Source organism: Oncorhynchus mykiss, chromosome 13 (assembly GCF_057628025.1).
Source record: "Oncorhynchus mykiss isolate SJ-2025 chromosome 13, ASM5762802v1, whole genome shotgun sequence".
Lineage (NCBI taxonomy): Eukaryota > Metazoa > Chordata > Actinopteri > Salmoniformes > Salmonidae > Oncorhynchus > Oncorhynchus mykiss.
Window position 1 is genome coordinate 33632613 of NC_143034.1, and position 576716 is coordinate 34209328.

At 41.4% G+C, this 576716-nt stretch overlaps 11 protein-coding genes, 2 long non-coding RNA genes and 1 pseudogene across 25 annotated transcripts; 7 read left to right on the plus strand and 7 right to left on the minus strand.

Moving 5' to 3' along the window:
* Positions 1-18664: 18664 nt before the first annotated feature.
* On the plus strand, positions 18665-115211 carry LOC110486047 (mechanosensitive cation channel TMEM63B). Of its 2 annotated transcripts, XM_021557362.3 has the most exons (24): positions 18668-19011; positions 30229-30472; positions 33284-33363; positions 38557-38595; positions 41411-41501; positions 42645-42682; positions 51792-51934; positions 54196-54247; positions 54466-54574; positions 54770-54840; positions 59693-59773; positions 63064-63187; positions 63292-63425; positions 63581-63718; positions 71567-71720; positions 80921-81027; positions 85882-85968; positions 93633-93698; positions 93993-94155; positions 94240-94345; positions 107938-108105; positions 108260-108375; positions 108537-108623; positions 111197-115211. In XM_021557362.3, the coding sequence occupies exons 2-24, from the start codon at positions 30299-30301 to the stop codon at positions 111377-111379; spliced, it is 2511 nt and encodes an 836-aa protein (XP_021413037.3). In that variant the 5' UTR covers positions 18668-19011; positions 30229-30298; the 3' UTR covers positions 111380-115211. The 2 variants fall into 2 exon arrangements, with proteins under 2 accessions (XP_090052184.1, XP_021413037.3); XM_090196058.1 differs by lacking the exon at positions 38557-38595 and having other exon boundaries at positions 18665-19011.
* A 21504-nt stretch (positions 115212-136715) lies between these two features.
* On the minus strand, positions 136716-148574 carry vipb (vasoactive intestinal peptide b). The gene is made up of 8 exons (XM_021557364.3): positions 148485-148574; positions 140808-140853; positions 140519-140628; positions 139989-140087; positions 139419-139523; positions 137944-138075; positions 137684-137789; positions 136716-137364 (listed from the first exon to the last, which is right to left on the minus strand). The coding sequence occupies exons 2-8, from the start codon at positions 140811-140813 to the stop codon at positions 137356-137358; spliced, it is 567 nt and encodes a 188-aa protein (XP_021413039.1). The 5' UTR covers positions 140814-140853; positions 148485-148574; the 3' UTR covers positions 136716-137355.
* Positions 148575-150752: 2178 nt separating this feature from the next.
* On the minus strand, positions 150753-151043 carry LOC110486050 (uncharacterized). Its single transcript, XM_021557365.3, has one exon. It carries the CDS (start codon positions 151041-151043, stop codon positions 150753-150755), a length of 291 nt encoding a protein of 96 aa, XP_021413040.3.
* A 9343-nt stretch (positions 151044-160386) lies between these two features.
* Positions 160387-175573, plus strand: LOC110486051 (uncharacterized). The gene is made up of 2 exons (XM_021557366.3): positions 160387-160712; positions 171516-175573. The coding sequence occupies exons 1-2, from the start codon at positions 160547-160549 to the stop codon at positions 172841-172843; spliced, it is 1494 nt and encodes a 497-aa protein (XP_021413041.3). The 5' UTR covers positions 160387-160546; the 3' UTR covers positions 172844-175573.
* A 14922-nt stretch (positions 175574-190495) lies between these two features.
* Positions 190496-199217, plus strand: LOC110486052 (cysteine-rich protein 2-binding protein). Of its 2 annotated transcripts, none has more exons than XM_090196063.1 (11): positions 190496-190622; positions 192014-192299; positions 192658-192779; positions 193074-193195; positions 193440-193621; positions 194009-194434; positions 194709-195316; positions 195568-195701; positions 196191-196366; positions 197261-197451; positions 198340-199217. In XM_090196063.1, exons 2-11 carry the CDS (start codon positions 192041-192043, stop codon positions 198511-198513), a joined length of 2394 nt encoding a protein of 797 aa, XP_090052189.1. In that variant the 5' UTR covers positions 190496-190622; positions 192014-192040; the 3' UTR covers positions 198514-199217. The 2 variants fall into 2 exon arrangements, with proteins under 2 accessions (XP_090052189.1, XP_021413042.3); XM_021557367.3 differs by lacking the exon at positions 190496-190622 and adding an exon at positions 190665-191255.
* A 5998-nt stretch (positions 199218-205215) lies between these two features.
* Positions 205216-213727, plus strand: LOC110486053 (DNA-directed RNA polymerase III subunit RPC6). 2 transcript variants are annotated; one of them, XM_090196081.1, is made up of 8 exons: positions 205216-205376; positions 207430-207547; positions 208634-208701; positions 208820-208887; positions 209265-209377; positions 209548-209691; positions 210062-210169; positions 212280-212728. In XM_090196081.1, exons 3-8 carry the CDS (start codon positions 208679-208681, stop codon positions 212613-212615), a joined length of 792 nt encoding a protein of 263 aa, XP_090052207.1. In that variant the 5' UTR covers positions 205216-205376; positions 207430-207547; positions 208634-208678; the 3' UTR covers positions 212616-212728. The 2 variants fall into 2 exon arrangements, with proteins under 2 accessions (XP_090052207.1, XP_036798305.2); XM_036942410.2 differs by lacking the exons at positions 205216-205376; positions 207430-207547 and adding an exon at positions 213511-213727 and having other exon boundaries at positions 208491-208701; positions 212280-212471.
* Positions 213728-214751: 1024 nt separating this feature from the next.
* LOC149978834 (serine hydrolase RBBP9-like) lies at positions 214752-216206 on the minus strand. Its single transcript, XM_090194336.1, has 4 exons — positions 216074-216206; positions 215893-215976; positions 215431-215435; positions 214752-214909 (listed from the first exon to the last, which is right to left on the minus strand). The coding sequence occupies exons 1-4, from the start codon at positions 216145-216147 to the stop codon at positions 214752-214754; spliced, it is 321 nt and encodes a 106-aa protein (XP_090050462.1). The 5' UTR covers positions 216148-216206.
* A 2124-nt stretch (positions 216207-218330) lies between these two features.
* Positions 218331-227575, plus strand: LOC149978835 (uncharacterized). The gene is made up of 2 exons (XR_016485848.1): positions 218331-218844; positions 225699-227575. It is a non-coding gene; the product is annotated as an uncharacterized LOC149978835 (long non-coding RNA).
* A 7043-nt stretch (positions 227576-234618) lies between these two features.
* LOC110486054 (GTP-binding protein 2) lies at positions 234619-249911 on the plus strand. Of its 2 annotated transcripts, XM_021557370.3 has the most exons (12): positions 234619-236268; positions 236729-236755; positions 236927-237111; positions 237295-237406; positions 237708-237905; positions 239819-239993; positions 240388-240607; positions 241595-241730; positions 242101-242159; positions 244239-244410; positions 246502-246666; positions 247725-249911. In XM_021557370.3, exons 1-12 carry the CDS (start codon positions 236053-236055, stop codon positions 247917-247919), a joined length of 1860 nt encoding a protein of 619 aa, XP_021413045.3. In that variant the 5' UTR covers positions 234619-236052; the 3' UTR covers positions 247920-249911. The 2 variants fall into 2 exon arrangements, 1 of the variants encoding a protein (XP_021413045.3); XR_016485843.1 differs by lacking the exon at positions 242101-242159.
* Positions 249912-252231: 2320 nt separating this feature from the next.
* LOC110485116 (apoptosis-stimulating of p53 protein 2-like) lies at positions 252232-262047 on the minus strand (annotated as a pseudogene). The gene is made up of 11 exons (XR_016485463.1): positions 261940-262047; positions 259673-259837; positions 258836-259076; positions 258680-258688; positions 258246-258355; positions 257406-257822; positions 256480-257257; positions 255861-255921; positions 254266-254432; positions 253838-254037; positions 252232-252730 (listed from the first exon to the last, which is right to left on the minus strand). The product of XR_016485463.1 is annotated as an apoptosis-stimulating of p53 protein 2-like (transcript).
* Positions 262048-264546: 2499 nt separating this feature from the next.
* Positions 264547-272281, minus strand: LOC110486055 (uncharacterized). The gene is made up of 8 exons (XM_021557371.3): positions 272113-272281; positions 271103-271311; positions 270830-270995; positions 268535-269398; positions 268329-268394; positions 267117-267209; positions 265551-266446; positions 264547-265431 (listed from the first exon to the last, which is right to left on the minus strand). Exons 2-8 carry the CDS (start codon positions 271292-271294, stop codon positions 265345-265347), a joined length of 2364 nt encoding a protein of 787 aa, XP_021413046.3. The 5' UTR covers positions 271295-271311; positions 272113-272281; the 3' UTR covers positions 264547-265344.
* Positions 272282-295247: 22966 nt separating this feature from the next.
* On the plus strand, positions 295248-403152 carry LOC110486056 (spectrin beta chain, non-erythrocytic 1). Of its 3 annotated transcripts, none has more exons than XM_036942361.2 (36): positions 295248-295393; positions 317746-317961; positions 338923-339074; positions 344733-344906; positions 346186-346280; positions 346574-346654; positions 347118-347233; positions 349282-349394; positions 349660-349847; positions 350445-350562; positions 351124-351282; positions 354285-354587; positions 356381-356534; positions 356799-357669; positions 363496-363633; positions 366786-367542; positions 368061-368263; positions 372475-372565; positions 372912-373058; positions 374845-375108; positions 375391-375615; positions 376103-376192; positions 377910-378188; positions 378369-378499; positions 378867-379071; positions 379432-379806; positions 383234-383478; positions 383814-383952; positions 384998-385082; positions 387467-387663; positions 388185-388282; positions 395006-395060; positions 397209-397423; positions 397602-397775; positions 399623-399665; positions 400079-403152. In XM_036942361.2, the coding sequence occupies exons 2-36, from the start codon at positions 317811-317813 to the stop codon at positions 400295-400297; spliced, it is 7050 nt and encodes a 2349-aa protein (XP_036798256.2). In that variant the 5' UTR covers positions 295248-295393; positions 317746-317810; the 3' UTR covers positions 400298-403152. The 3 variants fall into 3 exon arrangements, with proteins under 3 accessions (XP_036798256.2, XP_090052185.1, XP_036798257.2); XM_090196059.1 differs by lacking the exon at positions 295248-295393 and adding an exon at positions 295875-296021; XM_036942362.2 differs by lacking the exons at positions 295248-295393; positions 317746-317961 and adding an exon at positions 326543-327286.
* Positions 396702-400183, minus strand: LOC149978836 (uncharacterized). The gene is made up of 2 exons (XR_016485846.1): positions 400059-400183; positions 396702-397433 (listed from the first exon to the last, which is right to left on the minus strand). It is a non-coding gene; the product is annotated as an uncharacterized LOC149978836 (long non-coding RNA).
* A 16132-nt stretch (positions 403153-419284) lies between the features above and the next one.
* Positions 419285-463332, minus strand: LOC110486059 (protein jagged-1b). 6 transcript variants are annotated; one of them, XM_090196062.1, is made up of 26 exons: positions 463082-463332; positions 451761-452063; positions 446029-446086; positions 443584-443841; positions 442592-442652; positions 441328-441458; positions 440901-441020; positions 438863-438976; positions 436589-436702; positions 435157-435270; positions 434356-434402; positions 433610-433783; positions 432752-432902; positions 431780-431944; positions 430647-430760; positions 429416-429529; positions 429085-429198; positions 428869-428985; positions 425254-425281; positions 424792-424877; positions 424120-424233; positions 423623-423732; positions 423246-423479; positions 422894-423025; positions 422508-422658; positions 419285-422279 (listed from the first exon to the last, which is right to left on the minus strand). In XM_090196062.1, the coding sequence occupies exons 1-26, from the start codon at positions 463163-463165 to the stop codon at positions 421735-421737; spliced, it is 3753 nt and encodes a 1250-aa protein (XP_090052188.1). In that variant the 5' UTR covers positions 463166-463332; the 3' UTR covers positions 419285-421734. The 6 variants fall into 6 exon arrangements, with proteins under 6 accessions (XP_090052188.1, XP_090052186.1, XP_090052187.1 ...); XM_090196060.1 differs by having other exon boundaries at positions 419285-422282; XM_090196061.1 differs by having other exon boundaries at positions 419285-422282; positions 438863-438973; positions 463082-463297.
* Positions 463333-576716: the final 113384 nt, after the last annotated feature.

A 576716-nucleotide genomic window follows, 5' to 3' on the forward strand; every position in this document is an offset into this window, starting at 1 on the left:
AGAGACAGAGGAAACAGGAGGGATAGCAGACATTAAACATTTCACATGACAAGAGACGTTCCAGGAGAGGATAGAATTACTAGACCAATTAATGGAAGGATTATGACAAACTAGCCAGGGATGGCCCAAAACAACAGGTGTAAAAGGTGAACGAAAAATTAAAAAAGAAATGGTTTCACTATGATTACCAGAAACAGTGAGGGTTAAAGGTAGCGTCTCACGCTGAATCCTGGGGAGAGGACTACCATCCAGGGCGAACAAGGCCGTGGGCTCCTTTAACTGTCTGAGAGGAATGTCATGTTCCCGAGCCCAGGTCTCGTCCATAAAACAGCCCTCCGCCCCAGAGTCTATTAAGGCACTGCAGGAAGCTGACGAACCGGTCCAGCGTAGATGGACCGACAAGGTAGTGCAGGATCTTGAAGGAGAGACAGGAGTAGTAGCGCTCACCAGTAGCCCTCCGCTTACTGACGAGCTCTGGCCTTTTACTGGACATGAAGTGACAAAATGACCAGCGGAACCGCAATAGAGACAGAGGCGGTTGGTGATTCTCCGTTCCCTCTCCTTAGTCGAGATGCGGATACCTCCCAGCTGCATGGGCTCAGCACCCGAGCCGGCAGAGGAAGATGGTAGTGATGCGGAGAGGGGGGCGACGGAGAGCGCGAGCTCCTTTCCACGAGCTCGGTGACGAAGATCAACCCGTCGCTCAATGCGAATAGCGAGTTCAATCAAGGAATCCACGCTGGAAGGAACCTCCCGGGAGAGAATCTCATCCTTTACCTCTGCGCGGAGACCCTCCAGAAGACGAGCGAGCAAGGCCGGCTCGTTCCAGCCACTGGAGACAGCAAGAGTGCGAAACTCAATAGAGTAGTCTGTTATGGATCGATTGCCTTGACATAGGGAAGACAGGGCCCTGGAAGCCTCCTCCCCAAAAACAGATCGATCAAAAACCCGTATCATCTCCTCCTTAAAGTCCTGATACTGGTTAGTACACTCAGCCCTTGCCTCCCAGATTGCCGTGCCCCACTCACGAGCCCGTCCAATAAGGAGAGATATGACGTAGGCGACACGAGCAGTGCTCCTGGAGTAAGTGTTGGGCTGGAGAGAAAACACAATATCACACTGGGTGAGGAACGAGCGGCATTCAGTGGGCTCCCCAGAGTAACACGGCGGGTTATTGATTCTGGGCTCCGGAGATTCGAAAGCCCTGGAAGTGGCCGGTGGATCGAGGCGGAGATGGTGAACCTGTTCTGTGAGGTTGGAGACTTGGGTGGCTAGGGTCTCAACGGCATGTCGAGCAGCAGACACTTCCTGCTCGTGTCTGCCTAGCATCGCTCCCTGGATCCCGACGGCTGAGTGGAGAGGATCCGAAGTCGCTGGGTCCATTCTTGGTCGGATTCTTCTGTTACGGTGAGTGAATGAGGACCCAAAAGCGAACTAACTTAAACAGAGCTTCTTTAATAACCAAACATAGGTAGGCTCAGATAGACCGGCAGATTCCGACAGGACAGGACAAGGTTACAGCAAACATGACGATAGTCTGGCTCAGGCATGAAACACAACAAACAAGAATCCGACAAGGACAGGAACAAAAACAGAGAGAGATATAGGGGACTAATCAGAGGGAAAAAGGGAACAGGTGGGAAAAGGGGTGACGAGGTGGTTAGGAGGAGACAAGGCACAGCTGGGGGAAAGAGAGGGAGAAAAGGTAACCTAACAACGACCAGCAGAGGGAGACAGGGTGAAGGGAAAGGACAGAGACAAGACACAACATGACAGTACATGACACATACTTTAGCTACATGGAATGACTGAGTATTTTACTGACTGGGAAAGGAGAGGGACATAGAGAAAGTGTAACTATGGAAGATGGATGGACAGGTTGTGAGATAAATATTATGAAAGATTGAGCGAGATGGGGGGGGGGGAAGGCAACAGAGAGATTCAAAGAGCAAAACAGAGAGAAAGAGGGACAGAGAGAGAGGATAAAAGTGAAATGAATAGAGGAGAGAATAGAGACAGAGTGCGTAAACTATATACAACGTGGTAATTGAAGAGTATCACAGCCATGCCTGCTTAGTGGTAGGAAATAATCTTGCTCCTATCATTTACTTCTCGCTCTCCTATCCTTGCCACTTATCTCTGTGTGGTGTGTCTTTGTTGTCTGCGGGGGTCGTGAGCGTTGCTAACCCGTGGCAGGTCACCCCTCATTGTCTGACAGTGTGGGAACCCTGTAAGCTGGTGCTTCTTCAGGTTCCACCCCCAGGGGAATAGGCTAAAGACACCAGCTGGTTATCTGAATGGCGTTAGGTAGGAAGATACCATCGCCGGGATGGGGGGAGGAGAGTTACTAACTGCTTGAAAGTTTTCTATTTTCTCCAAGGTGAGAATCTATGAAGGTGATAGACTTTGAGGTTGAGTTTCATATGTGTGTTCATTCCATTGCCTTTATCATTATGTAGCAAATACATTGTATTGATTGGCTATTGTTTGAATCAGGGTCTGGGTCAATTCCATCTCAACTCTAGTTATATAGTGCGTCGTACGTCGTATTCTTATGAAGAAATTCCATGTCAAAATCCAGACAGGAATTGAACTGGAATTAACTCTGGAAGGAATCTAAACTTGGGTGTCCTAACTATCAGGATTTGACAGACAGCTTCGAGAGAGGGGTAATGTCTGTGCAGGTATCCACATGGTGACAAGATCATTTTTTGTTCCAGCCCAGCACTAACACACCTCATTTAGCCAAGGGATGGATGATCACCTAGTTGAATCATCTAGTTGTATTAGTGCTGGGCTGGGGGAAAAAAAGTGTGGTCCTGGCTGTACACCCCCAGGACTGTCTGGAGTTGAGAAACACTGTCTGGCACCGACCCATTCAAAGAAAGATAACGGGAGACCAGACAGAAAAATTGGCTGGAGTCTCATTAGTAAGTCTAGGTCATCGTTTAACACGACCCCCGTTGTGATAAGTACTCATGAGTAGAGAGAGGAACAGGAAGCGAGGTTCCATTGTCATTAGCATCATTTTGTTTTTGGATTACAGGACACAAGACCTAATTCCCGTCCAATCAAAAAGCCACTTTGTTGCAGTCTCGCAGTAGAGACACATGACAGTTTCACTTAGCAGCCTTGAGGCTGTAATGTGTGTGTGTGTGTGTGCCTTTTCAGAGATTGTAATTTAAGCCCTATTTCCTGTTATCAGTGATGAAATCAACAAGGGGCAGATCTGAGGTTGAAGAAACTTTACACTGTGTGTGTGTGGCTTTTCCTTCAGAGCAGCCCCTGTATTCAGCACAGCGCGGTGCGGCACTGCCGACTCCCGGCTTGGCAGTCTTGTGAAGGATTTAAGCCATTCCCTTGACTGCAACCCCTGGTGGAAAAAAGCAAGCGTTCCTCTATAGAGAGAGAGGTTTGCAGAGTTGAATTTAAGGGTTAAAGAAATTAAAGTGAGAAAGTGTTTATAGTATTAAAGTGAAATAGGTGATAAAATAACTTAAGAGGTACATAAGTACCAGGAATTTCAATGCCCTCTTACATACGCACTTTCTTTTTTTTTATTTAAAAAAATATATATCTAAGCCTCATATCGAAAGCCCTGCATGTCAATTGCAAACACAGCTCTTGAGCCCCAGTACAACAACAACATGAGCAAGCTCATTTTCTTTGGTCGAAACGAAAGCAAAACACACAAAACGAGCTAATGACATTCAAGTATGCACCCCCAACCCCCCAAATAAATTCTTCAAATCAGAAGAAGATACTGGTCTCACGTAGTTGGAACACTAACATTCCGTAAAAACCTGAGCACATTTTCCAATTTGGATATTTTGATATCGACAGGCTCCTAAGTCCAGTTAGGTGTCGCTAGAGGTCTAGATTTCAAAATGGGTGGAGGGAGAGAGCGGAGCGTGGAAATCAAGGAAAGAGTAACTCTACCGTGACAATACTTGTTCTGCTGCTAATGGTAAAAAATATTGGCTTTGAATCACTTTACCCTCCTCCTCCTCTACTGTGGTTCCCCAAGGTCCAAGGTGTGTGTGTGTGTGTTAATGTTACTCTCATTTAACTAATTTCCACAACGCCCAGCACTGGGGCTCGCCCCAGCATCACGACCCGGTGCTGTTTGGATAGAGTCGTGTTTACAAAATGCCACGAGACACACACACACACACACACACTCAGACACACACCCCCACTTCCAGAAATAATCATTCCCTGTAGCAGGGGGATCTACAGTAGCATAACTGTTGGGGTGGTCAGAGAAGGGAAATGGATACCTCCCATTCAAGTTCTTTTCACATCATGTTCAGAGACAGCAAATCTGTACCATACTTTACCACACAATACCTCAGACCATGTCATGTAATGCCATATATTATACAAGTTTACCATGTTGATTTGTAGAATGAGTAGTCCTGTGCGGCTCAGTTGGTAGAGCATGGCACTTGCAGCGCCAAGGATTGTGGGTCTGATTCTCACTGGGGCCACCATACGAACATTTATGCACACATGACTGTATGTCACTTTGGATAAAAGAGTCTGCTAAATAGCATTACATGTCTTGAATAGGCTGTTTTGCAAAAGAAAACGAAAAGCATTACAACTCCTAGTCTTCATTAAAGTAGCTTAACTTACCATATCCCTCCCACGGCTAAACTCAGTACCTCAAATCAAATCAAAGTTTATTTGTCACGTGAGACTTAGCTCCAAGTTTAGTGGTCCCGAGGCCCTGGGCAAACGACCACGGAAGTGACCGCTGGTGTCACACCATACTGTTTACATACAACCAGACACTACCAGAGCAGAGAAAGTGCAGTAGTTTTGAGTCGTTTTCACTCAGCAGCAGCACCTAGTCAGGCAGGCTGGCAAGCAGACGCAGACACACACACACACACACACACACACACACACACACACACACACACACACACACACACACACACACACACACACACACACACACACACACACACACACACACACACACACACACACACACACACACACACACACACACACACACACACACACACACACACACACACACACACACACACACACACACACACACACACACACACACACACTGACACACTGACACACTGACACACTGACACACTGACACACTGACACACTGACACACATGCATAACAGTCAGGCTGTTACGGTGCGTGAATGAGGACCCAAAAGCGAATCAACTTAAACAGAGCTTCTTTAATTACCAAACATAGGTAGGCTCAGATGGACCGGCAGATTCCGACAGGACAAGGTTACAGCAAACATGACGACAGTCTGGTTCAGGCATGAATGACACAAACAAACAAGAATCCGACAAGGACAGGAGCAGAAACAGAGAGAGATATTGGGACCTAATCAGAGGGAAAAAAGGGAACAGGTGGGGAACGGGGTGAATGGGTAGTTAGAGGAGACAAGGGACAGCTGGGGGAAAGCGGGGGAGAAAAGGTAACCTAACACGACCAGCAGAGGGAGACAGGGTGAAGGGAAAGGACAGAGACAAGACAACATGACAGTACATGACACAGGCAGGCACACACAGAAACACATACACACATGAACTTGTATGAACCTGGTTTTGGTGACTCAGCTGGCGCAAGGTTGGTGCCTTTAATTTTAGAGTGACGGACCACACACCTGGACAGGTCCAAAGTACAGCGAGAGACATATGGTAGTTGTTCGGAGTGGAATCTTGACTTGGGAAGTTGGGATAAAGACAAGGACTGTTACTTGAATTTATGTGAAAATCTCCTGCTGGCATCAATGCATGAATCCAGCTAGTGTTGGGACATTGCATTTGTAATTCAAGTTCTTTCACTGGAGATTACCCATTGAGCACCCTTTTTAGTCTAGGACTAAATCAAATCAAATCAAGCTTTGTTTATACAGCACATTTCAGACATGGAGTGCAAAATAATGTGCTTCAGATGGGGAAAAAACTAATAAAAACAATGAAAATAAAAACAGAAATATTTACTACACAACAAACGAGGATAAAAAAAAACTAAAGGATAACAATAAAAACTGAATGACTAAAAAGCACACGAAGAAAAGCAAAGTCAAAAAGGTGTGATTTTAAGATCTCTTTTAAAATGTCCACAGTTTCAGCCCCCCTCAGGTTCTCAGGCAGGCTTAATCTGTGTCTGGGAAACCAGCCCCTAGTGTTATACACTACCCTATCTGCTACAGTTTATAGACACTGTACATTTGTTCGTACATGCGTATGACAAGTGTTATGATGCATTATGATTGTATAATTGTGAATTATACCTGTTGGGGTTAGATACAATAAATTAATCTTAAATTATTCTGTGCATTTTATATTTCTAGGTTCCCAGTTTGTCTGCTCACACAGGTTACACCCATAGACTTGTACTGGCAGGTAAAGCTTTATACTAACAGCTGTGCCATGACAGATACATGGGAAATGGTGTGTGTGTGTGTGTGTGTGTGTGCGTGTGCCTGTGCGTGTGTGTGTGTGTGTCCGTGCACTTGCATGTTTGTCCAGTTGTGTGTGTCTGTGTGTATGTGTCCTACCAAGTGATTTTCTAGGTGTGTGTAGGTGGGTGTCTGAGAATTCAGACATGGTTGGGTGTGTCAGTGTGTGTGTGTCTTCTTCCAGTGAAGCCCCAGTAGCTCCTTCAATGGAAACAATAGATGCAGATGATGACATCCCGAATCCTGCCACACCTGACGGGCGGTGTTCCCAGAAGAAAATGACTCTGAATGACTTGGGAATGATTCCACCAAAGTCATTATTTAGGATGCTCAGAGTCTTTTGATTGGATTTATTTCACAATTAAAAATACAGACTCGGTGGCCAGTTTATTATGTACACCACCCCGTTCACAAATGGTTAACTCTTACAGACTGTGAGTCACGTGGCCGTGGCTTGCTACGTACTGTAAAACAGGCGTCGGGGCATTTGGTTACTGTTCGTTTGAACGTCAGAATGGGCAAAACGAGTGACCTTTAGCGACTTTGAGTGCGGTATGACCGTCAGTGCCAGGTGCCGGTTCCAGTCTCTCAGAAACAGCCGGCCTCCTGTGTTTTCCACGCAAGACAGTGTCTAGGGTTTACCGAGAATGGTGAGACCAACAAACAACAAAAATCCAGTCAGCGGCAGTCCTGTGGGGGAAAACAGAGCTTTGATGAGAGAGGTCGAAGGAGAATGGCAAGAATTGTGCAAGCTGACAGGCAAATAATAACGCCGTGCAACACTGGTGTGCAGAACGCCATCTTGGAACACACAGCTCAACGGTCCTTGTCTCTGATGGGCTATTGCAGCAGACGAACACCGGGTTCCACTCCTATCAGCCAAAAACAAGAAGAAGCGTCTCCATTGGGCATGCGATCACCAACACTGGACAATTGAGCAGTGGAAAAACAGTGCCTGGTCCGAATCCCGGTTCCTATTGCGTATGTGCTGATGGCAGAGTCAGGACTTGGGCCCATCCTGCCTGGCGTCAACGGTGCAGGCTGGTGGCAGTTGTGTAATGGTGTGGGGAATGTTTTCCTGGCACATGTTAGGTCCCTTGATACCAATTGAGCAACATTTAAATGCCAAACCTTGTAGAATCCATGCCCAGAATAATTCCTGCTGTTCTGGAGGCAAAGGGGGTCCGAACCGGTGCTAGATGAGTGTACCTAATAAACTGGCCAGAGTGTATATAAAATAATACATAAGTTATTGAGGATAAAACACAATAAAGCACAAAGACTTATTTTCGTTGTGGTCTTCTTACTCCTAGATTAATTTGAAATACCTCCACCCATTCCGAGGTTACGTTCATTCAACGCATTGCTAACGTTGCTAATACACTCCTCTAACGTTCCGTAGAGTCTTCCTCCTGCATGACCCTGCATGCACGCACAGTCAATGTAGCGCACGGTACATTTTCACCTTGAATAGGGTGCGGTCTCAAAATCTGTGTACCAGGATTTCCTGTGAGTTAGCAACCTGTGTGGTAAGCCTTCATTAGATAGAAGTTATGAGAAAAAGTGTTCCATCACCAAGATCCGTGTCAGGATGTTTACATAATACATTTAATTATGAGATGGTTATCAGACCTTATAAGGGGGTCATACATCTTCATGGCAATTATAACTATACATTATAACGCAGCATAATACATTTTACCTACAGGCTTTAAAAGGATTGTTTTCTCAAACTATGTTTTTGTATTTTGTTCATTAATCCACTGTTAATACAATCCCCAAAAGGTCTACATGTCATCAGTCAAAAACTGTGATGATGCCTTTTACTTAAATGATCCTTTTAAGTGTTACAGGAACATTAACAGGTTAATAAACTCTGTTATAAGACGTTACAAATACTCATAGTTTTCACAAGTTATGAAGCATTATGCCTGCAGGCTTTAAGTAAAGTGTTACTGAAAGGTTGATGACTTAATGGATTTAGATAGCCTAGAAAGACTGCGGTGGTGCCCAGGCTGAGGGTTCGCATGCTGCCAGAGCAAGATTTAACCAAAAGACACGTAACAGTACGAGCATAGCAATATGCCTTGGTGCCACAACTGCAAACTGTGCAGCATTTTTCTAGGTATAAACAGCAGTGGATGCGCTCGACTTGCACTGCTGTTGATCGTTTGCTTTCTGCTTGAGTCCTCTCTTTCTTCCCTGTTCTCTCCTTCTTTTCCCGAATTCTGTGTCTTCCATTGCTGTAGGAAACATTCTAATGAAACTAACAGGAGTTATAGGATTAGTTTTAGTAAGAACTCCTAAGTACTTACTAGAACAGTTTTGGATCTCCACTTTGGGATTGACCCAGGGAGGAAAAATTGACAATATTACTCAGCTAATTAGTAATAAAACAATGAATTGCTAACGTACAAAATCTCAAAGAGCTATGCAACTCCATTATATCAAGCACATCGCACAAATGGACCTGTCTGAAAGCTGCAACTTGATATTAGTCTGTCTATAGTGACATCATACACGTCAATAGATGGGGTAAAAAGATTAATGGAAAGCAGACTGTGGGAGATAGAAAAGGGTAATTGGCGGCCATTTAAAAAAGCATACTATATATCAATCAATCAAATTTATTTTATATAGCCCTTCGTACATCAGCTGATATCTCAAAGTGCTGTACAGAAACCCAGCCTAAAACCCCAAACAGCAAGCAATGCAGGTGAAGAAGCACGGTGGCTAGGAAAAACTCCCTAGAAAGGCCAAAACCTAGGAAGAAACCTAGAGAGGAACCAGGCTATGTGGGGTGGCCAGTCCTCTTCTGGCTGTGCCGGGTGGAGATTATAACAAAACATGGTCAAGATGTTCAAATGTTCATAAATGACCAGCATGGTCGAATAATAATAAGGCAGAATAGTTGAAACTGGAGCAGCAGCACAGTCAGGTGGACTGGGGACAGCAAGGAGTCATCATGTCAGGTATTCCTGGGGCATGGTCCTAGGGCTCAGGTCCTCCGAGAGAGAGAAAGAAAGAGAGAATTAGAGAGAGCATATGTGGGATGGCCAGTCCTCTTCTGGCTGTGCCGGGTGGAGATTATAACAGAACATGGCCAAGATGTTCAAATGTTCATAAATGATCAGCATGGTCGAATAATAATAAGGCAGAACAGATAGAGGGTCATTTAGAGGGTCATTTTAGAGGGTCATATAGAGGGTCATTTCCAGTACCATATTATAATGTGCAGGGATATTGGGTCTATAGAGTTATATATGTATAGGGGTAAGCATACTATATACAGTGGAGCAAAAAAGTATTTAGTCAGCCACCAATTGTGCAAGTTCTCCCACTTAAAAAGATGAGAGAGGCCTGTAATTTTCATCATAGGTACACTTTAACTATGACAGACAAAATTAGAAATAAATTCCAGAAAATCACATTGTAGGATTTTTTATGAATTTATTTGCAAAAATTACAGAATTGTCTAGAATGTCATTGTATGTCATTAAGATTTCCCTTCACTGGAACTAAGGGGCCTAGTCCAAACCATCAAGAACAGACCCAGACCATTTTCCTCCTCCACCAAACTTTACAGTTGGCACTATACATTCGGGCAGGTAGCATTCTCATGGCATCTGCCTAACCCAGATTCAGATTACCAGATGGTGAAGCGTGATTCGTCACTCCAGAGAAACCGTTTCCACTGCTCCAGAGTCCAATGGCGGCGAGCTTTACACCACTCCAGCCGACGCTTGGCTTTGCTTATGGGGATCTTTGGCTTGTGTGCGTGCGGCTGCTCAACCATGGAAACCAATTTCATGAACCTCCCGACGAACAGTTCTTGTTTGTGCTGACGTTGCTTCCAGAAGCAGGTTAGAACTCTGTAGTGAGTGTTGCAACCAAGCACAAACAATTTTTACACAACACAAACATTATGTGAGCTTGTGTGGCCTACCGCTTGTTGCTCCTAGATGTTTCCACTTCACAACACCAGTACTTGGCTAAGATGGCACCGGAGAAGAAGGCAGACGTTTTATGTGCCCAAAACCCCTTGTGTTTTTTTGTTTGTTTATTTGTGTTGTTTGTAACTCATTTTTGTACTTATTTTGTACATAATGTTGCCGCTACCGTCCCTTATGAAAGAAAATAACTTCTGGACATCAGGACTGCGATTACTCACTACGGACTGGCAGAATCCTTTTTTTCCCTTTAACGAGTCTGACAAGGCCGACGCTAATTATATACTGCTTTCTCGGGAACAGGCCCAGATACCCATGATTTGCGTAAAAAGAGGCGATCGAATAAACCCCCACTTCCTTCCTTTCTGCTAGCAAACGTGCAATCTTTGGACAATAAAATAGATGACCTATGCGTAAGATGAAACGACCAACGAGACATTCAAAACTGTAACATCTTATGCTTCACGGAGACGTGGCTGAACGACGACACTATCAACATACAGCTGGCTGGTTATACGCTGCACCGGCAGGATAGAAAAGCGGCGTCAGGTAACACAAGGGGCAGCGGGCTATCTATTTTTGTAAATAACAGCTGGTGCACGATATCTAAGGAAGTCTCAAGCTATTGCTCGCCTCAGGTAAAGTGTCTCATGATAAACTGTAGACCACACTACCTACCTAGATGTATTCTTTTGTAGCTGTTTTACATACTACCACAGTCAGAGGCTGGCACTAAGACAACATTGAATGAGCTGTATTCCCATATAAGCAAACAAGAAAATGCTCACCCAGAGGCGACGCTCCTAGACTTTAATAGGCACAACAAAGCCTATTCCCCCTCAGTAGACTGAAAAGATTTGTCATGGGTCCTCAGATCCTCAAAAGGTTTTACAGCTGCAACATCGAGAGCATCCTCACTGGTTGCGTCACTGTCTGGTACAGCAATTGCTCGGCCTCCGACCGCAAGGCACTACATAGGGTAGTGCGTACGGCCCAGTACATCACTCGGCTAAGCTGCCTGCTATCCAGGACCTCTATACCAGGCGGTGTCAGAGGAAGGCCCTAAAAATTGTCAAAGACCCCAGCCATAGACTGTTCTCTCTACTACCGCATGACAAGCGGTACGGGAGTGCCACGTCTAGGACAAAAAGGCTTCTCAACAGTTTTTACCCCCAAGCCATAAGACTCCTGAACAGGTAATCAAATGGCTACCCAGACTATTTGCATTGTGTGCCTCCCCCAACCCCTCTTTTACGCTGCTGCTACTCTCTGTTTATCATATATGCATAGTCATTTTGACGACACATTCACTACCTTAATTGGCCCAACCAACCAGTGCTCCCGCACATTGGCTAACCGGGAGCACTGTATTGTGTCCCACCACCCACCACCCACCAACCCCTCTTTTACGCTGCTGCTACTCTCTGTCCATCATACAGTATATGCATAGTCACTTTAACTATATCTACATGTACATACTACCTCAAATCAGCCTGACTAACCGGTGTCTGTATATAGTCTCGCTACTGTATATAGCCTCGCTACTGTATATAGCCTCGCTACTGTTGTTTTTCACTGTCTTTTTACTGTTGTTTTTATGTCTTTACTTACATATTGTTCACCTAATACCTTTTTTTGCATTATTGGTTAGACCCTGTAAGTAAGCATTTCACTGTAAGGTCTACTACACCTGTTGTATTCGGCACACATGACAAATAAACTTTTCTTTGGTGAGCTGAAATTCAAGGTCACAAAAACATTCCACATCTTCAAAAAGCTTATTTCTATCAAATGTTCTGCACAAATGAATTTTCCAGAGCTAGGACAAAGAGTAAGGGCCAGCTGATTTAGGGACATTTGAGAAGACATATTGTTTGGCCGAAGTGAAGTATTATCTCTCTGTCTTTTTGGCTTCGGGCGCATGAGTAGACATGGCGAGTATTTATTTATGTTACTGTGTGTTCCAGTAACATTGCTCGCAAGAAATTCAGATCGGGTTGAACATGAGACGTCGTTAGTAAACCCCCATTCTCCAATTGAAGAGGACCTTTTTTAATGCTTGAAGTGAACATTCTTGTACAAGAACGGCTAGCTTTGCATTAGAAGCTAAGCTAACAAACAGAGAGAAGCCATTTTTCTTTAATTACAGCTGAAATCTGGCGCTTTGGAAGAGCCTTTGCTGGAATCCCGTGTAGTTTCAGTTTTCTGAAGTGCACGTGTAACTACATACATCTCTTATTGACGTGCAAAGACAAAGTATACAATTATTAATCTGTTTGGATCTGTCCTACATGTTTATTTATTTATTTATTTCACCTTTATTTAACCAGGTAGGCAAGTTGAGAACAAGTTCTCATTTACAATTCATTTACATTAATTTACATTTACATTAATAAATGACTGTGTGCAGTAGAGGTAAAAACTTTTGATATGTCGTGTTCTCGGGTTCTGTAGATAACAAATGCGTTACGAGACAGAGGCAGTTACTCGTCAGAAGCTGGTGAATGGGCATGCATACGCTGCAGCAGAAGAAGTAAGAATAAACCTTTTCTCCATGCATAAAACTACCACGGAGAAGTAAATAAGTTCATATCATGTGTTCACCCTTTAAAAGCAGTTAAATTAGTTCCATGTTGAGCTTCCGGATGACTGTTTTGGTAACAGTAAACTTAAAGTTGTCTCTGTAACAATGTCATAAAAAAAAGACTATGATACTATTAGTAGTATTCTAAGTGACATATTATTAGTACTATGTCATATTATGACACATGACACAGATCATTTAAAAAAATAAGTATTTTAGACAACAGATCATGATGCATGAAGTTAATTGATGTGTGTTTTGCAACAACCTGCAGCTGCAACAACGATCGCTGCAGCTGTACATAGTCCATCTGTAAAAAAAATAATAATAATAAAAAATTAAATAATAATATATATATTTCTCCTTTATTTAACCAGGATCTTGGGAGCATTATATTTCTTGGTTCTTGTAATGTACAACTGGAACATTATGTATTTACAGATGACTCATCAAAAAACACCCTTACATCATTGGAGCAGCCCAAAAGAGAACCCATGATCTTTAGAGACAATGACCAAGAATGTATATATATATGTTTTTTTACAACCCCACAGCCAGCATTAGCATCTCTGTTAGTGAAAACACTGGGAGTGGTAGGGCCTATGGCAGGATGCTTCCAAAAAGCAGGACGAAATCCTCAAAGTTCAACCAAGTATTCATACCACTGATAGACATACAGTTGAAGTCGGAAGTTTACATACACCTTAGCCAAATACATTTAAACTCAGTTTTTTCACAATTCCTGTTATTAAATAGTAGACATTCCCTGTCTTAGGTCAGTTAGGATCACCACTTTATTTTAAGAATGTGAAATGTTAGATAAATAGTAGAGAGAATTATTTATTTCAGCTTTTATTTCTTTCATCACATTCCCAGTGGGTCAGAAGTTTACATACACTCAATTAGTATTTGGTAGCATTGCCTTTAAATTGTTTAACTTTTACTAGGATCAGGAATTGGGAAAAACTGAGTTTAAATGTATTTGGCTAAGATGTATATAAACTTCCAACTTCAACTGTAGATCCTGGAGACTGAGACAGGTCAAAACTAGACAGGAAGATCAAGTCAGTAACTCAACCCACTCAAATTGAGCATAGCGGATAGAAGCCTGGCACGATGTGATGCACCCCTCCTAGGGACGGCATAGGAGAGCACTACCAAGCCCGTGACACAGCCCCCGTAATAGGGTCAGAGTGGAGAGAGGGGAGCCTGCCAGGCAGAGACAGCAATGGTGGTTTGTTACTCCAGTGCCTTGCCATTCCCCCTCACACCCCTGGTCAAGACTAAACTCAATCGTAAGACCTACTGAAGCGATGAGTCTTCAGTAAAGACTTAAAGGTCAAGACATGGCCATTCCATAAAAATTGGGGAAAGCCCTGCCACCAGATGTTCGCTTAGAAATTCTAGGAACAATAAGGAGGCATGAGTCTTGTGACCATAGGTATGTACTGTATGGCAGCACCAAATTAGAGAGATAGGTAGGAGCAAGTCCATGTAAGGCTTTGTAAGTTAGCAGAAAAACCTTGAAATCAGCCTTAGCCCTAACAGGTAGCCAGTGTAGAGTAATATGATAAAATGTTGGGCTCCAGTCAAAATTTTATCAACCGTATTTATCACTAACTAAAGTTTATTTTGTGCTTTATCTGGGTAACCAGAGAGTAGAACATTGCAGTATTCTAATCTTGAAGTGACAAAAGCATGGATTTGTTTTTCTGCATAATTTTTTGGACAAAAAGTTTGGATAAAAAAAATGACAAAGTTGGAAAAATGCTGTTCATAAAACATTTTGTATATGTCCGTCAAAAAAGAGAAAGGGGTCCAGAGTAACGACGAGGTCCTTCACAGCAGTGGAGGCTGCTGAGGGGAGGACGACTCATAATAATGTCTGGAACAGAGCAAATTGAATGCCATCAAACACATGTAAACCATGTGTTTGATATATTTGATAACATTCCACCCATTCTGCTCCAATCATTACCATTGCCTGTCATCCTCAATTAAGGTACCACCAACCTCTTGTTCACAGTTTTATTTGAGAGGACTGTACAACCATTGAGATGAATTATCAGATCAAACAGCAGATCTCTTTGTTTCTTGGGGCCTAGAACTAGCGTCTCTGTTTTGTTCGAGTTTAAAAGTAAAACATTGCCGCAATCCACTTCCTTATGTCTGAAACACAGGCTTCCAGGGTAGGCTGAAGACTTCAATGTCGATTTTCTCAGTGCAATTTTCTACATCAATGTAAAATAAATAAAACACAACAATAATAAGTAGAGTACATGGGCCATCAAACTACTGTTTTGATCAGGTGACTTTCTAAAGAAAATGTTAAAACATGTATTTTACAAAGTGTTCTAAAGATTGAAAGACAGGCAAAATCTGACATATCATGTACAGTAGTTACACCAAATTGGGAAAAAAAAAATGTTTACAATTTTATATTTATAATTGCTCTTCACAGATTGTAGAATTCTTGGCAGTGAGTGGTTTATCACTTATCAGTGTAATAATAAAGTCTTATTTCAGGGTGAATAAAATCATGAACAATTGAGCTTACTTCCTTTGTTACTAAAGCTGCCTTACACAGCCCAATTCTGATATTTTGCCAATTACAGTGCATTCGGAAAGTAGTCAGACCCCTTGACCTTTTCCACATTTTGTTACGTTACAGCCTTATTATAAAATTGATTAAATCGTTTTTTTCCTTCATCAATCTACACACAATACCCCATAACGACAAACCAATAACAGTGTTTTTTTTTATGTGTGCAAATGTATTAAAAATACAAATGGAAATATTACATATATATTCAGACCCTTTGTCAGCGATTACAGCCTTGAGTCTTCTTGGGTATGACACTACAAGGTTGTCACAACTGTATTTGGGTTCAATTCCAAGCTCTGGCTGGGCCACTCAAGGACATTCAGAGACTTGTCCCGAAGCCACTCCTGTGTTGTCTTGGCTGTGTGCTTAGGATCGTTGTTCTGTTGGAAGGTGAAACTTCACCCCAGTCTGAGGTCCTGAGAACTCTGGAACAGGTTTTCATCAAGGATCTCTCTGTACTTTGCTCCATTCATCTTTCCCTCGCTCCTGACTAGTCTCCCAGTCCCTGCCGCTGAAAAACATCACCACAGCCTGATGCTGCCACCACCATGCTTCACCGTAGGGATGGGGCCAGGTTTCCTCCAGACGTGACGCAAGAGTTCAATCTTGGTTTCATCAGACCAGAGAATCTTGTTTCTCATGGTCTGAGAATCCTTTAGGTGTATTTTGGCAAACTCCAAGCGGCTGTCATGTGCCTTTTACTGAGGACTGATTTGCGTCTGGCCACTTTATCATAAAAGTCTGATTGGTGGAGTGCTGCAAAGATGGTTGTCCTTCTGGAAGGTTCTCCCATCTCCACAGAGGAACTCTGGAGCTCTTTCAGAGTGACCATCGGGTTCTTGGTCACCTCACTGACCAAGGCCCTTCTCCCCCGATTGCTCAGTTTGGCCAGGCGTACAGCTCTAGGAAGAGTCTTGGTGGTTCCAAACTTCTTCCTTTTAAGAATGATGGAGGCCACTGTGCTCTTGGGGACTTTCAGTGCTGCAGGAATGTTTAGGTACCCTTCCCTTCCCCGGATCTACAGACAATTCCTTCGACCTCATGGCTTGGTTTTTGCTCTGACATGCACTGTCAACTGTGGGACCTTACATAGACAGGTGTGTGCCTTTCCCAATTATGTCCAATCAATCGAATTTACCACAGATGGACTCCTATCAAGTTGGTGTAACTCGGGCAGTTGTTGTTGCCATCCTGTACGTGTCCCGCAGGTGTGATGTTCGGATGTGCAGGTGTTGTTGCACGTGGTCTGCCACTGCGAGGATGATCAGCTGTCCGTCCTGTCTCCCTGTAGCGCTGTCTTCGGCGTTTCAGGCATTGCAATTTATTGCCCTGGCCACATCGGCAGTTCTCATGCCTCCTTGCAGCATGCCTTAAGGCACGTTCACGGAGATGAGCAGGGACCCTGGGCATCTTTCTTTTGGTGTTTTTCAGAGTCAGTAGAAAGGCCTCTTTAGTGTCCTAAGTTTTCATAACTGTGTCCTTAACTGCCTATCTTCTGTAAGCTGTTAGTGTCTTAACGACCGTTCCACAGGTGCATGTTCATTAATTGTTTATGGTTCATTGAACAAGCATGGGAAACAGTGTTTAAGGGTTGCTGAGTTTACAATTGACTCAAAACTTTCCTGGACTGCAAACACAGAACAGATGTACAAAAAGGGACAACAACGACTGTATTTCATGAGGAGATTAATTAAATATCAGGTCAATAAAAGAATAACAACCATATTCTACACATCCTTTGCTTAGTGTTGCCACTTTCTGTTTCCAAGCTTGGCACAATCAGCTATCCATTAAAAAATATATATATTTATACACAAAATAGTAAATCTGTTAATATCAAGAACATGGAAACGCTGTTCTTGGAGAGAGTACTAAGGGCAGGAGCGAGAATTGCCACCGACCAGACACACCCACTCAACCAGGAGTACCAGCTCATACCATCATGCCGCCGATGCAGAGTCGATCTTTACAAAACCACCAGAGCCCAGAAATCATTCATTCCCACCAGTAAAAATCAATTGAATAAATAACTGCTCCCCCCCCCCCACCAGAACTGACGAACTGAATTCCGAACTGTGTCCACATGTCTGCTGAAGTTGGTTGTGATTTATGTATGTATTTATGTATTTATTGCACTTATTGGTGATGCTGTGCTGTTGTTTGTTGAGATGCAAGACAAATTTCCCGAAAGGGACACACCATAAAAAATGATTAAATATCTCATCAGAAAGTTCGGACCTCTTGGTGTAACAATTAAAGTTTTGGACTACTACAGTAGCAGTAACCTGGGTTTGTGTCCTGGTCGGGCTACTCCCCATATTCGCTACAATGGTGTTAGAACTGGAAGTGGGATGGTGAGGCCATCGAAACATAGGGATGGCAGTAGCATTCAGTAAGCATGTAGAGATCTTTGTACAACAACTAGTGACCTCATCGAGAGGTGTAATAGTCAAAGTCCCGAATTGGGCTTACCCTTGAATTTGCTACATTAATGATCAAAAACAGCAGTCTTCTGGTAGCCTAATATGGATGAGTGTAAAAATGATCATAGTGGTTAAATTACATTATCATTAGTCTTAATTTTATTTTTTGGTTATGGTTACTGATATACTGATCTATCTGTGCATACGTAGCAGATGGGGATCTGTGAAACTCACTTCTCAGCCTGAACGCTCTAGGAGGGCGGTCATGTGTGCTTGCGAGGCAGAGGTCTTGAGTTTGAACTGGGTAGAAGCCAAAGCGGGTGGAAGTGGCACTCCCTAAGTAAGCAGTATGATCTGCAGTTGCCACTTTGTAATTTGCAACTTCCATACAAATAACATTTGTTTGTGGTGAGCTTACTGGACTCGTTTTTAGTTGAGATAATATATATTTTTGTCCTTAAGATTTCAAATTACTAAAACAGATGTGTTCCAATGATTCCAATGAGGTGTAACTAATAGGAAATAAATAAAATAACACTTTACAAAATGCCTGTGGACACTGAAAGTCACAGTTTGCAAAATGACTTTGCATGTGTTGTTGGATAAGGGGACTTTTATTCTGAAAACCAAACGGAAGTGTTAATTTGTCGCCACCTCGTGTTTGTTTTTGGAAGAGAGGCTCATAATGGAATATGTCGGGCTTCCAATTGCCTGTAATTATTCCCGGAGCGTCCGCATCCATTTTCGGTGTCGTTCAATGGGACTGTGAAGCAATTCGCCGCTTTTTAAACTTTTGCAACAAAAAGCCCATAATGGATTTCAAATATGTTTCTGACGCTTCTCAATAGCTTACTCTCGTGAGGCTGATTGCTTGGTTTCTAGACCTCGTCACCTTGGTGGTGGAGTTGTAACGATATATTTAGCCTATCGCGTTTGGGGTATTGCCATTGGAGAAAGAGAAGACTCAAACGGAACATCAAATTGGATTGCCAGGTAAAAGACGCTGCGGCTTCATTTAATTTGTTTTGTCAAATGGCCTGCAGTTAAAGACCTACATACAATATAGACTATTGTGAGTGTTCACGTGTTTTAAAATGTTGACGCAGCAATCATGCAGAATGGCATTCGCACTAATTTGATCTGGGCCTGTCACGCCCATAGGCTAGTTGAGTTTTTTTAAATTATTTTTTTATTTAACTAGGCAAGTCAGTTAAGAACAAATTCGTATTTATAATGGCGGCCTACCAAAACGCCTCCTAAAACGCCTCCTGCGGGAACGGGGCTGGGATTAAAAATAAATAAAATAAAATATATAGGACAAGAGAGACAACACTACATAGAGACAACACTACATGAAGAGATACCTAAGACAACAAAAGCATGGCAGCAACACATGACAACACAGCATGGTAACAACGTGGCAGCAGCACCTGTCAGTAAGAGTGTCCACGATTGAGTCTTTGAATGAAGAAATTGAGATAAAACTGTCCAGTTTGAGTGTTTGCAGCTCATTTAAGTTGCTAGCTGCAGTGAACTGAAAAGACAAGCGACCCAGGGATGTGTGACTGGCAGAACGGGTGTTGTATGTGGACGATGAGGGCTGCAGTAGATATCTCAGATAGGGGGGAGTGAGGCCTTAGAGGGTTTTATAAATAAGCATCAACCAGTGGGTCTTGCAATGGGTATACAGAGATGACCAGGTTACACAAGTATAGAGTGCAGTGATGTGCCCTATAAGGAGCAATGGTGGCAAATCTGATGGCCGAATGGTAAAGAACATCTAGCCGCTCGAGAGCACTCTTACCTGCCGATCTATAAATTACGTCGCCGTAATCTAACATGGTTAGGATGGTCATTTGAATCAGGGTTAGTTCTTACCAAACCACATGACCTTTGTTTTGGAGGTGTTCAGAACCGGGTTAAGGGCAGACACAGCTTGTTGGACACTAAGAGTGCTTTGTTGTAGAGCGTTTAACACAAAATCCTGGGAGAGGCCAGCTGAGTAGAAGACAGTATCATCTGCATATAAATGGATGAGAGCGCATCCTACAGCTGCAACATCGAGAGCATCCTGACCGGTTGCATCACTGCCTGGTACGGCAATTGCTCGGCCTCCGACCGCAAGGCACTACATAGGGTAGTGCGTAGGGCCCAGTACATCACTGGGGCAAAGCTGCCTGCCATCCAGGACCTCTACACCAGGTGGTGTCAGAGGAAGGCCCTGAAAATTGTCAAAGATCCCAGTCATAGACTGTTCTGCATGGCAAGCGGTACCGGAGTGCCAAGTCTAGGACAAAAAGGCTTCTCAACAGTTTTTACCCCCAAGCCATAAGACTCCTGAACAGGTAACCAAATGGTTACCCGGACTATTTGCATTGTGTACCTCCCCCAACCCCTCTTTTACGCTGCTGCATCTCTGTTTATCTTATATGCATAGTCACTTTAACCATACCCACATGTACATACTACCTCAATAAGCCTGACTAACCGGTGTCTGGATATAGCCTTGCTACTCTTTTTACTGTTTTATTTATTTCTTTACTTACCTACACACACACTTTTTTGTCTCCACACTATTGGTTAGAGCCTGTAAGTAAGCATTTCACTGTACAGGTATTCACGTGCGCCGAATACCTGTTGTATTCGGCGCACGTGACAAATAAACTTTAAATTGAGAGGTAGTTAGCAAACCAGGCCAAAGACCCCTCAGAGAAACCAATACTCCTTAGCTGGCCAACGAGAATGAAATGGTCTACCGTATCAAAAGCTTTGGCCAAGTCAATAAAAAGAGCAGCACCACATTGCTTAGAATCAAGGGCAAAGGGGACGTTGTTGAGGTCCTTTTTTAAGGTTGCAGTGACACATCCATAACCTGAGCGGAAAACCAAATTGCATACCAGAGAGAATACTATAGACATCAAGAAAGCCAGTCAGTTGATTATTGACATGTATTTTTCCCAACAGTTTTGATAAACAGGGCCTAGATGTTTTTGGGGGGTCTAGTTTTAAGGAGCTCCTTCAGCAGCTTGGACTCAGTGACCCCTGCAGGGAGAAACTTTGTAGCGGGGCAGGGAAAAAAGAGGGAGGAGCATCGGGGCTAGTCGATTTGGAAGGGGTGGGAGATGAGGAAATGTTGGACAGGAAAGGAGGCATGGCTGAGTGAAATAGGAATCCTGACTTAATGAAGTGGTGATTAAAGAGCTCAGCCATGTGCTTCTTGTCAGTAACAACCACATCATCCACATTAAGGGACATGGGCAGCTCTGAGGAGGAGGTTTTATTCTCCAGGTCTTGAGATCCTGTTTTCAATCAGGATCTCAGCGATCACTGCCTCATTTTCTGCATCCGCTATGGGTCCGCGGTCAAACGACCACCCCTCATCACTGTCAAACGCTCCCTAAAACACTTATGCGAGCAGGCCTTTCTAATCGACCTGGCCCAGGTATCCTGGAAGGATAATGACCTCATCCCGTCAGTCAAGGATGCCTAGTCGTTCTTTAAAAGTAATTTCCTCACCATCTTAAATAAGCATGCCCCTTTCAAAAATGTAGAACTAAGAACAGATCTAGGCCATGGTTCACTCCAGACCTGACTGCCCTTGACCAGCACAAAAACATCCTGTGGCGGACTGCAATAGCATCGAATAGTCCCAGCGATATGCAACTGTTCAGGGAAGTCAGGAACCTATATACACAGTCAGTCAGGAAATCAAAGGCTAGCTTTTTCAAACAGAAATTTGCATCCTGTAGCTCCAACTCCAAAAAGTTTTGGGACACTAAAGTCCATGGAGAATAAGAGAACCTCCTCCCAGCTGCCCACTGCACTGAGGCTAGGTAACACGGTCACCACTGATAAATCAGTCCCTGCTGCTGAAAAACATATGCACAGCATGATGCTGCCACCACCATGCTTCACCGTAGTGATGATGCCAGGAGTCTTCCAGATGTGACGCTTGGAATTCAGGCCAAAGAGTTCAATCTTGGTTTCATCTGACCAGAGAATCTTGTTTCTCATGGTCTGGGATTATTTAAGTGCCTTTTTGGCAAACTCCAAGCGGGCTGTCATGTGCCTTTTACTGAGGAGTGGCTTCCATCTGGTGGAGTGCTGCAGAGATAGTTGTCCTTCTGGAAGGTTTTCCCATCTCCACAGAAGAACTCTAGAGCTCACATTTTAGAATACGGCTGAAGAAGTCAAGAGGTCTGAATACTTTCCTATTGCATGACCTTGGTAGCAATTGAAAGGACACTGGAGATTATGGGGAAATTATCAGACCAAAGGTGAGGGCACAACCGTTCACCTGACACAGGAATCCAAACATTACACTGTTGATTTTATGTGCATTTTTTGTTTACTGTACTTTTCAATAACTAAATCTGAAAATACATTCAGTAACATAAGAACATTTAATATACATTTTTGGAGTAGTTGCAAGATAAGAAAAAATGATTACAAGGGTTTGAGTGAGAGGTCTAACTGGTGTCTCCAGGTCATTCCGAAGTCATCTCAATGCACTTTTATGGAAAGAGTAAAGGAAGGAGCCTTCAACTGTAAGGTGCTTTTTTTAAAACATTTGTTTTTAGCTCTCCTAGCTTTGCCATTGAGGAACTGAAGCAAACACGCTTTTTGTTTGAAACAAAATGACTGTTTATGCAATCCAAAAACTTTCCATTATGAATCACAATCTGAGTCAGGTGGGCTTCACGAAAGCTTATTTTATTGCCAGCACAGCTAGCTGAATTATTAAATACTATCTTAGTGTTAGGCTTTCAAAGACACGTCAGACAAACGGATTGTAATTTTACATTTTCAAATATGGAAATGGTGAAGTGCACATTTGGACTCATGGGTGTGTGGTTTGCTTGTATATGACATCAAAGCGGACTTTGAGGATTATAACAATGTCTCATCTTTCAGAACACTGACTCCTTTTGAGTATATTGGATGACAGCCTGTGAGTCGAAAGGGCTACATGGAAGCAAACTGAATGAAACTGCGAGGGACCTACCTGCATTTGTCTAATAAAACTTGTTTTAGTTACAGAACTTCTGTTTTTAGAACTCACGTCATCAGGGGAAAGTGTGGAGGGAGGGGCGCAAATTGAACAGTAATCTGCTCGTCCATGTTGTCAAAGATGCAGCATGGTACATCGTCCAGAAACACACATTGTTTTTCCATCAAATTAATGTTAAATTTTTATCGATACAATTCACTTTTGCATGGGAAAACACACATCCCTAGTAATTGCTACAGGTGCTTAATTATGTCACTTTTGTCTTGAGCGGACATCGCCATCGGACAGAGCGGGGCACCTGGCTCATGCCCGGGAGGCAGCCCGTTTCCAAATTGAATGCAATCAACTTTTAGCCGATGCAAAACACGCCTGCCCGGGCGAGATTAATCAAACCTCAGTCGTGAGTGAACAGGGAGTACAGGAGGGGATTAAGCACACACAGGTTGTTGTTGCCTACATTCACCACCTGGGTCTGTCCCGTCAGGAAGTCCAGGATCTCGTTACGGAGGGAGGTGTTCAGTCCCAAGGTCCCCAGCTTGGTGATGAGCTTGGAGGGGACTATGGTGTTGAACGCTGAGCTGTAGTCTATGAACAGCATTCTCACAAATATTTCCCCTCTTGTCCAGGTGGAAGAGGGCATTGTGAAGTGCAGTTGAGATTGAGTCATCTGTGGATCTTTTTGGACGGTATGTGAATTGAAATGAGTCCAGTGTGTCTGTGATGTTGATGTGTGTCATGACCAGTCTTTCAAAACACTTCATAATTACAGCTGTGAGGTTACCTTGGAGTTCTTGGAAACCGGGACAATGGTTAGAGTATCAAATCAAATCAAATTTATTTATATAGCCCTTCGTACATCAGCTGATATCTCAAAGTGCTGTACAGAAACCCAGCCTAAAACCCCAAACAGCAAGCAATGCAGGTGTAGAAGCACGGTGGCTAGGAAAAACTCCCTAGAAAGGCCAAAACCTAGGAAGAAACCTAGAGAGGAACCAGGCTATGTGGGGTGGCCAGTCCTCTTCTGGCTGTGCCGGCTGGAGATTATAACAGAACATGGCCAAGATGTTCAAATGTTCCTAAATGACCAGCATGGTCCAATAATAATAATAAGGCAGAACAGTTGAAACTGGAGCAGCAGCACGGCCAGGTGGACTGGGGACAGCAAGGAGTCATCATGTCAGGTAGTCCTGAGGCATGGTCCTAGGGCTCAGGTCCTCTGAGAGAATTAGAGAGAGCATACTTAAATTCACACAGGACACTGAATAGGACAGGAGAAGCACTCCAGATATAACAAACATACCCTAGCCCCCCGACACATAAACTACTGCAGCATAAATACTGGAGGCTGAGACAGGAGGGGTCAGGAGACACTGTGGCCCCATCCGAGGACACCCCCGGACAGGGCCAAACAGGGCCAACCCCACCCACTTTGCCAAAGCACAGCCCCCACACCACTAGAGGGATATTTTCAACCACCAACTTACCATCCTGAGACAAGGCTGAGTATAGCCCACAAAGATCTCCGCCACGGCACAACCCAAAGGGGGGGCGCCAGGCAGGATGATCACATCAGTGACTCAACCACTCAGGTGACGCACCCCTCCCAGGGACAGTATGGGAGAGCCCCAGTAAGCCAGTGACTCAGCCCCTGTAATAGGGTTAGAGGCAGAGAATCCCAGTGGAAAGAGGGGAACCGGCCAGGCAAAGACAGCAAGGGCCGTTCGTCACACTCCTGGGCCAGACTACACTCAACCATATGACCCACTGAAGAGATGAGTCTTCAGTAAAGACTTAAAGGTTGAGACCGAGTTTACGTCTCTCACATGGGTAGGCAGACTGTTCCATAAAAATGGAGCTCTATAGGAGAAAGCTCTGCCTCCAGCTGTTTGCTTAGAAATTCTAGGGACAATTAGGAGGCCTGCGTCTTGTGACCGTAGCGTACGTGTAGGTATGTACGGCAGGACCAAATCGGAGAGCTAGGTGGGAGCATGCCCATGTAATGCTTTGTAGGTAAGCAGTAAAACCTTGAAATCAGCCCTTGCTTTGACAGGAAGCCAGTGTAGGGAGGCTAGCACTGGAGTAATATGATCAATTTTTTTGGTTCTAGTCAGGATTCTAGCAGCCTTATTTAGCACTAACTGAAGTTTATTTAGTGCTTTATCCTTGTAGCCGGAAAGTAGAGTATTGCAGTAGTCTAACCTAGAAGTGACAAAAGCATGGATTAATTTTTCTGCATCATTGTTGGACAGAAAGTTTCTGATTTTTGCAATGTTACGTAGATGGAAAAAGCTGTCCTTGAAATGGTCTTGATATGTTCTTCAAAAGAGAGATCAGGATCCAGAGTAACGCCGAGGTCCTTCAGTTTTATTTGAGACGACTGTACAACCATTAAGATTCATTCTCAGATTCAACAGAAGATCTCTTTGTTTCTTGGGACCTAGAACAAGCATCTCTGTTTTGTCCGAGTTTAAAAGTAGAAAGTTTACAGCCATCCACTTCCTTATGTCTGAAACACATGCTTCTAGCGAGGGCAATTTTGGGGCTTCACCATGTTTCATTGAAATGTACAGCTGTGTGTCATCCGCATAGCAGTGAAAGTTAACATGATGTTTTCGAATGACATCCCCAAGAGGTCAAATATATAGTGAAAACAATAGTGGTCCTAAAACGGAACCTTGAGGAACACCGAAATTTACAGTTGATTTGTCAGAGGACAAACCATTCACAGAGACAAACTGATATCTTTCCGACAGATAAGATCTAAACCAGGCCAGAACTTGTCCGTGTAGACCAATTTGGGTTTCCAATCTCTCCAAAAGAATTTGGTGATCGATGGTATCAAAAGCAGCACTAAGGTCTAGGAGCACGAGGACAGATGCAGAGCCTCGGTCTGATGCCATTAAAGGGTAATTTACCACCTTCACAAGTGCAGTCTCAGTGCTATGATGGGGTCTAAAACCAGACTGAATCATTTCGTATACATTGTTTGTCTTCAGGAAGGCAGTGAGTTGCTGCGCAACAGCCTTTTCTAAGATTTTTGAGAGGAATGGAAGATTCGATATAGGCCGATTCGTTTTTTTATATTTTCTGGGTCAAGGTTTGGCTTTTTCAAGGGAGGCTTTATTACTGCCACTTTTAGTGAGTTTGGTACACATCCGGTGGATAGAGAGACGTTTATTATGTTCAACATAGGAGGGCCAAGCACAGGAAGCAGCTCTTTCAGTAGTTTAGTTGGAATATGGTCCAGTATGCAGCTTGAAGGTTTAGAGGCCATGATTATTTTCATCATTATGTCAAGAGATATAGTACTAAAACACTTGAGCGTCTCTCTTGATCCTAGGTCCTGGTAGAGTTGTGCAGACTCAGGACAACTGAGCTTTGAAGGAATACGCAGATTTAAAGAGGAGTCCGTAATTTGTTTTCTAATAATCATGATCTTTTCCTCAAAGAAGTTCATGAATTTATCACTGCTAAAATGAAATCCATCCTATATTGGGGAATGCTGCTTTTTAGTTAGCTTTGCGACAGTATCAAAAAGGAATTTTGGATTGTTCTTATTTTCCTCAATTAAGTTAGAAAAATAGGATGATCAAGCAGCAGTAAGGGCTCTTCGGTACTGCACGGTACTGTCTTTCCAAGCTAGTCGGAAGACTTCCGTACGTGTCAAACTCATTCCATGGAGGGTGGGCCAAGTGTCTGCAGGTTTTTGCTCCTCCCTTGTACTTGATTGGTCACTGATTGGTTCGGAATTCCCCTCACCTGGGTGTCTAGGTCTTAACTTTTTCACATGTGAGTTTCAAATATCTCTAATGGTCGCCACAGCTTAAGTTTTATACACGTGATGTCAGAATGCACTCACTGTTCCAAAATGTGATTGTTACACAATAGGACAGTTCACACATGCTGTCTGCTAATTATGTGTAGGCTATGTTTCAACCTGTCCATTTCAAATTATTTTCTAACGGTTTGAATTGAGGTGTGTTCTGCCGCCTCATTAATTCACGTAGAAGTAGCCCATTTCAGTGTTGCAGACAATTTATGTTTGTCCAACTCAGTAAAGCCTCAAACTTCCCTCTTCGAGGAGAGCTCTTCCCCATTTTTTCCGCACATGAAGTATGCAGACATTTGCGCAGTCTTACACGAACTGGCACTTTTTGGGGGCTGGCGTTCGCATTGTTTTTTTCCTTACAAAATAATTATGGACATGTGCGTTCCTATCAAAGTAAGTGCCTTATTTTCTGTATATCGTGTTGTTTCTACTGTAGCATACAGTATGTAAACTCAGCAAAAAAATAAACATCCCTTTTTCAGGACCCTGTCCTTCAAAGATTATTCGTAAAAATCCAAATGAACTTCACAGATCTTCATTATAAAGGGTTTAAACACGGTTTTCCATGCTTGTTCAATGAACCATAAACAATTCATGAACATGCACATGTGGAACTGTCGTTAAGACAGTTATGAAAATTTAGGACACTAAAGAGGCCTTTCTACTGACTCTGAAAAACACCAAAAGAAAGATGCCCAGGGTCCCTGCTCATCTGTGTGAACGTGCCTTAGGCATGCTGCAAGGAGGCATGAGGATTGCAGATGTGGCCAGGGCAATAAATTGCAATGTCTGTACTGTAAGACGCCTAAGACGGCGCTACAGGGAGACAGGACGGGCAGCTGATCGTCCTTGCGGTGGCAGACCACGTGTAACAACACCTGCACAGGATCGGTACATTCGAACATCACACCTGCGGGACAGGTACAGGATGGCAACAACAACTGCCCAAGTTACACCAGGAACGTACAGTCCCTCCATCAGTGCTCACTGTCCGTTGGCCTGTTGTCTGGTGAGGACTTGCCTTACATCACTGGCAACAACGTCACCTATGGACACAAACCCACCGTCTAAAGACCAGACAAGTGCTCATCACTGATGAGTCATGGTTTTGTCTCACCAGGGGTGATGGTCTGATTCTTGTTTATCGTCAAAGGAATGAGCGTTTCACAGAGGCCTGTACTCTGGAGAGGGATTGATTTGGAGGTGGAGGGTCCATCAGGTTCTGGGGCTGTGTGTCAGCATCATCGGACTGAGCTTGTTGTCATTGCAGGCAATCTCAACGCTGTGCGTTACAGGGAAGACATCCTCCTCCCTCATGTGGTACCCTTCCTGCAGGCTCATCCTGACATGACCCTCCAGGATGACAATGCCACCAGCCATACTGTTCATTCTGTGCGTGATTTCCTGCAAGACAGGTGTCAGTGTTCTGCCATGTCCAGGGACGAGCCCGGATCTCAATCCCATTGAGCACGTCTGGGACCTGTTGGATTAGAGGGTGAGGGCTAGGGACATTTCACCCCCCCCAGAAATGTCTGGGAACTTGCCTTGGTGAGGTAACATCTCACAGCAAGAATTGGCAAATCTGGTGCAGTCCAAGAGCAGGAGATTCACTGCAGTACTTAATGCATCTGGTAGCCACACCAGATACTGACTGTGTCCCTTTGTTCAGGGACACACACCATTTCGGTTAGTCACATGTCTGTGGAACTTGTACAGTTTCTGTTGTTGAATCTTATGTTCATACAAATATTTACACGTTAAGTTTGCTGAAAATAAACGCAGTTGACAGTGAGGCCGTTTCTTTTTTTGCAGAGTTTATTTATTTATTTTACCTTTTATTTAACTAGGCAAGTCAGTTAAGAACAAATTCTTATTTTCAATGACGGTTTAGGAACAGTGGGTTAACTGCCTGTTCAGGGGCAGAACGACAGATTTGTACCTTGTCAGCTCGGGGATTTGAACTTGCAACCTTTCGGTTACTAGTCCAACGCTCTAACCACTAGGCTACCCTGCCGCCCCATGTATGTACACTACCATTCAAAAGTTTGGGGTCACTTAGAAATGCCCTTGTTTTTGAAAAAAAAAAATTGGGACCATTTTAAAATAACATCAAATTGATCAGAAATACAGTGTAGACATTGTTAATGTTGTAAATGACTATTGCATCTGGAATATCTACATGGGTGTAAAGAAGCCCATTATCAACAACCCCCATTGTGTTCCAATGGCATGTTGTGTTAGCTAATCCAAGTTTAGCATTTTAAACCCTGTTGCAATTGTTAGCACAGCTGAAAATTGTTGTTCTAAGGAAGCAATAAAACTGGCCTTCTTTAGACTAGTTTGTGGCTACGTGCCAAGGCAAAATCATTGCCGCAACGTCGGAAAAATATCTGCGGTGTGTTTTTGAAGATGGTCAAACAGTCCACATTTTAATTTTGCTCTGCAAACAAAACAAGTAATTAATAGAAAAGCCAGACTACCCCATAGTAGAATAGTTTATCCATTTACCTAGTCGGCTTGTTGTTTTGTGTTCAATGCAAGGGAAATATTCCTCTCGAGGCGCATTCAATTATGAGCGCAATAGTGGGGAAAACAGCAGTTTTATGTATATCTCAACTCCTGAATATGCGCAAACTCCACCTTTTTTTTTAAACTTTGAGTTTTTAGTAGTGGTATGGTTAAGCATTTTACCGCTCCGAAATTCGCCATGAGTGCACAGGGGTGAGTGGAGCTAAATAAAACACGGGTCAATTGCAGAGAAATTTGATGTAAAACACCACCCTACCTCATAACTTTTTTTTTAGAGTGACTTCAATTGTGATGAGACGGGTTACATTTTCAGTTGAGCAAGAGTAGTGGCAATTCTCCCTAGGCTTTGCCACCACATGTTATTGGGCAAAAAGGGGGCATGTATGTTGATGTAATTGTAATCCAAACCAACCCTCATGTAAGTTGTGATGAACTCTCAAAACCTTTTGGACAAGACTTACTTTAAGACCAAAATTATCCTATTTACACTTTGTAGTACATTTTGGCACTAGAATATAGTATATCATATCAATACCATAATGGCCACATAGAGTTGTATGGTTTAACTTTGCAATCAATGGTTTTTGTTTGGCATACTTGTAAAGTGACAATTCTGTTACTGTGAAGTGCCCTTAACAAGCTTATTCTGCTTTGTGAAATGGTCCTTAGCGGCACGGCACTTGCTCTATTTATGGAATTGTGTTCACAACATGTTCTAGTTTTAGAAACAGTAATTTACAAAGATCTGAGGTTTCAGATATTTTCAGATTTCTGTGTGGTTTATCTAGATATCTGAAATAGGTGGTTTCACCCTCCTTTTCCCTCCTTCCTTCCACGATAGGTTCCCAGGAAGATGCGGCTGTGAGCTTGCTCAGAGTGCTGATCCTGTGGGTCTTCACCTGATCGTGACCATGGGGATATGGCCGGGGGGTGTCCGGGCCTGCATTGCAGGCCAGGAGAACTGCTCTGCCAACAATGAATCCAAGGACTACTGTTACTCAGCCCGAATCCGCAGCACCGTGCTTCAGGGCCTACCCTTTGGAGGCGTCCCCACAGTCCTTGCGCTGGACTTTATGTGCTTCCTGGTGAGTCTGCCTAGAGATCAGTCTTGCCTGAATTTCAAATAGATTCCTAGCCCCATTCCAGTGCTGCAGGATCTTTTAGCTCTCCCCCGTAGTTAATTTATTGACTTATGTCACTGATTCATTGGCCAGAGATTCTACTTACCTGGGATCCCAGGTCTGTGTACAGCAATACTTCTAACCTGAAGGTCCATATTTGAGAAAAGGTGTCTTAGTGACTTTATGCTAACCTACAACAATCACATAGGTATACAGTATATGTATGTGTACATATCTGTGTGTGTGTGTTTACAGTGCCTTCTGAAAGTATTCAGACCCCTTGACTTTTCCACATTTTGTTACATTACGGCCTTACTCTAAAATTGATTTTTTTTAATTATTCAGCAATCTACACACAATACCCCATAATGACAAAGCGAAAACAGGTTTTTAGAATTCTTTGGAAATGAATATATATCTAAAATATATATATTATTTACAGAAGTATTCAGACCCTTTGCTATGAGACTCAAATTGACAAATTGAGCTCCGGTGCATCCTGTTTCCATTGATCATCCTTGAGATGTTTCTACAACTTGGAGTCCATCTATGGTAAATAAAATTGATTGGGCATGATTTGGAAAGGCACACACCTGTGTATATATAAGATCCCCACAGTTGACAGTGCATGTCAGAGAAAAAACCAAGCCATGAGGTCGAAAGAATTGTCCATAAAGCTCTGAGACAGGATTGTGTTGAGGCACAGATCTGGGGAACGGTACCAAAAAGAGTCTGCAATATTGAAGGTTCCCAAGAACACAGTGGCCTCCATCATTCTTAAATGGAAGAAGTTTTGAACCACCAAGACTCTTCCTAGAGCTGGCCACCCTGTCAAACTGAGCATTCGTAGGAGAAGAGCAAAAAGCAAATATAACTTTAACTTAAAAAATATAACATACATTTTATTTTACATTCCAATTCAATCATTTTATAAGTATCTCATGCCACTGACTGAATCGAATTGAATGGAATGACCCCAACCCTGATTAGTGTACTATGTACTTTATGTAGCCAGGCAACAAGGGTACGGTCATATTTGTTGCGATTGTCTTTCAACATCCTGCGCATTAAAACACAGGGAGATTTTGTTAAATATTCTATATATTTGTCGAAACAACTTAGTAACGTGCACAGAATTTGAAAGATATGGTTATCTGCTGAGGAAAACACTGGACAGAGGAAGATTGGGGGGAAAAAGTGTTGTGGACAGACTAATTTAAGTCAATAACTGTACATCTATGAAATAGATGTGTCCAGAATGCGTTTTCATTCAAAATGACAGGGTCACAAATTTCATAATGTGTGCCTGTGCCCTCAAAGATCCCTGTCTCGCACGGATTTTGTTTCTCAGGACAATGTCACGTTGATGATCATAAAGTAGCATATAGCAGGTCCCCTTCCCAAAACAGGTTTCTGACCTCAAGAGTCTGTCTATTCCTGGTTAAATAAAATATACTAACATGGACATGACATCATAACATGATGAACAGATGAAAAGGCTAGATAGTTTAGTCAATTTATTTCATGTCATTACTCAGTATTTGTCAGCGTAAGGAAAGTGTGAAATAAATATGCAAAACTTAATCATTTTTGGAATCTGAAAACTGAGTAATGTGAGTGCTGGCCTTTTTTATACTTGTACTTTTTTTTATCCTTTAGAATTAAGCACCAATGTTGCTTATTTTTATTGTCATCCTCTAATCATACTACATTTACCTCATAATATGAAGTGGGGTCTGAAATGATTGACACCCTTGAGAAAGATGAGCAATAATGACTGTATAAAACTACTATCATTCAAATACTGAGCTATGTTGTATGCAAAAAAATGTTAAATTATATTTTATAGAATTACTCCGAGAAAGATTTTGTTTAACATTTAATATTTTTTTTTTCCTCAAGAAGGTAGGATTGACACTCCTAAATATTCTTAAATCTCGGACCAAAAGGCTCCTTAACAGCTTCTACCCCCCAAGCCAGAAGAAAGCGGAACAATTAATCAAATGGCCACCCGGACTATTTACATTGACACCCCCTCTCCCTTTGTTTTTACACTGCAGCTACTCCCTATTTATTATCTATGCATAGTCACTTCACCCCTACTTACATGTTCAAAATACCTCGACTAACCTGTACCCCCGCACATTGACTCAGTATATAGCCTCTTTATTTTTGTGCTACTTTTTTATTTTTATTTTCTTAACCAGCAATGCAGTTCAAGAAAGAGTTAAGGGCTTGTAAGTAAGCATTTCACGGTAACCTGTGTGTATTCAGATTGGAGCATGTGACAAATAAGATTTTGATTTTAAATAAAGTAATTACGTTTTTTTTTGTTTTGGTTGTGTTTCAGATTATTTAGTGCTCAGTAGAAATAAAAGGTAAATCATTTCATTTTGGAGTCACTTTTATTGTAAGTAAGAATAGAAAATGTTTCTGAACACTTCTACATGAATGTGAGTAAGAAAGTTTTGAGGGTCAAAGATCGTAACCCCAAGACGTTTTGAAATCTTTCCAATTTTTGGAGCGTACAATATTGCTTGGAATTTGTACATGTTTTCCCGTCATTATTGTTAATCTTTATCAAGGGTGTCCATCGTTTTGGAGCCCGGTAAGTGCTTACTTACTGGTCTTAGAACATGGTTTTAGAACAGCAGTGACATTGCTATAAAATCAATTTCAACATTTGAGTGATACACCATATGTTCTTGCGGCTTCACCTGAAAAACACCAATGAAGATGTAAATCATATAGCATTACTTTCCTCTGTGCTTTCAGGTGCTTCTATTTGTCTTCTCAATATTGCGGAAAGTGGCCTGGGATTATGGACGCTTGGCATTGGTGACAGACGCTGACAGGTAGGCCTAACAAATGACTCTGAGGTGTTACATCACACTCGCATGAGTACACACGCACTGCCCTGGTGTAGTCCTACTGATCATTGGCTCTTGTCTGTTGAATTGTGAGAATTACTTGCCTATTATGACCGTGTGCCTTTAGTAACCCCATCACCATTCCTTCCTACCTCTTCCTTCAGGATTATTGGTTTGCAAGTCATTCAGGGAGACTTGTTTCACTGTCACTTACAGTGGGGCAAAAAAGTATTTAGTCAGCCACCAATTGTGCAAGTTCTCCCACCTAAAAAGTTGAGAGGCCTGTAATTTTCATCATAGGTACACTTCAACTATGACAGACCAAATGAGAAAAAAAATCCAGAAAATCACATTGTAGGATTTTTTTTTTCTTCTATTTTTGTTTCATCAGACCAGAAGATATTTGTCCCCATGTGCAGTTGCAAACGGTAGTTTGGCTTTTTTATGGCGGCTTTGGAGCAGTGGCTTCTTCCTTGCTGAGCGGCCTTTCAGGTTATGTTGATATAGGACTCGTTTTACTGTGGATATAGATACTTGTTGTTCTGGGATTGATTTGCACTTTTCGCACCAATGTACGTTCCTCTCTAGGAGACAGAATGCGTCTCCTTCCTGTGTGGTATGACGGCTCTGTGGTCCCATGGTGTTTATACTTGCGTACTATTGTTTGTTCAGATGAATGTGGTACCTTCAGGCATTTGGAAATTGCTCCCAAGGATGAACCAGACCTGTGGAGGTCTACAATTTTTTTTTATGAGGTCTTGGCTGAATTCTTTTGATTTTACCATGATGTCAAGCAAAGAGGCAAATTCAAACACACTCTTTGCGGAGTAAATAAAAAAACAAAAAAATGTGTCATGCTAACATAAGCATTTCTTGGCAGTGACTTTTCTATGAAAACCAAATTGTGGTTTGGGGTCACTCCTTAGATCAGTCTAATCTCGTGTAATTTGATCAACTACACTGCTCAAAAAAATAAAGGGAACACATAAACAACCACAATGTAACTCCAAGTCAATCACACTTCTGTGAAATCAAACTGTCCACTTAGGAAGCAACACTGATTAACAATACATTTTACATGCTGTTGTGCAAATGGAATAGACAACAGGTGGAAATTATAGGCAATTAGCAAGACACCCCCAATAAGGAGTGGTTCTGTAACCACAGACCACTTCTCAGTTCCTATGCTTCCTGGCTGATGTTTTGGTCACTTTTGAATGCTGGCGGTGCTTTCACTCTAGTGGTAGCATGAGACGGAGTCTACAACCCACACAAGTGGCTCAGGTAGTGCAGCTCATCCAGGATGGCACATCAATGCGAGCTGTGGCAAGAAGGTTTGCTGTGTCTGTCAGCGTAGTGTCCAGAGCATGGAGGCGCTACCAGGAGACAGGCCAGTACATCAGGAGATGTGGAGGAGGCCGTAGGTAATGAGGGCCCGACGTCCACAGGTGGGGGTTGTGCTTACAGCCCAACACCGTGCAGGACGTTTGGCATTTGCCAGAGAACACCAAGATTGGCAAATTCGCCACTGGCACCCTGTGCTCTTCACAGATGAAAGCAGGTTCACACTGAGCACGTGACAGACGTCACAGAGTCTGGAGAAGCCGTGGAGAACGTTCTGCTGCCTCCAACATCCTCCAGCATGACCGGTTTGGCGGTGGGTCAGTCATGGTGTGGGGTGGCATTTCTTTGGGGGGCCGCACTGCCCTCCATGTGCTCGCCAGAGGTAGCCTGACTGCCATTAGGTACCGAGATGAGATCCTCAGACCCCTTGTGAGACTATATGCTGGTGCGGTTGGTCCTGGGTTCCTCCTAATGCAAGACAATGCTAGACCTCATGTGGCTGGAGTGTGTCAGCAGTTCCTGCAAGTGGAAGGCATTGATGCTATGGACTGGCCCGCCCGTTCCCCAGACCTGAATCCAATTGAACACATCTGGGACATCATGTCTCGCTCAATCCACCAACGCCACGTTGCACCACAGACTGTCCAGGAGTTGGCAAATGCTTTAGTCCAGGTCTGGGAGGAGATCCCTCAGGAGACCATCCGCCACCTCATCAGGAGCATGCCCAGGCGTTGTAGGGTGGTCATACAGGCACGTGGAGGCCACACACACTACTGAACCTCATTTTGACTTGTTTTAAGGACATTACATCAAAGTTGGGTCAGCCTGTAGTGTGGTTTTCCACTTTAATTTTGAGTGTCACTCCAAATCCAGATCTCCATGGGTTGATAAATTTGATTTCCATTGATAATTTTTGTGTGATTTTGTTGTCAGCACATTCAACTATGTAAAGAAAAAAGTATTTAATAAGAATATTTCATTAATTCAGATCTAGGATGTGTTATTTTAGTGTTCCCTTTATTTTTTTGAGCAGTGTACTTTGCAACTCTCTGCAGTTGCAAAGTAGCTAAAAAGTAGTAATTAGTTGCAAAGTTGCTAATTAGCTAAAGTTGTCTGTGATGTGATTCAAACATGCAACCTTTGGGGTAGCTTGACTTTTGCGATATACGCCCACCCATCCTCTCCGACCAACCTTTCATATTTGGCTTAAAGGTAGACTCTGAAATGACATTGCCAAGAGCAGATCCGCAGATGTTGCGGTAAGTGAGATGCAAGACTTTGCTCCCACACAGTAGCTGCGCATGTATGGGACCAAAACAGTGAGGGAGTTTAGCCTTGCGCTTCAATGCTCTTAGGTTGTTGCGGAAATTGACCCACTATGCTGTTGACTTTGTGCACCTAGGTCATATCACTGTGTCTACCTGTAGCCCTTTACACTCGCACTTGTATAGGTTGAACATAGCCGATTTTGGCACTGATAAGCGCCTAAACTGGAATACAGTGACTGTACAGTAACCATCACAACAGTAATTGTGATGGAGGATGCAGGGTTGTGTGCCAAACCAAGCAACTACAAGTGTCCTTTCTCTAGTTCCTCACTGGCACAGCTAGGAGAACCCCCCCCCCCCCCCCCCCCCCCCCCCCTCCAAAAAAAACCCATTATAGTCGAAGACTCTTCTTTGAGTCATAAAACTGCATCGAAATGACTAAGGAACTGTGCACATTTTGGAGAGGTTTGTGGCCACAGTTAGTCCTCTCACTCAAACCCTTGTCATTGTTTTGTAATGTGTTGCACCTACCCCACATTTTCCACAAATAATATGTTGTTACTGAATGTATCTGGAGTATTTTCAGATTTAATTTCAACAAATACAGTGAAAAGTACAGTGAATGTAAAATGGACTTACAATTAACACTGCAACAACAGGTGAACTGCTGTGTCCTCAATTTTGACCTAATCATTTCCCCATAATATCCAAACTGTTCCATTTCAATTGCTTATATATATATTCTTTTCATATTTCTTCAGCAAGAAACATTTTATTTACACCCTATCCAAATAGGCCAATTCTCACGTGTGTAAAGGGTTTTAAGTAACCATCTGTCTTTTTGTAATCGTACCAAATGTAACGTATACTAATGAGTGTCTCCGCTTTACATTTACTATGTTACGTCTAGTCTTTGATGCCAGGCTGTTTTTCATTATAATGTATTAAACTAATAGAGTAAAAATCCAACTCAGAGTTGATTACTCTTTTTTTAGTGTGATTTTAGTCAACTCTTGCAGTTTTACACTTGACTGTTAATTCAAAACACAGAACTCCACCAGTGTACATTTCTCTATCAGTTTACTACTACTACTGAAGTGTAAGGGTGATGCCTTATTTGCAACATCTTAATGTGTCACATTATGGTAACTAGCAAAGTGATATCCAATCCCTGTTGTAATCCAACTCAAGGGAAGATATCCAGCAATTTCACTCAGGACTTGCATTCAGAAAGCCTGTCCGAGCAGAAAGTTAGAAGAACATGATCGTAAACAATCAATGTACATGCAAAATGACAGATATTAAAATAAACAATTAAAAAAAAAAAAAAATCTTCCCGCAACAGAGCATGCTGGGAAATATGACAGAGGCCTCTCCCACATTTGTGGATATTCCATAGATTTAACTCCCTCTCTCTGGTTACTCTTAATTGATTTAAAAGTACTCTGTCCCAACTAACTCCAGAGAGCGTATCACTCTGCCAGTTAAGGTAACTCAAGTAGAGTTAATTTAACCCAAATTATTTTATCACTGTGATTTCAAGTCTCCTTGATTTACTGTGTACCAATCCTGGATGGCCCCTTTTAGGTACAATAATAGTTGAAGACTTATTTGGTTATTTTAAAGTGACCTGGGTCTACTTATGGATATGATTCTAAGTGCTATGTGTCTTTTGCCTTTCTGAAATAGTTCTGTCCTCCCATTCATTTAAAAGGACAGAGAGATATGGGCAAACCGTTTCCTGCTGTAGTCCCACAACTGACTAGACAATCTCTTTTGCGCCACATACTTCCTGTTTTCTTGTCTGTCCCGCTTGCTCTCCTTCTCCCTTGTCACTCCCTACACACACACACACACACACACACACACACACACACACACACACACACTAGTGCTGAGTCATTCATGCTTTTTGAAGTTGGTTTCTGTTCGGTTTTCGAAAAATTGGTTAGATTTTTTTTTAAATGTAACTACCCATAATAAAACAATTAGCTAATAAAAGCCCCATGATGGCAGTGACTGCCCATTTTACTGCCTATCAATTAATTCATTCACAACTTTACTTCCTCTCATGTGGTCTGTGTGTGGTCTTGTTCCCCTGGTCAGTCGATGAATTGCATCAACCTATGGGCGAATTTCTGCCAGATCATAGCCAAAATAAGTTTCCCAGCTTTCCAAAAAATGTACGCTGCCGACAGAAGTGGAGTCGACGCCTGTGCATCGGCCGTATGGTTGCATACTGCTCAGCGCTGTAGTAACTTTCCACACATTTGTTAATCGCTCAACACACACAGCTGTTTTCTTGCTTTCATGGGCTCTCTTTCAGAGCTGCGACGAGGCAGGTGTCACCAGTGGTTGTATGTCCTTGTGCGGTGAGGGGATGGGGGGGGGGGACGACGACACATCTTCCCATGGCTCTAATAAACCTCTCCTGCCTCGATATATTGTAACATCCAATTTGTTGATACTTCAGTATTTCTATCCAGGACTAACCTTAATGAAGTAAATGTGTACTCCAATTCATGACAATTATGCTAATTTCTTCTCTTTTTGTTTCACTGTGAAGATCGAAGAAGTGTTTCAGCGGATTGGAGGAGCGGGAATAGTATGTTGTTTTTTTAACGTTTTTGTTTATGTCCTGGTTTTCCAATGTTGTCTTCTCTTTTCCCTGGTTGCTTTTACAGCCCTAACTGTACTTGTTGTCCTGCTAACTGGTGCACTAACACTTTCTCTCTTTTTCCATTTCGGATAGGTGCGCGTGTGTGCGCATGCTTGCAATCCAATTCCAGAATGGACTGGAATCCACCCCAATTGGGGTGTGCTGTGGGTTGGTGTGTGTGTGTGTGTGTGAGAAAGGTGTATGTGTGTCTAATTAACAAGCAAGATGGTTTGGTGTGAGGTCTCCGTCACTGCTTTTTGCTGTGGATTTTATTGGGTGTCGACTCTGACTTTGGTTAACCCACCATAAGTGCCTTGTGTGTCATTAACCATACTGTTTACTTCCACCAGTGTATCTGCCATGGCTTCTGATGCTTTGACTGTCACCTAACATATGAATCTTTTGACATGCATGCTTCCTTTTTACACGTTTTGAATATAACATAGTCGGAGAAGAGAAAAGGGTAACTATGATACACTGAGAGCAAATAATACAAGGTAAACGGTGAATCAGGGTGGATGTTAACTAGGCCCTCTTGCTGTGGCGTCTTTGTGAATCCTTGTGACATTAGCTGTGATGATAGCGCCTCCAGGGTGAACCCTTTTTATTAGACCACAAGAAGCAAAGTTCTCAACGGGCTGGGTTCTCAGTCCAAAAAAATCATCCCTTCCCCCTCAATAAAGGCAGAGGACAGGAGTGTTTTCAGATTGGAATCCAGCTAGAAAGTGGAATGTGGTCTTCTGCCCTGACAGAGAAATGTATACTGCCCCCATATCTGTACATGTTGTCATTGGACTAAGTGTACTGTTGGACTGTGGTAGATCTTCTGTTGTAGGATATAAGGGTGGGAGATTACAATATACACTCGGTGATGCAGCTAAAACACAATCTATTTGTGGACTTTGGGCCCAATTCAATATCGCTAACTGGCTTTCCGGAATATGTCAAAACAAATCCTACCCTTCAAGAAATGATGGAGTAAAACTGTTGTTGTTGAGGCCAGGCACCACACTAATAGTGTATTTTTCCCCCCTTAATCACAATCACCTAGGCTGTAGAACCCCACAGTGGAGGTGTCATAATACCCATAAAACCTAGCAGTCAGACAGGGAAATGGTTCCAATCATATTTTTCACCATTCATTTTTTTCCATAGGGGATTTTTAGAAACACTTAAAATAAGGCATGTGTTTCGTATAGGCTTACCCTGGTGTGACGTTTTGAGAGCCATGCAAATCTCTCTCAGACAAGGTGACTTATCAATATATTCGGCTTTATTTACTCTGATTTGAAAATGCTACTTAACATCAGTAGACGTCATGCAAAACTACAAATCCCTGCAAGCTCCTGCACGTCATCTCTAGTTGACACCTTTGCTAAAAGGAAATTGTGTCAATTTAAAACTTGCACAAGACTGTTCACAGACCCAATTTGTTTATTACCATATTTAGCTAACATTAGATGGTTCATCCAGAGATGACCTTTGCCTGGATTCGGCGGTCTTGTCCAAATCATCATGGAATTTGTAGTTCTTTATGATAGCCACATTAGCAGCCAATTAGCATTTCATTTTGTGGGGGGGGGGGGGGGGGGGGGGTTAAATACAAACAGATATATTGACCAGTCACCTTGTCCTAGAAAGAGTTACATGGTTATCAAAACGTCACGCCATGGTAAGCCTACACGAAACACAGCTCTTATCTTAAGTGTCATATCCCCTATGAGAAATCTATGATGGACAAATGATTGGAACCATTTCCCTGTTTGACCTCTTCTCTCTCTCTCTCTATGTCTGTCTCTCTGTCTGTCTCTCTCTTTTTCTGGAAACTGTTAGTCATTAGCCTGTAGTGCCTGGCATTAAAAAAATTAGATAATTGAATAGGGCCCTTGGTGTTTAACCATTATTTGGCTCGAGGGTATCCTCAATGATGCCTACCTTATTTTTGAGATGTTTGGCATACTTGGGGCAACCTCAGCCAGAGTTGTGTTGGTCCGAGTTACACACTGTGTTTGTCCCTTGTCCTATAGAGTGAGGGGTAACCCTTTACTTGATACCTCCCTGACAAGGCAGATGTCTTTACAGTCATGGCACAAACCATTATCTAGACATCTATCCAGCCCCACGAGTTTGACGTTTGTGTAGCTATGTTGAACTCGTGGAGCTGGGCATCTATTATGTCATTCACGTAGAAGCCTTCTTGATGTTTGCCTTGGAGTGGGGAGTTCAAGTGAAATGTTCTGTGATTTTGTTAGTGCATAGTATCTACAGTAAAAAAATATAGGATTACATGCGTGCCAACTCCGCGATGCTTGATTGGCCAGTAATTCCGCCTAGGATGATGGGATCTTGAATGTATCATGTTAGACCCTCAGAGAGATGGAGTTTATCAAACTGACTATAAAATAAACACAGAATGGCATGGTTCTATGGACATTGTTGAGGAACTATTATGGGTTAATTTAATAAAAGGGCATTTTTATGATAAATGTGCAGTAGTGAAAGATGTGGGTTGGGGTCAATTCCATTTAAATGTTGTAAACTGACATTCCAATTTTCTGTTTACTTTCTGAATTGATGGAATTTAAATGGAATCGACCCCATTAGCTGTGACTACTGTTCATTTTAATTGTGAGGAAATCCGTCTAGTCTCATTTCCATTCTGTTTCAAACCATAAATTAACAAACGTAACAGTTGCAGAACCCGGTCCTGCCGTGTTCTTTGTGCCTCCGTCAAAGCCTGACACTTGTCCTCTGTTTCCAGTGATGCCTCAGCTCTGCATTCTGAAGCGCCAGACCGCTATGAACGTCTCACTTCAGTCTCCAGCTCTGTCGACTTCGATCAACGGGATAAAGTGAGAAATCCCTCCCTCCGAATGTCTCCCCACCTCTGAATGTCTCCCCACCACTGAGGTTGTCTCCTACTAGTCACACGTGCAGCTCTTTAAACAACTCCATTGGCTTTGCCTCCCATCCCTGTTAAATAATGCAGGACAAGCAAAGGACTGTAAAGCCGTTGGCTGCCAGCCTTGGATGTGGGTGGAGTCAGGTGGGGGAGGGTATAGTGTGGGTCCTGTCCACCAGACAGATTTCCACTTAGTGACTCCTGATGAAGACTACCCACCCCTTATAGATACAGTACATAGATGTTTTATAATAAGGGAGACTTATCTCCATCACTCTTGACTTCCAACTAATACCACACAATATTAGATATGGTGATAGTTTGAATTAATATACTTCAGGCAAAATGCCCCAGTGTGTGGAACAGACATTTTCCTTTAGTCCAAACAACTTGTGACTACTACAGAAATATAAGCTAGACCGGTCAGTTATCCACACGCCAATGTCCCCCAAGAACATTCTATGCAACTCCATACCATATCCCCGAGTCATACGTTGCACTGTAATCACCCTAGTAGGTCAATTCAGGTCCATGTTATCTTTCTATCTCCTAACCTTTTAATCCCAGCTGGCAGGCTAAGGCTCTTCCTCCTCTCTCCCTGTCTGTTCACTAAAACTCACATCACGATTGGGCTACCGCTATAGCCGTCCAGATCAGGTTGGCTTTACCCCAGACAGTCCCCTCTTTATTGCCCTCTCGGGTCATACAGTACTTGGGCCCCAATGAAATAAATTGCAGATAATGTAACACCATAGTTTAATTCAGAATGTTTACACTGTGTTTTGAATTTAGGTTTCACACTAACGTTCAATGTCAATGACCATGAGAATAGCATGTTGCTCTGTTGGATTTAAACACCTCTGATACAGCATAAACCAGCATTGTGTTTTTTATTTATCTGCAATTGATTGAATTGGGGCCTAAAAACTAAAACATTTTTATAACGCATCACACTGTCAAGTTATTTGATTGTGTGGAATTTCATTATTTTTTTTATTTTTAAATCTTCATGTGTTGAAAATGTGACTGGTGACTGTTTTCAACTGCATATTTTTCAAATGTCTGATTTTCATTGTGCATGTCTACACTGCAGGGCTTCTGTTCCTGGTTAACTGCCATCTTCAGAATAAAGTAAGTGGGTCTGTTATCAACATTCTATGTAAATACTTGATTGGGAGAAAGCCAGAGATGATGCACGTCAATGTTGCCACAAAATGTGCAACCAAATTAATAGTTCTGCTACTGTGCTAAAGGCCACCTCTGATAGGGCGATTAGTTATTTATCACTGTTTGTTCCTATTTCAAAACATTATTGCCTAGCAAAAGTATTGGATCCTCGATTAATTCTCAGCTACACTCTTTCTTATCTATGAAATGTATCCAGATTGTTCATCAGTCTGGTTTTAGACCAGGACATGGCACCATCTCTGCTGCATCTCATGTAGTAAATTGTATGGACGAGACATTGTGCAGCCGCCTTTCTAGACCTTTCCAAAGCATGTTACACTGTTGATCATTCCCTGCTGATTCAGAGGCTAACTTCAATTGGCTTTAGGTCATGCCACTTGCAATTGGTTTAAATAACAAATCCAGCCAAAACCACTAATTCCTTTAATTTACAGTATTAAATAACACTATGTTAGAACAAAATATTTTTGTGAACAAATGTTTCATTTTGGCGTTATCTGTAAGGTTGGTAGCAACATGTAACGTTGTTGTGGAAATCTATTGCAGCTCAAGTCGACTCTATGGTTGGCTGGCGGGCTAGGTAGCTAGCTAGCAAACATAGCTACACACAATGAAACCAAAGACGATATCAGCATGTAAAGTAGCTAGTTCACTGTAAAATCGCCTAAACAAATTGCACTATCAATTTAGGAGTCTACGATCTCACCATGTTCAACCTGCAGATCAATGTAGATCAGAGTGGGGGTTGACATTCGCAACGGCTGATATACACTGCTCCAAAAAATAAAGTGAACACTAAAATAACACATCCTAGATCTGAATGAATGAAATATTCTTATTAAATACTTTTTTTTACATAGTTGAATGTGCTGACAACAAAATCACCCAAAAATGATCAATGGAAATCAAATGTATCAACCCATGGAGGTCTGGATTTGGAGTCACACTCAAAATTAAAGTGGAAAACCACACTACAGGCTGATACAACTTTGATGTAATGTCCTTAAAACAAGTCAAAATGAGGCTCAGTAGTGTGTGTGTGGCCTCCACGTGCCTGTATGACCTCCCTACAATGCCTGGGCACTCTCCTGTTGAGGTGGTGGATGGTCTCCTGAGGGATCTCCTCCCAGACCTGGACTAAAGCATCCGCCAACTCCTGGACAGTCTGTGGTGCAACGTGGCGTTGGTGGATGGAGCGAAACATGATGTCCCAGATGTGCTCAATTGGATTCAGGTCTGGGGAACGGGCGGGCCAGTCCATAGCATCAATGCCTTCCTCTTGCAGGAACTGCTGACACACTCCAGCCACATGAGGTCTAGCATTGTCTTGCATTAGGAGGAACCCAGGGCCAACCGCACCAGCATGTGGTCTCACAAGGGGTCTGAGGATCTCATCTCGGTACCTAATGGCAGTCAGGCTACCTCTGGCGAATACATGGAGGGCTGTGCGGCCCCCCAAAGAAATGCCACCCCACACCATGACTGACCCACCGCCAAACCGGTCATGCTGGAGGATGTTGCAGGCAGCTGAACGTTCTCCACGGCGTCTCCAGACTCCGTCACGTCTGTCACATGTGCTCAGTGTGAACCTGCTTTCATCTGTGAAGAGCATAGGGCGCCAGTGGCGAATTTGCCAGTCTTGGTGTTCTCTGGCAAAAGCCAAACATCCTGCACGGTGTTGGGCTGTAAGCACAACCCCCACCTGTGGATGTCGGGCCCTCATACCACCCTCATGGAGTCTGTTTCTGACCGTTTGAGCAGACACATGCACATTTGTGGACCTGCTGGAGGTAATTTTGCAGGGCTCTGGCAGTGCTCCTCCTGCTCCTCCTTGCACAAAGGCGGAAGTAGCGGTCCTGCTGCTGGGTTGTTGCCCTCCTACGGCCTCCTCCACGTCTCTTGATGTACGGGCCTGTCTCCTGGTAGCGCCTCCATGCTCTGGACACTACGCTGACAGACACAGCAACCCTTCTTGCCACAGCTCGCATTGATGTGCCATCCTGGATGAGCTGCACTACCTGAGCCACTTGTGTGGGTTGTAGACTCCGTCTCATGCTACCACTAGAGTGAAAGCACCGGCAGCATTCAAAAGTGACCAAAACATCAGCCAGGAAGCATAGGAACTGAGAAGTGGTCTGTGGTTACCACCTTCAGAACCACTCCTTTATTGGTGGTGTCTTGCTAATTGCCTATAATTTCCACCTGTTGTCTATTCCATTTGCACAACAGCATGTGAAATGTATTGTCAATCAGTGTTGCTTCCTAAGTGGACAGTTTGATTTCACAGAAGTGTGATTGACTTGGAGTTACATTGTGTTTAAGTGTTCCCTTTATTTTTTTTAGCAGTGTACTTTTGAGGAGATGGGAACATGCTACGTCAATGGGCAGTGCGGTGCATTCTTTGCGATTCTGGGAGAAGGAGCGCTCTCCTGTAAAGGAGTGAATGTGAGTCTGTTGAGCGCTAGCTCAAATCCAACATTAGCACCAATTTCCTCAAAGATAAGTACAATATTTCCCAAAAAAATCTGAGATATGCGATAATTAATTTGCTATCTGTAACATCGTATACATTTTGGAATCGTGACGTTGCGTGCTTTCGTTGAAAATAGATATATACACTGACTTTGAAGGGATTGCGTGATGATTAGTTTAGCAACCGCGTGACGCAGCATGATAACGTGAATGCGATTTGTGGACAGTCTGCTAGGTGGGGTTTTATACGTTCTTCATTCATTGGATTCCTATCTCCTTTCTGTAAATATCTTTATCTATGGAACCATGCAATGCCCCCTGGACTTAAGAGGAAGACAAACAGGAAAAATGTCCTAGACCCACTGTTAAATTACACATTTCTCGAGGTAGGAATATCACAAAAATATAATCAATGGCTCATTCGAGAGGAAACATCCTCCCGAGTTATGACATCGGCCATTATTGAAATCTGACATGTACGATAGACATTTTTGCAATCTAAATATCATATCCCTATTAACTTCCAGTGTAGTGAGAGCGACTTAATCACAGTGCTACGTCGGATCGATTTCTGTCTGCTTGAACGCCAATAACTCAGATACAGTTGAAGTCGGAAGTTTACATACATCTTAGCCATGTACATTTAAACTGTTTTTAACAATTCCTGACATTTAATCCTCATAAAATGTCCCTGTTTTACGTCAGTTAGGATCATCACACACTTTTAGAATGTGAAATGTCAGAATAATAGTAGAGTGATTTATTTCAGCTTTTATTTCTTTCATCACATTCCCAGTGGGTCAGAAGTTTACATACACTCAATTAGTATTTGGTTGCATTGCCTTTAAATTGTTTAACTTGGGTCAAATGTTTTGTGGAGCCTTCCACAAGCTTCCCACAATAGATTTGTTAGTTGCGTCAATCGAATCTGGCATCAGGATAGAAGGTGACACGGAGTCACTGAGAATCTTCTATGTTTTTTTATTATTAGTCAAGCAATAAATGGTAAATGCAATTTTCGTATATATGGGTTCACTGTAACACCACGCAGGGCAGAACAGAGAACTGACTAGTTCCTGACAAAGTTCTTCTAATATACTCTGACAGAAGTAGTTCCTGCTTCTGAGCTGGCCTGTCAGAGTAGAGGCTGAGCGTGGTTTAGACTCACTCAGCCTATCGTTGGCGCACGGGTCGGTCCCAGCCCCCAGGCACTCCCGTTGGCAGGTGTAGTTGTTGCTGGGCAGAATATCTTATGAACCCACACCTCTTTCCCATTATTGCCAAGTTTGAGTTCTAACAAAAGACAGTCTGTTGTTTGCTACATTACGTTCTGTATGTGTCCACAACAACTCGTGATAACTGCCCACACCCAAGGTTAGCCACAGCCTTCAGCTAGTCACACAATATGTTGCACACTTTTATTATAGCTTCAGCTTAAACAAAATCTGAATAGCAACCTAAACATATTATCAACCCTCACAATACGTTGGGTGAACTTTGTCCCAATCCTCCTGACAGAGCTTGTGTAACTGAGTCACGTTTGTAGGCCTCCCTGCTCGCACACGCTTTTTCACTTCTGCCCACAAATTTCCTATGGGATTGAGGTCAGGGCTTTGTGATGGCCACTCCAATACCTTGACTTTGTTGTCCTTAAGCCATTTTGCCACAACTTTGGAAGTATGCTTGGGGTCATTGTTCATTTGGAAGACCCATTTACGACCAAGCTTTAACTTCCTGACTGATGTCTTGAGATGTTGCTTCAATATATTCACATAATTTTCTTTCCTCATGATGCAATCTTTTTTGTGAAGTGCACCACTCCCTCCTGCAGCAAAGCACCCCCACAACATGATGCTGCCACCCCCGTGCTTCACGGTTGGGATGGTGTTCTTTGGCTTGCAAGCCCCCCCCCCCCCCCCTTTTTTTCCTCCAAACATAACGATGGACATTATGGCCAAACAGTTCTATTTTTGTTTCATCAGACCAGAGGGCATTTCTCCAAAAAGTACAATCTTTGTCCCCATGTGCAGTTGAAAACCATAGTCGGGCTATTTTATGGCGGTTTTGGAGCAGTGGCTTCTTCCTTGCTGAGCAGCCTTTCAGGTTATGTCGATATTGGACTCGTTTTATTGTGGATATAGATATTTTGTACCGGTTTCTTCCAGCGTCTTCACAAGGTCCTTCGCTGTTGTTCTGGGATTGATTTGCACTTTTCGCACCAAAGTACGTTCCTCTCTAGGAAACAGAACGCGTTTCCTTCCTGAGCGGTATGACGGCTGCGTGTTCCCATGGTGTTTATACTTGCGTACTATTGTTTGTACAGATGAACGTGGGACCTTCATGCATTTGGAAATTGCTCTACAATTATTATTATTTTTTTTTGTTCTTGGCTAATTTCTTTTGATTTTTGTCAAGCAAAGAGGCAGTGAGTTTGAAGGTAGACCTTGTAATACATCCACAGGTACACCTCCAATTGACTCAAATGATGTCAATTAGCCTATCAGATTCTTCTAAAGCCATGACATCATTTTCTGGAATTTTCCAAGCTGTTGAAAGGCACAGTCAACTTAGTGTATGTGAACTTCTGACCCACTGGAATTGTGAGACAGTGAATTATAAGTGATATAATCTGTCTGTAAAAATTTTTGGACAAATTACTTGTCATGCAGAAAGTAGATGTCCTAACCGACCTGCCAAAACTAGTTTGTTAACAAGAAATTTGTGGAGTGGTTGAAAAATGGGTTTTAATGACTCCAACCTATGTGTATGTAAACTTCTGACTTCAACTGTACACATGAAACTCAGGAAATCGATAGAACAGAAATGCACAGAAACCATATAACATTCAAAATATATGAACCTTTCCTTTAAAAACTACTTGACAGATCTAACACAATGTGTATCTATTGATGGGCCTATTATTGGTGCAGTACTTATTACTATCTACATGAACAATATTGGTTTGTCTGTGAATAACTGTAAACTGCACCTGTATGGGGATAATACTGGTGTCTATTTTATTCCCCTCCACCATGGACCAGGCTCTATCTGACCTACAGACTGCTTTCATTGTCTTACAAAAAACACAAATTCACCCGACATTTGTATTAAATAGGGGAAAAACAAAGTATATGTTGTTTTCTAGAGCGCTCAACAATGACTCCTTGGATGGTGCCCAAATTGATTGCGTCCCTGTTTACAAATATCTGGGCATTTGGATAACTAAGAAGTTGAGAATAAAACTATGCATTATATAAATAGGTCATGCCTCTTGCTTAATTGTAGAAAGCAGATCTTTCCATTAACGTTCCTACCAGTCCTAGACTATGGCGACATCTTCTACATTGTTCCAGCTGCCACTTCATTAATTATAGCCATTACATGCAGTACACTTTGTTTTATCACAGGCAAAAGGTTTTGCACTCATCACTGCATTCCCTATCAGAAAATAGGCTGTCCCTCTTTGTCGTTGCGTAGGTCAAAACATTGCATTCTGTTTGTTTATAAAGGCCTTTTGCTAAAACACCCAAATTACCTAACATTGTAACTAACCTATTGAAGTATGAGAGAGCCATCCCTGCGACAGGATATGGTAACTCTTGAAAATTCTTCTGCCACTACAGATTTAGGTGAAACTGCTTTTAGTGTGTTCTTAGTGATGTGCGAAGAATTTTCAGAAAGCCCTACAGTTGTACGCGTTGGTCCCATTCAGACAATTCAGATTGTTGGTCGACCTCTTCACTGGGGAATGTGTTTTTTTATTTTTTATGATCGTTTTTTTTGTATTTTTCTTTGTTTCCTCTGGTCCGTCCTTGATTGTGTAACTACTTGGTCTTGTCATGTAGTGCTCCCTTGAAAAATATGCCTTTGTTATCAATGGGACTCCCCTGCCTAAATAAAGGTTAAATAAAATTAAAATCGAATACTGTAATCTAACAGTTTTATACATTCCCCATACACAAATTTAAGAGTGTGAATGGCCTTTGTTTAAACAGCCTCTTGGGAAAAAAAAAACGTTTTAGGTGTGTCCCCTTTTGTAAGTATCAATGTGCAACCGGCAATTTGGAAGGGCTGGGTTGTTAAACCACGAGGGCTGTTTGAATTTCAAATTATAATGGTCTTTAACAATGCAAGTGTTAATGAATTTACCTGGTCACAGACCTGGGCAGAAATAGTTGTATTTTGTTTATTTTAAATACCAACTTTTCAAAGACTCTAGGTAGTTGAATATAGAGTTTTTTAAAAATTGAGTTTTCAAAGGCAATTATTTCCTTTGTTATTCATATACGGGTCACAAAAAAAGCAAATTAGGTTTCAAAGTATTTTGCATATCTTTCAGAAAATCAAATAATATTGGAAGTACCTTCAGAAAGTATTCACATCCCTTTTTCCAGATGTTATATTACAAAGTGGGATTAAGATGGATTTAATTGTCATTTTTTTTGGTCAACGATCTACACAAAATATTCAAGTCAAATTGGAAGAAATTCTAATATTTGTCAAATAAAAAATAAAAATAACACTAATGTATCTTGATTAGATAGGTTTTCAAACCCCCTGAGTCGATACATGTTAGAATCACTTGAGAGTTGTGGGCTGTGAGTATTTCTGGGTACGTCTCAGAGCTTTCCACACCTGAATTGTGCAACATTTAACCATTATTCTTTTCAAAATTCGTCAAGCTCTGTTAAACTGGTTGTTGATCATTGCTAGACAACCATTTTTTTTGGTCTTGCCGTAGATTGTCAAGCAAGAGTCAACTGTAACATTCACAGTCGTCTTGGTAAGCAATTCCAGTGTAGTTTTTGGCAGTGTCTGTTGGAAAGCAGACTGAACCAGGTTTTCCTCTAGAATTTTGTCTGTGCTTAGCTCCATTCAGTAAAAAAAAAAAACATGTATCCTGAAAAACTCCCCAGTCCATCACGATTACAAGCAAACCCATAACATGATGCAGTCATCACTATCCTTGTAAATATAGACCGTGGTACTCAGTAATGTTGTATTGAATTTACCCAAAACATAACATATTCAGGACAAAGAGTTAATTGCGTTGCCTATTTCTTTTGCAGTATTACTTTAGTGGCGTGTTGCAAACAGGATGCATGTTTTGCAATATTTGTATTCTGTACAGCCTTTTCACTCAGTCAATTAGGTTAGTATTGTGGAGTAACTGCAATCACAGCCATTCAATTTAATCCATTTTAAATTTAGTCTGTAACAAAAAAAAGTGGTAAAAATCGAGGGAGCTGAATACTTTCTGAAGGCACTGAATGCAAGTCATTTGAAAACACCAACGTGTTTATTTGATGGCTGCCAAATATTTGAAGAACCAAAAACTACAACAGCTAGTTGAATTAGTATACTAAATATATACTGAACAAAAATATAAACAACATGTAACGTATTGGTTTCATGAGCTGAATTAAAACACCCATGAAATGTTCCATAAGCACAAAATACTTATTTCTTACATTTTGTGAGTTTATTTCAATTGACGGATTTCCTTATGAACTGCAACTCTGTAAAATCTTTGAAGTTGTTGCATGTTGTTTTTATTTTTGTTCAGTGTATGATCATTAGCACATGGTTTGGAGGGCTCTTATACATGAATTTTAATATATATCCTAGAAATAAATACGCGGGGGACAGAGAATCATCTCAATATTAGAGTAGACCACTTTTGCCATTTCTAAATGTCTAACACATGTATTTTCATAATGAGTGAGACACAAGGTAATATAATAACACTTGACATCAAGTTCGTATACATGTGTAGTTACTGATTATTACTATAGCAACATTGGTGTTACATAGGACTTTTTTTTCCAAATAATTAGCATAATAGTAATCGTTATAAATACTCAACTCATTGCTATGAAATTATCAAAACGTTTAACAACATGCTAATAAAATGTTGCGCCAAAAGTAATTTGTTTTATTACACAGGCATAAGAACAGTTCAATGTTGACTAAATATGACTATTAAATGTCAAAAGGGAAAAAACGGAATTAACTACAGCCAAGGTAGGTTGAAAATCATTTTTAGTTTGTATTCTGTGTAAACTGTCCCTTTAAAGATGGTATAGTGTGTGTTTGAAACGAGCACTTGCCCTCCAGATGAAAAAATATGTTAAATTGTTTTTTCTAAGCATCCAACTTGATGTTTGCAAATGGCTTTGAACGTCTCTGCAGTATTTTCAGCTATCATAAAATCAATTGCAGCTTTCAGTTGATCTGCTGTCGGATAGATTGGAATAGTATAGGAAATTGTTTGTGCTCTATTAATTATATTTCTATCTGCAACATGCAGTTCCAGATACAGCCATGCCATTTATTGTAGTCATCTCCAAGCAAACCATTTGTTCCTCCTAAAAAATTGTTACTTTGCACAAAGCATAGTTAAACTAGTTATCCCAGGTCTGCACATGACTAGGTCTCATGCTGGGTTTATTGTGGTTAGAATGTAAAAAATGTTACCCCCTACCCCTTTCACCAAAAGTAACTTTCTTGTCTCTGTGAAAATGGGGCTCAGCTTATACTCCAAAAGTGAACCCACTTCTCCTGCCCTCACCCCACCTAGGGACGAGGAGATCCGGGAGAAGTGTGGTGAGGATGCTGTGCACTACCTTTCCTTCCAGCGCCACATCATCGGCCAGCTTGTGGTTGTTGGGGTTCTGTCTGTGGGCATCGTCCTGCCGGTCAACTTTTCTGGAGACCTTTTGGGTGAGTGTGCTAGATTTCGATTAATGATATGTACCTCTTGTTTACCTTATAAATCCCTTATTAATGAGATCACCTTAAGCTAAAGACGCACTACATTGTTTTTGTCATATGAGACTGTACATAAATAATGTGACTTCAACAAAGAAATAAACAATGGAACAAGATGAAGGAAGGCGTATTCCATCAGATAGGCACATAAGTAGCATATCTGCTCTCCATTGTACAGTTAAAAGTTTACAAAATCTCCTATGACAACAAAAACACAAATGGTCCAATGGGTCCTTGTTTGGGTTTATGATATGGCAAAACAGCCCATTAAGGCATTTGCAGTGCCTTCAAAAATTATTCAAACCCCTTGACTTATTTCACATTTTGTTGTTACAGCCTGAATTCCAAATGGAATCCCATCTACACACAATACACCATAATGAAAAAGTGAAAACATACTTGTAGATTTTTTTGCAAATATATTGAACACAACCCTCAGTCAATACATGTTAGAATCACGTTGGCATCCATTAAAGCTGTGAGTCTTTCTGAGTATGTCTCTAAGAAATTTGCACACTTGGATTGTACAATATTTGCATATTATTCTTTTCTAAAGTTCTTCAAGCACTGACATAGATTTTTAAGCCAATTTAAGTCAAAACTGTAACTACGCCACCCAGGAACATTCAACATCATGTTGGTAAGCAATTCCATCATGTATTTGGCCTTGTGTTTTAGGATATTGGTCTACTGTACTGTGAATTTGTCTCCAAGTGTCTGTTGGATAGCACTGAACTAGGTTTTCCTTTAGGATTTTATCGGTGCTTAGCTCTATTACATTTATTTTTTTCCTAAACACTCCCTACTCCAATTTTTTACTTTTACCCCTTTTTATTCCGAATTCTGTGATATCCAATTGGTAGTTAGTCTTGTCTCATCGCTGCAACTCACCTATGGACTCAGGAGAGGCAAAGGTCGAGAAGCATGCATCCTCCGAAACAAGACCCTACAAAGCCGCCCTGCTTCTTGACACACTGCTCGCTTAACATGAAAGCCAGCTGTACCAATGTGTCGTTGGAAACACTGTCTAACTGATAACTGAAGTCAGCTTGCAGGCGCCCGGCCGGCCACAAGGTGTCGCTAGAGACAAGATGAGACGAGGAATTCCTGGCTGGCAAAACCAGGATGACGCTGGACCATTTGTGCGCCGCCTCATGGGTCTCCCGGTCACGGGATCGAACCCGAGGCTGTAGTGACACCTCGGCACTGAGAAAGTTAATTTCTTTGCCACATTTTTTGCTGTTTTACTTTAGTGCCTTATTGCAAACAAGATGCATATTTTGGAATATTTTTATTCTGTACAGGCTTCCTTGTCATCACTACCGACTTCCAAACTGCCTCTGGAAGCAACGTCAGTACAATAACTGTTTGTTGGGAGTTTCATGAAATGGGTTTCAATCGCCGAGCAGCCGCACACAAGCCTAAGATCACCATGCGCAATGCCAAGCGTCGGCTGGAGTGGCGTAAAGCTCGCCGCCACTGGACTCTGGAGCTGTGGAAATGCTTTCTCTGGAGTGATGAATCACGCTTCACCTTCTGGCAGTTCGATGGACTAATCTGGGTTTGGCGGATGCCAGGAGAATGCTACCTGTCCCAATTCCTAGTGGCAACTGTCAAGTTTGGTGAAGGAGGAATAATGGTCTGGGGCAGTTTTTCATTGTTCAGTTTGGGGAAGGCCCTGTCCTGTTCCAGCATGACAATGCCCCTGTGCACAAAGCAAGGCCTATACAGAAATGTTGTCAAAATCAGTGTGGAAGAACTTGACAGGTCTGCATAGAACCCTGACCTCAATCCCATCAAATACCTTTGGGATGAATTGGAATGCGGGCTGCGAGCCAGGCGTAATCGTTCAACATTAGTGGCTGAATGGAAGCAAGTACACGTAGCAGTGTTCCAACATCTAGCGGAAAGCCTTCCCAGAAGAGTGTAGGCTGTTATCGCAGCAAAGAAGGGACCAACCTCCTGTAATGCCCTTGATTTTGGAATGAGATATTCAACGAGCAGGTGTCTGCATATTTTTGGTCACGTAGTGTATCTCGGCTCTTAGGTTGTATTCTTTGGCAGACTACTTTGTTTAGGTTGACTATCATAACTAAACTACAAGAAAGTCTTATTTAAATTGACAAACAGATAACTAACTACAGACAATATAAATAGTTAAAGGTAATTTCACAAGGAAACGTCTATATACATTGTTCTCTTTTTGTCAGCAGAAAATAATGCATACAGCTTTGGGCGGACCACTATAGCAAACCTGAAGTCTGGGTTGGTACATATTTTATAACATGCTTTTATATAGTTGGTTATTAAACCAATGGCATTATTTGAAAATAAAGAATGATTGGTAGTTACGGACAATCCCAGCAGGCAAAACTGGTTGCAATGTTTTGTGACATCATGATCAGATGATTATATGCTGATTGTAATGTTTCTAGACATATTTTAACCAACACATTTTTGAAACCTCTTCTGCATTTTCTCAGGACTAACCTCTTGTGGCTCCACACTTCGTTTGCATTCATATACCTGCTTCTGACTGTGTACAGCATGAGACGACACACTTCCAAGATGCATTACAAGGAGGACGACCTGGTAAAGTTTATTTTATTTTATTTGTTTATCCAGCTTAGTCAAAATCAGATGAATGCAAAGTCCACTTAATCAGTGGGGCCACTATAGGAACATTTGGAATGTAATTGTTCTGATGTACAGTAAATGTCAACATCTGATTAACAGATGTGTTATTTTCAGCAGTCATAAATCAAGGCATATGCTCTTTTTTTCCAGGTGAAACGCACTTTATTTATCAATGGGATCTCCAAATATGCCGAAGAGGTCCACATAAAACAACACTTTGAGTAAGCGTTTCTCTGGTTTCATTTCCTGTCAGGCATCAGCAAGGCATTGGCTTGCACCTGCATGTGTGGTAAATTCTACAGTATGGTCAGAATTTATTGACGTCATTGATAAAGATGATCAATAATGACTGTGTAAAGTAAATAATCCAAATACTGAGCTATATTGTATGCAAAAAAAAAAGGGAAATTATATTTCATACTAATACAATTGTTCCGAGAAAGAGATTTTGTTTTACCAGCAATATTTATTTTCTCAAAAGGGAAAGGTGTCAAAATTATTCACACCCCCAAAGACTTATAAATAAGGTAGTCCTTGGTCCTATATTCCTAGCATGCAGTGACTACATCAAGCTTGTGACCCTACAAATGCATTTGCAGTTCCTTTTGGTTGTGTTTCCGATTATGTTGTGCCCAATATAAATTAATGGTAAGTAATGTATTGTCATTTTGTAGTCAATTCTATTGTAAATAAGAACAGAATGTTTCTAAACACATTCAAAACATATGTTTCTTAACATTACCAGTGACAGGGGAGGTTAGCATGTCTTGGGGGTATGATCTCACTCATTATTCACGATTAATTCAGGATTATCTGTAACATGGTAGCTTAAGTGTTTAGAAAAATGGTATATTCTGATTTACAGTAAAAGTGACTCAAATGACACAGTACATTATTTTCCATTTCATTTATATTGGGCATAAAATAATCTTAAACACAAAAAAATAACTAAATGCGTCCAACAAGTTTGTAGAGTCACATGCTTGATGTAGTCATTTCATGCTTGGAATAAGGGACCAAATACTACATATTTTACTACTTTATTAAAAAGAATATGTATGGGTGTAAATCATTTTGACCCTTTTTTAGAGAAAAAAAATATTACTTGTAAATGTATTTCTCTGAAGAATTGTATTGTTAGACAATATTTTTTTGTTTTATATCAACAATGACAAGCCACGGGGGTCTCACAACTTGGATGGAAAATTACTGAGGATAATAGTGGATGATATTGACACTCCTATTTGCCATATCTTCAGTCTAAGCCTACTAGAAAGTGTGCCTCCAGGCCTGGAGGGAAGCAAAAGTAATTCCGCTGCCCAGGAATAGTAAAGCCCCCTTTACTGGCTCAAATAGCTGACCAATCAGCCTATTACCAACTCTTGATAAACATTTGGAAAAAATTGTTTAAGAACAGTGCTATTTTACTGTAAACAAATTAACAAGAATCTCCGCATGCTTATAGAGAAGGACATTCAACATGCACTGCACTTACACAAATGACTGATGATTGGTTGAGAGAAATTATGTTAGAGATTGTGGGAGCTGTTTTGTTAGACTTTAGTACGGCTTTTGACATTATTGATCATAGTCTGCTGATGGAAAAACATATGAGTTATGGCTTTACACCCCCTGCTATATTTTGGATAAGGAGTTAACTGTCTAACAGAACAGTGTGTTAACTTAATGGAAGCCTCTCCAACACAATCCAGGTAGAATCAGGAATTTCCGAGGTTGGCTGTCCTAGACCCCTTACTTTTCTCAATCTTTACTAACGAAATGCCACTGGCTTTGAGTAAAGCCTTTTTAACAACACTATCAACAAGGCAGGTCCTACAGGCTCTACTTTTTTTGCACCGGGACCACTGTTCAGTTGTGTGGTCAGGTGAAACACAGAGACTTCAGCAAATTACAATTGACTCAGAACAAGGCAGCACGGCTAGCCCTTAAATGTGCACGGAGAGCTAACATTAATGATATACATGTACATCTCTCATGGCTCAAAGTGGAAGAGAGATTGACTTCATCACCACTTATTTTTGTAAGAAGTGTTGACCAGCTGAATGCACTGAGGTGCATGTTTTTAAACTACTAGCACACAGCTCAGACACCCATGCATTCCCCGCAAGACATGCCACCAAAGGTCTCTTCACAATCCCCAAGTCAAGAACAGACTATGGGAGGCGCACAGTACTACATAGAGCCATTGCTACATGGAACTCTATTCCACATCAGGTAACTGATGCAAGCAGTAGAATCAGATTTAAAATACATTTAAGATAAAAACACCTTATGGAACAGCGGGGACTGTGAAGACGCGCTCACACAGGCACATAAGACACACACTCTACACTCGTACACATGGATGTTGTTTTGTAAATATGTGATAGTGGCCTGAGGGAACACACTTAATGTATTGGGTAAAGTGTTACGAAATGTAATGTCATGTAATATTTGAAATGGTATAAAACGGCATTAATGTTGCTGGACCCCAGGAAGAGTAGCTGGCGCCTTGGCAGCAGGTAATGGGGATCCTTAATAAATACCAGTCCCAATTTTTTTTGAGCATAATATAAAGCTCAGTCTTTGAATTTTATACAGTCATTATTGCTCATCTTAATCAAGGGTGTCAATAATTTCCGACCCCACTGTATGTGCCAAAAAAAGTATTCATACCCCTTGACTTATTCCATATTTCTTTGTTACAGTATGAACTCAAAATGGATTCAAATATAACATCTCACCCAACCACACACAATACCCCATAATGACAAAGTGAGAACATGTTTTTAGAAAGATTTACAAATGTATTGAAAATGAAATACAGAAATATCTCATTAACGTAAGTATTCACACCCCTTTGCTATGACACTCCAATTTCCTTTGGTCATCCTTGAGCTGTTACTACAACCTGATTTAAGTATTCAATTGTTTGGACATCATTTAGAAAGAAACACAATTGACAATTCTTGTCAGAGTATAAATCATAACATGAAGTCCAAGAAACTGTCTGTAGATATCTGAAATTGAACTGTGATGAGGCGTACAGTATATGAAATCCAATTCTATTTGTCACATGCACCGAATACAACAGGTGTAGTAGACCTTACAGTGAAATGTTTACTTACAAGCCGGTAAAAGTAACAAATAATTAAACAGCAGCAGTAAAATAACAAGGGAGGCTATAATATTGGGGATACTGGTACAGAGTCAATGTGAGGGGGCACTGGTTAGTCGAGGTAATTGAGTTAATAATGTACATATAGGTAGAGTTAAAGTGACTATGCATAGATTATAAACAGAGTAGCAGCAGCGTAAAAGAGCGGTCTGGGTTGCCCTTTGATTAGCTGTTCAGGCTAGCCCTTTGATTAGCTGTTCAGGCTAGCCCTTTGATTAGCTGTTCAGGCTAGCCCTTTGATTAGCTGTTCAGGCTAGCCCTTTGATTAGCTGTTCAGGCTAGCCCTTTGATTAGCTGTTCAGGCTAGCCCTTTGATTAGCTCTTCAGGCTAGCCCTTTGATTAGCTCTTCAGGCTAGCCCTTTGATTAGCTGTTCAGGCTAGCCCTTTAATTAGCTGTTCAGTCTAGCCCTTTGATTAGCTTTTCAGGCTAGCCCTTTGATTAGCTGTTCAGGCTAGCCCTTTGATTAGCTTTTCAGGCTAGCCCTTTGATTAGCTGTTCAGGTGTATTATGGCTAGTTGGTAGAAGCTGTTAAGAAGCCTTTTGGATCTCGACTTGGCACTCCGGTACCGCTGGGGACGGTGTCGTGGAAATTCAACATTAAGGACTCAGTCAAAGTTAATGAACAGATGTATTATCATGGTCGGAGAGGTTACAACAAACTTAATACTCAAAGTACAAGTCTGTCAGAAGCTGTGAAGGGATGCTCTTCCTTCAGCACTCTTTATGCTCATGCACAAACTAGGCGTCTCTGCTCTCGGGGTGCAATAGGCTGACCATGACCTTTCACACGCAGTTTCTAGGCGTTGGGCCAAAGTAACAATGTGTTCCCATCCTAACACAATAACAAGAAACAATATGCTACATGTAGTCACGCATTTGCAGACACACAGAGGACACTAAACATTTCCACTACAAAGGATATAAAACAATTTCTAGAGGTATTGAAAGTTTCCAAGAGTACGGTGGTCTCCATCATTGGGAAATTGAAAACAACTACCCAGCTGGCTGTCCATACGCATAAGGCAAAAGATTATGTGGTCTGATGAGACCAAAATTGAACTCTTTGGCCTGAATGCAAAGCACTATATCTGGAGAAAATCAGGCACAGCTCATCACCTGTCTAACACCACCCTACTGTGACGCATGGTGGTGGCAGCATGCTTTGGGGATGCTTTTCAGTGGCAGGTACTGTGAGCCTGGTAAGGATAGAGGGGAACAATGAATGTATCCAAATGCAGGCAAATCCTTGATGAGAACCTGCTTCACAGTGCAAAAGACCTTAAACCAGTGTAAAGATTTACTTTCCAACTGGACAATGACCCCAAGCATACAGCCAAAGCAATGTTGGAATAGCTTTCGATGAAAAATGTGAACGTCCTTGAGTGGCCCAGGCAAAGCCCAGACTTGAATACTATTGAAAATCTGTGGAAATACTTTAAGATTACTGTTCAATGCTGCTCCCCATATAATTTAACAGCGCTTGAGAGAATCTGCAAGGAAGAATTGGAGGAAATCCCCAAATCCAGATATGCAAAGCTGATACAAGAATAAACTTGGTTTGAGATTTTCCTAGTTGTCTGTCAGGTTGTACCCTGTTATTTAGAACGTAACACAGGAAAGTTGTATAATTCACACACTTAACAAGTGAACATCCCTGGTCATCGCCATGCCTTTGATCTGGCAGATTCACTAAACACACATGCTTCATTTGTAAATGATGTCTTGAGTGTTGGAGTGTTCCCCTGGCTATCTGTAAATTTAAAAAACAAAGTTGTGCCATCTGGTTTGCTTAATATAAAAAAAATGTCACTACATTTTAAGATCACTGACTTTATCAACTCGTTATAGTATGGTAATTGTTCTGTTTTGTTTTCTCTCGCCATTGTCCCACAGACAAGCCTATGAGGACTGCACTGTTCTGGATGCTCGAATCTGCTACAACGTAGCCAAACTCATGTCCCTGAATGCTGAGAGGTGAGACCTTTACCTGCTGTTGTGTTCATTCTCACTGCTTAGTCACAATTTCAGCCCCGAACATATCCAACCCTCACTACATAAAATGGCTTTGCTTGACAAAATTGTACAGATGAAGGATTATACGGCGGCCCAGCCCCTGAAGTGAATCTACACTGTATGCAAAGATTTTATTTTGTCTTAAGAATTTAGCCTTCTCTGTGTTGCTCTCCACATACCCCATTCTGTCACACCTCTGTAAAGCAGAGGTTCTGTTGTCTTTATATCCTGCGGGTCTGATATGATTGGAAGTTAACTCAACAGTAATGCCATTGGTCAACAAGTCAGATTCTTATAAAAAAAGCTCCTAGATTCATTGTCTCTTTCTCTTTGTTCTTGACCTGCGTTGGTGAAATATACAGTCTTTCTACCTCTCTCTCCCCCAAGAGCTATGGCACAAGCCATGACTTCTCTCTTGTTCCCGGCCTGATCATACCTACAATAAGGCTTTGTAACTTAAGCTTGTGCCTTGTACAAGTTTTTCATTTATTTGACAATAATATTACAGTTTTTTGCCTTTTGAAAGACAACTTTCTTGATAGCCTATTACTGTAAGTCAACTACAGTTTCTTGCATTTTGCTAAATAATCTTTATGGAGTCAAACATTTTTAATAGGATAATTACATAGTCTTGTCACGTGAGGTATATTCTATAGCCTATATTATAAATATGACTTCCCATTTAATTTGATCACTCTTTTGTTGCTTTGATTTTCCTGCGCTGCAATGCAGATGAGTGATTGAACATATTTTCACTGAAACCCGCGCTAACACACATTATCAGTATTCCACTTCATGTAGCCTCGTTTTGATCCAGCTACATGATGGACTAAACGTACAAATCCGGTTTATTCAGGATTATTATTTTCCTCCGACAATACCGGTCTAATTAAGATCCTACATCTGTAGTTACTGTAGAAGAACTCCAGGTGGAATTTATTCCTGTCTTTTTGAAGGGGAAAAAAAGGGCTCAAAAGCAAAAACATTGTTGGAGATATACATTTAATTCATTACCTCCTCACTCTCAACAAATGGGCCAAGGCAAGTGTAATGTTCATAAAATAGTGTTTGAATTGTATATGGAGACACAGGGTTGAGGAGTAACTACACGGGGAGTAACTAATCCTTAACTCTAACTTTAACCATTCAGAGTTGATGCCTGTGGTGTAAAAATACTTTAAAGTACTACTTAAGTAGTTTTTTTGGTATCTGTATTTTACTTTATTATTTATATTTTTGACAGCGTTTACTTCACTCCATTCCTAAAGAAAATAATGTACTTTTTACACCATACATTTTCCTTGACACCCAAGAGTACCCCGCTACATTTTGAATGCTTAACAGGACAGGAAAATAGTCCAATTTACACACTTATCAAGAGAACATCCCTGCTCATCCCTATTGCCTCTGATCTGGCAGACTCACTAAATACAAATGCTTTACTTGTAAATTAAGTCTGAAGCTGTGCCCTGGCCTATCCGTAAATAACGAAGACAATCACGCCTTCAGGTTTGCCTAATATAAGGATTTTGAAATGATTTATACTTTTACTTGTGATACTTAAGTATATTTAAAATCAAATACTTTTTCACTTTTACTCAAGTAGCATTTTACTGTGTGACTTTTACTTGAGTAAAAGTAAAGATACCTTAACAGAAAATGACTCAAGTATGACAATTGGGTACTTTTTCCATCACTGGTTAATGCCTAACCTTAAGAATGTGGATTTAATGCCTACACTTAGATTACTTTACTGAGTTTGGGTAATCCATAAATACCGTTTACTGATTAGAATTTTGGATAGGTAACTAACAGATTACATTTAGAAAGTAACTGTTACATGTTTACTTCTTGGATTACATTTAAATGCAGAAACGATGATTGAGAAAAAATACATTAACTCCTTTGTTTTCTCAATGACATGTCAATTCAGCATTGGAAAAAGTTTGTTCCAGGTGAGCGAGTCTGACCACAAATCCGAGACCACTATGATGACACACCAAATGTGTTTGATGGTTTATTTTTGTCTTCTAATGCCTCTTCAAGGAATAATCCACGCAAACTATATTTGGGTATTTTTTTAATTTAGTTTAGTTAATACAGTGATGTGGCAAGTTACACTTTGCTTCTTGAAAATCCTATATCTTGAACAGGTAGTTCACCCGTGATACAAGTCAGGATTCAACATTCATCCATCCATGTCTGAGGATGTCGGAACCAGCCACTAGGGGCAACAGTGAGCTCTGTTACCATCAAGTAGGCTTTGGTTTTGCTAGGGTGTTGTGAACGGAGATGGTGGATGGGTGTCTGCCTCTGGTTCCAAAGGTTGCATGTTTGAATCCACCGATAGAAAGTTGTTTTTTAAATTTTTGTTCTAAGCCTATTACAAACCTTAACCATTCGGAGTTGATGCCTAAACTTAGATTACTTAATGGAGTTTGGGTAATCCAAAAGTTACTTTACTGATTATAATGTTGGATAGGTAACTGTAATTCATTACACTTAGAAAATAACCTGTAGACAAACCCCTTTAAACAAAGTTAGTCAACGTTATGGACACTGTTGCAAAGACATGTTATCTGTGTGACCTAAAAGATATCGGAGGAGAGAGGCCTTATTTTTTTAGGTCAGTGAGTTCTGATGACTGAAGTAGCCCTTGATGACTCAGCAGTGGCCATCTTGATCTCCTCCTACTCTCCCACTGATGCTAAACACTATTGATCTCCAGTGGCTGGGGAAATCCTCCATGCTACTGGAATTGATTGCCAAAGTTAGGTGTCGGAATGCACCCACCCGAAGTCTTGAGCTTTACTTTGTCTGTTGTACCAGTCAAAAGTTTGGTTACCACATGATTCCATATGTGTTGTTTAATAGTTTTGATGTCTTCACTATTATTGTACAATGTAGCAAATAGTCCAAATTAACAAAATCCCTGGAATGAGTAGGTCTGTCCTAACTTCTGAACTTCTGACTGGTGCTATATGTGTGAGCGTGTATATGCATGTTCGCGAGTGTATATACGGATCAAATCAAATGTATTTATATAGCCCTTCGTACATCAGCTGATATCTCAAAGTGCTGTACAGAAACCCAGCCTAAAACCCCAAACAGCTAGCAATGCAGGTGTAGAAGCTCTGATTAGATTGTGTGGTCGTAATGGATGTCACCATGCATGTGTGCAGAATTGTGTGTTGTGTGCACCATGTGTAGAGCTTATAATATGATTTTTGTGTGCGTGTGTTGCCTCACAGGAAGAAGACAGAGCGCAGTTTAAAGTTCTTCACTGATCTCATGGCCAAAGAGCACATGCCCACCATGGTCAACCCCAAACCCTGTGGGCACCTCTGCTGCTGTGTCATCAAAGGCTGTGAGCAGGTTCGACACCCAGAAAACCACCAAATGTTTTAGGCTGTACCTTTAGGCAATGAAAATTGGACTACTGTGCAATGTTATGTAAATTATAATCTGTCATATTTCAGGAAGAGGCGGTGAGCTTCTATACTAAGCGGGAGGCCAAACTGAAGGAGGACTACAGAAAGGAGAAAGAGAAGGTCAACACCAAACCCCTTGGCATGGCGTTCGTCACTTTCCAGAATGAGGCCATGACCGCAATGTGAGTCGATCTTAACATAATTTGATGTTTGTGCTATATCTGACCAGGATGGTCTTTCAAACCGCCTCAGTAGATCAGTGCCGTCACCAAATGCCATATGTAATAAAAGCTTGTGTAGCCTACTCAATTTCCCTGCCATTTACCGCTTATCACAGAATCCTAAAGGACTTCAATGCCTGCCAATGCCATGGCTGCACTTGTCGCCAAGAGCCCAAGTCATCCCAGTTCAGTGAAAGTCTCCACGTCTACAACTGGAGTGTGAGCTATGCTCCTGACCCTCAGAACGTGCGCTGGTAAGAGACAGTGTCCTGCACAGGGTGGGCCAGCCATAGAATTTAGAATATAATACTCATTCTATTTCTATGGGGCTAGCACAAACTATGATGTTGAGGTAGAACAAAGGAGGGCATCAGAAAGGCTAAAAAGGGACTCTTCTCATCAAATCCATTTTTATTGGACACATACACATGGTTAGCAGATGTTATATCGAGTGTAGCGAACTGCTTGTGCTTCTAGTTCCGACAGTGCAGCAATGTCTAACATGTAATCTAACAATTCCACAACAACTACCTAATACACACAAATCTAAGTAAAGGAATGGAATAAGAATATATACATATAAATATATGGATGAGCAATGACAGAGCGGCATAGGCAAGGCACAATAGAGGGTATAAAATACAGTATATACATAAGAGATGAGTAATGCAAGATATGTGAACATTAAAGTGGCATTACTAAATTGACTAGTGATCCATTTATTAAAGTGGCCAATGATTTCAAGTCTGTATGTAGGCAGCAACCTCTCTGTGTTAGTGATGGCTGTTTAACAGTCTGATGGCCTTGAGCTAGAAGCTGTTTTTCATTCTCTCGGTACCAGCTTTGATGCACCTATTCTGACCTGACTGCCTGGATGGTAGCGGGGTGAACAGGCAGTGGCTCGGGTGGTTGTTGTCCTTGATGATCATTTTGGTCTTCCTGTGACATCGGGTGGTGTAGGTGTCCTGGAGGGCAGGTAGTTTGTCCCCGGTGATACGTTGTGCAAACTGCACCACCCTCTGGAGAGCATTGCGGTTGTGGGCGGTGCAGTTGCCATACCAGGAGGTCATACAGGATGCTCTCAATTATGCATCTGTAAAAGTTTGTGATGGTTTTAGGTGACAAGCTAAATTTCTTCAGCCCCCTGACTCCTTCTTCACCACACTCTCTGAAGGTGGACCATTTCAGTTTATCTGTGATGTGCCATTTCAGTTTGTCCGTGATGTGAAGTGCTGAGTAATCCTTTCTGTAGAACGACTACACTCCACACCTTTGCACTCAAGGACAAAATGTGGCTATGGAAAGGAGGGGATGGTGTGATGATAGGTATTTGTCCAAAACTCATTAGTGATCCTCAGCCCCCCTTGACCTCCAGTCAGCTCTTTTCCTGAAACCGTGACTTTGGAGCTTTGCGGTTTACTGAATGCTTGCCAATAACTTAATAACCCACTCAGTCTCCGCCCATGCTTAGCTGGCTCCACATCGAATAAAACGTTTTGTCACATGCGCCGAATACAACAGGTGTAGACTTTACCGCTACATGCTTACTTACGAGCTCTTTTCCAACACTGCAGAGTTAAAAAGTAAGACAAATTTGCGAAAAAAAAAGAAGGAAATAGTAACACAATAAAATAACAAGAACAATGTTATATAAAAGAAGTACTGTTACCAAGTCAATGTTTTAGGGGCTACGAGGTAGTTGAGGTAATATGTACAGTCGTGGCCAAAAGTTGAGAGAATGACACAAATATTAATTTTCACAGTCTGTTGCCTCAGTTTGTATGATGACAATTTGCACATACTCCAGAATGTTATAAAGAGTGATCAGATTAATTGCAATTAATTGCAAAGTCCCTCTTTGCGATGCAAATGAACTGAATCCCCAAAAAACATTTCCACTGCATTTCAGCCCTGCCACAAATTGTCAATAAAAGCCTTTGACACTTATGAAATGCTTGTAATTATACTTAAGTATTCCAAAGAAACATCTGACATAAATATCTAAAGAAACTGAAGCAGCAAACTTTGTGGAAATTAATATTTGTGTCATTCTCAACTTTTGGCCACGACTGTACATATAGGTAGGGTTAAAAGTTACTTGGCAATCAAGATAGATAATAAACAGTGTAACAGCAGCGTATGTGAAGAGTGTGTGTGTGTGTGTGTGGCATCAATATGCATGCGTGTGTTGGAATTTTAGTGTAGTACAGTGCCTTGCGAAAGTATTCGGCCCCCTTGAATTTTGCGACCTTTTGCCACATTTCAGGCTTCAAACATAAAGATATAAAACTGTATTTTTTTGTGAAGAATCAACAACAAGTGGGACACAATCATGAAGTGGAACAACATTTATTGGATATTTCAAACTTTTTTAACAAATCAAAAACTGAAAAATTGGGCGTGCAAAATTATTCAGCTCCCTTAAGTTAATACTTTGTAGCGCCACCTTTTGCTGCGATTACAGCTGTAAGTCGCTTGGGGTATGTCTCTATCAGTTTTGCACATCGAGAGACTGACATTTTTTCCCATTCCTCCTTGCAAAACAGCTCGAGCTCAGTGAGGTTGGATGGAGAGCATTTGTGAACAGCAGTTTTCAGTTCTTTCCACAGATTCTCGATTGGATTCAGGTCTGGACTTTGACTTGGCCATTCTAACACCTGGATATGTTTATTTTTGAACCATTCCATTGTAGATTTTGCTTTATGTTTTGGATCATTGTCTTGTTGGAAGACAAATCTCCGTCCCAGTCTCGGGTCTTTTGCAGACTCCATCAGGTTTTCTTCCAGAATGGTCCTGTATTTGGCTCCATCCATCTTCCCATCAATTTTAACCATCTTCCCTGTCCCTGCTGAAGAAAAGCAGGCCCAAACCATGATGCTGCCACCACCATGTTTGACAGTGGGGATGGTGTGTTCAGCTGTGTTGCTTTTACGCCAAACATAACGTTTTGCATTGTTGCCAAAAAGTTCAATTTTGGTTTCATCTGACCAGAGCACCTTCTTCCACATGTTTGGTGTGTCTCTCAGGTGGCTTGTGGCAAACTTTAAACAACACTTTTTATGGATATCTTTAAGAAATTGCTTTCTTCTTGCCACTCTTCCATAAAGGCCAGATTTGTGCAATATACGACTGATTGTTGTCCTATGGACAGAGTCTCCCACCTCAGCTGTAGATCTCTGCAGTTCATCCAGAGTGATCATGGGCCTCTTGGCTGCATCTCTGATCAGTCTTCTCCTTGTATGAGCTGAAAGTTTAGAGGGACGGCCAGGTCTTGGTAGATTTGCAGTGGCCTGATACTCCTTCCATTTCAATATTATTGCTTGCACAGTGCTCCTTGGGATGTTTAAAGCTTGGGAAATCTTTTTGTATCCAAATCCGGCTTTAAACTTCTTCACAACAGTATCTCGGACCTGCCTGGTGTGTTCCTTGTTCTTCATGATGCTCTCTGCACTTTTAACGGACCTCTGAGACTATCACAGTGCAGGTGCATTTATACGGTGACTTGATAACACACAGGTGGATTGTATTTATCATCATTAGTCATTTAGGTCAACATTGGATCATTCAGAGATCCTCACTGAACTTCTGGAGAGAGTTTGCTGCACTGAAAGTAAAGGGGCTGAATAATTTTGCACGCCCAATTTTTCAGTTTTTGATTTGTTAAAAAAGTTTGAAATATCCAATAAATGTCGTTCCACTTCATGATTGTGTCCCACTTGTTGTTGATTCTTCACAAAAAAAATACAGTTTTATATCTTTATGTTTGAAGCCTGAAATGTGGCAAAAGGTCGCAAAGTTCAAGGGGGCCGAATACTTTCGCAAGGCACTGTATGTGTCGATGAGTCCAGTAAGTGTGCATAGACGGTACTGTTCCTGGGGTCCACAGCCAGTGTAAGAGAGTGCAAAGAAAAAAAGAGGGTCAATGAAAATACTCAGAGTAGCCATTTGATTAACTCTTAAGCAGTCTCATGGCTTGGGGGTAGAATCTGTTCATGAGCCTTTTGGTCCCAGACTTGGCGCTCTGGTTCAACTTGCCATGCGGTAGCAGAGAGAACAGTCTATGACTAAGGTGGCTGGAGTCTGTGACACTTTTTAGGGTGTTCCTCTGACACCGCCAGGTATAGGAGTCCTAGATGACAGAGAACCAGTCAAGATGCTCTCAATGGTGCGGCTGTATAACTTTTTGAGGATCCGAGGGCCCATGACAAATCTTTTCAGCCTCCTGAGATGGAAGAGGCATTGTCGTGCCCTCTTCACGACTGTGTTGTTGTGTTTGGACCATGATAGGTCCTTAGTGATGTGGACACCGACTCAATACAGAAGTGGTCGGATGAAGCGGATGCTAAGCTACAGGACTGTTTCACTAACACACACACTGGAATAAGTGCCGGGATTCATCCGATGGCATTCAAGAATTTATCCCAGTCATCGGCTTCATGAATACGTTTATTTACCATGACATGCTCACCAGTGGAGGCTGGTGGAAGGAGCAATCGGAGGGAAGGCTCATTCTAATGGCTGGAATTAATGAATTGGAACGGAGTCAAACACGTGCTTTACATAGGTTTGATACCGTTCCATTTATTCCATGCCTGCCATTACAAGGAGCCTGTCCTCCTTTAGCTCCTTCCACCAGCCTCCTCTGGTTCTCAGAGTGATCATATGTACATATCCCAATCAGAAGCCATGGTTTACAGCCAACATCCACACTGAGCTGAAGGCTAGAGCTGCCGCTTTCAAGGAGCGGAACACTAATCCGGACTTTTGTAAGATATCTTGCTACCCCCTCCGAAGAACAATCAAACTCTGTCAATACAGGAATAAGATTGAATCCTACAACAACCGCTCCCATGCTGATCAGATGTGGTTGGTCTTGCATACTATCAAGGATTACAAAGGGAAACCAAGCCACGAGCTGCCCATTGACGCAAGCCTACCAGGCTAGGGAAATGCCTTCTATGCTCCCTTCGAGTCATGCAACACTGAACGATGCATGGGAGAACCAGCTGTTCTGGATGACTGTGTGATCACGCTCTTCCATAGCCAATGCACTGGGCGTAAACTGTCCATATCAGGGGATCTCTTTACGTGACACTTTCTAATATTCTAGAGAATAAAGACAATTTCCAATGCATGTTTCTAGTTTTGTGGATATGCACTATATCCTGAAAAAGTCTGAATCCAGATGTGGCTTTTAGACATATGATTTTGTGACTACACCGCGAATCACACATGGACATTTCCTATGGCTGGATATGGACTCATTCAATATTCTGAGATTGGTGACATCCTATTTTCTGTCTTTGTGTTGACAAATACTGACTGCATACATTGCATATCTGTTTTCTCAGCACATTCAAGATATGAAGATATATTGATTACACATATGCTTCTGTTGGCGGAGGTCCATATCCAATGCTAAAGCACGATTTCTGATGCATTTTTTGAGTTTTATAGCACCTGCTCAATCATTTGACAAATATGAAATGCATATTTCTTTCATGCACAAATAATTTTTTGATTCTTTCCAGAATTATTTATGATAATAAATGGTATGGCAGGATATTGACTCAATAGATATCCTGAGATAGGCATGTGGATATCTTATTTTCTCTATATTATGACAAATATTGACAGTAGCGCTACAAAGTATGTTTTCTCAGTACATACACTAGGCTATGTTGGCGGCAGGTAGCTTAGTAGTTAGAGCGTTGGACTAGTAACTGGAAGGTTGCAAGATCGAATCCCCGAGCTGACAAGGTAAAAAATATGTAATTCTGCCCATGAACAAGGCAGTTCACCCACTGTTCCTGTTCACCCACGACTGCATGGCCAGGCACGACTCCAACATCAGACGACACAACAGTGGTACCAGCCTCATCACCACAACAGCCTCATCGCCGACAACGACCAGACACCCTATAGGGAGGAGGTCAGAGACCTGGCCGGGTGGTGCCAGAATAACAACCTTATCCCTCAACGTAATCAAGACAAAGGAGATGATTGTGGACTACAGGAAAAGGAGGACCGTGTACGCCCCCATTCTCATTGACTGGGCTGTAGAGGAGCTTGTTGAGAGCTTGTGTCCACATCACCAACTAACTAGAATGGTCCAAGCACACCAAGACAGTCGTGAAGAGGGTACGACAAAACCTATTGCCCCTCAGGAGACTGAAAAGATTTGGCATTGGTCCTCAGATCCTCAAAAGGTTCTACAGCTGAAACATCGAGAGCATTCTGACTGGTTGTATCTCTGCCTGGTACTGCAACTGCTCGGCCTACGGCAGCAAGACACTACAGAGGGTTGTGCGTATGGCCCAGTACGTCACTGGGACAAAGCTGCCTGCCATCCAGGACCTCTACACCAGGCGGTGTCAAGAGGAAGACCTTAAAAATACTCCAGCCACCCTAGACTGTTCTCTCTGCAACCTCATGGCAAGCGGTACCAGAGTGCCAAGTCAAGGACCAAAAGGCTTCTCAACAGCTTTTACCTCTAAGCCATAAGCCTCCTGAACAGATAATCAAATGGCTACCCGTACTATTTGCATTGTGTCCCGCCACCCCCAACCCGCCAACCCCCTATTACGCTGCTGCTACTCTCTGTTTATCATCTATGCATAGTCACTTTAACTATGCCCACATGTGCATATTACCTCAATTAGCCCGACTAACCGGTGCCCCCACACATTGACTCTGTACTGGTACCACCTGTATTTAGCCTCCCTGCTGTTATTTTCATTGTCATTTTATTGAAATTAAGACATTTCTTTACCTATCTATTGTTTACCTAATACCTCTTTTTTTTACTTACAAGCCCTAACCAACAGTGCAATTTTTAAGTAGGCAATTTCACTGTAAGGTGAAACACCTGTTTTACACCTGTTGTATTTGGCTCACGTGACACTTTGATTTGATTTAAGTTTTTGATTGTAAGCAGGAATCAGGAGGATAGTTATGGTCAGATTTTCCAAATGGAGGGTGAGGGAGAGCTTTGTTATGCATCTTTGTGTGTGGAGTAAAGATGCTCTACAGTTTTCTTTCGCCTCTAGTTGCACTGGTGAAATGCTGGTAGAAATTATGTAAGACTGATTTCAGTTTTCCTGCATTAATATCACCGGGCACTAGAAGCGCCGCCTCTGGATGAGTATTTTCTTGTTTGCTAATGTCCCCATACAGCTTGTTGAGTGTGGTTTTAGTTCCAGCCAGTATCTGTTTGTGGTAGTAAATGGACAGCTACGAAAAATATAGATGACAGAAATGTTATGGTGGTACAGCTTATCATTAGGTATTCTCACTCAGGCGAGCAGAACCTCAACTTACTTAATATTATAGATTGCGCATCAGCTGTTAACAAAGAGACGCACCCCCCCCCCCCCCCTTGAGTTTACCCAACCCTGCTGTTATGTCCTACCGATGTATAGATAAACCAGCTAGATTTATAGTTTCCATGTCCTTGTTCAGCCATGACTCTGAGAAACACAGGATATTCGATTTCTTCCGATCATGTTGATAGTCTCGAGCAGAACTCGTCCAGTTTATTCTCCAGTGATTGCACATGCGCCAATAGAACAGAGGGTAGAGGTGGTTTATCCACTCGCCGACATAGTCTCGTCAGGTATCCCACATGCCAGCCTCTATAACGCCGCCTCTTCCTTTTTTCGAATGGCTGGGATTTGGGCCTGTCCTTCGCCACCGACTCATTGAAGTAGAACTCCTCCTCCTCCATATCGAAGATCGTTGTTCTGATATCCAGAAGCTCTTTTAGTCATAGGAACTATGGTGGTAACATTATGTACAAGAGTTAAGATCAGGAAAAAAATGAAAATATAATAGCACAATTGGTCAGGGCCCGTAAAACAGAATAGTAGTATGTGCGTGTGCACACAGGTGTGAATTCTGCTCGATAGATTTGATATCAACACATCTTTGGATTGTATTATCTTTTAAAACTAGTGTTCTATTTTTCTTATGTATGTTACATTACCAGAAGGTATTGTATTAAGTCTGATATGAAGGTAGCACTTTAATGTGCATGTGGGATGACCTGTTTAAATGCTGGGTGGTTTACAAATGATCTCTGTGTATGTCAACTTCTCTGACAGGGAGCACTTATCATTGGGAGGGATTTCCTGGTGGATTCGCTGCTTCATCATCAACTGCATCCTTTTCCTCCTGCTCTTCTTTCTCACCACGCCCGCCATCATTATCTCCACGATGGACAAGTTTAACGTCACCAAGCCTGTGGAGTATCTCAATGTAAGAAATCTTCAATATCCCTCAATGTATTTCACTCCATATCAAAGGTTTTGTCGTGGCCTAGATGTTCTACAGTGGTTCCTCCTTTTAAAAGATGCTATACTGCATGCAGCACACCTTGTGGGCTGCTGCAGAATTCTATGGCACGTTATTTGTCAGCCATTATTACCATTAATGCAAGTTAGTGCTAGTTTGGTCACCAGAGGGCATCTTTGAGAAGTATTTGATAGTCTTCAGTATTGGCATTACTAGAGAATTTAAAACATTTTTTGTAAGAACGGGGCGGCAGGGTAGCCTAGTGCGTTGGACTAGTAACCGGAAGGTTGCGAGTTCAAACCCCCGAGCTGACAAGGTACAAATCTGTCGTTCTGCCCCTGAACAGGCAGTTAACCCACTGTTCCCAGGCCGTCATTGAAAATAAGAATTTGTTCTTAACTGACTTGCCTGGTTAAATAAAGGTAAAATAAATAAAAAAAGAACATAGTATATGGAATTGATTTTAAGAAATGTAGCTTATTAACTAATTTATTAATATTATGGTGTTTCTACTGCAAGAAAATCAAAAAATGAAACCCTCAGGGTTTCCGTTAGGATGGTACGAAAACTATGGCGCTGTACAACATGACGGTCGGGAGTAGGCTACACTACTTAAGAGCATAAAAGTATTGGAATAGTCTAAATTAATATCTATGGGGCATAACATTTCCACACCCTAATTGTAGTGTAACCAATACCCAAACGGATATTCAGTGAAAATAAAAAATCTCATTGATTTATCAAGACCAGTCCCCATATTTGTCTCAGAGCAGCATAAAACAATGCTTCAAATCCTATTGCTTCAAATCCTATTGCTTCTAACTTCAATATGCTTTTAAAATAAATAAAACCTACACCACTTTTAAATGGAGCAATGGCAGGCAATGGAACAGAGAGCTTTCAGGAAAAACAGTACTTCCAGGTTGGATTTTCCTCAGGTTTTCACCTGCAATATCAGTTCTGTCATACTCAGACAATATTTTGACAGTTTTGGAAACTTTAGAGTTTTTTTCTATCCTAATCTGACAATTATATGCATTTTCTAGATTCTGGGCCTGAGAAATAGGCAGTTTAATTTGGTTACGTTTTTCATCCAAACATCAAAATACTGCCCCCCTACCCTCAACAGGTTAACAGCACATTACTCGACACTAGTGAGACTAATTTCGCATACTGTAGGTCTACTGTAGATCTAAAAAAAAAAATAAAAAAAAAAAAAAAAAACATTTACGTGACTCTCCGCCAATAATTACATTTGAGGATTCTGAATGATTATCTAAGGGGCATTTTTCTTTACGGCAAATCGGATCTGTGATAATATCTAAGAGGCTTTTATATAATTATGAATGAATTAATAATAATAATAGCTTTGTTTAAAAATTAACAAGATTTTGGAGATTTAGTTTTCATTGAGTGAGCATTTGAATGCCATTCCTGAACATGGGGTGAGACATTCTCACTAATTTGTAAATAAAGCCAGTTAAGACTGCTGCACCACTCGGGAGTCCCCATACACAAAGTTTTTAATGCTGATTAATTGCCTTGCACAAAGTATCAAAATACATAGAGGTGTTAGTAAAGGTATATTGTCCTGCTAATAGCCCATAATGGGCTATTATAATACTGTACAGGTAAGGATAATCAAAACATTTATTTTATTAAGACTATCATAAATAATGTTGGTGCTTTTTTATTTTGATCCAAAGCCATGAATGAGTGAGTCACTCAAGCTTATGTAGGTGACCGGGGCAATATGACTGTGCCATCAACTTGATTGTATATAACGATATTTTGGAGATTTCATTTTCAAAAAACGAAAGTGAGCGATTGTAATCTGAATAAAGGCCAAAACAATTAATTATGTTTTTAGAGGGAGAGAAACGCTGGGCTAATTGTGCGCCGCCCAATGTACTCCCAACCATGGTCGAATGTGATACATAATACTAATAATAATAATAATACCTTTCCCTCCGTCCACATGTTAAAGGTTCAAATTGATAAATGTTTTTTTTATCAATTAGGATATTTCTGTTTAATCACAATATTTGTTATATTATTTGTTCTGTATTTTCTGGTGGATTAAACTGAAATTGCAATACTGCCAACCAAGCTGAGAAATACATTTGACGATAGAATTCTCCCCCTACCCTCCTCCTAGGCAATTCTATTGTCCTGCTAATAGCTCTGCTAATAACCATAATGGCGCTGTACAACATGACCGTATGTGTTTGAAAGAGTATTTTCCAGTAAGCAACAATTTGTTTGCCTTCATTAGCCTACTTTTTTCCAATATTTCTGTCATTCAGTGATATTTATTCCCATAGTAATTCCTTATGGATCCATAAGGAAATTAACATCTGCATTTTGAGAGTATTTTTATCATTATTTTATTAACGAAAGCATACCAAGTACAACCCCAAATCTGTAAACATGGGCACCCTCATAGATATCATCCTAACCAACCTGCCCTCCAAATACTACACCTCTACTGTCTTCAACCAGGATCTCAACGATCACTGCCTCATTGCCTGCATCCGTAATGGTTCTGCGACCACCCCTCATCACTGTCAAACGCTCCCTAAAACATTTCAGAGAGCAGACCTTTCTACTCGACCTGGCCCGGGTATCCTGGAAGGATATTGTCCTCATTCCGTCATTAGAGGATACGTGGTTATTCTTTAAAAGTGCTTTCCTCACCATCTTAAATAAGCATGCCCCATTCAAAAAACATATAACCAGGAACAGATATAGCCCTTGGTTCACTCCAGACCTGACTGCCCTTGACCAGCACAAAAACATCCTGTGGTGTGCCGCATTAGCATCGAATAGCCCCCGCGATATGCAACTTTTCAGGGGAGTTAGGAACCTATAAAAACAGGCAGTTAGGAAAACAAAGGCTAGCTTTTTCAAGCAGAAATTTGCATCCTGTAGCACAAACTCCCAAAAGTTCTGGGACACTAAAGTCCATGGAGAATAAGAGAACCTCCTCCCAGCTGCCCACTGCACTGAGGCTAGGAAACACTGTCACCACCGATAAATCCACGATAATTGAGAATTTCAATAAGCATTTTTCTATGGCTGGCCATGCTTTCCACCTGGTTACCCCTACCCCGGTCAACAGCCCTGCACCCCCCACAGCAACTTCCCAAGCCTCCCCCATTTCTACTTCAGCCAAATCCTGCTGATGCTCTGAAAGAGCTACAAATTCTGGACCCCTACAAATCAGCAGGCCTAGACAATCTGTAAACTCTCTTTCTAAAATTATCCGCCGCAATTGTTTGGTACCCCTATTACTAGCCTGTTCAACCTCTTTCATATCGTCTGAGATCCCCAAAGATTAGAAAGCTGCCACGGTCATCCCCCTCTTCAAAGGGGGATACACTCTAGACCCAAACTGCTGCATACCTATATCTTTCCTACCCTGCCTTTCTAATGTCTTCGAAAGCCAAGTTAACAAACAGATCACCAACCATTTCGAATCCCACCGTACCTTCTCCGCTATGCAATCTGGTTTCCAAGCTGGTAATGTGTGCACCTCAGCCACCTCAAGGTCCTAAACAATATCATAACTGCCATCGATAAGAGACAATACTGTGCAGCTGTATTCATCGACCTGGCCAAGGCTTATCGGCAGACTCAACAGCCTTGGTTTGTCAAATGACTGCCTCACCTGGTTCACCAACTACTTCTCAGATAGAGTTCAGTGTGTAGAATTGGAAGGCCTGTTGTCCGGACCTCTGGCAGTCTGTATGGGGGTGCCACAGGGTTCAATTCTCGGGCCGACTCTTTTCTCTGTATACATCAATGATGTCGCTCTTGCTGCTGGGGATTCTCTGACCCACCTCTGCGCAGACAACACCATTCTGTATACTTCTGGCCCTTCGTTGGACACTGTTTTAACTCACCTCCAGACGAGCTTCAACACCATACAACTCTCCTTCCGTGGCCTCCAACTGCTCTTAAATGCAAGTAAAACTAAATGCAAGTTCTTCAACCGATCACTGCCGACACCCACCCGCCCGTGTTGCATCATTACTCTGGACAATTCTGACTTGGTATTTGTAGATGTCCACATATTCTAAGGTGTGTGGTTATACTGTAAACTCTCCTTCCAGCCTCGCATTAAGCATTTCCAATCCAAAATTAAATCTAGAGTCAGCTTCCTATTTCACAACAAAGCATCCTTCACTTATGCTGCCAAACATACCCTTGTAAAACTGACTATCCTACCGATTCTTGACTTCGGCGACGTCATTTACAAAATAGCCTCCAACACTGAGCAAACTGGATGCAGTCTATCACAGTGCCATCCGTTTTGTCACCAAAGCCCCATATACTACCCACCACTGCGTCCTGAATGCTCTCGTTGGCTGGCCCTAGCTTCATATTCGTAGCCAAACCCACTGGCTCCAGGTCATCTGTAAGTCTTTGCTAGGTAAAGCCCTTGTCTTATCTCAGCTCACTGGTCACCATAGCAGCACCCACCCATAGCACGCGCTTCAGCAGGTATATTTCACTGGTCACCCCCAAAGCCAATTCCTCCTTTGGCTGCCTTTCCTTCCAGTTCTCTGCTGCCAATGACTGGAATGAACTGCAAAAATATCTGAAGCTGGAGACTCAAATCTCACTCACTAACTTTAAGCACCAGCTGTCAGAGCTGGTCTATCACTCCAGTGTTTAATTGCTATATTGTAATTATTTCACCACTATGGTCTTTTTATTGCCTTATTTCCCTTATCCTACCTCTTTTGCACACTGTATATAGACTTTTTTTCTATTGTATAATTGACTGTATGTTTGTTTATTTTGTAACACTGTGTTTGTTTTTCCCACTACTTTGCTTTATCTTGGCCAGGTCGCAGTTGTAAATGAGAAATGTTCTCAACTAGCCTACCTGGTTAAATAAAGGTGAAAAAAATAAACTGATGAAGAAATACAGTACTGTATGCTTTTCCGACATTTTGCAGTTGCATGAGGTCGCCCACGCACTTTAAACATTTGGATAATAAAGCATTTAAAGCTTTTTGAAGATAGAAGCCACCTACATTTGTTTATTAGGCTACTGTGCAGTCTGACAAGTAATCATTAACTGTCAGTCATGGACAGAAACTTCTAAGACACAGTATTAATGATGAACACCCGGAGGTTCACTGGTAAGCCACATTTGCCTCGGATCCATCCCTGTTGGTAATCTGTCTCTCTTCAGTTACACATTCTTGGAATAGCATAATGGTCCGGACAGCCCTTGCTGTGCCTGGTGAGCAGTTGGTCAAGTTCTGTTGTCAGAAGAGGAATGAACATGTCAGGGTGAACCGACGACCTGATGAACCCACCAGGTATGTTGACTCTGCCTGTCGGAGGTGATGTTCCAGAGCTCACAGGTGTGCCTGGCATGGATTGTGACTCCCATCTTGTTCCTCACCCTCATCAATGTGCCATTCTCCGCCTGACTCTCCGCCTGTTGCCGCCTGACTCTCCACCTGTTGCCGCCTGACTATCCGCCTGATGCCGCCATGTGCACCTTCATCAGATGAGCAGAATAATACTGCCCTGAGCCCCCATCGATTACAGTGGCCTATGTTAGAAACTGTAGATCCATTAACTTCTTACGGCTGAAATCCCGTTAACAGGATCGATTTGACAGCAGCCAGTGAAAGTGCAGGGCGCCAAATTCAAACAGAAATCCCATAATTAAAATTCCTCAAACATACAAGTATTATACACCATTTTAAAGATGAACTTGTTAATCCCACCACAGTGTCCGATTTCAAAAAGACTTTAAAACGAAAGCATACCATGTGATTTATGTTAGATCAGTGCCTAGTCACAAAAACAACACAGCCAATTTTCCAGCTAAAGAGAGGAGTCACAAAAAGCGGAAATAGAGATAAAATTTATCACTAACCTTTGATGATCTTCATCAGATGGCACTCCTAGGACTTCATGTTACACAATACATGTATGTTTTGTTTGATAAAGTTCCTATTTATATCCAAAAATCTCCGTTTACATTGGTGCGTTATATTCAGTAATGTTTTGCTTCCAAAACATCCGGCGATTTTGCAGAGAGCCACATAAATTTACAGAAATACTCATCACAAATGTTGATGAAAATACAAGTGCAATGCATGGAATCAAAGATATACTTCTCCTTAATGCAACCGCTGTGTCTGATTTCAAAAAAGCTTTACAGCGAAAGCACACCATGGAATAATCTGAGTACAGCGCTCAGCCACCAAAACAAGCCATACAGTTGGCTTGCATGACTTGGCTCATTGCATTTTGCCAGACCCCTTAGTCAAACAGCACTTATTCGCTCCCCCTTCACATTAGAAGCCTGAAACAAGGTTCTAAAGACTGTTGACATCTAGTGGAAGCGTTCGTGTACATTTGGTCCGATTGCACTTCCTATCTTGGATAGCCATATACTTGAAAATCTACAAACCTCAGATTTCCCACTTACTGGTTGAATTTGTTTTTCAGGTTTTTGAGTTCTGTTATACTCAGACATCATTCAAACAGTTTTAGAAACTTCAGTGTTTTCTATCCATCTACTAATCATATGCATATCTTAGCTTCTGGGCCTGAGTAGCAGGCAGTTTACTCTGGGCACTCTTTTCATCCGAACGTGAAAATAGCGCCCCCAACCATAAGAAGTTAAGAATTAAAAGTGACTCCAACGCACATGCTGCCTACACATTTTAAGAATCTAGCAAAACTGACTTTTCTTGGCAAAAATGTGTTTTTTTTTAGATGTGGCCTGTTGTCAGCATGGTTGTCATTTTAACATTTTTTTTTATTTCACCTTTTTATAGATTTTATTACACATTATGCCTACACATTGATAGGCTATATTCATGTTTTTTTAAAGAAAATGCACTGAAACCAAAATACCTTTTTTTAGTTTTTTTGATCCTCTCAGATCTGGCTCATTTTCAAGCCCTCTTGAAAATCCTAACCCTGGAACGGGTAGCACCAAAAAAAGAAACTGGCTTGATGAAAATGATGTCCATTTCGTCCCGGGGATGTTCACACCTACAGTAGCCGGGCTATAAAGTGTATATTGTCCTGATGATAGGGCTACACCTGCCACAGTCCTACAGTACACTTGTGAAAAACAAGTGTTTGAAAACCTTTTTCAAAATGCCTCCAGCTGTCTATCACTACTGTAAATAAAAACACAGCATTTTGTTTACATCCTCTTTACATTCTTTCTTGTAACCGTAATATCACAAATCATTTATCTACCTTTCCAATTACTTTTAGATTTAGGGATTTATAGATGTATTCTTTTCATGTCATTTTTTGTTAAATCCAGCTCGGATTTCAGTATAACTTTTGACTGACGCCTTTTGTGAAAGGTCTAATACTCTATTTAATCATTTCAGCCCTCCGAATTCATATCTAAAGGGCATTTTTCACGCTTTTATTAGTTACATTGTTTTAGTTTGAACGTGCAGACAGGCCCTAAGAACAGCAGGAATGTTTCTCTAGTCAGCGCCTTTATTTATGCAACGCCCCTTAGTGTTGCTCTGTTCTACCCAGTGGGCGGGGTGGGGGTTATGCTTGTGAAAAACAGTGTTGATAATATATCTGTGTTATATTAAAGCCCATGTATCTAAGGGGCTTTAATATAATTATCATTTAATTCATAATAACAATAATAAAAATAGCTTTGTTGTAAAAATAATATTTTGTAGATTTCCTTTTCAAAAATGTAAAGTGAGCAAGGAAAAATGCCATTCTTGAAAATTTGTAAAAAAGCCAGTTTGTTATTTAGAATTATTTATTTAAAAAAATTAGAGGGAGAGAAATCAAAAGCCTACAATCACCTCATGGGTCTCCCGGTTGCGGCCAGCAAGGGTATTGAACCAGCATCTGTAGCAATGCAGTTTGCACTGCAATGCAGTGTCTTAGAACGCTGCGCCACTCGGGCGCTGTACAGCGTGACCAGTCGGGAGTAGGCTACAGTACTACAGTGAGAGCAAAATAATCCTAACATTTCCACACCCTAATTATAGTCTAAGTTTCTCTTAGAATAAAAACCTTAGTGTAACAACAGTTTTAGTAAGTAATACTGACGAGTAGTAACAAAAAATATATATTTTTAGAGACAGCCTCGGGACCCAAAAGCATAATCAGTGCTCTAACTCCCCCTTGCGCTGGTCTGGAGCAATGAAGTAGTGACCCAGGGTGCTGTACTAAACCACAAATTACCTCTAAGTCCCACAGCATAATCGCAAAACTTTGAGTGGAGCAACCACTGTAGCAGCCTCTGCCAGCCTCCGTATCGGCATGGGTTCGAATCTGGCCTACTGCCCTTTAATACAACCTATCTTTTGCCACTGTCATTCTCTCCCACTATCTGTTCAATAAAATCTGAAATACCTAAAATATGTATTTAAAAAAAGGCTTTGTCAACAAACATCTCATATTGATTCTACATTGACATAATGAAAGAAAATGATGCACTGTGAAATTGCTAGTACACCCTTATACAGAGCTATTTATTCCAGCCCTAAACCGTATCACTGCTGGTGTTATTTTCCACCTGTTTGTTAATTGAATGGCGTTGATTGAGTTCATCTGGGTTGTGTTTATTAGGGCAGTGGTTGTTAAACCCCTAGCAATTCCGTGTATTTGATATATTCCAGCGCTAGTAAACCAGATTCAACCTGTCAACAATCAATTTAGGTGAGAGCTAGTTCAGGGCTATAAGATTTTGAAATGTCTGGGTGTCCCCGAGGAGAGGTTTGAAAAAACACTGTATTAGGCTAGACCACAAAATAACGTTTTAAAGGTTTTGCAATGGAAAATGGACAATTATCATTGTCATTGGTGTATTCCAGGTAGTCCCTTTCCATTTAATTTCCTTTAATGAACACAACCCTGCTTTCCCATGTCTAATTCAGTCCTTGATTAGAGGGTAAGAATCAAAACCAGCAATGCTTCTGATGTAATTTAGTAGTCATACCCTGCCCTGCCTTAGTAGTTTGCTCAGTGAGAATTCAGCCATTGTTCTTAGCATGGTGTTATAGATTACAGTTGGACAGAATCTAAAGCTATTTGGTACAGAGCTTAATATGCGGGCCTTTGAGGAGCAAGGCTTCGTTGACTATTGAGGAAATGTATGTCTTCTGTTCTCTCCTGTCATTTTTCTCCAGAACCCCATCATCACCCAGTTTTTCCCCACTTTGCTGCTGTGGGCTTTCTCTGCCCTGCTGCCGACCATCGTCTACTACTCTGCTTTCTTCGAGAAACACTGGACGAGGTACTGTTAACTTTCCTATCCTTAGCAATACGGTTTGCAAGTTGCACTGAGGGTTAGGCTATAGTGGTCCTAGGGATTTTCCAAGTCCAAATGAGTTGCTGATTTGGTGTAAAGAACAGAAATCGTCACACACAGAAGGCGACTGGAGTTGCTCTTCACTGAGTTAAGCGTTATCAATCAATCAGATGTATTTTATAAAGCCCTTTTACATCAGCAAAGTGCTTTATAGATACTCAGCTTAAACCCCCGAAGAGCAAGCAATGCAGAGGCAGAAGCACAGAGACTAGGAAAAACTCCCTAGACGGCAGGATTTTGATGGACAAAATCAACATGCGTGCGAACCCGGGATGCTGGTCTTCTAGGCGGAGTTTCTTTGTCCAGTGTCATTTTGCCCATCTTAATTATTTTATTTTTATTGGGCAGTCTGAGATATGGCTTTTTCTTTAACTCTGCCTAGATGGCCAGCTTCCCGGAGTCGCATTTTCATTGTTGACGTTGAGATTGGTGTTTTGTGGGTACTATTTAATGAAGCTGCCAGTTGAGGACTTGTGAGGCATCTGTTTTTCAAAATAGACACTAATGTACTTGTCCTCTTGCTCAGCTGTGCACCGGAGCCTCCCACTCCTCTTTCTATTCTGGTTTGAGCCAGTTTCCGCTGTTCTGTGAAGGGAGTAGTACACAGCGTTGTACGAGATCTTCAGTTTCTTGGCAATTTCTCACATGGAATAGCTTTCATTTCTCAGAACAAGAATAGACTGACGAGTTTCAGAAGAAAGTGCTTTGTTTCTGGCAATTTTGAGCCTGTAATCGAACCCACAAATGCTGATGCTCCAGATACTCAACTAGTCTAAAGAAAGCCAGTTTTATTGCTTCTTTAATCAGGACAACAGTTTTCAGCTGTGCTAACATAATTGCAAAAGAGTTTTCTAATGATCAACTAACACAACATGCCATTGGAACACATGGTTGCAGATAATGGGCGGGCCTCTATGCCGTGACGTTGTATTAGTTCATGTGACGACTGTTCATAGAATGATTAAAGGTTTCTAACGGCGTGATTAAATTAATCAAGCAATTATTAACTCATTAATCTTGGGCACCATGGGAAAATTAGTTTTATTGAGTTTCTATTTTCCAAATTAACTCAAAGATTATCAGAATATCGATTTTACAACAGTCGCTAAATAATCAATTTCCTCTACAGTCTCATTCTGAACGTCGCATAATCCGGGAATCTGCACAAACCCGTGTCCCACCAATGAGTTCGTACCACACCAATATTAGTTGATTATTTATTTACTAGAAATCTAAAATGATGATAAAAGATACACAACACAGTCTAGGCTATTGATTAGAACTTAGTATAATGGGCCAACACACTATGGCGCGTGACCCAAAATGAGGATTTAAAAGACAGAGAAAAATAGAGAAAAAAAGAAAGTACATCAGAGAAATATTCATTTGGGTGCATTTGTCAGCTATGCATATTTTAACCCTTGCCCCGAACTGCCGCTCTTATGGGTCAGAATATAATGATTTAATTACGTGTTGGAGGTCTCGGATGGGAAGATCCGCGTGGGTTGTTTAGGCTTCTCAATGACACACTTCTCCGGCGCAACTCTCTGGTTGTCCTCACGATGTCAGTGTCCTTTTGGCTTAGTGGTCTAATTCCTCGCCCTTGCTCTGAAAGGGGCCTTCTGAGGACAGACAGCTCTGTATCTCAGAGCTCACAGCGTAGGAATGAAACAGCGTAGATACCACGATTCGATGGGGAATGTAGACCAGGTGTTCCGGCTTGAATTCACCCGCTCAGACACAGCTACTCATCCGTAGCATGTGTAGAAAAAATATTTATTTGTCTTCAACCCTGTTTTGGGTTTGTTGACATTTTAGACCTTGGCTGCACTTAGTCTGATATGTTAATTCTTAAATGTCTTATACCCTCGGGTCAGAAGTGGGCGTAACCGCCTTTAGGGCAATTCTCTGGGCGTACCAAGTTAAGAGGTAAGGTCTAGATTTGACTCAAATCCAATTTTAGACAACTAACTTCACATTTCATCTTTATCAAAACATTCTCTTTGGACATTTTCCACACAACGTACAATGTATAAATATCAAGCATATACTAGGAAAACTCTTAACGTTACAATGTTTTCGTAATAACATTGTCCTTTAACCTTTAATAACAACACAAAAATGACATTAATTTTCATATTCCATCTGTCGTCATTACCACCATTGTGGCTGACGGAAACCATTGCTCCAAAGTCCATTTATTGCATGTTTAATGTTCTGAGGCTGGTTCTCCATAGTGAGAGGACATAGGAATTTTTGTCTGTTGCCTAAGATTTACCATGGGCGTGAGGGGTCATAAAACCCCCACATCTTCATATCCTAGATCTCTCCTCCTCCCCTGTTGGGGGTGAGAGATAATCTGTAGGGTTGTGGTCTCCTGTAACCTGACCTGATCAGGACAGTCATGACACTATGTAGATATTCCATTATTCCAATAGTCATTTACAACATTAAGTGTCTACGCTGTATTTCAGATAAATTAGATGTTACTTTAATGGACAAAAAATGTGCTTTTCTTTTTTTTTAAAGGAAATTTCTAAGTGACCTCAAACTTTTGAACGGTAGTGTACATGTAGGTAGAGTTAAAGTAACTGCATAGATAATAAACCGAGAGTAGCAGCAGCGTAAAAGAGGGTTCTGGGTAGCCCTTTGATTAGCTGTTCAGGAGTCTTATGGCTTGGGGGGGTAGAAGCTGTTAAAAAGCCTTTTGGACCTAGACTTGGCGCTCCGGTACCGCTTGCCGTGCGGTAGCAGAGAGAACAGTCTATGACTAAGGGTGGCTGGAGTCTTTGACAATTTTTAGGGCCTTCCTCTGACACCGCCTGGTATAGAGGTCCTGGATGGCGGGAAGCTTGGCCCCAGTGATGTACTGGACCGTATGCACTACCCTCTGGAGTGCCTTGTGGTCGTAGGCTGAGCAGTTGCCATACCAGGAAGTGGTGCAACCAGTCAGGATTCTCTCGATGGTGCAGCTGTAGAACATTTTGAGGATCTGATGACCCATGCCAATGAACCATGTCTCCTGAGGGGGAATAGGCTTTGTCATGCCCTCTTCAGGACTGTCTTAGTGTGTTTGGACCATGATAGTTTGTTGGTGATGTGGACACCATGGAACTTATCTACCTGCTCCACTGCTGCCCCGTCGATGAGAATGGGGACGTGCTCTGTCCTTCTTTTCCTGTAGCCCACAATCATCTCTTTAGTCTTGATCACATTGAGGGAGAGGTTGTTGTCCTGGCACCACACGGCCAGGTCTTTGACCTCCTCCCTATAGGCTGTCTCATCATTGTTGACCAGGCCTACCACTGTTGTCGTCGGTAAACTTGAGGATGGTGTTTGAGTCGTACCTGGCCATGCAGTCATGAGTGAACAGGGAGTACAGGAGGGGACTGAGCACACACCCCTTAGGGGCCACCGTGTTGAGGATGTGTTGTTCCTTACCCTTGCTGTTGCTAGCTAATTTGTCCTGGGATATAAACATTGGCTTGTTATTTTACCTGAAATACACAAGTTCTTTTACTCCGACAATTAATCCACTGATAATAGGGTAAACCTAGTTAGTTTCTAGTCATCGCTCCTTCTTCAGTCTTTGGACTTTAAATGGCGGATGTCAACCAACTTTAAGGTGCATTACCACCACCGACTGGAATGTGGACCTCAGTTCAGCTTTCAATCACCCACGTGGTATATGCTCCTAAAACCAATGAGGAGATGGGAGAGGCTGCACTTGCAAGCTCGTAAATAACAGAACCAAATTCTATTTTGGAGCCTGGCTACTCAGATGCTTGTTGGTGCACGTGAGCAGTTTGATTTAAATGATTGAATAACATTCATGTGTATATTTATTTTGCAACGCTCGCACGAGCGGTGTGGTCAGCATGTAATCGGAGCGCACACGCCTCAGTGAGCATAGAAATAGACTACGTGGCCTGCTCTCCACTCTTTGGAGTCAGTAAGTTGAATAAGAGAAAATTGTTCCATGCAGGCACGTGGATGCTTTCCCCTCATCTATTAAATAATTGCTCAGAATATCTGTGACCGCGGATGAGCTATTTTTGTTTATTTTTTACCGTTTTAATTTAAAACAATCACAGTAAGTTACTTAATTGTTACCCAGAAATGATTTGATTCTGAGATTATTATTATTATTTTTTATCTGCATTGTGTCTAATTATGTTGTGAGATCTTTAATTCCAACAGCTCTTGGTGCAGATGTGATATTGACAATAGGGAAGAATCCAAATATATGGGAGGGGTTTCTTTCAGTTGGCCTATAATTTCCACAGTTTTTTTTCTTGATTTTGGGTTTTCTAAAGATCACACAGACTTAAATTAGTATAATTTTAGAGATGAGGACAACTACTCTGACGATTATCAATGGCTTTCTGGCGCCAGCGGCAGCCGGGGCATCATCCAAGTGGGTACTACAAATTAGTAGCGAAGAGGAGTAGCTACCTACAGAGTCCATAAGGAGAGGCTGAGGATGTCAGGGACAGCGAGGTGTGCTGATGGCTGCGGACCTGACTCTGATATGACCACCAACCTCCCTGACTGTGACCAAGATCCTCCCTCCACCGTTCAAACCATTCTACCTCCCTTCTTGCCTCAATTCCCAGACGTTTTAATTTTGTACAATTTGTTGTATCTCATCTTATTAATTAAAATGTGTTTTTTTTGTGTGTTACTGAAATTCAGCTTTTAAATAAACTAAATGAATTTATCATCATGTAAGCTCCTTCAGTGACATTGGCCTTTTTCTCTATTTTTTTTCATGGGCAGATCAGGGGAGAACCGGACCACCATGCACAAGTGCTACACCTTCCTCATCTTCATGGTCCTCTTGCTGCCTTCACTGGGTCTTAGCAGGTACCTGTTAAACTATCTGTTTTAAGGCGCAAAACATTTCATGCAGGTCATTGGTTATTTCAACTAAGGTAAAATACCCCTTTTTTAAGAATATCCCTTCAAGACATGCTCTGGAACTTTGACGTCTACTAAGTTTTTTTTGTTAAACCTAACGCTTTGGGCTGGATGTGTCAATGAGTCCTTCATGCATAATCTATGAGCAGAATTACTGTCTTCCCTTAATTAACCACGAAATCCCTAGTTTGAATGAGACTGTTTTTCAAGAAGCTGTGGTGTGCCATTTTCCATACATTTTCACCCATGTGGGCCAGCACCTTAGCAATTTGAGTTTTGCCAATGAGCTTCAGCCCTTAGCCATTTGAGAGACAGCTCGGAAGATGCACACACAGCAGAGCGAAAGAGAGCGCAATGACATGGTGCACATATCTGCACATGTGATGTAGAATACATAGAATACTTTGAAATATACCTGTACAGTGGTTCGTCCTTTAAAAGTTGCAGCGTTCTGCAGCACAGCATGCAAGGTGCCGCAGAATTCTGTGTCAACCACTGTTACCATTAATGTTAGTTAGTGCTAGTTTGACCACCAGAGGGCATATTTTAGAAGCATTTGATAGCCTTCAATAGTGGCTGTACTTGAGAATTTTAAACTTTTTTTTCTTTCTAAGAACTTAGTATATGGGACTCCTGACGGGGAGGGAGGAGTAGGCAGAGTAGGCTATCCTTTATCAATAAGAATTTGTTCTTAACTGACTTGACAAGTTATATGAAGGTTACACTAAAGGCATAACATTTCTAAACCTTCATTGTAGTCTAACCAATACCCAAACGGAGATTCAGTCACAAATAAAAACCTCATTGATTTATCAAGACCAGTCCCCATGCTTGTCTCAGAGCAGCGTGAAACGGTGCTAAAATACAGTCGTGGCAAAAAGTTTTGAGAATGACACGAATATTAATTTCCACAAAGTTTGCTGCTTCAGTGTCGTTAGATATTTATGTCAGCTGTTACTATGGAATACTGAAGTATAATTACAAGCATTTCATAAGTGTCAAAGGCTTTTATTGACAATTACATGAAGTTGATGCAAAGAGTCAATATTTATGGTGTTGACCCTTTTTCAAGACCTCTGCAATCCTCCCTGGCATGCTATCAAATAACTTCTGGGCCACATCTTGACTGATGCCAGCCCATTCTTGCATAATCAATGCTTGGAGTTTGTCAGAATTTGTGGGGTTTTGTTTGTCCACCTGCCTCTTGAGGATTGACCACAAGTTCTCAATGGGATTAAGGTCTGGGGAGTTTCCTGGCCATGGAACAAAATATTGATGTTTTTATGGCAAGGTGCTCCATCATGTTGGAAAAGGCATTGTTCGTCACCAAACTGTTCCTGGATGGTTGGGAGAAGTTGCTCTCGGAGGATGTGTTGGTACCATTTTTTATTCATGGCTGTGTTCTTCGGAAAATTGTGAGTGAGCCCACTCCCTTGGCTGAGAAGCAACCCCACACATGAATGGTCTCAGGATGCTTTTCTGTTGGCATGACACAGGACTGATGGTAGCGCTCACCTTGTCTTCTCCGTACAAGCTTTTTCCGGATGCCCCAAACAATCGGAAAGGGGAATCATCAGAGAAAATTACTTTACCCCAGTCCTCAGCAGTCCAATCCCTGTACCTTTTGTAGAATATCAGTCTGTCCCTGATGTTTTTCCTGGAGAGAAGTGGCTTCTTTGCTGCCCTTTTTGACACCAGGCCATCCTCCAAAAGTCTTCGCCTCACTGTGCGTGCAGATGCCTGCTGCCACTCCTGAGCAAGCTCTGTACTGGTAGTGCCCCGATCCCGCAGCTGAATCAACTTTAGGAGACGGTTCTGGCACTTGGACTTTCTTGGGCGCCCTGAAGCCTTCTTCACAACAATTGAACCGCTCTCCTTGAAGTTCTCGATTATTCGATAAATGGTTGATTTAGGTGCAATCTTACTGGCAGTAATATCCTTGCCTGTGAATCCCTTTTTGTGCAAAGCAATGATGACAGCACGTGTCTCCTTGCAGGTAACCATGGTTGACAGAGGAAGAACAATGATTCCAAGCACCACCCTCCTTTTGAAGCTTCCAGTCTGTTATTTGAACTCAATCAGCATGACGGAGTGATCTCCAGCCTTGTCAACACTCACACCTGTGTTAACGAGAGAATCACTGACATGATGTCAGCTGGTCCTTTTGTGGCAGAGCTGAAATGCAGTGGAAATGTTTTTGGGGGATTCAGTTCATTTGCATGGCAAAGAGGGACTTTGCAATTCATCTAATCACTCTTCATAACATTCTGGAGTATATGCAAATTGCCATCATACACACTGTGGCAGCAGACTTTGTGAAAATTAATATTTGTCATTCTCTCAACTTTTGGCCACGACTGTAGTTGTTGGCTCTTGCTTCAAATCCTAATCCTAATCCTATTGCTTCTAACTTCAATATGCTCTTTAAATAAATAAGACCTATACCACTTTTAACAGCACATTACTCAACACTAGTGAGACTTATATCAAAAAAATATTACATGACTGCCAATTGGAGGACTCTAAGAGGATTCTAAATTTAAACCAAAGGGCGCCTCATGGGTCTCCCGGGGTCGGTCAGCACGGGTATCAAACCTGCATCTGTAGCAACGCATTTTGCACTGCGATGCAGTGACTTAGACAGCTGCACCACTTGGGAGGCCCCATCCACAAAGTATCAAAATACAGAGAGGTGTTGGTAAAGGTATATTGTCCTGCTATTAGCCCATAATGGACTATTATAATACTGTACATGGTGTCCAGGTCAGGATAACCAAAACGTTTCTTTATTAAGACTATCAGAAAGAATTTTGGTACTTATTTATTTTGATCCAAAGCCTTGAATGAGTGAATCACTCAGCTTTATGTAGGTGCCGGTCTATATGACTGTGCCATCAACTTGATACTATATAATGATATTTTGGAGGGTATTTCGTGAAAACAAAACAAAAGTGAGCGATTTGTAATCTGAATAAAGCCAAAATGATATTTGTCAAGGCCATAACATTTATTTCTGTTTTTAGAGGGAGAGAAACGCTGGGCCAATTGTGCGCCGCCTTATGGTACTCCCAACCACGGTTGGATGTGATACAACAAAAAGTATTATTATTATTAGGTATTATTTGTTTTGTCTTTTCTGGTGGATTAAACTGAAATTGCAACCAATCATGGCCGGTTGTGATACTGCCAACCGAAGAAATAGATTTGACAATAGAATTCTCCCCCTACCCTCCTTCCAGGCAAGTCTATTGTCCAGCTACCTGCTAATAGCCATAATAGCACTGTACAATGTGACCGTTTGTGTTTGAAAGAGTATTTTCCAGTACCTTCATTAGACAGCTTTGTTCCAATATTTCTGTCATTCACTGATATTTATTCCCATAGTTATTCGTTATGGATCCATAACTAAATAAACATCTGCATTTTGAAAGAGTATTTTTTTTAATCATTATTTTATTAACGAAAGCATAAAGATGCTGATGAAGAAATACAGTACTGTACAGTATATGCTATTACATTTGGATAATTAAGCATTTAAAGCATTTTGAAGATGTAAGCCCCCTGCGTGTGTTTATTAGGCTATAGCAGAACAGCATAATGGTCCGGATTGGCACTTGCTGTGTCTGGTGAGCAGTTGGTCAAGGTCTGTTGTCAGAAGAGGAATGGAAATGTCAGGGTGAACCGACAACCTAATGAACCCGCCAGGTATTTTGACTCTGCCTGTCGGAGGTGGCGTTCCAGAGCTCACAGGTGTGCCTGGCATGGATTGTGACTCCCATCTCGTTCCTCGCCCTCTTCAACGCGTCATTCTCCGCCTGACTCCACCAATGCCGCCAGGCTCTGGACTAATGCATCAGACGTCGCCCGTATCTCTGCCCGCAGATCAAATCAAATCAAATGTATTTATATAGCCCTTCGTACATCAGCTGATATCTCAAAGTGCTGTACAGAAACCCAGCCTAAAACCCCAAACAGCAAGCAATGCAGGTGTAGAAGCACGGTAATGTAATGTTAATGTTTCTCTTTCTGCTGGTCTGCCTTCAATGACTCTGTCTTCAAAGTTTGAATCTGATCCATGTGCACCTTCATCAGATGAGCAGAATGGTACTGCCCTGAGCCTTCATCGATTACAGTGGCCTATGTTAGAAACGGTAGATCAATTAAGAATTAAAAGTGAAGCCAACACACACATGCTGCGTACACATTTTAAGAATCTAGCAAAACAAACCGCTTTCTTGGCAACCATGCGTTTATTTTTGGTGCGGCCCATTGTCCAGCCCTTTGTCTACTGATCTCCAAGGATGGTTGTCGGCATGGTTGTATGCTCTGCAAAAACACATTCACGTTTTTAGTACACAATCATTTAAAAAATATATATATATTATTTGACTTTATTTAATTATTGATTTTCTTACACAATATGCCTACACATTGATAGGTTTTTTTTTTTTTAAGAAAATGCACTGAAACAAAAAATACCTTTTTTTAATTTGGGCAATCCTCTCCGCTCTGGCTCATTTTCAAGTCCTCTCGTGGTTATGGTCCTAACCCTGGAATGGGTAGCGCCATAGAAAGAAGCTGGCTTGATGAAAACGATGTCCATTTTGTCTGTTCTCTTAGGTCGGAATGTCATATTTTTTTTTAAAATAACCAGCTCGTTTTTAATGGTAACTGTGTTAAGGGTGGAGTTTGGGTGGGGTGAGGAGTACTGGAAAGGTGTGACTTTCACACCTTCAGTAGCCGGCTATAAAGAGTAAATTGTCCTGCTAATCGGGCTACAAGTGTTTGAAATCCTGAAAATTCCACTAGCTGTCCATCACCACGGTAAATAAAAACACAGCATCTTGTTTACATTCTTTGTAAACACAGTGTCACAATGTTATTTGTATCTACCTTTCCAATTACTTTTAGAGTTTGGGATTTACAAATGTGTGCTTTTTATGTCATTTTTTGTTAAGTTCAGTTCGGATTTAAGTATAACTTTTGAGTGACACCTTTAGTGAGAGGTCTAATACTTTAATATTTAATAATATCTGCCCTCTGAATTCATATCTCATCAGATTTTTTTGCGCCATTATTTGTTACATTTTAGTTTGAACCTGAAGACTGGCACTAAGAACCATTATTAGTGCAATTCCCCTTAAAGTGTTGCTCTGTGCTACCCAGTGGGGCGGGATGGACCCCCCCCCCCCCCCCTCCTCCCTTCCCCATGGGCTAGGTCTGTCTTCTGTGTGCGGCTCTCCGGCCCATCCCGTGCCCCCTGCCCTCACGCCCACCGCTATTTCAGTGGATACAAATGGAGAACTGCGAGGCAATCCCATTGTGCGCCACTTGGAAGCCATGACCAACATATATTGCCCTGCTAATAACAGGGTTAATATATCTGAGAATATCCAAGGGGCTTTTATATAATTCTAAGAATAATAATAGTAAAAGTGATTGCTTTATTTAAAAAAAAATAAAACATGTTTTGGAGATTTCGTTTTAAAATAACGTAAAATGAGTGAGGAAAAGGGACATTCTTGAACAATGGGTGAGACATTGTTACTCATTTGTAAATATAGCCAGTTTATTTAGAATTATTTATTTCTGTTTTTAGAGGGAGAGACTGGATCTCCCAGTCGAGGCCGGCACCGGTAATGAACCAGCATCTGTAGCAACACCGCTTGCACTGCGATGCAGTGTCTTAGACTGATGCGCCACTAAGGTGCTGTACAATGGAACTGGTTCGGGAGTAGGTTGCAGTACTACAGAGACACAGGTGCACCTTGGGACCGAAAAGCATAATCAGTAGTCTAACTTCCCATTGTGCTGGTCTGGAGCAATGAAGTATTGACACAGGGTACCGTACTGAACCACAGATTACCTCTAAATCCTGCAGCATAATTGCAAAACTTTTAGAAATCTGCAGTTGAAATACAGTAGTTTTCCTAGGCCCTAGGTAGGAAGTTACAGTGCCTGGCTGTGCAAGTCCACCTTGGCCCAAGTGCCTTGTCGAGATCGGTCTTGCTCTGTTTTTGCCAAATTACTTTATCAAATACAGTGGGGAGAACAATTTTGCAGGTTTATCTACTTACAACGCATGTAGAGGTCTGTAATTTCTTTCACAGGTACACTTCAACCGTGAGAGACGGAATCAGAAAATCACATTTTATGATTTTTAAGTAATTAATTAGCATTTAATTGCATGACATAAGTATTTGATCACCTACCAACCAGTTACCTGTATTAACTGCACCTGTCCACACACTCAATCAAACAGACTCCAACCTCTCCACAATGGCCAAGACTAGAGAGCTGTGTAAGGACATCAGGGATAAAATTGTAGACCTGCACAAGGCTGGGGTGGGCTACAGGACAATAGGCAAGCAGCTTGGTGAGAAGGCAACAACGCAATTATTAGAAAATGGAAGAAGTTCAAGAGGATGGTCAATCACCCTCGGTCTGGGGCTCCATGCAAGATCTCACCTCGTGGGGCATCAATGAACATGAGGGAGGTGAGGGATCAGCCCAGAACTCTACACGGCAGGACCTGGTCAATGACCTGAAGAGAGCTGGGACCACAGTCTCAAAGAAAACCATTAGTAACACACTACGCCGTCATGGATTAAAATCCTGCAGTGCACGCAAGGTCCCCCTGCTCAAGCCAGCGTATGTCCAGGCCCGTCTGAAGTTTGCCAATGACCATCTGGATGATCCAGAGGAGGAATGGGAGAAGGTCATGTGGTCTGATGAGACAAAAATAGAGCTTTTTGGTCTAAACTCCACTCGCTGTGTTTGGAGGAAGAAGAAGGATGAGTACAACCCCAAGAACACCATCCCAACCGTGAAGCATGGAGGTGGAAACATCATTCTTTGGGGATGCTTTTCTGCAAAGGGGACAGGACGACTGCACCGTATTGAGGGGAGGATGGATGGGGCCATGTATCGCGAGATCTTGGCCAACAACCTCCTTCCCTCAGTAAGAGCATTGAAGATGGGTCGTGGCTGGGTCTTCCAGCATGACAACGACCTGAAACACACAGCCAGGGCAACTAAGGAGTGGCTCCGTAAGAAGCATCTCAAGGTACTGGAGTGGCCTAGCCAGTCTCCAGACCTGAACCCAATACAAAATCTTTGGAGGGAGCTGAAAGTCCTTATTGCCAAGCGACAGATCCTGAAGGATCTGGAGAAGGTCTGTATGGAGTAGTGGGCCAAAATCCCTGCTGCAGTGTGTGCAAACCTGGTCAAGAACTATAGGAAACGTATGATCTCTGTAATTGCAAACAGGTTTCTGTACCAAATATTAAGTTCTGCTTTTCTGATGTATCGAATACTTATGTCATGCAATAAAATGAAAATTAATTATTTAAAAATCATACAATGTGATTTTCTGAATTTTTGTTTTAGATTACGTCTCTCACAGTTGAAGTGTACCTATGATAAAAATTACAGACCTCTACATGCTTTGTAAGTGGGAAACACTGCCGATTTTGCAGGTTATCAAATACTTGTGCCATTTACAGTGGGGAGAACATGAATAATCAACCAATGTCTGCCTACAGATTTCGACCAAATTATGACCCATCTGAAAAGCTCATTTGATTTAATTTTTTTGTTGCTTTTAATAGTTTGGATGTCTTCTTCCGCTGGCTGTTCGATAAGAAATTCCTTGCTGACGCCACTGTCAGATTTGAGTAAGTATTTCTATTTTCATAAAAGAGGAATGTAATTAAGATCCGTTGCTGTTACAGCTTGTATTTTCCTGGTATTATGGGGGAAATAAATAGTACGTCCTGGTTCTGTACTTTAAACACAATTGTTAATTACCTGTTACATTTAATGTACATAACAGCGTTTCTCTCAATGAAACCAAAGCATAATTACTGTGTGATTTATCCAGCCGTTACCCGTAAATACCTGTGAAAAGTAATTACAGTACTATGGTAAATGCTATCTAATCACACTGGTGGTGCCTCCCCCTGTTTAAGGTGTGTCTTCCTCCCTGACAACGGAGCCTTCTTCGTCAACTATGTCATCGCCTCAGCATTTATTGGTAACGCCATGGACCTGCTGCGGATTCCAGGCCTGCTCATGTATATGATCCGACTGTCCCTGGCCCGTTCCTCTGCAGAGAGGCGCAACGTAAAGAGGGTAAGAGTCATTAAGGAAAATATTGCCGCTGCTGTGCTCAAAATTCAATTGACTTTTCAATGCGGAATGTTTTCGTGTCTTCAGCATCAAGCGTTTGAATTCCAGTTTGGAGCGGCCTACGCCTGGATGATGTCCGTCTTCACTGTAGTTATGACATACAGCATCACCTGTCCAATCATCGTCCCCTTTGGTGAGTCAGCCCACCTCTCCCCAGAGAGGAAAGGGGTAACAGGGTGAGAGATGGCGTATGGGAAGAGTGACTGGGGATAGAGAGGACTACTCTCCCCTCTCTAGGGTCACCTACTGGCAGTGCTTTGTATGAGTCAGAATGAATCACCAATGAAATTAGGGTAACTAAACACTGCATTGCGCCAAGAACAGGCTTACCCACACCTGGTGTGTACATATAGTATTTATGTCACTACTGTGCATCTCTATGTTAAAGCACTGTATAGATACATTGTATATTGTATCTTTACTAAGAGATAAAGTGCAGAAAGTATTCATACCCCTTGACTTATTCCACATTTTGTTGTTACAGACTGAATTCAAAATGGTTTAAATGTCTCACCCATCTACACATAATACACCATAATGACAAAGTGAAAACATGTTTTCAAAAATGTTAGCAAATGAATGGAAAATTAAATAGATGGTAAAATAAAGTATTCCCACCCGAGTCAATACTTTGTAGAAGCAACTATGCCAGCGATTACAACTGTCAGTCTTTCTGGGTGTCTCTAAGAGCTTTCAATACCTGGATTGTGCAACATTTGCCCATTTATTATATTCAAAATTCTTCAAGCTCTTTCAAATTGGTTGTTGATCATTGCTAGACAACCGTTTTCAGTTCTTGCCATAGATTTTCAAGCATTTTTAAGTCACTGTAACTCAGCCACTCAGGAACATTCAGTGTCTTTTTGGTAAACAACTCCAGTGTAGATTTGGCCTTGTGTGTTTTAGGTTATTGTCCTGCTAAAAGTTAATTAATCTGCTACTGTCTGGTGGAAAGCAGACTGAATCAGCTTTTCCTCTTGGATTTTGCCTGTGCTTAGCTCCATTCCATTTCTTGTTTATCCAGAAAAACTCCCCAGTCATTAATGATTACAAGCATACGCATAACATGATGCTGCCACCACTATGCTTGAAAATGTGGAGATTGGTACTCGGTAATGTGTTGTATTGGATTTGCCCCAAACATGGCACTTTGTATTCAGGACAAAAAGTGAATTGGTTTGCAACATTTTTTGCAGTATTACTTTAGTATCTTGTTTAAAACAGGATCCATGTTTTGGAATATTTGCATTGTGTACAGGCTTCCTTCTTTTCACTCTGTCAATTAGGTTAGTATTGTTGAGTAACTACACTGTTGATCCTTCCTCAGTTTTCTCCTATCACAGCCATTGAACTCAGTAACTGTGTGAAAGTCACCGTTTGCAAAATCTCTGAGCGGTTTCCTTCCTCGCCGGCAGTTGAGTTTGTAAGGATACACCATCCAAAGTGTAGTTAATTTTCAAAGGTATATTCAAAGTCTGCTTTTTTGGGGGGTTTACCCAGCTACCAATAGGTGCCCATCTTCTTTGTGAGGCATTGGAAAACCTTATGGGGTATTGTGTGTAGGCCAGTGACACAAAATCTAAGTATTATAAATGTTATATTCTGTCTGTAACACAAACTGATGTGATCCCACTGTGAAAAGGGGAGATTCTCACGACTCCCACAAGTAGCATGGGTCTGAAGGTAACCAGATTTTTGGTATGACCAGTGACACAAAAATCTCAATTTAATCAATTTTATGTTCAGGCTGTAACACAGCAAAATGTGGAAAAAGTCAAGGGGTGTGAATAGTTTCTGAAGGCACTGTACTTGGAAAGACAGGCCAACACCAGCGAAGGTGGGAGTGTCCATAGTGAAAATAATTGTATTTGTTAAATATAAGTTCATAGTGATACATAAGTAATATGTGTAGTAAAAATGCTTTTAAATGTAATTACATGGCATGAAATATGATGCATATTTCAAATACATTTTGACCCATTCCTATTTGTTTCATATATTCAAACATATAGTGTTTGACAATGTATTGTGTTGGTTTGGATGTGGAGGCTTTAAGTCTGCTTCTCCTCTGGTAAAATGCCTCCTCCTACTGTCTGCTTGGTAGTATTGAATAACTCCGTGTCAGGTCATGAGTTGCAGAGGAGCAACAGGAAGGGAGAGGTTGCTAGAATAGTGCCAGCAAGGCACCCATTCACATTTCCTGTTCAGAAGATAACCATCTCACAGTGTTGCCCTGCAAGGTCACTGCTACTTTATGAGAAATGTGGTGTTGTCTGATTTACTCCCAGAAGGTGACACAATACTACTGTTTCCACATATTGAATTTGGACCATGATTGTGCTGTATTACTCCTGCTTTGGCAGCATTTGATGTCCTCCAGGATGATCTTTTTTTTATATTGTATTTGACGCTCCCAGAATTTGACATCTTAATTTTGAAATCTGTTCACACAGTCGTCTATCTTGTATCAGTGATCCATACCGAAGCCTAATATATTGGCATGTACACTGCTCAAAAAAATAAAGGGAACACTTAAGCAACACAATGTAACTCCAAGTCAATCACACTTCTGTGAAATCAAACTGTCCACTTAGGAAGCAACACTGATTGACAATACATTTCACATGCTGTTGTGCAAATGGAATAGACAACAGGTGGAAATTATAGGCAATTAGCAAGACACCCAATAAAGGAATGGTTCTGCAGGTGATAACCACAGACCACTTCTCAGTTCCTATGCTTCCTGGCTGATGTTTTGGTCACTTTTGAATGCTGGCGGTGCTTTCACTCTAGTGGTAGCATGAGACGGAGTCTACAACCCACACAAGTGGCTCAGGTAGTGCAGCTCATCCAGGATGGGACATCAATGCGAGCTGTGGCAAGAAGGTTTGCTGTGTCTGTCAGCGTAGTGTCCAGAGCATGGATGCGCTATCAGGAGACAGGCCAGTACATTAGGAGACGTGGAGGAGGAAGTAGGAGGGCAACAACCCAGCAGCAGGACCGCTACCTCCACCTTTGTGCAAGGAGGAGCAGGAGGAGCACTGCCAGAGCCCTGCAAAATGACCTCCAGCAGGCCACAAATATGCATGTCTGCTCAAATGGTCAGAAACAGACTCCATGAGGGTGGTATGAGGGCCTGACTTCCACAGGTGGGGGTTGTGCTTACAGCCCAACACCGTGCAGGACGTTTGGCATTTGCCAGAGAACACCAAGATTGGCAAATTCGCCACTGGCGCCCTGTGCTCTTCACAGATGAAAGCATGATGAAAGCACTCATAAATATGTTTACATATTCTGGCTGTTTTTTGACATTTAAATAGTTTTTACATACAGTACCAGTCAAATGTTTGGACACCTATTCATTGAAGGTTTTTCTTTATTTGTACTCCATTCTAGAATAATAGTGAAGACAAACTATGAAATAACACATGAAATCAAGTAGGAACCCAAAAAGTGTTAAACAAATCTAAATAGATTGTGGTATACAGAAGATAGCCCTATTTGGTAAAAGGCCAAGTCCATATTATGGCCAGAACAGCTCAAATAAGCAAAGAGAAATGACAGTCCATCATTACTTTAAGACATGAAGGTCAGTTCATCTGGAAAATGTCAAGAACTTTGAAAGTTTCTTTAAGTGCAATTGCAAAACACATCAAGCGCTATGATGAAACTGGCTCGCTTGAGGACCAGGTGGCTGATGAGATATGTTGGAACAACTGCCATATTGTGTCTCTATCCCAAAGCCCTTACTTGGAAGTGTACTTCACCAGACTGCCAAGAACCTTGCCCTCATCCAGGCCAAAGTGGCGAGACATGGTAGTGATGACACCATAGGCCTTGTTGATCTCTGCACCAGACAGGATGCTCTTGCCAGCATACTTGGGGTCCAACATGTACGCTGCGGTGTGTATGGGATTCAGGCAGAAGTCTTCACACTTTTTGATGTATTTCAGAACTGCAGTTTCCTCTGCTTGGAGCAACAGAGAAGTGGGCAGGATGCAAGCAGTCTGAACATCAGACAGGATGGCATTGTCTCCCTCAATCCGTGCAATGCCTACTGCTATAGGTTTCAGGAGTTTCAGGCTGCTTACCACTCTCTCCCAAAATGCATCATCCAGGAGGATCCTCTTGGTGGGGCTGTCCATATCAGCAGACTGTGGCCATTTCTTGGAGAGACTTCTTCCCTTCCAGGAAACTGTCAAACATGATGACAACACCACCCCAACTGGTGGTGCTCTTATTCTTCTCACTTTACTTGGTGAGGTAGATGGCTGCTATAGCTTGATGACCCTTCACAAACCTAACCATTTACTTGGGTCTCTTGTAGAGTGTATCCATTGTTTTCAGTGCCATGATGTCCTTGAGGAGCAGATTCAATGTATGAGCAGCACAGCCAATAGGTGTGATGTGAGGGTCACCAGTAGCCTTCATGTTCTCAGCATTGTCTGTCACCAGTGCAAATACCTTCTGTGGTCCAAGGTCATTGACTGCCTTCAGCTCATCTTTAATGGTGAACCGGTGTGTCTATTGTCCCTTGTGTCTGTGCTCTTGTAGAATACTGGTTGAAGGTTGGAGATGATGTAGTTAATTATTCCTTGACCACAAACATTCGACCACCCATCAGAGATGATTGCAATGCAGTCTGCTTTCTCTATGATTTGCTTGACCTTCCCTTGAACTCTGCATCCAGCAAATTAATAGATAAAGCATATCTGGTTGGAGGGGTGTATGCTGGACGAAGAACATTCAGTTGCATACTCAGCCTGAGCAAGACATTCATTAGCCTTTCTCTGACTACGTTCCTCTATTCAGTCAAAAAAACTTCTGATTCCAGGAGGACAATGAGCTGTTGCTGTTGATAAGGTGTCTGCTTCATCATTTTCACCTCAAATAGAAGTAGAGGGATTTTTGTCAGAGGTTGCTTGTTTTGAGCACTGAGGGAACTTTATGCATTTGGCCAGATGATTTAGCATCTTTTTCTTTTCTTTTTTTCACCTTTATTTAACCAGGTAGGCTAGTTGAGAACAAGTTCTCATTTACAACTGCGACCTGGCCAAGATAAAGCATAGCAGTGTGAACCGATAACAACACAGAGTTACACATGGAGTAAACAATAAACAAGTCAATAACACAGTAGAAAAAAAAGAAAGATGGTCATGTGCAGGTAGAGATACTGGTGTGCAAAAGAGCAGAAAAGTAAATAAATAAACTATGTACAGCTGCAGCGATCGGTTAGCTGCTCAGATAGCAGATGTTTAAATTTGGTGAGGGAGATAAATCTCCAACTTCAGCGATTTTTGCAATTTGTTCCAGTCACAGGCAGCAAATAACTGGAAGGAAAGGCGGCCAAATTAGGTGTTGGCTTTAGGGATGATCAGTGAGATACACCTGCTGGAGCGCATGCTACGGGTGGGTGTTGCCATCGTCGCCAGTGAACTGAGATAAGGCAGAGCTTTACCTAGCATGGACTTGTAGATGACCTGGGTCTGGCGACGAATATGTAGCGAGGGCCAGCCGACTAGAGCATACAGGTCGCAGTGGTGGGGTGGTATAAGGTGCTTTAGTAACAAAACGGATGGCACTGTGATAAACTGCATCCAGTTTGCTGAGTAGAGTATTGGAAGCTATTTTGTAGATGACATCGCCGAAGTCGAGGATCGGTAGGATAGTCAGTTTTACTAGGATAAGTTTGGCGGCGTGAGTGAAGAAGGCTTTGTTGTGAAATAGAAAGCCGACTCTAGATTTGATTTTAGATTGTAGATGTTTGATATGAGTCTGGAAGGAGAGTTTACAGTCTAGCCAGACAACTATGTACTTATAGATGTCCACGTATTCTAGGTCAGAACCATCCAGGGTGGTGATGCTACTCGGGCGTGCGGGTGCAGGCGGGGAACGGTTGAAAAGCATGCATTTGGTTTTACTAGCGTTTAAGAGCAGTTGGAGGCCACGGAAGGAGTGATGTATGGCATTGAAGCTTGTTTGGAGGTTAGATAGCACAGTGTCCAAGGAAGGGCCAGAAGTATACATAATGGTGTCGTCTGCGTAGAGGTGGATCAGGGAATCGCCCACAGCAAGAGCAACATCATTGATATATACAGAGAAAAGAGTCGGCCCGAGAATTGAGCTGTTGGCCGAGGTTGGAGTAGCCAGGAGGAAGGCTTGGCCAGCCGTTGAGAAATGCTTGTTGAAGTTTTCGATTATCATGGATTTATCAATGGTGACTGTGTTGCCTCAGTGCAGTGGGCAGCTGGGAGGAGGTGCTCTTGTTCTCCATGGACTTTACAGTGTCCCAGAACCTTTTGGAGTTAGAGCTACAAGATGCAAATTTCTGCTCGAAAACCTGGCCTTTGCTTTCCTGACTGACTGCGTGTATTGGTTCCTGACTTCCCTGAACAGTTACATATCGCGGGGATTATTCGATGCTATTGCAGTCCGCCACAGGATGTTTTTGTGCTGGTCGAGGGCAGTCAGGTCTGGAGTGAACCAAGGGCTATATCTGTTCTTAGTTCTGCATTTTTTGAACGGAGCATGCTTATCTAAGATGGTCAATATCCTTGCAGGATACCCGGGCCAGGTCGATTAGAAAGGCCTGCTTGCAGAAGTGTTTTAGGGAGCGTGTGAAAGTGATGAGGGGTGGTCGTTTGACCGCGGACCTGCAAGACCTCCTCCCCCTTTGGCAGTTCTATCTTGATGGAAAATTTTAGAGTTTGGTATGGAAATCTCAGAATTTTTGGTGGCCTTCCTAAGCCAGGATTCAGACACAGCAAGGACATCAGGGTTGGCAGAGTGTGCTAAAGTAGTGAGTAAAACAAACTTAGGGAGGAGGCTTCTGATGTTGACATGCATGAAACCAAGGCTTTTTCGATCACAGAAGTCAACCAATGAGGGTGCCTGGGGACGTGCAGGGCCTGGGTTTACCTCCACATCACCCGCGGAACAGAGGAGGAGTAGGATGAGGGTGCGGCTAAAGGCTATCAAAACTGGTCGCCTAGAGCGTTGGAGACAAAGAATAAAATGAGCAGATTTCTGGGCAAGGTAGAATATATTCAGGGCATAATGCGCAGACAGGGCTATGGTGGGGTGCGGGTACAGCGGAGGTAAGCCAGGCACTGGGTGATGATAAGAGAGGTTGTATCTCTGGACATGCTGGTTGTAATGGGTGAGGTCACCGCATGTGTGGGAGGTGGGACAAAGGAGGTATCAGAGGTATGAAGAGTGGAACTAGGGGCTCCATTTGTAAACTAAAACAATGATAACTAACCTGAACAACAGTATCCAAGGCATATTGACATTTGAGAGAGACATACAGCGAGGCATAAAGTAATCGCAGGTGTTGATTGGGAGAGCTAGCTAAAACAACAGGTGAGACAACAACAGCTAATCAGCTAACACAACAACAGCAGGTAAAATGGCGATGGCTAGGCAGAGAGGGTCGGATTAACTACACACAGAGCCTGAGTTCGCGGCTGGGGCCGACAGATAAAATAAATAAGTACCGTGATTAATGGACAGTCCAGCAGGTATCATCTATGTAGCCAAGTGATCATAGTGTCCAGGGGGCAGCAGTAGATGGGAAGCCGCCACTACGCTAGCACGCGGGCGACACGGCATTTAAAGTTAGTAGCCCGGGGCCAGTAGGAGCGTCTGCTCCGACGGAGGCCGGTTGAAGACACAGAGGATGAAGTATTCGTCGGCAGGCCAGTTGTGGTGGTGCGGCGGGGCGCCGTTTCGACAGAGAATCCAAGCCAGATGGCGAAAGAGGTATTGTAGAATTTAGTTTGCTAGCCAGGAGATGCGCCTGGCTCACGGCTAACTGGTGCTAGCTTCGTGGCAGTGGTGTTAGCCACTATAGCCAATCGGTTCAGCGGTGATCCGGTGCCAAGGTCCAGAGTTTACAGCAAGGATCCAGTGGGGTTCGGGTGAACAGCTGAGTAGGCCGGGAGGTGGGCCTCAGGGATAGCTTCGGTACTGGGTGCCACGGTGAGTGCAAGCTGTGAGCTTGCAAGCTGTGAGCTAGCTCGCTGCAAGCTAGCTGTAATCTTTGTTTTTTTATTTTATTTTTTTATTTCACCTTTATTTAACCAGGTAGGCTAGTTGAGAACAAGTTCTCATTTGCAACTGCGACCTGGCCAAGATAAGGCATAGCAGTGTGAACAGACAACACAGAGTTACACATGGAGTAAACAATTAACAAGTCAATAACACAGTAGAAAAAAGGAAAGTCTATATATACATTGTGTGCAAAAGGCATGAGAAGGTAGGCAAATAATTACAATTATGCAGATTAACACTGGAGTGATAAATGATCAGAAGGTTATGTACAGGTAGAGATATTGGTGTGCAAAAGAGCAGAAAAATAAATAAATAAAAACAGTATGGGGATGAGGTAGGTGAAAATGGGTGGGCTATTTACCAATAGACTATGTACAGCTGCAGCGATCGGTTAGCTGCTCAGATAGCAGATGTTTGAAGTTGGTGAGGGAGATAAAAGTCTCCAACTTCAGCGATTTTTGCAATTCGTTCCAATCACAGGCAGCAGAGAACTGGAACGAAAGGCGGCCAAATGAGGTGTTGGCTTTAGGGATGATCAGTGAGATACACCTGCTGGAGCGCGTGCTACGGATGGGTGTTGCCATCGTAACCAGTGAACTGAGATAAGGCGGAGCTTTACCTAGCATGGACTTGTAGATGACCTGGAGCCAGTGGGTCTGGCGACGAATATGTAGCGAGGGCCAGCCGACTAGAGCATACAAGTCGCAGTGGTGGGTGGTATAAGGTGCTTTAGTGACAAAACGGATGGCACTGTGATAAACTGCATCCAGTTTGCTGAGTAGAGTGTTGGAAGCAATTTTGTAGATGACATCGCCGAAGTCGAGGATCGGTAGGATAGTCAGTTTTACTAGGGTAAGTTTGGCGGCGTGAGTGAAGGAGGCTTTGTTGCGGAATAGAAAGCCGACTCTTGATTTGATTTTCGATTGGAGATGTTTGATATGGGTCTGGAAGGAGAGTTTAGAGTCTAGCCAGACACCTAGGTACTTATAGATGTCCACATATTCAAGGTCGGAACCATCCAGGGTGGTGATGCTGGTCAGGCGTGCGGGTGCAGGCAGCGAACGGTTGAAAAGCATGCATTTGGTTTTACTAGCGTTTAAGAGCAGTTGGAGGCCACGGAAGGAGTGCTGTATGGCATTGAAGCTCGTTTGGAGGTTAGATAGCACAGTGTCCAAGGACGGGCCGGAAGTATATAGAATGGTGTCGTCTGCGTAGAGGTGGATCAGGGAACCGCCCGCAGCATGAGAAACATCATTGATATATACAGAGAAAAGAGTCGGCCCGAGAATTGAACCCTGTGGCACCCCCATAGAGACTGCCAGAGGACCGGACAGCATGCCCTCCGATTTGACACACTGAACTCTGTCTGCAAAGTAATTGGTGAACCAGGCAAGGCAGTCATCCGAAAAACCGAGGCTACTGAGTCTGCCGATAAGAATACGGTGATTGACAGAGTCGAAAGCCTTGGCAAGGTCTATGAAGACGGCTGCACAGTACTGTCTTTTATCGATGGCGGTTATGATATCGTTTAGTACCTTGAGCGTGGCTGAGGTACACCCGTGACCGGCTCGGAAACCAGATTGCACAGCGGAGAAGGTACGGTGGGATTCAAGATGGTCAGTGATCTGTTTGTTGACTTGGCTTTCGAAGACCTTAGATAGGCAGGGCAGGATGGATATTGGTCTGTAACAGTTTGGGTCCAGGGTGTCGCCCCCTTTGAAGAGGGGGATGACTGCGGCAGCTTTCCAATCCTTGGGGATCTCAGACGATATGAAAGAGAGGTTGAACAGGCTGGTAATAGGGGTTGCGACAATGGCGGCGGATAGTTTCAGGAATAGAGGGTCCAGATTGTCAAGCCCAGCTGATTTGTACGGGTCCAGGTTTTGCAGCTCTTTCAGAACATCTGCTATCTGGATTTGGGTAAAGGAGAACCTGGAGAGGCTTGGGCGAGTAGCTGCGGGGGGGGGGGGAGCTGTTGGACGAGGTTGGAGTAGCCAGGCGGAAGGCATGGCCAGCCGTTGAGAAATGCTTGTTGAAGTTTTCGATAATCATAGATTTATCGGTGGTGACCGTGTTACCTAGCCTCAGTGCAGTGGGCAGCTGGGAGGAGGTGCTCTTGTTCTCCATGGACTTCACAGTGTCCCAGAACTTTTTGGAGTTGGAGCTACAAGATGCAAACTTCTGCCTGAAGAAGTTGGCTTTAGCTTTCCTGACTGACTGTGTGTTTTGGTTCCTGACTTCCCTGAACAGTTGCATATCGCGGGGACTGTTCGATGTTAGTGCAGTCCGCCACAGGATGTTTTTGTGCTGGTCGAGGGCAGTCAGGTCTGGAGTGAACCAGGGGCTATATCTGTTCTTAGTTCTGCATTTTTTGAACGGAGCATGCTTATCTAAAATGGTGAGGAAGTTACTTTTAAAGAAAGACCAGGCATCCTCAACTGACGGGATGAGGTCAATGTCCTTCCAGGATACCCGGGCCAGGTCGATTAGAAAGGCCTGCTCACAGAAGTGTTTTAGGGAGCGTTTGACAGTGATGAGGGGTGGTCGTTTGACTGCGGCTCCATAGCGGATACAGGCAATGAGGCAGTGATCGCTGAGATCCTGGTTGAAGACAGCGGAGGTGTATTTGGAGGGCCAGTTGGTCAGGATGACGTCAATGAGGGTGCCCTTGTTTACAGAGTTAGGGTTGTACCTGGTGGGTTCCTTGATGATTTGAGTGAGATTGAGGGCATCTAGCTTAGATTGTAGGACTGCCGTGGTGTTAAGCATATCCCAGTTTAGGTCACCTAACAGAACAAACTCTGAAGCTAGATGGGGGGCGATCAATTCACAAATGGTGTCCAGGGCACAGCTGGGAGCTGAGGGGGGTCGGTAGCAGGCGGCAACAGTGAGAGACTTATTTCTGGAGAGAGTAATTTTCAAAATTAATAGTTCGAACTGTTTGGGTATGGACCTGGAAAGTATGACATTCTTCACATATGACTTGGCACAGTATATGCAAATGTAAACAGCTTTTCCTTCTACATTAGCTGCAGTGAAATGTCTCCACACATCAGATGTGGACACTGTGGCATTTTCCTGTAAAGATTAGAAAAAAAGAGTTTTGAAAAATCAACAAATACAATTCCATGTACAGATAAACAGTTAGATTAAACAACTCATTTGTAAGATACATGTTTTAAAATTAAACATGTATGGAAACAAGTGAATTAACACTCCTCATTTAACAAGCTCAAGCAAGCCAAAACCCACCTGGTAGCAAACACTAACTAGCAGAAATTGTTAACAATTTAGAAATGATTTAAACACACTGTGCTGTAGGCTACTATTTACTAGTTAACAAAAAAAATTATATATGTCGTAAAATATATTCCCCCCACCCAGTATTGTAATCAAAACGTACCAGAAAGCATGTGGTCCTTGGCTCAGACAGTGTAGTAGTGTGGGCTCAATAGCATCTCATTGGTGTGCAAGATCTTAAGAATCAGCTGTACATGTGATGGAAGATTGCACTGCACATGTGATGGAAGAATGCACTGTGCATGCAGAGGGTTGCAATTCCATTGAATTGGGGATAGTTTAACCAAAATATGCCACAAGTATGCCACCTAGAATTGCCTTAGGTGTATCCCATAAAATTCCGGTAAATTTCCCAGAAAGTTTCCGACCATTTGCAACCCTACATGTGGCACAAAAAGATATTTCATTGATATATAGTTTAAAATATATTTACAGACACTATATCTATTTAAGTATTTGGACACCACTTCAAATTAGTGGATTTGGCTATTTCAGCCACACCCGTTGCCGACAGGTGTATAAAATCGAGCCTACAGCCATGCAATCTCCATAGACAAACATTGGCAGTAGAATGGCCTTACTGAAGAGCTTGGTGACTTTCAATGTGGCACCGTCATGGGATGCCATCTTTCCAACAAGTCAGTTTGTCAAATTCCTGCCCTGCTAGAACTGCCCCGGTCAACTGTAAATGCTGTTATTGTGAAATGGAAACGTCTAGGAGCAAAATCGGCTCAGATGTGAAGTGGTAGGCCACACAAGCTCACAGAACGGGTCTGTTGAGTGCTGAAGAGTGTAGCGCGTAAAAATTGTTTGTCCTCGTTTGCAACACTTATTACCGAGTTCTAAACTCTCTCTGGAAGCAACGTCAGCACAAGAACTGTTTGTCGGAAGCTTCATGAAATGGGTTTCCATGGCCAAGCAGCCACACAAGATCACCATGCGTAATGCCAAGCGTCAGCAGGAGTGGTGTAAAGCTCGCCGCCATTGGACTCTGGGGCAGTGGAAACACTTTCTCTGGAGTGATGAATTACACTTCACCATATGGTAGTTCAACCGATGAATCTGGGTTAGGCAGATGCCAGGAGAACGCTACCTGCCCCAATGAATAGTGCCAACTGTAAAGTTTAGTGGAGGAGGAATAATGGTCCAGGGCTGTTTTTCATGGTTCAGGCTAGGCCCCTTAATGCCAGTGAAGGGAAATTTTAACACTACAGCCTACAATGACATTCTAGACGATTCTGTGCTTCCAACTTTGGCAACAGATTGGGGAAGGCCCTTTCCTGTTTCAGCATGACAATGCCCTGTGCACAAAGCGAGGTCCATACAAAAAGGGTTTGTCGAGATCGGTTTGGAAGAACTTGACTGGCCTGCACAGAACCCTGACCTCAACCCCATCGAACACCTTTGGGATGAATTGGAACGCTGACTGCGAGCCAGGTCTAATCGCCCAACATCAGTGCCCAACCTCACAAATGATCTTGTGGGTGAATGGAAGCAAGTCCCTACAGCAATGTTCCAACATCTAGTGGAAAGCCTTCCCAGAAGAGTGGAGGCAAAGAGCTTTGGTAGCAAAGCAGCCATATTAATGCCCGTGATTTCTGAATGAGATGTTCGACGAGCAGCTCTCCACATACTTTTGGTGGCACAAAGAAATGTTATAAAATATATTTACATACATATTCTATGATGTGTTATGTTTCAGAAATATTTTCTGGACATACAGTACAGAGTCAAAAGTTTGGGGACACCTACTCATTCAAGGGTTTTTCTTTATTTTTTATATTTTCTACATTGTAGAATAATAGTGGAGACTTCAAAAATATGAAATAGTACATATTTTATATTTGAAATTCTTTAAAGTAGCCACCCTTTGTCTTGAAGACACCTTTGCACACTCTTGGTATTCTCTCACCTGGAATGTTTTTCCAACAGTCTTGAAGGAGTTCCCACATATGCTGAGAACTTGTTGGCTGCTTTTCCTTCACTCTGTAACTTTTGCCTGGTACTGTATGTATATAAATATTAGATGAATTCCCCCACATATGTACGTACTGTATTTTATAATAAATGTGTTTTTGGTATGCGTAATTTACACTTGTCTACTTTAGTAAGGATGGGAACATTTATCTTTTGGGCAGAAGTGAGCACACATTTGTTAATTTAATAAATTCTTGTAACCCCCCAACTCAGGAATTTCAACTGTAGCAACCCAGGTGTAATCCCCCAAAGATTAAGCACAGACTATTATCAGAATGTCAGTTTTCTCCAGCAAAGATTTAAAACGGGTGGGAGCAGGTCATGGGAGGTGTATGTTCAGTAGTTAGATCGGTTAAACAACCGTTCTCAAACAAAACATGTTCTCCCTCTTTCCAGGTCTGATGTACATGCTGCTGAAGCACCTGGTGGATAGATACAACATGTATTACGCTTACCTTCCCTCGAAACTGGACAAGAAAATCCACTCCGGGGCTGTCAATCAGGTGGTAGCAGCTCCCATCCTCTGTCTCTTTTGGCTGCTATTCTTTTCCACCATGCGCACAGGTAAGGCACTGGGGGATCTTTTTCTTCCCAGAAACAAAGTGGTAAATTGGGTTGTTAAGATGTGTTGGTGCCTAACACTCACCACCTTATTCGGAGGGTGAGCCCTGAAGTCAAACATTGTAACTTACTGTCTCTTTGCACTGTTGTAAACCAGGCTTTGTGACCCCCACGTCCATGTTCACTTTGGTGGTCCTAATCATCACCATTGTGGTATGCCTATCGCACGTCTGCTTCGGCCACTTCAAGTACCTCAGCGCTCACAACTACAAGGTACGGGTCACTGTGCTCAAGGCACGGCTCACCAACACGCCAAGTGTCCAGTCCTTAAATTCAGCTAGCAGACTTAGGCCAAGTAGTCCCATAGAGGATAATCTCTGACAGCTCTTTTCCCCTTCTTTCCACCCTTTCTACCCCCCTCTGGTCTCAAACAGATTGACACCAAGGAAACAGATGTTGACGTGGTTGAAAATGGCCGCCCACCACTCCGCACCTTCTCCGCTCCTTCTACTAAGTCTCAGGTAAGCAGAGAAGCCAATTCCTTTTGGTTTTGGAGTATTCCAAGCTGTTGAATTGTGGGGGACTAGAATGGAACTGTCCAGATTAAACATATATCTATTTAACCTTTTATTTAACTAGGCAAGTCAGTTAAGAACTAGTTATTATTTACAAGTACGGCCTACCAGGGAATAGCAGAACGACAGATTTTTGCCTTGTCAGGTAGGGGATTAGATCCAGAAACCTTTCGGTTACTGGCCCAGTAACCTGCTGCCCCAGATAGCACACTGAGATTGGCCCAATGTTATCGCAATGCACAATATGCGTAAGTCCAGTGTTCCGACAATATGTGTTTGTTTGATCCCTTGACAAACAAACTGACTTTGGCCCAAATCTGTGATTCAAAAAAACAACAAAGCGGTCACCCCGCCATTTTGGAAAATGAAAAAAGATGAGGCTGGAGAAATGTAACCACTCTCAAATTCATAGACCGACCTATCGGTGCAAGGACTGTGAGATCAAAATGATAGCTTTAATATTTTTTTAAGCTATACAGTACTTCGACATTGCAGCCGACTTTGAAAGCAAGTCGAGAATGACTGATCTACAAATCACCTTGCGTCATAAATAACTACTCAATATTATTTGTAGATCAGTCACACAATGATTAATTACCCATGATGCATCATGGGTTTTGATGCTCCCGAACACTGCCAATGTCAAGTGTTTTCGGATCATGTCATCGGAAATACTTTTTCTTTTTGAGTACAAAACATAGAAGCGCACCATTTTCATGTGGTTCTCTGTGGCTCAGTTGGTAAAGCATGGTGTTTGCAACGCCAGGACAATGGGTTTGTTTCCCAAGAGCACCCATACGTAAAATGTATGCACAAATGACTAAGTCGCTTTGGATAATAGCGTCTGCTAAATGGAATATATTTATATATTATATACTGTGTGGATCGAGCCCTGAATGCTGATTGGCTGACCGCCGTGGTGTATTAGACGGTATACCACAAAACATGCATGACAAAACATTTATCTTTACTGCTCTAATTACGTTGGTAACCAGTTAATAATAGCAGTAAGGCACCTCGGGGGTTTGTGGTATATGGCCAATATACCACGGCTAAGGGCTGTGTCCAGGCACTCCGCGTTGTGTTGTACTTAAGAACAGCCCTTATTGCCCATATACCACTCCTTCTCAGGCCTTATTGCTTAATTATTATATATGCTGATGTTGGGGTGGTGCTCAAGATGGTGAATATGAAATGTTCATTTAATTTTAAATGATATAAAAATTGATGAATTTAGTTATATTTCCAGCTCTACCTCCAAGCGCTAAATTGCTAGTGTTATAGTGGAAATTCTGACGACCCGGGTTCTGATGCCCGACTTGGCTGTATATAAATGTTTGTCTCCCCGTCAATGCAACTATGTACCATCTCCCTGTCAACTTTTCACCAGCAGCATTCCACTGCCGTCTTGCTTCTGAAGCTAAGCAGGGTTGGCCCTGGTCAGTCCCTGGATGGGAGACCAGATGCTGCTGGAAGAGGTGTTGGAGGGCCAGTATGGGACACTCTTCACCTCTGGTCTTAAGATTGAATTTCAGTACCCCAGGGCAGTGAAGGGGACATTGCCCTTCTTAGGCTCACATATTCCAGATGTGACATTAAATGGGTGTCCTAAATCTGTGTTTAAAAATCCCATGGCACTTATCACAAGAGTAGGGGTGTCATGGCTAAATTCCCAACCTGGCCCTGTTTCCATCATGGCCACCTAATCATCCCCTAATTGGCATATATCATTCCTCACCTCTCCACCATGCTAGCTGATGTGTGGTGAGCGTTCTGGCACGAAATACATTACCCAGGCGAGTGCCACACATTGCTAGTGGATGAGGTGAGTTTCCCCCTTTATTATGTAAAGCGCTGTGAGTACCAAAGTTGTTTGAAAGGCGCTATACAAATCCAATCCATTATTATAAACTTTAGATAATTTGCTCCCTGGGTATTCCCTGTCCCAGTGGTTGTTTGGAGTCAGCAGCACTTTTAAATAGGGCTTAATGTCAATTATAATATCTGTTATAGTAAAGGAATTAAATTCCTTAAGAGAAAAATAAAACATAAGTTGCTTGTTCACTGGCAATTCTGATCATCTTCAATGTAAACAAACAGCAGTGTCTTGCTGACTTACTATTGGTTCACATTTTTGGCATTTGAACATGTGAAAAATATATTTCATTTTATCGCATAGAATGGGTGAGTTCCTGCCCGACTAAATGCCCAGGTGTTGTATTGCATCAATCAATGGTTGCGCCGACTGTGCAGTCAGGCATCATTTTGCTATATCATATGATGAGGTTAACTGATATATTTTAAATACCTATCCAGAGCTTTGTAAGCGCTGGCTTTGGTCTGCAATGTAGTCGGGCAGCAACTCAACCATTGTGTGTTTGGGTTATGATGAAGTATGACGCAATACAAAGCTAAGTAGCATGTCAAACACCTTTTAACTTCTCAAGATGCCATTTATAAGCATATGAATGGTGAGGTGCAGGATCCTGCATAACATTGAATGTTTGTTTTCTCCTTAGCAACCAACGTACATTGCCCAGGTCTTACGGGACCCAATCACGGAGGACGCTTGCACAGGTAGTGGGGAGGAAGATCGGGGGTCCTCACAGGATGAGGAGATGATCAACACTGGGAATAGTCTCAATGAAGCCGATTTCCAGTCTGGTGAAGACAGCCTCATAGCCAACGAGGTCCACCAGTAACACTACCAGCTGAGAAGGGAGAAAGAGAGAAAGATGGTGAGAGAGGGATTTTGGAGAGGATGAATGCCAGACACAAACAAACCACCAACTTCACTTTGTATTCTAAAACAATCTGCAGTCATTCCTCCCCCATGCTCACCCACTCTGTCACTTTTTTGGGGGTTGTGCCTCTGCACATTGGCATTACCAGAAAATGCCACATACACACACGGTGTAATTGTCTAATTTGGAGCTTGTCTGTATGGATTCTTCAAAGTCCCCTCTCAGTGTATTTTGAACACCTATCTGCGCGATATGAATCTGGGCGTTGACGCCCCTTGTTTTATTCATTTATCTACTGGAGTCCTACACTTTTATGGAGCTACTATGGAGCACAAGTCCAACACTGGTTTTCATCAAACCCAAAAAGATGTAGTCCCAGGAAGAAAAAAACATACAATAGCCTAGACTTTGTACATATCCCAAAATATACCAACCCATTTTTGTCTCTCTTATTGGGAAGAGGGGGGGTAAAAATTGTGCCTGGTTTGAGTTTCTTTTCATCCACGTTTCCTTACTTGTGTGTCTAACTACTAAATCCCCATCAGGGTGGCTCAGGACTGGTGGAGAGGTCAGGAAAGTTAGGCTACAAGGTCTCCAATGAAATCCTGCTCCAAGCACAGGGCCCATTTAACTTTTATGGGTCTACAGACTCACACCCAAACTAAACTTGGTTCATTCTTGTCAACGTGCAAAGCACCCTGCATTAGGTCTTCTTTCTCATTAGTTTATGAACAAAATGACTTGCTTGTCCCTTTTTTCATTGATGTCTTCTGTTTGTCATAAGATATTCACTCTGCCACTGAAAATCCTAGTCAGTGGTTGGAGACACCATCTTTAACATGACGTATAAAAAGATGATGCAGTCGCTCAAGTTTTTTTTTTTTTTTTTAAGTGTTTACTTCATGTGTCTCACGTCACTGAATGGGCAGTGTTGGAGGATATCAGGGCCATGACATCGGCCCTCTATCGTGTCATAAGACATTCCAAAGACGGCTTTGAGCATGGCATGCCAAACAGCCAACCTGCCAGTCTCCGCTCAGTTGGATTGTGGTATTTCTGGTGTGATTTGTTGTCATGACATTTGTCTACAGTGATGACTTGTCAGTCTCTCTGCTCCCCTCCATCCTGCCCTTCTCAGTTTCCAAAGGGTCAGTCATGGATAGCTTGGGGACTCTTGCAGCCACTGATATTGTACAGTTTTTTAAAATGTTTTCTTTTTGTTTTTTATTTTACCTCTACTACCTTAAACATATGGACATCTACACCTGAAATAGGAAGCAAATGTTCTTGTCAGCGCATAGTTCAGTTGTCAACTTCTACTGTGAGTTCTGTTCACCTTGATCTTGAACATTTGCACAATCTTTCAAAAGTTTAGCTTGAGTTGTAGATCCATGGAAAAGTAGTGCTTTTGCACTTGATGATCTACCTTTTAAGCCTGGAGTTTTCAGCAGGCCTGTGAGAAGGTATATGGGTCCTGTCTGTGTTTAAGTGTGCACTAACAGTAGATCAAAACATGAGAACGCCAAACAAAGTTGCTAAGGATTTAAACATTAACAGACCCCCCCCCATATTCTTTATTATTCCTGATTCTTGCAATGTTTATATTTACTTACAGTTGAAATTTGGAGAGGGGTCAACTACAGATTTTAATCTATAAGTAGGAAAACAATTGTTTTACAATGACTTTCATGCGCGTGAGCATTAAGGTGTTTGTTTATTTTTTGTAGTCAAGCCTTGTCTTTCGTCCCACAGGGAACAAAAAACAAGGTTTAAATTGTGAGTACCCACTTTGTGTTTGTTGACTATGGTCATCTACTGGTGCCTGTTCTTTTGAGTCAAGAAGTGTTCAAAGATAAACTAGATCTGGGGGGGGGGGGGGGCACTGGGAGACATGAAGAAACTGGTCTTGCCTCAAGTTGTACACTCTACCCTTAAAATCCTACAATCAGAAGTACGCTGAGGTGAGCTAATGCATCTCTGGAGGAGCCAAGTCCCAATGAATTAGCTGTTTTTCTATGCTTCCTCTCAGAGGCAATAGTAATGAAGTGTAGATGAACAAAATGTAGCCTTAGTAAAGTATTTTGCTCCTCAGGAGTCATACTTATGTAAGATCATTTTTCAGATATACAGCACCAATGAATAGCGATGCTTCCATTTATTTTTGTCACATCAGTTTGGGTGCAGTGTGTTTTCATGCACTTAGATGCAAAGTATCATGAAGTTGTCTCTGATTGAAGTGCAATCAGTCAGATGCCCGGTTGAGAACAACATGGCATCATGGGCTGGCCCTTTTGGCTTAGATGTCGGCCATCTTTGTTTTGCACTTTCTGGAACAGAACTGTGGTATTAAGGCCAGAGTCTATTTTGGCCCTCAGCCTCTTTTCTCAGCCTGCATAGCAACTACCCCATTTGGTGTTCAGTTATACTCTGGGAAATTGTGATGACATTTCAAAGCCAGTGTGCACTTTCTTTTCTAAATGAACATCAAGCGCAAAACACATGAAGATACAATCAAATACTTCCATAAAAGGCATTAGGTAGAAATAAATTAATGCACAACTATGTATATAATTTCATATGTCTTAAATTACCACAATTTCATGAATTTGATTTATATAATCCAAAACAGAAAAAAGTGTATAACAGAACAAAAGCGGAAATAAATGTCACTTTCCAAGAGTAATAAATCACTGGGTAAGTATAATCAATATACAGTAGTGATGGCTCATTCGCCCTAGTAGCTCCCTAATACTGTTAAGTGGAGCATTCAAAGTATTGCTTTATAAACCTAGCCAGTCCTTTCAGATATGCGAACACCATAGGGATAGGGCCAAATGGAAGAGACTACGGACCAAAAATTGACCAAGTGTGGCTGCACTGACTAGTCCAACCGATGAGGTGCAGTGATCGTGAAGGTCTGCTAGAGGTCACTGTATAGCTGTGTTTTTGTATTACTATAATTAGTCATTCGTTTTTGTATTTCATCTCTGTGCAAAATGATTTGTAACGAAAAAAAGGATGTTTTACCAATTTGCATCAGGAACATACAAGTGCGACAATCAGCAAAGAAATAGAACTAGAGCAGTCTCAGGTGTACTTGTTTTTTTTTATGTTTACATCTGTTTGTTTTTTTACATTGTATTAGTTGTTTTCAACTTTGAGCGTTTCGATCTGTTGACGAAGCTAATCTATGAAAGCTATGGCTATTGGTAACATTCCATCAGAGGAAAAATGAAAACATGTACCATGGTTGTCTTGTTATTAGCAGCACATGTTCCTCTGTAGACACACTGAAATGACCATTGTATGGTGGTTTGTCACCTGTTTGAAAACCATTGCTCCATGCTGGATATATTGTCGCTTTTCTGTGTCTACCCTGGTCTGTAACTTCTGTTTCCCTTTAAGTGAGTGTGCACTAACACTATCCAGTGAAAGTACATTTTCCTGACACAATAAGACATATTTTAAGAGACTTGCTTGCTAATAGACAGTCTATTTCTCAATGGAAATGAAGTTATTTTACAGCAACACTATTCTATGGTGACAAAAAAGGCTTTGGGATTCAGGTAAATCGCAAAAGGAACTGTGTTCAGTGACACAGCCTATTCCAGATGTGATACCGATGTATGTATTATATTGATAGCTGTGACAATGCAGTTACATTTATTGGTAATTTTTTTATTTATCATGATCTGAGTTTTTATTTAATTTTATATTTGTTGCTTAGGATTTAAGTTGTGAAAAGAAGAATGTGATCTACAAAATAAACATGTCAAATGCTCAGATAGAAGGATTGGGAATGGTTTGCTAAAAGTTTGTTTAGATTTCAATATATATATTTTTGTAAATAGCCATCAAAATTCACTATTAAGTTATGGTAGTGTTATAAAGTACATCTACAGTTTCTAATAAAGCATGAATGTGGGTAGGGCTACGTAAATACAGCGAATGGTCACACGTTTGTTTGTTTTTCAGTCTCTGCAAACATTCATGCTGGTTCCCTTCACTAAGACAACTCATTTCATTTGATGCGGTAGATTTGCCAGGTTGTGTGTGTACTATTTATTTAGACTTTTGTCCAAAGGTCTGTGTGGTGAGGCATTTGTCATTATTATCTGTTCCTCGAGCAATAACATCGTCATTCATCCCTCACGTTGAGGAGCGATCCCTGTGGTAAGCAGAGATTTCATCTCGTTTGACATAATGCTATTCCAGTTACAGTGGTTTTGTAGGAGATTTGGTTTTCCAAACCCCTTACATATGTTTTTGTTTTTTGTGATAGAACAGTAGGGGAGAGCGTGAGAGAGATGGAAGGGCACCTAAGGGAAAGTGGCCGAGACGTTTGTTTGGTCAGGAGCGGTACCGCTACACCAGACTCTGGCACTAATTTACAATCCGATCACACTTTGTAGACACCTTTAAAGGTCATTTTAAGGTCATGCCCTCAAGGGCATCCTGTTTCCATTTACCATCCTTGAGATGTTTCTACAACTTGAGTGGAGTCCACCTGTGGTAAATTCGATTGATTGGACATGATTTGGAACGGCACACACCTGACTATATAAGGTTCCAGTCTCATAGCAAAGGGTCTGAATACGTATGCCAATAAGGTATCTATTTAAAAAATATATACATTTGCAAAAACCTTGTTTTTGCTTTGTCTTTTTTATTGTGTGTAGATTGATTGAGGGAAAAACTTTATTTAATAGATTTGAGAAAAGGGATGTTAACGTAAGAAAATGTGGAAAACGTCAAGGGATCTGAATATTTTCAGAATGCACTGTACTTTAACCTGGACCTCTGTCTCAAAATGTGCATCTGCCAATTAAAATGTTTAAAGTAGTTGCACACGATCAAGCGCAATATGTTAGCTGTTCCCATCAGATAACTTGGCAGACAGTGGCGTGCATTCATGGATGCCAAGGGAAGCCAGGCTTCCCCCAAAAAATGTATCAGGAAAAATCCTTATAAAATAATGTCTCTTTCATATTGCTGGATGGCATTGGCGTTTCCCTACAATTAGGTGACTCAACATGTTTTTTTCTACATGCACACAGAAATCAGAACCAGGGACAGCAACGTTATGTTAATCTTATTTTGATTGGAATAAATCATTTTTGGAATCTTTTAGTTGTCACTGTATTTGACTAAGCGTAAGTGATTTGATGTTTAAATGGTGCTGGAATAGTGGAGGCAGCTCCTGTTTTCTATGGAATTGCGGTAACTACGTGGTTCTAAATCAATAGCTGTTTAGTGGTCTGAAAATGTTGGAAACATTAACTTGCTTGACCATGTAACTGTTTGTTACATGCAACATGCTTTGTGGACATCACTGGACAGAGGTTGCTCTCCGGTTTTGTGATGAAACAAAGGCGCGGTTGAATTTATTCGGCATTTAGGCCTACATATCACGGGTGCAAGTTATATGAACTAACAGGTTATAGAGAACCCAATTCTCACAACACACAGGTTGTAATATGGCTTTTTTTTATGGCTTCCCCTGTGATTTTACCCATCCACCACTACTGCAGACAGTCCTGAGCTAACCTACACACAGCTGGCCGTGATAATATCCGGTTCAAATTCCGTATCAGCAAATTAAAATCGTTGACTTAGTTGGACGTGATCCGACACTTGTTTATGAATGCCAACGGGAACGTTCTGATAACCAAAGCAACTACATTACATTTGTTGGTTATTTCTTAAACGTCTAAGCCATTTTATCACATATTTGATCAAATATTTAATTTGGCCTTTACTACTATAGCCTGTAGAAAAGCATTGAAAAACACATTTAAAAATACATCATAAGGAATAAAGTTTTAAGGTGTCCTATATCTAGGAGATACAAGAAAGCCCAGGAAATACATACAGTACCAGCCAAAAGTTTGGACACCTACTCATTCAAGGTTTTTTCTTTATTTTTACCATTTTCAGAATGTTCAGGTAGCCATGCTGGTTAAGTGTGCCTTGAATTCTAAATAAATCACTGACAGTGTCACCAGCAAAGCACCCCCACACCTTTTTTTATTTCACCTTTATTTAACCAGGTAGGCTAGTTGAGAACAAGTTCTCATTTGCAACTGCGACCTAGCCGAGATAAAGCATAGCAATTCGACACATACAACAACAGAGTTACATATGGAATAAACAAAACATAGTCAGTAATACAGTAGAACAAAAGAAAACAAAAAGTCTATATACAGTTAGTGCAAATTAGGTAAGCTAAGGGGAGGTAAGGCTAAAAATAGGCCATGGTGGCGAAGTAATTACAATATAGCAATTAAACACTGGAATGGTAGATGTGCAGAATATGAATGTGCAAGTAGAGATACTGGGGTGCAAAGGAGCAAGATAAATAAATAAATAAATACAGTATGGGGATGAGGTAGGTAGATAGATGGGCTATGTACAGGTGCAGTGATCTGTGAGCTGCTCTGACAGCTGGTGCTTAAAGCTAGTGAGGGAGATATGAGTCCAGATCTAGTGATTTTTGCAGTTCTTTCCAGTTATTGGCAGCAAAGAACTGGAAGGAAAGGCGACCAAAGGAGGAATTGGCTTTGGGGGATGACCAGTGAGATATACCTGCTGGAGCATGTGCTATGAGTGGGTGCTGCTATGGTGACCAGTGAGCTGCGATAAGGCGCGGCTTTACCTAGCAGAGAGTTGTAGATAACCTGTAGCCAGTGGGTTTGGCGACGAGTATGAAGCGAGGGCCAACTAACGAGAGCGTACAGGTCGCAGTGGTGGGTAGTGTATGGGGCTTTGGTGAGAGAATTGATGGCACTGTGATAGACTACATCCAATTTGTTGAGTAGAGTGTTAGAGGCTATTTTATAGACCTCCATAGTTCAGTGGGAACCACAAATGCGAAGATCATCCGTTCACCTACTCTGCATTTCACAAAGACACAGTGGTTGGAACAAAAAATCTCACATTTCCACCTGTCTATGTCCATTGCTTGTGTTTCTTGGCCCAAGCAAGTCTCTTCTTCTCATTGGTGTCCTTTAGTAGTGGTTTCTTTGCAGCAATTTGACCATGAAGGTCTGATTCACAAAGTCTCCTCTGAATAGTTGATGTGGAGATGTCTGTTTCTTGAACTCTTTGGCTGGTAACTCTAATGAACGTATCCTCTGCAGCAGAGGTAACTCTGGGTCTTCCTTTCCTGTGGGGATCCTCATGAGAGACAGTTTCATGATGGTTTTTGAGACTGCACTTGAAGATACTTTCAAAGTTCTTGACATTTTCCATATTGACTGACCTTCATGTCTTAAAGTAATGATGGACTGTCATTTCAATTTGCTTTTTTGAGCTGTTCTTGCCATAATATAATATAATATAATAATAATATCTGGTCTTTTACCAGATAGAGCTATCTTCTGTATACCACCCCTACCTTGTCACAACAACTGATTGGCTCAAACGCATTAATAAATAAATCAATTCCACAAATTAACTTTTAACAAGGCACACATGTTAATTGACATGCATTCTTGGTGACTTCCTCATGATGCTGGTTGAGAGAATGCCAAGAGTGTGCAAAGCTGTTGTCAAGGCAAAGGGTGGCTACTTTGAGGAATCTCAAATATGAAATATATTTTGATTTGTTTAACATTTTTTGGTTACTACATAATTCCATATGTGTTATTTCATAGTTTGATGTCTTCACTATTGTTCTACAATGTAGAAAATAGTAAAAAATAAAGAAAAACATGGAATGAGTAGGTGTGTCCAAACCTTTGACTTGTACTGTATATATATATTTTTACACATATATTTAATCTCTTATTTTTTGGGGCAAAAACTAACCCCATACTTCCATAAGTTTGTATGGGTTATGAGTCCTGTGACACTTGTGGGAGTCATAGAGCAAAACGGAGAACACCATCGTGAGTCTCATCTTTCCTTAGAGTGGAATGCTACAGACTTTTTTTTGTGAGAAGAGACATTTTCAGGATGTCTCCTGGTCTGATAAACAGCGCTGTTGCTCTGCAACTTTCCACCGCAGATGCAGAAGGGCGACATAGGCGGATGCTGTGTATTGAGACTCGGCCCACGCAACAACAAAAAAAAAACGGATATCTAAACTGACGGATTTTGATGGGTATTTTTTTCTTATGTTACTTAGATTGACACACTGGTGCGTCAATAGGATCTAAGGGGATTTATATTGCACAGTGTAGAGCGCCTACCTTGCATTTGTTGCAGATTGTGGCAAGTGTTCAAATCCCACCATTTTTTTCTTTGAAATGTAGAATTACATTTGTGTTTGTATGTTGAGAATTGAAGTGCCGCCAACAGCTTGAAAATGTAGATTAAGAATGAATTTAATAAATACCTACGTCTTCCTTCAGCCTTGCAGACAAACACACTGCTATTGCCTCATAGGCTGTTACGTGGGCATGTAGGCCTACAACGTTTTATCAGAATTTTTATATTCATCTACCTGGTCACATATGTGTTATTTGACCTTTGAACCTTGCCTCGACACGGGCTTCAAAATGACGCCCATTATATCTCCCATTTCTGGGTTTACCCCCTTAGTTGATCACACCACCAATTTACGGTTAACAGTAAGAGGTAAACTACAGCTATTTGACATGACCACGAGCATCTTCAACTTTTTTTTTACAATGTCCAAATAAACGTACATGTTGTATATTCCTCCTAGATCTTTATTGCAGTGTATGAAACAGGCAAAAACTTGGGATTTTGTCATATATGCGAAAACGTGCCTTTCTGAATTTTGTCTTAACGTTAGTAAGCTAGTAGCCTAGCCAAAGATGCATCATCCAGTATTGGGACCTAGTGGAACAAAAGTCAACCTTGAATTTGGAGATTTAAAATATCCCTCTGGAGGCCAAGTTGATCTATTTTAAGAAATATCATTGGTTGGTGGATATAAAGTCTATGATCTTTTAATAGGCTGATGTGAAATTTGTCAGCTGGTTAGGTTAGCATAGGGAAGATGAAATTCATGTCAGAGGCCCGGGCAAGAAGCTAGTGGATGGCGAGATGGAGAGGAAGAAAGAAGAGCACGAGGTTCAAACCCAAACCGTCATCTGCAAAATTTGAGTCAAATACAGGACAGATACTGTAATTACACTCCTGAAAACCCTGAGCAGTCGACAGATGGTAAACTCTCAGAAATTTAACCTGACAAGTGAAGAGGAAGAACCTGCTCAGGTGAGGTGAAGGCTTCCGAGCCTCACCCCAGTGATAAGGAAAATACCAGAGATGTCCTCTGGCCTAGGAGTATGATTCATGGAGATAGTGGATCCATGCCTTTTGGCAGATCCAGTTGTGGTTTCAGGCTGGGTGAAAAAGTCTTTGGCCTCTGTCAATTCGGTCCAAGTATCATCCAGAAGTGGACTTGCTGATTTTTTATTTTTTTTGGAGTGTCTGCTGCCCAAAGTGAGAGGACGCTACGTTTTCTTCTTGACAAAAAGCTGTGTCCTGCTTTGCTCTCCGGAGCAGAGTGCCGCTGAAAGGAGTGATAACTGGGGTGGTGTTGAGGTGGATCGACTGACATTGAGGATCAGCGCCTGTGATGCACGCAGAAAGTCTCACATGCTGAGGCAGTGAGGAAAGTAGAGGATGGAGGGCAAAGGGTGAAGGAGCCTGAGAAGATCCCTGTGAGTAATAGGCCAGTACAGAGTGACCTGAACAGTTTGGCGTTTATTGCTATGGTCATTAATTGTACCTCACGGATGGGGAAAAAATAAATCCCAGTAGATTGTATTAGCAGCAGCAGAGAGGTGTTTTAGTGCAGAAGAACTACAGGGGGTTTTGAGAGAAGGGATTCTAGGGTCTGTTAGGGCCAAAGTAGTGGGAAGGGATGGTGGTGTATTTACTGAAAGAAAATTGCACCACCATGTAACCCTATATACTCTACACAGTGTTTTTGTGAACACATGTGCAATACACTCTCTGAACTGTTGAAGGCAGCAATACGCAACAAAGTGTCTTGTCTGCCAGAAAACCACACAAAGAAGAGGAGGTTAGCATAGGGCTAATGATGGGGCCAGCTACAATGCAATGTTCTTATCACGTCAACGATAAACCACAGAGCAACCAATATAGATCCTCCATTCATAGTCTTGAATTCCTGGAAATCATTCTGAATCAGATTTTTTTTTTTTTTTACCAATATGTTGAATATCTAAATTATTTGAATAATTTAAAATTTGCAACAGATATGGTGCAGATCTAACAATGCCAGATCTTAATTTGATCACTATTTGGTCGTATAATTTTCCCCGTGCATCAGGAAATTCAAATCAGCCTTGTTATTTAGATACATTCTCTCCATGCGGGGCAGTCGAGTGATTTGGACCAGTGCCAGCTATCAAAATCATCCTCGCTCAAATGCTAACGCACCAGACAGAATATTAACAAATGTGCTACTGCAGGCCTATAGATCATATTTCTACAACATTCAAATGTACTAAAATATATCTGAAGTGCATCCATACACATCAACAAGTGTAGTTTTATATAGCTTTACACAGATATTGGTATCAACTACAACATACAAGTGTCAAGTGTTTCTGAAAAGCAGCTAAACAGTAGACTAGAACTAAAATATAGCCTACTGCCTATCAAAACGAATTGCACATATTGGCCTATAATATCTGATGTAAAGACATGATGAAATTGAGAATAGTGAGGTAATGGAGCACAATGGCTCAAAAAACGCAGCCCATGATTGTTTTGATCTATAGTTTATCGGAAAAGAGGTCATCTTAAGGTTTCTAGTGAACCTAAGGTTACTGAAAAAACTGTCAAAATTTAGTTAAATTGTGGCCTTGGGTGGTCCAGCAGTTAGGGCCGTTGCCTGCAGTGCTCACAGATTGGCCACTGTGTTGGTGTGTGTTCGATTCCGGCCCACCCCCCTCTGGCAAATAACTCCCCTGATTGACTTGATTTAGTTATGCATTTCAAATATGGACAGTCCAGGGATATTTTTCCCCCGATCTTGATGATAAATGCCTATACCAGACACTTATTTTAAAGACAGTTGTATTTAATCAATAACATAAATAGGAAACAAATAAAATAAGACTGCTACACCAATATTTGTTTCTATTCATACATAGTGTCTGGTAAATTGCCACAGTATATTTGCCATGGTAAACAAGGATCATTACACAGGTGCACATTGTGCTGGGGACAATAAAATGACACTAACATCTCAAATTTTGTCTCACAACACAATGCCAGATGTCTCAAGTTTTGAAGGAGCATACAATTGGCATACTGACTGCAGGAATGTCCAACAAAGCTGTTGCCAGAGAATTTAATGTTATTTTTTCTACCATAAGCCGCTTCCAACGTTGTTTAAGATAATTTGGCAGCACGTCCAATCGGCCTCACAACCGCTGACCACGTATAACCATGCCAGCCCAGGACCTCCACATCCGGCTTCTTCACCTGCGGGATTGTCTGAGGAGGGGGTGCTACTGAGGAGTATTTCTGTCTGTAATAAATCCCTTTTGTGGGGAAAAACTCATCCTGGTTGTCTGGGCCTGGCTCCCAAGTGGGTGGGCCTATGCCCTCCCAGGTCCACCCATGTCTGCGCCCCTGCCTATGCCCTCCCAGGACCACCCATGTTAAATCCATAGATTAGGGCCAAATGTATTTATTTCAAGTGACTGATTTCCTTTTATGAACTGTAACTTAGTAAAATATTTGAAAATGTTGCATGTTGCATTTTATTTTTGTTCAGTATAGTTATGGTCTGCTAAGCTGTTATGCACAGGCCTACTGTACCTTCAGTTTGATGCCGGCATTTGAAGACATCCTTGTTGTGGCTTGAAAGCCTGTATTGTGTGGCTTTAATATTTAATTTCTTAAAGCTGTCAAGATGTTTATGCATTTCAGCCTATCCAAAGATTATTTTATTTAGCTGAGACACTTTAACGTGTAAATGATCAGGCTACTTGTTTTACTTCTTGAGAACATTTAAATAAATGCAAATAACTTGTGGGGCTAATATAGGCTATCTAACTTTTTTTTAAAAACTAACACACCCATCCCAAGCATTCCCCTGGCGGCCCCACCCTACTATCCCCAACCTCAGACAACCCATAATATACCATTCAAATTAACACCACACTAGAATACAGATGATACACAGAAAAGTAATTTGCCAATACAACACCATCAAGAAAGCATTTATCACACACCCACATCATCTCCAGCAATTCAGAGATTTCTGAGGCAGCTACTTCCCACGTTTCCAAAGTGTTAAGTCTGGCTTCATTCATACGGGCAGTGAATAACTCCTACATAACTACACCCTGACAGTATGCCAGCCAATTCCTCATATGAAGATCATGTGGTGGCACCCAGCGAGGACAACATGTTTTGGGCAGCAGTCAACCCAACCAGCCAAACCTTTTGCTGTTTCCCATTCAGCTACATACCTGTATCATCGTTAAGCAAAAGCGGAATTGGTTCAAGGGGTACAGTTTTCTCCGGACAACCCCATATATGTTTGTATGTGTCAAGTGTATCGAGGTTACATCGGTCACAGTATGGGCTAGGAGCCTGTTTTGCATGAAACGGATGTCCAATTAGGATCTATTGACAAAGTTTTAAAATGAATAAACTGATGGTTTGGGTTATCTGATGAGTGAAATATATTCTCCCAGACATTCTCCCAATCAATAGCCTCATCATTGAGGTTTGGAATTAGGTTAGGTTTGAAATTATTACGCTTTAGTCAAACGTATCTGTTTGGGCTTCTTGCAGTCAATTTGCAGTCTACAAATGATTTATAAGTATGTTCCAACCCCTGACTATCTGCTCAAGAAAAAAAGCAATGTGTCGCAGCTGAATCTAGTTGATGATCCCTCCTGTAGAATATCAACAGTGTGACTGAAGGTGATCTTTGGTTTAAGGATCTACTATCGTAGTTTAAAAAAATAGTATTTAAAAAGTTTTTATTGCTACGGCATGTTAATCCATTTTAAGGACTTACATAAAGTGTCTTGGTTTTCATGATTTTCCAATTCATAAAGTGAATTGAAATCCATTAAAAAAATTCCAAAACTCATATGCTATGAAAGTGACTGGTCATTCGACATGCTAAAGACAGCTGAATAAACCGTAATTTTTTTAATAATTGGGCCGTTCCACAAAATGAGTCCCCTTTGATTTTGTAGTAGAAATTGTGCACCAATATTGAATTTTAAAACCTTGTTATATTCAATGAAGTTCCTTTTAATATATACAGTGCCTTCGGGTAAATATTCAGACGCCTGGAAATTTTCCACATTTTGTTACATTACAGCCTTATTCTGAAATGGATTAAAGAAAATAAAAAATATTCAGCAATGTACCGAAAATACTCCATAATGACAAAAAGAAAACAACAGGTTTTTAGAAATGTTTGCAAATGTATTACATATAAAAAAATACAGAAATAACTTATTTATCTAAGTATTCAGACCTTTTGCTATGGGACTTGAAATTGAGATCAGGTACATCTTGTTTCCATTGATCATCCTTGAGATGTTTGTACAACTTGATTTGAGTCCACCTGTGGTAAATTCGATTGATTAGACATGATTTGGAAAGGCACACGCCTGTCTATATAAGGTCCCACAGTTGACAGTGCATGCCAGAGCAAAAAACAAGCCATGAGGTTGAAGGAATTGTCCGTACAGCTCCAAGACAGGATTGTGTCGAGGCACAGATCTGGGAAAGAGTGCCAAAATAATTCTGCAGCATTGAAGGTCCCCAAGAAAACAGTAGCCTCCATCATTCTTAAACAGAAGACGTTTGGAACCACCAAGACTCTTCCTAGAGCTGGCTGCCTGGCCAAACTGAGCAATCGGGGGAGAAGGGCCTTGGTCAACAACAAAGAACCCGATGGTCACTCTGAAACACAGAGTTCCTCTGTGGAGATGGGAGAACATTCCAGAAGGAGAACCATTTCTGCAGCACTCCACCAATCGGGCCTTTATGGTAGAGTGGCCAGAGGAATCCAGTCCTCAGTAAAAGGCACATGACCTCCCACTTGGAGTTTGCAAAAAGGCTTGAACTCTTTGGCCTGAATGCCAAGTGTCACGTCTGGAGGAAACCTGGCACCATCCCTACGGTGAAGCATGGTTGTGACAGCATCATGCTGTGGGGATGTTTTCAGCGGCAGGGACTGGGAGACTTGTCAGGATCGAGGGAAAGATGAAGAGCGGAAAGTACAGAGAGATCCTTAATGAATCCCTGCTCCAGAGTAGTCAGGACCTCAGACTGGGGCAAAGGCTCACCTTCCAACAGGACATTGACCCTAAGCACACAGCCAAGACAATGCAGTAGTGGCTTCGGGACAAGTCTCTGAATGTCCTTGAGTGGACCTGCCAGAGTCCGGACTTGAACCCAAACGAACATCTCTGGAGAGACCTGAAAATAGCTGTACAGTGACATGCCCCATCCAACCTGACAGAGCTTGAGAGGATCTGTAGAGAAGAATGGGAGGAACTCTCCAAATACAGATGTGCCAAGCTTGTAGTGTCATACCCAAGAAGGCTCAAGGTTGTAATCGCTACCAAAGGTGCTTCAAAAAAGTACTGAGTAAAGGGTCTGAAAACTTATGTAAATGTGATAATTACATTTTTTTTATACATTTGCAAAATGTCTAAAAACCTGTTTTTGTTTTGTCATTATGGGGTATTGTGTGTAGATTGATGAGGGACAAAAAAATATTTAATCAGTTTTAGAATAAGGCTGTAACGTAACAAAATGTAGAAAAAAGTCCAGGGGTCTTAATACTTTCCGAATGCACTGTAGACCACATGGAGAAGTCAATAAATCAGATTCTTTATGTGAAGAGAGACTTGCTAAAGTGCCAAAATTCGGAGTTTTGAAATATTGCTCTGTGCTCCCTCTGTTACTTCGAGGAAAATTTGAACCTACTTAAACACCAAGATCTTTCCAAGTTTTCACCATGATTGTAAAGCCCTAGTTATTTTGTTGCTTCAACAAAGTCATTTCTGAAGATAATTATTTTCATGTGATTTCTTTTAAGGTTAAAAAAAAACAACCTCTCTCTCATTTTAAGGTCAACCCAGTTAAGTAAACTGAACTCTCGTTGTAATATTGTGAAACTTAAGCTTTTTTAATTTTTTTTTAATCAAAAGAAACATCGAACATATTATAGTGAACTCTCCTAAAATATTTATGAAATTGATTGTGAAACCCAGCAAAGTCACTTATAGATGATTTGAACATGCTGTGCAAAAAAATGCTAATATCGGTCCCATAAGTTGAATGGGATTTGTGCCACAACCACTAAAAGACTAGCATATGGAAATAGTGCCAGGTAAACTCAACCAAAGCATGGATTGCTGCCATACCCTGTCCATTGATGGCTTACAGGATAAGGAAACCAATGTAATTTGGAAATGTTGCATGGGAAAAATATTTGCATGGGAAAAATATTTCCTCTGTTTCCTCTATTGCGTTTTCTCCCCGTTCCCTAAACTTCCTTGCTCCGTGAGAGAAGCAGAAACGAAAGATAACTTTACCAATGTCAATTAGATCCTACTGATGCACATCATTTTGACATTATTTAGGTGAGAACCTTTATTTAGTCTTCTAGCTCAACAATGTATGACAGAAGAGATGCCGCATGTACAGTATTTTATTATTGACAAATTGACTAAGAAATAGTCTACCAAATTATAAGCAGAAAAAACATCTAAATTACCCCCTGTGAAAAAATTGGTACTGCACAAGTAGCAACTACTCTTCCTGGGGTACACCCCCCAAAAAATACAAATACATGATAAAGTCCAGAACAGTTATAGACAAGAACAACATAAGATATTACCTTAAATACAAAATTCATAAATAAAGAGTTAAATATTGGAAAGACAAAAATGCTACTTACACACTATTCATATTCTTATATACAATACAGTTAAATGAGATCTTTAGAAAGAGGAGAGGCGCTGTGATATAATGTATTTTTTTATCAGTTTTTGAAGCTAAACTTTATTTTTGCCTGAGCAACCTCTGGTGGCAGTTATAGTGCTCCTCCACCACAGATTGATTCCATTTATCCGGAGGCTGCATTCATTGTAGCTGGGGATTTTAGCTAATCTGAAAACAAGAATTCCCTAAATTTTATCAGCATATCGATTGCGCAACCAGGGGTGGAAAAACCTTGGATCATTGTTACTCTAACTTCCGCGACGCATATAAGGCCCTGCCCCGCCCTCCTTTCGGAAAAGCTGACCACGACTCCATTTTGTTGATCCCTGCCTACAGACAGAAACTAAAACAAGAGGCTCCCACGCTGAGGTCTGTCCAACGCTGGTCCGACCAAGCTGACTCCACACTCCAAGACTGCTTCCATCACGTGGACTGGGACATGTTTCGTATTGCGTCAGATAACAATATTGACGAATACGCTGATTCGGTGTGCGAGTTCATTAGAATGTGCGTTGAAGATGTCGTTCCCATAGCAACGATTAAAACATTCCCTAACCAGAAACCGTGGATTGATGGCAGCATTCGCGTGAAACTGAAAGCGCGAAACCACTGCTTTTAATCAGGGCAAGGTGACTGGTAACATGACCGAATACAAACAGTGCAGCTATTCCCTCCGCAAGGCTATCAAACAAGCTAAGCGTCAGTACAGAGACAAAGTAGAATCTCAATTCAACAGCTCAGACACAAGAGGCATGTGGCAGGGTCTACAGTCAATCACGGACTACAAGAAGAAATCCAGCCCAGTCACGGACCAGGATGTCCTGCTCCCAGGCAGACTAAATAACTTTTTTTGCCCGCTTTGAGGACAATACAGTGCCACTGACACGGCCTGCAACGAAAACATGCGCATGCGGACTCTCCTTCACTGCAGCCGAGGTGAGTAAGACATTTAAACGTGTTAACCCTCGCAAGGCTGCAGGCCCAGACGGCATCCCCAGCCGCGCCCTCAGAGCATGCGCAGACCAGCTGGCCGGTGTGTTTACGGACATATTCAATCAATCCCTATACCAGTCTGCTGTTCCCACATGCTTCAAGAGGGCCACCATTGTTCCTGTTCCCAAGAAAGCTAAGGTAACTGAGCTAAACGACTACCGCCCCGTAGCACTCACTTCCGTCATCATGAAGTGCTTTGAGAGACTAGGCAAGGACCATATCACCTCCACCCTACCCGACACCCTAGACCCACTCCAATTTGCTTACCGCCCAAATAGGTCAACAGACGATGCAATCTCAACCACACTGCACACTGCCCTAACCCATCTGGACAAGAGGAATACCTATGTGAGAATGCTGTTCATCGACTACAGCTCGGCATTCAACACCATAGTATCCTCCAAGCTCGTCATCAAGCATGAGACCCTGGGTCTCGACCCCGCCCTGTGAAACTGGGTACTGGACTTCCTGACGGGCCGCCCCCAGGTGGTGAGGGTAGGCAACAACATCTCCACCCCGCTGATCCTCAACACTGGGGCCCCACAAGGGTGCGTTCTGAGCCCTCACCTGTACTCCCTGTTCACCCACGACTGCGTGGCCACGCACGCCTCCAACTCAATCATCAAGTTTGCGGACGACACAACAGTGGTAGGCTTGATTACCAACAACGACGAGACGGCCTACAGGGAGGAGGTGAGGGCCCTCGGAGTGTGGTGTCAGGAAAATAACCTCACACTCAATGTCAACAAAACTAAGGAGATGATTGTGGACTTCAGGAAACAGCAGAGGGAACACCCCTCTATCCACATCGATGGAACAGTAGTGGAGAGGGTAGCAAGTTTTAAGTTCCTCGGCATACACATCACAGACAAACTGAATTGGTCCACTCACACAGACAGCATCGTGAAGAAGGCGCAGCAGCGCCTCTTCAACCTCAGGAGGCTGAAGAAATTCGGTTTGTCACCAAAAGCACTCACAAACTTCTACAGATGCACAATCGAGAGCATCCTGGCGGGTTGTATCACCTCCTGGTACGGCAACTGCTCCGCCCACAATCGTAAGGCTCTCCAGAGGGTAGTGAGGTCTGCACAACGCATCACCGGGGGCAGACTACCTGCCCTCCAGGACACCTACACCACCCGATGTTACAGGAAGGCCATAAAGATCATCAAGGACATCAACCACCCGAGCCACTGCCTGTTCACCCCGCTATCATCCAGAAGGCGAGGTCAGTACAGGTGCATCAAAGCTGGGACCGAGAGACTGAAAAACGGCTTCTATCTCAAGGCCATCAGACTGTTAAACAGCCACCACTAACATTGAGTGGCTGCTGCCAACACACTGACACTGACACTGACTCAACTCCAGCCACTTTAATAATGGGAATTGATGGGAAATGATGTAAATATATCACTAGCCACTTTAAACAATGCTACCTTATATAATGTTACTTACCCTACATTATTCATCTCATATGCATACGTATATACTGTACTCTCTATCATCGACTGCATCCTTATGTAATACATGTATCACTAGCCACTTTAACTATGCCACTTTGTTTACATACTCACCACATGTATATACTGTACTCGATACCATCTACTGTATCTTGCCTATGCTGCTCTGTACCATCACTCATTCATATATCCTTATGTACATATTCTTTATCCCCTTACACTGTGTATAAGACAGTAGTTTTGGAATTGTTAGTTAGATTACTTGTTGGTTATTACTGCATTGTCGGAACTAGAAGCGCAAGCATTTCGCTACACTCGCATTAACATCTGCTAACCATGTGTATGTGACAAATAAAATTTGATTTGATTTGATTTTGCCTCTAAACATTATTTAGCCCAACTCTGGCACCAACTCTGGCATTCCTCACTTGTTCTCTTTTACTATTTGAACTCTAATGGCTGTTTATACACTACTGTTCAAAAGTTTGGGGTTACTTAGAAATGTCCTTGTTTGGATGTTTTGATTATGAAAAACATTTGAAATGTTTCTACGAACATTACGGATACTATTTAGAATTTTCGTCTGCGATGTCGTGACCGCTCGAGCCTGTTGATTTCTGAACATAACGCGCCAACCAAATGGAGGTATTTTGGATATAAAAATAATCTTTATGGAACAAAAGGAACATTTATTGTGTAACCTTGGAGTCTCGTGAGTGCAAACATCCAAAGATCATCAAAGGTAAGCGATTTAATTTATTGCTTTTCTGACGTTCGTGACCAATCTACTAGGCTGTTTGCTGTTTGTAATATTTTGTCTGCTGAGAGAGATGTCCTTACATAAACACTTGGAATGCTTTCGCTGAAAAGCTTTATTGAAATCTGACACGCCAGGTGGATTAACAACAAGCCAAGCTGTGTTTTGCTATATTGCACTTGTGATTTCATGAAAATTAAATATTTTTAGTGATTTAAATTGAATTTGGCGCTCTGCAATTCAGCGGTGGTTGACAAAAATGATCCCGCTAACGGGATGGGTGCATCAAGAAGTTTTAAGTATTGTTGGCAAAAATGTAATTTATGGCGGAAGAAAAGCTTTATCTTGTTGTATACAACATGTTGCCATATTTTTGATTCGTCCTTTAGCTCTCTGTCAAAGTCTACTAATGTGCAATTATTAATTTTTTAAAATCCATATAGATATCAGCTGCAATTAAACAATATTCAACAATGTATGCTGTGTATATTTACTTCTGTCTACTATCAGTCACAATAACAGGTGACAATAATGACACATTTTGAGATCAGAGAGATGTTCCACCACATAAACAAACAATGGCAGTGAAGGAAAAGTTGCTGAAACATGCAGAATGGAGCTAATTGTCAATATTATTGATCATTGCTGGTATGACAAATGTGTTCACATGGTGTGAGAAAAGCTAAACGGTCTAGTTGTGCTTTACTTTGTTGTTTTTTTTCTAAGATGGGTGTTGGAGTGTGCGGTCTTTCTAAAAATGACAAACTGAGGAAAGATTATGACTCTAAGTGAGACAAATTATTTTCTTAAAAGTAAATAAACTTAAGGAAAAGAGTCAATACTTACTTGCAATTGTCTGTCAGAACTATGTTCTACGGCAAGCGATGTCTCAACCGCTGAAGTTCAAAGACCAATAGGGCCTTATCTGAAATGATCTGTGTTCAATGGGAGTGGTAAAAAAGACCGCAACCTGATGATGGAAATACTTTACAATACTTTATATTTAATCTACCTAGTATGGAATAAATAGAATAGCCCCAAAATTGCAAGCTTCAAGCTAAATCAAATCCACCTTATACACAAATATTGGAAGTTGTTTAAAATATTTAACCAGGTCGACTAGGGACTCTCACTTTCCTGCCTTTAATTTTTGTCCTAAAAGCGCAGGGGGCGTCAATGACAACGAGGCTAAGAAACCAAGAGTTAGCTCGTTGAATTAGTCGTAACAGGAAAAACTGTCGCATTGTTGTATAATAGGAGATCAGCTGGTGGGCCCATTGCCAAATGTGGAGATAGGGTTTGTTATTTTTTTGTCAACTTCTTAATGACAGGCATCTGTTTTACCCAAGAACTCGCAAGTTCATGGATCCCATCATTGTGAGGAAAATAATGTTACGCTAAGGTGGTTCTTCTTCGTCGGTGGCACTATCGTGCCGATTCATGGCAGTTCAAATGCTTTTGAATAGATGCTGGATGCTAAATAACCAGCCAACAAACTTACTATAACAAACTATTTGGATGGAACAGTCTGTGGACCCCATGCAGAGTAGCTGCTGCTTCAGTAACAGCTAATGGGGATCCTAATGAAATACTAAATACTAAACACCCTAGATAAGTCGAAAATATGCTAAAACCTAACCTACTTTAATCCTTGTTTACATTAAAATAGCAGACTATTAACTGATAACTAATAAGTTAATTATCAAAGTTCAGGAGACAATTTGTAAGATCTCCTGATAACCAGCTACTGAGAGTGATTAGCTGGAGGTTTCAGAAACAATGTTCATGTACCCACCCAGTTAGCCAAATTATGGACTATGAAATAACGTTTATTTTTAGTTCTTTGTAAAAATTGAAAATACTTATGAGGTCTCGGTACAGTACAGTCCTCGGTGTAACGCTTATTCCTTCAACAAAAAATGCAAATCCAACCATCACCCCTGTTGAGACAAAACCGCGACTCGTCGTCAGCACTTTTTGCCAGTCCTGTCTGGTCCAGCGACGGTGGCGTTGTGCCCATAGGCGACGTTGTTGCCGGTGATGTCTGGTGAGTACCTGCCTTACAACAGCCCTACAAGTACTCAGTCCAGCCTCTCTCAGCCTATTGCGGACAGTCTGAGCACTGATGGAGGATGTTTCGCATACGTTTGTGTCATGTGTCAGTGACCATCTCTCCCATCCATGCCCTATCCACCAACCTTGAGTAAGCACAACTGCACATGTCCATTGTGTGAAATGGATAACACATTTAAAATAAACAAATACTTACAATGTATTTACATATTTAAATACAAATGTGTGTTTAAGAGAGTGTGTGTATATTAATTTTTCTGTTAGCCATCCATCTGTGCTTTTCTTTTCTGCTCATAAAAAGTTGAGGTCTGGAAATTTTTGCAAATGTATTAAAAACAGAAGTACTTTATTTACATAAGTATTCAGCCCCTTTGCTATGAGACTCGAAATTGAGCTCAGGTGCATCCTCTTTCCATTGATCATCCTTGACATGTTTCTACAATTTGATTGAAGTCCATCTGTAGTAAATTCAATTGATTGGACACGATTTGGAAAGGCATACACCTGTTTCTAGGTTGACAGTGCATGTGTGACCGATGTGAAATGGCTAGCTAGTTAGCGGTGGTGCGCGCTAATAGCGTTTCGATCGGAGTCGTCACTCGCTCTGAGACCTTGAAGTAGTGGTTCCCCTTGCTCTGCAAGGGCCGCGGCTTTTGTGGAGTGATGGGTAACGATGCTTCGTGGGTGTCAGTTGTTGATGTGTGCAAAAGGGTCCCTGGTTCAAGCACAGGTTGGCGCGAGGAGAGGGACGGAAGCTATACTGTTACACATGTCAGAGCAAAAACCAAGCCATGAGGTCGAAGAAATTCCGTAGCATTGAAGGTCCCCAAGAACACAGTGGCCTCCATCATTCTTAAATGGAAGATGTTTGGAACCACCAAGTCAGGTAGGAGACCCCATAGAAAATCTTTGGAGGGAGTTGAAAGTCCGTGTTGCCCAGCAACAGCCCCAAAACATCACTGCTCTAGAGGAGATCTGCATGGAGGAATGGGCCAAAATACCAGCAACAGTGTGTGAAAACCTTGTGAAGACTTACAGAAAACGTTTGACCTCTGTCATTGCCAACAAAGGGTATATAACAAAGTATTGAGAAACTTTTGTTATTGACCAAATACTTATTTTCCACCATAATTTGCAAATAAATAAATAAAAAATCCTACAATGTGATTTTCTGGATTTGTTTTCTCATTTGTCTGTCGTGGTTGAAGTGTACCTATGATGAAAATTACAGGCCTCCTGTATAAAGCCTCGTTATTGTTCTTCTTATTGTGTTACTTTTTATTATAACTTTTTTATTTTAGTCTACTTGGTAAATATTTTCTTCTTCTTCAACTACACTGTTGGTTAAGGACTTGTAAAGTAAGAATTTCACGGTAAAGTCTACACTTGTTGTATTCGGCGCATGTGGCAAATAAGGTTTGATTTGATTTGAATTACATTGTAGGAAGCTACAATCTATCCACAATATTAAAGCTAATCTACACCCTTAAAACATATATACACAAATACACAAATACACAAATGCTAAATATACACTTACTGTACACTGTTTTAAAAGGCTTTCTCACAGTTACAGCCAATCGTATTTTCAGTGACAACACGTTTTTGGTGGCCTTCTTCCCTTACACACAGGTGTTCAGAGCACCCTAGATAGTTAATTAGCACAGGTGGCCCCTCCATCTTCTGTCTGTCTTCTGTAAACATGCACTTTAACACGGAGATATGGCCATGTGGGAACACTAACCCCTAACCCAATAAAAGGTGTGTATCAATTTAACCTTTTGTTTTTTGAAAATGATTTCTTGCTGATATGAAAGATAACGTCCTTATACTTTCAAAACGTACTACAAGCCATCCGTGTTCATGTTCAGGCCAAGCATAGGGCTCATAACAAAACTGCCCTGTACAGAAGATAGATACCTTTGTCCAATGACTCGTCTGTGTAATGGAATGGAACTAAGAGTCATGATCAAAGGCTACTACTAACGTTACTGATACTGATACCACTGCTACTAAGGAGTAATAATAATAACAATAGTAATCATTATCTTGTTTATGTAGCAGTTCAAAGTGCTTTACAAGCTAAAAAAGGAACTTGTAATAGATTTGAACCCAAATAATACATTACCCATAAAGGCGTGTTGCGGCGTGGCGGCAACTTTAAAACCAGACCAGTTTCAAAAAAAATAAAAAAAATAAAATGATAAGAGACACATTATAATGTTTTGGCATACGATACATCTTTAATATTAATAACTGTTGACATTACCTACAACGTGGCTTACCTCTTCTTTATTTTGTAAGTAAGAGGAAGTAGTAGTCGCTAGTGCACATTGTATTTTCAGTTGTCCTGCTTTTGTTCGTACTGCATTTGCTTGTTTAACATTAGTGAATGAATGCGGACCATTGAGTAGGCTTTTTTTTCCCAACAATCTGGGCAACCTGGGTTGTTGGTTTGTACAATCTGTATCATGTGAATGAATGCTTGTGCAACAATCTCTCACCATTGAACGGGTGATACAAGATAGAATTTATGGAAACTTCTGCCTTCTCTAAGGCTGACAGCGAGCCTTCAATAAAACCTGTGGGCCAATAGCGAGCAGTAGTTTTCCCAAGGTCTAGCTAGCTGTAGGCTAGTTTACAGCGGCTGCAGCAGGTTTTATTGAAGAGGATGTTGTCCCTCATTTGTTAGCTTTGCCCAATTCAAGATGAACTTTCAAATGATTATGCGTGTGAAACATTGTGGCATTTGAACTTTAGATCGCCGGTTACTTTATGTGATGAACGTGACAAATATGTTTGCAATGGGAAGTCATAATTGTACATGAATGTCCAAGAAGATGTCCAAGTATATGTTATACAAAAAAAGTGTGCTCTCCTACAGTATACCACATCGCATGGAGTGTGCTGAATATTAAGGTCGCCATCCTTTCAGCATCGTGAGCCTGTCACACACATCCTTTGATGGGTCACGGTTGTCGCTTTTGGTGATTGTGTGATAGTGATGGCATTAGGCATCCCGCCAGTTCAACGTCTAGTTTTGATTTATATTCGGTTGAGTTGTCAAAAAAATGTGAATTCAACATGAAATCCCCCCCCCAAAAAATCACGGCATTGGATTTAGGTTAAAAGTTGTGTAAAAAAATAAATAAAGGAAATGCCCTTATGTTGATGAATTTTGCAAATCCAATTAGTTATCCACGGTGATTCAACGCCATCCCATATATTTTTAAATGCTGTGTAAACAACGTTGATTCAACTAGTTTTTGCCCAATGGGGTGGCTCAGGCTTGTTTGATTCAGTTGGGTGCATTAAGTGATGCTAATTTTTTGTTATGTTTCTAGATTTTTTGTTTAGTACAATGTGTTGGAAGGTTATTTTCCCCACAGGTCCAATAGCCACGGTTTGCCACTGACCAATAGAGTGACAAGAGTTTGTAACCCTTTAATAACAAATCGAACACTTTCTGAGAGTGTAAACGGGAAACTTGTGTCAAACAGATCTTTAAATCTGGATGTCCCAAATAATCACTATCTATGCTTTTAAATTGATGCAGTGCGCCTCTCATATGGACTACCTATAGGCCAAGCCTGCTTGCTGTCAAACCCTGGGTCCTTTTACTCCTCCTCCATGTTGTGCCGACCACCACGTCCTGGGCACCACATCTCAGCCCACCATCACAAAATGTGAGTGTGCTGCTCAGTGATATATATGACCCTCTTCCAGGAATGTGAATCATTCAGTGGAATGCTGTGACAATACTAATGCCATTTTGGTGACTTATCCCGCCAGCCTTGCCCTGGACCAAATTCTGAATATAAATCATGTTGACACTTGTGTTCTGTTTGGTCGCCAGAATTCAAAATAAGAGCAAATGATAAAAACCAGGGCCCTAGGGGTGACCTGATGCTAGATCAACACCATTGGCCAACGGTGACAGAAATCCTCATGCAGGCCAGTCAAACAATTTCAATGCAGCCAGGGTATAATAACATTTAACATTGTTATTACCGGGGAAATCCCATGGGTTTGCAGTTTGGGGGAAAAATCCAAAGGAAGCAGAAAGGGGTGACATATTGACCGTATTTATTGACACTAAAAACAAACATCCATATTATTATTATTTTTCTTTCAATAACAACAGACTATTCTGATGTTGCCATGTAATAAATAAATCAGCAGTGCCACCTACTAAGAGTTTTAGTCTGTATCATCCTCACTAAAAACGTTTTCAAGCTCCTATCCTTTCTGTGCTCAAGTCTATTGGGTGCTGGGATGTCTTAACGCAACCATCTCCGTTATTATCTCAATGCATTAGGAATGTCTGTAGTTTCACACATTGCAACGCTGACAAGTAAATACACAATACTGGATACACGAATCAAATGTAATGCATGTAACACATTATTTGGCATATGTACTATATATTATAATACTGGTGAATGCATTTAAACAACATTGCAAATCTCCAGTGTGCTGGCCAAAGATAATGCTTTTACTGTTATGTCATTTAGGATGCGTTGAGTTTGCAGTACTCCCATGAAGATGTATACATGTTTTGTGACTATCACTCAGCTACACAGGTATTTCGTGAAATGTACCGCGAGGCAAAATAACGATTTAATTAAAACAAAAAAAATGACATGACATATAATAATGGTCAAATATAATTTTGTCTGGCTTTGCCGTTCGTTCACTTTAGAAGATATTCCTTAGAGGGTCTGAAAAAAAAAGGAACAGAAATGTTGCGTCATAATATAAAAACACAATAGCATGATGTGTGTGTATGATGTCAGCCTGTCTCCCTTGTGTCCAAAAAAAATCACAGAGAAATTGGGGACCATATCAAATGAGTATCATATTATTAATAATTCATGAATATTTAAAGTACATCAACTGAGGCTAATACAGTGTACAGTATCTTAAAATACCAATAACTCACAATTGTTTTGTTAGAAATTAGCATAAAAACGTTGTACTGTGCATCAGTTAAAAACGCACGAAACTAGCATGCTAATATCCAAGCAGGACCTACTGTACCAATGAAAGACTATTGAGGAGTTCATGAATTGAGATGTCATCATTGGTTTGCTGTGAGGAAGGCTCGCTCCTAATGGATAATTCTGGAATAGTAGGTTCCTCCAAGCTAGAATTCAAAAAGTAAACCATCAGTATTCAATTTGTTTTTGGAGAACAAATGAGTTTTAATAGACATTGGACATACATTCAGGCTTTATACACTATTAAATTATATTGTCCAGTCTTTTATGTTAAAAAACTAGGCCTGTCCTGGTTCCTACCTCCTCTTGTTTGACAGCGCTGATTTCAAGTATTTCTTGATGGCCATCTGTTTTCCGTAGTGGCTGTAGTTGTCTGAAAACACAGCGTCTGAGTGGTGTTTTACTGGAAACTGGTCCTCCATGAGGTCATTACTACAGATGAAAATATAATTAGAAAACAAACAATGATTATAATAAGATCTGCTCAAAGCAAGTTTTACTTGTTCACTGGTTTACATATTGTTGTACCAGGACATACAAGACCTTATGAATTGTTGAAACATTTATACCATGGCATTATTGAATACTAGTTTCTGATTGACTTGAAGAGCATTATAGAGTGTGCATTATTTCTCTGTAATGCATGACAATAACCAACGGCTATGAATTATTTCTTGGAGGGTGCACTAATAATTCAGATGGAACTGTTCACAGGCATTTGCTGCAGATTATGGTCTGGGCTGTAGCTGATAGAATGATGCCAAGTGGCGAAACCAACATTCTGACATGTTCCATCTTTCAGCTGATCTTTCAAGCCAAATTGAAAACACCACTGGCATTGTTGAATTACAATTGTATAAATAGTTAGCTAATGGTTTGGTGGTGGTTTGGTTCGTCACCAAGTCTATTTGTTCTGTTACTACACTTTACTGTAGCTGTAGTAGTAAACTTCCTAGCAACTTCAGTGAATGTTGGAACACATTTCTACCGGCAAATTTGCATGTGTGTGTGTGTTCAATTATAATCGCAGTATGGTCATGATAATCAACTCGGGGCTCTATGTGTTCTCTGAAAATATGCAACCGTGCGGAAGTTTGGTGCCACTTCTGACCGGGCAGTACGGACCTGCACAGGGGTCTCTGCCATATTCGTGGAGATTCCAATCCATAAGGACTCAAATTGTTCAGTTTAAGGGGAACTGCAACTTGGGCATGATCACAAGGACCAACTGATGGTCACTCCACAGGAATAATTTCCCCCCAAAGGCCCTTCTGCTTGACTACTGGGAGATTTGAGGCAGCACTAGATAATTTTTTGGAAAAACCATGGCATGGATGCTAAAATCACAAACAGGGAATCTTCAACATTAATATAACATTGAGTTACAACCCATTGTAAACGTTCTTTAACCCAAATCATGTTGCAGTAATAAGAGAAATGTGGCAATATAAGTGAGATCTAACTTCTGACGATGGCAGTCAAGCCAAACTGTAGTGGTGTTACATCGGTAGAGTGATTCAATCGCCAGGATGAACTGGCAGGATCGCAAATGCGACATTGTTGTGACAAACTTCTATGAACTTCTCAGCTGTAAAACTTCAATTCACACCATTGGTGTTTATTTCGGTCAACCTACCTTAGAGCCGCCCCGGCGTCCCTATTTGTACTTTAACGTACTGATTGACTACATAGTGAATGTTAGAACTAGAGGTATAGACCAAGATAGATTAGAGTCCCTCAGAGCACAATATATGGTTACCATATGAAAGTTGTACCTGACTCGCTTTGCAATCAAGGATTCAAGGTAGTCCTTGGCCGAAAGCTGACCTAAAAGTTTGCTGTAGCCACTTGTGAAGAGACCATCTGCATGTCTTGTTGGTCTAAAAAAAAAAAAAAAAAAAAAGATAAATAAAATGCTTTCAGATTCAGGACAAATTATGTTAAATAGTTACATCAATGAACTTTTGATTGATGCAGACAGGATGTCAAGAGCAGATTATTCAGCAAAATGTCACAGTCACAAAGTGTTAATTGCTGGTGACGGGCACTTCAGGACATTCGACATTTACTGCTAAGAACTTTAGCCTCAAATGTTGGTGGACCCTGACGTGAGGTCAATGTTGCCTTGTTATTATCATTGGCTAACAACACAACACATTAGATTTTTTTTATTGTAATACAGACTTGGCCCATCAGAAAACAGATGTCAACAGATACCTGTATGACAGAAGTGCATTAAAAATCCATAGGAGGAACCAATTGCATTCGATTCTGTGCTGAGAAACATAAGTGAGGGACTGATTTCATCACAAACCATTTTGTAACTAAGTGAATGTGACCATTACCTTGCAATTATATCATAGAGAAGTTTAAGGGTTTCCATGTCATTTGTTGACAGACTCTGCTCCCAGTCACCCTTCCCATCTGTCTCAACAGTCCCTGACCTATAGAACGGAAGCAATAAGTGAGTCCATCGTCATATCAAATTCAATATACATAATTGACCAATGACATTATTTAATTTCTCAATTGCTACATAGTCGGATTCACCAAATGTTTTATGTGAAAACGTTTTCTTTTGAGTTTCTTCTTCAAAGTTCCCTTCGGATGGCAGAGATGAATCTTAACATACAGTATATTTAATACGCACCAACAATTTCTAATCAGAATCATGTAGCAAGACCAGAATCATTTAAACATGGTTTTAGTACCGAGAGTCAGATAGCCTGTTTATGATAACCATGTAACCATATAGTAAATGTGTCTGTATCTATCAGCGATTGTAACAAGATGCTTTTCAAGTCAGCTTTTCTTTAAATTATCAGTAAGAGTATCTCAAAACAGAAGTCAGAACAAAATCATAAAATATCGTTACCTGACTGAGTATGCGGCGACAGCAGGTAGACTCATGGTTCTGGTACACAGCATACTGCATAGTGCCATCAAAAAAAGTCGATGAAAGCTGTTCGTCTGTGCCATAACGCTCTGCACATGCAGAGACAGAATAATAGTGTTGTATTTCTCTCCTTCTTGATCACCATTGGGACAATTACTTTATCATTACTGTTAAGATTAACATTTTAACTAAATGAAATCAAAATACGCCGTCTTGTATTTCCTTAAGTAAATCAGGTTGTATATGTTGCACAATGCAATAGACTCACATGCATCAACGATCACCGTGGGTCGGCTGGGCTGCTGTCCACGGTGCTGAAAGAAAAGTTTCTGTATTATTCAAGCCGCGGTTTGGATCTGGTCAAATGAACCACCACCTTTCACTGACTCTGTTATCTATTATTTCCTTGCTTTCTAAGTATGGAACGCAATCACAGTAGTGACGATACGTCATCGTAACAATTCCCAATGCGCTCGTCACAGGCTTATTAAGTTTCGGACAGTCCGGACTTCGTGGTTGGCCCTGACATCACCTGCCAAAAAGGTCAGATTATTACAGAAGGCAGGGCTAAATGTGATATGATGATGATGGCCCTTCTGATATTAGTATTGGAAAAATTAATTATGTTTAATTGTCTTCACAATTTTCCATAATGGAGCCCACTGGGCACACACTGATTGAATCAATGTTCTTTCCACGTAATTTCAATGAAGTGATGTTGAACCAACGTGGAATAGACATTGTCTGTGCCCAGTGGGAGGCTTATTGTTGCACTGAGTGTACAAAACATTAGGAACACCTTCTTACTATTGCGTCGGTGCATGGATTCTACAAGGTGTCGAAAGCATTCCACAGGGATGCTGGCCCATGTTGACTCCAATGCTTCCCACAGTTGTGTCAAGTTGGCTGAATGTCGTTTGGGTGGTGGACCATTCTTGATAAACACGGGAAACTCAGACAGAGAGGGATACAGTTCAATCATTGTCCAAAAATTGATGGATTGTGGTTAAAAAAGCAGATAAAGCTGGCAATACAGTAGTGTGAAGTAAAGACAAATACGTGACAGAAGCCTACCATCAATTAGACAATGATGAATTCTACCAATCTCTTACCTTCAACCCTACAGAGGACCTAAAAACTGCACTGAAAGGGATCCCCACAGAAGCTAAGAGAATGGCTACATTTCAGACAATGAGTTCAAATTAATTGTCAATGGCAGTCCGGCATATGGCTTCTCTTTATCTTCTTCCAAAAGTCCACAAGAATCATGAACCCCCTCCCCCCAGGCAGACCAGTCATTAGTGGTAATGAAAGTCTGACAGAACCCATCTCTAAGTACATTGATTACTTCATTAAGCCTTTTCTGACGTCACTCCCAGCCCATCTTCAAGATACCACAGACGTGTTGAACAAAATGAAGGAATTGAACAAAATAGTTACAGCTTCTTTTTTTAGTCACCATGGATGTGGAGTCTCTGTACACCACCATTGAACATGATCAAGGATTGGCAGGTATGCACCATTTCTTGACTACCCGGCCTGAGACTGAAATGCCTCCTACAGAATTCATTGTCTCACTGACTGAATGGACTCTTAATAATAACATCTTTGTCTTACAGGACCGTATTGTTAAACAAGTCAAAGGATGTGCCATGGGAGCATTCCTACAGCCCTTCCTACGCTGGTTTGTACTTGGGTAAATGGGTAAATGACTTCATTTTGGATCCTTCTAATAACCAGTTCTTTGACCGGATTATGTGGTGGGGACGCAATATATTGATGATGTTCGCCTGTTCTGGTCCGACTCAGAAGATGAACTTATTTCCTTCACCAATACCTTAACAGAATTAACCCTAACATCAAACTAACTATGGAGTACAGCAAGGATAACATTCATTTTTTGGACCTTGACATCAGTAAAGATGATAAAGGTTGTTTGCACACATCAATCTTTAGAAAACCTACAGATGAGAATACCATTCTGAGGGCAGACAGCTTTCACCCCAAAACATTCCATATGGCCAATTCCAAAGAGTCCGCAGAATTTGCAATCAGACTACAGTATCAAATCTGCTGAAGTAGAGAATCGCTTCTTGAATCGGGGGCTACAGTGCTGAGGTCCTGAAAGATGCAGGTATGAGGGTCGGACGACTTGACAGAGAACTTGTGATTAGGAGTGCCTCGTGATACATCCAAGAGAGTGTACTTTGTTACAAAATAGAGCACTGAAGCAGAGAACATTAAAATAATCCTTAAAAATAATTTGGGAATCATCGAAAGTGATACGCTACTACGCCAAGTCTTCCCAGAGCCACCAGTCACAAGCTTTAAGAGATGTCCTACCCTAAATGACTAATTAGTCCACAGCTATCTTCCTGCTGACTCTCAAAAAAAGAGGCTTGACCACAAACCAAAGGGCTCTTAAATGCAACCAGTGCAGAAATATTGCAAAGAAAAAGTGTTTTGTTTCTAAAAATTGAGTATCACGTCAAGCATTTCATTAACTGTAAAAACCACTCATGTCATCTACAGATTGGAATGTCCACAACGCAAGGTGTTCTACATTGGACGGACAAAGAGACGGCTTCAAGACCGCTTAGCGGAACACAAGTACGCCACGCGGGTAGGCCATGAAGACCACCCCATGGCAAGGCACTACAAGTCCTTACTCCATGGCCTCCCAACAAGCTATAGGTATTGATCGGGTTCCAGCCTCAATTAGAAATGGGGACCATCTTAAATAGCTAAACGAAAGGGAACGTTTTTGGATTTACAAACTACAGGCCACTAAGAACCCTGGTGTAAATGAAGATATGGATTTACAAACTACAGGCCACTAAGAACCCTGGTTTAAATGAAGATATGGATTTACAAACTACAGGCCACTAAGAACCCTGGTTTAAATGAAGGTATGGATTTACAAACTACAGGCCACTAAGTACCCTGGTTTAAATGAAGATATGGATTTACAAACTACAGGCCACTAAGAACCCTGGTTTAAATGAAGGTATGGATTTACAAACTACAGGCCACTAAGTACCCTGGTTTAAATGAAGATATGGATTTACAAACTACAGGCCACTAAGAACCCTGGTTTAAATGAAGATATGGATTTACAAACTACAGGCCACTAAGTACCCTGGTTTAAATGAAGATATGGATTTCTCAATTTTCCTGTAGGGTCGTGATAGGTCCATTTTCTGTCATCTAGTGGACATTTTGCTCTATTGCCCTCAGCTATGTTTAGACTGTTGTTGTCCATGTTTGTTGTGTTCTAGAGTACTATGGAATAGATTGCTTTCCTATTCCTGCCACTTTGCCCAGTCACATTTAAGGTTAGAACTAGCTTTCTAGGCGTTATGATGCTTCTAGCTTGGGGTTAAATTTTTTGATAACACATCTACAGTATTTCACTTTTTAACGTGTATAGCATTGCTTACTAGGGTGTTGTCCAATCAATGTTGTAACCACTCCCTCTTCAAATTAGGGATGATTGGATAAACCTGTTCAAAAGAGGACATTGTATTGTCATTTCTTTGTAATCCCTGACGAAGGTCATGCAGCCGAAACGAGTCGGATTTTTAAAATCCTTTCCATTGAACATGCCTTACAAATAAAGGCGTTTTAATTCATTATATGAAGAGTGCCTTCGTCCTCCTTTTTTTTTGATGACCAATTTACCCCTTTTACCAAAGAGCACCTTCTGTCTTCTGCTTCCCTTCCTCCTCTTTTTTTCTACAAACACGAGAAACTGTTGAGCAGGAAAAACCCAGCAGCGTTGCAGTTCTTGACACACTCAAACCGGTGCACCTGGCACCTACTACCATACCCTGTTCAAAGGCACTTAAATCTTTTGTCTTGCCCATTCATCCTCTGAATGGCACACATACATAATCCATGTCTCAGTTGTCTCAAGGCTTAAAAATCCTTCTTCAACCTGCCTCCTCCCCTTCATCTACACTGATTAAAGTGGATGTAACAAGTTACATCAATAAAAGATCATATCTTTCACCTGGATTCAACTGGTCAATCTGTCATGGAAAGCAGGTGTTCCTAATGGTTTGTACACTGTTCAAAAAGGCAAAACAGACTGTTTTTGGTCTTAGTCAGCACAGCTAATTAAATATGATTTATTTGCATTCCCAGCAATGCTTTAGTACCGCGATTTACATTTAAGTGGATCATAGCACAGTAATTATTTATCATACAGAAAGACAGAATCCCAGAGCATACAAGTCATCAGGTCCAATCACATTACAGGACTCAATGCAGCAAATCCAATTCTATTTCACATTTCCCTTTTGTGGACAGAGTTGCCAGATGTACAAATGACTGTTTGGGTGCACATCTCCAGTTGCTGTATCTCTGGTTTAGGTGAACAGTTGTTTAGATTAGACTGGTGGTCAGACTTTCTCACCTTTTAAACATTAGCAAATGATTGACAGCCAGGAGAGAAGTGACAGGATTTGGTTCACATGACAGTTTATCTCAGGTTCTTGCTGCCCAACTTTTCCAATGGGAATTATCAAAAAAGTAAACAACATTTAAAAAAAAATAATTTCCTTTACATAACAAATCACACAAAGTATGTGAGGCCTGGTTTCAAACACTATATAAGTTCAATCCTTTGAAATACTTGAGCTTTCCTAGTGCAGCATTGAATACCACGTCATACCTTGTCCATAGACCGCTTACAGGGTAAGCCATTTAATATTTCATTTTGTCATTTGGATTAATTATCACTTTAAATACATTTTTACTCATATGAGCACTTCAGGCCCTTGCCTATGAAAAGCCAAAAGGTTTGAAGATCACCCATCACATCCGATATACAGAATGTTTTGGATGGTAGGGCCAAGCTAAATTTGTCACAGTGTGATGGGAGAAGTTGATTCATAGTGACATCAGGAGTTGATTCATAGGGACATGGCAGTATAAGCAGAATCACCCTGCAAAATGCCAGTTATGCCTGTTATGTGCCCACCAGGAGATGGAGAAGGTTAAAAGCCACAGAATGCCACCCCTCACAACCTGCCAACACATTGATTTTCTGACAGAATGACTGTAATCCTGGGCAACCATACTGTCACAATGCATATGATGTATGCATTTGTAGACCAACTTAGGAAATGTAGAATGGTTACATTATCCATAATGCTCATTGACCAGACATTCCAAATGACCATGGCAATTATTCATCACAACAGTAAACCGTGGCAATTTTGCCTCACAATAGTAATTCTATTTATATTCTGTAAGGCAGACTAGTAAATTTTGCCATCATTTTTTAAGTTAAGCAATTCAAGACAGTTCAGGAGTCATAGGTGGGATCATGGGATCATTAATCCACTGTGATTTTACTGACCCGGTCGCAGAGACTTTTATGGTCACACAAAGTGCCACCTGTAAATTCAAAATGAGTAGCTTAATTCTTTTTTATTAAATTAAAGGGGAATTCCACTCTTCCATATTTTCAAGCATTTTTTTTAGACAGATTATACATTACAAGGGGCTACAGCGGTTAAAGAGGAGAGAAAGCTGGATTGAACCTCGCTCTATGGTGAGAAAGTTGGAAGTCGTATATTTGTTGAGTTACCACTCAGCCACAGCTCAGCACGGCCAATAAACATTTTCGGAACCAACTACTTTTTCAATATTGCACACACAGGGTGACATTTTGGTGCACAATTGGCAGCGGGCACCATAATCATAACATTTTAAATAAACAGGATGTTGCGAATAGCTTTTTAGCAGCATGAATTTGTGCTTTGTGATGGTGGCAGTCCACAAAGATGAAATTGCATTGAATCGAATCAATCAGGTCCATTGATTTAGTGCCCAGAGAGTGGGGTGAAGCTAGTGTATTTTAATGAATCATGAATGTAAACTCAACTGTAATTGAAGTACAGAAAACGTTTGATTTGTTCATCAAGCAGCTATTGGTGGATTCATGGCCATGGGGAGGTGGTTGTGGCATATTTTTATGTTGTGCCATCATGGCACACATTGCTTCTCTAAGCAAGCTCTGGCTCAGCCGTAATTATTCTCCTTAGACAAATCTCCACATTTCCTGGAACTGATGGTGAGGGTGCAACCAGGCTAGGGCAATGCAGAGAGGAGAGAAAACACAAAGGAAATTACAGTTAAATTACTCCCTTCTCTTTATGTCCCTGCTTCTGTCCTGTCTCTTCTTTGCACTGTTCTCACAGTCCATCATTGTCAACCACAGGGTTTCATAACCAGATCCAAACAGCAAATTTAACTCTCAGGATCGATTGTTTGATCATGTGCACCTACCTCCATTTTATTAGGCATTGATACTATCCCCCAAAACAACGTCTTTCTTGCGAGATATGATACATTCTGCATTCCAGAGTATTTTGAGCTTTATGTAGCCATCATTCTACCCTGTCTGGTAATTCCTTCTGAAGAGGTAATCTCACAACTCCAGTTTATTCACTAGGCACACCTTATGATGCTGCTCTAGGATTTGTAACCAACACTTACCCATCTCTGTACCTTATAGCAGTTGGCAGAATGCCATCCTTAAAGGAATTACAGCCTGAATAAAAAAAGGATTAAATGTACATTTTGTTTGTCACTGGCCTACACACGAATGGTTCAATTACATTTCCATAATGTCAAAGTGGAATTATATTTGTAGACATTTTTGCAAACTAATAAATAAAGAAAAGCTGAAGTGTCATGAGTCAACAAGTATTCAAGCCCTTTGTTATGGTAAGCCTAAATAAGTTCAGGATTCAAAATGTGCTTAACAAATCACATAATAAGTTGAAGTTCAAGACGTCACATAATATGTTGCATGGACTAACTGTGTGGAACAATAGTGTTTAACATAATTTTCGAAACGACTACCTCATCTCTGTATCCCACACAAACAATTGTCTGTAAGGTCCCTCAGTCGAACATTGAATTTCAAACACAGATTCAACCGAAGATCAGGGAGGTCTTCCAATGCCTCGCAAAGAACGGCAGATGGGTAACAAAAAAAAGCAGACATTGAATATCCCTTTGAGCATAGTGAAGTTATTCACTACACTTTGGATGGTGTATCAATAAACCCAGTCACTACAAAGATTCCTAACTCACTTGCCTGAGAGGAAGGAAACCGCTCAGGGATTTCACCATGAGACCAATAGTGACTTTCAAACAGTTACATAGTTTAATGGCTGTGAAGTTGTCTGTGGCGGTCACGGAGAGACTGATAAATATGTTTATATGTTTAGCGAATATCTTCTGTGTATAAAGTGATATGGTAGGGGAAAAACGCATCTAACCACGCGCCTAGCTGTTCTACGAGTAGTCTGAGGCAGTCGGTAAATAACAAGCTTTTAAGTGCAACTTTAGTAATGAAAGTTTTGGGACACAGCTTGGATATTTAACGATGCTTAACGTGCAATTAGTTCTGAGCCTTGACGGTGTGCGCATGATGGGTTCGATTAAGGATTTGCGTGCTTACTATGATCCACATAACGCTAGACTCATGCATTAGCTTTAACAGCCCTAAATTATTTTTATGATTTCATTAATTCATTTCAAGTGGTGGCTGCATGCATGCTATGCTGGGTCAGTTTGTAATTCAAGCCTATTTTGTAAAATTGCTACAGTATATTAATCCTAGTCCAAATCTCCCCATTTATTGATGAAATGTCTTCTTTCCTCCAACATAAATCGAATGTTCATTGATTAGATATTTATTTTAAGCAATTTGGCATCACAGCATATTTTAGTAATTTTAAGATTTGCATGATTATTTAAAAACATGTAGAAGAGTGAAATGGGCAAATAGTGGATGTCAACTGTGGTCTCTCACCTGAGAATCCTGTTTGAGAACCCATTGACTTCTCCAAAGTGTTAAGCATTGTTGTGAGATGCAATGTGTATGGATCATTCAGTGATTTAATTTCACATGACTTTTACTTACTCATCTCTTTGGATTTTCCATCTTCTGCACAGCGCAATAGAGGTGGCCACTTGGTTTACGATTTGCCGAATTGACACCTGTGGTTTTCCATGGTTCAATTAAGAATTCCTTCTCTGGTAAGGCACCGGCATAATGGTGAGCGACTCCCTGCTCTGCGTCTCATTAACCTCTCCATTCTTCCTGCCGTGTGCTCTTTAAAATTCCTCCCCGGAAAATTCTAAATCATTTGAATATGCTGCCACTAATCCTGTCTCTCACCCACTCATTTTCTATGCTTTAAATGCATGAATGACAAGGTCAATGTTGCCAAGTGATCAATTATGAACAGTGAAAACAACAATAAGAATAGTAGGTATAGGGCTAATATATATATATATAGGTTGGAGTCATTAAAACTAGTTTTTCAACCACTCCACAAATTTCTTGTTAACAAACTATCGTTTTGGCAATCTCCTTTGTGCATGACGCAAATTATTTTTCCAACAATTTTTTACAGAGAGATTATTTCACCTAAAATTCACTGTTTCACAATTTCCAGTGGGTCAGAAATTTACATACACCAAGTTGACTGTACCTTTAAACAGCTTGGAAAATTCCAGAAAATGATGTAATGACTTTAAAAGCTTCTGATAGGCTAATTGACATCATTTGAGTCAATTAGAGGTGTACCTGTGGATGCATTTCAGGCCTTCAAACTTAGTGCCTCTTGGCTTGACATCATGTGAAAATCAAAAGGATTCAGTAAAAAAAATTGTAGACCTCCACAAGTCTGGATCATCCTTGGGAGGAATTTCCAAATGCCTGAAGGTACCACGTTCATCTGTACAAACAATAGTACGCAAGTATAAACACCATGGGACCACACAGCCATCATACCGCTCAGGAAGGAGATGCGTTCTGTCTCCTAGAGATGAACGTACTTTGGTGCGAAAAGTGCAAATCAATCCCAGAACAACAGCAAAGGACCTTGTGAAGATGCTGGAGGAAACAGGTACAAAAGTATTTATATCCACAGTAAAACAAGTCCTATATAACTGCACATGTGGACAAAGATTGTAGTTTTTGGAGAAATGTCCTCTGGTCTGATGAAACAACAATAGAACTGTTTGGCCATAATGACCATTGTTATGTTAGGAGGAAAAAGGGGGAGGCTTGCAAGCCGAAGAACACCATCCCGACCGTGAAGCACAGGGGTGGCAGCTTCATGTTGTGGGGTGCTTTGCTGCAGGAGGGACTGGTGCACTTCACAAAATATATGGCATCATGAGGGAGGAAAATTATGTGGATATATTGAAGCAACATCTCAAGACCTCAATCAAAAAGTTAATGCTTGGTTGCAAATGGGTCTTCCAAATGGACAATGACCCCAAGCATGCTCCCAAAGTTGTGGAAAAATGGCTTAAGGACAACAAAGTCAAGGTATTGGAGTGGCCACCACTCTATCCGTCTCCTACTTATTCAGGAAGTCACCTCAAACAACGGCCATTTCGGCCCTGTCTTCACCCTTTGCCATTTCACATTCCACTCACTTATTCCACTATAGACGGCCTTCAACTGGAATGGAGGCCAACCCTGTTTGTCATGTCCTTCAGAGAAACGTCTGTTGCTATCTTACATTCGGCAGACAAAGACAGCACGCAAAACCCCTACACTTGAAATGGAAAAAGATACAAAGCAGCCACTCTCCAACTCGGCCCACAGCACCAGCCCACAATGGAACAGTCCTACAATGGACACAGCCTACCTACATACACATTCATACGGTCGCATTGAAATTGCTTTTTTACTGACAGGGTGGGTGGCTCTTAAAAGAGCCTTAGGGTTAGTATAGCAGTCCAAATGCGCTGCTTACTTGGAGCTGGTGTACTTGGTTATGGCCTTGCTGCCCTCAGACACTGCGTGCTTGGCCAGCTCACCAGGGAGCAGCAGGCGCACGGCGGTCTGGATCTCCCTGGAGGTGATGGTAGAACGCTTGTTGTAGTGGGCACACCGAGAGGACTCTCCAGCTATACGCTCAAAAATGTCGTTCACTAAGAGTTCATGATTCCCATGGCCTTGGAGGAGATGCCAGTGTCGGAGTGGACCTGCTTAATACTTCGTGTCCACTCGGAGTGGGTCATGCTTTCCTACCAAATAGCATACCTAAACAATATTCCAATAACATACCAACCACTATATGGAATTGGCCCTTTTGAAGAGGATGTGGGTGGCTCTTAAAAGAGGCCTTTGGGTTCAAGTCGGGATGTCGAAGTTCCGAAAGCAGTGCGTTTAACCTCTGAAACCGTACAGGGTGCGTCCCTGGGGTTTCAGAGCGTAGACCACATCCATGGCGGTAACGGTCTTCCTCTCGGTGTAGGTGATGGCATCATGGATCACTTTCTTCAGGAACACCTTCAGGACAAGGCGGGTCTCCTCATAGATCAGACCGGTGATACGCTTCACACCGATAGCGGGCTTGGTGATTCCATGGATCTTTTCACAGAGAACTTTGCGGTGACACTTGGCGCCTCCTTTTCCAAGTTCCTTGCCACCTTTTGCCTCTTTGACTCTTCCAGACATAGATTCGTTGCTCTATTTTCCTTTCCCGACATGAATTTACTGTACTTAAAACCAACTTTATTACAATTACAGCTCATAGCTGTATGGAGGGAAACGGAGGGGGGTGAATGAATGCATCCACATCTATACACACATTTTAATTTTTATTGTGTAAATGTATTTTGAATTTTTTTGTATTTTATTTTTGCTCTTTTTATGTTGGAAAATAAACTGTGTAATTAAAGTCAGTCTTGCATGATTATGTTTTAGATGGGGGATATTTTAGGTCAGTTTCAGCATTATGTACATGGGTGTGTCTGTGGCCCATTTGGCCTGTCCGACAGCTTCCTTCAATGATGGATTATGAGTGGCTCTGTTGATGAACTTCTGATGGGTATTGCTGTGGAGACCTTCACTTTAATTGTACGGTTGTGGGGTTGTGGGAGAAAGTGATCATGTTTCTGATGGAGAGTGGTAGTTTGAGATTGGCGTCTGCAAGCCGGTAGCACAACCCATTGTGCCACATCTTATCAAATGCTTTTTCTATATCAAAGAAAATCGCCAGGGTAGTTCACCGAAGGATGTATCAGACCGCCACAAAAACAACTCCCACCACATATCCTCAGTCTCATCAAGCAGAAGAGAAAGGTCCGGAGTGATTTTATAAGAACAAGAGCACCAAACTTGAAAACAGAAGTCAATTGGTTTCAGAATCATATCAGATATCAACTCACCCTCCACAAATAGAAACAGAGGACTGCCTTCTATCACCAGCTAGATACAGACACCAACCCCCGGACCTTCTGGCAAAAAAATCTAAGCAATTAAAGGAGACAACCAATAATATCATACCTGTGCTAAAGTCTCAAGACCAATTAATTGAAGACAACAAAACAAAAGCTATATTATTTAGAAACCACCTACAAAATGTTAATTCTCATCCCAATTAATCCCTCTATAACAAAGAATGGAAAAACATTGTCAACAGAGAAATATAGAAAACAGTATATACTTCAAATCTGACACCAGTAGACCATCCCCCCACCCTCTCTGTTACTATTGAAGAAATAAAGACTCATCTGAAAAAAAAAGAAAAACAAAGCATCTGGGGAAGACAACATTGACAGCACACACAAGCAAGCACCTGATGAATACCTGCAGCTCCTTTCTAACCTCTTCACCACATGTCTCATGGATGGCCATTTTCCCCTACCTTGGAAATCTGCAGTTGTCACAATGAGTCACAAACCTGGTAAAGACCCACACAACGTCACAAGTCACAGACCAATCAGCCTCCACAGTCATGTTGGGAAGATGTTTGAGGGAGTACTCACCCAAAGACTGAGGAGCCACACTGAGGAAATGGGTCTTTAACTTTAACTTCACAGGCCATGGAAGGCACACTAACTACATACTGAACTAGTATGATTCACCCCACGTTGAAACCCTCTAATAGAGATAGGCCTAAAGAACTCAAAGAGGTCCCAAGTAGAGAGGAGGTGACTCTCCCACACACAAAATAACAACAACTCACACACCAAACATCCATTGGAAAAAATGGCCACTTTTTCATAAATGGATTCTTCATCTTTCCATACACGGGACACCGTCAAATCCAAACACCGAAGATATAGGCTACAGGGAAACAAATACACATGGGATGCCCTAAAGGCAAAGGGGCCCCATCATGTCACCTTGTGGAAGGCCATGTCATCTTGCAGCGGTAGTATATTACCTGTCATTAATAACATCATTCTTCTTCTTTCTTCCCTAGACAGGATCCAGCCTGACAGTCAGGGGGCCAAGAGGACCTGAGGTGCCAATAGGAGGGGTGGTGATACCTCTGTAAGCTGAAACGCAGTAAAACATTCCTCAGACACCCACCCACCCACACAATGAACAGATGGTTTACCTATCCATACAGAGGTGATAGGGATGTGCAAAAATTGTATTGTACTTTTCTTTGCTAACCAATAACAAAGTGTCTTATTATTGGTATGATGTTGCTCATTTCTGGCCCAGGTGACACTATGCCCACAAGATTGCCTCAGATGTAGCATAAAACGACGGCCACAGAAGGAGGGCCCATCTCAACTGTTCATTTCAAAAGAGACAAATGGGGCGGACCCATTGATGCCATAAGGGTCCAAGAGCACATACTGGCACTTTATCATTCAGTGCAGTCTAACATCTCAGATGTGACTAGCTTTAATCTAGCAAATTATTGTTGCCATACTGGTCTCTTACCTGTACTTACTGGCTGCCAGCCCTTGGTTTAGTAATATATAAATAAATACAATATAAATAAATAAATAAATAGTACATAGTACATCTAGGAACAGAGTTAGCTTTTTAGGATAAGGGCTGACAAGGTTTTGACTAGGTGGGCTACAGCTAGTGTCATGAAGTGACTTTTCCCCAGCAGGTTAGGAGAATTATGTTAAGGTTATGAAAAGGGTTAGGGTTACCGACAATGTCACTTCTGGTCGTAGCTGTACTCCATCAAGTCACAATCAACTTACAAGACATCACACAGAGAGCAGACTTGAAGCACAACTGCACTGTCTGGAAGACTGCACCGGACTGAATTGGAATCCCTCCAACAGCACACTAGCTACATTCCACTTTATGGTGTCACAGTCAGCCCCTCGGAACACTGACCCCCAACATTCTCAAACACCTTGGATACCAAAGCCAAACATTCTCGGATCACTCACATGCCCAAATCAACTAGGGTGAATGAAGGCTGCCATGAATTGGATGCTGAAAAGCAAACCTCCTTCACAGAGCAAGATCATAGGACTGGGAGTGAATAATACTCTGTCTGCAGAGGTGTTTGGGGCCTTGTGTTGAACAGCAGGTGAGTCTTTCACTAGTTCCCCTCAACTGCTTGCCATCCCCTATTCTCAACAGCCTTGCTCTTCGCCAGGCTAGAGTGCAGATACTTCACATGTACAGTACAAAAACAAATGACAGCGGGCCTGTTACCACACCCTATAGCCTAGAAAATCTACTTTGACCACAGTGACATTGCTAGTAAGTAGCCTACAGTATAATGGATAGCTCCCCCAACTAGGACATGAAGTGGAAATGGAAGATGGACACACACTGAGGAAAACTCCTACCAACATCAAATCTAATCCAATCACCCATCAAATCAAATCCTATTTGCCACATACACGTGTTTAGCAGATGTTATTGCGGGGTGTGGAGAAATGCTTGTGTTTCTAGCTCCAACAGTGCAGTAATGTCTAACAAGTAATGTCTAACAATTTCACAACAACACACACAAGACGCATCAATCTAACCAAGGCAATGGAATTACAGTGTATACATGTATGGGCGAGCAACGTCAGAGCGGCATAGACTAAGATACAGTACAATAGAGTAGAATACAGTATATACATATGACATGAGTAATGCAAAATATGGAAACGTTATTCAAGTGACTGCTGTTCCATTATGAGTGGCTAGTGGTTGCCGAGAAGAAGAAAAAACACACCTTGGTGGAACCCACGTGGCAAGACAGGAAGGAAGACATGCAGAGGGACTAGTGAAGAGGACATGAAGAAGACAGGAATTATCTCGAATTAAATGAAGAAAGGGGCTCAGAACAGGGTTCAGCCGAGATGCACTGTTGACACCCTCTGCCTAATTTAGGAGCTCAAAGGAATAAGTAAACTCATGTAGGGAGAGATCTCACCGCCACCTACTGGACCAGAAGTCATGTGGCCAACACTCTGCTTAAAATCATTAGGAGCTATAAGGAGTCAGACAACTAACTGGTCAGTCAAGTCATGTAGGGAGGGATTTCATTGCCACCTGCTGGATCAGAAGTCATATTGCCAACACGGGCCTTAAATGCATTAGGAGCTATGAGGAATAAGTCTAATCATCATTCAAGCCACGGAGGGAGGCATTTGAGCACCACCTGCTGGATCTGAAGTACTATTCACAATGGCCACAGAGAGCCACCATTGCTCAACTGGTGCCATTTCCCCAAGTATGTGGTTAAAAAAAAAAAACGACAACAACAGATCATCAAATAGGCAGTGCTTTCAAAACTCTAAACACATTTTCAAGTAGAGTACACCAAATCATAGTTACTTTTTCACCCAACTTAATCAGTGTTTCATCTACAAATACATGCTGCACATTGCATTACATGTTTTTATAAAGTCATTGCTTTCCACAATGCAATGCTCACATTACTTTTGACATGATATTCTATTTCATTTGTTAAAATGTATTTCACTATTACTTAATCTGACAGCTCTGAAATCAGAATCACTTAACTGTTTGGTGTTGACCTGCACATTTTCAGCTGGTTTTTGTCTACTGCAGATTTGGAACACTACATCATGACAATGTATGTTTGTGAAGTATAAAATGAGGGTCACTTCAAATGGTACTACTTGATTAAAAATGGATTGCAACTGTTCTCTCTAACCTAGAGCATTATTTTTCTGTACGCTCTCCTACTGGTATATGGATTGTAAAAAAAAAAAAAACGTTTGAGATGCCATTACATTATATATCCTGTATAACTTCTTCTCGCGGACTATATATTACATCAATGCACCTCCACAATCGTTTTGTTGCAGTGACTTAAAAAGTGGAGATGCCACAGATGACCAGGGAAAGTGGAGGAAATAAAGTGGTTTCCGTGAGAATTACAAGACTGTTTTGGACATTGAGGATCTCTTGAACCACACGACGACTACTGATTCGGGCTGCCCATTTATCAATGGAAGTCATTTTGTAGATTTTCTGGTCTGCCAGAATCAATGTGTGCTCAAAGCATCCTATTTTTAGGATGTGTAGCCTCTTGATGGCAACATCCATATTGCCAGAATTATCGACAGTCACAGCTACAATCTTTGCTCAGTTCTATCTCAAACTCTTCCAGAATGTCTGAGATCTCCTGCCACTACTTCGCCAGTTTGCGATTTTTACACTGCCCTGGCTTGTGTATTGCACTGTAACAGTGAGATAGTGGTCTTGACTCAATAAATACTGACAGACTGTTGCCTAAAGCCCTTGGACTCCACTGTTGCAAAGGGGTGTAGGCCTTACACTATGAACTTGGTCACAGCTAGGTGGCACTCATTCACCCTCTCCTCAGTCATCCTCCCACTAGCTGCCAGCGTGAAGGGGCTTTGGGCTTGTCTGGCTTGGACCAGTGGTATTAGAGGGAGGCGTTGGTTGGTTAGAGGGAGGCGTGGGTTAGAGGGAGGCGTGGGTTGGTTCACACACACAACCCGTGTGTGTGTGTGTGTGTGTGTGTGTGCGCTGTAGCGTGTGTGCTGTAGTGTGTGAGAGACACAGGCTCCGTGTGAGAGACACAGGCTCCGTGCGAGAGATCTCTCTTCTGGATTGGGAATAGCTAAAATGCATCATAGACGAATGTCTTAATCTTATTGCAAATTAGAAACGATTGGTGAAATAAAATGTGCAAGATAACGTTTAGGTTAGCAATAATAAATAGGACATGTATTTTCTTAATTTCTCCAGTACTGAAAGCAGAACCGATAACGTTGGAGTTTATCGATACTACGGTCTTTCATAATTTAGCCCCGGGCCCGTTTAATACCGGGTTTCGGTACCCATCACTACTCCAATCTCGTACTTCCTGTTTACAAAGATGTGCAAAATACTGAGGTGGTCGGAGGAAGCAGACGCGATGCTACAAGACTGTTTTGCTAGTGCAGACTGGGACATGTTGCGGGATTCATCCGATTGCATTTAGGAGTTTACCACAACAGTCACGGTCTTCATCAATAAGTGCATAGATGATGTCATCCCAACAGTGACTATAAGAACGCATCCAAACCAAAAACCATGGTTTACAGGAAATATCCATCTAAAGGCTAGAGCAAGGGTGCCCAGACTTTAGTTAGATAGGAAGAGGGTGGAAAAAGTAGATCCTAATGCGGTCTACCCCCCGCCCCCTCCCCTAGCCAATATTAAATGACATTTCACCTTATTGATTGGATGATTTGCACTGCATGCTGTCAGCAAGCTTTGTATAGTCTGGGTTGTAGCTACTGATTGCTATCTTCAAGCAGGTGTCCAGGTGATCATCTGTTAGAGTGGACCGTTATTTTGACTTGATGATCTTCATGTCTGAAAATGTTGACTCGCAAAGGTAGGTAGATCCAAAAAAACGCTGTCAAGTACATGGCAACTTTTCTCATGTTTGGATATTTTTCCTCCATGATAAGGTTCCCGAAAGTGTTCCCCTGATGCCCTCAATTTGATTTGGAGGTCACTTTGCAGAGTCAAAATTTCACTCTCGATGGCTGATGCCTCCATGTGAAACAATTATGTAATTTATTTTGCAATTTCGTCAATATCAACTTCCACACCAAACATAAAGCACATAAATGTTGCCACAGGTTCCAAGATCATAAATTCTTGAAAGCGTCAGTCAAAGTCTGCGATAATGTTCAACGTATCGACCACAGTCACAAAGTGCTAGTGCCCCTGACTTTCAAGCTCTGACATATTTTTGAAATTCCTCAGTTCATGTTGCTGCGATTGTGAGGACAGCAATTTCAATTTTTGTTTAAATGCTGTCAGTAACAGAGCGAATCATTTAAAAAATATTTGTGTATTTTCCTTGCAGCTCAAAATTGAGCTCATTCAGCCGAACAGTTACGTTGGTCAAAAATGCTCAATTTAACAGCCACACTTTGTCTTGCAACTGCTCATATTCTGCATCTTTTGAAGCCAGAAACTCCTCGATTTCAAATAACAGATCCCTAAATCTCTGCAGGAATTTACCTCTACTAAGCCACCTTACATCTGTGTGTTGCGTGTCTGTCGACACCTCAAATTGAAGTGAAAAGAACACTTACGCATTTATGTACTTTAGGTGCTCTCTCAAATCCTCATCCATCATTTCTCAGTGCCACAGGTTCCAGGATCACCTGGACACCTTTCAATACGGGACAGGGACATGGATGCATACAAGAAAGCCTGCTACCACCTCCGACGAGACATCAAAAGGACAATACAGGAGGAAGGTGGAATCCTATTACACAGTGGAATACTATTACATAACACCATCATCCCAGACACTGTAGACCCACTCCAATTTGCATACCTCCCCAACAGACCCTCAGATGATGCAATCTAATATTATGGGCTATTGTGTGTAGGCCTGTGACACAAAATCGCAATTGAATCCATTTTAAATTCAGGCTTTAACACAACAAAATGCTTTTAAATAGACATTTTTTAACTGTGTCCAGCAAAACTCCACCAGTCAGGCCTTTATGTTAGAGTGCCTGGACGAAAGCCAATCTTCAGTAAAAGGCACATGACAGCCCGTTTGGAGTTTGCCAAAAGGCACCTAAAGAAACAAGATTCTCTGGTCTGATGAAATCAAGATTGAACTCTTTGGCCTGAATGCCAAGCATCACGTCTGGAGGAAATCTGGCACCATCGCTACGGTGAAGCATGGAGGTGGCAGCATCGTGCTGTGGGGGTGTTTTTCAGTTGCAGGGACTGGGAGACTAGTCAGGATCGATGGAAAGATGAACGGAGCAAAGTACAGAGAGATCCTTGATGAAAACTTGCTCAGGACCTGGAGTGAAGGTTGACCTTCCAACAGGACAACAACCCTAAGCACACAGCCAAGACAATGCAGGAATGGCTTTGGGACAAGTCTCTGAATGCCCGTGAGTAGCCCAGCCAGAGCCCGGACTTGAACCTGATTTAACATCTCTGGAGAGACCTGAAAATAGCTGTGCAGCAACGCTCCCCATCCAACCTGACAGAGCTTGAGAGGATCTGCAGAGAAGAATGGGAGAAACTCCTCAAATATAGGTGTGCCAACCTTGTAGCGTCATACCCAAGAAGACAACGCTGTAATCGGTGCCAAAGGTGCTTCAACAAAGTACTGAGTAAAGGGTCTGAATTCTTATATAAATGGGATATTTCAGGTTTTTATTTTTATAAATTAACGAACATTTATAAAAACCTGTTTCTGCTTTGTCATTATGAGGTATTGTGTGTAGATTGATGAGGGGGAAAAACAATTTAATACATTTTAGAATGAGGGTGTAATGTAACAAAATGTGGAAAAAGTCACGTGGTCTGAATACTATCCGAAAGCACTCTGTTAGGGGCCTCGCCTTCACCTACATAACTCAGCCGGGCCCGGTACTGGCCAAAATGGCCAGAAATGGGAGCCATGATGGTAAGGGTTGGCTAATCACTGTGGTAGATAAGGAAGGTGGACCACAGCTTACTGGCCTCGTCCTGGCATTGTGTGTTCACTAGTTGAGTTCAAGTGAATGAATTGCCATCCCCAGCCTCTTTGTAGGCTCTGTGGTAAGGTACTCCTCAAACATTGTGTAGCACCCACCTAGGTGATGCCAGATAGGGCGCCAAAGGGTCACTGCACCTCAGTTACAGTAAAAGTCCACCTTGGAGTAACCACTCAGGAGATCTGTGCCATTTCCAAACCAATTCTTCTGTTCTTTTAAAATAAAAAAAACAATAGCTAACTAGCTAGTTAACTAGCCTCTTAGTTGTCTTAGCAAACCAACTGACTAGCCAGTCTATGATGTTATGATAACCAGTGTTTGCCTGGATTTAATCAGTTATCGTTTTCCTTTACTACAGGTCTGGCTGCTTTGTACATTTCCAACTGGCGGCGCTGTTGCACATTTCCGGGTGCGCCAGCTGCTGTTAAACACAAAAGAAGAAGAAAACCACAAAACTAGATTTAGTTTAGAAGAAGAGAATGGCCAAGGAGCAAAATGTTTTAATTGCCCTTCCAAAAAAAGTCCTGCAGGAAAACAATCCTGCAGATAGTCGTCAAATAAATCTTGCAGGATTTTTTTCCTGAAGGACCACCTGCAGGAATCGGCCCCAAAATACAGTGGGATATCCTGTAGGTAATTCCACAAGATTTTCAGGGCCATTTTCCTCTGGACAACCTGCAGGATCCCTTCCTCATCCTTCAGTGAATATGAATATGACCATAATGAATATGGTAAATGCATATGTTGTAACAAGTGAGTAATGGTGACATCACATGAACAGCTTATGTGTATTTGTGTTAAGGGAAATGGATGTCTGCCATGGTAAATGTGTTAATAGTTGCATGGCTGGTACACCAACAATATCTGGGAGTATGCATGTGTGTTACTATCTTGTGCAGTCCCACCCACTCAGGCCCCAGAGACTGAGTTAGGTATTTGAGTTTGCTTATGACAGAAGGAATGGGAATGTATCTATTTTTTATTAATACTTTTTGGGGAGTTTGTGTGGATTCATCTTAATTTTCCCTTCCTCTATGGAAGGGAAAATTGTTTTGTAAATATTTCACCCCCGTCCATTTGGTGGCGACAATACGCCTTTTGCGTGTAGTTCACCATGAAACCCAAAGAAGAAGAAAAAGGAAGTAGGAAGATTTGGAGACTAGTTTGTTTTGGTTATGAACATTCCTTGCGGATTCAGGACTTACTGACTGGACGGAATAGGCCGACTACTACCTCACTCTGTCGAAAATGTCTAAACTACAGTCGTTTCGTGTGTTTTTAAATGAGCGTTTAACGGCAGCTGCCCTGGATATTTTCGCGGCAGTTGAGAAAACGGTGGCAGAGTACAAGGAGGAGAATGATCGGCTACGGAGACTGCTGCGGATCACACCGAAGATAAAACTAAGTAGAATTGGTTAGTATGTAGCTAGTAGATATCTACCAGGGGATCTAGGGTTATGTACTTATGTAAGGGATAAACGCCCGACAATTTTTCCCCAAGCTGGTAATGTACAGAACTCAGGCCTTTATCCCGCTTATATACCACCGTTGCCAAATAAAACAATACTAAAGTCCACTTACCGGAAAAATGTGTTTATTTAACATTATATATTAAAAAAAATTACAAGATATTGAATACTTTCTCATCTTTTGGTTGCTAGATGCGACCCAGTCTTTCGTTTAGTTCGATATTCATGGACGCTGCCCAGTTCGTTCTATAGCTATGTTCCATGGTCGCTGGCAACGCTCTTGCCCCTTGCTTCCTTGCTAGCCAACTAGGCTAGCTAATACAGTCACGACCTCTGCAGCCAAGCTACATTTGCGTGTGTTTAAGCTGCTTTCTATTGACATTAATTTGGATACATCCATACCAACGAGCGGATGTTGCCCGATGTTTCAATTTCATAGCCCCCTAGACGGGGGACTGGGGGATATTTAACTTTTTTAAAGCGAATTTCCTGCCATTCTACGTATTTTGACACAGGCCTAAACTATGACCAGGGTGGGAAATAAAAACCATAGGTCAGGTGTATTCAGGATGCTTTGAACATTTAAATGAACACTCAAACTTCGACGACTTTGTTACTTGTAGCTTTTTTGGGGGGGTGGGGGGGATTGACACGTATAGTTAGTTACAAATCAGGTCACCTTACAAAACGTCCCTGCTAAAACACACTGTAGATCTATCTGTCTGCTGCTTTTAAGTTGCCACAGCCTAAATGACAATCACCAAACGAGGGGACTAATGTGATTAAATTGACTTTTGTACATGCCGTCAAAAGGCTGCATTCTGCTATAAGGATGGGAGTACCAGCAACCTAATTTAGTTGACAACATCCTTTTAGTTAAATAAATTCAGTGGAGAACATTCTCTCTCCATTCAGCTCCACTCTAATCTTGAGGTGTGTTTCTTTAAAACATGCATCCAATCCTGTTACATAACTATAGAAAAAAGAATGTTAACCTTTGTTTAACTAGGCAAGTCTGACTTGCCTAGTTAAACAAAGGAACAACTTCTTATTTACAATGATGGTCTAGGAACAGTGGGTTAACTGCCTTGTTCAGGGATAGAACGACAGATTTACATCTTGTCAGCTCCGGAATTCGATCTAGCAACCTTTCGGTTACTAGTCCAACGCTCTAACCACTAGGCTACCTGCCGCCCCTAGACCAATGAAATGCTTCAATGTGCCACGGGTTCAAAGTGCCGTGGCAAGACAGGACAATTAGAGGTTTCACTCGTGATGTTAAGTTGCCGGCGCAGATGAGATCGCATGCTCCGATTTCAAAACTATTTGGAGCACAGTTGAAAAATGTACGTGCTCACTATACAGTGGACTAATTAGAAAAATAAAAGCAGTATTTTTAATGCGTGTGATACGAGGTGTGCTGTGAGAGCGTGCGAAGAGGGTCAAAGGAGTGTGTCTCACAGCCAATGCGTGAGACTTACGAGGAGATTGCATTGCATATCAAACACTAGGCTAGAAGCTAGCTAAATACACTACATATACAAAAGTATGTGGACACCACTTAAAATTTGTGGATTTGGCTATTTCAGCCACACCTGTTGCTGACAGGTGTATAAAATCAAGCACACAGCCATGCAATCTCCAAAGACAAACATTGGCAGTAGAATGGTGTCACTGAAGAGCTCAGTGACTTTTTCAACATGGCACTGTCATAGGATGCCACTGTTCCAACAAGTCAGTTTGTCAAATTGCTGCTCGGGAGAACTGTCTTTGGAAGCAACGTCAGCACAAGAACTGTTCGTTGGGAGCTTCGTGATATGGGTTTCCATGGCTGAGCAGCCGCACACAAGCCTAAGATCACCATGTGCAATGCCAAGCGTCAGCTGGAGTGGTGTAAAGATCGCCGCCATTGGACTCTGGAGCAGTGGAAACCCGTTCTCTGGAGTGATGAAGTACGCTTCAGCATCTGGAAGTCCAACGGACTAATCTGGTTTTGGCAGATGCCAGGAGAACGCTACCTGTCCCAATGCATAGTGCCAACTGTAAGGTTTGGTAGAGTAGGAATAATTATCTGGGTCTGTTTTTCATGTTTCAGGCTAGGTCCCTTTGTTCCAGTGAAGGGAAAGTGGAAAGCCTTCCCAGAAGAGTAGAGGCTCTTGTAGCAGCGAAGGGGGAACCAACTCCATATTAATGCCCGTGATTGTGGAATGAGTTGTTCGACGAGCAGGTGTCAGCTTAATCATGGCCGGGAAGACAGAAAATAAATAATTTGTACACTGCAAATTGACCAACTAAGCTCAAAAATAATTTACTTTTAACAATGCACACCTGTTAATTGAAATGCATTGCAGGTGACGACCTCATGAAGCTGGTTGAGAGAATGCCAAGAGTGTGCAAAGCTGTCAGGCAAAGGGTAGTTACTTTGAAGAATCTCATATTAAATATATTTTGATTTGTTTAACACTTCTTTCGGTTACTACAATGTAGAAAATAGTACAAATAAAGAAAAACCCTGGAATGAGTAGTTCAAATCAAATCAAATTTTATTTGTCACATACACATGGTTAGCAGATGTTAATGCGAGTGTAGCGAAATGCTTGCGCTTCTAGTTCCGACAATGCAGTAATAACCAACAAGTAATCTAACTAACAATACCAAAACTACTGTCTTATACACAGTGTAAGGGGATAAAGAATATGTACATAAGGATATATGAATGAGTGATGGTACAGAGCAGGATACAGTAGATGGTATCGGGTACAGTATATACATGAGGTGAGTATGTAAACAAAGTGGCATAGTTAAAGTGGCTAGTGATACATGTATTACATAAGGATGCAGTCGATGATATAGAGTACAGTATATACGTATGCATATGAGATGAATAATGTAGGGTAAGTAACATTATATAAGGTAGCATTGTTTAAAGTGGCTAGTGATATATTTACATCATTTCCCATCAATTCCCATTATTAAAGTGTCTGGAGTTGAGTCAGTGTCAGTGTGTTGGCAGCAGCTGTTTAACAGTCTGATGGCCTTGAGATAGAAGCTGTTTTTCAGTCTCTCGGTCCCAGCTTTGATGCACCTGTACTGACCTCGCCTTCTGGATGATAGCGGGGTGAACAGGCAGTGGCTCGGGTGGTTGATGTCCTTGATGATCTTTATGGCCTTCCTGTAACATCGGGTGGTGTAGGTGTCCTGGAGGGCAGGTAGTTTGCCCCCGGTGATGCGTTGTGCAGACCTCACTACCCTCTGGAGAGCCTTACGGTTGTGGGCGGAGCTGTTGCCGTACCAGGCTGCCAGGATGCTCTCGATTGTGCATCTGTAGAAGTTTGTGAGTGCTTTTGGTGACAAACCGAATTTCTTCAGCCTCCTGAGGTTGAAGAGGCGCTGCTGCGCCTTCTTCACGATGCTGTCTGTGAGTGGACCAATTCAGTTTGTCTGTGATGTGTATGCCGAGGAACTTAAAACTTGCTACCCTCTCCACTACTGTTCCATCGATGTGGATAGGGTTGTGTTCCCTCTACTGTTTCCTGAAGTCCACAATCATCTCCTTAGTTTTGTTGACGTTGAGTGTGAGGTTATTTTCCTGACACCACACTCCGAAGGCCCTCACCTCCTCCCTGTAGGCCGTCTCGTCGTTGTTGGTAATCAAGCCTACCACTGTTGTGTCGTCCGCAAACTTGATGAATGAGTTGGAGGCGTGCGTGGCCACGCAGTCGTGGGTGAACAGGGAGTACAGGAGAGGGCTCAGAACGCACCCTTGTGGGGCCCCAGTGTTGAGGATCAGCGGGGTGGACATGTTGTTGCCTACCCTCACCACCTGGGGGCGGCCCGTCAGGAAGTCCAGTACCCAGTTGCACAGGGCGGGGTCGAGACCCAGGGTCTCGAGCTTGATGACGAGCTTGGAGGGTACTATGGTGTTGAATGCCGAGCTGTAGTCGATGAACAGCATTCTCACATAGGTATTCCTCTTGTCCAGATGGGTTAGGGCAGTGTGCAGTGTGGTTGAGATTGCATCGTCTGTGGACGTATTTGGGCGGTAAGCAAATTGGAGTGGGTCTAGGGTGTCGGGTAGGGTGGAGGTGATATGGTCCTTGACTAGTCTCTCAAAGCACTTCATGATGACGGAAGTGAGTGCTACGGGGCGGTAGTCGTTTAGCTCAGTTTCCTTAGCTTTCTTGGGAACAGGAACAATAGTGGCCCTCTTGAAGCATGTGGGAACAGCAGACTGGTATAGGGATTGATTGAATATGTCCGTAAACACACCGGCCAGCTGGTCTGCGCATGCTCTGAGGGCGTGGCTGGGGATGCCGTCTGGGCCTGCAGCCTTGCGAGGGTTAACACGTTTAAATGTCTTACTCACCTCGGCTGCAGTGAAGGAGAGTCCGCATGTTTTCGTTGCAGGCCGTATTAGTGGCACTGTATTGTCCTCAAAGCGGGCAAAAAAGTTATTTAGTCTGCCTGGGAGCAGGACATCCTGGTCCGTGACTGGGGTGGATTTCTTCTTGTAGTCTGTGATTGACTGTAGACCCTGCCACATGCCTCTTGTGTCTGAGCCGTTGAATTGAGATTCTACTTTGTCTCTGTACTGACGCTTAGCTTGTTTGATAGCCTTGCGGAGGGAATAGCTGCACTGTTTGTATTCGGTCATGTTACCAGTCACCTTGCCCTGATTAAAAGCAGTGGTTCGCGCTTTCAGTTTCACGCGAATGCTGCCATCAATCCAAGGTTTCTGGTTAGGGAATGTTTTAATCGTTGCTATGGGAACGACATCTTCAACGCACGTTCTAATGAACTCGCACACCGAATCAGCGTATTGGTCAATATTGTTATCTGACGCAATACAAAACATGTCCCAGTCCACGTGATGGAAGCAGTCTTGGAGTGTGGAGTCAGCTTGGTCGGACCAGCGTTGGACAGACCTCAGCGTGGGAGCCTCTTGTTTTAGTTTCTGTCTGTAGGCAGGGATCAACAAAAGTCGAGTCGTGGTCAGCTTTTCCGAAAGGAGGGCGGGGCAGGGCCTTATATGCGTCGCGGAAGTTAGAGTAACAATGATCCAAGGTTTTTCCACCCCTGGTTGCGCAATCGATATGCTGATAAAATTTAGGGAGTCTTGTTTTCAGATTAGCTTTGTTAAAATCCCCAGCTACAATGAATGCAGCCTCCGGATAATGCAGCCTCCGCCAACCCAGACAGGAAGATCACCCCCCCCCCCCCCCCCCAGGGACGGTATGAAAGAGCCCCAGTAAGCCAGTGACTCAGCCCCTGTAATAGGGTTAGAGGCAGAGAATCCCAGTGGTAAGAGGGGAACCGGCCAGGCAGAGACAGCAAGGGCGGTTCGTTGCTCCAGAGCCTTTCCATTCATCTTCACACTCCTGGGCCAGACTACACTCAATCATATGACCCACTGAAGAGATGAGTCTTCAGTAAAGACTTAAAGGTTGAGACCGAGTTTGCGTCTCTTACATGGGTAGGCAGACCATTCCATAAAAATGGAGCTCTATAGGAGAAAGCCCTGCCTCCAGCTGTTTGCTTAGAAATTCTAGGGACAATTAGGAGGCCTGCATCATGTGACCGTAGCGTACGTGTAGGTATGTACGGCAGGACCAAATCAGAGAGATAGGTAGGAGCAAGCCCATGTAATGCTTTGTATGTTAGCAGTAAAACCTTGAAATCAGCCCTTGCCTTGACAGGAAGCCAGTGTAGGGAGACTAGCACTGGAGTAATATGATCACATTTTTTTGGTTCTAGTCAGGATTCTAGCAGCCGTATTTAGCACTAACTGAAGTTTATTTAGTGCTTTATCCGGGTAGCCGGAAAGTAGAGCATTGCAGTAGTCTAACCTAGAAGTGACAAAAGCATGGATTAATTTTTCTGCATCGTTTTTGGACAGAAAGTTTCTGATTTTTGCAATGGAAAAAAGCTGTCCTTGAAATGGTCTTGATATGTTCTTCAAAAGAGAGATTAGGGTCCAGAGTAACGCCGAGGTCCTTCACAGTTTTATTTGAGACGACTGTACAACCATTAAGATTAATTGTCAGATTTAACAGAAGATCTCTTTGTTTCTTGGGACCTAGAACAAGCATCTCTGTTTTGTCCGAGTTTAAAAGTAGAACGTTTGCAGCCATCCACTTCCTTATGTCTGAAACACATGCTTCTAGTGAGGGCAATTTTGGGGCTTCACCATGTTTCATTGAAATGTACAGCTGTGTGTCATCCGCATAGCAGTGAAAGTTAACATTATGTTTTCGAATGACATCCCCAAGAGGTAAAATATATAGTGAAAACAATAGTGGTCCTAAAACGGAACCTTGAGGAACACCGAAATTTATAGTTGATTTATCACAGGACAAACCATTCACAGAGACAAACTGATATTTTTCCGACATAAGATCTAAACCAGGCCAGAACTTGTCCGTGTAGACCAATTTGGGTTTCCAATCTCTCCAAAAGAATGGGGTGATCGATGGTATCAAAAGCAGCACTAAGGTCTAGGAGCACGAGGACAGATGCAGAGCCTCGGTCTGATGCCATTAAAAGGTAATTTACCACCTTCACAAGTGCAGTCTCCGTGCTATGATGGGGTCTAAAACCAGACTGAAGCATTTCGTATACATTGTTTGTCTTCAGGAAGGCAGTGAGTTGCTGCGCAACAGCCTTTTCTACAATTTTTGAGAGGAATGGAGATTCGATATAGGCCGATAGTTTTATATATTTTCTGGGTCAAGGTTTGGCTTTTTCAAGAGAGGCTTTATTACTGCCACTTTTAGTGAGTTTGGTACACATCCGGTGGATAGAGAGACGTTTATTATGTTCAACATAGGAGGGCCAAGCACAGGAAGCAGCTCTTTCAGTAGTTTAGTTGGAATAGGGTCCATTATGCAGCTTTAAGGTTTAGAGGCCATGATTATTTTCATCATTGTGTCAAGAGATATAGTACTAAAACACTTGAGCGTCTCTCTTGATCCTAGGTCCTGGCAGAGTTGTGCAGACTCAGGACAACTGAGCCTTGAAGGAATACGCAGATTTAAAGAGGAGTCTGTAATTTGCTTTCCTATAATCATGATATTTTCCTCAAAGACGTTCATGAATTTATCACTGCTGAAGTGAAAGCCGCCATCTCTTGGGGAATGCTGCTTTTTAGTTAGCTTTGCGACAGTATCAAAAAGGAATTTTGGATTGTTCTTATTTTCCTCAATTAAGTTAGAAAAATAGGATGATCGAGCAGCAGTAAGGGCTCTTCGGTACTGCACGGTACTGTCTTTCCAAGCTAGTCGGAAGACTTCCAGTTTGGTGTGGTGCCATTTCCGTTCAAATTTTCTGGAAGCTTGCTTCAGAGCTCAGGTATTTTCTGTGTACCAGGGAGCTAGTTTCTTATGAGAAATGTTTTTAGTTTTTAGGGGTGCAACTACATCTAGGGTATTGCGCAAGGTTAAATTGAGTTCCTCAGTTAGGTGGTTAACTGATTTTTGTCCTCTGGCGTCCTTGGGTAGACAGAGGGAATCTGGAAGGACATCAAGGAATCTTTGTGTTGTCTGTGAATTTATAGCACGACTTTTGATGTTCCTTGGTTGGGGTCTGAGCAGATTATTTGTTGCAATTGCAAACGTAATAAAATGGTGGTCCGATAGTCCAGGATTATGAGGAAAAACGTTAAGATCCACAACATTTATTCCATGGGACAAAACTAGGTCCAGAGTATGACTGTGACAGTGAGTGGGTCCAACAGACTGTTGGCATCTAGTGGAAGTCATAGGAATTGCAATCTGGAAGCTGGAATTACATAGAACCAATAGCTTTCCATTATTAGGGCCTGGGAGCTAAAAAAAAAAAAATCTGGTTGGTTCTGGTTTTCTTTGGAATTTCGCCTGCCATATCAATTGTGCTATAGTCTCAGACATTATAAAATAATTTCTAGAAACTTCAAAGTGTTTTCTATCCAATGCTACTAATTATATGCATATCCTGGCTTCTGGGCCTAAGTAACAGGCAGCTTACTTTGGGCACATCAGTCAAGTGGAAATTCAGGAAAATAGACTCTAGCTCTTTAATATACTTCAAAAAAGGCATTTGATAGATTGATCTTAAATGACCTCTGTGCATTTTCATGAATTTCGTTATCTTGAAGCCAATTCACAACAATATGGGAAAGGATATGGAAGTGAAGCAGAAGGGTCATCACTTTCACCGAAGATTTGTGATTCTATTGACAAGATGGTCGGCTAACCGCTCTAACAATGGAAATACATGTCCGCAAAAGGCAGGCGGCGAGATCAGGTGGGAACATTCTAGCCAATGAGAGGCCAGATATGCATGTGAACAACAGGCGCAACTCCGATATAAAATCTTTTTGCGCAAAATTGCTGGAATGTCACGCGCATTACACTTATATCAGTACATGCGTAACAACCCAAGCATTATGAAACTTATATTTGATCAAATAAGCCTTACCTATCAAAATAGCAATTCACTTTTATCTTGACCAAATTTGACACTCGTTACCCCCCTCCCATACAAAAACTCTTGGTCTGCTTAACGCTTGATTTCGCACAGACAGATTTTGGGCGGAGTCGACCCTCTCGCTTCGCCTCTACATCTCTGCTCGTATAGCTGTCGCAAAAATATTGGATACTGCTAGTGTTTCGCTGGTCAGACGTTGCTGATGTATGTCAAAAACCTGTATTTTACATATCAGCACTGGCAATCTACTCCAATATAAGAATACTGTGGTTTGAGAGTGCCAGAGCGCAGAATAATTGAGGAATATATGAACGACCAAGTACCCAGTTGTTATGACAGGTGTCAGTAAACATCAGCAAAAAAAAACGTAATTAAATTGTTGCCAGTGTAACGCAGTTAAGAATGTGCCGTAAGCTCACTCCACAGCCAGCTTGAAATGTCGTGGATGGAGCCATCCAATAAGATACCTTTTTGTGTGGCTCAACCTATTGCAACATTGTCAAGTTACCCACTAACCCTCTTGATAACATGAAAACACTCTAACCAGATCTGCTAGGACTAGTAAAATGGTCAGAGTGAGGTATTCTCTCATTTGTGCCTGGAAGTAGCTGTTAGCTTGGGTGTTTGACTGCCGTTTTGAGGTCAGAACGCTCGGATCAATACTACTCCTCAGCCAGAGGGTCCAGTGTGCACTCTGAGACCGAAACGCTCAGAATTTACGCACGGACAATCTGACCACGCTCTGAATTTACTGATGGCCCAGAACACACACTGACACTCGAGTGAATTTACGAATAGAGCAACCTATATGTTATAGCAATCTGCTGCCCTATGGCACAGTCAAAGCTGGTCAAGCAGCCATTGGTTGATGCATGCAATGTCTGAGCAAGGGAACACAACCGAAGATGTCTATACTGTCTTGCTGGTGGTGGCACAAAAGGGCTGGGTTTTGATGAATAAATAAATTGAGGGTGTGACGAGAGCTTGATCACTCACTGGTCAATCAAGGTTCTCATTGGCTTAGTACCGCATGCTGTTGTCTCAAGTTGTGTAGGTTTTTGATGGTCTTTGCGTTATCATCCCCTCCAATTCGGCTGGAGGGCAAGGAATATTCTCGTCCTAGTCCGGTGTGGGTTGTAGGTTATTGATGGTCTTTGCCTTATCAACTCCAATTCGGCTGGAGGGCACAGAATATTCTCTCCATAGCCCATTTGTAAATTGATAGCGTTTATTAAATAGCATGCAGTAACGAATAATAGCAACAGTTAAATTAATCCATTTTTGCATAATATGTTTGTCATGTTTGCAGTCTACAATGTTCTATTTGGCTTCAACATGTAGGCCTAAATGCCTTTGCGCATCACATTTGCACTCTAAAAATTTGACACTGTTGGGTTGTAAATTTGAAATACTTGCTACACCAGAAGTTAATGTTGGAATGTATATGTTGGGGTCAATTAAGGGTGGGTATGAGCCATGGGCTCAGAGAGTGCCTTTTCCCTTACTTAGTAAATCACATGGTTGTGGTCACTGATAAGGGTGGATAGCTGTGGATTAGTGAGGAATGGCAGCAGAGGTCAGGTCACATGAAGGGACAAGGAACAGTTTATTACCCACGTCCTGCCTAGCAACAAAGATGTCATGTTTAGAGAAAAGTTGACAGATAATTCCTTCGACCTCATGACTTGGTTTCTGCTCCGACGTGCACTGTCAACTGTGGGACCTTATATTGACAGGAGTGTGCCTTTCCAAATCATGTCCAATCAATTGCAATTACCACAGATGGACTCCAAGTTGTAGAAACATCTCAAGGATAATCCATAGAAACAAGATGCACCAGAGCTCAATTTCGAGTCTCATAGCCAAGGGTCTGAATACTTATGTAAATAAGGTGTGTTTTTAAAAATGTTGAATACATTTGCTAAAATTTCTAAAAACCTGTTTTCGCTTTGTCATTATGGGATATTGTGTATAGATTGAGGAAACATTCATTTGATACATTTTATAATTAGGCTGTAACGTAACAAAAATGTGGGAAAAATGAAGGGGTCTGAATACAAGTATCTTGTGATAGTGGACTTTTGAAGTTGCTTTGAGACATGATTTGGGGGTACGTGTAAGACTAAGAAGAGATGCAAAGAAGTAATTGAAAATGGATCCAAGTTTCTATTTTATAGAATTGGAATTTCTGTTTTTCTTTTCTGAATTTACTGACTTCAATTCAAATTGACCCTGATGTCTAAAGGCTGAATAGATAATATCTGCTCCTTTCTCCTTCCCTCCAGACTCCCTGCAGCTCTCTCTTGCTGTCTCTGAAGAGGTTCCCTTTGAGCAGCAGCACTGTGAGCAGGAGTGGAGCACGAGACTGGGGCATGAGGATCCAGAGCCCACACAGATTAAAGAGGAACAGGAGGAACTCTGTACCAGTCAGGAGAAAGAGAAGCTTCAAGGGATGGAGGCTGATATCATAGAGTTCAAATTCACTCCTTGTGTGAAAAGTGAATGTGATCAGGAGGACACACTTCAGTCCTTGACTCTTCCCCAAACCCAGACTGTGGAGAACAGAGATAGTGACTCTAAACTAGTGGATCTCAAACCTTTTGGCAATGTGACCCACCTAAATAATCAAAACAATGACTCCAGCCACACCACGTCTATAAAAAATCAACGCTGCCGTGACTGTGGTGAAACATTTGCTCTGAAAGCTGACCTGCAGAGGCATTTGACTCTCACTAAGATGAGACCCAGGGAATGCAGATTCTGCAAAAAACAGTACAACTCCACCTGTAAACTGAAGGCCCATGTTCGACTCTGTCACGTGGATAAACCCTGCTCAATTTGTGGCAAGACCTTCAAATACAAAGGGGTTCTGTCCAGGCACATGAGGACTCATACAGGAGAGACAGGAGAGAAACCATTTAGTTGTGGTGACTGCGGGAAAAGCTTCAAACGCAAGCAGCATCTAACCAACCATGTACGGACTCACACAGGGGAGAAACCATTCAGCTGTGGAGACTGTGGTAAAAGCTTCATTCAGAAGGGACATCTAACCGAACATATTCGAACCCATACAGGAGAGAAACCATTTAGCTGTGGTGACTGTGGGAAAAAAAGCTTTAATCAGAAGTGGCTCCTAACCGAACATATACGGACTCACACAGGGGAGAAACCATTTAACTGTAGTGACTGCGGGAAAAGCTTTAGTTACAAGGGAGACTTAAGGAGGCATATGCTGACTCACACAGGAGAGAAACCATTTAGCTGTGGTGACTGCGGAAGATGTTTCAATCATAAGGGGCACCTAAGGAAGCATATATTGACTCACACAGGAGTGAAACCATTTAGCTGTGGTGACTGTGGGAAAAGCTTCAATCAGAAGGCAGCCCTAAAGACACACATACTGACTCACACAGGAGTGAAACCATTTAGCTGTGGTGATTGCGGGAAAAGCTTCTATCAGAAGGGACACCTAAATGAACATATTCGGACTCACACAGGAGAGAAACAACATGTCTGCTCAGTATGTGGTAAAGGATTCACGCAGAAGGCTCACCTGGTGAGGCATGTAAACAACGTCCACAAAGAAAGAAAACAAGACGAAAACAGGAAATAAGAAAGAAATTAGGAGAAAGATCTGTCAGATGGTGGGAATAAAAAGGCAGGATGTGGACAGGACAACACTCCTAGGAAAACACAAAGAAAAGCAAAATAAGTGTGGGTCATTCATGCTGTAGGTTTCAGATAAATGGAGGAATGACATTCTGTGGGCCTACAATTGGGGTAAGTGTAGCGACCATAGTGCCACCACTACCAACCTTGTTATCCGAATGGTTTTGGACCTCTGGTAATATTTGAGGGGTTTGACTGATCGTCGCAGGAACTGGGGTTTGAGTCCTGGTATTTTTTTCATTCATTTTTTACCATGTCATTCTTAATCCAGCCCTGCCCTAGGTCTTTGGTGGCTCAGATTGCTCACCTTGCTAAAGATATTGTTCTAAACTGTTTGATTTGTCTTCCTAATCATGTTTCTTTAACTTTTAAATATATATTATTTATAACCACAGTAAGGAAAGGTGATAGATAGCCTATGGATATTTTTGCTCTGAACTTGCCACCCAAAGCAGTTTTAGTCAGGGGCCATATTTAAGTCCTGTTTTAGGCCTCTCAAATATGTACAAATACATCGTACAAGGGAGCATATGTATTCCATTCTCTGTATAGTGAACAGAAGATTGCTGTTCAAGGTCATGTATATTAAAATGTAGAGGAAAATAAAGTGCTTACTAAATGTTTATGGAGTGCTGAACTGCCGATTTAAAGATGCCCTGTTAATTCTATCCATCATTTTAGGGAGCCTAAATCATGATATACTCTCAAGCATTTGTCTAATTCAATTTGTGCAATCAAAACTGTTTTTACTATTATCCATGAGTGCTGTAGCTATGCAAAGGTATTCCTGTGATGAACATTACAGCAGCAATTTGATATAGACTTAATTGTATCTGATTTCAAGGGCAGAAGCAAACCAAAAAAAGCAAGGGTAAATGGGAATGTGTGAAAACAGGGTGAGAGTTGTGCTACTTTCAAAAACACAAATGCTGTTTATTACGTGCCACATCAGGCTTGTTGTTTGGGGGCTTACAGTAATTCTGTAAAATTACCTGTGAGACAATGTCTTTAAAAAAAAAAAATGCCTGCCATGTAGCCTGCCAGTAATTGCATTGAATCAAATTAATCAGATGCATGATTAGTCCAGGGTTCAAAATAGTTAAAAAATAATGACTCGATGTACCTAATGTTGAAGTCGGAAGTTTACATACTTAGGTTGGAGTCATTAAAACTCATTATTCAACCACTCCACAACCAAACTATATTTTTGGCAAGTCGGTTAGGACATCTACTTTTTCCAACAATTGTTTACAGACAGATTATTTCACTTATAATTCACTGTATCACAATTCCACTGGGTCAGAAGTTTACATGCACTAAGTTGACTACATTTAAACAGCTTGGAAAATTCCATAAAATGATGTCATGGCTTTAGAAGCTTCTGATAGGCTAATTGACATCATTTGAGTCAATTGGAGGTGTACCTGTGGAAGTATTTCAAGGCCTACCTTCAAACTCAGTGCTTCTTTGCTTGACATCATGGGAAAATCAAAAGAAATCAGCCAAGGCCTCAGAAAAAAATTGTAGTCTGGTTCATCCTTGGGAGCAATTTCCAAATGCTTGAAGGTACCACGTTCATCTGTACAAACAATAGTACGCAAGTATAAACACCATGGGACCACGCAGCCGTCATACCTCTCAGGAAGGAGACACGTTCTGTCTCCTAGAGATGAACGTACTTTGGTGCGAAAAGTGCAAATCAATCCCAGAACGACAGCAAAGGACCTTATGAAGATGCTGGAGGAAATAGGTACACAAGTATCTATATCCACAGTAAAACTAATCCTATATCGACATAACCTGAAAGGCCGCTCAGCAAGGAAGAAGCCACTGCTCCAAAACCGCCATAAAAAAGACTATGGTTTGCAACTGCACGGGGGGACAATCTTTACTTTTTGGAGAAATGTCCTCTGGTCTGATGAAACAAAAATACAACTGTTTGGCCATAATGATCATTGTTATGTTAGGAGGAAAAAGGGAGAGGCTTGCAAGCCGAAGAACGCCATCCCAACCGTGAAGCACCTGGGTAACAGCATCATGTTGTGGGGGTGCTTTGCTGCAGGAGGGACTGGTGCACTTCACAAAATACATGGCATCATGAGGAAAGAAAATTGTGGATATATTGAAGCAACATCTCAAGACATCAGTCAGAAAGTTAAAGCTTGGTCGCAAATGGGTCTTCCAAATGAACAATGACCCCAAGCATACTTCCAAAGTTGTGGCAAAATGGCTTAAGGACAACAAGTCAAGGTATTGGATTGGCCATCACAAAGCCCTGACCTCAATTCTATAGAAAATTTGTGGGCAGGACTGAAAAAGTGTGTGCGAGCAAGGAGGCCTACAAACCTGACTCAGTTACACCAGCTCTGTCAGGAGGAAAATTCACCCAACTTATTGTTGGAACCTTGTGGAACGTTTGACCCAATGTAAACTTCCGACTTCAACTGTATATATATATATGAATAGTGTCAATAGTAGTTTGTTTTCTCTTGGTGTCGTTCTTTAATACAACTCTTATTTTAGTTTTGTATTTTGAATTTAATGTAATATCTTATGTTATTGTCTTTCAAATAGATGACCAAGCACAGAACAGTATGTTTTATGTGGACCCCAGGAAGAGTGCTGCATGTACAGTAGTTAATGATAATCCTAATAAACTAAACCTCTGCTTGTGTGTGACTGTGCAGTAAAATGGTTTGTCCATTGTCATGACGATGGTACTATGACGCCTCCGAGTACTAAACGGCAAGGCATCATAATTCAGAAAATGTTGTTATCCTGTCAAGACATCAGACCAACTCTCATTGTTGCAGTTACGGAAATGAATTGTCTGTAAGGTGATCCTAACTGACCTAAGACAGGGCATTTTTACTAGGATTAAATGTCTTTAATTGTGAAAAACTGAGTTTAAATGTATTTGGCTAAGGTGTATGTAAACTTCCGACTTCAACTGTAACTGCAGAGATGGAGGACAAGCATGTGAAGACTCAAGAGAGCTGTGGCAAAGGGAATTGTGTATGTCAACGGAAAGAGAGGGGTTGTATTTTCTTTCTCTGTACTTTATTTTTCTACAGTAATTGTAATTATTTATCACATTTTCTGAGGGTGTTATGATTGGTCAGTTATTGACTAACTACGGGGTTCTCAAACCTATCGTCAGGGACCCCCGGCTGTTCCATGTATTTGATCTATTCTAGAGCTAGCACATCTGATACAACTTGTCAACTAATTATCAAGCCCTTGATTAGGTGAATCAGGTGAGCTAGTTCAGGGCTACAAAAAAATGGTAACGTCTGGGGGTACCCGAGGAGGGGTTTGAGAATCACTGATCTGGAGCAAACGCCTATCATCATTCCTGGTACTGGTATCTTGATATAGTATGGGACTTTTGAGCAAAGTGATAGCAAGTAAGAATGTGAACCTTCCAGTGGGCCTTTTCTGAAGAGAGAGAGAGAGAAAGAGGGTGTTTGTGTATGTGTGGCGTATGTGCATGTCCATTGTAACTCTGTGTCCACAGGATGATGTGATTAGTGGAGTCTAAGCTGAGCATGGAGGCAGCTGTTCCACACGCAGCTCACACCACCCAACAACCGAAGATGAGCTGAATGGCCAGGGTCATGGACAGAGTTCAATGAGACAGGAAGGCAGAAAGACAGGAGTGGAAATGAGAGATGGAGAGACAGACAGTCAAGGAAAGTGTAGGTGTATAAGTGAAGAATGAGATCTGTAAGACCTGCAAGAGAGAGAAAGATGAGTTTGACGATAAAGAATTTGTAAAAGAAAGAAAATAATTGAAGGGAAGAGAAATAGTAGATGAAGATGGCGAACAAGGAATTGGATAAGGAGGAGGTAGATAAGAAAGAAGGAGATGGTGAGGGAGAGAGAGAAGTTGTTGAACAAGAAGATAGACAGTGGAGAGAAAAAAACAACAGCCTTGAGAAGAGAATGAGATGCTGGAGAAGAAGAGGCCTAATTTGGACAAAGGAGAAAGAGTTGAAGGAGAGAAATGGTGGACAGAAAGGAGATGAAGACGGTGAATCAGGAATTAGATGAGAGAAAGGAGAAAATGGACAAAAAATAAAATGAGGTGAGAGAAAATGGAGAGACAAAAGTTTGGGGAAGAGGATAAAGAGTTGGAGAAGAAGATAGTCAGTGGAGAAGAATTACAACAGTCTTGAGAAAGAGATGCTGGAGAAGAGGGATAGTTTGGAAACAAGAGAGAAAGATGTGGAAAAGAAGGTGGAGAGGAAGAAGGATGTCTCGCTCCTTAAAATATTCCAACATCAGAACAACATCAGAACAGGGTGTACACCTATGTGTTTTCCTCTGCAATGCTTTTGTACATTTCTATGTAAAATGTGTATAGTCTTCTCATTCTATAGTTAAGGTTTTGTTGGGGGCTAAAATGTAGACTTTATTGCTGAATAAGTAAATAACAATAAGTATAATATTCTAGGGATTACCAAACGATGTCCCAAATCTCCACATAGAGGCATCACTAAAGCCAGCTGGAGGCCAAGGTTCTCTGATTATTATCATGACTAGGGTTGCAAAATTCTGGTAGTTTTCCCAAATTTTCCAAAAACCCTGGTTGGAGGATTTCCTGCTTATTCCCTCCTGATTCCTCTGGGAATCTTCCACATTTTGGGAAAGTCACTGTAATTTTACGACTCTAGTCATGAGAAATGACTCTGATGACAAAGTACTGGATGTAAGGCTAGAAGCACCATATTGTCACTTTCAATGTCACTTAGAGTAGATATTTGTGCTGACAATTTTGACTTATGGTAATTGCTTAATAATTTTTATTCTGAAAATATGCTTATGTACTGGTAGAAAAATGTATACACTCCAATCCAACTCATGAAATTATACTTTTCTGACATGTAGTAATAACATTTGTAAAAAGTTGTATTTTTTGTCTAAGTTATCTCAGATATTGTCAGCACAACTTAAAAAATACAAATTGCAGACACTTCCGCTTGGAACACAACCATTCGATACCATTAGATCGATACCAAAGATTATCTAAACTCAGCAAAAAAAGAAACATCCCTTTTTCAGGACCCTGTGTTTCAAAGATAATTCGTAAAAATCCAAATAACTTCACAGATCTTCATTGTAAAGTGTTTAAAAACTGTTTCCCATGATGAACCATAAACAATTAATGAACATGCACCTGTGGAATGGTCGTTAAGACAAACAGCTTAAAGAGGCCTTTGTACGAACTCTGAAAAAGACCAAAAGAAAGATGCCGAGGGTCCCCGCTCATCTGCGTGAAAATGCCTTAGACATGCTGCAAGGAGACATGAGGACTGTGCACGAGAGAAAAGCACACACTAATTACTTGTCAAAGGTCTCCGTTGGGGTATCTCTTCATGGACCGAGTTCCGCCTCCTCTGGCTGCACCTCTTTCGTCTCACCGGGTGTAAGTCTCTGATTTTTCCCACACAATGTCAGTCCTTTCTCTTAGTGGTCTGTTTCCTCACCCTCATTCTGTAAGAGGGGTCTTCTGAGGACGGCTAATCAGCCATGTAGATGTTCCAGCATGGGAATGAAAGCAGTGTTTTCACACGATTCCTTGGAGAAAATAACCAGGTGGTCCTGGTTGAATTCACCTTAGATACAGATACAGCTACTCAACCGTAGCATTGATTGTTAACCTCTCTTGGGTAGGGGGCAGTATTTTGACATCCGGATGAAAAGCGTGCCCAAAGTAAACTGCCTGTTACTCAGGCCCAGAAGCTAGGATTTTTTATTTATTTTTTTATTTCACCTTTATTTAACCAGGTAGGCAAGTTGAGAACAAGTTCTTATTTACAATTGCGACCTGGCCAAGATAAAGCAAAGCAGTTCGACACATACAACGACACAGAGTTACACATGGAGTAAAACAAACATACAGTCAATAATACAGTATAAACAAGTCTATATACGATGTGAGCAAATGAGGTGAGATAAGGGAGGTAAAGGCAAAAAAAAAAAAGGCCATGGTGGCAAAGTAAATACAATATAGCAAGTAAAACACTGGAATGGTAGATTTGCAGTGGAAGAATGTGCAAAGGAGCAAAATAAATAAATTAAATACAGTAAGGAAAAGGGTAGTTGTTTGGGCTAAATTATAGGTGGGCTATGTACAGGTGCATTAATCTGTGAGCTGCTCTGACAGTTGGTGCTTAAAGCTAGTGAGGGAGATAAGTGTTTCCAGTTTCAGAGATTTTTGTAGTTCGTTCCAGTCATTGGCAGCAGAGAACTGGAAGGAGAGGCGGCCAAAGAAAGAATTGGTTTTGGGGGTGGATATGCATATATTTGGATATGCATATAATTGGTAGATTTAGATAGAAAACACTCTAAAGTTTCTAAAACTGTTACAAATAATGTCCGTGAGTGTAACAGAACTGATTTGGCAGGCTAAACCCCGAGGACAATCCATCCAGGGGATAAAAAAAATCCAATGGTTTTCTATGGGATACCCTTATTATTAGGAACCTGGTTGCAGTTCCTATGGCTTCCACTGGATGTCAACAGTATTTAGAAATTGTTCTATGTTTTTCTTTTGAGAAATGAAGTAGTCCTATTCATTGTAAGTGTCACTCCAGGTGGACTCTACTGTTTTGGTGCGTGTGAACAGGAGCGCGCTCCACGTTGTTCTTATCCGGTATTAGAAACAGTTTATTCAGTCTTAAATTTTATCGATTATTTACGTTTTAGGGTACCTGAGGTTGGATTAGAAACGTTTGAAATGTTTGAACCAAGTTTACAGGTAACTTATTAGATACTTTGTAGGCATGTTGGGCGAGTTGAAACCGGTGTATTTCTGAATCAAACGCGCCAAATAAATTGACATTTTAGGGACATAAAGGACATTATTGAACAAAAGGACCATTTGTGATGTTTCTGGGACATTTTGGAGTACCAACAGAAGAAGATCTTCAAAGGTAAGGCATTAATTATATCGCTATTTCTGACTTTTGTGTCGCAAATGCCTGGTTGAAAAATTATTTTCATGTGTTTGTATGTGGGGCGCTGTCCTCAGATAATTGCATGGTGTGCTTTCGCCGTAAAGCCTTTTTGAAATCTGACACAGCGGCTGGATTAACAAGAAGTGAAGCTTTATTTTGATGTATAACACATTTTCAAGAACGTTACATTTTTGAATTTAGTATTTTTGAATTTCGCGCTCTGCAACTTCACCGGATGTTGGCCAGGTGGGATGCTTTCCACACAACGCCCAGTATGCAAACTTCAGGTACCTATTATGAAAACTCTTCGAGTTACAATGTTTTCGTTATAACATTGTCATTTAACTTTTAATAACAAAAACATTCATTTTCATATTCCATCTATCGTTGGCTGATTTTGTCTGATTACATATATTGTCCCAAAGTACATTTATTGCATGTTACCATCCTGAGGTAGGTTCTCCATAGTGAGAGGACAAAGTATTTGTCTGCTGCCTTAAGATTTTACAATGGGCGTGAGGTGTCATAAACCCCCCCCCCCCCCCCCCCCGGCAGTGAGAGATGTCTCTGTAGGACTGTGATCCACTATAACCTGACCCGAACAGGCCAGTCATAACAATGTACTCTACCTTGGCAAATAAAGGTGCAGTTCAGGTATGAATGTATTTGATGTTATTTTTTAGTCATATCCAATACCAGGTGTATCAAATTCCAGTTTTTGAATGATGCTGTGTCTGCATGTATGTGTTAGAATTATACACTTCAACAGTGTTAACCAATCTTGGTCCTGGGACATCAATGGTTACACATTGTAACTATGCAATAGATTAGAAACATGATTTAACTAGTTAAAGGCTGATTTGTAATTCATATATATACAGGAATATAATTTAAGACACAGTACACTACACTTCCTATCCATCATGTAAATACTCTAAAACCGGATTCATCTCAATATCTAATATTCCTTCATCTGCATTGATCTAATAAACACAGAATAGGTGAAGTATTGCATCAAATGAGAGACTTAAGTTCAACTAGTAGAGAATGTGAATGAAGTTGAAGTTCATTATCCAAGTGCTAAAAATACATAATACATGCATTATAAACATTATAACTGTAATATAAATACAAGTTCAATCTGTACTTCAATGCACATCTAGTGTGCATTATAAAAGAGGAAGAAAGAGGAGGTGGAGAGAGAGGTGTAAAAGACAAAGGGAAAGAGGTAAGAACAGAGGAGCAGGAAGACGGCATATGATTAATGAATCACAGTGCTACCCTAATATTCTCTCAGTTCATCACAATTATATGATAGTGTCTAGTGGTGTCTCAGTCGGAAAGGTTATCTTAAGAGCGGGTGAGGTGGCGATGATGGGACTGGGGGTTGGCATCCTCTCACATCAAAACATACCTGCAGACAAAAGACAGATGGAGAGAAAGAGAGAGAATTTTATTAAAAACACAAGGCTTAAACATACTAACACTGTCAGTCATCATAATCATCAGGAGGTGAAATGCAAGACTGACCTTGAATCATTAACGCTGGGACAACTACATATATCTGGATTTCAATGTAAAGCATATCTTGAATAATATTTCCTGTTGACCTGACCAAGTGACCTCTCACTTCTGATCATGCTGTGCTCTCTATGTATCCAGTTCAGATGCGGTAGGAGTTCACCAACATAACCTATAGGACAGGGAGAAGGGGAGAGAGGGATGAAGTGAAGGAGAGAGACTTATTGAGAAAATAAGGTAGTTAAAGAGACAGTGTTCAACAGGAATCTGTGTGTGTGGCCTCACCTAGTGTCCACACTAAGTGGGTGGAGAGTGCTTTATGCTGGTAAAACATGCACAGACACACAAGGACAAAAAAATATATAGCACAGTTATAGAAATAATTAAGTGTTTTACTATTGTCCATGGTTGGCCCTCTTGGCTATTCTTTGAAGGTGGAAGGAGCCGCAGTTACACACACAAGCTTGCTTACTACACAACACAATCCATCAATCAGATTGATACATGAGTGTGTATGTGTGGGTTATAGGGATTATTGATTTATTTTAATTTAACTAGGCAAGTCAGTTAAGAACAAATTCTTATTTACAATGACGGCCTACCAAAAGGCAAAGGCCTCCTGTGGGGACGGGGGCTGGGATTAAAAATAAAATATAAATATAGGACAAAACACACATCACGGCGAGACAACACAACACTACATAAAGATAATCCTAAAACAACAACATAGCAAGGCAGCAACACATGACAACATAGCATGGTAGCAACACAACATGACAACATGGTAATGATAGCAGCACAAAACATGGTACAAACATTATTGGGCACAGACAACAGCACAAAAGCAAGAAGGTAGAGACAACAATACATCACACAAAGCAGCCACAACTGTGAGTAAGAGTATCCTTGAGTCTTTGAATGAAGAAGTGGAGATAAAACTGTACAGTTTGAGTGTTTGCTGCAGCTCGTTCCAGTCACTAGCTGCAGCAAACTGAAAAGAGGAGTGTCCCAGGGATGTGTGTGCCTTGGGTACCTTTAATTAAAACTTCTTCGAGATAGTGGGCAGCATTTTCACTTTTGGATAAACAGCGTGCCCAAATTCAACTGCCTGCTACTCATCCCCAGAATATAAGATATGCATATTATTAGTAGATTTGGATAGAAAACGCTAACGTTTCTAAAACTGCTTGAATCATGCCAGAGGACAAACCATTCAGATCTTTTTTGTTTTTGGAGTTCAGTCTATTCAATGGGTTTTCAATGGGAAACAGTACCTTGCCTTTGCAGTACCTACTGCTTCCACTGGATGTCACCAGTCTTTAGAAATTGGTTGAGGTTATTCCTTTGTGTAATGGAGTACGGCCATCTTGAACAAGTGTCACATCATGTGTACTGTCTGATAGAGGCGCAAGACCAGAAAGCATGCTTGAGTTTGTTGTCTTCCTGTATTGAACACAGATCATCCCGTCTTCAATTTTATTGATTATTTACGTTTAAAAATACTGGCCCTGGGTCCTCTCCACTGTACATACAGCAACCATGTCGGCCACAGGGAAGGTGGACCACCTGATGGGAGAGAGAAAAATCAAACCAGTGTTTGACTATAACCCCAAAATGGGGGCAGTGGATAAGGCAGCATGATAAACAGCTTTGTGGAATGCACTCGGAAACGACCAAGTGGTATAAGATATTTTTCCATCTGATCGACACTGCTGCCCCTCAATGGCCACATAGTTCACCGCCAACTAACAGGTTAGATTATTACTGAACAAGGTATTTGTTGTAATTGAACATACAGTTCACATACAGAAACTATTATAACATAATAAGGCACTTACTTTGATAGAAACGCAGCTTAGATTTGAACCAGGGTTCTGTAGTGACTCCTATAGCACTGAGACGCTGTGCCTCAGACAGCTGCGCCACTTTGGAGTCATAAGGCCAGGGTAGCTTCAAAATACAACAAAAGCTAATACTTCTCTGACGCAATCAGCATCGTTTTACAGAGCTAATAGAAGAATGTAGCTAGCTACATAAGCACAATCGAATATAACCCCATAAAAGGTTATGAAATGAGTAACGGTACCTCGCATGTCCACGGTTATAAGGAATATACACAAATATATAATGCTCCATACATACAGTGAGCTACAGTAGAAATAACATAACACGACATGCAGAAACTATAATAACGTAATAAGGCACTTTGATAGAAACGCACACATTTCCAAAGTTATTATCGGTAATGAAAACAACAATGACTGCAACAGACAGAAAATGTGAACACGTGTGTGAAGGACCTGTTCTGACGGGAGATGCGCAAATGTCTGCAGACTTGAACTGCACAAACATTTGGGAAGTGCTTTGGGAATTTTGTCCGGGTTAGAAATGTAAAAAATATATATGTTGTCCGCAAAAAGTAAAAAGGACTACTTATATGTGAATGAATGAGGAGGAACACCTCAATTCAAACTGTTCTTAGAAAATAAAAACCGTTGAAATTGACAAGTTGAAAACAGCCTATAAATTAAAAAAGGCTGCTTGCCTTGGTTTGAGGGCAGCGCAGATTAAATATACTGTTGCATAACAATCACATTCTGGAATGAAAAGAACATTCTAACATCACATGCATAAAAAAAAAAAAAACTCACCCTGGTGCGACCATTAGAGATATTTGGAACTCACGTATGAAAAGGTTAAAGAAGAAAGGGTCTAAACCATCTGACCCAGATGTTTTTTTGGGGGTGAAGTTTCAAGAGCTCCTTTAGCACCTCGGACTCAGTGACTGCCTGCAAGGAGAAACTTTGTAGCGGGGCAGGGGAAAAAGAGGAAGATGCGTCGGGGATAGTCGCATTAGAAGAAGTGGGAGATGAGGAAATGTTGGACAGGCAAGGATGCATGGCTGAGGCAAATAGGAATCCTGACTTAATGACGTGGTGATTAAAGAGCTCAGCCATGTGCTTCTTGTCAGTAACAACCACATCATCAACATGAAGGGACATGGGCAGCTGTGAGGAAGAGGGTTTATTCTCCAGGCCTTTAACCGTTTTCCAGAACTTCTTGGGGTTAGACCCAGAGAGAGAGAACTGCTCCTTAAAGTAATTAACTTTGGCCTTCCGGATAGCCTGAGTGCACTTATTTCTCATTTGCCTGAACGAGAGCCAGTCAGCATGAGTATGATTGTGCCGAGCCTTTGGCCAAATGCAATTCGAGGTGGAGCAACTCTGCAAGATCACGGTTGAACCAGGGGCTGAACCTGTTTTAATTCTCATTTTCTTTATGGGGGCGTGTTTGTAACAATCCCACTGAAAATATAAAAAAAGAAGGTCCAAACGTCTTTGACAGAGGGGATCAAGCTGATTCTATACCATTTTACAGGGGCCAGTTCTGTAGTAAAGTTTTGTAGCAAGCATCTATGACAAATCAGGACAGGTTGTTTCACTGAGCAACCATTACGAACACAGGCTGTAAAACAGTGGCCACTAAGGTCCTTACAGAAAACACCAGACTGATACCTATCAGGATTATTTGTGAGGATAACATCGAGGAGAATAGCCTTTTCTGGGTGTTTGGAGTCATACCTTGTCATAATGGTCATACTTTGAGAAAGATTTAGGGTGTCCCATTGCTTTATGACTTGGTCAGATGGTTAAAACATGTCCCAGTTTAGGTCACCTGGCAGGACAAATTGAGACCAAGGGGCCAGGAGAGAGTTTAGGGCAGGTAAGGTACAGGCCGGTGCTGATGGAGAACGACAGCACCCAGCAAGTCAGCAAAGAGCTATTTGAAAGTTTAATACTTAATACTTATCTCTATGGTCAATACACTGTTGAAATGCTTGCTGGGATAAGAGATGACGCAACCCCAAAATTCTGCAAAGCCAGATCTGTTCCATACTCCCTGTGACCAAAGGTGGAAGCGGAAATCGATCGCTTGCAGGATACAGGGATCCTGACGAAAGTGGACAGTAGCGAATGGGCCACACCCATAGTTCCTATTGTGAAGAAAGACGGGTCTGTTAGAATGTGTGGGGACTTCAAGGTAACTGTGAATTCAATGTTGCATGTGGACCAATACCCCCTACCATGTCTGGATGACATCTTTGCTGCACTAGCTGGTGGGAAACACTTCAGTAAAATCAATCTGAAACAGGCTTACCTGCAGCTACCGGTTGAAGAAAGTTCCAAACAGTACCTGCCAATAAACACACACAAAGGTCTATACAGGTATAACCGCCTGGTTTTTGGCATTGCATCAGCCCCAGCCATTTGGCAACGAACTATTGACCAGATTTTGCAAGGAATCCCAGGAACCCAGTGTATCCTGGATGACATGATCATAACAGGACGCACCGACAAAGAGCACCTGGCTAACCTGGAAGAGGTCCTGAAAAGACTGAAAGAGTATTGTCTACAGGCAAACGGAAAGAAGTGTGAGTTCTTCAAAGACAAGATTGTCTTCTGTGGACATGAGATTGACTGCAATGGATTGCACAAAACACAGGACAAAATCAAGGCAGTGGTACAGGCACCACGACCACAAAATATCACAGAAGTGAGATCTTTCACGGGACTGATCAATTACTACAGAAGATTCCTCCCAAACCTTTCAGCAGTACTCCAGCCTCTAAATCAGCTCCTGGAAAAGAATAGGACATGGCGGTGGACAGAGCAGTGTGAAAATGCATTTCTGGAGGCAAAACGGCTCATAACATCTGAACAGGTCCTGATGCATTACGACCCTGAAATGCCAGTGAAGTTGGCTTGTGATGCGTCCCCTTATGGATTAGGGGCCGTCCTTTCACACACACTGAAAGATGGGTCAGAAAGGCCAGTTGCAGTCGCGTCACGAACATTGAATGATGCAGAGAAAAACTACTCACAAATCGACAAAGAAGCACTGGCACTAGTGTGGGGCGTCAAGAAATTCCACGCATACCTATATGGCAAGCGTTTCACACTGGTTACAGATCACCAGCCGTTGCTTTCCATTTTCAGTCCAATGAAAGGCATTCCGGCAATGACAGCAGCCAGGTTACAGCGATATGCCCTGTTCCTTGCCAGTCATATGTATGACATTGAGTTTAAGCCATCATCCCTCCATACAAATGCAGATGGATTATCCAGACTGCCGTGTACAAGAGAAAGACAAAGGAGGGTGGATGCAGTGGACATGTTCCATACCGCTCAGCTCGAGGCACTACCGGTCACAAGCACAGTTATCAAACAGGAGACAAGGAAAGATGTGACCTTGTCAAAAGTGTACACCTACACCATGTCAGGATGGCCAGCTACTGGCAGAAAGGAGCTGACTCTGTATTTCCAGCGGAGAAACTAAATTACAACGTACCAAGGATGTTTGATGTGGGGAATGAGAGTCATGATACCCCAGAAATGCCAACATCTAGTCTTGCAGCAACTACATGAAGGTCATGTTGGAATTGTCAAAATTAAGCTGCTCGCAAGGAGCCACTTCTAGTGGCCAGGTCTGGACCAACAGATAGAAAATATGGCAAAGAACTGTAGCGGATGTTTGGAAACCCTTCACATGCCTGCTCCTGTCCCAGTCCACCCATGGGAATGGCCCGCAAAGCCATGGCAGAGAATTCATGTGAACTACGCTGGTCCCTTTGAAAAGCACATGTTTCTGGTTATAGTTGATGCCCATTCCAAATGGCCAGAGGTGTTTTGCACTGACTCCACCTCAGCTCAGACGATAGTGTCTCAGAACAACGTTTGCACACTTCGGTTTGCCGCTGCAGCTGGTAAGTGACAATGCGCAAGCTTTTGTAAGTGACGAGATTACAAGATTCATGTCAGTAAATGGAATTAAACACTCAACCTCAGCTCCGTACCACCCTGCCACCAATGGGTTGGCAGAACGCTTTGTGCAAACCCTAAAGCAAGGACTCCGTGCAGCAAAACGAGACGAAGGGACTTTGCAAACAAAACTGGCCAAGTTCCTGGCCTCCTACCGAAACACCCCACATGCCACGACAAATGAAAGCCCAGCCGCACTGATGTTCGGGAGGCCTCTCCGCACACAGCTGGACATCATGAAGCCAAACAGGCGTAATGAAGTGCTGAACAAACAAGCTAAGATGCTCTCCGGTGGCCGAGAGCGCCATCTCCAAACAGGACAGGAAGTGATGGTGCGAGACTACAGAAGAGGAGTGTTCTCGGGGTGATGAGAGGTGTTGGATTTGTGCCAGACATAGCGTTTTCCGTGATGGCCAAAAAGCTCCATTTTTGTCTCATCTGACCAGAGTACCTTCTTCCATATGTTTGGGAGTCTCCCACATGCCTTTTGGCGAACACTGAACATGTTTTCTTCGTTTTTTCTTTAATCAATGGCTTTTTTTCTGGCCACTCTTCCGTAAAGCCCAGCTCTGTGGAGTGTACGGCTTAAAGTGGTCCAATGGACAGATACTCCAATCTCCGCTGTGGAACTTTGCAGCTCCTTCAGGGCTATCTTTGGTCTCTTTGTTGCCTCTCTGATTAATGCCCTCCTTGCCTGGTCCATGAGTTTTGGTGGGCAGCCCTCTCTTGGCAGGTTTGTTGCGGTGCTATATTCTTGACATTTTTTGCTCCGTCAGATTTTCAAAGTTTCTGATATTTTTTATAACCCAACCCTGATCTGTACTTCCCCACAACTTTGTCCCTGACCTGTTTGCTTGGTGGTGCCCCTTGCTTAGTGGTGTTGCAGACTCTGGGGCCTTTCAGAACAGGTGTATATATACTGAGAACATGTGACAGATCATGTGACACTTAGATTGCACACAGGTGGACTTTATTTAACAAATTATGTTACTTCTGAAGGTAATTAGTTGCCCCAGATCTTATTTAGGAGCTTCATAGCAAAGGGTGTGAATACATATGTACGCACCTCTTTTCCATTTTTTATTTTAACATTTATTTTTGAACTAAGTAATTTTTTAATTTCACTTCACCAATTAGGACTATTTTGTTTATGTCCATTACATGAAATCCAAATAAAAATCAATTTAAATTACAGGTTGTCATGCAACAAAATAAGAAAAGGAGATGAATACTTTTGCGTGCACTGTACATTTTCTATCAGCAAAGATACAAACGGAGCAGATTACCTTCCAGTGATTAAACCACTGCAATTTATACCTGATTGAATATTCATGGTAAAGAAGAAAAGGCAATGATTGACTTTGACCCTGACACCCCCATTGTCAAAACTCCCCAGTCATTGGGTGACCTCATTGATGGTGGCCTTTGTCAGGTGTGTTTTTGCACATGTCACAGTTTAAGATCAAATCAAATCAAATGTTTATTTGTCACATGCGCCGAATACAACAGGTGTAGACGTTACAGTGAAATGCTTACCTACGAGCCTCTAACCGACAGTGCAGTTTTAAAAAATACAGACATGTACATGTACATGTAGGTAGAGTTAATTAAAGTGACTATGTATAGATGATAACAGAGAGTGGCAGTGGTGTGGAGAGGGGAGGAGGTGGGGCAATGTGAACAGTCGGGTCTAGCCATTTGACTAGATGTTCAGGAGTCTTATGGCTTGGGGGTAGAAACTGTTTAGAAGCCTCTTGGACCTGGACTTGGCGCTCCAATACCGTTTGCCGTGTTCTATGACAAGGGTGGCTGGAGTCTTTGATAAATTTTTAGGGCCTTCCTCTGACACCGCCTGGTATAGAGGTCCTGGATGGTAGGAAGCTTGGCCCCAGTGATATACTGGGCCATTCGCACTACCCTCTGTAGTGCCTTGTGGTCGGAGGCTGAGCAGTTGCCATACCAGGCAGTGATGCAACCAGTCAGGATGCTCTTGATGGTGCAGCTGTAGAACCTTTTGAGGATCTGAGGACCCATGCCAAATCTTTTCAGTCTCCTGAGGGGAAATAGGGATTTGTCGTGCCCGCTTCATGACTGTCATGGTGTGCTTGGACCATGTTAGTTTGTTGGTGATGTGGACACCAAGGAACTTGAAGCTCTCAACCTGCCCCACTGCAGCCCCATCGATGAGAATGGGGGCGTGCTCGGTCCTCTTTTTCCTGTAGTCCACAATCATCTCATTTGTCCTGATCACGTTGAGGGAGAGGTTGTTATCCTGGCACCACATGGCCAGATCTCTGACCTCCTCCCGATAGGCTATCTCGTTGTTGTCGGTGATCAGACCTACCACTGTTGTGTCATCGGCAAATGTAATGATGGTGTTGGAGTCGTGCCTGGCCATGCAGTCATGGGTGAACAGCGAGTACAGGAGGGGACTGACCACGCACCCCTGGCGAGCTCCAGTGTTGAGGATCAGCGTGGCAGATGTGTTGCTACCTACGCTCACCACCTGGGGGCGGCCCGTCAGGAAGACCAGTTGCAGAGGGAGATGTTTAGTCCCAGGATCCTTAGCTTAGTGATGAGCTTTGAGGGCACTATGGTGTTGAACGCTGAGCTGTAGTCAATTAATAGCATTCTGACATAGGTGTTCCATTTGTCCAGGTGGGAAAGGGAAGTGGAGTGCAATAGAGACTGCATCATCTGTGGATCGGTTGGGGCGGTATGCAAATTGGAGTGGGTCTAGGGTTTCTGGGATGATGGTGTTGATGTGAGCCATGACCAGCCTTTCAAAGCACTTCATGGCTACAGACGTGAGTGCTACGGGTCGGTAGTCATTTAGGCAGGTTACCTTAGTGTTCTTGGGCACAGGCACTATGGTGGTCTGCTTAAAACATGTTAGTATTACAGACTCGGACAGGGAGAGGTTGAAAATGTCAGCGAAGACACTTGCTAGTTGGTCAGTGCATGCTCGCAGTACACGTCCTGGTAATCTAACTGGCCCTGCGGCCTTGTGAATGTTGACCTGTCTAAAGGTCTTACTCACATCGGCTGCGGAGAGCGTGATCACACAGCCTTCTGGTACAGCTGGTGCTCTCATGCATGTTTCAGCGTTATTTGCCTCGAAGTGAGCATAGAAGTAGTTTAGCTCGTCCGGTAGGCTCGTGTCACTGGGCAGCTCTCAGCTGTGCTTCCCTTTGTACTCTGTAATGGTTTGCAGGCCTTGCCACATTCGACGAGCGTCAGAGCCGGTGTAATACGACTCGATCTTAGTCTTGTAATGACGCTTTGCCTGTTTGATGGTTCATAGGAGCGCATAGTGGGATTTCTTATAAGCTTCCGGGTTAGAGTCCCGCTCTTTGAAAGCGGCAGCTCTAGTCTTTAGCTCAGTGCGGATGCTTCCTGTAATCCATGGCTTCGGTTTGGGGTATGTACGTACAGTCACTGAGGGGACGACGTCATCGATGATGTGCTTATTGATGAAGCCAATGACAGATGTGGTGTACTCAATGCCATTGCAAGAAACCCGGAACATATTAGAGTCTGTGCTAGCAAAACAGTCCTGTAGCTTAGCATCTGCTTCATCTGACCACTTTTTTATTGATCTAGTCACCGGTGCTTCCTGCTTTAGTTTTTGCTTGTAAGCAGGAATCAGGAGGATGGAATTATAGATTTGCCAAATGGAGGGCGAGGGAGAGCTTTGTTTGCATCTAATTTATTTAGTTTTACTTCGTGTTTTATGTCCAGAATATTTGCAAATTATTATTACTACTATGAATTGCATAATTGTTTACATCGATTAGTTCTACTGTCTCCAGAGTCGGTACCCTGCTCGGTACTCTACTCCACAGCCTAAACTAATCGACACATTTTTGAGATGTCCTGTGCTGTGCTAACGTTATCCAACTCCTAGTTTAGCAATTTTCTGTGTCTCCAAACTACATGCAATACCAGATAGCTAGCTATGTATACAACCACTAAAGTTGTACTAGGCGTTTCTGAGATACTTACGGTGAGCACCGTTGCAGGAGTGCATCTCAAGCAAAACTGGGACCAAGAGGTAAACAATTAGCTCACCTGCATGCTTCAATTCCCAGATAACGTTAGCTATCTAGCCATGTGTCTTAGTAGGGTACAGTGTTTCCCATGCAAAAGTCCGTTGCAACTTACATTGAGAAAGTTGTCGGAAGAAACATGACCTTTTGCTTAGCCTCTGCATGCTTTTCTGCTAGCAGACAGCTAACGGTAGCTAGCTAGCCACAGCACATCTAGCCATAATTTTAGACAGAGTAGAAAGAGAATCTTCGAGTGCTCGAGAAACGAATTCTGACCAAGGAGCTCAAGGCAGAGCACGACAGGAGAGAAGCAGGGCAGTAGGGCTCCGACCAACCACACGCATAACAACAACTACTTTGTGACAACAGCCTTCACAATTGTTATGTAGCGACATGTAGTGTAGCTATGGCTAATGTTCGTGCTAGAATATTGATAAAGCGATGTAGTACACCATAGTTTTCTTTCAAACTGGGCTGGGCTGTCTTTGTGCAAATGAGCACCCATGCCTTTTACAATAGACATATTTGTAGATTCTTTGGCCAATGATTTATCAATTACAGGTTTGGAGGAAAAGTAAACTAGCTGACACTGCAGAAGTCATTGCCATCCTTCTGGATAGCTATTGATTGTCACTGGTTTTGAAATACAGGTCAATGCGTAGCATGTAGTTAGTTCCCTAAAGGTAGGCTATACATAGTGTTTAGTTAGGTAGTAGGTAATGTTATGTCCTTGCACAATTATGACTCTTGACTCTCTGCACAGGATTAGAGTGTCTGACTCCACCTGGTGATGATGGAAAGTGGTGGTGAGCAGAGGGGCCAAGTGGAAGATGAGGCCATGTGCACCTCTGCCTCGGAGGGGTTGGAGGAGGGTGAGGTGGAGGGTGAGACGCTGCTCATCGTGGAGTCGGAAGACCAAGCCTCGGTGGATCTCTCGCACGACCAGAGCGGTGACTCGCTCAACAGCGATCTGGGGGAGGACGCCGAGGGTGGCTGGAACGAGGACATGGCTTTCTACTGCGACAAGTGCCACAAGTGGATCCCCATCGGTGAGAGGAAGGCCAGGCAGCCCCTGGGGGTGCACCGAAAGCAGGGAGGGAGAGCGACCTCTCCCTGTGACGGGGCGTTGTTCTTTCTCAATATCACATAACAATAGCAAATCACAACGATTTGGACAGAGTATATTTGCGCAGTTATTTCCTCAGTAATTTCAGTGGGGTTGGCCTTATCTGTCCATCCATAGATTTTAAAATGGGCTGCTGCTTTTTTCTATAAATTCGCACAAGTCAATATTTGGATGTCGTGTCCTGTTGCACCGTACATGCTTTTAAAATAAAGAATGAGAATTAAATGAACAGAAGGCCTTGTCTCTTAGCGGTCTTTTTTATTCTCATCCCCACCATTCAGCTCAGCTGCACGGAGAGCAACCCAGCTACCTGAAAGGAGACAACTTCTTTAAGTTCACCTGCTATGACTGTACAGAAGATGTCAAGGAGACCTTTGAGAGGATGAGACTCACCTGGCAACAGGTATATGTGCCACAATGTTTACAATAAAGAACTGATTTGTAGTGCAGCTTACATAAGATAATAAGAACATGAACAGGGTCAAAAGAGGAACGCCTTAATAAAAACATGGGGCAAGATCCTTATCTACAGTATGAACAAATATAAAATTGCAAAGTATGGTATATTGCTGTAGACTTTATTTCAGTGATTATATTTGTTCTGGGCAACAGCACTCTGAAATGAGTACTGAACGAATGTCATATTTAATTTTCCTGGTTTCATTGCAGTTCGGTGTGTTTTCTGTTTTTATTTCAGGTGGTTATGTTGGCCATGTACAACCTTTCTTTGGAGGGCACGGGGCGTCAAGGCTACTTTAGATGGAAAGAGGACATCTGTGCCTTTATTGGGAGACACTGGACCTTCCTACTGGGCACCAGGTTAGAAAGAGAACAACATTCATTTGGTTGTCAGTTGGTAAGGTTTTGATAAGTTTGCATACAACCCTAAAAATTTAAACAGAAAACCTGATTATCGTTCAGCCAATTATCAGAATATCAAGAGCGGACAGATTTGGAACTTGACCCAACCTTTGTGCAAAGAAGAGCTGTGTTTTCATTATTCTTTTTAAGTCTAGTATTTTGTAAACGGTTAGTGTTTTTGACTTCTCACCTTCACCTGCAGAAAGAAGACTTCCACATGGTGGAGCACGGTGGCGGGCTGTTTGTCGGTGGGGAGCCCCACGTTCTTCCGCTCAGGGGCCCAGGAGTTTGGCGAGCCGGGCTGGTGGAAGCTGGTGCAGAACCGTCCACCCACCCTGCGCCCAGATGGAGACAAGTCCTCGGTGGCCTCCCTAAAATCTAAAGGTGAACTGCAGAACACTCATAAATAACCTTAAGTTTTCACATTTTCAGACACAACCAAATTATTATTTTGTGATAAAGAAATTATAATAACGTCAGTGTGTTAAATAGACTTATTTAGGAAAAGTCAAGGGAGGATATGACTTTAAAAATGACAGGGATAAATTCACACTTCTATTGTTAGAGGTAGTTAACCCTAAACAGTTTGCAGAATTGTGCAAAGTCTGTTGTGTGAATCAATTATATGTTTTTGAGGGATAACCAGCTACTGTTGTATAAAATTAATTCACCCCTCCAGGCGACTGACTGTACATGCATGTGTTTTTGATTGAGCATTTAGAGCCCTTTTTGTTTAACAATTTGCTTAGCTGGCGTTTGTTACTTTCTCAGCTGCCTCCAAGCCAACCCTGGACCCCATCATCACGGTAGAAGGCTTACGGAAGCGCGTGGGCCGGAATCCGGTGGAAAGCGCCATGCAGCTGAAAGAAAAGCGCTCACGCACCCACGAGGCTAAGGACATCCGGCGGGCGCAGAAGGAGGCGGCGGGGTACATGGATCACAGCGCCTCCTCCACGGCTGTCAAGTTCAGCGGCCGTGGTGGCGGGCGGAGACCCGACTTGGTCCTGGAGAAAGGCGAGGTGGTGGACTTCTCCTCAATGAGCTCATCGGACCGAACACCACTCACCAGCCCCTCGCCGTCGCCCTCTCCGGACTTCTCTGCACCCGGCACCCCCGCCTCCCACTCAGCCACGCCCAGCCTGCTGTCGGAGGCTGACCTCATCCCTGACGTCATGCCACCGATGGCGCTCTTTCACGGTAAGAAGTCGGGGTCCCCTTGATCTTGGAGTTTTTAGTCTCGATAGAAAAGGCAAGATGAGAAATGGTGTCTGATAGCATTTAATGCCACAATGAACGTCAACAAAAACATCAACAATTAAGCAATATTCCAAGGTGCATTCCATGCCACTATCAATTGATTTCTATGATATACAGTATCTGTCTGTAGTGCTATAGGAATGAATGACTCAACAGTGGTATTTAATTAGTTGAAATGATCAGTGATCAGAATGTATCGTATTTGAAACTAAAGATGACGAGGAGCTGGACGGCGAAGGCGTCATCGATCCCGGCATCGAGTACATCCCCTCACCCAGTATGTCCCTGGGCACTGGCGCCCTTGTCGTTCGCAAAAAGCTGCGGCCTGGGGTGGCAGGGGCGCACATCAAGCAGGAAGCAGAGAGTGACGACGAGGAGGGCCGTGGCCGGGATGAAGAAGACGACGAGAGGCGGGGGCGCGGCGAAGGCCAATCCAATGTGGTCAGGGGGGCGCGGGGTGGTGCGGAAAGGAGGAGGGGGGGCTTAACAGAGAAGGGGAAGGGTTCCCCCCCTTCAGAGCCCCAGTTTGCCCCCCTCAGCCTGTATGAGGAGCGTGTGCTGCTGCGGCGCCTGGAGGCTTGTCCGCAAGCGCTGGCGGTGACTGCGCAGGCCAAGCGGCTGCACAGGAAGCTACTGGTGAGGAAGGCCAAGCGCCAGAGAGGGCTCCCCCTGCTGGACATCGACCAGGTGGTCAGCGCCACCCTCAGTCTGGTGGGAGGGTTGTACGGGTCCCAGGAGGGGGGACAGGGCCGCTACGAGGGCTCTGGCGCGGGGAAGTACCGCACCACCAGCCAGGACCTCCGAATCCTCGACCGCTTCCAGGTACACCTTCACTACCACAAGCACAGATGTCAAATTTGTGCACAGATCACACACACAAATGTATGCACTCTGTACTGTTGGTCGCTTTGGATAAAAACTCTGCTATGTGACATTTATGATTAAATTCCGATTTGTTATGAGTGGTCACGAACGGGAGGAATGGTTTGAATATTTCCAAACACATTACATTACATGCGTGATACGTCTTTTGCTTAAATCACATGTCTATGGAATGCATTTGATTCCTTTAGACAACGGTGTCCAGCAGAAGAGGGTACCACCAGCCCACAGTGTCCTTCTGGCACCGCCTCATGGGCTCCGACGCCAGCGTAGACCAAGGCATCAAGAGCCCGTACACCTCCCGCACCCTCAAACCCTTCATAAGGTATGCCACACGCCCTTACCTCCTTCATGAGGCACACCACATGCAGCCTTTATACCCCTAATATGGTAAGAGACATTTGTGACCAACTGACCTATGACATTAACCTGTAATTAAACTCTGATACTCAAGGTGAGGTATAACAATCACAGCATGGAAGGAATCAATATTATTGTGGCTCAATTCATGCCATTTTTATCTGTTACGTGCAGTATGTAGCCCTCCTGAACGTGGCCAATATCTTTGTTACATTCAGATTGAAATAAATTGTGAAGAATAGTCATTCCTCTCTGACACATAAATTAAGAAATCATGTTGGCTCTTTTCATGGCATTTATTTTCTCTCCCATCTCCTTGGTTATATTCACTAGACACCAAATCGAAAAAAATGGACTGAAACAGAGAGTGATTATTTGAACTTCTCCAATAAGAAACTCTCGTTTTGGTTGCAAAACATTTTGCTATGGTGTGCACTAATGAATCCATCACCAGGAGGGACTATGAGAACAAGCCTATGAAGCTGAAGCTGTTGGCGGAGATCCGTGCCTACCCCCACAGGAAGGACCCCTGCTGGGTCACCAAGCCAGAGGCCCCCATCGACTACTGTTACGTCAGGCCCAACCACATCCCCTCTGTTAACTCCATGTGCCACGACATCTTCTGGCCAGGTCAAATCAAATCAAATTTATTTGTCACATACACATGGTTAGCAGATGTTAATGCGAGTGTAGTGAAATGCTTGTGCTTCTAGTTCCGACAATGCAGTAATAACCAACGAGTAATCTAACCTAACAATTCCAAAACTACTACCTTAAACACAGGGATAAAGAATATGTACATAAAGATATATGAATGAGTGATGGTACAGAACAGCATAGGCAAGATGCAGTAGATGGTATCGAGTACAGTATATAGATATGAGATGAGTAATGTAGGGTATGTAAACAAAGTTGCATAGTTTAAAGTGGCTAGTGATACATTTATTACATAAAGATGCAGTAGATGATATAGAGTACAGTATATACATATACATATGAGATGAGTAATGTAGGGTATGTAAACATTATATTAAGTAGCATTGTTTAAAGTGGCTAGTGATATATTTTACATCAATTCCCATTATTAAAGTGGCTGGAGTTGAGTCAGTGTGTTGGCAGAAGCCACTCAATGTTAGTGGTGGCTGTTTAACAGTCTGATGGCCTGATGGTCCCTGCTTTGATGCACCTGTACTGACCTCGCCTTCTGGATGATAGGAGACTGAACAGGGCCATACTATCACATTTTAATTTTTCTTGATCATTTTTACATGTAAGACTGGGAATGTAAAAGGGACATTTTAAGATGTTCCAGACCTCAAAAGTATGCTAGTGTCGAGTTATATTCCAGGCCATCCGTTGCGTAGATCCAGCTATATGCCTCAATTCCAAATGAATGGAAAAGACGAGCACCATCTAATTTCCTGATTTTAGTCAGTGCTTATCTTTTCCATTCATTTGGGGTTGAGGCATATTTCCCTCAGTTTTAGATTGATGGCTGATTTTTCTCTCTGGCTCTCCTATCAGGTGTGGATCTCTCTGAGTGTCTCCAGTACCCAGACTTCAGCGTCGTGGTCCTTTATAAGAAGGTGGTGATCGGCTTTGGGTTCATGGTGCCGGATGTGAAGTACAACGAGGCCTACATCTCCTTCCTGCTGGTGCATCCCGAGTGGAGGAGGGCTGGGATCGCTACATTCATGATCTACCATCTCATTCAGGTATGGTAACAAAATCATAATAATGATTATAAAAACAACAATACTACAGTTTCAAGCAGCAATGAAAGGGGCACTATACTAGCGTCTGCATAAAGTGGTTAAGTGCAGCTTTAATAGTCTCTAAGCCACATTGTATAGAGCCATATTGCCATCATATACACGTCATTGTAAGACACTGAGTGTACAAAACATTAGGAACACCTGCACTTTCTATGACAGACTGACCAGTTGAAAGCTATGATCCCTTAAGGATGTCACCTGTTAAATCTACTTCAATCAGTGTAGATGAAGAGGAGGAGACAGGTTAAGGAAGAATTTGTAAGCCTTGAGACAATTACGACATTGATTGTGTATGTGTGCCATTCAGAGGGTGAATGGGCAAGACATAAAATGTAAGTGCTTTTGAACGGGGTATGGTAGTAGGTGCCAGGTGCACCGATTTGAGTCTGTCAAGAACTGCAATGCTGCTGGGTTTTTCACACTCAACAGTTTCCCATGTGTGTGTCAAGGATGGTCCACCACCCGAAGGACATACAGGCAACTTGACACAACATTGAACCATTGAAGTCGACATGGCCCAGCATCCCTGTGGAACACTTTCAACACCTCGGAAGAGTCCATGCCCTGACAAATTGAGGTTGTTCTGAGGGCAAAAGGGGGTGCAACTCAATATTAGGAAGGTGTTTTGTACACTGTGTAAAGTCACTGTACTGGTGGTTAGTGCTTTTTAGACCAGGGACTAACTTGACCCTACGGCTACATTAGAATTAGTCGAGTCAGCTAGAAATAACTATAAATAAATAACCATGAAAGTCACTTAAATTGTTTGGCTCGATCTACAACAGCACAGGTTAAGTGGTTGAAAGCAAGGTTCTCTTTCCCCCACAGACCTGCATGGGAAAAGACGTCACTCTACACGTCTCGGCCAGTAACCCCGCCATGCTCCTATACCAGAAGTTTGGCTTCAAGACTGAGGAGTACATATTGGACTTTTACGACAAATACTACCCGCTGGACAGCAAGGAGTGCCGACACGCCTTCTTCCTGCGGCTACGGCGGTGAGACAGGAAACGGGACAGGCCAGTATTCAGGCCATAGAAATATAATTACTAGAATGGACATGCCCATGTAAGTTAACGTTCCATTGGTGAACTGGTATCCATATTGAGTGTACTAGTCAAATAGTCGTTGTCTGTGGAGCTTTGTCTGTTGTAGTGTTTATATTTCTATACAGGCAACCAGTCAGAAGGAGGAAAAAATACATCTGGAAATGCCTGTGCTATTCAGTGTATCCATTTTATGTTACACCGTTTCTTTGTGGTCATTATATTTGTGAGAACCTATGGTGAGGTAGGTGTATTTTTTTTGATCCACAAAAGAGACTGAAGGACGGTATTTTGTAATTTTGTACACTTGCATTTCTGAATAATTCTGCAGTCCAAATGGCTATTATATAAAGAAAAAATCACTCACATTGCAAATTCTGTCTTCATTTGCTTGCTGGAATATAATGTACAGTGAGATCCAAAAGTATTTGGACAGTGACAAATTCTTTGTTGTTTTGGTTCTGTACTCCAGCACTTTGGATTTGAAATGATACAATGACTGAGGTTAAAGTGTAGACTGTCAGCTTTAATTTGAGGGTATTGTCATCCATATTGGGTGAACCGTGTAGAAATTACAGTACAAATTTGACTCCATAATACTAACGCAATTGACGGTGAAAAGGATGCCTGTACAGAATAAAAAAGTATACTGCAAAGCAATACATTCTTTTGTCCTGAATACAAAGTATTATGATTGGGGCAAATCCAATACAAAACATGACTGAGTAGCACTCTCCATATTTTTAAGCATAGTGGTGGCTGCATCATGTTATGGGTATGCTTGTTATCATTACAGACTAGGGAGTTTCAAGGAAGAAAAAAAAATGGACTGAAGCTAAAGGTAAAATCCTAGAGGAAAAACTTGGTTCAGTCTGCTTTACACCCGACACTGGGAGATGAATTTACCTTTCAGGACAATAAGCTAAAACACAAGACCAAATCTACACTGAAGTTGCTTACCAAGAAGAGAGTGACTGTTCCTGAATGACAAGAGTTACCGTTTTGACTTAGATATGCTTGAAAATCTATGGCAAGCCTTGAAAATGGTTGTCTTGCAATGACCAACAACCAATTTAACAGAGCTTGAAGACTTCTATAAAGAATAATGGGAAAATATTGTACAATGCAGGAGTGCAAAGTTCTTAGAGACTTACCCAAAAAGATTCCAAGCAGTAATTGCTGCCAAAGGTGATTCTAACATGTATTGACTCAGGGGTGTGAATACTTATGTAAATTTGATACTTCTGATTCTAAAAACATGTTTTCACTTTGTCATTGAGGTATTGTTTTTAGGTGGGTAAGAGAGAACAATTATGTAAATCCATTTTAAATTCAGGGTGTAAGACAACAAAATTTGGAATAAGTCAAGGGGTATGAATACTTTCTGATTATGTGAATTTGTCCAAATACTTTTGGTTCCCTAAACTGGGGGGGACTATGTACAAAAAGTGCTGTAATTTCTATGGATGAGAATACCCTAAAATTAAAGCTGACCATCTGTACTTTAACCTCAGTTATTGTTTAATTTCAAAGTTCTGGAGTACAGAGCCAAAACTATGGAGGTACATTTTTATTTTTGTCTAGAGCAAAACTTTTTTTAATTTTCAATCAAAAATAATTATTCTGAAAGCAAAAATGGATGATGGTTCTCCATTGGTCAGCCATTTTTTTGAGTGTCAGTTTGGCTACAACCAATACTGCACTTAGAACATCTTGCCTTCTCCAGATGGAATTGGCATGGCACTCTGACCACCCAAAACAGCCTAGAGAGAAAAAAACCCTATGGTAGCACCTTGACTTCTCAAAAAATGAAATCTTACACGGAATCCAAACCGGGTGCACCATCGTGCATACATTTTTTTTGTCCCCCGACACCAAACGCGATCACTACACACAGGTTAAAATATCAAAACAAACTCTGAACCAATTACATTAATTTGGGGACAGGTTGAAAAGCATTAAACCTTTATGGCAATTTAGCTAGCTAGCTAATTTGTCCTATTTAGCTAGCTTGCTGTTGTTAGCTAATTTGTCCTGGGATATAAATATTGAGTTGTTATTTTACCTGAAATGCACAAGGTTCTCTACTCTGACAATTAATCCACACATAAAACGGTCATCCGAATCATTTCTAGTAATCTCTTTTTCTAGGCTTTTTCTTCTCTTGACTTTATATTGCGATTGGCAACTTTCATAAATTAGGTGTATTAACCGCCACCGACCTTGTTTGTCTTTCAGTCACCCACGTGGGTATAACCAATGAGGAGATGGCACGTGTGTACCTGCTTCTATAAACCAATGAGGAGAAGGGAGAGGCAGGACTTGCAGCGCACTCTGCGTCAGAAATAGAACTGACTTCTATTTTAGCCCATGGCAAAGCAGACACTCGTTCGCGAGCAGTGTGGTTGCAATAATTGAATCATATAGATTTCTAAATTGATTTTGCAACGCGAGCTGTGTAGTCAGCCTGTAATGTGTACAATCACAACATGTAGGCCTACATCTGATCATGCACAAGACTCACTATGTCTATCACAGGGTGGGTGCTGGAGAGCTACTGGATGTGCAGGCTTTCGTTCTGAGCCCCTCACTAACACCACTGATTCAAGTAGACCAAACTGAAACCATGACTAGATAATTATTTGAAACAGGTGTGTTAGTGATGGGATGGAACAAAAGCCTGCAGACCCAGTGGCTATGTAGTAGTAATAGTAGGAGCGGAATGGTTGTATAAACTCCGCATGGTAGTTCACGCTCTATGCTGAGAGAGATATTTCTCAGAAGGTAAGTGTGATATTCAACTATAAAATATTTTGAGTGTAGTTACATTAAGCTGGCTGTCTGTATTATATTATACAATAACTAAAGTATACAGTATATATGTTTTATTGTTTCATAAACCGGGTAGGTGCAGTGAAATGTGTTGTTTTATAGGGTCAGCCGTAGTACTACGGCGCGCCTGGAGTAAAATTAGGATTAAGTACCTTGCTCAAGGGCACATCAGCAGATTTTTCATCTTGTCGGCTCGGATATTCAAACCAGGCAGCAACCTTTTGGTTACTGGCCCAATGCTCTAACCGCTAGGCTATCATAAAAGTCTTATCTCTCACAAACTAATGTGACCGAATTGAGAAGTGCGTTTACCCAATTGAACTTGGTTACATATAAACTCAGCAAAAAAATAAACGTCCTCTCACTGTCAACTGCGTTTATTTTCAGCAAACTTAGTGTAAATATTTGTATGAACATAAGATTCAACAACTGAGACATAAACTGAACAAGTTCCACAGACGTGACTAACAGAAATTGAATAATGTGTCCCTGAACAAAGGGGGGGGGGGGTCAAAATCAAAAGTAACAGTATCGGATGTGGCCACCAGCTGCATTAAGTACTGCAGTGCATTTCCTCCTCATGGACTACACCAGATTTGCCAGTTCTTGCTGTGAGATGTTACCCCACTCTTCCACCAAGGCACCTGCAAGTTCCCGGAATGGCCCTAGCCCTCACCCTCCGATCCAACAGGTCCCAGACGTGCTCAATGGGGTTGAGATCCGGGCTCTTCGCTGGCCATGGCAGAACACTGACATTCCTGTCTTGCAGGAAATCAGCAGGGGTCATGGAGGGTCATGTCAGGATGAGCCTGCAGGAAGGTACTACATGAGAGAGGAGGATGTCTTCCCTGTAACGCACAGCGTTGAGATTGCCTGCAATGACAACAAACTCAGTCCGATGATGCTGTGACACACCATCCCAGACCATGACGGACCCTCCACCTCCAAATCGATCCCGCTCCAGAGTACGGGCCTCGGTGTAACGCTCATTCCTTCGACGATAAACGCGAATCTGACCATCACCCGTGGTGAGACAAAACCGCAACTCGTCAGTGAAGAGCACTTTTTGCCAGTCCTGTCTGGTCCAGCGACAGTGAGCTTGTGCCCATAGGTGACGTTGTTGCCAGTGATGTCCGGTGAGGATCTGCCTTACAAGCCCTCAGTCCAGCCTCTCTCAGCCTATTGTGGACAGTCTGAGCACTGATGGAGGGATTGTGCGTTCCTGGTATAACTCAGGCAGTTGTTGTTGCCATCCTGTACCTGTCCCGCAGGTGTGATGTTTGGATGTACCAATTCTGTGCAGGTGTTGTTACACGTAGTCTGCCACTGCGAGGATGATCAGCTGTCCGTCCTGTCTTCCTGTAGAGCTTTCTTAGGCTATATACCACACCCCCTCGGGCCTTATTGCTTAAATAATATTCACAATATATTTTTTGTGAATGTACCAGTGTCTGAGAACGATGTGAAGACATGGGCTCCGGAGAAAGGGACACAAGCCCTAGACGGCTGCTGAGGAACCATGGACCTTAAGGGGGCCTGCAGGTCTTTGGGACTAAAGAAGACACACACAACGATTACCAGAACGTACACGCTGTTACACTGCATAACATTAATAAACGATCAATAATCCCCTTCATATTATAAAGGGTATTATTGATAGCTTATGAATGTTATAAAGTGTATAAGTATTATATGAATCTCCATATCTATATATATATATATATATATATATATATACATATATATATATAGTAAATGTCCGTTTGACAGTGTTTGCACCAGAGATCCTATTCTAATTCTTAATTCAATGGTATGCACTGACGCAGCAGCTTCCACTTATTGAGGCAAGCATTTATAAATGCTGATATTGAGTTTCTAACAGTGTTGTGCATTGCATATGAATAGGATTTGTAGTACTTACATTACAGCATGACTGCATTATGGTCAAGTATACACAAATATTTTTGTGACACATACCTTTATAGGGCATTGGGAAATAGCTCAATACTAATTTCCCTAAAGGGCTATCTTTGTCATGTTGTTTAGGCAGTGTAAATTGCTCATGAGTAAAAGTGATTAAATTAGACATAGCTTGAAGCTTCAGTGAGGCATCTCCAGAACCGTTGTCTGCCCCAATCTCCTGTGAGAAACAGAGCAATACAATAGATCCACAGTAACAGTATACTCAGCTTCACCTCAGCTTGTTCAGAACACATATTGATGCAGATGGTAGCACATTTGTTTGAATGCTCCATCATTGTAATGTATAGTTTTCATGAGAATGCCTGATGTAGCCTAACATGTAATGACTGTTGTGCCAGTTATGTCACGTCATTGCTAGGCTTCCCCAGAAAACCTGTGAAGAAGCATGACATTTTAGTAAAGTTCTTTAGCTTTGTAGCAACTGTAATGCAAACCGGCAATGTGACATATCTTATCATGAGTTGTCATTACATGTGAAATGAAGTGTTATTATGCAAATATGCCTGACTATACCTGCCTAGGGAGGTCTCGCTCATACTCCTTCAGAACGTTCTCTTCATTGTCCTCAATGGAAGGTGGCTCGTTTGAGGGCACATACTCCACCAGAAATAGCTTGTTGACAATGGCACTCTCTCGACCACCTTATAAGGTCAGTTTCAGTCATCAATATCCATAATAGCAATTATAATAATATAACAGCACCAGACATGGATCAATTAAGTCAAGTATTTAGGGTATCCCTGCTTGGACTATTATGTTAATTCCATGGTACAGGGAAAACAAAATCGTATTTAACCCAGGACTGAATGGCAATGAAACAATAAATGTTTTTGTGTGATATATTTTTGTAGAATCCTTTCACAATTCAACCTGGTAATAGCCAGAGCTTTGACTGACACGTTGTCCTCGGGTAAGCATATTGGTCCGCTATACTTCAAAGTGCTGTTCTCTCCAAACCCTGGTTTTTGTACCATCCAGAGTGTGGTAGCGAGTGACATATGAGATATCTAGGCAGCAATATATGTTGTTTGTCAAAAACCTTTGAATCTAGAGCAGATGTAATCAGTGCATTGTGGATATCATACAAAAAAAACGATGAAACAACGTTAAAACAATATTCAAACATAAATGCGGTACATACAATATATTAATGTATGCACTAGCATCCTCCACACATTATGGATACACGCATGATTTGATCTCAACGGGAGTTGTGGTGTCTATCTCATGCTTGGCTTTACCAGGAGGGGGATTCGAATCGGTATGAGAGGCACCACAATGCAACCGGCTGTCATGTTTTGTCCTATAATAAAAATGCATTCGGCTATAAAAACATTTTCATCAGACCATTGCAAAAAGTGACATGTGTTATTATAAAGTGTTTAAGACTGGTAAATTGTTGTTTTTTAAAAACCTGATATAGCTGCTTTGAACAGTTTCCGCTGATGTTACAAAACAGATGCGATGCAGCAATGGAGAAACATAACGTTACTCCTTAGCAACCCACCACAGCCAATGGCAGGATTCACGACGTTTTCATTGTTTATTCTCAACTTTTATTATATTAGCTATCATTTGGCTATTCCTGAAATACCTGGAAAACGTTGAATGCCCGCGCCATAGAAATGTAATCCACTGCGTCCTATGCATGTTTTTCCTTATAATAAACCATTATCAAAGAATATGTGTTATTGTTACAAAATGTACCAAATCCCTCACTAAATACTAAAATACTGATGACAATAAGCTTAGGAAAGAAATCAAATTATAAATGAATTGAACTACTACAGTGAAAGGTATTTTCTAAGTTTTTAAAAGGCAATTTCTGGGCTTCTATATAGCCACCCAAATGCGATTTGGACTCAAGAGTCACATGTTCAATTGTTGATGAATTGCATTGCTAGCTAGCTAACGTTACATATATAATATTGTACAACTCTCCACGATGGCGGATGTAAAGAAAGTAAAGAAAGAATCCACAGATCCCGTAGACATTGAAAACAGGTTTGTCGCTGTCAAGAAGTCCCTAGCATAGGCTAGCTCGCAGTCTAGTTAGGTAGCTAACTAGCTGTCTATTTTCACTTGCTCAAATGGGATACATCTGGCCAACTAACGCTAGCTAGCAAGACATAGACCAAGGGACTTAGATACTTTTAAATCTGCCTTATAAAACTAAACAAATCTGCTAAAGAAGGCGTTTCAATTCATTCAGCCAATGTTTTCAACCCTTGACTCATAGTCCCACAAGTTTGACAATGACAGTTTGATGCATGTAGCTATAGTGAGCTAACTAACGTTACTGTACAGTCGTGGCCAAAAGTTTTGAGAATGACACAAATATTAATTTTCACAAAGTCTGCTGCCTCAGTGTCTTTAGATATTTTTTGTCAGATGTTACTATGGAATACTGAAGTATAATTACAAGCATTTCATAAGTGTGAAAGGCTTTTATTGACAATTACATGAAGTTGATGCAAAGAGTCAATATTTGCAGTGTTGACCCTTCTTTTTCAAGACCTCTGCAATCCACCCTTGCATGCTGTCAATTAACTTCTGGGCCACTGATGGCAGCCCATTCTTGCATAATCAATGTTTGGAGTTTGTCAGAATTTGTGGGGTTTTGTTTGTCCACCCGCCTCTTGAGGATTGACCACAAGTTCTCAATGGGTCTGGGGAGTTTCCTGGCCATGGACTCAAAATATCGATGTTTTGTTCCCCGAGCCACTTAGTTATATGAAAGAAATACTTGTCTTACGGCAAGGTGCTCCATCATACTGGAGAAGGCATTGTTCGTCACCAAACTGTTCCTAGATGGTTGGGAGAAGTTACTCTTGGAGGCTGTGTTGGTGCCATTCTTTATTCATGGCTGTGTTCTTAGGCAAATTGTGAGTGAGCTCACTCCCTTGGCCGAGAAGCAACCCCACACATGAATGGTCTCAGGATGCTTTACTGTTGGTATGACACAGGACTGATGGTAGCGCTCAGCTTGTCTTCTCCGGACAAGCTTTTTTACGGATGCCCCAAACAATCGGAAAGGGCATCAGAGAAAATGACTTTACCCCAGTCCTCAGCAGTCCAATCCCTGTACCTTTTGCAGAATATCAGTTTGTCCCTGATGTTTTTCCTGGAGAGAAGTGGCTTCTTTGCTGCCCTTCTTGACACCAGGCCATCCTCCAAAAGTCTTCGCCTCACTGTGCGTGCAGATGCACTCACACCTTCTGGTTGCCATTCCTGAGCACGCTCTGTACTGGTGGTGCCCCGATCCCGCAGCTGAATCAACTTTAGGAGACGGTTCTGGCACTTGGACTTTCTTGGGCGCCCTGAAGCCTTCTTCACAACAATTGAACCGCTCTCCTTGAAGTTCTTGATGGTCCGATAAAGGGTTGATTTAGGTGCAATCTTACTGGCAGCAATATCCTTGCCTGTGAAGCCCTTTTTGTGCAAAGCAATGATGACGGCACGTGTTTCCTTGAAGGTAAACATGGTTGACAGAGGAAGAACAATGATTCCAAGCACCACCCTCCTTTTGAAGCTTCCAGTCTGTTATTCGAACTCAATCAGCATGACAGAGTGATCCCCAGCCTTGTCCTCGTCAACACTCACTGACATGATGTCAACACTCACTGACATGAATCACTGACATGATGTCAGCTGGTCCTTTTGTGGCAGGGCTGAAATGCAGTGGAAATGTTTTTTTTGGGATTCAGTTCATTTGCATGGCAAAGAGGGACTTTGCAATTAATTGCAATTCATCTGATCACTCTTCATAACATTCTGGAGTATATGCAAATTGCCATCATACAAACTGAGGCAGCAGACTTTGAAAATGTATATTTGTGTCATTCTCAAAACTTTTGGCCACGACTGTGTAATACATGAACTAGCTACTGTAATGAGCTTCATCTACTAGTTAGACAAGCTACCTAGCTACATCAATCATAATTTATGAGTAAGCAGTAAGACATTTATAGATTAATTTATTAAATCTGATGTCCTTACTAGCTAGGTTGCTAACTAACGTTAATGTAATGTTATATTATACTCTGATATTTTAAAGGATAAAGGCGCTCTGTCAACAGTTCCCTCATGGAATAACAGACCAGGTGATCCAGAATGACATGCCTAATTTGGAGGCTCAACAGAGAGCCATGGCCATCAACAGACTACTGTCATTGGTAAGTGGCACAGGTGTAGCCTGGGTGCCAGTCCGTTTCTGCTCTCTTAACGACTCCTTATGTAATTGTCATGCCAGACATGTTTGGCTAGACAATGAGAAAGGCGTTGACAAGGTCACAAACAGAGGAGTTTGTGACCTGGTACGTTGAGTAGATTTGTACATTTAGGGTTGGGCAATATCAGCCTTTGTTCCATCGTGATTATGTACTTAGAAAATGCCTACAACTTAAATTTGTGTATTTTTGAAAGTGGCAACTTTTGAGGAGAATTTCTTAGGCTATACACCGTTTAAAACTAACTGGTCTTAAAGCTTTTGCGATCGGCCTGGTAGGAGGATATACTGTTGGGCCAATTCGCATGGAGCGATTAAGCTGGCCTGGCATGGTTAACTTATTTCTTAGTAAGCGTTGCTCAACTGTAGGCACAAACAACAGTGGTCAATAGAAAAACTGTTTTTCTATAGACCACTGTTGTTTGTCTTTGAAATGATGAATCCCCTACATTTATGTTTTGAAGCAATTCAAACAACTTTCTGAAAGGGAACTCCGTTAGATTAATTCACTGTTCCATTGCATGAAAGCCAGAATGCATAAAACTGAAAGTGTATGTATGCCTATAGCCTAAAGTTGTATTCCTATTGATGGGAAAAATATATATTTTTAAATGGGTAGACACGGGTTCGTTAAGGAGTGTGCATTAGCAAATAGGAATATAGGCAGTTTACTCAGAATGTCCACCAATGCGCTTTCCTGCTGAAGGCTGCCTGACTGCACTTTACTGCCAGTCAAGTTGAAATAGATTAGGCTATCGTCTGTCACATCACAATGTTGTTACCAATGACGACAATAACTGTCAATTATCCTCAATAAATGATACTGTCATAATATGCATTGAATGATAATGTTGTCATGGCCTCATGTTCATGTTGGTCAGTAACAAAAACATAAGGGTAAAGAACATGATGCATGATAGATCCATGTGTTCATTAATGATCAAATTTTCCAAACATTGGCTCAATAGTTCTGGTTGACAGCGCAATGCTGAGGATGGGAATGTTGTAACCAAGTTGAATTTTGTGCACACAGGGTCAGTTGGACCTTCTATGAAACAGCTCAGGACTTCTATACCGCATGAAGGATGCTCAGACAGCAAGGTAAATGTCAGCATGGTCGTTAAACATTTAACAATGTTTTTTTTTTAAGGAAGCCTTTAGGAAGGACTTTTATTTCTGGATGATTGGGAACTTTAACTGTGTTTATTATGTCCCAAAGCAAAATGAAAGGCTCCGACAATCAAGAGAAGCTGGTCTATCAGGTCATTGAGGATGCAGGAAACAAAGGTAGGAATTTCAGAGGCGTCCTGTCCAGACAACCCCTAGCCCCTACACCCTTAGGTAGCCTACATGGGTAGAGCAGACGGAATTGGGTAGGTATAAGCAAATGCTTCACGTTTCCCTCTGATAGGCTAGGTGACATTTTCCGCATATTGTTTACATCTATCCAATCCTCTCAGATCTACTCAAGTGATAGGGGGTAAGAGATGGGTGTTGTCTTTGGATGGGGCCATCAAGTCCATTCAAACCTGGCCAGCTCACCCAGTTCACACTTGACACTTCACAGTACCCACCACCACAACATTATTTTCCGTTATTGTATTTCTTTGTGAAATGTTCTTTCCATTTGTATATTCATGAACTGTCCTCTTGCTTTCACACAGGGATCTGGAGTAGGGACATTAGATATAAGAGCAACCTTCCTCTGACAGAGATCAACAAGATCCTCAAGAACCTAGAGAGCAAGAAGCTGATCAAGGCTGTGAAATCAGTGGCTGTGAGTCAAGCTCCAAACACTAAAATATTCTAAAATACATGTTTTAAAAACCACAGATATGGTTGAATCAAGAAAAGTACCACTTAATAATATGAATGCATCAGCAGTCATGCTATACAAACTCTTAAGTGTTTAGTCTCACCTATAATGCGTTATTGTTGTTTGTCCAGGCGTCAAAGAAGAAGGTTTACATGCTATACAACCTGCAGCCAGACCGCTCGGTGACTGGGGGAGCCTGGTACAGTGACCAGGACTTTGAGTCTGAGTTTGTGGAGGTTCTCAATCAGCAGTGTTTCAAATTCCTTCAGAGTAAGGTGAAGGGTCCACTGAATGGGAGTGGGACAAATGTCTTACAATGGACAAGTCACAGAAATTAAAAGGGTGTGTTCTGTAGTGTAACTGTTTGGAAATAAGTTACTAATGAACTGATATGAGCACGTCAATGTTGGGAACAGTGTGAAGCGTGCTTCAATCTAATAGATTATGCCATAAAGAAAATCTATACGGCTTCTGGGGCACTAGCATTTGTTTTGGAATGCACCCTAAAATTCTTCCAATTCTAAATGCAGGGTTGGTTGACATAGCCAGAAACAACTCTGGCTCGTAGTTATAGGCTATCTGGTAACCAAGAGTTTATTAGGACATCATTTCTATGGTCATGTTGGTTTGTTTGTCACCCTCTAGGCCGAGGTGGCGAGGGACAGCAAGCAGAACCCCATGGTGCAAAGAAACAGCTCCTTCGCCACCTCTCACGAAGTGTGGAAGTGTATTTGTGAACTCGGCATCAGCAAGGTGAGATTCCTGCTGGCAACATTTTGTTCGGTTTTGACCGCAATTTTGTCACAAAACGATAACGGCCAAAGTTGTCAAGACCAGGGTGGAATCCTCCACTGGTTGGTGAGGACTGGGGCATAATTGTCCACATTACTATTTTCACACTATTGACCAAACATAGCTGTACTGTCTCCACTGGCCTGGTTATGAATCTGCCATAGTTGCAGGTAATGGGCTGGAAAGGTCCATGCGAAAATGAAAATATCAGAGCAAACAAAGTATTGTAACGACCCTGGGTTTATAAGCGTGGATATCGACTCTGCCGCTCGAGCATGCTTTTGCGGCACAGTCGATAGCGCGCTGGACTTTGGACTAGAAGGTTGAGGGTTCGAGACCTGCTCCCTGCTGTTTCATTACAGTATGGTTGGTACTCTGTACAAATAAGGTGAAACGGGTACAATGTGAGGGGTCAAATGTAACAACTGTCAGCATACAGTTGCTATGTACAGTTGAAGTCGGAGGTTTACATACACCTTAGCCAAATACATTTAAACTCAGTTTTTCACAATTCCTGACATTTAATTCTAGTAAAAATTCCTTGTCTTAGGTCAGTTAGGATCACCACTTAATTTTAAGATTGTGAAATGTCAGAATAATAGTAGAGTGATTTATTTCAGCTTTTATTTCTTTCATCACATTCCCAGTGGGTCAGAAGTTTACATACACTCAATTAGTATTTGGTAGCATTGCCTTTCAATTGTTTAACTTGGGTCAAACATTTTGGGTAGCCTTCCACAAGCTTCCCACAACAAGTTGGGTGAATTTTGGCCCATTCCTCCTGACAGAGCTGGTGTAACTGAGTCAGGTTTGTAGGCCTCATTGCTCGCACACGCTTTTTCAGTTCTGCCCACAACTTTTCTGTAGGATTGAGGTTAGGGCTTTGTGATGGTCACTCCAATACCTTGACCTTGTTGTCCTTAAGCCATTTTGCCACAACTTTGGATGTATGCTTGGGGTCATTGTCCATTTGGAAGAGCCATTTGCGACCACATAATTTTTCTGACTCATGGTGCCATCTATTTTGTGAAGTGCACCAGTCCCTCCTGCAGTAAAGCACCCCCACAACATGATGCTGCCACCCCCGTGCTTCACGGTTGGGTTGGTGTTCTCCGGCTTGCAAGCCTCCCCCTTTTTCCTCCAAACATAAGGGTGGTCATTATGGCCAAACAGTTCCATTTTTGTTTCATCAGACCAGAGGACATTTCTCCAAAAAGTACAATCTTTGTCCCAATGTGCAGTTGTAAACTGTAGTCTGGCTTTTTTATGGCGGTTTTGGAGCAGTGGCTTCTTTCTTGCTGAGAGGCCTTTCAGGTTATGCCGATATAGCTCTCGTTTTACTGTGGATATAGATACTTTGTACCTGTTTCCTCCAGCATCTTCACAAGGTCCTTTGCTGTTGTTCTGGGAATGATTTGCACGTTTCGCACCAAAGTACGTTAATCTCTAGGAGACAGAACGCGTCTCCTTCCTGTACGGTATGACGGCTGCGTGGTCCCATGGTGTTTATACTTGCGTACTATTGTTTGTACAGATGAACACGGTACCTTCAGGCGTTGGGAAATTGATCCCAAGGATGAACCAGACTTGTGGAGGTCTACAATTTTTTTTTCTAAGGTCTTGGCTGATTTTTTTTATTTTCCCATGATGTCGATCAAAGAGGCTCTGAGTTTGAAGGTAGGCCTTGAAATACATCCACAGGTACACCTCCAATTGACTCAAATTATGTCAATTAGCCTATCAGAAGCTTCTAAAGCCATGACATAATTTTCAGGAATTTTCCAAACTGTTTAAAGGCACAGTCAACTTAGTGTATGTAAACTTCTGACCCACTGGAATTGTGATACAGTGAATTAAGTGAAAAGATCTGTCTGTAAACAATTGTTGGAAAAATTACTTGTCATGCACAAAGTAGATGTTCTAACCGACTTGCCAAAACTATAGTTTGTTAACAAGAAATTTGTGGTGGTTGAAAAACGAGTTTATGACTCCAACCTAAGTGTATGTAAACTTCCAAGTTCAACTGTATTTCCTATGGAGGTTGTAAGTCTGAATATTGCACTTTGTGCAGGTGGACCTGTCTATGGAGGACATTGAGACTATTCTGAACACGCTCATCTACGACGGCAAGGTGGAGATGACCATCATCGCGGCCAAGGAGGGCACTGTGGGCAGTGTGGACGGCCAGATGAAGCTGTACAGAGGGGTCAACCCTATCATCCAGCCCACAGGCCTGGTCAAGACGCCCTGTGGCCTCTGTCCGGTGAGCCCCCCTTCACAGGCAATAGCAGCCAAGTGGCTCCGTTTCAATATCCATACCAGCGTATCACTTGGTATTAAACATTGCAATCGGGATATACACAGAGGGTACAAATCATTAGGAACACCGTTTTCCACGACCGACTGACCAGGTAAAAGCTATGATCCCTTATTGATGTGACTTGTTAAATTCACTTCAATCAGTGTCAATGAAAGGGAGGAGACAGGTAAAAGAAGGATTTCCAAGCCTTGAGACAATTGAGACATGGATTGTGTATGTGTGCCATTCAGAGGGTAAATGGGCAAGACAACATTTAAGAGCCTTTGAACGGGGTATGGTAGTAGGTGCCAGGCGCACTGGTTTGTGTCAAGAACTGCAACACTGCTAGGTTTTTCATGCTCAACAGTTTCCTGTGTGTATCAAGAATGGTCCACCACCCAAAGGACATCTTGACAACTGGGAAAGCATTGGAATCAACATGGCTCTCTGTGGAATGCTTTGACACCTTGTAGAGTCAATGACCAGATTAATTGAGGCTGTTCTGAGGGCAAAAGGGGGGTGCAACAATATTAGGAAGGTGTTCCTAATATTTTGTACACTGTGTATAACACCCAAACTACATCACTAGTGTTGCGGTTTCCTTCATTAGCGTTGTTTATAGTTTGCAGCAAACTGAGGCACGAATTAAAAGCACCAGCCACTTTATCAGTTGAGAAAGCTTCAGAGACACGTGTAGAAAACACATAAACACACATGCCCTGTATAGTTTGGCCGTAAGTGGTATGCTAGTGTGGACATTGGAGAACCCAGTCACTCATGAAATACTAGAAAGGCATGTTTTTGACCTAGGGCTGGGCAGAATGAATGAAAGGAGACCTGCAGATTTCTGATCCTAAGTGTTTTACCAATTCTATTCAAAGTACTTCACCTGTAGCCAGATAGCCAGCAGGAAGTGCTAGAAAAAGGGAAAGTAAGTATTATGTAGGTTTGATAGTGCAGGATTCCTCCAGGAGTGTACACTTATTTATGTCTCTTCTCTTAGGTGTTTGATGACTGTCACGAAGGAGGTGAGATATCCCCCTCTAACTGTGTGTATATGGCAGAGTGGCTGAACTTTTGACCAGTGACTTGGCTTGTAAAGTTTCTCTGTGGAGAAAATGTAATGTATAGTTTTTTCTCTAGCAACCTTTGATACATCTGAATATATTTTTTATTTATACAGGGCTTAATAAATATTTCAAGAGAATGTCTACTCTCAATTGTATCCTGCCGCTACATTTTCATCTAGCACATATGAAAGTGTTGAAGATGGACAGGTTTTGCAAAAGCATTCCTTTTGTGCTGGAAATAAACAGATTGTTTTACTTCTTCAGCACACATGATATGTCACAGCATTGCAATAGCCTAAATCGTTTTGTCAGACAGCGTTTCAAAATGAACCTTCTTAGCTTCAAAGGTCAAGTCAGTCATTTTAGTAGACACTGTTATCTATAGCAACTATAGGGCATTTAAGTAAAACTACAGGGATCTGGTTAGGCTGACTGTGGTATGTTCCTTCATGACTCTGAAGGCCTTATGTGGATCTCAATCTGATTTGAAGAAAAGGAGTGGTATGATGTAGATAATTTGGGTACACTAGATCACTGTAATCAGTTTTATTCCTGTTTTGCAGTGTTGGATTGAAGGGTCCCAATAGCATGTGTTTTTATACATGAGTTTGATGTTAGCATGTGCAAGTGATTACCCTAATGATTTGTCTGTATGTTCTGTTAGAGCGCAAGCGCCAAGGCCAAAGTGGGCACACATGCTGTTTGTCACAGACTTTTTGTGCTAAAACCATCAACATAGTTAAGGGATGGAAATACATAGAACTTCTGTTTTCATTAGTTATAAAAACATCATTATACAGCATTTTATTCGCAAGAAGCCAGTTTGATGGAAACTCACGGCTGTCCGTAAAATGTGCATATGGGTGAATCTTAAAATATTTGCTTAACTCTTTCAAACGGATGGAAACACAGGTGAATCAAAACTGGTGAGTCTTCCATAGAGCACTCAAAGTAATGGAGCAAAAGATAAGCACGTTGATGACATTGAACTACACTTGATAAATTGGAATATCCAAACCGTAATCATAAGGGTCCACGTGAGGATTCCCCAGAGGGACACAGAGTGAAGGGAGCAACTGAACAGAGAATTGTAATTGGGCTATTGTCCTCATTGTGTGTCATATTCCAATGGCGGACAACTCTGCTACTTTTTAAGCAGCTGCCCTCAGCTTTCTCACTGTGTCAATGAGCTCAGGGAATTGTGTTCTGGAAGTGTCCTTGTTCTATGTACAACTTTCTGCTCCTCCCAAGGCAGGAAGGGGTCATCCTTGGAGCCAAACTGAACAATGTGCCCAACGTTTCTTCTCATTTGCTCCCACTCCCAATGGCCGGCTAAAATATCCCGAGTGAAGAGATACACAGGGAGCCCTAACGGATGTGTTCCAACCTGCTTACATCGCAGATCACGAGATCATTCAATTCTACTTCCACATTTGCAGGGATCGGATACAGATCTGATTGGTCTCAGATCTCTACAAATGAGGAAATGGAGTTGTACATTAAAGCAATTACTTCAATATGATTTACGATATGATAATCTGCACAACCTGACTGCAATATAGGCAGCCTGGGATGCGTCCACCGTTTCAGTGACTCGGGGTGGGGGATGGATAAACAACCGGTGAGTGGTGAGTTACATTAAACTGGATTTAGGAACACTATTGACTGCAGCTTTTCTGTGGCGCTCTTGTATCCCAATTCAGAAAGGAACACTAGGCTAGTCTAAACACCTGGGTCCAGTTTTTCATAATGATCTGGATTCTGTAACCCCCTATTTTGAAATCCAGGATCAGATCAACCTGGGTGATTTTGAGCAAGAAAATGGTTGGATAAGGGTAAAATCTCAACATCACAAAATCTGTATTTTCAGTGCTTTGAAAAGGCCTACACCTTGCCATGTACTGGACGGGTAATGTTACTACAGATTACTAAACTAGATGTATAAAGATATTAATATAAATGGAGCTTGCTTCTCTTATCACTTGTAAGTACATGCTTTTATTTGACCCTTCTCAATACAACAACTGACCACATACCTGTACTGCAGTTAATTTAACATAATGGAAATATTTAACCCTAACCTTTTTTTAATTTCTCTGAAATGTCTCTATTATAAATACCTTTATAAATCCACCCTTCCAGTGGGATCAAGATTATCCAGATTTTCCATCACTACACACCAAATGATCAGAATCACATTTTTCAGTTTTGAAATACCCAATTCTAAGGTTTAATCCAATCTGAATGCCGGAATCCAATTAGAAAAGTGGCTGTTGCAGTTAATTGGAAGTGACACTGGTAAGAAATCTGTAAACTCACCACTCTCTCTCTCATCTCCTAGGTCGTAAGTATAGGCACCCACCAGAATGAGGCCAAACACTTTGTGCGTTTCTGCATACCTGCATGGTACCTCAAAGTTAGGTATAGTCACTTCAAACAAAAAGGAAGAGTATTTTGCATGAGCAATATACTCAGTCTTTGTGATCTCTATCCTACCTCATTGCTGCAACTGCCCCAGAGCTGTGGCCAATGATGACAGTCTCCTCGTCACATTCGAGCTCCTCCTGCATGAATGGCAGCCATATGCTCTCTCTGGCTGTCACTAGAAAAATTGAAAAACAGTACTAGTACCTGACAGTAATGAAATTGGAGGCCCAAAATGAATGGATTTAAATCCTGAACTTCATTCTACAAACCTGGGTCAGGCATGTTTCTCAACAGGCAGGTCATATACAGAATATACAGGACAGCAAGTGAACTATTAATACCTAATGAAGTATAAGTAAGTAAAGGTTGAAAATGGGTGATTCCACGCCAGGATAGCCCCACCAAAAATTGATATTTCAGATTATGGCAATTCTCACAATAGAAACTTATTTGGGAGGAGGGATGTTTGATAGGATTTTTACATTTGTATCACAAAACATTTCTGAGAAAAGCATGATGAAAGTGGCATTTTTAGGCCCTTTTTTTTAGACCTATACTTCTTGTAAGACCCTATGATCTGTGATCCGCACATGATACAGCCATTATACTCCTCAGTGTGCTCTAAAACATGGAGTATGTCCACATTTTGAAATGACATTTTTCACATACATTTATTCAACATTGAAAATATTAATATGAATATCTCAAAAGTAGCTTTTTTGATATAGCTTATTGTTAGACATTGTTTGGAACAATATATTCTTCAAACCAGTCACATTTGTCTTCTTCTTCAAATAGGGTGCTATGGTTTGTAAATGGATTTAAGCTATATCAACGCCATCTTGTGGCCACAATAAATGAATGCCACACGATATTTGGTTCAGGACTCCTGCACAGCAGGTGGCCTTAAACCAGATTTTTTTTCAAACACTAAAGAATAAGAAAATGTACTACTTTAAAAGGTGCAATGCAGCCGCTTTCATTTCAATATCCTCATTTCTAGGCAACAATTAAGTAACATACTGTGAGTGTTTTCAAATAAAATGGTCAAAAAAGAAACAAAAACAGCTTCTTAGCAAAGAGCAATGTCTCAAGCAAATATTTTGCTAGGACTGTCTGGGAGTGGTCTGAGGGGGGAGGGGAAAACTGAAAAACAGCTGTTATTGGCAGAGAGGTTTGGAACTCTCTCATTGGTCTATTAACTAATTTACCACCTGGTGACGGCACCACCACATCCCACCAAAACAGGCAGACATTTCAGGTTGTCTTTTTAAAACAGCTCTTACACTAAAAGGGCATCATCATACTTTTTACAATTTCACAGTATTATTCCAACCTCATATTGTGGAAATGTATACAAAACACAGAAGAATCACATTGTTGACTGCACTGGGCCTTTAAAATGGAGATAGACTCAATGGCGCTGCCCATGCTGTCACAGACGCCATAATGGCACAGATACAAAGATGAGACCTCTTTCCATCTCTATGAGATAGGCCTACACAAATGACAAAATAATGATATAATTCCATCACAAATGACAAAATATTTCAACTACACATAATGGTAGTCATACACTAGATCCAGAATAGATTGGTATAGGTTAAAATCAAAAACCAATTGCTGGAAGTAGGCTATTCATATTGAAGTTTAGTTGCTATTTGTTTCTGTCAAATTTGGACATGAATGTTGGGCTGTATAGCATTAGAGGTGTGCCCTTTCTATCCAGAGGTAATTTCTGGTCAATATTTGTACAAGTAAAAATATGGTCACATTTTGTATAGGGAACACATTTTAAGGTACTATGCATTTATTAATCCAACATTGAGACAACATACTAAGAATCTGTTTTTTGTGTAACTTGCCCTTTATGAACTATTATTAACTATACGCCTTTATTATGGCTATGAGTATATTACAGATTGACCAGTAAATGCATGACTTACAATGTTTGAATAACAAACACAATTTAGGTCTACTAATAATACATAATAAAAGCCTTATTAGCTATGTACACACTTGCAAATGAGAAAATAGAGGCTAATATGTGTACCTTTTTTTTTAAATCTTAATGTACCATCATCTTATTAATTTCATATGTTTTAACAATGTAATGTGTGTTTAAATGTTTCAATCGAATTTGCATTAATCAACACATGCATCTTTGCCTATATGTACGCAGTATGCTTCATAATGTCAAATGAATCTAAGTGTTTGAAAGCAATGCACTTTTCTGTCTGAAAATAAAGTCAAATATTTTCCTCAACTGCGTTATGCACTCAAGTCAACAGATGGCGATGTGTGTCTAGTAGTGGACGGCACCGTTATTTTGGCTGTTTCAAATACAACAGATCCCACCTCTTGTAGCTTGTTGTTATCCGGCATTTCCGGAACATTTAAGCTTTTTAGACCTTTTCGGTATACTAGTCACTGTGTTTTAAATACACTTTTGTCATATCTAGTAGTTACCTCGTGAATTTCATATTAAATCAGCAAGCTGGCTGACACCTATAGGTTATCTTCAACCTAGATTAGCACTAGCCTAGTCGCTAATGATAGCTATCTAACATCCCCGACCATGAGCTCACTGAGCTACTTCCCCCTTGCTAAAGAGAAGGACGTCTACTGGACAGAGACAGACGCTCTCGTGAAAAAGGAGGAGGAAGAGGAGGCTGTCCCAGTAAAAACATTTTTTGAGGAAGTAACAATGAAAGAAGAGGAAGCTACAGAGTGAAATAGGAGGAAGAGAATGAGGAGGATTGCAGTGGTTGGCGTGAAAGAGGAGGAGGGTGAGATGACTTTCTCATTGAAAGAAGAGCGGACTGGAGATCTTAAAACCAGTGAGTACAGTATTAAAACGGGCAGAGACTTAAACTGAGGTGTGATTTTAAAGTGGCATCCCACTGAAGTTCTACACTTGAATATGTTGTTCTGTACTGTAGGAATTGTTAAATCTACACTCTAAGATGTTTAGACTATACCATCAAAGAGGGCTACCAACAAAATATGAACAATGGATCAAATGCATCCTATGCCTTTGATGTAAATATTGTAGTTAGTGATGCAATATTGTATTTAGATATGACATTTTTGGACGATACCGATGTCCGATATTTTCTTTGCCAAAAAAACAACGATACCAGTAACCAATATTTACAATTTTAGCGGCCTTTTAAGCATTTTAGTACAGTTAAATAGTTAACACACACACATGGACGCAGCGGTCTAAGGCACTGCATCTGCATCTCAGTGCAGGGTCACTACAGTCCCTGGTTCGAATCCAGGCCTTATCACATCCGGCCGTGATTGGGAGTCCCATAGGGCGGCACACAATTTGCCCAGCTCCGTCCGGGTTTGGCCGGGGTAGGCAGTCATTATAAATAATAATTTGTTCTTAACTGACTTGCCTAGTTAAATAACGGTTACATACACACACCACATTGACCAAAAAGTTATTTTGTTGGCATTTACGTATGTCCCCATTACCAGTAAAACATAATCAAAACCTATTTCTTTCATTTACTTGCTGTGCTGTTTTGTTGTTCATTTGTTCAGTCGTTTCATTCTCAACCAGGATTTCATCATACATGTCAAGCAGTTAAGTTTCAGCTCTGTCTGTCCGTGGACTCTCTTCCTCGCTGTGCACTGTCACTGTGTACAGTGGGGCAATTGTGCAAGTTCTCCCACTTAAAAAGATGAGAGACCCCACGGGGTGAGATCTTGCGTGGAGCCCCAGATCGAGGGAGATTATCAGTGGTCTTGTATGTCTTCCATTTCCTAATAATTGCTCCCACACTTGATTTCTTCAAACCAAGCTTCTTACCTATTGCAGATTCAGTCTTCCCAGCCTGGTGCAGGTCTACAATTTTGTTTCTGGTGTCCTTTGACAGCTCTTTGGTCTTGGCCATAGTGGAGTTTGGAGTGTGACTGTTTGAGGTTGTGGACAGGTGTCTGTTACACTGATAACAAGTTCAAACAGGTGCCATTAATACAGGTAACGAGTGGAAGACAGAGGAGCCTCTTAACTAAGAAGTTACAGGTCTGTGAGAGCCAGAAATCTTGCTTGTTTGTAGGTGACCAAATACTTATTTTCCACCATAATTTGCAAATAAATTCATTAAAAATCCTACAATGTGATTTTCTGGATTTCTTTTTCTCATTTTGTCTGTCATAGTTGAAGTGTACCTATGATGAAAATTACAGGCCTCATCTTTTTAAGTGGGAGAACTTGCACAATTGGTGGCTGACTAAATACTTTTTTGCCCCACTGTACGTTTCCATCTTGTCCAGCTGTGTATGTAACATTTCACGTAAACCCTGTTTCTTGTCTGCATCGATGTAGCGGTGGTAGTACATAGCTTCGGGCATGGTGGCGACATAGTAAAGAGAGAATGCCACCAAATCACTTGTTCACAGCCTGTGTCTGCAGTTTTGTTGAGCAGGCGCTTCAATGCCATGACAGAGGGTATCACGCCTGCTGTAGGCGCAATTGAGCTTATTTCTCGAGTCAGTTGTTCGAATGGAGCTAGCTAGTGTGTTCATGTTTCCAAGTTTCAAACCTGTTCTCAAATGCCATTGAAATGGCAGCAGCGATATGACAACCAGCACATTCATGATCATGCAATACGACTTTCCTCAGTACGGAATCCTCGACGACCCACTGTGCTGTCAGACTCAGCATGCTCATGGGGCTGATATCGCTCTTCCAAATGTCAGCCGTGAAGCTAATAGCAGTGACGCGATGACTGTGTAACTCCGGAAGGGCAACATCTGAAAAATAGCGCACTTGGTAGTGTGCTCGACCAGTTGGCGAAAGCCAACAATTACCCACAACAGAGAACAGTTGATTGTCAAGGGCAATTAATTCAATTATGTTTCAATAACACGGTACCTCATTTTGTTTAACTGTTTGCCCCAGCCTCGAACTCAGGTCCTGTATGTATCTAACTGACCCGCTCTGCCCATTCATCGCATTTACCCATTGTTGTCTTAGCTCTCCTGATCAACACCTGTGATTGCTTTATGCCTCTCTCTAATGTCAATATGCTTTGTCTACTGCTGTCTTGGCTAGTCTTTACTGTTTTATTTCACTGTAGTCCCGCTCAAAATGCCTTAGATGGCTCTTTCGTCCCACCCCAAACACACGAGGAGACATCACCTTGCTTAACATGTCCCTCCAGAGACGAAACCTCTCATCATCTAGGTTCTCTCCACTGTACTCACATCCTACCATACCCTTGTCTGTACATTATGCCTAGAATCTATTCTACCACACCCAGAAATCTGCTCCTTTTATTCTCTGTCCCCAACGCACTAGACGGCCAGTTCTTATAGCTGTTAGCCATACCCTTATCCCACTCCTCCTCTGTTCCCCTGGTGATGTAGAGGCTAACCCAGGCCCTGTAGCCCCCAGTTCCACTACTATTCCCCAGGTGCTATCATTTGTTGACTTATGTAACCATAAAAGCCTTGGTTTCATGCATGTTAACATCAGAAGCCTCCTCCCTAAGTTTGCTTTATTCACTGCTTTAGCACACTCCCCCAACCCTGATGTTTGAGCCGTGTCTGAATCCTGGCTTAGGAAGGCCACAAAAAAAATCTGCAATTTCTCCTTCACCCAAATCCAGATAGCTTATGTTCTGAAAGAGCTGCAAAATCTGGACTCCTACAAATCAGCTGGGCTAGACAATCTCTTTCTAAAATTATCCGCCGCAATTGTTGCAACCCCTATTACTAGCATATTCAACCTCTCTTTCGTATCGTCTGAGATCCCTAAAGATTGGAAAGACGCGGTCATCGCCCTCTTCAATGGAGGTGACACTCTAGACCCAAACTCTTACAGACCTATATCTATCCTACCCTGCCTTTCTAAAGTCTTCGAAAGCCAAGTTAACAAACAGACCATTTCGAATCCCACCGTACCTTCTCCGCTATGCAATCTGGTTTCAGAGCTGGTCATGGGTGCACCTCAGCCACGCTCAAGGTCCTAAATGATATCATAACCGTCATCAATAAAATGCAATACTGTGCAGCCGTATTCATCGACCTGGCCAAGGCCTTCGACTCTGTCAATCATGGCATTCTTATCGGCACTCAAAAGCCTTGGTTTCACAAATGACTGCCTCACCTGGTTCACCAACTACTTCTCAAATGGAGTTCAGTGTGTCAAATCGGAGGGCCTGTTGTCTGGACCTCTGGCAGTCTCTATGGGGGTGCCACAGGGTTCAATTCTTGGGCCGACTCTCTTCTCTGTATACATCAATGATGTCGCTCTTGCGGATGATGATTCTTTGATCCACCTCTACGCAGAAGACACCATTCTGTATACTTCTGCCCCTTCTTTGGACACTGTGTTAAAACCTCCAGACGAGTTTCAACACCATACAACACTCCTTCCGTGGCCTCCAACTGCTCTTAAATGCAAGTAAAATTAAATGCATGCTCTTCAACTGATCGCTGCCCACACCCGCCCGCCCGTCTAGCATCACTACTCTGGACGGTTCTGACTTGTGAATATGAGAATATGTGAGAATATGTGAACTACAAATACCTAGGTGTCTGGTTAGACTGTAAACTCTCCTTCCAGACTCACATTAAGCATCTCCAATCCAAAATTAAATCTAGAATCGGCTTCCTATTTTGCAACAAAGCATCCTTCACTCATGCTGCCAAACCCTCGTAAAACGGACTATCCTACCGATCCTTGACTTCGGCGATGTCATTTACAAAATAGCCTCCAACACTCTACTCAACAAATTGGGTGCACTCTATCACAGTGCCATCCGTTTTGTCACCAAAGCCCCATATACTACCCACCACTGCGACCTGTACGCTCTCGTTGGCTGGCCCTCGCTTCATATTCGTCGCCGAACCCACTGGCTCCAGGTCATCTATAAGTCTTTGCTACGTAAAGCCCCACCTTATCTCAGCTCACTGGTCACCATAGCAGCATCCACCCGTAGCACGCGATCCAGAAGGTATCTTTCACTGGTCACCCCCAAAGCCAACTCCTCCTTTGGCCGCCTTTCTTTCTGCCAATGACTGGAACGAATTGCGAAAGTCACTGAAGCTGGAGGCTTATATCTTCCTCACTAACTTTAAGCATCAGCTGTCAGAGCAGCTTACCAATCATTGCACCTGTACATAGCCCATCTGTTAATAGCCCACCCACCTACCTCATCCCCAATTTATTTGATTTTTTTTCTCCTTTGCACCCCAGTATCTCTACTTGCACATTCATTTTCTGCACATCTATCACTCCAGTGTTTAATTGTTAAATTGTAATTATTTTGCCACTATGTCCTATTTATTGTCTTACTTCCCTAATCTTACTACATTTGCAGACACTGTATATAGTCTTTTCTATTGAGTTATTGACTGTACATTTGTTTATCCCATGTGTAACTCTGTGTTGTTTGTGTCGCACTGCTTTGCTCTATCTTGGCCAAGTCGCAGTTGTAAATGAGAACTTGTTCTCAACTGGCCTACCTGGTTAAATAAAGGTAAAATAAAAAATTGTCATTAATGGATTTCACCTTTGAGTTGTCTCGCGGAAATGTTCTTACTCTTTCAAGTGACTGCTCGACATGTTGACTGCTCGATCCACACAGCAGACATAGGGGGCTAGGTTAGCAATGCTGTGTTGCACATGTAGCGCACATTTTTATGTGGTGTCATGTACCTAGGTTATATACAGTGCCTTGCGAAAGTATTCGGCCCCCTTGAACTTTGCGACCTTTTGCCACATTTCAGGCTTCAAACATAAAGATATATATATTTTATATATATTTTTTTTTGTGAAGAATCAACAACAAGTGGGACACAATCATGAAGTGGAACGACATTTATTGGATATTTCAAACTTTTTTAACAAATCAAAAACTGAAAAATTGGGCGTGCAAAATTATTCAGCCCCTTTACTTTCAGTGCAGCAAACCCTCTCCAGAAGTTCAGTGAGGATCTCTGAATGATCCAATGTTGACCTAAATGACTAATGATGATAAATACAATCCACCTGTGTGTAATCAAGTCTCTGTATAAATGCACCTGCACTGTGATAGTCTCAGAGGTCCGTTAAAAGCGCAGAGAGCATCATGAAGAACAAGGAACACACCAGGCAGGTCCGAGATACTGTTGTGAAGAAGTTTAAAGCCGGATTTGGATACAAAAAGATTTCCCAAGCTTTAAACATCCCAAGGAGCGATAATATTGAAATGGAAGGAGTATCAGACCACTGCAAATCTACCAAGACCTGGCCGTCCCTCTAAACTTTCAGCTCATACAAGGAGAAGACTGATCAGAGATGCAGCCAAGAGGCCCATGATCACTATGGATGAACTGCAGAGATCTACAGCTGAGGTGGGAGACTCTGTCCATAGGACAACAATCAGTCGTATATTGCACAAATCTGGCCTTTATGGAAGAGTGGCAAGAAGAAAGCCATTTCTTAAAGATATCCATAAAAAGTGTAGTTTAAAGTTTGCCACAAGCCACCTGGGAGACACACCAAACATGTGGAAGAAGGTGCTCTGGTCAGATGAAACCAAATTTGGCAACAATGCAAGACGTTATGTTTGGCGTAAAAGCAACACAGCTGAACACACCATCCCCACTGTCAAACATGGTGGTGGCAGCATCATGGTTTGGGCCTGCTTTTCTTCAGCAGGGACAGGGAAGATGGTTACAATTGATGGGAAGATGGATGGAGCCAAATACAGGACCATTCTGGAAGAAAACCTGATGGAGTCTGCAAAAGACCTGAGACTGGGACGGAGATTTGTCTTCCAACAAGACAATGATCCAAAACATAAAGCAAAATCTACAATGGAATGGTTCAAAAATAAACATATCCAGGTGTTAGAATGGCCAAGTCAAAGTCCAGACCTGAATCCAATCGAGAATCTGTGGAAAAAAACTGAAAACTGCTGTTCACAAATGCTCTCCATCCAACCTCACTGAGCTCGAGCTGTTTTGCAAGGAGGAATGGGGAAAAAATTCAGTCTCTCGATGTGCAAAACTGATAGAGACATACCCCAAGCGACTTACAGCTGTAATCGCAGCAAAAGGTGGCGCTACAAAGTATTAACTTAAGGGGGCTGAATAATTTTGCACGCCCAATTTTTCTGTTTTTAATTTGTTAAAAAAGTTTGAAATATCCAATAAATGTCGTTCCACTTCATGATTGTGTCCCACTTGTTGTTGATTCTGCACAAAAAAATACAGTTTTATATCTTTATGTTTGAAGCCTGAAATGTGGCAAAAGGTCGCAAAGTTCAAGGGGGCCGAATACTTTCGCAAGGCACTGTAGGTATGCACATCAGCTTTGACATCGGTTTTAAACTAGACATCGGGCCGATGTTGGCATTTTTAGCTAATATCTTCCGATTCCGATATGTTCACCGATATATCGTGCATCCCTAATTGTAGTTCTCAATATCCATTTCTGCTCAGCCTAAATACGTGACATTTCATGAGAGAACAATTAGATTTGAAGCTCTACATCATTTGTTTTTTCATTCTCAATTGTGTTGATGGCCACCAAGAAAAAAAAAAAGAAAAAAGATGAGACTAAATGTTCTGAAAAGACAGGTTATTAAGGGATCTGATTTGGATTGAACCTAATATGATGTTGGATTTATCATGTGGAGGTTTCATTTAGGTCTCTCTGTTTAACTGAATACTCTGTTTTTGGCAGGAGAGCGACCAGACTCTCGCTCTGAGAGTGGGAAGAGTCCTTCAGAGGAACCAGACCTAGAGAAGCCCAAACCAGCCAGACCACATCAATGCTCCCACTGCGGAAATAGGTTTACTTGGTTAGTGGATCTGAAAAGGCATAAGCGTATACACACAGGAGAAAACCTTTACCACTGCTCTCAGTGTGAAAAGAGATTTTCAACATCAGTCATTACAATTGTACCAGAGAGTATACACAGGTGCAAAACCTTACCACTGCTCTGACTGTGGGATGAAGTTTGTGCTGCCAGGTCATTTGAAAAGACACCAATTGGCACACACGGGAAAGAAGTATTACAGCTGTGATCAATGTGGGAAGAGTTTTACTACCTTCAACTCCCTGATAAACCATCAGCAAATACACACTGGAGAGAAGCCTTACCACTGCTCTGTCTGTTGGAAGAGTTTTAATCAACAAAGCAACCTGAAATCACACCAGCGGAGAGACTCAGGACAGAAGCTTCATCACTGCTCAAATTGTGGAATGAGTTTTACTACTTCTAGGGAATAAAAACAATTCACCAGCGAACACACACACAGGAGAGAAACCTTACAGCTGCTCTGACTGGGAAGAGTTTTGCTAAATTAGATGGACTGATGGTACACCAGGGAATAACAGAGAAACCTTTTAGCTGTGATCAATGTGGGAAGACATTCACTCAGTCAGCACATCAGGCTCTACACAAGATAATACACACAGGGGAAAGCTTTATCACTGCTCAGACTGTGGGATGAGCTTTACTAACTCAAGCCACCTGGCAGCACATCAGAGAATACATACAGGAGAGAAGCCGTATGGCTGTGATGAATGTGGGAAGAGTTTTGTTTTGTTAATTCAGGATCTCTGATTAAACACAAGCAAACCCACACTGGAGCGAGGCCTTTCCATTGCTTTGAATGTGGGAATTGTTTCGTTAGGTTGAAACATTTAAAATTGCACCAATGAGTACACACAGGAGAGAAGCCATACTACTGCTCTGACTGTGGGATGAGTTTTACTCTGGAAAGCAACTTAAACAGCCACCAGTAAACACACGGGAGAAAAGCCGTACCCTGCTCTGACTGTGGGATGCGCTTTACTTTCTCAAAAACCCTGACCATACACCAGAGAACACACGCGGGAGAGAAGCCATATCACTGTTCTGACTGCGGGAAGCACTAGTATTGATTAGAGCCCTAATAAAACAAGGTTGATTGATCCTAATACTGCTCAAATGTCCCAAAAAAAATTCTGAAATGTGGCGGTACACAACATCTGTTGTTTTATATTTATTTAACCTTGATTTTTACAGGGAGTCAATGTCTATACTGAGGTCTCTTTTCCAGATGAGCCTTTTATAGCACAACAATACACATAGAAATACAAATAACTACACATTCATATACACAATAAAATACACGCCAAAACAAAATAAAAATAACAGACATTCTTCAGTAAAAAGTTCCCCTAACAACCACATTCCACACTAAAAGGTGCAAGGAAATTAAAAGCTGATTTACCTAACTCTGGACACTAAAGGAGTCTCCAGAGTTAACCAACCCTGTGAACGGGTTTGATAACTTGTAATTTTTATACTTAATCTTTGATGTTTTTTAGTAGGACCAAGCTACCCTGTTTGGGGCGGCAGGGTAGCCTAGTGGTTAGAGTGTTGACTAGTAACCGGAAGGTTGCGAGTTCAAATCCCCGAGCTGACAAGGTACAAATCTGTCGTTCTGCCCCTGAACAGGCAGTTAACCCACTGTTCCTAGGCCGTCATTGAAAATAAGAATTTGTTCTTAACTGACTTGCCTAGTTAAATAAAGGTAAAATAAAAAAGAGAACAGGGAGGAGGCTAAAAAGTTGTCTGTGTCGTTTTCATATCACTTTTACAGTAGCCTATCACACAATGTCTGTGTGGAATGCAAATGAATGGAATGGGAATGAATAGGAATGAATACCAATACACTTGGTATTGGTCCTACAACATACAACATGTAAACAAATGTAGGCCTATATGGTACACAATAACGTAACGTTATGACTATAACTACTGTTCCCTGAAGGAGGGAAACGAGGTACAACATACTATGGGGGAGTCACACTCTCGCAACCTCGGTTGAAAGATATACAATCATGCCTGACAAGGCCAATGAAATCCGCGCCTTGCTGGAAGTCCCACCTTCCACAGATAAGCGTGAGGCTCTGAATCATTAAAAATAGTCCCAGGGGAAAATGTTTTATCGTGGTTACGCTACCAACCAGTCACAGGTACTGGCGACAAAGCGCCTTGAATCCCAGGAATGAGCCATCTATGGGGAGGGGCGCCACCTCAAGGACAGACACCCAACTTATTACTCTCACCCTGGGGAGATTGATATAACGTTACACCTTAAACGGTGAATACTGTGGAACACTGGGTAACAGAGGGAGCAGCATAGCCTGTACGAAGCCCGGCCCCTTTACAGGCGGCAATTGCTGATGTAGTACCCATAACGCCGGGGGAAAGCTCGTAAGTTTCACTTACTGAAAGTTAAGCATGCTAGCCAGGATACTTTTTAGTCTACACTAGGTTAGCTAGCCTTTTTGACCACAGCACGGTCCGTTTAGAATATACAAGCGACTTAACGCTACGTATACTAAGCAAGAGAGCTACCCCAGCAACTACACTGTGGGGAGAAATAGCTAGTAATAGCTAACTCGCCTCGTTGAGTAGCCAACATGGCTAGCACTCTACACGGAGCTTGTTTAGCTAGTCCGGTTTCAAACGTACACATAGGACTTGATCACCGAGGTCGGATTCTTCATCGACAAGTCTGGGAAGAGAGTCAAGTTGTGCTTGACCGAGGCAGACACAGTTGGCGGGGGGTACCCACTGAACCTGGGCACCCTCACTCTTCCCTGTAGCCTACCATAATCGGTGACAGAGCTCATAAGATTTGGGTTGGGCGCAGGCAGCCACCGCATACCCCATGCCCAGGCAGACAAGACATTTGCTCCCACCACCATATCCATCTCGGCTTCCTGCTCCTCCGCCCAGCCGAGGTACCGGGATCCGGGAAAGGAAAGTCGCCATCAGTAATTCCAAGCTTCCTTAAGAATGCTTACACGTCTTTCCAGGGAGTTTGTACGCAGTACGTGGCAATGCACACACAGACTGGTTCGAGCCGCCTGAGCGTGCTCCATGCCGAGACAAACTACACATAGATAGTGAGTATCTTTCAGAGAAATGCTATAACCGCATGATCTCGCCCCCGAACTCGGGTTAGCCATCGTCGTCTTGTTCGTTTTCTTAGCCATCCTACTCATTGCACCAGGAAATTGAAGAATAACTAGTTGTTCATGATTAGAAGGATTGTGAGAAAAGTACAAACTTCAGCACACAACGTCCATTGGGTGAGCACACTCTACCACTACAGGACAGTTTAGGTTGGTGCAATGTAAAACAGTCTCGTTTTCGAATTATTTGTTTTAGTAGCGTGTATTGTTCCTTTTCACACCGAGGTGAATAGCGGAATGAATCCGAGCCTCACACATCATCTGTGGAAGACGGGACTGCCAGCATGATTGTATATCCTTCAACTGAAGTCGCGAGAGTGCAACTCCCCCATAGTACACTACATGACCAAAAGTATGTGGACACCTGCTCTTCGAACATCTCATTCCAAAATCATGGACATTGATTTGGAGTTGGTCCCCCATTTGCTGATATAGCCGCCTCCACTCTTCTGGGAAGGCTTTCCACTAAGTGTTGGAACATTGATGCGGGCACAAAGGTGTTTGATGGGGTTGAGGCCAGGGCTCTGTGCAGGCCAGTCAGGTTCTTCCACACAAATCTCAACAAACCATTTCTGTATGGACCTGGCTTTGTGCATGGGGGCATTGTCATGCTGAAACAGGAAATGGCCTTCCCCAAACTGTTGCCACAAAGTTGGAAGCACAGAATCGTCTAGAATGTCATTGTAGGCTGCATTGTTAAGAATAGTATATCTATCAACAGCAATTAGAGCTGTAAAACCAAGCAATGACATTAAGAATCAAATAAAGGACATACTGTATAATATGCCGGCTTGTTTGTAGAATGCCTAGGTCTGGTTTTGACTGGCCTTATACACAACAAACGTACCTCCTGCAATCATGTGTTGGGGCGGAAGGTAGCCTAGTGGTTAGAGCGTTGGACTAGTAACCGGAAGGTTGCAAGATTGAATCCCCGAGCTGACAAGGTAAAAATCTGTCATTCTGCCCCTAAACAAGGCAGTTAACCCACTGTTCCTAGGCCGTCATTGAAAATAAGAATTTGTTCTTAACTGACTTGCCTAGTAAAATAAATTAAAATCCGTCTCATAATTCAGGGATATCTGAGCTGGGTATTTTATGTGATTATAGTGCTCAATGTACTGCACACATTTTTACAATGTCGTTTTATCATAAAATATGCTGAACTCAGACGCTATTCATACACTGAAGATATCCCTGTTCTAAACCTGCTCTATTGTTTAATACGTGCTGTTTCAAAACCTGCAGGGTAGCTAGTCCTGACACCTCTAATGCGCTTAGTTGGCTTTTATGGTATCTTAAAAAATGCCAAATGGACCATCTCTAATGGTAAAATATGTATAAATATGCTCTCTGGCATTTTAGTTAAAGTAGTGCCATATTGTTTAAATTCATTTATAAAGTGAAAAAAAGTTAGGTTTTGAAGTAGACCATTTACATTTGTGAATATGAAATGTACCTATTATTAGCAGTTTAATTAAAAATACTACATCTTTATCAATGTCAGAATTTCTGAAATAAATCCTTATTTTAAAACCATTAAATAGTACAACCGGTCCTATTTATTTTGTAACAAAATTCTGTTTGTCAATCCCAAAAATGTCCTATAAATACAGGCAAAAAACAAATGCAAAATGGTCTCCATTCCAAAGAAATCCCATTTGTAGTCAATAAATTATATGTAACATTTTAAATTAAACTTCCTTTACCTTGTTACTGATACAATATTTGTTAGCAATTTTCTGTGCTATCCCCCATTGTATTTCACCATTGATATTTGACCAAAAGAATCTTGCTAGAGGGAATTGTAGTATCATAAACAATATTCTTAATCTATTTATGACTACATTTATCTTTGATGTTAATATTGCCAATTAATATATTTTCATGTAAATCTATGTTACTTACATCAACCACAGATGAATTTAAAAGAGATATAACCCCCCTTGGAATCGCATCAAAAACAATTGCATATTCGTTCGGGGTTATTGGAATTTTAAACTTATCCAGAAATTCCCCATATGAGAGTAGATATCCATCCTCATTCAGTAACTGACCCACCAAAATAATTTTATTCTCAAACCAGTTATGAAAAAAATAGACTTATTTTTAAAATCGTATATCTTTGTTATTGCATAGAAAGTATCTGTGAGGGGAAAAATTGTGTTTACAAGCTAACATCCAAGCTAAAATTGCCTGCTTATGGAATTTGGACAATTTTACTGGGATTTTATCAACATCAAAAGTACATCGAAGCAAAAAATTCTAAACCACCAACAGAGTCAAATAAATACTTAGGGAAGACATTCCAAATACTCTTCTGGTTCTACTTCAGAATCCAATGTATTTTACAATGATTATTTAGAGTATTGAAATCTAAAACCTCAATACCTCCTTGTTCCTGGGTATTAGTGAGAATATCTTTCCGTAGATAGTGAGGCTTGTTCCTCCAAATAAAATTATGAAGAACCTTATCTAAGTCCTTTACAATTTTAAGGGATAATTCAAGTAATAACGAGACATAAACCGATCTGGATAACCCTTCAGCTTTGGGACAATAACACCCGACCGTATAACAAAATATCTCTCAGCAACCAGAGGTTCAATTTCTTCTTTGCTTTCTCAATAATGGGGTTAAAGTTTAATTCACTCCTTTGTTTTTCATCCATGCATATAACAATTCCAAGATAAGTAATCTTATCTTTAATTGGGATACCCTAAACTTCCTGTAAAACACAATACTTGAGTGGAAATAAGACTGACTTATTGATATTAATTTTCAAACCCGAAACGAAGAAAAAGTCTTCAATACAGGAAACTGATTTAGAAAGCTCATTCCTGTCTCTCAAAAATATGGTGGTATCATCAGCCAGTTGACATAGTTTAAATTCATTGCCAAGTGCTGAAACACCTTGAAAATTCCCTTTCTTGATATAAAAAGCCATCATTTGAGTAACCAATAAAAATAAAAATGGACTAATTGGGCAGCCCTGCCTAATGCCACAGCCAATATCAAATCTTTGGGATGTCCCGTGAGCTAATTTTACAGCCACTATACAAAGTTCACCAAACCCCAAAAAACATATTGCTTTGAACATAAACTCATGTTCTACTGTGTCAAAAGCTTTATAAAAATCAACAAACATAAGAAAGCTATCATCAAGGATGAGGTCATTATAGTCAATCATATCTAAGATCAACCTGATGTTATTACTAATGTGTCGACCATGCATAAAACCAGATTGTTCTTCATCAATTATATGCTGCAAGCCTTGTTTCATTACAAGGGCAAATCATTTCACATCATTATTCAACAGGCTAATGGGTCTCCAGTTGTCTATATAAAGACTATCCTTATTAGGTTTGGGAATCAAAGTAATTGCACCTTGCTTTAAGGAATCTGGTAACTCCCCTTTTTCTATTGATTCTTGGAACATAGCAAGAATGAAAGGAATCAATTTATCATTGAATGCTTTATAAAACATGCCTATTAAACCATACTTTCCAGTGGACCTATTGTCCTTAAGGCTTTTAATACAGTTTTTTATCTCAATTTCAGATAACTCATCATCACAAAAATCCTTGAAATCATTATCTATCTTCTTAGCAATGTTACATTGTCTAAGAAAAGATCCATATTGGAAGTTGACTGGGCTGATGTATACAGATTCTGATGAAACTGGGCAACATGCTGAGATTTCTTTTGGATTTTCATTGGAAGTATTATTAATCATTCATTTACATATGGAAGTCTTTTCGTCTGCCCTTTTTTCTAAATTAAAAAAATATTTTGTATTTTTCTCTCCCTCTTCCATCCATTTTCATCTCGATCTTACAAACGCTCCCCGGGCCTTTTCCTCGTAGATCCAGTCTAACTGCATTTGCAATGATGATAGCTCCAGTAACTCCCGATTTGTTAGTTCAGTTTTTTTTTGTATAATCCATTATTCCCTTTATGATGTCATATTCTTTCTCTCTCTTGGCATTAGCAATTTCTTTCCCCATTGAAAAAAGCCATATCTTCAGATATCAGCCAGAAATCAATACGGGATTGTATAGATAAATCTTTAGTACTCCATGTAAACATAATCTTATCTGGGTTCTTATGTCTCCAAATATCTAGAACACCTAACCTTAGACATATATTCCTTATCTCACAAACATAATTTCTATCCTTAGGAGGCCATATATCTAGATTATCTTGTAATACTGTATTAAAATCTCCACCCCATATTACTTTGGCCAATGGAAATGTAGACATAATTTTACTTATTTTTCTCTCAATGTATCTAAATAAAATCAGTTACTTGACTTATTATTGGAAGCATACGTATTTACAACAATGAATTGAATGTGGTTGAATTCTACCAATAGTATAATCCATCTCCCTGTATTATCTGCTTCATGACTCAATATATGACCATTCATGTAGCCTTTTAAAATAGCGACACCTGCTGACCGATTAGTACCAAACGAAAACCAAATATCATTCCCCCAAAACGCAGTATCTGTGGAACAGGCATGAGTTTCTTGAATGAAATAAAAGTCGGCACTCTTACCCTTACAATACAAAAATAAATATTTCCTTTTCAAAATATTACGGATTCCCCTGGCATTAATAGAAAAAAACAGAAATTGACATTTACTATCACAGTGACTATATGAAGAGTATTAAACTTGTATACGTTCACATGAAGCGGGTTCTCACAAAAAGGAAAGTTCTTACTAGTTGCAAATAAAAACAGTCCTTTGCAAGTAGTTGACCTAAATTATATATATATATATTTACACAATTGCAAATAACATTGTGCCATAGATTGGTAAAAAGAATAGCCATCAATCTAACATTGAGTGTCAGTGGGAATTTCCCTGCCATAAAAAATATATATATAAAAAGCTTGGCTCACACAAACAATGTTCTTTCGTCAAGAAATATAAAGTTTTCTCAGATGCAAATATAACTCAGTCCTGCACAACTCACTTGATAAATCCAGCAGTCAACAAACTAGGCGTCAGCGTGAATTTCCCTTCCATTAACACAAGCCTTGGCTCCCGCAAAGTATGCACTTATCCCTTCCTTCCTTGCTCTCTCAATCATCGGCCACAGACGATTCCGAGCTTCTTTGTCAAATGCTGTCAGATCCTCCTTGAACCTCAGGTGGTTGTTTTTCTTTTAATAGTCATTTTTCTTTGCACTTTTCCATCATATCCCTCGCTGTCCTGGAGATGAATCTCATGATCACTGGTCGTGGTGTCTGGTTGTTTTCCCCATCTCTCAGCCTACCCTGTCGGTGCACTACATCCAGAGAACCTGCAACAACATTTCGCTCCTCCTCCGGGACTATTGCCCTGCAAATGTCCTTCACTCTTGCTTTGATGTTCTCGTCAGATTTGTCTGCTATTCCATAAATTCGAAGATTCCATCTCCGACCATACCGGTCATTCTCGTTTACTTTTGGCTCCATTTCAGTGAGTTTCTTCTCCTGCTTTGCAACCTGAATGTTCAATGTTGCGTTCTGCTGCTTCAGAGTTTTTACTTCCTAAGCATTGAAATCAATCGATTTCTTCAGGTTAACGATGCTGGTAGTGTTCTTTTACATCATGATGTCATCTGCGCTCCCTTTGATGTTAGCCGTGAGGATGCGGACGATGTTGTCCTGCAGCTGGCTCAGTGATGGTTCACTTCTCAGCTTCTTTGGAAGTTGCTCCTTGGTTGAGGTATTCGGGTATGAGTCACATTCACCCCCTTTTTTACAAGTTTCAACAACGCCTCTTTTCTCCTTGGAAGTTTCAACATCCATTATCTCAGCAACAGTTTGGTCATATCCTGATTACATGCTACTAGCCATGAAGACGTTAGCAGGCTAACTTAACTAAACACGCTGAAACTTTTCGATAGCTAGCTTGTTCGTTGGAAATCGTCAAACATATATATTCAATGGTATGATTAATTACAACATTATTCAAAATAGCTACATTGTATGGTTAGATATAAAATATATAAAAAAACGAATTGCACCTGCAGCCTAAAACTATAAACTGTGAGAAAACCCTAAAATTGTTCCTCCGCTAGAAATGTCACCCCTTCTCATGCCGCCATCCTGAGCCCTCCTCCACACGGATGCTGGTGGTGGAGGCTCGCTCCAGACAGGAGCGTCATCCTCTTTTTTTGGTCCGCAGGGATCATCAGCGAGACTCAGCCGCGGGACGTTTTTTTGTTGATGTTTGGTGGCCAAAACATAATTAAAAATAATTTGTAGACTGCAAATTGACCGCAAGAAGCCCCAGCATATATAATATTTGACAAAAAAATATAATCATTTCAAACCTTGCTTGTGATCAAGGCTCTCTATTATGTGTGGTAATTTGGGAACAGAATTCATTTTTATTTTTTTTTTACCAGGTAAATTGACTGAGAACACGTTCTCATTTACAACAACGACCTGGGGAATAGTTACAGGGGAGAGGAATGAGCCAATTGTAAATTGGGGATGATTAGGTGACCGTGATGGTATGAGGGACAGCTTGGGAATTTAGCCAGGAAACCGGGGTTAACACCCCTACTCTTACAATAAGTGCCAAGGCATCTTTAATGACCTGAGTCAGGACACCAGTTTAACATTCCGTCTGAAAGACGGCACCCTACACAGGGCAGTGTCCCCAATCACTGACCAGGACCAACCCTGCTTAGCTTCAGAAGCAAGCCAGCAGTGGGATGCAGGGTGGTATGCTGCTGGCAAATTAAATCAATTGGAGCTGATTTACTGGTGTTTTTAGTATTGTATGTCCAACAATGAAAAACATTTAAATTCGTTAATTAAATTTTTTAAAATATAAATAATATAATATAAGTCGGGACGCGGGCCGCCAGTTGGGGAGCCCTGAGTATGGGCTAGCTAGCAGAAGGCAAGTGATGGAGAGAAGGCCAGCCTCAGTTGGACCGATTGCGTTAGCTACCCATACTGAGCCCATACGTATGTGTATTTATTCATTTTCAGGCGTACAACTTTAAGTCCGTTATATTCTTACAGCGTGGGTTAGCGTTAGCTTGTTCATTCTCGTGATGGATGCGCAAATATCAGGCGGGACCGGTGTTGGTACAACCGCTAACGTTAGATCAAATTTGCCTAGCGTTAGATCCAATTTGCAAGGACCCAGTTCAGGTAACGGGAGAAGGATGACGTCCAAAAAAACGCGTTCAAAAAAGGGGAAAAGAAGAAAGAGACGGAGGAGTAAAAAGACGAAGACCAACAAAACACCACCATATTTACCACCGGAGGTAACTTGACTAACGTTAGCTACTGTAGCTAGCTGCAGCTTGCTATCAAGTTCATGTTAGTTGGCTAGCTAGCGATATTATCCAATGCTAGGCTAGCCAGAGCCTAGCTTTTTACAAATTCGGACATTATTTTAGCTAGCTTCTGGCAGATGCTGTCGTCTGAGCTTTTTCCATGGTAAGAAAACTTTTTGGCCATACATGACGTTGTTATAAGCAGGGAATGGGCATTTGTTTGTTTGTTGACAACAACAACAGCTGGCGTTGGCGTTGTCGACTACAACAGCTGGCGTTGGCGTTGCCAACAGCTGGCGTTGTCGACTATGTTGTGTCGTGATAGCTTGCTGTGGTGTGGGTAGTTTTTATTCAGAAGTACATTAGTCAACAGGGGTGTGTGCTTGTCTGTCAAAATACAGTATAGACACACCTTTTCAAAACATGTCCTTCCCTCTGTTTCTCTCAGGCTGAAGAAGGAAACATTGAATATAAGGTACTAGATACATTTCTTTATTTTTGCATGCCATCTTCCCTTTCACCTGTAGCTAGTAATCAAAAGTCAAAACACATCCATGTATATGCATGCACGCTCTCAAACACGTGGTTCACTTGTTGGACACTTCTTGGTGGTGAAGTGCTGTCCCGTGCTCTAACTTCACTGCAGCTGAAGTTGGTGAACCCCACACAATACCGATTTGAACACCTGGCCACCCAGCTAAAATGGCGTCTTCAAGAGGGACGGGGCGAGGCAGTGTATCAGATTGGGGTGGAAGACAATGGTCTGCTTGTCGGACTGTCAGAGGGAGACATGAGAGCCTCGCTGAAGACCCTACGGAGGATGGCAGAGAAGTATGTCACTACCTCATATGCAAATGTCACCAAAGACACAATCTGGGGTATTTTCTTCTGCTTAATGGTCATTTCAATTATTCATTGATTCTTGAAGAAACTCGTTTATAAATGTCTAATTTGACAGTTTGCCATTGTTACTGTATTTAACAGGTGATAAATGTGATATCTCTGCCTCATCAGGGTTGGTGCTGACATCACACTTCTACGGGAAAGAGAGGTGGATTACGACTCAGACAGAAACTGCCGGAAAATCTCAGAGGTTCTTGTCCGAAAAGTTCCAGACGACCAACAGGTGGGATAAACAGCACCTTGTCTTATTTAAGGGACAGTTCTAACTCTCCTGGCTCCTTGCACATATGCGACGCTCCCCGGAGTCTGTGGTTCAAATCACTTCTCACTGTCTCCTTCTCACCTATCTCCCATTCTTTATTTTCTGTCTATCAATTAAGCATTAAAATGCAAAAGAAGAGTGACTTGTTTTGCACTCAATTATATAAATGGTCAATGGTAAGCTGTACATACAATGAAGGATTTCTGCCGCGCCGATCTGCTGTAATTTCACTGCTGTGTTTCTTGTGTGTGTATGAGAGCAGTTCTTGGACCTGCGTGTGGCGGTACTGGGAAACGTGGACTCAGGGAAGTCCACGCTGTTGGGCGTGCTGACTCAAGGCGAGCTGGACAACGGGCGAGGCCGGGCACGCCTCAACCTCTTCAGACACCTTCATGAGATCCAAACGGGCAGGACATCAAGCATCAGCTTTGAGATTTTGGGCTTCAATAGCAAAGGGGAGGTGGGTAACTGCGTCTTATAGGTGACAAGATACAGAAGGAAGGATAAACATGCATGAGTTTCCCCTCCTTTGAGCAAGGACATAAAAAAAATGTATTCCTCAAAAACTACAAAATGTATTCCTCAAAAACACAGACAAAAAAGTAATAACACAATAACCTGTGTAACAGCACAAATCTTCCATTTGTTACTAAGGCCAGAAAAAATTGATTCACTGTTTAACGGATTTTCCCCCCAGAAAAGTGAGGTGAGCGAGATACATTTTTTTATTTAAAAAAAATCATTATCATTAGGTGGATAAGGAATAACAGTACTTTACCACATTGTCCTAGGCTATATGGACATGGACAATAGGCAAAATATTCAATTTCAGACTGATTGTCACGGCTGACTAGGTGTGTAGGTAGGAATCAGGTGCAGAGAGTTCCAGGGGAAAAATGCACTTTATTCCGGCACCGAAAATGGTAATGCCCAAAACACAGGGCGCAAACGCTGACCAACCCAAACACAGGGTAAACACGGTCCGGAGCACAACAACACTTATGACACAAACGTAAACACAAAAATAATCCCGCACAACAAAGGGTGGGTTCCACAATCTTAAATGGGGAAACAAATCAAGAAACACAAATCGGAAACAGGTGCAACTCATAAGACAAAACTAACAGAAAAGGGAAAAGGGATCGGTGGCGGCTAGTAGGCCGGTGACGACGACCGCCGAGCGCCGCCCGAACAGGCGGGGGAGTCAACTTCGGCGGGAGTCGTGACACTGATTTTCAGATTATTATTATTAATACACATATTAACATTAATGAACATTATTCACATAGGATGTATAATGGAATGCAATATTCTATCATATTAAAAAAATTATATTAAAAAAAATAAAATAATGTATGAATATTTATATCTACTTAATTGTATAGGCTAACAAATTCAAGAATGATTGACAATAAATCATTGTAATCAAATTAAAATGTTGATGCATAATAATGAGTTTATTACCTGAATGCATCTCTATAGCCTTGACATTAACAGAATATTCATACAAATATGATTAGGCCTCTCATAGAGGAGGCCTTGTAGAAAGAGGGTCAATCAAGTTAGGTCTGCCAAATTAATGTAGCATTGGGAAAAAAATACATAAATTCAGCCATCCAACTTTAATCATCAAAAAAGAAAAAATTGGTTTATAACATGCACAATTAGAAGCATCAATCTATATAGAGCAAGCGTGACTAAATTCGAGCCCAGTAACTTTGCTCACCGCATCCTCCTTCGATTGTCTCATCTGGCTGCCACAAAAAGCCCCCACCTGCTGATCTGCACGAAGTGTGTGCGTGCCACTGGCAATGTACTTTGCTGGACATGCTAGCTGTTCTCGGCGGCGTGTCATCACTTCAAACGCATTCCGTTGTGGTGTTATCGGTTGGCCTACTGCTACTGGTAATACCAGTAGTTATGAATTTCAAATCACCATACAGCTGACAAACTTTGATTTCATCAATCATTTTTTACTTAAATTTGGTTGTCCAAAATACTATTGGCTTGCACTGCGTCTTTGCTGATGAATGCCCTGATCTCTGGCCAGAAATGAAACATCTGCACGTCGCCTGCAGGTGCGAGCGTGTGTGTTTCACTGTCCAATCCGAGGCTCGAACATGACCCGAGTGCGTGATTTGAGGCTGTTTGGTCTGTTGGGCATCAATTTAGGAAAGCCTCGAGGGAGAGCGGACAGTGCATTATAAACAAATAGCCGCATATATTGGACAAAGAATAACACATCTGAATGTATTTATTTTTTTGGTGTGGAGAAAAGTGAGGCAGAGTAATTCAACTTTGCCTGGCCTAACCCATAAAAACAGTGTAACAACACACAAATTAATTGAACTTCCTCTCATGTGGCTTTTGAAGGTGGTGAACTACAGTGACTCCCGTACAGCCGAGGAGATTTGCGAGAGCTCTTCTAAGATGATCACCTTCATTGACCTGGCCGGCCACCACAAGTACCTGAAAACCACAATTTTTGGCCTCACCAGCTACTGCCCAGACTTCGCCATGCTGGTGGTCAGCGCCAACACAGGCATAGGTAAGCCCGATCATATAGCTATAATAGCTATAGTTTGTGCGGGCCTTGTTAGCTTCTACAAGATTTGTTTGGTCCAGCAAGCTATGAAAAGTGATGTGCGTTTAAAAAACTACTTATGTGACCACTGACTAGGGTTACAAAGTTGGCGTTAATTGCAAATGAGGTCATTGTTGATTAGATGTTTTTCCATTAATCTTCTCCTGAACCACATGGTCTATTTACAAGAAATTCATGGACACCATTTTTACTCAAGTATAAATTACCAAAGTTTCCTTAGATTTCCAAAATAATCAGTAAATTACCAACATTTCTGAAGTCTGGTTACTTTGGTAAATTACTGGGAGTTTTATGACCCTACCACTGACCCAACCAGATAATATTTTCTCCCTCTTAGCTGGCACCACCCGCGAGCACCTGGGCCTGGCCATGGCACTAAAGGTGCCCATCTTTATTGTGGTCAGCAAGGTGGACTTGTGTGCCAAAGGAACAGTGGAGCGCACAGTACGCCAGCTGGAGCATGTCCTCAAGCTGCCCGGCTGTAACAAAGTGCCGATGGTGGTGGCCAGCCCAGACGACGCTGTCACAGCCGCCCAGCAGTTCGCTCAGTCCTCCAGGTATCTGCTGAAAAGGAGAAAAGACCTAGAAGGAAACTGGAATTGAGATTCACAACCCAATATACACTACATAGGCCTTTAGTCCAGGGTGACTAGAAAGGAATTGACTTAGCAAGCGGCAACGTTGTTTGTATTGGTGGGGGGGAAAAAATCAATACAGTTACATATTTTTGACGATATATTGTATCGTTTTGACAATATCGCAATATTATTTTTGCGATGGCTGCACCAAAACTCCAGTATGTTTCCTTCATAGCTTGTTCTCCATCTTTTTAAATAGGGAGCCAATTTGTTTTCTACACTTTTATTTCCATGACTGATCAAAACGTGTTTTCTCATGGCTCTCGCTTGTCCCTCTGCAGCAGATATATGGTGAGCAATATGTTTGGAACATCGAGTCACAATAAAAATTGCTGTATCGAATCGCAATACATATAGAATTGCAAAACATATCGTATCAGCGCCAAAGTATCATGATAGTATTGTATCGTGAGGTCCCTGTCAATTCCCAGCCCTAGTTATTTGACCTAAGTCTCATTTAAATATCAAGGGACAAACTAAGTTAGTGGGCAGAATTTGGCATGGGACATCATAATAACGCAATTTCCCAGGTGTAACTAATTTTATGGAAGTCAGATAACCAGGTGAGAAGTTTTTTTAGACTTTTGAGCAACCATAAAAATAGGTCTATCTGGTTGTTATTTGGTTATCTGACCAGATAACATCCAAAATATGACATCTTTATTATTTGATGTATCGGATGTCTCCTCAACCAGAAAACCAGTTGACATCCAGAGAATGACGTTACGATCACCCAAGACAATTTCTTTACACAAAATTACACAATTCCGACAACTTTTTTTGACGTTATGCATAGGTTATATTCTGGTCGTAAAAGTCACCTCATGCCCACTTTCGCTACGTGTACAGTCTGTGCTTGAGTGTTCAACCCTGGTGTGTCCCTCACGTTGTCTCTTTGTGCCGTAGCATCACACCCATCTTCACCCTGTCCAGCGTGTCTGGAGAGAGTCTGGCCCTGCTTAAGGTCTTCTTCAACATCCTGCCTCCTCTCAGCAACAGCAAGGAGCAGGAGGAGCTCATGCAGCAACTCACTGAGTTCCAGGTACTACACCTGCTTATGCACACACACACACCCAGACACATTAACATATACAATTATTGTGTGAATTATGTGTGTGCATGGACACTGTGTGTGTCCATGCACACTCACAACTAGCACAATAATACACATACACACGCTTGTGCAGAAACAACGAATATATTACACACATACACACACTCTTTACAAACACACCACACCCATCCAAACGCATGCATGCATTCATGCACACGCATAACAAAACATACACCCACACATGCATTGCACACATACGAGATGTGAACATGCACTTTCACACATTCAGATTCACGCCCAATATTCTGTATCAATGCTAGCAAAATATACCTCCTCATTCCTCTGCTTGTGAATATAGGTAGATGAGATCTATACCGTGCCAGATGTGGGGACAGTGGTGGGAGGAACTCTCTACAGGTCGGTTGGCCATACAGTGCCTTGCGAAAGTATTCGGCCCCCTTGAACTTTGCAACCTTTTGCCACATTTCAGGCTTCAAACATAAAGATATAAAACTGTATTTTTTTGTGAAGAATCAACAACAAGTGGGACACAATCATGAAGTGGAACGACATTTATTGGATATTTCAAACTTTTTTAACAAATCAAAAACTGAAAGATTGGGCGTGCAAAATTATTCAGCCCCCTTAAGTTAATACTTTGTAGCGCCACCTTTTGCTGCTATTACAGCTGTAAGTCGCTTGGGGTATGTCTCTATCAGTTTTGCACATCGAGAGACTGAAATTTTTTCCCATTCCTCCTTGCAAAACAGCTCGAGCTCAGTGAGGTTGGATGGAGAGCATTTGTGAACAGCAGTTTTCAGTTCTTTCCACAGATTCTCGATTGGATTCAGGTCTGGACGTTGACTTGGCCATTCTAACACCTGGATATGTTTATTTTTGAACCATTCCATTGTAGATTTTGCTTTATGTTTTGGATCATTGTCTTGTTGGAAGACAAATCTCCGTCCCAGTCTCAGGTCTTTTGCAGACTCCATCAGGTTTTCTTCCAGAATGGTCCTGTATTTGGCTCCATCCATCTTCCCATCAATTTTAACCATCTTCCCTGTCCCTGCTGAAGAAAAGCAGGCCCAAACCATGATGCTGCCACCACCATGTTTGACAGTGGGGATGGTGTGTTCAGCTGTGTTGCTTTTACGCCAAACATAACGTTTTGCATTGTTGCCAAAAAGTTCAATTTTGGTTTCATCTGACCAGAGCACCTTCTTCCACGTTTGGTGTGTCTCCCAGGTATCTTGTGGCAAACTTTAAATGACATTTTTATGGATATCTTTAAGAAATGGCTTTCTTCTTGCCACTCTTCCATAAAGGCCAGATTTGTGCAATATACGACTGATTGTTGTCCTATGGACAGAGTCTCCCACCTCAGCTGTAGATCTCTGCAGTTCATCCAGAGTGATCATGGGCCTCTTGGCTGCATCTCTGATCAGTCTTCTCCTTGTATGAGCTGAAAGTTTAGAGGGACGGCCAGGTCTTGGTAGATTTGCAGTGGTCTGATACTCCTTCTATTTCAATATTATCGCTTGCACAGTGCTCCTTGGGATGTTTAAAGCTTGGGAAATCTTTTTGTATCCAAATCCGGCTTTAAACTTCTTCACAACAGTATCTCGGACCTGCCTGGTGTGTTCCTTGTTCTTCATGATGCTCTCTGCGCTTTTAACGGACCTCTGAGACTATCACAGTGCAGGTTCATTTATACGGAGACTTGATTACACACAGGTGGATTGTATTTATCATCATTAGTCATTTAGGTCAACATTGGATCATTCAGAGATCCTCACTGAACTTCTGGAGAGAGTTTGCTGCACTGAAAGTAAAGGGGCTGAATAATTTTGCATGCCCAATTTTTCAGTTTTTGATTTGTTAAAAAAGTTTGAAATATCCAATAAATGTCGTTCCACTTCATGATTGTGTCCCACTTGTTGTTGATTCTTCACAAAAAAATACAGTTTTATATCTTTGTTTGAAGCCTGAAATGTGGCAAAAGGTCGCAAAGTTCAAGGGGGCCGAATACTTTCGCAAGGCACTGTATGTCATGTTGATACTCATGAATGGAATGATAATGGATTTATTTAGCACTGATTGTTCACCCAAATTACAAAATGACATATTGGTCTCCTTACCCTGTAAGCTGTCTATGGACAAGGTCTGACAGCAATCCTGCTTTAGTTTAGTTTCCCTGGCACTGTTTTCAAGTGCTAATGTTTTAGCATTTGTGGCACAAATCCCATTTAAGTCATGTTACCGATATTATAATTTTTCGGGCATCATGTTCACATCTATAGGTGACTTTGTTGAGCTTTTTTTTAAGATCATATCAGAGGATTTGCTCAGTTAAGCTTTTAGCAAATCAAAAAACAATAGAAGTCAATGTACTGCAAACTGTGTAACCCTGAATTGCTGCTAAAAATGATTTGCCCTGGAGAGTTCCCACTTTGACATATCATAATGTTTTTCCTCCCGTTGACCCGCGGACAGTGGGGTGTGTCGCGAGGGGGAGAGGCTGGTGGTTGGTCCTACGGACGAGGGCCGTTTCCTGAGGCTGAAGGTGGGCAGCATCCATAGGAACCGCTCGGCATGCAGGGTGCTGAGAGCCGGCCAAGCCGCCACACTGGCCCTCGGCAACTTTGACCGCTCGCTGCTCCGCAAGGTCAGAGGGTTCAGCCACAACACAACTGCACTGCATGTGAATTTTCAGGATATTTATCTATAAGATACTGTTCTTTCCTCCCCATTTTCTATGTTCTGCCAATCACATCCCTTAATATGACTGAACATTGCAGGGTCACAATTGGAAACAGGATGACTGCACAAACTGCTCATGGTTATGATACTGTCATCTGTCCTATGTTTTGTGTGTTACATGTGAAACCTCAAGTATAGGTAGGAGGTCTGTGTAGCCAACTATGTTTTTGTTTGTTTCTTTTAGAAGCACTCCAGACAAGAAGTTCCCTCATGGGAAATATAAATCTCTTCTATAAATAAAGTAATTCTAAAATTGATAGCTATCAGTGATAAACCTATTTTTGTCCTTGAACACTCTGACACAATGTCCATGCACACTCATAACACAATATAATACATTTCAACTCAGTTTTTCACAATTTAATCCTAGTAAAAATTCCCTGTCTTAGGTCAGTTAGGATCACCACTTCATTTTAAGAATGTGAAATGTCAGAATTATAGTAGAGAGAATTATTTATTTCAGCTTTTGTTTCTTTCATCACATTCCCAGTGGGTCAGAAGTTTACATACACTCAATTAGTTTTTGGTAGCATTGCCTTTAAATGGTTTAACTTGGGTCAAACATTTCAGGTAGCCTTCCACAAGCTTCCCACAATAGGGTTGGGTGAATTTTGGCCCATTCCTCCTGACAGAGCTGGTGTAACTGATTCAAGTTTGTAGGCCTCTTTTGCTCGCACATGCTTTTTCAGTTCTGCCCACAAATTTTGTATGGGATTGAGGTCAGGGCTTTGTGATGGCCACTCTAATACCTTGATTTTGTTGTCCTTAAGCTATTTTGCCACAACTTTGGAAGTATGCTTGGGGTCCTTGTCCATTTGGAATAACCATTTGCGACCAAGCTTTAACTTCCTGACTGATGCCTTGAGATGTTGCTTCAATATATTCACATAATTGTCCTGACTCATGATGCAAGTGAACCAGTCCCTCCTGCAGCAAAGCACCCCCACAACATGATGCTGCCACCCCTGTGCTTCACTGTTGGGATGGTGTTCTCCGGCTTGCAAGCCACACCCATTTTCCTCCCAATATAACTATGGTCATTTTGGCCAAACAGTTCTATTTTTGTTTCATCAGACCAGACCGTAGTGTGGCTTTTTTATGACGGTTTTGGAGCAGTAACTTATTCCTTGCTGAGCAGCCTTTCCGGTTATGTCGATATAGGACTCGTTTTACTGTGGATATTGATACTTTTGTATCTGTTTCCTCCATTATCGTCACAAGCTCCTTTGCTGTTGTTCTGGGATTGATTTGCACTTTTCGCACCAAAGTACGTTCATCTCTGAGACAGAACGCATCTCCTTCCTGAGCGGTATGACAGCTGCGTGGTCCCATGGTGTTTATACTTGCATACTGTTGTTTGTACAGATGAACGTGGTACCTTCGGGCATTTGGAAATTGCTCCCAAGGATGAACTAGACTTGTGGAGGTCTCCAATTTGAGGTTTTGGATGATTTCTTTAGATTTTCCCATGATGTCAAGCAAAGAGGCACTGAGTTTGTAGGTAGGCCTTGAAATACATCCACAGGTACACCTCCAATTGACTCAAATGATGTCAATTAGCCTATCAGAAGCTTCTAAAGCCATGACATCATTTTCTGGAATTTTCCAAGCTGTTTTAAGGCACAGTCGATTTGTAAACTTGTATGTAAACTTCTGACCCACTGGAATTGTGATACAGTGAATTAGAAGTGAAATAATCTGTCTGTAAACAATTGTTGAAAAAATTACTTGTGTCATGCACAAAGTAGATGTCCTAACTGACTTGCCAAAACTATAGTTTGTAAACAAGAAATTTGTGGAGTGGTTGAAAAACAAGTTTTAATGACTCCAAACTAAGTGTATGTAAACTTCAGACTTCAACTGTACATGCACAAACAACTCACAAATCATATGCAGTCAAAATGTATTCTACTGTTGTTATAAAACCAGTCCCACAATGGTTGTTCCTTTCCCATCTCCCAAAGTACTTATTGGTGCGTGCGTGCGTGTTGAATAGGGTATGGTGATGGTCAGCCCAAAGATGAACCCCACCATCTGCTGGCAGTTTGTGGCGGCCATCGTCCTTCTCTTCCACGCCAAAACATTCCGTCGGGGCTTCCAAGTGACTGTGCACGTGGGGAACGTAAGACAGACGGCTACCGTGGAGTGCCTGCATGGAAAAGTTAGTAATAATAATTATAAACTGGGTAGTTAGAGTCCTGAATGCTGATTGACTGAAAGCCCTGGTATATCATACCAAACTACTTGTTTACTGTTCTAATTACCTCGGTAACCTATTTATAATAACAGTAAGGCACCTCAGGGGTTTGTGGTATATGGTCAATATACCAAAGCTAAGGGCTGTATCAAATCAAATCACATTTACTTATATAGCCCTTCATACATCAGCTGATACAGAAACCCAGCCTAAAACCCCAAACAGCAAGCAATGCAGGTGTAGAAGCACGGTGGCTAGGAAAAACTCCCTAGAAAGGCCAAAACCTAGGAAGAAACCTAGAGAGGAACCAGGCTATGTGGGATGGCCAGTCCTCTTCTGGCTGTGCCGGGTGGAGATTATAACAGAACATGGCCAAGATGTTCAAATGTTCATAAATGACCAGCATGGTCAAATAATAATAATCACAGGCAGAACAGTTGAAACTGGAGCAACAGCACGGCCAGGTGGACTGGGGACAGCAAGGAGTCATCATGCCAGGTAGTCCTGAGGCATGGTCCTAGGGCTCAGGTCCTCCGAGAGAGAGAAAGAAAGAGAGAATTAGAGAGAGCATACTTAAATTCACACAGGACACCGGATAGGACAGGAGAAGTACTCCAGATATAACAAACTGACCCTAGCCCCCCGACACATAAACTACTGCAGCATAAATGCTGAGACAGGAGGGGTCAGGAGATACTGTGTTGCGTCGTGCCCAAGAACAGCCCTTAGCCATGATTTACTGGCCATATACCACACCCCCAAGGGCCTTATTGCTTAAGTATACACTGCCTCAATATGGGCCGCGTTCAGTAGGACACAACTTTGTGCAATGTTCAGATAGAAATGTTATTATATAGAACAAACATGCCTCTCTGCCATGTAGAGAAAGAGGAATCAGGCCAGCTCTATCCATGGCATTGCTATCTGCAACGTTCCACAACTTCTGCCTACTGATTGTGGCCCTGCTGATTTATGCGTCAACACGAACCGTTTTGTGTCCGCTTCCCTGTTTTCACCACCAGGAGGAGCTGCGCACAGGAGAGAGGGCTGTGGTCTGCTTTCGCTTCATTAAACACCCTGAGTACCTCCGCATGGGCGCCAAGCTGCTCTTCAGGGAGGGCGTGACCAAGGGCATCGGCCACGTCACCAGCCTCCTGCCTGACTCACATGACCAGAACCAGATCCATGACCAGAACCAGAGGGAGATAGAGAAATAGAGAGGAGGAGAAAGGAGGGAAGGAGAGGAAATGATAAGCTCTCCTGAACATGTATCCCCCTCTCAGAGTAAGTTTGTGTGAACTGCCGGCGCCGGATGTCATCCCAGTAGATTGTTATTGAACCACACACTAGTATATTAATCCCCATTTGTGTGTATCTAAGTGTGTCTGTACTGTACTTTCCACATCTGCCCTTCGTGCCATGTAGAGATGTGAAGCCCTATTGAAACACTTGATATTTCTCAGTGGTGAATTCTGGAACGAATGCTTTGATGAGTGTGGGTAGAGGCAAAGGTCGGTGTCTTAAATCAAAGTCTGGTGACCTCGTCGAAGGCAGGCTAAGCTTTCATCTAATCTGCTGTGGATTGCTTGAAGGAACCATTCCCGTCCCTCTCTTGGTCATTTCATAACAGATACAATAGGTCAGATGCCTGCTCTCCCTGTTTTACTATACTGGACAATGTGGAACGTACTCAGCATACCCATCCGTTGGAGGTTTAAAGGGATAGTTGGCTTTTTAAAAGTATTAGGTCATTGTGGACTTACTTAGGCAGGATTTCCCAAACTCTGTCCTGGGCCCCACTCCCCTTGGTGCAAGTTTTGGTTTTTGCCCTAGCAATACAATTAACCAACTCACCTTCAAGCTTTGATCATTTCAATCAGCTGTGTAGTGTTAAGGCAAAAAAAACAAAGCGTGTACCCAGGGGCGGCCCCAGGACCGAGTTTGGGAAACCCTGACCTAAGGCGTTGTCGTTTTTAAGTTTGTTAGCTTGTTATTTACCAACATCCAGAATGGCTAGCATGTAGCAATGCTAGTGTAAACAGGTTGTATCAGTTAGCATTGCTTTCAAAAGCATGAGCAAAGCAGGGGAGTTGACCAGTGGTGGTCCTGTCTGCAAATGAAAGAGCTCTTTTACCATGCTTTTGAATGAAAGTTTCCTTATTATGTGGTTTACTCTGCACTTCATTCGTCTTGGTTAGTATTAATGAAAAGTAGACTACGTGCCGCCCATTTTGGTGGCGCAAGTGGCACTAGCACCAACCGTAAATGCTGCCATGCTAATTTTCCAAATGTCAAATTCAACTAAGTCTGTAGGGCAGCAGTAATGTGTGAGGGTTGACAATGAGCAGAGTCAAGACTCTTGGCGTAGTCAGGAGACTGTTGGATTGCAACAGTATTTTAAGTGATGTGATGTAGCGACACGGCTTTTTTTTCATGGTAGCGACACGGCTTTTGTAACCCTGTTATAATGTCAACCCATTGAACCCAATGCTACAGGTTAGCAATGGGTAACCTAAACAGGTTTAAACTATTTATACTGTGTCATAGCTTCAGGCTCATCTGTGTACAAGGGAGCTTTGTGCAGCCAGATACCCATGTGGAGTCTGCATGCTTAATAGGGACTTGTGAAAATCTTGTCAGACAAAATGGACTCCTAAATTACAAATATTTATGGAACTCTTGACTTTATCCCTTATCCTTCACGGGGTTGTGTGCAATTATAACTAAAGCATTGAATGTACTGTACCTGAACTTCTAAATACCATATTGAAGCACTAAAATTGTAGTGGGAGATGTCGATTTTGCACTTTGTATTTTTTTGAAATAGCTTCTGCATGTTTGTGTGCATGCCAGATGTTACCGAATCTAGTCCGGGAGAGCTTTAAGGTGTGCAGTAGTGAAACACGGGATTCAATTTATCATGGTGTTGATGCATATTGAGGTCTTGGTGACCACAGATGTATGCTGTTTATTCAAGTATCAGCTGATCTTTACAGTATCTTCAAATGTTTACTGTCATAGGAAATATACCAATTTAGTACAGAAAGCATGCAGAGCACTTTTCTTTTAGATGATATATTCAAATATTACAGGTATTATTAGCTTCTATTCGGTTGAGACAAGTGGCACGTTTGCAGTATGTGTATGTATTGCATCAAGGTTGTGTAAATATTAAACATGTTTTATCATGACGTCCATAGAAACATCAATAGAAATCTTTTTGCATATTTTTGACTTTTTAAAAGCTGAACTTATTTGGCTTGATGGTCAACACCGATTGTTCACAGAACACTTAATGTGAATTTTGCAGTTTAGCAAAGTTTTTGAAATGTCACTGGTTTAAATTACCCAATGCCATTAATAAAATGTGTTTACACTTTTATAATGGCTTTCATGAATAGGCTAAACATGTATAAATAGTTAAGGGTCTACATACTATTCATATGACTATTTCATCATTTACATTGAAATTAGGTATTTCAAATAATTTATAAAGGATTAAAACGCATTTATAATGGCTTAATCATGAAAGTTATGTATAACCAAAAAATGCTGGTCATATTCTGTCTGGTCCATGTGCAGGGCTGCCCAACCCTGTTCCTGGAGAGCTACCCTCTTGTAGGTTTTTCGCTCCAACCGCAGTTGTAAACTGACCCAATTCAGCTTATCAACCACCTAATTGTTATAAATAGGATGGGCTAGATTATGGTTGGCACAAAAACCTACAGGACGATACCTTTCCACGAACAACGTTGAGCATCTCTTTAAGATATGAAGGTTTGGAATGAGGAGGGGATGTTGAGCAATGCCGCTGAAGCTTGTGCATTCAACATTATTAGCACTTCATAGCACAGCATGCCAGGCTACATACAGTACTTAAACACACACACACACACAAAATGTTCTACAAAAACATTGGAAAATAAACATTGATAGGAAAACTGAAAGTAACACAACATTACAGAGCTTCAAATCTAGGTGGAACTACAGTGTCTTTAGAAAGTGTTCACACCCCTTTTCCCACATTGTTGTTGTGTTACAGCTTGAATTTAAAATGGATTAAAGCAGATTGTGTCACGGGTCTACACACAAATGAATTAAAATTAATGAATTAAAAATGAAAAGCTGAAATGTCTTGAGTCAGTAGGTATTCAACACCTTTTTTTTTGATTAACAAGTCACATTAGATGCATGGACTCACTATGTGCAATAGTGTTTAACATGATTTTTGAATGACTCATCTCTGTACCCCACAAATACAATAATCTGCAAGGTACCTCAGTCGAGCAGTGAATTTAAACACAGATTCAACCACAAAGACCAGGGAGGATTTCCAATGCCACAAAGAATGCCCATGATACTTGGTAAAACACTTAAAAACATACATTGAATGTCCCTTTGCTGGTTGCATGGTTAAGTTATTGCACTTTGGATGGTGTATCAATACACCCAGTCACTACAAAAGGTTCAGGCGTCCTTCCTAACTCAGTTGACGGAGAGAAAGGAAACTGCTCAGGGATTTCACCATGAGGTCAACAGTGACTTTAAAACAGTTACAGTTTAATGGCTGTGATAGGAGAAACTGAGGATGGTTCAACAACATTAGTTACTTCACAATACTAACCTAAATGACAGAGTGAAAAAAAGAAAGCCTGTACATAAATAAATATTCCAAAACATGCATCCTGTTTGCAATAAGGCACTAAACTAAAACTGCAAAAAATTGTGGCAAACAAATTAACTTTATGTCCTGAATATTGTTAGGTTTGAGGGAAATCCAACACAACATATCACTGATTACCACTCTTCATATTTTCAAGCATGGTGGTGGCTGCATCATGTTATGGGCATGCTTGTCACCGGCAAAGACTAGGGAGTTTTTTGGGGATAAAATAAAACAGAATAGAGCTAAGTACAGGTAAAATCCTAGAGGAAACCTTGGTTGAGTCTACTTTCCAACAGATGCTGGGAGACAAATTCACCTTTCAACATGACAATAACCTAAAATACAAGGCCAAATATACACTGGAGTTGCTTACCAAGATGATATTGAATGTCCCCGAGTGGCCTAGTAACAGTTTTGACTTAAATTGGATTCAAAATCTATGGCAAGAATTGATAATGGCTGTCTAACAATGATCAACCAACTTGAAAGCGCCTGAATATTTTTTTTAAATTATAATGTGCAAATATTGTACAACCCAGGTGTGTAAAGCTCTTAGAGAGAGATTAATCCAGAAAGACTCAGCTGTAATGTAACATGTAATGACTCAGGGGTGTGAATACTTGTTAATTAGATATTTCTGTATTTCATTTTCAATCCATTTGCAAACATTTCTAAACCATGTTTTCAGTTTGTCATTATGGTGTGTAGATTGGTGAGAAAATAAACTAATTTAATCAATTTTGAATTCAGGCTGTAACACAAAATGTGGAATAAGTCAAGTGGTATGAATACTTTCTGAAGGCACTGTATACCCACAGCAAGATTGTTTGTGATAACGGAAGATAAAGGAAAATAGTCAAATACACAACCAAAGTTTTTATATACTGTATCTTGTGTGGATATAAGCTTGCCATGACGTAGAAAAAGCTTTACATTTCCAACTGCCACAGTTACAAACCCTTACAAATGGATTCTGCTCAGAAAAATCACACGTCTACAAAAAAAAAAAAACACTGTTCAGAAGTCTCCATTACAAATGTTGCGCGGTGTATACATTCCTGCAGTGAAAAGGAAACAGCATGACCATGTGAATATTATCCATACATAGGTTGAAAACCCTTTAGCATGATATGGGTCTTTCACAGACAGGTCCAAAAGCTTGAAGTGGAATGCTTGACTTTGGCATCCAAAAGACCAGAAGTGTGAAATGTAAGCACTGGACTTTTAGGTTCTTCATTCGCCTTTCAAAAAGTCACTTCTTCGTGAACTTCGAGTCGGAGTAGTTTTCAGCGAGTAGAGTGGAACGTGAGCCGATATAATTTAAGCCAAGCTCCTCTGCCGTGGCTTGATCCTCAGATACAGCTAAAAAAAATAAGAAAATACCATTTTAAAGATCATATAACTATGGTAAGCAGGGGGCTGAGATTCTCATTTAGATGTCTCAATTTAGATTCAGCATTATTACATAACATTCTTAAGTGACAGGATTTCCCCCACTAGTTAAAGAAATCTATTAATCATTGCCAGATCTGGGATGATCTCCATATGTGAAATGGCAGAGTTTTTGTCAAGGAGGTTACGCATAGAGCTGGTAGGTCTTTACAAGGCATGCGTGACTAAGAAATATTAGCGTTGCATAGCACAATGTATTACTAATACAACTAATATAAGGACAGAACATTAGACAGGAGTAGAAACTAACGTGGGCATTGTTTAATGCGTTTCACAGGACAAAACATTCCCAGCATTCCAACGTAGGTAAGCAGGGGGGTGTTACAGGTGCCCTAAAGGGACAAAGGGACCTCTATGTAGGCCGTCATTGTAAATAAGAATTTGTTCTTAACTGACTTGCCTTAGGTTAAATAAATAAGAACACGGTTGTCAGGTTTTTTTTTGCTGGCTACACAGACAGAATTATTGCATTTTGGCAGATGGGGATCAATCATCCAGCGTGAGGTAGAGAGAGGATTGAAAACCAATTCTGAACTCTTTGGTAGAGATGCTGTGAAATCCCACTGGAGCAGTGTGAGAAAATGCGTGCATGCATAACCTACTGGTAATTACCCTGTTTCGACCCTACACTTAATACAGACTGCCATTTATTTTGTGATGCCCGGCCATTAGTGACCGGAGTTTGTTGGAGGCTTGCCTTTTAATGGAAATTTTACGGTATATGGAGAGATCCTAGATAAGCATTCCTCCTCTTAGACGCTTTGTGGAAATGGCCCTTGGTCAAAACCACTGGATATTCCTATACTAAACCACTGCTCTGAATACAATATGGAGCTGCAGCCCACAGACAATTTGCTGGATTCCAAATTGACTGCTCTTCACTCTGCCTATGATTTTTTGCCACATTTCTTACACCTATCCAATCATTTCAGGTCTACAGGAGTGCCTAGGACTTAGGAACTAGGGGTAGAGCATATGTGTGGCCAGGCTAGTGTCCCTACTCTCTCTCTTGCTCACCCCTAGCAGGTTTCTTGGAATGTAGCCCTCTCGGTCTCCGCAGTGTGCCCACCACCACTCTATCTCGTCCTTGTCCTCGCGCCGCAGCACCGTCATGCAGTTGCCTTCCTGGAAGGCCAACTCGTCATCGACCTCAGCCTCGTAGTCCCATAGGGCGTACACCACCCCACGGTTCATGATGCCCATCTTCTCCTGTACACCTGCATCAACACAAAGTCACACCCAACTCGTCAGGAACAAGACGTTAAGATTCAATTTCCGCTAAAACGTGTTATGGAGGGCAGAATGTTAGAGTAGATGAGGGTAGCTACATTTTGTAAACCAGCGGAGGGGTCGAGTGCAAAACGGAAAAAGAGTAGACACACGGATTGTTTTGAGCAAATCATGTTTGTGCTTTGTCTCCAGTCAGATTACACTAGCGGTCTCACCGTAGAGGAACTGGGAGCACTGTGCGTAGCCCTCCTCCATCTCCTCGCACTTGTCTGCCGCTGTCTGCATGTCACTGTAGGTGGTGGCGAACACAGCAGCCCCGGACTCCACCAGGAACTTACACACCTGCACATTGTTACAGGAGGCCGCACAGTGCAGTGGAGTCCTGGAAGAGAGAGACACGGAGAGGTAGAGTGAGGTAGGAATGGAAGAAAGAAAGGGAAGGAGGGCAGAGGGAGAAGGAGATAAGAGAGGGAACAAGGTGGGAGAGTTGGAGGAGATGAGAGCAAGAGGAGGGGTGAGGGAGAGAAGGAGGGGAGAGATAAAAAAAAACTAACTCTAATAATAGTGGGCGACTGACTGTATGTTACAGCCTTATTCTAAAATTGATTAAATATTATTTTTCCCCTCAGCAATCTACACGCAATAATGACAAAGCGAAAAGTGTTTTTAGAAATTGTTGCCAATTTATTTGAAAAAAAATGAAATAACACATTTACATAAGTATTCAGACCAGGGAATAGGAGACTAGCCAGGATCGAGGGAAAGATGAATGGAGCAAAATACAGAGAGATCCTTGTTGAAAACCTGCTCCAGTGCACTCAGGACCTCAGACCGGGGCGTAGGTTCACCTTTCAACAGGTCAACGACCCTAAGCACACAGCCAAGACAACACAGGAGTGGCTTTTGGACAAGTCTCTGAATGTCTTTGAGTGGCCCAGCCAGCCAGAGCCCGGACTTGAACCCAATCGAACATGTCTGGAGAGATCTGAAAAATAGCTGTGCAGCAACGCTCACCATCCAACCTAACAGAGCTTGAGAGGATCTGCAAAGATGAATAGGAGAAAATCCCCAAATACAGGTGTGCCATGCTTTTATACCCAAGAAGACTCGAGGCTGTAATCGCTGCCAAAGGTGCTTTAACAAAATAGAGTGTAAAGTGTCTGAATACTTATGTAAATATTTTTTCAATGTCATTATGGGTTATTGCATGTAGATTGATGAAAGGGAAACAAATGTAGTCCCTCAAAGGCTGTAAAGTAACAAAATGTGGAAAAATTTGAAAAAAAAAATGTTGAATAAAACAAAGGATATTTTTCCTATTCCGGAGCGAGTGTACATATGAAGTGGCTTTGTTGAGTGTAAAAGTGACAATTTGAAACAGGTCCTATACACTAGATTTAGAGCTATTTGATAACTTTAGTTGTGATGATGGGGTGCATGATGCGACTGTAGGCCATTGATGATTAAAGTCGCAAATGAAAGCTTGCGCTCTGTTCCTTGCCTCAGACTGCACATGCTGTCCTCTCATCAAGCGATCATATTTTCACCCATCAATTTAGTCTTGACTAATACAGTACCAGTCAAAAGGTTTGGACACACCTACTCATTCCAGGGTTTTTCTTTATTTGTACTATTTGCTACATTGTAGAATAATAGTGAAGTCATCAAAACTATCAAATAACACATATGGAATCATGTAGTAACCAAAAAAGTGTTAAACAAATCAAAATATATTTTACTTTATGTAAAATTAGTATCGATTTAGAATGAATTGCCCCTTATCAAATGGCCAGGAACAGGGGCAAAAAACATCTGCTCTCGAATAGTGAATGGAGGCCGCTTTCCTGCCATGGCGGACTGGTAGGTTACTCCTGATTTATAGTGGAGCATGTGCTTAATATGAGCAGCTGAAAATAAATATAGTAGCAGTATCCTCTTCAGTGGCAACCATCAAAACCCTGCTTTCACACTGGATTACATATAGAAAAGTCTGGGCTTATAAGAACACGCATTTCATATACAGGCCCACATAAGCTCTAATTTGCATATTGGGGTTTTGAAAAAATCATCACCTCAGAAAGCGCTGTCCATTGTGTTGCGTTAGGCTTTGAAACAACATCCACAATGACCATGTTTTCCAGTGAGTTTCAAGCTGTTGTTGAACTTCTTTCTTCAAATTGATCAATCACAGTGCGGTGAGTTTGAAAAACATGATACTGTTCTGATAAATGTTTGATGTGATTTTCAATTGCATTTATGTCCGAGTGGTTAGACTAGAGGGACAATAGAGCGCTGAGTACCAGGCGAGTTGGGTACACCAACGCATGTCCAGAGTGCATAAAAGGAGATTACCTTGACTCAACGGTTACATGGAATTTTACTGCATGTACCCCAATATCCATACCAGCACAACTTTTAGTATGTTTGGCTAAAACATGACCTCATACTATATAGTATGCTAGTATGGGGTATTTGGTGTGGCTTACATACCGGAGGCAGAGTCACCTGTCCCGTGACCTCCGGAGCCTTCATGTTGAGGGTGTCCTCCCCCAGGTCCTGCTCCCCTGCGCTGGGGTATGGAGGGGGGTGGGTACTCCTCCAAGTAGGTTTCTGGCTGATGGGGGGGGCGGGTGGCAGGGATCTGGCTCCTCTTCCTCCAGCAACGGGGGCATGGTGTGGCTGGAGGAGGAAGAGGGCTCTGGGATGGGCGAGCGGGGGGGCACCTGTGCATCTTCCTCGGTCTCAGCGAGGGACGCTGCAGCGGTGAAAACTTGGGACGTACCAGTGCAGTCTGGGGCTCCACCGGCACTGGCCCCCTCCTTCCATGTTCCTCCACCTTCACCCTCGTAGGGAGACGCCACACCAGTCTCCATGGCGGCCAGTGTGGTCTTCTGGTAGAGAAGCTTCTGGATGTTGGGCCCCGCGGGGCCCTCAGGCTCTGTGATGGAGCTGCGCTTCTTGAGGGGTCGCGGGGCATGGTGCAGCCGACGGCGCAGGGCTTCCAGGTCGGCGTCGCTGGGGTGCCGGTGAGGGTGCGAGATGAAGGGGAGGAGCTTGGTGGGGCTGAAGGGACGAGGGGCCCGCTCCGTCTCCTGGCCCCACTGGCTCTCAGGTGCCAGAGACGCCAGGCCGGGACCCCCCTGGTCCACCTCGAAATCGCCGGCCCCCAAATGGAGTCCTGGAGGAGCGACTGCTGCCCCCCACTGCCTGAGATGACTGATTTTCCATACATTATCAGAGAGAGAGTGAATGGTCAATCTAGCATGCTAACACAATAACATCTTTTAAAAGAGTATTTTCCAAAACAATAACAGAAAATGCAGAATGATTTGAACAAATTACTCAGTTTAGTAACATGGTAAAGATCCAGGAGTCACAGGAGTAGCCAAGACACGACAGTAGCCCATGGCTCCTTCTCTCACCTCTGGGCTGCGTGCGTGTCAGAGTGCCCCCGCCTGTCCTGGGCTGTTGGGTGTACATGGAGTAGATGGAGGAGGCAGCCACCGTCTGTAGCTTCTGGAGGACAGGCACTGCCGCTGTGGAACTCTGGAGGATCCGGGGTGAAGGGGCGCACCGTAGCCGCCGGAGGAGCCTCCTGCTTGGGTGGCAGAGGCAGGGTGTGGCTGTGGATGGGCGGAGGTGCACACAGATGGAGGGAGGCGTACGGTTTTGCCTTGCCCGGGAAGGTGCCCGTGCTGTAGGGCGGTTTGCCGAAAGTCGGGGGCTTGGTAGGGATAGGAGGTGGCACCTTGCCGAGAGCCTTACCACCCGCCTATCAAGTCAAGAAGACCGTAACATACATAGTATGATGAAAATTAAATGCATAATAATATAACTGCAACAATGTCAGTTAACAGATGGTTTTATCCAATGCAACTGTTCAAACACAAATCCAGTATGTGGGCCATGAGGGAATCAAACCTACAAATGGTGTTGCAAGTACAACGCTCCAACCAAAAAACAACCCTGTGTATCAAAAATACATTGAAGCTGCTTCATTGTCTAATCGGGCATTTATGGAAAAGCTAAAAATAAAAATGGAAAGCAGAATAATCTATATCTCTGACCACATTCTCTGTGGGTCTGTGATAATTTCTAGGAAGGATGGAAGTCGGGTAGGGAGGAACATAGCAAGGGAGCATCTTTTAAGTATACTGTATGAACGTTCAAAAAAATGCTTCTGAAAATCAGTGACCTCCCTCAAGAGGTCCTCGCTGCTCGGATTGTTCTGTGAGTGGACGGGAGCGGGGGCGGCAAACATAGAAATGTGACGCCCCTTTTGGTCCTTGAGGGTCTCGGCATCTCCTGCAACCACAGAGGAAATCACATCAGAACATTATCTGAACCATATGACATTTACATTATTAAAACCAAATGACATAACATTATCCAAACCATATGACGTCCACATAAGAACGTCCACCAAACATAATCAAGAGGGTCAGAACCATATACACGTCACAATCACTGTAACCTGGAGGCAGTCTTTATTTTGAATATATTCCCAGCATCAGTTTAATAAAACACTATACTACACCTGACATTAATTTCTAAATTAATGAAATATGGCTTTAGCAAGAATTCCCTTCATTAATTCAAAATTGCACAAATTCTTGGATGACTGAAAACCTGTCGGAGCTGGGAGAAGTGTTAACACATGGAAAGAGCACTTGAATTGCAAAGGCAGATATACACAATCTACTACTACTACTACACAGTTACACACATGCACACTAACACAGCCACAAGCGCACAATCACAATTGAACACACACAAAGTAAAATCATCCATAACGAAAAACAACATTCTTACCTGGGTAGGGTTTAAGCGGTCTAGGAGGGGCCTTCATGGAGGAGTCTGGCATGGGTAAGGTGATGGTGCCGTCGGGGTAGGCAGGCTTGATCAGCAGCTCCTGTCGGCTGGGCACCGGAGGCCCTGGGGCCGCAGTGGAGGACAGGATGTAAGGACCCACGGCCGCCACCCTGGAAGGACCACATGGCTGCAGGGCCTGGCTCTTTGTGGGGACCTGGAGAGAATGTTTGGGTAACACATTATCTAAAGTTAGCAGGTATGACACTTTATTAGTTGTTATTAGCATATATGAGCCTTTATAAAATCTTATTATGAGCCTTATATGTTATGTCACCCTATGTAGGCCAGGGATGGGCAACTGGCGGCCCGCGGATCACTTTCCATTAAAAAATAATAATAAATAGAATTATAAATGTTTTTAGGAACTCAATGGGGGTCTCAACTATCTGCTGTCAAGAGGGAGCTGCTAAAATGTTTTACTTGCAACAAAATGTCACTTTGTGACCCCCAAAGTATGGATGTGGGTATTCAGACCCTTGAGCCTCTGTGGACCCTCGTGATTAGTTCCGATTTTCTGTGGCCCCCACCCCCATCAAAGTTGCCCATCCCTGATGTAGGGATGCAGGAGTAAAATATTACTCCTGCACACATCACATTTATCTCATGGACAGTGAGGTCTTGCATCTATGAATTGGAGTGGTGATACATTTCCCTGGCCCCATTCCTAAGCTTCATTTAAAAAAATGTGGGGCTGATGTGGTCCACTGCCCTAAGGGAACAATAAAGCTTTTGAACATCGACTTGACTCACGGGCAAGTTCGCCTTCTGCTGTAGCGCTGCCTTCTTCTTCCACAGGCGTTCGCGGAGTTCGGCCACTCGCTTGTCCATGGTGGCCACCTCCAGGCTGCGCTTGCTCAGGCTCTCACGCTGCTATTGCAGCTTGGCACTCTGGTCCTGGTTCAGCTTATTCCTCAGCTTAAATCGGGGGGAGAAGGGAGAAAGAGCTAGAGTCAGCTTTATGTGTGTATAGCGATTTTCCTACTACTGAGCCCAACTAAGCCGAGCCAAACCAATCTCTACTAAGTTTGCCTGGTTACATATCCACCATAGTTGCTGGAACCGTGCTGAAAAGGACCGTGTAAAAAGAAAACTTCAGAGCCAGCAGTTTTGTTCGGGGGGTATACACTATATATACACACAAAAGTATGTGGACACCCCTTCAAATTAGTGGATTCGGCTATTTAGGCAACTGACAGGTGCATAAAATTGCTGACAGGTGCATAAAATTGAGCACACAGCCATATATAAAAATCGTCTGTCCTTGGTTGCAACACACTACCGAGTTACAAACTGCCTCTGGAAGCAACGTCAGCACAATAACTGTTCGTTGGAAGCTTCATGAAATTGGTTTCCATTGCCGAGCAGCTGCACACAAGCTTAAGATCACCATGCGCAATGCCAAGTGTCGGCTGGAGTGGTGTAAAGCTTGCCACCACTGGTATCTGGAGCAGTGGAAACACGTTCTCTGGAGTGATGAATCACGCTTCAACATCTGGCGGTCCAACCAATGAATCTGGATTTGGCAGATGCCAGGAGAACAATACCTGCCTGAATGCATAGTGCCAACTGTAAAGTCTGTTGGAGGAAGAATAATGGTCTGGGGCTCTTTTTCATGTTTCGGACTAGGCCCCTTAGTTCCAGTGAAGGGAAATCTTAATGCTACAGCATACAATGACAATCTAGACAATTCTGTGCTACCAACTTTGTAGCAACAGTTTGGGAAAGGCCATTTCCTGTTTCAGCATGACAATGCCCCCATGCTCAATGCGAGGACCATACAGAAATGGTTTGTCGAGATCGGTGTGGAAGAACTTGACTGGCCTGCCCAGAGCCATGACCTCAACCTCATCGAACACCTTTGGGAATTGGAATGCCGACTGTGAACCAGGCCTAATCACCCAACATCAGTGCTGTGGTTATGATGTTATTTTGCAGAGTCTACCTGTAAATGCCACAAAAATAAACTTCTGTGGATGCAGACAAATCTGATCACACACACACGCAACACACGCAAGCACAGAGAGACAGACATTTATTTATTTTTTAACCTTTATTTAACCAGGCAAGTCAGTTAAGAACAAATTCTTATTTTCAATGACGGCCTACCAGGGAACGGTGGGTTAACTGCCTGTTCAGGGGCAGAACAACATATTTTTTACCTTGTCAGCTCAGGGATTCAATCTTGCAACCTTACGGTTAATTGGTCCAACACTCTAACCACCTGCCTCACGAGGAGCCTGCCTGTTACGCGAATGCAGTAAGAAGCCAAGGTAAGTTGCTAGCTAGCATTCAACTTATCTTATAAAACACAATCAATCAATCATAATCACTAGTTATAACTACACATGGTTAAAGATGTTACTAGTTTATCTAGCGTGTCCTGCGTTGCATATAATCGATGCGGTACGTGTACCTAACCACAAACCTCAATGCCTTTCTTAAAATCAATACACAGAAGTATATATTTTTAAACCTGCATATTTAGCTAAAAGACAGGTTAGCAGGCAATATTAACCAGGTGAAATTGTGTCACTTCACTTGCGTTCATTGCACGCAGAGTCAGTGTATATGCAAGTTTGGGCCGCCTGGCTCGTTGCGAACTAATTTGGCAGAATTTTTACGTAATTATGACATAACATTGAAGGTTGTACAATGTAACAGCAATATTTAGACTTAGGGATGCCACCCATTAGATAAAATACGGAACGTTTCTGTATTTCACAGAAAGAATAAACGTTTTGTTTTCAAAATTATAGTTTCCGGATTCAACCATATTAATGACCTAAGGCTCGTATTTCTGTGTTATTATGTTATAACTAGGTCTATGATTTAAAAGAGCAGTCTGAGCGACGGTAGGCACCAGCAGGCTCGTAAGCATTCATTCAAACAGCACTTTCATGCGTTTTGCCAGCAGCTCTTTGCTGTGCTTAATGTATTGAGCTGTTTATGACTTCAAGCGTATCAACTCCCGAGATTAGGCTGGTGTAACCGATGTGAAGGGGCAGCTCTTGGGGAACTGTGGATATTGGAGGGCTGGTGGCCTGGCAGTTGGGAGCTTGGGGCGGTGGCTGATAGGTTGCTGGTTTGGGTCCCCGTTTTTGACCTTGTGGGAGAGCTGTCGACATGCTCTTGAGCAGGGTGTTGAAGCTGGTTGCTTCTGTGGGTCGCAATGGATGGGAGTCTGTTACATGACTGAAAGTAATGTAAATGTTGAGCTGTTTCTCTGCAAGTAGATACGTTTTAATATTCAAATGTTTATTTTTGTAAATTATATAATAATACAAAATAAAACAAAATATGTTGTCTAGTGTCAAACTTTCTCTTGCAGGAAGTGAACAGAGATATATCCTTTATGTAATTAATTAATGCTTATATCGATCTGATGACAGTCATAGTAACTCATCATCACATTCATTAACATTCTGCATGCAATGCATAGGCCTAGTGATTATAATATAGCTCATCGTAATATAACACAGTCGGTGTGTTACATGAATAAACATGCGTAGTCTCTTGATAAGCCTTGTATTCTTCAACACAACAATTATATTTCCATGTTGAGTGCAAAAGCTAAAAGCTAGTCAGATGGATAACTACAACACTTGAATTTGGAATTTCAGTTTCTACATTTCCTGACACTCCATTGCTGGCAACCACGGACCAGTATTGTATAGTTATCAGTAAAACAAGTATCCTAAAGTCTATAGACATAGCCATTCAGATTTTACATTATAATGTTGGCCTACACGCATAATCGTAGTCTACTTTGCAATATACTGCCATTTTATCAAATGATTCTTCAGTGATGAAAGTTTTCATCCATGCTTTATGGGCTCAGTATACCTATGACTGCCTAACTCATCACTAGGTATTTCATTCATTCTCATAAACAAAACGTTTTTCTACAAACAACTTTGACATGTTAGGTCAATCATTGCAGTCACAGTTCCATCTTGTATAATGGTTATATTCTCCTCCCAGTAGCAAGTGGCAGGGTGGTCATCGACTGCAATATATACATTCTGATTTGTGGTTTTCAAATTACGGTTGCCCGCAGCCCATGAATGACAATTTCAGTTTGTGTGGTCATTCCAATACGTTTGTAAATGGTTCCAGGTGGTTTCGAATGTCTAATTATTCATTTTGTTAGACAGTTTATTCTCGAGTCTGAGTTTTACTACAGATTCTTCTCACCAGTATACTTTTGGGCAAATATCAGGTTTAGTCATTTGCAGGCCTTTGCCCTTCCTTACTAATAAACGGTCAATCTGTAGTGGGGAAAGTTATTTCAATTTATGCTCCGATGTGCTTCGTAAGTAAAAGGCTACAACAGCGGTTACCAACAGGTCTATCGTGATCTCCAAGCATTTCCGTAAAAAACAATAAACCCAAAGACATGGTTTATAAACTAATAAAGCCTTGCTTTCCTATTTATTCTTATTTTTTTTTACATTTGTTTCGCACTGTTAAGCGTAGGTGCACTTGATTCAGCAGCCCTAGTGCCGGGAAGGAAAAGTAGGCTACAATTATGCATGTAGACCAAAATTATGTGTATGTAATCAAGTGCACTATGCCTACACACTTTAGAATACATGTACTTGTTGTTACTCATATTCTTCATCAAATGCCCTCAGACGAGGTTATTTCACTCCATATGTTCTCTCGATGCGTTGTTATTCCTGGTTCCCGATGGTTTACAACTTCTCTTGGGCCTTTTGTTCCTTCCCGCAACATATGTTTGGCTCATCTGGTTTTCCATGCTTCTTGTAACCACCTTAACTCTCAAGCACTGGTATAGCTTGCACAATTGTTTTGTTAGTTCTATTTCTTTCTGAGAAAGAGATATATAGTTCCAAATCTTGAATTTAAGGGGGTACAGGTAATTTTAGATAGTTGGTACATAACTTTTAAACAATAGATCTTGTAAATTAGGGAAATATCATTTCTATGTGAAGGGTACAATTAATTTGTTAAACAGCTGTAAGTATGACCATTTGCCACAAGAGATGGTATACAAAGTGGTGTAGACATGTTATTTTTACCAGTTTAAAAACAGATCTAGGAAGTTTAACCTCAAATTGCTTCCAGCAATTTCCATGAGAAATTCTCATACAAAAATGAATTCCCCCAATTATCCATCAGAAGCAACTATATCCTCTTATCCATCCATTCTTCGTAATGCTGAGATTTTTTCCCCTAAACTTTACATTTTCTAAATGGATGATTATGGTTAAACAGTTTCCAGTAGTGTACAACTTGTTGGTGAAAAGAAAGCTTAAAAGGCTTACAATTCTGAATAGTAAAGTCACAGCGCAAAGCAAAACCTAGACCTATTATATAACCTTAATTTAAAAGGTTGCATTCTGGACTGTCAACCTTAGCTTCAGTGTCCAAATACATATGGTGAGGACTGTATGCATCTTGTCAAGCTCTCTATTTGTGTATAAGACCGAGAGAATGTTGCTGGTAGGAAGTAAAACTGAAGCATGTCAGATTGTGCCTCACATTGTGCCTATTTGACATCTCTTTCTGTTGTCCATTGATGGTTTTCAATAACTCTTGTCGTGGTAATTTCCTGTATTACTAAGTGAAAGGAGAGTTTACAAACCACACACACAAGTCAGTTATACTTTAAACTTAATATTTTAATAATATGAGCTTCACCATAGCCCTGTGACTCTCAGATCAATTCAGTGTCTATAAATGAATTCTGAGTATCAACGTAATGGCAACAGATCTTTTATAGCAAAGATCCACCCCTCTCACTTACATGACGAACCACAGATAATAGGAAAACAGCACAAAGGCCTTTTACTTGAGAGAGAGGAGTATCCCATAGCCAGATAGCATTAGCTATAAATTATTGTTCAGTTTGCTCTCTAAGACGAGGTTCTAATCTCGTTCTTGGTACTTCATATTACCAAAACATTTCCTCATCCAATGGCATATATCAATTGTCAATTCTAGATACTCCCATCTCAAATACACCCCTCCTGGACAAACTCCCGGAGGGTAGTGAGCCTCTAGGTCATATACTAAATCAAGATAAGGGCAACATCAGAGGGGACATACAATGGTTCTAGACATTACCATACTCCTCCCCCAATGGAAAAAGGAGGGAGTGACTGGAGTACAGACATGGTGGGGCCCTTCACATGGTTTAACAGATATATTCATTATGAAGACAATGTTTAAACCTGACTTTACCCTTTCTGATATTCTGCCTATTTCCAAACATGTAAAAGACAAGCCTGACCTCTCACCTCTCTGGGCCTCAAGTGACTTTTCCCTAGAGAAGAGAGGAAAATGCAACTGCCAACAGTATAGTCCAAAAGAAGACATTCTAATGACAAGTATAAAATAATTAAAACATATTTTTTATCTATGTTACCTAACTAATTCTGATTCAGCTACGACACTCTTCAAGGAACTATCAGTCTGCTGACAGACATGACCTCGCGCAAAGTTCGGAAGCAATTGTTTGTGTACTTTTCCAATGTACCAGCCTCCTAGAGAGAGAAAAAGAGAGTGAGTGAGCCAAGAAGCAACAACAGGTTGAGTTATGAGTACAACTTAGCTATTTAGCGAATATTAAAATGTTACGAAATTTGCTTGAAAAAAAGCAAACCTGGCACAGTCGGGGCAGCATTGATGAAAGGTAGTTGAACCCCATTGGCTCCTGGCTATACCACATGCTGTCACTGGTGATGACCATCTTCTTAGGATGGAGATAGAGGGCGGTGGCATCTGGCGGGATCTTGCTCAGATACTTCTCCAAGGAGGCGACTGGACAGAGTGGACTATCAGGGTTCTGAAACATGATTCCACAGCGATTCTGCCAGTTCTGCTCTTCTGCATCTTTGTGGTTCGGTCTTTCTTCTTTGGAAGTCAGCATTGCATATTTTGCTCCGTTTTCATCGTACCTTATTACAAACGACTGTGGCGTTAGCCGTCTATTGCCCTCTTTTCCTCTGGGGCCAAAGTGTAACTGGATATCAAACCACACTTTGTTCACTAGTCCTCTGGGTGTGTAGGGGCTTAGCACAGTAGAGTTTTGAAGAATCTCAAGGTCTTGTGCTGTAATCACCTTAGGATGGGTAGTTTTGTCCCTGCCCTCTCGTCTGAGTTTCTTTAGTACCCCAAGAAATACATTATTAGAGGAGGTAAACTCACTGTCCTTCATCAAGCACCAGGATCTGCTAAGGGGAGGGAGGTTAATGAATCTGTTCACGCCAGCCCGGATTCCGATATAGCTTGGGATGCAATACTCCCCACCTTTACCCCTTCGAACAGAACAGTAAAAATCTCGCAAGAGGACATTCATTTCAGATTTCTCAATGGTTGAAAAATCCACTATCATCTGTTTCTCTGCCAGCCAGTCCTTAAAGCAGTTTATAGCCCACAAAGTTTGCTTGTTGGTTGCTTGTACAATGCTGCTCTTTTCTAATTGATCTAATACTTCAGTGTCTACCTCTGCATGTCTTGACACCATGGGCCTATCCGTATCCATGTTCAGCGACTCTTCTACAAACAGATCAAATGAATCAAATGTTATGTTTGCAAATTCATCCTTGGGATAACTGTGACAATGTTTTGTTAAGGCGTCAGCATGCTTCAGTTTGGCTGGCGGCTAGGTGAACCCGAACAAATGTGCTCGCCTACTCCCTTCAAATGAAAACGAGAACATGGCAATAGTACTGTTGGTCCATTTTGATACGCCGTAGCCAGTATACGCTTCCTCAAAACAGTCAGAATGGATCTAAATAACTCAAGAAATCTGTTATTAATTTAGACGTTTTTGCAGAAGAGATCTTAGTTAGATGTAAAATTGCGAGACTAAGATGTTTGGTGCAGTATTTAATGAAAAGATTTGCATCAAAATTAGTCATCTCTCGTTGAATGACAAAAAAATACTTTATTGAAGGATCCTAATCACCGAAGGGGCGTAGACTTTAGTTCTGAACTTCAGCTTGCCTTAAAAAAAAAATGGTGTACCCGAACAGCCGAAAAAACCCTCACCGAAGTCCAAAACGTCACTAAATGTTACCATGCACGAACTCTTCCGAACTGTTTTGGCTGGGAAGCATGCGGACGCCTTCACAAAGTTGCAGAATGTAAATAATTCACAATGATCACCTTTTAATAGTGAAAGTTATGAGGTAGCCATGAGGCAATTCCTTAATAAATCAATTACCTTTGTGTTTTTCTAGTTGATCTAATATTTCGGTGTCTACCTCTGCATGTCTTGACACCGTGGGCCTATCCGTATCCATGTTCAGCCACTCTTCTACGAACAGAGCAAATAGTCTGTGTGTGCAAGAACTCAATTCACCCTTGGACTCCTAAACAACACATTTTTTTTTTTAACTTTGGCAAAGCGTCAAGTCTACAACATTTGGTGGCGGGGAGAGTGGGGTAAGTTGAGCCAAATGGATTGTATGAGCCACCCTTGCTTCTAGGAAACCATACCAAAATGTTTTATATTTTACCAAATATTTAGGAAGAGGTCATAATTTCATGGAGTCTGTCATACAGCACCCCCTGAAAAATCGGAATAAAAAAAAATAAAAAAAGGTTAAAAAAATGTGTGCACTGGCCCTTTACTAGATGTATTAGCAGATCGATATAGCAGTCTGTAGTGTGAGCAAAAAATGGTCTGCGCTCAACATACTGCATATTCTTCTCACTATATTTGCTGGTGAGTGGAATTTCTAAACGGATGCTTCAGATTTATATCACCAATGATGTATCTGGTATATTTTGTCTGTGGTGATAGTTTTGAGAGTGAAAGTGATTAAGTAGCCGTGAGGTTATTGCATATTAAATGAGTCATCTTTTTTATTTAAATCAAACTTTCTATACATGCCGATGGTAGAAATGATGAGCATGTGAATCTTGGACCTGAATGACCAACCATTCAGGGGATAAGGGTGCTCAGCTGGCTCATTTTGGACCCCCCACTATAATGAAATACCCATAGCCCTGCAACTAATAAAGATAATAAGTTTGTCTTTAATATAATTTGAAAGCTTAAAAACACAGGATCGTAAAACGATTTAATATTTTTGTCTCAATGCTATATGATAGCAAATTATTGATACAATGCTTATTTCATGTTTTTCAGCTCCATTTATAGTATTAATGGAATAATCCACTCAAAAATGTTGTTGTTTTCTTCTTCATTAGTGCACTGTTGATCCAGTTCCAAATTGTTTTACATGTCAGCAATCAAGATTTCAAGATATAGCACTTCAAGATGCAAAGTGTATTGTGCCACATCCTCATGATGTGGTTTGCAACATATGATGCATTTTGCATTATCGTGACAATGTGGCACAATACAAAAATGTAGATTGATTGTACAGAACCTTAAGCCTAAATAAGTGAATTGAAATATCAGTTATACCTGTTGTTTTGATTTTCTTTTGTGCTTGAATGGTTGCACCGTCTTCAGCAACGATTAGATCTCCAGCTGTGTGATAAAATGGCAAACACGTGAGAACTGCAAATAAACTGCAAATATACAATACGTTGTGACACAGATTATTATTATTATTTTTTTTTAAAGGCCCGGACTACTCTGTGTCAGGCAAACCGGCTCCTAATGCTTACCTGTCCACATTTTTCTTTTTGGCCTTTGCATTTCTTGGTTCTGGTGCTCAGAAGAGTCAGATGTTTCATCAATTGGTATAGGGGTTCCCACTGGATTATTTTGTGTGGAGGGTTTGCCTGGCTGTATTGGTGTGGTGAATTTTGGCTGTATAGGTCTGGGGATTTTGGGTTGTATTGGTCTGGGGATTTTGGACAGTATTGAGGTGGGGGTTCCGTTCATGCAGATGGATGTGGGGATTCCATTCAGGCAGATGTATGTGGGGATTCCGTCTAGCTTGGTTGATGTGGAGGGTTTTCCTGGGTCTGTTGGTGTGGGGAGTCCGTCTAGCTCGGCTGGTGCAGGGGTCCCCACTGAATTCATTGGTGAAGGGGTTCCCACAGGATTAGTTGATGTGGAGTGTTTGCCTGGCTCTGTTAGTGTGGTGATTTTGTTCAGGCTGATGGATGTGGGGATTCTGTCTAGCATAGTTGGTGCAGGGGTTCCTGATGGATCAATTGCTGTAGGAGTTCCAACTAGATTGGTTGGTGTAGGGATTCCCACTGGATTGGTTGGTGTGGATGGTTTGCCTGGCTCTGTTGGTGTGGGGATTAGGTTCCGTCGTAAAGATATGGGGATTCCGTCTCGCTTGGTTGGTGCCGGGGTTCCCGCTGGATTGATTAGTGTGTTGTGTTTGCACGTCTCTGTTGGTGTGGGTATTATGTTCAGTCGGATGGATATGGGTATTCTGTGTAGCTCTGTTGGTGCAGGGGTTCCCACGGGATCGATTGTTGTAGGGGCTCCCTCTACCTCGGCTGGTGCAGGGGTCCCGTCTGGCTCTGAAGACACTGGGGAGCACTGGCATTGGGACTCGGTGCCGAGTGTGACTGCATTATAAAGAATGATAGTTATTCAAATATCTCTACAATGAGCATCAGAAGCTTTAATGTGGATGTCAAATAAAGAAACATGCGGTACACTACCTAGAAACCCAAAGCTCATCTTCAAGCTTAACTACAGTGAACTGGTTACAAATCTTAAAACAAAACAGAGAGCTGGAGAATAGTGACTATCCATGATGGGTGCATTAATGCCATAAAAATGGTTTCTCTTCCCAGGTTCCTTTGCATCATTCAACCAGTTAAAATAACACATTTGAACGCTCCGATTCCCATTTTTGTTATGCTATTTACATGTAAGACACTATGTCAAAGGGTAGATCCAAAATGTTGAAATCCTCCCAGTACAACATTTATTTTATTACCCGTTACAGTGCCCTCCCAACTCAACACACCTTGTCTCACAGTCTGTCTCCTTTTTCTCCAACTATACGGAGGCCTCTACTAGTCACCCCAAGGAGACCTAGGGTAGCTAAAGAGTTAAATATTTAGATCTCAGATGATATCTGGGGAGGAACCCTGTCTAGAATTCACTCATGTTCCACCAATGACAGATATCAATTGATACAAAGTAATGCATAGGCTTCATTAGTCCAAAACCAAACTACATAGAATTTACCCCCAGGTCTCCCCACGGTGTGACAGATATAAAGCCTTAGAGGTTTCATGACTTTTGTGTGAACATTTTTTTATGCTATTCAAAAAGGTATATGAGAGGGCCATTGAATCTGACCCAGAACTTGCTTTGCTCAGTGGCTCAGAGACTGTTTTAAAATCATCCTATGAGGAACAACAGGCTCTGATGTTTGGTATGGTGGCTGTCCCCCAAAAAGTATTAACAGAATGCAAGTCCCCCACCCGACCCCCTTACTTCCGCAGATAGATATAAAAAATGATTAACACCATAAACATGGAAAATATTAGTTTTTACAGGCTAATTCCTCCAACAGAATAAAAGTAAATAGTTAAGTCTTTTGTCTGTAATGTCTTTTTCGTTTTGTGTCGGCTCCCAGTAAGGATAGCTGTTGCCATTGGCATCGGCTAATGGAGGATCCTAATAAATCAAATTATGATTTAGGGCCCATTTCTGGATAGAGACTGATTGTGACCACCGAATGTTGTTGTAGCTGTAATATTGATGTCACTTAAAGGAAAGATTCACCGAACGTTATATCGTCACATTGCATCATATAATGCAAAATGTGTCATACTGGCTGTATGCTGGAATGGCGAATAGCTCAGATACACATGAAATGACACCGGGGATTGATAAAATATCGCTCAAAGATGGACAAATACAATATAACTTTCAAAATGAGTGAATCTTTCCTTGATGCAATATTCCACTTTATGTCTAGCAGCTGAGTTTGAGTACAACATTGTAAAAGAAAACCCTTCTAAAATAAAAAAAAAACGTACCATTCAGAAGACCTAAATAAATATTTCTCAGTGTTTCAATAGAGCCCGTTTCTTTTATGACTTGTGGGTGAGGGCAAAAGGAATCCATATCGATATGTTTTGTTCCATTTCTCCTTTTTCCAAGCAGGAGAAGGGGAACAAATCCCAGAGTATGTAATTTGTAGAGCTGAAATACAGAATCAGACATTCAGATTTAAAATAGTAGCTAGCCTATAATTTGAAAAATAGTATTGTTATGTTTAACATTGTTATATGAGGAGGGGGAACACTTACCAATACTTTAGTGGAAGTCAATATCTGAGAGCTATTATTATAATGGGTGCAATCATTGTGTTCCCATTCGTAATCATACTTCTTCAACGCTTGTAACATCTTCTCTTTTGGATGGTTAAAGAAACAACTGTTGCAGGTCTTACTAAACACAGTGGTTTGTGTCTGACACTGTATACACAGTGAGCCTGGCATTTTATCCCTTTTGAAATCTGATGAGAGAAATGACAAGCAGTTTAGTTATGCCAACTACCACAATTAGCTAGATGGCTAGCTATCTAGCTAACAAGACAGGTAAATACTGTAAAAGGCGACACATTTACTGGGCAGGGGGTTCTAACTTCAGTACAGGGAAACGTTAGCTAGCTAGCTAGCAAATAAAACTACAAACTAACTAGCGAATTTGCAAGCTATTTTGTAGCTGGGCAGAGCACTGACGTCCAACTGAACCAAGCGAAGTTACACATCACATAGGTCCTAGGATAGGATATGCTAATAAATGTCAATTGAAAAAGGTTCAAACAAACGAAAATTAAGCAAAGACTGCTAGCAGCCAGCAACATGGGGGTGTATTCAGCAGTCATAACTGAAGCAAAACAATTTGCAACGGGAAACGTTTTGCAACTAAACCTAGAGTTTCTATTGGACGAATTCAGGTAGGCCCCTCCCGTTTGGTTCCTAGTGAAAACACCCCATACTTCTGTAGCATAGCAACAACATCTTTTTTTAAACAGGTCTAGGTCTAACAAACGCGCTCTCCGGTGGGCAGATTAATAAAGATACAAAAAATAATATTCGTTAATTTCAATTGTAATTTTTAAGCTAGTTTGTAAACGTTACATAGTAGTACACATACGACCGTGTAATATGATGAATATAGTCACAGGTAAATGGATGCCCGACACCATTTTCCTGTGACTATATTCTTAATATAGCACGACCTGTCTTAACGTTACTGCTCTTCTAAAACTGTTAGAACATGTAGAAAACACAACATAATAAATATGTCTTACCGTCTCGATATGAACATAGAGCTAATTACTAGCTCAGCGATCAGCGAGTTGACTTTGCCCCTCTACTGTTCTTGATTAAATAATTATAATTTTTCTAAACGTTTACTTCCTTCTGCTGCTGCTGGTAGTAATAAAAAAAGAACTTCCGGTTTGTGCCTTCAAAATAAAAGCTCTTCTTTGAAACCAAGTTACAATTATATACTTTAAATAATGACCGCTGTCTGACATTTTTCAAATTCGTTTTTTTCATATTTTTTTTGGCCATATTAACAAGCTACTGCTACAGTGCTACACAATCATTATTATTATTTTTTTTCGTAGAATCCTTACCACTATTACACCTGGGTACTTATCGGCTCTTAACCAATCATGCTATTTCGTTAGTTTTTTTGCGTTGTTTTGTAACTTGTTTTGCACATAATGTTGCCGCTACCGTTTCTTATGACTGAAAAGAGAACTGAGATTACTCACCTCAGATGAGAGGAAAAGTTTTTCTTCAATGAGTCAGACGGGCGAGATACTACAGACACCTGACCAGGCCAGATCTCCTTCATTCGCTGGAGAAGGAAACAGAGATTTCGCTGAAAAAGATCAGGGTGCCTTGTGAGGATCAGGCGACGAGTGGCAAATCTGCCTTTGCCTTCAGTCCTGCTAGCTAGCGTTCAATCGCTGGAAAATAAATGGGACGAACTGTAAGCACGTACAGTTGAAGTCGGAAGTTTACATACACTTAGGTTGGTGTCATTAAAACTCGTTTTTCAACCACTCCACACATTTCTTGTTAACAAACTATAGTTTTGGCGAGTCATTTAGGACATCTACTTTGTGCATGACACAAGTAATTTTTCCAACAATTGTTTACAGACATATTTCACTTATAATTCACTGTATCACAATTCCAGGGTGTCAGACGTTTACATACACTCAGTTGACTGTGCCTTTAAACAGCTTGGACAATTCCAGAAAATGATGTAATGGCTTTAGAAGCTTCTGATAGGCTAATTGACATCATTTGAGGTGAACCTGTGAATTTATTTCAAGGCCTACCTTCAAACTCAGTGCGTCTTTGGAAACATCATGGGAAAATCAAAAGAAATCAGCCAAGACCTCAGAAAAAAACCTTGTAGACCTCCACAAGTCTGATTCATCCTTGGGAGAAATTTCCAAACACCTGAAGGTACCACGTTCATCTGTACAAACAACAGTATGCAAGTATAAACACCATGGGACTACACAGCAGTCATACGTCTCAGGAAGGATATGCACAAATCAATCCCAGAACAACAGCAAAGGACCTTGTGAAGATGCTGGAGGAAACAGGTACAAAATTATTTATATCCATAGTAAAAACAAGTCCTATATCGACATAACCTGAAAGGCCGCTCAATAAGGAAGAAGCCACTGCTCCAAAACCGCCATAAAAAAGCCAGACTACAGTTTGTAACTGCACATGGGGACAAAGATTGTACTTTTTAAATATGTTTTAAAAAATATATATTAAAATTTTACCCCTTTTTCTCCCCAATTTCATGGTATCCAATTGTTAGTAGCTACTATCTTGTCTCATCGCTACAACTCCTGTACGGGCTCAGGAGAGACGAAGGTTGAAAGTCATGCGTCCTCCGATACACAACCCAACCAAGCCGCACTGCTTCTTAACACAGCGCACATCCAACCCGGAAGCCAGCCGCACCAATGTGTCGGAGGAAACACCGTGCACCTGGCAACCTTGGTTAGCACGCACTGCGCCCGGCCCACCACAGGAGTCGCTGGTGCGCGATGAGACAAGGATTTCCCTACCGACCAAACCCTCCCTAACCCGGACAACGCTAGGCCAATTGTGCGTCGCCCCTCGGACCTCCCGGTATACACTAATTAGTATGTAAACTTCTGACCCACTGGGAATGTGATGAAATAAATAAAATATTAAATAAATCACTCTATTATTCTGACATTTCACATTCTTTAAATAGTGTTGATACATTTCAGGAATTGTGAAAAACTGAGTTTAAATGTATTTAGCTTAGGTGTATGTAAACTTCCGACTTCAACTGTATATCCAGCCTCTGGTAAGACATGGAGCGGGGGCCTATGCATATATGTAAACAACAGCTGGCGCACGATATCTAAGGAAGTCTCGCGGTTTTTGTTTGCCTGAGGTAGAGTATCTCATGACAAGCTGTAGACTACACGATCCACCTAGAGCGTTTCGCTCTGTATTTTTCGTAGCTGTCTCACATACCACCACAGACCGATGCTGGCACTAAAACCGCAATCAATGAGCTACATACCGCCATAAGCAAACAGGAAAATGCTCATCCAGAGGAGGCGCTCCTAGTGGCTGGGGACTTTAATGCAACAAAACTTAAATCAGTTTTACCTCATTTCTATCACCATGTTAAATGTGCAACCAGAGGGAAAAAAATTATAGACACCTTTACTTCACACGCAGAGATGCATACAATCGCTCCCTCGCCCACCATTTGGCAAATCTGACCATAATTCTATCCTCCTGATTCCTGCTTACAAGCAAAAATGAAAGCAGGAAGCACCAGTGACATGGTCTATATAAAAGTGGTCAGATCACGCAGATGCTAAACTATAGAACTGTTTCGCTAGCACAGACTGGAATATGTTCTGGGATTCTTCCGATGGCATTGAGTACATCACATTAGTCATTGGCTTTATCAATAAGTGCATCGAGGACATTGTCCACACAGTGACTGTACGTACATACCTCAACCAGAAGCCATGCATTACAGGCAACATTCGCACTGAGCTAAAGGGTAGAGCTGCCGCTTTCAAGGAGCGAGACTCTAACCTGGAAGCTTATAAGAAATCCTACTATGCCGTCCGATGAACCATCAAACAGGCAAAATGTCAATACAGGACTAATATTGAATCGTACTACACCGGCTCCAACACTCGTCGGGTATGGCAGGGCTTGCAAACTATTACAGACTACAAAGGGAAGCAAAGCCGAGAGCTGCCCAGTGACACAAGCCTACCAGACGAGCTAAATAACTTTTATGCTCGCTTCGAGGCAAGTAAAACTGAAACATGCCAGCTGTGTGATCACGCTCTCCGCAGCCGATGTGAGTAAGACCTTTAAACAGGTCAACATTCACAAGGCCGCAGTGCCAGACGGATTACCAAGACGTGTACTCCGAGTATGCGCTGACCAACTGGCAAGTGTCTTCACTGACATTTTCAACCTCTCACTGTCCGAGTTTGTAATACCAACATGTTTCAAGCAGACCACCATAGTCCCTGTGCACAAGAACACTAAGGTAACCTCCCTAAATGACTACTGACCCGTAGCACTCACATCTGTGTTCAAGAAATGCTTTGAAACGCCCGTGGCTCACATCAACACCATTATCCCAGAAATCCTAGACCCACTCCAATTTCCATACTGCCCCAACAGATCCACAGATGATGCAATCTCTATTGCACTCCACACTGCCCTTTCACACCTGGACAAAAGGAACACCTATGTGAGAATGCTATTAATTGACTACAGCTCAGCGTTCAACACCATAATGCCCTCAAAGCTGATCACTAAGCTTAGGACCCTGGGACTTAAACACCTCCCTCTGCAACTGGATCCTAGACTTCTTGACAGGCCGCCCCCAGGTTGTAAGGGTTGGTAACAAACCCATCCTCCACGCTGATCCTCAACACGGGGGCCCCTCAGGGGTGATTGCTCAGTCCCCTCCTGTACTCCCTGTTCACTCATGACTGCATGGCCAGGCACAACTCCAACACCATCATTAAGTTTGCTGACGACACAACAGTGGTAGGCCTGATCATCGACAATGATGAGACAGCCTATAAGGAGGAGGTCAGAGACCTGACTGTGTGGTGCAAGGACAACAACCTCCCTCAACATGATCAAGACAAATGAGATGATTGTGGACTACAGGAAAAGGAGAACTGAGCACGCCCCCATTCTCATCGATGGGGCTGTAGTGGAGCAGGTTGAGAGCTTCAAGTTCCATGGCGTCCACATCCCCAACAAACCAACATGGTCCAAGCACATCTAAACAGTCGTGATGAGGACACGACAAGACCTATTCCCCCTCAGGAGACTGAAAAGATTTGGCATGGGTCCTCACACCCTCAAAAGGTTTTACAGCTGTACCATCGAGAGCATCCTGACGGGTTGCATCACTGCCTGGTATGGCAACTGCTCGCCCTCCGACCGCAAGGCACTACAGACCTCTATACCAGGCGGTGTCAGAGGAAGGCCCTACAAAATTGTCAAAGACTCTAGCCACCCAATGTCGCAGACTGTTCTCTCTGCTACCGCACGGCAAGCGGTACCGGAGAGCCAAGTCTAGGTCCAAGAAGCTTCTTTACAGCTTCTACCCCCAAGCCATAAGACTCCTGAACATCTAATCAAATCGCGACACAGATGATTTGCATTGCCCCCCCCCCCCCGCGCGCGCTGCTGATACTGTTATTATCTATGCATAGTCACTTTTATAACTCTACCTACATGTACATAGTACCTCAATTACCATGACTCCAGGCCCCCGCACATTGACTCTGTACCGGTACATCCTGTATATAGCCCCGCTGTTGTTATTTACTGCTGCTCTTTAATTCTATATTATTCTTATCTCTCTTATTTTTAATGGCTTGTAAGTAAGCATTTCACTATAAGGCTGTATTCGGCGCATGTGACAAACAACATTTGATCAGCCAAGCCTTGTCTGGCAGTGAAACAGTTCATTCGGCCACATTTCCTTCCTTTTAAAAAACATTGCTGATATGGCTGACTTAGTTAAAATAATGTGTTTTCTACTGACAATTGATATGTGCAAACTATGGCATAAGGGGACAACGAGCGGATAAGAGGCAATCCGTAATTTCGATTAAGACATTAATGAGCGAGCTAGGACGGGCCTAGTAAATCAGTGGAGGAAGGGGAGGACCATCCTCAGTGAATTTCATAAAAAGATAAATGGTAAGACATTGAAAAGGTTATCCTTTTTGAGATAAAACATTTCTCTAAAACAGGTTATAGGCTACATGTGCACCACCAAGTCAGAACAGTAGGCGAAATTAAGAGGGGTAAATAAACCAACTGATTAGGGTGAGGCACATGGACTACTAACAGCTTACTACACAACATATACTTAGTATTACTTTCTTAGCTACAGTATACATATCTCCCTAGCATATTACATAATTTATGCAGCAGCATACAAGACATTTTTGGACTCACCTTGTTGTGCTGTGCTCAAACAGGAAGGTGGCACGGCAGTCCGTGTGCAAATTTTGTCATCAGTCTGGCATTCTCTGGATTTATGGTGCTTTCAAGACTACTGGGAACTCTGAAAAAAGCAAGGTCAAATCATGATGACGTCATTGGTCGTAGCTCTAGAAAGAGGCCCGAGTTCCCAGTTTACAATTACGAGTTGGATGACTGTTCAAAACGTATTTCCTAGTCGGAGCTAGTTTTTTTTCCCAGAATTCCCAGTTGTCTTGAACTCACTGAAATCAAGTTTTAACAGTTGTTTTGAGCGCGGCACAAATCATGCTTCATTGACAGCATGGCCAATGTTGAATGTTTTTAGAATTTTAAACTTGAAAAGAGACACTTAATCCCAGATTTGGGACCACACAGCCACTCCACTGAATATCAGGCTAGTGATTGTTTTGCAATGCTTGTAGTTAGCCACCGTCACTAATTCCTCCCAAACCACTTATTGTTGAATTTGTGGTTTCCAACTTGTTCTGAAATGTTTATGGCCGATGACCACCAATACGTTTTATCTATCATTTCTATCTATAATTTCATATGACAAGGATTAAAAATGATTTAGCAGTAGATTGTCGACTTGATTCATGATAATGACTGCTAGTCAAGATTTTGAAAGTATGACATTGACATGATCAGTGCCCTGAATGATGGGTCGCCACTGTGGCCAATATACCATGGCTAAGAGCTGTTCTTAGGACATAGCCCTTAGCTGTGGTATATTGGCCATATACCACAAACACCTGAGGTGCCTTATTGCTATTATAAACTGGTTACCAAAGTAATTAGAACAGTAAAAAGTATGTTTTTGTCACTCCCATGGTACAGGTCTGATATACCATTTGCTTTCAACCAATCAGCATTCAGGGCTCAACTCACCCAGTTTATAATTGTAAATCAATCCCGTTTGTGCATGTGCATAACTATAGATGCATCTGACAGGAGAGTTTGAGTGATGAAAGTTGGACAGAGGATCTCGAAATCTCTGTGCAAAAAAACACGGACGAACTTCAAAACATGAACGTTAAAGCTATTTTCTGGCAATGGTGCCATTACGTGCCAGATGTTAAGACTACAAACCATTATAAATGGCCTATTTTCGAGATTGACTTGTTATTTCAGTAGGCATAGGCTCCTTGACTAAAATCTGGGTTTAAATTGCAATTTCACTTTGCCATGGTTTGCTGAGCTAGATACAGGTAGCCCATAGACCCTGATAGGCCAACATGCCAACAACAAATTTCAGGGAAAAGTCCACAATGAAACTGACATTAAATGTGTAGAATTTGCGATAGAGCTGTGAACATATATATTAAAACATTTTTTAAAGAGAAATGTGACCAATACATTTTCAAACGCAACATCGTTTTCAAAGTAGCCCAATTTGGCGGAAAAACTACGAACATGGCAACACTGATTGACACTCATATTGCACACAATCCATAGTTAAGGCTGTATAGCAGAGGAGGCTGGTGGGTGGAGCTATAGAAGGACAGACTCATTGTAATGGCTGGAATGGAATTAATGGAACAGAGTCAAACAGGATTTCCATAGCTCTGCAACATTTTCTCTATGCCCCATGCCAAAATGTATAGAATTGCATGAAATGAACTCTAAAACGTCATTTTTTTTATTCTGAAAAAAGCCCTGAAACACGTAGGTCCCCCAAAAGCCTAGGGCAGGCTCTGACTGCATATGTGTGGTTATAGAGCTCGCCAGCTTGTAGTCCTAAAAACCGGACATGCGCTACCTCTGGTTCGTTCAGCTATTCCTATGGGGAAAATTAATGAGGAAAGAATAGGGTTTTGGGATAAACACCAAAAATAAGGTCTGAGGTTGACACAGGTTTAGGAGATCTGTGAGATGATATCAAGTCAGTTAACATCACCTTTATGAATTAAAATTATAGGTGCTTTTTTAAAATGACACAAATGCTTCAAAATTCACAAAGTGATGTTAGCTAATGAACATTATCTCATAAGACAAAACGTATAAGATCTCCTAAGCCTGTATTTACCACAGACCTTATTTTTGGCGTTTATCCAAAAACCCTACAACTCCATTAATTTCCCCATTGGCTTTGTAAAACTAACTATGGCGGAGTTAGGTGCCTACAAAAAAATACACTATTACTATTTCTCTCTATAGTTTTGGGCATGCAGACCTGCGAGACACTCATAAATTCAGATTTTTTTTGTGGCCCCCACCCCCATCAGTTGCTCATCCCTAAACTGTCCAGCAGAGGGCAGTGTCTTACTGCTTGCCTGGTTCACTGCCTTAGACACAGAAGGCCAGAGTCAAAAGTCACTAAAGTATTAGGCAGTTTTTTTTACCCAAATAATAACACTAATAATTTATTCAACTTCTATTGCATTTTCCATTACAAATATAATCTCAAAAGCACTTGAAAAAGCAAAGCAAACAAGAATCAAATAAAACTCCATGATAACAGTGACACAGACTCAGATTGTTCTCTAAATCAAATCAAATGTATTTATATAGCCCTTCGTACATCAGCTGATATCTCAAAGTGCTGTACAGAAACCCAGCCTAAAACCCCAAACGGCAAGCAATGCAGGTGTAGAAGCACGGTGGCTAGGAAAAACTCCCTAGAAAGGCCAAAACCTAGGAAGCCAGTGACTCAGCCCCTGTAATAGGGTTAGAGGCAGAGAATCCCAGTGGAAAGAGGGGAACCGGCCAGGCAGAGACAGCAAGGGCAGTTCGTTGCTCCAGAGCCTTTCCATTAATCTTCACACTCCTGGGCCAGACTACACTCAATCATATGACCCACTGAAGAGATGAGTCTTCAGTAAAGACTTAAAGGTTGAGACCCAGTTTGCGTCTCTCTCATGGGTAGGCAGACCATTCCATAAAAATGGAGCTCTATAGGAGAAAGCCCTGCCTCGAGCTGTTTGCTTAGAAATTCTAGGGACAATTAGGAGGCCTGCATCTTGTGACCGTAGCGTACGTGTAGGTATGTACGGCAGGACCAAATCAGAGAGATAGGTAGGAGCAAGCCCATGTAATGCTTTGTAGGTTAGCAGTAAAACCTTGAAATCAGCCCTTGCCTTGACAGGAAGCCAGTGTAGGGAGGCTAGCACTGGAGTAATATGATCAATTTTTGGGGTTCTAGTCAGGATTCTAGCAGATTTTAGCTCTAACTGAAGTTTATTTAGAGCTTTATCCGGGTAGCTGGAAAATAGAGCATTGCAGTAGTCTAACCTAGAAGTAACAAAAGCATGGATTAATTTTTCTGCATAATTTTGGGACAGAAAGTTTCTGATTTTTGCAATGTTACGTAGATGGAAAAAAGCTGTCCTTGAAACAGTCTTGATATGTTCGTCAAAAGAGAGATCAGGTCCAGAGTAATGCCGAGGTCCTTCACAGTTTTATTTGAGACGACTGTACAACCATTAAGATTAACTGTCAGATTCAACAGAAGATCTCTTTGTTTCTCGGGACCTAGAACAAGCATCTCTGTTTTGTCCAAGTTTAAAAGTATTACGTTTACAGCCATCCACTTCCTTATGTCTGAAACACAGGCTTCTACCGAGGGCAATTTTGAGGCTTCACCATGTTTCATTGAAATGTACAGCTGTGTGTCATCCGCATAGCAGTGAAAGTTAACATTATGTTTTCGAATGACATCCCCAAGAGGTAAAATATATAGTGACAACAATAGTGGTCCTAAAACGGAACCTTGAGGAACACTGAAATTTACAGTTGATTTGTCAGAGGACAAACCATTCACAGAGACATACTGATATCTTTCGGACAGATAAGATCTAAACCAGGCCAGAACTTGTCCGTGTAGACCAATTTGGGTTTCCAATCTCTCCAAAAGAATGTGGTGATCGATGGTATCAAAAGCAGCACTAAGGTCTAGGAGCACAAGGACAGATGCAAAGCCTCGGTCTGATGCCAGTCTCAGTGCTATGATGGGGTCTAAAACCAGACTGAAGCATTTCATATACATTGTTTGTCTTCAGGATGTATGGAAAAATGTATGTAAAAATAAAAAGAATGCAAAATTGAACAAACCATGCAACTCTACACACAAGGACTACTTTTAACAAATTTCCACTGAAAATATAAAATTTTACTTGAAGAACTGTGCAGATGCCAAGTTTGGAAACAGAAAAACGTCACAAACAGCAGAAACCATCATTCTGTTACCAATCTTTGCATCTGCACTGTTTTTCAAGTAAACATGTTTTGCAATATTTTCAGTGGAAATTGTGAAAAGTAGTCCTTGTGCATAGAGTTGTATGGATTGTTTAACTTGATAATCATTTGTTTTGTTTGAGATATATATATATATATATATATATATATATATATATATATATATTATAAGTGAAAAATCGGCGTCTCAGTGTCACTCTGTAACCATGGAAATGCCCATAAGAGTAGGTCTGGATTAAGTTGAAGGTTGAAGAGTTCAAGCCTTCAACAGATGGAGCGACAGTCAAGAAGGAACCACATAGCTTGACCAGAGGGAGGAAGTCAACTGTATCGAATGTAATTTTACAATGATAGGAAAATGTGCTTGAGCTACACTATATATACAAAAGTATGTGGACACACCTTCAAATGAGTGGATTTGGCTATTTCAAGCACACCCGTTGTTGCACGGCTCTGTGCTTTTCAATCTCCATAGACAAACATTGGCAGTAGAATGGCCTTACTGAAGAGCTCAGTGACTTTCAACATGGCACCATCATAGGATGCCACCTTTACAACAGGTTAGTTCGTAAAATGTCTATGCCCCGGTTAACTGTAAGTGCTGTTATTGTGAAGTGGAAACATCTAGGAGTAACAATTGCTGAGCCAAGTTCACAGAACGGGACCGCCGAGTGCTGAAGCGCATAGCGTGTAAAAATCATCTGTCCTCGGTTGCAACACTCACTACTGAGTTCCAAACTGCCTCTGGAAGCAACGTCAGCACAAGAACTGTTCGTCTGGAGCTTCATGAAATTGGTTTCCATGGCCGAGCAGCCGCACACAAGCCTAAGATCACCATGTGCAATGCCAAGTGGTGTAAAGCTCGCCGCCATTGGACTCTGGAGCAGTGGAAACGCGTTTTCTGGAGTGGTGAATCACACTTCACCATCTGGCAGTCCGACGGACAAATCTGAGAAAGCTACCTGCCTCAATGTACAGTATAGTGCCAACTGTATAGTTTGGTGGAGGAGGAATAATGGTCTGGGGCTGTTTTTCCTGGTTCGGGCTAGTTCCCTTAATTTCAGTGAAGGTAAATCTTAACGCTACAGCATGCAATGACATTCTAGATGATTCTCCAAACAGAAATCGTTTGTCGAGATCGGTGTGGAAGAACTTGACTGGCCTGCACAGAGCCCAGACCTGAACCCCATCAAACACCTTTAGGATGAATTGGAATGCCGACAGCGAGCCAGGCCTAATCGCCCAACATCAGTCCCCGCAGCAATGTTCCAACATCTAGTGGAAAGCCTTCCCAGAAGAGTGGAGGCTGTTATAGCAGCAAAACGGGGACCAACTCCATATTAATGCCCATGATTTGGAATGAGATGTTCGACGAGCAGGTGACCACATAATTTTGGTTGTGTAGTATATTTTCAAACACATTTTGATGTTGACATTTTTTTGCATTCTTAAATATTAGATGAATGTTTTTTTTTACATAATTTCATTTGAATTCTAAAAACATTTTTGTTTCTGTGGGGTGTATTGGAACAAATACCACAACTGTCTGGCACCAAGTCAGTGATGGTAAAAAGGTTGTTTGTTTTAGACTGTCTTGCCTCAATTGTTACTCCTAAATCAGAAGAGCAGAATCCCACCCTTGCGTGATGGGGCCGCTGGGGGCTCAAAAACATACACTCCCAAGAGACTACGGTCTTCCCCATGGCTGAGGTATCATGCTGTGACTCTCAGAGCCCCTGACCCTAAGTACATTTTGTGCGCTCGCGCGTGTGTGTGTGTTTAACAATAATAGTGAGGTCACCGCTGCTGTGGAGAGACTCTGCCCATTACAGTAGAGAACTTCATGGCCATGCGAGAAAGCCCACATACAAACTACTACAGTTTACTATAGAATTCTGTAGTGAACTGTAGAATACTTTAAAATCCTATACTCTACACTGTAGTATCCCTCAAATGTGTAGTACTTGCTTTATAATTTTACAGAATACTGTAGAATACTATACACTATAGTATCCCTCGATCATGTAGTGCTTACTTTAGAATTTTGTAATATTCTGGAGAATACTATACTACACACTGTAGTATCCCTTGATCACATAGTGCTTACTTTAGAAATTTTAGATAGATTTACTGCTAGCTTTGTCAGTGCTGTTTTGATTTTAATGTGCTGTCCTTGGAGAGCTCATGATGGGGATTTCCTCAGAGGTTCCCTCGCGATCGTGTAGTGCTTACTATAGAATTTTGTAGTATAATATACTTAACTTCACACTGTAGTATCCCTTGATTGATTTGATTTTATTTGACCATTTGAAAATAATACATCCACGTGGATAATGCATTTAGAATATTTGTTGAGAATAATTATTTATTTCCATTGTGGTCCTAGTTTAAACATGTTACTCATTTACAGCTAACCCACACAGGATAAAAATACTATAGTATACTATGGTTTAAATACTGTAGTATTGCTATATTTATATACTATAGTATTCAAAGTAGGATTCACTGTTTGATTCAAGTGTTCTTGCAGATTGTAGTATACTATACTATTTACTTGTGTTTTTGCAGACTTTACTGTAGTATTTACTGTAATGTTTTTACGGACATGACTAGTATACTGTAGTATTTACTGTAGTGTTTTTGAGGCCATGACTGTTTGTATATTTTACACCTGCAGACTAGGGTTAGCTAAAATGACACAACTACCCGACTATGCCAGTTACTGTTAGATGAGTGGGACCATCTCAACCAGAACAGGTTGTGCCATTGAATAATGTAGTATAATACAGTAAATACCGCAAAAAACCTACAGTGAATACTAAAGTATAATAGTCATGTCCGCAGAAACAAACACTATAGTATATTACAGTGAATACCTGCAGTAAAGTTTGCAAAAACACTACAGTAAATACTACAATATACTACCAAGGTTGTTACAGTTTTGTAATTTTATATTTGTTTTTATTTATTTTCGTTTTTAGATTTTTGTTTGAAATTCAGTTTAGTTTTAGTTCGTTTTCTGGTCTGCTCTGGGGCACCCCCTCCTCGGGCGGGGGCAATAAGCAAACCAGGGTGGGTGGGCCCACCCCGATCCAAAAAATGTTTGTGGCCATCTCGCTTTCTCTATCTCTGCCTCGGATTTCTTCCCTGTTGTTCGCTAGTGATAGCAAAGATGATCTACTATATTGACGCTCGAACAATGAAAATACTGTGCATGTCCTCAAGGCAGGCGGGAGGAGACACGATCAGGTGGGACCATTCTAGCCAATGAGAGGGCAGATATGTGTGTGAACAATAGGCACAATTTAAGTTGTTTTTCTCAAAGTTGCAGAATGCCAAGTGCGTCCACTTATTTACATTTTTGTCATTTAGCGACAGTTAATGCATTCATCTTAAGATAGCTGGGTGAAACAACCACATATCACAGTCATAGCTACTTTATTGAGGAAAAATGTACTTACTATCAGAAAAGTCTGAGCTAATAAGGCAGAAAAAAGTAAAGTGCGAGTGTTCGTTCATAAAATAATAAAATAAAAATTATTATATTTAATGTTTTATTAGGGCCAAGAGACCACAGGTGGCAGAACCGATTGCTCAGGTTGGGTTATAGCATTGCCTGAACGTAGGGAGGGGCAATTATTCTTGCTGATCGCTTATAGAGTCTCAAATCTGATCCAAAAGTCAAACAAGCTCTAGATGGCGCGCGGGAGCAAGATGAAACTTCATTGCGTGAGCAAACACTGAGTCGAAAGAGAGAGGAAGTTGTTCAGCGAGCAGAGGACCAGTCCCGCAATTGCACAGGTCGGTCAAGAGTGCAAATTAAATGTGTGACTTTGAGCAAGCAGAACATAATTGTCACAGATCAAACATGTCTTATATAGTACATATAGAACTGTAAGCAAAGAAATGTGATTCAAACGTGTAAAAACAACATTTTAACACATTCAATTGTCCACCAGCGATAGTCACTTGTCAAGTTTTCGATCTCAATTTCTTAAATTGCTCTCTCAAAGTCTTAGAACCTTTGGGTTTGGATTTCAGTCAGATAGCGGTTGCGTGTCTAGAAACCTAAGATTGGTCACTTTTATTGTAATGATGGACGAACTAACAAATTCCTACCATTGGCCTGTAAACAGTGTTGTGATTGGCTATTATGAGCTTTCTGTTTGCAATACACTGCGGAGTCGTTTGTTTAGTTAGCCAGCCGGGTTGAAGGGTAAGGGCCGAACGACTTAGGAAACCCAGCAGCTTAATATATACCTTGCGTTGAGTGGAATTTACTGGCTAAACTTTGCTAGCTTAATACTTGTTAGCCAGCATAATGAAAAGCAGACAGTCAGCTCTAGTATTTTTGAGTATGAAGAAAAAACAGAAGCTGCTGAGGTTTATGTGCTTTTTCCACAAAGTGGGTGTGTTTTTGACCAACTGGTAAAAAAGCTGGAGGAAACAACGCTCTGCATCACAGATGTTTACGAGGAAGTCCAAAAGTTCAACATTAAAGATGCTTCAGCTGAAACAGGACAGTTTTTTTTTTTCTGATACCAGACCCAGCAGCTGATGGGCAAACAATTGTCAGCACAAAGGTCCAACTAGCAACAGGACTTTGAAGTTCTATGACACTGTCATTACATACATTGACAAGTGGTTTGATTTCTCACCAGAAAATGTCAAGGTGAAACTGATCGGCCTCTATGAGGAGCTCTCCTTCACTGACCTGGAGCAGGTGCTGGTTGCCCTCAAAATGACAGAGACAGTCAGTATGGACCAACTCTATAAAGAGTGTTGTGCCAGGAGGAAATACAGAGAGCCAGGCAGGATACCACAAAATCCACCAGTGAGAAGTAGGTGGCAGTTTTCCAAAACCTAGGGAAAGCCAACTTGATCAACATGTTCAGGATTGTCTCATTTGTCCTCAGTGTGCCAGACTCAAATGCCTGATGACCAGTAAATGGTCAGACTCAAGAAACCGATGTAGCACAGAGCTGATCAAAAATGAACTTCAAATATCTGGGAACTGTGACTTGTCATGTAATGACTTCATTTATTGATCATTTATTTTGAGGTTTATTCACATACGTTTACATAACGATACAGTTTTAGTAAAGCTATAGGCTAAATGGAATATGCAAATGTTTTGCTTTTCCAATTGAATAAGAATATACACTGTATATTCTTTCACACAACACTGTGGCACCGTGCACTGTCCCTTATTTGGTAGTGAGAAAGTTGGCAACCCTACCAGTAACCGAGCCAAATGTGAAAAATCTGTTGAGCACTTGAGCAAGGCACTTTATCCTAATGGCTCCTATAAGTCGCTCTGGATAAGAGTGTCTGCTAAATGACAAATGTAAACAAATAAGCTAAATTATGGATATAAGAGATGTGCAAAGAGCAATGTGCAATTTTGGGATGATGGTGCATAGTCTTTAAATGAATAATGTAGAGTGCAAAGTCCATGGATAAGAGGACCAGGTGGACGGTTGGTGAGGGCCATGTCATGGGGGAAGAAAGTGTTCAGGAGGCGTGAGATTTTGGTTGTGATTAACCTGAACCGTTTGCTAGAGGGGAATCTTTGGAAGAGATTGTGGAAGGGGTCGTCGATGATCTTTCTTGCATGGTTCTTTGCCCTGTAGTCATACAGGACCTCGATGGAGGGCAGGTGGCAGCCAATGACCCTCTCAGCAGAATGGACAATCCGTTGCAGTGATGGAAGAGGTGAGGATGGACTCGATTATGGTCATTTAAAGCTGAAATAGTACACATAAGAGGACTGAGGACCAAAAACACCTTGCATTCACCAAACATTGCACTGAGGACATTTTTTTTTTTATAGTAATTGTCTGATTGGAAACTACCAACTATCAAGTATAGAATCCCAAATTATTTGTATTTGACATTGGACGTTGTGAGGTTCTGTGTTATGCACTATAGCCCGTTACCATATCATATGTGATTGAATATTATCTGCTGTTGGCTTGTGTGGGTGTATGTGTTGTGCAACATAACTGACTTGAGACATTGTGTAGCATAGTGTGAATTGCAGCTAATCTAGGGTGTCAACAGTTTCAGGGCCATGGGCCTTTCTCGTGGTGGAAAAATACAGAATAACATAAAAACAGGAACTGTGCAATGAGTTGCGGGGGACACATACAGAACGTAGTGTAGAAAACAAACAGTCTTTTGTTAGATAACAGGAGCCAGGTGTGTGATAACTGTATCGAGAGTATGAGCGCATAGATATTCTACACAGCAACAACGCCTGACCGCTGAAGCGCCTAGGGGCTGGGACCAGCTCGTGCGCCAACAATCAACGATAGGCTGAGTGAGTTTAAACCATGCCCAGTCTCCACTCTGACAGGCCAGCTCAGAAGCGGGAACTACTTCTGTCAGGGTATATTATAATAACTTTGTCAGGAACAAGTCAGTTCTCTGTTCTGCCCTGCGTGGTATTACAGCGAACACGTATATAAGAAAATTGCATTTACCACTTATTGCTTAGCTAATAAAAAGTACATAGTATACAATCGGTGACTCAGTGTCATACTTGTTCTGATACCAGATTTGAATTGACGCAACCCTAACAACGTTTTATTGAATACAATCAGTAATACAGGAGTCAAATTGCATATGGAGTCGCATCAGATCAGATGTTATCAGCAAAACAGAGCTATCTGTGGAAAGAGTACAAGTAGAACAACTATTTTATATTTATTTATTTAACCAGGTAGGCCAGTTAAGGACAAGTTCTCATTTACAACTGCGACCTGGCCTGTCACGGCTTCCACCGAAGTCGTTTACTCTCCTTGTTCGGGCGGTGTTCGGTGGTCGGCGTCACTGATTCTAGTCGATCCACTTTTCATTTTCGCCATGGACTTTCGGACCCTGGCCGCTTGAGATCGACCACTATCGCTGCAGTTTGCGCGAGGACGTCCGTCGGGAGTTGTCCTGCAGGGACACCACCCTCACCTTCGACCAGCTGGTGGACATGTCTATTCGGTTGGATAACCTGCTGGCTACCCGCGGACGTCCAGAGCGGGGTCTGTCGGTTCCATCCCCCAGCACCACCGCTCCGTTGCCCATGGAGCTGGGAGGTGCTGTGCGCAGGGAGACCGGAGGAGTTTCCGTCTCGTACACCATCTGTGGCCGCAGAGGTCACACTGCTGGTCGGTGCCGGGTTGGTTCCTCTGGGGATCGAGGCAGTAGGCAGGGCACTCTGGTGTCACCCCAGGTGAGCCGGCACCATTCTCACTCAGAGCCCTCTGTTCCACACATGTTTGTGTATGTCACTTTTCCTGAACTTTCCCCGCATTCCCAGCATAAGGCACTCGTCGAGTCAGGCGCAGTTGGGAATTTTATAGACAAATCGTTTGCCTATAGTTTAGAGATCCCGATTGTTCCCATGGCTGTGCCCTTCCCCGTTCACGCCTTAGACAGTCGACCATTAGGGTCCGGATTAGGGAGGCCACCGCTCCCCTGGGCATGGTGACGCAGGGGGATCACAAGGAGATAATCAGTCTCTTTATTGGACTCTCCTGCGTTTCCCGTGGTGCTAGGCCTACCCTGGTTAGCCTGTCATCACCCCACTGTCTCGTGGCAACAGAGGGCACTCACGGGGTAGTCGCGAGAGTGCTTGGGTAGATGTTTAGGGGTTTCCGTTGGTGCTACTACGGTGGAGAGTCCAGACCAGGTTTCCACCGTGCGCATCCCCCCTGAATATGCCGATTTGGCTCTTGCCTTCTCCAAAAAGAAGGCGACTCAATTATAATATAATCTAAGATGGCGTAGCAGTCGGACGTCTTGTCGTGTCGTGTCCCTTGTATATATCGTTTTTTACATATTTTTCTTCGCATATCTTTTAAAACATTTTGCTAAACCTGAACTTTGAAATACTTCGAAATACTCTCCTGCAACCCGCCTCACCCAATGTAGCGCGGATCTGCTTTTTTTTCTAAAGTACTTATATTTACTTCGGATCCGGAACCCCTCAACTGAAGCTAGCCAGCTAACTACCAGCAAACCATTGCTAGCGGTCATCAGCTAACTGGTCATCAGCTAACCTTTAGCTCGGAAAGCTCTCGCCAGTTCGAACAACGCGACTCTAACCAGAGCATAACGGACCTATTATTATTATTATTATTTATTTTTTATCCCCGGATTCCCACCGGATTCCCACCGCAAACGGAACATGGATCTTCACAACTAGCTAACTAGCTAACCGCAACCCCGGATGATTACTCCTGGCTAGCGTTTCCATCCACTTAGCTTGAAGCTAGCCCGGCCAGAGCTCCTGTGCTACCACCGAAGCATACTCCTGGGCTACAATATCCGGATCCACGACCGGTCTATCGATGTCACCGCATGAAGAGGCATAAACAGACTCACCTCATCGTGACGTCCCCCAAAGACTAACTTTCTAGCCCTTGCTATCTGCTTGCTTGCTAATTCGGCCTGCTAACTGCTAGCTTGTTTAGCCCCGGTCCGCTAACTGCTACCTTGCTCAGCCCCGGCCTACTAACTGTTAGCTTGTTAGCACAGGCCTGCTAACTGTCTGAATCGCCGCGTCCCAACCACTCACTGGACCCATATTTACTTTCAATCTCTTTTCAATTTTTAATTCGATTATACCTTCCGGTAACCTGCCTCACCCATGTGATACGGAATCGCTATTATTTTAATTTTTTAGAACACATTCAAGAACCTCCAGAAGCTAACCAGCTAACTAGCTACGAGCTATTTAGTCATTGTTAGCCACTGCTAGCGGCTTTACCTTCTGCACAGCCAGCCAGTTTTTTTTTTTACCTGGATAATACTCGCCAGTCTAGCTTCCCTGCCCCATCCACCGCTGCCCCCTGGACACTGATCACTTGGCTACATAGCTGATGCATGCTGGACTGTCCATTAATCACGGTACTCCATTCTGCTTGTTTATGTTTTATCTGTCGGCCCCAGCCGCACTCAGGCTCTGTGTGTAGTTAATCCGACCCTCCCTGCCTAGTCAACGGCATTTTACCTGCTGTTGTTGTGCTAGCTGATTAGCTGTTGTTGTCTCACCTACTGTTTAGCTCACTCTGCTAACCCTGATGTCCTTGCCGTGTCTGAATCCTGGCTCAGGAAGGCCACCAAAAATTCTGAGATTTCCATACCCAACTATAAAATTTTCCGTCAAGATAGAACCGCCAAAGGGGGAGGAGTTAGCCTGCAAAGTAATGTCATACTTTCCAGGTCCATACCCAAACAGTTCGAACTTCTAATTAAAAAAATTACTCTCTCCAGAAATAAGTCTCTCACTGTTGCCGCCTGCTACCGACCCCCCTCAGCTCCCAGCTGTGCCCTGGACACCATTTGTGAATTGATCGCCCCCCCATCTAGCTTCAGAGTTTGTTCTGTTAGGTGACCTAAACTGGGATATGCTTAACACCCCGGCAGTCCTACAATCTAAGCTAGATGCCCTCAATCTCACACAAATCATCAAGGAACCCACCAGGTACAACCCTAAATCTGTAAACAAGGGCACCCTCAGATGTCATCCTGACCAACTGGCCCTCCAAATACACCTCTGCTGTCTTCAACCAGGATCTCAGCGATCACTGCCTCATTGCCTGTATCCGCTACGGAGCCGCAGTCAAACGACCACCCCTCATCACTGTCAAACGCTCCCTAAAACACTTCTGTGAGCAGGCCTTTCTAATCGACCTGGCCCGGGTATCCTGGAAGGACATTGACCTCATCCTGTCATGTGTGTGAATTGTATTCATCCCCTCTACCACACGGAACCCCACTAATCCTACCGACGGAAACGCACGAGGTGGCTAATAACAGACCTCCATCCTATGCTAGCTTGCTACCGATGTTCCGTCTAGCTGTCTAAATCGCCGTGACCCCAATCAACCTCACTACTCACTGGACCCTTTTGATCACTTGACTAAGCATGCCTCTCCTTAATGTCAATATGCCTTGTCCATTGCTGTTCTGGTTAGTGTTTATTGGCTTATTTCACTGTAGAGCCTCTAGTCCTGCTCACTATACCTTATCCAACCTATTAGTTCCACCACCCACACATGCAATGACATCTCCTGGTTTCAATGATGTTTCTAGAGACAATATCTCTCTCATCATCACTCAATACCTAGGTTTACCTCCACTGCATTCACATCCTACCATACCTTTGTCTGTACATTATACCTTGAAGCTATTTTATCTCCCCCAGAAACCTCCTTTTACTCTGTTCTAGACGATCAATTCTTATTGCTTTTAGCCGTACCCTTATCCTACTCCTCCTCTGTTGCTCTGGCGATGTAGAGGTGAATCCAGGCCCTGCAGTGCCTAGCTCCACTCCTATTCCCCAGGCGCTCTCTTTTGATGACTTCTGTAACCGTAATAGCCTTGGTTTCATGCATGTTAACATTAGAAGCCTCCTCCCTAAGTTTGTTCTATTCACTGCTTTAGCACACTCTGCCAACCCGGATGTTCTAGCTGTGTGAATCCTGGCTTAGGAAGACCACCAAAAATTCTGACATTTTCATCCCAAACTACAACATTTTCAGACAAGATAGAACTGCCAAAGGGGGCGGTGTTGCAATCTACTGCAAAGATAGCCTGCAGAGTTCTGTCCTACTATCCAGGTCTGTACCCAAACAATTTGAACTTCTACTTTTAAAAATCCACCTCTCTAAAAACTAGTCTCTCACCGTTGCCGCCTGCTATAGACCACCCTCTGCCCCCAGCTGTACACCATATGTGAACTGATTGCCCCCCATCTATCTTCAGAGCTCGTGCTGCTAGGCGACCTAAACTGGAACATGCTTAACACCCCAGCCATCCTACAATCTAAGCTTGATGCCCTCAATCTCACACAAATTATCAATGAACCTACCAGGTACCTCCCCAAAGCCTTAAACACGGGCACCCTCATAGATATCATCCTAACCAACTTGCCCTCTAAATACACCTCTGCTGTCTTCAATCTCAGCGATCACTGCCTCATTGCCTGCATCCGTAATGGGTCCGCGGTCAAACGACCTCCACTCATCACTGTCAAACGCTCCCTGAAACACTTCAGCGAGCAGGCCTTTCTAATCAACCTGGCCAGGGTATCCTGGAAGGATATTGAACTCATCCCGTCAGTAGAGGATGCATGGTTATTTTTTTTTAAATGCCTTCCTAACCATCTTAAATAAGCATGCCCCATTCAATAAATGTAGAACCAGGAACAGATATAGCCCTTGGTTCTCCCCAGACCTGACTGCCCTTAACCAACACAAAAACATCCTATGGCGTTCTGCATCAGCATCGAACAGCCCCCGTGATATGCAGCTGTTCAGGGAAGATAGAAACCATTATACACAGGCAGTTAGAAAAGCCAAGGCTAGCTTTTTCAAGCAGAAATTTGCTTCCTGCAACACTAACTCAAAAAAGTTCTGGGACACTGTAAAGTCCATGGAAAATAAGAACACCTCCTCCCAGCTGCCCACTGCACTGAAGATAGGAAACACTGTCACCACTGATAAATCCACCATAATTGAGAATTTCAATAAGCATTTTTCTACGGCTGGCCATGCTTTCCACCTGGCTACTCCTACCCCGGTCAACAGCACTGCACCCCCCACAGCAACTCGCCCAAGCCTTCCACATTTCTCCTTCTCCCAAATCCAGTCAGCTGATGTTCTGAAAGAGCTGCAAAATCTGGACCCCTACAAATCAGCCGGGCTAGACAATCTGGACCCTTTCTTTCTAAAATTATCTGCCGAAATTGTTGCCACCCCTATTACTAGCCTGTTCAACCTCTCTTTCGCGTTGTCTGAGATTCCCAAAGATTGGAAAGCAGCTGCGGTCATCCCCCTCTTCAAAGGGGGGGGACACTCTTGACCCAAACTGCTACAGACCTATATATATCCTACCCTGCCTTTCTAAGGTCTTCGAAAGCCAAGTCAACAAACAGATTACCGACCATTTCGAATCTCACCATACCTTCTCTGCTATGCAATCTGGTTTCAGAGCTGGTCATGGGTGCACCTCAGCCACGCTCAAGGTCCTAAACGATATCTTAACCGCCATCGATAAGAAACATTACTGTGCAGCCGTATTCATTGATCTGGCCAAGGCTTTCGATTCTGTCAATCACCACATCGGCAGACTCAACAGCCTTGGTTTCTCAAATGATTGCCTCGCCTGGTTCACCAACTACTTCTCTGATAGAGTTCAGTGTGTCAAATCGGAGGGTCTGCTGTCCGGACCTCTGGCAGTCTATGGGGGTGCCACAGGGTTCAATTCTTGGACCGACTCTCTTCTCTGTATACATCAATGATGTCGCTCTTGCTGCTGGTGAGTCTCTGATCCACCTCTACGCAGACGACTCCATTCTGTATACTTCTGGCCCTTCTTTGGACACTGTGTTAATAACCCTCCAGGCAAGCTTCAATGCCATACAACTCTCCTTCCGTGGCCTCCAATTGCTCTTAAATACAAGTAAAACTAAATGCATGCTCTTCAACCAATCGCTGCCTGCACCTGCCCGCCTGTCCAACATCACTACTCTGGACGGCTCTGACTTAGAATACGTGGACAACTACAAATACCTAGGTGTCTGGTTAGACTGTAAACGCTCCTTCCAGACACACATCAAACATCTCCAATCCAAAGTTAAATCTAGAATTGGCTTCCTATTTCGCAACAAAACATCCTTCACTCATGCTGCCAAACATACCCTCGTAAAACTGACCATCCTACCAATGCTCGACTTTGGCGATGTCATTTACAAAATAGCCTCCAATACCCTACTCAACAAATTGGATGCAGTCTATCACAGTGCAATCCGTTTTGTCACCAAAGCCCCATATACTACCCACCATTGCGACCTGTACACTCTCGTTGGCTGGCCCTCGCTTCATACTCGTCGCCAAACCCACTGGCTCCATGTCATCTACAAGACCCTGCTAGGTAAAGTCCCCCTTATCTCAGCTCGCTGGTCACCATAGCATCACCCACCTGTAGCACGCGCTCCAGCAGGTATATCTCTCTGGTCACTCCCAAAACCAATTATTTCTTTGGCCGCCTCTCCTTCCAGTTCTCTGCTGCCAATGACTGGAACGAACTACAAAAATCCCTGAAACTGGAAACACTTATCTCCCTCACTAGCTTTAAGCACCAACTGTCAGAGCAGCTCACAGATTACTGCACCTGTACATAGCCCACCTATAATTTAACCAAACAACTACCTCTTTCCCTACTGTATTTATTTTATTTATTTATTTATTTTGCTCCTTTGCTCTATTGTATTTACTTTGCCACCATGGCCTTTTTTTTGCTTTACCTCCCTTATCTCACCTCATTTGCTCACATCGTATATAGACTTGTTTATACTGTATTATTGACTGTATGTTTGTTTTACTCTATGTGTAACTCTGTGTCGTTGTATGTGTCGAACTGCTTTGCTTTATCTTGGCCAGGTCGCAATTGTAAATGAGAACTTGTTCTCAATTTGCCTACCTGGTTAAATAAAGGTGAAATAAAAATAAATAAATAAAACTGTGTAAACTTCCTATTTAAACTGTATGTTGATGTAGGCTAGACTATGTAATATTTAATTTATGTTTTTAGTATAATCTATAACAAATATTCAAATTGTTTTATTTAGTGTAGCCTCTAATAGGTTTACTTCAGTCTCTATAATCCCCGCCCCTTCGAAATTCAGTGCAGCATTACAGTTTTTGGTGGACTGGAGGCGGCAGTGCGGATTCTCCCAGTCATTCCCAGCTCTTGTTGCCCAGCCTCTCGTTTGCCCGTTGCGGACTCTGAAGGCGGTGAAGTTCGTTCCTTATTATTTGATTGGTAAGTCAAAAAATGTGTTGTTTCAAACAGACGAGTTTATCTCATCACATTGCCAGTTATAATGTAATTAGGGCCGAGGTTAGACAATCTCCGTTCTACCGATTGGCTACAAAGCAAATAGGTTACCTAAATTTACTGTGAGGTGATGGAAAATTGTGAAATTAAGCAAATATGAAATCGTGAATCACGTATATAGACATACGATTGAAACTATGTTTTGTCGGTCTTTGTTTTTTTTATAGGCCTATGCTATTAAAATCATTAGACATGTTGATGTTGTAGGCCTACTGCTCATATCAGAAATGCCTTTTATTTAAAGGCCATATTATGCGCAATTTGGATAATATTTAATTTGTATATTGTCTGATATCAATTTGCATGGTGTTCTGTGACTTTAATTATGGGTGGAATAACGGTACAGTAGAATGGACAAAAACAGGCGTGGTCGTGCCGATCTGTGGCGCTGCGCGAAAGGTAGCCCATGGTGATGCTGCGAGGGCAAGGATTAGCTGGTTTGTTTATTCTGTACAGTTCAATAGACAGGCTAACTGTGGCATTAACAGGATGTGTGAGTTAGGTTGTGCACAACAACAAAAATTCCACTATTTTATGGTCCTTGTTTTACGTGGTAAGTAGTTGTTAACGATTGATGATGTTGGGTTATTGATATAGACAACATTACTCATTTTAGGTGAAGTGTATCGGTAGTTGAAATGGCCGCTGTTGGCTAATGTTACATTGGCAGCTAAAATATGTCATTGCTTGATGCGAGGATGATATAGTAACTAGCAATGCGCAAGTGTTCGGCTCCTCCTCAAAACATAACTTGGAGGACGTGAAGCATCACCTACATGGTTTTCTTTAGTATGTGCTAATTACCAAATACTTGACATGTATCTCATCAACATGTTGTTTGTGTCTCCAATATAGTTTTTATTTGGTGGACTAAATCTTTGCAGTTGATGCTACATGCCGCCTTCTTCAGCATAGAACCAGTCCAGCGTTGCAGCACTAATGCGACCTGGTCGAGTCGAGTCCTCAATGTCCAAGTCACAGAAGGACTCGAACAACATTTTAAAATGCGAGCAATGAGGGAGATGAGTCAGTTAAACAAAGTGATTCTGCTGAGCCAAATACTCGGTTGTATGGTAGTGAAGCTGTAGGCCGAAGTTACTGCAAGCATCTATTTTTCAAGCAACCAGTCCAATGAATGAAGTCAATAGCTTCCTCGTTCCAGTGGTGGCACGTTAGCTTACCTGGTAGGCCTATCTATCCTACCTACCAAAAGTTATGTCAGCCACAGTGGGAACTGAAGTTGTGAAATATCCATTGGGAAAAACAAAGGAACACATGCACGGTTAAAGGTGTTATAGGATTTTTAATAACTCTAAGACCTGCAATTTAGTTACACTGTGGGTATTCTATGGGACTTGATATTACTGAATCAATACTTTTTCTAAACCACAAGGCTTGAGTGACATGTTCGTTTCAAGTTATTTGGGGTTTTAATGGTTCTACGGAAGTGTTTTTGATCAGGCTTTCTATGGCATAGGGGCACTAAAGTTTGGCACTCTGGTGCATTTTGCTATTTAGGTTTTGCTTGATGGATCAGGCTCTTTTCTTAAGACCATTTGCAGTATGCAGACCTAGTGTCTGCCATCCCCTCTCAGCCTTGTCTGAAAGGGCGGGGTCCCTTTGCAATGGGGAAAAACTTCACCGTGTGTGAATGCAGAAAGACACAAGCACACACACACATACAACCTATCCATCTGTCTAATATCACACATATGCACAAATGCACAGACAAAATATTACATCATATTTGGTTTCCAAATTATGTGTTCAAGAACTGAAAGTTACAAAATGATGATATCCTGACATATCCACAACCGATATACATGTATTTTCCATTATCTTTAGGTTGTTGTTTTTGTCTTTGTTTTTCTCAATTTGAGTCTCTGTGCAGTTACACCATGTCACGCACGTCCTGACCTTAGTTCCTCTTTGTATGTCTCTATTTTAGGTTGGTCAGGGTGTGAGTTGGGGTGGGCATTCTATGTTTGTATTTCTAGGTGTTTGGCCTGGTATGGTTCCCAATCAGAGGCAGCTGTCAATCGTTGTCTCTGATTGAGAACCATACTTAGGCAGCCTGTTTTCGCCCTTGAGTTGTGGGTAGTTATTTTCTGTTTAGTGTGTTTTGCACCTGACGGAGCTGTTTCGGTTGTGCCTTTTTGTTACTTTGTATTTAGTGTTCAGTTAAATTTAATAATATGCCGAACACGTACCACGTCCTGGCTGGAAGGGATCGCCTCCCATGGGAACAGGTGGAGGCAGCCAGGAGAGCGGCGGCAGCAGGAGCGGTGAACCAGTGGTACGAAGGAACACCGCTAGCAAGGAAGCCCGAGAGGCAGCCCCAAAAATGTATTGGGGGGGGGGGGGGGGCACACGGGGAGATTGGCAAAGTCAGGTAGGAGACCTGAGCCAACTCCCCGTGCTTACCGTGGAGAGAGAGAGTGACCGGGCAGGCACCGTGTACATAGCCCGGTGCGCTACATCGCAGCTCCTGGTATTGGCCGGGCTAGAGTGGGCATCAAGCCAGGAGGGATGAAGCCGGCTCAGCGCATCTGGTCTCCAGTCCGTCTCCTCGGTCCGTGTTATATGGCACCAGCCCTACGCACTGTGTCTCCCGTGGGTCTGCACAGCCCAGTGCGTCCTGTGCCTGCGCCCCCGCAAGTGCCGGGCTAAAATCAAGGTAGCCCTTTCAATGAGTATCATCTGTTCAGGGAGCAGTGGAACAGTTATTTATATGTGGCCTGATGGTTTCACAATAAATAAATCAGTTGTGTTAAGGAGAGATTATTTTCAGAATTCTGTCTTGAATTGAATTTCTCTCACCTTCAGGCTCCATTTCCCCTAAACTCTTCTTACATTATCTGCTCATCCAGTGAAATGACTGATAAAACAGTCATGCTCAAACTGCACAGATACTGTATGCCCCTTCCACTGTAAACAACCAGCCATTTTATCCACGGGACTTTTTAACTCCAAACTGCTTTTAAAATCTTCTATTTGTTTGAGATAGATATCTCACATTTCATAAGTCTGGTCTGAGAGGCATCTTAAGAATAAATTATTAAAAAGACAATGAATGTCATCACATAAACTGATACCTGGTGTGTTTTGGGGATGTTATTTGAAATTGACACAACGGCATGTGTTACAGTGAAAAAGGTGGTGGAGAGGGTGGCATCCTGTTTTCTATCAGGGCAGGTGATGGTCAGTAAAAGAGGAGGGGAGTGGGAGGGTGGAAGGGTGGGGAACAGCTGCGACCACTGGGGTTACAGGTGAGGACCACACAGCCTCACTGTGTGTGTGTATGTGCATGTTATCATGCGTGTGTGCGCATGTGGCTGGTAGCCTAGCAGTTAAGAGCATTGGGCCAGTAACCGAAAGATCGCTGGTATGAATCTCTGTGCCGACTAGGTGAAAAATCGGCTGAAGTGCCCTTGAGCATAATTGCTCCTGTAAGTCGCTCTGGATATGAGTGTTGACTAAAATGTGAAACAAATGGTTTGGGTGATGGTATGTATATTGTTTTGGGAGAGGTCAGCCAAGTTGGACATGCTTGGGCCATCTCCCCTTCAGTAGGACCACCATTGCAAGCAAGTTTCCACAGCTGTGTCTTTTAGGCTAAAAGGAATTTACGCTCTTGTTATAGGGACCAAAGTCTGAGAATGCCTAGAGACTGAGCCATTAGTCTTGCAGCCTCCCCAGTGCCCTTTTTGTGTCTAAAATACTAGGCAATTTAAGCTGATGTAATTTATTTTTTATTTTATTTATTTTTATTTCACCTTAATTTAATCAGGTAAGATAGTTGAGAACAAGTTCTCATTTACAACTGTGACCTGGCCAAGATAAAACAAAGCAGTGTGACACAAACAACACAACACACATGGAATAAACAAGCGTACAGTCAATAACACAATAGAAAAAAAGAGTCTATATACAGTGTGTGCAAATGGCGTGAGGAGGTAAGGCAATAAATAGGCCATAGTAGCGAAGTAATTACAGTTTGGCAAATTAACACTGGAGTGATAGATGAACAGATGATGATGTGCAAGTAGAAATACTGGGGTGCAAAAGAGCAGAAAAGTAAATAAAAACAATATGGGGATGAGGTAGGTAGATTGGGTGGGCTATTTACAGATGTACAGCTGCAGTGATCGGTTAGCTGATGTTTAAAGTTAGTGAGGGAAATATTAGTCTCCAGCTTGAGCGATTTTTGCAATTAGTTCCAGTCATTTGCAGCAGAGAACTGGAAGGAAAGGCGGCCAAAGAGGTGTTGGCTATGGGGAAGACCAGTGAGATATACCTGCTGGAACCTGTGCTATGGGTGGGTGTTGTTATCATGACCAGTGAGCTGAGATAAGGTGGAGCTTTACCTAGCATAGACTTATAGATGACCTGGAGCCAGTGGGTCTGGCTACGAATATGTAGCGAGGGCCAGCCGACTACTGCATACAGGTCGCAGTGGTGGGTGGTATAAGGGGCTTTGATGACAAAACGGATGGCACTGTGATAGCCTGCATCCAATTTGTTGAGTAGAGTGTTGGAGGCTATTTTGTAAATGACATCGCCGAAGTTGAGGATCAGTAGGATGGTCAGTTTTACGAGGGTATGTTTAGCAACATGAGTGAAGGATGCTTTGTTGCGAAATAGGAAGCCGATTCTAGATTTACAAATTCTAAATGGGATTCTAAATGGTCAGTGATCTGTTTGTTAACTTGGCTTTCGAAGACTTTAGAAAGGCAGGGCAGGATGGATATAGGTCTGTAACAGTTTGGGTCTAGAGTGTCACCCCCTTTGAAATTGGTAGTAATAGTTTAGTCATTTTCATTGTGTTATTCAGTTCCATCTTTTCATCCATTTAGTGATACTATGAGTATTTAGGAAACAACAGTAGATCAAGGAAAATAGAACATTACATACGCCAAGGTTTGGACTGGGGTATGTTTGGCATAACTGAAGCAAAATAGCTGATAGCATACTGTACTCTCTGTTATCTAAGCCCAAACAGAACTAGCGGAAATGACAAAGACCCCTTGGGAGTGGGCGAGAACCATGCGCAGCAGCAGTAGCCTATAATAGTTTTACTCTTTCCCAATTCTCCTCCCCTGGATACTTGATACACATTTGTTTCCATGATTTCCCCCTAAGTGCCCTAATTCAATATCTGTCCTGTGAGGTAGAAGCACAGCAAAGACTGTGTTGGGTTGATGTTTTGTCCTTCCTAACCTCGGTTGGGGCCTATAGCACCTTAAAAGCATTAGTACTACGTATTGTTTTTGGTGATGAGTTACACAGCGTCAAGCTTTTCTTGCATTTCTGATACAGGCTCCCAGTTGTATTTTATTCAGATCACTTACTGTTTTGACACATTAGCCGTTTGCACAGCTGGCTTAGAACCAGTGTCCTGCCCAAGGGTGCACAGCTAGGCTGCACACCAAGATTTCACTGACTGACCCTGCAGTAAGAAGTTGTTTTAAATGTTGGCTGTATGATTTAATATACATAAGGTTATAATATAATCAATCAATGTCATTTGGTAGCAGTGCTCGTACAGAACCAATTAGTTAATGATGTGTCTAACTCTCGTTCAACTTTAGCTCATTTGCAATGGATTGTCATGCTATTCAAAATTGAGTTTTGTAGCTGGGCTAGTCTCTTGGAAATGGTGTCTTTTTGTGCTTTCATTTGTGCTTCAGATGTAATGACATTATGCCATCCTTTGTTTGTTGTCTGTGGTCTAGCTCTTGTCCAACGGTGTTAGTGCACATCCTCAAAGCACTAGTGCCCTGGACCAGAGCTACCCATGGTCGATCACTCTTGCCTGGAGGGGAACGTTGTTGAAGAGTCTCTGGAAAAGATGACCTAATTCTAAGAGGATGCATTTCCCATGTCATGAACCTCATATCATTTGTGTTCCCCCATTTTCCATGTCTCTTGGTCCACGAAAGCAGGAAATCGTGACCTGGAGTTCCACTGGTGCAGTTTCCATGTCATGTGGCTTGTAGCTGCTAACACAGCTGAAGGACAGCATACATCTTGGCTTCCTTTACTCTCTCAAACAATTTCAATACCAGCCACTGCAGATATTAATTTTATCTACTTGTTGAAATGGTGTGCCCCATTTAGCATATGATTAATGTGCTGAATAGATAATACCTGATTCCTTGAAGTGCCTCACACACACACACACACACAATTGTACTATGGCAAAAGAGGGACAGCAAGAGCAATGTGTAAGTAGTAGTCATAGGGGCTTTAAGTTGGCAGAAATGGGGTATGAGGCCTAGATTCATAAGTATCTGATAAGAGAGAGAGTATAATGACAACCAGACCTTCAGAGCAGTGTTTTTGAAAGTATGCTAGTGAAATTCAGAGGAGATGCAGTGCATTCGGAAAGTATTCAGACCACATTATTTTGTTATCAACACACAATAGCTCATAATGACAAAGCGAAAACCGGTTTTTAGAAAGTGAATTGATGTACACTACCGTTCAAAAGTTTGGGGTCACTTAGAAATGTCCTTGTTTTTGAAAGGAAAGCTATTATTTTGTCCATTAATGTCAACGGTGTGTGTAGGACAAGAACGCAATTGCGTCACAAAAACAAATGCCCAAAGAACAAGTGAGGCAGCACAAAGTACCACAACCACATACAACGTACTGGCTGCCACAAAGCACGGGCATAAAACAAAACCCGGCGCAAACCAGCCGGAAGCGTGCCAACCTGACAATAAACAGTTACACACACAGACATGGGGGGAACAGAGGGTTAAATACATGACAAGTAATGGGGGAAATGTAAACCAGGTGTGTGGGAAAACAAGACAAAACAAAATGAAAGGTGGATCGGCGATGGCTAGAAGACTGGTGACATCGAACGCCGCCCGAACAAGGAGAGGAACCGACTTCTGCCGGAAGTCGTGACAATCAAAATAACATCAAATTGATCAGAAATACATTGTAGACATTGTTAATGTTGTAAATTACTATTGTAGCTGGAAACAGTTGGTAGATTTTTTAATGGAATATCTACATAGGTATACAGAGGCCCATTATCAGCAACCATCACTCCTGTGCTCCAATGGCACATTGTGTTAGCTAATCCAATTTTATAATTTTAAAAGTTTTCTTGACCTTCTAGGCAGAGTTGCAAAGAAAAATGCATATCTCAGACTGGCCAATAAAAATAAAAGATTAAGATGGGCAAAAGAACACAGAAACTGGACAGAGGAGGACAGTTGAGGACTTAGTCCTCTTGCTCAGTTGTGCACCGGGGCCTCACTCTCCTCTTTCTATTCTGGTTAGAGCCAGTTCGCACTGTTCTGTGAAGGGAGTAGTACATAGCGTTGTATGAGATCTTCAGTTTCTTGGCAATTTCTCGCATGGAATAGCCTTCATTTCTCAGAACAAGAATAGACTGACGAGTTTCAGAAGAAAGGTCTTTTGTTTCTGGCCATTTTGAGCCTGTAATCGAATCCACAAATGCTGATGCTCCAGAAACTCAACTAGTCTAAAGAAGACCAGGTTTATTGCTTCTTGAAGCAGACAACAGTTTTCAGCTGTGCTAACATAATTGCAAAAGTTTTTTTTAATGATCAATTAGCCTTTTAAAATGATAAACGTGGATTAGCTAACACAATGTGCCATTGGAACACAGGAGTGATGGTTGCTGATAATGGGCCTCTGTACGCCTATGTAGATATTCCATAAAAAAATCAGCCGTTTCCAGCTAAAATAGTCATTTACAACATTAACAATGTTTACACTGTATTTCTGATCAATTTGGGGTTATTTTAATGGACAAAAAAAATTGCATTTCTTTCAAAAACAAGGACATTTCTAAGTGACCCCAAACTTTTGAACGGTAGTGTATGTATTTATGTCTACAGGAGAAACCAGTGGGATTGAGGATTGCCACTTTTTTTCAGGCTTGACTCAAGCGTGTCTTCTATCCCCGTAGTGAGGTATCTGCCCCAGGTCAAACCGCTTTTCAGTTGTTTAAAAACATGATGCATACACACAGCCTTGTTAGCGGGAATGTTTGGATCGCAAGTTATTAATCTGTTTTTCTTGGGAAGACGTCAGACAAACAGGCATGCTCGTGAAGATCTGGGGCTGGTTACATAAACATATATCGCCCTACAAACAGGTAGTCACTTATAGAACTTAGACGCTTAATTCCACCTGTTGCATAAAGTTGTCATTGGCCGCGTTCAGATTGAAATGGTCTACCCTCCAAATACATATTTACCATATTGTTTTTCTATGGGGGTTGACGGACAACGGAAACGACTGCCGGCTAGTTAGATTTTTTTTATGTAGGTCAGAACTTTAAATGAGGTTGTTCTAACGGATAGATAGATAGATACTTAACTCGTTTTTCATGTATTTGTTCAAGTCCCTTAGATATTCGTTGGAAGATTTTCATGAAGACATGCAAACAAGAATATTTGGAGGAAGACACACAAGTTTAATGAAATGCATGGTATCCTCACTTTCCAGCTCATTAAGTAAGTAAGCCTTGTCTGAGCCAGGACGGCCCATAGGGGCAGCAGCCTACCTCCTGTTTCTGCAGCATGAGGCAGCTTGATGTACAAGTACAAATGCTGGACAGGATGCTAGTCTGTCGCAGGGCCTTAGCCCCAATCCATCTCCTTAAAGGGATAGTTCACACACATAGAATCTTATCTTCTTCCCCATAGTCAGATGAACTTGTGGATACCGTTTTTATGTATCTGCGTCCAGTATGAAAGAAGTTAGAGATAGTTTGCTAGCTGTTCCTGTAGACTTTGAGTCATTGTACTAATGCTAGTTAGCAATTGAGCAAATGCTACTTAGCAACTTCCATCCAACTGCACGCAGATACATACACTTCATTGCCAAAATCACAAACTATCCCTCTAATGCTGAGTGCCAAGCAGAAAGGCATTAGGTCCCATGTTTAGTCTTTGGTATGACTCGACCAGGGATTGAACCCCCAAACAATGTTGATGCGGACCATCTAACCCAGGGTTTCCCAAATTCAGTCCTCAGGACCCCAAAAAAGGGTGCACTTTTTTTCCTTCCCCCCCTAGCACTACACAGTTGACTCAAATAATCAACTAATCATCAAGCTTTGATCATTTGTATCAGCTGTGTAGTGTTAGGGCAAAAAAACAAAACGTGCACCACTTTGGGTCACGAGGACCGAGTTTGGGAAACGCTGCTCTAACCACAAGGCCACAGAGTTGATCAAATCTACAGTCGTGGCCAAAAGTTTTGAGAATGACACAAATATTAATTTCCACAAAGTTAGCTACTTCAGTGTCTTTAGATATTTTTTGTCAGATGTTACTATGGAATACTGAAGTATAATTACAAGCATTTCATAAGTGTCAAAGGCTTTTATTGACAATTACATGAAGTTGATGCAAAGAGTCAATATTTGCAGTGTTGACCATTCTTTTTCAAGACCTCTGCAATTAACCTCTGTCAATTAACTTCTGGGCCACATCAGATGGAAGCCCATTCTTGCATAATCAATGCTTGGAGTTTGTCAGAATTTGTCGGTTTTTGTTTGTCCACCCGCCTCTTGAGGATTGACCACAAGTTCTCAATGGGATTAAGGTCTGGGGATTTTTCTGGCCATGGACCCAAAATATCGATGTTTTGTTCCCCGAGCCACTTACTTATCACTTTTGCCTTATGGCAAGGTGCTCTATCATGCTGGAAAAGGCATTGTTCTGGATGGTTGGGAGAAGTTGCTCTCAGAGGATGTGTTGGTACCATTCTTTATTCATGGCTGTGTTCTTAGGCAAAATTGTGAGTGAGCCCACTCCCTTGGCTGAGAAGCAAACCCACACATGAATGGTCTCAGGATGCTTTACTGTTGGCATGACACAGGACTGATGGTAGCGCTCACCTTGTCTTCTCCGGACAAGCTTTTTTCCGGATGCCCCAAACAATCGGAAAGAGGATTCATCAGAGAAAATGACTTTACCCCAGTCCTCAGCAGTCCAATCCCTGTACCTTTTACAGAATATCAGTCTGTTCTTGATATTTTTCCTGGAGAGAAATGGCTTCTTTGCTGCCCTTCTTGACGTCAGGCCATCCTCCAAAAGTCTTTGCCTCACTGTGCGTGCAGATGCACTCACACCTGCCTGCTGCCATTCCTGAGCAAGCTCTGTTCTGGTGGTGCCCCCCGATCCCGCAGCTGAATCAACTTTAGGAGACGGTCCTGGCACTTGCTGGACTTTTTTGGGTGCCCTGAAGCCGCCTTCACAACAATTGAACCGCTCTCCTTGAAGTTCTTGATGATCCGATAAATGGTTGATTTAGGTGCAATCTTACTGGCAGCAATATCCTTGCCTGTGCAGCCCTTTTTGTGCAAAGCAATGATGAAAGCACGTATTTCCTTGCAGGTAACCATGGTTGACAGAGGAAGAACAATGATTACTTTTGAAGCTTCCAGTCTGTTATTCGACCTCAATCAGCATGACAGAGTGATCTCCATCCTTGTCGTCGTCAACACTCACACCTGTGTTAACGAGAGAATCACTGACATGATGTCAGCTGGTCCTTTTGTGGCAGGGCTGAAATGCAGTGGAAATTTTTTTGGGGGGATTCAGTTAATTTGCATGGCAAAGACGGACTTTGCAATTAATTGCAATTCATCTGATCACTCTTCATAACATTCTGCAAATTGCCATCATACAAACTGAGGCAGCAGACTTTGTGAAAATGAATATTTGTCATTCTCAAAACTTTTGGCCACGACTGTAGTTTGGAGCAACAATCCAGTCTGGGACCAGATTTATATAATTTGTGTGTAATTTGTGACAATGTATTCTTATCACCTAATCAAAGTATTGATAACAAACCAACGTTATCAGCCATTTGTTTCTGGCCCCAGCCTTAGACCTCTCTCTGGAATGTGGCTATTACCTCCTCCGGCCCAATAATACAACCCAGAGGAAGGAGGTGATGATGCTCCCCCCTGGTCTCTTCCCACACCACTATCTGATCCCAGTGGTTCTCTACTCTTATAGGCATGGAAAATCTTGTTTCTTTCCAGTGGCTGATAAAGATATCATTGGTAACACCCAGGAGTGTTTTCTTTTTTAAGTAAATATTTGATCTTTGTTTTTCTTTTCATTTAATGGGAAATTTACTTTTGTGGCTAATACTTTATTTGGCAGTTGAATTTCAGCTAGTATTTACATCACATAAACTGAAAAGTAATAATTTGGCCATTATTAGATAATTACCATTTTAACAGTTCATTTGTATGTAAATATTAATAACAAGTCAACAATACAATAAAGCACAACCCATTAAATGTTTTCGTTAGTGAGATACAGTGCATTCAAAAATTATTCAGACACCTTCACTTTTTCCACATTTTGTTAAGTTATAGCCAAGAAGCACATTTGGCAGCGATTACAGCTTCAAGTCTTCTTGGGTATAAAGCTACACCTGTATTTGGGGAGTTTCTCACATTCTTCTCTGCAGATCCTCTCAAGCTCTGTAAGGTTGGACGTGGAGCATTACTGCACAGCTATTTTTCAGGTCTCTCCAGAGATGTTTGATCAAGTTCAAGTCTGGGCCCTGGCTGAGCCACTCAAGGACATTCAGAAACTTGTCCCAAAGCCACCCCTGCATTGTCTTGGCTTGTGTGCTTAGGGTCGTTGTCCTGTTGAAAGGTGAACCTTTGCCCCAGTCTGAGGTCCTGAGCACTCTGGAGCAGGTTTTCATCAAGGATATCTTTGTACTTTGCTCCGTTCATCTTTCCCCTGGATCCTGATTTGTCTCCCAGTCCCTGCCGCTAAAAAAACACCATGCTTCACCGTAGGGATGATATTGGCCAGGGGATGAGTGGTGCCTGGTTTCCTCCAGACGTGACGCTTGGCATTCAGGCCAAAGAGTTCAATCTTGGTTTCATCAGACCAGAGAATCTTGTTTCTCATGGTCTGCGAGTCCTTTAGGTGCCTTTTGACGAACTCCAAGCAGGTTATGTGCCTTTTACTGAGGAGTGGCTTCCGTCGGGCCACTCTACCATAATGGCCTGATTGGTGGCGTGCTGTAGAGATGTTTGTCCTTCTCAAAGGTTCTGCCATCTCCACAAAGGCACTCTGGAGCTCTGTCCGAGTGACCATCGGGTTCTTGGTAACCTCCCTGAGCAAGTCCCTTCTCCCCCGGTTGCTCTGTTTGGCCAGGTGGCCAGCTCTAGGAAGAGTCTTTGTGATTCCAAACTTTTTCCATTTAAGAATGATGGAGGCCACTGTGTTCTTGGGGTCCTTCAATGCTGCAGAAATGTTTTGGTACCCTTCCCCAGATCTGTGCCTCGACACAATCCTGTCTAGGAGCTTTACGGACAATTCCTTCGACCTCATGGCTTGATATTTGCTTGGACATGCACTGTCAACGGTGGGACCTTATATAGACAATTGTGTGTCTTTCTAAATCATGTCCAATCAATTGAATTTACCACAGGTGGACTCTAATCAAGTTGTAGCAAATATGGCCCACAGGCCCGCAAACCCATTCAGTCTGGCCCATGGGAGATTTGAGTGAGGTTTTTGGAGGTGGGGGAATTATTATTTTGGGACTCCAGGCCACACTTGAACTTCTAAAACTAGATAGAGAGTATGTAGAAATTAGAATGGACCTATATATTTTCAAATAACTGCCCTTTTTCTGTCCTGCAAATTGAATTTTTTACCCTTTACCAATGTGGCCCTCGAGCCAAAAAGTTTGTCCACCCCTGGTATAGACTGTGTCCTGATCCTTTCCTTGTATATATGGTGAAATTACTAGATATGATTTAATGTTGGTGTATTATTTAGTGGTGCATGTGCCAGTAGTAACTGTGCAGAAACTCTGCAGATGAGTTCCATTCATTTAAAAAAATAACCCTTTTAAGAATGGATCATACTTTAATAACATTCATGTAGCTCATATGAAAATTGAACGTTTCTGCAATTTGTACCATTTTTCAAATATGTGTTTTCTGGACATGGTATACGTCAACAAGCTAAATTGAGAAAGTGATTAGCATAGTATGCCATTGACTGTAAATATAATAATATTTGAAGAGATACGGTCAGCTAAGGGGGCTGAAGGAAGCAGTTGACAAAGATCTGATTGGAAGGCTTGGATCTCTTCCTTGATAATCCTAGCTTGTGGTGCACATGCTTTCATACATTAATGTCAATAGAAGATTTGCACTCAAAAACTTGAGTTACACAGGTGGATGTCAAAGTAAATTAGGATTCAGGGCTGACTGAGACATTGTATTATGGGGACTCCCAAAGCCTCCTGTAAAACCAAAGCCCAATATCATCATCTGGAATTCACAAAATAGCAGTGTTTGTGTACAAACCAGAAAGGTACCGAAAGAGCATCATGGGATGTCTGCTGCAGAGGTGTGGACTCGAGTCACATGACTTGGACTCGAGTCAGACTCGAGTCACAAATATGATGACTTGTAACTCGACTTTAACACCAATCACTTGTGACTTAACTTGGACTTGAGCCTTTTAACTCGAACTGACTTGATACCTTCCCCAAGCCCAAATATAAAAAAAATGATGCTATTAAAAAAAGTGTGCAGCGCATCAACTCTTCATTTAACTGATTACAGTTTGAATCAGACAGCAGCCAATCAAATTGTGCCAGCTGAGAGAAAGTTGCACGTGGCAGTGCAGAGGAACGTCGGCGGGTGAATTCAGACGGAGCCCTTGGAAAGATGATATCCAAAATTATTATTTTCGGATATAAAGACTACGCTGTATCAACAAAAAACGGATTGCAACTTGCAAAACATGCGGGAAGAAAATTACAGACGGAGGCTCAATAACTTCCATCTTTGTTCGACATTTGAAGCTGCACAAAGAACGGTAAGTCGTGGCTAATATAGCCGACAGCTATATAGTTTCTAACTTTGCTAGTGTAGCATGTAGGCTAACGTAACGTTAAATCAGTGAGCCTCCACACAGTGAGTCAGTGCGGGAACGTGACCATTGCACCCAAGATTGAGGTACAACTGGCTAGGCAATCGGTAGCCTAAATCCTGCCTGATGTTACTGCTGTTCCTAAAACCATTGACACACGTTAGCCTACTGTAACCACACGCAGAGAGGGTGTGTGTTAAGGTTGGGCGATTGTGTACAAGCCTACTTCGCCCGATTGCGCCCCATAGCGATCCTCGATAGTCGATTGCTATTGGGGGGGGGTCTTCCTCATGGCTACCCATGTATTTCCATGGAAATATAAAGTTGATTTGGAAAGTAATACATTTTTAAAAGCATTCATGATTTGCATAAATGTATAATACTAACTCTTACTCTTGTTAAAAAATATGAAATGGTTTTACATTTGGTGAAGAGAACATTTTGACTTGTTTAGGACTTGAGACTTGACTCGGACTTGCCTGTTTTGACCTGGAACTTGACTTGAGTGCTAAGACTTGAGACTTACTTGTGACTTGTAAAACATTGACTTGGTCCCACCCCTGGACTCTGCTGTGGCTCTTCCCTGACCCTGCGATTGAGAGGGCTTCCAAAAGTCCAGTGTCGGCCTTGATCTTTTAGAAGGCCACTTCAGCTACACCCTGGAAGGTCCATAAAGCCGTCCTCTAGCATCGCCCTCCAGTGGCAGAGAATACAGTACATGGAGGGCGATGCAGACATTGCTGTTACTGTATGTCATCATGATGATTCAGTCCCAGTTTTAATGTACATACTGTAGTCTCACATTGTCTTGGTGTAAGAGACTTAACAGTATACAGTATTTCCATTAGTTAAGTGTTGTTGCCTTTGATCTAGACCTACACTAGGATATATGGTTGTAATGATGGGCATATGATGCACAAAGAATGACAATAGTAACACTGTGACTACTAGTCTCACTCTGCACATGAATTGGTTTGTGTACTTAGACTTCAATCAATTTGATTGAAATTATTTTTTTTAATTGTGCCTTGTTTTGGCACATCTACACTATTTATAAACAATCTAGTTTCAAATCCTACTCTGAGTAATTTTATCTCTTGCAGCACATATGCAGTAGAATATAAATGAGTGCCTTCTGTAGGGCCTTGTTCTATGTGTGTCACGCTAAAAAGCTGTAGCACTGCTGAAGCAAGCACTTGCGCTAACACGCATTCCATGCATGTGTGTCCAGTTAGTAGGAGACCCTCCCAAAATATAATTGCCTGATATGCTAGTGATGCGTTACAAAAAGCAAGTCATACAGTAATATGGTCAGCTGCAAACTACATGCCATGGATAGCATACATGTTTGAATGCACAAAGACTTGAGTGGCATGATGTCTCTCCTGTCGCTTTAAACAGAGGTAGTGAAGGGGGGCTTAACAATAGATGCAATCTGTATCCATAGCACCAATATGCGATGCAAGGTGTAGAGCAGCGTCTGTGTGGGTGTGTGGAGACCCAAAATCAGATTTGTTGTGTGTGTGTTTGGGAAGGGGAGGTGTGATGTAACAAGGATTGTCTGGTAGCTTAATACATTGAAAAATGTGTACATATTGTATGCTCTAGTAGAATGTCCTGCTTGCAAAGTAAATCATCTGTTTTGTGATTGCCATGTGGATTTTAAACATGCTGTCACATCTGCTCCTGCTCCTCCCCTCCGGCATACGAGGTCGCCAGAGTACTAACCACCGGTCCTGGGATTCATCATTACGTGCACATGTGAATCATTGTCATCATTATGATCATTAGGATTCACACCTGGACTCCATCACTTCATCATTTCCTCCCCTTTATATGTCACTCTCCCATGTTCGCTCACCAGCTGGTATTGTTCTTGTGTATCGGCGTACTGCCTTATGTTAGTGTCGTTGTTTTATTAAAACGTTTCACCTGCTTCCGACCGCCCCATCATTACACATGCATACCCTCAGCTGAACACTAGTTTAGAAACACGCAGCACTGTCATGGTGAGTGATGCCAGATGGTTGCTATATCAGGAAAGTATGGCCTTCATTCCCCTCTTGTCCAGACAGCTTTACATGACGGACATTGTGAAGAGTAGATGGTAAACGATAGCTTCAGACTGAACCGGGGCCACACAACAGCAAACTGTTAGATGGCACAAAGGTTGCTGGGTGTATAGCATTCCATGGTGATTTGCCAAGCTAGTATCCAAGCTGTTGCAATTCTGCTATTGCTCAGAGTGAGGGGGTGGATGCAGTCTAGTTTCATAGACTAGACGTAACATAGTAAATGTAAATCCGGGACACTCAAATAGTTTGGAATGTTTACATAACACAGAAGGTTACTTAAGGCAAAACCAAAGGTAGGGTGGTTGGTCGAGATGGATGAGTAGGCGTATATAACGTGAACGTCTAGCAACCCAAAGGTTGCATGTTCAAATCTAATCAGGGACAACTTTAGCATGTTAGCTAATTAGCAACTTTTCAACTACTTTTTTTTTAGCTACTTTGCAACTACTTAGCATGTTAGCTTACCCTAACCTTAAAACCCTTTAATCCCCTACAGTCGATGTCCGTGCCCCTGCAGAAATCTAATTAGCATTTTTTTTTTTTAAATGCCACCAAAATCCTTCTGTTTAAGGTAGAGATCTGATTTTTTTGCATGAGCAAAAAAGGATAGGATTAACCCTAACCGTAACCCCTAACTCCTAGCCTAGCTAACTTTAGCCGCAACAAATTGGAATTCGTGAACCTATAACTTTAGCAAATTCGTAACATATTGTAAAAATTGCAATTAGTAACATATTGTACGAATTGCCATTCATAACATATCATATGGAATAGATGATGGACATCCACAAATTAATACATACCATACATACATATCATTGGAGTATTCCGGATTTTTATTTACTGGATTTACATACCATCTGAATAGTGTGTGAATATCATGATACCTTTTCTTAGGGAAGGAGGCAGGTGGGACATTCAGATTTTGAATATACCCCATATCCACAGTATTTGGAATGTATGTAAATAGGATGTATCCCATCAATGGAGGTGCCATGTAACTGGCATGTATCTTTTGTAGCTTGCTCCCATTCTGTGAAGTAAACATGATGAAAGTGAGGCTAAGGTTAATTCATTATCTGTAAAAATAAATCGAAAAAAACATTTTTGGGTTGATATTCTATGATTGCACCATCTCTGATCAATGTGGATCTCAGTTCCCTAGTTGGTGAAATTATGGCTGTGAGTGAAATATCCTTACATTTATAGTTTAGTCATTTAGCAGATGCTCTTATCCAGTGTGACCAACAGGAGCAATTATGTTTTAGTTCCTTACTAACCGTGGTAAAAAAATTAATCTTGAAAATGAATCTTTCACTCAGTTCTTCACGTGTGCACAGCCCACAGCCAGGCAGTGTTGCAGCGCGAGGTGGAATAGGCTATATGGGATTTGTAGTTCTTCGACTTTTTGCGATTAACAAAACGGCAGAAATACTTTGAATTACTTTCACTTAGTTGGCTTGGGGATCTTTTTGATTTACATTTGGTTGAGTTGTCAACTAATGTGAATTTAATGTGAAATCAACAAAACATGTCACCATGTCATTGGATTTAAAGTTGGGTGGGAAAAACCCCAAATCCAATCAGTTTTCCACGTTGATTCAACGGCATCACTTTGATCATTTTTTAAAACTATGTGGAAACAACGTTGGTTCAACCAGTTTTTGCAGAGTAGGTAGTTTCTGAAATTAGCAGATGGAAAGGTTTATAGCTAATTTTACACTATATTGAGGGCAAGGAGTACATGTTGACTTGCAGGAAACATCCGTACACACACCAAGGAATTTAAGAAACCCATTCAGTATTTGGCATAAGACCACACTACAAATAATACAATTTTAACCACATAATTTGAATTCTTAAGGGATTTCTTACAAGGAATTAACAGATTAATCTACTAGCTGAGCCCATACAGTCTGGCCTGACCTGACCTGAAGAATGACCTTTGACCTAAACTCACCCAGCAAAAAGTATACCTGTATCTTAAAATGAACAATGCATCAGTTCTGCATTTGATATTTGCCATACTTTAGGTTTGACGGAAGTCTGTTTTTATATCTTAATTTTTACACAGGTTTAGGGAGTGTTTGGAGGGCTCATGTTACAAGTTCCATTAGAGGACCCTTATTAGCTCTTCTTTCCTTTCAGGACAATAAACAAATGCCATTTGTAGTGCTCCATACCAACCCATATCTCCTCTATTTCCTTGAGGGCTGATATCTCCTCTTACATCCAGTAAATGTTAAGACCACTAATACGTAATTGCTAATGATCCTTTCGCTGAATCCTAGGACTTCTTATGATGAACAAAATGTATCTCCCCTTAAATCATTCCATTAAAACAGAACATTTATTTTGTATTAAGAATATGGATGGGGCCACCCGAGGGGCGCACTACAGACCCGGGTTAGATCCCAGGCTGTGTTACAGCCGGCCATGACTGGGAAACCCATGAGGCGGCACACAATTGTCACAGGATGTCATTGTCTCATCGCGCTCTAGTGACTCCTTGTGGCAGGCCAGGCGCCTGCAAGCTGACTTCAGTCGCCAGTTGCACGGTGTTTCCTCTGACACATTGGTGTGGCTGGCTACCGGGTTAAGCGAGCAATGTGTCAAGAAGCAGTGCGGCTTGGCAGGGTCATGTTTCAGAGGGCGAATGGCTCTTCTACAGTACCTCATATATGTTATGTCCTGCATTAAAAAAAAAATGTATATGTTGCGAATTCCAATTCGTACAATATGCTACGAATTTGTAAGTGCTTAAAAAATTATTCAAATAATTTAAAAGATGTAGTCCATCCCGGACTACATCTTTTAAATTATTTGAATAATTTTTTACAAAAAAAACTTGACTGAGAACTTGAATTGTAATGTTTAGATAACTGGTCAAATATAGACATGACCTGTGTTGTTATCCAGCTAATGAAATTGGCTGAGTTGAATAGTCTTTGGCAGTCCTAGGTGCAGGTTGTCATTTTTTGTTCTGGAGGCAGCTCTGCAGAGTCATCACTAGCTGATACATCCACAAAGTCATAAAATCTGATTTTAAACCTAACCGTAACAACACTGCTAATGCCTAACCTTAAATGAAGACCAAAAAGCTCATTTTAGTTTTCATGAATAGTTACAATATAGCCAATTTTGACTTTGCAGCTGGCCTATCTAGCGGAAATCACTCAGTTCTGCCTCCAGGACAAGACTCATGACAATAAACGCCAACCTGCGTCCTAGGTGCGTCACAAACAGCCCTCTATTCCCTTTATTGTGCATTACTTTTGATCAGGGCCCATAGGGCACTAAATATACAAAAGGGTGCTCATCCCTAGCCAGGGGAGGAATACAGGGGATACACAACGTATCAGACGAGGAGGAAACGGCTGAGGCAATCTATAGACAACTACTAATGTTTACAGGAAGAGGATTGCAGTTTCTGCTGAATGTAAGCACTTAGCCCTATCTGCTAAGTGGCGAAGTGGGTAAAAGGCAGCCGTAGTCACTGTGGAGGCCTCTGGTTAGGGAAACAAAGTACATACTGGTATGTACACTGCTGCTTCCATCAAATCAACTGTAGGAGCTGTGGTGATGGTGATGATAATAATGATGCCCTCCGTCTCTCTTTCTTTCTTTTATTCTTTATTCTAGAGTATGAGGCCTATTTTCAAAAGCTTCGGATGGGAGTATTATTAGTTTATTATATACACTAGCAGTCAAAAGTTTGGATACACCTACTCATTCGAGAGTTTCTTTATTTTTACTATTTTCTACATTGTAGAATAATAGTGAAGACATCACAAGCATGAAATAACACAAATGGAATCATGTAGTAACCAATAAAAGTGTTAAACAAATCAAAATATTTGTTATATTCTTCAAAGTAGCCACACTTGCCTTGATGACAGCTTTGCACGCTCTTGGCATTCTCTCAACCAGCTTCATGAGGTAGTCACCTGGAATGCATTTCAATTAACAGGTGTGCCTTGTTAAAAGTTAATTTGTGCAATTTCTTTCCTTAATGCGTTTGAGCCAATCAGTTGTGTTGTGACAAGGTAGGGGTGGTATTCAGAAGATAATATGGACTTGGTCTTTTACCAAATAGGACTAAGGCAAGAACAGCTCAAATAAGCAAAGAGAAACAACAGTCCATTATTACTTTAAAACATGAAGGTCAGTCAATCCGGAAAATGTCAAGAACTTTTAAAGTTTCTTCAAGTGCAGTCGCAAAAACCATCAAGCGCTATGATGAAACTGGTTCCCATGAGGACCGTCATAGGAAAGGAAGACCCAGAGTTAGCTTTGCTGCATAGGATAAGTTCATTTGAGTTAACTGCACCTCCGATTGTAGCCCAAATAAATGCTTCACAGAGGTCAAATAACAGACACATCTCAACATCAAGTGTTCAGAGGAGACTGCATGAATCAGGCCTTCATGGTCAAATTGCTGCAAATAAAGCCACTACCAAAGGACACCAATAAAAAGAAGAGTCTTGCTTGGGCCAAGAAACACGAGCAATGAACATTTGAATGGTGGAAATCTGTCCTTTGGTCTGAGTCTAAATGTGAGATTTTTGGTTCCAACCGCCGTGTCTTCGTGAGACGCAGATTAGGTAAACGGATGATCTCCACGTGTAGTTCCCACCGTGAAGCATGTTGGAGGAGGTATGATGGTGTAGGGGTGCTTTTCTGGTGACACTGTCAGTGATTTATTTAGAATTCAAGGCACACTTAACCAGCATGGCTACCACAGCATTCTGCAGTGATACTCCATCCCATCTGGTTTGCGCATAGTGGGACTATAATTTGTTTTTCAACAGGACAATGACCCAACACACATCCAGGCTGAGTAAGGGCTACTTGACCAAGAAGGAGAGTGATGGGGTGCTGCATCAGATGACCTGGCCTCCACAATCACCCGACCTCAACCCAATTGAAATGGTTTGGGATGAGTTAGACCGCTGAGTGAAGAAAAACCAACAAGTGCTCAGAATATGTGGGAACTCCTTCAAGACTGATGGAAAAGCGTTCCAGGTGAAGCTGGTTGAGAGAATTCCAAGGGAAGCACACTCTCAACAATAGAGGACTGCAAATCTAGGAGAGGGAAAATACCTGTGGAAGAGTAAAGTTTTTGGGGAGTTTGATATACCAATATCTCGCTTTGTCAAACAGCAGTTCCTCTCCTTGTCACTATTAATGATGACTAACATGATACCATCTGGTGTCAATACATTTATTTTAAATAAAGAGCTCAGGACTTTCAGGGTAGCTATATTTAAAAATGGAAATATAATATTTTGAATCTAATGCTGCCATCAACTTTATATATATCACAGAGACTGAAATATAACAAAACGGTTTGACATAGAAACACAGAATTTTCGTTGTTTAATTTGTATTATCTTTATTAATGATGAAAATGTGAAAAATATGAATAACTTTCCACCCATGATGCCAGAGGGTGCTTTTGGTCATTGACTGCAGGAAAGGGCTACCCTGATTGAATGTGGTATATTTGATAGAAAACATTCTGGTAGAAGTGAGTCTCGGGTTTTACCAGAAGATGGCACTGTGTGTCTTGATAGGTTTTGTCCTTAGGCATCAGCAACACATTGCTGGCTAATTCACTTTGAGTGGGGTAACACAACTTACATTTGTAACACTGTTGTCTCCATTTCACTATAATGTAATTTCTATTATGACAAAATGTGTCATTGTCATTCAATTTCTCACTTTTCACAATTTTTCTCACATCTGTAATTGTTTTTAAATCCTTGACATATTTGGAAAATGTGATTAAACCAAGAGATAGACATTGTGTCCTATTGCTCCATTTGTTTACCTATGAACCATGTTTAGGAAACTAACCGAGAGTATAGCGTGAAAAATCAGGCTGAAATCTTACTCAAAATATCCCCATAGTTCTGCCCTTATACAATGGTTGCGTTCCAGGTCATCTTTTCTGTAGTCGTGCTGCACAGATGATCAGATCTCACAACCACATTAATATGATACAGCAATATTTTGAGATGCACAGCATATAGATGACTTGGAACGCCATCTACAATATGCAATTCCACTGCTGGGAGAAGTTCACCCCAGGTACAGAACTAGAATCAGCTTCCCCTCCCACAACCCTAACCACAGACCATTAGAGGGGAATATGCTAAACTGACCGAAGATTAGCATCTCGGGGCAACTTCATCCTACACCTAATACAGCCCTGGTGTCCTAACTGAGTGTGGCGTGTATGTGAACATGTCTCTCTCTGTTTCTGTGATTGCAGGGCTTCATCAGAAGCCACTGATGAAGAAGTGTAATCTGTGAAAAGGTCAGAGGTGAAAGGTCAGGATGACGACAGTAGCCGCGGAATATGAACACATGGAGATCACACAGCAGTACAGTAGCAGCGACACGGTCAACAGCCGCTGGGATGACGAGTGGGATAATGAGAACAGCTCGGCTCGCCTGTTCGAGCGCTCGCGCATCAAGGCCCTGGCAGGTGAGTGAGGCGGAGAGGAGAGAGAGTGTCAGGATAACCCCTGTTGCTGGCATTGCATTTACTTAATCTCATAGAATAGCAATGGTTGTATGATGATGTACACCTGGACTTCGGTTCAAATACTATTCAAAATACTGTAGCTGTGCTTGCCTGATGCAATGAAACCAATAAATATTATCCCAAAAGTGCACTCCACCCACCTGGCACTCCAGGCAGGCAAAGCAAACGCTCAAAGTAGATGTTTGCAGACGGATACAGGAAGATATGGAAGAAACCTCTTTGAAACTGCTCGGCGACCCCATCATTAATTTGTATATAGCTCAATGTGTGTTGAGAAATTAAACTCAGAAAATAAGAAGTGATCATTTGGTGCACATTTGTAAGCAATTATTGTTGGCGGTAATAAAATAATAGTTGAGACTTTCTAACATTGAGCTGTTTTAAATGAGAGATTATGTACAAAATCCCCATGGCAAAGTCACCGATGCTTACTGGAACAGAGAGAGTTTCAATAGGTAAATGCCTGCACAGAACCAGAAGCCAACCCAGCAATTAAGCAAAGTGTTTTGACAAGAGAGAAGAAATGATAAAAAATAGAAATGAGAAAGTGTTCCTTGGTTTCTCTTCTTTCTGGCCGGAGACCACAAAGCCCTCTGCATTCCGATGAGCATCCTGCTTCTCACATGACTGTGTTTTCCTGCATTCCTGCCCTGCGGAGCATACGCCTCTCCCCCACCTCCACTTGCTGCAGTCAAGAGTGTCTTCAATGGCTACATGAACACCTACCTACTGGTAACCAGGCGCCTTGGGTTGAATCGAAAACGGATCATTCTGCTATTAAACTTTGTTCTGCTTTGTACAATGAAAATGAGAATGAAGTCAACGGAAAATGAATTCAAAACATTTGATTGAAGAGGGCCCGCTTGATGTTTACAGTAATGGTGTTACTATTGCATCTGAAAATCATCTCGCCCCATATGACTCAAACAGTAACATCATTACATTCCCAGTGTCTTGGTAACTCTGTAACCCCCCCCCCCCCCACACACACACACACACCCACACGAGCAGCCAACATACTCTGTAAAGTTGCAATATGCAGAATGCAGAAATCGCTGCAACGTTTCCTGGTTGCTAAAACTCTAATAGTTCACCTGATTTCAGTTTATATGACAAAATAAGCTAGTATAGTGTAGAGAGTCATTATGCCTTCTAAACCACTGTAAATGTATATTTTCCATAACCAAAAATATTGTTGTTTCAGCTGTTTGAAGCTGGTGTACAAAACCGAAAGTAACAGATGCAAAAACAAAACTTAAGAACAGAAAGCATAGAAATAGTGGACATAGAACAGATCTACCGCTTCTTATACTTGTTTTCAAGTAGAATGATCAATCTATAATTCACATTTCTATGTCAATTTGGTCAGGTCGCCCAAAACGTTACATATTGCCACTTTAATGTGTACCATCTGGTTCAGGATCAGGCCCCCTGACAATGAATGGCAGGTCATCTCATTCGTTTCAGGGTTGCCAGATTGAGTTGTATTATTTTAATTCCTTCAGGTGGATCACCAGATTAAAGAATGCTGGCTATGACCTCTCACAGGTGTAGCTGAATTGCAAAGACATCACCTTTTCCTTCATGTACTGACGTGGGGTGGCAGTTTTTTATTTCTTCACAACCCAGCCGCATGGCCATGAGAGAGAAATACAGTACAATGCCCATCTTACAAATATGTAGTAGTAAGTAAGGTTTCATATTTTCCAGAGATTCTACCAATTTTCTATCCCGAGAAATTTCTGTTCCAACCAGAAGTGCTTAAAAGCATAGGAATATCTGGCACTGTAAATGGAGAAATATACACATTCATCTAAAGTTTTGTTTTTGTATTTGTTGCAATTTAAACAATTTAAAATCCTGTCAGTCACAACACTGTTTTGTTGTATCTTAGTTTTAAGGTAGCCTATGTCTATGAAGCACTGGCCGACTGGTAACATATTATGTATGAGGTCTAGTGAAAATTACATTCGTTTTTAGCCTACCTTTTGACTGAAAGTTGTCAGACAGCTTGTTGACTCGTTTCTCTCCCCTTACACCTGCTATCGGGGGAATTTGGGAAGGCTGTGGCTGTTTATACTTCATGATAAGACCCTTATTGTGGTGACTGTCACAGGGACCATCAGATTCTCAGCTAAACAAACAGGCCTAGGCTAGTGGAGTTTCAGCACAATGAATAGCGCAGTGGGTAAATTGTCTGCGAATCTGACCAGTAGCCAACCGTGCGCCCGCTTTTATTAACGTAACATTGATTTTTTTTTTTTTGCAAATTTTTATTTCCTCAAGTGCTTTTGTGGTCATAGTGTATCAGCCGTTTTGTGATTAGGAACAGTTTATATTTGAGCCTCTGCCAGTGCCACATATTAGTGGAGATTTGAATGTGAGAGGGAGATTGAGATTGGACGTTGTCTATCGTAACTACGTCGAGAGGTCGCTTGTAGGCTGCGCATATACTGTAGTAGGTAATTCAATTTATAGAAGCCATGTAGTTTAAGATATGTTTTCTATTGGGGACTTGAGTAGGCCTAAATATGGTAGGGTGCTAGTGTTGTGATGACTGGTCTAATGTATGAATGGATCCCGAGAGTTGATATGTCGCACCTGCATATTTTGTATTTTTGCATTTTGGCTAATTTGCCATTCTTTCTCGGCATATCCTCTCTTCAGTTGTCATACGTTCTTGGGGAGGATAGACTATGGCCATCTTTTTTATTAACGCTGATCTGTATAGCATGTAGACCTACTTGCTGTTTGCAATGGAATGGTTGGAGAACGCGTCGCTCGCAGCAAATTTATGGCGACTTTGTGTAAGTAAATAGGCCTACGGTACGCTACAACAGCTCACACACAAACACACATATCCACACTCTGAACGTTGATGATTGATCATGCAGAGAAGTTCCATTTCACGTCATGCTGTTCATATACATAATTTATTGTAATTTAATAGCCGCACACATTGTTATGTTGCCACCACGTTGTCCCAAGACGTTGATGATGGCACGGTGTCTGATATTTCTGTCACGGCCCCTTGTTTTTGCAAGGCTGAAACCTGCTTCCTCCACATATATTAGCTCATGATGCACTGCATCTGCTTCTAGCTCCATGACTCTCTGAAAGAAGACAAAACAATGTAGCACAGTACGAAAAGGCAGGGATCAGTCAATATGATGTAGCACTATACACTTCCAGATCTAGTACCAATGGTGATAGATGGTGTAAAGAGACTCACGCTGACGTTTTGGAATATGGTGTTATCTGCCATTATGTGGCCCTGCAGTTCTCTGAGTCTGATGCAGTTATTTGAAATGACCATATTTACAATGTGGGGCTCCTGCTCTGGGGTGAATAGTCAACCTCTTCAACCAGATACTGGTTTTCTTGCAGTTCTGTAAAAACATTTGAATGGTTTTAGTGATAGATCCTTCTCATTATGAAAGTACAGTACATATTACTGTAGCAGTAAGACCACAGCACTTAGTTATTTACCGGTTCTCATTTTGAAATATCCAGATGATACCTGCAACAGTATAGTGGCTCAGATTTGGTTTAACCCATTGCCCAGCCTCCCTCATGCTCATCCCATGGCATCCCTCATGCTCATCCTATGGTTGACAACATGGTCAACAACAGTCGCTCTGATTTCATCAGTTATTATGTTCCTGACTCCTCTTCCTCTTCCCCGTCCTCTCCTTCTCCCCCATCCTACTTAAACTCTTCCTTCTCCTCTTACTTCTTCACCTCCTCGTCCTCCTCTAGTTCTCACCCCTCTTACTCTTTGTCCAATATTGGTCTCCATTGTTGTCCAAACCAAATGTTTACCTGTGGTCTATTTATAGTGCTCAAGCTCTGATTTGTAAGTGAACTAATTATCTGAAAGTGTTTGCACGTGTCAATGTAGAAAGGCAATTGGCAAAATAGTGTAGCAATGTAGAGACCAATGTTTACAGTTTTTCTAGAAGTGTGTTATTAAATTACAAACTGAGTGTAAAGCAGAGAACGTGCATTCAGTTTGGCACCCTTGGTAAATGCATTGGCTCCAAGTGTTAATGGTTTCAGAGATAGTACTTCAAGAACCACTGTTAGTGTTTAAGCATTCAGAAAAAATTGTAAGATCCCCATGAGCTGTTGCGAAAGCAACATCGACAGTCATGGCCAAAAGTTTTGAGAAAGACACAAATATTCATTTTCACAAAGTCTGCTGCCTCAGTTTGTATCATGGCAATTTGCATATACTCCAGAATGTTATGAGGAGTTATCAGATGAATTGCAATCAATTGCAAAGTCCCTCTTTGCCATGCAAATGAACTGAATCCCCCAAGAACATTTCCACTGCATTTCAGCCCTGCCACAAAAGGACTAGCTTACATCATGTCAGTGACTCTCTCCTTAACACAGGTGTGAGTGTTGACAAGGACAGGGCTGGAGATCACTCTGTCATGCTGATTGAGTTCGAATAACAGACTAGAAGCTTCAAAAGGAGGGTGGTGCTTGGAATCATTGTTCTTCCTCTGTCAATCATGGTTACCTGCAAGGAAACACGTGCCATAATCATTGCTTTGCACAAAAAGGGCTTCACAGGCAAGGATATTGCTGCCAGTAAGATTGCACCTAAATCAACCATCTATCGGATCATCAAAAACTTCAAGGAGAGTGGTTCAATTGTTGTGAAGAAGGCTTCCGGGAGCCCAAGAAAGTCCAGCAAGCGCCAGGACGTCTCCTAAAGTTAATTCAGCTGAGGGATCGGGGCACCACCAGTACAGAGCTTGCTCAGGTATGGCAGCAGGCAGGAGTGCATCTGCACGCACAGTGAGGCAAAGACTTTTGGAGGATGGCCTGGCGTCAAGAAGGGCAGCAAAGAAGCCATTTCTCTCCAGGAAAAACATCAGGGACAGGCTGATATTCTGCAAAAGGTACAGGGATTGGACTGCTGAGGACTGGGGTAAAGTCATTTTCTCTGATGAATCCCATTTCCGATTGTTTGGGGCATCCGTAAAAAAGCTTGTCCGGAGAAGACAAGCTGAGCGCTACCATCAGTCCTGTGTCATACCAACAGTAAAGCATCCTGAGACCATTCATGTGTGAGGTTGCTTCTCGGCCATGGGAGTGGGCTCACTCACAATTTTGCCTAAGAACACAGCCATGAATAAAGAATGGTACCAACACATCCTCCGAGAGCAACTTCTCCCAACCATCCAGAACAATGCCTTTTCCTGCATGATGGAGCACCTTGCCATAAGGCAAAAGTGATAGGTAAGTGGCTCGGGGAACAAAACATCGATATTTTGGGTCCATGGCCAGGAAACCCCCCAGGCTTTAATCCCATTGAATTTGTGGTCAATCCTCAAGAGGCGGGTGGACAAACAAAACCCCACAAATTCTGACAAGCTCCAAGTATTGATTATGCAAGAATGGACTGCCATCAGTCAGGATGTGGCCCAGAAGTTAATTGACAGCATGCCAGGGCGGATTGTCAACACTGCAAATATTGACTCTTTGCATCAACTTCATGTAATTGTCAATAAAAGCCTTTGACACTTATGAAATGCTTGTAATTATACTTCAGTATTCCATAGTAACATCTGACAAAAATATCTAAAGACACTGAAGCAGCAAACTTTGTGGAAATTAATATGTCATTGAAAACTTTTGGCCACTACTGAACTCTTCACACACAAACGCTATCTTAATTTGTCCCTGCTTCTCTGCGACCACAGAGTGATCAAATTAAGATTGGAGATCTGTATGCAGGTGTCCTATTTCAAGGTAAGTCAGAAAAGCAAGGTTTATTTTGGTGCATACGTTTTCAACTTACTGGAAATCTGTGGTGCTTGGACATTCTCCATGGATTGTTCTGACCTCATTCATTCTTTGTATTATCATGTGAAACGTTTGAGAAGAAGCTACTTCATAAGCTCAGCAAAGGCGATTTGTTTCACATCCAACTAAAATAAAAAAGTATATATACATTAACCTTGCCACAAGGAAATGGAATGGAAGACTGTTATGATTGTGATTGTTATGAACAACTCCATTTGACATTTTAAAGAGGTTTCACTCTCCAATATTTTGGTATTTTTCAATTTGTCTGATTTATCGTAGAGGTTGACCATCACAGAAACCCACCCAGAAACCCACACCTCTATGTCACCACCCTATTTCCTTTCTCTGTTTCATAGGAATTCCTATGAGGTGAGTCATGTGGAAGGATGTATGTATTTTTCTTGTCTAAGAATCTGACTTAAAACCGAGCATTTACAGGTCTAGATGAAGAGGCTTGTATAAAGAGGTTATGTAAAGTAGGGAGCAGAGGTGACTTGCATCTCGACTTTGACTTTAACACCAATGACTCGTGACTTATCTTGGACATGAGCCTTTTAACTCGAACTGACTTGGTACCCTCCCCAAGCCCAAACATAAAAAATGATGCTATTAAAAAAAGTGTGCAGCGCATCAACTCTTCATTTAACTGATTACAGTTTGAATCAGACAGCAGCCAATCAAATTGTACCAGACGAGAAAAAGTTGTGCATGGCAGCGCAGAGGAATGTCGGCGGGTGAATTCAGACGGAGCCCTTGGAAAGATACCCCAAATTATTATTTTCGGATATAAAGACTACGCTGTATATCAACAAAAAATGGATTGCAACTTGCAAAACATGCGGGAAGAAAATTACAGACGGAGGCTCAATAACTTCCATCTTTGTTCGACATTTGAAGTTGCACAAAGAACGGTAAGTCGTGGCTAATATAGCCGACAGCTATATAGTTTCTAACTTTGCTAGTGTAGCATGTAGGCTAACGTAACGTTAAATCAATGAGCCTCCATACAGTCAGTCAGTGCGGGAAAGTGATCATTGCACCGAAGATTGAGCTACAACTGGCTAGGCAGTTGGTTGTCTAAATCCTGCCTGATGTTACTACTATTCCTAAAACCATTGACATACGTTAGCCTACTGTAACCACACACAGAGAGGGTGTGTGTTAAGGTTAGGCGATTGTGTAAAAATATGAAATGGTATTACATTTGGTGAACATTTTGACTTGTTTAGGACTCGAAACTCAAAGTTTAGGACTTGAGACTTGACTTGAGACTTGTCGATCTTGACTTGAGACTTGACTCGGACTTACCTGTTTTGACTTGGGACTTGAGTGCTAAGACTTGAGATTTTGGAGCTCTGCAAGTTCACCGGATGTTGGCCAGGTGGGACGCTACCGTCCCACCTGCCCATAAGAAGTTTTAATGTGTCGTGTGTTTGTGCCATTTACAGTTCATAACTTTTTTTTGCTCTGTACAACTAGGAAAGTATATTCGTCATGTGCTTTTACCCAGTGTATATTTGTTCATATAATGTTTTACCCCTCCCTTATGCTTTATTGTGATACAACAAATGTAATATTATTTAACACATAATAATATAATTTATATTACGGGAATTCGAGTGTCATTCTAGTGTTCCTCAATCAAACAGCCCAAGCACATGAACTACTGTACATAGATGCAGATCCCTAGATGTAGATCCCTAAGGTTGGACAGACACAGTCAGAGAGGCAGACAGCAGAAAGACAGACAGACGGTGTCCCTTCTGGCCTTTTCTCATTCCCTGTGTCCATTGTCGTAATGATTTTTGATTTGTCTTTTCGCACAGTTGCTGGAAAACAAATGACTGCAAGACTTGTGGTATTGAGATGAGCATGAATTCATAACATCATGAGGAGTAGATATAAGGTAGCATATCTGTGGCCTCCTCCTTCGCCACAAGGCTTTCTCATGAACAGGGGGACAAATGGGATATTGTTGATGGTGTTGCTACTGTATGTAGCAAAAATACTCCTGAGACTGCCATGAATATAAGGCAACATGGTTGAGTCAGTGGCTAAATCCAAAGGGGAATCATTAAGGAAAACATTTTGTCAGAGTCTTGTATGGTATGGATTAAATTTGGTTGTATTTACTAGGATTATCTGGACTTTACAATTACTTTGTTTGTTTGTGTGACCATACTTTTTTAACGACTAGCTCAGAATATGAAATAATAACTGTTATAGGAAGTGTCTCTGCTTAGAGAGAAATCTATGTCTGTCCTTTCCCTGGCAGTGTTCGCTGAGGTACCTTGGCTATTTATGTTTGATTTGTAATCAGAATCCTTTTTTGCTTTGTGATGTTCTGCCTAGTGGAAACTGGTTGATTGTGCTCCTCCTTTGTTCGGGAAGCAACCATTCATGGGCCAATATGTGGACTATTCATCCATTAGGAAGAAAGAGGGGGAGGCTTTCAGTTCACCTCTGAAACAGGATGTTTGTATGGTCACTTTTTGACATTGGTCGCTCACATTATTTCAAACCAGCATTTATACATTTCTGGAATGGCCAGATTTTTCCTCTGTCACTGTCTGAACAACAATGCTGGTAATTGGCAGGCTTGTATCCTGGCTAGCTTCCCTCTAACCCCTCCTCTCTTCAGGCTTAGTACGGCCCAACGTCCTCCCTCTTTCTCCCCACTGCATGGACATGAGGCGGTGACATCATCACTGAGCTCCCAGGCCGTGGCTAGCCAGTGACGAAATTACAAACTCCTGTTCCTCTTCCCTCTCTAAACTTATCCCCTCCTCCACTTTTCCCTCCAGACTTATGAAAGGTGTGCTGTGTGGGAGGAAATCCCCTTCATTCTCTTTTTTTATTGGACACCTTTCTTAACTGTCTGCCAGTTGAGGATGAGGTACAGTGATTTTTTTGGGGGGGGCAATACCACTCAAAAGTGTGCACTCCTGAATGGGTGAGCAGCTTCACAACATAGAGGGGGTGGGGCGGAGGCTGCTTTTGAATGGGTTGAGAGGGAAGACGGAACTAATCAAGAGAGAAGAAGCATGTTGTGCCCCCTATCTGACACAGATCCAGCTTCTCCACTCCTGTTCCTTCAGTGGCTGCTCTGGGAAGAGTAGTGTCCTTGAGAATATTCCTTCATTTTGTTACTTTTACTGGATTCCTTTTTTGGGGCTTGTGGTGTAGCAAGGGTGGTGGTGGTAGGAGGCTAAAAGAGCCCACTGGATCCCTTCTTAACTTCCCTGCGTTTTTCACCTTGCTGTGCTTGTTTTTTCAGAGGGAAAATTTTATTTCAGCGGGTCCCAGTTTTAGTTTGGAACTATGGAAACGGACTGGGAGTTGGGTGGGAAAGATGTACAATTCACAGAGCCGGACTCTGGTTTCCCTGCTCAGGTGGCTTTCAACTACAACATGTTAGAAGGGCGCTTTAAACAGCTTCAAGGTAAGTGAATGCTGGAGGCTGCAGGCGCCTTTTTGTTTATAGGTGTTGCTATGCTATATTCTCTGTCAGCATATAGATGGTGGAGTCTAGAGAGAGAATTCTGGATCGTCTGTGTTGAATTTGGCAGTTCTTTATCAGGGTAATGTTATGTGGATGAAGAGCATTATATTTCATTGTTGTTCTTTTACTTCTTAGAAAATAAAACAAATTGAGTGTCTTAATCCTAAAGGAAACGGTAACTGTTAGTGGTGGATATGTCACGTTTAGTATGGCAGCACTGTGATCTGGCAAAAGAATGAATTTCAGACTGGATTATAAGGCTGTCTTTTTTGGGGGGATATTAATTTAGTGTTGACAATAAAATACTAAATAGCTGTTTTTTTCGAAAAAGGCCCTCTGTCTACAAACACACAATCCACAATGCTATCTAAACGGCATGCATGCTAGTTCCTAGCGGGTAGTCAGGACAACAATAGCATGAGAGGGGACAGGGAAGGTGGGAGTGGTTGTTTTTGTCCAGCCCTCCCATGAAAATACACTTTCAAGGAGCCAAATTCTAGGAAATGATAGCGCTTAACAATATGTTTTTACACAGTAGAAGTGTTTTTTTTTTTACAAAAATGGAATATTACTATTAGTTATACAGTGTCATTGTGTGATATTTTTTACTCTTGTTTAGTATATTTACTATAAAAATGACCTGTTTTCTAAATACATTTTTTTACATTCATTTTCATATTTTCATTACGATGAACCCCAGGTTAGACTGGCATGTTCATTTCTCTTTTTTTTCTATTGCAATGTAACCATTATCATACAAACTTTTTAAATAGTCCTGCTGTCTTTGTTGACATCTTTGTCGGGGTTTCTCTCATCCCAAAGAGAATGTGGTCTTTGCCACATGAAAATATCAGTCATTAACTCAGCCTCTCTATGAATAATTGTCTGAAAGCACTATTGTGTTGTTGAATGTCTCTCTTCTATACATTATATATATATATATATATATATGTCCCCTTTTCATTAATAGAACATCAAATCTACAGCAATGGTCAGAATTTGTCCAGTTTTGCTCCCTTGAATGGTATAAACTGGCCACAACAGCTACGTGGATACGACTGGATGAATGTGTGCCGTTTGTTAATATGTAGCTCTGTGTAGATTTTACTGACTGCTGAAACCTTGTTCAATGTTGTAAAGCAGCCAGAATGAAAAGGAAGACCGAGAGATAGACTTGAACTTTCATCCTCTGGTCTATTGGCTTTACTAAGTCATGGGATGACTGAATTGATAAAACATCAGAGTCAACGTTATTGATTGCTATTCTTGTGTCATGTACTGCTAGCTTGAAATTGTTATGTTTCATCATATTTTGAGTGAAGATATGGCAAAATGTATGGATTGACCTGGTGTGCTGATAATGGAAATTGTAGAACTGTAACAGAGTGGCGTAAGGCACTGCATCGCAGTGCTAGAGGCGTCACTACAGACCCTGGTTCAATCCTGGGCTGTATCACAACCGGCCGTGGTCGGGTGTCCCATAGGGCGGCACACAATTGGCACAGAGTTGACCGGGTTAGGGGAGAGTTTGACCGGGGTAGCTTGTCATTGTAAATAAGAATTTGTTCTTAACTGACTTGCCTAGTTAAATAAAGGTTCAATAAATAACAAATGTTGATAGGGTCTCCAAGGATCTAGGAACAGTAACGTACAACTGAAGATTTCAGACATACTGTAAGGGGGAGTAAGATTACCATTGGTTGAATCCCTGTGACCCTTGATTTTAGCCAAAGTAGTAGCCTTGTTCCACCCAGAATTGGTCATAGAACAGTTCTCCTGTTTCTGTAGCGTGAGACAGCTTGATGTACAAGTACGTCCCCAAGACAGGACTCTAGTCTATCGCATGACCTGATATTAGGCAGAGCTCTCTGGTTCATAGTTCATAAATGTGTTATATTTTCAGCATAGCTACGTGGTGTCATTGTGCCAGTGACCTTTTACAAACAGACATGAACTGTGAAAAACATTTAGCAAATCATTTTGTGTTCCCGTGGCTGTATCAAACGAAAGGAAATTGAAAGTGCATTGTCAGGTCTCATGAGTTCTTCTGTTTTATCTAATACATTTAAGGCTGGTTGTACTCCTGTACTTAAAAGTACTTTCAATGGAGATTTTCCATTGCTCCTTTTTGTCTAAGAGTAGGCTTAATCTGAGTCCTTGAAGTGGGCTTTTTAGGTCAATAATTTGCTTTGACAAGCTTGCGCTGGCTTGGTTACATATCCACCATAGTTGCTAAAGCCGTGCTGGAAAGGACCGTGTGAAAAGACAATATCCGATCTAACATATTGTTTGGGTCGTCACAATAGTGTAAAAAGAGTTATTAGATGCACTCCAGTCGCTTTTGTACCAGACTGTAGCTATTTCTCCACACCAATGACCTGGACTACCACCACACAGACTTGAGTGCTGAAGTAATACCTTTGTCGGCAAACAGGCCCCTGCCAACCCGGTTTCCACCACAGTCAGTCTCTAAATGAACGTCTGTTCTGCTGGCAAGAAAATATTTTATGGAGAGACAAAAAAAGAAGGCAACAGAAAGTTGTGGAACTGAAGAAGTCTTTGAATGGGTTGGTTGGGGAAGGAGGCAAACTTGAGAGAGCGTGTTGAAAAAGAGTGCAGTTATGGCCTTTAACAAGTTTGATTTACTCAATTTAGCTACACTGACCGACTATTTGACCTTGACTCCCCATTTGCAGGATACCCCCGAAATATAGCATTGAATGTCAACTTCTGTTATGCCCTCAGTTGTTGAATTCTGATAAGTAAGTACCAGAGAATAATATTTGCATAGGCTGGGATTAAATCTAATCGTGATTGGTCAATAATGCAGCTTTTAAAGGCAATGTTTCCTGCTTTTGCGACGCATTCACAGTAAACGCTGTATTTGTTGGCTAAATCGGAAATGACCTTTAAAGGTGCATTGTCGACAAAGCCTGATTGGATTGAATTCCGGCCATCGTCCTAGTTAATACCAGGTAAATACCAGTGGAAACTGTACTGTAAAATATAGTGCTATCATGACTTTTGAGAATAGTAAGAATGATCTTGAGGTTTTCAACCACATCTTTACTGTAAAGTAATGATAAAACATGTCAGATAATTCAAAGACGTAAATAAGAGTGAGTGATACCGAAATGTAGTGAATGTTTTAACTGTGTATAAATTGACACAAAGCCATGTTCTGTTTAGTGCTTTGTTTTCCCTTTTGCCAGGCATTGACTGCCGGGGAAATGTTGATGTTGAGTCATTGATTTGAAGTATATAGCTGTTGGTAGTTGCCTGTGTGATAATCTGAGGCCTTATTAAAGAACAAACAGTCCATCTGCCATAACACCATGACTTATCTGACCGATGATCTGTTTTACCCTTCTATCAATGGAGGGACTTTATCCACTTTATGACATGGAGACATCTTGTCAAGTACGGTACCTGGTATTTATGTTTCCATGTTTTACCATGTGTTTTGTCAGCATTATATTATTACATCAACATTGCTGGTGGGCAAAACCTCATTAACACACAGTTTTTGTATAATTTCGATCTAGTTTTCAAACAACAATAGCATTTCAGGTTTTACATGAAGTTGACTTCCTGTATGACAACTCAATCAAATATCAACCAAAGTTGGATGTGGATTTGACAACGCATTTGTCCTGTGGTTAGTCACCCCTAAACATGGCAGTGTGACCTCATCCATTAATCCAGCCCTTACACACAGGAAGAATTTCAATCTTCTGGCCCGCCACACACCACAGGATGTTGATTCAACAGTGAGGGATGAAGGAAGCAACCTTTGAACTGCTTCACTAAGATGTCCAGTCTTTCACCTTTGTTTTTCATCCTTGGATACTGATTTCTAGTCTGTTCATTTGTTAGTTTGCCAATGAATGCTATATCATATAATATGTATATCTAGGCCTAAACAAAATGGCTGTTGTTATTGTTGTCCCTCTGAATGATTGTTTTCAGTCTCTGCTAATCATTCGAATCTTTCACCACGTTCAGTATTTCCTTCCAGCTAAGGGTGGGGTAGTGATCCAAAGTGCCTTGAACTCTGCAATTCCTGAGTAGTGCCCTAATCAAGATCTCCTTTTCCTGCCGAAACCTGGAAAGAGGAAAAAATAGAGAGAAAATAAACCAAACTGGAATTTGAATGAATGTGCATCCCTGTTGAGATAAGATGAGAGATTAGCTTTTGGGAACCGGAGAGTTAGCCCCCAGGATAGAGATGCGTCAATAAATCAATAGTTTCTATTCTGTGTCAGTCATGATAACCAGACTGCTCATATCCCAGCTGGTTAGATTTGCTTCTTTGTTCCTGAACTCCAAAGACAATAGAGCTGTGGGTCAAGTCAAGGTCACAATTTGGGATGATTTTCTCTGGAAGAGAGTGATATCCAACACGATTAGGACTAAAGGACCCTATTAATCAGTGCAATAGTAAGAAATTCATGAATAGCCTCCGATAAATAAGTGGATATACTTGAATATAAGGGTTATTCCACAAATTAGGTTCCATTTGCATAGCCGCGGGAAGTAGGGGTGCTGAGGGTGCTGGCACCCCCTGATAAATCACAATAAAGAGATAATGAATATAAAAAATATATTTACAAAATTAAGTAAAATAAATTCCCACCAAATTAGTGCACTAGGCCTTTATTACTCCTGTATAAAATGATAAACATTTCCCTCAGTTGACCTTAAAAGAGGGACAGGTTTTTTTCCTGCATAAAATGAATCACTAATTGCAAGTCTTTATTCATATAAAATCAGATTTATGGAATTTTCCATGTGGTCCATATTAAAGGGCACTTCAATTAATATAACAGACTTTTACAATTCATTATTTGTGGACAATTTCTACTTAAGACGCAGAAACTGACACGGCACCGATGCAAAGTGAAACAAAGTGTATTCCATGCGCTCATATAGATTAAATTTGGATTAGAACAGGGTCAAATAGCATTAAGTACGATGTACAAAATATGTACCTTCCAATAAATGTACCTTCCAATGCAATTACCGTTTGCATGTTTTTTAGTGACACTAAAAAGTTTGCCATCCAACCTTGTTATGCTAGTAAAGTACATGTCACGACAGGCCTGTATCCAACCTTGTTATGCTAGTAAAGTACATGTAACGAGATGGCGGATGGAAGACAGGGTGGTGCGGCTTCTCATTCGAATGCTGTAATTGTATCTAAACCATCAGGTGTACGCCGACCCCAGCTAAGCAACTCGTGCAAAGAGTTAAAGCGCAATTGTGTGTTTTATCTCCAGTACTCTGCCATGATTGTCAGTTATGTAGCTGCTCTACTGATAATCTCAGTGCGTCTTTGCTGGGATGACACACGTCTACTGCCGGAGAATACCAACACCAAACACATTGGTTCACCGTTCCACTGGAGCGGACAGTACACAGCATATCATAATGTTCTGAATAATGGCCAAGTCTACCTCGCTCCTTATTCTACTGAACCGCTTACGCGTAACAAACACAAGTCCAACATTTATCGGAAACTGTTAAACTACCTGTTCACTACCCACCTGCTCTCCGGGGATGTGCAACTCAATCCTGGGCCCAACATCACCGAGCCAGCGATACTCACCGGAGTGGAAATCGGTGGATGGCCTCGTGAAAACATTGTAGCCAGGCACAATCAAAGCAGCATATGGAGAGTTTTTATGGAGCTGATCGTTGCCTCTGTGGAAGTGGGTGAGTGCTATGGTCCCATGGTTTCTCTCGGCTCACCCAGCTCCAGGATAGATTTTGACTCTTCAAACATACCCAAGTCGCAATATGCGATCCCTGACTCTGCTTCTGGTACGCACGCTGTTTTAATTAGTTCCCCGCATCCAGTGCAGGCGGGAGGGATTGTTAATTGCGCTACCGAACTGCCCATAATCAAAACAAAATGGCCTAAACCCACCCGTCAGAAAACACAGAAAATGTAACTTTTTTTCAATGTGTCATCTGGGAGTCATGAGTCATCTGGGACCCACGAGTTAAGCCCAAGGGACTACTAGGGGGGGCACTTGAACATTCGTAGTGCAATTCCAAAAAGTGATCAAATTCAACATCGACTCACAGACTCCAACCTTGACTTCCTCTGCCTCTCAGAGACATGGCTCCATAAAAACTCTCCATATGCTGCTTTGATTGTGATTGGCTACAATGTCTTCAGGAGACACAGGATTGAAGGAAGAGGAGGGTGTGTGATGATTTACATTAAAGAACACATCCGATGTAAACAAATTGAGTGGTCATGTGATAATGAACTAGAATGTATTGGCCTGTCACTGTCTCCCCAAATGTCTTTTACCCTTATTGGAATGCATAGGCCACCTTCCACCAAAAGTGTGTTTTTTGATCAGTTTAATAACATGCTTAGGGAATGTGACTTTGGGAAAGAGGTAATCTTAATGGGAGATTTTAACATTAATTATGAAGACAAGTTTTGTAGGAAAACCCTCATACAATCACTAATACCTTTGACCTTACACAGCTAGTTAAAGGGCCAATCAGGGTGACTTGTTGCTCTAAAACACAGATTGATTTGGTGTTCAGTAATAAACCAGAGAGTGACTAAATCATTCAATATGGTTACTGGGCTATCTGATCATAATCCGACACTTATAGCCAGAAAGCTGTCTAAGAGCAGGTTTAACCTCTCTACTGTTAGAAAGCCGGATCAACTAAGAATACCTAAAAGTGAATTAAGCTATTTTGAAAACGCAATTAAAGGAATTAACTGGAATGATCTCTTGTCCTATACAGATGTGGAAGCTGATAGTCAGGTTTTTCTATCCACAATCCAGACTACAATAAATGGTTTCCTAAAGAAAATCAAATCCAAACCTGGCAAAAAGAGCACTCTTCCTTGGCTAAATGGAGAAATCTGGAAATTGATGAAAGAACGAGATTATGCTCTAAAAAATAGCCCTAAGATCCAAATTAGAGCATGACAGACGTAGGTTTACCATGTTGAGAAATAAGGTGATGAAAGAAATCAGACAGGCCAAGGCAAACTTTTTTTATTAATATAATTGCTGAAGCAAAGGGAAATTCTAAACTGATCTGGGAGAATCTAAAAACGTTAACAGGGAAAGACCATAGTAACACTGCAAAAAGACTAGAAATCATTGTGAATAACAATCTAACACAGGAAGCAGTCGAAATAGCAATATCCTTCAATTCCTACTTTATTGACTCTGTCAGTGTACTGACACAGAACCCCTCCACTGGTTTCTTGGGCTCAGTGCTAGTAAATTATGCTCAACCTGTCTTCATCATAAGGGAGGTTTCTGAGTCTAAGGTGAACAAGGTGATTAGCTCACTAAAGAACTCTAAAGCCAAAGATGTGTTTGGGCTGGACTCTACCTTTCTTAAAAACTACAAAGAGTCACTCATTGGCCCCATTACTAAGGTCACCAACACATCTATTGGTCTCGGGGTGTTTCCAAGGGTATGGAAGTCGGCCATAATAACGGCCATCTTTAAATCAGGCGACCCTGCTGACGTGAGTAACTACAGGTCCATTAGTATACTACCTGTGGTGTCAAAGGTTATTGAAAAGTGTGTAGCAGAACAACTGATTGCCCACCTCAACATTCACATTACACTCCATGCAGTTTGGCTTCAGAGCGAAACACTCCACAAAAACGGCCAACTGCTTTCTTCTGGAAAATGTGAAGTCCAAGATGGACAAAGGGGGCGTTGTTGGGCCTGTGTTTCTGGACCTAAGGAAGGCTTTTTATACTGTTAACCATGAGATTCTCATCATAGAATTGTCCAAGTTCAACTTTTCCCCTGATGCCTTGAGATGGATGAAATCATACCTTGAAGGCAGAACTCAGTGCAATGAGCTGTCGCCCACTCTTAGCTATCATGTGGGCGTGCCCCAAGGGTCAATACTGGGGCCCCTCCTGTTCAGCCTGTACATTAATGATCTGCCTTCTGTCTGTACTGAGTCTGAAGTTCAAATGTATGCAGATTATACAGTGGGGCAAAAAAGTATTTAGTCAGCCACCAATTGTGCAAGTTCTCCCACTTAAGATGAGAGAGGCCTGTAATTTTCATCATAGATACACTTCAACTATGACAGACAAAATTAGAAAAAAAATACAGAAAATCACATTGTAGGATTTTTAATGAATTTATTTGCAAATTATGGTGGAAAATAAGTATTTGGTCACCTACAAACAAGCAAGATTTCTGGCTCTCACAGACCTGTAACTTCTTCTTTAAGAGGTGATAGGGATGACCAGGGATGTTCTCTTGATGCAGTAAGTGCCTGAATTTGACCATTTTCCTGTTCTGCTAGCCATTCTAAATGTAACGAGTACTTTTGGTTGTCAGGGGAAATGTATGTAAAAAAGTAAATAATAAAAAATACATAATTTTCTTTAGAAATGTAGTGAAGTAAAAGTTATCAAAAATATAGATAGTAAAATAAAGTAAAGATACCAAAAAACTACTTAAATAGTATTTTAAAGTATGTGTACTTAAGTACTTTACATCACTGCTATTTTGTGACAAAACTATTGGTAGAGTTGGAATCACATTGAACTTTAAATCATCACGGACTGATTTTTAACTGAAAAAAAGTATGTTTTCTGGACACACACACTGGTGAGAAAATGTACATAAAGAAAATCTGCAGATTCCAACTCTACCAACAGGTTTGTCACATTCAAGTCTGTCACCATTTGGATGGAAACCTAGCTACTTACTATAACGATTGATACTAAAACCTCTGTACCAACAGAGACATTTTGTAGCACAAACTAAGAATCTCAATTGGTGGCACTTAACCCCCCCCCCAAAAAAAATATTAGTAGTATTGATTGAATTGAACTTCCTCTATTGCATCAAGGTCCTAAAGAGATCATCTGCTAAAAATGGCATTGAGATGACATTGGAATCATTAAAAAAAAAACATGGTTGTCATTTCACATAATAAATGATGTATTTCTCTTAACCATATCCCTTCGAGATACTGCTATCATTTTCCCATCAGCCCAAGGTCTTTGAAAAATGACAAACGTCCTGACGTAGCCTTGTTTTAATGAACGACCTGAAATCGTCTTTACTGGCATCAGTTTTTTTGTTGTTAAACAGCTAAAACTTTACTCTTCAACCTGTGTTAATAGTACAGGGAGCTGTGTGTTTACCTAACGATAAGACCAGATGCTAGTGCAACATTCCTCTAGCTAGCCCTCCCCGGAGTTGAGCTAGGGCAGTGGTGGAGGAGAGGAACACTGTTGTTCCGTCCAGCTCTGTCTTGTCCTCCTGTCTCACAGAAGACTCCTTTTAAAAAATCCCCACTAGCATGTACCTCTATGTAACACTTGTGGTGATGTTACCATGCTGCACTAATGCCACAGAAATGGGTTTTGGATGCATAGGAGGTTGGTGGCACCTTAAATGGGGAGGATGGGCTTGTGGTAATGGCTGGAGCAGAATAAGTGGAATTTTATGAAATAGATCAAACACATGGTTTCCATGTGTTTATGCCATTCCATTCACTCCTTTCCAGCCGTTATTATGAGCTGTCCTCTCCTCAGCAGCGTCTGTGATGATAGCTGGTTGTACCCCCGAGGGGTAGGGCAGGAGGTTGGCTCTGAGTCTAAGTTAGTGAAGTCATACACAGTACAATTGTGGTCAGGGTTCAGTATTAACTGAGCAGTCGATTCCAAATCAATAGTGTTTATAGTGAAAGGATACCTTTTATTTCATATGTTGATATAATGTTTTGTTTTGCAGGAATGGGGGGGGTGTGAGGAATAGGTTTGACCTTCTACAATTGTTATTCTTTCGGCAAGATCGTCAAACGTGTCAAATAAATCACTCATAACAAAAAAGTCAAGAGGGCCTTGGAGTTCATTGCAAGGTGCAGCCAGCCCTGCATGCGGCAAGGTCATCGCTCTCATTCCGTCATGTGGCAAACAAACAATCAAATCGCATGCTTACGTCTTTGCAGGGATAAGGAATGCAATAACAGGAGAATTGGGGAGGATTATAAATAAACCGTCCTTGTGTTCATGGATATGAACTCTGAGCCAGAGGGTGGGGCATTGTCCCTGTCAAGGGCCCCGACCATAAACAGGATTCCCACTTTCACTTTAAAAAAAACAAAAACATTTTAATGCTATGGATATACCTCATTAGTCTGCAGTGGCTTTCTCCCCTTGTCTCCTCACTTTCATGCACACTGTCCTGAGAACCCAGAACAGATGGCAAACAATATGGTCGACCGCATATCAAGCGTTTGCGTTCACCTGTCCATTTCCTTCATCTCAGTGGAGATGGAGAGACCAGGAGAGGAAGCCGTAAGACATTCTGCAATAGGTCTGAAGAGGCAAGGCCACCAGTCCCAATCCAGTCTAGTTGTTTTAATATCCGGATCATGAATGGATGATGAGTTGCATGTGGCAAAGCGGGCCAATCACCCCACAATGACCAAAACCTCTCATATTATACAATGAGTATCATTACTGTTACTGTATATAACGACACATGGGTTCCATCATTAGCCACATTACTTAGCAACACAGTATTTATTTTGTTTACGTAAAAAGTGTTACATCTGAATGGCAGTCTTACAATCTTATTGACATTTTCAATCTAGCCTTGGGGACCCAGGGAGTAGACATTATAAATATGCTTTAGCCCAGCACTATAACACCTTATTCAGTTAATCAGGGGATGATTACAGTAGTTGATTAGTTAGATCACTACTCTATTATTACTTCAGACTTGAAGTATTTCAAGTTTTAGTATTTCAGACTTGAAATTAAAAGACCAGGCTGTATAGGGACAGTGTGAGCTGTTAACTATACTTCAATGTCTTGTTCCAGCATTATTATCTTCCATAGCCTTAACTAAAGCTACTTTGACAAAGTAGTTTACTACATCAAAGCTATATTGGGAAAATTATAATATCTATATCTTAAATGTCATAGATTGCAAAACAGATCAATCTTAAAGACCAACGATATTTAGAGTGAGATTTAGGAACGTCTGATGCCCCACAAATGATAAAATACTGTGTATTCCATCCATATTTTCTTCTCTTTTTGCCAAAAAGTAGTGTGTTGTTCCAGTAGTTAGCTACACGGCTACATGGTCAAAAAGCAATTAACTACATGACCAAGATTTTAATTTAATCTACCACCAAGCTACGGCAAAATGTAGTTTAATTACTAGTTGAACTACATGTAGTTCACTACTCCCCAACACGGCTAATTTGGCAAACATAGGGCAGCAGGTAGCCTAGCAGTTAAGAGTGTTGGGCCAGTAACCACAAGCTCACTGGTTCAAAACCCTGAGCCTACTATGTAAAAAATCTGCCGATGTGCCCTTGAGCAACGTACTTAACCCTAACTGCTCCTGTAAGTCTCTCTTGATAAGCATGTCTGCTAAAATGTTTATTTTTTTTTACCCCAACTCTGCTTATCCGTCATCAGGAATTCACTTGTTTCATATCCCAGTCAATTTAATGACATATCACTTTGACATAGCTTCTCTTTATTTCTTCCTTCTTAATTTTATTCCCTGTCTTCTTTTCTCTCCAGATGAGCGCGAAGCAGTGCAGAAGAAGACCTTCACCAAATGGGTGAACTCTCACCTCTCCCGGGTGTCCTGCCGCATCACGGACCTGTACAGGGACCTGAGTGATGGACGCATGCTCATCAAACTGCTGGAGGTGCTGTCTGGGGAGAGACTGGTGAGTACCGTGCTACCTGGGCTTATATGGATCAGTTTAGCCTTTTAGATCACAATGAATAAGATTACATGGGCAGGGAGGACCTGATCTGAGATCAGAACTTCTACTCTGAGATACTTGAGGGGCGTTCCATGAAAAGAGTACCTTTTGCATCCATTTGATATTTTAAGTAGCAGTTTTGCATCTATATTACATTTTTAAAAATGTGTTATATTAAATGAAGTGCCCTTTTAATATAGACCACACGGAGAACTGAGTACTTCAATTAATATGAATAAAGACATACTAAAGTGCCAAAATTCAGCATTTTGACATGTCCCTCTGTCAACCCTGTGTATTTCTAGGAAGATTTCTCCAAGTTTCACCATCATTGTAATGCCTAAGTTTGTCATTTCTGAAGATGATTTATTTCTTGTGATTACTGATTCATTTACATCTGTCCCTCGTTTTAAGGTCAGCCCTGCTACGTGAACTGAACACTCATTTTAATGAGGTGACACTTTTTTTTTTCTCTCCTAAAGAAACATTGAACATCTAATAGCCAAATCAGTGTAAAAGCTTGTCAGTTGGGTTCTACTCTTTTGCAATTTTCTGGTGTTTTGTGGTGGAAAACTGAGCGGGTTGACCCTAACACGTCAACCCTGTTTCCCATAGATAGACAGGCTGGAAAGGTTTTAACAATTCAATTTTTTTTGTGAAGTTTGCATTCAATTACCACTCCCTGTTGCACACCACAAGCTTCCATTCCCCCTGTCACAATGGGATTTCTGACTGATTTAAGATGAAATCGCCAACCCTGTTACATTTTTGGCACCTACTATAGTGATTTTTTTTCATTTAACCTCTTGACATGGGAAAACGTGTTTATGAAGTTGAACGTGCTCTTTATGATAGAATGTTAACATTTGGTGAAATCCAATGTTTTTTTGGAACTAAGTTACATTGGTGGAAAGACCCATGATGCATACAGTACTGTAGCGACCCGCAGTACCCAGTGTTCATGGGGTCCGACATGCCAGTCAACCCGCTATCTGCCGGAAATGCCTGTAATGTTCTGGTGCTGGGCATCCTGGTGGGGGGCTGGATGTCCCATGGGTAGTGGACCATTCTTGATACACACTAAACAGTTCATTGTGAAAAAAAACAAGCAGTGTTGCAGTTCTTATCACACTCAAACTGATGCACCTACTACCATAGACCGTTCAAAGGCACTTAAATATTTTGTCTTTCCCATTCAACGTCTGAATGGCTCACATACGCAATTCATGTCTCAGTACTTAAAAATCTTTCTTTTACCCGTCTCCTCCCCTTCACCTACACTGAATTAAGTTGGATTTAACAAGTGACATCAATAAGGGATCATAGCTTTCATCTGAATTCACCTGTTTTGTTTTGAAGATTCAGTGCATATTACTAAAGTGCAGATATTGAAGCAGGTGGGCTGTCTGGGATTGTTTGTTGTTGCTGATGTCGGGAAAAGATTTCCACACGGTCCGAGCCATATATCATTAAAGAGTCCGCTGTCCAGACTTGTTATCGTGTACAAGGCGCCCGATAAGATATCTCACTCTATTAGAAAATACCCAACAAGGCACAACCCATAATGTAATCTACCAAGGATACTCTATTGCAGGGGCACGCAACTCTTACCCTATGAGGTCCGGAGCCTGCTGGTTTTCTGTTCTACCTGAATTTATTGTACACACCTTGTGTCCCCTGGTCTAAATCAGTCCCTGGTCTAAATCAGTCCCAGGCCCTGAACAATGAAAAAAATGTAGTGGATATCATGACACGAGACTCAGATGCGGATGGTTGGAGTTTACGATGTTTAATAATCCAAAAAGGGAGTAGGCAAGAGAATGGTCGTGGACAGGCAAAAGGTCAAAACCAGAGTCCAGGAGGTACAGAGTGGCAGACAGGCTCAAGGTCAAGGCAGGCATAATGGTCAGGCAGGCGGGTACAGAGTCCAGAACAGGCAAGGGTCAAAACAGGGAGGACGAGAAAAAGGAGAATAGCAAAGGCAGGAGTACGGGAGAAAGGCTGGTTGACTTGGAACATACAAGACAAACTGGCACCGAGAGACAGGAAACACGGGGATAAATACACTGGGGATAACAAGCGACACCTGGAGGGGGTGGAGACGATAACAAGGACATGTAAAACAGATCAGGGTGTGACAGTGGAACTGGCTTTGAGGTCCAGAGTTGACTTTGTGGGCTTTATGCCATGTGGCTTTTGGGGTAATACATGTGTGCAATTACGAACAGCAATTGATGCTCAAAACTCAAAGGGCTTTCCCTTTTGTATTGTATTACGGTACTTGGCTATTGTAATCCCCAACTCCTATTTTTGCATTTCCTATTGTGATAAAGGACTACAAGACATGGATTACTTCCTCTGGGCATGCCTTGTGTCGGGTTTAATTTGTCACTTTCCTGGTCAATGTGTAACTCGATTTGAGTTTAGGCACAGCAGGTAACAGCTATTTGCCAGGTAGAGGCATGGGACCAAATAGTATTTGGAATTGTTCAAGTACTTAAGCTGCGCTTGACTGACCTTTCCTGGCGCAATGTTAACAATGGGATAGTCCCAAAACTGCAAACCCTGCCCATCTGGCACTACAGGCAGGCTCAAGTAAAAAAACTCCAGGTATTTGAAATATTGTAAATACTATTTGAACCCAGGTCTGGTACCAGATTAGGTTACCAGGATATTGTGCAACACATAGGAGGATGATTCGACTTGCATAGGCCCCATACCAGTGTTCTTCTGACCCTGTTATGTGTCTCTTCAGGTATCATGGAAACCAGTAAATAGATCGTACTCAAGTCATGTATTAATAAGCACTGAGAAGTAGTGGTGTAGTGGAGGATAAATACACCTAAATGTCATTTACAGACCTTTTTTTTATTTTGTGCGAGCATTTACCCACTTACTGCGGGAAAATGTATTGAAATTAAAGGGACTACTACTTTATTTACAGCTATCGGAGTTTACCCACCTATGTTTTTACCAGTACGTCACCTCTCATCAGCACTGAATATCTTTTTTGTCACTACCTAGCACTTTTTTATGACATAATTCAATAATCTATACATACAGAATGTGCTTACCAGCGGTTAAGAGCATTGGACCTGTAAATGAAAGGTCATTGGTTCGAATCCCTGAGCCAACTAGGTGAACAATCTGTTCATGTGCCCTTGAGCACGACACTTATCCCTAGTTGCTCTGGATAAGAACGTCTGCTTAAAATGTAGAATACCCGGCTGTGTGTGTACGTACATGCATTGCATATAAAAATGCAAGCCATGGTCTCCCCACATTTTGTACGTCACCTTTCAGCAATGATTAAGGAAAGTGAACCTGTAGAGACTGTAGGAATGAGGCTTCCTTCACATGATCTCATGGTCTGGTAGAAAAGTGCTTATGTCATTGTTACTCAGCTGGCGCTGCACTCCCGGCTCCTACAGAGTATACATCTGCATCTCAAAGACCTGCTCCACCACACAGCACACTCAGGCGAACATGTCACACACACAGAGACACACACACACACACACACACACACACACACACACACACACACACACACACACACGCCTTAGAGGTCAGCAGTGTATTTGTTCATTGTATTTTTATTCACTCTCACTTGGGTGTCAATCAAATGGTGTTAAGATACAGTAAGTTAAAAAAAATTCATTTTTCAATCCAAACCATCATCCGTTTTCGGGGATACATTTTCTTCTTTCAACACAGTGGAAAAACTAGGCATGTACAGTGCTGTATTTTAAATGAAGTAAGCGGTTATGTTTTTGTTTTACACTATTGAGTCCATTTTGCTGAGTACTTCAATCCAAACGTGCCTGCTTCCAATTTTTTAAATGTCATACCCAGATAGCGGTTTTGATTGAATAGGGTTGACTTCCCCCTGTCTGCACAAAGGCCTAGTCCCCCCCCTCTTCTGCTCCTCCAAAACCACACCTCAGAGTAAAGTCTCCACGCACATCAGAGGGCAGAGGGCTGCTTTATTGCCGGGTTACTCATTCACTTTCATCAGATTAAAATGGTCAGCTGCATCCTCTGCTTTTAGGAGGGTGAAGAAGTGGCATGTTGTGTATATAAAACCCATGTCATATACTTAAACTTGAATGTATTTGAGGTGAGCTTGAAATAGCTTTAAGTTTTCACTTTTAGGACTTTTTTTGGGGGTCAGGTTGAATTTGCAACCATGATTGCTCTTTTGATTTCATGTAGACTACCAGGCTATTGTAAAAGTGTGATACACTATAGAGTGTATCCAAAAGTATGTGGACACCCCTTCAAATGAGACGATTTGGCTATTTCAGCCACACCCGTTGCTAACACTAACTGTTTGTCGGAAGCTTATAGAAATGGGTTTCCATGGCCGAGCAGCCGCACACAAGCCTAAGATCACCATGCGCAATGCCAAGCATCGGTTGAAGTGGTGTAAAGCTCACCGACATTGGACTCTGGAGCAGTGGAAATGCGTTCTCTGGAGTGATGAATCACTCTTCACTAATCAGTCATCAGTGCCCTGACCTCACTAATACTCTTGTAGCTGAATGGAAGCAAGTCCCCGGAGCAATGTTCCAACATCTAGTGGAAAGCCTTCCCAAAAGAGTGGAGGCTGTTATAGCAGCAAAGTGGGGATCAACTCCATATTAATGCCAATGATTTTGGAATGAGATGTTCGACGAGCAGGTGTCCACATACGTTTGGTCATGTAATGTACAAACAAAAACAGAACTACATGTCAGTATGAACACACTTTCTAATGGCATGGCAATATCATTTCAAACTTAAAAGGATAGTTCACCCAAATTACTAAATTACATATTGGTTTCCTTACCCTGTAAGCAGTCTATGGAAAAGGTATGGACAAGTTCTGTGTAACTATGTTGGTAGAGCTGGTTGATAGAGCATGCTGCTTGCAGCGCCAGGGTGGTGGGTTAGATTCCTATGAGGGACCAGTATGAAAAAAAATATTTAAAAGTATGAAGTCGCTCTGGATAAGAGCGTCTGTAAAATGTAAAAAAGTGTATGACAGCAATCCATGCTTTGGTTTAGTTTCACTGGCACTGTTTCCACATGCTAACGTGTTAGAATTTGTGGCACAAATCCCATTCAAGTCATGGGACTGATATTATCCTCACAATCAATTTCAGATACTTTTGGATGATTTGGACTTGATGTGCGAAAAATGCTAATATCGGTACCATGACTTGTATGGGATTTATGCCACAAGTGCTAAAACGGTGACAGGAAAACTAAACCAAAGCATGGCTGGCTGTCATACCTTGTCCATAGACTGGAAAGCAATGTGTAATTTTCTGTAATATGGGTGAACTATCCCTTTAACTTTAGGCCAACAAGTATAATGCATTATGATGCCATGGGCATGTATAATCCTATAATTTTTTGGGGAAGCCTTATAGTTAGACAGTGTAAGGGCTCATACTGTACATGCTTATAATAAGAAATAAAGTGTCACCAACTTATTTTTTTAACCTACAGCCACTCTCAACTGATTGTAAGTTGCTCTGGATAAGAGTGTCTGATAAATGACTAAAAATGTAAATAAAAACGTGTAAATCTCTTGTAGCTGACGTGTTCAGGTGTCCTGTCCTGTCTCCCCAGCCCAAGCCCACCAGGGGACGGATGCGTATCCACTGCCTGGAGAATGTGGACAAGGCCCTGCAGTTCCTCAAGGAGCAGAGGGTCCACCTGGAAAACATGGGCTCGCATGACATCGTTGACGGCAACCACCGCCTCACCCTGGGCCTCATCTGGACCATCATTCTCAGGTTCCAGGTAAGAGAGTCTTCAATCCAAAACGCATGAAACGTATGTCTGGTGGGGAGAAATGATTTGCTAGAAATGCTGTTCTAGGTTTTCAATTGGGTGATGGATAAGTCTTTGCAACTAAACCCGAGGGCCTCCCCCAAAGCACTGCTCCTGTTGAAAACCATTGAATTGCTGTGTTTTTTATGCATCAATTTGTCTGGTTTGAACTCTCACTTAGCCAGTGTTCTATTATTATCCTGGAGACCCCCTGTGTACAGCAGGGTTTCGATTATCTGAATCAGGTATGTTATTATTGGTATGTGAGCAACAAACCCAGTTGCTCTCCATGAGGAGAGTTGGCCAGTATGCTGATTTCATTCCAACAGAGTGTTGAAAGCTTATTTACTGTAAGGCCTCATCCTTTATAACAGTGATCTAATACTAACTTGTCCTCAGCACGCATATTACACAGTCAATTATTTACATAAAGATTATGTTATGACATGAATAAGATATGTAGGCAATGTATGAGAGCACACCACTTGGCATGGCAACTGCTTGGCATCAGACTGCAAGGCGCTACAGCGGGTAGTGCGTAAAGCCCAGGACCACTATACCAGGCAGTGTCAGAGGAAGTCAAAGACTCCAGTCATCCAAGTCATAGACGGTTCTCTCCGGAAAGTGGTACAGGAGTGCCAAGTCTGGGACCAAAAAGGCTCCTGAACAGCTTCTATCCCCAAGCCATCAGACTGCTGATCAGTTAATCAAATGGCTACCCGGACTATTTGCATTGACTCCCTTTTTTGTTTGTTTGTTGCACTGACTCTCTTGCACTGGCTCTATGCACATTCACTGGACTCTACCCACACACACACACACTCACACATACTACACTGACACTCTCAACATACACATACACACACTACATACACGCACACACATTCACACTGTTTCCCACTCTTCCCACACGCTACCACTGCTCTGTTTATTATCTACCCTGATCGCCTCGTCACTTTTACCCCTACCCACATTTACACGTTAACTCAATCCCCTCAACTACCTTGTATCCCCAGCACATTGACTCGGTACCAGTACTCCTTGTATACAGCCGTGTAATTGTTATTTTCATGTATTACTATTTTTTTATCACATTTTCTTACCTTTTTAACTGCATTGTTGGAAAAGGGCTCGTAAATAGGCATTTTACAGTAAAGTCTACAACTCTTATAGTCAGCGCATGTGCCAAATAAATGTTTTTGATTTGAGACTGTTCACAGGTGCTGTTGTATCATTGTCTGTGTGACAGATCCAGGACATTAGCGTTGAGACTGATGGAGACAACAAGGAGAAGAGATCAGCCAAGGATGCCCTGCTCCTCTGGTGCCAGATGAAGACTGCTGGGTGAGTGATTGACTTGCTTTCAGACACGTTTCTTCGAGATTTGAAATACTTCGACTTGGGTCATCTACATTACCGCTCTCAGTTCCACCGCTTGACTTAAACAATCCTCCTTAAGATATACATTTATTTAGACAGCAACACCATTGTGACTTTTTAATTTACTTTCAGAACAAGTCAGTAAAGAAATTCCAGAAGAAGATCCACATCTTGAATTATATAGAAATTGCTTAGGGAATGAATTTGAACATTGAACACACAGTCATATCTGTTGTTCTCTGTTTTGTTCTTTATAGCTATCCAAACGTGAACATTCACAACTTCAGCACCAGTTGGCGAGACGGCATGGCATTCAATGCCCTCATCCATAAGCACAGGTAACAAGAGTCTGTTTGGATCAACTATCCTTCATGTCCTTGTGGGTCACATTTTACAACGCTACTAACATATTTCAGATAATTTTTCTCATGTAATTCAGACCAATTATCCTTTGTGATTTATGTCACAGTCTGTAATGACCATATATATATATATATATATATATATATATATATATATATATATATATATATATTTTATCCCACCTCCAGCCCCCCTCATTTCTGATGATTTATTTTCTTATTTACAAAAGAGTAATGTTCAAATAACTACTTTTTGGTGTCTTTGGGATTTATTGATGCATTACTGTACGTCAGTTGGTATAATTGTGTTGAATCTTTGAGATATTGGAACATAACTAACATTTCAACAGGTAAATTACATCTGGGTATTTACCTTGTGATTATTTGGTGGTATACTGTGCGACTGGTGCTGTTGAATGATGCTTTGTCTCGTGTAAAGGCCAGACCTGATTGACTTTGACAAGCTGAAAAAGTCTAATGCCCACCACAACCTGCAGAATGCCTTCAATTTGGCTGAGCAGCATCTGGGGCTTACCAAGCTCCTGGACCCAGAGGGTGAGTTCTGAACTATGCTCTTCTATGTAGTAGAGGAGTGCATATAGAAAATAGCTAAATCTGGTGCAACGCATAATTTCTCAGTGTACAGTCGTGGTCAAAAGTTTTGAGAATGACACAAATATTAATTTTCACAAAGTCTGCTGCCTCAGTTTGTATGATGGCAATTTGCATATACTCCAGAATGTTATGAAGAGTGATCAGATGAATTGCAAAGTCCCTCTTTGCCATGCAAATGAACTGAATCCCCCCAAAAACATTTCCACTGCATTTCAGCCATGCCACAAAAGGACCAGCTGACAACATGTCAGTGATTCTCTCGTTAACACAGGTGTGAGTGTTGACGAGGACAAGGCTGGAGATCACTCTGTCATGCTGATTGAGTTCGAATAACAGACTGGAAGCTTCAAAAGGAGGGTGGTGCTTGGAATCATTGTTCTTCCTCTGTCAACCATGGTTACCTTCAAGGAAACACGTGCCATCATCATTGCTTTGCACAAAAAGGGCTTCACAGGCAAGGATATTGCTGCCAGTAAGGTTGCACCTAAATCAACCACCTATCGGATCATCAAGAACTTCAAGGAGAGCGGTTCAATTGTTTTGAAAAAGGCTTCAGGGCGCCCAAGAAAGTCCAGCAAGCGCCAGGACGTCTCCTAAAGTTGATTCAGTTGAGGGGTCGGGGCACCACCAGTACAGAGCTTGCTCAGGTATGGCTGCAGGCAGGTGTGAGTGCATCTGCACACACAGTGAGGCGAATACTTTTGGAGGATGGCCTGGTGTCAAGAAGAGCAGCAAAGAAGCCACTTCTCTCCAGGAAAAACATAATGGACAGACTGATATTCTGCAAAAGGTACAGGGATTGGACTGCTGAGGACTGGGGTAAAGTCATTTTCTCTGATGAATCCCATTTTCGATTGTTTGGGGCATCCGGAAAAAAGCTTGTCCGGAGCGCTACCATCAGTCCTGTGTCATGCCAACAGTAAAGCATCTTGAGACCATTCATTTGTGGGGTTGCTTCTCAGCCAAGGGAGTGGGCTCATTCACAATTTTGCCTAAGAACACAGCCATGAAAAAATAATAGTACCAACACATCCTCTGAGAGCAACTTCTCCCAAACATCCAGGAACAGTTAGGTGATGAACAATGCCTTTTCCAGTATGATGGAGTACCTTGCCATAAGGCAAAATTGCTAAGTAGGTGGCTTGGGGAACAAAACATCAATGTTTTGAGTCGATGGCCAGAACTCCCCAAACCTTAATCCCATTGAGAACTTGTGGTCAATCCTCAAGAGGCGGGTGGACAAACAAAACCCCACAAATTCTGACAAACTCCAAGCATTGATTATGCAAGAATCTGCTGCCATCAGTCAGGATGTGGCCCAGAAGTTAATTGACAGCATGCCAGGGCGGATTGCAGAGGTCTTGAAAAAGACGAAATATTGACTCTTTGCATCAACTAAATGTAATTGTTAATCAAAGCCTTTAACACTTATGAAATGCTTGTAATTATACTTCAGTATTCCATAGTAACATCTGACAAAAATATCTAAAGACACTGAAGCAGCAAACTTTGTGGAAATTAATGTCATTCAAAACTTTTGGCCACTACTGAACTCTTCACACACAAACGCTATCTTAATTTGTCCCTGCTTCTCTGCGACCACAGAGTGATCAAATTAAGATTGGAGATCTGTATGCAGGTGTTCGCAAAACATTTGGCTACGACTGTACTGTTACTTATGTTTTTGTTATCCAAATAAACGTAATAAAATAGTAAAAAACTTAACTGGAATGTTTAAAATACTCTAGGGGCCAGATTCTGGTCCAGTGATAGTGCTGCATACTCCAGACTACATATACCCCCTGGCGATGGGGATTTGAGCCATGTCTGCCACTTTCCACCTGCTTTACCTTCCCACTGCCCTGTCATACAAAATAATGAAATACAAAAGGAGATCTTCTTTTAATATTTTTGTCATGTTCCAAATCATTGTCACTATAACCTACAAATTGTATTAACCAATCAGAAATGTCATTTTTGCTTCACAGATATCAGTGTGGACCACCCCGATGAGAAGTCTGTCATCACATACGTGGTGACATACTACCACTACTTCTCCAAAATGAAGGCCCTGAAAGTCGAGGGGAAACGTATTGGGAAGGTGACTCAGCGTTTATTCTCAATTTATTATCTCAAATTATCTCATGCTTGTTTGTTGGGTTGTTGTCAACAAGTTGCCTCAGTTGTTCGGGGCAGAGTAAGAGCTTTTCAGATTTGGATTCAAATAGTATAAAAAATGTCAAGCTGTACTTGATTGAGGTCATAATGAAACCAATTGAATAGTACCAAAAGTGCAAACTGTCAATCTGGCACTTCAGGAAGGCCAAACTAAAAGAAAGAAAACAAATACTCTTTGTTTCCGCTAGGTACTGGACAATGCCATTGAGACAGAGAAGATGATTGAGAAGTACGAGTCTCTGGCCTCAGACCTGCTGGAGTGGATCGAGCAGACCATCATCATCCTCAACAATCGCAAGTTTGCCAACTCTTTAAACGGGGTGCAGCAGCAGCTTCAAGCCTTCAACACATATCGCACGGTTGAGAAACCCCCTAAGTGAGTAACCCCCCGCCAGCACCCAATCCCAAATGATCCCCTATACCCCAATGCAACCCCTATGCACTTATGGAGATCCGACAAGATGGGCAATCTTCAGCTTTAAGACCATCTTAAGAATATTTGTAAATGTCTATAATATTTACTCAAGGTGTAACATTGTCCAGTTACCTTGCCATTCCTTGACCCCTTTTTTGGTTACTGTTCCTGTGACATTCCCAGAACATCACAAATTCTTTGTTCCAAACTTCTGAACCAATGTTTTTATGAAAAACTCATGTCACTACCTAAAGCAAAAAATGTCAAGTCCTAATGTTAATGAATGGCACAACATTCTGGGTGCACGCCTCTCTCCTGCTTGTAGTGGAATTTCCTTCAAAATTTTAGTTCTGCTATGTCCATGAATTGAAGCGATAAGGTATGCATGTTTAGTATGTAACGATGCAGAAATAAGACGTGACTGTTGCATTCCAAAAACGCTTTGAAATAAGTGCGACCCTGCAAACTTGGAAGTAATATGATGTGTTTAGACATTAGCCCTTTTATGCGCTGTCAAAATATCACTCCCCCAAAACCACTTACCTTTTTATCGATCAGGTTTACTGAGAAGGGCAACCTGGAGGTGCTTCTGTTTACCATCCAGAGCAAGATGAGGGCTAACAATCAGAAAGTCTACATGCCCAGGGAGGGCAAACTCATCTCTGACATTAACAAGGTGATGCCTGTAGTCTCTGACGAACGCTTTAGGGTGACGTTTCCCTAGGTACAGATTAAGGATCAGTTTCCCTTCCCCCAATCCTAACTTTTACCATTAGTGGAGAAAATGCTAAACTGACTCAAGATCAGGGTCTAGGGTCAAAGTTACCCTAAGCCTTGACCAATGTTTTGTCTTAGTGAAAAACTGGATGTTTCATTATCTCTCTCTCCTGTTTGTCTGTGTCAGGGTGTTTGGTAGTCTTTCTTTGGTGTGTGGTAGTATTATTATTAGTAAGTAGGCGTTTTACTATGGTATAATTATTACAATGGGAGTTATTCAGCCAACTCATACATTTTGCATCCGGACATAAAACTGTGAGATTATGAAAGAGTTTAATCCACCGTTGGCATAGTGTGTATGTGTAAGGTACAAGACAGACTGGTGGGAAATGGTGGCAATTCAACATGTGGAATAGTCTAGAAATGAACAGAAAAATAACGTCCGATGTTCATGTTGGTCTGTCTTGTCCATATGACATACCGGAGTTAATATTGCGTGTTTGACTTTTGTCTATGGTAGACCTGGGAGAGACTGGAGAAGGCGGAGCATGAGCGGGAGCTGTCTCTGAGGACAGAGCTGATTCGACAGGAGAAACTGGAGCAGCTGGCTCGCCGCTTTGACCGCAAGGCTGCCATGAGGGAGACCTGGCTGAGTGAGAACCAGCGCCTCGTCTCACAGGTAAAAACAAACGCGTGCGCACAAATAGAAGAACACGCATGCATATGTATGCACATACTCACACAAACACTCAAAGTAGCCATGAGGGACAACTGGCTAAGTGAAATCCAATGGCTTGTCGCACAGCCATAGACACACACACACTCGTATAAAGAATAATTATAAAAAGCAATTGTGACGCTTTACCTCCTATTTACACAAAACACAGTACTTTACCACATCATTGTCAATACAAATGTCTCAGCCATTGTTTTCTCACAGTTTTGGACCACTTGGTGGACACACAGATTCAGTGTAAAACACTGGTATGGCAGCATCTCTGTGCACATTAAGATTAAGTGCTGCAGATGTAAACGGTACATCTCATTTGCTTTCCTACTTTTGTCAAACTGAAATCAGGGCCAATCTGCAGTTGAAACAATAACAAATCGGACACCCCGCCTCTGTTTTGGCAATAACCTGAGGGATGGGCCGGGAAAATTTAACCACTCTCAAATTCATAGACAGAGCTATTGGATGTGAGGATTGACCATCCATGATATCACAAATTATCGTTAATAAATCTTCTTCGGGATTGGTGGTGTCCCTTCCACGGGATGCTTGAGCTAACATAGGCTAATGCGATTAGCATGAGGTTGTAATTAACAAGAACATTTCTCAGGACATAGACATATCTGATATTGGCAGAAAGCTTACATTCTTGTTAATCTAACTGCACTGTCCAATTTACAGTAGCTATTACAGTAAAATAATATCATGCTATTATTTGAGGAGAGTGCACAATTCTGAACATGAAACGTTATTAATAAATAAATTAGGCACATTTGGGCAGTCTTGATACAACATTTTCAACAGAAATGCAATGGTTCATTGGATCAGTCTAAAACTTTGCAAATACACTGCTGCCATCTACTGGCCAACATCTAAATTGCACCTGGGCTGGAATAATACATTATGGCCTTTCTCTTGCATTTCAAAGATGATGGTACAAAAAAAGAACAAAAGAACGGTTGGTTTTTATCTTTAACCAGATCTATTGTGTTAAATTCTCCTACATTCCTTTCACATTTCCACAAACTTGTGTGTTTCCTTTCAAATGGTACCAAGAATATGCATATCCTTGCTTTAGGGACTGAGCTACAGGCAGTTAGATTTGGGTATGTCATTTTAGGGGAAAAAAAAAAAAGGGGGTGGATCCTTAACTTGTTGTAACTCTCATCCCGTGAACGGGATCGTTGTCATCATCTGACAGTAATTAGCATAACGCAACGGACATAAATATTACTAGAAAATATTCCTATTCATGAAAATCACAAGTGAAATATATTGAAACACAGCTTAGCCTTTTGTTAATCACCCTGTCATCTCAGATTTTCGAAATATGCTTTACAGCCAAAGCAAGACAAGCATTTGTGTAAGTTTGTCGATAGCCTAGCATAGCATTATGTCCAGCTAGCAGCAGGTAAATTGGTCACGAAAATCAGAAAAGCAATCAAATTAAATAGTTTAGCTTTGATGAGCTTCGGATGTTTTCACTCACGAGACTCCCAGTTAGATAGCAAATGTTCCTTTTTTCAAAAAATATTATTTTTGTAGGCGAAATAGCTCCGTTTGTTTCTTCACATTTGGCTGAGAAATCGACCGGAAATTGCGGTCATGACAACGCCGAAAAATATTCCAAATTAGCTCCATAATATTGACAGAAACATCGCAAACGTTGTTTATAATCAATCCTCAAGGTGTTTTTCAAATATCTATTCGATAATATATCCACCGGGACAATTGGTTTTTCAATAGGGGCGAGAGAAAAAATGGCTACCTCCTATTTTACGCAAGAATCACTCTGAGAGCCATCAGGTGACCACTTGCGCTATGTAGCCGCTTACGCTTAATCTTCAACATAAAGGCATGAAACTACGTCACAATGCTGTAGACACCTTGGGGAATAGTAGAAAAAGTAATCTGGTTGATAGCCCATTCACTGCTCAATAGAGACGCATCGGAACGCAGAGCATTCAAAACATGAGTCACTTCCGGATTGGATTTTTCTCAGGCTTTCGCCTGCAATATCAGTTCTGTTATACTCACAGACAATATTTTTACAGTTTTGGAAACTTTAGAGTGTTTTCTATCCTAAGCTGTCAATTATATGCATATTCTAGCATCTTGTCCTGACAAAATATCCCATTTACTTTGGGAACGTTATTTTTCCCAAAATGAAAATACTGCCCCCTAGTGAGGCTATACAGTGTTTGTTTACATTTACAATGTTTACAAACATTGGAGCAAAACAAGCTTATATTTGGGGTTCAGATGGGGTGTGACAGTTGAAATAATGTCACGAGGCATAAAATTGTTTTGTTTATAGTTTTTTTCTCTCCCCCTTTTTGTGATATCCAATTGGTAGTTACACTCTTGTCCCATCGCTGCATCTCCCGTACGGACTCGGAAGAGGTGAAGGTTGAGAGCTGTGTGTCCTCCCCGAAACAAGACCCCGCCAAGCCGCACTGCTTCTTGACACAATGCTTGCTTAACCCGGAAGCCAGCTGCACCAATGTGTCGGAGGAAACATTGTGCATGCGCCTGGGCCGCCACAGGAGTGGGCCAATTGTGCGACACCTCATGAGTCTCCCAGTCGCGGCCGGCTGCGACACAGCCCGGTATCGAACCCAGATCTGTAGTGACGCAGACCACTGCACCACTCGAGAGGCCCCTCATGAGGCATTTCTAAGTTATATTCCTCAAGAATCAATGGATACATCAATGTATAAATCCAAAAATAGCAACTGCGGATTTCCCCTTTAAAGGAAGCATAGTATTTTATATGTCATTGTCAAATTGTAAAGACGATAACTTTACAGAAATAGAGAGTATTTCTTCCTTGTATGCCAGTATGTTGCCAACCATACAATATAATACTGTTAGGATATACTGTATTTTATTGTATTTTAATGTAATAATCTTTAATCTATCTATCCATTCCCATCACTTCTATCTCGCAGGACAACTTTGGCTTTGACCTTCCAGCGGTGGACGCGGCCACCAAGAAGCATGAGGCCATCGAGACTGATATTACAGCTTACGAGGAGCGTGTGCAGGCCGTGGTGTCCGTCGCTAAGGAGCTGGAGGCAGAGAAATACCACGACATCAAACGAATCGCAGCACGCAAGGACAATGTGATCCGGCTGTGGGAGTACCTGCTGGAGCTTCTGAAGTCGAGGCGCCAGCGCCTGGAGATGAACTTGGGTCTGCAGAGGGTCTTCCAGGAGATGCTTTACATCATGGACTGGATGGACGAGATGAAGGTAAGAGAGGGAGAGAGGACGCTTCTGAAAATGTATCTGTTAAAACTGTGTTGGAAAGACCAAATGTATAATTGCACATTTCATTTTTTATTGTAACACAAATTGAATTGTTCAAAATGCTTTCTACCTCATCTACCCTGCTTTCACTCTTACTCTTCAACCTCTTCATTCAAAGACTAAATCATGGACACTACTGATAGTTGTGGCTTGTTTGCGTGATGTATTGTTGTCTCTACCTTCTTGCCCTTTCTGCTATTGTCTGTGCCCAATAATGTTTGAAACTATGTTTTGTGCTGTACCATGTTGTTGTCATGGGCGGCAGGGTAGCCTAGTGGTTAGAGCGTTGGACTAGTCAACCGGAAGGTTGCAAGTTCAAACCCCCGAGCTGCCCCTGAACAGGCAGTTAACCCACTGTTCCTAGGCTGTCATTGAAAATAATAATTTGTTCTTAACTGACTTGCCTAGTTAAATAAAGGTATAAAATGTTGCTACCATGCTGTGTTTTAATGTGTTGCTGCCTTGCTATGTTGTTGTTCTTTATTTAATGTCATGTTGTCTCTTGTCGTGATGTGTGTTTTGTCCTATATTTGTAATTTTTGTATTTTTAATCCTAGACCCCGCCCCCGCAGGAGGTCTTTTGGTAGGCCGTCATTGTAAATAAGAATTTGTTCTTAACTGACTTGCCTAGTTAAATAAAGGTTAATTAAATAAAAATTCACTAACACGTGAACAATGTATTGGAAACAGGTCATTTCAAGTCAAACAATGTATTAATTTTGCGTGAAATTTCCGGTAGGGTAATATTATTTGACACCCCCTAATGTCCCATCCCTCTTCTAAATAATCATTTTAATCAGTATCAATGGTGAAACTAATTGGCGTATGTCAGTCCAATGCTGAATAATTCCAAATCTGCACACCTGAACCTCGTCCTAGGCACTCCTGTAGATACAAGAGGATTGGGTTGGCACTGTAAGCACTGCATCATCTTGCCTTTCTGATTGGCTGGGTGGAATTCTCGCATATCGCTTCCACCTATCGAATCCTCTTAGGTTTACAGGAGTCACAAGGGAGTTGATGGTAGTTGTAATGAATACTCAGGGAGAAAAAGGTGTATATTCACACGCAGAGCGCGGCAGGTGTTTATTTCACCTTCACAGAAAGCAGTAAACGTGGTCACAGGCAGGCAATGGTCATACACAGGCAGGCAATGGTCATACACAGGCAGGCAATGGTCATACACAGGCAGGCAATGGTCATACACAGGCAGGCAATGGTCATACACAGGCAGGCAATGGTCTTACACAGGTATGCAAACAGGCAGGTGAATCAAAACTAGGACTGAAGTCTATAACTGGTTCTCACAAACGAGCTAGGAAAAGGCTTAGTAGAGTCAAAACTAACAATACCCCACAAAGGCACAAACAGAATGAACTGATCTAAATAAGGAGCTGATGAGAACAGGTGAAATCAATTAACAAAAATGAAAGACAGGGCTACGTTCAAGAAAACAACGAAACAGAACACAAGGTTGACTAAGAAAAAAAAAATACAAAACCTTACAGTAGTGGTTGATTTGGATTGATTTTTACATTTCATCTAATTTATAAAAGTTTCAAAAAGTTTCCTCTCCTCACCTTGAAATAAATACTCCATATTGCGTTTCAAAGTGCACAAAAAGTAAACGATTCATATTGGCAACTGACGAACTAAGGCCAGTGTAATTGAAGGTGCCTGCCTGTATGTTGCTAACACACATGCCTGTATGTCATGCCTTTGTCTCTACCACACAGATGATGCTACTGTCCCAGGACTATGGGAAGCATCTGCTCGGAGTGGAGGATCTCTTGCAGAAACATGCCCTGGTGGAGGCTGACATCGGCATCCAGGCCGACCGAGTCAAAGCTGTCAACAACAATGCTCAGAAGTTTGCCATCGATGGCGATGGTGAAAATGACCTAAACATTCCAACTGCTATTATTCTAATTGTGAATCATATTGTTTGTATTATTAACTGATGATGATAATATATGTCAACACACAATTTTTCGGTTCAGTTGTATAGCATACATTTTGCAAGATCTATACAAGCAAATGGAAAAATAAACATTAAAGGAATAGGCAACGGAATGGTCATAACATATACAGTACAATGTAAATCTGTGGGTCCTGCAAGATGCTAACTAGGCCTCTGTTCTGTCTCCTCTACAGTTTACAAGCCCTGTGACCCTCAGGTGATACGCGACCGCGTGGCACACATGGAGTTCTGCTATCAGGAACTGACCCAGCTGGCTGCCGAGCGACGGGCCCGCCTGGAGGAGTCTCACCGCCTCTGGAAGTTCTTCTGGGAGATGGCCGAGGAGGAGGGCTGGATCCATGAGAAGGAGCAGATCCTGTCGTCGGACGAGAGCGGCAGGGACCTGACGGGCACTGTGCGCCTGCTAAGCCAGCACCGCACCCTGGAGGACGAGATGAGTGGCCGTGCAGGTCACCTGCAGCACACCATTACTGAGGGCCAGGCCATGGCCGACGGCGGCCACTTCGGCGCTGCCAAGATCCGTGAACGCATCACCAACCAGCGGGCGCAGTGGGCAGCGTTGGAGGAGCTGGCGGCCGTGAGGAAGGCCCATCTGGAGGAAGCGTATGCCCTGCACCAGTTCCAGGCGGATGCAGATGACGCCGACGCCTGGACCCTGGATGCCCTGCGCATCGTGTCCAGTGGCGAGGTGGGCCATGACGAGTTCTCCACACAGGCCCTGGTGCGCAAACACAAGGACGCCGCCGCCGAGGTGGCCAGCTATCGGCCGGTGATAGATGCGCTCCATGAGCAGGCGGGCGCCTTGCCTGAGGCGCAGGTCCAGTCGGAACAGGTCAAGGGCCGTTTGGCAGGCATAGAGGAGCGTTACAAGGAGGTGGCCGAGCTGACCCGGTTTAGAAAGCAGGCACTGCAGGACGCCCTGGCCCTCTACAAGATGTTCAGCGAGGCGGACGCCTGCGAGATGTGGATCAATGAGAAGGAGCAGTGGCTCAACAGTATGGAGATCCCAGAGAAGCTGGAAGACCTAGAGGTCATACAGCACAGGTGAGAGAATCCATACATATATAAATGCATGCTGAAGTCATAGTCGACCCCTAGCGCCTCCACCTTTTAGGCCTGATTTATCTTAGTGTGCCACTCAAATACTTGACATACAGTTCCAGTCAAATGTCATTTTTCTTTATTTTTACTATTTGAAGACGTGAAATAACACACATGCAAGCATTTTTTTGGGAACAATGTTGTCGATTTTCAAAACACTGTAACAGAAGAAACGTAACTCTGGCCATTTGCAAAACATTAAAGGCCCGATTCCCGACCCAAGTTAAGTGTGTGAACATGGAACGTAATTCCTTTTTTAATGCACTTTTCTCTAAATGTGTATTCTGACCTTGAACTTAAGAATGAGAATAGCGTGCTATTCATCTGCTATTTATTTTGGATAAGTTAGTGTGGCAGAGGTGAGTCTACACATGTGTCATATTCTGACCTTGACTTCATTTCCTAATAAGGTCTAGCGAACCTATTTGTTCCAAGTGGAAAAAGCATCTACTGAATTTTTTTCCTATAAAAATAACACCATTCTCCATGCAATGTAATTTACAACTTGATAAGAGCTATTGATAACAGCTAAGTAAATGAGTCATCCATTTGAAGAAGGTAATTGAAAATATAAATAACACTTCAACCTCTCTTTCGTATCGTCTGAGATTCCCAAAGATTGGAATGCTGGGGGAGACACTCTAGACCCAAACTGCTACAGACATATATCTATCCTACCCTGCCTTTCTAAGGTCTTCGAAAGCCAAGTTAACAAACAGATTACTGACCATTTCGAATCCCCACCGTACCTTCTCCGCTATGCAATCTGGTTTCAGAGCTGGTCATGGGTGCACCTCAGCCATGCTCAAGGTCCTAAAGGATATCATAACCACCATCGATAAGAGACATTACTGTGCAGCTGTATTCATCGACCTGCCCAAGGCTTTCCACTCTGTCAATCACCACATTCTTATCGGCAGACTCAACAGCCTCGGTTTCTCAAAAGATTGCATCGCCTGGTTCACCAACTACTTATCTGATAGAGTTCAGTGTGTCAAATCGGAGGGCCTGTTGTCCGGACCTCTGCCAGTCTCTATGGGGGTGCCACAGGGTTCAATTCTTGGGCCGACTCTCTTCTCTGTATACATCAATGATGTCGCCCTTGCTGCGGGTGATTCTCTGATCCACCTCTACTGAGATGACACCATTCTGTATACCTCTGGCCCTTCTTTGGACACTGTGTTAATTAACCTCCAGACGAGCTTCAATGCCATACAACTCTCCTTCCGTGGCCTCCAACTGCTCTTAAATGCTAGTAAAACTAAGTGCATGCTCTTCAATCGATTGCTAACCGCACCTTCCCCCCCGACTAGCATCACTACTCTGGACGGTTCTGACCTAGAATATGTGGACAACTACAAATACCTGGGTGTCTGGTTAGACTGTTAACTCTCCTTTCAGACCCACATTAAACATCTCCAATCCAAAATGAAATCTAGAATCGGCTTCCTATTTCGCAACAAAGCATCCTTCACTCATGCTGCCAAACATACCCTTGTAAAACTGACCTCAACTTCGATGTAATTTACAAAATAGCCTCCAACACTCTACTCAACAAATTGGATGCAGACTATCACAGTGCCATCCGTTTTGTCACCAAAGCCCCATATACTACCCACCACTGCGACCTGTACGCTCTCGTTAGCTGGTCCTCACTTCATACTCGTCGCCAAACCCATTTGGCTCCAGGTCATCTACAAGTCGTTGCTAGGTAAAGCCCTGCCTTATCTCTGCGCCCTGGTCGCCATAGCAGCACCCACCCGTAGCATCTCACTAGTCACCCCCAAAGCCAATTCTTCCTTTGGCCGCCTTTCCTTCCAGTTCTCTGCTGCCAATGTCTGGAACGAACTGCAAAAATCACTGAATCTGGAGACTCATATCTCCCTCACTAGCTTTAAGCACCAGCTGTCAGGGCAGCTCACAGATCACTGCACCTGTACATAGCACATCTGTAAATAGCCCATCCAACTACCTCATCCCCATACTGTCTTTATTTATTTATTTATTTATTTATTTTGCTCCTTTGCACCCCGGTATCTCTACTTGCTCATTCATCTTCTGCACATCTACCATTCCATGTTTAATTGCTATATTGTAATTACTTCGCCACCATGGCCTATTGTTTGCCTTACCTCCCTTATCCTACCTCATTTGCATACACTGTATATAGACTTTTTCTACTGTATTATTGATTGTATGTGTCGAACTGCTTTGCTTTATCTTGGCCAGGTCGCAGTTGTAAATGAGAACTTGTTCTCAACTAGCCTACCTGGTTAAATAAAGGTGAAATACAATAAATAAATATTTTACCTTATAATCGCTGGAGACAAATGTGAAACCAGTCATATGGATGCAAACTGATGTATATCAGCATATCAACTTTCCCACAGTAAAATTTATGAAATGCTGTGCCATTACACAGAATTTAAATTGTACAGCATTTTAACTTACAGTGATGGGCACTTTCGAATGTCTTAATTGTAGGCATACCCTGACTTTCTCTGTTTCATATTTCTATCATGTTAAATATTAGCCACTAACAGTATCAAATGTCAGTAGGCCTCATAACAACTGCCAATTTACTCTTAGTTTCCTTGAGCTTAGATTATCATTCCATTTAATGACATTGTTTCGTTTACATGAATTTGCTTTGCTTCCTCTGTAAATGCAGTCTCTGCCTTGTGGTTGTTGCTGAGGATCATTAGTAACAGTTGATCATATTAAAAAAGACAGGCTAATTAAATCATTATGGAGCAGAACACAGACCAAGCCGTAACAGTTTGAATTCGACACATGGCGCAATACTTGGCTGTATCATCACACAGTTCCACGGTTAGTGCAGGCAATAGACGAGGGAAGAGCCTATTATTGTACACTATTCTCCATATTACAATTCTATGTTCACTAATCTTCCAACATTACCATGGGTTAAATAACTGAATGTGGCAATTTTCAGAATGACTCAACACCGTTTTTTTAAATATTCTAACCCTAAACAATCTACAAAATCAGAGTAGTTTTTAATCTATCAATTGGTGCAGAAATGGAGATCCCTTCATTGATCCCTAATATTCTGAACCCCTTTTTGCGATTTCCAAAACTCTTTCCATGACATCGACTGACCAGGTGAATCCAGGTGAAGGCTTTGATCCCTTGTTGAATCCACTTCAGTCAATGTAGATGAAGGGAAGGAGACAGTTTTAAAGAAGGATTTTTAAGCCTTGAGACAATTGAGACATGGATTGTGTATGTGTGCCATTCAGAGGGTGAACGGGCAAGACAAAAGAGTGAAGTGCCTTTGAACGGGGTATGGTAGTAGGTGACGGGAGCACCGGTTTGAGTGTGTCATGAACTTCAACGCTGCTAGGTGTTTCACACTCAACAGTTTCCCAGGTGTATCAAGAATGGTCCACCACCCATAGGACATCCATCCAACTTGACACAACTCTAGGAAGCATTGGAGTCAACATGGAACGCTTTCAACACCTTGTAGATTCCATGCCCCGACGAATTGAGGCTGTTCTGAGGACAAAAGGGGTGCAACTCAATATTAGGAAGGCATTCCTAATGTTTTGTACATTCAATGTATTCTATTGAGTCTGTCAACCAAATTAAAAATCAAAGGTATGCCGTATTTAAAGGGATTGCTTAAGATAAATGTACTGAAAACCCTATTAAATGAAAATTCCACGAGAAAGTGGGAGGGTTTTCAGAGGTTGATTTCAATGTATTAAGTGCAAACAAGGGAACCGCACCTGCAAAGCCTGTTACACACCTTTACAAGGCAAGTCTGAATATCAACTACTGAGAAGTGCTTAGGAAAGATGTCATTTCCTATGTCGGAATCGTGCCCAAAATGCATTTAAACCTTTAAAATGTAGTTTACTTCTCATAAAATCATTTGGATTCATCAAAACTGCAAATACAGTGGTCGAAAGACTGCCTGAAAAAAGATTTTCACAACCATCGATGCCTCTTGAATCAAGCGGACACGAAAGAAAGTTAGTCTGTTTAAAAAAAAATGTGCAGTCACTAAATCATGACGATCAAAATTGGAGTACAAACTATCAAAAGGTGCAAAGTTATATGGAAAATTACTCTACTTTTATGTATATTTCACCAAAAAATATCACACTGTATGCAGGATTCATTCATCTGCATCATCATAGTCCAATTCCATGTATTCTATACATAGTCTGTTCTACTGATAGGTTTGTAGACTTTCCATCACCAAGCAGAAAAACAATCCCAAAGAGAGAAAAAGGACAGGGGAATACAGTGGAGGAACTGCTGATACGAATGGATAAGCTTCAATTTACACCAAAGGGTCACTCTGTAATGGAAGTATACAATCAGTGCTGGATTACCGAATGGGTATACAGGGGGCACGTGCCCTGGGTTCCCCAACCTCTGCTATATTTTACGTGAATTTACACTGATAGAGACATTTTACAATTTTGTGCACTAGTATTTACTGATTTCTGGAAACGATGGGCCGATTTGCAAAATTCTCTTATGTGAACAAAACACTTCACGGAATTTTGCGTTCATTGATGGCAGTTGTATTCCAGGTTTAGCAAAAGGGTGTCTTAAGAGATGCAAGATCCAAGTAGAAAGAAAAGAAAATGATCAGAAGATCTGTAACTGTATTTGAGCATTTGATCACTGATGTTCTGCTGTAGGTACGTTTGACCACAGTTCCAAAACACTGTTTTACGTGATTGAGGAAAAACTATAAATATACAAATGATAAATGAGTTATAATGCAACAGCTCCTCCTACTGGGCGTTAGGTGCCCTATTTCTTAGGTTCCTTTCTAGAAACTGAAGTTCACCTTTAAATAGAAATGTATGAAATAGATATTTGAAACAGACAGAAGAAGGCAGATAATACAAGGAGAAAATGAGATTAATCCCCAAACAGGGGAATACGTCTGAGGTGGATTCATCCGGGTAAAACGTTGTGGAACGTTCAGATAAAAATATGGTTATGTGGAACAAACATGCCTCTGATATGTATCTAATCAAATCCAATTTTATTGGTCACATACACGTGTTTAGCAGATGTTATTGCAGGTATAGCGAAATGCTTGTGCTTCTAGTTCCGACAGTGCAGCAATATCTAACAAATAATATCTAAAAATGTCACAACAAATACCTAATACACATAAATCTAAGTAAAGGAATGGAATTAAGAATATATAAATATATGGACGAGCGATGTCAGAGCGGCATAGACTAAGATACAGTAGATAGTATAGAATACAGTATATAGGTATGAGATGAGTAATGCAAGATATGTAAACATTATCAAAGTGACCTTATTAAAAGTGACTCGTGTTCCATTTATTAAAGTGGCCAATGATTTCAAGTCTGTGTATGTAGGCAGCAGCCTCTCTGTGCTAGTGATGGCTATTTAACAGTCTGATGGCCTTGAGAATAGAAGCTGTTTTTCAGTTTCTTTGTTCCAGTTTTGATGCAACTGTACTGACCTCGCCTTCTGGATGGTAGTGAGGTGAACAGGCAGTGGCTCGGGTGGTTGTTGTCCTTGATGATCTTTTTTGCCTTCCTGTGACATTGGGTGCTGTAGGTAGTATAAGGAATCATGTCAGCTCTATTCATGACAGTTCTATCTGCAGCTTTCCACAACATTTGCCTGAATGTGGCCCAGACATCAATGTCCGTATGCTATCTTAACATTAGTTTTGAAGAGAAAATGGTTTGTTTTGAAGTGGAACTGATTGGACATGGCATGCTCTCTCTTTCCCAGGTTCGAGAGCCTGGAGCCTGAGATGAACAACCAGGCATCACGCGTCGCTGTTGTGAACCAGATCGCCAGGCAGCTGATGCACAATGGACACCCCAGTGAGAAGAACATCAAAGCCCAGCAAGATAAGCTCAACAACAGGCAAGTTGAGCCATTCACAGACAGACAGAATCTCCTGTCATACAGATGACTTAGCTTAATTTGATCATCCTGTTGTTGCAGGAAATGCAAACTTGTAGTGTATTTGAGGTTTAACATAGCTTCAAGGGGGCCTCCCGAGTGGTGCAGCGGTCTAAGGCACTGCGCCACTACAGCCTCAGGTTCGATCCCAGGCTGTTTCACAGCCGGCCGTGAACGGGAGCCCAATGGGCTGGCACCAATTGGCTCAACGTCGTCCGGGTTAGGGGACTTTGCTGGTGGGAATTCCTTCGCTCATCGTGCCGTCCCATTGGGCTCATCAAAAATCAAGGCTTCTAAAGTTTAACTTCCACTTAAAATGTTCAGGCTTGATTTGCCCTAATTAAAAATGTATCAACCCCTACAAAAAATGTCCAGTAATTATAATCCACATTTCCTGTTGCTGTAGGAATTTTTTCTTGCTGTAGCAAACTGGCTCAAATTAAGATCCTACATCTGTAGCTGATATGTCCCTCAGTGGAACGCGGATCAGCTGTTTGTTCACCCTCACCCTGCCGCAATTGCTAATAACCCTTCCGCAGTTGCCCTTCCGCAGTATGTGATAAAGTGAAACTCTGAGTCCCACACCTGACCCTAACCCACTAATATAGAACATTTAGATATGTTTCTACTTATAATTTCAAACATTTTGGTAGGCTATTTGTTTGTCAACTTGTCTAGAATTAGATACATGCAGCTTCTCTTCTGACATATGTTGCCCTAGAAGACTAAATAAACCCTTGCTCACCAGAATGTCATAAATCAATGGAATGAATGCTTCAATGTAGTTGTGAAAACTTTACTGAGTGATCCCTGCTTCTATCACGGTGCAAAGACGTTTAGGGACCGGGGAGAAAATACAATAACTATAAAATAACGTAAAAGATTTTCTGTGCAAAATGTTCAAATGACGTCAGTTTGACCGGTTGTAAGGAAATATAAATCTATGAAAACAACCCAACATCTTTCTGATAACATTTCAATTTGGCTTGGGTGCATATTTGTGACTGAATGGCTCAAATCGGTCTTATGTAGCAAAACTTGAAATAGTTTTTTTTTATACATTGGATAAAAGTAGAGAATCAGTGCTAAAAAATGGAATATTATACACTGGGATTTTTGCCCATCCTTCAAAGAAAAACTGCCCCGGCACATTCAAATTGGATGGGTTCCGCTGATGTACAGCAATTTTAAGTCATACCACAGATTCTCAATTGGATTGAGGTCTGGGCTTTGACATTTCCATTTTTCCCCTTAAACCACTCGAGTGTTGCTTTAGCAGTATGCTTAGGGCCATTGTCCTGCTGGAAGGTGAACCTCCGTCCCAGTCTCAAATCTCTGGAAGACTGAAGCATGTTTCCCTCAAGAATTTCCCTGTATTTAGAGCCATCCATCATTCCTTCAATTCTGACCAGTTTCCCAGTCCCTGCTGATGAAAAACATCCCCACAGCATGATGCTGCCACCACCACGGGGATGGTGTTCTCGGGATGAGAGGTGTTGGGTTTTCCTTGATGGCCAAAAACCTACATTTTAGTTTCATCTGCCAGAGTTCCTTCTTCCATATATTTAGGGAGTCTCCCACATGCCTTATGGCGAACACCAAAAGGCATGTGTTTGCCTATTTTTTTTTTCTTTAAGCAATGACTTTTTTTCTGGCTACTCTTCCGTAAAGCCCAGCTCTGTGGAATGTACGGCTTAAAGTGGTCCTATGGACAGATACTCCAATCTCCGCTGTAGAGCTTTGCAGTTCTTTCTGGGTTATCTTTGGTCTCTGTTGCCTCTCTGATTAATGCCCTCCTTGCCTGGTCTGTGAGTTTTGGTGGGCGGCACGCTCTTGGCAGGTTTGTTGTGGTGCCATATTCTTTAAATGTTTTAATAATAGATTTAATGGTGCTCCATGGGATGTTCAAAGTTTCAGATATTTTTTTACAACCCAACCCTGATCTGTACTTACCCACAACTTAGTCCCTGTCACGCCCTGACCGAAGAGAGACCTTATTTTCTATGGTAGAGTAGGTCAGGGGGGTTAGTCTAGTTTATTATTTCTATGTGGGGTTCTAGTTTTGTTTTTCTATGTTGGTGATTTTGTATGATTCCCAAATAGAGGCAGCTGGTAATTGTTGTCTCTAATTGGGGATCATACTTAGGTAGCTTTTTTCCACCTGTATTTTGTGGGATATTGTTTGTGTAGTTGCATGTTAGCACTCCATTGTCGTTACGTTTCGTTTAGTCTTTATTGTTTTGTTGTGTGGTTCACTTATTTCTAATAAAAGATGTGGAACCCAGATCACGCTGCACGTTGGTCCGAGTGTGCTTCCAACGATCGGAGAGCTCCTTGGTCTTCATGGTGCCACTTGCTTGGTGGTGCCCCTTTCTTAGTGGTGTTGCAGACTCTGTGGCCTTTCAGAACAGGTGTGCATGTACATTGAGATCATGTGACAGATCATGTGACACTTAGATTGCACACAGGTGGACTTTATCTAATTATGTGACTTCTGAAGGTAATTGGTTGCTCCAGATCTTATTTAGGGGCTTCATAGCAAAGGGGGTGAATACATATGCACTCACCACTTTTTTTTCTTTTTTTTGTTTTTTTAATTTTTTGAAACAAGTGATTTTTTTCATTTCACTTCACCAATTTGGACTATTTTGTCCATTGCATTAAATCCAAATTGTATTTTTATACATTTCAATTACAGGTTGTAATGCTACAAAATAGGAAAAACACTTTTACAAGGCACTGTACCTGATGCCAAATGAAGAAACCAAAATATGATTAGGTTATTATAATGTAGTTAAGCAGTTATGTGATTTTTAACTATGCCTGAACTTTACTTTTCTCATGGTGAATTAATAATACCTATTGACTCAAAATGGTGTTATTGTGTATTGGATATGACTTTATCCTTTGAATTGAGCAGGACATTTATTATTGGTTATCATCAAATTAATTGGCCAGTTCAGTCAATTTGAGCCTTGGTCTGGCAACAACAGGGTTATGGTTGGTTTGATTCCTGTACAGGCCACAAATATTGAAATATGTGCCACTGTCCGTCAACTGGATCAAAGTGTCTGCTAAATTACCATATTTCTATTCATTAATTTGTTCCTCAGATGGAGCCAGTTCCGGGATCTGGCAGACCAGAAGAAGGAGTCTCTAATCTCGGCGCTGGGTGTGCAGAACTACCACCTGGACTGCAACGAAACTAAGTCATGGATCCGCGAGAAGACGAAGGTCATCGAGTCCACCCAGGAGCTGGGCAACGACCTGACGGGTGTCATGGCGCTGCAGCGTAAACTCACTGGCATGGAGCGTGACCTGGCTGCCATCGAGGACAAGCTGGGCGACCTGCGCGGCGAGGCGGAGCGGCTGCCCGGCGAGCACCCGAACCAGGCCAAGGCCATCAAGGGCCGCCTGGCTGAGATCACTGCCGTGTGGGAGGAGATGAAGGCCACACTGCGTAATCGCGAGGAGTCCCTTGGAGAGGCCAGCAAGCTGCAGCAGTTCCTGCGCGAGCTGGATGACTTCCAGTCGTGGCTGTCGCGCACACAGACAGCCGTCGCCTCGGAGGAGACGCCCAACACGCTGGCCGAGGCAGAGAAGCTGCTAGCGCAGCACGAGGGCATCAAGAACGAGATCCGCAACTACGAGGAGGACTACCAGAAGATGCGCGACATGGGTGAGATGGTGACCCAGGGCCAGACCGATGCCCAGTACATGTTCCTGAGGCAGCGGTTACAGGCCCTGGACACGGGCTGGAATGAGCTGCACAAGATGTGGGAAAACCGGCAGAACCTGCTATCCCAGTCCCACGCCTACCAACTGTTTCTCAGGGACACCACGCAGGCCGAGGCCTTCCTCAACAACCAGGTACGTTGATTGGTCAATACCCCTTAAACCAGGGTACTTGATTGTTCGATTCAATTGAGTTTCAATTCTATTCCAAGAGTGGAAAAATATTAGCCAAAGAATCCAAAGTGAATGGTTCCGTTTCACTATTATTTCACTGATTACACTCTTTCAAAATTAGATTTTTGGTAACAGTTTATTTTAAAGTCCTCTTTTAGCTGTTATTACCTCATTTTACTAGGCAGGGATGTGGTAACAATGTGTCATTTTTTGTGCCCAACTATAATCCACTCCCCCTACCTAGGACATGCTGCTTTGCAAATCAAAAAAGTACATTTCAGAAAGGGTCCAATGTACTTTAGATTGAATTCCAGCGGGGTTGGGTTTTATATTCTGTTTCAGTTCAGTCAATTCAAGAATTTCAGTGTACTCCCTAACTGATTTGAAATGGAATTGACCCCGACCTGGATATCCAGTCTCAGTGGGGATTGTTAGAAAACCCTGTGACTGACTCTCTCTTTTTATAACCCTAACCTTAGGAATACATGCTGGCCCATACAGAGATGGCCACTACGCTTGAGGGGGCCGAAGGAGCCATCAAGAAGCAGGAGGACTTCATGACCACAATGGACGCCAACGAAGAGAAGATCAACAGTGTGGTGGAGGCTGGCAGGCGGCTGGCGAGTGATGGCAACATCAACGCCGACCGCATCCAGGAGAGAGCGGCGTCTATTGACGACAGGTTAGAAGCCTCTTCTGCTAGATAGTTACAAATGACGCTGGTGGACAGGTCGTCATTTTTGCGGTTACTCTGCTGCGCAGATTAGATCTCACACCTGTTGGAGTATTTAATGCCCCAGGAGATCCACATTAATATGATAAAGCAATCTCCTGGAAATGGGATACCTAGTCAGTTGCACAACTGAATGCATTCATCTAAAATGTGTTTTCCGTATTTAACCCAACCACTCTGAATCAGAGAGGTGCGGGGGGCTGCCTTAATCGACATCATCAGCGCCTGGGTTAATTGTCTTGCTCAAGGGCAGAGCAGCAGATTTTTCCACCTTGGGGATTCAAACCAGCAACCTTTCAGTTACTGCCTCAAAACGCTTAACCAGTAGGCTACCTGCACAGCTTTACTGCGAAAAAGACTACCCAGAATACAACCAATGGTTAGATATATGACCACCCAGTTATTAGGTTTACAGCTACCACAAATGCCAGTACAACGCTTGATATTGATCTTTGCATTTACTTGGTATTGTGTATCGTGATGTAAAACAAATATTTACGACAAAGCTTTAACTTCCTGTCTGATGTCTTGAGATGCTGCTTCAATATATCAAGATAATGTTCCTTCCTCATGAAGCCATCCATTTTGTGAAGTGCACCAGTCCCTCCTGCAGCAAAGCACCCACACAACCTATCCAAGACTAAGGAGATGATTGTGGACTACAATCATCTCAACCACTCCACAAATTTCGTGTTAACAAACTATAGTTTTGGAAAGTTGGTTAGGACATCTACTTTGTGCATGACACTAGTCATTTTTCCAACAACTGTTTACAGACAGATTATTTCACTTATAATTCACTGTATCATAATTCCAGTGGGTCAGAAGTTTACATACACTAAGTTGACTGTGGCTTTAAACAGCTTGGAAATTTAAAAAAAAAATGATGTCATGGCTTCAGAAGCTTCTGATAGGCTAATTGGCATAATTTGAGTGGTACCTGTGGATGTATTTCAAGGCCTACCTTCAAACTCAGTGTCTCTTTGCTTGACATCATCAAAGAAATCAGAGACCTTAGACAAAGAATTGTAGACCTCCACAAGTCTGGTTCATCCTTGGGAGCAATTTCCAAATGCCTGAAGGTACCACGTTCATCTGTACAAACAATAGTACACAAGTACAAACACCATGGGACCACACAGCCATCATACCGCTCAGGAAGGAGACGCGTTCTGTCTCCTAGAGATGAGTGTACTGTGGTGCGAAAAGTGCAAATCAATCCCAGAACAACAGCAAAGAACCTTGTGAAGATGCTAGAGGAAACAGGTACAAAAGTATCTATATCCACAGTAAAACGAGTCCTATATCGACATAACCTGAAAGGCCGCTCAGCAAGGAAGAAGCTACTGCTCCAAAACCGCCATTAAAAAAAACAGACTGGTTTGCAACTGCACATGGGGACAAAGATCGTACATTTTGGAGAAATATTCTCTGGTCTGAAGAAACAAAAATAGAACTATTTGGCCATAATGACCATCGTTATGTTTGGAGGAAAAAGGGGGATGCTTGCAAGCCGAAGAACACCATCCCAACCGTGAAGCACGTGGGTGGCAGCATCAAATCAAAGTTTATTTGTCACGTGCGCCGAATACAACAGTGAAATGCTTACTTACAGGCTCTAACCAATAGTGCAAAAAAGGTATTAGGTGAACAATGGGTAGGTAAATAAATAAAACAACAGTAAAAAGACAGGCTATATACAGTAGCGAGGCTATAAAAGTAGCGAGGCTACATGCAGACACCGGTTAGTCAGGCTGATTGAGGTAGTATGTACATGTAGATATGGTTAAAGTGACTATGCATATATGATGAACAGAGAGTAACAGTAGCGTAAAAGAAGGGGTGGCGGGTGATGGGACACAATGCAGATAGCCCGGTTAGCCAATGTGCGGGAGGACTGGTTGGTAGGCCCAATTGAGGTAGTATGTACATGAATGTATAGTTAAAGTGACTATGCATATATGATAAACAGAGTGTAGCAGCAGCATAAAGAGAGGGTTTGGACACACACACAATGCAAATAGTCCGGGTAGCCTTTTGATTACCTGTTCAGGAGTCTTATGGCTTGGGGGTAAAAACTGTTGAGAAGCATTTAGGACATAGACTTGGCACTCTGGTACCGCTTGCCATGTGGTAGTAGAGAGAACAGTCTATGACTGGGGTGGCTGGGGTCTTTGACAATTTTTAGGGCCTTCCTCTGACACTGCCTGGTGTAGAGGTCCTGGATGACAGGCAGTTTAGCCCCAGTGATGTACTGGGCCGTACGCACTACCCTCTGTAGTTCCTTGAGGTCAGAGGCCGAGCAATTGTCATACCGGGCAGTGATGCAACCAGTGATGCTCTTGATGTTGCAGCTGTAGAACCTTTTGTGGATCTCAGGACCCATGCCAAATCTTTTTAATGGGCTTTGTCATGCCCTCTTCACGACTGTCTTGGTGTGTTTGGACCTTTCTAGTTTGTTATTGATGTGGACACCAAGGAACTTGAAGCTCTCAACCTGCTCCTCTACAGCCCCGTCAAAGAGAATGGGGGCATGCTCGGTCCTCCTTTCCCTGTAGTCCACAATCATCTCCTTAGTCTTGGTTACGTTGAGGGATAGGTTGTGTGGGTGCTTTGCTGCAGGAGGGACTGGTGCACTTCACAAAATAGGAAGGAACATTATCTTGATATATTGAAGCAGCATCTCAAGACATCAGACAGGAAGTTAAAGCTTCATCGCAAATGGGTCTTCCAAATAGACAATGACCCCAAGCATACTTCCAAAGTTGTGGCAAAATGGCTTAAGGACATCAAAGGCAATGTATTGGAGTGTCCATCACAAAGCCCTGACCTCAATCCTATAGAAAATGTGTGGGCGGAACTGAAAAAGCGTGTGCGAGCAAGGAGGCCTACAAACCTGACTCAGTTAAACCAGCTCTGTCAGGAGGAATGGGCTAAAATTCACCTAACTTATTGTGGGAAGCTTGTGGAAGGCTACCCAAAATGTTTTACCCAAGTTAAACAATTTAAAGGCAATGCTACCAAATATTAATGGAGTGTATGTAATGTGAGCGGACCAAGTAATTGGGCGTCACTCTAAAGCGGGAAGGTGGAATAAACGAGTCAGGAGTAGGTTTTCTTGATTGAACACAGTTCTCTATTGAGGGCATTTGGTCAACACAAACACTCCAACATAATCAATGAAAATCTTCCAAGGAAAAACATACATCTTCTTCTCCAGATGAACCAGGAACACAATAGGATTATCTTTAAACTACAACAAAAGTCACGGGATTGTCACCGTCTTAGTGGTTCTTCCTGGATAGCTCCTCTCTCTCGGTGGCCATCTTCCAGAGATAGTTTTCCCCTTCCCTCTCTGCTGGTTCCATTCTCTCTCTTATAGAGGAAGGAGAGTATGTCATTAGTACCGTCAGCTGTGCTGAATTGCCTCTGGTTACCTTGTCTCCCATGCCTTGTTGGGCTACTATCCGTGAGCCCAGCCTGCCCTCTGGTGGTCCTTCCACAGTAAACTTATGACCCACTGGGAATGTGATGAAATAAATAAAACCTTAAGTAAATCACTCTCTACTATTATTCTGACATTTCATATTCTTAAAATAAAGTGGTGATCCTAACTGAACTAAAACCGGGAATTTTTACTAGGATTAAATGTCAGGAACTGTGAAAAACTGAGTTTAAATGTATTTGACTAAGGTGTATGTAAACTTACGACTTCAACTGTATACAGTATATCACAAAAGTGAGTACACCCCTCACATTTTTGTAAATATTTGAGTATATCTTTTCATGTGACCACTGAAGAAATGACACATTGCTACAATGTAAAGTAGTGAGTGTACAGCTTGTATAACAGTGTAAATTTGCTGTCCCCTCAAAATAACACAGCCATTAATGTCTAAACCGCTGGCAACAAAAGTGAGTACACCCCTAAGTGAAGGTGAACTCCATGCCCAAGAGGGTTAAGGCAGTGCTGGAAAATGATGGTGGCCACACAAAATATTGACACTTTGGGCCCAATTTGGACATTTTTACTTAGGGGTGAACCTGTGATATGGCAACCTGTGATATGGTACACACAACTGGGAGCTTGTTTGTGGTAGTCACAATAAACATGGGATCTATTATCCTTGATCAAATCTGTTTACCCAACATTTGCACAGACATAAGAAGAACCGCAAGGCTGCTCTGGAGCTACTGATGAGGCTGAAGGATAACCGGGCGCTTCAGAAGTTCCTACAGGATTCCCAGGAGGTCTGCTGCCCAACATGTCTTTCCCGGTCCCAGATTAAGCCTACTCCTGAACTAAAAAGCACTTTCAATAGAGATTCTCCATTGAAAGTGCTTATTATTCCAGGAATATGCTTAATCTGGACGTGAGAAATCGTTCATACAGTCTAACATTGGTATAAGTCCCGATACTATGAATGCATACATTGCCACGCTATGTATTAAATATAAAACAGTGCATGTAAGTATAGTGACAGACTGCTTTCACAGTCTATGGCAGTGAAATACAATGACCTACCTACCTGTGTGTGTGTGTGTGTGTGTGTGTGTGTGTGTGTGTGTGTGTGTGTGTGTGTGTGTGTGTGCGCAGCTGTCCCTGTGGATCAATGAGAAGATGCTCACGGCCCAGGACATGTCGTACGACGAGGCCAGGAATCTCCACAGCAAATGGCTCAAGCATCAGGCCTTCATGGCCGAGCTGCAGTCCAACAAGGAGTGGCTGGACAAAATTGAGAAGGTTAGCAAAACCAAAATAAGATTCACTCTGTCTTGATGATTTTGCATTGGGTATTAGATGAATGAACACAAGTTAATAACAAGTGCCTCCAATTACATGACATTAGCGTGATCAGTTATCTAGACTTTTAAGTAGTCTTAAGTGTATGTTGTCATTACAATTACATTATTTTAAGAATAAAATACATATTTCATAAGTCCTTCTTTTGAGGGCCTAGTTTTAGCCTTATACAGCGGCCTGAAACTCATAGTTTACAGGCCACATCAGACCTGCAAGCCACATTATGCTGGCTTGCAAAGTGATGTGTAACTCCTATTGGAGTGGGGATATCCGACATTTAGAATTTTTATTCACCTGCAACCTGCATTCAGAAAGTCTTCCCAACCCTGGAAGTCAATCTTAAACATCTAGAATTTAACAAAAATTTCAGTAACGGGTACAATAAGTCCAAGTAACAGATTTGAATAGTTTAGAAAATGTATGTTATTTATTTCGGAGTAGCATACGATTAATTAATCCATGTACATGCAAAAAAATTGATATTGAAACAAACAATTTAAAAAATCGACCTGCAGTAGAGCATGCTGGGAAATATGAAAATGATAACTGTGGGTTTTTTCAACTCTGGTTATTAACACCAACAGTGGGTTTATTTTACACCACTGAGTGTTAATTTAACTCTTTACAGTGTCAACACTAAAAATGTTACACTGAAAAATAAACACTGGCCAATTTTCTGCAGGCTTCATTACGTTTCAAGAACCTTTAAGAATTCTGAAGAACCCTAGATGCCACATCAAGAACCCCACACTTACTGTCACAATTTCATTTAGCATTACTTTATGTAAAATATTCAACTCACTTCTTATTAGGTACACCAACCCATTCACGAAAATGGATAACTTGTATAGCGAAAATAGCTTGTTAATGAGAGAGGTCAAAGCAGAATGGCCAGAATCGTGCAAGCTAACAGTTGGGGCACAAACAGACAAATAACGGCGCAGTACAACAGTGGTGTGCAGAACGGCATCTCGGAACTCGTTGATCCTTGTCACGGATGGGCTATTGCAGCAGACGACCACACCGGGTTCCACTCCTATCAGCTAAAAACAAGACGAAGTGGCTCCAGTGGGCACGAGATGACCAACACTGTACAATTGAGGAGTGGAAGAACATCGCTTGGAATATGACAGCGAGTTCAGTTCGCTTGAGTGGCCTGCGCAGTCCCCAGACCCCAACCCAATAGAGTACCTTTGGGATGAGACGGAACGGGCTGTTCGCAGCATGAATGTACCGCCGTCCAATCTGCAGCAACTGCGTGATGTCAGCATGGACCAACATCCCTGTGGAATGTTTCCGACACCTTATTGAATGCCCTGAAGAATTCAGGCTGTTCAGGAGGCAAAGGGGGGTCCAACCCGGTACTAGACGGGTGTACCTAATAAACTGTCTATTGAGTGTATGTACCCACTATAGCTCCCCAACTGATTATGACTACCCTATACTCACTAACTGCCATATTATACCCACTCCAAAACTCATGGGGTTACCCCACCATAACTAACTGACTGTACCTGCCCACCGCACTAAATGTGTTTCACGACCATAAAATGTGTTTCAACAACTGCAGAAACGCAAAGATTATCCATAAACTTGACCTTTTCCTATTTTATACTGTATATTTTGTTACTGTAAGGCATGGCAGCACCACATCCCTAGGTCAAATTCCTGGTACTTGTAAAAAGTACTTGGGAAATAAAGGTGATTGTAAGTCTTTCCTCTCCAGGATGGGATGCAGCTGGTGTTAGAGAAGCCTGAGACAGAGTCGGTGGTCAAGGAGAAGCTCTCAGCCCTCCAGAAGATGTGGGAAGTGTTGGAGTCTACCACCCAGACCAAAGCCCAGTGCCTGTTTGACGCCAACAAGACCGAGCTGTTCACACAGAGCTGTGCTGACTTGGACAAGTGGCTGGGTGGCCTGGAGGGACAGATTCAATCTGATGACTATGGCAAAGACCTGACCAGCGTCAATATCCTGCTCAAAAAGCAGCAGGTACTGTACATGGTGGAGCATGCGTCGTTGTAATAAAATTGATAAATCATGTTGGCATTAATACAATAATAATGCAAGATATTAATACTAATAATAATTTAAATAAGTTGGCTTTAATTGGTTTTTAGCAATAAAAAATGTATGGCATCAATTGGTCTGATCTGAAAATCTTGGATAAGAAACCATGGATGTTGACTTAGTGGCCTGGGCCCCGCCAGGAACATCATCTAGGGGAAACATAGTGTTCAAAATGTTCTCCTCCCTCTCCCTGGTGGCCCCTAGATATTGGAGAATCAGGTGGAGGTCCGTCAGAGGGAGGTGGTGGAGCTGCAGAGCCAGGCACTGGTCCTCAGCCAGGAAGGGAATGTCACAGAGGAGGTGGATTGCCAGAGACACATGGTGGAGCACAAGTTCAAAGAGCTGCTCGACCCGCTGAGGAAGAGAAAGAACTTCCTGGTGGCCTCCCGTGAGATCCACCAGTTCAACCGCGACGTGGAGGATGAGATAGTGAGTTGATAGTTGATTGAGCTGCCTCCTGGGGGTGTACTGTGTGTGTTTGTTTGTTTGTGTGTTTTTGGTTTCCCGATTTAGTAAAACAAGGAAAATTCAGACAAGTGGAGACCTTTTGATTTTCAGGGGAAATGTAAAGAGAGCCTGTGACGCAACTTTGGGACGTTAACAAGGCGACACTCCATCTTAACTCCTCCACATTTACTGGATTGGTTGAACGGTACAGAAGGGAATCTCCCTCAACATTTGTCTTTGTTCTCGTCAAGACCAGTATGTAGGGCATCTAGTTTAAGGCATTTATTTTAGGTTAAGGTTAGGTTAGGGAAAATAGGATTTTGAATGGGAATCAATTGTTTGGTCTCCACAAGGATAGTAAAACAAACGCTTGTGTGTGCGCGTGCATGCACATGTTCTACTGAGGCTTTATTTGTTCTGGTATTTTCATTCAATGCACTTAATAATCTATTTGGCTTGTCCATTTTAGCTTTGGGTCGAAGAGAGGATGCCAATTGCAACCTCCACAGAGCATGGTCACAACCTACAGACCGTTCAACTGCTTATCAAGAAAAATCAGGTATGTGTATTTTTCTCATGTACTGAACATGTCTGTCACGCCCTGACCATAGAGAGGTTTTTTTTTATTCTCTATTTTGGTTAGGTTGGGGTGTCACTAGGGTGGGTAATCTAGGTTGTTCATTTCTATGTTGGCCTGGTATGGTTCGCAATCAGAGGCAGCTGTTTATTGTTGTCTCTGATTGGGGATAATATTTAGGCAGCCATTTCCCCACTGTGTTTTGGTGGGATCTTTTTTATGTGTAGTTGCCTGTGAGCACTTCTTTGACCCCACATTTATTGACCCCACATTGTTCTTTATTGTTTTTTCACTTCAATAAATATGTGGAACCCATATCACGCTGCACTTTGGTCTGAATGTTATTACGACGATCGTGACTCACTTTACAAGGAAGTCACACTTAGGACCAAAATAAGCACCATTCTATTGTTGTGAATACATTTATGCACTTATTTATAAGCAAAATTATAATTGTTAGTGTCAGTGTTTAGGGCTGTGTTGTTCATGAAATTTTGTCAGTCAGTGATTGTCAAGCAAATAACTGCTGTTCTCACTGGTAATTGCCTGGTAATTAGCATAAACACGTTTAGCATCTCCTGGCTTCCAGGCATATCCTACAAGCCACTGATGCAGACCTTTGGAACATCTACATTTTAAAAAGTCTAAATCCATTTAATATAAATCCATTATGTATTTTAGACATGTCTAAAGAAACATGATATAAAGAAAATGTTGTCTATTTCAGAAGAACAGAATAGCATACTCTCCGTTGTCCTTATGTTAGGCCCTGATATGGCTATGCCATATGGCTGTGGGCTACACTAGTTAATTTAGCTGACAAGATTTACTTAAAATTCCGTGACATTATTTTACAGTATGAGGAATACAATTGAAAAAGTAGCAGTTGTGCCCTTGGGCTGAATATAATAGGCGATTTATAATTCCATTCTCCCAGCTGCCGTGCTCTGTAGCACCTCTCACTCACATGGGTCTCTCAGATGTAGCCAATGCCCATCACGTGATTGGGTCTTTCTCAGGCAAGAAGTAGGCTACAAGTGAATGAAGACAGACACATCAGTGACACAACTGTGAATTCCGAGGCGCATATTGAATATGTCCACATTTAGCCTGCTTTTTGTCAGCCAACAAGATGAGTAGGCTTAACGAATAGCAAAATCATAAGCCTATGTCAATCTACTATCCCCCATAGTACAAAAGTTGACCTATTCTATTGGTCAACTTGTCCTTCTGTGCAATAAAGAAATATTCCAAACATACTCTGGGAGAGTTGTGGGATGCGATAGATCCCAACCTAATACAGCCACTCGCATCAACAAAACTTTTAAACGCAATGAGGCTGATCGTTTTGGTGATAAGGTGGCTGGATAGTGCCTGCCTAGATCTGTTATCCTATTCCTACCAAGATACTTAAACAAATATATTGAATGATATCATACATAGCAAAGACTATCACTGTCTTATTGAGTTTTAATTGAGATATAGGGTAGATAGATTGGTGTCTTCTCCAGGGGGTGTACAGTACAGAAATAGGACTCCTGCCCTTTGAGCCGTTCAGGCATAGATTACCTACTTACTTGAAGTGTATCTACTGTATTGTGCTCTTGGTTTTGTGTATCTAGTATTTTAATGTATTGCTGACATTACAAAATGAATTTCCATGGAAATGTGCAATAAAAGTATTGTATCCCCTTCTCAGACCTTGCAGAAGGAGATCCAGGGACACCAGCCCCGCTTCGACGACATTTTCGAGCGGAGCGAGAGCCTGCTGATGGAGGACAGCCTTGCCGGGGAGGCCATCCGCCAGCACCTGGCTGACCTGCAACAGCTGTGGGGTCTGATGATTGAGGAGACAGAGAAGCGTCACGCCCGACTGGAGCAGTCCCACAACGCCCAGAAGTACTACTTTGATGCCGCCGAGGCAGAGGCCTGGATGAGCGAGCAGGAGTTGTACATGATGTCTGAGGAGAAAGCCAAGGTACTAGGGTGTTATTGACAGTGTTTTGGTGCTGTACAAATAATATTTTTGCCATGGGTGTGCCCTATTGTGAGGAATAGTGTGTGTGTGTGTGTGTGTGTGTGTGTGTGTGTGTGTGGATAATGTTGCTACTAACTTAGAATTCCCAAAGCGCTAAAAACAAGTGTATTTCCCTCTTAGGATGAGCAGAGCTCTGTAGCCATGCTGAAGAAGCACCAGATTGTGGAACAATCGGTGGAGGACTACGCTGAGACAGTCCATCAGCTCTCCAAGACCAGCAGAGGCCTGACAGCTGCAGGACATACAGAGAGGTCAGTGAGAGAGCCCAGAGTGAAGCCATTGAAGTAGAATGTCACTTATTATTGCCACCCGTCAAGGAACGTTGACTTGAATATGAATGTCCGATCTAGAAAAAGTATTTCTATGAGTGGAGCATTCAGTAGACCAGAGTGTGGTGTGTATGCATATTTTTGTTTCATTGTTTCATCTGAACCCTAACAGACCTGATTTCACTAACGAAAGCCTTGATTGCAGACCATGACCCTTTTATTAGTTTGATCAGGGGTGTTCGTATTGGGCTGGAACAAGAATATGTTTTTTTGCAAAAACAAAAAAAGATTACTCTTGTTAAACCCATCCACTGATCATTGAAGTCTTGATTTCTGTTTGTGTGGGCAGTGAGAGGATAGGCATGCGTCAGTCTCAGGTGGACAAGCTCTATGCCGGCATGAAGGACCTGTCTGAGGAGAGGCGGGGCAAACTGGATGAGAGGTTCCGCCTGTTCCAGCTCAACCGCGAGGTTGACGACTTGGAGCAGTGGATTGCCGAGCGGGAGGTGGTGGCCGGATCTCACGAGCTGGGACAAGACTACGAGCATGTCACTGTAAGCTACGTCACCTGACTTCAAACCCTACCCTTTCACTCCTGGTGCTGTCAGGGAGGAAAACACAGTCTGTATTCCAGACCATCTGCAAAGCAGCACATTGCACAATGTATAATTGTATTAAAGTACCAATAATTGAATGCTGCATTGCAGTTGGGTATCATATTGATATGGTTGACACTTATCCAGGTGTTATGTGCTTTGGTGTGTGAAAACAGTCTGTAACACAGCCATAGACTGATTTCAGTACTGCCCATTTGATACCGCCATTACCTTTTAGTAGGTAAGACAGGGCAGTACAATGTATATTTGTGTTAAAGGTCCTCATTCTTCTCCTCTCATCCATCTATCCATCCACAGATGCTCCAGGAGCGCTTTCGGGAGTTTTCCCGTGACACAGACAACATCGGCCAGGAGCGTGTGGATGCCGTCAACCGCCTGTCCGACGAGCTGATTAATGCGGGCCACGCAGATGCCGCCACGGTGGCTGAGTGGAAGGACGGCCTCAACGAGGCCTGGGCTGACCTGCTGGAGCTCATCGACACACGCACGCAGATACTGGCCGCCTCTTACGAGCTACACAAGTTCTACCACGACGCCAAGGAGATCCTGGGCCGCATCATGGACAAACACAAGAAGCTTCCCGAGGAGGTGGGACGTGACCAGAACACAGTGGAGACACTGCAGCGGATGCACACCACTTTCGAGCACGACATCCAGGCCCTGGGAACACAGGTGGATAAAGCTAATATCTCCCTGTAGCTCACTTCACCAGATCACTGCACTGCAGAAAATGAAATCCCATGTTATTATTAGTGGTGGGCACCAATATCGATCATTCAATGTAATATTGATATTGATAACCTACACTATTATGCAAAAGAGGAAACATGACTGTTCTTGCAGACACAAAGCCCTCTCACAGGCTCTCAACTTAGCATACAGTGCATTCGGAAAGTATTCAGACCCCTTGACTTTTTCCACATTTGTTACGTTTCAGCCTTATTCTAAAATGGATGAAATAGTTTTTTCCTCTCATCACTCTACACACAATGCCCCATAATGACAAAGCAAAAACAGGTTTTTAGAAAATAGAAATATGACATTTATATAAGTATTCAGATTCTTGACTCAGTCCTTTGTTGAAGCATCTTTGGCAGCGATTACAGCCTCGAGTCTTCTTGGGTATGACGCTGCAGGCTAGGCACACCTGTATTTAGGGGGTTTCTCCAATTCTTCTCTGCAAATCCTCTCAAGCTGTCAGGTTGGATGGGGAGCATTACTGCACAGCTATTTTCAGGTCTCTCCAGAGATGTTCGATCGGGTTCAAGTCCGGTCTCTGGCTGGACCACTCAAAGGACATTCAGAGACTTTTCCCGAAGCCACTCCTGCGTTGTCTTAGTTGTGTGCTTAGGGTCATTGTCCTGTTGGAAGGTGAACCTTCGCCCAGTCTAAGGTCCTGAACTCTCTGGAACAGGTTTTCATCAAGGATCTCTCTGTACTTTGCTCCGTTCAGCATTCCCTTGATCCTGACTAGTCTCCCAGTCCCTGCCACTGAAAAACATCCCCACAGCATGATGCTGCCACCACCATGCTTCACTGTAGGGATGGTGCCAGGTTTCCTCCAGACGTGACACTTGGCATTCAGGCAAAAGAGTTCAATCTTATTTTCATCAGATCAGAGAATATTGTTTCTCATGGTCTGGGAGTCTTTAGGTGCCTTTTTGGCAAACTCCAAACGGGCTGTCATGTTCCTTTTACTGAGGAGTGACTTCCGTCTGGCCACTCTACCATAAAGGCGTGATTGGTGGAGTGCTGCAGAGATGGTTGTCCTTCTGGAAGCTCTCCTATCTCCATAGAGGAACTCTGGAGCTCTGTCAGAGTGACCATTGAGTTCTTGGTCACCTCCCTGACCAAGGCTCTTCTCCCCCGATTGCTCAGTATGGCCGGGCGGCCAGCTCTAGGAAGAGTCTTGGTGGTTATAAACTTCTTCCATTTAAGAATGATGGAGGCCACTGTGTTCAATGCTACAGACATATTTTGGTACCCTTCCCCAGATCTGTGCCTCGACACAATCCTGTCTTGGAGCTCTAAGAAAGATTTGTTTGATCTCATGGCTTGGTTTTTGCTCTGACATGCACTGTCAACTGTGGGACCTTATAAAGACAGTTGTGTGCCTTTCCAAATCATGTCCCATCAATTGAATTTACCACAGGTGGATTCCAATCAAGTTATAGAAACATTTCAAGGATGATCAATGGAAACAGGGTGCAATTTTGAGTCTCATAGCGAAGGGTCTGAATACTTGTTTTTAATACATTTGCAAGCATTTCTAGAAACCTGTTTTTGCTTTGTCATTATCAGGTATTGTGTGTAGATTGATAAGGTAAATGTATTGGATCCATTTTAGAATAAGGCTGTAACGAAATTTGGGGGGTCTGAATTAGAGGTCGACCGATTAATCGGAATGGCCGATTTAATTAGGGCCGATTTCAAGTTTTCATTACAATAGAAAATCGGTATTTTTGGGCGCCACCGATTTGCAGATTTTTAAAATAAATAAAAAATATATTTATTTTTTTATACCTTTTTTTTAACTAGGCAAGTCAGTTAGTCAGTGGGTTAACAGCCTCGTTCAGGGGCAGAGTGACATATGTTCACCTTGTCAGCTCGGGGGATCCAATCTTGCAACCTTACAGTTAACTAGTAACTAGGTCGCAATAACGACCTGCCTCTCTCTCGTTGCACTCCACAAGGAGACTGCCTGTTAGGCAAATGCAGTAAGGCCAAGGTAAGTTGCTAGCTAGCATTAAACTTATCTTATAAAAAACAATCAATCATAATCACTAGTTAACTACACATGGTTGATGATATTACTAGATATTATCAAGCGTGTCCTGCGTTGCATATAATCTGACTGAGCATACAAGTATCTAAGTATCTGACTGAGCATTGGTAGGCAGAAGCAGACGCGTAAACATTCATTCAAACAGCACTTTCGTGCATTTTGCCAGCAGCTCTTCGTTGTGCGTAAAGCATTGCGCTGTTAATGACTTCAAGCCTATCAACTCCCGAGATGAGGCTTGTGTAACTGAAGTGAAATGGCTAGCTAGTTAGCGCGTGCTAATAGCGTTTCAAACTTCACTTGCTCTGAGCCTTGGGGTGGTTGTTTCCCTTGCTCTGCATGGGTAACGCTGCTTCGATGGTGGCTGTTGTCGTTGTGTTGCTGGTATATATTTATATATACCAGCCCAGGGAGGAGTGAGGAGAGGGATGGAAGTTATACTGTTACACTGGCAATACTAAAGTGCCTATAAGAACATCCAATAGTCAAAGGTTAATGAAATACAAATGGTATAGAGGGAAATAGTTCTATAATTCCTACAATAACTACAACCTAAAACGTCTTACCTGGGAATATTGAAGACTCATGTTAATAAAAGGAACCACCAGCTTTCATATGTTCTCATGTTCTGAGCAAGGAACTGAAATGTTAGCTTTCTTACATAGCACATATTGCACTTTTACTTTCTTCTCCAACACTTTGTTTTTGCATTATTTAAACCAAATTGAACATGTTTCATTATTTACTTGAGGATAAATAGATTTTATTGATGTATTATATTAAGTTAAAATAAGTGTTCATTCAGTGTTGTTGTAATTGTCATTATTACAAATGTTAAAAAAATTAATCGGACAATTAATCGGCATCTGCTTTTTTGGTCCTCCAATAGTCGGTATCGGTATCAGCGTTGAAAAATCATAATCGGTCGACCTCTAGTCTGAATACTTTCAGAATGCGCTGTACTTAACTGCCGGCTGATGGGTCACCAACTGGCTTCCCATTGTATTCAAACTGGCCCCCAGATGGCAATCCCAATAGGCAATAAGAAAGCAGTTGTCTGAGCTTCACAAAGCCATGGAAATGAACAGAAAATTAAACAATCACACAATGTTATTCATAAAACCGCTATGATATCGGTATCGGTTATTTAATTTTTTTACCAATATCAATATAGATTTTCCATATCGGTGCACATCACTAGTAATTATTAACCTGTTAATTACATATAGCCTTTCATTTCATGTAAATACCAGGTAGCAAAAGGTAGTGTAATTGTAGAATAAAATGCATTGAAGGGACTTGTGCTCGGACCTTCAGGTGAGGCAGCTGCAGGAGGATGCCGTCCGCCTCCAGTCAGCCTACGCCGGCGACAAGGCAGACGACATCCAGCGGAGGGAGAGCGAGGTGCTGGAGGCCTGGAATACCCTGCTGGAGTCCTGCGATGTCCGCAGAGGCCACCTCCTGGACACGGGTGACAAATTTCACTTCTTCAGCATGGTGCGCGATCTCATGCTGTGGATGGAGGACGTCATCCGTCTCATCGAAGCCCAGGAGAATCCAAGGTAAATTATTATTGTACTTAGCTAGGTGGGGGTCAGTTCCATTTCAATTCAGTCAATTCAGGAGGTAAACTGAAATTCCTATTCCAATCTTAGGTTTGTATACTGATATCCTGGTGTGTGTGTGTGTGCGCCTGTGTGCGTGCCTGTGTGTGTGTGCGTGCCTGTGTGTGTGTGTGTGCGTGCCTGTGTGTGTGTGTGCACGCCTGTGTGTGTGTGCGTGCCTGTGTGTGTGTGTGCGCCTATGTGTGTGTGTGCGCCTGTGTGTGTGTGTGTGCGCCTGTGTGTGTGCGCGCGCGCCTGTCTGCGTGCATGCATATTTTTCTTTCTCTGTACAGGGACGTGTCCTCTGTGGAGTTGTTGATGAACAACCACCAGGGTATCAAGGCTGAGATCGACGCCCGCAATGACAGCTTCACCGCCTGCATTGAGTTGGGCAAGTCTCTGCTAGCCAGAAAGCACTATGCATCAGAGGAGGTACGTTCCATTGCCAAACCAATGCTATGCTACTGCAGGGCAGCCCATGAGCCATTTGAGGACCACTGCTCTTTCTCAATTAAATGGTCCATTTGGGTAAATTAATTTGACAGCCCTATGTTACTGGGTCGTTTCACCACTTTGGTGCCTTTTGAGATGTGTAACTTGGTGAAAATAAACTTTTGATTTCACCTCATTTTAACATTCTGTCATAAAGAGTACATGTTCAACTTAATAAAAAACATATTTTTACATCTCAAGAGGTTAAATGAAAAAAACTACAAGTGTCTATTAACTGCCAAATAAAGTAACAGTGTTGACCAGAACAGGGTTGACTATTTCGTCTTAAATCAGCCATAAATCCCTTGTGACGGGGGAAATTGAAGCTTGGTATGTGCAATTGAATGCAAGTTTCATAAAAAATATTTAACATGGTTGACATGTTATGGTCGACCCACTCAGATTCCCACCACAAAACACCAGAAAATGCCCAAAAAGAGTAGATCCATCTCACCTGCTTTTTACAGTATGATTTGACTGTTCAGATGTTCAATGTTTCTTTTGATTTGTATTTTTTTTAAGGAATAGTTTCGCCATATTAAAAGGAGAGTTCAGTTCACATAACAGGGTTGACCTTCAAATGAGGGACAGGTTGTTGTTTTTTTTTTACCTTTAAAAGGAATCACTAATCATATTAAATAAATAATCATCTTCCGAAATGGCTTTGTCAATAAAACAAATAACTGGGGATTTACAATGATGGTGAAAACCTGGAGAAATGTTGGGGTGAAGTGGGTTCCTGGAAGTCACAGAGGGTGCAATGAGGGACGTCAAAGTTTTTGAATCTTCGCACTTTAGCATGTCTTTATTGATATAAAAATTGGATTTATTAAAGGGCACCATTTCTTAAAATATCAAAGGCACTCATTTTGTGGAATGACCATACTGCATCGTAGCCTCTTCAGGTTTTGGTGTATTGCATTGTTTGTATGTGATGATACCCAATGTTAAAATATAATAATTTGCTGCTCTGTCCTCTGTTTAGATCAAAGATAAATTACTACAGCTGATGGACAAGAGGAAAGACATGATTGACAAGTGGGAGGACCGACGGGAGTGGTTAAGACTGAGTAAGGATTTTTGTTCATACTTTCCCACATGCCATTGGATGGAATCTTGTCACTAGTTGGGCATATCCCGCCCTATTGGGCACCAAACTGATTCAATGAACGTTGTTTCAACGTAATTTGTCAATGTATTATGACATACAATTAATTAAATGTATTAACCCTAGATGACTGACAGGGCACTGTTTTGAAGCCACCGAGCAGCCATTTTGGTATTCTATTACTTAAAAAATATATTTTCTGAACTGAACATGAAAAAAATATATATATATACAGTGCCTTGCGAAAGTATTCGGCCCCCTTGAACTTTGCGACCTTTCAGGCTTCAAACATAAAGATATAAAACTGTATTTTTGTGTGAAGAATCAACAACAAGTGGGACACAATCATGAAGTGGAACGACATTTATTGGATATTTCAAACTTTTTTAACAAATCAAAAACTGAAAAATTGGGCGTGCAAAATTATTCAGCCCCTTTACTTTCAGTGCAGCAAACTCTCTCCAGAAGTTCAGTGAGGATCTCTGAATGATCCAATGTTGACCTAAATGACTAATGATGATAAATACAATCCACCTGTGTGTAATCAAGTCTCCGTATAAATGCACCTGCACTGTGATAGTCTCAGAGGTCCGTTAAAAGCGCAGAGAGCATCATGAAGAACAAGGAACACACCAGGCAGGTCCGAGATACTGTTGTGAAGAAGTTTAAAGCCGGATTTGGATACAAAAAGATTTCCCAAGCTTTAAACATCCCAAGGAGCACTGTGCAAGCGATAATATTGAAATGGAAGGAGTATCAGACCACTGCAAATCTACCAAGACCTGGCCGTCCCTCTAAACGTTCAGCTCATACAAGGAGAAGACTGATCAGAGATGCAGCCAAGAGGCCCATGATCACTCTGGATGAACTGCAGAGATCTACAGCTGAGGTGGGAGACTCTGTCCATAGGACAACAATCAGTCGTCGTATATTGCACAAATCTGGCCTTTATGGAAGAGTGGCAAGAAGAAAGCCATTTCTTAAAGATATCCATAAAAAGTGTTGTTTAAAGTTTGCCACAAGCCACCTGGGAGACACACCAAACATGTGGAAGAAGGTGCTCTGGTCAGATGAAACCAAAATTGAACTTTTTGGCAACAATGCAAAACGTTATTTTTGGCGTGAAAGCAACACAGCTCATCCCTCTGAACACACCATCCCCACTGTCAAACATGGTGGTGGCAGCATCATGGTTTGGGCCTGCTTTTCTTCAGCAGGGACAGGGAAGATGGTTAAAAATGATAGGAAGATGGATGGAGCCAAATACAGGACCATTCTGGAAGAAAACCTGATGGAGTCTGCAAAAGACCTGAGACTGGGATGGAGATTTGTCTTCCAACAAGACAATGATCCAAAACATAAAGCAAAATCTACAATGGAATGGTTCAAAAATAAACATATCCAGGTGTTAGAATGGCCAAGTCAAAGTCCAGACCTGAATCCAATCGAGAATCTGTGGAAAGAACTGAAAACGGCTGTTCACAAATGCTCTCCATCCAACCTCACTGAGCTCGAGCTGTTTTGCAAGGAGGAATGGGAAAAAATTTCAGTCTCTCGATGTGCAAAATTGATAGAGACATACCCCAAGTGACTTACAGCTGTAATCACAGCAAAAAGTGGCGCTACAAAGTATTAACTTAAGGGGGCTGAATAATTTTGCACGGCCAATTTTTCTGTTTTTGATTTGTTAAAAAAGTTTGAAATATCCAATAAATGTCGTTCCACTTCATGATTGTGTCCCACTTCTTGTTGATTCTTCACAAAAAAATACAGTTTTATATCTTTTTGTTTGAAGCGTGAAATGTGGCAAAAGGTTGCAAAGTTCAAGGGGGCCGAATACTTTCGCAAGGCATTGTATATATAAATATATGACTTAAAAACATTTTGGGGGTAGTGTACTAATGTTACTGTCCCCATAACAAAGACATACTTAAATACATGTAATTTTGTCCTAGAATTAGCTTCACAAAGCCTCACATTGGCCATTACGTAGCAAAACCAATCCAGGGTTTATGCACATCATTGCATGGAATCTATGTAGAAAATACATAGTGGCCAGGGAATTTAATGCGGGGAAACTTAAATCAGTTTTACCTCATTTCTATCAGCATGTTAAATGTGCAACCAGAGGGAAAAAAATTCTAGACCACCTTTACTCCACACACGTTTACGAAGCTCTCCCTCGCCCTCCATTTGGCAAATCTGGCCATAATGCTGTCCTCCTGATTCCTGCTTACAAGCAAAAATTAAAGCAGAAAGCACCAGTGACTAGGTCTATAAAAAAGTGGGCAGATGAAGCAGATGTTTTCCCTGTTGACTTTCTTGTCTTTGCTCTGCATGGTCTAGTTTTGGAAGTTCACCAGTTTGGGAGGGATGCAGGGGTGGCAGAGGCGTGGCTGCTGGGACAGGAACCATACCTGTTTGGCCCGGAGTTGGGGCAGAGCGTGGACGAAGTGGAGAAACTGATCAAGAGGCACGAGGCTTTTGAGAAGTCGGCCGCTACTTGGGAGGAGCGCTTCTCAGCACTGGAGAGGTTGACTACGGTGAGTGTTTTGACAGTTTGCAATTTTTCTCTGACGTGTCATGAATGTTTATGATAAAATGATTCTTAGACATTAGTCTTACTCATAGACAGTTACTTTTTCAGTTCTATTCCAGTGGGTATTTGTAATGTTCATAAAACATTGTTTAGTGAACAGCTATCTTGTGCTAGTCAGTTATTTAAGTTCACATACTAACATTGACACCTGCATGTCATTACAGTATTTACCCAATATTTCATGAAAAATTTGATAGTAATAATATAATGTAAGTTCAAAGAATTCAACATAATTGGTAATAATTGGTACAATGTTTTGCATGTTCCAATGAATCCCAAAGAAACTACAATGTAATCATTAGGTAATTAAATTAGCTACCATTTTTCACGTCTTTAAGTCCCAGGTAAATAGCAAACTTTAAAATTGAAGTGTGACCCATCACTCTTTGAAGGTGGCATTGCCAAATTTACTCAGATAAAGGTGGTAAAATGAGACTGAGGATCCGTTGTGTCTTGTTCTTCCAGTTGGAGTTATTGGAAGTGAGAAGACAGCAAGAGGAAGAGAGGATGCGAAAACCCCCTTCGCCGGAGCCTTTACCGGCGCAGGACTCACCACGGCAGAGGTAAGTGTAGCGGTTAGGGCTGTTGCTTATCTTGTTTATTGTTTATCTTTACAACAGGAGTATAGCCTACCTGGCTGGCATGAAAATTAACAAAGGGAAAAGCATCCTCCATTCGTTATTTAAGTGCATAGATGACATGTATTTTTTCCCACTGCCCCTGTTTCGAGACAGGTGCACGATAATGGTAATTTCTATATTTAATAAAAATCACACATATATTATTTAGTACAGTTGAAGTCGGAAGTTTACATACACCTTAGCCAAATACATTTAAACTCAGTTTTTCACAATTACTGACATTTAATCCTAGTAGAAATTCCCAGTTAGGATCACCACTTTATTTTAAGAATGTGAAATGTCAGAATAATAGAAGAGAGAATTCAGCTTTTAGTTATTTCATCACATTCCCAGTGGGTCAGAAGTTTACATACACTCAATTAGTATTTGGTAGCATTGACTTTAAATTGTTTAATTTGGGTCAAACGCTTTGGGTAGCCTTCCACAAGCTTCCCACAATAAGTTGGGTGAATTTTGGCCCATTCCCCCTGACAGAGCTGGTGTTACTGAGGTTTGTAGGCCTCCTTGCTCTCACACGCTTTTTCAGTTCTGCCCACAAATTCTCGAAAGGATTGAGGTCAGGGCTTTGTGATGGCCACTCCAATACCTTGATTTTGTTGTCCTTAACACTATTTCAGGCTGGGGTCTATTTTTCTCCACTTCCTGTCTGACTGACGTGCACAAAGTAAACTGCCTGTTACTCAGGCCCAGAAGCCAGGATATGCATATAATTGGTACCAGTGGATATAAAACACTTTGAATTTTGTAGAAATGTTATAATAATGTATGAGACTATAACACAATAAATATGGGAGGAGAAAATCCAAAGAAAAACCAACCAGATTATTATTATTAGTTTTTTTAGAGAGCTCATGCTCTTACAATGGAAAGTATATGGGCATATCCAAATTCAGCTCCCAGATTGCAATTACTATGGCTTCCACTAGATGTCAACAGTCTTTGTTCAAGGTTTCAGGCTTGTTTCTTCCCAAACAAGGAAGAAGTACGAGTTTTAGTACTGGGACTCAGAGTTGGAAATCAGTCTGTGCGTGTCCGACGAAGAGGACGCGCATCTGCTAATATCGTTTTCCTATTGAACATACTTCTTTCCGTATGAAATATTATAGTTTAATTACATTTTAGGGTACCTGAGAATGTATTTGGACTTGTTTTAACAAAGTTTAGCAGTAGATTTTTGGATTCCTTTCTCTGCTTGTTGAACGAGTGGATGGCGAACGAGTTGGCGATGGCGCCAACTAAACAGACCTTTTGGGATATAAAGAAGGATTTTATCTAACAAAACGACACGACATTTTGTAGCTGGGACCATTTGGATTGCAAATCAGAGGAAGATTTAATATTTAATCGCTATTTGTGAATTTATGAAGCCTGTGCCGGTGGAACAATATGTTGATGTGGGGCGCCATCCTCAAACAATCACATGGCATGCTTTCGCTGTAAAGCCTATTGTAAATTTGACAGTACAGTTAGATTACAAGAACTTAAGCTTTTAACCGATATAAGACACTGGTATGTACCTAAATGTTTAATATCCATAATTCTTATGATTATTTAATTGAATTGCGCGCCCTCCAATTTCACCGGAAGTTGTCGACAGGTGTCCCGCTAGCGGGACAGCCCTATTTTGCCACAACTTTGGAAGTATGCTTGGGGTCATTGTCCATTTGGAAGACACATTTGCGACCAAGCTTTAATTTCCTGACTGATTGTTGCTTCAATATATCCACATCATTTTCCTCCATCATGATGCCATCTATTTTGTGAAGTGCACCAGTTCCTCCTGCAGCAAAGCACCCCCACAACATGATGCTGCCACCCCCGTGCTTCACGGTTAGGGTGGTGTTCTTCGGATTGCAAGCCTCCCTCTTTTCCCTTCAAACATAACGATGGTCATTATGATCAAACAGTTCTATTTTTGTTTCATCAGACCAGAGGACATTTCTCCAAAAAGTACAATCTTTGTCCACATGTGCAGTTGCAAACCGTACTCTGGCTTTTTTATGGTGGTTTTGTATATGTTGATATAGGACTTGTTTTACTGTGGATATAGATACTTTTGTACCTGTTTCCTCCAGCATCTTCACAAGGTCCTTTGCTGTTGATTTGTACATTTCGCACCCTAGTACGTTCATCTCTAGGAGGCAGAACGCGTCTCCTCCTGAGCGGTATGACGGCTGCGTGGTCCCATGGTGTTTATACTTGCATACTATTGTTTGTACAGATGAACGTGGTACCTTCAGGCATTTGGAAATTGCTCCCAAGGATGAACCAGACTTGTGGAGGTCTACAATTTTTTTTGTCTGAGGTCTTAGCTGATTTCTTCTGATTTTCACGTGATGTAAAGCAAAGAGGCACTGAGTTTGAAGGTAGGCCTGGAAATACATCCACAGGTACACCTCCAATTTGTTATATTTTTATTTCACCTTTATTTAACCAGGTAGGCTAGTTGAGAACAAGTTCTCATTTACAACTGCGACATGGCCAAGATAAAGCAAAGCAGTTCGACATATACAACAACACAGAGTTACACATGGAATAAACAAACATACAGTCAATAATACAGTAGGGAAAAAAAGAAGTGTATATATTGTGAGCGGACCAAGTAATTGGGCGTCACTCTAAAGCGGGATGGTGGAATAAACGAGTCAGGAGTAGGTTTTCTTGATTGAACACAGTTCTCTATTGAGGGCATTTGGTCAACACAAACACTCCAACATAATCAATGAAAATCTTCCAAGGAAAACATACATCTTCTTCTCCAGATGAACCAGGAACACAATAGGATTATCTTTAAACTACAACAAAAGTCACGGGATTGTCACCGTCTTAGTGGTTCTTCCTGGATAGCTCCTCTCTCTCGGTGGCCATCTTCCAGAGATAGTTTTCCCCTTCTCTGCTGGTTTCATTCTCTCTCTTATAGGGGAAGGAGAATATGTCATTAGTACCGTCAGCTGTGCTTAATTGCCTCTGGTTACCTTGTCTCCCATGCCTTGTTGGGCTACTATCCGTGAGCCCAGCCTGCCCTCTGGTGGTCCTTCCACAATACAGTGTGTGCAAATGAGGTAAGATAAGGGAGGTAAGGCAATAAAATAGGCCATAGTGGCGAGGTAATTACAATATAGCAATTAAAACACTGGAGTGGTAGATGTGCAGAAGATGAATGTGCAAGTAGAGATACTGGGGTGCAAAGGAACTAAATAAATAAATACAGTATGGGGATGAGGTAGTTGGATGGGCTATTTACAGATGGGCTATGTACAGGTGAAATGATCTGTGAGCTGCTCTGACAGCTGGTGCTTGAAGTTAGTGAGTGAGATATGAGTCTCCAGCTTCAGCGATTTTTACAGTTCGTTCCAGTCATTGGCAGCAGAACTGGAAGGAAAGGCGGCCAAAGGAGGAATTGGCTTTGGGGGTGACCAGTGAAATATACCTGCTGGAGCATGTGCTGCGGCTGGGTGCTGCTATGGTGACCAGTGAATTGAGATAAGGCGGAGCGTTACCTAGCAAAGACTTGTAGATGACCTGGAGCCAGTGGGTTTGGCGACGAGTATGAGCGAGGGCCAGCCAATGAGAGCATACAGGTCGCAGTGGTGGGTAGTATATGGGGCTTTGGTGACAAAACGGATGGCACTGTGATAGACTGCATCCAATTTGTTGAGTAGAGTGTTGGAGGCTATTTTGAAAATGACATCGCCGAAGTCGAGGATCGGTAGGATAGTCAGTTTTACGAGGGTATGTTTGGCAGCATGAGTGAAGGATGCTTTGTTGCGAAATAGGAAGCCGATTCTAGATTTAATTTTGGATTGGAGATGCTTAATGTGGCTCTGGAAAGAGAGTTTACAGTCTAATCAGACACCTAGGTATTTGTTGTTGTCCACCTAGGTCAGAACCGTCCAGAGTAGTGATGCTGGATGGGCGGGCAGGTGCTGGCAGCGATCGGTTGAAGAGCATGCATTTAGTTTTACTAGCATTTAAGAGCAGTTGGAGGCCACGGAAGGAGAGTTGTATGGCATTGAAGCTCGTCTGGAGGTTAGTTCGCACAGTGTCCAAAGAAGGGCCAGAGGTATACAGAATGGTGTCAGCTGCGTAGAGGTGGATCAGAGAATCACCAGCAGCAAGAGCGACATCATTGATGCATACAGAGAAGAGTCGGCCCAAGATTTGAATTGACAATTGACTCAAATGATGTCAATTAGCCTAACGGAAGCTTCTAAAGCCATGACATAATTTTCTGGCATTTTCCGAGTTGTTTAAAGGCACAGTCAACTTAGTGTATGTAAACTTCTGACCCTGTGGAATTGTGATTACAGTGAATTATAAGTGAAATAATCTGTCTGTAAACAATTGTTGGAAAAATTACTTGTGTCCTGCGCAAAGTAGATATCCTAACCGACTTTCCAAAACTATACTTAACACGAAATTTGTGGAGTGATTGAAAAACAAGTTTAAATGACTCCAACCTAAGTGTATGTAAACTTCCGACTTCAACTGTATATGTAAAGATAAGATTCAATTAAGAATAGTCTGATGGGTGACAATATTAGCCTGTCACTTGTGAATGATATATTATCACTTGTGAATCATGCCCAGCATAAGAAACTGCATTTTTTTTTTCTAATCGTAGTCACACACCTTATGTAGCCTAGCCCATATGCCTATATGTTTTGATAAGGTTAGTATCACAATTAAAGTGGCCAAATAACTTCTTAAAATTAAACACGTTAATCCGCTTTACAAAGGCGTTAAGAGCCTAACTGGCATGCATAAACAGAGCGTGAGTTTCAAGTTTGGGGTAGATAATTTCACCATAAAAATGCACCTTTTTAATAATGTTTTTTTTATAATGGTGTTTTCCCGCTAATGGAACATTCGCGCTTATAGCCTACTGCCATGTGTACATTGCTGTGCTTATAATGTGAAGAAATAGCCTAATAGTTTATTAACAATTTAAGCTAAATGTTCTGATCTGTTGCGTCAGCCAAATTTGTGTCAAATAATGTTTTGATGCTAGTGGTTGTATTAATTTGCAATCTATTGCAACCCACAACTGTCCCAGACTATGTTTGGAATATTTATTTCTCGCACAGAATAGAATATGTCGACTTTTGTACTATGCGGATAGTAGATTGACAAAGGCTAGTGCTTTTGCTGCTCGTTAGGCCTACTCATCTTGTTGGATTAGGATGCATCCCCGATGTGTCTGTCTTCACTTGTAGCCTGTGAGAAAGACCTGATCATGGGATGGAGAGCCATGTGAGTGATAGGTGTTTAGGAGCGCGCAGCACTCCGGGAGATGGGCACAACGCAGCACTCAGGGAGATGGACACAACGCAGCACTCAGGGAGAAGGGCACAATGCAGCACTCAGGGAGAAGGGCACAACACAGCACTCCGGCCACTGGCCACTAAAGGCATGGATTTTTTTTAGAGTGCATTACGGCCACAAATGGGATGCCACAGTGAAATCGAGGCATTATCAAGTGCTTGTCAAATTGTGAATGAAAGACTAATGAAGTGTTTACAGCCTGTGCAAAAAAACAAAGCAGAGCTCATGCTACTGTTTTCAAATCATCATTGGAGTCGCATCATGCAGCCTTACAATGTATTAAACATCAAAACATATAGCCCAACGTTTCTAGAAAACTAAAGTTACATTAATAACTCTAAATGAAGCATATAGGAGTACCTATTTCTTTGCTAATCGCTCAATACAGAATAGCCAAATGTGCGCACTCCCTCAAATCATTTTGGAAATAATATTTCGATTTTATTCAGCTTTGTTCAATTGTGGTCTTCATACTATAAAATAATATACAATAATGTCACAGAATTCTAAACAAATCTTGTCTGTTAAATGAACTAGTGTAGCCCACAGCCATTTGGCATAGCCAGATCAGGACCTAACATAAGGACATATATGTTGAGTATGTTATTCTGTTCTTCTGAAATAGACTACATTTTCTTCGTATCAAGCTTCTTTAGACCTGTCTACAATAAATCATGGATTTATTGTGAAGGTGTAGGCTATATTACATGGATTTATTATACTTTTTAAAATGTAGATGTTCTCAAGGTCTGCATTGTTAGCTTGTAGGCTATGTGTGAAACCCAGGAGATGAATGGTCAATTACCGTGAGACCAGTTATTTCCTTGACAATCACTGGCTGACGAAATGTTGTAACTGCCACCGCCCTAGTAGCAGTGTTGGTAAAGAAACAGACAAGGGTGTGTTTCCCAAAGCCATCATAGCTAATGTAGTATGTTACTTATCTCAAAGACCCAGACTCATTCCACTCCCAGACTCATTCCAATCGTAGAATAACAAAGTGCTTCCTTTTACGTATTTCAGTGTTTCCCAAACTCTGTCATGGGGACCCCAGGGGGTTAACGTTTAGGTTTTTGCCCTAGCACCACACAGTTGATTGAAATAATCAACTCATCATTAAGATTAGATTATTTGAATAATCTTTGTAGTGCTAGGGCAAAGAACCAACATGTGCACTCATCAAACAATTGTGACTCTTTCAAGTAAATTAAGTTAGCGATGAAAATCACCACAGGCAAGTTGTTAGGTAGCTCATGGACACTTACTCATCTTCATTGACTCGCTTCCTGATTATCCCTTTCTACTTTATATTCTCCACAGTGGAGTAGAGAACGGACTGCAGAACGGACTGCCCTCAGACCAGGATTCTCCACAGGTAAGTCACTGCTCCAAAGTTTACTACCAAAAATATGCCAGCTTTTAGGGTCAATAGACTGACTAGGGCCTTACTTCTCAGAGCATTACATTGTTAAATCTCACCTAAGGTGCATTGTTTGCATCTGAGGCGTTTACCAGAAAACATAATTGCATTAAAGCTGAAGAATGAATATTAATATATTGAAATATTTTATGTATTAAATATAAATTACATTATTTTGGTGTGAAGGCCCAACCATGCCTCTTCAAATTATAATAATAGTTAATGTTGGTGCATGACCCCACTGGTGTCAAGGCCACCTCTTATGTAGGTTAATCTGCATTTTGTCCTGCGCTACCCTGTCATTCCAGTACTTATTCAATCACTACTAATGACAAACTAAGACCCAAGCATATGTAGAACAATGAAGCAGCAATTCCTGCTTGTGCATGCCTGTCACATATTTTTAAAACTAAAAGCATTGTATTTGGGACAAATCATTCACTAAACCCTAAACCTCAACCAAATCTTGTAATGAAAAATGTGGAAATTTAGCAAGTTGAGTTGACTAAACTGCTTGGAGTAACCTTGGATTGTAAACTGTCATTGTCAAAACATATTGATACAACAGTAGCTAAGATGGGGAGAAGTCTGTCCATAGTAAAGGGCTGCTGCTCAACCTTCTTAACAGCACTATCAACAAGGCAGATCCTACTGGCCCTAGTTTTGTCGCACCTGGACTACTGATTAGTCGTGTGGTCAGGTGCCACAAACCGGGACTTAGCAATTAGCTCAAAACAGGGCAGCAGAGATTGCTTGTCAATCTCTCCTGGCTCAAAGCGGAGGAGGGATTGACTTCATCATTACTTGTATTCTCATATATACTCATGTATACTCATAAGAGGTATTCACATGTATTCACATGTTGAATGCACCGAGCTGTCTGTTTTGAACTACTGGCGCACAGCTCGGACACCCATGCATACCCCACAAGGCATGCCACAAGCGGTCTCTTCACAGTCCCCAAGTCCAGAACAGACTATGGGAGGTGCACAGTACTAAATAGAGCCATGACTACATGGAACTCTATTCCACATCAAGTAACTGATGCAAGCAGTAAAATTTGATTTGAAGAAACAGATAAAAATACACCTTATGGAACTGCGGGGACTGTGAAGCAACACAAACATGTACAGAGACACATGCATACACACGATAACATACACACTATACACACACGAACACATGGATTTTGTACTGTTGATATGTGGTAGTGGTGGAGTAGGGGCCTGAGGGCAGACAGTGTGTTGTGAAATCTGTGAATGTATTGTAATGTTTTTAAAATTGTATAACTGCCTTCATTTTGCTGGACCCCAGGAAGAGATAATGGGGATCCATAATAAATACAAATACAAATCATTGGTATGGTGATACAGTGCAGACCAGGGTTCAAATACTATTTAGGGTAATTTAATTACTTTTAAAGACATTCCAAAGTAAATATTCATAATTTTAAATGTTATTTTTAAGACAAATAGTTGATTATTGGAATGTATTAGGAAATACACGTGGTATGTATTTTAAAACTCAAATACACTTCCATGCATGTAACTCGGGCATTTTATTACATTTCAGGAGAAGACCCAGACGCAGACAGTGTCAAAGTAACAAATGTTTATTACTAGTACATGGGGCAAGCAAAACGACAGGTCAAGGGCAGGCAGAGGTCAGTAATCCAGGGTGGTGTGACAAGGTACAGAATGGCAGTCAGGGTCAGGGCAGGCAGAATGGTCAAAACCGGGGAAACTAGCAAACAGGAACTAGAAAAAGACAGGAGCAAGAGGAAAAACACTGGTAGGCTTGACGAACAGAACAAACTGGCAACATACAAACACAGGTATAAGTACACTGGGGATAATGGGGAAGATGGGTGACACCTAGAGGGGAGGTGGAGACAAGAGAAACAGACCAAGGTGTAACAGTACCCCCACCCCCTCCAGGGGCGCTACCTGGCGTCCTACCTGGGCGCATACCTGGTTGACTCAATCACAACATTCTTTGTCCAAATACAATTCAGAAACCAAAAGAGCTATTAGCGTTGCATACTCTAGTTTTAAGGCATGATTGGGGAAATGATTGGGCTCTCTCTCTCTCACACACACACAGAACGGCTTGGATAGAGTTGAGATCATGAATGGAGTGGCGGAGCAGAACTCAAAGGACCCGAGCCCCATTCCCTCACCCACAGCCGACCGGCGGGTCAAGGGCAGCCTGTCCTCCACGTTGCCGACCCAGAACCACGATTCGCCTGTGGCTCAGCTGGAGGGCTTCCTGCATCGCAAGCATGAATGGGAGGGACACAACAAGAAGGCCTCAAGCAGGTATGGTGAACTGTATCAAAAGAGAGAATCCAAATAGCATTGTTTGGAAGAAGTCATTTAATTATACAGTTTATTTTTTATGTAAATAGATTATTTTAAGGAAGGTAACTTGTGTTGTACAATACATCCCAGGCTCACAATGACTTTTTTCCCAGGCTCACAAAGCTCTCTTTTTCAGATCATGGCATAACGTGTACTGCGTTATCAACAATCAGGAAATGGGCTTCTACAAAGACAACAAGGGTGCTGGTCAAGGCATCCCCTACCATAATGCGATTCCGATCAGTCTAATCGGGGCTGTGTGTGATGTGGCCATGGACTACAAAAAAAAGAAGCATGTCTTCAAACTCAGGTAAAAAATTTGAGTGGTGTTCATGTTTCTTCTCATGGAATCACCCCAGAAGTGGATCCTCTCAGTTGCACTTCTTTACGCTATCTGCTTCGGTCTAAATCAGATTTCTTAATGTTCTAATTCATTTTGTTAGAACCAGTTCAGTTTAATGACTGCCATTTCAGAATGTTTTTTTTTGCAAATGTTGCTATCCGAATCTCTTTTGAGTCTGAAATACACTGCTCAAAAAAATAAAGGGAACACTTAAACAACACAATGTAACTCCAAGTCAATCACACTTCTGTGAAATCAAACTGTCTACTTAGGATGCAACACTGATTGACAATAAATTTCACATGCTGTTGTGCAAATGGAATAGACAACAGGTGGAAATTATAGCCAATTGGAAAGACACCCCAAATAAGGAGTGGTTCTGCAGGTGGTGACCACAGACCACTTCTCAGTTCCTATGCTTCCTGGCTGATGTTTTGGTCACTTTTGAATGCTGGCGGTGCTTTCACTCTAGTGGTAGCATGAGACGGAGTCTACAACCCACACAAGTAGCTCAGGTAGTGCATCTCATCCAGGATGGCACATCAATGCGAGCTGTGGCAAGAAGGTTTGCTGTGTCTGTCAGCGTAGTGTCCAGAGCATGGAGGCGCTACCAGGAGACAGGCCAGTACATCAGGAGACGTGGAGGAGGCCGTAGGAGGGCAACAACCCAGCAGCAAGACCACTACCTCCACCTTTGTGCAAGCAGGAGCAGGAGGAGCACTGCCAGAGCCCTGCAAAATGACCTCCAGCAGGCCACAAATGTGCATGTGTCTGCTCAAACGGTCAGAAACAGACTCCATGAGGGTGGTATGAGGGCCCAACTTCCACAGGTGGGGGTTGTGCTTACAGCCCAACACCGTGCAGGACGTTTGGCATTTGCCAGAGAACACCAAGATTGGCAAATTCGCCACTGGCGTCCTGTGCTCTTTACAGATGAAAGCAGGTTCACACTGAGCACATGTGACAGACATGACAGAGTCTGGAGACGCTGTGGAGAACGTTCTGCTGCCTGCAACATCCTCCAGCATGACCGGTTTGGCGGTGGGTCAGTCATGGTGTGGGGTGGCATTTCTTTGGGGGGCCGCACAGCCCTCCATGTGCTCACCAGAGGTAGCCTGACTGCCATTAGGTACCGAGATGAGATCCTCAGACCCCTTGTGAGACCATATGCTGATGCGGTTGGCCCTGGGTTCCTCTTAATGCAAGACGATGCTAGACCTCATGTGGCTGGAGTGTGTCAGCAGTTCCTGCAAGAGGAAGACATTGATGCATTGGGGACCGCCCGTTCCCCAGACTTGAATCCAATTGAGCACATCTGGGACATCATGTCTCGCTCCATCCACCATCCACTGTGTGTTGCACCACAGACTGTCCAGGAGTTGGCGGATGCTTTAGTCCAGGTCTGGGAGGAGATCCCTCAGGAGACCATCCGCCACCTCATCAGGAGCATGCCCAGGCGTTGTAGGGAGGTCATACAGGCACGTGGAGGCCACACACACTACTGAGCCTCATTTTGACTTGTTTTAAGGACATTACATCAAAGTTGGATCAGCCTGTAGTGTGGTTTTCCACTTTAATTTTGAGTGTGACTCCAAATCCAGACCTCCATGGGTTGATAAATTTGATTTCCATTGATAATTTTTGTGTGATTTTGTTGTCAGCACATTCAACTATGTAAAGAAAAAAGTATTTATTAAGAATATTTCATTCATTCCGATCTAGGATGTGTTATTTTATTGTTCCCTTTATTTTTTTAAGCAGTGTATATATGTTTATTAAGTTACCAAAAAAAAAATTTTTTTTTTTCTTCTCAGAGTTGCTGATGGAAATGAGTATCTCTTCCAAGCCAAAGAAGAGGTAAGTCGGCTTCCTTTGTTTACCATTTTGTGTAATTGTGTTAAATATTGTTTCGGTAGGCCAAAACAAAACAGTGGGTATACTGTAAAACAAATGAACAACAACTTTTGTATAGAGGCCCTGTTCTTGACTACCCAACCTAATTATTGGGCTAGTTGTTAAACTGGCCTCCACTACCTTGCATGCACCTATTCTTCTAGGGTGAGTTTCCCCAAAATTCCCTAGCTAATGTGGCACTTTATATGTCATGACGACCCAGACTCAGTACTTCTTTGCCAAAGTACTTCTTTGGCAAATTTCATTCACTTATAAACATATATCTTTACAATTGCCATTCTCTTTTTGAGACAGAGAAAGCACAACATTAGCTAAAAAAGTGCTTAGGAAACTGACCTTTCAATGACCCCTTACAGGAGGAGATGAGCACATGGATCCAGGCCATTCTGAACGCGGGGACACCTGACAAGGTATCGATTACGCCCAGCAACCAGAGCACTCCGGCGTCGAGCCGAGCCCAGACCCTGCCCGTCACTGTCACCCTCACCACCGAATCCAGCCCGGGCAAGCGGGAGAAAGACAAGGAAAAGGACAAGGAGAAGCGATTCAGCCTCTTTGGCAAGAAAAAACTATAAAGTTTCTCAGCAATGAAGACATTCTCTTTTCTTTTAGTGCAGCATTGTTTTTACTTTACTTCTTTTTAATTTTTGTCTGTCCAGCCACAATGATATTCCTGCTCAACTACACCACATGCTGTGTTTAATGTTCCTGGAATTGGGTAAAACTGTTGATGAGACTTGAAATACAAATGTAAATGAAACATTTGAACTTTGTTTGTTAGTGTCAAGGTGTATCTGGCAGGTTCCATCATGAAATAGATTTGGTAATATCATGAGGACCATTTAATTTTTTTTTACCTTTAATTATTTACTTGTAAAAAAATGTGTTTTGTGTGTTTTTGTGCTTTTTGTCATTGTGTTTTGTTAAAATGGGTCTGAGTATTTAAACATTTCCTCAATTTTGTGAGGGTGTCTTCAAGAGGCAGGCCTACATTTTTTTTCTGTTGAAAAGGGAGACAACATTACTTCAAAATAATTCCTTTTTGTGACTGGACATACACATATTGAATAAAGAATTTAATTAAACTTTTCAACATAATTTACTATGATTCTTACTTGAAAACAAACAACCTCGAGAAAATATCAGGCTCCACAAGGGCATAGCTAGCCAGCATTATGAATAAGCGCATTTCTTTTTTTGGTCAAGATAAGCCTAACAATACACCTTTAATTGAAACAAGATGAATATCTTTAAATTATTCCCTCATCGAGTAATGTTTTACATATACAGTGCCTTGCGAAAGTATTCGGCCCCCTTGAACTTTGCGACCTTTTGCCACATTTCAGGCTTCAAACATAAAGATATAAAACTGTATTTTTTTGTGAAGAATCAACAACAAGTGGGACACAATCATGAAGTGGAACGACATTTATTGGATATTTCAAACTTTTTTAACAAATCAAAAACTGAAAAATTGGGCGTGCAAAATTATTCAGCCCCCTTAAGTTAATACTTTGTAGCGCCACCTTTTGCTGCGATTACAGCTGTAAGTCGCTTGGGGTATGTCTCTATCAGTTTTGCACATCGAGAGACTGACATTTTTTCCCATTCCTCCTTGCAAAACAGCTCGAGCTCAGTGAGGTTGGATGGAGAGCATTTGTGAACAGCAGTTTTCAGTTCTTTCCACAGATTCTCGATTGGATTCAGGTCTGGACTTTGACTTGGCCATTCTAACACCTGGATATGTTTATTTTTTAACCATTCCATTGTAGATTTTGCTTTATGTTTTGGATCATTGTCTTGTTGGAAGACAAATCTCCGTCCCAGTCTCAGGTCTTTTGCAGACTCCATCAGGTTTTCTTCCAGAATGGTCCTGTATTTGGCTCCATCCATCTTCCCATCAATTTTAACCATCTTCGCTGTCCCTGCTGAAGAAAAGCAGGCCCAAACCATGATGCTGCCACCACCATGTTTGACAGTGGGGATGGTGTGTTCAGCTGTGTTGCTTTTACGCCAAACATAACGTTTTGCATTGTTGCCAAAAAGTTAAATTTTGGTTTCATCTGACCAGAGCACCTTCTTCCACATGTTTGGTGTGTCTCCCAGGTGGCTTGTGGCAAACTTTAAATGACACTTTATGGATATCTTTAAGAAATGTCTTTCTTCTTGCCACGCTTCCATAAAGGCCAGATTTGTGCAATATACGACTGATTGTTGTCCTATAGACAGAGTCTCCCACCTCAGCTGTAGATCTCTGCAGTTCATTCAGAGTGATCATGGGCCTCTTGGCTGCATCTCTGATCAGTCTTCTCCTTGTATGAGCTGAAAGTTTAGAGGGACGGCCAGGTCTTGGTAGATTTGCAGTGGTCTGATACTCCTTCCATTTCAATATTATCGCTTGCACAGTGCTCCTTGGGATGTTTAAAGCTTGGGAAATATTTTTGTATCCAAATCCGGCTTTAAACTTCTTCACAACAGTATCTCGGACCTGCCTGGTGTGTTCCTTGTTCTTCATGATGCTCTCTGCGCTTTTAACGGACCTCTGAGACTATCACAGTGCAAGTGCATTTATACGGAGACTTGATTACACACAGGTGTATTGTATTTATCATCATTAGTCATTTAGGTCAACATTGGATCGTTCAGAGATCCTCACTGAACTTCTGGAGAGAGTTTGCTGCACTGAAAGTAAAGGGGCTGAATAATTTTGCACGCCCAATTTTTCAGTTTTTGATTTGTTAAAAAAGTTTGAAATATCCAGTAAATGTCGTTCCACTTCATGATTGTGTCCCACTTGTTGTTGATTCTTCACAAAGAAATACAGTTTTATATCTTTATGTTTGAAGCCTGAAATGTGGCAAAAGGTCGCAAAGTTCAAGGGGGCCGAACACTTTCGCAAGGCACTGTATCATGGACCGGTAATTTTTTTTTCTCCTTTGTTTACCTTTGTCCCTCTTGAGTTGCATCATAATATATGTTTCCAAATAATAATAGTTGGTTACAGATTATAAAATAAGTATATATAACAAACACTTTAAAGCATTGATGTTAAATGGAAATGTGGAAATTCAGCATTTACTGCAAAAAAAGGTTGCTTGCTTGTTGGCTCTAGCACTGCACATTATAATTTTTGCTATGTTATCCTGTTTTTTGATACATAGTGTGCATTTCTTTGTCACTGTATCTATTGTATTGAGAAAAAAAACATCTTACTGCACAATCAGAAATTATGTAATAGGAATGAAATGCTTTGCAATGCCTGGGTCTTTGGGCATATGGAATATTGACCCGGATTTCTGATGTATGAAACTGCACCTGTAGATCTCTCTCTCTCGCTCGCTCTTTCTCTCTCTCTCTCGCTCTTTCTCTCTCTCTCTCTTTTTTATATATAATAATGTGCGATGTCATTAAAATGCTATTAAACATTATAGTTTGTGTGCTATCTATGGTTTTGGAAAGTGGAGCTCGTCTGCTTGAAAATGTTGAACCTTGCTGTAATCTAATGAGTACTTTAAGTCTACTCTGTCTGCTCTGTGCAATCAATGTAACTAAATACACATTCAAAGTTCAAATGCCCTAGTCTATAACTTCAATACAGAGGACCTTATTGTGAAGTGCTGGTCATATTTTTGTTAACCCAACAACAGCCCAAAATTCCTAATAACCCATCTGCAACTGCCCTACTATATGTGAAAATCTGAGGCCCACACCGCACCCTAACCCACAAACACAGAAAATGCACTGTAGAGATGCTGGAAAAATGTTTTGACGGGGTGCAGGATATTTTTTTTTTACCGCCACTAGGCCTTTGTTTCTTATAATTTCCAACATTTTGATAGGCTATTTGTTCGTCAACTTGTCTATAATTAGCTACAAGCAGCTTGTCTTCTGTCATACAGTGCCTTCAGAAAGTCTTCGTACCCTTTGACCTTTTCCACATTTTGTTCTTACAAAGTGGGATTCAAATGGATGTAATTGTCATTTTTTTGTCAGTCTACACAAAGTACTCTGTTAATCTAACATTTTATTTTTATTATGGAAAATAAAATACTATTATATCTTGATTAGATAAGTATTCAAAAATGTTTTTAAATGTTAAGTAAGTAAGTAAGTATTCAAATAGTGCGCAAGTATTCAGCTCGCTGATTCAATACATGTTAGAATCACCTTTGGCAGAGACTAAAGCTGTGAGTATTTCTGGGTAAGTCTCTAAGAACTTTGCACACCTGGATTGTACAATAGTTCCCAATTATTACTTTTTAAAATGTCAAACTCTGTCAAGTTGGTTGTTGATCATTACTAGACAGTCAATTTCAAGTCTTGCCATGTACAGTTGAAGTCGGAAGTTTACATACGCCTTAACCAAATACATTTTAACTCAGTTTTTCATAATTCCTGACATTTAATCAGAGTAAAAATTAGGATCACTTTATTTTAAGAATGTGAAATGTCAGAATAATAGTAGAGTGATTTATTTCAGCTTTATTTATTTCATCAGAAGTACACTCAATTAGTATTTGGTAGCATTGCCTTTAAATTGTTTAACTTGAGTCAAACGTTTTGGGTAGCTTCCCACAATAAGTTGGGTGAATTTTGGCCCATTCCTCCTGACTGAGCTGGTTTGTAGGCCTCCTTGCTCACACATGCTTTTTCAGTTCTGCCCCAAATTTTCAATAGGATGAGGTTGGGGCTTTGTGATGGCCACTCCAATACCTTGATCTTGAGATGTTGCTTCAATATATCCACAATTTTCCTCCCTCATGATTGCAGTCTATTTTGTGAAGTGCACCAGTCCCTCCTGCAGCAAAGCACCCCCACAACATGATGCTACCACCCACGTGCTTCACGTTTGGGATGGTGTTCTTCGGCTTGCAAGCATCCCCCTTTTTCCTCCAAACATAACAATGGTCATTATGGCCAAACAGTTCTATTTTTGTTTCATCAGACCAGAAGATATTTCTCCAAAAAGTACAATCTTTGTCCCCATGTGCAGTTGAAAACCGTACTCTGGCTTTTTAATGGCTGTTTTGGAGCAGTGGCTTCTTCCTTGCTGAGCGGCCTTTCAGATTATGTCGATATAGGACTCGTATTACTGTGGATATAGATACTTTTGTACCTGTTTCCTCCGGCATCTTCACAAGGTCCTTTGCTGCTGTTCTGGGATTGATTTGCACTTTTTGCACCAAAGTATGTTCATCTCTAGGAGACAGAACGCGTCTCCCTCCTGAGCGGTATGATGGTGTTTATATTTGCGTACTATTGTTTGTACAACGTGGTACCTTCAGGCGTTTGGAAATTGCTCCCAAGGATGAACCAGACCAGACTACAATTTTTTGTCTGAGGTCTTGGCTGATTTCTTAAGATTTCCCCATGATGTCAAGCAAAGCACTGAGTTTGAAGGTAGGCCTTGAAATACATCCACAGGTACGCCCCAATTGACTCAAATGATGTAAATTAGCTTATCAGAAGCTACTAAAGCCATGACATAATTTTCTGGACTTTTCCAAGCTGTTTAAAGGCACAGTCAACTTAGTGTAAACTTCTGACCCACTGGAATTGTGATACAGTGAGTTATAAGTGAAATAATCTGTCTGTAAACAATTGTTGGAACAATTACAAAGTAGATGTCCTAACTGACTTGCCAAAACTATAATTTGTTAACAAGACATTTGTGGAGTGGTTGAAAAATGAGTTTTGATGACTCCAACCTAAGTGTGTGTAAAGTTCAACTGTATTTTCAAGACGATTTAAGTCAAAACTGTAACTACTCTCGTAAGCAACTTGCCTGTGCTTAGCTCTCTTCCGTTTATTTGTATCCTAAAAAAACTTCATAGTCCTTGCCAAAGACAAGCATACCCATAGCATGATGCAACCCCCAACAAGGTCTAAATCATGTTTAATGCACTCTGTAAGTAAACATTTTTGCAGTACTGTTTAAACTAGATGATAGGAACACTGTGGACATTTTTTCAGCAAGTTGCAACCTTGAAATACAGAAATAAATAGTTTTCCATAAAAAAGATCTAAATCATGTTTGATGCACTCTGTATAAGCATTTTTTTTGCAGGACTGTTTAAACAAGTTGATAGGAACACTGTGGACAATTTTCAGCAATTTCCTACTGTGAAGTACAAAATAAATACTTTTCAATAAACATGGTCTAAACATGTTTGATGCACTATGTAAGTAAAACATTCTGAAGTACTGTTTAAAACTAGATGATAGGAACACCTGTGGACAATTTTTAGCAAGTTGCAGCGTTGAAATACAGAAATAAACACTTTTCCATGAACATGGTCTAAATCGTGTTTGATGCACTCTGTAAGTAAACATTTTTGAAGTACTGTTTTAAACTAGATGATAGGAACACTGTGGACAATTTTTAGTAAGTTGCAGAGTTGAAATACAGACCTAAACACTTTTCCATCAACAAAGTCTAAATCGCGTTTGAAGCACTCGCTAAGCATATTTTTTTTTTGTAGTACTGTTTAAACAAGATGATTGGAACACTGTGGACAATTTTCAGCAAGTTGCAACGCTGAAATGCAGAAATAAACACTTTTCCATAAACAAGCTCTAAATCATGTTTGATGCACTCTGGATGAAAAACAAAATTGTTCTGCATATTCGAGATGATATGCACACTGTGGACAATTTTCAGGAAGTTGCAACATTGAAATGCAGAAATAACCACTTAAACTAGATTATAGGAACACTTTGGACAATTTTTAGCAATTTGCAACTTTGAAATACAGAAATAAACACTTTTCCATGAACAAGGTCTAAATCATATTTGATGCACTCTGCAATCAATTTTTTTGCAGGACTGTTGTTCCAATTCTATAAAATTATTTTGTATTTTTTCATGTTGAGAGCTCTAAATCCGGCGGAGAATATCACAGCGAGATTAAACTACTATTGCTGCATGCATCTGATGGACTCTCCCATAGTACCCAGGACAGCTGTGAGTTTCACAGGCATGGGAAATAGTTCCTTTGACACGTCACACCCTATGCAAATCTTTGTCTGAAACCTGACTCTTCAAGTCATTTCCGCTGAGAGAGTGTAGAGCAGAGGCATGGGGCTTCTTTGGCACTATAAGGCACTGCACCCTACAACATTCACAGAGCGCCAAAATGTCAGTCGGAACCGGTCCAGAAACTCTCAAAGTCTCCCAAATAAGGGACTTAACATCTAAGAGAAAAACACTCAATCAATGACCAAAGACAAGACTTAACTTATCCACCTATGGCAGGTATGTAGTTGCCAGAGACACTAATAATGGGTTATTATCCCACGTGTTGCTGATATTGCACTCCACAAATACATTAATGACAAACAACAACAGGCCTCACACAGCTATAGAAAGCTATAGGAATCACAAATAAGACATTTAAGTCATTTAGATAGTTAGTTCCTGACTAAGTGTCAAGCACATTTAAAGGTAGAGTCAGCTTTAAATATGACGTAGATGCAGAAGGTAAACAGTATAGTTGGTCAATTTCCACAACAACTAGGAGGAGCGTTAAAGCGCGAAGCTCAACTTCTCTGCTGTTTTTATCCCGTGGTCTAAATTACTTAAGTAAAAATACTTTAAAGTACTACTTAAAGATACACTCCGGGATCTTAATCACAACAAATTCTCACACATTGGATTTGTAACATATCACACTAATTGCAAAATTCATATGATATGTCATACGTATGGGAAAATTCATTTGATATTATACAAATTGCAAAATTCGTAACATATCACGAAATGGATGATGTGGTACACAATTGGATGACATAGTACACAGAAAACGGGGACCAGTTTTGGCTCGTGAACACCACTTTTAAAACTACTGGCTGAAATTATACAAAAGTTTGGGAGTGCATCTTTAAGTTGTTTTTATGAGGGTATCTGTATTTTACTATTTTATTTATTTATATTTTACTTCAGTCATTTTCTATGAAGTTATCTTGAGTACTTTTTCCACCACTGCCCGTGTGGCCACCACATTGTAAAAGTGTAAAGAGAACCCGTGCGTGCACATGTGCAGATACTGTGTGTAACCGTGTGGGAGCGAAGTCTTGCATCTTGCTCATAGCAATATCTGCTGGTTTCCTGGAAACAGATAAACACAAATACTGGTCTAAAAAGCAGTGGAGATTCTCCTTTGAAACTCCAGGACTAAACTCTGTATACTGTAAATCTGAGCATAGACCTTATTGTCACTGGCCCCCCTAGCTGTATAATACTTTAAAAACAAATATTTAAGATTTTCTCGGAAGTCTGTAGCTTTGATGTCGTGTGTAGATTCTCATCTCCGTAACCAAAGATCCCATTTTCACTTGAAAGAGACCTTATGAGCCATGACTGCCTGATGTATTTTCCCCTTCTTTCTGTTGATTTAGCTGTAATACTTTCTATGGTGAAGACATATTATTTTATAGTTTTTTTCTAAATGTCCTTTGATTTCACATCCAGCAGAAAATGAAACTTTTAGAACAGGTTTTATAATCTGAATCATACAACTGAATCATATTAAAATGGTCTAATTCACCACATGAAAATATGTTTATTTAAGCAATAAGACCCGAGGGGATGTGGTATATGGCCAATATAATCTAATTAAATTAAATCCAACTTTATTTGTCACATGCACTGAATACAACAAGTATAGACCTTACTGTGAAATGCTGAAGCTAGCCAGCTAACTACCAGCTATCAGTCAGCAAACCATTGCCAGCGGTCATCAGCTAACCTTCAGCTCGGAAAGTTCTCGTCAGTTCGAACAACGTGACTCTAACCAGAGGATAACGGACCTGTTATTTTTATCCCCGGATTCCCTACCGCAAACTGAACATTTTCATCTGGATCTTCACAACTAGCTAACCGCTCTTCGACGTCACCGCACGAAGTGGCAAAAACAGACTTACCCCCATCGCGACGTCCCCCAAAGGCTAACTTTCTAGCCCCTGCTATCTGCTTGCTTGCTAACCCGGTCTGGTAACTGCTAGCTTGCCTGCCCGGTCTGCTAACTGCCAGCCCCTGCTAACTGCTTGCTAACACGGCCTGCTAACTGCTAGCTTGCCCCGGTCTATTAACTGCTAGCTGCCGGCCCCGGCCTGCTACCTGCTAGCTTACCTGCGCGGTCTGTAACTGCTAGCCCATGCAAACTGCTTGCTTGCTAACCCGGCCTGCTAACTGCTAGCTTGTCCCGATCTACTAGCTGCTAGCTTGTTTAGCCCCAGCCTACTAACTGTTAGCTTGTTAGCCTGCTAACTGTCTGAATCACCGTGTCCCCAGCCAGCCCAACCACTCATATGTCATATGACCCATATGTTCACCTGGCTACGCATGCCTCTCTCTAATATCAATATGCCTTGTCCATTACTGTCCTGGTTAGTGATTACTGTCTTATTTCACTGTAGAGCCTCTAGCCCTGCTCCAATATGCCTTAACCAACCATGTTGTTCCACCTCCTACATATGCGATGACATCACCTGGTTTAAACATCTCTAGAGACTATATCTCTCTCTTCATTACTCAATGTCTAGGTTTACCTCCAATGTACTCACATCCTACCTTACCTTTGTCTGTACACTATGCCTTGAATCTATGCTATCGTGCCCTTTTACTCTCTGTTCTGAACGTGCTAGACGGCCAGTTCGTATAGTCTTTTTATTTATTTTTTATTTTTTTGTTGTTGAATTTTTACCCCTTTTTCTCCCCAATTTCGTGTTGTATCTTGTCTCATCGCTACAACTCCCTTACTGGCTCGGGAGAGACGAAGGTTGAATGTCATGCGTCCTCCGATACACAACCCAACCAGCCGCACTGCTTCTTAACACAGCGTGCATCCAACCCGGAAGCCAGCCGCACCAATGTGTCGGAGGCTACACCGTGCACCCGGTAACCTTGGCTAGCGCGCACTGCGCCCGGCCCGCCACAGGAGTCGCTGGTGCGCGATGAGACAAGGACATCCCTACCGACCAAGCCCTCCCTAACCCGGACGACGCTAAGCCAATTGTGCGTCGCCCCACGGACCTCCCGGTCGCGGCCGGTTACGACAGAGCCTGGGCGCGAACCCAGGGACTCTGATGGCACAGCTGGCGCTGGAGAACAGCGCCCTTAACCACTGCGCCACCCGGGAGCAGTTCGTATAGTCTTTAGCCGTACCCTTATCCTACTTCTCCTCTGTTCCTCTGGTGATGTGGAGGTTAATCCAGGTCCTGCAGTGCCTAGCTCCACTCCCACCCCCCAGGTGCTCTCATTTGTTGACTTCTGTAAACGTAAAAGCCTTGGTTTCATGCATGTTTACATTAGAAGCCTACTCCCTAAGTTTGTTTTACTCACTGCTTTAGCAAACTCTGCCAACCCAGATGTCTTAGCCGTGTCTGAATCCTGGCTTAGGAAAACCATCAAAAACCCTGAAATCTCCATTGCTAACTTTAACGTTTTCCGCCAAGATAGAATTGCCAAAGGGGGTGGTGATGCAATCTACTGCAAAGATAGCCTGCAGAGTTCTGTATTACTATCTAAGTCTGTACCCAAACAATTTGAGCTTCTACTTCTAAAAATTCACCTTTACAGAAACAAGTCACTGTTGCCGCTTGCTATAGACTTCCCTCTGCCCCCAGCTGTGCCCTCGATGCCATATGTGAATTGATTGCCCCCCATCTATCTTCTGAGCTCGTGCTACTAGGTGACCTAAACTGGGACATGCTTAACACCCCGGCCATCCTACAAACTAAGCTCGATGCCCTCAATCTCACACAAATTATCAATGAACCTACCAGGTACAACCCCAAATCAGTAAACACGGACACCCTCATAGATGTCATCCTAACTAATTCGCCCTACAAATACACCTCTGCTGTTTTCAATCAAGATCTCAGCGATCACTGCCTCATTGTCTGCATCCATAATGGGTCTGCGACCAAACGACCACCCCTCATCACTGTCAAACGCTCCCTGAAACACTTCTGCGAGCAGGCCTTTCTAATCGACCTGGCCGGGGTATCCTGGAATGACATTGACCTCATCCCGTCAGTAGATGATGCCTGGCTATTCTTTAAAAGTGCCTTCCTCACCATCTTAAATAAGCATGCCCCTCTCAAAAAATGAAAAACTAGGAATAGATATAGTCCTTGGTTCACTCCAGACCTGTCTGCACTTGACCGGCACAAAAAAATCCTGTGGCGTTCTGCATTAGCATCGAATAGCCCCCGTGATATGCAACTTTTCAGGGAAGTTAGGAACAAATATACACAGGCAGTTAGAAAAGGTAAGGCAAACTTTTTCAAACAGAAATTTGCATCCTGTAGTACTAACTCAAAAAAGTTCTGGGACACTGTAAAGTCCATGGAGAATAAGAGCACCTCCTCCCAGCTGCCCACTGCTCTGAGGCTAGGAAACACTGTCACCACCGATAAATCTACTATAATTGAGAATTTCAATAAGCATTTCTCTACGGCTGGCCATGCTTTCTACATGGCTACCCCTGCCTCGGTCAACTGCCCGGCACCCTCCACAGCAACCCGCCAAAAACCCCACCATTTCCCCTTTACCCAAATCCAGATAGCTGATGTTCTGAAAGAGCTGCAAAATCTGGACCCCTTCAATTATCTGCCGAAATTGTTGCAACCCCTATTACTAGCCTGTTCAACCTCTCTTTCGCATCGTCTGAGATTCCCAAAGATTGGAAAGCTGCCGCGGTCATCCCCCTCTTCAAAGGGGGTGACACTCTAGACCCAAACAGCTACAGAATATATATCCTAACCTGTCTTTCTAAGGTCTTCAAAAGCCAAGTTACAAACAGATTACTGACCATTTCGAATCCCACCATACCTTCTCCGCTATGCAATCTGGTTTCAGAGCTGGTCATGGGTGCACCTCAGCCACGCTCAAGGTTCTAAACGACATCATTAACCGCCATCAATAAGGGACATTACTGTGCAGCCATATTCATCGACCTGGCCAAGGCTTTCGACTGTCAATCACAACATTCTTATTGGCAGACTCGACAGCCTTGGTTTCTCGCCTCGTTCACCAACTACTTCTCTGATAGAGTTCAGTGTGTCAAATCGGAGGGCCTGTTGTCCGGACCTCTGACAGTCTCTATGGGTGTGCCACAGGGTTCAATTCTCGGGCCGACTCTTTTCTGTATACATCAATGATGTTGCTCTTGCTGCAGGTGATTCTCTGATCCACCTCTACGCAGACGATACCATTCTGTATACTTCTGGCCCCTCCTTGGACACTGTGTTAACTAACCTCCAGACGAGCTTCAGTGCCATACAACTCTCCTTCCGTGGCCTCCAACTCCAGCATCACTACTCTGGACGGCTGATTGACAGAGACTTAGAATATGTGGACAACTACAAATACCTGGGTGTCTGGTTAGACTAAACTCTCCTTCCAGACTCACATTAAGCATCTCCAATCCAAAATTAAATCTAGATTTGGCTTCCTATATCACAACAAAGCATCCTTCACTCATGCTGCCAAACATACCCTCGTAAAACTGACCATCCTACCGATCCTCGACTTCGGTGATGTCATCTATAAAATAGCCTCCAACACTCTACTCAACAAACTGGATGCAGTCTATCACAGTGCCATCCGTTTTGTCACCAAAGCCCCATACACTACCCACCATTGCGACCTGTACACTCTCGTTGGTTGGCCCTCGCTTCATACTCGTCGCCAAACCCACTGGCTACAGGTTATCTACAAGTCTCTGCTAGGTAAAGCCCCGCCTTATCTCAGCTCACTGGTCACCATAGCAGCACCCACTCGTAGCACACGCTCCAGCAGGTATATCTCACTGGTCACCCCCAAAGCCAATTCCTCCTTTGGTCGTCTTTCCTTCCAGTTCTCTGCTGCCCATGACTGGAACGAATTGCAAAAAAACTCTGAAGCTGGAGACTCACATCTCCCTCATCACTGCACCTGTATATAGCCCATCTGTAAACAGCCCATCTACAGTGCGAAAGTATTCGGCCCCCTAAGGGGGCTGAATAATTTTGCACGCCCAATTTTTCAGTTTTTGATTTGTTAAAAAAGTTTGAAATATCCAATAAATGTCGTTCCACTTCATGATTGTGTCCCACTTGTTGTTGATTCTTCACAAAAAAATACAGTTTTATATCTTTATGTTTGAAGCCTGAAATGTGTCAAAAGGTTGCAAAGTTCAAGGGGGCCGAATACTTTCGCAAGGCACTGTATCTACCTACCTCATCCCCATACTGGTATTTATTTATTTATTTTGCTCCTTTGCACCCCAGTATCTCAACTTCTGCCGATCTACCATTCCAGTGTTTAATTGCTTTATTGTAATTACTTCGCCACCATGGCCTATTTATTTTCTTAACTTACCTCATTTGCACTCACTGTATATAGACTTTTTGTTTTCTTTTGTTCTACTGTATTACTGACTGTATGTTTTGTTTATTACGTGTAACTCTGTGTTGTTGTATGTGTCAAATTGCTATCCGTTATCTTGGCCAGGTCGCAGTTGCAAATGAGAACTTGTTCTCAACCCAGCCTACCTGGTTAAATAAACGTAAAATACATTTTTAAAATAAAAAAATAAACAGCGAGTAACAGCAGTGTACAAAACAAATGGGGGGTTTGTCAATGTAATACTCCGGTGGCCATTTGATTAATGGTTCAGGACCTCGGCGTTACTCTGGACCCTGATCTCTCTTTTGAAGAACATATCAAGACCATTTCAAGGACAGCTTTTTTCCATCTACGTAACATTGCAAAAATCAGAAACTTTCTGTCCAAAAATGATGCAGAAAAATTAATCCATGCTTTTGTCACTTCTAGGTTAGACTACTTCAATGCTCTACTTTCCGGCTACCCGGATAAAGCACTAAATAAACTTCAGTTAGTGCTAAATACGGCTGCTAGAATCCTGACTAGAACCAAAAAATGTGATCATATTACTCCAGTGCTAGCCTCTCTACACTGGCTTCCTGTCAAAGCAAGGGCTGATTTCAAGGTTTTACTGCTAACCTACAAAGCATTACATGGGCTTGCTCCTACCTATCTCTCTGATTTGGTCCTGCCGTACATACCTACACGTACGCTACGGTCACAAGACGCAGGCCTCCTAATTGTCCCTAGAATTTCTAAGCAAACAGCTGGAGGCAGGGCTTTCTCCTATAGAGCTCAATTTTTATGGAACGGTCTGCCTACCCATGTCAGAGACGCAAACTCGGTCTCAACCTTTAAGTCTCTACTGAAGACTCATCTCTTCAGTGGGTCATATGATTGAGTGTAGTCTGGCCCAGGAGTGGGAGGGTGAACGGAAAGGCCCTGGAGCAACGAACCGCCCTTGCTGTCTCTGCCTGGCCGGTTCCCCTCTTTCCACTGGGATTCTCTGCCTCTAACCCTATTACAGGGGCTGAGTCACTGGCTTTACTGGGGCTCTCTCATGCCATCCCTGGAGGGGGTGCGTCACCTGAGTGGGTTGAGTCACTGATGTGGTCATCCCACCCCCCCCCCCCCCCCCCTTGGGTTGTGCCGTGGCGGAGGTCTTTGTGGGCTATACTCAGCCTTGTCTCAGGATGGTAAGTTGGTGGTTGGAGATATCCCTCTAGTGGTGTGGGGGCTGTGCTTTGGCAAAGTGGGTGGGGTTATATCCTTCCTGTTTGGCCCTGTCCGGGGGTGTCTCGGAGTGGGCCACAGTGTCTCCTGACCCCTCCTGTCTCAGCCTCCAGTATTTATGCTGCAGTAGTTGTGTCAGTAGTTGTGTCAGTAGTTGTGTCGGGGGGCTAGGGTCAGTTTGTTATATCTGGAGTACTTCTCCTGTCCTATTCGGTGTCCTAAGTGTGCGTTCTCTAATTCTCTCCTTCTCTCTTTCTCTCTCTCGGAGGACCTGAGCCCTAGGACCATGCCCCAGGACTACCTGACATGATGACTCCTTGCTGTCCCCAGTCCACCTGGCTGTGCTGCTGCTCCAGTTTCAACTGTTCTGCCTTATTATTATTCGACCATGCTGGTCATTTATGAACATTTGAACATCTTGGCCATGTTCTGTTATAATCTCCACCCGGCACAGCCAGAAGAGGACTGGCCACCCCACATAGCCTGGTTCCTCTCTAGGTTTCTTCCTGGGTTTTGGCCTTTCTAGGGAGTTTTTCCTAGCCACCGTGCTTCTACGCCTGCATTGCTTGCTGTTTGGGGTTTTAGGCTGGGTTTCTGTACAGCACTTTGAGATATCAGCTGATGTAAGAAGGGCTATATAAATAAATTTGATTTGATTTGATTAATAGGGTTTGAGGCAGAGAATCCCAGTGGAGAGAGGGGAACCGGCCAGGCAGAAACAGCAAGGGCGGTTCGTTGCTCCAGTGCCTTTCCGTTCACCTTCACATTCCTGGGCCAGACTAGACTCAATCATAGGACCTACTGAAGAGATGAGTCTTCAATAAAGACTTAAAGGTTGAGACCAAGTCTGCATCTCTCACATGGGTAGGCAGACCATTCCTGCCTCCAGCTGTTTGCTTGGAAATTCTAGGGACAGTTAGGAGGCCTGCGTCTTGTGACCGTAGCGAACGTGTAGGTATGGACGGCAGGACCAAATCGGAAAGATAGGTAGGAGCAAGTCAATGTAATGCTTTGTAGGTTAGTAGTAAAACCTTAATCAGTCCTTGCCTTAACAGGAAGCCAGTGTAGAGACGCTAGCACTGGAATAATATGATCACATTTTGGGGTTCTAGTCAAGATGTGTTTAGCACTAACTGAAATGTATTTAGTGCCTTATCTGGGTAGCTGGAAAGTAGAGCATTGCAGTAGTCTAACCTAGAAGTGTCAAAATCATGGATTAATCTTTCTGCGTCATTTTTGGACAGAAAGTTTCTGATTTTTGCAATATTACGTAGATGGAAAAAAGCTGTCCTTGAAACAGTCTTGATATGTTCGCCAAAAGAGAGATCAGTGTCCAGAGTAACGGCGAAGTCCTTTACAGTTTCATTTGAGACGACTGTACAACCATCAAGATTAATTGTCAGATTCAACAGAAGATCTCTTTGTTTCTTGGGACCTAGAACAAGCATCTCTGTTTTGTCCGAGTTTAAAAGTATTACGTTTACAGCCATCCACTTCCTTATGTCTGAAACACAGGCTTCCAGCGAGGCCAATTTTGGGGCTTCACCATGTTTCATTGAAATGTACAGCTGTGTGTCATCCACAAAGCAGTGAAAGTTAACATTATGTTTTCGATTGACATCACCAAGAGATAAAATATATAGTGAAAACAATAGTGGTCCTAAAACGGAACCTTGAGGAACACCAAAATGTACAGTTGATTTGTCAGAGGACAAACCATCCACAGAGACAAACCGATGTCTTTCTGACAGAAAAGATCTAAACCAGGCCAGAACTTGTCCGTGTAGACCAATTTGGGTTTCCAATCTCTCCAAAAGAATGTGGTGATCGATGGTATCAAAAGCATCACTAAGATCTAGGAGCACGAGGACAGATGCAGAGCCTCGGTCTGATGCCATTAAAAGGTAATTTACCACCTACACAAGTGCAGTCTCAGTGCTATGATGGGGTCTAAAACCAAAGCAGGAAGTACCAGTGACTTGCTCAATACGGAAGTGGTCAGATGACGCAGATGCTAAGCTAAAGGACTGTTTTGCTAGCACAGACTGGAATAGGTTCCGGGATGCATCCGATGGCATGGAGGAGTATACCACATCAGTTGCCGGCTCATCAATAGGTGCATTAATGACGTTGTCCCCCACATTGACCGTACATGCCCCAACCAGAAACCATGGATTACAGACAACATCCTCACTGAGCTAAAAGGTAGAGCTGCCACTTTTAAGGAGCGGGACTCTAACCCGGATGCTTATAAGAAATCCTGCTATGTCCTCGGACAAACCATAAAACAGGCAAAGTGTAAATACAGGCCTAAGATTGAATCCTATTACACTGGCTCCAACACTTGTCGGATGTGGCAGGGCTTGCAAACTACTATGGACAAAGGGAAGCCCAGCAGAGAGCTGCCCAATGACAACCAGACAAGCTAAATTACTTCTATACGCGCTTAGAGGAAAGCAACACTGAAGCATGCGTGAGAGCACCAGCTGTTCAGGACGACTGTGTGATCATGCTCGCCATAGTCAATGTGAGTAAGTCCTTTAAACAGGTCAACATTCACAAGGCTACAGGGCCAGACGGATTACCAGGACTTGTACTCCGAGCATGTGCTGATCAACAGGCAAGTGTCTCCACTGACATTTTCAACCTCTCCTTGGCCGAGTCTGTAATACCAACATGTTTCAAGCAGACCACCATAGTCCCTGTGCTCAAGAATACCAAGGTAACCTGCCTAAATTACTACAGACTCACGTCTGTAGCTATGAAGGGCTTTGAAAGGCTGGTCATGGCTCACATCAACACCATCAATCCCATAAACCTTAGACCCACCCAAATTTGCATACCGCCCATACAGATCTACAGATTACACAATCTCTATTGCACTCAACACTGCCCATTCCCACATGGACAAAAGGAACACCTACGCCCCTCAAACTTTTTTTACGCTGCTGCTACACGCTGTTTATCTATTATCTATGCATAATCACTTTACCCCAACCTACATGTACATATTACCTCAATTAACCTGTGGCCCCGCACATTGAATCAGTGGTACCCCCTGTATATAGCCTCATTATTGTTATTTTTGCTCTTATTTTTTATAAATTCTTATTTAATAAAAAAAAACTAAACTCTTATTTTCCTTAACTGTATTGTTGGTTAAGGACTTGTAAGTAAGCATTTCACGTTAAGGTCTACATCTGTTGTATTCGGCGCATGCAACAAATAAAATTTGATTCAAGGGCCCTTATAGCAATTGCACTTTGACCCCAGTCAATACATTTTACATATATATATATATATATATATATAACACATTTGTCCGTGAAAGATCCTTCATGGTAATCAGAGAGGAATGAAAATAGTTGTCGACTTTTAAATAGGCTGATACAAAACCTACTTTACCTTGGGAAATGCAGGGTGTCTAATTTTGCCCCGGGGGACGCATTCTTCAGTGAGGTCCGGAGGGTTATATTTCCTAGTCGAAATCGATCCATATTTACTTTCTATTATACCTGACTGTCTAGCTTTCATTTTGGTGATTTTTAGCAAGCTGGACATAGACAAAAAAAAAAACTGTATGAATATAGGTCCATCATTTATACACAGTTTCGATTTGATTTTTTGATTTCTTTCAAAAGTATATTGAGTTCGCCTCCCCCGGTGTAACCTAATGTAGCAAGCATAAAGAGACACCTGAGCGGAGTCCCCACATAGATTGAAAATACTAGCTTTGAAATCTGGAAACATCCGCTTTCTTCCGGCCTCGCGGAAAGTGCACAGAGTGCTATGCATAAACAAAGACACACATACACACCTAACCACCCACAAACCTCATCTCCCTTAAAGTGAGACTGGGGAAATAAAAGCATATTTTGCTGAGAAACCAAGAAGAGAGGAATTGGTTGGCTATTCGTTGGCCAGGAGTCAGCTGAGAGACCACAGTGGTGGAGTGTGTCCAAAACGGTACCTTGTTCCCTATAAAGCACACTACTTAAGTAGACCGAGGCAATAAAAACTTGAGTGCACTAAATAAGGAATATGGTGCCATTTGGGACATAGCTTGAGAGTTGGGAACGATGATCTCTGAATTTTTGCATCCCAAAATAATAAAAACAGGGGAGGCGAGGCCGCAATCCCAAAAAGACGACTAAACTCCCACATCCTCTGATTATACCTCAAATAATCACTAGATCATGAAGACTTTCACTACTTATCAGACTCCGTTTTACATGAGAAGTAGGCTATCCTTCTCCTCCCAATGACAAAGTTTGTGTAATTTGTATAATTGCAATAAACTTGGTGGTTCGAGCCCTGAATGCCGATTGGCTGACAGCCGTGGTATATGAAACCGTATACCACGGGTATGACAAAACATTTTTATAATAGTAATAAAGGCACCTCGGGGGTTTTTGGTATATGGCCAATGGCTGTATCCAGGCACTCCGCGTTGCTCATATGAACAGCCCTCAGCCGTGGTATATTGGCAATATACCACACCCCTTTGTGCCTAAAACACACAAATGCTCCTTTCCCGTTTTTTCAAACCCAGCATAATAAGTAGGGAGAAATCAAGTTGAATATAAATGAAATATCTCAAAGTCAGGGTCAAGTCAAACGGGAGGAAAAATATTGCTTGTTTTTTCCATTTGGAACAATTCCTCTATAAATGCATTTGCAAGTGTCTCATTCTGTTTATTTAGGTGAAAGACAGGCTTGTTCCCACGCATGTTAGGGAGGTGTACAGGCCTTTTAAACTCTCTCACGTTTCTGCCGAGACTGTTAGTGCATGTGTGAGAGAGGACAGGGATAGTCGAGGCTCAAAGGCTCGTCATTGTTCAACACTCAACAGCAAAAATGCGGCAAATCCGCCATGTCGTCTAGTCTACACCCGCCAACTTACGCCACCAGGCAGACCATTTGCCCCAGAAAGCAATGGAAAACAAAGACTAAGCTGTTTTTGTACAAAATATTTTAATAAATATTACTTTCCAAAACAAAACAAAGACTTGCCAGGAACAACCTCCCCCCAAAAATACTTTAATTCTCAAGTTCTTAACACACTAAAGTGAAATGTACACATACTTTCTTAGATCATGATTTTCAGGGCAAACAAAAAATAAATAAAAATGTTTACAGCCTTGTGGTCTCCGTCCAATCCAGAAAGGCTATGTGTCACATGACAGTTTTACAGTGTTCTTATTGGATCTCCTCGCTTCAAGTATCTCAATGGTCGAGTTAGTTTTGCATGGCCCGGTGACCCGAATTTGCTCATTGAAGACCATTCCATTGGTCCTTAAGTGAAATCTCCACCCACCTGGGGCATCGGGTCATGCAAAACGAATTCCACCATTTATTAGAGTTCATTACCATATATGCAAAGTAATCACATACACCGAAAGTATTTTTTTTTATACAAAGGATCTAAGGACATTTTTTCCTGTTCTTGACACTTGTTATGCTGTACATTCAAACATCAGGCTACAAAAAAAAAAAAAAAAATAATCCCTTAAAAGTATTTAATTGGCAAGCAATGTGTCTGCCACATTGCGTTGTTTCAAATGGCCCTCCATGTTATTTTATCCTTTCCCCTGCCATTCCATTTCCATTTAAGAACTTACAAAATAGTCCTGGCAAATATACCATAGAAATGGTTTCAAACAGACATTGTACAAAAACATTTTTTTTTTGTGTGGACAAAAAATGGCCATCTAATTGTTCAAAAATAAACTATTATTTCAAGAACACTTTTGGCATTTATGAAACAAAGTGAGGTTCAAAAGTATTTGGACAGTGAAACATTGTTGTTTTGGTTCTGTACTCCAGCACTTTGGATTTGAAATGATTCAATGACTGAGGTTAAAGTGAAGACTGTCAGCTTTAATTTGTGGGTATTTTAATTGATTCATGTGGATGCTACCATGATTACAGAAAAACAGGAATAATTATGTGTGAGAAAGTTGAGGCATATCACACCACAAAATATGCTTTGCTCACGTTATTGGTAAGGGTGAGAGGTTAGCATGTTCTTGGTATAATCTGTGTGCTTCCAACTTTCTCACTCATCATTCACAATTATATGTAATCATGGTAGCATCCACATTAATGTAGAAGTGTTCAGAAATATTCTATTCATATTTACAATTAGTGACTCAAATGACATTAATATTTAGTTAATTTAGCAGACGCTCTTAAATCAGAGCGACTTACAGTAGTGAGTGCATACATTTTGTACTGGTTCATACTACACTACCCCCCCCCCCCTCCCCTCCTGTGGGAATCAAAACCACAACCCTGGCGTTGCAAGCGCCATACACATGGGACATTATTTACCATTCAATTGGGCAGAAAATAATCTGAAACAACAAACAGAAACTGCATCCAACAAGTTTGTAGAGTCACAAGCTTGATGTAGTCATTGCATGCCAGGAATATGGGACTAAATACTAAACTTAAACACACATCAGTGAATTTGTCCAAATGCTTTTGGTTCCTTGAAATGGGTAGACCATGTAGAAAAAGTTCATTTAAAAAAAAAAAAAAAAAAATTCACACGATATGGATGAAAATACCCTCAAAGTTAAGTTGACCGTCTGCACTTTAACCTCAGTCATTGTATAATTTAAAATCCTAATTACTGTAGTACAGAGCCAAAACAAACAAATTGTCAATGTCTGTATATATTGAAACAATATTTTCAAAAATAAGGAAGTTGTAAGCTTACAAAGCTGTCAAACCTTCAAATCTAAATACATATAAATAAAAGGAATGATATTAAGGCTCTTGATTATTAAGTTAATAAATCAAATATACACAATGATTAATAAAAAAAATATTTACAGATCTATACATCATTCTACATTGACACAAATTCTTCATATCGGCAGCAACTGCTGACAGACTCAACCTGCCCCAAACAAAAATAAATAATAATGTTTTGATAGTTGCTGTGGTATGGTGCTGCGGAAGCGCGTACAAATACAAAACCAGTTAGAGGCTAAACCCACATTAATATTAAATTGTACACTTCGTATGACTAGCGGGTAAAAGCCTGTAAAAAGCCTTCGACAGCAGCTTATCGAACAACGTAGAGATGTTCTTACACGTACATCGAAATTTCCATTTACAGAAGTGCCGCCTCGAAGTTAACTGTTTTTAAAAAAAAAACGCAAACGCAGCACCCGGAAATCCAGCCAAACCACAGCCAACCGTTATTGCCAGTGTGAGCCAGCTTGTCGAAACATAAATTAAACACATGGAAATTTGTCTTCTTTGTGAAGGGTAAATCACAACTTTTTGATTCAAAAATATGACAACAGCATCAACAACTTTGGAGCGCCCCTCAGCTGACCTTCCAACGATGAGAAACCAGTTGAAGTGGTCGGGCCAAGGTCGCCAAGCTGTGCGCTATACAATGAATTCCATTCGGTTTAAGCTCTGCGCCGACTCTAAGTCTCTGTTGTCCTGTTTGTTAATCCAGTTGGGGTGTTTGCCGGCCGTGCGGAGCGGCTGTGGGCTCCGCTCCTCCCGGTCCACTAACGTATATGGCGTATGCCTTGGGAACCTAGCCTTCTGAAACCTCTTCTCAGACTCCTCGTCATCCGAATGGTGGCTACCCACGTCGGAGTTGTTTGTTCTAATTTTGGCGTTGATAAGAGAGTTCTTGTCCTCATAGTGATAGTGGTGGTGGTTGGGGTGTTCTTTAACTGGGGGTAGGCCGTTGGTCAGACCGTGTTTATCGATGGGGTTCTTGATCTGGTTGAGCTGCTCGCGCACGTTGTTGACTGCGTTGTTGGTGTCTTCGGCTGTCGTCGCTGGGGACGACGACTGGGTGTTGACACCCGTGTGGGTGCTGGGCTTTCGGCGCCGCTTGAGGCACCAGATAAAAGCAGAGACCACAGCCAGGAGCCAGATGACGATGACTACGGTCACCAGCAGGGGGACCAGGTAGTCTGCTGGAAGGAGAAAGGGAGGGAAGGCGTTAGTTATCGAAGACTAGAACAAAGGAGGGAGACTCCGATATCGAAAACTATAGTTTAAGCAGGAAGTTGACAGCAGCAGAAATATGATCTACTCCCTCTTCCAATTAAAACATTTGAACTTTCAAACCTAGGTACATAAAACCATCCCACTACTAGTGAAGGTCCTTGCAGAAAAAAAATGGCTGCCTGTGCGCTCACCATTGGGGTTGTGGCTCTGCCTCCTCTGGACGCGGACCTCGATGACGGCTGTGGTGATAGTGCTGTTGCCGTTTCGCTTGCTGACCAGGTCTATGAACTTGTCCGTGATTTCCTTGATAGGGGCCTTGCCTCTTCTGGGGTCCTCCGTCGACTAAAAAAAAAAAAAGAACTAATAGAGTTAAGTCTTCGTACAAGAAATGTGTAACTTCCATATATCACATTTGAAAGAATATTGCGAGAAACAGGACAAATGAATCCTTATGCGAATGTAGTTATTCTTAGGATAAGCTGTTTGCTAAATGACTAATGTATGTTTCAAAATGGTAATTTGCTTATTCTTGACAATCATGGAATTGAGGGCTACATTTTTGCCAAGCGGTACTTACGATGGCTACATGGATCTCGTTGTTGGCTGTGGCCGATGGCTCGCATGTCATGGACACCGAGTACTCTGACGAGAGGTTCCTCACCACATACAGACTCCTTAGCTCGCTGCAGATGTTCTCAACAGTCAAGCCCTGCCACACACACAGAGGTCAAAAGGTTAAATGTATAAGTTCACAAGTATTAAAGTATCGGCATCACAGTTAATCAAAAACTGCAAACTGCTCCTAGTCTTACAAAGGAATATGAAATGCTGCCAAACTGGATGTGACAATGGTTTTGCCATTGGTTAAATTGACTTCCTAGTTTAAGTTTGAACAAATGGTTTTTATGATGTGGCTTGCACCAACTCACCTGTGGCATGGTGTCCTTGTTGAAGGTGAAGGTGACATTGGCACAGTTGCTCTCGGGGTGGCACTTTGCGTGGGGCTTGGGACTGTGGGAGGCCGACCAGCACTCGCCCTGGCTGGGGCATGGCTTGACAAAACAGCACTCGTCCCGGACGGGCACACACATCTGACCGACCGGGCACTCGCCACCGCTGTGGCTTTTACTGTGGACCCGGCAGGATTTGGGACCGCACCAGATCTGGAGGGGGACAGGAATGTGGTCAGTGGTGGTGATAATTTGTGGTCATTCAATGCATAGCTAGCTCACATCCCTATGGGGATTGAATACAGTACAAACAAAACAAAAAAAGCCAGCTTGTCGTAAAACCTGTGGTTTCGTACCATTGTACAGGTGACCTTCCCATTGTGGCACTGGCAGGTGTTGCAATCGTCGTCCCATTTGGTCCCGTCCACGGCCACCAGACCACTGACAACACAGGGTCTCCCAGCAACTGCAAAGCAGGAGGTGGCGATTTTAGTCTCGTCAAGATTGAACCTTAACATTTGCTATAGAGGCCCAAAATCCTAGATGTACTGTGTTTTATTCAGGTTGACTGTTTACGCCAACAGTGACTCTTGTTAAGACTTAGGTTCTTGTGATGTTAATAAAGATATTGTACCGTACACTTATACATTGTTAATCTGATTCGGTAAACACCACCTAAAGAGCTACAGCACAAGGAACAAAAATTCAGACTAAAAGTTTCCAACTAAAATTACAGTCCATTGTCATGGCAAAATCCAACAGGGATAATTACACTGCTGCTCATGATGGAAAATGTATTTATTGAAGCCAGTATGAGCCGCCAAAGGAACACATGGAGGGGTATAGGCCTTACCTTCTTGGCATCTGGGGCCGGCCCTCCCTGGTGGACACAGGCAGCGGTAGCCGTTGATCTCATCTACGCAGGTGGAGCCGAACGCACAAGGCGACGACTGGCACTCGTTGATGTCTGAGGGGACCAGATTGGCAACTGTTAGGGTACTACTCCATTTCTGTCACTTCATCAATCTATATGCATCAGTCCATCTAGCCTACTGACTAACAGACAGTGACTACAAGTCAGACTTCCAAATGAAACACGATACGTCTTGGAACCATTTTCCTTAGACTGATATTTTTCCCAGAGCCACAGACCAAACTGTGCTAATTACAAAGTAGTATAACATCGTAACAAAAAATACCATTTGAAGATCAAATACTTTCAAACTCTACCCTAGTTTCATTCCTAGTTAACAGTTGGACTAACTCTGGGTGGTCAAGTTATCATTGGGAATGAGTGCAGGTGATCAACTTCTCCATCTGAGCTCTCCTTAACTGGATCAAAGGGTTAACCGCAGCGTGAACTTTTCAAGCCATCGCATAAGACTCATCCTCCATTGTGTTGTCCTACAAGCACCACCAAATCCAAAAGACAAACCTGATTCAGCCCCGACTTAACTGACGTTTGTCACAGCTTAAGAATAGTAAGTGGGGTGGGGGGAGAGGAACGCAAATGGTTAACACTCACTAATCCTGCAGTCTGGTCCTGCGAATCCTGCGGCACACTCACACCGGTACCAGTTATCTCCGTCCACACAGGTTCCACTGTTATAGCTGCAGGGAAAAGGATAGAGAGAGGTCAGGGGGTCATAGCTCTTAACCAATAAGAATTTACTAAACGGGTTGGAAATGTAATTCCATGTTTTAGGAAGTATCTAAATAAGCATCACTCAAGAATTCCCTCTGCATTAAATGATTTCACCATAAAAACAGTTTAACAGATACATTTATATTATTCTTAAAAATGCCATTGGGTCGAAGAGGAAGTGGATCAAGGTACAATGTCTGATTGTGAAGGCTTGAGCAAACAGGGTTACGTGAGTTGTTTGTGGCTCTTTGTTGACGACGAGTGTATGTGTGTTATCAGCAACAGGACATTCCTGAGGGCAGATATGTTTACTGGGTCTAACTTGGCTTGGGATTGACTTACCAAGGGTGGGGATTGCAGTCGTTGGAATCTGTAAAATGAGAAATATAAGAAAATTGTGTTAGACACAGTAGAGGTTGACTGATTAAAATCGGGCCAATTAATTAGGGACGATTTCAAGTTCATATAACAAAATCGGTAATCTGCCTTTTTGGACGATTACATTGCAATCCACGAGGAGAATGGGTGGCAGGCTGACCACCTGTTACAGAAGTACAGCATCAAAAGGACCTTGTGGCTGCAAGGTAAGTTGCTCGCTAGCTTTAAACTTACCTTAGAAAAAAAAGCAATCAAGCTTCACATAATCACCACTTAACTACACATGGATGATATTACTAGGTTAACTAACTTGTTTTGCGGTGCCTGTTAAATCATCGAATCACAGCCTACTTCAACTTTCCCAAACAGGTGATGATGTAACGAAAGTGCTTTCGCAGAAAAAGCACAATTGTTGCACTAATGTACCTAACCATAAACATCAATGCCTTTCTTAAAATCAATACACAAGTATATTAGGTTTTTACCTGTATATGTAGCTAAGAATTTAATGTTAGCAGGCAATATTAACTAGGGAAATTGTGTCACTTCTCTTGCGTTCAGTGCAAGCAGAGTCAGGGTATATGCAGGAGTTTGGGCTTGCTGGCTCGTTGCGAACTGTGTAACGACCGTCATTAATTTGCCAGAATTTTACATAATTATAACATTGAAGGTTGTGCAATGTAACAGCAATATTTAGACTTAGGGTACCACGCATTCGATTAAATATGGAACGGTTCCGTATTTCACTGAAAGAATAAAGATTTTGTTTTCGAAATTAGAATTTCCGGGTTTGACCATATTAAATGACCAAAGGCTCGTATTTGTGTGTTTTTTATATTATAATTAAGTCTATGATTTGATAGAGTAGTCTGAGCGGTGGCAGGCAGCAGCAGGCTTGTAAGCATTAATTCAAACAGCGCTTTACTGTGTTTGCCAGTGTAACAGTATAACTTTAGACGGTCCCCTCGCCCATACCCGGGCGCGAACCAGGGACCCTCTTCACACATCGACAACAGTCACCCACGAAGCATCGTTACCCATCACTCCACAAAAGCCGCGGCCCTTGCAGAGCAATGGGAACCACACTTCAAGGTCTCAGAGCAAGTGATTTCACCGATTGAAACGCTATTTAGCGCGCACCACCGCTAACTAGCTAGCTATTTCACATCCGTTACACCAGCAGCTCTTAGCAATGCTTGAGACACAGAACTGTTTATGACTTCAAGCCTATCAACAACTCCCGAGATAAGGCTGACAATACTAAAGTGCCTATAAGAACATCCAATAGTCAAAGGTATAAGGTACAAATGGTATAGAGAGAAATTGTCATATAATAAGTACAACCTAAAACTTCTCAACTGGGAATAATGAAGACTCGTGTTAAAAGGAACCACCAGCTTTCATATGTTCTCATGTTCTGAGCAAGGACCTTAAAATGTTGGCTTTTTTTTACATGGTACATATTGCACTTTTACTTTCTTCTCCAACACTGTTTTTGCATTATTTAAACCAAATTGAACATGTTTCATTATTTATGTATTATATTAAATTCAAATAAGTGTTCATTGTTCATTCAATATTGTTGCAGTTGTAATTGTCATTATTACAAATATATAAACTGCTCAAAAAAATAAAGGGAACACTTAAACAACACAATGTAACTCCAAGTAAATCACACTTCTGTGAAAATCAAACTGTCCACTTAGAAAGCAACACTGATTGACAATAAATGTCACATGCTGTTGTGCAAATGGAATAGACAACAGGTGGAAATTATAGGCAATTAGCAAGACACCCCCAATAAAGGAGTGGTTCTGCAGGTGATAACCACAGACCACTTCTCAGTTCCTATGCTTCCTGGCTGATGTTTTGGTCACTTTTGAATGCTGGCGGTGCTTTCACTCTAGTGGTAGCATGAGACGGAGTCTACAACCCGCACAAGTGGCTCAGGTAGTGCAGCTCATCCAGGATGGCACATCAATGCGAGCTGTGGCAAGAAGGGTTGCTGTGTCTGTCAGCGTAGTGTCCAGAGCATGGAGGCACTACCAGGAGACAGGCCAGTACATCAGGAGACGTGGAGGAGGCCGTAGGAGGGCAACAACCCAGCAGCAGGACCGCTACCCCCGCCTTTGTGCAAGGAGGAGCAGGAGGAACACTGCCAAGATCCCTGCAAAATGACCTCCAGCAGGACACAAATGTGCATGTGTCTGCTCAAACGGTCAGAAACAGACTCCATGAGGGTGGTATGAGGGCCCAACGTCCACAGGTGGGGGTTGTGCTTACAGTTTGGCATTTGTCAGAGAACACCAAGATTGGCAAATTTGCCACTGGCGCCCTGTGTTCTTCACAGATGAAAGCAGGTTCACACTGAGCACATGTGACAGACGTGACAGTCTGGAGACGCCGTGGAGAACATTCTGCTGCCTGCAACATCCTCCAGCATGACCGGTTTGGCGGTGGGTCAGTCATGGTGTGGGGTGACATTTCTTTGGGGGGCCGCACAGCCCTCCATGTGCTCGCCAGAGGTAGCCTGACTGCCATTAGGTACCGAGATGAGATCCTCAGACCCCTTGTGAGACCATATGCTGGTGCGGTTGGCCCTGGGTTCCTACTAATGCAAGACAATGCTAGACCTCATGTGGCTGGAGTGTGTCAGCAGTTCCTGCAAGAGGAAGGCATTGATGCTATGGACTGGCCCGCCCGTTCCCCAGACCTGAATCCAATTGAGCACATCTGGGACAGCATGTCTCGCTGACTTATGCACCACAGACTGTCCAGGAGTTGGCGGATGCTTTAGTCCAGGTCTGGGAGGAGATCCCTCAGGAGACCATCCGCCACCTCATCAGGAGCATGCCCAGGCATTGTAGGGAGGTCATACAGGCACGTGGAGGCCACACACACACACTACTGAGCCTCATTTTGACTTGTTTAAAGGACATTACATCAAAGTTGGATCAGCCTGTAGTGTGGTTTTCCACTTTAATTTTGAGTGTGACTCCAAATCCAGACCTCCATGGGTTGATAAATTTGATTTCCATTGATCATTTGTGTGATTTTGTCGTCAGCACATTCAACTATGTAAAGAAAAAATGATTTAATAAGAATATTTCATTCATTCAGATCTAGGATGTGTTATTTTAGTGTTCCCTTTATTAGCAGTTAAATAAATATAAATAAATATATATAAAATAAAAAAATTTGCACGATTAACCAACAGTCTTTTTTTAGTCCTCCAATAATCAGTATCGAAAAATTATAAATCGCTCGACCGTTTGAATATTAACTCAAGATGAGTGTGTGGCTAGCTGAGGCCACATACCATTAATCTAAGAAATAAAAAAAAGTACATAAAACGTTTCCTATTGTTAAGATTTAGCTAGATACATTCTTTACATAGTGGACAAAGGCCAGACTGTACTCATCTACTATGGCAGATTAAAATGTAGTGCAACTGAATATTACACTATCAAGTTGTTATGAACAACTAATAGTGCAAAAAAAAACTACAATTCTCTACTAAAGATGTATTATCTACCCCAGTCACTGGGACAAGGGAGGACACACTCTGGGATCACTCACTTTGGTTGCAGGTCAGGCCCTCCCAGCCCTCTTTGCAGACACAGGTGAAAGAGTCTCCACTGACCACACAGGTGCCTCCGTTCTCACAAGGGCTAGGCAGACAGCTGCTGTTCTTAGCTGGAGAAGCAAACACAACCTTTAGCCAACATGCTAGCTAGCTGGAAAATGCTACAGAGCTAGCTGCAATAATTTAGCACTGCTGGCTATGCTACATACCTATATTACAGGTGGAACCATCCCATCCGGCGGCACACATGCATTTGAAGGTGTCCCCTTCATCGTAGCACGTTCCGCCATTGTTGCATGTCGCCTCGTCACACTGGCTCTCCCCTGGAAGCAAAAAAGACTACATGTTAGCAACTGTTCATAGTCAATGTCAGGAAACCATTAGGCCCTAACACATACAGGTTTAATTTATGCACAAACACACCCTTTCGAACACGTACAAGCATGCACACATGCTTACATCACAACATACGGCCGTCCCAGGGCGGAAAAATAAAATTTTAAAAAAAAGTGCGCGATACTGTAGTAAAGGAGGGCTTACTTGAGTGACATGTCTTGCCCTTCCATCCGTTCTTACACTCACAGTAGAAGTCATTCACCAGGTCCCGGCACGTGCCGCGGTTACGACAGGGGTTGGTGTTGCAGTCGTCAATGTCTGAGGAGACAAGACAGAGACAAACATGAAATGCCAAAACTAAAAAAAAACTGCCTGTTCGGCTTTCACGGAGAAAGAAAAACATGCCGAGATTTTTCTGCCATTTTAATCCTTGCCGGGCTGCCTAAACGCTGTTTTTTTTCAGGTCGCATAAGTCAAATTTTCAGAATGGAAAAACACTAAGTGTAAAATTCAATGACAACATCTGGTTTTCAAGTATGTATAAAAGATAAATGGACCTATATATATTTTTTCATAACGTTATTTTTGTTAGTTCTCAAATCACCAAAATAAAAGCTAGACAGTCAGGGAGAATAAAACATTATTTTGGGAATTAACTCAGCAGTATTTATTTTGTTATTATGTTTGAGCAAAAGAGCATGATCCATGGCAAAAATGCATAGAATTGCAGGAAACTAGCTTTAAAACAAACATTTTCTCTCAACTGTATGGCAAAAATGTTATAATTCCAAGAAATTAGCTTTAAAACTGCAAAAAAAAGAATCTCAGCTCCATGGAGAAATGTGTAGAATTGCAGAAAATTGGCTTAAATTCTAAAATGCCTCTACAATTTTCTCTAAAATGTAGCTGCGCCGACAGCTGACATCGCTCATTGCCACCCCCAACACCTAATCCTTTTTTTTTTTTTTTTAAACAGAAAAGTTACAACATGGGCCTAATGATCATCCATATATCCCCAGTCACTTGAAGGCTTGAAACAAGCGGGATTATTTGGTAGCACTTTGTGTGTTGCCTATGCATTAGGAATGCAATATGGAAGTGTTATGTTTAGCCTACCAGACGTTATAATGCGGATAAACAAGTCTTCAATATTAAGAAGCAAGACAGATGAAGTCAATGCACTCTTCCACCTGCATGTAATGCATAAGCACATGTATAGACTTGTGTACCACTGTATGAATACCTTTGTAATAATACAAACAAAAAGAACCGTGAGCTTTTACGAACACTTGTACCACGTTGTGGGGTGATTGTAGGCAACTTGTATATAAAACTTCAATAACAATGTATTATCCACCGGTGGGTCAAAGAAAGTGAAATCCATATAAACAAATACGACTACATAACAGTGCGGCGAGAGGAAAATTAAACTTACTGTTGTCGCAGTTGGGTCCCTCCCAACCCTCGGCACAGATGCACTGGTACAGGCTGACTTTGTCAATACACGTTCCCCCGTTCTGACACGGGCCGCTTTCACAGTCATTTATATCTGAGAGCGTGTGAAAGAAAGGGGGGGAAACATGAGCAAAAGACTGAAGAATATGCACAATAATCAAGCCACGCCATCAAGGCGTGCACCATGAAATCCCTTCAAGGACTTATTTAGCATTGCCGTTTTTTTAATACAGTTTCTTAGAACACATGAACGATTCACATTGTTTCCACATTACACATCCAACGGAGGCCTTGCCGTTTCCCTAGTGCTCCATTTATTTTAGCCGTCGTCTCCGGTCAAGTAACCTCCCACCAAAAACCCTCATTCCCAAAACTCCCTCTTCTGTCACCCAAAACCACAACAGAGAGCTTGGTGTTGGGTGTGTGAGTGCGTGGGAGAGACAAGGCCAGGCAAGAACAGGCAGACTTCCTGGCTTAAGAAAATGAGAGTTAGGGGTGGGGAGGCATGGAACCCCCACTCATTTAACAACTTCCCCACCCCTTGACAGGCTAGCGAAGGCTGGACAGGGTCATTAATCAAGGACTGTGTCTGAGAGACAGAATAGGCCTCGCCTGGGGCCTCCAGTCCTCCATTAGAGCTGATAACCCAGTGACTTTCAGGGCCAGCCCGCCTGACCTCTCTGGGCTAGGGAGCTGGCAGCTAAAATGGCCATCCATCAAACAGGGAGCTAATAATTATCGTCGGGGGGGGGGGGGGGGTCACCACCAGAGCGCGAGAGAGCGAGAGAGCGAGAGAGAGAGATCTTGTCAAGCGCCAGGAACAATCGTTATAACGGGGAGGGAGATTCTTGTGGTGTACTTGTGGTCGGAACGAAGCAGGGTTTTTAAAGAAGATCCGCTTCAAGAAGGGCCCATCCTGTCCTCTACCACCCCTGCAATACCATTCTCCATCCATGCTCTGCCCTATCCACCTCATAATTCTGCCACATTTTCTCTTCTATCCATGCCTCCATCACACCCCGACATTGATCCCTTAATTCACACATCTAGCCATCCTCCAGTCAGCCATTCATCCACCGTTTTTCTCCCATTGGAACTGTGGGAGTCACTTACTCTCATGGCAGTATGTCCCAGTGAAGCCCTCCTGGCACTCGCAGCTGAACTGGCCCCCAGCCTGGCTCCGGCAGCGCCCGTGGGGCCCGCACACATTGGACGAAATCAGACGCATGCCCCCAGGGGTGCTGTTGGATGCCACGGCAACCGTGCAGCTGTCAATCACTGAGGGAGAGAGGGTGAGGTCAGGACAGTGTGCATATATGTTGATATGTATTGCACAGAGCTTTGGGTGCTAAAGCTTCTAATAAATAAATATTCAACACATGCCAAAGTCCTCCTAACTTCTTCAATCTGTGGTGTGTGTTTAGATAAAAGTAGTCCAACTAAATACAAGCGTATAAACCCTTATCAGACCGTCGTAATTACTCAAAAAAATGTGCGCACACACACACACAGAGAGAGAGAAAATGAAGGGGGGGTCTATTGTGTTTTTAGCAGGAAGAACACACACAGAGCACTTCAGTTTGCCAGATTTTTCTGGGGCGTTTGAGACAAACACAGTCTAGAAGGGAGGAGAGGAAAAATTTAAGAAGCAGAGGCATTTTGTCAGAAGGAGAAATGGGCGGGGGGGAGGGGTTCTTAAAAGGGAGTGTCCTGTCAAAAAAACGTAGTCTGGCAGCAGTAGCAGCTCGAAAACATGAAACCAAATCTTAACTCTTTCCATGGTAACGAGGCCCTGGGGGACCGGCGGAGAACGGGTTTGTGCCGTGCCGGCTTGCTCACCTTAGGTCTTCACACACTGGTGTGACACACAACCAGCACAATGGCCTCAAGTTAGCGGATTAGATTACAGGCTCTGCAGGTTAAAAAGCCCCCCCTCTCAGATTTACAGTAAAAAAAAAGCAAAGGGAGATGAGTGACCTAAATTTGTTTGGGTTAGCCTTCATTAGTATTAGCCACTGAAAAACAACAGACTTTTACAGCAATGTAAAAACTGCACAAGGCTGATCCAAAAAAGCAAATAGGAACCTTTGCAGGGTGTGGTACGACAGTGGTCCTTCAAATGGGAACAGTTCTTGCCCTCATAGTCTTCGGGACATTTGCAGAAGTAGTCGGTAGCCAGGTTGAAACACTGGGCCCCGTTTTGACATGGGCTCGGCATGCAGTAGTCGATATCCAGCTGAGAAGGCAAGAACAAAAACAGAGAATGGTTTAGACACAAGCCATGTAAAGTAAGACGTGCCATTTGACCTTTCCCATAATAACCCATTGTAGACTTCACCACAGAAACCTGCTAAAGACCCATAAACAAACGCTTAGCGGTGGGGGAGTTGGAGGAGGCGGGAAAAGAGAAGACAGACTTAGCCCAGACGGAAGGTTCACAAGTGTTAACAAGCGCGACAAAGCTCCGGTTTTGAGTTGCAAAGAGAAACGATTGCAGAGAGAAACACAGGTGCGATTACAGTGGGGTGGATGGAAAGGTGGCACAAAAAAAAATATAATATTGAAGAGGATATCAATGAAAACAGATCATGGTGAGAAGATTCATGCAGGAGAGGGGGAGGTAGTCAAGGAAAGTTGGCCCTAACCACCAACCTAGGATCTCCAATCCTAACCTTAACCATTAAAAGGTATGGGGAAATACAGTATCTGACTGTGGATCAGTGGTTTGAGGTGACTGCAACTTACTCTGGATTTATTCAAGATAAGTTGGCCCTAACCACAGATCTAGGATCAGCTTATGCTACCTCCAATCCTAACCATAAACCATTACCAGGATGCAGCAATATCTGCTCCTGGATCAGTGTTATGGTTTGAGGTGACTTGAACCAAATCTGGGTAGGCTTCTGGGCACAGTGAGGGGGTGTGGTGCCAATCTCTGCTCACCTGACAGAAGTTGCCAGAGAAACCGGGCAGGCACAGGCACTGGAAGCCGTTGACGTCGTCCTTGCAACGGCCGCCGTTCAGGCACGGGCCACTGGCACACTCATTTACATCCTTCTCGCAGTGCTCACCGCCGAAGCCCGACGGACAAACACAGCGGTACCCGTTCACCATGTCCTAGGGAGGGGAAGAAAACAGAGAAAGGAGAAGGAAAAAAAAGTGAGTGTGAGGTACAGAACGGTAAGGAAAACAAGCCATTGTGAAAGGGTTGGAAAATAATTAAGACATTTCCTTTTCCTGGCAGGGGACGACAATGTTTATGGTAATCTGATCTATTGTAGTCATGAAGACCTTTCCGCCTATTCCCTCCCTCCCATTCTGCCCTCCTCCACAAGCATTCATGTCTTTCTGCCCCACTCTTTGTTAGCATTGCCCGAGCAACTCATGTCTGTGTTCTGAAAGCATGTCTCAGCAGTTTGCCATTTTTTAAACCTGCCATAAAGGGAAAAAAGGGGGAGAAAGAGGGGAAGGGGAGAGAAAGAGGGGAAGGGGAGAGAAAGCAGCCAAAAACAACTCCAATATGCCAGGAAGTATCCGGAATATGTCAATCGACCAGGACCGGTACATTCCAGAAAAATAAGAACACATTGTCCCAAATGGCACCCTATTCCTCATGATAGGGTTCTGGTCAAAAGTAGTGCACTATATAGGGAATAGGATGCCTTTTGGGAGAAACCCAATAAACCTACCTTGCAGGTTCCCCCATTTTGACACTGGTCCCGGCAGTCATTAATATCTGCGGAAACAATTTGTAACAATCAAATAAAAATGAATAAACGTATACAATTTGAGCTCCACCGAGGAGAGGCCTTGATAAGGCTCTCGTCAAGATTTCCCACAAGCTTTCCTCAAGATAAGCCTTGTTTGAGAATAGGTGGTAAAAAAAAAAAAAGGGTGCGATTCATGCGGGGCCTCTGTGCGCTGGGGCTTCACGCGATTGTTTGAGCGCCCATGTTATTTGGACGTTACCGGCTGTGCAAGCAGACAATGACTCGAGATAAAAACGTGCATTATTATTATTATTTATTATTAGTATTTGTTTTTTTTCTGGCGTCCAATTTCAGACAGACCACTCCAGAACTATTAGTCCAGGACCAAAAAACAAAATAACACTGAGCCAGCCTCAGTCCTAACCGTCAGTCACAAACTCACTTCCAAAACTGGCCCTAGAACAGTTGTTTAAAGTTGCTACTGGCACTTGACGTAACATTGCTTCATTTTAGAACAGGGGTGTGCAACTTTAGACTCTGGAGATTGAATGGCAGGGTGAGCAGGCTTTTGTTCTACCCCGGCACGAACACACTTCAACTAATCAGGCTTTCAATTGCCAACCATGATTAGTTTAATTACCCATGTTAGTGCTGGGCTGGAACAAAAGCCTGTTTCCCCTGCTGCTCCCTGGAACCAGACTTGCCCACCTCTGCATTAGAACAAGCGACAGGCCTTTTCATTGAGAGAGAGAGAGAAAAAAAATAAATAAATAAACTCACTGGTGTCGCAGTTCTGGCCCATCCAACCAGGGAGGCACTCGCAGAAGTACCCTCCAATCAGGTTCCGGCAGGAGTTGGCATTCAGGCAGGGGTCGCCTTCGCACTCATTGGCGTCTGAAACCCACAAAACATTTAATTCCTTCATTCCTCTTACAGGGCATTCGGCATGCAACTGCGAAGTGTCGGCAGCCATAGGAATAGAATCGTTTCCCCCGTCACCCACCCATTGACTTGGGGATGCCTATTCTAGGAATTATATTTCTATGGTCTTTTCTGGTCTGCATTCAAACCGCATCAGAGCCGGTCCCCATGGTGAAAGGCAATTGGGGACAAACACAAAATGTGCCAGGTGGGGTGAAGGATTGTGGATCAAGGCAGCAGTAAAGACACCCATCCTCTCACTCCTCATTCTAAGCACTTTAAAAACACACGGTCATTCCTCAAAAGATGATCCCCCGGCTTAGGAAACCCCACATTATCTCTGCCCCCAGAGGAATCCCAAAAGCAGCCATGGAATGGAATGCCGAAGGAACTTTCCCCATCCTGGCACGCCGTCTCTAAATCTTCACACTAGAGCGCCACCAAAAGACAAGGGTGGTATGATGAATTTGCACTTAGAAGCTTAACTAATGTCAGTTTGGAGATTTCCCCCCCTAATGGTTAAGGTTCCGATTTGGAGAGTGTAAGCTGGTCCTAGATCTGTGTCCTAAGGAAATCCTCTAATTGTAGCAAGGTGGTTAGAAGTTGCCCTCAACCACAGATCTAGGAAACTAACTTCAACCATTAGTGAGAGAAGAGATATTTGATCCTGTATCAGTGGGCCAAATAAAGTATATAATCTACCAACTCCGTAGTGGGCATAGAGATCAATACTCTCTCTATGGTAGTAGGATATATAGGTGGTAGTGGGATAGAGATCAATACTCTCTCTATGGTAGTAGGATATATAGGTGGTAGTGGGCATAGAGATCAATACTCTCTCTATGGTAGTAGGATATATAGGTGGTAGTGGGATAGAGATCAATACTCTCTCTATGGTAGTAGGATATATAGGTGATAGTGGGATAGAGAAGGACTAGGTTGTTGTTGTGAGATAGAAGGTAGAGGTTTGTAGGATATAAGAGTACAATTGTTTCTGTGATAGAGGAGATATAGGTAGAGGAGTTGCATGGGGATTGTGGGATATAGGAGGTAAAACAAAAAGGACAGCAAACCTGGTGGTTGTATGATAGAGGAGGTGCCGGAATTTGTGGGATAGAGGAGTAGTTAAGGGAGGGGGGGAATATAGAGGATGAATGAGAGCTCAGTGGTTATATGATAGGGTTCAAGCAAGATGGCCAAGATGCAAAGTCAGACTTTGCAACTTGGCCAAATAGTGACGACTGTATGATAGAGGAGGTGCAGGGTGTTATGGGATAGAGGACTGACTGACCGATGAGGCAGGTCTTGCCGCTCCACTGGAAGGGACAGGTGCACTTGAAGCCGTTGACCTGGTCCTGGCAAGTGCCCCCGTGGCCACAGGGGTTGGGGACACACTCGTCCACATCTGGTGGGGGGGGGGGGGGGGAGTGTGTTATGACTAAATGTGGAATGTCAAATCAAAAGTCCATGACAATGGCTAGGTCTCTAGCACTTGAAAGGCTGATGGTGTCATAATGACACAAAATACATTTACGTTTTTAAAGTCATGTCCCCGCCATCCTTTCCTATTCCTGAATAAGTCTATATAACACACTGTGGTTGTTCAAATCTTAACCCCTATTCATATCACAAAACACAACTGGAGTTATAACCAGTTTAACGAGGGCATGTCACTCATCTATTCCATTTATAATCTCAAAAACGGTAGCGGAGAAATGTCAACACGGACAATTTCTTCACGTCAGTCATTGGCGAACAAGTTGCTTGCCAAGAAAACAAGCCTGGTTGGCACCATTAACAAAGCGAGAATGGAGCTCCCTCCCTCTGTGCAAAATAAGGCACCTGCACATCAGCAGTACTCTACAACGGTGCTGAAGAATGAGTGTTGACACACTTTACCAATGCATGGCAAGAAATACCGTTTGTATCATGAGCACCAGCGGCAAGGACACAAAGAGAAAACTATTATGAACTAATACCGAACAAAAATATTTCATCAGAATATGCATCCAGTGGTGTAAAGTTAAGTAGTACTTCAAAGTAGTTTTACTTCAATATTTTGAGATTACCACTACATTCCTAAAGAAAACATGTACTTTTTTTACTCCCATGCGTTTTGAATGCTTTTAGCAGGACAGCAACATGGTCTAATTCACGCATTTATCAAGAGAACATGTGGTCTTACTGCCTCGGATCTGGCGGTCTCACTAAACACAAATGCTTCGTTTGTGAATTATGTCTGGTGTGTTGGATTGTTCCCCGGGCTACCTCCCCTAAAAAGAATATCATACCGTCTCGTTTGCTTTAACATAAGGAATTTGAGAGGATTTATAGCATTTACTTTTGATACTTAAGTATATTAAATATACTTTGAGACCTTAAAATAGATAATTACTCAAGTATGACAAGTGGTATTTTTTCCACACCACTGTACGCGTCGCCATTTATAGATAGATCAACTTATACAATGAGAAAATAACCCGAATGTTGTCTACTTTATTCTATAGGTTGTGGATCTTTTGGATCAGATGGCACAGCTGTACAGTGAAAGGAGGAACTCGCCGCTGGCCTGTGACGGTTCTACAAACATGCTGGACTTGGCTGCTATCAACACACGTGTTGTTTACGCAGTGCATGAACCCCACGAGCAGGAGAGACTTCATCGTGAGTCTAAGCACACGGGCTAAGTGAGAGACCTTCGAGGACCAAGGCAGCAAGCAAAGATTCCACGCGAGCAATTGCGCAAGCCAAGTAGAAACTGCCAGGTGGGCAGATGTACTCGCAAAACAAACAAAACACACGAAACCCGTTTCAGCTGCGAGCAAGAGACTTGTTTGTGCGAAGTGTTGCAAGCGACAAAAATGTGTGATGACTGTTAAGAATAAGGGATAACAGCTAAATAAAAAGATCCAACTGATGCCATCAGGTGACGATGCACAACAAAACTGTAAGCACGAGCGGGGCCACAAATAATGTGTTTAATAACTGACAATAATGGACTATATTTGACTGCAGCTTTTAAAAAATCGACACATTCATTATAATGCCATTCTGGCTTTTGTGCCGATTTTCACTATTTATCAAAGCACAAATGGTGCCAATACTGACGTTTATGCAACTGAGATTCTCTTCAATTGACCGCGCGTCTTGCTGACAGATCATGTGTCTTGTTGGTTTGGGTTACTTTGTATTTGTTTTGTCATTATAAAAAGAAGCGGTTACCGTGTTCCCACGCACATGCTTTTTGTTTCATAGTTTTAACAAAGGCACTTCACAAATAAAGTCGATTTCTACACTTGAAATTCTATGTGTAGTGATTTTTCTATACAGTACCATGCACTAATAAAATATTTTGAGGGGGGAAAGAACATAATATTTTCATTTTTAATGTTGCCTAAGACCTTCATAAACACAACAAGATAGCATAGCATAAATGAAATATATTTGACTGTTAGAATGTTGACGTCCAAAAGATGCGTCAGTTGGCACGAACAAGGCCAGTATAATATTGAATTTAAAAAGACCTAAACCTCAGGTATTACACATACTATAATGTATTACTTACTGATGCTGCAGGAGGGGCCACTCCAGCCGGGGGCACACTGGCACTCGAAGCCCTGACTGGTCTCCAAACAGCTCCCTCCGTTAAAACAGGGCTCAGACAGACAGGCATGCTCTGCTATGGACCGAGAGACAGAGCAAGAGGTAGATCGAGCGGGTAAAAGAGAGAGGGATGGGAGTGAGAAGGGAGAGAAAGAAAGGGGAGAGAGGGGAAAGGTGGAGAACAGATAGAGTTAGAGAGTTAAACTCCCAAACTCAGTTCTCACACTGCAGGAGGGTGGGGTGGGTTTTCCCCCTCGCTGCAGTCGGTTCCCAGCAGCTTTCTCTGGCCCAGCTAGGCTACAGCCAGTGGAGTGGAAAGCCCCTTTGACCTCTCACTAACCAGCTCTGGACCACACCGCAAGACGAGGAAGGAGAGATAGGAAAAGATAAAGAGTGCTGAGTGCAAGAGAAATAAACAGAACAAGAGAAAGAACAACATTTCTCAATGAGAAAAAGACAGAAAGAAAGCAAGAGACAGAAAGAGGGAGAGAAAGACAGAGGGTCCAATCTCCCACTAGGCCTACGTCGTTAGAAAAAAAACATCCCCTCTCCCATTTCACTCTCACTAGCCCCCCAGGGCCCTAGCCCTATAGCCTTAGCGTTTACTCTAGCCAGCTAGCAGGAAATCGTCTGTCACGGCATGCTGACCCCGCCGAGCGACGCGCCGTGACTTCCACCCAAGCGTAAATCATTGTCCATCCAGTCGCGGGACGACGAGAGAAGAGAATAGCAAACTCAAGTCACGACGGATTCCTCCGCTCAAATCAATTAATGCTCTGCATTCTTTGGCTGGCAGATCGAGGTAGCGTCCCCAACGGCACCCTATTCTCTATATAATGCACTACGTCCCTGGTCAAAAGTAGTGCACTGAATAGGGTGCCATTTGGGACTCCTACCCGAGGGGGGAGAGGCGAGAGGGAGATGACTGTTGATTGGTGTCAGCGGGCTAGGGGCACGGGAGGAATAGAGGGGGATATAGGGAGGGAGGGAGAGAAGGAGCACAGGAGGGGGTTTAATGTTGTTGGTCTGGCTGGGAGAGAAAAAGAAAAGGAGAATTCAGGCTTGGCTGGAAGCTGGAATCCCCCTCTTCTTTTCCTCGTTCTCTCCCTTGTTCCCTCCCGCCCTCGCTCTCAAGATGACCAGCGATAGTTTTCAAACCCTCGCTACAAACAGAGTGGCAACTGTCCCAGACAAACACAGAGCGGGCGTGTTTGACTGCCAACGCCTACAGGGAGCTTTCCCCTCAATTAGCTGAGTCATGCCTCCATTGACCCCCATACAAAACAAGGGCCATCTACTTATCCTAATGATCAAATTCGACCCAACTTCATTGAAACATCCTCAACTAAAGAAAAATAAAAAAGACATACAACTCTATGACATCCCTATGATCAAAACTCAAACTTTATAGAAACCAACCTTGATTCTAACAATTGACACATTTTAAACAACTTGAAGATGTGAGGTAACTGTTAGATTTGTTGATGAAGCTGGAATTTACAATCCACCCTCAGAAAGGTTAGCTCCGTTACTGCGTCTCCTTCCGTTCCCGTTTCCCTTGACGATACCTTAATGAGGTCGTCACCTCCTGGCCGGAGTGACGCGTGAGACCGCCCCACGAACGGAACCTCCCTGGATGGGGTTAAGCACGGGGCTGACCCCCCCTAACCCCTGAACCATGACCCCTCGACTTCCCATCCCGTCGCACCACATGACTCAGATCTCACCGACCAGTCTTGAGAAAACAAATACCCTTTTCTCTCAATCGTCACCAGAAAATGAAAAAGTTGAGTGGGAGACAGGAGAGAGTTTCTCCAACATAGTAGATTTGCTGCGCTTGAGTGTCCAAGACTAATTTCACTCTGGGACAATACAGTTAATCTTATCTTCTACTCCAATTTCACTCTCATAAGGAATAAACATTGAGTGGAACCAGACCCTAGACACTACAAGCGACTTACCTATTTACACACACGTACGTGTCTCGTCAGGTGACTCACCTTTCTCGCAGTTGACACCAGAGTAGCCGTCAGGACAGGCACAGTGGTACTTGTCAGGTCCAGTGTTGCTGCAGGTCCCCATGTTCAGACAGGGCTGGAACGTACCACATGTGTTCAGGTCTGGAAGACAAGGAGGTAAAAGTATGAGTGTGTTGGTGAGGGCACCAGTTATCAGCTGTACATCTACAGAGCAGAGGGGTATACCACTAAGCAGGATCAATGAGTTAGCCAGCTAACTTGCCTAAATATATCTATATCTCACACACACAAATTGACTCAACAAGCAAAAACATCTAAGTTTAGCTTAAACCAGAAAATCAGTAGGCCTATTTATGATTGTTATCAAAGTTAGCTGGCCAACTCAATGACCATGCTTTGTAGTGTACCTCTCTGGTGTGTATTTGCATGCGTGCATGTGTATGCTTACCTTTGTCGCAGAGCTGGCCGCCAAAGTTTGTGTCACAGAGGCACTGCCACGGTTCCACGCAGCTTCCATGCACACAGCCCGGGTGAGGGATGCACTTATCACAGTACTCGCCCTGCCAGCCGTACAGACACCTGCAGGACACACACGCACTCGATAAGTATTCAATGCAGGGGACAACCGATCTTAACAACAAAAAAAAATGCATTCAGTGCTCGACACTATCCCGCTTAAAACACACACGAATGGGTTGGGCTGGGCCAAGGCTGCTCCTTGAGTAAGTAAAAGTGCTTGTCTGGACAGGGCACTAGCAGGGCTAAACTTTTCCTCCTAAAGTCATTAGGATAACAGAGCGAATCGTATACACCCCCCCCCCACACATTCATTCCTGGTGTCCATGCCCAGCCCACCTTTGCTACATGCATTGGATAACTATCCCAGATACCCAATATATACACCTCCTACCTACTGAAAGGCTTGAATGAAAGCTGCAAAAAATATGAAGCCATCAAAAGTACCCATTTCACTGCAGCCTCCCGTAAGAATCAGATGTGTTTTGAGTTCAGAAGAAGCCATAGAAGCTTCTCCAGAATCGCCACAACATGCTAACTTCTCCTACCGCCACTTCCGATTGTTTCTTGGCTGCGAGACTAAAGGGCTAAATCAAAGCATTGCGCTGAAGGGAGGTGAAAAGAGGGTGGGGAAACAGACAGGTGAAAGAAAGGAGAAAAAAAAATCCTTTGAATTTGACAGCGGTCTTCGAGACCAGATTCCACCACCGCCGCCATTAAGCTCTCACCACTCTGGCGGCCCCTTCCCAAAACATGCAAAGGTTCAGGCCCTTCACAGCTCTGGATGATGGGAGGGGGGAATTCATTGGGTTGTGCTTATTAGGGCACGCAATGTAAAACAGTCACTTCCTGCTTCAGTCTGTTTTCTTCTGTTTGGTGCCTAACGAAACACATCACAATCAAGGGTTGTGAGTTTGATTGCCACGTATTGTAACCTGTATAACGTATAGTGTTATCTAAGACACTGCCAGAAATGACTATGTCTCCATCCAGTCTGATGCCAATCCAAAGTGGGCAGAACGGATGGTATCGGGAATTCCCCCTGCCAATGGTGTTATTTCCATGTGGAACAAGGGTGCTGCTGAGCGACAACAAGTCGGGAGTGAGATTTTGAGTCTAGCTCTTTTCAGAGTTTTTTTTTTTTTTACTAACTTAGGTTAGCTGAAAATGGTTGTGTTGGGAAAAGGGGTGCTTACTTGCAATCTCCGGGCAATTTACAGGAACCGTGTTCAGTGCTGCAGCCTTGCCTGCAAATAGCTGAGAGAGATAGAAAGAGAATGAGGGAGGAAGTAAAGGAGAAAGCGAGAGAGGGAGAGAAAGAGAATGAGGGAGGAAGTAAAGGAGAAAGCGAGAGAGGGAGAGAAAGAGAATGAGGGAGGAAGTAAAGGAGACAGCGAGAAAGGGAGAGAAAGAGAATGAGGGAGGAAGTAAAGGAGAAAGCGAGAGAGGGAGAGAAAGAATGAGGGAGGAAGTAAAGGAGAAAGCGAGAGAGAGATAGAAAGAAAGTCAAGTGTTGTGACGGTGAGAGTCAGCAAGAAATTCACAGGGGGAAAAAAAGTAAGAGTGACAGAAAAAAAAACACGAAGAGTCAGCATGATGATGTCAGACAGCTCCCCCTCCCCCATCTCATCTCCAAACTCGTGGGAATGTCCTAAGCTCCAACCGGGGCAGTAATCCTACAAAATCCAAGACTTATCCCGGAGCCCTGCTATCGCTCCCCGCTAGGATACTAAGGCCTAGGGGGTGCGCTGGTGCGTTGCAAACAGCCCAAATTCCAAACGGCAACGCTAACTATTTGTAAAAGCCTGCCGGGCCGGCCGTGGCCAAAGTCTGCTGCGTTAAGACAATATGCCCTCGTGTCAATGGTTAAAGAGGCCAGCTTGACCCCACCCCTAAATTATATAATTTAGCCTAGTGTTCATTCTCTCTCTGGTCAGTTTCACCTCAACGCAATTGCTGTCAATTGTGGGCCAAGTCGCTAAAGCACAAGTTGCCCTTAAAGGCCCACTGTTATTTATATCATTTGAATTATGTATTCCAATTGATTGTTGATGAATGTCACTTGATGAATGCCTTTTGAGCTTTGGTCAAATGTCTAACCTCATGGAAAAAAAATAACTTCTTTAGCTTGACTTCACGTTGCTGTAAAATTACAGACAACTACGTTGGTTAAATCCCTCCCGCTTACCAGTGCTGCATTCTGGTCCAGACCACCCTTCGAGGCAGGTCTTGTTGCCGTTGTGGTCGCAGTTGTAGTGGCCAAAAAAGTCGTCGCGCGGACGGCAGAACTTGTTGCAGCCGAAACCGTAGTAGTGCTCGTCGCAGCTGACCCGGATCTGGTACTCGAACTGGCCCACCGGCCCGTTGTGCTTCAGGCTCTGCCACTGGCGGCTGGGGTTGATCATGCCCGACTGAACAGCCTTCTCGATCCTCTCGCCTCCCACGCCTGACGGAGGGAAATGGATTGCGGAGAGAGAGGAGTCAGAGGGACTGGTAGGAAACGCGTGTGCATAAGGTGGAGGCAAAGACAAATGCAGTCATACAATACATACACAGAAGTCAACGCATGGTGTGAACGCCCATTCAGCGAGACCAAGCGTCTTGCTTTGGGTCATTTTAATGCCACTTCTCAGACTTTACTAGTACAGGGTCTCCAAATATCACTGGGTAAATGCCCAGATATGAATTGCCATCCAAGGCTACAGCTGCCAACAGACATAAGAGGTGATGCCCCCTTCTGTCCCTGCCCACTTCGCCACCCTCTGCTACACTTGCACCCAAACAAACTCGACTTCACCAGGGTCAGCCCTCGAGGGAAAGAGGACGGCATCCCTCCCATTCCAGCGCTGCCATGTCACTATGTTAGGGCAGTCACTGCCTCCTAATCCCATTTTCCATGAAGAAGTCCTCTGGTAGTCAAGAAATACAGAAAGGCAGTAATGCAAACGACACATTTTTTTTAAATAAAATAAATGTAACTGTCCAAAACAGTCTGCCCACTTAAATTCCATTCAGCCTCTGCGAGCTTTGACAAGGGGGCGCGAAAATTAACAAAAACTTAAGCGTTGAGTTTGTTTACTCTTTTCTTGGAGGGAAAGCTGCTTTGTTACGGCAGTGCTAGTTGTGGTGGTGGGCCGTAGTAGTAATATTCCATGCCGTTCTAGAACCCTGAGCGCCAATGTGGTATTTCGCCAGTGGAGTGCAAAGTGTGGTCGGGGTGAGGTGACGCCCTCTCACTACCTGAGGCCCGGGAATAGTTTGACGGCGAGGGGGTTGTGGTTTGGCAAAACGGACAAAATTAACCCAGGGTCCTCGAGAAAAAAAAAAGAAAAAAAAAAAAGACCTGGAAGCAAACTGTGACCCACCATATCAAACAGGAAAGCCCTGGGACGGTTGACGGTGGGAGAAACAGCCAACCCCAAGAAACTGTACTGTCCTGGTGATTTGACCAAACATTTAAACCTCTCAGTTCTGTGGTGAATACCGCTCGGGGCAATGAGTCGGCACCGACATGATAGTTACCACGATAACTTGTAATTTAAGCTTATGTAAGCACAATTTAGAGACGCTAACTCTAGACTAAGGTTAGCCGTAGCAGTGTATCTGGATAGCATTAGGAGCACAACTGTGATAGGCTTTTAATGTGTCTGCTTATTGGAGGCTAACTGGCCACGTGCCCAGGGCACTTAGCTTGTTGACGCTAAGTGAGACGGCCAATATTTGGCCTGTCCTCACTTGGCCCTCTTCCTTGGCAGACGTTTTCATTGATCTAGCTGGCTTGTTGTGTGTGCTTGTCGGCGGGAGGGCTTTTGAAAAATACAAGTCTTCAACCGCACACTAACCTTTCTGCATTTGGGCTTTATTGGCCCGAATGCGATGATTAGTTTCATGCTCGGTGTAGACTTGGCTGTGGTGGAACTACTGCCCTGCCCTCCTTCTGGGCCAAAGCACACCTGGACAGGGGTCAGCGTACCCTGGGGCCGATTTAACACTGGAACTATAATGGTTCCCTGAGGAATGCCAAATGCAACACACAGCCTTAACTCCCACTGACTGCCTAACGGTCGGGCTGAAAACAAACAACGCTCAAATCTGTAGTGTGATCTCTCTCCATCTCCTCCTCACTCTCTCCCTTACCAGTCTATACTACCGTCACTGTTTTCTGAATGAGAGTATTGTGTAAAATGACAGTTGAGAGCTATATGGATGGTAGGGGAGTACGAGAGGCAGAGGGAACGACTCCAGGTTATTTATGCTCGATAGTTCTGCCCAACGTTGGTCAGTAATGCCAACCAATGGCTTTTCAAATGGGGAGGGGGCGGGGGGGTGAATGTGAGTATCATAAAGGCCAATGTGTGAGTGTGTACCCCACACACAGAATGGTGGCATGACCATGGCCTACACCTGCCATCAGCCTTTAAAAACATTTTTATAAGCACAAGTAAAATTTCTCTCCCCCAAAATGTTCCTTACCAAGAAATGAAGCCCCCCACCCAATTTTGTCCTGGGATCACCACTTCCAGGTCACGGGGTCATGTTGCCTTTGTAATGTGAAACCGAATGGAATATATATTATATATATATATATATATATATATATATATATATCATAATGGTGGGGGATAATACTCACTGCCCGTAGAAGAGTCATTGTTGAAGTCCAAGGCCTCCACGATCAACGTATAGGACCTCTGGAGAGAGAAGATTGATAAGACAGAGAGAGGTGTCAGATAAAATAAAGCCACAGCTGCATTAATCCTTTCACCCCTGGCTGATACAGGTTTACTTTTAGATTCCTTTCTGCATAGTTCCTGTTAACAGAGTTGGCTATAGGCTACTTCTTATTTAGCCTACTGTTTGAATGGACATAACATATTGGCAGAAATCTAAAGAATTGGGGAAGAGAAAGTCCCATCTGAGGTAATAACTGTTGTTAGATCTGGTATAACATTAATGCAGCCTGTACCTTTATCAATAAAAGAAAACATTTCATTGTAGGCACACATTCACAGGGAATAGCGTAAATACAGCCAAACTCCTTCCCATTCGTGAGCACACACACACCAGAGAGCCGCAAGCGAGTGGGTATGGTGGCGTTTAACGCCGTGTCTGTCCCATTGGCCGTTCTCCATATGTTGTAGATTAGAGAGAGCGCAGCTATCCCCCCCCCCCCCCCCCGAGGCGCCAGCAGCCCTCTGATCCGGGCGGGCTAAGCCACTCTCCCTTCCAGCTACCCACCCCAAAATTAACCCACTGCTTTCTCCTCCCCGGATAGAGAGAGATCAAGAGTGGCGATAGAGCAAACCGCTGGCATTGTTTAAAAACCATCCTGGGTTCCTTTCCTTTATTTTTCCCTTCCAGTGCACTGTGAGTAGTTGTGTGGAGCGACTTGAGGGCGCTGTAATAGATAGAATAGAATGGTTTTGAGGTAGTGGGTTTGCATCTCTGCAGTGTGTGTGTGTGAGTAAAAGGCAATTTCAGTGTGTGTATACTTGTGTGTGCGTCATGGGGACGGGGGTCCATTATTTCGGCACCTCTTTGAAACTGTCTCTCTTAAGGCCCCCATCGCTCTCACCGGTATCGGATAACAGACAGCGGAGAGCCGTGGAGGGCTGGGCTGAGGGGGGAAGTGTGTGTGCCAAGAGTGTGTGTATGCGGGCCTTCATTCATTTGAGACTGTTGTGTACAGAGTTTTCATCTGGGTGCATCATATATCGGTTTGTGTGCAAGCGCAATTGTGTGTACGTGCGAGCTAATAAGTGTAAGTGCGTGCCGAATGCAAGGGTGTGTGTGTGTGTGTGTGTCCATACTTGGCTCCAGTCAGAGGGCCTCTCTCCACTCACGACACTCACTTGCCAACATTCACATGAGCACTCCTTGTATCACTTGTCAATGAAGCTCCAAAAATATGAGAGGGGGGAGGAAAGAGTGTGTGGTGGTGGAAACAGGGGGTGATGAGGGGGTTGGGGTGGTCGGGGCAGACAGCTTGTTCTTTCCCTCCCTCTCCCTTGGAGGCATGCCCGGCCTCTTGTGTGGGGCTTATGGCCTTGCCACTTTGTCCCATTTAAACAAACACAACGCTGGTTCACTGGCACACATAGCCCTGCACAGCCTAGCAGCTAGCGACATTGTTCCATTGAATCACTGATCGTTATCTTATATGGATGTCAGTCTAATTACTGGTTATTACTCCCAGTAAATCCAGGTGATGTCAAGATTTGGGGAAAACCACACAGCAGCGCCAACTGCGTGTGCAGCCATTTTGCATATCATGATTCGTGATCATAACCATTGAAATGGAGAGACGTGCTAAACAGTGGTAGCCAAGTCAACTCAACTTTCTTAAACTATCCAAAGCTTGGGAATTTCACAATTTAAAAAGCAATGCCCTTAAATAAACTCCAGTCAAAACTGTTATTTCCTCACAAATATCAAAGAGAAATGACTTCAAAACATTTCCCCCTGCCAAACCCATTCGGTTAGTACATGCCACCGGTCGACTGTGCCAAAGTAATGTTTACCAAAACGGTAAATAGCAGCCAGGTAAGAAAGCAAAGCACACCATCCCTTCTTTCCCCAGACTAGTGGTGCCTTGCCCACTTTCTCCCCTACGTCACTCCCTCCTTCAATATGATTGAGTAATTTTGGAACGGTGCCCAACTACATGTTCCGTACCCAGTTTTGGTTGAGGACAGAGGCACGGCCGGGAGCTTTCGTTAGGCTGAGATAAGTGTGGGAAAAAGCAAGTGAAATGAGCAGACAAGCCTGGGCACGTCCAGGAAGGGAGTCGGCAGGGTGAATAAGCGCCTGTGTTTTGCAGAGCAGTAGGAGCAAGGCTCACGCTATAGTGGCCTGATTACCTATAAAGGGGAACTTTTGGGCGAAGGATAAAGTCATCGCTGCCCACATTGAATGAAACCACAATTGTGGATTTTTTTAAATCATGCTCTATTCACCACCCCGGAAGCCCTTTATCAAAGGTCAACTGATACGGGGCCAGTTTCACAGACACAGATTAAGCCTAGTCCTGGACTAAAAACACATTTCATGGAAATCCTGCATTGCAATCTTTTTTTGGTCCAGGACTAGTCTTAAGTCGGTGTCTAGGAAACCAGTGTTTTGACATTTACAAGCTTTCAATGCTTCTCAAAACATAAAAATGTTGAGTTTGACAAACACTAAAATGAAACTTCTATCTGGACGTGTTGTGCTGAAGATACAAGCAGGCTATTCGGATTACCCTCACCTCATAAATCCCTGTGTGCTTTTCAGTTTTGTACTTTCGGACCTCTCCCCCTTTATTAGGCATTCCCCCTGCCTCTCCTAAACACACACATACTAGGCCAGATGCAAGGTAGATGAGGCTTTTACGACAGTAAGGGAGATGGAGAGAGGGATGGAGAGAAACAGAAAGAGATGGGGAAACAGAGGCAGACAGATGGATTGGAGAGAGATAAGAGAACGAGAGATGAGCAAGACTAGTATAATAATCCTTGCTGAGAAGTAAGAGTGAAAAAACCCAAAATGAACAGAGAAAGAAAAGCCAAGCATTAATGTTGTCACTCTGGCTGAACTCCAGCCCGCTGTTTGACCATGGGTGGTGGTGGTGGTGGTGGTGGTGGGGGTCTATCCCCACTGGCCTCTATCCTTCTCTAGGCTTCGGCTCTGGGGGCTGCTGGCTGGTAGAATAATAGGCCTACCGGCATTACGCGAGTAAGGCAACCGATGGGCCATAGGGGCCGAACTTCAAAATAATGGCAACTTCAGCACAACGGTTTAGTCTGGGAGCCGCCGAACGAACCGCGGCACTGCTGAGTCTACTGCTGCATCCTGTTGCTTACCCCCAGCCACATTATTCCCATCCTGGCCTCCCATTATCTCCCATAATCCTCGCTGCCAGCCCGAGGCTATTGTTCAGCCCCCCTCCTGTTAATATAAGCTGTCACTGCTTCTGTCTGGCTAGGGCCGTCAAGCCAGGGGCCGAGAGAGAGGAGAGAGAGAGTAGAGAGCTCCTCTCTCCAAGCTCTAAAAAGAATGAGAGGAGAACAGTGGCCTGTGTCACATGTGAGAGTTCAAAAAGGAGAGGGGGAAAATAGGGGGAATGAAAGTTCAACAACCGCAAGTAAGATGTTGTTGGCGATACTTTTGGCCATGGCAAGAGGCTGCCATTTGAGGGCCCAATAAACAGACTGACGCAGAGTGAGGTTGTCTTGGTTCGCCAGTGCCAATTTGGGGTCGGGGTTGTGGACATATAAAACAGACCCAGGGCCACTCTAGCCTAGCCAAGCCTGGGGTGTATTTTTCACTAGGAACTAACAGAAGCAAATGGACCAACGTGGGGAGGGACGTAGCTAAAATCATTCAATAAGAAACTAATTTTTGTTGCAAAATGTTTTCCGTAGCTAAATGTTTTTCTATGGTGTGCACTAATGAATACGCCCCTGCTTCTTCGAAGTAAGGGGACGGTGACTGCTTCATTTAACACACCAGTTACTATAGGGTGGCAGGGTTAAAAAGATGGAATGTCTTGGGACCAGTCAAGCGCAACCGCCCAGGTTGACAAAGGGCGGTGGGGGAACAAGAGGCCTTTATACTGCCTGTGTTAAGGTCAGGGGCGAGGGTACACGCCCAGACCTTTGTGACTTAGGCCATGTCGACTGCCCCTATACAGTAGTGGCATCGTGTCCTAAACGCTGGCTGACTGTTCAGTTTCTGAAATATTTGGGAATATTCCATACTCGGGAATCTCAAGTGTCCACACCTGTGCTAAACAGAACAAAATGTTGGCATGGTTCCAAAAGCCCCCTATTTCTAGGAATATACTCTTTACAATCGACTTAGAATTAAAAAATGTTTTTATCCTGATTCTATATGAAAATCAATATAAATCCAACATTGCCCTTCCACAATACACATCATTTTTCACCCATTAGGTCTAGCCATGGAGAACAGGGTTTGGAGGGGGGAAAAAAGCTGTCTCCATCAACCATGCCCCCCTTGCAGATGCTCTCCTCCCTCTCTTGCTCCCAGTTCCATTTCTCCCAGTGGGAGGCCTTGTTACCTAGCAACTCCCTCAAAACATCCAATCACTTCATCCCATTGATGACCTGGCACCTCTTCATTGAATGCTGATGAGGCACAGATTTACAATTCATACAAAACAGGGGTTATTGTACGACCACGAATTTAAGTGTGGAAAAAAAAAGCCAATTCCCCATTCAATATTTCATTAAGTTTCCCCCCTGAGCTTGTCTTTGTTGTATTTCTGGGCAAACAATCTTGAGTAATTAACCAAATTGCTAGGTAGAAATGAGATGGAAAAGAAAATATGCAATAGGACAATGGCTTCTTAGCTAGGTCTTTTCATAGTGATATTGGAGCATGTCTAGAAAACCATTTGGGGGCCACATCCTTGTGTGTCCAAAACACATTTTGATGCTGCCAGGGCAACTTATCTGCATTGAAATAGCATCAGTCCACTTTGGTTGTCATGTTCTTAGGTCAACTATAGCCTAATCCTTGACAATAATTGCTGGGTACAACTAGCCTACCTCATTCAAGATGTTTCCTCTCAATTCTCAAAAACTACAGAATAATCTCACAGAGCCACAGAAAAAAATGAGCTCAAAACATGGATGGCTTCATGTCATGAAAATTGTGGCATGGTAAAAAAAGAAAACGTACACACTTACACGAGAACAGTCAAACAGAGGAATGTGTATGGTTAAGTGAGTGAAGTATCTGCTTCCTGGGAGCGCACTGTGTGTAAACGCCGTGGCTAGATAACCCAGCTGTTTTATTGCCTATTCTTGCACAAGCCATTGTTTGAGGCTCGGCTACTGGTCCCGCTCTTTGGGAAGACAGTGGGGAATGAATCCCGTTTAGGCAGCGCGTCACTGGTAGAATGATGCGACGCTACAGCTCTTCGTAAACGATTAAACCTCTTTGGACTTGCCCATTTTGGTTTAACATTTCAGCCTATTCCCAATAACTATCGCATGAACACCAGTGATGAGTATTCAGACTGCGCAAACTTATGGACCACCTCACTTTATTCTCTGCCAATCTGACTGAACAATAATATACTGTTTTTGTAAGAATAAGGTTACCCCCTAAAAAACTTTACCGTGTCTTGTGGCCCATGAACATGCATTGTGTAGCCTTACCTGCCTCACATGACATGCTGACATTGACATATCCAAAATGTACTTAAATTTGCCCATCGTTTTTTTGTAGTCTATCCATGTCTATTCATCTAAATTGCACTTTGCTGAGACAAAATATTTGAGGGTTCAAGTTCTCAGCAAACTCGAGCGCCCGAGTGGGAGAACGTGTTATATAAACATAACGACATTATCAACTCACCGGCCAAGCGAAGCTGAAAGGTAACACAATCCTCGACTTGTCACTCCTCGTGTTCCGCAAAGAAAAAGTATTCCCTCCGACCACGGGTGTTGAAGCCGTCCCGAAACTGCATGGGCCCGCGGAAGAGACCTTCAACTGGTACTCCTTTAGACACACTTTAAAATAGGTATCACACTCGTCCCTCGTGCATCTGCGATCTACGGCATTCCGAGATCCATCGCAGCACACACCAGTCTGCAGTTCGCCATTTACGTTCTGCATCGACACAATTTGCAATTCGAAGTGTCCTGATGCCACAGCCACCTGTTTTTTGGAAAGAAATGTGCAACATTACTTTATTTGAATGCGTCTTGCCTTTTGATACCTTCCTTTCAAACTGTCAATCAACATGTATGCAAGCTTGAACATTTCCAACTGTAGAAGTAACGTTAGCTAACAGCTAAATAGAAGTAGATAGCTGCAACAAATCTTATCAAGCTAAAGTAGGTAGATAACGTTAAATGTTTGTTAGCAAGCTAATATCGAAATAAACCAACCATCAAATAAACCCCCGTACTGTTATTTTACAGAGGCACGCGTTACTGCTTATTTTGGAACTTTGGAAAATCTAATTGATGGTGACATGAAAACATGCTTAAGTTTTCTAGTGCATCCTCCTAAACCCACAAACCAGTTTTTGAAAAATGTGCATGTTGAAAACTGTAAAATTAGAGCAACACTGTATGGGCAAAAGGTTAGAAATAAGCTTGAATATTCACGTACCTTAATCCACATGCATTGCAAGAAGACATGAATAGAAAAAGCAGCACAGCTTGAACTCGGTCTCAAAATCATGCCTTCTGTTTGATAGTGCCGTTTGCTGCGAAACTAAAAGTCCGGCCGACCTACGGCTCTATATACTCCTCCGATTTGAACATGCACGAGTGGAGAACAACACCTTTTGAAAAGAGCATAGATTTCCAATGCAAAATGACCTGCCCCCTTGTCTCACTTTTTTGTCCTTTCGACTATTGTTATTTTCCTTCATATATTTCTGATCGTCTCTGACACAACAATACCAACGAGCTAAGAAAGCGCCGTCTGTGTCCGAATGACTGTCCCAGACTTTACAGCAAGTTCAGGGGAAGAGGGGGCGGGGGCAAATCAAGTTACTGTTTAATATTCATAAGTAGGAGAGATTCCCTGAGATTGAAGCCACACCTAATGTTGAATATGTATGTCTGTCGTGCATCGTGTGTTTACTTCACAATCAACTGTGCAAGTGCGATCATACATCATATTTTCAAACAAGTCCATAGAGCACACCGAAAAGTACTTAGCATTTGGTTCGTTATTATACATTGAGAGTAAGCCTTGTGCAGTGGGCTTATTGATCTTGTGTAGTGTAAACCAATCTGGTGGTAATGAGCAAGATAGTTAATTATTCTGCTTTTATTGGTCGACATTTACATATTCTAATGTAGCTACTAAACCTGACCAAGATGATACAATGATGTGAAAACCCCTTGATATCTCTGACAAGTACATGAGATATGTCCCAACAAAATTCATGCATATTTTCAGGAAAGCCATTTGATGATGTAACCATCATCATCGTGTGTCTTATTGTCTTGTTTGACAAGGAACATGACTGCATCCTCATACATCTATGGCCTATTTTCAGTGAGCTGAGATCCATATGATCCACATTAATATCGTATTATGTTGCGAATACCCCTATAGTTGACCCCACTGACACGGCCATTGTGGAGCCCAGTGACAAAGAAAGCCGAGCTATGTCTCCAAATCCCAAAATCGACAGCTGTGTGGTATAAGGAGATTTGCTGTTTTCTGTGGTTGTCCCACAAATTAGGATTGAAAAACCAGGAGGATACCCGTGAGGGTAAGGGGAGACTTACCGCCGGGTCCACCTATTGCGGTGACTGTGAGAGCCCTTTTTCCAACGAAGTCGCTCCCTGTTCAAAATTTCAGCATGAAAATAATCACATAATGGGGAGTGCACTGGAGAGTGATGGGAAGGTGAAGGGGTGTAGTAGGGGGGTCATTGTATGAAATAGAGACAAAGGTGGGACAGTCTTTATTCTCAAATTAGAGCAGCTGGGCTCTTCCCCCTTAAAGAGCCCCATGAATAGATTATGGCCCCTTAACTCAATAGAGACAACCCCCTTTTTTCAAAAGAGAGACCCCCCCTCTTTGCATTGTGGAAAGTGTCGCCTGGATAACTGCGTGACATTTACCCGACTACAACAACAGAGAAGGAGGGTTTAATGAGGCAAAGATAGGCCCCCAAATGTTTTCAATGGATTAAGTCGATGGTTGTGGCCGAACGACGAACTTCTCTGCTCGTGCCTCGGTGATTCGGCTAAATCTGAAAAGGCAAGTGGGCTGCTACTGCCTGCCTGCCGCCCGCAGGGATCAAATCTCTGCAGCGGTTGTCGTTCATCCATTCACTCTGTTCTCAATCCTACTTAGGGAAAGGAGACAGCATGCGCTCTATGATCCTGATGAAAGCTTTGCTTCGTTTTTTTTATTATTTTTTTTATTTCACCTTTATTTAACCAGGTAGGCTAGTTGAGAACAAGTTCTCATTTGCAACTGCGATCTGGCCAAGATAAGGCATAGCAGTGTGAACAGACAACACAGAGTTACACATGGAGTAAACAATTAACAAGTCAATAACACAGTAGAAAAAAAGGGGAGTCTATATATACATTGTGTGCAAAAGGCATGAGGTAGGCAAATAATTACAATTATGCAGATTAACACTGGAGTGATAAATGATCAGATGGTTATGTAAAGGTAGAGATATTGGTGTGCAAAAGAGCAGAAAAATAAAAATAAATAAATAAAAACAGTATGGGGATGAGGTAGGTGAAAATGGGTGGGCTATTTACCAATAGACTATGTACAGCTGCAGCGATCGGTTAGCTGCTCAGATAGCAGATGTTTGAAGTTGGTGAGGGAGATAAAAGTCTCCAACTTCAGCGATTTTTGCAATTCGTTCCAGTCACAGGCAGCAGAGAACTGGAACGAAAGGCGGCCAAATGAGGTGTTGGCTTTAGGGATGATCAGTGATATACACCTGCTGGAGCGCGTGCTACGGATGGGTGTTGCCATCGTAACCAGTGAACTGAGATAAGGCGGAGCTTTACCTAGCATGGACTTGTAGATGACCTGGAGCCAGTGGGTCTGGAGCCAGTGGGTCGCTCCTGGCAAAGAAGAAAGAGAAGCTCATTGGAGCAAAAGCCAGTGGTTAGGGGTTAAGCTGATATGGCGCCCACTTGCATCTGGTGTTTTGGGCCTTGCAGTGCCCCTTCGGTCTAGTCAATGTGCGAACAAAAGCACGATGAGAAAATTGTATCCAACGCAAGCATGTGCTACAACCAGAAGTCTGAATATACTGTATGACATGTCCATTGATTCTTTTGTCTTCAGGATTCTTTTACAAACCAGATCATTTTGACCCATGATGTAGATGGAGTCCCCCAGAATTTTGGGGTGCATGACTCCTGGGGACCTCAAATCCTCAACCTTATGGTGCAATAAGGTTGAGGATTTGAGGTCCCCGGGCGTCATACATCCCAAAAATCCGAGAGGCCACAAAGTATGGATGGTTGTGGGGTGGTACGGAGGTTTGAGAATTTAGCATTTTTCAAACACCTGAAACACCTTTTTTTCCTGCAATCTAGAGCCATAATCATTATGCTTAATTCTATGTTAAAGTAGTATCTCAACATACCTCTTGAGCTATCTGTATCCTCCTGACTGGAACCTAAATATGCTTCCTAAATATGCTTCTCTGCATCTCTGCTAAAATCAAGGTAAAAGATTGAAGGAATGTGAGTCTTATACATTTAGGTATTGCTTGCTTTTCTAAAGTCTACCAACATTGACAGCAGGCATGCCAGCTAAGATAGTTTGACAAGCTAGCTACTCTAACTTCGTCGGTAGCTAGTTATGAGGTTGGGAGATTGGGAACCTATCTGGGCTATCTAAAGTCAACTTCATAATATTGCCAGGTGGCTAGTAGTATTACAGAGATAAAATACATGTGCTGAGCACTTGTTGGCTGCTTTTCCTTCACTCTGCAGTCCAACTCATCCCAACCATCAAGGCAAATGGTGTCTACTTTGAAGAATCTCATATATTTTCATTTGTTTAACAATTTTTTGGGGTAACTACATGATTCCATTGGTGTTATTGATGTCTTTACTATTATTCTACAATGTAAAACATAGTAAAAATAAAGAAAAACCCTTGAATGAGTAGGTGTGTCCAAACCTTTGACTGGTACTGTATATACATTTATGTATGTATATTTCATACAGATATATATACAGAAGTATGTGGACACCCCTTCAAATTAGTGGATTTGGCTATTTCAGTCACACCCATTGCTGACAGGTGTAAAATGAAGCACACAGCCATGCACTCTCCATAGACAAACATTGGCAGTAGAATGGCCCGTACTGAAGAGCTCAGTGACTTTCAACGTGGCACCATCATAAGATGCTACATTTACAACAAGTCAGTTATTACATTTTCTGCCCTGCTAGAACTGCCCGGTCAACTGTAAGTGCTGTTATTGTGAAGTGGAATCATCTAGGAGCAACAACGGCTCAGCAATGAAGTGGTAGGCCACACACGCTCAGAGAACGGGACCAATGAGTGCTGAAGCTCGTAGCGCGTAAAAATCGTCAGTCCATGGATGCAACACTTACTACCGAGTTCCAAACTACCTCTGGAATCAATGTCAGCACAAGAACTGTTCCGTCAGCTGCTTGATGAAATGGGTTTCCATGGCCGTGCAGCCGCACACAAGCCTGAAATCACCATGCGCAATGCCATGTGTCGGCTGGAGTGGTGTAAAGCTCGCCGCCATTGGACTCTGGAGCAGTGGAAATGCATTTTCTGGAGTGATTAATCACGCTTCACCATCTAGCAGTCCAATGGACTAATCTTGGTTTGGCGGATACCAGGAGAACGCTACCTGCTCCAATGCTTAGTAATAACTGTAAAGTTTGGTGGAGAAAGAGTAATGGTCTGCGGCTGTTTTTCATGGTTCGGGCTAGGCCCCTTAGTTCCAGTGAAGGGAAATCTTAATGCTACAACATACAATGACATTTTAGACGATTCTGTGCTTCCAACTTTGTGGCAACAGTTTGGGTAAAGCCCTTTCCTGTTTCAGCATGACAATGTCCCAGTGCACAAAGCGAGGTCCATACAGAAAAGGTGTGGAAGAAGTTGACTGGCCTGCACAGAGCCCTGACCTTAACTCCATCGAACACCTTTGGGATGAATTGAAACACTGACTGATATATATATGTATGTATGTATGTGTGTGTATATACACTACATGACCAAAAGTATGTGGACACCTGCTCGTTAAACATCTCATTCCAAAATCATGGGCATTAATATAGAGTTGGTCCCCCTTTTGCTACTATAACACCCTCCCTCCACTCTTCTGAGAAGGCTTTCCACTAGATGTTGGAACATTGCTGCAGGGACTTGCTTCCAATCAGCCACAAGAGCATTAGTGAGGTCGTGCACTGATGTGGGCGATTAGGCTAGAATGCCATTGTATGCTGTAGCATTAAGATTTCCCTTCACTGGAACTAAGGAGCCTAGCCCGAACCATGAAAAACAGCCTCAGACCATTATTTTTCCTCCACCAAACTTTACAATTGGCACTATGCATTTGGGCAGGTAGCATTCTCCTGGCATCTGTCAAACACAGATACGTCCATCAGACTGCCAGATGGTGAATCGTGATTCATCGTTTCAACTGCTCCAGAGTACAATGGAGGCGAGCTTTACACCACTCCAGCCGACGCTTGGCATTGCGCATGGTGATCTTAGGCTTGTGTGCGCCAGCCCGGCTATGGAAACCCATTTAATGAAGCTCACAACTAACAGTTTTTGTGCTGAAGTTGCTTCCAGAGACAGTTTGGAACTCAGTAGTGAGTGTTGCAGACAATTTTTTATGCGCTACGCACTTCAGCACTCAGATCCCGTTCTCTGAGCTTGTGTGGCTATATATAAAACAATGGATGCACCTCAATAGTGTAAAGTTGCTTGCTCTCCTCATCTCTTCTCCTTAATCTGCACTTCATCCACAATATGGAGGGTGACTTTCACGTAGTTCCTTTCATTCACCCTCAAGTTATTTCCCCATTAGTGATGATGAAAGAAAGAAGACGAGGAGAGGATGCCACTTCAGACTATTGAGATGCATGCAGCCAGTGTGTAGCACAGGGGGGAGCGGAAGGTAGTTGTGGTTGCTTTTAGATGGCTCCATTACGTGTGTGGCTTTACGAGCTGAGAGAGAGACTAAGGCAGGATGGTGTAGGAGGATATTTTTTTCTGAGCAGTTGTTAAACAAGTTGTGTAACCCTTTGTTACCTTACTTATGCTTCCCCGGTCAAGGTTTCTCATCATAACATTGTACAGGATTGTGCAAAAAGGTTTGCCAATTCCAAATATACCAACCAATAAGCTTCAGAAATGGCTTGGGCTACTTCCCACATGACATTTACGTAATTTAGCTGACACTCTTATCCAGAGCGACTTACAGGAGCAATTAGGGTTAAGTGCCTTGCTCAAGGGCACATAGACACATTTTTTCACCTAGTCGGCTCAGGGATTCTAGCCAGAGATCTTTTGTTTACTGGCCCAACATTCTTAACTGTTTGGCTACCTGCCACCCACACACAGCACACTAATTCCAGACCTACGAAATGTTCGGGTTTCATGTGCTGTCTGTCCAATATAGAGCTCACCAGTTTGTAGTCGTAAAAAACGGGAATGAGTTACCTCTGGTTTGTTCAGCCATTTCTATGGGGGAAATTAATGGGGAAAGAATAGGGTTTGGTATAAATGCCGAAAATAAGGTCTGAGGTTAACACAGGCTTAGGATATATGTTTTGTTCTATGAGATAATATCAGTGGGTTATGAAGCCTTTAATGTGCTTTATGTCCTTTTTCTGCAGACATAAATGCTTCAAAATTCACAAAAAGGGAAGTTAGCTGATTAAGATGATCTCATAGAACAACATGTATAAGATCTCTTAAGACTGTGTTTACCAAAGACCTGGTTTTTGGCATTTTTCCAAAAACCCTCCATAAACTCTATTCATTTCCACATAGGTTTTGTCCAACGAACCATGGCGGAGTTAGAGCATACAAAAATTCACCAGTACTATTGCTCTCTATTCACCTTCCTTACCCCACGGTTCAAATAACAAGGGGGCTAGGCACCCCCATAGCAAATCACCCCCCCCCCCCCCCCCCCCCAAAATAATTTAAATATCATTGTTGGCCAAAATGTAAATATCATTGTTGGCCACCTCCCAAATTGTCAAAGATATCTACCTCCCCCAAGAGAAGTACTCTCAAGAGAGGGAGCACACCCTCAAGTCTATTTTTAACTATTCTCCTTACTTACACCACCCCCTGGTGGTGGTGTGTAAAGATACCTTATTGTCATACATCGCTAGATGGACAATATCATTGATGGGCTTTCTTCTTTTGCAAACGACTAAAGCCTTGCCACTGCTGGCTTTAATGCTCAAATCAGTTTTGTCTTCAAATCTGTTTGGGACTACTGACTGTCCGAACAGCAGTTACAAGTGGCCAAATCGGATTTTTGTGTGTTCAGATAGCAGTCATTTGCTGACACGGATACGCTAGTTGTCATAGAAATGACAGGTGTGTGTGCAGTGGGGTAGGCTGATTGGTGGTGGTGCTTCCTATCACTCAGAAGTTATGTGGCAAGCTAAGGTGACAAAAATGCCTGTCATGAACGTTTCCTAGTTGCTTTGAATGTTCAAAATCATAGGGTAAGAACACTTTGAAAGCCTTAAAGGATAAAATGATCCAACTTTCAAAACAAGTAATTTTCAGCTAGCCACAGCAGTCAACTGTTTATCACAGTGCCATCCGTTTTGTCACTAAAGCACCTTATACCACCCACCACTGCGACTTGTATGCTCTAGTCGGCTGGCCCTCGCTACATATTCGTCGCCAGACCCACTGGCTCCAGGTCATCTACAAGTCCATGCTAGGTAAAGCTCCGCCTTATCTCAGTTCACTGGTTACGATGGCAACACCCATCCGTAGCATGCGCTCCAGCAGGTGTATCTCACTGATCATCCCTAAAGCCAACACCTCATTTGGCCGCCTTTCGTTCCAGTTCTCTGCTGCCTGTGACTGGAACGAATTGCAAAAATCGCTGAAGTTGGAGACTTTTATCTCCCTCACCAACTTCAAACATCTGCTATCTGAGCAGCTAACCGATCGCTGCAGCTGTACATAGTCTATTGGTAAATAGCCCACCCATTTTCACCTACCTCATCCCCATACTGTTTTTATTTATTTATTTTTCTGCTCTTTTGCACACCAATATCTCTACCTTTACATAACCATCTGATCATTTATCACTCCAGTGTTAATCTGCATAATTGTAATTATTTGCCTACCTTCTCATGCCTTTTGCACACAATGTATATATAGACTCCCCTTTTTTCTACTGTGTTATTGACTTGTTAATTGTTTACTCCATGTGTAACTCTGTGTTGTCTGTTCACACTGCTATGCCTTATCTTGGCCAGGTCGCAGTTGCAAATGAGAACTTGTTCTCAACTAGCCTACCTGGTTAAATAAAGGTGAAATAAAAAAATAAAATAAAAAACTAGCTAGCTAGGTAGAGGTTTAGCTTTCTAGCACATTCACTAATTTGTTTGTAAACAATTAACAAGCTAGTTAGCTACAATGTCATGTTCTTGTCAAACTGTCAACAGAGGAGCCAGCAAGCAACAAGATATGCCGAATAACAGTATAAAAACCACTTGAGGGTAAATAAATCAGATTTGACCGTCACATGGTCAGGGATCAGATTTCTATCTGACTTCAAACCGCCTTTATAGGTGGTTTGAAATGTGGCTTGAAATATCAGATTCCATGTGCTTTTTGGATGCTCAGACTGCAGGAAAAATAACAGATTTGAATCAGATATACAAATAGGATTTGAGTCACTTCAAACTGCCTAATGTGAACACAGAGTCTCACTCCCATAACTCAAGTCTCCTACTGATGACTCACACTCTTTGCAGCAACTGCCTGTCCTATTGGTCACCTTCCTCTTTGTTTAGTCATCCCTCTCTCCCACCCTTCCTTACAAACTTTAGGGTGGATTAACAAGTGTTGTTTTACTGTATTTGAAAGGTCACGAATTCGCCATTGCTGACTCTTAATATGTCCGTGTGTGTCTGGTCTCGTTTTTATGAACAGTCAATAAGAATGCTGTCCTTTTTGTCTCTTCCACTAGGCATTAGGCCTGCCAATTTCATGATTTAGTTTGTTTTCTAGCAGTTGCCCTTGTTGCAACAGAGTGGGCATTTTCTGTAAATCTGCAGTGAAGTGGGCCGCCACAAATTTTTGAAGATTGGACATCAGGTCTATTACTTTCTAATTCTCTGCTGCCCAGTGCTTTCTGTATTTTGGCCCAGTTTTCCACACTGTATTTTTTCTCTCTCTCTCTCTGTCTCTCTCTATCTCCTCCCTCCGTCCCCACCCCCAGATGAGACAGCGCTACGTTCTAAGAACTGAGCAGCGCAGCCGGCTCTGTCCATAAATAAATGACTGATTCTCTCTACACTAAGGTCAAACACTTTGGCTGTGTGAAAAGTTCCCACGCTTTCCCACTTCACTTCTCTGCCTACAACGTCAGTGTCATTCCCTCCCGTAGGGAGGTGGCTGTTGGTTGCGAAACGGCGGCTCTACAGGTGGGTTAATCAGCTACCAATGTAATGTTCCAGCCTGCAACCGCATCAATGATTCATTCGGTTACTGGCTCACGAAGCCAACACACTTTCTCAGGATAGCCAGACAGATTGTCCAATAGAAAGCCAGGGGGGATGGCTGAATGGCTGACTTCATTGGGAAATCATTGTGTAGTCTTAATGTGGTCTGTCGTCAGTACTGTAGTATGTAGGTTGTGCATCACATGCAAGTCAAACAAATGCATTCCTCAAGTAGTCATTCAAGTAGTCATGAGGGTGTATAGTAGTCAAACAACTTTTGATACACTTTATTGACCATAGTAGCGTATCTTTAGATAATTGAAATGTTATCAATGCCTGGAGGGGGTTATGTTAGTTTAGCTAGCATTGGCATTCAGAGAATCCCCCATCTGCTTTCAATTACATGTTGTGAGTCGTGTGTTTACTGACAGGGACACTGGCTGCTCATCTGGATTGACCATTAGGTACTTTGTTGGAACTGCGCAGGTTAACCTCTGCCTGTTGCGGGATGAAAGGTGTCTCTTTGTGCACAGGACTTTGGGTCATTGGCTTTTTCAGATGTTCCCTGAACATCAGTCCACTCTCAATGTGTTGATAAAGGTCACATAATTCTGCCATTTCTCAGACAGGCCTACTATCCAATATAACAGGAATTTAGGCAACCCAGGCTTCATTTCCCATATAAAAACAGTATTACTGTGTATTTGCAATGCTAAAATGAGACCCCAAAATGTTTCAGTTCAGATAGTGTGTTCTAAGTTAATCTAGCCAGCCCTCCTTTAGAAGAAAACTTCAAGCTCTGTCTTTTTTGGCAGGGCTAACCAATATGCCAGTGTTTACTGACAAATGCAGAGAGAGCCCTCGAGTCTGTTTGAAAGGAATGCAATTAAACTAAGCTCCTTCTTTGTTTTGTCAAATTAAGTTGCTTGGCAGGAGCATCCATCGGTAAATAGCATTCTTATGACAAAGGGTTTCCCTTTTTGGTTCACTCTATAGATTTATCGTATTCATTTGAGGAATCATAGTGGGTAGCTAAAGAATGGTGCCAGGGCATTCCAGGACTTCAATAATAATGAGGTGTCAACTACTTGGCTCAATGTAACACAGAGAATGTATATAAAATTGTCTGTTTAATGACAAAACTTTGTATAACATAGTACTCTGGTTTCGCGGTTGTATTGGTGCAGTATAAATAGAGGCAAGTATGTTTACTGACAACACTCCATATAAAAGAACACAATGCGTCTCAAATGGCACTCTATTCCATATATAGTGCACTACTTTTGACCAGGGCCCAAAGGGCTTTAGTCTAAAGTAGTGCACTATACGGTATAGGGAATAGGGTGCTATTTGGGACGTAGTCTCTCCTTTTCTGGTTGTATTGGTACAGTATAAAAAGAGGCAAGGGAGGGGTTTCCTTGGTATGCATTCTTATGAATTGACTAATTATTTAAACAAATGAATTATAAACATGAATAAAAACATGGTCATTATAGATAAACCACACAATATACACACCTCTGTTATTGACTCCATTCCAGGCATTACTATGAGCTGTCCTCCCCTCAGCAGCCTCCACTGGTGTGAGTGCACATGAGCCATATCTCTTCATTAACGATCACCCAGCCCCGTATGAATGAATTGCGTTTACTGAGTTACAAAGTCATTACAGGCCTTGGAAGATATCCCTTTTGATGCTTTGTTCCCGCAGCTCTGAGAGATGACACAGTCATTAACATGCTCCTTGGCTCTCTACCTCAATAGGCTCCAATACGTAACTAATGAGGGCGTGTACGGGGGGGGGGGGAGGCCCCATCTGGCATTCCCGAGCACTGTTGTCTTACTCTGCTTTGGTCCAGATAGACCATTTACCAACAAGGAAGGGGACTCAGAACATTTTTTGAATTGAAATCCAGTGTTAGTTGCTCTATCCATCCCCCCAAAAATGTAAGATAAAACCGAATCCACCCCAAAGGACATTTGGTGGGGACCCACTCCACCCCCAATCTAGATTTGCATATAACCAGATACCTCAAACCTCAGGTATTAGGCATTGGAGTCCAATCTCCCACTGCCCTGCTCAACTCAGTTTATAATTCCATACATTTTTGACAAACCTGCCATTGCATAATGCTGAGCTAAGCATCAACCATTTTGCATTGTGGCAAAGTGATCAGGTGATTCAATTGGTTGGTTGGAAGAGTAGTTTATTGAAGGTATTCTTTAGCTTTTCTGTTCTCATTGTAATGAACATGAAGGGAGACAGAGTGAGCTGATTTCAAGCGTGGGGGTGCAGCAGGTGTTTATTGCAAAGGAACACAGGAGGAGGCAGGCGGCTGGGTCCAGGGGGAGGCAGAAGGTCGTACACAGGGGGTCCAAAAGGTTAACAGTACAGGCAGGGAAAAGGCTAGTAACGTAGTCTGGGAGATCAGGAAATAGGAAGATAACAGGAAAACCGATAGGCTAAAGTACAGGCAGGTAATAGGCGTCATTAGTGAGGCAGGCAAAAACTATCATACACAGGAGGAGTAAATCACAGGAAACCCAGCGCGCTGAAAGCCGTGTGTCACAAAACAAACAATACCTCACATTGATGTGGTGCAAATAACTGAACTAAATAGTGTGTGATAATGACATACAGGTGTGTGAACAGGTGATTAGAATTCAGGTGACTGGGATCTGGAGAGTGAGCTGTGTTCAAGAGATCTAGGTGTTTGAGAGTGTGAGCTGGAAAGTGGGCTGGAAAGTGAGCTGCGTTCAGGGGATCTACGTGTTTGAGGGTGTGAGTTGGAAGCAGACGTTACACTCATTGTGCAAAGAAGTTTACCTTACATTGTGTTATTTTCTCTCATCTGACAAAAGGAGATCCAAATGAGATAATGAATATTAATTAGTCATATGCAAATTTCACAACACTGAAATTGCTACTAAGCTGCTGTATGACTGTTTGCCACTGGCGTGTAAAAGCCTTATTTGTGCATGGAGCAGAATTCATGACACACAGAGTAATACATCTCCGAATATTGATGAGTAGTTATGTGAGTGTTTATGTTGTCAAAAGGGTTTATTCGCTGGAAGTTATTCTGTCAAATCAAATCAAAGTTTATTTGTCACGTGCGCCGAATACAACAGGTGTAAACCTTACAGTGAAATGCTTACTTACAGGCTCTAACCAATGGTGCCAAGCACCATTGGTTAGAAGACCGTAAGATGGCGGCCATCTCCTCCAGCGCCATCTTGTCCCAAGCATGTGTGTTTCATAGTGTGTGACATCAGTCCCTCTTGGTTTAGCTTGCTCATTAACAGAGGGAGATTGTTTGAATGTCTGGTGACAAATGTGCCTGGGGCCACTTGAATTAGCTACAATGTCTTCAGAAAGTATTCATACCGCTTAACTTATTCCACATTTTGTTTTGTTACAGCCTGAATTCAAAATAGATTAAGTTGATTATTTTTCTCACCCATCTACACACAATATAAAAATAATAAAATAATAATATATAAAATAAAAAAAGTGAAAACATGTTTTTAGAAATGTTTGCACATTTATTGAAAATGAAATACAGAAATATCTATTTTACATAAGTATTCACTCCCCTGAGTCAATTCTTTGTAGAAGCACCAATGGCAGTGATTACAGCTGTGAGTCTTTCTGGGTAAGTCACTAAGAGCTTTCCACACCTGGATTGTTCAACATTTGACCACATTTCTTTAAAATATTCTTCAAGCTCTGTCAAATCGGTTGTTGATCATTGCTAGACAACCATTTTCAGGTCTTGCCATAGATTTTCAAGTAGATTTAAGACAAAACGGTAACTCGGCCACTCAGAAACATTCACTGTCTTCTTGGTAAGAAACTCCAGTTTAGATTTGTCTTTGTGTTTTAGATTATTATCCTGCTGAAATGTGAATTCATCTCCCATTGTCTGGTGGAAAGCAGACTGAACTAGGTTTTCCTCTAGGATTTTGCCTGTGCTTAGCTCCATTCTGTTTATTTTTTTATCCTGAAAAACTCCCCAGTCCTTAACGATTACAAGCATACCCATAACATTGTGCAGCCACCACTATGCTTGAAAATATGTAGATTGGTACTCAGTATTCTGTTGGATTGGATTTGCCCCAAATATAAAACTTTGCATTCAGGACAAAAAATGTATTGCTTTGCCAATTGTTTTACAGTATTACTTGAGTGCCTTGTTGCAAACAGGATGCATGTTTTGGAATATTTGTATTCTTTGTAGGGTTTCTTCTTTTCACACAGTCAATTAGGTTAGTATTGTGGAGTACCTACAATGTTGTTGATCCATCCTCAGTTTTCTCCAATCACAGCCATTAAACTCTGTAAACGTTATTTGTCACATGCGAAGAATACAACAGGTGATACTTACAGTGAAATGCTTACTTACGAGACCTTAACCGACAATGCAATTCAAGAAATAGAGTTAATAAAATATTCACTAAATAAACTAAAGTACTGTATATATATTTTTTGGAATCAATCAAAAAGTAACACTTTAAATTTACAGAACAATAACGAGGCTATATACAGGGGGTATACAGGGGGTACCGGCACGGGTCCCCAACAACAAAAATACAGAAATGTAATAAATTGATTAGCATTTTAATGAAGTTAATAAGTATTTGACCCATCTGCAAAACATGACTTAGTACTTGGTAGCAAAACCCTTGTTGGCAATCACAGAGGTAAGACATTTCTTGTAGTTGGCCACCAGGTTTGCACACATCTCAGGAGGGATTTTGTCCCACTTCTCTTTGCAGATCTTCTCCAAGTCATTTTCGAGGCTGACATTTGGCAACTCGAACCTTCAGCTCCCTCCACAGATTTTCTATGGGATTAAGGTCTGGAGACTGGCTAGGCCACTCCAGGACCTTAATGTGCTTCTTCTTGAGCCACTCCTTGTTGCCTTGACCATGTGTTTTGGGTCATTGTCATGCTGGATTTGACGGTACATGGCCCCGTCCATCGTCCCTTTGATGCAGTGAAGTTGTTCTGTCTCCTTAGCAGAAAAACCCCCAAAGCATGTTTCCACCTCCATGTTTGACTTTGGGGATGGTGTTCTTGGGGTCATAGGCAGCATTCCTCTTCCTCCAAACACAGCGAGTTGAGTTGATGCAAAAGAGCTCCCACCTCTTTTTGGCAACAATGCAAAACGTTATGTTTGGCGTAAAAGCAACACAGCTGAACACACCATCCCCACTGTCAAACATGGTGGTGGCAGCATCATGGTTTGGGCCTGCTTTTCTTCAGCAGGGACAGGGAAGATGGTTAAACTTGATGGGGAGATGGATGGAGCCAAATACAGGACCATTCTGGAAGAAAACCTGATGGAGTCTGCAAAAGACCTGAGACTGGGACGGAGATTTGTCTTCCAACAAGACAATGATCCAAAACATAAAGCAAAATCTACAATGGAATGGTTCAAAAATAAACATATCCAGGTGTTAGAATGGCCAAGTCAAAGTCCAGACCTGAATCCAATCGAGAATCTGTGGAAAGAACTGAAAACTGCTGTTCACAAATGCTCTCCATCCAACCTCACTGAGCTCGAGCTGTTTTGCAAGGAGGAATGGGAAAAAATTTCAGTCTCTCGATGTGCAAAACTGAAAGAGACATACCCCAAGCGACTTACAGCTGTAATCGCAGCAAAAGGTGGCGCTACAAAGTATTAACTTAAGGGGGCTGAATAATTTTGCACGCCCAATTTGTCAGTTTTTGATTTGTTAAAAAAGTTTGAAATATCCAATAAATGTCGTTCCACTTCATGATTGTGTCCCACTTGTTGTTGATTCTTCACAAAAAAATACAGTTTTATATCTTTATGTTTGAAGCCGGAAATGTGGCAAAAGGTCGCAAAGTTCAAGGGGGCCGAATACTTTCGCAAGACACTGTATGTAATACTATTGGCTTGCTGATTTAAAAGGTAACATTGTGAATGTTAACGAAATGTACATTTCTTTTCCAGAAAAAAGGGGTTACATTTTCTCTGGTCAAAATGTCATTGGAGACTGTAGTACTGAGGAAAGCAGTTAGAGATATTCGGCCACTTTAAAAGTCTTAGTATCTGGATAAGGCTATAACTGGAGTTCCGGATAAGTGAGGCCAGCTCATGTGTGTTCTTGGCCTATATGCGATAGTGGATTTCCTTTGGAAGGGTTTTTTCAATTCAGTTTCAAATTGGGTATGCAGAAGGATGGAAATGTTTTTGAAAATGTATTTAAGTTATTTCTAAAGAAAAGAGAGTGGAAACATTTTAATGGTGTTAAATGCCCTGAACCCTAAGAATTTCCCGTGAAGACTGATCAACTTCACTATTAGTCATTTAGGTCAACATTGGATCATTCAGAGATCCTCACTGAACTTCTGGAGAGAGTTTGCTGCACTGAAAGTAAAGGGGCTGAATAATTTTGCACGCCCAATTTTTCAGTTTTTGATTTGTTAAAAAAGTTTGAAATATCCAATAAATGTCGTTCCACTTCATGATTGTGTCCCACTTGTTGTTGATTCTTCACAAAAAAATACAGTTGTATATCTTTATGTTTGAAGCCTGAAATGTGGCAAAAGGTCGCAAAGTTCAAGGGGGCCGAATACTTTCGCAAGGCACTGTATGTGGAAAACTATAAATACCTAGGTGTCTGGTTAGACTGTAAACTCTCCTACTAGATTCACATTAAGCTCTCCAATCCAAAATTAAATCTAGAATCAGCGTCCTATTTCGCAAGAAAGCATCCTTCATTCATGTTGCCAAACATACCCTCGTAAAACTGACTATCCTAGCCATCCTTGACTTCGGCGATGTCATTTACAAAATAGCCTCCAACACTCTACTCAGCAAATTGGATGTGGTCTATCACAGTGCCATCCGTTTTGTCATCAAAGCCCCATATACTACCCACCACTGCAACCTGTATGCTCTCGTTGGCTGGCCCTCGCTTCATATTCATTGCCAAACCCACTGTATTCAGGTCATCTATAAGTCTTTGCTAGGTAAAGCCCCGCATTATCTCAGCTCACTGGTCACCATAGCAGCACCCACCCATAGCATGCGCTCCAGCAGGTATATTTCACTGGTCATCCCCAAAGCCACCTCCTCCTTTGGCTCTCCTTTCCTTCCAGTTCTCTGCCTCCAATGATTGGAATGAATTGCAAAAATCACTGAAGCTGGAGTCTTATTTGTCCCTCACTAACTTTAAGCATCAGCTGTCAGAGCAGTTTACCGATCATTGCACCTGTACCTAGCCCATCTATAAATAGCCCTCCCAACTTCCTGATCCCCATATTTATTTTTTGCTCCTTTGCACCCCAGTATTTCTACTTGCACATTCATCTTCTGCACATCTATCACTCCAGTGTTTAATTGCTCATTGTAATTATTTCACCACTATGGCTATTTATTGCCTTACCTCCCTAATCTTACTACATTTGCACACACTATATAGACTTTTCTATTGTGTAATTGACTGTATGTTTGTTTATCCCATGTGTAACCCATGTGTTGTTTGTGTCGCACTGCGTTGCTTTATCTTGGCCAGGTCGCAGTTGTAAATGAGAACTTGTTCTCAACTGGCCTACCTGGTTAAATACATGTGAAATAAAAAAAATTAAAGATCCAACGTCTGTAATACTTGAATGAAATGGAGCTTAATCCAGTTTGTTGAGGTTATCTTTCTCTCGTGGCAGTGTCTCTCAAATCGGCCTTGTCAATGTATTTCAATCAACAATCTCATGTGGATGACTGAGTCTTCCCATAATATACGCCCTGGATGTGGTTGCATTACCTAATAGAGTTGCAATCGACTGTAAATGTCCTAAGGGTCTTTAAGGTGTGCCAATGTGAGATAGAGAGATAAAGGTAGAGAGCAATATTCTTGGCCAACATGTGGCTTCTCATTTCAAGAGATAAGGAGGCCCTCAAGGAGTGCCGTTCTCTGATATACTCTTTCCCCTACCAACCTCTCTCCTCGCCTCATGCCACCATTACGGGTTTTGCTACTCTATAGTCGATACGGAGAGGCATTCGGCGGGGGAAGGGGGGGGGGGGGTCATGAAACAACATGCCCCCTCTCTGCTTCCCCGCGCTGCACCGTGAAGAATCACATGATCAACCATCCACTTGTATAGGAACCTGGTACGGCTACACATTACCGCGGCTTGGTCATTCCAGCAAAGGTGGAGAAAGGAAGAGAGTTGAGTGGAGAGTCAATGAAAAAAAGGCAGGGTTTTAATGTGATGTCGTATTATCGGAACCGATTCAAAGTGCAGGAGTTGTTCATTGTCTTGAGCCAATAAAATAACAAGATCTGGGAATCTCTTGAGTTTGACTCCCCGGAAATACTTGATAAAATTCCCATATGAGTGGTGGAGCATTACTAGTTCAGACTTGAATAGGGATGGTCGACCTTGTTCCTCCATTCGTACAAACTGGAGAGCTGCATGGATAGACGGAAAACCACCAGCGGTGTCGTGCTATGTTTTTAGGTGAAGGAGCGCATTTAAAAACATGTTTTAATGTTATAATTTCTCAATCAACGTTTGTACTGATGTAGCCTATTGAATATCATTGTAGGATAGGCCCATGTATAAAATTCCAAGAAAATGTTATATTTTTAATATCCTCAAACAACAAATTAGGCATACCTAATTTCTAAATAGGCCAGCGTCACTGTCAATCGTGAATGATAATTCTTCATGTTTTACCGGTGAAATGTCCAAACTGCAAGCCTGCCAGTCATTTGATCTCAATCAGTTTTATGGGAATATGCCTTTAGATCTTCTTGAATTACTGTTTCGTGACCGGATGGTCTTAACAAACTATTAGCCTTTCTTATTGGCTTATTTTGTTTCAATCTTTTTGTTTCAATCTAAGCATATATCCTGCCTATTGGCATGCGGTGTTGAGTTTTGGCACAGGATTTTTGTTGTTGTTGACTATTCAGCTTCAGATAAGAAATGACTGAGGAGGTGTTTTTAGGTGTAACATATTATAGGCCCACTACGCTACCATATATGCTGTTATATTCGGTTCTGTTAGGCTATGTAAAATACTAATGAATCATTATGTGATCTTGCGAGATATTGATTCAGTTCTGATCTAACATTAGGCCTACTAAATGAGCACCATTGTGAGTAGTGATAATATTCTATTTGTAATATAATCATAAGTGGTGAATATGACTATTAGGCGTAGGCAACAGATCTTGACAAGGGTTATTTTAAGCAAATTGAGCGCCCTTCGCATAGTGGTGCTGAATGGACAGCACCGTAACCAAGTGGTCACACTATCGTTCTGGGTTCCACTGCGCAAGACGGGGCCCGTGGAGTTTTATGAACTACAAGGCAGACACGCAGTGAATATGGATCCTAGATCTCGTTGGGGTGATGATAAGGTTCATGCGGTGGATCAGTTTGTCTGCATACGCGATAGAGGTGGTGCGTTTCTATAAGCTAAGCACTCAGACAGTAGGGCGAGTTGAAGTGCGTCGTACGTGAGCCCTAAATTCATAACAAACTGTTTTGAGGACAGACATTTTTGCAACTCTTCGTAGAGTTTTCTGTCTGTGGCTGTTCTTGTTACATCAGATTTGGCCTGCTCAAAGTGGCCAAGACTCCAAACGATGGGCCTTTGCAGTCTGCACACATGCCTACAGCTATTTATCATTTGCGCCACCGCCAGAGAGAGCGAAGACAAGGAAGAAACCACCATTTACCTACCTATAGGTTGCTATAGCCTACATATTTCATTTGTTTGTAATTTTCATGGAATCTTTGTGGTAATTAAATATTATTTATTTATAATTTATCTGAAATAATTTCTCAGAGATATTTTTACTAGTCTCAAATTGAAAAAGGTGAGGGGAGCACCGCTCCCCCAAGCTATGGCAGCACTACATCTCTGAAAACCACATTGACCGTTTGATTGCATATGACAAACCTAAGAGGCGGGGGATGTGTGTATAGTTGAGAAACATCTGGGTCCTCAAGTAAACGTTCGTCAGAGTGATTTGACTAGTGAAAAAGTCATGTTTCAATCATCTTGGGGTGATCAGGTTTTGCTATAACCAGGTGTTTTGAGCTTGATTTTCCATAACTTTCGCTAAATATTCTCACATGTGAAGCACCGTGTCTATAAAATGTGCTTCTGGTTGTTGGAGATATTGCATATAAGCCAACCTTGTTAGACACAGAGTCTGACAGTTATTAAACTTAACTTCTCTATTAAGAATTACATTCCACAGACAAGTTAGAGACTGTTTAATTCAGAGCTGGCTTTACATCAGTTGTAAAAATTACACAAAAAACATACACCGACTCACACAAATACAAACACACACACACACAAACACTTTTGTATGACTTCTATGATTAAAGACTCACAAATCATACATCCATTTGGTGTTGGTCTAAGGAAAAAGCCTGGTGTGGCAAAATGTTAAATCTGGGTGCAAAATTAGAACAAGGGCGGGATAAAAGAAACAAAAGTTCCTCAGGGGTCAAAGTGAAAAACAACTCTTTGAGAACACATCACTCCCCTTCATTATTCACCCTCCAAGAAGTAAACAAAGCGTTTTTGCAACATCGTTGTTTGTTGTGTCTGCTGGCAAAATTGAGTCTGGTCCTTAAGTCCACCCTCCAGGCCATCGATAATATTCGAAGGAGGAAATGTAATTCTCTGTATATTTTTGGTACAGAATTAAGTAATGCAACTGGGGAGTGGGTGGAGCAGTGGAGTAATCCATGTGCATTCATGTCTGGCCATCTGGACTGGACTGGACACACACACGCACACACACACACGCACGCACGCACGCACGCACGCACGCACGCACACACACACACACACACACACACACACACACACACACACACACACACACACACACACAGAACTACACTTGGGGCTGGGCTAACCCTCAATAGAACTAGTTCTACAGGCCCAGACCCACCTCACACCAGATCACTCCAGTCCAGACGGCTGTGGGAAAGAAGGGGGAGGGGAATGTGTAAGAAAACAAAATAGTAAGTTATACCTTTGAAACACAAGAAGGAGGAAAATTAATGTTTCATCTTGTAATGTGTGTTTCATCAGAACCTGCTGACTGCTATAAATCCATGTCACACCAAGCATGTCAACTCTAAGAGATAAATGTGTATGTCTGTAGATCGAGTCCCAAATGGCACTCTATTCCGTATTTAGTGCATGACTTTTGACAAGGGTCCATAGGTCTCTGGTGAAAGTACACTATATAGGGAATATGGTGCCATTTGAGACAGACCCTCTGTGTCTGTGCAGGTGGCCTACATTAATGAGAGGAGGGCACATCCGAAATGCAACCTGACAACACACATATTTTTATTATTTATTTAACCTTTATTTAACCAGGCAAGTCAGTTAAGAACAAATTCTTATTTATAATGACGGCCTACCCAGCCAAATCCTGATGACGCTGGGCCAATTGTGCACCACCCTATGGGACTCCCAATCATGGCCGGATGTGATGTATTCATTAATGTGTTTGTATGTTATTACAAATACTTTAACTGTACGTGCTTATGTATGATCATGCACAGTATGTATGATTAAACTTTTTTGCCAACGGGGCAAACTCAACAAACTGGCCTGTTCTCCTTAAAGGTTCAACCCTGTAAGTAGTAAGAAACACCACTTTCCATTTGTTTTGTCCAAGGGTGGAGTCCTAGACGTGTAATTTAAACTTCCACAGAGACAATTCATTGATGTCAATGAGAAATTCACGGTAAAGTTTGAGTGACCCTCGCATGTATCTTAAACAAGGACTTGTCCCTATTCCAGGGTGGGGTGTGGGTAACTCCTGTCCTGGGAGGGGCCACACTGTGTGCAGGTTTAGTACAGCTTAGCTCAGCACAGTTCAGCTTGACTAAGCACAGCATAGTTTGGCTCGGCACAGCTCGGCTCAGCACAGGTTAGCTCGGCTTAACCCAGTTCGGCTCAACCCGACACTGTTCAGCCCAGCACAGTTCGGCTTTGCCCGGTCTAGCACGTTTTGTCATAGTTCAGCTCGGCACAAAAGCAGCCTGTTGTGGCCATGCCACAGCCATCTGATTTATGCAGCTCTGCTGACAAAGAGCGAGAGGATGAGAAGAAAAGCAGCTAATGCCCCGCTAACCCCCCAACAACTGCCTTCCCTGTCCGCTTTCCTGTCGGCCAATGGAGGGCTGAGTTGAGGAGCTTACTTCAGAAGGTACACATATTCACTCTCACGTGTTCTTTGCACACATACAAGTCCACATGTGTACATATATGCTCACACAGGCAAATGCTTGAATTTCGAGCAGCACGGTATCACTCACGCTTCTCAGAGATACATGACATGCCCAAAATAAAGACGAATAATTTTGCACTTGAAAGGCTGCCATTCCTTTGCTAGGCACTTATTCACACCACCCAGCCAGACACAGAGGCAGACAGGATTGAATTTAGTTGCACTTGAAGCAGAGAAAGGAAACATGGCATCCCACACGCACGCCCAACTTCAGAGAGAGGACAAGGTTGAAAGCGAGAGAAAAAGAGAGAGATATTAGATATGACAATGTGTTCCTATATTTATGCGTTGGCAATGTAAGATAAGGTACTTTCATGCAAATAAAGCTAATTGAATTGAGAGAGAGAGAGCGCGAGGGAGAGAAAAATATAGAGAAAGAGCATCGTTGGAGCTTATCTAAATGTTGACTTTGAGTGCTGTTTCGGAACCAGATTAATGGGGAGAGTCCAACTTTACCAGCCAATGACCCTTGGCTTGGTTGACCTCTCAGAGCCTTTCACATGAGGTCAGACACACAGACTCTCTCTCTTTCTTGCACATTTCTGGGATATTTAATTTTTATTTTTTTTACATTGGAGTCATTCCACATCCCTTTTGATTAGCTCAGGAGATTTGGGCAGGTGTGAAACGCTCAATAGAAACGATTGAATGTTTCAATCCTTGATTGCGACACAGGTTTGGAAACATTAGACAGAGAGCCGGAACAGTTACATGTTGGCCCCGCTGTGGTCATTCGTTCAAATGAGAACCCTATGGATGAATGGCCTTGGGTTCTCAAGAGCTATGATTAGGTTAGATTTCAATTATAAAGCCAATCTCAGTGACTTGGATCGAAAAGGAATAGCATTGAGGTGCAAACGATATGATATGGTGGAAGGAAACTCTCTCTCGCCCATGTTTACACCAATCCAATGCTTTTTAAGTTTAGTAGTACATGTAAGAAGAATCAAGTCAGCTACCTAGATGTTTTTTTCTCTGTTAGCTAGTGACAGCTAGCAATAGTGATGCACAAGCGAGGCCCTTTTGAAACATCGCCATCTCCTGGCCGCATTTAACAGTGGAGCAGGTTGAGAGCTTTAAGTTCCTTGGTGTCCACATCACCAACAAACTAGAATGGTCCAAACACACCAAGACAGTCGTGAAGAGGGCACAACAGAGCCTATTCCCCCTCAGGAAACTAATAAGATTTGGCATGGGTCCCCAGATTCTCAAAAGATTCTACAACTGCAACATCGAGAGCATCCTGGTTGCATCACTGCCTGGTACGGCAATTGCTCGGCCTCCGACCTCAAGGCACTACAGAGGGTAGTGCGTTAGGCCCAGTACATCACTGGGGCTAAGCTGCCTGCCATCTAGGACCTCTACACCAGGCGGTGTCAGAGGAAGGCCTTAAAAATTGTCAAAGACCCCAGCCACCCCAGTCATAGACTGTTCTCTCTACTACCACATAGCAAGCGGTACCGGAGTGCCAAGTCTGGGACGAAAAAGGCTTCTCAACAGTTGTTACCCCCAAGCCATAAGATTCCTAAACAGGTAGTCAAATGGCTACCCGGACTATTTGCATTGTGTGCCCCCCCAACCCCTCTTTTACGCTGCTGCTACTCTCTGTTTATCATATATGCATAGTCACTTTAACCATATCTACATGTACATACTACCTCAATCAGCCCGACTAACCGGTGCCTGTATGTAGCCTCACTACTGTTATAGCCTTGCTACTGTATATAGCCTGTCTACTGTATATAGCCTGTCTACTGTATATAGCCTGTCTACTGTATATAGCCTGTCTACTGTTATTTTTCACTGTCTTTTACTGTTGTTTTTATTTCTTTACTTACCTATTGTTCACCTAATGCCTTTTTTGCACTATTGGTTAGAGCCTGTAAGTAAGCATTTCACTGTAAGGTAGTGTTGCATTCGGCGCACGTGACAAATAAACTGATTTGATTTGAACATATTCAGTAGCATGAAAAACCCCCAAAAGCAAGATTTTTGCCCAAATTTTTGCCCAAAAACATAACATAATTTGTGATGGTTTTCATTTGATTATAGTTAGTTTTGGAAACAATTGTATGTTGCAACAAAAAATGATATGGTATTGAATTCATAAGCCTAAAGATTATAATGTTGCAATTTTCAGAACAAATTATGATACAATGGCATGGATGGAAGTGTACCAAGGAAACTGCAAGCAAAGAAAATGTTTTCAACATTGTAATTCATCCTACAGTATGTTTGGGCCCAGTTTAGCCGGTGTGTGTGTGTGTGTGTGTGTGTGTGTGTGTGTGTGTGTGTGTGTGTGTGTGTGTGTGTGTGTGTGTGTGTGTGTGGCCTGAGGTCTGGCACGGTGCTTTGCTGGGAATGTGTAATTACGCAACAAAATGCTTTGATCCAGGTTTTTCCATCAGGCCCAAATTGTCCTCACATTGTGCAGTCCTGTGGATCCTTGGGACTCTCAGAGGGATGGAGGCTCCTTTCATGTGCACCCCTCTGGAACTCAAAGTATCCCGCCCTTGAAAACTGAGCTCCCTCTCTTTCTCTTTCTCCACCGCTCTCTCTTTCTCTCCTGCGCACTGGCACGGACGAAGGAATGTGTGTGGGAAAAAGAGTGAGTGAGTTGGTGAATAGGCGAGAGTGTGTGTGTGTGTGTGTGTGTGTGTGTGTGTGTGTGTGTGAGAGAGAGATGTACATAGACTAAAACAGACAGAGAGGTAAAATACAGTGGAGAGGACATCGCCTAACATGCCTGTATCAACAATGAAGTCAGCCAGCGTGTTTCATCATTATCACCCCACAGAACAGGAAAACACCCCTTGGATCGTCATGTCCTTAATTACATGACACCCTTCTTCTGAGAACACTTCTCCCCCTTTCCATCTGTTCAAACTTCACACAGTCTCTGGACTGTGTGCCCTCTCGGTGTAATCTCCAAATGAGCAACAGATGCTCGGATTATAAAATCATAAGACTCACTCTAAACTGTAGTCCACAGCAAATCTATAGTATGTCATGGACATTCACTTCTATTCACAGAGACGTAGTACACGTTTACGAAAGTACAGTAAAAAACGTATATGTAGACTGTATAGATAGGCATCTACACAACATATGCTTCTGGCTTATAAAATCACAGAGGTTCTCTGTGGGCACTGCACAGCAAGTCCATGTCATGAACATGGACTTCTAATAAACACGTCCATTAACTTCTATTCTCTGAGACTGAGAAATGTTCAATGTGGATGCCTACAGATATGCATCTGTAGTAGGCATCTGATGATCAAATACCTTTTACTGCAAAATGGCAAAGATTGTGTTTCCTTTTGAGTGGCCCCTGCCAGGGCTTGAAAACCAATCAAGAAATCTTTATGGGAAAGATGCCATTTTTGGCTCATTCTATGTGATCTGAGGCCACTCAGTGTTAGTTACTTTGTTGAGGTGGTGTTTAGAAACCTATTATCATTTGGTTGCAGTAATAAAGCTAGTTACTCTGAGATGCCACAAAATGGACGATGGTCCTCTGTTTTCCCAGTATGCGCCCTAATACAATGTCGTTTGTGCGTTTCTCGAGAGCAGTTGGAGTTACTAGACACATGCTATGCTCAATCTCCACCCCTTCATGCTTGCAAGGCTAGCCATCCCCCACTCCACACCCTCCCCAACGCACCCACCCTACAACACCTCACCCAGCTCAGTCCAGACGTATAGGAAACCTTAGGAGACCGCAGTGTGCAGAGAGGTTTTTTATCCCCCTCGCCCACAGACCACACCGCACCACTGTAGTCACCACTCTGGGGTTGACATGCATCTAATGCTCCGGTAGAACTGGTTCCCATTTAGATTTCAGGTTGAGTGAGAAGAAAGCCCTTGCTCGATCCCTACCTGCTAATGGAATCTGAAGGGTTGCCTGTAGCGTGCCTGGAGTGGGAGCTGTGGTCCTGTATTGAATCAGCAGTGTGGTTTCTAGCCGCAAATCTGGCAACCCTGTGTTGTTATGAGTCTATTACCCTCTCGACAGGGTTTTGTTGCCATGTTTGTGACGGACTCAATCGAATCGAATCTGTATTGCCGCATTTGGGCAATAACAATTTTTCCATGGTGGAATAAAATCGCAGAGTGATTGTGGATACTGTGAAATGGTAATAGAAGTACCCCCCCACACAGGTACATGCTTCTAGTTATCATAATAGGACATGTGGGTATGGGCAACAGTTTGTAAATGAAGTCACTGAGTACACAAACAATAAATTATTATCTTTATTGATCCATTAAACAGAGACAACAGTAGGGTGTAAGGTCAGGTGACAATATCTGAACGCTGAGTTTGACTGGTGCTCACATTATAAATCATGATATTTTGACCAACTGTGAATTCAATTGAAATAATCTTTGCACAAATGTCATACTTAATGTGTTGTGAATAATGTGTGTAAATGTCAATGTTAAACCGTTTGTGAGCATGTCTGTGAAAAAGGGGAGCTCCCTCAATCAGTGTGGCCAGAGCGGTTTGATGCTTCTGACAACCACATTTCGAGCTCTCCTGAAAATACTACTTTTCACATTCATCCATTTCGGCATATTTGATTTTGTCCAATCATAAACAAGTTGAGTACCAACTCAAAGTGTAGAAGTTGACTGATGCCTGGAAGGGGTTTTGTTGCGAAAGCTAAAAACTTACCGGAGGGAGAAGGTCAGCAAGCTTTCATCTACACTGTTTGACCATATACATTAAAACTTCTTGGTGACAGGGGGCAGTATTTTCATGTCCGGATGAAATGCATGCCCAAATTCAACTGCCTACTACTCATCCCCAGTAGATAAGATATGCATATTATTAGTATATTTGGATAGAAAACACTCTGAAGTTTCTAAAACTGTTTGAATCATGAATACAACAGAACCTATGTAGCAGGCAAAACCCAGAGGAAAAACCATTCAGATTTTTTTGGGGGGTCACTCTCTTTTCAATGACGTTTCATTGGGAATCCAGATTTCTAAGGGACCTTCTTGCAGTTCCTACCGCTTCCACTGGATGTCACCAGTCTTTAGAAATTGGTTGGGGTTTTTCCTTTGTGTAATGAAGAACCCTAGCCCTGTTCAAAACGAGGGTCACTTCAAGTGTACTGTTTGTTAGAGGCGCGTGACCAGAAAGGTAGCGTCAGTTTGTTTTCTTCCTGTATTGGACACAGATCATCCCGTCTTCAATTCTATCAATTATTTACTTTAAAAAATACCTAAAGTTCTATTACAAAAGTAGTTTGAAATGTTTTGGCAAAGTTTACAGGTAACTTTTGAGATATTTTGTAGTCACGTTGCGCAAGTTGGAACCAGTGTTTTTCTGGATCAAACGCGCCAAATAAACGGGCATCGACGGAACTAATCGAACAAAAGGACAATTTGTGATGTTTATGGGACATATTGGAGTGCCAACAGAAGATGCTCGTCAAAGGTAAGGTATGATTTATATTTTTATTTCTGCGTTTTGTGTCGCACCTGCAGGGTTGAAATATGCTTCTCTCTCTTTGTTTACGGAGGTGCTATCCTCAGACAATAGCATCGTTTGCTTTCGCCGAAAAGCCTTTTTGAAATCTGACATGTTGGCTGGATTCACAACATGTGTAGAGGTTTTAAGAAACTCTAAAAATCGTATATAACTACACAGATCAGATTCTTCGTGAACATTTAGATAGACTGCTGTCAACATTTCAGGCTGAATTGTTGAAGCAATCATACAAGTACCCGAGTAGGTGACTAACAAGCTGTTTAGCTAGCTAGCCACCGTTCGCTAACGGGACAGAGTGGGGCGTTTTGCTTGGCTACAGAGGAGATTTCTCTCTCAATGCGCACTGTCTCTCTCGCTCTCACAATTTGATGAAACTAAAATAAACTTTAATGCATTTAAACCTCAGGATTTTAGGAATAATTTGAAATGCAGCAATTGAGACTGCATTTAGAATTGCTGATGCGACCAGAGATTAACCAAGGAAGTGACAAGCTGATTTAGCAAGTCTAGATAGATAGCTAGGTAATGCTAGATAGCTAGGTAAGTAGCTGAGGGGGAGAGAGAAACATTGCTTTGTGCCTGTCTCTCTTGCTCACACACACAGGAGAGAGAGAAAGGAAGGAAAGCGGGAAAGTAGGGTGAGGAAGAGAGAGTAGTAGGCAGGGAGGGATGGGGAGAGATAGAAAGATGGGGAGAAAAGATGGGAGGGAAGGAGAGGACCACTGGCTGGCAAATGCCCTCAGCAAGCACTGGCAGTCTGTTTTAATTTGTTTTATATTAATAGGCTTGTAATTCTTACCATCTTTAACAGATATCTTGCTCGTCTGAATGGCCTCCTCTACCCCTCTGACCAATTAGTCTGTATAATGTTAGTGCACGCACGCACGCACGCACGCACACACACACACACACACACACACACACACACACACACACACTCTCTGACAGTAGTCTAAGTCTATGTGGGGAGGGTAAAAGGTGGGACAGATGTCCAGTTAATGTGTTAACCCATGATCATTATGCTCAGAGCATAAACTCTCAACACAGTCTACATTTGAACAATCAAAAGTCATCTTTCCCTCTCTCTTTCTCACACACACTTTATTGGTTGTTGTGTGACATTACAGATGCTCATGTTTTGTTATATTCTCCCAATGTTTAACAGATACAGTTGAAGTCGGAGGTTTACATACACCTTAGCCAAATACATTTAAACTCAGTTTTTCACAATTCCTGACATTTAATCCTTGTAAAAATATCCTGTTTTAGGTCAGTTAGGATCACCACTTTATTTTAAGAATGTGAAATGTCAGAATAATAGTAGAGATAATTATTTATTTCAGCTTGTATTTATTTCATCACATTCCAGTGGGTCAGTTTACATACACTCTATTTGGTAGCATTGCTTTAAAATTGTTTAACTTGGGTCAAATGTTTTTGGTAGCCTTCCACAAGCGTCCCACAATAAGTTGGGTGAATTTTGGCCCATTCCTCCTGACAGAGCTGGCGTAACTGAGTCAGGTTTGTAGGCCTCATTGCTCGCACACGCTTTTTCAGTTCTGCCCACAGATCTTCTATGGGATTGAGGTCAGGGCTTTGTGATGGTCACTCCAATACCTTGACTTTGCTGTCCTTAAGCCATTTTGCCACAACTTTGGAAGTATGCTTGGGGTCATTGTCTATTTGGAAGACCCATTTGTGACCAAGCTTTAACTTTTTGACTGATGTGTTGAGATGTTGCTTCAATATATCCACATCATTTTCCCTTCCTCATGAAGCCATCTATTTTGTGAAGTGCACCAGTCCCTCCTGCAGCAAAGCACCCCCACAACATGATGCTGCCACCCCCGTGTTTCACGGTTGGGATGGTGTTCTTCGGGCTTGCAAGCCTCCAAACATAACGATGGTCATTATGGCCAAACAGTTTTTTTTTTGCTTCATCAGACCAGAGGACATTTCTCCAAAAACTACGATCTTTGTCCACATGTGCAGTTGCAAAGAGTACTCTGGCTTTTTTTATGGCGGTTTTGGAGCAGTGGCTTCCTCCTTGCTGAGCGGCCTTTTAGGATATATTGATATAGGACTCGTTTTACTGTGGATATAGATAGTTGTGTACCTGTTTCCTCCGGCATCTTCACAAGGTTCTTTGCTGTTGTTCTGGGATTGATTTGCACTTTTTGCACCAAAGTACGTTCATCTCTAGGAGACAGAACGCGTCTCCTTCCTGAGCGGTATGACGGCTGCGTGGTCCCATGGTATTTATACTTGCGTACTATTGTTTGTACAGATGAACATGGTACCTTCAGGCATTTGTACATTGCTCCCAAGGATGAACCAGACTTGTGGAGGACTACAATTTTTGTCTGAGGTCTTGCCTGATTTCTTTTGATTTTCCCATGATGTCAAGTAAAGATGCACTAAGTTTGAAACTAGACCTTGAAATATATCCACAAGTACACCTCCAATTGACTCAAATGATGTCAATTAGCCTATCAGAAGCTTCTAAAGCCATGACATAATTTTCTGGATTTTCTGGAATTTTCCAAGCTGTTTAAAGGCACAGTCAACTTAGTGTATGTAAACTTCTGACCCACTGGAATTGTGATACAGTGAAATTATAAGTGAAATAATGATATTAAATGGCCTGTATTCTTTGCATGTTCATAATGAACTTTGGAACTTAAGATATGCACCTACTGTAATGACATCAGCCTGTATTTAATAAGACCCAATCAATAATCTGTTTGGAAAGCGGTCTGTTGTGCACGCATCTATGAACACTTGCAATCTCACCTTATGCTAGAATAGCTATCTCACACACACACACACACACACACACACACACACACACACACACACACACACACACACACACACACACACACACACACACACACACACACACACTGTGGGAGGGGTAAAGGTTTGGTGAGTGTAGGCTGAAAAGGTCTGGTAGAGGTCTGGTAGATGTGAATGGACTTTTCCCCATTGAAAGTCTTTGGCCATTGGAATGCATTGAATTGTATGCTAAAATGTAGAAATAGTAGAACAAGTATTTACGTAGTCTGAAGCAGTCTATAATGTTAATTTGGTGTCTCTAGCTCAGAAAAAACTACTTAGATGTGTCATGTGTGCTCCCTCTCCAGCTTCTAGGTCACCAGGCTGCTCATTATGGCGCACACCTGTCACCATCGTTACACAAATCAGCAGACTCACCTGGACTCCATCACCTCCTTGATTACCTGGCCTATATATGTCACTCCCTTTGGTTCCTTCCCCAGGTGTCATTGTTTCTGTTTCCTGTCTGTGCATTGTTCATGTTTCTCGCTCTGTTTATTAAATGATGCACTCCCTGAACTTGCTTCCTGACTCCCAGTGCACACGTTACAAGATGGGGGGAAAAAACAAATTTGTCAATGATTTATTACGTACAACATAAAAGTTGTGCATAAATGTATGGCTAATTTGCATATGCAATAGACCAGTCAGAAGTTTGGACACACCTACTCATTCAAGGATTTTTCTTCATTTTTGCTATTTACTATATTGTAGAATAGTAGTGAAGACATCAAAACTATGAAATAACACATGGAATCATTTATTATTTTATTTTTTTACAAATCAAAATATATTTTATAATTGAGATTCTTCAAAGTAGCCACCCATTGCCTTGACAGCTTTGCACACCTTCAGCAACCAGCTTCATGAGGTAGTCACCTGGAATGCATTTCAATTAACAGGTGTGCCTTGCTAAAAGTTCATTTGTGGAATTCCTTCCTTCTTATTGTGTTTGAGGCAATCAGTTGTGTTGTGACAAAGTAGGGGTGGTATACAGAAGATTGCCCTATTTGCTAAAAGACCAATTCCATATTATGGCAAGAACAGCTCAAATAAGCAATGAGAAACGACAGTCTATCATTACTTTAAGACATGATGTCAGTCAATGCGGAGCATTTCTAGAACTTTGAACGTTTTTTCAAGTGTAGTCGCAAAAACCATCAAGCACTATGATGAAACTGGCTCTCATGAGGACCGCCACAGGAAAGACCCAGAGTTACCTCTGTTGCAGAGGATAAGTTCATTAGAGTTAACTGCACCTCAGATTGCAGTCCAAATAAATGCTTCACAGTGTTCAAGTAACAAACACATCTCAACATCAACTGTTCAGAGGAGACTGCGTGAATCAGGCCTTCATGGCCAATTGCTGCAAAGAAACCACTACTAAAGGACACCAATAAGAAGAAGAGACTTGCTTGGGCCAAGAAACATGAGCAATGAACATTAGACCGGATGAACGGATGATCTCCACATGTGTGGTTCCCACCGTGAAGCATGGAGGAGGTGTGAAGGTGTGGGGGTGCTTTTCTGGTGACACTGTCTGTGATTTATTTAGAGTTCTAGGCACACTTAAGCAGCATGGCTACCACAGCATTCTGCAGAGATACGCCATCCCATCTGGTTTGTGCTTAGTGGGACTGTAATTTGTTTTTCAACAGGACAATGACCCACCACACTTACAGGCTGTGTAAGGGCCAGTTGACCTCGCCTCCACAATCACTCGACCTCAACCCATGTGAGATGGTTTGGGATGAGTTGGACCGCAGAGTGAAGGAAAAGCAGCCAACAAGTTCTTAGCATATGTGGGAACTCCTTTGAGACTGTTGGGATAGCATTCCAGGTGAAGCTGGAGAGAATGCCAAGTGTGTGCAAAGCTGTCATCAAGGCAAAGGTTGGCTACTTTGAAGAATCTAAAATATAAAATGTATTTTGATTTGTTTAACACTTTTTTGGTTACTACATGATTCCATATGTGCTATTTAATAGTTGTGATGTCTTCACTGTTATTCTACAATGTAGAAAATAGTAAAGAATCAAGAAAAACCCATGAATGAGTAGGTGTGACCAAACTTTTGACTGGTACTGTGTATGTATTTAATTATATTTCATTTTAACATGCTAATATTATTGTATAACCTCTGAAAATGTGATATTGATAAGACATTCCTACCTTTAAATATTTGTTAATCTGATTCGACCTGTGTCATTTAGGTGCCATTTTTGGAAAAGGCTTTGCCATTTATCTGTGCATTACTGTATCTCCGTGAACGTTTGACCCAGAATTCGGACACACAAATTGTAATATCTCAGCAATGGTAAGTCCTACAGACATTAAACAAAGTACACTGTGCTAATGGGAGTATGTTGTATCATCAGTTCAGCTAACAACAGTACTTTTTGCTGTCACAGTACATACTGTACAAACATAGTGGCTGGTTCGATGTCAGTACTTTTACCCTTTAGTTTGTGTTATGCCTAATCTCTATTTTCTAGAAGTGCAGCAGCATTCTGTGTAGGCTACTGAAAGTAAAATGTTGAAAAACATGGACATAACTTCTTCTTGGCTCCTGTATGCTCTTTCTCTCTTTGTTTCTCTCTTTCCCTCTTTTGAGACAGCAGCAGTCATAACTGCTTTTCATTGACATCATCAATTCTCGTCACCCTGTGCTAAAACTCCCATCTTTTGGTATCCACCCAGGAAGTGTGTTTGTTCTTTATGTTTGTGTGTGTGTGTGTGTGTCTGTGTGCACATGCATGTCTGTGTGCGCGTGTCAGTGCTTGTGTGCCTGTGCGGTATGTGTGTGTGTTCTGTATACACTGTCAGGGACCCGAGGCAGAGACATTTCCATTGTTTTTGAAACAGGCCAGTATGGAGCATTTGCTTTCATTAACTATCAAAGGGCCCTCTGCGGCTGCAGTGGGACTCCCAGCCTTTTGTCTTTTTCTTGGAGGACGCTCTGAGCCCTTCTATCTCAACAGTATGCAACATGGCTCCCTGTCATACATCCAAGCCCTGTGTGTGTGTGTGTGTGTGTGTGTGTGTGTGTGTGTGTGTGTGTGTGTGTGTGTGTGTGTGTGTGTGTGCGTGCGTGCGTGCGTGCGTGCGTGTGCAACATGGCTCTCCATCCAACATCCAAGCCCTGTGTGTGGTAGAGTGTGTGCATGCGCGGCAGTTTATGTGTGTGGCAGTGTGTGTGTGTGGCAGTGTATGTGGCTCCCCATCGAAGCCATGTGTGTGTCTAAGTACTGATGTCATAGGCTGGGATAGAACAGGGACTAATAAAAGCTCTGTTTTTCCTTTCTGTCGTTGTCTCTTTTCAAGGCTGAAGCCACATCCAACATCCAAAACATTTCAAAGAACACAGTTTTAGTGGGTGTCATATTTCCTGTTTTGTTTTAATCCAGAAACGATGGAATTCAAATTGACTGAGTGAGGCGTGTAAGTTATGATGGAGTTTCATTATGTTTTGGCTCATTGTGATGTTCTATAATATGCCATTTATATTGGTATCTATCTATATAATCTATGGTTAAATGCCAAAATAAAGGAAACGCCAACATAAAGTGTCTTAATAGTGCGTTGGGCCACCTGGAGCCGCCAGAAAAGCTGCAATGTACCTTGACAATGGATTCTACAAGTGTCTGGAACTCTATTGGGGGATGCGACACCATTCTTCCATGAGACATTCCATAATTGGAGTTTTGTTGATGGTGATGGAAAACATTGTCTCAGGCGTCGCTCCAGAATCTCCCATACGTGTTCAATTGGTTTGAGATCTGGTGACTCAGACACACGCACTTACGCACACACACACACACAATGTTTTGTATTGCTATCCTTGTGGGGACCAAATAAATTGATTCCCATCCAAAATCATATTTTCCCTAACCCAAAACCCTAAATCTAAAACTATACCTAACTCCTAAACCTAACGGTAACCTCTAACCCTAACCATTAATTCTAAATATAATTGTAACCCTAAACCTAACCCCTAAGCCTAAAATAACATTTGTCCTCGTGGGGACTGGCAAAATGTCCCCACTATCCTTGTGAGGACTTCTGGTACCCACAAGGATAGTTTAAAAAAAAAACACACCCACCCTTTAAACACCCTATGCTCCTTTGAGACCTCTATTTCAAAGTCACTGAGATCTCTTCTTCTTGCAATGGTAGCCAAAATAATGGGTAAGTAGGCATTTTTTTCAAATTTCCATTGCTTTATTTCCTCGGGGGACTACACCTGTGTGGAATCACCTGCTTTCAACTTTGTATCCCTCATTTACTCAAGTGTTTCCTTTATTTTGGCAGTTACCTGTATATCACAATGGTGATAGTCTTCATGCATTTATGCTATGTAGGAAAGTGTTGTTACACCATATGACAAAATGTCACACAATGACAGAGCTTGCACACTGAGCTATGGCTCAATGACATACTGTACCACACAGTCTTAAAACTTCAACCAAAACCCCGCCAATAGACATGGTCTTGGAAAGCTAGTCCATTTTGAAGAGAGTTCCACACCCCTGTAAACCCTCCAACAAAAAAAGCCTGGCCATATTAGAACTCCCAAAACATGATTCACAGCACAGTATTCTATACAACTGCATGATCTATGCATTATGTCATGTATATGAAGTCTTTATGTACTGTTTGGTCTATAGATTTAAGGTTTCGTCTAGTTATACTTCATCCAACTCCTCGTGTGGCATGACTCGGTTTATTTCTAGCCCGCTTACTGATTAGTTCGCCGATAGGCGATTTTACGACTCCACATCTTGATTAAATGAGCTGTTTACGACACCGCAGAGAAGACAAGAGGAGATGGACATCCTCTGACATCTCCTTTTCCAGCCTATTTCAAACGCTAATCGAAGGAGATTGCTCGATGCTTTGTACCAAACATTCCTCCCTCAGGAAAAAAAACAACGTATTAAAAGTTAAAGACGAGGCTGGGAGAGTAGCCAGGAGGGAGAAGGGGGTCTGGCAGGACGCCCGATAAAACCATACAGTCTTTCTCCCATTCTTCAACCCCCACAGACCCCCTAAGACTCCCTCAGACAGCACCAAAAATACCCCCCCCCCCCCCCCCCCCCCCCCTTGTACTCTGAATTGATATAGTCCCTTAAGAGGGTCAATAACAAACGGCGGTGACAGCGTGTTGGGACAGAGCCCGGGATCATACTGTTGGAACGGGATCATAATATTGGAGAATTGGAGAACAGAGGCATTGTCTGTTCGGATCCCGACCAACTATCAATGATGCATAAGGATGGATGGGTGATTACACAAGTACATACTGTATGCACACACTCGCTGACACAAAGTCATACACAGACAAACATGCACACACACACAGACAACCCCCACACTCCCAAAGAAACCTTTGCAGTGGTTTTAGTAAAAGTAGTTGATGAAAACTAGCCACTTACGAAATGCACTCATTAAAAATTACTTCCGTGATCTCCATTTTGCTAGGTACTTTTTTGTGTTTTATTCAAGTGTACAAGCTAGTCACGTCAGCAGTGACGTAGTTTGTCTATGCCCAACTGACGTTCTATTACATAGAGGTGCTGTTAAGCTGGAGCATTTGAAAATTGTGGAAGGCCAACCGGATGTCCACAGGGACTACATCTATAGCCTTTAGGCAATTATAAAGGCTGTGAAAATGATCCGTGAGCTGTTATGAATGCTTATCACAACTTGAATAATGCACGGATGATAATAGACAAAGACTAAAAGTCTTAGATCATTATTTTCTAAGGTGTGACCAGTTTTATAACTGCTAATATCATCCATAATGTCTCATTATTATAGTCTAAAGCCCTCAAGCTCAACTCTGGACCTCGAAGCCAGTTCCCCTGCATTTGTTCACTGTTCCTCTGTAATCAGGGACTGATTTAGACCTCGACACCAGGTGTATGCAATTAATTATCAGGTACAACCAGCAGGCTTCGAACCTCTTAGGGTAAGAGTTGAATACCCCTGGTGTCAAGGAAACTCTCTCAGCAGCAGTGTTACAATACCTTTTGTACATGACCTTATTCAGTCTTGCTTAACATTAAGATACCCTTTATAATGGGAGCGTGTCCTGGCCCGCTCATAACGCTCTGTGACCCTTGGAATTCTGGGATTCTGGAGGATAATGCACAGCTGGTTGTGGTAGGAGGGGCTTTCAAACAAGGAATCAGTGCAAGGGTGAAGAAAGAGGACCTACTCCACCTGCCATCAAGCTCTTTCTTCTCTCACACAAACACAAACACACTCACACACAAACTGTCTCTCACACAGACCCACCGACCCACACACACACACACTGCACACTAACCTTCGGCAACAAAAAGGTAATCCATATTGATAAACCTCCAGATCCATCTGTCCCTCTTCGTATAGCTGGACCCCAGAGAGGAAGCCTGTTCTGACTGGCAGATTTAATATGGGTACGTCCCAAATGACACCCAATTTCTCATACAGTGCATTACTTTTTACCAGGCCCCATAGGGCTCTAGTCAAAAGTAGTGCACTACATAGGGAAAATGGTGCCATTTGGGATGCAAACATGGACTCAGCTGCTGCTGGTGTTCCCATCCCCCCCCTCCCTCCCTCCCTCCCTCCCTCCCTCCCTCCCTCCCTCCCTCCCTCCCTCCCTCCCTCCCTCCCTCCCTCCCTCCCTCCCTCCCTCCCTCACTTTATCCCTCCAGCCTTCAAACCAATCTGGCAACTGCCAGCCGCTGGGAAAAACCCATTAGGCTGTCAATAAAATCCCCATTTCATTCATCGGCAGTTTTTGTCTCTGCTATTCCCTTGAACCAGAGGTGCTGCTAGTGGAGTGAGCAATGTTGCCCCTAGATGCTAATCCTGGGTCTGTTTTTCATTTTACCCACTAGTAAGGTTATGATTGGGGTAGGGGAAGCTAGAGATCCTAGATCTGTACCTAGTGGCATCGATTGCGTTTCATGAATAGTATATAGCCTGAAGGGGATTTGTTAGCAGAGGGATCCAATACTATGTTCTGGAGACCACTGTCTAAAAACACATCAGTGTTTGTCCTTTTATTTTCCCTTTGCTGTACCTCAGATACTTCCCACTCGAGATTATTTGTGTAATGAATTTACTAAGTTGTAGTAGTGATAACTGTACAAGGTGTGTGTGTGTGTGTGTGTGTGTGTGTGTGTGTGTGTGTGTGTGTGTGTGTGTGTGCTTGTTTTCCTGTATGCCTGTGTGTGTGTGTGCACATACGTCAGCCTCTTTGTCTTCTCTCTCTCAAGACACTAGACAGATGTTATCATAGCTTCTGCTGCTGCCCGTTTGTTCCCCTTTTCTCTCCCTCCACCAAGACAGTGTCATTTTAGAGCATAGCCCGTAAAACGAGGCAGCTGAAGTTTACAGTCTTCAAATGATGCCCTTGAGGAAACAATCGGGAGGCATAATGTACACTCAACTTCAAAGACCGTCAGCAGTACTAACTATGTAATTACAAAGCACTACTGCTTTTAAAGGAATGACGCTTGATCAGCCACTGATGTCTTATGGTGAAAGAAGGGAGAGTTAGAGTTGAGACTGTGTTTAAAACATCCTGCTGACCTGGCTCATTTGTAGTTTTTGTCGTTTTTTTGGACATCGGATATATTTTGTTGACCTTCTGTCTGTCGTGGTGTGTGTGTGTGTGTGTGTGTGTGTGTGTGTGTGTGTGTGTGTGTGTGTGTGTGTGTGTGTGTGTGTGTGTGTGTGTGTGTGTGTGTGTGTGTGTGTGTGTGCGCACGTTTATTTGCGTGCGACCAACGACCACAACATTTTTGCAGTTCTTGATGTGTGTGTGCATGCATGTTTGCCTGCATACATTTCTTTATGTGTTCTTCATCTAAAAGTCATAGAAAAAAAGCCACTTTGGGGAACAAATGTTGGAGGCACCATGAGGGAAAGATAGAGGAGGGGGGATAGTCAAACCTACACACACACAGTAAACGGGAAGGAGAGAGACAGCGAGACGGTTCAGAGAGGAGACTTCAAGTTTGCCAGAGTAAAGAAAAGGAAATCTCCCTAATTGAACTCAAGTGTGTTTATGAGCCAGTTGGCATCTCCAATCCAAAGAAAATGTTTTCAACCACGGAGAACAAAAAAGGAAAACATACAGAAATTATTAGAAAATACTAACACCGATTGTTTCTGGTTAGTCCCAGTCCCAGACGCAGATTAAAGGAGACAGAGAAGTTGTCTGATGATGGTATACAATGTGGGTTGCTATGGGAACCCCGGCTCCAGACTTGAAGGGCGCGTTTGAGTCTGAAATGCGAGCCCTTGAGCTCTACACAATGATGTCACCAGGGAGAATGTCAATGGGATGAGGAATACAAAACTCATCTTTTTAACATCCAAGGGGCATGTAAAGAGCACTCAGTTCTCTCCACTCTGGTAATGTGTTACCATTTGTCATAATTATGACAAAGCAAAAGTTGTATTTTCATATGAAAATCCAATTCCTCAACACATGGGATTAAATGATACAAACATTTAATTCACGTATGTAAAAGTTGAGTCAAATGGTATTCAAAGGTTAGTCACTGTTTTATGAACATGAACCAGAGGGGATGGTCTTTCGAAAACTCCAGTGTTTGTTTCTGTTAATTGCGGCTTTGGTGATGGTGTAACAAAGCGAGTTCTGTATCTGTCTTTCCGAACCTGTCTTTCCGAAGAACACATCATCACTCAAAGTCAGTTGTGCTAACTGACAGATCAAGAGGCTAACCTGAGCGAAGTTTGGCTTTAGATCTCAGGATAGGGAGACTTCACGATAGCTATTAGTGTAGCGGAGGTGATTTAGAATCATGCTCTTGTGATGAGATAACCCTGTCTGAGCTGTTGTTCTTTAGGTTAAGATGGTTGTCTGGCGAATGGGAGGGGTCGATTCCCACCAGCGCAAAGTAGCACAAACAGCTCAACTGCTACAGAGGGAGGTTTAACCCTTTTCATACATAGGATGCTGCTACAGTAACGGGTCGATAGCAACAATTAATAACATTTAAGACTATTTTTTTTTTTAAGTTTCAGAAGCATCTACCTTTTCAGACAGTAGAATTATGCTCCGGCATAGAATGTTCAGTATTGTTACCCTGACAACAATAAATGTCGCTGATTGATGTGCTGTTGTGTTGTTGTTCTGCATTTTTGTATGGGAGGGTAGATTGATGTGTTTTTTTTTTTACTAAGTGTATTGCTAAGTCATTGTATTTAACAAACTTAAAAGTACTTTTCTTAAGAGCGAGTGGTCTGTGCTCAAGCAGCAGGCAGGCAGGTTGTGCGCAGGCCGCACGAGATCATTTGATTGACAGTTCTGTTTGCCTAATGATGGAGGTTAGTCCCGCTTCAGAAGCGTCATTCCTTTAAAGACAAGTTAAATGCCCGTTCAGTGGCGCTACTATCTCCATTTAAAAAGCCATATTGTACCTTCTTAGACAAACAAACATGCCGTAGCCGAGGTGCTTTTAAGGCGCCGCATTCGTAGCATCAATATCTCCTGGGTTTAATTGCTTCTTTTAACATCTTGCCTGGAGCCTGTATTGACTGATCTCCCTGTGGTCATTTTCACTTGATCCTAATGATGAGATCTGCTTTCAGACCACAACTGTCCCCAAAGGCTGGAGGCTGGGGAGCCAACTGTGATGTCATTCTTCGTAAAGGGGACAAGGCAATTCAGGATTCCTCCGTGTCAAAGGTCACAATTGTCTGGTCATGAATTACCACCCCTGGAGATTTGCATTATTAACTAGCAGAGTTCATCAAGGTATCCTGTTACTCAATCTGTCAAAAGATGGAGAAGTGTGATTTCCACCTAACACATGGGAAAGTATGTCATATTTTTGTCAGGGAGCAGGTAGCCTGGAGGTAAGAGAGGCGAGCCAGCAGCAGGTGGGTTGCCGGTTTGAATTCCAGGTCTGACTGGAAAAATCTGTCAGGGTGTGAACTGGCAACTGGAGAAAGAGCAATGTGGAAAAGCGCAGTACAATCTCGTGGTCCACATGATAGTGTGACAAGGGGCAAAATACGTCTACGCCACAAAGGGGATACGTTTCTCAAGCACTGTCAATCAGTGATCTATTCATCCTGTTAGCAGCGCAATGCAGAGTGGAAGGGAGCATCCATTGGGCTTAGCTACATCATCAATTACTCAATGAATAACAGTGCAATTTATTCTGCCCGTATACTCAGGTAATCTGCTTTCTTTCTGTCATGAACGAAACCAACTTGCTTTAAGTAGGACTTCTGACTCGAAAAACAGAGACTCCAAAGTCATCTGAATTTCAGTCCTTCACATTTCCGTGTCTCAACATCTCTTTCCTATTCTCATAATGCATTCCAAGACAATGGAGAGAAATCCAAAACAAAGATGATCAAGTAAATTCTGCATGGACAGGTTGAAGTCGGAAGTTTACATACACCTTTGCCAAATACATTTAAACTCAGATTTTCACAATTCCTGACATTTAATCCAAGTAGAAATTCCTTCTCTTAGATCAGTTAGGATCATCACTTTATTTGAAGAATGTGAAATGTTAGAGAAAATGATTTATATCAGCTTGTATTTCTTTCATCACATTCCCAGTGGGTCAGAAGTTTACATACACTCAATTAGTATTTGCTAGCATTGCCTTTAAATTGTTTAACTTGGGTCAAACGTTTCGGGTAGCCTTCCACATGCTTCCCACAATAAGTTGGGTGAATTTTGGCCCATTCCTCCTGACAGAGCTGGTGTAACTGAGTCACAAAGTAGATGTCCTAACCGACTTGCCAAAACTATAGTTTGTTCACAAGAAATTTGTGGAATGGTTGAAAAACGGGTTTTAATGACTCCAACCTAAGTGTATGTAAACTTCCGACTTCAACTGTGCATGGATATACCCACACTATCATTTTCAATGTTCTGAGTGTAACCACGTTGGGTTAGTGGCAGGATGTTTTCTACCAAACTATAGAGGAAATCCTATCAAGGGGATTTTGCCATCAGTGTCCCTCTGTGCAGGATTGCATGTGTGCCCATACAGTTCAAGCATTCAAATTTCACAATGAAACTCATATCCTACAATTACTGGCACTCTTTGCTTGGTGTAATCATAATCATGTTTATTCCTCCCGGTTTGTCTTCTTGTCTTGTCTCTTGGAAAGTTATCTATGAGGAAAGTTGAGCTAGCAGAGGAGTGCTATATACTGTATACTGTGGCTGGTTGATATTGGACGTACTGTCTATACAGTGGACTGCTATGCAGCAACATCTTGGGACTAGTGGGACTAATAACAGCATGCACTAAACAGGAGCATGGATTTGTCACGGGCAACTAGGAGGGTAACCAGGCCAGCACAGTACAGTCAGGTGTGAATGAGGATGAAGTGCATTTGACTGACAGAACGGCGAGGAAGTTCATGCCTGTGGCTTTCAGGGGGCCATTTTTTCTCCTTGGGTAAAAGTGACAGTTATAACGCAGGCCACAGTTTTGGACCTTGAGATGATATGATTTTGAGTTTTATTGGCCGGCTGCATCTCTCATTCTGCCTCTTTCTGAATTTCAGTGGTTCTAAATTTTGCTGTCTGTTTTGACATCCCAGAAATTGTAAAACATCAGGACACACTTACAATCAAAGTAAGGGATCGGTTAAGTTTAGGGTTTAAGTTTAGGGGTGCGGTTAATGTGAGGGGAAGTCATTAACACTGCCAATCGTGATTAGGTCCCAAGTCACAACCAATCTCATTCCTTTCCCAACAACGTCTGAAGAGCAACTCTATATAATTTGTTCATTTAAAAAAATCTTAGTAATACCTTGCCAGGAAAATGTATTTTTCTCTTTTCTTAAAACGTTTTTGTTATGCTTTAATATTATAGCTTAGACACAGGTCATGGTTGTTAAAATGAAACACAATTCCATACCCACTGTTTCCCCTTCTGTGGCTAAAGTATTGTGTTAGGTGAAATCGCTGTTTGGAATTCTGTACAGCTAAAGTTACAATCTTAGGACTCTTATAGTCGGTCTTTTAGGAGCTTGTGGCTGGACAGACTCATTCTCACCTCATCTGAAATGCATGCCAAGGGTCTCCTCGAGATAAGCGCGGTTCTTTTTTCTTCCTCAAATGGGATGAAGCTGGAAACTGTCTCATAGACCAGAGCATAAGACTTATGTGCATCCCAAATGGCACCTTATTCCCTATAAAGTGTACTACTTTTGACCAGGCCCTGGTCAAACTAGTGCACTATACAGTGCCTTGCGAAAGTATTCGGCCCCCTTGAACTTTGCAACCTTTTGCCACATTTCAGGCTTCAAACATAAAGATATAAAACTGTATTTTTTTGTGAAGAATCAACAACAAGTGGGACACAATCATGAAGTGGAACGACATTTATTGGATATTTCAAACTTTTTTAACAAAAATCAAAAACTGAAAAATTGGGCGTGCAAAATTATTCAGCCCCTTTACTTTCAGTGCAGCAAACTCTCTCCAGAAGTTCAGTGAGGATCTCTGAATGATCCAATGTTGACCTAAATGACTAATGATGATAAATACAATCCACCTGTGTGTAATCAAGTCTCCGTATAAATGCACCTGCACTGTGATAGTCTCAGAGGTCCGTTAAAAGCGCAGAGAGCATCATGAAGAACAAGGAACACACCAGGCAGGTCCGAGATACTGTTGTGAAGAAGTTTAAAGCCGGATTTGGATACAAAAAGATTTCCCAAGCTTTAAACATCCCAAGGAGCACTGTGCAAGCGATAATATTGAAATGGAAGGAGTATCAGACCACTGCAAATCTACCAAGACCTGGCCGTCCCTCTAAACTTTCAGCTCATACAAGGAGAAGACTGATCAGAGATGCAGCCAAGAGGCCCATGATCACTCTGGATGAACTGCAGAGATCTACAGCTGAGGTGGGAGACTCTGTCCATAGGACAACAATCAGTCTCGTATATTGCACAAATCTGGCCTTTATGGAAGAGTGGCAAGAAGAAAGCCATTTCTTAAAGATATCCATAAAAAGTGTTGTTTAAAGTTTGCCACAAGCCACCTGGGAGACACACCAAACATGTGGAAGAAGGTGCTCTGGTCAGATGAAACCAAAATGTAACTTTTTGGCAACAATGCAAAACGTTATGTTTGGCGTAAAAGCAACACAGCTGAACACACCATCCCCACTGTCAAACATGGTGGTGGTAGCATCATGGTTTGGGCCTGCTTTTCTTCAGCAGGGACAGGGAAGATGGTTAAAATTGATGGGAAGATGGATGGAGCCAAATACAGGACCATTCTGGAAGAAAACCTGATGGAGTCTGCAAAAGACCTGAGACTGGGACGGAGATCCGTCTTCCAACAAGACAATGATCCAAAACATAAAGCAAAATCTACAATGGAATGGTTCAAAAATAAACATATCCAGGTGTTAGAATGGCCAAGTCAAAGTCCAGACCTGAATCCAATCTAGAATCTGTGGAAAGAACTGAAAACTGCTGTTCACAAATGCTCTCCATCCAACCTCACTGAGCTCGAGCTGTTTTGCAAGGAGGAATGGGAAAGAATTTCAGTCTCTCGATGTGCAAAACTGATAGAGACATACCCCAAGCGACTTACAGCTGTAATCGCAGCAAAAGGTGGCGCTACAAAGTATTAACTTAAGGGGGCTGAATAATTTTGCACGCCCAATTTTTCAGTTTTTGATTTGTTAAAAAAGTTTGAAATATCCAATAAATGTCATTCCACTTCATGATTGTGTCCCACTTGTTGTTGATTCTTCACAAAAAAAATACAGTTTTATATATTTATGTTTGAAGCCTGAAATGTGGCAAAAGGTTGCAAAGTTCAAGGGGGCCGAATACTTTCGCAAGGCACTGTATAGATATTTTATTTTAATTGTATTTTATTTCACCTTTATTTAACCAGATAGGCTAGTTGAGAACAAGTTCTCATTTACAACTGCGACCTAGCCAAGATAAAGCATAGCAGTGTGAACAGACAACACAGAGTTACACATGGAGTAAACAATTAACAAGTCAATAACACAGTAGAAAAAAAAAGAAAAAAAAGGGAGTCTATATACATTGTGTGCAAAAGGCATGAGGAGGTAGGCGAATAATATAGTGAATAGAATGCCATTTGGGACGAATCCTGAAGCCATAAAAGCATTTGATGAATGAGCTGAGCATGTTGTGAACTCTCGCTGGCATGCCTTATCGTATTGTTTGGCTACCGGGGATCGAGGTCCAGAACGTCTAATGGTCATTTTAACTGACCGTAAACTGGAGAGATTCCACCACACGGCTGTTACTGTAATTTAATTATACCAATGTGTTTTCATTAATTGAATTCCCTTAATCTATTTCATGAGAATTTGTAAGACTCTTGTTTGCATAAAATAGACGGAGAGCAGTCTTATCAATAATAGGTAACAGAATTTATTCTCGGAACGCGCTGCCACGTTACCACGAGCAACAGTTTATATACAATAACATGACGTCATTTCATTGCTTAACAGAATCCCCTCCTCTCGACCGGGACAAAGGGAACATTAAAAGTTCATTCTGACCCCCCCTAGCACATACACAGGACACACAACACAACTGAATTAACTTTTGACCCATCAACATTATCGATCACCACTTAGCTGACAGTTCTAATTAACAGAAAACCTAGGAATGCACTCACTGCCTTATCTAAAACACCCCAGAGCTCAGTTTCGTCGGTTCAACATTGGTTAACTACCGTATCTGTTTACTTAATCCACAACCCATTTCTTTCTTCCCAGTTGGAATGGTGTTCATTAACTTTAATTACTTCTTGTCCGTGTCACACAATCCCTTCTTATGAACTCATATTGTTAAACACTACATGGAAATATCAATGATATACTAGAAGAAGACAACCCAATACATGTATCAACTTCAATGACTGTTCTAACCTACATCAGAATCTTAACTCTACTTATCAGGATTTTCCGTTACAATCTTCATGAAAAAACAGTCTATACATTGAAACAAGAAAACATCTAAATTCCCTAAACATCAAATATGGTCTCCTCGCGAGTGAAAGGACGTCCGGAGCCATGTATTTTGTATTCCACTGGTCAGAGCTTAGGATTGGTCAATATATCACCATCTGAAGTGTCATTGATTTCTCCAGAGTCCTGGAAATGATAACTTTCATACACACAATCAAAACACATCCGCACAAAACTAACACAGTCACACAGGTGAAGGTAGCCCATAACACAGTAATCATAACATTTTTCCATCTTCCAAACACACTGTCAACCCAATTAGTCAGAGAAGTATTCACCCCTGAGTTCACTGCCAACTCGTGAGCTAGGATGTGTAAACCAGCCAAGGCCTTGGTCACTGATCCATCCGGAGCTGTGTCATCGGCGTCCAAACTACCTCCATACACTCCCACCCTTTTCAGCCAGCAAACATATCCAAGACTATTCTATTCTGCAAAGCCATTCATTACATCTCTGATATAATTGGCGAAGCGCTGTGGATTTTTAATAGATATAATTGATCCAATCCACATTCTCATAGAGAGTGGACCACCAAAAAATACTTGACTCTAATCCTGCCAGGATCTAATTTATAGCTTTGATCTCACCTGGCCCCCTGTGGAACCACAATGTTATTAATACAAACCCTATCATCAAAAGACCCAGACGGAGTACTTATTTTCTCCCGTTTAGTCAACATCATGTCATGGTGTTGAATGAGTGTGAAAGGCATTCTCAAATGTACCAGTGCACATACCCCTGTCCAATTAGCCAGTAATACTCAGCCATAACGTCATTCCCCCATACAACCACCACCAGATGTGTGCCCTGGGCCTCCTTATCTTACTGAAATCCCCAGATCTCAACCAGCCTGCCAAATCACTCATTTGCTGCATCAGAAGTAACATTATCTGTCCTATTGCAGGTACTGATTTTCCCCACATATTTCCCAGAAGTACTATACCGAATCAAACAGTAAACAGTCTCCCCTTGCCTCTGTGAAAGGAGGAAGCTTAGATTTCAGAGGAACATGTGGATATAAATAGTTCAAATCCATACAACTGTTGTTATCTGGCTTTCCTGCTTCCATGAATAGCTTTACCACACAGGCCATTCCCTTAGGTGAATTAATTCCATTTAATGGAAAAGGGATGGTTGTCAACTGAGGTTTGCTGTGGCACAAGCATAGCATTCTTCTTTAGCTATTGATCTGGCCGTATATTGAATCCACTCTAACCAGAGGTTAGAATCCTCATAACCAGTTTCCCTTTCCTTAAGATCTTTCATCTGAACTATCCACACCGGCTCTTGGCTCTGGACAACTCCACAGTCAGTATCTGCTTTGTCAGGGGGACTCTGCTTGTATTCCGCTGACTATAGAGCAATTATATGCTCTAACTTTTTCTACCCAGAATGCACTAGATTATCAACTGAAACCCTTACTTTCACTACACTCCATCTTCTTCCATACTGGGTATGTAGATTCATGTAGCCCTCTCACATGATGTGAGCTATAACCTGTTCCCATGAACTACACAGGGACTTGCATAGATGTCTTCCATAATAGCTGCTCTTAATCCTGAACTGCCAAGGAGTCAGAGGCCCCATTTGGTCTACATAGAACTCCACTGAGACATCCTTCCCAATCCCACTCTCACTTCCTGTTTGTCCAGATCAAGTGATCTCTTATGCTTGGTTAATACTAAATCCTCATTGTTTAACTATGTCAATATTACCCTCTGTCCTTCTCGGTGTTCATGGTGTATCAGGAATAAGGCTCCCACAACCAGACAGCTCAGGATGGACAGCCCACCCATAAAGCCCCACCCTCTTCCAGAGAACACATCATTAGCAAGAGCCAGACACACTTTCACTTCTATGAACAAAACAGGGATGGAATGACGGGAAAGGAAATCTTAATTCGAGAGATGGCCCCCGGAATTCTGTTAATTCCAGTTCTCCTCTCAAACACTGTTATTGTTCGACAGTGTCACTGTGTCTTACCCTCCTGCAGTGTGATATGAATCCGGGTAGCTCTTTCAGCTAGCTGTCACCAGGAGTCCTTGGTATGGTCCCCCCAACAGGCCTCAGGGACTAGATTGAGGGACTTCAACTGTAATTCACCTGTAGTGCATACAATCTTGGACATACAGGTTTGGTTAACAAACAGTTTCTCATTTGTTCCATCTGATTATGTCTTTAACTTCTATACCTACTTGTTAGCTATTTTTTTAAATTAGTTTATTATCCAGTAGGCCACATCCTATCCTAGAACACAATTTACCCATCCCCCCTTTGATACCTGGCTCTGCCCAGGTAACAACCTTGCCTACACTAAACAATGACTTAGGTAAGATTAGTAAATTATCCTTATGTCTAACATCATCATGTAGGAGCGCCCCTTTCATTCTCCACATGTCCAATTCTCCCTTGGGCGTCCATTCATGTCAATCCTGTACCAATTCTCTGTCAAGTGTCTTATCTACTCTAAGAAGTATCTGTGCTACTTATATATTTTCTTAAATATATATTTATCGATTTAAACAGTAACCCTTTTCCCTCCTATCTCAAATACCACTAAGCGTCTCACTGTTTGACTTTATCTAAAATCATTGATTTTAGAAAAAACGTGTCTATGAGTGGCAATCTCTAAAGTCCTTACATTTCCTTCATCAATCTATCTTGATTAAATGTAATACTATTTTTAAAAACTCCTAATAGTCAAACAAAGCCAAAACAAATGCTAACCATATCAAATCCTTCCTACACTAATAAGCTATTTCCTTCAGGGATCCACAGTATTTTATCTGACAATAACATGAAGTAACCTTAAAATCAGGTTCATCAATAATTTAATATATGTTGCATAGTGTGGAATACCTTTTCTACAGTAATTTATCACCCCTAAGAACTGAAACTTATTTTTCTATGTAATTTCCTGCCCTATTGGCTTAATATATCTCCTATCCAAACCTCAATGTATCTTATCTTCCCCTATTTATTCTCAATGATAAATATGATTTTTTTCTGTTGTAATACCAAATCAATTATAGCCAATTCAAAAACTTTACAGCTAATGTTGTAAAACAGAATCCTGAACCACTTTCTCATCTGCGGTTCAAACTATAATTCTAACCCCAAACTGAAACTCCATTATAATTAATTTACCTTAAAACTAGTAACCCAAATGACCACAAATGCATTATACAAATGGCTCTCCCCTGAGGCTGATCAGACCCCAAGAGATAGCCATGATAAGGTCAAAGGTCATACCGCCCTTTTATAGTCATGTTCCATACCACATTAGACATATTAAAGAACCCTTTATCCTTAAAATCAAAAAAATTCACTTGTGTAATTAAAACTCATAAAATAAAAACTCATAAAGTTCCATATGTGAGCTCTTTAAAATACCTTTGCACTAAAACAAATAGTCCTAAGAAATGTTTTATGTGTGTATATTTGCAAACCTTAATGAATAAACAAAACTTCCAGGCCTTTTTCAATTTGGCCATTTATGGCCTCAATCTCACCCACTCTCCCCAAGATTATAATCACAGGAAACATCTAAAAGAGAGACAATAAAACTCCCATTCTCCCAGAAAAACACAAAACACCTAACTAGCATTCAATATGCTACATCGATTCAGAAACTCAAAAGTGAACTATAAACTAAACCTAATGATAATTCCCCTTTACCTCAAATCATTAATCATAAGTTTTAAACAACGTCAATGTATATGTATACTTAAATGAACATGCTACCCTTAGATACAATTAACCTGATAACATTATTATCTAATGTATTACTTCTTCCCTCTGTCGCAAATGCCATACATTTCTCAGTGTAAGAAATCAGTAATTTAATCCCAGATATTTAATAAAAATGCAAACGTATTCTCCCATGCCTCCTTCAACTTACATATTTTAGATAACTTCCATCCGTCCCGGAAGAAGGAACCCTAACTTAAACACACCAGAATACAATGTTTAATTATGTTAAATCAACTCCTAAAATAAACAATAAACAGTAACAAAGTAAACAAACCACTTTAATCAGCAAAAAACAAACTATACAAAAACTACCTACTATAATGCTTCAGATGACAATATTACTCAGAGACTCATGTTTACATCTCAATAAAACAAAACACTTCCCTGCATGTTCCTCAAAAAACAAGAACTTGCCCCTGTTACAGATGTCTATGTAGCAGGGGAAAAGCTCAAATAACCAAATTCAACCTAGCTAATTTCCCAAAACATATGCAATTGTTTTTTACTATAGAGGTTGCTTTTAAACATTAATACCCTGACATTGTTCCACATAATGGAAACAGTGCTCAAATTCACTGGTGTTACTTAAACAATCAAACCAGGAATCAATAACCATCAGAATCCATTATCACTATGTTTTACGATTTTCTTAAACGCCACAAATCAATGATGCCCACCTAGCGAATCTGCTGCTAGTTTTTAGCATCTTTCCTGACTACCCTGACGACTTACAACTACTTTTAGAAATGTATTTGGACATTTTTATCAACTTCTGAAAAGTGACTCAAAACAATAATGCACGCATTTTCCTTCTAAAAGACACAAACAATTTTCTCCGTTACCCCCAGTCACGACATCATTTCCGTGGTGACGAAAGTGCCTCGTGAGTGATGTCATCAACAAGCGCTCAACCTCGACTCAATTCGCAACGATTTTCAATGAATTGTAAATAATTGTTGGCTGTCTGCAGCAACAGTTATTTCGGGTTCGATAAACCAAACCTAATTTATCACATCTGTTGAATCTTGAATTAGAACTTACAACATCAATCAACATCTCTCATCTCTCAATTCGCTAATAATTATAAGAACATTTCGATGGGCACAAATCTATCGTAATTGTCTCTTCATTATTATTTAGAAATCATTAGATTTAAATAACTGTCTCGTCTTTGAGTCAGAATTTTATTACGACTCTATTCCCAATACATTATTCAAACAGATCATTCAGTGAACAGACATCGTCTTACCTCAAAATTTGCTCCGCCCTTATTTTAAGTTGAATGAATTAGTCTTTCAATTTGAACCAAACAAACTATTTAAAATGTTCAGTTTATATCTTATACAAAAACTAGTGACTATAACTTTCTAGGCAATACAAACAAATAGTTGAATTACAATCAAAAACTAAGATTTTTTTTAGATAATGCCTTGGCTGGGAACCAAACACTGGACTGCAGTTTGCAAGACAGCTATGCTCACCACTATACCACCAACGCTATGGAACTGACTGAGATTCTCCGCAAATAGACCCATTTTACAATTGTCTGTATTCGTAACTCCGGCATCGGGACAACAGAAAATAGCCCTAATTTAAAAGCCCAAAGTTTTCCCTCAGTGAGGATTCTCATTAATCTCGCTCTCCTCTATCAGAAATTAGGAATAGTTACTATTGTGACTCTTGATAAGTTATTAGGTCTCACACGTGAGCGAATTATCGTTCCTTCTTTAAACTTACTCCTCCATGTCGTGCCAAAATAGGTGTTTCTCTTATCTCTTCCCTGCATTATTTCCCTTCTCCCGTTAATTCCGGGACCTCCTTTGAGGATTTACTACCCATGTTAGTTAAATCCTTACCGTTACTAGTAGCTATGGTATTTAATCACTTATCTATGCCTTTCTATTTTTTTACCTTCTATGTGTGTGTATTTCTATGAATCTGCTATTTACCGTTACTCAGTTACTTTAGTTGCTCTCCTGTCTGGCTATGTGTGTGTCTCTTTAATGATAATCAATGTGTATGGGTTTCTATATTTATTTCTCCTTTCTGGAAACTTCGTCTATAGATTTGACTTTTGATCGGACATTAAATTTCACCTGTATTCAATTATAAGCTCATTATAAACTATTATCCCTTGGGACTTTCAACGTTAATATCTCATATCTCACTTCTCTAGACTAGGTTTCCCTCACCACCTCCGTGGATATTACTTTCTTTCAGTATTGAATAGGTTCAGTTATTTGGTTCGCCTAGGTTACCCTGCCTTCTCACCAAGCCTCATTTTATATTTAGGTATGTCTTTTGAATTAATGGCTATCCTATTTGTACAGAACAACCGTCCTATCTAACAAAACGTACTATATCCCACCCTTAATAACCCTTCGGCTTGCAAAACCAGGATTTATTAAGTTCTATTTTATTTACGGTAGTGCACCTTACCACGGGTCATTTCAGACCTGTTTCCTTCCTTCCTATCGATTTTGGTTAAAACACAAAGTAGAAACCTAGTGTATTTGTTCAGAATATTCAAGCACCTATCATTGATTAAATCCAAACTCCTTTAGAACATTCAATCAAAAATATCTTAAATAATTCCTCCCAAATTTGAGAATAAAGACTATTTACCTTTGTCCTGTAGACTGGGAAAAACAATGCCGGTTCGATTCCCGTCACCTTCTCCGTCGCCCTTAGATCTTTATACTGGCCTGTTTTTTAAAACCTCAATCCAGAGGCCAGGTCTTTAAATAACGAGTCCAGACTCGTCCGTGCACGGCTTTCGGCTTTCCCTTCGGACAACAGAGGCAAGTTTGTGGAATCCCGCTAGAAGGACCAATTGTTACTGTAATTTAATTATACCAATGTGTTTTCATTAATTGAATTCCCTTAATCTATTTTATGAGAATTTGTAAGATTCTTGTTTGCATAAAATAGACGGAGACCAGTCTTATCAATAATAGGTAATAGAATTTATTCTCGGAGCGCGCTGCCACGTTACCACGAGCAACAGTTTATATACAATAACATGACGTCATTTCATTGCTTAACAGAATCCCCTTCTCTCGACCGGGACAAAGGGAACTTTAAAAGTTCATTCTGACCCCCCTAGCACATACACAGGACACACAACACAACTGAATTCACTTTTGACACCTCAACATTATCGATCACCACTTAGCTGACAGTTCTAATTAACAGAAAACCTAGGAATGCACTCACTGCCTTATCTAAAACACCCCAGAGCTCAGTTTCGTCGGTTCAACCATAGGTTAACTACCTTATATGTTAACTTAATCCACAACCCATTTCTTTCTTCCCAGTTGGAATGGTGTTCATTAACTTTAATTACTCCTTGTCCGTGTTCCTTCTTATGAACTCATATTGTTAATCAGATATAATAAAACAGAGTATAAGTTTACTTAGTTACAGTTCCATTTAAAATGATTTGTTCAGTCATTTAATCATCATTTTCCTAACAATGGCATATTTGGATAGTTTAACTTTTGTTATTGAAAAGACAATGTTTTGGTTGATAACCATCTTCAAAGCTTGCCATCTGCAAGGTTAGCATATGAATTTGTAGCTTGCATACATTTACAGTAAGTGCATTGCGCTCACTGGTGTAAGGTAAAAGCAGCCTAGTGCGAGATGTATTTTTACATTTACTGTCACGTTCTGACCATACTTCTTGTGTGTTTTCCTTGTTTTAATGTTGGTCAGGACGTGAGCTGGGTTGGCATTCTCTGTTGTGAGTCTGGTTTGTCTATTTCTATGTTTGGCCTGATATGGTTCTCAATCAGAGGCAGGTGTTAGTCATTGTCTCTGATTGGGAACCATATTTAGGTAGCCTGTTTTGTGTTGGGATTTGAGGGTGGTTATTTCCGTGTCTGTGTTTGTTTCACCACGCAGGACTGTTTTCGGTTTTCACATTTATTGTTTTGTATATTTGTAGTGTTTTCTCGGTATTCGTCTTTATTAAAGATGTTTAACCCTAACCACGCTGCATTTTGGTCCGCCACTCCTTCCCAGGAAGAAAGCCGTAACATGTATTCCATTGAGTAAACAATAAAGGTATAGATGTAGAACAGATATAGATTTTAACCAACTAATTCAAACAAACTCATACACCCAACATAATACACATGTTGACCCTCACTCAAAAAAACATATAACACCCAACTTATACACACTTGGTTCTAATAACAGCTGACTGAATTGGTGTGATTGTTGTAGCTCACGCTCTTGTATTTCTAGCTAGCTATTTGTTGAAATATATGGCAAGACACGGGGCAAGCGGTTCTCACTTCTACTCCCATGTCAGATTCCCAGCGATGTGACCTTATATGTTGCTCCCTGTAGCCTAACACACATTTTAATGGCCTAGCCACTTCTCAATGGTGGTTTCAGCAGTCTGTCCACATGAGAGCAATTTGTGGCAGTGTGACCGAACCACAGGCATATATTTATACATGCGGTTTGGTATGCCACGAAAAAAGAAAAAAATGTCATGGTACATAAATGAATACTGTGAAATGAATACTGTCTCGGCTCTAAACATCGGCATAACAATGTGGGAGACTTGCAGGACCTGTGTGTGAAGCATGGTAATTATTAACACATTAATAACACATTCATGAACTGCATGGACTTGATTCCACACCACAAATTGAATGTATGAATGCATGTACCGAAAGGGAATGTATGTACTGAAAGGGAATGTTTGGTTTCAACAAGCGGTTCACCTGGCACTAAATATGCAATAGTGCCAACACATTGGGACTTGCACAAATGTGTGTATCAGATTTCGGGCATGCATATATAGAGAGTTAATGGATAGGTTGTGTATTTTAACTTGGACTCTCTTACACAGAAACAGAGTATTCAACGTGCAGTTATCAGGAATCAACGTTGTGGACTGAATGGCATGAAATGCGTTTTTAAAATGCCACATTGTGCCAAGAGAGATCTCACTGTGAAATGAATACTGTGAAAATGCTTTGTAGTCTTCTAATCCCCCGGGGTTGAATGGGGTGGACATGTGCAAATCCTAGAAAAGCCTCTGGGACTGTGGCTTCAATAAAAACATGTTTTATTTCACTCAGGAGATCTTGTTGATATGTATTTTTAAAAAGTATATCTTTAATAACAAGAAGGCAGCAATCAAACACTAATTCAAATCATACAAATGATGACATGAATGATGACATGAATGATGCCACCTAGACGAAAATAAAAAGCAACAAAACTGAAGAGGTTGTTTTGTCTGTCTAAAGGGTTAACCGAAGGTCAGTGCACGCCCTCACACCCTTTGGCGTTCCCAGCCATGCTGCTGCACCTGTGGGTTCAATGGAATTCCTGGGACATCGTAAAAAAGGGACAGAGCACACGCACATGGCTCTTGATCCCATGCCCCACAGGTACGGCAGGCTAGTTAGCCTGCATAGACCTCCAGTGTATTTTATATACTGTAGTCAGGGGTTCTAAGCCTAGTCATTATACAGACAGGAAGGAAGCATGTTTCTCATTAGGGCGATATGTTACTGGGAGAATAATGTATCGACTTACATGCAAAATGTAGACAGTTGTATACTGTAGTGGGGATATAAGTTCTAACTACAGAGGTTGATAATGAGTTCTTTGAGGTTTGGTTGTCATTTTTATTAGATATTTATTTATTTCCTTCCTTCTATCCTTCCTTCCTTCCTTCCTTCCTTCCTCACATACTTGACCTAGCCATTGACAAATGTCGTATTAACATCCTGATGTAAATGTCAGATATTCAATAGATCCTAGATTGAATATTTTTCTCTGCATACCACATTGACTCTGCAAACAGGCAGTCTATTTTTGTTGTAATTTTACAGTGTGTGTCCAAGTGAGGATAGATAGTGTCCCTATGCGCTGATCCGGGCCTGCTTAGTTATTTATCTTGTGCGGATGCAGGATCGATTCGGGGCTTGTGTGTGTGTGTGTGTGTGTGTGTGTGTTTGTGTGTGTGTGTGTGTGTGTGTGTGTTCACACATCCTTGCGCCTGTGTCTGTGTGTATGTGTACGTAGTGTGTGCGTCAGATTGAGTGGAACAGCAGATGTAGGGGTCTTTCCTGTTGGCTGGTAGAGAGCCAGTGGGTGATACTGGGTGCCTGGGGGACGGTGCAGTGAACCGCTGCAGCTAAAAAGGATCATTAGCAAATGCATGGTGGGAATCCAGATCCTGCGTCAGTGGTTGGAGCTCCTTTTCCTAAAAACAAACACCAAAACATACAGTAGGAAGACATACACACACAGATGCACATAGCATATGTGAGTAAAAGTATAACATACTGTACTACAGTATACAAAGTCACACACACTGAGCACAAATATTCATATGCACACACACACTACAGTATACAAAGTAACACACACAGAACACAAATATACACACACACACATTGAGCACACACTGAGCACACACACACAGAGACACACACACACACTGCGCATGCATACACAGCCAATTGGCCAATGTCACCTAGTGTTGATTTTTCAGTGTAACATCTCTAGTGCTGATTCAGTTAAATTAACTCTGCTAATGTTAAATTAACACACAGTGGTGTAAAAGAACGCCAGTGTTGCAGGTTCCCAGCTTTATCATGTTCCCAGCTTGCTTTGTTGCAGGTTGATTTTTTGAATGTATGTTTTTTGCATGTACAGTGGGGTACGGAATTAGGAGGGCTGGAGTTCTGAAAATTCCCGACAGCTACCTTTTAGTTTCAATGCATTAACATGATTTCTAATCTAGATCACACTATTCACCTGGCATTGAGATGATAAGATTTAGAGTGTGGGTCTGAACTTGTATCTGTGTGGTGTGCTCAAGCAAAATAGTCCCATAACATCAAAGATCAACTAGCATATTTTACAGCAGGGATTAAGTATTTTCTGCATATGCATTGTTCTTTCAAAGGCCAAACCCACCATTGCTGTGCACGGACAAAGAGCTCTATTTTCATGCCATCTGACCATAGCACGGGCCTGGAGTTTGCTAAACAGCATTGTGACTTGGATTGGAACTGGTGGTATCGTCATGGAATAAAAATAGAGGTATTTGACCATGCAAACCAGCAGTGGATTTGGCCTTTGAAAGAACAATGCACATGCAGAAAATACCTCATCACTACTGTAAAATATGGAGGTGGATCATTGATGTTATGAGGATATTTTGTTTCCACTAGTCCCGGGGCCCTTGCTAAGGTCAATGGCATCATGAACTTTAAAGGAATGGTCTAAGATCCCTCCTAATGTGTTCTCCAATATCATAAAACATTTTAGAAACATACTGTGTTGTTATTCTCGCAAGATGAGTGTACTGGAGTATTGAGAGCAGGGGATTCAATAATTTTGACCCTTTGTATTACTTGTTAAATAAAATAAGGCCACTGTACTAGGGTAAAACTAAGCCATGAAAATACGGCCTTATATGCAATATATATATTGTATTGTCATAAATAATTAAATTGTACAGATTTTTTTTATTTTGGAAAAGTTTTATTGTTGCATTTCCTTTAAAAACAGCTCATATATATGTTTGTACAATAGTAACAACCATGAGTAAAAGTACTTTTTCTTGTAAAACATCCAGAACACATCCAAACGGCCGTGGTCACACTTGTCGGTGGACTTCCTCAGGCTCTGTTTACCCATGTCTTCCGGCACTACGGGGTGCCTGAGGACATCGTCTCTGATCGGGGTCCCCAGTTCATGTCCAGAGTTTGGAGGGTGTTTATGGAGAGGCTGGGGGTCTCGGTCAGCTTGACCTCAGGTTTTCACCCCGAGAGTAATGGGCAGGTGGAGCAAGTAAACCAGGATGTGGGCAGGTTTCTGCGGTCGTATTGCCGGGACCGGCCAGGGGGAGTGGACGAAGTATGTTCCTTGGGCAGAGCTCGCTCAGAACTCCCTTCGCCACTCCTCGACTAACATGTCTCCCTTCCAGTGTGTGTTGGGCTACCAGCCGGTCCTGGCCCCATGGCGTCAGAGCCAGACCGAAGCACCTGCGGTGGAGGAATGGGTGCAGCGCTCAAAGGACACCTGGAAAGCCGTCCAGGAATCGTTGAGACTGGCTGGGGAATGGCAGAAGAAGAGCGCTGACCAGCACCTCATTGATGGCACCCGCGTTTGCACCGGGGGACCGGGTCTGGCTCTCGACCCGAAACCTGTCCCTCCTGAGGAGGATAAACAAGGTGTGTTATAGGTTACAACTTCCTACTTATTATCGTATTAACCACTCGTTTCATGTGTCTCTCCTCAGGCCGGTGGTGGCTGGTCCCCTACAAGAAGGTGAGGTGCCTGAGGTCCCTCCGCCCCCTCTGGACATCGGGGGGTCCCCGCATTCTGGACTCGAGACGCCGGATGAGGGGCCTACAGTACCTCGTGGACTGGGAGGGGTACGGTCCGGAGGAGAGGTGCTGGGTACCGGTGGGGGACATTTTGGACCCTTCACTCCTGAAAGACTTCCACCGCCTCCACCCGGATCACCCGGCGCCTCGCCCTCCGGGCCGCCCTTGAGGCCGGTGGCATCACGCTGCGGGTGCCTCGCATCAGGGGGGGGTGATGTCACGACTCCCGCCTAAGTTGGCTCCCCCGCCTGTTTGGGCGGTGCTCGGCGGTCGTCGTCACCGGCCTACTAGCCGCCACCGATCCCTTTTTCTTTTCGGTTAGTTTTGTCTCATTTGTTACACCTGTTCCCATTTTGTGTGTGCTTGATTTGCTTCCCTATTTAGCGTGTGCTAAATAGCCCCTTTGTTGTGCGGGATTATTTTGATGTTCATGTTGTGTCGTTGGTGTTGTTTGTGGACCGTGTTACCCGTTGTTTTGGGTTGGTCAGTGTTTTGCGCCCTGCGTGTTTGGGCATTTACTTTTGGTTCCGCATTAAAGTGCATCTTTCCCCTGGACCTCTCTGCTCTCTGCGCCTGATTCCTCTCTACACACCTAGCCAGCCGTGACAGCATTCCTAACATTATTAAAAGTAAGAGAGAACCAGTAGGGTTCAGAAGCCAATGACATTCATTGACATGACAGATTTATTCTGCTGGATATACATTTGTAGTCGGAAGTTTACATACACTTAGGTTGGAATCATTAAAACTCGTTTTTCAACCACTCCACAAATTTCTTGTTAACAAACTATAGTTTTGGCAAGTCGGTTAAGACATCTACTTTTGTGCATGACACAAGTTATTTTTCCAACAATTATTTCACTTGTCATTTCACTGTATCACAATTCCAGTGGGTCAGAAGATTACATACACTAAGTTGACTGTGCCTTTAAACTGCTTGGAAAATTCCAGAAAATTATGTCATGGCTTTAGAAGCTTCTGATAGGCTAATTGACAACATTTGAGTCAATTGGAGGTGTACCTGTGGATGTATTTCAAGGCCTACCTTCAAACTCAGTGCATCTTTGCTTGACATCATGGGAAAATCAAAAGAAATCAGTCAAGACCTCAAATTGTAGACCTCCACAAGTCTGGTTCATCATTGGGAGGAATTTCCAAACGCCTGAAGGTTCCACATTCATCTGTACAAACAATAGTACGCAAGTATAAACACCATGGGACCACGCAGTTGCAGCGAAAAGTGCATATCAATCCCATAACAACAGCAAAGGAGGTTGTGAAGATGCTGGAGGAAAAAGGTACAAAATGATCTATATCCACAGTAAATCAAGTGCTATATTGACATAACCTGAAAGGCTGCTCAGCAAGGAAGAAGCCACTGTTCCAAAACCACCATTAAAAAGCCAGACTATGGTTTGCAACTGCACATGGAGAAATGTCCTCTGGTCTGATGAAACAAAAATAGAACTGTTTGGCCATAATGATCATTGTTATGTTTGGAGGAAAAAGGGGGAGGCTTGCAAGCCGAAGAACACCATCCCAACCGTGAAGAACGGCGGTGGCAACATCATGCTGTGGGGGTGCTTTGCTGCAGGAGGGACTGGTGCTTTTCACAAAATAGATGGCATCATGAGGGAGGGAAATTTATGTGGATATATTGAAGCAATCTCAACACATCAGTCAGGAAGTTAAAGCATGGTTGCAAATGGGTCTTCCAAATGGACAATGACCCCAAGCATACTTCCAAACTTGTGTCAAAATGGCTTAAGGACAACAAAGTCAAGGTATTGGAATGGCCATCACAACGCCCTGACCTCAATCCTATAGGAAATGTGTGGGCAGAACTGAAAAAGCGTGTGCGAACAAGGAGACCTACAAACCTGACTCAGTTACACCAGCTCTGTCAGGAGGAATGGGCCAAACATATTGTGGGAAGCTTGTGGACGGCTACCTGAAATGTTTGACCCAAGTTAAACAATTTAAAGGCAATGCTACCAAGTACTAACTGAGCTTATGTAAACTTCTGACCCACTGGGAATGTGACGAAAGAAATAAAAGCTGAAATAAATCATTCTCTCTACTATTATTCTGACATTTCCCATTCTTAAAATAAAGTGGTAATCCTAACTGACCTAAAACAGAGAATTTTTACTTTGATTAAATGTCAGGAATTGGGAAAAACTGAGTTTAAATGTATTTGGCTAAGGTGTATGTAAACTTCCGACTTCAACTGTACCTCATTGAGTGGAGTTTATGCAAATTTAGAAAACAGACACTGAATGAGATTTAACATGCCTGTGAATATTCTTATATCTTGTTATGCCATACATAGTCTTCTTAATAGCCGCCCCCCAAAAAAGGCTACTGACAGGCATAGCACATAAACATTGGGTTGCATATGTTATCAAATTACTTGATATGTGGTGTAATAAAATTCCCTTGCGGATCCTCCATCTGAAATGATACAGTTATGGGGGAATAACCTTTTTTCCCATGACCTGGCAATGTAATGTCTTTTACATTGAATTCTCCCATGCAGAACATTTACTCTTGTATTACCACCATGCACAGTTTCCAACCAATGTGCCATGGTCCATATCCTCACAGAGGAAAACATTTGCTGCCCCTTGTTGATGGATGGGTCCACGTACTTATTTTCTCTTTTTTCTAAGTATTTCAGACACGAAAGGGGGAAAAAAGATCAGTCAAATGTCAAATTTCAGCATATTTCCATTTCTTAATTTTCTCCTCGAAGCTCGAGAGCCACCACCCAGTTGTTGATAACGCTCCAAGTCAGAAGATTTCTGCGCAGTCTCGCAGAGAAAATATGGACAAATAAGTGAATGTGGGAATAAAAGCTTCAACTTGTCCCCTTTAGTGATAACATAACGAGAGGGTCTCTCCCAGTCCCAGTTCGTGTTAACATGGTGCCTCAGGGATGTCTAAGGCACTACTGTCTAAGGCACCCACTCCCCATTTATGAATGCACTGTTATGAACTCTACTGTATTGGCCTGCTGTGCACAGTAAAGAGGCTCTATTTTTAGTCGGTGTTTGAATGTAATACCCTGATGTGTGATTTTAATATGTTTGAATATACCTATGCAATGTACACTACATATACAAAAGTATATGGACACCCCTTTAAATTAGAAGATTAGTCTATTTCAGCGAAACCCGTTGCTGACAGGTCTTTAAAATCAAGCACACCGTCAATAAATCTCCATAGACAAACATTGGCAGTAGAATGGCTTTACTGAAGAGCTCAGTGACTTTCAACAAGTCAGTTAATCAAATCCCTGCCCTGCTAGAGCTGCCCCGGTCAACTGTGCTGTTATTGTGAATTGGCAACTTCTAGGAGCAACATAGGCTCAACCGCAAAGTGGTAGGCCACACAAGCACACAGGAGGGGACCGCCCGAGAGCTGAAGAGAGTAGAGTGTAAAAATCGTCTGTCCTTGGTTGCAACACTCACTACCGAGTTCCAAACTGCCTCTGGAAGCAACGTCAGCATAAGAAGTGTTCATTGTGAGCTTCATGAAATGGGTTTCCATGGCTGAGCAGCCGCAAAAAAAGCCTTAGATCACCATGTACAATGCCAAGCGTCGGCTGGAGCGTTGTAAAGCCCAACCGCCATTGGACTCTGGAGTAGTGGAAACGCGTTCTCTGGAGTGATTAATCACGCTTCACCATCTGGCAGTCCGATGGACAAATCTGGGTTTGGCAGATGCCAGGAGAACGCTACCTACCCCAATGCATTCTTCCAACTGTAAAGTTTGGTGGAGGAGGAATAATGGTCTGGGGTAGTTTTTCATGGTTCGAGCTAGGCCCCTTAGTTCCAGTGAAGGGAAATCTTAACGCTACAGCATACAATTACTTTCTAGTTGATTTTGTGCTTCCAACTTTGTGGCAGTTTGGGTAAGGCCCTTTCCTGTTTCAGCACAAAGCGAGGTCCATACAGAAATGGTTTGTCGACATCGATGTGGAAGAAATTGACTGGCCTGCACAGAGCCCTGACCTCAACCCCATCGAACACCTTTGGGATGAACTGGAACACTGACTGTGAGCCAGGCCTAATCGCCCAACATCAGTGCCTGACCTCACTAATGCTTTTGTGGCTGAATGGAAGCAATGTTCCAACATCTAGTGGAAAGCCTTCCCAGAATAGTGGAGGCTGTTATGGCAGCAAAGGGGCGACCAACTCCATATTAATGCTCATGATTTTGGAATGTTTGACGAAGAGGTGTCCATATACTTTTGGCCATATAGTGTATATGACTATGAATATGAATACAGATGGAAATTCACTGGCTGGCTAATCTGTCACATTTACAAAAATGTTGATCAATGTGCATTGTGCATGTCAAATTAACATAATGTAAATCTAATGTAACCTAAAGTGAAGGTAACGTGCTGTTATATGATTTTGATGTGGTTGTATGTACCTTACACCACCAATGAGGTTCCTGTGGGAAAATAAAGATATTCTAAGTTTAAGACAGCCCATGTCTGGGCTACTCTGGTCCTATTGGTCCTTTACAGATAAGGGACAAGGGGACCATTCCCTTCCTGTGTCCTCATCGCTGGCAGCCAGTCACAATGGGCGGGATTCATTGGGGTAATTCTGTCATGCAGCTACCGACTTGGCCAGCACTCCCGAACCCAAAGAAAGAATGTGACCTCACAATACACATATTTCAATATGACCCCGGCCCGGACTGCTTTGTAATGTACGTCTCCTGGACTCTGCTTTCATCACCATCAAAACTTGCTTCTGTTCACCACACATAACCCAAACTATCCGGGCCACGTTCGGCAGAACAAAATGTTGTGGAACGTTCAGATAAAAATCCTATATTTCTATGTCTGTGTGAACAGGCATGCTTGTCTACGGCAGCTCTATTCATGACATTTCTATCTATCGTCTTTATGAACTTGTTGGGGTGGGGGAAGGGCACCATCACGTTTACCCTTTGGTTTCATGAACAAAAGACCGCAGGGACTACGCAGTCTCCTCTCTTCCTTTCTCGCTCCCTCATTTCCCCTCTTCTTTTCCTCCTGCTCCTGCACTTTTCGAGGCCAACCTCGTAAACTTACGTGCGTGCAACGTGGGAATATCCCGGCCAACCATCCAAGTGTGCTTGAGTGTACAGGAGATGCAGAACATACAGTAATGCAAAGCAGATGACTCCGAAGCCATTAGAATAGATATGAATTATAGTCAGTGTTGTGTCTCGAGGCAACCTCTCAAGTTGTCTACATCAAGCCCAATGTGTAACCAGGCCTGCTAACCAACGAACCCTTTATAAGTACATTAACATCACGCCTTGCACACAAAGCACATTGCTGGCTATAGAGTCAGCTGGCTCTTATCAACATACATATTTGTATGTCATATGTACGTATATCAACATAGGTTTTTAACGGAGTGCATTTATGCTGTGTAATCACCTGGCATGACAGGCCATGGAGGCTCATTAAAATGGCACCCATTATGCTGTCAAACAAACTCGTAGTTATGTTTAAAACCCAGGCTTACATCCTGCTACCAACTAAATCTGCCTCAAAGGAAAGTTGAATCCTCCTCCTTGTCGACACCCATCCAGGCTTTTCACGATTCATACAACATTTGCCTGCGGGATATATCATCTCAAAATGGAGGACGATGTCACCCCGGGCTTGTAATGATGCCTGTCAGCCTCCCTGGGAAAAGCGTTTAACACAGTGCATTAAAGGTCTACAAGTATTTTTATAGAATGCTTCTTGTAGCCATAATTGTTCACAACGACCATAAAGATGTGAGACAATCAAAACTGTAATTAAAAGATTTGAGCCGCCTTGTTTGTGCTCCCATAACACGGGGCGTGTGAAAAGACAGAGGGAGGACTTGTTGAAGGGCACACACAAGAAAAAGCTTTGAAACCACAAATGGCTCTGTCCAAGTGGGAGAAAGCACAGCCAATGGCAGACTTTGTAGGGGGAACAAGCCGTTAGCTCAGCGTCTTAAAATAAGAATGAGGCACCCCATTAGTGAGAGGAAAACTATGTCACCCTTTAATGTCAAAACATCGCTAGGCATATGAGGGCGCTGAGCTGGCAAACTGAGCTGCGGAACCCATATTGAATGACGGTTGTCATGGCACTACTTGAAGTGGGAGAGGTTCAAGGCTGAGATTTCCCCTAGGGCACTCTCTTGGCCACCAACCCTAAATAAGGACCCCTAGCGATGACAGCAGCGCCATTTACTGAGTTACTCACTTCCTGGTGGCAACTGTGTTTTGAATAAACTCCCTGATTGTTTTGTCTGGAATGCAGATGAATGGGTTAAAAGACGATGACTGTAGACTGAGATATTGCAAAGAAATTGTCTGTTTGATGTTGCGGCTAAACAACAAAGTATTCTGTAAGTCAATGGAGACAATGAAAACACTAATGAAACCATTTTGGAGGCCATCACACGATGTTAAAGGAAGGCTACACACCTGCAAAGGGGTTGTGGGACAGAGATATCTGGATGTATATGTGAAATAAACAACATAGTGCATAACAAAGAAGCCTATACCTGGGTTCAAATAGTATTTGATATCTTCTAAATCGTGAGTGAACAAATGGGAGAGTCTCAATGTTGGAATTTCTTCCATTGGTTCCATTTTGGCAAGCTCAATCAGGCACAGCTAAAGCATTTGAAATATAACAAATACTATTTGGACCCAGGTCTGAAGCAGTCCTCCATTTCTTTCTGTTTGCCTAGTTTCTGTTAGAAGCATATGCATCATTTTATTTGATATCGCTATGGAATGTAAAGGGTGAGGGTACAAAAGGGGACAGAAACAGAGAGAAGTGACAGATGAGTGAGTTAGGGGTGGGCTTCCAAAAAGCATTCTGTTATTCATAGCACCTGTCTATTTAATTTCAGATGACATGCATTGTATTCCCCCCATTCGAATACTCTGGTCAAAGGGGTAGTGCTTAATAGGCAAAGATGCCAAGGCATCACAGATCTCTAGTCAAAACATGGCAGGATTAGTCCCTAACAAGTGGATCTTCAAGTGCTTGGATCATGATAGGCAACACTAACAATTCCTGTGCTAGTGAGTGAAGTGTAATTTAAATGAACAGTCTTTTTCTCCCCAATTCCGATCTTGTCTCATCGCTGCAACTCCCCAATGGGCTCGGGAGGCGAAGGTCGAGTCATGCATCCTCCAAAACATGACCCGCCAAACTGCGCTTCTTAACACCAGTCCTCTTAACCCGGAGGCCAGCCGCACCAATTTGTCGGAGGAAACACCGTTCAACTGACGACTGAGGTCAGCCTGCCGGTGCCAGGCCCGCCACAAGGAGTTGCTAGAGCGAGATGAGCCAACTAAAGCGCACCCCGGCCAAACCCTCCCCTAACCCGGATGACGCTGAGCCAATAGTGCCCCCTGCCCTATGGGACTCCTGATCACGGCCAGTTGTGATACAGCCCAGGATCAAACCCGGGTCTGTAGTGACGCCTCTAGCACTGCGATGCAGTGCCATAGAACGCTGCACCACTCTGGAGGCCCAGCACTGCGTGTTCTATATGATGAGGAAATACTTAAGCAATGGCAGTATACGTCTTTTTGTGTGAAATACATGAATTGAAACTGATTCATGTTGTATTTTCACCAGTTTTGATTCCACTATCTCAGCAGCTCTCTTGTGTAACTCTCAGGAACGTTTTATTTTAATGTTCCATCAAAATAAATGCTTATGATGCAAATGACTACAATGTACAGTATGTACATAATATAAATGTAGCATTTATTCTAAAAATGATGTGCGTAACCAGGAGCCAAAGTATATTCAACTATTATTTTCAAACCACTGACATCTATATTTCCAAGGACACAGGTTTCAAGGATTTAAGTACAACAGCTGGCCAAACAACCACTGATATAAGAAATCCCTCCTTGATACAGCAAAGTTGAAACACGTGGGTTGAATGAATACTTGGTGTTGTTGTTCGCGGTGGCCTTAGCATCTGATTGCAGGGATGTTAGTAGCATATTAGCATTCACACTGTGCCTTATTCAAAAGAGATTTCAATTAAATTTCACTCGGGCAATGATGATGGCCATGCAATTATAATGGGGATTAAAAGAGAGCCCTGACATCAGTCGACAACAATGCCACACCATTGGCATTTAGTCCATTCTGAAAGTTTTTTATGGTCCCCTTTAATGCTGTTTGGGCCTCAGGGGCCCCCTTTGTAATTGCAGCCAATTAATTGTAACGCTGGACTGAATAGCCTGTGCTCATTGGTGGAACAATGGCCGACAAATAGAGCAAGAAGCACGCCAGGCTGCCAGCAGCCTCTTGTCAGATTATCAACAGCTGCTGCTGCCGTGGCACGGTCGTCCCTTTCAATGCCCAATCCCTTCTCATGAGGAGCTGGGGTGGGGTTGACGGGTAGACCCGGTGGCATGAGAGTGCCATCAATCTCTATTGTGTAGCCCCTTTCTAAAGAAAACAGTCACTAAAGTCTCATTTGTCGCCACTTTTCCATGGTGGGTGGGGTAGTGGGTGTGCGTGATGGAGCCGCAGTGCTTTCTATGTGGGGATTATTTAAGGGTTAATTGAGTGTGGTAAATGATTGGGTGCTGAATAGGGATTTAGTAGTAGGTGGTGGTGGAGGTGGCAGATGTGGTGTGAAACGAAGAGCCACTCGGCTTCTAAAGAATACAAATCAGGGCCCATGCTCTATTCCGGACTCTATCTAAGACTCAATTATCCCATTCACGCTGGGAGCAAAAGAGTTGCTGGAGTGCACAGATGGTTTCCATGCTAAAGAACTCTGGGGAAAGCAGAATTATTTTCTGGGCACCTTTTCTTCAGGTTCAATTAACAATGGAGCAATGTTTTTTTTTATTGGGTATTCATGATGTGCTGGGCCTTGTGAACAGGTTTTTAAGATTGAAGGATTCTGAAAGGGACAATGGAAGAATGGAAGGCCATGAATCGGAATGAGAGGGTGAGGATGTGGCTTAGCTCTGGCCTTTTTCCCGAATTGAGACTACTACACCGAAAAAGGGGAACTTCTGATAAATGGGGGAAAATATGTAGAAGGGCGTGTCCACCTGGGGGCCGTCTGCCTCGCACGCCATCTGTTGCTCGCCACCTCAAGCCAATGGAACAGTAATCTAATTCATTCTCCTTCAAAAAAACTCCAGACCTCTCCTTAGCCCCTCAAAACAACAGCTCAAAACAGGCTTGAAAAGGCCTGAGAACCCTGCAGAACAGTGGAGACAAAGGCGAAGGGGAGCTCAGTCAGGTCATGAATATAGGGGCCTGTATTAGGGCTGCCATGTGTTCACGTCACCCTTGGCTGTTGTTGTTGTGGAGGCACACGATTCTCCGGCGATTATCCCTGTCTTTATTTAGTCAAACCAAATGAATGCCACTTGTCAGGGAGAAAGGAAAATAAAAACATTCAAAGAGTCATGTGGCTAATTTATCCTTTTAATGTATATGAACAATGCTACATTTACAATATACTTCTAAAAGACTTTCAAAACAGTGGCACGGAACAGGATTGAACTATAGGTGACACTTTAGTATAGGGATCACATACTATGCACTCATTTGACTTATAATTGTGTATTGATATCTATTTAGGCCCGTATTAGGCATTATTTGCCATGACTTCTAATGCTAAAATACGAAAACACTGAATAAATATCTAATAAATGTCTAACAATACCCAAAAAAGGCCAATTTGCTACTTATATTGCTAATGAGTGCCTATGACGTGATCCCTATACAGAAGTGTTCGATAATAGCGCACGGGCTGTTGTTCCACTTCAACCATACCTTCTATTCAAGTGCAACCGAATGATGTTGTTTACCTCAGTCTGCAATCTCATTAAGTAAGTTTTAACTTTGCAATCTATCACCTCGAGGACCTTTGCTTGTGAACTCCACATTGTTTGACACTCAACAGTATGTTTCAAAGTTTGCATTCCAACAACTAGCCTATAACTCCTCGACTTAAATTCCTCAAGTACTGTCAAATGTAACAGGCTCACATACATACACTCAAGACGAATCGCCTGGGATATTTCTCAATCTCCATCCTAGCTATCTCAAACATTCGCAAAATGTCCTTCCTGGCATGTTTGGGTGTGAATAGAAGAGGACATTAATATTGGGCCTAATCACCGTTCAAGGTCCCTCATCCATGTATGGCCTTGCCCCCGACCCAGTGTTGGAAAAGCAGCTAATATCAGCCAGGAAGGAACAATGGACAAAGCTGAGCACTTGAATCACAATGAAGGAGAAGGACCTGCCCTGCTAACACAAGCTGTGAAGACCCACCCGACCGACGGATGCCTCACAATATGCCTCACAATAAATCACAGTGATTGAAACAAAAGAACCCAGACTATAACCTCTTATCGCCCCCTAAATACAGTACAAAAACCTATTCATTCATGTATATTTTCCACAGGTAAATTTGATTCAAAACTCAATAAGCAAAATGGCCGTCAAACGGCACACAAAAAAACTTTGAGAGTGTTGAACTGTGAGAGTGTTGAACTGGAAAACCCATACTATAATGGTCATTTCCTGGGTTTAAATAAATCATGAATAGGCTTTCAAAGGGCTATAGCAATGGCGGCTGTGAGAGAAGTGCTATTTCGGCAAAAGATTGGAATCAGGTCGGGGTCCCAGACAATACAATGTGCCGTTGGCTATTTTTGGCGCTTCATTGTCAGGGGAATGGGGTTCCTTTCTTTCATTGTATCCAGTATCCACTCTTTCTTTCTTTCTTTCTTTCTTTCTACCCCTAATCAAAAAACAAAACATCTCAGGTCTGTACTATGGGGCAATGAGCGAAGGCGTATGTAATGCTATTCATTGCATTAGGAGGCTAAGGGGTTGAGACTAGTACATTCTTGAGGTCATTTTCGTAAGCTTGCGGCAAAGCCATTGCACTGCAGTCGCCCAGTCCAGGTCAGCTTGTGGGAATGAGTCAATGACTTCTTTGCTTTTACTGTTCATTGTTTTGGAGACGTGTGTTAAAAAATGGGCAAAGTTCATGTGGTCGACACACAACAATATCTTATCATAATACATTTTCCTGGTGTAACTTTTGTTTTGTGTTCTATAACAAACATTACCTCTCTTTTCAAAGAGTGACTGTATCTGACATGGACTGGCATCGACTGAAATACTATAGGTCTCTTGGCCACAATCTAGAGGACGAAAAATGTGCTGTTTTCCATTCACCAAAAAATACCCTTAATGTTTTTCTAGAGAAAATATCCTAACAAAAAATGGCATATTCCACGCAATATGGAAAAAATTATAAAGAAATCCCAGAGCATAACAGAAGGTAAAGAGACTATTCATAGATAATAAACAGAGAGTAACAGCAGCATGTGTGAAGGAATGTGAATATGTGTGTGTGTTTTGGAGTGTCAGTGTAGTATGTGTATGAGTATGGTTAAGAGTCCAGTGAGTGTATATCGAGCCTGTGCAAGAGAGTCAGTGCAGAAAATAATAAATATGAATAAAATAAGTGGGTCAATGCACATAGTCCGGGTAACCATTTGATTAACTGTTCAGCAGTGCTATGGCTTGGGGGTGGAAGCTGTTAAGGAGCCTTTTGGCTCTCCGGGACCGCTTGCTGTGCAGTAGCAGAGAGAAGGCTATGACTTGGGTGGCTGGAGCCTTCAACAATTTCTAAGGCCTTCCTCTGACACTGCCTGGTATAGAGCTTGAAGAATATTGAAAAGAATAATGGGCAAATGTTGCACAATCCAGGTGTGGAAAGCTCTTAGAGACTTACCCAGAAAGACTCACAGCTGTAATCTCTGCCAAATGTGCTTGTACAAAGTATTGACTCGAGGGTGTGATGTAAATTAGATATATAGTGGGGCAAAAAAGTATTTAGTCAGCCACCAATTGTGCAAGTTCTCCCACTTAAAAAGATGAGAGAGGCCTGTAATTTTCATCATAGGTACACTTCAACTATGACAGACAAAATGGAAAAAAAATCCAGAAAATCACATTGTAGGATTTTTAATGAATTTATTTGCAAATTATGGTGTATGAATACTTTCTGAAGGCACTGTAGACAAGGATGGGGGCATGGGGTTTTGATGGGAAAGGTCTAAACTTTACAGGGAAGGACCATGGTTAGCAGGGTTGGCCTTCATTCCATTTCAACTCAATTAACTCTGAAAATGAAGTCATTTGCAGTTCATGAGTTCACTCAGTTCAGGAAACAACAATATCATTGAATTGGATTTTCTACATTTTCAAATGTCCAAATATTACATTTGCTGAGCTGAGCCAGACTGGAATGGAATCAGAGTATTGCAGGCAAATCACCCGTGATACAAGTCAGTATTCAACGTCCATCCATGGCTGAGGATGTCAGGATATGAAGTGGAAACCGGACATTAGGGCTGTTACCTTTAAGTAAGTTTAGGTTTTTCTAGGACATTGTGAATGTGGATAAGCATCTGCCTCTGATTCCAAAGGTTTCATGGTTGACTCCTGCGATAGAAAGTCATTTAGGATAATTTTGTTTTAAGCCTATCCCAAACCTTACCCCTTACCTTAACCATTTGGAGTTAATGCCTAACCTTAACCATTTGGAGTTAATGCCTAAACTTAACCCTAACCTTAAAATCCGGAGTTAATCCCTACATTTAACCTTAAACACTTTGAGATTTTACATTTGGAACAACTTTGAAATTTGAAGTTTGAGAAACATGGATGAATGTCTAATTCTGATGTGAGACTATGAGACCTTGTAGGAATTTTGAGTCTTGCTGATAGATTTGTGGATCCAGGATCACATTTTGGGATGTGGCTCCCTCTAGCGGTGCTTTTCCATATAGACTTACCCACACTCCAGGGTTTCGCCAGTGTTTTATGTTAATGTCAGCTCTAAAGACTTATGGCGAGGGCATCAACAATCTCTGCATCATTCAAGTCTGTTGCTTTGTGAGAAGGTGTTAAAGTTCACAGTTAGCCATTGTTATGTAAAAGACAGCTGAAAAGAACACAGAGCATTGACTTGGCCCCAAGTGAGAGTAGGTCTACCAGATCCACAGGTAAAATACTGTAAATCCTGTATGTAAATGCACCATTAGAAGCTGGATGTAGAAACCAATGGTATAAACTAACAGAACAGATAATCAAACAGAACAGAAAATACAACCACTGTTGTAATGTGTGGCGGAAAGAAGCAAACATTATTTTTGTCCCTAACAGTGACTACGTTTTTCCACTTGTGTTTTAACTAGCTATCCCCCTTTCCCTTTCTTTAAATTTTCTCATGAATGGATTTCACATGAATTCTTAGTTAGTCCCATCTGTGCAAATGGTATTTTTATTTTTTTTACCTTTATTTAACCAGGCAAGTCAGTTAAGAACAAATTCTTATTTTCAATGACGGCCTAGGAACAGTGGGTTATCTGCCTGTTCAGGGGCAGAACAACAGATTTGTACCTTGTCAGCTCGGGGGTTTGAACTTGCAACCTTCTGGTTACTAGTCCAACGCTCTAACCACTAGGCTACCCTACCGTATTTCCGGCATGACTGGAGTCCTGTCTATCTCTGTAACATGCTGACCAGACCAGACGCTTCGCGTGTGCGAGCGTTGCAAAATAAATGTACACATACATGTTATTCAATCACTGCACCCACACTGCTCGCGAGCGTGAGCGAGCATCTGCTTAGCCAGGTGCTAAAATAGAACATGGTTCTATTTTTGACACTGGAAGAGCTGCAAGTCCTGCATCTTCCATCTCCTCATTGGTTTTTAGGAGCATATACCCACGTGCCATCTCCTCATTGGTTTTAAGTTATTATCCTGCTAGAGATAGGGCTGACTTCTGCCCCCTTTGGAGGAATTGGGTACCCATAGTAAACTGAAAAAAAATCTGTCAAAAATTGCTAATATATGCATATAATAATTATTATTGGATAGAAAACACTCTAAAGCTTCTAAAACCGTTGGAATTATGTATGTAAGTATAGCAGAACTCACAGGGCAGGCATTCTTCCAAACTAGTTTTTGTGGTCATGAAAGTTGGAGCAACTTTGACGTCATCGCCCCCACCCTTCCCAACCAGTTATGGATCTGGGGAGACTTTCTATGTCTTCCACTAGATGTCCTCATTCAGTAGAGCTTTTAATCGTTCAAATCCCGCGAGAATTGGCCCTATGGGAGTGAAATTAGTGTGTGCCACGAGAAAATACCTTGTGCGTTGGGGCGCGAATTGGTCCTGGCCATTCCTTTGTTCCAGCACTCCTGGGAAGAGCTAACGATGACCGGTTGAATTGAAATTTGTTTTGTGTGTTTAAAACATCATAAAGCTTGCTTCTGCACTTAGTTTGACCTGTTTAGTCAACATATAATATGTAATTTTGAAGTTTTGATGCGCAACTTTTCCGGACCAGAGGACATTTTGGGTGCATTTCAGCTGATGTTATTAGCAGTAGCTAATACAAAGACACAAGACTTGAAACCAAACGATGTATTGGGTAAGTATGAACCCTTCCAGAACATTCTGAACGAAGACCATCGAAGGTAAGGGAATATTTATGCTGAAATCTGTGTTTCTGTTGACTCCAACATTACAGAAAAATGTAGCTTATATCTGAGCGCCGTCTCAGAATATTGAATAGTGTGCGATTTCTGTAATGTTAAATATAAATGTAACAAAGCGATTGCATAAAGAAGCAGTGTATCTTTCTAACTATATGTAGAACATGTATATTTAGTCAAAGTTTATGATGTCTATTTACGTTATCTTGCCGCGCTACCTAGATTTCCTGCGGACATTTTTGAGTATTTTCTGAACATGAATTCAATGTAAATGGACATTTCTGGATATAAATGGCATATTATTGAAAAAGAAAAATGTACTGTGTAACATGTCCTATTACTGTCATCTGATGAAGATTTTCAAAAGGTTAGTGAATGATTTATTTTTTAATCCTGCGTTTGTTGATTGCATGTTTTGGCTATTCAAATGAGCTGTGTCTGGTGGTGGTTTGACATATATATGTGCTATGTTTTCGCCGTAAAACATTTTAGAAATCTGACTTGCTGGCTAGATGAACAAGGTGTTTATCTTTCATTTGAGCTATTGGACTTGTTAATGTGTGGAGGTTAAATATTTCTAAGAATATTTTTGCGTTCCATGCGCCACCGTTCCAGCTGAACGTGGGAGGGTAGGTTCCCAGCTGGGAACCAGGATCTCTAACAGGTTGGGGAATATATCAAATCTAATTTCAAATCAAATGTATTTATAAAGCCCTTCTTACATCAGCTGATATTTCAAAGTGCTGTACAGAAACCCAGCCTAAAACCTGTTAGCAATACAGGTGTAGAAGCACGGTGGCTAGGAAAAACTCCCTAGAAAGGCCAGAACCTAGGAAGAAACCTAGAGAGGAACTAGGCTCTGAGGGGTGGCCACTCCTCTTCTGGCTGTGCCGGGTGGAGATTATAACTGAACATGGCCATGATGTTCAGATGTTCATAGATGACCAGCAGGGTCAAATAATAATAATCACAGTGGTTGTCAAGGGTGCAACAGGTCAGCACCTCAGGAATAAATGTCAGTTGGCTTTTCATAGCCGATCATTCAGAGTATATCTACCGCTCCTGCTGTCTCTACAGAGTTGAAAACAGCAGGTCTGGGACAGGAAGCACGTCCAGTGAACAGGTCAGTGTTCCATAGCCGCAGGCAGAACAGTTGAAACTGGAGCAGCAGCACAGCCAGGTGGACTGGGGGCAGCAAGGAGTCATCAGGCCAGGTAGTCCTGAGGCATGGTCTTAGGGCTCAGGTCCTCCGAGAGAGAGAGAGAGAAAGAGAGAAAGAGAAAGAGAGAATTAGAGAGAGCATACTTAAATTCACACAGGACACCGGATAAGACAGGAGAAATACTCCAGATATGACAGACTGACCCTAGCCCCCGACACATAAACAACTGCAGCATAAATACTGGAGGCTATGACAGGAGAGGTCGGGAGACACTGTGGCCCCATCCCGACGATACCCCCGGACAGGGCAAAACAGGCAGGATATAACCCTACCCACTTTGCCAAAGCACAGCCCCCACACCACTAGAGGGATATCTTCAACCACCAACTTACCATCCTGAGACAAGGCCGAGTGGAGCCCACAAAGATCTCCGCCACGACACAACCCAAGGGGGGGCGCCAACCCAGACAGGAAGATCACGTCAGTGACTCAACCCACTCAAGTGACGCACCCCTCCTAGGGATGGCATGGAAGAGCATCAGTAAGCAAATTGATATAAAACATCCCCACTAAAAAAAAAAAAATGCTCACAAATTTCTACAAAATGAGCACAAATTTATATAAAACATGGCTACAAATTATGAAACGAGCTCACAATATACATACACTATACTTTTAGTTTTGGATGTTATGATGATATTCCCTGGAGGTCGGGGCCCACAGGGCAGGTGCCCTGCTTGCCCATTCGGTAATCTGGACCTGATCATCAAGTTAAACCACAGGTATTGTTGTTACACATCCTCACACTGTCTTGGAGGATAAAACTGAGACTGTAGCCAGCTTCCATTTTGCCTAATTTTATTGTCCAAAGAATGTTCTCATAGTCCAGAAGTATTGGATGAAAATCCACAATGTTGGTGCCACACAGGAGCACTGACCAATCTGCCTCCAAAAGAGGACTGCTGGTTTTGAGGATGGTGCGGAGGTCAGTGGTTGATGATCTGAGCACCCCCTGAGATGGTGAGTGTGGTTTCAGTAGACTACTGTTGAGCTGGTAGATCAAATAGGAGCTTCGAGGAAAGGTAATTTAGTGCTTTGAATGTGGTTCATATTGCCTTATAGTGGATTCAGGACTTGGACAAGGAGTCAATGCAGGTTAAAGATGCATTTACATGGGGTTTTGGATGATAGTGTCAAATTTCTTAGAATGAGTGATAATATTGTAGTTCGGGGACTGGAGGGGAAAATAGTCAAGTTGGGAAATGTGCAAATATTTAGATACAAATATATAGTCAAGTTGGGGATTATTCAGATATTTCTGTTGAAAAAGAGAAAAGACAGAAAGATCAAATCTTACAGTATATTACATTCATATCATTGGGCCAAAATTGGTTGAATAAACGTTGTTTCCACCTCATTTCAACAACAAGAAAATCTATGTGATGACGGTGAATCAACGTGGAAAACAAAATTTGATTTTTTTCACCCAACTTTAAACCAACATTTTTGGTTGATTTCCCAAATTTAAATCAAAACTAGACATTGAACTGATGTCTGTGCCCAGTGGGATTGGATTTCTGTAATCATATCAGCTCATTTGTCATACTTCTTCTAATCATCCAGAGATAATGTACCTTTCTTTGAGGTTAACCTTTGAGATGACCTCCCTCAAGGATTCTCGCTCTTTCCACGGAGCAAATTTGTCCCACATTTTTAGCAAAGTCGCCATTGGTGGCCATGTTTCTCAAGATATTGCGACCATGATGCCTGTGGACAAAGATATTAATATCATCTTAAATGTGCAACATATCAAATAATTTCTGCTGTCTGTGATTAAAAACAGTACTGTCACGTTCTGACCTCTGGCAGTGTGACAGTACTTTTGTGTTTTCCTTGTTTTAGTGGTGGTCAGGACGTGAGCTGGGTGGGCATTCTATGTTGTGTGTCTAGTTTGTCCGTTTCTATGTATTGCCTGATATGGTTCTCAATCAGAGGCAGGTGTTGGTCATTGTCTCTGATTGGGAACCATATTTAGGTAGCTTGTTTTGTGTTGGGGCTTTGTGGGTGGTTGTTTCCTGTCTTTGTGTTCTCTGCACCAGATAGGACTGTTTCCGGTTTTGCCACGTTTATTGTTTTGTAGTGTGTTCACGTTTGAGTTTCTCATAGTAAAAAACCATGGACACTTACCACGCCGCGCATTGGTCCTCCGATCCTTCTCGCTTCTCCTCCTCAGACGAAGAGAAGGAGGATAACCCTTACAGATCCACCCACCAAACAAGGACCAAGCGGCGTGGTAATGAGCAGCAACAGCGGCCGAAGACACAAAACTCCTTGACGTGGGAGGAAATCCTCGACGGGAGAGGTCCCTGGGCAAAGCCAGGGGAGTGTCGCCGTCCCAAGGTGCAGCAGGAGAAGCAGCAGCAGCAGGAGCAACAGCAGCAGCAGCAAAAGCAGCAGCAGGAGAAGCAACATAAGCAGCAGAAGCAGCAGCTGCAAAATCAGAAGCCCGAGAGGCAGCCCCAAAAATTTAGTCTGAGAGGGTCGAGGAGTTATTGGACAGATTGGAGGAGAGTGAACGGATGGGAGATGAGGAGACACTCGAGGAGTTGTTAATAGAATTGGAGGAGAGTGAAGAGAGAGAGCTGTTGATTTGGCATAGTATGCAAGGCATCCGCCCTGAGGTGCGTGTCCCCAGCCCGGGACCACCAATCCCGGCACCTCGCACCAGGCTGTCTCTACGTCCCATCAATACAGGTGCTCCCGCCTGTCCGGCGCTACCAGAGTTTCCGCCCCTCAGTCCAGAGGCGCCAGAGCCCCTCAGTCCAGAGGCGCCAGAGCCCCTCTGTCCAGCGCTGCCAGAGCCTTCCTCCTCTCCAGCACTGCCGGAGTCTCCCGCCTGTTCGTCGCTGCCAGAGTTTCCGCCCCTCAGTCCAGAGGCGCCAGAGCCCCTCAGTCCAGAGGCGCCAGAGCCCCTCTGTCCAGCGCTGCCAGAGCCTTCCTCCTCTCCAGCACTGCCGGAGTCTCCCGCCTGTCCGTCGCTGCCAGAGTTTCCGCCCCTCAGTCCAGAGGCGCCAGAGCCCCTCAGTCCAGAGGCGCCAGAGCCCCTCTGTCCAGCGCTGCCAGAGCCCCTCAGTCCAGAGGCGCCAGAGCCCCTCTGTCCATCGCTGCCAGAGCCTTCCTCCTCTCCAGCGCTGCCGGAGTCTCCCGCCTGTCCGGCGCTGCCAGAGCTTCCGCCCATCAGTCCAGAGGCGCCAGAGCCCCTCAGTCCAGAGGCGCCAGAGCTCCTCTGTCCAGCGCTGCCAGAGCCTTCCTCCTCTCCAGCGCTGCCAGTCTCCAGTCTGCCCAGCACCGCCTGAGCTGCCCGTCTGCCCAGCGCCGCCTGAGCTGCCCGTCTGTCCAGAGCTGCTAGAGTCTCCCGTCTGTCCAGAGCTGCTAGAGTCTCCCGTCTGTCCAGAGCTGCTAGAGTCTCCCGTCTGTCATGAGCCGCCAGTCAGCATGGAGCCGCCAGAGCCGCCAGTCAGCTTGGAGCCGCCAGTGCCGCCATTCAGCCAGGATCTGCCAGAGCCGGCATTCAGCCAGGATCTGCCAGAGCCGCCATTCAGCCAGGATCTACAGGAGCCGCAAACCAGCCTGAGCTACCTCTCAGTCCTGAGCTACCTCTCAGTCCTGAGCTACCTCTCAGTCCTGAGCTACCCTCAGTCCTGAGCTACCCCTCGGGCCTGAGCTACCTGAGCTACGCGTGCTGCTACAGATGCAGCAGCACGCGTGCTGTCCCCTCCACCTCACTGCCCACGGCCCTCTGGAGGTGGAGTACATGTCACCCAGTGTGGCCATGGCAGCACAGGACACTGCAGAGCGCAGGTTCTTCACCTGAATCATGATAACATGCACAGGACCAGCTATTAATGTTGAATAGTACAACCCACAAACATCAGAAACATGACACAATAATTTGACTTGTTCTCCAAATGTAGCAGATTTGTGCAGATGAATGAATGGGGCAGTGAATGAATACAGCTACCTAATTTATAATGGTAAGGCAGATATCATGGAGTTTAGGCATCAGTATGCCCATGTGGTTCTGAGCCATAACACGGAGAGAGGTCAAGCCCTCAATCTTCTTCTTCAAACATGATTTAGACCTTGTTTATGGAAAGTGTTTATTTCTGTATTTCAATGTTGCAACTTGCTGAAAATTGTCCACAATGTTCATATCATCTCGAATAAACAGAACAATTTTGTTTTTACATCCAGAGTGCATCAAACATGATTTAGAGCTTGTTTATGGAAAGTGTTTATTTCTGTATTACAATGTTGCAACTTGCTGAAAATTGCCCACAGTGTTCATATACAGTGTTCATATCATCTCGAATAAGCAGAACAAAAAAAAATTACATCCAGAGTGCATCAAACATGATTTAGAGCTTGTTTATGGAAAAGTGGTTATTTCTGCATTTCAATGTTGCAACTTGCTGAAAATTGTCCACAGTGTGCAAAACACCTCGAATAAGCAGAACATTTTTTTTTACATCCAGAGTGCATCAAACATGATTTAGAGCTTTTTTTTTTTTATTGAAAAGTGGTTATTTCTGCATTTCAATGTTGCAATTTGCTGAAAATTGTCCACAATGTTCATATCATCTCGAATCTGATAATAATGCAGATATCTCACCTGAAGTTGTTGTTTATTCTTGTAATCCTGATAATAATGCAGATATCTCACCTCTAGTTGTTGTTTATTCTTCTAATCCTGATATCAATGCAGATATCTCAACTGAAGTTGCTGTTTATTCTTGTAATCCTGATAATAATGCAGATATCTCACCTGAAATTGTTGTTTCTTCTTGTAATCCTGATAATAATGCAGACATCTCACCTCCAGTTTTTGTTTCTTCTTTTAATCCTGATAATAATGCAGATATTTCACCTGAAGTTGCTGTTTAGTCATGTAATCCTGATATTAATGCAGATATCCCACCTCTAGTTGTTGTTTCTTCTAGTACTACTGATAATAATGCAGATATCTCAGCTCTAGTTGTTAATTCTTCTTGTAATCATGAAAATAATTCAGATATCTCACTTGAAGTTGTGTTTTTTTCTAGTAATCCTGATAATAATGTAGATATTTCACCTGAAGCTTCTGTCTTCTTGTAATCCTGATAATAATGCAGATCTCACCTGAAGTTGTTGTTTCTTCTTGTGATCCTGATAATAATGCAGATATCTCACTTCTAGTTGTTTTTTCTTCTTGTAATCCTGATAATAATGTAGATATCTCACGTGAAGTTGTTGTTTATTCTTGTAATCCTGATAAAAATGCAGATATCTCACCTTTAGTTGTTGTTTCGTCTTGTAATCCTGATAATAATGCAGATATCTCACCTGGAGTTGTTGTTCATTCTTGTAATCCTGATAATAATGCAGATATCTCAGCTCTAGTTGTTGTTTCTTCTTGCAATCCTGAAAATAATTCAGATATCTCACTTGAAGTTGTTGTTTCTTCTACTAATCCTGATAATAATGTAGATATTTCACCTGAAATTTCTGTGTCTTCTTGTAATCCTGATAATAATGCAGATATCTCACCTGAAGTGTTTGGTTTTTCTTGTAATCCTGATAATAATGCAGATATCTCACCTGAAGTTGTTGTTTCTTCTTGTAATTCTGATAATAATGGAGATATCTCACCTGAAGTTGTTGTTTATTCTTGTTATCCTGATAATAATGCAGATCTCTCACCTGAAGTTGTTGTTTCTTCTTGTTATCCTGATAATAATGCAGATATCTCATCTCTAGTTGTTGTTTCTTCTAGTACTCCTGATAATAATGTAGATATTTCACCTGAAGTTGCTCTGTCTTCTTGTAATCCTGATAATAATGCAGATATCTCACCTGAAATGTTTGGTTTTTCTTGTAATCCTGATAATAATGCAGATATCTCACTTCTAGTTGTTTTTTCTTCTTGTAATCCTGATATCAACGCAGATATCTCACCTCTAGTTGTTTTTTCTTCTTGTAATCCTGATAATAATGTAGATATCTCACCTCTAGTTGTTTTTTCCCCTTGTAATCCTGATAATAATGCAGATTTCTCACCTCTAGTTGTTGTTTCTTCTTGTAATCCTTATAAAAATGCAGATATCTCACCTCTAGTTGTTGTTACTTCTTGTAATCCTGATAATAATGCAGATACCTCACCTCTAGTTGTTTTTTCTTCTTGTAATCCTGATAATAATGTAGATATCTCACCTGAAGTTGTTGTTTCTTCTTGTAATTGTGATAATAATGCAGATATCTCACATGAAGTTGTTGTTTATTCTTGTAATCTTGATAATAATGTAGATTTCTCTACCTCTTTTTGTTGTTTCTTCTTGTAATCCTGATAATAATGCAGATATCTCACCTCTAGTTGTTGTTTCTTCTTGTAATACTGATAATAATGCAGATATCTCACCTCTAGTTATTGTTTCTTCTTGTAATCCTGATAATAATGCAGATATCTCACCTCTAGTTGTTGTTTCTTCTTGTAATACTGATAATAATGCAGATATCTCACCTCTAGTTATTGTTTCTTCTTGTAATCCTGATAATAATGCAGATATCTCACCTGAAATGTTTGGTTTTTCTTGTAATCCTGATAATAATGCAGCTTTCTCACCTGAAGTTGTTGTTTCTTCTTGTAAATCTGATAATAATGGAGATATCTCACCTGAAGTTGTTGTTTCTTCTTGTTATCCTGATAATAATGCAGTTATCTCATCTCTAGTTGTTGTTTATTCTAGTACTCCTGATAATAACGTAGATATGTCACCTGAAGTTGCTCTGTCTTCTTGTAATCCTGATAATAATGCAGATATCTCACCTGAAGTTGTTGTTTATTCTTGTAATCCTGATAATAATGCAGATATTTCACCTGAAGTTGTTGTTTCTTCTCGTAATCCTGATAATAATGCAGAAATCTCACATCTAGTTTCTCTGTCTTCTTGTAATCCTGATAATAATGCAGATATCTCATCTCTAGTTGTTGTTTCTTCTAGTACTCCTGATAATAATGTAGATATTTCACCTGAAGTTTCTGTGTCTTCTTGTAATCCTGATAATAATGCAGAAATCTCACCTGAAGTGTTTGGTTTTTCTTGTAATCATGATAATAATGCAGCTTTCTCACCTGAAGTTGTTGTTTCTTCTTGTAAATATGATAATAATGGAGATATCTCACCTGAAGTTGTTGTTTATTCTTGTTATCCTGATAATAATGCAGATATCTCACCTGAAGTTGTTGTTTCTTCTTGTAATTCTGATAATAATGGAGATATCTCACCTGAAGTTGTTGTTTATTCTTGTTATCCTGATAATAATGCAGATATCTCACCTGAAGTTGTTGTTTCTTCTTGTTATCCTGATAATAATGCAGATATCTCATCTCTAGTTGTTGTTTCTTCTAGTACTCCTGATAATAATGTAGATATTTCACCTGAAGTTGTTCTGTCTTCTTGTAATCCTGATAATAATGCAGATATCTCACCTGAAATGTTTGGTTTTTCTTGTAATCCTGATAATAATGCAGCTTTCTCACCTGAAGTTGTTGTTTCTTCTTGTAAATCTGATAATAATGGAGATATCTCACCTGAAGTTGTTGTTTCTTCTTGTTATCCTGATAATAATGCAGATATCTCATCTCTAGTTGTTGTTTCTGCTAGTACTCCTGATAATAACGTAGATATGTCACCTGAAGTTGCTCTGTCTTCTTGTAATCCTGATAATAATGCAGATATCTCACCTGAAGTTGTTGTTTATTCTTGTAATCCTGATAATAATGCAGATATTTCACCTGAAGTTGTTGTTTCTTCTTGTAATCCTGATAATAATGCAGAAATATCACATCTAGTTTCTCTGTCTTCTTGTAATCCTGATAATAATGCAGATATCTCATCTCTAGTTGTTGTTTCTTCTAGTACTCCTGATAATAATGTAGATATTTCACCTGAAGTTTCTGTGTCTTCTTGTAATCCTGATAACAATGCAGAGATCTCACCTGAAATGTTTGGTTTTTCTTGTAATCCTGATAATAATGCAGATATCTCACCTGAAGTTGTTGTTTATTCTTGTAATCCTGATAATAATGCAGACATTTCATCTGAAGTTGTTGTTTCTTCTTGTAATCCTGATAATAATGCAGAAATCTCACCTCTAATTGTTGTTTCTTCTTGTAATCCTGATAATAATGCAGATATCTCACCTCTAGTTGTTGTTTCTTCTTGTAATCCTGATAAAAATGCAGATATCTCACCTCTAGTTGTTGTTTATTCTTGTAATCCTGATAATGCAGATATCTCACCTCTAGTTGTTGTTTCTTCTTGTAATCCTGATAATAATGCAGATATCTCACCTGAAGTTGCTGTTTATTCTTGTAATCCTGATAATAATGCAGATATCTCACCTGAAGGTGTTGTTTCTTCTTGTAATCCTGATAATAATGCAGAAATCTCACATCTAGTTTCTCTGTCTTCTTGTAATCCTGATAATAATGCAGATATCTCATCTCTAGTTGTTGTTTCTTCTAGTACTCCTGATAATAATGTAGATATTTCACCTGAAGTTTCTGTGTCTTCTTGTAATCCTGATAATAATGCAGATATCTCACCTGAAGTTGTTGTTTCTTCTTGTAATTCTGATAATAATGGAGATATCTCACCTGAAGTTGTTGTTTATTCTTGTTATCCTGATAATAATGCAGATCTCTCACCTGAAGTTGTTGTTTCTTCTTGTTATCCTGATAATAATGCAGATATCTCATCTCTAGTTGTTGTTTCTTCTAGTACTCCTGATAATAATGTAGATATTTCACCTGAAGTTGCTCTGTCTTCTTGTAATCCTGATAATAATGCAGATATCTCACCTGAAATGTTTGGTTTTTCTTGTAATCCTGATAATAATGCAGATATCTCACTTCTAGTTGTTTTTTCTTCTTGTAATCCTGATATCAACGCAGATATCTCACCTCTAGTTGTTTTTTCTTCTTGTAATCCTGATAATAATGTAGATATCTCACCTCTAGTTGTTTTTTCCCCTTGTAATCCTGATAATAATGCAGATTTCTCACCTCTAGTTGTTGTTTCTTCTTGTAATCCTTATAAAAATGCAGATATCTCACCTCTAGTTGTTGTTACTTCTTGTAATCCTGATAATAATGCAGATACCTCACCTCTAGTTGTTTTTTCTTCTTGTAATCCTGATAATAATGTAGATATCTCACCTGAAGTTGTTGTTTCTTCTTGTAATTGTGATAATAATGCAGATATCTCACATGAAGTTGTTGTTTATTCTTGTAATCTTGATAATAATGTAGATTTCTCTACCTCTTTTTGTTGTTTCTTCTTGTAATCCTGATAATAATGCAGATATCTCACCTCTAGTTGTTGTTTCTTCTTGTAATACTGATAATAATGCAGATATCTCACCTCTAGTTATTGTTTCTTCTTGTAATCCTGATAATAATGCAGATATCTCACCTCTAGTTGTTGTTTCTTCTTGTAATACTGATAATAATGCAGATATCTCACCTCTAGTTATTGTTTCTTCTTGTAATCCTGATAATAATGCAGATATCTCACCTGAAATGTTTGGTTTTTCTTGTAATCCTGATAATAATGCAGCTTTCTCACCTGAAGTTGTTGTTTCTTCTTGTAAATCTGATAATAATGGAGATATCTCACCTGAAGTTGTTGTTTCTTCTTGTTATCCTGATAATAATGCAGTTATCTCATCTCTAGTTGTTGTTTATTCTAGTACTCCTGATAATAACGTAGATATGTCACCTGAAGTTGCTCTGTCTTCTTGTAATCCTGATAATAATGCAGATATCTCACCTGAAGTTGTTGTTTATTCTTGTAATCCTGATAATAATGCAGATATTTCACCTGAAGTTGTTGTTTCTTCTCGTAATCCTGATAATAATGCAGAAATCTCACATCTAGTTTCTCTGTCTTCTTGTAATCCTGATAATAATGCAGATATCTCATCTCTAGTTGTTGTTTCTTCTAGTACTCCTGATAATAATGTAGATATTTCACCTGAAGTTTCTGTGTCTTCTTGTAATCCTGATAATAATGCAGAAATCTCACCTGAAGTGTTTGGTTTTTCTTGTAATCATGATAATAATGCAGCTTTCTCACCTGAAGTTGTTGTTTCTTCTTGTAAATATGATAATAATGGAGATATCTCACCTGAAGTTGTTGTTTATTCTTGTTATCCTGATAATAATGCAGATATCTCACCTGAAGTTGTTGTTTCTTCTTGTAATTCTGATAATAATGGAGATATCTCACCTGAAGTTGTTGTTTATTCTTGTTATCCTGATAATAATGCAGATATCTCACCTGAAGTTGTTGTTTCTTCTTGTTATCCTGATAATAATGCAGATATCTCATCTCTAGTTGTTGTTTCTTCTAGTACTCCTGATAATAATGTAGATATTTCACCTGAAGTTGTTCTGTCTTCTTGTAATCCTGATAATAATGCAGATATCTCACCTGAAATGTTTGGTTTTTCTTGTAATCCTGATAATAATGCAGCTTTCTCACCTGAAGTTGTTGTTTCTTCTTGTAAATCTGATAATAATGGAGATATCTCACCTGAAGTTGTTGTTTCTTCTTGTTATCCTGATAATAATGCAGATATCTCATCTCTAGTTGTTGTTTCTGCTAGTACTCCTGATAATAACGTAGATATGTCACCTGAAGTTGCTCTGTCTTCTTGTAATCCTGATAATAATGCAGATATCTCACCTGAAGTTGTTGTTTATTCTTGTAATCCTGATAATAATGCAGATATTTCACCTGAAGTTGTTGTTTCTTCTTGTAATCCTGATAATAATGCAGAAATATCACATCTAGTTTCTCTGTCTTCTTGTAATCCTGATAATAATGCAGATATCTCATCTCTAGTTGTTGTTTCTTCTAGTACTCCTGATAATAATGTAGATATTTCACCTGAAGTTTCTGTGTCTTCTTGTAATCCTGATAACAATGCAGAGATCTCACCTGAAATGTTTGGTTTTTCTTGTAATCCTGATAATAATGCAGCTTTCTCACCTGAAGTTGTTGTTTCTTCTTGTAAATCTGATAATAATGGAGATATCTCACCTGAAGTTGTCGTTTATTCTTGTTATCCTGATAATAATGCAGATATCTCACCTGAAGTTGTTGTTTCTTCTTGTTATCCTGATAATAATGCAGGGATCTCATCTCTAGTTGTTGTTTCTTCTAGTACTCCTGATAATAACGTAGATATTTCACCTGAAGTTGCTCTGTCTTCTTGTAATCCTGATAATAATGCAGATATCTCACCTGAAGTTGTTGTTTATTCTTGTAATCCTGATAATAATGCAGACATTTCATCTGAAGTTGTTGTTTCTTCTTGTAATCCTGATAATAATGCAGAAATCTCACCTCTAATTGTTGTTTCTTCTTGTAATCCTGATAATAATGCAGATATCTCACCTCTAGTTGTTGTTTCTTCTTGTAATCCTGATAAAAATGCAGATATCTCACCTCTAGTTGTTGTTTATTCTTGTAATCCTGATAATGCAGATATCTCACCTCTAGTTGTTGTTTCTTCTTGTAATCCTGATAATAATGCAGATATCTCACCTGAAGTTGCTGTTTATTCTTGTAATCCTGATAATAATGCAGATATCTCACCTGAAGGTGTTGTTTCTTCTTGTAATCCTGATAATAATGCAGAAATCTCACATCTAGTTTCTCTGTCTTCTTGTAATCCTGATAATAATGCAGATATCTCATCTCTAGTTGTTGTTTCTTCTAGTACTCCTGATAATAATGTAGATATTTCACCTGAAGTTTCTGTGTCTTCTTGTAATCCTGATAATAATGCAGATATCTCACCTGAAGGTGTTGTTTCTTCTTGTAATCCTGATATCAACGCAGATATCTCACCTCTAGTTGTTTTTTCCTCTTGTAATCCTGATAATAATGTAGATATCTCACCTCTAGTTGTTTTTTCCTCTTGTAATCCTGATAATTATGCAGATATCTCACCTCTAGTTGTTGTTTCTTCTTGTAATCCTTATAAAAATGCAGATATCTCACCTCTAGTTGTTGTTTCTTCTTGTAATCCTGATAATAATGCAGATATCTCACCTGAAGTTGCTGTTTATTCTTGTAATCCTGATAATAATGCAGATATTTCACCTGAAGTTGTTGTTTCTTCTTGTAATCCTGATAATAATGCAGAAATCTCACATCTAGTTTCTCTGTCTTCTTGTAATCCTGATAATAATGCAGATATCTCATCTCTAGTTGTTGTTTCTTCTAGTACTCCTGATAATAATGTAGATATTTCACCTGAAGTTTCTGTGTCTTCTTGTAATCCTGATAATAATGCAGATATCTCACCTGAAGTGTTTGGTTTTTCTTGTAATCCTGATAATAATGCAGCTTTCTCACCTGAAGTTGTTGTTTCTTCTTGTATATCTGATAATAATGGAGATATCTCAACTGAAATTGTTGTTTATTCTTGTAATCCTGATAATAATGCAGATATTTCACCTGAAGTTGTTGTTTCTTCTTGTAATCCTGATAATAATGCAGAAATCTCACCTCTAGTTGTTGTTTCTTCTTGTAATCCTGATAATAATGCAGATATCTCATCTCTAGTTGTTGTTTCTGCTAGTACTCCTGATAATAACGTAGATATGTCACCTGAAGTTGCTCTGTCTTCTTGTAATCCTGATAATAATGCAGATATCTCACCTGAAGTTGTTGTTTATTCTTGTAATCCTGATAATAATGCAGATATTTCACCTGAAGTTGTTGTTTCTTCTTGTAATCCTGATAATAATGCAGAAATATCACATCTAGTTTCTCTGTCTTCTTGTAATCCTGATAATAATGCAGATATCTCATCTCTAGTTGTTGTTTCTTCTAGTACTCCTGATAATAATGTAGATATTTCACCTGAAGTTTCTGTGTCTTCTTGTAATCCTGATAATAATGCAGAGATCTCACCTGAAATGTTTGGTTTTTCTTGTAATCCTGATAATAATGCAGCTTTCTCACCTGAAGTTGTTGTTTCTTCTTGTAAATCTGATAATAATGGAGATATCTCACCTGAAGTTGTTGTTTATTCTTGTTATCCTGATAATAATGCAGATATCTCACCTGAAGTTGTTGTTTCTTCTTGTTATCCTGATAATAATGCAGGGATCTCATCTCTAGTTGTTGTTTCTTCTAGTACTCCTGATAATAACGTAGATATTTCACCTGAAGTTGCTCTGTCTTCTTGTAATCCTGATAATAATGCAGATATCTCACCTGAAGTTGTTTATTCTTGTAATCCTGATAATAATGCAGATATTTCATCTGAAGTTGTTGTTTCTTCTTGTAATCCTGATAATAATGCAGAAATCTCACCTCTAATTGTTGTTTCTTCTTGTAATCCTGATAATAATGCAGCTATCTCACCTCTAGTTGTTGTTTCTTCTTGTAATCCTGATAAAAATGCAGATATCTCACCTCTAGTTGTTGTTTATTCTTGTAATCCTGATAATGCAGATATCTCACCTCTAGTTGTTGTTTTTTCTTGTAATCCTGATAATAATGCAGATATCTCACCTGAAGTTGCTGTTTATTCTTGTAATCCTGATAATAATGCAGATATCTCACCTGAAGGTGTTGTTTCTTCTTGTAATCCTGATAATAATGCAGAAATCTCACATCTAGTTTCTCTGTCTTCTTGTAATCCTGATAATAATGCAGATATCTCATCTCTAGTTGTTGTTTCTTCTAGTACTCCTGATAATAATGTAGATATTTCACCTGAAGTTTCTGTGTCTTCTTGTAATCCTGATAATAATGCAGATATCTCACCTGAAGTTGTTGTTTCTTCTTGTAATCCTGATATCAACGCAGATATCTCACCTCTAGTTGTTTTTTCCTCTTGTAATCCTGATAATAATGTAGATATCTCACCTCTAGTTGTTTTTTCCTCTTGTAATCCTGATAATAATGCAGATATCTCACCTCTAGTTGTTGTTTCTTCTTGTAATCCTGATAATAATGCAGCTATCTCACCTCTAGTTGTTGTTTCTTCTTGTAATCCTGATAAAAATGCAGATATCTCACCTCTAGTTGTTGTTTATTCTTGTAATCCTGATAATGCAGATATCTCACCTCTAGTTGTTGTTTTTTCTTGTAATCCTGATAATAATGCAGATATCTCACCTGAAGTTGCTGTTTATTCTTGTAATCCTGATAATAATGCAGATATCTCACCTGAAGGTGTTGTTTCTTCTTGTAATCCTGATAATAATGCAGAAATCTCACATCTAGTTTCTCTGTCTTCTTGTAATCCTGATAATAATGCAGATATCTCATCTCTAGTTGTTGTTTCTTCTAGTACTCCTGATAATAATGTAGATATTTCACCTGAAGTTTCTGTGTCTTCTTGTAATCCTGATAATAATGCAGATATCTCACCTGAAGTTGTTGTTTCTTCTTGTAATCCTGATATCAACGCAGATATCTCACCTCTAGTTGTTTTTTCCTCTTGTAATCCTGATAATAATGTAGATATCTCACCTCTAGTTGTTTTTTCCTCTTGTAATCCTGATAATAATGCAGATATCTCACCTCTAGTTGTTGTTTCTTCTTGTAATCCTGATAATAATGCAGATATCTCATCTCTAGTTGTTGTTTCTGCTAGTACTCCTGATAATAACATAGATATGTCACCTGAAGTTGCTCTGTCTTCTTGTAATCCTGATAATAATGCAGAGATCTCACCTGAAATGTTTGGTTTTTCTTGTAATCCTGATAATAATGCAGCTTTCTCACCTGAAGTTGTTGTTTCTTCTTGTAAATCTGATAATAATGGAGATATCTCACCTGAAGTTGTTGTTTATTCTTGTTATCCTGATAATAATGCAGATATCTCACCTGAAGTTGTTGTTTCTTCTTGTTATCCTGATAATAATGCAGGGATCTCATCTCTAGTTGTTGTTTCTTCTAGTACTCCTGATAATAACGTAGATATTTCACCTGAAGTTGCTCTGTCTTCTTGTAATCCTGATAATAATGCAGATATCTCACCTGAAGTTGTTTATTCTTGTAATCCTGATAATAATGCAGATATTTCATCTGAAGTTGTTGTTTCTTCTTGTAATCCTGATAATAATGCAGAAATCTCACCTCTAATTGTTGTTTCTTCTTGTAATCCTGATAATAATGCAGCTATCTCACCTCTAGTTGTTGTTTCTTCTTGTAATCCTGATAAAAATGCAGATATCTCACCTCTAGTTGTTGTTTATTCTTGTAATCCTGATAATGCAGATATCTCACCTCTAGTTGTTGTTTTTTCTTGTAATCCTGATAATAATGCAGATATCTCACCTGAAGTTGCTGTTTATTCTTGTAATCCTGATAATAATGCAGATATCTCACCTGAAGGTGTTGTTTCTTCTTGTAATCCTGATAATAATGCAGAAATCTCACATCTAGTTTCTCTGTCTTCTTGTAATCCTGATAATAATGCAGATATCTCATCTCTAGTTGTTGTTTCTTCTAGTACTCCTGATAATAATGTAGATATTTCACCTGAAGTTTCTGTGTCTTCTTGTAATCCTGATAATAATGCAGATATCTCACCTGAAGTTGTTGTTTCTTCTTGTAATCCTGATATCAACGCAGATATCTCACCTCTAGTTGTTTTTTCCTCTTGTAATCCTGATAATAATGTAGATATCTCACCTCTAGTTGTTTTTTCCTCTTGTAATCCTGATAATAATGCAGATATCTCACCTCTAGTTGTTGTTTCTTCTTGTAATCCTGATAATAATGCAGATATCTCATCTCTAGTTGTTGTTTCTGCTAGTACTCCTGATAATAACATAGATATGTCACCTGAAGTTGCTCTGTCTTCTTGTAATCCTGATAATAATGCAGATATCTCACCTGAAGTTGTTGTTTATTCTTGTAATCCTGATAATAATGCAGATATTTCACCTGAAGTTGTTGTTTCTTCTTGTAATCCTGATAATAATGCAGAAATATCACATCTAGTTTCTCTGTCTTCTTGTAATCCTGATAATAATGCAGATATCTCATCTCTAGTTGTTGTTTCTTCTAGTACTCCTGATAATAATGTAGATATTTCACCTGAAGTTTCTGTGTCTTCTTGTAATCCTGATAATAATGCAGAGATCTCACCTGAAATGTTTGGTTTTTCTTGTAATCCTGATAATAATGCAGCTTTCTCACCTGAAGTTGTTGTTTCTTCTTGTAAATCTGATAATAATGGAGATATCTCACCTGAAGTTGTTGTTTATTCTTGTTATCCTGATAATAATGCAGATATCTCACCTGAAGTTGTTGTTTCTTCTTGTTATCCTGATAATAATGCAGGGATCTCATCTCTAGTTGTTGTTTCTTCTAGTACTCCTGATAATAACGTAGATATTTCACCTGAAGTTGCTCTGTCTTCTTGTAATCCTGATAATAATGCAGATATCTCACCTGAAGTTGTTGTTTATTCTTGTAATCCTGATAATAATGCAGATATTTCATCTGAAGTTGTTGTTTCTTCTTGTAATCCTGATAATAATGCAGAAATCTCACCTCTAATTGTTGTTTCTTCTTGTAATCCTGATAATAATGCAGATATCTCACCTCTAGTTGTTGTTTCTTCTTGTAATCCTGATAAAAATGCAGATATCTCACCTCTAGTTGTTGTTTATTCTTGTAATCCTGATAATGCAGATATCTCACCTCTAGTTGTTGTTTCTTCTTGTAATCCTGATAATAATGCAGATATCTCACCTGAAGTTGCTGTTTATTCTTGTAATCCTGATAATAATATAGATATCTCACCTGAAGGTGTTGTTTCTTCTTGTAATCCTGATAATAATGCAGAAATCTCACATCTAGTTTCTCTGTCTTCTTGTAATCCTGATAATAATGCAGATATCTCATCTCTAGTTGTTGTTTCTTCTAGTACTCCTGATAATAATGTAGATATTTCACCTGAAGTTTCTGTGTCTTCTTGTAATCCTGATAATAATGCAGATATCTCACCTGAAGGTGTTGTTTCTTCTTGTAATCCTGATATCAACGCAGATATCTCACCTCTAGTTGTTTTTTCCTCTTGTAATCCTGATAATAATGCAGATATCTCACCTCTAGTTGTTGTTTCTTCTTGTAATCCTTATAAAAATGCAGATATCTCACATCTAGTTGTTGTTTCTTCTTGTAATCCTGATAATAATGCAGATATCTCACCTGAAGTTGCTGTTTATTCTTGTAATCCTGATAATAATGCAGATATCTCACCTGAAGTTGTTGTTTCTTCTTGTAATCCTGATAATAATGCAGAAATCTCACCTCTAGTTGTTGTTTCTTCTTGTAATCCTGATAATAATGCAGATATCTCATCTCTAGTTGTTGTCTCTGCTAGTACTCCTGATAATAACGTAGATATGTCACCTGAAGTTGCTCTGTCTTCTTGTAATCCTGATAATAATGCAGATATCTCACCTGAAGTTGTTGTTTATTCTTGTAATCCTGATAATAATGCAGATATTTCACCTGAAGTTGTTGTTTCTTCTTGTAATCCTGATAATAATGCAGAAATATCACATCTAGTTTCTCTGTCTTCTTGTAATCCTGATAATAATGCAGATATCTCATCTCTAGTTGTTGTTTCTTCTAGTACTCCTGATAATAATGTAGATATTTCACCTGAAGTTTCTGTGTCTTCTTGTAATCCTGATAATAATGCAGAGATCTCACCTGAAATGTTTGGTTTTTCTTGTAATCCTGATAATAATGCAGCTTTCTCACCTGAAGTTGTTGTTTCTTCTTGTAAATCTGATAATAATGGAGATATCTCACCTGAAGTTGTTGTTTATTCTTGTTATCCTGATAATAATGCAGATATCTCACCTGAAGTTGTTGTTTCTTCTTGTTATCCTGATAATAATGCAGGGATCTCATCTCTAGTTGTTGTTTCTTCTAGTACTCCTGATAATAACGTAGATATTTCACCTGAAGTTGCTCTGTCTTCTTGTAATCCTGATAATAATGCAGATATCTCACCTGAAGTTGTTGTTTATTCTTGTAATCCTGATAATAATGCAGATATTTCATCTGAGGTTGTTGTTTCTTCTTGTAATCCTGATAATAATGCAGAAATCTCACCTCTAATTGTTGTTTCTTCTTGTAATCCTGATAATAATGCAGATATCTCACCTCTAGTTGTTGTTTCTTCTTGTAATCCTGATAAAAATGCAGATATCTCACCTCTAGTTGTTGTTTATTCTTGTAATCCTGATAATGCAGATATCTCACCTCTAGTTGTTGTTTCTTCTTGTAATCCTGATAATAATGCAGATATCTCACCTGAAGTTGCTGTTTATTCTTGTAATCCTGATAATAATGCAGATATCTCACCTGAAGGTGTTGTTTCTTCTTGTAATCCTGATATCAACGCAGATATCTCACCTCTAGTTGTTTTTTCCTCTTGTAATCCTGATAATAATGTAGATATCTCACCTCTAGTTGTTTTTTCCTCTTGTAATCCTGATAATAATGCAGATATCTCACCTCTAGTTGTTGTTTCTTCTTGTAATCCTTATAAAAATGCAGATATCTCACCTCTAGTTGTTGTTTCTTCTTGTAATCCTGATAATAATGCAGATATCTCACCTGAAGTTGCTGTTTATTCTTGTAATCCTGATAATAATGCAGATATCTCACCTGAAGTTGTTGTTTCTTCTTGTAATCCTGATAATAATGCAGAAATCTCACATCTAGTTTCTCTGTCTTCTTGTAATCCTGATAATAATGCAGATATCTCATCTCTAGTTGTTGTTTCTTCTAGTACTCCTGATAATAATGTAGATATTTCACCTGAAGTTTCTGTGTCTTCTTGTAATCCTGATAATAATGCAGATATCTCACCTGAAGTGTTTGGTTTTTCTTGTAATCCTGATAATAATGCAGCTTTCTCACCTGAAGTTGTTGTTTCTTCTTGTATATCTGATAATAATGGAGATATCTCACCTGAAATTGTTGTTTATTCTTGTAATCCTGATAATAATGCAGCTATTTCACCTGAAGTTGTTGTTTCTTCTTGTAATCCTGATAATAATGCAGAAATCTCACCTCTAGTTGTTGTTTCTTCTTGTAATCCTGATAATAATGCAGATATCTCATCTCTAGTTGTTGCTTCTGCTAGTACTCCTGATAATAACGTAGATATGTCACCTGAAGTTGCTCTGTCTTCTTGTAATCCTGATAATAATGCAGATATCTCACCTGAAGTTGTTGTTTATTCTTGTAATCCTGATAATAATGCAGATATTTCACCTGAAGTTGTTGTTTCTTCTTGTAATCCTGATAATAATGCAGAAATCTCACATCTAGTTTCTCTGTCTTCTTGTAATCCTGATAATAATGCAGATATCTCATCTCTAGTTGTTGTTTCTTCTAGTACTCCTGATAATAATGTAGATATTTCACCTGAAGTTTCTGTGTCTTCTTGTAATCCTGATAATAATGCAGATATCTCACCTGAAGTGTTTGGTTTTTCTTGTAATCCTGATAATAATGCAGCTTTCTCACCTGAAGTTGTTGTTTCTTCTTGTATATCTGATAATAATGGAGATATCTCACCTGAAATTGTTGTTTATTCTTGTAATCCTGATAATAATGCAGCTATTTCACCTGAAGTTGTTGTTTCTTCTTGTAATCCTGATAATAATGCAGAAATCTCACCTCTAGTTGTTGTTTCTTCTTGTAATCCTGATAATAATGCAGATATCTCATCTCTAGTTGTTGCTTCTGCTAGTACTCCTGATAATAACGTAGATATGTCACCTGAAGTTGCTCTGTCTTCTTGTAATCCTGATAATAATGCAGATATCTCACCTGAAGTTGTTGTTTATTCTTGTAATCCTGATAATAATGCAGATATTTCACCTGAAGTTGTTGTTTCTTCTTGTAATCCTGATAATAATGCAGAAATCTCACATCTAGTTTCTCTGTCTTCTTGTAATCCTGATAATAATGCAGATATCTCATCTCTAGTTGTTGTTTCTTCTAGTACTCCTGATAATAATGTAGATATTTCACCTGAAGTTTCTGTGTCTTCTTGTAATCCTGATAATAATGCAGATATCTCACCTGAAGTGTTTGGTTTTTCTTGTAATCCTGATAATAATGCAGCTTTCTCACCTGAAGTTGTTGTTTCTTCTTGTATATCTGATAATAATGGAGATATCTCACCTGAAATTGTTGTTTATTCTTGTAATCCTGATAATAATGCAGCTATTTCACCTGAAGTTGTTGTTTCTTCTTGTAATCCTGATAATAAAGCAGAAATCTCACCTCTAGTTGTTGTTTCTTCTTGTAATCCTGATAATAATGCAGATATCTCATCTCTAGTTGTTGCTTCTGCTAGTACTCCTGATAATAACGTAGATATGTCACCTGAAGTTGCTCTGTCTTCTTGTAATCCTGATAATAATGCAGATATCTCACCTGAAGTTGTTGTTTATTCTTGTAATCCTGATAATAATGCAGATATTTCACCTGAAGTTGTTGTTTCTTCTTGTAATCCTGATAATAATGCAGAAATATCACATCTAGTTTCTCTGTCTTCTTGTAATCCTGATAATAATGCAGATATCTCATCTCTAGTTGTTGTTTCTTCTAGTACTCCTGATAATAATGTAGATATTTCACCTGAAGTTTCTGTGTCTTCTTGTAATCCTGATAATAATGCAGAGATCTCACCTGAAATGTTTGGTTTTTCTTGTAATCCTGATAATAATGCAGCTTTCTCACCTGAAGTTGTTGTTTCTTCTTGTAAATCTGATAATAATGGAGATATCTCACCTGAAGTTGTTGTTTATTCTTGTTATCCTGATAATAATGCAGATATCTCACCTGAAGTTGTTGTTTCTTCTTGTTATCCTGATAATAATGCAGGGATCTCATCTCTAGTTGTTGTTTCTTCTAGTACTCCTGATAATAACGTAGATATTTCACCTGAAGTTGCTCTGTCTTCTTGTAATCCTGATAATAATGCAGATATCTCACCTGAAGTTGTTGTTTATTCTTGTAATCCTGATAATAATGCAGATATTTCATCTGAGGTTGTTGTTTCTTCTTGTAATCCTGATAATAATGCAGAAATCTCACCTCTAGTTGTTGTTTCTTCTTGTAATCCTGATAAAAATGCAGATATCTCACCTCTAGTTGTTGTTTATTCTTGTAATCCTGATAATGCAGATATCTCACCTCTAGTTGTTGTTTCTTCTTGTAATCCTGATAATAATGCAGATATCTCACCTGAAGTTGCTGTTTATTCTTGTAATCCTGATAATAATGCAGATATCTCACCTGAAGGTGTTGTTTCTTCTTGTAATCCTGATAATAATGCAGAAATCTCACATCTAGTTTCTCTGTCTTCTTGTAATCCTGATAATAATGCAGATATCTCATCTCTAGTTGTTGTTTCTTCTAGTACTCCTGATAATAATGTAGATATTTCACCTGAAGTTTCTGTGTCTTCTTGTAATCCTGATAATAATGCAGATATCTCACCTGAAGGTGTTGTTTCTTCTTGTAATCCTGATATCAACGCAGATATCTCACCTCTAGTTGTTTTTTCCTCTTGTAATCCTGATAATAATGTAGATATCTCACCTCTAGTTGTTTTTTCCTCTTGTAATCCTGATAATAATGCAGATATCTCACCTCTAGTTGTTGTTTCTTCTTGTAATCCTTATAAAAATGCAGATATCTCACCTCTAGTTGTTGTTTCTTCTTGTAATCCTGATAATAATGCAGATATCTCACCTGAAGTTGCTGTTTATTCTTGTAATCCTGATAATAATGCAGATATCTCACCTGAAGTTGTTGTTTCTTCTTGTAATCCTGATAATAATGCAGAAATCTCACATCTAGTTTCTCTGTCTTCTTGTAATCCTGATAATAATGCAGATATCTCATCTCTAGTTGTTGTTTCTTCTAGTACTCCTGATAATAATGTAGATATTTCACCTGAAGTTTCTGTGTCTTCTTGTAATCCTGATAATAATGCAGAAATCTCACCTGAAGTGTTTGGTTTTTCTTGTAATCCTGATAATAATGCAGCTTTCTCACCTGAAGTTGTTGTTTCTTCTTGTATATCTGATAATAATGGAGATATCTCACCTGAAATTGTTGTTTATTCTTGTAATCCTGATAATAATGCAGCTATTTCACCTGAAGTTGTTGTTTCTTCTTGTAATCCTGATAATAATGCAGAAATCTCACCTCTAGTTGTTTCTTCTTGTAATCCTGATAATAATGCAGATATCTCATCTCTAGTTGTTGCTTCTGCTAGTACTCCTGATAATAACGTAGATATGTCACCTGAAGTTGCTCTGTCTTCTTGTAATCCTGATAATAATGCAGATATCTCACCTGAAGTTGTTGTTTATTCTTGTAATCCTGATAATAATGCAGATATTTCACCTGAAGTTGTTGTTTCTTCTTGTAATCCTGATAATAATGCAGAAATCTCACATCTAGTTTCTCTGTCTTCTTGTAATCCTGATAATAATGCAGATATCTCATCTCTAGTTGTTGTTTCTTCTAGTACTCCTGATAATAATGTAGATATTTCACCTGAAGTTTCTGTGTCTTCTTGTAATCCTGATAATAATGCAGATATCTCACCTGAAGTGTTTGGTTTTTCTTGTAATCCTGATAATAATGCAGCTTTCTCACCTGAAGTTGTTGTTTCTTCTTGTATATCTGATAATAATGGAGATATCTCACCTGAAATTGTTGTTTATTCTTGTAATCCTGATAATAATGCAGCTATTTCACCTGAAGTTGTTGTTTCTTCTTGTAATCCTGATAATAATGCAGAAATCTCACCTCTAGTTGTTGTTTCTTCTTGTAATCCTGATAATAATGCAGATATCTCATCTCTTGTTGTTGCTTCTGCTAGTACTCCTGATAATAACGTAGATATGTCACCTGAAGTTGCTCTGTCTTCTTGTAATCCTGATAATAATGCAGATATCTCACCTGAAGTTGTTGTTTATTCTTGTAATCCTGATAATAATGCAGATATTTCACCTGAAGTTGTTGTTTCTTCTTGTAATCCTGATAATAATGCAGAAATCTCACATCTAGTTTCTCTGTCTTCTTGTAATCCTGATAATAATGCAGATATCTCATCTCTAGTTGTTGTTTCTTCTAGTACTCCTGATAATAATGTAGATATTTCACCTGAAGTTTCTGTGTCTTCTTGTTATCCTGATAATAATGCAGAGATCTCACCTGAAATGTTTGTTTTTTTCTTGTAATCCTGATAATAATGCAGCTTTCTCACCTGAAGTTGTTGTTTCTTCTTGTAAATCTGATAATAATGGATATATCTCACCTGAAGTTGTTGTTTATTCTTGTTATCCTGATAATAATGCAGATATCTCACCTGAAGTTGTTGTTTCTTCTTGTTATCCTGATAATAATGCAGGGATCTCATCTCTAGTTGTTGTTTCTTCTAGTACTCCTGATAATAACGTAGATATTTCACCTGAAGTTGCTCTGTCTTCTTGTAATCCTGATAATAATGCAGATATCTCACCTGAAGTTGTTGTTTATTCTTGTAATCCTGATAATAATGCAGATATTTCATCTGAAGTTGTTGTTTCTTCTTGTAATCCTGATAATAATGCAGAAATCTCACCTCTAATTGTTGTTTCTTCTTGTAATCCTGATAATAATGCAGATATCTCACCTCTAGTTGTTGTTTCTTCTTGTAATCCTGATAAAAATGCAGATATCTCACCTCTAGTTGTTGTTTATTCTTGTAATCCTGATAATGCAGATATCTCACCTCTAGTTGTTGTTTCTTCTTGTAATCCTGATAATAATGCAGATATCTCACCTGAAGTTGCTGTTTATTCTTGTAATCCTGATAATAATGCAGATATCTCACCTGAAGGTGTTGTTTCTTCTTGTAATCCTGATATCAACACAGATATCTCACATCTAGTTTCTCTGTCTTCTTGTAATCCTGATAATAATGCAGATATCTCATCTCTAGTTGTTGTTTCTTCTAGTACTCCTGATAATAATGTAGATATTTCACCTGAAGTTTCTGTGTCTTCTTGTAATCCTGATAATAATGCAGATATCTCACCTGAAGGTGTTGTTTCTTCTTGTAATCCTGATATCAACGCAGATATCTCACCTCTAGTTGTTTTTTCCTCTTGTAATCCTGATAATAATGTAGATATCTCACCTCTAGTTGTTTTTTCCTCTTGTAATCCTGATAATAATGCAGATATCTCACCTCTAGTTGTTGTTTCTTCTTGTAATCCTGATAATAATGCAGATATCTCATCTCTAGTTGTTGTTTCTGCTAGTACTCCTGATAATAACATAGATATGTCACCTGAAGTTGCTCTGTCTTCTTGTAATCCTGATAATAATGCAGATATCTCACCTGAAGTTGTTGTTTATTCTTGTAATCCTGATAATAATGCAGATATTTCACCTGAAGTTGTTGTTTCTTCTTGTAATCCTGATAATAATGCAGAAATATCACATCTAGTTTCTCTGTCTTCTTGTAATCCTGATAATAATGCAGATATCTCATCTCTAGTTGTTGTTTCTTCTAGTTCTCCTGATAATAATGTAGATATTTCACCTGAAGTTTCTTTGTCTTCTTGTAATCCTGATAATAATGCAGATATCTCACCTGAAGTGTTTGGTTTTTCTTGTAATCCTGATAATAATGCAGCTTTCTCACCTGAAGTTGTTGTTTCTTCTTGTATATCTGATAATAATGGAGATATCTCACCTGAAATTGTTGTTTATTCTTGTAATCCTGATAATAATGCAGAAATCTCACCTCTAGTTGTTGTTTCTTCTTGTAATCCTGATAATAATGCAGATATCTCACCTCTAGTTGTTGTTTCTTCTTGTAATCATGATAAAAATGCAGATATCTCACTTGAAGTTGTTGTTTATTCTTGTAATCCTGATAATGCAGATATCTCACCTCTAGTTGTTGTTTCTTCTTGTAATCCTTATAAAAATGCAGATATCTCACCTCTAGTTGTTGTTACTTCTTGTAATCCTGATAATAATGCAGATATCTCACCTCCAGTTGTAGTTTCTTCTTGTAATCCTGATATCAACACAGATATCTCACCTGAAGTTGCTGTTTATTCTTGTAATCCTGATAATAATTCAGATATCTCACTTGAAGTTGTTGTTTCTTCTACTAATCCTGATAATAATGTAGATATTTCACCTGAAATTTCTGTGTCTTCTTGTTATCCTGATAATAATGCAGAGATCTCACCTGAAATGTTTGTTTTTTCTTGTAATCCTGATAATAATGCAGCTTTCTCACCTGAAGTTGTTGTTTCTTCTTGTAAATCTGATAATAATGGATATATCTCACCTGAAGTTGTTGTTTATTCTTGTTATCCTGATAATAATGCAGATATCTCACCTGAAGTTGTTGTTTCTTCTTGTTATCCTGATAATAATGCAGGGATCTCATCTCTAGTTGTTGTTTCTTCTAGTACTCCTGATAATAACGTAGATATTTCACCTGAAGTTACTCTGTCTTCTTGTAATCCTGATAATAATGCAGATATCTCACCTGAAGTTGTTGTTTATTCTTGTAATCCTGATAATAATGCAGATATTTCATCTGAAGTTGTTGTTTCTTCTTGTAATCCTGATAATAATGCAGAAATCTCACCTCTAATTGTTGTTTCTTCTTGTAATCCTGATAATAATGCAGATATCTCACCTCTAGTTGTTGTTTCTTCTTGTAATCCTGATAAAAATGCAGATATCTCACCTCTAGTTGTTGTTTATTCTTGTAATCCTGATAATGCAGATATCTCACCTCTAGTTGTTGTTTCTTCTTGTAATCCTGATAATAATGCAGATATCTCACCTAAAGTTGCTGTTTATTCTTGTAATCCTGATAATAATGCAGATATCTCACCTGAAGGTGTTGTTTCTTCTTGTAATCCTGATAATAATGCAGAAATCTCACATCTAGTTTCTCTGTCTTCTTGTAATCATGATAATAATGCAGATATCTCATCTCTAGTTGTTGTTTCTTCTAGTACTCCTGATAATAATGTAGATATTTCACCTGAAGTTTCTGTGTCTTCTTGTAATCCTGATAATAATGCAGATATCTCACCTGAAGGTGTTGTTTCTTCTTGTAATCCTGATATCAACGCAGATATCTCACCTCTAGTTGTTTTTTCCTCTTGTAATCCTGATAATAATGTAGATATCTCACCTCTAGTTGTTTTTTCCTCTTGTAATCCTGATAATAATGCAGATATCTCACCTCTAGTTGTTGTTTCTTCTTGTAATCCTGATAATAATGCAGATATCTCATCTCTAGTTGTTGTTTCTGCTAGTACTCCTGATAATAACATAGATATGTCACCTGAAGTTGCTCTGTCTTCTTGTAATCCTGATAATAATGCAGATATCTCACCTGAAGTTGTTGTTTATTCTTGTAATCCTGATAATAATGCAGATATTTCACCTGAAGTTGTTGTTTCTTCTTGTAATCCTGATAATAATGCAGAAATATCACATCTAGTTTCTCTGTCTTCTTGTAATCCTGATAATAATGCAGATATCTCATCTCTAGTTGTTGTTTCTTCTAGTTCTCCTGATAATAATGTAGATATTTCACCTGAAGTTTCTTTGTCTTCTTGTAATCCTGATAATAATGCAGATATCTCACCTGAAGTGTTTGGTTTTTCTTGTAATCCTGATAATAATGCAGCTTTCTCACCTGAAGTTGTTGTTTCTTCTTGTATATCTGATAATAATGGAGATATCTCACCTGAAATTGTTGTTTATTCTTGTAATCCTGATAATAATGCAGAAATCTCACCTCTAGTTGTTGTTTCTTCTTGTAATCCTGATAATAATGCAGATATCTCACCTCTAGTTGTTGTTTCTTCTTGTAATCATGATAAAAATGCAGATATCTCACTTGAAGTTGTTGTTTATTCTTGTAATCCTGATAATGCAGATATCTCACCTCTAGTTGTTGTTTCTTCTTGTAATCCTTATAAAAATGCAGATATCTCACCTCTAGTTGTTGTTACTTCTTGTAATCCTGATAATAATGCAGATATCTCACCTCCAGTTGTAGTTTCTTCTTGTAATCCTGATATCAACACAGATATCTCACCTGAAGTTGCTGTTTATTCTTGTAATCCTGATAATAATTCAGATATCTCACTTGAAGTTGTTGTTTCTTCTACTAATCCTGATAATAATGTAGATATTTCACCTGAAATTTCTGTGTCTTCTTGTAATCCTGATAATAATGCAGATATCTCACCTGAAGTGTTTGGTTTTTCTTGTAATTCTGATAATAATGCAGATATCTCACCTGAAGTTGTTGTTTCTTCTTGCAATTCTGATAATAATGCAGATATCTCATCTCTAGTTGTTGTTTCTTCTAGTACTCCTTATAATAATGTAGATATTTCACCTGAAGTTTCTGTGTCTTCTTGTAATCCTGATAATAATGCAGATATCTCACCTGAAATGTTTGGTTTTTCTTGTAATCCTGATAATAATGCAGCTTTCTCACCTGAAGTTGTAGTTTCTTCTTGTTATCCTTATAATAATGGAGATATCTCACCTGAAGTTGTTGTTTCTTCTTGTTATCCTGATAATAATGCAGATATCTCACCTCCAGTTGTAGTTTCTTCTTGTAATCCTGATATCAACACAGATATCTCACCTGAAGTTGCTGTTTATTCTTGTAATCCTGATAATAATTCAGATATCTCACTTGAAGTTGTTGTTTCTTCTACTAATCCTGATAATAATGTAGATATTTCACCTGAAATTTCTGTGTCTTCTTGTAATCCTGATAATAATGCAGATATCTCACCTGAAGTGTTTGGTTTTTCTTGTAATTCTGATAATAATGCAGATATCTCACCTGAAGTTGTTGTTTCTTCTTGCAATTCTGATAATAATGCAGATATCTCATCTCTAGTTGTTGTTTCTTCTAGTACTCCTTATAATAATGTAGATATTTCACCTGAAGTTTCTGTGTCTTCTTGTAATCCTGATAATAATGCAGATATCTCACCTGAAATGTTTGGTTTTTCTTGTAATCCTGATAATAATGCAGCTTTCTCACCTGAAGTTGTAGTTTCTTCTTGTTATCCTTATAATAATGGAGATATCTCACCTGAAGTTGTTGTTTCTTCTTGTTATCCTGATAATAATGCAGGGATCTCATCTCTAGTTGTTGTTTCTTCTAGTACTCCTGATAATAACGTAGATATTTCACCTGAAGTTGCTCTGTCTTCTTGTAATCCTGATAATAATGCAGATATCTCAGCTGAAGTTGTTGTTTATTCTTGTAATCCTGATAATAATGCAGAAATCTCACATCTAGTTGTTGTTTCTTCTTGTAATCCTGATAATAATGCAGATATCTCATCTCTAGTTGTTGTTTCTTCTAGTACTCCTGATAATAATGCAGATATCTCACCTGAAGTTGTTGTTTATTCTTGTAATCCTGATAATAATGCAGATATTTCACCTGAAGTTGTTGTTTCTTCTTGTAATCCTGATAATAATGCAGAAATCTCACATCTAGTTTCTCTGTCTTCTTGTAATCCTGATAATAATGCAGATATCTCATCTCTAGTTGTTGTTTCTTCTAGTACTCCTGATAATAATGTAGATATTTCACCTGAAGTTTCTGTGTCTTCTTGTTATCCTGATAATAATGCAGAGATCTCACCTGAAATGTTTGTTTTTTCTTGTAATCCTGATAATAATGCAGCTTTCTCACCTGAAGTTGTTGTTTCTTCTTGTAAATCTGATAATAATGGATATATCTCACCTGAAGTTGTTGTTTATTCTTGTTATCCTGATAATAATGCAGATATCTCACCTGAAGTTGTTGTTTCTTCTTGTTATCCTGATAATAATGCAGGGATCTCATCTCTAGTTGTTGTTTCTTCTAGTACTCCTGATAATAACGTAGATATTTCACCTGAAGTTGCTCTGTCTTCTTGTAATCCTGATAATAATGCAGATATCTCACCTGAAGTTGTTGTTTATTCTTGTAATCCTGATAATAATGCAGATATTTCATCTGAAGTTGTTGTTTCTTCTTGTAATCCTGATAATAATGCAGAAATCTCACCTCTAATTGTTGTTTCTTCTTGTAATCCTGATAATAATGCAGATATCTCACCTCTAGTTGTTGTTTCTTCTTGTAATCCTGATAAAAATGCAGATATCTCACCTCTAGTTGTTGTTTATTCTTGTAATCCTGATAATGCAGATATCTCACCTCTAGTTGTTGTTTCTTCTTGTAATCCTGATAATAATGCAGATATCTCACCTGAAGTTGCTGTTTATTCTTGTAATCCTGATAATAATGCAGATATCTCACCTGAAGGTGTTGTTTCTTCTTGTAATCCTGATAATAATGCAGAAATCTCACATCTAGTTTCTCTGTCTTCTTGTAATCCTGATAATAATGCAGATATCTCATCTCTAGTTGTTGTTTCTTCTAGTACTCCTGATAATAATGTAGATATTTCACCTGAAGTTTCTGTGTCTTCTTGTAATCCTGATAATAATGCAGATATCTCACCTGAAGGTGTTGTTTCTTCTTGTAATCCTGATATCAACGCAGATATCTCACCTCTAGTTGTTTTTTCCTCTTGTAATCCTGATAATAATGTAGATATCTCACCTCTAGTTGTTTTTTCCTCTTGTAATCCTGATAATAATGCAGATATCTCACCTCTAGTTGTTGTTTCTTCTTGTAATCCTTATAATAATGCAGAAATCTCACATCTAGTTTCTCTGTCTTCTTGTAATCCTGATAATAATGCAGATATCTCATCTCTAGTTGTTGTTTCTTCTAGTTCTCCTGATAATAATGTAGATATTTCACCTGAAGTTTCTTTGTCTTCTTGTAATCCTGATAATAATGCAGATATCTCACCTGAAGTGTTTGGTTTTTCTTGTAATCCTGATAATAATGCAGCTTTCTCACCTGAAGTTGTTGTTTCTTCTTGTATATCTGATAATAATGGAGATATCTCACCTGAAATTGTTGTTTATTCTTGTAATCCTGATAATAATGCAGAAATCTCACCTCTAGTTGTTGTTTCTTCTTGTAATCCTGATAATAATGCAGATATCTCACCTCTAGTTGTTGTTTCTTCTTGTAATCATGATAAAAATGCAGATATCTCACTTGAAGTTGTTGTTTATTCTTGTAATCCTGATAATGCAGATATCTCACCTCTAGTTGTTGTTTCTTCTTGTAATCCTTATAAAAATGCAGATATCTCACCTCTAGTTGTTGTTACTTCTTGTAATCCTGATAATAATGCAGATATCTCACCTCCAGTTGTAGTTTCTTCTTGTAATCCTGATATCAACACAGATATCTCACCTGAAGTTGCTGTTTATTCTTGTAATCCTGATAATAATTCAGATATCTCACTTGAAGTTGTTGTTTCTTCTACTAATCCTGATAATAATGTAGATATTTCACCTGAAGTTTCTGTGTCTTCTTGTAATCCTGATAATAATGCAGATATCTCACCTGAAGTGTTTGGTTTTTCTTGTAATTCTGATAATAATGCAGATATCTCACCTGAAGTTGTTGTTTCTTCTTGCAATTCTGATAATAATGCAGATATCTCATCTCTAGTTGTTGTTTCTTCTAGTACTCCTTATAATAATGTAGATATTTCACCTGAAGTTTCTGTGTCTTCTTGTAATCCTGATAATAATGCAGATATCTCACCTGAAATGTTTGGTTTTTCTTGTAATCCTGATAATAATGCAGCTTTCTCACCTGAAGTTGTAGTTTCTTCTTGTTATCCTTATAATAATGGAGATATCTCACCTGAAGTTGTTGTTTCTTCTTGTTATCCTGATAATAATGCAGGGATCTCATCTCTAGTTGTTGTTTCTTCTAGTACTCCTGATAATAACGTAGATATTTCACCTGAAGTTGCTCTGTCTTCTTGTAATCCTGATAATAATGCAGATATCTCAGCTGAAGTTGTTGTTTATTCTTGTAATCCTGATAATAATGCAGAAATCTCACATCTAGTTGTTGTTTCTTCTTGTAATCCTGATAATAATGCAGATATCTCATCTCTAGTTGTTGTTTCTTCTAGTACTCCTGATAATAATGTAGATATTTCACCTGAAGTTTCTGTGTCTTCTTGTAATCCTGATAATAATGCAGATATCTCACCTCTAGTTGTTGTTTCTTCTTGTAATCCTGATAAAAATGCAGATATCTCACCTCCAGTTGTAGTTTCTTCTTGTAATCCTGATATCAACGGAGATATTTCACCTGAAGTTGCTGTTTATTCTTGTAATCCTGATAATAATGCAGCTATCTCACCTGAAGGTGTTGTTTCGTCTTGTAATCCAGATAATAATGCAGAAATCTCACATCTAGTTGTTGTTTCTTCTTGTAATCCTGATAGTAATGCAGATATCGCACCACTAGTTGTTGTTTCTTCTTGTAATCATGATAATAATGCAGATATCTCACCTGAAGTTGCTCTGTCTTCTTGTAATCCTGATAATAATGCAGATATCTCACCTCTAGTTGTTGTTTCTTCTTGTAATCCTGATAATAATGCAGATATCTCACCTCTAGTTGTTGTTTCTTCTTGTAATCCTGATAAAAATGCAGATATCTCACCTCTAGTTGTTGTTTCTTATTGTAATCCTGATAATGCAGATATCTCACCTCTAGTTGTTGTTTCTTCTTGTAATCCTTATAAAAATGCAGATATCTCACCTCTAGTTGTTGTTACTTCTTGTAATCCTGATAATAATGCAGATATCTCACCTCTAGTTGTTGTTTCTTCTTGTAATCCTGATAATAATGCAGATATCTCACCTCTAGTTGTTTTTTCCTTTTGTAATCCTGATAATAATGCAGATATCTCACCTGAAGTTGTTGTTTATTCTTGTAATCCTGATAATGATGCAGATATCTCACCTCCAGTTGTAGTTTCGTCTTGTAATCCTGATAATAATGTAGATATTTCACCTGAAGTTTCTGTGTCTTCTTGTAATCCTGATAATAATGCAGATATCTCACCTGAAGTGTTTGGTTTTTCTTGTAATCCTGATAACAATGCAGATATTTCACCTGAAGTTGTTGTTTTTTCTTGTAATTCTGATAATAATGTAGATATTTCACCTGAAGTTTCTGTGTCTTCTTGTAATCCTGATAATAATGCAGAAATCTCACCTGAAGTGTTTGGTTTTTCTTGTAATCCTGATAATGATGCAGCTTTCTCACCTGAAGTTTTTGTTTCTTCTTGTAAATCTGATAATAATGGGGATATCTCACCTGAAGTTGTTGTTTCTTCTTGCAATTCTGATAATAATGGAGATACCTAACCTGAAGTTGTTGTTTATTCTTGTTATCCTGATAATAATGCAGATATCTCACCTGAAGTTGTTGTTTCTTCTTGTTATCCTGATAATAATGCAGATATCTCATCTCTAGTTGTTGTTTCTTCTAGTACTCCTGATAATAATGTAGATATTTCACCTGAAGTTGTTGTTTATTCTTGTTATCCTGATAATAATGCAGATATCTCACCTGAAGTTGTTGTTTCTTCTTGTAATCCTGATAAAAATGCAGATATCTCACCTCCAGTTGTAGTTTCTTCTTGTAATCCTGATATCAACGGAGATATTTCACCTGAAGTTGCTGTTTATTCTTGTAATCCTGATAATAATGCAGCTATCTCACCTGAAGGTGTTGTTTCGTCTTGTAATCCAGATAATAATGCAGAAATCTCACATCTAGTTGTTGTTTCTTCTTGTAATCCTGATAGTAATGCAGATATCGCACCACTAGTTGTTGTTTCTTCTTGTAATCATGATAATAATGCAGATATCTCACCTGAAGTTGCTCTGTCTTCTTGTAATCCTGATAATAATGCAGATATCTCACCTCTAGTTGTTGTTTCTTCTTGTAATCCTGATAATAATGCAGATATCTCACCTCTAGTTGTTGTTTCTTCTTGTAATCCTGATAAAAATGCAGATATCTCACCTCTAGTTGTTGTTTCTTATTGTAATCCTGATAATGCAGATATCTCACCTCTAGTTGTTGTTTCTTCTTGTAATCCTTATAAAAATGCAGATATCTCACCTCTAGTTGTTGTTACTTCTTGTAATCCTGATAATAATGCAGATATCTCACCTCTAGTTGTTGTTTCTTCTTGTAATCCTGATAATAATGCAGATATCTCACCTCTAGTTGTTTTTTCCTTTTGTAATCCTGATAATAATGCAGATATCTCACCTGAAGTTGTTGTTTATTCTTGTAATCCTGATAATGATGCAGATATCTCATCTCTAGTTGTTGTTTCTTCTAGTACTCCTGATAATAATGTAGATATTTCACCTGAAGTTTCTGTGTCTTCTTGTTATCCTGATAATAATGCAGAGATCTCACCTGAAATGTTTGTTTTTTCTTGTAATCCTGATAATAATGCAGCTTTCTCACCTGAAGTTGTTGTTTCTTCTTGTAAATCTGATAATAATGGATATATCTCACCTGAAGTTGTTGTTTATTCTTGTTATCCTGATAATAATGCAGATATCTCACCTGAAGTTGTTGTTTCTTCTTGTTATCCTGATAATAATGCAGGGATCTCATCTCTAGTTGTTGTTTCTTCTAGTACTCCTGATAATAACGTAGATATTTCACCTGAAGTTGCTCTGTCTTCTTGTAATCCTGATAATAATGCAGATATCTCACCTGAAGTTGTTGTTTATTCTTGTAATCCTGATAATAATGCAGATATTTCATCTGAAGTTGTTGTTTCTTCTTGTAATCCTGATAATAATGCAGAAATCTCACCTCTAATTGTTGTTTCTTCTTGTAATCCTGATAATAATGCAGATATCTCACCTCTAGTTGTTGTTTCTTCTTGTAATCCTGATAAAAATGCAGATATCTCACCTCTAGTTGTTGTTTATTCTTGTAATCCTGATAATGCAGCTATCTCACCTCTAGTTGTTGTTTCTTCTTGTAATCCTGATAATAATGCAGATATCTCACCTGAAGTTGCTGTTTATTCTTGTAATCCTGATAATAATGCAGATATCTCACCTGAAGGTGTTGTTTCTTCTTGTAATCCTGATAATAATGCAGAAATCTCACATCTAGTTTCTCTGTCTTCTTGTAATCCTGATAATAATGCAGATATCTCATCTCTAGTTGTTGTTTCTTCTAGTACTCCTGATAATAATGTAGATATTTCACCTGAAGTTTCTGTGTCTTCTTGTAATCCTGATAATAATGCAGATATCTCACCTGAAGGTGTTGTTTCTTCTTGTAATCCTGATATCAACGCAGATATCTCACCTCTAGTTGTTTTTTCCTCTTGTAATCCTGATAATAATGTAGATATCTCACCTCTAGTTGTTTTTTCCTCTTGTAATCCTGATAATAATGCAGATATCTCACCTCTAGTTGTTGTTTCTTCTTGTAATCCTGATAATAATGCAGATATCTCATCTCTAGTTGTTGTTTCTGCTAGTACTCCTGATAATAACATAGATATGTCACCTGAAGTTGCTCTGTCTTCTTGTAATCCTGATAATAATGCAGATATCTCACCTGAAGTTGTTGTTTATTCTTGTAATCCTGATAATAATGCAGATATTTCACCTGAAGTTGTTGTTTCTTCTTGTAATCCTGATAATAATGCAGAAATATCACATCTAGTTTCTCTGTCTTCTTGTAATCCTGATAATAATGCAGATATCTCACCTCTAGTTGTTGTTACTTCTTGTAATCCTGATAATAATGCAGATATCTCACCTCTAGTTGTTGTTTCTTCTTGTAATCCTGATAATAATGCAGATATCTCACCTCTAGTTGTTTTTTCCTTTTGTAATCCTGATAATAATGCAGATATCTCACCTGAAGTTGTTGTTTATTCTTGTAATCCTGATAATGATGCAGATATCTCACCTCCAGTTGTAGTTTCGTCTTGTAATCCTGATAATAATGTAGATATTTCACCTGAAGTTTCTGTGTCTTCTTGTAATCCTGATAATAATGCAGATATCTCACCTGAAGTGTTTGGTTTTTCTTGTAATCCTGATAACAATGCAGATATCTCACCTGAAGTTGTTGTTTTTTCTTGTAATTCTGATAATAATGTAGATATTTCACCTGAAGTTTCTGTGTCTTCTTGTAATCCTGATAATAATGCAGAAATCTCACCTGAAGTGTTTGGTTTTTCTTGTAATCCTGATAATAATGCAGCTTTCTCACCTGAAGTTTTTGTTTCTTCTTGTAAATCTGATAATAATGGGGATATCTCACCTGAAGTTGTTGTTTCTTCTTGCAATTCTGATAATAATGGAGATACCTCACCTGAAGTTGTTGTTTATTCTTGTTATCCTGATAATAATGCAGATATCTCACCTGAAGTTGTTGTTTCTTCTTGTTATCCTGATAATAATGCAGATATCTCATCTCTAGTTGTTGTTTCTTCTAGTACTCCTGATAATAATGTAGATATTTCACCTGAAGTTGTTGTTTATTCTTGTAATCCTGATAATAATGCAGATATCTCACCTCTAGTTGTTGTTTCTTCTTGTAATCCTGATAATAATGCAGATATCTCATCTCTAGTTGTTGTTTCTGCTAGTACTCCTGATAATAACATAGATATGTCACCTGAAGTTGCTCTGTCTTCTTGTAATCCTGATAATAATGCAGATATCTCACCTGAAGTTGTTGTTTATTCTTGTAATCCTGATAATAATGCAGATATTTCACCTGAAGTTGTTGTTTCTTCTTGTAATCCTGATAATAATGCAGAAATATCACATCTAGTTTCTCTGTCTTCTTGTAATCCTGATAATAATGCAGATATCTCATCTCTAGTTGTTGTTTCTTCTAGTTCTCCTGATAATAATGTAGATATTTCACCTGAAGTTTCTTTGTCTTCTTGTAATCCTGATAATAATGCAGATATCTCACCTGAAGTGTTTGGTTTTTCTTGTAATCCTGATAATAATGCAGCTTTCTCACCTGAAGTTGTTGTTTCTTCTTGTATATCTGATAATAATGGAGATATCTCACCTGAAATTGTTGTTTATTCTTGTAATCCTGATAATAATGCAGAAATCTCACCTCTAGTTGTTGTTTCTTCTTGTAATCCTGATAATAATGCAGATATCTCACCTCTAGTTGTTGTTTCTTCTTGTAATCATGATAAAAATGCAGATATCTCACTTGAAGTTGTTGTTTATTCTTGTAATCCTGATAATGCAGATATCTCACCTCTAGTTGTTGTTTCTTCTTGTAATCCTTATAAAAATGCAGATATCTCACCTCTAGTTGTTGTTACTTCTTGTAATCCTGATAATAATGCAGATATCTCACCTCCAGTTGTAGTTTCTTCTTGTAATCCTGATATCAACACAGATATCTCACCTGAAGTTGCTGTTTATTCTTGTAATCCTGATAATAATTCAGATATCTCACTTGAAGTTGTTGTTTCTTCTACTAATCCTGATAATAATGTAGATATTTCACCTGAAATTTCTGTGTCTTCTTGTAATCCTGATAATAATGCAGATATCTCACCTGAAGTGTTTGGTTTTTCTTGTAATTCTGATAATAATGCAGATATCTCACCTGAAGTTGTTGTTTCTTCTTGCAATTCTGATAATAATGCAGATATCTCATCTCTAGTTGTTGTTTCTTCTAGTACTCCTTATAATAATGTAGATATTTCACCTGAAGTTTCTGTGTCTTCTTGTAATCCTGATAATAATGCAGATATCTCACCTGAAATGTTTGGTTTTTCTTGTAATCCTGATAATAATGCAGCTTTCTCACCTGAAGTTGTAGTTTCTTCTTGTTATCCTTATAATAATGGAGATATCTCACCTGAAGTTGTTGTTTCTTCTTGTTATCCTGATAATAATGCAGGGATCTCATCTCTAGTTGTTGTTTCTTCTAGTACTCCTGATAATAACGTAGATATTTCACCTGAAGTTGCTCTGTCTTCTTGTAATCCTGATAATAATGCAGATATCTCAGCTGAAGTTGTTGTTTATTCTTGTAATCCTGATAATAATGCAGAAATCTCACATCTAGTTGTTGTTTCTTCTTGTAATCCTGATAATAATGCAGATATCTCATCTCTAGTTGTTGTTTCTTCTAGTACTCCTGATAATAATGTAGATATTTCACCTGAAGTTTCTGTGTCTTCTTGTTATCCTGATAATAATGCAGAGATCTCACCTGAAATGTTTGTTTTTTCTTGTAATCCTGATAATAATGCAGCTTTCTCACCTGAAGTTGTTGTTTCTTCTTGTAAATCTGATAATAATGGATATATCTCACCTGAAGTTGTTGTTTATTCTTGTTATCCTGATAATAATGCAGATATCTCACCTGAAGTTGTTGTTTCTTCTTGTTATCCTGATAATAATGCAGGGATCTCATCTCTAGTTGTTGTTTCTTCTAGTACTCCTGATAATAACGTAGATATTTCACCTGAAGTTGCTCTGTCTTCTTGTAATCCTGATAATAATGCAGATATCTCACCTGAAGTTGTTGTTTATTCTTGTAATCCTGATAATAATGCAGATATTTCATCTGAAGTTGTTGTTTCTTCTTGTAATCCTGATAATAATGCAGAAATCTCACCTCTAATTGTTGTTTCTTCTTGTAATCCTGATAATAATGCAGATATCTCACCTCTAGTTGTTGTTTCTTCTTGTAATCCTGATAAAAATGCAGATATCTCACCTCTAGTTGTTGTTTATTCTTGTAATCCTGATAATGCAGATATCTCACCTCTAGTTGTTGTTTCTTCTTGTAATCCTGATAATAATGCAGATATCTCACCTGAAGTTGCTGTTTATTCTTGTAATCCTGATAATAATGCAGATATCTCACCTGAAGGTGTTGTTTCTTCTTGTAATCCTGATAATAATGCAGAAATCTCACATCTAGTTTCTCTGTCTTCTTGTAATCCTGATAATAATGCAGATATCTCATCTCTAGTTGTTGTTTCTTCTAGTACTCCTGATAATAATGTAGATATTTCACCTGAAGTTTCTGTGTCTTCTTGTAATCCTGATAATAATGCAGATATCTCACCTGAAGGTGTTGTTTCTTCTTGTAATCCTGATATCAACGCAGATATCTCACCTCTAGTTGTTTTTTCCTCTTGTAATCCTGATAATAATGTAGATATCTCACCTCTAGTTGTTTTTTCCTCTTGTAATCCTGATAATAATGCAGATATCTCACCTCTAGTTGTTGTTTCTTCTTGTAATCCTTATAATAATGCAGAAATCTCACATCTAGTTTCTCTGTCTTCTTGTAATCCTGATAATAATGCAGATATCTCATCTCTAGTTGTTGTTTCTTCTAGTTCTCCTGATAATAATGTAGATATTTCACCTGAAGTTTCTTTGTCTTCTTGTAATCCTGATAATAATGCAGATATCTCACCTGAAGTGTTTGGTTTTTCTTGTAATCCTGATAATAATGCAGCTTTCTCACCTGAAGTTGTTGTTTCTTCTTGTATATCTGATAATAATGGAGATATCTCACCTGAAATTGTTGTTTATTCTTGTAATCCTGATAATAATGCAGAAATCTCACCTCTAGTTGTTGTTTCTTCTTGTAATCCTGATAATAATGCAGATATCTCACCTCTAGTTGTTGTTTCTTCTTGTAATCATGATAAAAATGCAGATATCTCACTTGAAGTTGTTGTTTATTCTTGTAATCCTGATAATGCAGATATCTCACCTCTAGTTGTTGTTTCTTCTTGTAATCCTTATAAAAATGCAGATATCTCACCTCTAGTTGTTGTTACTTCTTGTAATCCTGATAATAATGCAGATATCTCACCTCCAGTTGTAGTTTCTTCTTGTAATCCTGATATCAACACAGATATCTCACCTGAAGTTGCTGTTTATTCTTGTAATCCTGATAATAATTCAGATATCTCACTTGAAGTTGTTGTTTCTTCTACTAATCCTGATAATAATGTAGATATTTCACCTGAAATTTCTGTGTCTTCTTGTAATCCTGATAATAATGCAGATATCTCACCTGAAGTGTTTGGTTTTTCTTGTAATTCTGATAATAATGCAGATATCTCACCTGAAGTTGTTGTTTCTTCTTGCAATTCTGATAATAATGCAGATATCTCATCTCTAGTTGTTGTTTCTTCTAGTACTCCTTATAATAATGTAGATATTTCACCTGAAGTTTCTGTGTCTTCTTGTAATCCTGATAATAATGCAGCTTTCTCACCTGAAGTTGTAGTTTCTTCTTGTTATCCTTATAATAATGGAGATATCTCACCTGAAGTTGTTGTTTCTTCTTGTTATCCTGATAATAATGCAGGGATCTCATCTCTAGTTGTTGTTTCTTCTAGTACTCCTGATAATAACGTAGATATTTCACCTGAAGTTGCTCTGTCTTCTTGTAATCCTGATAATAATGCAGATATCTCAGCTGAAGTTGTTGTTTATTCTTGTAATCCTGATAATAATGCAGAAATCTCACATCTAGTTGTTGTTTCTTCTTGTAATCCTGATAATAATGCAGATATCTCATCTCTAGTTGTTGTTTCTTCTAGTACTCCTGATAATAATGTAGATATTTCACCTGAAGTTTCTGTGTCTTCTTGTAATCCTGATAATAATGCAGATATCTCACCTCTAGTTGTTGTTTCTTCTTGTAATCCTGATAAAAATGCAGATATCTCACCTCCAGTTGTAGTTTCTTCTTGTAATCCTGATATCAACGGAGATATTTCACCTGAAGTTGCTGTTTATTCTTGTAATCCTGATAATAATGCAGCTATCTCACCTGAAGGTGTTGTTTCGTCTTGTAATCCAGATAATAATGCAGAAATCTCACATCTAGTTGTTGTTTCTTCTTGTAATCCTGATAGTAATGCAGATATCGCACCACTAGTTGTTGTTTCTTCTTGTAATCATGATAATAATGCAGATATCTCACCTGAAGTTGCTCTGTCTTCTTGTAATCCTGATAATAATGCAGATATCTCACCTCTAGTTGTTGTTTCTTCTTGTAATCCTGATAATAATGCAGATATCTCACCTCTAGTTGTTGTTTCTTCTTGTAATCCTGATAAAAATGCAGATATCTCACCTCTAGTTGTTGTTTCTTATTGTAATCCTGATAATGCAGATATCTCACCTCTAGTTGTTGTTTCTTCTTGTAATCCTGATAATAATGCAGATATCTCACCTCTAGTTGTTTTTTCCTTTTGTAATCCTGATAATAATGCAGATATCTCACCTGAAGTTGTTGTTTATTCTTGTAATCCTGATAATGATGCAGATATCTCACCTCCAGTTGTAGTTTCGTCTTGTAATCCTGATAATAATGTAGATATTTCACCTGAAGTTTCTGTGTCTTCTTGTAATCCTGATAATAATGCAGATATCTCACCTGAAGTGTTTGGTTTTTCTTGTAATCCTGATAACAATGCAGATATCTCACCTGAAGTTGTTGTTTTTTCTTGTAATTCTGATAATAATGTAGATATTTCACCTGAAGTTTCTGTGTCTTCTTGTAATCCTGATAATAATGCAGAAATCTCACCTGAAGTGTTTGGTTTTTCTTGTAATCCTGATAATAATGCAGCTTTCTCACCTGAAGTTTTTGTTTCTTCTTGTAAATCTGATAATAATGGGGATATCTCACCTGAAGTTGTTGTTTCTTCTTGCAATTCTGATAATAATGGAGATACCTCACCTGAAGTTGTTGTTTATTCTTGTTATCCTGATAATAATGCAGATATCTCACCTGAAGTTGTTGTTTCTTCTTGTTATCCTGATAATAATGCAGATATCTCATCTCTAGTTGTTGTTTCTTCTAGTACTCCTGATAATAATGTAGATATTTCACCTGAAGTTGTTGTTTATTCTTGTTATCCTGATAATAATGCAGATATCTCACCTGAAGTTGTTGTTTCTTCTTGTAATCCTGATAAAAATGCAGATATCTCACCTCCAGTTGTAGTTTCTTCTTGTAATCCTGATATCAACGGAGATATTTCACCTGAAGTTGCTGTTTATTCTTGTAATCCTGATAATAATGCAGCTATCTCACCTGAAGGTGTTGTTTCGTCTTGTAATCCAGATAATAATGCAGAAATCTCACATCTAGTTGTTGTTTCTTCTTGTAATCCTGATAGTAATGCAGATATCGCACCACTAGTTGTTGTTTCTTCTTGTAATCATGATAATAATGCAGATATCTCACCTGAAGTTGCTCTGTCTTCTTGTAATCCTGATAATAATGCAGATATCTCACCTCTAGTTGTTGTTTCTTCTTGTAATCCTGATAATAATGCAGATATCTCACCTCTAGTTGTTGTTTCTTCTTGTAATCCTGATAAAAATGCAGATATCTCACCTCTAGTTGTTGTTTCTTATTGTAATCCTGATAATGCAGATATCTCACCTCTAGTTGTTGTTTCTTCTTGTAATCCTTATAAAAATGCAGATATCTCACCTCTAGTTGTTGTTACTTCTTGTAATCCTGATAATAATGCAGATATCTCACCTCTAGTTGTTGTTTCTTCTTGTAATCCTGATAATAATGCAGATATCTCACCTCTAGTTGTTTTTTCCTTTTGTAATCCTGATAATAATGCAGATATCTCACCTGAAGTTGTTGTTTATTCTTGTAATCCTGATAATGATGCAGATATCTCACCTCCAGTTGTAGTTTCGTCTTGTAATCCTGATAATAATGTAGATATTTCACCTGAAGTTTCTGTGTCTTCTTGTAATCCTGATAATAATGCAGATATCTCACCTGAAGTGTTTGGTTTTTCTTGTAATCCTGATAACAATGCAGATATCTCACCTGAAGTTGTTGTTTTTTCTTGTAATTCTGATAATAATGTAGATATTTCACCTGAAGTTTCTGTGTCTTCTTGTAATCCTGATAATAATGCAGAAATCTCACCTGAAGTGTTTGGTTTTTCTTGTAATCCTGATAATAATGCAGCTTTCTCACCTGAAGTTTTTGTTTCTTCTTGTAAATCTGATAATAATGGGGATATCTCACCTGAAGTTGTTGTTTCTTCTTGCAATTCTGATAATAATGGAGATACCTCACCTGAAGTTGTTGTTTATTCTTGTTATCCTGATAATAATGCAGATATCTCACCTGAAGTTGTTGTTTCTTCTTGTTATCCTGATAATAATGCAGATATCTCATCTCTAGTTGTTGTTTCTTCTAGTACTCCTGATAATAATGTAGATATTTCACCTGAAGTTGTTCTGTCTTCTTGTAATCCTGATAGTAATGCAGATATCTCACCTGAAATGTTTGGTTTTTCTTGTAATCCTGATAATAATGCAGCTTTCTCACCTGAAGTTGTTGTTTCTTCTTGTAAATCTGATAATAATGGAGATATCTCACCTGAAGTTGTTGTTTGTTCTTGTTATCCTGATAATAATGCAGATATCTCATCTCTAGTTGTTGTTTCTGCTAGTACTCCTGATAATAACGTAGATATGTCACCTGAAGTTGCTCTGTCTTCTTGTAATCCTGATAATAATGCAGATATCTCACCTGAAGTTGTTGTTTATTCTTGTAATCCTGATAATAATGCAGATATTTCACCTGAAGTTGTTGTTTCTTCTTGTAATCATGATAAAAATGCAGATATCTCACTTGAAGTTGTTGTTTATTCTTGTAATCCTGATAATGCAGATATCTCACCTCTAGTTGTTGTTTCTTCTTGTAATCCTTATAAAAATGCAGATATCTCACCTCTAGTTGTTTTTTCCTCTTGTAATCCTGATAATAATGTAGATATCTCACCTCTAGTTGTTTTTTCCTCTTGTAATCCTGATAATTATGCAGATATCTCACCTCTAGTTGTTGTTTCTTCTTGTAATCCTTATAAAAATGCAGATATCTCACCTCTAGTTGTTGTTTCTTCTTGTAATCCTGATAATAATGCAGATATCTCACCTGAAGTTGCTGTTTATTCTTGTAATCCTGATAATAATGCAGATATTTCACCTGAAGTTGTTGTTTCTTCTTGTAATCCTGATAATAATGCAGAAATCTCACATCTAGTTTCTCTGTCTTCTTGTAATCCTGATAATAATGCAGATATCTCATCTCTAGTTGTTGTTTCTTCTAGTTCTCCTGATAATAATGTAGATATTTCACCTGAAGTTTCTGTGTCTTCTTGTAATCCTGATAATAATGCAGATATCTCACCTGAAGTGTTTGGTTTTTCTTGTAATCCTGATAATAATGCAGCTTTCTCACCTGAAGTTGTTGTTTCTTCTTGTATATCTGATAATAATGGAGATATCTCACCTGAAATTGTTGTTTATTCTTGTAATCCTGATAATAATGCAGAAATCTCACCTCTAGTTGTTGTTTCTTCTTGTAATCCTTATAAAAATGCAGATATCTCACCTCTAGTTGTTGTTACTTCTTGTAATCCTGATAATAATGCAGATATTTCACCTGAAGTTGTTGTTTCTTCTCGTAATCCTGATAATAATGCAGAAATCTCACATCTAGTTTCTCTGTCTTCTTGTAATCCTGATAATAATGCAGATATCTCATCTCTAGTTGTTGTTTCTTCTAGTACTCCTGATAATAATGTAGATATTTCACCTGAAGTTTCTGTGTCTTCTTGTAATCCTGATAATAATGCAGAAATCTCACCTGAAGTGTTTGGTTTTTCTTGTAATCATGATAATAATGCAGCTTTCTCACCTGAAGTTGTTGTTTCTTCTTGTAAATATGATAATAATGGAGATATCTCACCTGAAGTTGTTGTTTATTCTTGTTATCCTGATAATAATGCAGATATCTCACCTGAAGTTGTTGTTTCTTCTTGTAATTCTGATAATAATGGAGATATCTCACCTGAAGTTGTTGTTTATTCTTGTTATCCTGATAATAATGCAGATATCTCACCTGAAGTTGTTGTTTCTTCTTGTTATCCTGATAATAATGCAGATATCTCATCTCTAGTTGTTGTTTCTTCTAGTACTCCTGATAATAATGTAGATATTTCACCTGAAGTTGTTCTGTCTTCTTGTAATCCTGATAGTAATGCAGATATCTCACCTGAAATGTTTGGTTTTTCTTGTAATCCTGATAATAATGCAACTTTCTCACCTGAAGTTGTTGTTTCTTCTTGTAAATCTGATAATAATGGAGATATCTCACCTGAAGTTGTTGTTTCTTCTTGTTATCCTGATAATAATGCAGATATCTCATCTCTAGTTGTTGTTTCTGCTAGTACTCCTGATAATAACGTAGATATGTCACCTGAAGTTGCTCTGTCTTCTTGTAATCCTGATAATAATGCAGATATCTCACCTGAAGTTGTTGTTTATTCTTGTAATCCTGATAATAATGCAGATATTTCACCTGAAGTTGTTGTTTCTTCTTGTAATCATGATAAAAATGCAGATATCTCACTTGAAGTTGTTGTTTATTCTTGTAATCCTGATAATGCAGATATCTCACCTCTAGTTGTTGTTTCTTCTTGTAATCCTTATAAAAATGCAGATATCTCACCTCTAGTTGTTTTTTCCTCTTGTAATCCTGATAATAATGTAGATATCTCACCTCTAGTTGTTTTTTCCTCTTGTAATCCTGATAATTATGCAGATATCTCACCTCTAGTTGTTGTTTCTTCTTGTAATCCTTATAAAAATGCAGATATCTCACCTCTAGTTGTTGTTTCTTCTTGTAATCCTGATAATAATGCAGATATCTCACCTGAAGTTGCTGTTTATTCTTGTAATCCTGATAATAATGCAGATATTTCACCTGAAGTTGTTGTTTCTTCTTGTAATCCTGATAATAATGCAGAAATCTCACATCTAGTTTCTCTGTCTTCTTGTAATCCTGATAATAATGCAGATATCTCATCTCTAGTTGTTGTTTCTTCTAGTTCTCCTGATAATAATGTAGATATTTCACCTGAAGTTTCTGTGTCTTCTTGTAATCCTGATAATAATGCAGATATCTCACCTGAAGTGTTTGGTTTTTCTTGTAATCCTGATAATAATGCAGCTTTCTCACCTGAAGTTGTTGTTTCTTCTTGTATATCTGATAATAATGGAGATATCTCACCTGAAATTGTTGTTTATTCTTGTAATCCTGATAATAATGCAGAAATCTCACCTCTAGTTGTTGTTTCTTCTTGTAATCCTGATAATAATGCAGATATCTCACCTCTAGTTGTTGTTTCTTCTTGTAATCATGATAAAAATGCAGATATCTCACTTGAAGTTGTTGTTTATTCTTGTAATCCTGATAATGCAGATATCTCACCTCTAGTTGTTGTTTCTTCTTGTAATCCTTATAAAAATGCAGATATCTCACCTCTAGTTGTTGTTACTTCTTGTAATCCTGATAATAATGCAGATATCTCACCTCCAGTTGTAGTTTCTTCTTGTAATCCTGATATCAACACAGATATCTCACCTGAAGTTGCTGTTTATTCTTGTAATCCTGATAATAATGTAGATATCTCACCTCTAGTTGTTTTTTCCTCTTGTAATCCTGATAATAATGCAGATATCTCACCTCTAGTTGTTGTTTCTTCTTGTAATCCTTATAAAAATGCAGATATCTCACCTCTAGTTGTTGTTTCTTCTTGTAATCCTGATAATAATGCAGATATCTCACCTCTAGTTGTTTTTTCTTCTTGTAATCCTGATAATAATGCAGATATTTCACCTGAAGTTGTTGTTTCTTCTTGTAATCCTGATAATAATGCAGAAATCTCACCTCTAGTTGTTGTTTCTTCTTGTAATCCTGATAATAATGCAGATATCTCACCTCTAGTTGTTGTTTCTTCTTGTAATCCTGATAAAAATGCAGATATCTCACCTCTAGTTGTTGTTTCTTATTGTAATCCTGATAATGCAGATATCTCACCTCTAGTTGTTGTTTCTTCTTGTAATCCTTATAAAAATGCAGATATCTCACCTCTAGTTGTTGTTACTTCTTGTAATCCTGATAATAATGCAGATATTTCACCTGAAGTTGTTGTTTCTTCTCGTAATCCTGATAATAATGCAGAAATCTCACATCTAGTTTCTCTGTCTTCTTGTAATCCTGATAATAATGCAGATATCTCATCTCTAGTTGTTGTTTCTTCTAGTACTCCTGATAATAATGTAGATATTTCACCTGAAGTTTCTGTGTCTTCTTGTAATCCTGATAATAATGCAGAAATCTCACCTGAAGTGTTTGGTTTTTCTTGTAATCATGATAATAATGCAGCTTTCTCACCTGAAGTTGTTGTTTCTTCTTGTAAATATGATAATAATGGAGATATCTCACCTGAAGTTGTTGTTTATTCTTGTTATCCTGATAATAATGCAGATATCTCACCTGAAGTTGTTGTTTCTTCTTGTAATTCTGATAATAATGGAGATATCTCACCTGAAGTTGTTGTTTATTCTTGTTATCCTGATAATAATGCAGATATCTCACCTGAAGTTGTTGTTTCTTCTTGTTATCCTGATAATAATGCAGATATCTCATCTCTAGTTGTTGTTTCTTCTAGTACTCCTGATAATAATGTAGATATTTCACCTGAAGTTGTTCTGTCTTCTTGTAATCCTGATAGTAATGCAGATATCTCACCTGAAATGTTTGGTTTTTCTTGTAATCCTGATAATAATGCAGCTTTCTCACCTGAAGTTGTTGTTTCTTCTTGTAAATCTGATAATAATGGAGATATCTCACCTGAAGTTGTTGTTTCTTCTTGTTATCCTGATAATAATGCAGATATCTCATCTCTAGTTGTTGTTTCTGCTAGTACTCCTGATAATAACGTAGATATGTCACCTGAAGTTGCTCTGTCTTCTTGTAATCCTGATAATAATGCAGATATCTCACCTGAAGTTGTTGTTTATTCTTGTAATCCTGATAATAATGCAGATATTTCACCTGAAGTTGTTGTTTCTTCTTGTAATCCTGATAATAATGCAGAAATATCACACCTAGTTTCTCTGTCTTCTTGTAATCCTGATAATAATGCAGATATCTCATCTCTAGTTGTTGTTTCTTCTAGTACTCCTGATAATAATGTAGATATTTCACCTGAAGTTTCTGTGTCTTCTTGTAATCCTGATAACAATGCAGAGATCTCACCTGAAATGTTTGGTTTTTCTTGTAATCCTGATAATAATGCAGCTTTCTCACCTGAAGTTGTTGTTTCTTCTTGTAAATCTGATAATAATGGAGATATCTCACCTGAAGTTGTCGTTTATTCTTGTTATCCTGATAATAATGCAGATATCTCACCTGAAGTTGTTGTTTCTTCTTGTTATCCTGATAATAATGCAGGGATCTCATCTCTAGTTGTTGTTTCTTCTAGTACTCCTGATAATAATGTAGATATTTCACCTGAAGTTGCTCTGTCTTCTTGTAATCCTGATAATAATGCAGATATCTCACCTGAAGTTGTTGTTTATTCTTGTAATCCTGATAATAATGCAGACATTTCATCTGAAGTTGTTGTTTCTTCTTGTAATCCTGATAATAATGCAGAAATCTCACCTCTAATTGTTGTTTCTTCTTGTAATCCTGATAATAATGCAGATATCTCACCTCTAGTTGTTGTTTCTTCTTGTAATCCTGATAAAAATGCAGATATCTCACCTCTAGTTGTTGTTTATTCTTGTAATCCTGATAATGCAGATATCTCACCTCTAGTTGTTGTTTCTTCTTGTAATCCTGATAATAATGCAGATATCTCACCTGAAGTTGCTGTTTATTCTTGTAATCCTGATAATAATGCAGATATCTCACCTGAAGGTGTTGTTTCTTCTTGTAATCCTGATAATAATGCAGAAATCTCACATCTAGTTTCTCTGTCTTCTTGTAATCCTGATAATAATGCAGATATCTCATCTCTAGTTGTTGTTTCTTCTAGTACTCCTGATAATAATGTAGATATTTCACCTGAAGTTTCTGTGTCTTCTTGTAATCCTGATAATAATGCAGATATCTCACCTGAAGGTGTTGTTTCTTCTTGTAATCCTGATATCAACGCAGATATCTCACCTCAAGTTGTTTTTTCCTCTTGTAATCCTGATAATAATGTAGATATCTCACCTCTAGTTGTTTTTTCCTCTTGTAATCCTGATAATTATGCAGATATCTCACCTCTAGTTGTTGTTTCTTCTTGTAATCCTTATAAAAATGCAGATATCTCACCTCTAGTTGTTGTTTCTTCTTGTAATCCTGATAATAATGCAGATATCTCACCTGAAGTTGCTGTTTATTCTTGTAATCCTGATAATAATGCAGATATTTCACCTGAAGTTGTTGTTTCTTCTTGTAATCCTGATAATAATGCAGAAATCTCACATCTAGTTTCTCTGTCTTCTTGTAATCCTGATAATAATGCAGATATCTCATCTCTAGTTGTTGTTTCTTCTAGTACTCCTGATAATAATGTAGATATTTCACCTGAAGTTTCTGTGTCTTCTTGTAATCCTGATAATAATGCAGATATCTCACCTGAAGTGTTTGGTTTTTCTTGTAATCCTGATAATAATGCAGCTTTCTCACCTGAAGTTGTTGTTTCTTCTTGTATATCTGATAATAATGGAGATATCTCAACTGAAATTGTTGTTTATTCTTGTAATCCTGATAATAATGCAGATATTTCACCTGAAGTTGTTGTTTCTTCTTGTAATCCTGATAATAATGCAGAAATCTCACCTCTAGTTGTTGTTTCTTCTTGTAATCCTGATAATAATGCAGATATCTCATCTCTAGTTGTTGTTTCTGCTAGTACTCCTGATAATAACGTAGATATGTCACCTGAAGTTGCTCTGTCTTCTTGTAATCCTGATAATAATGCAGATATCTCACCTGAAGTTGTTGTTTATTCTTGTAATCCTGATAATAATGCAGATATTTCACCTGAAGTTGTTGTTTCTTCTTGTAATCCTGATAATAATGCAGAAATATCACATCTAGTTTCTCTGTCTTCTTGTAATCCTGATAATAATGCAGATATCTCATCTCTAGTTGTTGTTTCTTCTAGTACTCCTGATAATAATGTAGATATTTCACCTGAAGTTTCTGTGTCTTCTTGTAATCCTGATAATAATGCAGAGATCTCACCTGAAATGTTTGGTTTTTCTTGTAATCCTGATAATAATGCAGCTTTCTCACCTGAAGTTGTTGTTTCTTCTTGTAAATCTGATAATAATGGCGATATCTCACCTGAAGTTGTTGTTTATTCTTGTTATCCTGATAATAATGCAGATATCTCACCTGAAGTTGTTGTTTCTTCTTGTTATCCTGATAATAATGCAGGGATCTCATCTCTAGTTGTTGTTTCTTCTAGTACTCCTGATAATAACGTAGATATTTCACCTGAAGTTGCTCTGTCTTCTTGTAATCCTGATAATAATGCAGATATCTCACCTGAAGTTGTTGTTTATTCTTGTAATCCTGATAATAATGCAGATATTTCATCTGAAGTTGTTGTTTCTTCTTGTAATCCTGATAATAATGCAGAAATCTCACCTCTAATTGTTGTTTCTTCTTGTAATCCTGATAATAATGCAGAAATCTCACCTCTAGTTGTTGTTTCTTCTTGTAATCCTGATAATAATGCAGATATCTCATCTCTAGTTGTTGTTTCTGCTAGTACTCCTGATAATAACGTAGATATGTCACCTGAAGTTGCTCTGTCTTCTTGTAATCCTGATAATAATGCAGATATCTCACCTGAAGTTGTTGTTTATTCTTGTAATCCTGATAATAATGCAGATATTTCACCTGAAGTTGTTGTTTCTTCTTGTAATCCTGATAATAATGCAGAAATCTCACCTGAAGTGTTTGGTTTTTCTTGTAATCATGATAATAATGCAGCTTTCTCACCTGAAGTTGTTGTTTCTTCTTGTAAATATGATAATAATGGAGATATCTCACCTGAAGTTGTTGTTTATTCTTGTTATCCTGATAATAATGCAGATATCTCACCTGAAGTTGTTGTTTCTTCTTGTAATTCTGATAATAATGGAGATATCTCACCTGAAGTTGTTGTTTATTCTTGTTATCCTGATAATAATGCAGATATCTCACCTGAAGTTGTTGTTTCTTCTTGTTATCCTGATAATAATGCAGATATCTCATCTCTAGTTGTTGTTTCTTCTAGTACTCCTGATAATAATGTAGATATTTCACCTGAAGTTGTTCTGTCTTCTTGTAATCCTGATAGTAATGCAGATATCTCACCTGAAATGTTTGGTTTTTCTTGTAATCCTGATAATAATGCAACTTTCTCACCTGAAGTTGTTGTTTCTTCTTGTAAATCTGATAATAATGGAGATATCTCACCTGAAGTTGTTGTTTCTTCTTGTTATCCTGATAATAATGCAGATATCTCATCTCTAGTTGTTGTTTCTGCTAGTACTCCTGATAATAACGTAGATATGTCACCTGAAGTTGCTCTGTCTTCTTGTAATCCTGATAATAATGCAGATATCTCACCTGAAGTTGTTGTTTATTCTTGTAATCCTGATAATAATGCAGATATTTCACCTGAAGTTGTTGTTTCTTCTTGTAATCATGATAAAAATGCAGATATCTCACTTGAAGTTGTTGTTTATTCTTGTAATCCTGATAATGCAGATATCTCACCTCTAGTTGTTGTTTCTTCTTGTAATCCTTATAAAAATGCAGATATCTCACCTCTAGTTGTTTTTTCCTCTTGTAATCCTGATAATAATGTAGATATCTCACCTCTAGTTGTTTTTTCCTCTTGTAATCCTGATAATTATGCAGATATCTCACCTCTAGTTGTTGTTTCTTCTTGTAATCCTTATAAAAATGCAGATATCTCACCTCTAGTTGTTGTTTCTTCTTGTAATCCTGATAATAATGCAGATATCTCACCTGAAGTTGCTGTTTATTCTTGTAATCCTGATAATAATGCAGATATTTCACCTGAAGTTGTTGTTTCTTCTTGTAATCCTGATAATAATGCAGAAATCTCACATCTAGTTTCTCTGTCTTCTTGTAATCCTGATAATAATGCAGATATCTCATCTCTAGTTGTTGTTTCTTCTAGTTCTCCTGATAATAATGTAGATATTTCACCTGAAGTTTCTGTGTCTTCTTGTAATCCTGATAATAATGCAGATATCTCACCTGAAGTGTTTGGTTTTTCTTGTAATCCTGATAATAATGCAGCTTTCTCACCTGAAGTTGTTGTTTCTTCTTGTATATCTGATAATAATGGAGATATCTCACCTGAAATTGTTGTTTATTCTTGTAATCCTGATAATAATGCAGAAATCTCACCTCTAGTTGTTGTTTCTTCTTGTAATCCTGATAATAATGCAGATATCTCACCTCTAGTTGTTGTTTCTTCTTGTAATCATGATAAAAATGC

Excerpts from the sequence above, each read along its gene's own strand:
- LOC110486047 (XM_021557362.3), top strand. The coding sequence starts at position 30,299 with ATGGGGATATGGCCGGGGGGTGTCCGGGCCTGCATTGCAGGCCAGGAG. Across the intron at positions 41,502-42,644 it reads ACTTCGATCAACGGGATAAA|GGCTTCTGTTCCTGGTTAAC; the intron begins GTGAGAAATCCC and ends TCTACACTGCAG. Across the intron at positions 59,774-63,063 it reads ATGTCCCTGAATGCTGAGAG|GAAGAAGACAGAGCGCAGTT; the intron begins GTGAGACCTTTA and ends GTTGCCTCACAG.
- vipb (XM_021557364.3), bottom strand. Across the intron at positions 139,524-139,988 it reads CTCTATGATATAATTGCAAG|ACCAACAAGACATGCAGATG; the intron begins GTAATGGTCACA and ends TTTTTTTTTTAG. Across the intron at positions 138,076-139,418 it reads TTGATTGCAAAGCGAGTCAG|TAATGACCTCATGGAGGACC; the intron begins GTACAACTTTCA and ends TTTCATCTGTAG.
- LOC110486050 (XM_021557365.3), bottom strand. The coding sequence starts at position 151,043 with ATGTCTGGAAGAGTCAAAGAGGCAAAAGGTGGCAAGGAACTTGGAAAA.
- LOC110486051 (XM_021557366.3), top strand. The coding sequence starts at position 160,547 with ATGTCTAAACTACAGTCGTTTCGTGTGTTTTTAAATGAGCGTTTAACG. Across the intron at positions 160,713-171,515 it reads GATAAAACTAAGTAGAATTG|ACTCCCTGCAGCTCTCTCTT; the intron begins GTTAGTATGTAG and ends CCTTCCCTCCAG.
- LOC110486052 (XM_090196063.1), top strand. The coding sequence starts at position 192,041 with ATGATGGAAAGTGGTGGTGAGCAGAGGGGCCAAGTGGAAGATGAGGCC. Across the intron at positions 194,435-194,708 it reads ACCGATGGCGCTCTTTCACG|ATGACGAGGAGCTGGACGGC; the intron begins GTAAGAAGTCGG and ends TTGAAACTAAAG. Across the intron at positions 197,452-198,339 it reads TGATCTACCATCTCATTCAG|ACCTGCATGGGAAAAGACGT; the intron begins GTATGGTAACAA and ends TTTCCCCCACAG.
- LOC110486053 (XM_090196081.1), top strand. The coding sequence starts at position 208,679 with ATGAAGGATGCTCAGACAGCAAG. Across the intron at positions 208,702-208,819 it reads AAGGATGCTCAGACAGCAAG|CAAAATGAAAGGCTCCGACA; the intron begins GTAAATGTCAGC and ends TATGTCCCAAAG. Across the intron at positions 209,692-210,061 it reads TCAAATTCCTTCAGAGTAAG|GCCGAGGTGGCGAGGGACAG; the intron begins GTGAAGGGTCCA and ends GTCACCCTCTAG.
- LOC149978834 (XM_090194336.1), bottom strand. The coding sequence starts at position 216,147 with ATGCAGGAGGAGCTCGAATGTGACGAGGAGACTGTCATCATTGGCCAC. Across the intron at positions 215,977-216,073 it reads GGGGCAGTTGCAGCAATGAG|GTATGCAGAAACGCACAAAG; the intron begins GTAGGATAGAGA and ends GGTACCATGCAG.
- LOC110486054 (XM_021557370.3), top strand. The coding sequence starts at position 236,053 with ATGGATGCGCAAATATCAGGCGGGACCGGTGTTGGTACAACCGCTAAC. Across the intron at positions 236,269-236,728 it reads CACCATATTTACCACCGGAG|GCTGAAGAAGGAAACATTGA; the intron begins GTAACTTGACTA and ends TGTTTCTCTCAG. Across the intron at positions 244,411-246,501 it reads ACCGCTCGCTGCTCCGCAAG|GGTATGGTGATGGTCAGCCC; the intron begins GTCAGAGGGTTC and ends CGTGTTGAATAG.
- LOC110486055 (XM_021557371.3), bottom strand. The coding sequence starts at position 271,294 with ATGCCAGGCTCACTGTGTATACAGTGTCAGACACAAACCACTGTGTTT. Across the intron at positions 270,996-271,102 it reads TGACTTCCACTAAAGTATTG|CTCTACAAATTACATACTCT; the intron begins GTAAGTGTTCCC and ends TCTGTATTTCAG. Across the intron at positions 266,447-267,116 it reads TCAACTAGAAAAACACAAAG|AAGAGTCGCTGAACATGGAT; the intron begins GTAATTGATTTA and ends ATCTGTTTGTAG.
- LOC110486056 (XM_036942361.2), top strand. The coding sequence starts at position 317,811 with ATGACGACAGTAGCCGCGGAATATGAACACATGGAGATCACACAGCAG. Across the intron at positions 367,543-368,060 it reads AGGCCTTCCTCAACAACCAG|GAATACATGCTGGCCCATAC; the intron begins GTACGTTGATTG and ends CCCTAACCTTAG. Across the intron at positions 385,083-387,466 it reads ACGGGAGTGGTTAAGACTGA|TTTTGGAAGTTCACCAGTTT; the intron begins GTAAGGATTTTT and ends TGCATGGTCTAG.
- LOC110486059 (XM_090196060.1), bottom strand. The coding sequence starts at position 463,165 with ATGGCTCATGTGCACTCACACCAGTGGAGGCTGCTGAGGGGAGGACAG. Across the intron at positions 424,878-425,253 it reads GACTGCAATCCCCACCCTTG|CTATAACAGTGGAACCTGTG; the intron begins GTAAGTCAATCC and ends TTTTCCCTGCAG. Across the intron at positions 423,733-424,119 it reads CGGCCCCAGATGCCAAGAAG|TTGCTGGGAGACCCTGTGTT; the intron begins GTAAGGCCTATA and ends CCTGCTTTGCAG.